A 492566-nucleotide genomic window follows, 5' to 3' on the forward strand; every position below is an offset into this window, starting at 1 on the left:
AAATAAATATTGTAAAGGAATTTGCCTACAATGAAAAATCCTCCAACTGCATGTGTATGTGAACAATGTGTGATCACGTCCAGATGTACCAATGTATTTCTCGACAGTTTCATCACACCACTGTCTCTTTCGTAAGCGTTTCAAACGTTGCAGCGGATATCGGGAGCGACGCCAATAATATGAATTTATCAAATGTGTTCACACTTCGTAGCAGATCACACCTTTAATTTCTTAAGCTGTTTTTATTGTTTTTCGATGAAATCGAAATCGTTTTATTTTCGAGAAACGAACACAAAAACATTAATAGCGGATAAACAAAAAACATCAAATAAGACAAATACGCACAGACACATCCTCACAGCCACCAATCACAATCACACAAACACACAGCTACAGTCGTAAAGTACGTCGCCCGCGTACCCGACAGTTCGCTGAGCACTTTTTAAGGAAAACATTTAAAGCGAAAAGCATTAAAAATCCAAGAAATAAAAATAAACACACAGAAAGCCAAATAAAAATACGAGCATAAGCACAGCGCGAAGAGGTCCACACACTTCCAGGCCGACGACGAACAGAAGCCAATCGGATTTAAAATCTGATAGATAAATACATTAAATCAACAACTACAAATAAGACAGACCCGAACGCATCGAGCATCCAAGAAGAACTTCGAACTGTTGGGCGACAACTATTCGATTGGATTCGGTGAAGTATAAACAGCGGTAACGCATGTGTATTCCAAGTATACACACACATAAAAACGCACGAAGCATAAAAAAGTTTTCGGTGACGACGCACCGACTGTCAAGCAATCGCATCAAATTTCGTTAACTTCCCATAAGTGTGGCCGCTCAGAGAAAACAAATTAAACGCCAAACTGATATGATCGCTAATCACTAGCCGATCGGGCTGAGCCCCATTAGAGCTGCTTCCAACACCGCCAAAACAATCCACACACATAAGCTGAGTTGAAATTAACTTGGGACGAAGTTGGCATAGAATTGGTGACGGTAGCAGACGCAGAAGCTGAAGCAGAAGAATAGAAGTCGAAACAAGTTTGCCACCGAATTTCGTCAACTGCTGACCGGTCCACCGATTGCTTGATTGGCGACCACCAATCTACGAAACAATAAAACAACGCGAAGGGAGAGTGGCTACTGCGGCAATTAACTTAAAGAGTTTTTAATCGAAAATAAATCAAGCGCGTCACTAGCCGTCACATCGCTCTTTGGCCCCCTTCACTCGGCCGATGACGTCAACGTACTGTTAGCGTGTGAAATTTTGACATTTCAAAGATAAAAACCATAAATTAATTATCTAATACATTTTCACTTTGTAGATGAGCATAAGGGTGCTTCCAAATATAGAGCTTTTTAGATGGGTCTCATATTAAATGTTCGGATTCATACGATGACTTAATTCTAGGCTAATTTTTACAAAGGCCATTAGAACTATAGTAAGATAAAAACACCCATCAAACCAGTTTAGGCAGCAAAGAGTTGAAAGAATGCTTTTAAAGCAGTGCTTCCTCGTGGAATATTCGTACAAGAAGTTTGTCAATTTTAAATTTTGTTTGTTCCAAAAGCAAAGTGCCGAATGTCGTAGAAGGATCATAATTTAATGTTCTAGATTTCTATGTTAAGAGTGAACACCAGAACCCAGAAATGAGTAAATTCCGCATTGGCCTTATTACTGGAGAAATATAACTTAATTATGTTTAAACAAACATTAAGATAATGGCAGTTAGATAAATAGTGAAACAAAAATCGTTTTTTTTTCTAAAATTAAGAACGAATGCAAGTTTGTGTTTTCTGGGGTACCCACCTTGTAGATATAGACTTTATAACTGCATTTTTCCATATAACCCACGCCCGTCAGAAACATACCAGGCCAATACTAGTTCAAACTGAACAGGAAGTCTCAAGTCCATTGTGGAGCATAGCCCTGGGGTGAAAAATAATTAATAATTTTGGTCTTCTTTGCACCTCATTCTTTCATTATATGATTGGATGAAAAAATGTTTCTCCGACTAGTTTTATGCCATTCGGGAAGCTCTGGATGTAAGCTCTGGATGCAGGGCGTAGCATTCGAAGCCACCAATCGCACCAATACACGCAAGGACATGTGAGGGCGTCAAAAGCACAATGAATGCAGCGCTAAGCCACACATGCCGACATACAAGCGCCCGTGTGCTTGCCACTTATGTAAATATGTACCTGCCGCGTTATGTAAATATTTGCTTAATGCATGTGCGTGAGATATTCACATGTGTGTGTGTGCGTGAATGCGAAAAGCCCGTTGTCATCAACATGATCAGCAACAAGCAAAACAATCACACACATGCACGCACTGGTAAGCGTAGCGCCACTTACGGCCCGTGTATGCAAATGCACAAAGCATTGTAACCCCGCCCGAAACTGGACTGGCAGACCGTCAGCCGCAGCCACCAACTACGAGTAGTGCGTGCACAGTTATGTTCATGTGGCCAAACAGTGGCAACAACAAGCGCTGCATATAATCGCTCGAACACCAGCAGATGCAACAACAACTCATACTCAACATCATCGTCATCGTCATCATCGCTGTCGTCATAGGCCGACACATACGCTGGCTGTGTTTGTGTTTGTGTGCGAGTGTTTGCCACGTTTGTTATCAACATCATACCCAGAGCGTGCGTCATGTGCCGCAGACAATTTACATATTTATTTCACCATTAATTAAATTACATTGTGCAAATTGCAGTTCGCAAAGGATGCCAGAGGATGCGTGATATGGGCAGATGCACACTCACACACGCGCACTCGGTGGCATATACATACATACATTCATATGCATGTTGGTACGTACATGCATGCATGGCGTCGGTCTGAGTTGCATGCAATCCATTCGCTTATGAAGGATTATTAAAGGATTAAAGTGAGTGCAACGGAATGCTTAGTGCAGGGTTGCAGGGTTGCAGGTGCCCAAAGCACTCATACACCCATACACCCATGGACACACACACATACTATAAAGATTCAAGTTACTGTAGGTGCACCGAAGGATTTCATTTTGTAACGGTATTTGCGACATTTGCATACATGAATTCTCGTTATACGCAACAACAGATACAAGCATTCAGATAATTACGACAACAATAATAATAATGCCTTAGCGGCATTGTTGGATCGCAAGCTCGATTCTTCAATAGCATTTTCGGCATTTCAGGTGACGTTTCTTAGAGCCATTTTCCCGACTGTCGAGTCTAAGTAAACGGAACGGACCAGGATTTTTATCCAGCTAAGGACTGTCAGCTTGGCACCATTTCTCTAAATTCTTCTTTATTGGTTAACAATGGCGCGCCAATCGTTTCTTCTTTTGCCAAGGTGGTGCCAATTGGAGATTCAAGGTCCTTCTCCACCTGGTCTTTCCAACGGAGTGGAGGTTTTCCTCTTCCTCTGGTTCCTCCGGCGGGTACTGCGTCGAATACTTTCAGAGCTGGAGTGTTTTCGTCCATTCGGACAACATAACCTACGCTGGCTACGCCGCTGTCTTTTAATTCGCTGAACTATGTCAATGTCGTCGTATATATTATACAGCTCATCGTTCCATCGGAGAGGTCCTTCCCGATCTTGACGGAGCTTTTAGTATAGCTCAACGTCAGTTTGTACAGCAGTATTAGTTTTGCGGGGTTACCAAATTCAGACATCGCGGCATCTCCTTTTCGTGCTCTCAAAATCGGGTTTGAAATCGACATGCTGGTGGTGTCGATTCTCTTTTCACGGGTCTTTTCCAAGATAGGGCGCATGGTGAATTCTAGTCGGTTGTTGATTTTCCAGGTCTAAACCCACACAGATAAGATCCAATCAATTTGTTGACGGTGGGCTTTAATCTTTCACACAATATGCTCGATAGAACCTTATATGCGACTTGAGGAGACTTATCCAGTTAACGCAGATTTTGGGGTCTCCCACGACTCACGACTTCCGGTCCTAGACCAAGTATCCTCTATGTAGCCAAAGAACAACCGTTTGAAGGCGAGCTAAAGTTAAAAGGCGAAACATCCCCTCCACATGGTTGTACGCAGGGTTTGGGACCCGCCACGTGAAAAACAGCGCAATGAAAATTACCAACAGCCTCTAAACTACTTCATTTAATTTTTCTGCCTCTGCAACAATCACGCTAGAAAATATGGTAAAGAAATGCATTTGCTGCTGCCTTACCAGTCAGCAGGGATTTTGGAAGCCTTCTCACTAACAGTTCGTGAGAGCTTGGAATTGTACTATTTCTAGTGAAATTTTTTCTATTCCGATTATTCCAGAATTTTCCCCAAGATTGCGGTGAAGATCTTAGAACCCTGTTTTGTAACCGCTGAAAGCAAGCCATACTATTTTAACAAGAGCAGCCGTACTATGGAGCCCCACAGGCTCAATCGGCTTTAGTACTATAGCGGATTTCCTGATGATTAAGTTTAAAAAAATTTGTCCTAAGTGAAATTCAATTTTTTTTTAAATTCCATTGGCAGCTTGAACATTCCACCTTAAACCGAAAGGGTCTGAAAGCTCCGACATTAGCTTTGATTATCATAAAAGCAAAATTTGCATAACGGTTTTTCCACAATGGTGGATCAGTTCAAATCGTTGACCGAAAGCGGAGTCAATCGTTTAACGAAATCAAGTATCCTGCAACTAAGCGCAAATAGCCAAAGGATAATTGGCGCAATTCATTTTATTTGCTTTTATACACATTTTTATTTTGTACTTTCAACAAGAGGTTGCAACGATTAGGCTGATTAGTTTTTTTCGTTTTTGTGTGCAGAGGCCAAAGGGGGACTCGCGTTGTTTTTCGTTAATAAATGAAAATGTTCTTATTTTATTGAAACGGTAATTTAATGCGAAGAGTATAAAAAATCAGAAGCTACTTTTGCGCGCAACGCACTGCACACTCTGCGGACAGACAGAAGTGTGTGTGTGAGTGTAAACGCATAGGTGCGTTTCACATATTTTTCGTTAGAAGAATTCTGTGATTTTTTCCGTGTTTTATGGATTTGCAAATGTGTTGCATGTTGTCATGATTTCCCTTTTTCGATACTTTTCTGCTCGGGCGCTTTGATGTAGCCGTGTACTGAGTGGGGCATCGCTCGCCCATGAAAACGGCAGGAGGCTAACATTTAATAGATTTTTCGTTTTAGGCAAATTGGAAATTTTCTCATTAAAGTTACGGTTGCGGTTACCGTCTGCTTATTTACTTTGGTTAATTGCATTTATTTGCAATTTATTGTGCAAATTTACTCAAGCGGAATACGAGTTACTTACTGCCTACATATGGACTCGCCATGCACAGTTAGCGGCCTCTAAAGCGGACCACTGCGTTCGCGCCGGAGGTGGGGAAATGTTGACGAAAGGGTTAAATTTGATGGTGACAGATGCCGGTGGCGCTGATATCATAAAAGCGCTTTTCCTGGTGTGGCTGGTAAGCCGGGTGAGGGTGGTCGGGGTGGCGGGTGTGGTGCTTTGAGGCAGTAGATAATTTCACGTAGCAAAGGTTGACATTAGCTAATGAGCTTAACGTTTAGCATTTATATAAGCAGAAGACGGGCGAGGTGAGTCGGCCGCTGCCCAATTCTATAAATATACATCAGTATATACACAGTATCTAAATAAATGCGGTCGAGGAATAGCCTCAGGTGCGTTTTAGTGAAGTCGAGCGAGAGTAAGCGGAAGATGTGTGCGCTGGAATCATGTGGCGGGCAAAGTGGGAGCTGTATAAACATTAAAGGGTTTTCAAATTCGCTCAGGCACTAAATCAAGCTCATATGATTGAAATTGATTTTCCCACAAGTGCTTGTGCTTGTGCCTGTGCTGCTGACTTCTCTCGGTCAAAGCGAAAGCTACCCCTTTTTCTATGCTTTTTGATGTTTTCGATGCTTCAAAGCGAGTAAGCAACGAAGCCAACAACTTCCATCAAAGGGCCTTTTGCAGCGCCGAGTGCCTATATCTTGCATATCCCCCTTTCGGCACTTTTGCTTTGTGCGCCCGCAGACTTTGTCGAAGCCACTTCGGCTCCCGTATGCCGTCACTTCGACACCATCGCTCAGTTCTTGCAGCTGTGAATCATGTCCGCTGCGTTAAGTCGGGCGCAGTGGGCTGCAGCTCGCTGGCTCCTATGGCCTTACAGATGCACTTGCTTTGTTCTTAAACGACCTCTATGCCTTTAAATGCGCGCATCAACGAATGCACTCGCACCACTCCGTCGGTGTGTGTGTGTGTGTGTACTGCTATATATTTGCATGTACGCGGTGGAGTGTAGAGGCTCGCGCTTGCTGAGAGTGAGAAGACTGTTGGGGCCCATGCACATCTTGGCCAAGTAGGGTACCGCCGTTGTGGCGTGTTTTTGTTGTTTTCTGTTGCCGCGTTATGAATAAGGTGCTTGCAACACAGGCATTTGATTTATAAAGTGTTGTTATTTCGCCTACCTCCTACTTATTGGAAGGCTTCTCGTGCTCTCGTCTGTGCATATAAACGTGTTTACAATGTGCCCCATGTTGCATGCCACAATCAATGATTGACTGTTGGAGCGCTGATGTCGGATGAATGGAGGAAAATTAAAGCCGCTGTCGGTTACTGTTCCTGCTCTTTGCGGCAAGGGCGTGCTGCAACGTGTGTACGCCTGCACATGGGTCGGCGAGGCAAGGCCTTAAACAAGCGAACAATTACCTAATAAATAAGTTTGTAAGCTGTTGATAATTTAATATTTATTAACACTTTGAACGTAAACCCAACAGCCCAACAGCCAGCTGAGAAGATTTCATGTGGGCATTGTTTTTGTTGTTGTTCCTCCACAATTGCACCAAATTGACAGAATTGATATTTGAATGCCAAGTTGTTGGTATTGAAACTGAGGCCGATTCCTGTTCCTTGAGATGAATATTTGGCGAGGGTGTGTTGCCAAAAGCCTTCGCAGCTGTTCGAGAAAATGTCGCTAGTGGACGGACATGTTTAAGCGGTAATTTCGCAGTTACTAATCTCGAACGGATCATGCTTGGTTGATGGTGTACCATCCATACATACTTACTAAGCATGAGCACATAATTTGTGTGTGTTTGCGCTTCACCAATGAGCGCTTGTTGTTGTTGGCAAAGGGCCGGAAAGTCTAATTCACGCCTCTTTAACTCGTTAACTTAGCCAACAAATATTCTATGTGATTGCTAATAAAAACAACAAATGACAAGAACACCCAACAAAAACTAATTAACAGCGTCTGCGAACAATGGGCAACGACAAAGCCAACGACAACGACAACAATGAGCACAGCGACAGCAATAACAAAAACAACAACAGTAGCATTAGCTCTGACTAGGGGCGTACAAGAGCCACAACGACACGTGAATGGATGCGTGGAATGACACTTGGTATTGGCAAGTCCGCTGGCGGGGCGACTTTGACTTGACTTGACGCGACTCCATCTGGACTTGACTGGCCCCAGTCAGCTCAACGGCAGAGGGCTCATCAGGCAGCAGCATGCGCGGATGTGTGCAGTGCAGCATGCAGTCAGGCACAACGACACGATGAAGTAAAGTCCAAGTCACACTGCTGTGGGGCGAGGAAGAAACTCTATGAAAAAGTTGGTGTTAAAATTAAAATAAGCGTAAGATAAATTACACAAGTAAATGACCAAAACACTTATGCGAGGATTCGCGCATGCGCGACTGCTTAAATGAGCGACCAACGCATAACTTCATATTTCCTCTGCGGACAGCGGGCGGACAAGTGTACACTTTTTCAGACGTAACGGCCGGTGAAGAGAAAAGCTTGTACACATTTGCCAAGTATGGAGACAAGGGAGATGCGAGGAGCAGCGCTGTGAAAAGCCCAGAGGCGCTAAACAATAGTAAAACTACCATGGTCATGGAGCCAACGAGCAGCGTCACTGTCCGCTCTAACACTGCAAGCATGCGAGAGGCGTGAGTGTGTCCGTGTGTGCCATACAGTGAATGTCGAAAACGTAAGGTTACTAGGACCAGAGTGAACGGGTGGGGGGTGCATGAAACTTAAGTCAGTGATTAGCGCCTTTTTAGAGACAATGGCTGAGTGCTTTTTAACCACGTTCTGCTGGGCTGGATTGGGATGGACCCGTACACATCAGTCGAGGCGTTGCGGTTGCGGTCAATGGGCAATGCAGACGCTATCCGAATAAAAATAAAAGTAGCTCAGAATGCAGAAAATGTCGGGATTCCTTCAGTTGTTCGTTTCTTTCGATTTGCTCGTTCATTTTCGTACAATTACCAAACTGTATTCGACGGAATGGTGGGACTTAGTTATTAACCGAGAATTCAAATAATCCGCATAAAGTGTTTCTAGCATCAACAGTTGACGACGTAGGCACCCACGCTACACGAAGCCGGCAAGAGTCGTCGTCGTCGTCGCACGATTACATTTGCATACAACTTTTCAGCCTGAACGATCGCTGATTTCTGGAGCAGAGCAAAGTGGTTGTATAATTTATTGATGCACCGCCGCTTCAACAGCTCACAAATCGGCCGCTGTTCGGTGCGGCAATGCGTCTGTTGTTGTGCAGATTCAATTCCGCGAGTGTTTCGCCACCTTGCCGCTTGCCGCTTTATCAATTCAGGCGTGCGGAAATCGGGTTTGATTTGCCGATTTCGTTGTGATTTTATTTCCCTACTCTCGGCCTTGCTGCGGCGGCGTCTGCAGCGCCGCTAGAGGCGCGTTGCCAGAGCAAGTGCCGGCACATAGTGCGCCCACACCAAAACGCAATAACAACAGCAGCAACAACAGCAGCAGTCATTATAACAGCGAAATGGTACAGAGTTTTTGTATTGGCCATTGCTGATTTTGATTTTGAGCTTTTTTCTCGTTTTTGCCGTTGTTTGTTTGACTGCTCGGCTGGCCGGTTGCTCGGCTTTGACTGTTTGGATGATTGTCGAGTTGTTGTTTGTTTGCTTTGTTTGGTTTGTTGTGCGGCTGCCTTTATAGTTTATGGCTTTGGTAGCCTTTTTTGCGGTTCGAATACAATCTCGTTATTGGCGGATAATTCGTTATTGCTTGCATGCGGCCCAGTGCAGTTCGGTCGACGGTCGACGGTCGATGGTTGATGGTCGGGGTAGCGGTTTGGGGGTCTCTGTGCTGACGATGTTCTGAGCATTTTGTGCTCAATTTGTATTAATGTGCTAAAAACTTAATGAGCTAAACGAAATCGTTAAGTGCCACTGTCGTAAGGCTGGGCGCTCGGGGAGCGGGTTATGCACGAGTCGTGTATTGGAATAGTTCTAAAAAAGCATGCAACTTTTCAAGCCTTATTGATCTACAATGCGATTAGAGATTTACACAAATACAGATTAAAGCAGAATTTATCGAATAGAACAACACAAATGCTTAAAGTTTACGCAATTATCACACACACACATATATAAATAGGTGTGTGAGTGCGAGGCATACTTGAACGCAACGCTATTGTATTTTACACGCATTATTAGTTGATGTGAACAATAGATCCAGGCATAATTAGAAGACCCCACCTCAAATTCCAGGCTTTCTCACGCCTGTACACATGTTCATATGTAAATGTATGTGATTTGGACTTGTAGCTAAATAAAGTGATCCTATTTTCCATTAAAATGACCAGAACACAGCAATGACTCTAAAACGAAAGCGGATTTTGATCTAATGCTAAACGGCTAACTAAAAGGGCTAATACACACATATACACACACATTTGGTTGGTGGAGGCTGTCGAACAACAACAAAACCACCATTGTACTCTCTTCCCACAGCACAGAAGAGGCAGCACTTCGGGTTGCTCCGATTTGTTTAGTCTTTTGTAATGAAATGTGGAGCTGGCAAGTGTTGGCAGGCGCGCCGGTAATCAATTACGCTTTGGATGCTCGATTTTCTTACTATAAGAATTTTGAAACGCAACACATAAATTCGTTGAGACGGACTTTTATTGCATAAACAGATGCCACTCGGCAGACCACATTCAACCTGCTCTCGAAGCTCGCCGGATAGGAAGCTATCGTCTGTGTTGTCACATCCGGCGGGACGCTGGTGGAAGATACAATTTTAGGAGCATTTTAAACTATTTGTTGCATCAAAGGCTTTCCAACGGCAAAGCGAAGAAATTTTTACGAAATTAAATACAGACAACAAACGAAGCTGCTTAAGAAATGGGTGAATATGTGTGTATATGATGTTGTTTTTGCAAAAAATTGATGGTGGTATAAGGCAATTGTGAAGCGGTTGAAAGCTGATATATTAGAAATTCACTTGGCTTGATAGCTTCCAGCTTCCAGCTTGAAGTGCTCGATGTTGGATAATAACCATGTCCACCTCCCAAATAATGGGATTGGTCTTATACTTTTTATGGCAAAAACCAGAGTATCCATGCAACAACAGCTGAGGCCACCCCAAGCCTCTCCCTACTCCATTTTTATACCAAATTATATTTTTGCACTATTGTGAATAGAAAATTCCGTTCGCGATTCGAGAATGCGCTGAATTCTTGTTGAGATAACTGAATTAGTTTGAAAACCAAAAACAATAACAACTTATTTCATTCATTAGTTGTTGTTTCTTGAAGGAACCGCTTGGTTCGACGAGAAATTTGTGTCGTAATTTCGAGGGCTAATTGTCAGTTTGCGATAGAACACGTTTTGGGCATCGTCGAAACTGACAACAAACAACATGCATTAAGTATGTTGGCGTGTCTGTCGGTTTGGGGAAAATGTGTTAATTACTCTTGCCAATGTTTTTCCTTGAAATCGATCCTTTCTAGAGTCACACATTCGCCGCAGTTGCACATTCATATATGTATATATTCCTGTACTACAGACATATGTATGTATGTATGTATGTATGTAGTGCTTGCAGCGTGGCATGCAACAATGCGGCATTTTCCTTTGATTGACGATCAGCAAGAGTCGTAAAACCGAAAATACGGTAGCATGTTTGCACAACATGTCGCCGAATGTGGCCATCGAGAACGACATGAACTCCTAGCTGCGCTATCTGCCGCCAGAAGCCTGCTGATGCAAACGGGTTAAATTTCCATTTGCAGCAACTGCTCAGCGTTCACAAATAATAACAAAACAAAAGAGGAAAAATCGTAAGAAAACGTTAGCGACAGCTTGTCCGCTGTACCATATACGAGACATAGTTGCAACGTGCTGGTGAGGGGAGGGTGCGGGGGTAAATGCATGTAAGTAGCAGCGCATTTGATGTTTTTGTTATCGGCTGTTTAAAGGGTTTTAAGAGGTTTTACTCATCCTCTTTCGTTTTATGACACTTCTAATGATTGAAAGCAGCAAGATTGTTGCCGTAATGGACTTAATGCCGCTAACACATGCATACATATGACCCTCTGATTATTGCCGTACGGATTCTCGATAATTGTTGTTGTTGTGTATTGCAGCGGCAAGCGGGGCATGTTTTTATTCGATCGTCGGTTTGATGTGTCGTAAATGTGTCGTTATGCATGTTAGTTGCGTGATCCTCAAATTTACTGGTAAAAAGTGGTCGACTGCCGGCCGGGCGTCGTGCATCTCTTTCGCCCCGCTTGTAAACCCAGATCGATTCCTTTGTGACGTTGCCGCCTTAATCAAAGGCATTGGATAATGTTGTTCAGTTTGTTTGACAACGGCTCAATTTGTACGGTCCTGGTATTTTTTGGTGACTACACATACATACATACGCACAGATCTTTATGGCCGCATTCAGAGAATTATACAATCAAGCACTCGGGCGGCAAAATATGTGAATGTGTGTGTGCACTTACGGCGCGTGGAAGAATCGGCTAATTCATGAATTTATAACAAAATATAGTGTATAATTGCTGCTTCTACATCTCATAGGTGTCTAGCCGAGCTACCATTTTTGATGTGCTTTCTCATCCTGGTAGACAGGTAACAGATTTCTACGTTTTCAGACCGGCTTCGAACAATGAAGGATTCCTTTCATTTCAATCATAGATTTGAACCTGCCGACCGTTATCGGTATTACATAAAACCTTTACTATAAATACAGAATTCGTTGTGGAAAGAATCTCGACCTATAGACCATTTCGAAGTTTTTCACACGTCCTTTTCTCGCCAAGAAGCGGTCCGTTTGTCGGAAGCGCCAATATCGGACCACTATATGTAGCTTCCATACAAACTATATGATTGGAATCAAGACGTTGAATAGAAAACATTTTTGTTTTTGAAGAGTAGTACAGCACAATGTTTTACAAGAGTGGACAGCTGCTGTCATACGCCGGTGATATCGACATCAATGGCCTCAATATCCGCGCCGTTAGTCTGTCTTTCTCCGGACTGGATAAGGAAGCGAAGCAGATGGGTCTGGTAGTGAACGAGCGCAAGACGAAATATATCCAGTCATCAAATAAACGTCACTGTTGACAATCATAACTTCGAAGTCTTAGATAATTTCGTCTATCTTGAAACCAGCATCAACACCAAAAACAACGTAGAATATTTCTTACCAACAGGTGCTACTTCGGACTGAGTAGGCAAACGAGAAGCAAAGTCAAAACTCTATAAGTCACTCATTATTCCCGTCCTGCTATATGGTGCAGAGGCATGGAGGCAACATCTGATGAGTCGACATTACGAGTTTTCGAAAGAAAGGTTCTGCGAAAGATTTATGGTCCTTTGCGTATTGGCCACGGCAAATATTGCTTTCGGTGGAACGATGAGCTGTATGAGATATACGACGACATTGACATAGTTCAGCATGTTGTCCGAATGGACGAAAACACTCCATCTCTGAAAGTATGTCTGACGTAGTACCCGCCGGTGAACCAGAGGAAGACCTTCACTCCATTGGAAAGACCAGGTGGAAAGAACCTGACTTCGTTTGGGAAAAGAAGAAACGACTAGAGCGTTGTTGTTAACCCGCTATAACCGCATAAGCGTTGTCTGCTCCAGGAAAGAAGAAAAAGTATAACTTCGGTGTAGTCGAAATTAACGATTTTGATTTTTATATTATGCTACTAAATCCTGGATTTTAGTAAGGTTCGTCTTTTGCCCGTAAAAATTACTACTGCGGCTGAAAAGGGTTCCCAAACTCGCAGGCTTTATATCAAAAACGCTTTATCGCATGCTGACATCAGGTAAGAGCACTGAAAAGGTGTTTATTCCCGCCATGAAAAACCAACGTGTGAATCCCAAACCTATTGACTTAGTCCAATGCGCAAAGGTTCTGGAATCGCAACTGCTTTAGCCTTCTTTAAGGCTTCATGACACTCTTCTCTTACAGCTGCTTTAGTTTTTGCAGCAGAGTTGCCGCTGTGGCGATCTGCTACTATTCCATCGAGTTAGGCGGCAATGCCATCGCACGATCAGTTACAACAACGGCAGTCGGCTAAGCGAAAAGGTTTTGCATTTTGGTGTTGGCTGCGATAAGCTGTTGCATTGCAATTCAGTGCCAAGCTGCAGCGTAAGCCTTTTATTGTTGTTGCTGCTGCTGCAATTGCAACTGATTGTACTTGATCGCTAGTTGGTGGATACAAAGCGATAATGCGAAAATCATGTAATCCATTAGCGTCACAGCGCAACAAGCCACTCGAACCTCGTACTTTACATTCGAGCATGCAAATGTGTGTGTGTGTGTGTATGGGTGAGTTCATCGTTGATAATCACCTTCCCGACTGGCTGCGCATGCCCGATGCGAATTTGTGACAATGACAATATTAAGATAACAGTCACGCCAGCATAACAACAGCCAAACCAGCAAACGAAGCAAGATTTTCGCCGTCGGCACGCTGAACACTGCTCATTTCGCCCTATCGACCAGAACACTTTCCTTTGCCAGAGCTACTGTGGAGCCGTAGAAGGCAGCGCTCGCGGCTACGCTGTTCGGCTGCCTCGACGCTGAATTAATTTGTTGTCACCCGTGAGAGCATAACTCTTGTTGTGGCAAGCGCGAGCACACAGACATGCGTACAGGCCTGCTAACGGGTGTAATGCGTTTTCATGTCACTGCTCCGAGGCGCTTGTTCCCGGCGGTGTGGTCCGCACATCCACCAGCAGCAACTGGTACATCGCGCACGGTTGCATCTGCATTTAATTGAAATTCGTGCGGCTGCGAAAGCGCAGTCTTGCTGGTCGCGGGGTGCACTTGGTTGTCTTCGTTGTCGTCCTGCAGTTGTTGGTTCACGCTGTTCCGTTTTGATTGTCGCTGCTGTTGCACTGCCACAGAGCGCTTACAACGCTTTGATCTTAAGAGAAGTGACGTTTAGTGGCAATTTTGCGCTGATAACGATCTCGCGCTGATGGGACAATGTTGTCATTGATTGCGGCTTCGCAGCAACAAATGGACTAGTAGTGTCGCTCCCTCCGCAAGCCAGCCGTGACGTGCCACAAACGTCTGTATGGCGCTGCCGAGGCGCAGTTGCATGCCGCTCTTGTACGCACAGTCGCTAATGGTGTGGCAGGCATGCGTGGCAATGTCGTTAAATGGATAACATGATTTTGATTATAATACAGCAAGCGAAAAATCTTGTGAGCAGTGATTGTAGCTGTAGTAAACACAAACAAATCCTTTGTGTGACATCGAAAGAGACAAAGTCGCAGTACAAGTATGCAGCCAGTGGACCTAAAAGGAGAAATATCTCTTCAATTTCCATGAAATATTTGCAAAATTTGATTGAGTTTGATTAAAATTTGCTTTTATTTCCTTCATTTATAGATATGTACACAGTGGAGTTTCTGTAGTAACATTCTACGCCGTTCAAAAGGAAACTAAAATCCATATGAGACCAAATTAACGGCGAAGTATAGACATAGGTAAAAAGTTTAGGCTGAGTAATCAGTGCGAAATAATGATAACCCCACTCCACTGCCAAGCTTTGTAGGCCTCTACATGATGGCTAGGCTGAGTGGCTTCCAAGTATTCGCCCATGTAGCATAAATTTAATAACAAGCCTCGGTCGGAAGCGCAACGCCTAATCGGCCAAGGTGCAACCGTTGCACGATACTTCAAATAACTGCACAAACATACACACACATGCTGTGCGTGTGTGTCCAATGACGCGCAGAAGCGTTTACATCACTATACTCGTATCATAAAACATCACTCTTGCTGCTGAATCGCCGCCCCGTCCCCACTGCAGCGTCGCATTTCTACATGTTACTCACCACAACTATTATTGTTCTACGACGGGTATAAATTCCGCCAATAAAATAGCATCGATCACACCCCAAAACGTGACTCGAGATCACGAGCCAGAGAATCAGGTTCCAGCGCGAACGCCGCCACCTCCGCCTCAGCAAGGGCAACGAACAAGTATCGCTTGCGGGTGCTCCAATGCGGATGAGATGACGAGGCCAGCCACGGACGAGCAAAGCGTAAGGCGGACTGCGGGTGGCGGATGGCCGGCAACGAGGTGATCATCTGCAACTGCCAAAATGCTCGGCAGCCCAGCATTGCCGTATGCAGTTTGAAGCGTTGCATTCGATGCGAGTGATATGTGGCAGCAGCACACACAACACTTCTGCGCACACAGCGCTGGGAAGGACACATGGTATAACAAGCCAACTGCCGCCAATGAACAGCCGCCTAGAGACCAGCAACCGGTAAGTTGCCAAACATAATCGCACGTCTGTACACACACTGACGAGCGCCAGCAACTCCATTTACCGATCCTACACACAGGTATGTACGAGGGTATATGAGCGCAGTGGTTCGCCGCTTATTCAATTATGACGACCGTTGTTGTTGCTGCGTTGTTGCAAATGCGTACGATGTGTGCGAGTGGTTTTCGTTGATCGCGATGATTATGACATTGGCATTGAACTGCTCATTTCCATCACTGGACTTGTGATGGCCACCACGCTGCTAACGTCATGATTGCCATGATCGACGCTGCCGCGCTGGCAGTGCGTGAGATTTTTGTGTCACTCCAAATGCCGTCTGGCAAATCATTTTGCTAAATCTCTTCTTCACAAAGCGTTAGTTTGTCTTATTCAGTCTAAAAATACGCGGCTTAAGCGGATAATTGCGGTGATGACCTTTTCCGATGTTATTGCCGACAGTTGTCATTTACTAGTTTAGAAATATCAATGTTTCGAAGTTGCAAAACCAGTTTCATCAGCAGGAAAAGACAACTAGCTGAGCCCCGAACTCTAATATTTATGAGCCACAATATACTAATCGGATTTCCAGCTTCACTCACTTCGATGGCGAGCTTTTTACACAACTCACAACAACGTCACAGTTTTGTCGCAGTATTTTGTATTTTATTCTCAACTATTAAATATGCATTAATAGAAGCAAAGGTGGAAGCAATATAATGCTTGCGAGATAGTCAGAATATTAGTTTTTCATTTGGATCAAGCCAAAACTAACTAAACTTCGATAGCCGACATGGCCGAAACAAATGATCACGTGCTAATCCTCTTCAGACTGAGCCCACATAATGTTTAATTGGACCGCCCACGAAGTACCACTGCAAATGTCTCCGAGATTTACGACTGTTCCATCTTAATTATTGTAGTTCATAAACAAAATGTTGGATGAGTGCGATTATGGTGGATAACCGAAAACAAAAACAAATAAAGCATCAGCGCAACAAAGCGGTGAAAATTCCTACTTTCCACTCACGTCCGCACATCTGGTAGCACTCCGTGTATCGCGTATTGCCAATAAACAATTTGAGAAATTTACGACTCCAATGGAAATGAATAAACATACAATTTTTCGCCGTTTAAACTTGGTAGTTGCATCTAGAGTGACATCGAGGACAAGCTCGCGTGACGTCGGTTGCCAGCGTCTGCCTAAATCGCATAATGGATGGCGTCTTCTTCTGACAATTTCAGCTCCCGATGTGTGTAGTTGTACCTGCATGGAGCGGATCGTCTGCATCATGAGCGGCTAATGTCTATGCTTTGCTCTTCTCCTACATGCCACACATGTTGCATGTTGTTCGACGTGAATGTAAACAAATTACTTGACAATTCCGCAGCGTCGTTTGTCAAGCATCCCCAATTATTCAATTTGCATCAATGGGCATATACCCGCAGAGGTGTGGGGTATGTTGGCTGGCTTGTTGTTTTTATTATTTGTCACCTCGTTACTTTCGAGAAAGCAAAAGCAACGGCTCATAGCGTAAACAAATTAAATTACCGAACGCATTTCTGTTTAGTCGCCGTCAGCGAGGAGTTCCTAATGCCGATGGCACAACAGCGTCCCTGCCTTGCCTAAACCGCAGAAAGACGAATGCAGTGTAAATCTAAAAATAAGTACGTTTACGTTTTCCCATGCCCCATTCATGCTGCACTTGCAACGCACCAGCGTCCGCTTTGCCGCGCGACTGCCATAAAAATTGAAAATTGTTGTCCCCACATTGGCCGTTGCGTGGGCCTTAGTTGCCACATCCAGCGTCGCATTTTGTGTTTGGCTTGCGAGCGTCACTATTACCAAAAATAATACACTGAGTGTTGATGTTTGCAATTAAGGCGAACGAGCCACATCCACTGCCGCGACACAGATGCCACACGCTATCGATCCGAAAATCGACGCTGCAATTAGTTTACTTCCAACGGCGTCACTGCGCAGAAGGGTGAAATGCTGCGGGAGCATGTCAAGAAGGGAGTTGGGTGGCTTGATATTCGAGGCGCCGAGAGCTTATGAAAAGAAGTAGATGTATTTAGTGCGTGCGGCAAGACTTTCGCTGTCTGTTTGGAAGAACAGTGGTGCAAACTGAGGCTATGGTTGCAAAATTTAATTCTTCAAATGAAAATATATGTATGTATATATTCTGTGGCTAGATTTCTGAGAAAGGTTTGCTTTTTGTACCAGCATTTCAGAGTTCTGGTAATCTTTTCATCTGGAAGGGTCCATTCAGATCTGTTTTCAAACCCTCTCTCATTCGCAAGCAGCATTCGATTTTACACCAAGAAACTTTATAAGACGCCATCGTCGGCGTTTAAATCTACATCTCTTTCTTTAAAATATAGTGTTTTATAAATACCAAAAAATAGTGAAGGAACACATTTGTTTAGCTATAGCTTTATATACATATATCACTGTGATCAAATTGAAAGGTGAATATTGTCCATTTCATCTCCTTCAAAGAAATACCCTTCCGCTGCAATATACTTTTTCCAACGAATTTTCCAGTCTTCATAGCACTTGGAAAAATCTTCCGTCGTGATGGCCATCAGAGCCTTCTTCGATTCAGCTTTTATATCCTCAATTGAGTCAAAACGGTGTCCTCGGAGTAGTCATGTGAATTTGCTGAATGGCCAGAAGTTACACGAAGATAAATCAGGTGAATGTTTGAATAGTTTATTATATGAATAATAGTATAAAATGTATACCACAGAAACGCTCGACCGGTTCCTCTAGTACATACTTATGTACATATGTCATACTATTACAGTATCACAAATTGTGATTTTTCAAAAGTTACCGGACGATTGTAAGACGACCGTGGAATATCTTAAAGGCTTTGAAGAAGCCTAAAATTGTATATTTATACATTTGTGCTACTTATGAATCCCACTGTGCCGACTTAGGGCGCTAGAGAAGTTGAATAAGCAGTCCTATGTATGTATGAACATTTGAAGGTATGTATGTGTGGCCGATCCGTAAATATTAATAACTGTGTAGTCAGCATGTCGTCAGCAAGCAAAACATTTACGTCTCTGTCAATAAAATCAATTTAATATGTATTTTTCCATTAGTCAACTGCGGATTCTGGGGACGTCTTTCACATTTTTGTAGCAGCCAACTTTTCGTCAATTTCATCGCCTCAGGCTGTCAGAACGGGGGCCGAGAGAGATACGCGGCGTCATCAGTGATCGTAGAATACGAGTGATCATGCGTAGACATTTCGTAGCGGTGGCACGTTAATTGAATTTCGGGACGCCACACCATTAGCTGAGTTGACAATGACGATTTTAATGGTGCAACTGCAGCACGTGACCGACCGACTCCTGCACAGGAGACAATTCGTGTAGCAGGTGCTAGCGCGCACATACATATGTACATACGAGTACAAACATCACAACATGTCCAACTTTTAAGAAATGGGCTGAAGGCTCCCTTCCGCCCAACCCAAATACTCCGACACTAATTATGCTTTGACGCCCATTGTTTACCTTAAGAAATTGCCACCAGCCCGAGCTGGGCACACATCAATACGCACATAGATGGGCAAATCGTCGCAATGTTTACTTACACAGGGTTGCAGCAAAGGCTGGTGCTGGTGTCACTGCAGCGGAAGGTTGTGCTGGTGAGTTGCTGCTACGAGCGCTGAGCTACAACCGCTACTCCACGGCTGCATGTTGCTGCGTTGTTTATGTTGCAGTAGCCGAACGTTGGTGCGCTGCCGTGTGTTTTATACTTTTCAGCACGTGTGGCACAACAAATGGCTCTGTGGAATGCACTTGCTGCCACCGATATGTTTACAAGTAGATTTGTGATTTGTTTAGAGAAACATTCATTACAATGTTGACAATTATCGGAGGGATGTGTTGCTTCGGTGGAGTGGCGGGTGCGGTGGCGGAATGCGGAAGTTCAATGCACCATGCATTAGGAGCCGCCAATATTATTAAAGTGATTGCGTTGCGCAATCGAACTGCACATTGACGGATGTTGACACTTTTAGAGTGCGTGTGTTGGTGGTGCAAGGGGTTGGCTGAGACATATTTTTGACATTAAGTGGTATTTTCCGGAAATCTACGTGTGCATAGTCAGCAATTGAAGTGCCACTTGAGTTGCATCACTTTCACCGCCCATCCACAACTTGCGTATCAGTCATTCACTTTACCCCTGCCTTGGAACACGTGTTCTCCCCATTTTCCATCGTGACATTAGCAGTGTCTAGCTAGCTCTTCATATTCATTTTTGGAAACTCCAATGTGTGCTTATGAAAAATGTGGATTAAAAGTTGCTCTATCTAGATATTTGGGTGATTCACGTCGGCGGTGTTGTTGTGCTGTTTTTGAGTATCATCAAGCGCCCAGATATGAAAAAACTTTCCAGCCTGTTGTCTGGTGTTTTAGTCTTTTTTGGCATTGCCAAAAAGTATTTCAAGTGGACGACATTCAAATTTGTTTCGCAGAGCAACTGGATGGAGAAAATTACTCAACTGGTTGGAGCAAATGGACAAAATGTATCCACAAGGATTTAAATGGCGTTGAATATCATATTAAAGTTTCGATTCCTGAAATGATATTTTTTAAGGGGAAACTTAAGAGTTCCATAGCGTATTTACTACAACAAGGGCTACTGCTCTCAAATGTAAGGATGAGACGCGCTTCGGAAACTGATACAAATATCCGACTGCATATATTTTTTGTCTGTTCTATATATAATTCTATTTATGTTGTTTTTGTTGTTGTTACGGCAGAAGTCTGCCGAGTTGACACTCCTTGGCCGGATAAAAATCCAGGTCCGCTGCGGTTACGTAGAACCGAATGTCTTGGAAACGACGTATTCTATTCATCATTAACTGCGGTAGAGAAGAATCTCAAAAAAATATAATTTTTGTTTTTAAATTCCACTATGCATTCGTAAAACAAGTATCAAAGCACCCTGAAAATTTCAAAAAGTCGATATTTTTTTTACTATCGCCCTAGGTGTCCCCTTATTGACGCAAAGTCTTCTTATTGTTTTATTTTCTTTGAGAAGGTTTCTGTTAAACGCTCTCCTATTCTCCCTCACTACGCCTCCCACTATTTCAATACGTTATTGCACTTTATTGCATTTCCAAATAAAGAAAAATCCCTTCAACAATCTTAGACTTCCCGTAATTAAAAACACTTCTCTGTAATTATTACTGTTACATTTTCACTTGTGGCAAGCACACATCCGCATTATCTTGAGCCATATGCTCTCCCTTCGAAGTGGTCACCCATTCAGTGCATTCGCCAGAAATGATGCAATGTTCAGAGGAATTTATTTGCAGAAACGTGCCCAGGTCACACTTGTGCACCATAACGGCGACGGGTTGCCACAAAAGTCGTGGCATTGTGTTCGCATATTTTCACTTTCAGCACGCACAATCCGCTATTTTTGAACGGTGTCATCTTGCGATCCGCAGTCGTCTGGCAGGAGGGGGCGAAATGGACAGCGGAACAGTTCTTCAACTTCTTTCTCTCCACATGTGAGAGATGTAGTAGTAAAAGACCATTTGCTTCGGAAAAACCGTTGATTTAAGCTCTTATTTTTTTTAAGGTCTTAATATAAAGGTTTTTTTTAGGCAAATCTTCTAATTAGACACCCGGCTGTTTGAAAATAGATAAATGGCAAAAAGAGTTTGATATTACGGAAAACTTCCCAGACATTTTTGAAAAGTTTCAATCTCTTTGACCTTCGGATAACCAAGGAACACAATAGGTAACATGCCAGACTGATCTTTTCTTTCTCTGCCCTTAATAAAGTTTTATTCCACGTGTCTGCCCACGAACAATAAACACGACTTGAGGACAATTCGCCGTTGTTTATAAATATGTTTTAGCAATTCATAATTGTTGGTAGGTGTTTGGTGTAGCGTGCTCTTCACATCCTTTCGAGTCGACTGAAATGCCGAATATAATTAAAATTTGTTTACAGCATTAAGTTATTGCTCCTTGGAGACATTGCGGCGTCCTTGTACCGGCACGAAGACGGTGGCGACAAAAGCCAGCAACGACAAGCGGAAAGACAACAAGCAAGACCGTTGTTGGCTTGTTTGCACAAAAGGTGAAAGTGCTCCGCAGGGAAAACAAATAAAATATTTTAATTGTCAACATAAAATAAAATCGACTGCAAACTACGGCAGTGGCGCGAATGAAGGGTTGTCAGACCTCCTTTCTCGCAGACTCGCTGTAATTGTTTTGTGTATTTGCTTTTGGAAGCTCATATTTGCGCTTCGCTCATACTCAAGGAAAGCAATCAACGGCCAAGTCTTATCGCCAGCATATTGGGTGACACAAATTTCACCGCTGACAGATAGCAGATAGTCGCCTTTTGATTTATAACTGCGTCACAGCTGTCAACGTAATGAGGCGAATGAGACGGCGAAAGCGCTTGATGGACTTGGTAAGTGCGGCTTATCTGCTGCAGAATGAGGGCACACATGACAGATGGGTGACATCGATGTGGCATTGCAATTTCCAGCGCTGATAACGGGGAGGTTGAATAACCAGCGGAAGTTACGTAATTAGTTATGTTTTTTTTTGCAGAAGACGATGTTGAAGTTTACGTTCTTAACGGTGACAACAGTAAAATGGGGTAGCCATTGGTTGTTGTGAACTGTGTTTGTTGTTATTGCAAAAGTTACAAAAACTATTGTCACGAAATTATCAACGGTAGCTGTAACAAAAGGCCCGACAAGGTGGCCATCGTGTGGCATCTAGGACAACCAACAATGAGCTCGTTGTGGAGAAGCTGCGGCGATGGAGGCACCGCTGATGGTGTCTCCTCCGTTGAGCGTCGCCGGCGCTGTTCGCAAACACGAGTCCGAATTGTGGCTCGCTGAGGTTCACCCATTTAAATAAGTGGAATTTTAAATGATTTGAAGATAATTTTTACTGCTACTGGGCACTCTTGTCGACTAACTGACTACAACATTTTTCATTGAAGACAATTCATCTCTGCGAAATCGCTCTGAAGTGCACCAAATCATGTGCAACAGGATCCCTTCGAGTGTGGCAAATGTTGTACGGCGGGACGAAATTGCTGTCGATGTGACTGTGTCTGTTGTTGTTGCTTTTGAAGCTCATTGTTCGCTAGTTACAGTTGAGTTGCAAATTAAATTTCGCGCTTCGTTGCAACGACAATTGCCCGCCACACATACACGAGCACACAGCACATACATACATATGTATGCACATAAAAGCATTTATCGCCATCACTGGGTACTGCACAGACGCATCTGCGAAAGGAAAACACTCGACACGAACACTATTTGCCGCTGTTTAGCCAGTTGCTGACTTTAGTTCTGATCCTGACGCTTCGCTCACTGGTCGACAAAGAAGTTAAGCCACAATCGCATAAAATTCCCATACAAATACAATTGCACCGTTCACCTCGTCTTTGTCAGACTACCATATAACAATAATCTCGTCTTAATCTGTAAAATCGCTGCTCCGGCCAGCTGAAAGGATCCCATTGTGAGCATTTCTCTGATCGCTTAGCTTGCTCTTGCCGGGAATACGCGAAGGCACTAAGCTCTGCTCAGTGTTCGTGAATGCAGCCGGTCGCCGGCTATTTGCCGCCCGGTTGATGTCGTTTGTTGCGCATCGGGTTTCAGTTTCGTTTTCGTTCCGTCTAATTTCTTTCTTTTTTCGTGTATAAATTTATATTTTTGATCGTGGCCGCTTCATTTTTCCACAGTAGCGATTTGAAAAGCGTTGAAACAAATTACCAACGATACGATCGCCTGAACGGTGTGAGGCCGACGCTAAGGCGATCACTATGACTACTATGACTGTGACTTTGCCTGTGAGACTGTGAGATTGCCACAGTTGTGAGGGAATAGCGGGTTGGCGAGTGGCAGCGAGGCAGCGAAGCCGCCGTCCGGTTGGTGGTCCTCATTAACATTTCCATGTCGGTTATTATTACCATTGTTATTGTTTGCAGCTACTGTTTTCAATTTCTACATTTAGCATCTTCTTCTGACGCTTACGTTCTGCATATTCTCGTGGCATGTAATATGATGCCAACGATACCAATAGCGCCCATACGACCATACAAATGGCAGGTTTCTTAATGTGCTTTGACGAGTTCAATGGGAGCGTTCACTGGACAGAAGCATATTCGCTGAGTGATGAGTACAACTACCAATCATGGCTTTAAATTACAATTAGGTGCCGATTAATTGATTTAATGGCAAGTAGAAGCTTGAACATGGACATTAACGTAAATTAAATTCGGAATGATATTATGACTGCGTTCACTTTTCATTGATTTCAATATCTTTGTGGTGTGGTTGCAAGTACGGAGTCTGTTTCCGTCTTACATTTTGGAATAATACTGCTGTGGGAGCATATAGCCGAAATCCAGCTCATATTCTGTAGTAACCGTCTATATATTCCTATTCTTCATCAAAACGAAGAAAATATTATAAATATTATTAGAAAAAATACATATTTGTTTTTGTAGATGAGCGAAATTACAAAAACAAAGCAGTCAGCTTCCGATTGCTATTTGACAAATGGCTGTTGCTTTCCGGAATAACTCCGAGCGTCTCGCATACTGTGTTACACATTCACACATACACTCGCGAATGTAACAGTACTTACATGGAGAATTGTGTAACTGCGTTGTACGGTTGGTACTTTATGACACGCAATTTGCATGTTTAACAAAATAATAAAGAAGTGCGATAATCCCAGCGACATTAACTGCACAACACCCACGAAAACAACAAAGTCAGCGATAAGGCCGGTGTTGACAACCGAGGCACACAATTGACGAGTCACATAAGCGGCAGGAGCGACAGCAGCGGACCAGTTGCAGTGAACCATGCCGCCGTGAAAGTCCCATGTGGGCAGTGAAGTTTTTTAATCAAGGCTCGTGTCAAGTGTTTGCAAACAAATGCCGTTATATTCATCAATCAAGGCACGCGAGCCACTCTGCTTACCGGGTCGTCGCTGACGAGCGGCGGACGGAAAATCACGTTGAAAGGAAAATCAGGAGAACAGCATGACCCGGCTGCCAGCGACGGATTTGCATGCAAGCGCGGGCGGCCGCATGCCGCATAGCTCCGCATAAAGCGCTTCCCGGAATGCCAGCGAGCAACACGCACACACGCAGTCCTGCTCGTGCGAGCAATTGTCAACAATTGTTGCGATGTCTTATCGCTGCGCTTAAAACAGCAAAACTAAAGCCATGCTGAGCGACTCCCACCCACCGGAGGGGCGCGGCAAATTGTTTAATTTGTGAAGGGTGTGAAAACTGACGAGCAGAAACGCTAAGGAATGAAAATCCATCACAGCAATTTCCCGCAGCACTCATTCAGCTGGGAGATGTGTCAGGGTTGGGTAAATGGTTGGAGGCGAGAGGTTTCTAAACGCTTTCTAATGAAGTTCCGACGGATGACATGTCATCGCTCTGTACGAAGGTAAGTGGGGAGGCAAGTTCAGATCAGTCACGCGCCACGAACTACACGAGCTCGACATGCACTGTTCGGTTATGAACTGTTGAGGACACTGAACATTTGAAAATGCTTGCTATGTGTTGGCGAAGCGGCGAATGAGCTTGAGTGTGAAACGTCATGTCTGTCATACGTCATTGTCAACAGTAGTTTTAAATTTAATATGTTTGCTTGCTGACACCAATGAAAAATTACCGAAACCCCTACTGCTAACTGGTGGCTGTTGGTGTGAGGCATTGTTGCTGTTTTTCTGGTATGTTTCCACAAGCTGGCGATTGGGCTGAAAGGCTTTATTAAAGCATCATACGTTGGCGTCAAACGAAATGGAAGATTAATAGCGCAGGTGGAAGAAGCTCGAGCGCATTTACATATGAGCTACGTGTGGCACATATGGCGCTGGTGGATTCGCAAATTAAGACATTTTCGGTACATAGCGAGGAAATTTCGCTGGCTTAAAACGCAAATGAAAATTTTATTTTTATCCTTAAAAATATCCATAAGATACTTGAAGTCAGACGAAATTGTTGTCGATCCAAAATTATAAGGTTCGTTTTAGTGTGACAACAAGAGAAAGAACGAATCACTGAAAGGGTCTCACCAAAATACTTTTGCATTTTTGGCATATTTTTATAGATAAAAGGTAAATGCATTAAGGTGACAGTTTTTTTAAGATTAGTAATACGGCTGCGTCCGGCCTTTGTTGTTGGATTTCATTATATTTGTGATGCTGACTTTTTTATTTTACACATTCGGGGTTGTTAGTTGAAAGAACAATAAGAAAATATGGCTTCCCCCACAAAGTGTTGGGAAATTTACAAAGCACGAATATTCACTAAATAGTGACATATACTTACATACATATTGTTCCGCCTTCTAGTCTCCGCTGTTTGCGTATGTAGCATTGTGTCCAAGGGCTCTTTCTTTTCCAATTACGATAAGTGCATAATGGCACATTTATCATTATCGCCTGAATACTCGCCTGCCGCACTCACTTCACCATGCAGATACTCTTCTACCCGTTAGCTCTTTTCTGATTTTGTGCAAGGAAATCCTTTCCAGCCTCCCTCTGGAGTTGTAATATTTTATTGCTCATTTCGGACCCGCAAAAATGACATAAAATAACAATTTTTATTTTTATGTTTTCTATGGCAAAAGAGATTCATTTCCATACATTTGCCCTTAAGAAGAGCAAGGATCAATATTGAAAACACCAGCAACCCAAATTGGGCGATGCCACAAAGTGGACAAAGCAAGGAGCTTCTGCCGCACATACAAATGTGCCTGTGCTTGTACTCACGTAGTTTCACGTCCGAAGGCAACACCGGTAGCCGTCTAAGTTTAAAAAGCTGAAAGGGTTAAATGGCATGGAAAAGAACTATGACAAATTCGTTAAGTACCCAGATAGACGGCATTGGATTTCAGCTGTTCAGAAAGGATTTGCAACGCTTTGCCACCCATCTTATACAACCTAGACACTTTCTGGGTATTCCTCCTCCTATGAAGTACGTATGTGTATGTAAATATGTGTGTATCCATATGAAAGCACTGGGACATGACTGTAATCGTCCCTTACCGCTGGGTGGACCACGAGGAAGAGCGGAAGCGAAAACTGAAATGATTTGTCGCTTTTTCCGCGAACGATTACCACGTTATAAGAATATGGATAAGGATACTTAGTGGATATATTGGCAAACACTTTAGGGCAATGCATGCTTAATACACTCCGATGCCAACACCCGTGTATGGCATTATCTTTGTGGAAAGGAGAGGTGGCGGGGGCTGCTTGGCCGACACTGTGTTCCGTTGCGGGACTTAATTTTCATGCGTGCCAGCAATGCATGGAGCGGGTGGTTGATGTTGTGACATATTTTTCTTTTCCCTGTTGCCACATAAATAATCCAGCCAGGCGAAGAATTGGTTTCTGTCGAGGGAGAACACGAAATGGAAATTCAATATCAATTTGTTGTGGGTGGGAGAAAATGTGTTGCGCCTAATTTCATATGCAACATCACATGTATCCTTGTCAAACTGAGAAATGGGGCTAATGAAAAAAGTGCAAATGAGAAATAAAGGGATAAGATGTCTTCCGTTTGTCTTGTACATATGTATTTGAATAGTGTAGATGCATATAGTTACTGAGCGGTGCGCTGAGTACCTGGCGGTTGCACATGGCTTTAAACCTTATTTTGAGACTGCTTTCAGACACATTTTTATAGGCGTTGCCTTTGTAAAGTAATGGCATATCAATTAGCACATTCTGCATCTTATAACTAAGTGAACCCTTCGTAACTACCGAATAACAGCAAGGCGTTCCTCGCAAGTATCTGGCGGAGATGTAACACTTTCGACTGTCATTATTTGCCATAATTGCCATAGAGTACTATACTAAATATATAAAGATTATAGCAATATCCTCATTATACGGCTTCGGTCCACTGCATTTGACTTTTAATTTTGTGGATTTTTATAAAGTTTTCTTTCGGGCGACCGCTGATTATATCGCCTTCGGTGCTCATTTCTCTGGTACCAAGCGTATGGAAGATTAGCTCTAAGTACACCAATATTTTTAGATTCCATTCCCTCTGGGACGTCTGATAAAGCCGATATGGACTTTTCAGCCTTTCTGGTGTATGGAGTGTTTTAAGAAGCTTCGTAGAAATTATTGTGTATTATTATGAAAAATAAATAACTTTAAATTGCTTGGTCATGCATTGGAAAATTCGGCTCTGATGAGTGGACAAAATGAAAACTGTCAAAATTTTGTAGAATCCATCAGCGTTCACGTAAAAGTTAAAATACATAAAGCTTTGACTATGTCATACGTGTGTACATATGTACATATGTGGCCGCAGACCTTCGGACGAGTGTACAAAAATTTACCTAGTCCTCACACAAGTATGCATTTGTATACATTTTGAGTCCTTGCGCCCGACAGCAACAACCATGTAGAGAGATGTGTTTACACATATTTGCATACGCTTTTTCGCATATTAATGGCTATTTTAGAAGTTCATCTTGGTGTAATATTTTTGTACGTAAGTAATTGCTCGCATGTAGATACATCTGTCTATCAATTGCTCTGTTATGCTTTTGCTATGTGCAGAGCTAAGCACTTGTGATAATCCCCCTCTCGATATCCCTAAGCTATTAAAGGTCAACATCAGCATCAGACTACCGACAGTTCAACCTTCTTCAAATATTTGACTTGAAACCAAATGCTTTGTTTTGTTTTTGCTGTGTGCTGGAACCATTATTCTGGTTAATAATTAAATTAATTAATTTATAATAATGTCGAAATTTGGAAATTAAACTGCAGCTCACATGTGCCAGATTGACTCATTCTCGTTGGAAACTGCCATATTATACAAGTGTTCTGGGCGGTGCATGAATGAAAACCATTAAGCAATTTTTTGTAATAAGATTAATAATACGATTTTTAGAGTTGTTCGAGAATTCACAGCAATCTGTTTTGGATATGAATTATAGTAGAAGCTGGATCGTTCCACACTTCCAGGTATTTTGAAGAATTATTTTATCTAACAAAGCCACCGTCCACAGCTATAAAATCTAAAATCGACTCGTTCCTTTTATCTTCTCTCTCTAGGATACGTTAATAACTGGCCAATTGCAGACAGAACACGCTTTGGGGAACTTGTTACTCTCAACACAGTTTGTTGAACTCGCCTTTGAGGAGATCACGAGTTGGCCTTCGAATGTCTGATTTAGCCGCATTATTTTGCTAAACAACAAGTGCCACGAAACGTAAGTTTGGTAAGGAATCCTTCCACCTATTTGGCTTTTTGGCACTCACATTCTGGTGCTCTTCATGCCAAAAATTTAGATTCCTGCGAGTGCATTCAATATATGAGAATTTAAAGACGTGAGCTGTTGGAATCCAATATGCCATTATAGCAATATGAAAGGGTATTAAGTAATTTAAATAGATAAGGAAGTTGTTTGAGGCATTGTCTATAATATACGATTTTAAGAGCTAGCACAAATAAGAGTCACCACAAAAGCTTAAAGCCAATAAGTGCCCAGAAGTGTTTCACGTTAAGATGACCACTTTTACTCTAAGTATATATGATGAATTTATACTTGCTGCTAAAAGGAAACTTTGCTGAGAGCCAACCGCAAGCGGGAGTGATGAAAAATTCAATTACATGACGACAACAGCAACAACCATGACAGACGCAAACATCACGTAAGCAACTTAACTCAATTGCTCACGGCTAGAGGCGACAACAGGCAGACAAAATAAAATGAAATAAAATATTTGTCAAATTCATGCTCAATCGAAAGGGACCACAAATCAACAACTCGGCAAATGGCCGACCGGCCGGCCATGCCAAACCACAGCTGAACGCAAAAAATGTACCAAATGACTTGAAATCATGCCGCAAATTAGTGCAGTTCCTCGGAACTTTTATTTGATGACCAAACAGAATTGGCTGGGCACACAAGTGCTCCACAAGTGGACAGGAGTTATGGCTGCAGGATGTCAAGTGACAGGACACCACTTATGAAAAACAAAAGAAGCAAACGAGCGAACCTTCAAAGCCATACAAACTGGCTGAAATAATGACAGGCACGTAAGGAATTTGTACACGTCTTACCGAGAAAAAACAACAAACAACAAGCAACAAATTGGAAGAGTTTGGCTGTAGCAGGTCAAGATGAACACCAGTTGTTGCGGCCAAACGAACAAGTGCTTCAATAACAAGGTTAATGACAAGTGAAAATGCGCTTTTTGTTTCGTCATTTGTAATGTTTTATGTTTAACAACACGTCAGAGAGGCAGACAGCGGGACGAGGCAAACTAGTTGGAGCACACTGACGGGGCTAGTGAGACAGACGTGATTGCCGTGTCGCATGTGTGGTGGTTGACAATAACAAATGCCACTTATTTTCGGCAAGACATTCGCACAAATAGCCGGAGGATATAATTTATCGCACAGCAACTAACGGTAGCTAATGTCGAATTATTAAACGATTTCATGAGCTCAGTGCTCAAGATTGATTCAAAAGTCCTATAATAACAAAGTCTTGTACGAATGAGTATTCCAATAAGGATTTTTGAACTTTGAGGGGCATATCGGAATTCATAAGAAATTAAGATTGAATTTGTGGACTCGGAATGCAGTAGTCGTTATTATTGGACCACCCCATTCTTTCTTGTTAGTTTTTTGAGAATTTAGAAAAAACAGAGCCGGAACCGTTTACATATTTTTAAAATAACATTAAATGTCGCGTAAAACTGGACGATTCCCAGTTCCTTAACCGCAATTCGCATGTAAGCAAAAACGCATCTTCTGCTCTTATTCTTTTGACAGTTATATACATTTTTAGGGGGAAGAAACCACATCACAAGTTGCGGAAACTCAAAGATATGTATATCTATTTTTTTAATTTTTTTTTTAATTTCCGAAATTTTGCAATATTATAGAAATTTTATTATTCACCTTGAGATTGGAATTGTTCAAAACCCTACGGCGCAAGTTAATTCTAAAAAGAATTGTATTTAAGTATATGTATGTATGTATGTATGTAAACGTTTTATGTGCATATGTAACATATATACATACGTATATACCTCGGCCGACCGTCGAAAAAGGCGGCCAACAACCACTTCATGGATTATTCACAAGATTATGCTACTTAAGAAAATATTTCTGCGTAACGTGCGCCCTCGCATACGCGGACACACACCTATGCATCACACATGAGGCACATACACACAGGCATGTGTGAGCCGGTACGCAAGTGCCACTTGGGCAAGCTTACTTGTGGTTTCGCTCGTATGTGCAGCATCTACCCCAGGGCCCGCAGAGGCACACGCTTCCCCCGTTCCGTTTGAATTTACTTCCGATTTTGGATTTTGCAGCTGATCATAAACAATAAATGTCTAAGAATTTCCGTTTGTTACACTTGAACACATGTGTGTATGCGGACCAAAGACCACTTCAAGACAAAATCCAACTAACAACGACAACAACAACAACAACAACCAGTTTAAACAAACAAACATAGCACTAAGGCAACAAAAATATTTGACCAGCGGTCATCTGGAAGTGTTTCCCATGTAGTTTAATCGCGATATTCCTGAAGGCATGATTGCTTAGCGCTCCCAGGGGTGTCGTAATGCAGAGTCCGCTGCATCTTCTTTGGCGCATAGCCTTACCTCAAACTCAGCTTTCGTGGCAATTTGACATGCAGTTGACCGCATTTGCTCGTAAAAGGCAGACATTACACATATAATATTATATTTTTACTAAAATAGCTCGGCGCGTGGCTTCGATTTGACAGCTGCAGAATATCGTTCCTTGGAATGTCCTTGTTCTGCTGCTGTTGCGGTTTCTATGCTTCACATCCTATAAATTGTGGTCCGATGTGCATGGTTGGTAGCCGCCAGTTGGAACAGTGGATGTAAAATTGCCAATGCCCAGAATGAGCGCCATCGCTGTCGCTGCCAATCCAATTGCAAGATGACTGAATCGAGTCAGTTTTTCACTCGGTGCTGAAAACAAGATCAGGTGGAGCAGGGTATACAGCTTTTATTTTTGAGAATTTTTGACAGTTAATTAACATGATAAGATGCTAAGAAAAAACTTTTCTCTTAAAATACACAAAAACAAGAAACAATAAATAAAGTCGATTTTCAAGCATAACTGAACATTTGCAACCACTGTACCTAGATTTGAACTATTTGTGAATTTGTCAGCTTTGTAGTCGTGTATATTTTATTCATTCTTAAAATTAAGTCTCGCAATCAGTGTCTGTTTTGTAATTAAAGCAAAACCGCAAGATCCCATTACCACTCAGATGGTCGTAGACAAAACAACCTGCTCGTTATAATGTTTTCCGATATGCATACACCTACATAAACGTATGTATGTAGATTTGTGGCTCAGTATATACACAATCAAATCAAAATATGTGGTCAATGTGTTCGTGATGAAGTATTTTCGGGTATTTGTATGTATGTACAATATGCCTGACTTTTTAATTCGACGGCAAGTTTGGAGAAAACGGACTGAGAATGGCACTCGAAACGACACTTTAAGTGTCAAAGGGATTAAAAAGTCATTTTGACAGCAGTTAAATAACACAAAGCCGCATTGAGAGCTCACCGAACAAACATCGGTATCAAACGAATTTCTGACAGTGTTGACAAGTGACAACTTTAACCTTGAATATTCGAATATTCGATGGTAATCGCCGAAACTGTCATACTCGTATATGTTTGCATACGAACGTAAGCCAAGTTTCTATGGTGGTGTGACAGATCTCCGAAATACCTTTCTGTGCGATAACTTAAATAGCATTGCGACGCTTACAAATTGCTTTCTGACACATTCGACATACGCACGTGTTAGCGCGCTGGTGGGAACCGCGGCGGTTGTCACATAGCCGAAAAGATTTGTTATTGGATTGAGCAAAGCGACAAGTTCAAAGCCTTCCAGAGCACCTGGTGCAACGAACGGTTAAGAATGCCCAAAACGTCAAATGTGTGAACACGCTGGCATGAATGACTGAACGATCAACTGAGTGGACGTCTGAATGTCAACGAATGTGGGTAACTTAGAGTAGCGACCGATAACACTCCAGCACTCACTGCTGCGGTACGCGGATCAGACAATCGTGACACTTGAACACTTGTCTTTAACGCGGGCGTTTGACACTATTGAAATGTCAAAGTCGATTGAAGTTGCGCTGCGAAGTTGGTGAACAACGAACGCACCCGGCGATTTTGAACGAACGCAAAAAAGTGATTTCCATCGGGTAAGGTGTGTTGGTGTTCTGCGGCCGTTGTGCTCGCGGCATTGAACGCTACAACTTGGATTCTATTCCATTGCGTCATTAACATTGCTTCCGCACACGCATTTTGGCGATTTTCGGTTTACATGTGAGGTTCTTAGCGCCAGAGTTTCAGTGCATGCAACGCCCTTCATTGATTGTAAATATTTAGATGTGCTGCCATTAGACCGTCGTCGTCATAAATTGGCATCTAACGACACGCCGGAGCATAAATGACTTGGGGAATTTGTCCAGACGCGCTTCCCCGACCACACGACAATAAATAACACAATCCATCCTGAGAAAAAAGAAACGAAACGGAAACTACATCGAGCAACAGCTAACGTGCCATAAAATAAGCAATTAACACGACCGCAGCGTTAGACCGCCCACAAATCACGCACCAAATGCGACAAAATAAAATAAACAAACTGTCAAAAATTACTCAAACTTCGCTCGCCTTAAAACCGTGCCGACCAGCGCCAGTGGCATCGTCGGCGCAGAACCACCACCGCAAATCAAACAGCAACGAATGAGTGCGTGCATTTGTTTCGAGGGGGCCCGAGCCGATATGGCTTGTACAACACATTACTTCTCGGCGAGAGACGACGCTCGATCAATATGACAGCTTATATGCCGCACGCCATGGGCACTGACATCCGGGTTGACAATTCATGTTTACATTAAAGTCAGGAGCAACATTATAATGAGAAACAATGATCAAGGAAATAATGTATGTACATACATACTTATGTACCAGGTTGTTCAATAAATTTTGTCGTTTGATAGGAAAAACACAATTTTATGATTCCAAAACACTGATGCCATAACCTTGTTGGTCGATTTCCGGACACGTACTCGTTTTGAGCCGAATAACCAGGTTCACATATTCTTTAGCCTCTTGTTTTGATTCAGGATCATGGTGATAGACCCATGTCTCATCCATAGTTATGAATCGGCGCACAAAATTCGCTTGATCCTTTTTCGAACCCTCCAAATGTTGCTGAGAAAGTCGCATTCGAATGTGGTTTTGTTCCATTGTTAGCGAATGCAGCACCCATTGTTGACACACGGCCACACTAATATATATATTATACCTACCAAACTTTGAGACACATAATTGAAATTCAGAGATGATATTTTCCTGATTTTTTTATACACAGGCACTAAGGTCCACATATACGTAATCTTCGATCTTGAAAAATTATAATCCGACAGTTCTTGGACGTGTCATTGTATACTGTAAAGATGATGCGTCAACGAATTTTATTTCCGTATCCCAAGAGTGTCAGGTGGATCGAAATTGGTCGAGCAACTCCTGAGGATTATGTATGTATAACTAAGAGTGGTCGATGGCACACCCATATCTACGTTATACTCTCCCCTCTCCCTCTACTCCCCGGGCGTGTTTTTCATTGACTGCAGCCATTTTCGCAATGTATCAGAAATCCGTAGAAGGTCTTATTCTCAACAAGTTTGGTTTATATGGCTGTAGTGGATTCACAGATATGATTCACAATACAAATCTCTGGCAATTAGAGATCTTTTTACAAAAATTTTAATGCTCGATCCAATATTGCCAATATCAAAGCTTAAACATATAAGATTGCGGTTTAAGATATAAACGATGATTGTTCTTTTATCACCGGATATTCAAATTATATTATTTGTTTTACTTAAAAACGAAGAAATGAATTTTCATTTCAAACTGCAAAAAATTGTTTAAACGGAGAATGTGTTCACATTTGCGTCAGTCCCTAGTGCCACAACAAATTTACAGAAATAAATTAATAAAAGGATGAATGCTGTAGAAAGCATAGCTTCACTGGTCATAGCCGTTTTTTAGATCCTAAAAAACACATTTTTCTGATAAAACTGAAAACACTTTTAATTTTTGGGCTGATCATCATATGTTAGTCCAAAAAATTGGCCTATGAACAAACACAATTTGTTGGACATGTGGGATGAGCTATCCATATATTTGCATACTCCAATTGGAAGGCAAGTAGAAAAACTTTTGGAAATTTAAAACGATTTGCAAACACAATTTCCTAAATTATATAAATCAGCTTTCAAATACTTAACAATTGTTGCTACATCAGTTCCTTTCAAACGTTTATCTTCGAAGCCTAGGAAAAGAGTATTGGGATTTGTAAAAACTAACTAAAATTTATATTTAAACTACTGAACGTTGTTAAACTTAAATTTGTAAAAAAAAACAATATACATATGTATTTATAGCAAAGTTTTCTTTCAAAGCTACCCTAAGCATATTTCGAACATTTGCAGATAAACAAATGTAACTTAATTTGCAGTTTTAATTTTTTTAAAGCAGTTTTTATTACTTTCGATAAGAGTGATATTTTCGAAGCATCGCATAACATCGATGTAAAGTTTCGATGCATCATATCGAATAAAACATCGATTTTTTTCATGGACATTGCTACCTGGTATATATTTATTTCGTGTGATTTGTGTTTTAACTTACCAAGCAAAATAATTAGTGGAATAGCCACAGTGATAAGTCATGACTCCTAACTCACTCTCTAAAATACAGTACACAGTTTTCTAGCTGTGACACTTGTTGGACGAGATCAAGAGCCAGTCGCAGCGAAGTGATCGAGACGCTTGAAGCGTCCAAGTCACATTTTTTGTCATGCGAATAATCGAAATGATTGAAATCATGTTGTTGTTCTGGCTATATTTATCGCACAATCGCCAACAATTTATTTACAAACAAGCAATCACACACACACACACACAAATAATGAACACATCTATGGGCGAGTATTATTTGTTCGTGATAAGCTTCGGGTTTATATTTATTTATTATTATTATTTTTTTTTTGTTTTTGCTTATTTACAATGTGTGTGTAAGTTGTTGACTGTGCTCCCTCGTTGTGTAACACTAGTAAAGTCGACTTTGACATGACAGATTTATGTCAATTCAAGTGATATGTACTGATTTTAGATTTTCTGATTTGAATATTTTACAAATACCTTCGTAGGAATAAAATGTTCAACTGTTTACTTCTACGAAAACGCTTTTTACTGCAGCCAAACTATTCATATGTGTACGTATGTATGTAGGTTGTGATATAATTCCGTTCACGGGATATAGATAGATATGCACAACCTCGAATTTTTAACGGAATGGGACTTCCATCCTCTAAATTGCACCCACTCTTCCTTTTGCTACCTTTCTCTATATGTAAGTATGAAGGTATGTTTGTATACATATGTACATACATGTGCACGCATAGCCATGTATGTGTAGATATGTATGTCGATAGGGAGTAATATGAAATTGCAGCTAATAACCGCGGCCGTGGAGGCTTCCACTACCTCATTTACACACCGTTTCGCTGCATCTTCGTTCCGGTCGCACTTAAGTTACGTCAATACGTTGCAATATTTCAACCCCTCGGGCTAATCTGAACATCTGAGCAGCAATTTGCCAAACTTAATGTCAAAAAAAGAAAAAATTACAACAAAAACAAGGAGAATGCACAAGAAACTCAGCAACACAAATGAAAAACAGCGTTAAATTAGCAAATGAACGGCTGAGCGGCCGGCCGAGCGGATGAGCGGATGAGCGAATGGTGGAGGAAAGGATGGACTCGGGCAGATGTTTTGCAGCTTGCTGTGTGTTGTCTCGTTATTTCCTGCTTTTCCATGACCAAACGATCGCAGAAGTAATAGCTTCAACGGCGGCCAGTTGGCCAATTGGCCAATTGGTGACTCGTCAGCGATCGATGTTGGTTGGTGTCGTTGAATTTTGTCCTATGCAGCAATGGCACTGGTCGCAATCGAAAGTACAGGAATCGCCTCGATTCGCGTGCAAAAACTCATTCTTGTATGTGTAGCTTACATGCAGTAAACTGATACACACGCTTACATGTGTGCGGAATATTGCATATTGACCAATCACTTGTGCTATCGGGCATTCATATTTTATTGATTCCCGGACTGGCGGTGCTGACCGGCTGCGGATGCGCTCAGTCGAGGCTCCGAACTGCCAACCGTCAATCGCCAGCCGCCAGCTCCAGACGGCCAACCATACGATCAGCCAACGAAGCGAACGAACATTCAAGCTTTTCCCTACCCTCTCATTTATGTATTTACTTCCTTTCTTTTCTTTTGAGCTAAGTGCCTTTTCTCTCTAAAGTTTTTTCTTCACATTTCCAAAGCAAACTTCATTTTATTTGCTGATATTAAAAATTTGATAAATATTTTATGTACTTGACTCGCTTTTAATCCGGCAATGATCTTGCCACTCGCACATTGCACATTGCACATTTCGCGTCCAATCTTGCCGTCGTCGAACTTCTTTAACTTTTACTTCCAATAGTTTATGACTGTGTATGTGCGTTTTGATCAATATGTCCGGTGAACTTTGCGGTCAAATAAAGGATGTTTCTCAAGTGCTCGTTGCTGTTTATCAGCTGTGTGTGGGGAGGACGTGTGGAAGAGCCAATGTGTGAGTCTGAGACTCGAATTACCTGATAAATGTTCTATTTGCTTAGTATAAAGTCCGCAGTGCTGATACTTAAGGCAACGCATTATTTGCGATCACAACTTTGGATGGGAGCATACTCAGTGTGAGATATATTTGTGAAGGCTTAATAGAATCGGCTGAAAATTAATAACAATGCGCGAATAAAACTATTTTTTTAGCATAAGATTAAGACGTGGGTATGTTAGCTATGTTCTTTAGACCAATATAACATTATGTGACAAACAGAAACATAGCAAGAATTGAGTTTTTAAGATGACATATTTAATGTTCTGGCATGAGTGATCTGTGCAACTCTGTGAGGCATTGTTCACTTAATTGTTGTTTCTAAAAATTGTTTTGTCTATCTGTTCGGACGATAAATTGCCATAAAATTGTAATATGTTGATAAAACTCGGTAAACAATTAAAACTTTTGCTTTACACGGTTACTCTTGTAAATGGACGGTATTATGTACCAAAACACTTGCAAAATAATGACGCTTTGAACTTAATTTAGCACAGCGGTCGCTTAGAGATAGTGGTTTCAAATTTTTACGAAAAAGATACATATCTACTATATATGGTATATAAAGTTATATATATCAGATTAGTCAGTATAATGAAATGTATTGACGTCTGAATATTTTTATATAATTTTGAAAATAACGTATATTAGAACTTTCTAAATCAACAAGGGTGGATAATCTCACGAAAGCTCCCATAGGTTCTGTCAAAGAATTGGATAATGAATATTATTTCAATTGTTATAAAACCTTCGACCTGTGCATAACATTTGCATTACGTAACATAACACTTCACATATCTTAGAAAAAAGAACTCAAGCATTAGGGAGAGATAGGGTACCTAAGTAAATGGTCCAAGATTTATACTATAGCAGTCACCATAAGATATCAGGAGTATTATGCGAATTGGTGACAAAATGTGATAAAATTATGATAACCATCATCACCTCACAAGCGAACTTTCCACACCTTTTTTTCTTACAGGAGTTCATAACATTCGACTTTGTAGGAATTTGAAATATATCATACAATATTATACTCTCGCATATAGGTACTTACATACTTACATATGTATATAATAGTTTTGTTCACCTAACGGTTGTGCGTATCAAGTAAAACTAATCGAGATAGATATTTAGTTATATAGTATGCACAAATGGTCAGGACGAAGAGACGAATTGAAATCTGGAAGACTGTCTGTCTGTCCGTATAAGCTGCAATTTAAGTAAAAATTGAGATGATTTTTGATGAAACTTGGCATGCGTGTTCCTTAGTAAAAATTACGAATTCGTAGATGGACGTAATCGGACCACTGCAACGCCCACAAAACGTCATTAAACGAAATCCTATGAAGTGCCATAACTAAGTACTAAATTAAGATATAAAACTCAAACTCATATTACGGTACTCTTAAACACTTCAAAAAACACAATAAATCATTAAATAAATACAACAGTGGCATTCAATTTTACAACCAAGATGGTATGAGGGGGCGCGGCACCGCCATTTCAACCAAATTTAGTATGTGGCATACATTCCCAAGTCACAGTGCGAAAATAGGTGAAATCGGACTACAACCACGCCTACTTCTCATATACAAATATTTTATATTCCATTTCTAGTACACAAATCAGAAAGCAATCTATATAACGGAATAAAACTTTGCACTAATAATTCTTTTAAGGTACGCCACCTTGTGACCAAAACTTTCGCAAATCCAACCAAAACTGTAAAAGCTCTAGGTACCTGGTAATGTGGACCCCAGTACCAATAGTTGACTTTTGTTCGAAAATATTGATCAATGTCTGAGATTTATTATTGGAACTCAGGGATAGTACTTCTTTGACGATGGTTTGTCTGTATATCAAAAATGGGTTGAATCGCGTCAATACTTCACTGAGTCCCCATATACCTATTATAAAGATTTTCGTACTTCCAGGTGACTTTAACTCCCTTATACTACACATTTATAATGATTTTTGTTTTTCTAACCAACTTTATAATGGATATGTCGGTGAGTGTATGATTTATATGAAGTATGTGTATATATACAATGGTTGACGTTTTACATCTTAAAGTATTTCCCCGGCTTTTATACTTGAAATTTGCAAGAGTACAAAAAGTTCCGTTCTACTCAAACTTATCCCTTCCTTACTTATTTTTGGTTAGTTTTAGCAAATTTTGAGGGTATTTAATATTTGTGGGCGCCCGTGCTTAATGCTTATTTGCTTTGCTTTGCTTTCGAAGCTCTTCAATATAGTTTGTTACTTATAGCCCTATGTAGATATGTACATACATATGTATGTATGTAGATACGTTGTTTAAAAATAGCATACCAACATTTGCTGCCGTGTTTTTCTTGGCAGATCTGTCCAACTACGGTATTGTCAAATTTAAACAGCCAAACCCACGCTGCGGAGACGGAAGCTGCCAATTATTTCTAATCGCTGACTTTGTTATTTGACATCTGGCAAGAGGTTTATTGATCTCTCTTTGTGCCACACATACACACACATGCAAACGCATAACTATATGCATAAGTATATAAGCACGTCAATGTGAGCATATGAATCGGCTGATCACAAATTCATTCTTGTTCATCACTTTTATATTAATTATTGCCAATGTGTTTGCCTTTTGGTATTTGTTTGTTGTTGTTGCCCGTAGCACATCTTGTCGCCTAGACTCATAGCCAGCGTAGCACCGTCTTAATCAACGTAATAATCATTTTAATTACACGCGCGCAGCTCATTCATCACTGTGACATCTGGGCTTGACAAGTCGCCATCAGTGTCCACAGCCAACAAAACACAAATACAATCACAAAAGTTTTACATAAATACCATAAACAGGTATGAGAAAAAATATACACTTTTGTATGCATTGTATATAGGTATGTATTCATGTATGAGGACTGTCAATGATTAATGTTGCATGACTTTAACGCTGTTCGATTAGCGGAGGAAGACAACGCTAATCTCACAACAATTACAAATCTACATACTTATGTATGCATTTCTTAAAATCACAGACGAAATGAAGACTTTTGGTGGGGTCGAATTACTTCAAGTGTACCTAAAATATTCCGCTGACAAACATCGAGTTTCTCATAAGTATCCCTTAAATATTGTATGTACATATGTAATATTGTACATAATCGTTAAAACGTCTAATGAGGAAATTTACTGTATATTGGAAACAAATTTTGGACTAATCCGCTTCGAACACAGAAACTGATATCAATTATCTCAAAGAGATAATATTATGGTAAGCTCAGCTCGAGGCTTCGGAAATAACAATCTGTTGTCTGCTCTTCTCTCACAGTCTAGGCTTAATAGCCTGACCGAGTTTTCAAAATAAACAAATTCGAATTTTTATTGAACGCTTCACACATTTTTGTCATCATGATTATTAATTTACATATGTTGGAATACTAACTGTAGTTGGGAAACAAAATCGAGACTTTTTTGAATTCCAGTGAAGAATATGGTAGTATAAATAAAGCTTTGTATTTCCGGATATTATTCAGAGCCTTAATGTAGTTCTTTACGGAGATTCGGCACGAATGGATGGTATTCTTCGATCGTGGCTGGAACAGGTGAATCGCTTCAAGAGCGCATTATTGCAAAGATGAGAGTCCGGTTTTGAATCATCAGCTCACTGATGGAATGAGTTCTAGAGATGAGAGAGGTAGGCGTAATCGAATTAATCAGTTCCAAATTAGAGGCCCTGCCAATGTTCCCTTGGTCGGTGACACTTGCGCCAAGTGTTGAAAGGCAAAACATCACATCCAGATACAAAGCCACATATGATTTTATCACATACATACATACAGTATGTGCGAATGTATCTATATTTATAGTATATCTGAAGGCATATTGAAGAGTATGTGAGGGCAATGTAAGACTCAAAGCTTAAGCGATAGCAATGACAAAGCCCAGCATACGCAACAAAGGGAAACCAAACAATGCTCGTGGCAAGACAATCGGTAATTACAGTAGCGAAAAGCGCGTGCGACCGCCACCGCCAGACCTCGTATGACAAAGGGTGGACAATAGAAAGAAAAGAGACAGTCGGCTCACGACGTCACAGCTTCTGTCGCATTGAAATCACGGCCGCGCGGTCGCCGAGTAGGGTGCGGTGGGTAATGGGCCTGCAATTAGGTGCGCATGCGCAATCGGTCGACAACTGTTGACAGATGTCTGTGGTTTGGCACTTGGTCGCCGACTACTCAGGCGCTACGCGGCGGAGAGTGCGGCAAGGCGCAGCATTGCGCAAAGCGTAATGACAATTGACAAATTAACAACATTCCTCTGTGCCACAGTGTGTCTGTGTGTGCATGTATGCCTGCGTTTACACTTGTAACACTTCGGTAGCAGCAAAAGCTACTGTTGCTGCGGTTATTCACCGACAAACAAAAGAAGTATTTACAATTGGCCCGCGACGTGGATGTCTTGCTATTTGTTGTTGCGTAAGGTAAAAAGGCCGCCTTGTGGCCAACAGTGCCAGTGTTGCTGAGCGTGCCACTGATCATCTCTCTACATATTTATCTATGTGATATTGTGTGAAGCTATCGAAGTTGTTTTTGCTGTGGAGGGGAAAGTGTGATGTGCGCGTTCAACCGTCACTTTATGGTGCCATGCAATCATTGGAAAACCAACACGATTGTCAAAAGCTCCAAACCGGTGGAGTGCAACACCTTTAAAGTAAGTACGTGTGTATGTGAGTATGTGAAAAACGCGGCCACCGTGGTACGTATTTATTCATGTAAGAATGTAAATTAATTTGCTGGTGGAGGTTTTGGTGTAATTCTTGAGGTGCATGCAATTAATTGATCGATTGTGCCACTGCGCAATCGAGTGTGAGGACACAACTACATATGTACATATGTGTGTGTGTGTAATGTGGTGCAATACTCTGAAGTCGTTGTGAACATTTTTATTGCTATGGTACCGCTGTAAGTGCCTCTGTGGTTAAAGACGGTTGCCGTGAGCGCTCTGGAGCGTAACCTACACGAGGCTGACCAGTTGAGCCTCTGCCGATGGCATCGTGCGACGACGTCGTTGGCAAATGATGTTCTACATTTTCGTGTTTTCACTTTGGCCAAATAATGGCGATTCATGTACTGCACATCCGCCTGGTGTTGACATCATGCCGCCTGCCAACGGCCAACGGACAGTGGCCAGCGCTTCAGCACAAGTGGAGCAACAACATAACCTCAGTTTCACAAATTTCGACGTCTTCTACGACCATCTAGCCTGCGCCACCGCCAGCGCCATCGTCATCGCCATCGCCGACAAGTGCATTGCGCTTCTTGGCAGTGGTGACGCTACCAGCGAATCAGCCAAGCGTAACAAATAAATTGGAGCGATAGTTGGCGTTTGGCGTTGCGCAGTCGCATTGGCCACTTCGAACGTATAATGAATAACGAATAAAAATATGCGAAGTTCTTCAATGGACGATTGCGGCAGAAGTCGCATGCATGAAGGCTTTTTGTGAACCCACTGAACAGCGCCCGAACACAAGTAAACGTGCCCGTGTGCGCCCAGATGTCTTAACGTGAGGCACGTGTGTGTATGTGAGTGAGTGCGTGTGGATAAGTAAAACGAACAGGTGAAGCAATAGACTTCGATGTCTCAATTGTTCGAGCGCAGACCAAGTGAAGAGGAGAGAGGAAGGCGCCGAAAGGCGAATGAAGCTTATGCAAAAGCGAGCGAAAGCAATAGAAATGATACACACAAACAAACTATAACATCATTCGCGCCCTACGGCAAGAGATTTGTTGTTGTTTGAGCCGAATTGGTCAAAATTGTCTTTAATGGCTCACTTTTCAAAATGCACATCATGAAGGCAATTATTTTAAGAAATTGGAGTAAGCACACAGTCAACTCTTTTTTGTAGTAAATAACATGCGGCCCGGGATCGCTAGACGTAAATACTAGTCGAAGATATTCTCCATATGGTAGAAAATAGCTGATACTGCTAATGAAAGAGTGAGCTATAACCGAGTTTAAGTAATGTTTGTCATTATTGTGGCAAATGTCAAGCAGCTGTCCTCTATGATTGTGCACTATTTCACAAGTAGACACGAAGACACGTGTAGCACTTCATCACAAGGTTTCTACAACTCTTTACATGAAGAATATTAGAAATCAGTTCAAAATCGTAGCTAATATTTTAGAGCTGGGACTTCAACAAACGTGTGCTCACACCACGTGATCGCTCGACGTTTATATTAGTTCTTAAGTATGGCGATCATTGTTCTGCGAAGCCTACTTGGGGTAGAATCACTTTTCTCGAAATTCAAATTACAAAAAATGCTTTCATATGTAACGTTTGTTACTGTTGTTTTTGTGTTTATTTGTGGCGTACCATCGCCACAAAAGACATGATAGCAGCCTGCGATGAACTTAATTTCATGGTGAAGCTGCGGAGCAAAACGAAGTAGGACTAAATGCTATGGCATTAGCAACACTTTAGCTTGGTGCATGAGGCGCGAGGGCGGCGGAACTGAAGGTGTTGGCGATAGCTATGCCGATGATGATGGCGGTGGCGCAAATTAATTCACTAAATTTTAATATTGCAACAACACCAATGCTGCAACTATATACCTAGCAACAACTTAATAGAGTTCGGAGTTGATGTTGTTGATCGGGCAGGCCGACGCGAAACTACCGGATAGTAAAGTTTAATTTCATCAAAATCGTGACTTGTCGTCACGTTTCGGCAGTCAATAGCAGCGGCTGGCAGCTCCAGCAGAAGCAGCCCTCAGAACAAGGAGCGCGCGCCATCAGCACCATTTTGGCTGGGATCCGCCGACACAGCGGTGCTCACAGTGCTCGACAGCGGCATTGTGGCCAATCGGATTCAAAGCAATCGAATTGAAATTGGTTTTGGGATGTTTTAACGGCGGAAGCTACTGAAGGAAATTGATGCGCATTCGCGCGATTTCTAACGCCTTTTATGATCGATAAGCTTACATAATATGCTAAAATGCAGATGAACAGAGCGAAATAAAAGATACTTAGTTAAAGAAAGCAAAAACACTGTGGCGAACTGGTACTCTGCTGTACCAAATAGAAGGAAAAGAAGGCGCGCGTGGGCCAGCAGGGAAGCCGTTTATTTTAATTTATGTATTTCAGCGCGTCTGTTAAACAAAGAGCGCGATTCCGATCACTAGAAACTTGAGCCGTTGGTACGGTCAAATACTACTAGAAACGCCTCATCGAAGCAAAGTTTCCTTCACTCCCCGTCTAATCAGGCTTTTGAGTGTCATTCTTCAGTTTATGGCAAAGGGTAACTAGAGTATTAACTGTTTAAGTTGTGACCTTGGTTCGGAAGAATTCTTCTATACAAACCATGATCACCTTTGTATAGTTTCTTCAACACAACAAGTTCGCTTGAAAACCTTTCTCTTTGTTGAAAGCAAAACCCACCGATGATCTAAATATGTGTTTGTGAGGTTTACTTAGAGCCTTTTGGCCGCTAAACTTTGAGTACCGGTGCCATTAGCCGCCACAGCTGTCATGTCAAACGCTTCATATATCAAGATACGCGTCGCCGATATGGCGTCTGCCTTGGCATTGTGCATTCGTTACGGCATTTAAAATACAAAATATATGAAATTATGCATTTTTCATTGATTTTCACGCATTTTGCGGTAAACAACAAAGTTTCGCGGCATAGCGAAGCGTCTTCCGCTTTGCGGCAATACCGTCATCACCATCGTCAAATTGACCAACAGCAGAGCCAGGGCCGTCTTCGCGCCGCTTGAAGCCCGCAGTTCCGAGGCGCACTGCATCATCCGTTAAATATGCCGAAAGCTTGAATAAATTTCTTCATTTTGTAATTATGGGTCCCCTCCTCTACCCAATGTCCATTCATTAGGCAACCTTCGCGTCAAAGCAACAACACGAGCGTCTGTGGTTGAGGTTGTGGTCGCTATCACCATCGTCATCGTCGTCGTCGTCGTCGTAGCGGCCCTTCACATGGCAGTCACCGCAAAAGAGTGGCGAGCCGGCGTTTGTTGTCCCTTTCGTTTAACGCATCCATTTACTTTGCCATACATTGTCCATTCAACAGAAAATAATTTACCTTTAATGAGTATTATGATTGACAACCTGAGGCTGTGCAAACTCACCCGATAGCCGCGCGGTTGCGGGCAATTGGCTGCTTGAGTGCATGAGCGCTTGGACGCGTCTTGTCCCAAATTGCCGATTCCAGTTATTATCGCAGTTTACATAAGCGTTGACTAAACTGTTTGCATTGCATTGCGGCTTCAGCGCTGAATTTGCCAAATTTACATGCGCTAAGTGTTAAATTACGACGCTGGGCGCCTAATTAAGTCACTCCGAGCGCCGATCAAATGTTAATGTTATTGATTAAACGACAAGTTAACAAGTTGATTTAAACGCTTGTAAATAAATTACTCATACGTAAATTTTAAAAGTGCATAAATTTGCGCCCTGAAATTGGCTTGCAACCCAAGCACTGTATTGAATACTTTGGTGCTTCAGTCTTTTTTGCTTATACCGCGTGGAATGTCATGAGGAGGTTTAAGGTTGCGGACGGAAATGATGTGTCGATTGATCTTTTCATTCGTAATGGGATATGACATACATATACAATATGATCTCAAAGAGATCTCTCTATTGAGCTAGCGAGTACAGAAACAACTTTTTTAGTAAAAAAGGCGTTGTTGTGAGATCCTAGCCTATTCAAAGGGATAGACAACCTCTACGAAGGAATAATTTGAAGCACGCTCTACCTGCCGCATAAACTAAGTTTATGGTATGAGTTTATAATTAGTGTAAAATACTTCAAATTACTGTTCAGCTGTCTGGAGCTGTGCAAAATTTGTGGGAGCATTCAAATTAAACAAATGTTTATTTTTCAGCCTCAATTATTTACCTATAACTTTGTTAAATTATTAAATTAACATCTGTGTTCCAGTTGTAACCTTGAGAGTTTAACGGAAACTTGGTATAACCGGAATCTAACCCACCTGATTGTCGCACTGAAACAAGTTCAGCTTCATCAAATTTGACAAAACCTAAATCTTGATCGTCGAGTTCTGAGAGCTCATAACCCTCTTGATTATACCATACTTTCTTTATAAGTGTGAAATTCCGCTCTAGAAGGAAAAGAACGTCATACAAAATGAAAAAATACAAGAGATGTGTCATATATTACAAACATTTGTAATAAAGGGAACCATGTTATTACGTGATTTGCATTTGTGTTTTCGTTTGCTGAGTTTATCAGACGAGTTTACGCTTCTTTAAAATGCGATCTCTTTGGAAATGCTCAGAAAAATTGGACATAATTTTATGCACCCAATGAACTAGTATTCGTACTTCCGTTTTCGCTCTGTCTGTGTCGTATTTGAAGAAAACCTTTCTTGAAAAAGAGAAAGAAGCAAAAAGCGCGACTGTCTTCAAGGCAGTCAACAGCCAAGTGTTCAAAGCTTCGCATGACGGTTGTGCGACACAACACGACATCAAAAAGACGGTCAAGTAGCTCATGAATATTTAAACGTCACATTTGGTCGCACTTTGGCTATCAGCTTCCCACCCCCGTAGAGGGCTCCCATCATGCTCTGAGACAGCCCTATACTAGTAGATAGAAATTATAAATGAATGTATTTGACTCAAGCCGCAAGCCGAATAGCCGAATAGCCGACGACACACATGGCAAGTGTCGCCGTCATTTTAATATCTCTTATATCGAATCCCTGAGGAAGTACAAGTGTTTGCATACATACTTGTACATATGTACATATGTATGTATATATAGGTTTTCTTTATGAAGTAGAGTGACCCGACCGACTATAACTTGACCGGGTGTGTGTCAGTGTGTTGGAACTCTTTAGTTGCACTTAGAGAAGATCCAAAACATTTGTTACGAGTATTATGTTGCGTTTAATTTCATGCAACAGCAACTGTTGAATTAATTTCGAGATGTTAATGTCTACCCTGCAGGAAATTAGTTTTGACACGAACAAAAGAACTTTAAAATTCTGAAAAATGATATACTCTCACCGGTTTCCAATTTCGATTTTCAAGTTAGTTCCATTGGTTATAACTCCGGCCATTGTCATGAAGCTGTGTCGCAATATATATACATATATATACACTTATATATATCACAACGAAATCACTTGAACATTCTGGAAGGACATGTGGTATATACTCGTCTTGACAATGGCAAAAAATGAACCCAAGTTTGAATACCTTTCACTAGTCCACTTTCTTATGACATAACCAAAGGTACTTTTCCCTGAAGCGAAAATATGATACACTTAATAAACTTGCAACTTGCTTATAAATATCGCTGAGACCGTTTGCAGTTAACTGTAAAAGGACTCATACCAATCAAATCCTTTAAATACACTCAGAGAGTAACGTCACTAGAAGCGAGAGACGGAAACCAAGGTAAAAGTGTAATATCAATTTTATATTTCTTCAAACTAACTCGAGTTAACATTAGAGATTCTGAGTCCTACAAGGTACTTCACCAGAAAGTCGCTAATACTTATATGTGAATGTAAATATAGTATATAAGGAAATGTACCTAAAGTATATTCTCTGCAAACATCATTAGCAACCGTAGTTCCAGTTCGAATTCCAGTTCGTTTCAGTTACGTTGAGTGTGTTTTTGGTTTTCACCCCTAAACAAACATCCAAGTGGACAATTCGAAATTTGACTGTGATGAAGGAGGTTTCTCGTGTTTAGTTGTAATAATATTTAATTGACGGTTTTTAGTGCTTTTTCCACCTTATCTCTAAGTGATCTTTCAGGGTAGGGTTCTTGCAGGTCACGCTTATTATACGAGTATCCAATCGTCACAATCGCAAAGCAGTCGCAGGTGTAGAGCATAAAAGCAGAGTTTGCTAATAGAATATGTTATTAGACGAGTCATTTGAAGCACACTCTCTTCGCAGAGAAGTTCAGCAGTAAACAAAAGTAATTTCAAATGAATGTATAATCACACAAATCAAAAAAAAAATTCTCTGGGTCTCCAAAATATACAGATATTGTACAGATGATTTAGTGCATGTATCCTCCTCTAAACTAACCTCAATATCCACTGTTTAGACCTAGCTCTTACCGAGAGATCGAAATTGTTAATAAGGTCTTTCATCTCTGACCTGCTTGGCCCCAAGTTTATGCACACCAGTTGATCCCAAGGAATGTATTTGTGCTTATGTCTTTTCAAACATTTGCCAAGGAACTCGACGGGCATATAATGAGTACGCAACTATTAATTAAAAGGCACCAGTAAGCATGAGAGCACGGTAACTAGCAAATCGCCTTGAGTGGCAAATATCTGTGTAGCTCCAGAAAGCCAGCAGACCGACTTATCAACCACAACCGCAAAAAGTTGTTGGTGCAAATGAATAACACAGTTTAGAAAATCAAATGCTTGATGTGAGATTGCACGCATCACTCTGCGCGGCAACAGTGACAGCGTCGACGTCGCTAGCGGGGGTGTCAGTGAACGCATCACATCGGATCACTTTCCACCAATGGACACCTGCAACTATGTGTGTATTGCTGTGAGCGTTATGAAGCGCATGCATGGAAAGTCGGTTGCACAGCACTCCGTCGCAGCTGGCTTCACGTTGGGGCCGTCCACTGGGCTTGTCCCACATCTCCACGCATTGATTTTCCACATTGTCAAGCAATCATGAAAGCGAGACAAGCTACTTCAAAACGGCAAACACACATGCGTGAGGGAACTGCGGCGGTGAGTCCGGTGACGACGTAGCGGTCCCTGGGTGATGAGGGTGATGGGGGCGGCCATTCCATCTTTGCAACACAACACGAAAACTTGAACGCAATTCGCTCCGGTGCACACGACAGCTGAAGTTTAAAGACTTCTTCTTCGTGGCCATACGGCACCACACGCGAATACCCCAAAACTATTACGAATGTGAGGTGACGTACAGCAAACTCATGGACATTTACTGGCGCTTGCTTAAGAGAATACTCAGAAGGCAGAAGGCATACATTTGTATAGTGTGGACTTGTTGCACCTGCCTTGATGCGAAGTTGCAGAGAAAGCCTCCGACTTCAGTGCTGCTTGAACGTACCCGGCTGCCAGTGGTCGTTGGCCGTTTGATTTGACGCTTTCGCGCCGAACTGACGGCCGGGCATTTGGTCAGCAATCGCCCAAAGTGTTTCATTTTGCGCCATCGGCTACTGCCACGCTTCGTTGAGCACTTGCGCCGATTGAAAAAGAAAATCTGGCAGATTGTCTCTTTCAAAGAGAAGAATGGCGGCATTTATTTGAACAAATGACGCTACGATATTGTTGCAAGTTGAGAAATATTTGCAACATAGTATGTCAATAACTTTTGAATAGATAAATTGTCTAATGCTTTGTAATTCAGGTCACTATTACTTTCCTGTTTCTTTAAGTTCTAAAGTATGCGCTTATCCCACCCCAGATGATTGTCAGTGAGCACCGAAATTCGGGAACTGCCATTGATACTTCTTGGTTTTGGTGCGCAGCTACGAATTCAGCTTCTAGAGTCCACTAACTGAAAGTAACGAGCGGAAAAATTCACAGTTTTTGTCATTACATAGAACCTCTTTGTGCCTGTCTACAGATGTATACTCTTTCATAAGGCACATACGGAGTAGTGGAAGCGGAACGGTACCGAGGTGAGTGTGAAGATTGTCATAAATTGTCCTCTCCTGTAAAAGAAGCGGCTCATTAATAAGACACACAACAATGGTAACGAAGATAGGACGTTCCCTTCCGACTGGCAGCGCAAAAACGCCACAATTTCACGTTAACAGTCTTCCAGCCGTCACTGACTGCCCGTTTCGCTTGAGTTACAATGGACTAGGCGTTGTTGCCGCTTCTTGCCTTTGGGACATTTTTCCCGACTGTTCGTTTTCTTTTTATCGTTTTATTCCGGCCTGAAATCGTTTTTGTGTGGTGTTGCACTTGTTGTTGTATAATTAGCATATGAAATATAGCGACAATTTCATTAACCCGCGCCAAGTGTGCGGTCGCGGTGGGCGTGTCGCGTTCCGCTGCTATTTTACTAAGCCAAGTAGGAAGGGGGTGATTGTGTGGCAGAGTAGGGCCAGCGATGTCGATACCAACAGGTGCACATGCGAATGAGTGTCTTAATTACATGCGCTCGTATTTCAGGCTTTAAGATAATAAAAATACACTCGCTAACTTAGACAAGTTTTTACTAAACAAATGTCTTCGAAGCCAGACGTTTAAGTGATGAGCCTGCGTTGATCTCGGCAAACGAAGAGAAAATATAAACTGTGAAATACGAAACTTTTTAGAATGTTTCCTTCTGAATAGAGCAGAGGCCAACTGGTCAGCTGAGCGACAATTTTGTTGTGCAACATTTCTAATTATGAGTTCAGACTAATTTACCCCTTGGTGGATAAGCACATTGCATATGTTGAACTCATTTATGGAGCTTAGCTGAGCAGCGGCTGGGAAGTGTGAAACGAAGAAAATTGTCCGAAATACCAATGCGTTCGGGGAGCCATAATTGCAACGCTCGGGTCGCACCGCATGTCGTCTGCTGGCCATCAATAATAATAAGACAATAAGCAGAACATAGCTCCCATGCCGCCACCGTCCAACGCTCTTGCACTACACAACGCTGCGGTCACAAGTCTTGACGCGTCATCTTCGTCACGATAATCAACGACGGCAACAGCCACAAACAATGAACGCACAGCTTTATTGTGATTTTCTACAATTTGTTATTATTGTTGTTGTTGCGTCCATCCACAACAAATCCATCAGCGAAATATCATAACTACAAGAGCCATCAAGCACCAGCCATAACCATGCAGCCATGTTGCCATAACGACAACAAGCCGCTCCACAGCGAGACGAAAGAAGACAAGGCAAGATCAGCCGTCCCATTGTGTACGACGTTTTTCAATCTCAATCCAATTTCCCCTGCACTCAATTCCATCGGACGAAGCAGAGTTCCCGCCGCGCGTCCTTACACCCAACGACAAAGTTTACCTGCGCGCCGCTTCATATTTTTAGGCGTCTGCCGCCAGGTACTCTCTGCCGCAGCAGAGACGATTGCTACACAGCACCAGCAACGAGGCGATCAGCGATCAAAGTGGTCGACAAAAAAGCTGAAATCTACCGGAGAGCGATAGCGCGGTCAACCTTCTGTCCATCACTTGTCCGCGCTGAGTGCGTGTTGCTGTCGTCGTCGTCGTCGTCGTCGCCGGAGTCACCATATATGTACATATGTATGTATATTTATACATATGCTTGCTTGCGCTTTCAACCGCGTGTGTGTGTGTGAGCAGTTGCTCTGACATTTCCGTCGCTGTTGTTGATCGTTATTGGATTTTTGCTGGATCATTATTATAGCTAACAATCAAAAACACAATAAAACCAAAAACAACAACGGCTAATAGCAATAGCTGACTATGTCGCTGCTAATGTAATAGCAACAACAGCGAAAACGTGGCAAATACAGAAGACACCCAACGGATTTAAACAACTTTAACGCAAATCCAAAAAACGGTGACGCGGTCGACGAATGGAAACAAAACTGGAAATATTGTTTACACGTAAATACGTACTTGTCATTTATTAGGGATGTCCCTTTAATTACATATTAATATTTTAATGGACGCTGTTTTTTTATCATTGCTACTTAAAATAATATTGTATTCCCTGAAAACGGTATACAGCATTGGTCCGGAACGTAATTTGACTGAGTCGATTAAAAAAAATGTGTTTAACCAATCGTTACAATTCTTTCCAAACAGGCTCCTTCTGCGTCGATGCAGCGCTGCCAGCGCGATTTCCAAGCATTGAAGGCGTCACGGAAGGCATTCTCCGGAATAGTCTTGAGAGTCAAAAAAGACAATGAGCATCATTCTTCCCTTTTTTGCGCGAGGAAGACAGCGACATCTTCTCATCCCTCCATAAAGGCCTGGTGTCACCGAAACAACCTATTTCTTGCTAAAGCAACATCCGGGTAAGACTGCTTGATCATCTCCAACGTCTCTGTCGCAGATTTACCGAGTTTCACATGGAAGTTAATCACGTACCTCTGCTCTATCGAACACTGCATTTTCGGCTTGCACCACCCCCAGAAACACGTCGCGCGAAAATGTTTGTCCAGACTCTCCATGTGCTCGGAGACAACTGACCAGTCGCTCGTTCATTAGCCAGGCCCTCTACCGAATCCAGTCGGTGCGCACACGCTCCGAAGTCGCAGCGGAAAAAAATTAGTCCTATTACTTTTCGGACAAACTCTGTATTATCAGGAAGTTTGATATAATAATCAGGATCAGGGATCAGGTATAAATAAAATGATATGGAAGAAATCTGCCTATATATACGCGAACTGGTCCCACAATTTTTGAGACACCGATTTGAAATTTTGCACACGTTAGTTTCTCCCCAAGGAGGTGCTCATTTGTCAGAACCAACGATATCGAACCACTTTACACCATTAAATTGATTGTGCCGTCTTAAATTAAGATATTCGATGGTTTTTAAACTTTCATATATGATTTAGAGCACCCCTAGTACGCGTAAACGAGCAATGTTTGTGTGTAAGGTATATTCAGGGGAACATTCAGCGGCGTAGAAGAGCGGTGGAGTACTTTGAGTTACAAAATTATTAAAAGCGCCGCCATATAGCGCGTAGCCTTCATTCACACACAGCTGCCGCCAAGCGGTCAAGCCTCTTGGCCAACAGCGCAGCTACAGTCACCTTTACCTTCAACGCCGCCAACACCAATTCCATTAGTCGAAAGTGGCAAGCTGCATTTTGTTAAATCCGCGCCCCGTCCACTTACTCTGCTGACCAACTGACCGATCGACTACAATTTTATGTGCACGAACGTTATCAAGGCATCCGTCCTCCCGCATTTCAGTCAATCTGCTTCCTTCTGCCGCGTTTAGCCCTCGCCCCACAACATCCGCTCGAGCAGAGCGGTGAGAATCGCCGCTTTATCTGATGCATCTTCGAAGTAGAATTCAATATCTTGCCCACATTTTGACACATTTGACAAATTGTTTTTGCGTACGCAAATGGCCTGTCTCCGCAGAGCACCTTCGGCAATGTGAGGAGGGGTGGCGAATCAGCTTGCAATGGCCTAGCAATCGCGCATAAACTATGTGTTGCACAGACACGTAATATATCTCATCTTTAAATGGCATAATTTTCACATTTTGATGCCATTTCCATTAATTTTGCACGATCCATATGCTAAGGAAGAACGCGCGACATGAGTGCAACGTCTCAAGATAGTTGTTTTCGTTGCCTTGTATTAATAGGTTTGAGAATACCACGTAATCCTTTATTATATAGAATTACCGAAAAAAGGGTTGAGGTGAAATTCTAAGATATCAATAAGTAAAATCTATTTTAACCACGAAAAAAAAAAACGTTATTTAAAGACAATTCGCATACATGCTCATATCTATTCGAAAATTCCCAGAGTTTCTCTTGGAACATTGGCTCCATCGTCCGGTGAAGGGAAGTACCTATCGAACCACTCTCATACTTTCAAAATAAATTATAGTTTTTCCTAATCTTTTCTGGCACTGCGTGAGGCATTTTCATAGCAAAATATTAATCTTCGTATTGCATCGCACAAACTTTCAACTTTGCCGCATATGGCAACCTCATCTGTTGCGACACAATCAAATTAATTGACACCCCATCAAATAACGGCCAACAATCTACTAAAAAGAAGCGTAATTTCATCGGTGCTCAGCTGCTGTCGATATGCATGACTTGAAGAAACGTGGCTGAACATCTGGGAAAGAGGAGGGAAGAGAAACAAAGACGACACAAAAGCATTAACGTTTTACATGGCGCCAATATTCTGTGCTCATTGTCATGGCCGAAACCACGAAGGAATTGCTGCCGGATTTTACCACAAAAATATATGAGTACGCATGAGCCGGAAGAACAAGACAAAGCCAACTCAGTGAAATGAAATCGGCAAGAGTAGAAACATATTTGAGAAAATCTGTGAATGTCTCATCGCCAATAACACGAAACTCACCAGAACAGAGCCCATACATATTTGCATTCAACTGTGATTGTCTTGCCACTTCATTCAAATGTGAATATTGGACTCACTGAGACTTACTTTCAACATATGTACGTATTATAAAACAGAAATGTTAGTATCACTGTTGCATTGTCATTGATACGTCCACTCATTTAGAGATCTTCACCTAACAACATTATTATTTCACCCGATCTGCGTAGCAACCACTCATACCCACCAATCAGAACAAATGCAAGAAATAAAAACTCAGAGCCAAAGATCAGGGAATTTGAGCCGCTTCTGCAGCGTTCACTTGCTGCTGCTGTTGCATTTGTATTGGCTCCGCAGCAGCCACCGAAGTAGACACGGCGATGCCAACGACGAACACGAAAGCAAGCGCTCGAAAGCAGCGTTTATGATGCGAAATTGCAAACTTTGCCAGGCGGTCCGCTAAATAATTGCCCGAAAACGGTGGAAGACACCACTAGCACCACCAGGTAATCCACAACTGCCGCCGCAGCCGCAACAGTAAGCAAACAAATTGATGACAAGGGTCATGTGGAGGTCGCCGCCGCCAATAGCCAGCCACAAACAATACATACCATACCGAACAGCTCGGTTCTGGTGCATTGCGTTGGCGTGGACACCGGCGATGTATGTACTTTTCGACTGGCATGTGTGCAACTGCGCAGTTTTCATCGTTTTCATCGTTTTCATCGCTTTCCTAATTCGAAATTCTCCAACAGATGCGGAAACATTTTTCACTGCCGCTTAGATCCTGCGGTTAGTAATGCCGCGCGGTTGACTGCTTGCTTGCAATTGTTAAGTAGCTGCCGACACGATTGCAGCGCGATTATCGATTTATGCCCACACGCAATTGCGGCCACGTCGCGCTCCCGGACGCTCGCTCTGTGCGCTGGAGTGCTGTCATTAGGCCTAATGCGATGTTTAGTCAATTTTTGTGTGTAAAACACGATAATTAAGGTAATTAAATATTTGAAAATTGGTAACGCCTGTCACACGGCGAAGCGTTTTCACGGAATTATCTGCTGCATGTGCGTACCGTAGCGAGTGAAAGTCAGGGGATGAATATGCCCATGTGGTCAGGGTCGGTCAATATTGCGATGCTCGCGATGACCGATAGACTAGCCATCGAGTGAACAACATATGGTGGGGTTAAGTGCAGTTTTTGTTTTGTGGCGGATTATTGAATTAGGATTTCGGATCATTGAGCAGATGTGGTCTCATCGAAGCTTCCATTACCTGGACATCCATTCTTGCTTTAATTTCTCTTCATATTTATTATAGGTTTATAATTACCGAAATGAATTCATTTGTTCTTTATACTGTATGTGTGCAGATGGAGTTGTGGAGACCTGATAAACGGGGGTCTATAAAAAGTGAAATGGATTTACTTCCAACGAAGACTAATAAAAAACTACAAAATTTAAAACTACAAAAATTAAAAAAGCAAGAAATAAAACAGAAAAACCCTTTAAGTTCGACTGCACTGAACATACAATACCCTTCACATGTGCAATTCTTGTGGCAACGTTCTTTCTAGGCAAGGTGTTTTGTTGTTTTATTTAAGGGGTTACATGAGTTTCTTCGGATAAAAAAACAGCTTTTTTTCAACAATTTTTTTCTCATATTATATAAAATATAAAACATTTTATTGCTATTTTTATTATTATAAATATACATTATTAAAAAAGAAATTCTGAAATTTTGGAAAAAAAACTATTTAAAAAACTCTTTACAATATCATCTAAAATGAAAAAATACATTTTTTTAAAGGACGAAGAAAACAAAACTAAAAATTGGATTTTTGGTAGATATTTTTACAAAAAATTAAAATTTTAGTGAAAATATTGCGACACTGTTTTTCAAATAGTTGTAATCGATAAAATAACATACTTCGTCCAAGTCTTTAAAAAATGACTCCCAAAGGCCTGTGTAAAATTTCATGAAGATATGTTCTCGAGAAATCTTGTTAACCGATTTCAAAAACACAGTTTCGAGAAAAACGCGGTTAAAGACGGCGAACTTAACTTAGCTAGCCTCAAGCGCACAAGGTCTCAAGGCTTTATCTCAGAAACTATTACTTGGATCAACTCGAAAATTTAAGACAATATTCTGGAGGTTTTGAAAAATTTAATGAGACAGTAAAAAAATCGATTTTTTTGAAAGCTGCAAACCCATGTAACCCCTTAATAAGATAAGTAGATCTTTCATGAAGACCGATCGGATTGAATGAAAGCTCTGAATAATTTGTTCGGAGATTGTAACATTGCCTTGGCTAATAACCTATACCTAATTTCAGCTTATCTTGATAAATATAAAAGTATGCATATTTTAGAGTCTTCGCCGCTTCCTTCTGGGTATTGAAAACTTCGCGGCAAACTTACTTTACCCAGTGTGAGTTATTCAATCATGCTTGAGCTCGACATGTTAAAAGACTACTGGACTACTTTCAACGCAATCTCAAGTTCAAAGATGCTTCTTACCTTTTTTTACTCTTTGATCAAGAATTTAATTTATTTATAGCACAAAGTAAATATAAATACCAGTTCCCTTCAGTGCCTTCTATTCATATCCTCTGTTATTTGCCTTCAATTACCGATCTTACTGTTTTATTTTTTTCGAACTTCCTCTTTCTTTTACCCTGCACACTTTCCATAGCTCTAACCTAAGAAATTCTCATACGTTGAACGGAGACGCCCAGCAGCTGTGCATAAACCAAGTAATCCAAAGCCAAGCTGCTTCTTCGGCCAATACCATTTCCCATTACAGTTTAAATGTCCACATTGCGTTAATTGGCGGTTGGCCGTCCAAACGAATTTGGTAGGCGGTCGCGGCTAAAAGTCAAAGTGAAATTTATGTGATGACATGCTTTCAGGGTGTGATGTCCCTGGTGCGGTCGTCGCAATCAAATGCATCTGCAAGTCTGCTTAGACGTTTGTAAATGTTTACGGGCATGTGGGAATGGTTGGGCTATCAACTCGAAGGGGTGTGACCAATTTTAAGTAATTTTTATGAAATATCGCATTTGATTTCGAAGATTGTGGACTCTACGACCTTGGAGTAATTGTAGAGCTTTTGAACCAACATTGCCGATAACTTTAATTCTAAACACGCTTTGCATAAGGACTTTCTGCGTAAATAAACGCCCTTTAGTCTGCAAGTGATAGTTTCGCTTTGATTTGTAACTCAATCGAGTACTCGTATAAATGTGCCCGAAACCCCATAGCTGTAATAAAATGCGCCGTTGATACCACTGATACTGATAAGAGGGGATCTTTACTATTTTTGCTTTGCTGTGCCTCGCACTTATCTATTATATGTACATACACGCAAATGCGCTATTTTTCGGCAAGTTATGCTTATTAAAGGCGATATTTTTTAAAGATTGTAAGCTTTTGAGCCAACGAAAAGTCTAAAGATAATGACAACTAACCGCGTGTGACAACACAAGCTTCGTTCTGTACCGCAACCAGGAGCACCTTAAAAACACAATTCCGCTTTATATATAGTACATAGGCACGTTCAAACACGCTCTTGTTTAGCTAACATTACGAGTACGAGCGAGTTTATCCGACACTTGTGCAAAATTCCGCCTTAACCATCCCAGAGGCAGCGGAAAACGGCCACGCGCAGGCTTTTGCAACGCTGACTAGAAGTAGCAGCATCGAATTTCGCGAAAACGTGCGTTACATCGTGTTGGACGAGAAGCCACATGCCACAAAGTGTAGCCCATAATAAAACCACAGTGCACCTTCATTGCACTCTTCTCTTTGTTTATTTTCGCTCTTCTCTTCCTTCTTTTGTGGAAGTACGAAGCTGAACGCTGAAGGCGACACGTTCATCCGCCGCTGACAGACGGGACGTTGAATAGGCACTTATGGACGTCTATGAAGCAGTCATGCAATCGCAGTGATCGCCAGCGCAACAGCCAAACGCATGAATGGAGTGCCCCACCGACACACGACTCGGACGAACCAGAACGAAAACTCCAATCAGCTACAATGTACCATCCGATATATGTACACTATGTACTATAACTACATGTACGCCCATGTATTTATGTAAAACTATGTTCATTACTCTTTGCTATCTTCACGGTAGCCTAAAATAATTTTTGGTATCAATTCTCAGTTTTTTTTTAAGAAAAAGTACGCAGAAGATCGGTTAAATAGTTTATTAATTGAAGACCTCCTTGTTGTATTCAGAGATTTGAGGACACTATTATTAATGATTCTGCCACGAGAAGTAAACTGATAAACTGATCTAAGCAATAAATTGCCTGATATTGCGAACTTCCGTTTATGCATGAGTGTGTCACTGCCTCAGAAGCAAAAATAATATTCTTAAGGTTCTTTCTTCCCCACCCTCTTAGAACTTTTGAACGAGATTAATAATGTGCAGCGCATATCCGTTTCAACATAAGATTTGCTCTATCTTCTGCGCTATTTAAAATATTCCTAAACGCTCAGCAAATACATAAAAGTATGTGCCTTTGAGTATGACGACACACAGAGCGTTTATACTCGTATATGGAAAACAATCTGTAAATAGGAGATGGCGCGGACTCCATTGGCCATCTGCTTGTTTCTAATCGTGTGGGCCTGCTTCGCTTCTGTCAATCACATGTAAATTATCGAAAGATTAATCGTATGTATCGGAAACTTGTTTGATGTTTTATCGCCTCAGTCACACTGTACTGGAATGTAGGTGTTCAAGCTGAAAAAATAACAGCACCAAATACATACGCACCCGCGACCAGATCGTCCAAACGCCTGCCCTCTCTATTGAGAATTTTCTGTCGCCCATTTTATTGTAGCAAAGTGCGAGCGGCGCCGCTCGCTTTCGCTGTCATCCGTTTGCCCTAAAAGTGGAGCATAAAGACACACACATATGTATACATATGTACATGCCTGGTTCGTTGTTTTGTGGATGACTCCATTGAACACATACACCACTTAACATTTTGAGATCGAGAAAGCCCGCATCCATGCAGCTCAATGGGCACATTTTCAACAAATGCTTTCTACGCTTGGTCTTGCCATGGTATTGGCTCAACCATGCAGCTTTAGGTGCGGTTGTGGCTTCTGTTTGTCTCTCGTCTTTGTGTGTGCACCAGCACTTTGCTCGATTGATGATTCGACATTCTCGAAGACATTTTCGGTCAGAACTCTCAGGTAATAATTTTCTAAACGAATCCCACCACATCTACAGGCCTGTACGCCGCGGCGGTGTTGTTGCGGGATGTTGTTACGGGAATTGATGCGCGAGATAAGAAAGGAGAATAGGCGTACAACGAAGATGTTGGAAGCGCAAAGTGCAACTGTTTGAAGATGAGTGGCGCGTTGGTCGGATTTTATCTTGAAGCGTGTCGGAGGCGCCTGCTAAAGTATTTTGTCAATAATTTGTCACCGTTGTGTCATCGCAGCAATGTTGTGTGTCATGTCGCCATTAAGATTCCACCTTGTCGATAAGCGGAGTGACAAAACAATTAAAAGTCATCATCCCTTGTGCTCGACACAATCACGAGCAGCTCATCGACGCAGAACAAATGCAGCAGCCAACACTCAGCAATTATTGTTGTTTTTTTCATGAACAAACTTTAAAATATAATAACTGCAGCAATTATTAGAGAAGACCAACGGAGAATGGTCAAACTTTTCAGTTTTGATTTTATTTATTTCTTATCTCATTTCACATGATTCTTTGCCGCAAATTGATTAATTATGGCTTTCGAGTTTTTATATTAGTAAGTGGAAATTTATGTGCAATAATTAGGCATAAACCACTGCAGGCAAATTATTGCATCAATCACATAGAAGCGCGAAAGACGCATTTGTCAATGGCCCTAGAAGGTTCCCAGGGAATCTGAGTTAAGGGCCGTTTATCGCGTTTTTTATAACTTTTTGTTTTTGTGTTATAAGCGCATATAAGTGTTAATATATGCATATAGTATATGTGTAGTGGTATTGACGAACGTCTAGCTAAGCACAGAAAGGGCCTTTAGGGCACTCACATATGGAGCGCAGAGCAAAGAAATTTGAAAGTCGAAAGGCGGCCAACTCATTCACCAGTTTACTTCACATGATTAAAAATTTCATACCTAAACGATTAAAGGGCATTTGGAAAAGTTTTGGGCAGATCAGCCCATAAAGCGAAAAACTGATTTGTAATAATCATCAGTCATTATGTGCGCTATTCAAGCCGGCATCAGCACAACAGGGACTTTACAGCAGCAACTGCGCCCGGCCCTGCGCCGCGCATAACCAAATTTCGATCAACGAACTTGACGAGTTACAGTTGTGCGTACGAACATACATATTTACACGCTCTTAGTTTTTTCCTCGCTTTGTGCCTAGTAAGTAGTCTCCTTTCATTTGCTGTGCGTTGCCACATTCGGTTAACGCCTATTTCACTCTACCTTAATTAACTTGGCTGGAATCGAATCGAACTATGCTGTGTGCTGTGCCAACTACAAGCTGGAGGGGGGCGTGGATAAAATGGCTGTGGCTGCGTGGCTGCGTGGCGGCGCGCTGTGACGCTCACTTTGACTCTACATATTGTCATTACATTTAATGCTTCGCTTCAACAATTACAAATAACTCAAAATTCGAGCCACGCCGGCAGCTTCGCTTGTTCATGGCTAGATACATACGCGCAGATAAGGGGCAATTGCGCGACACGACTGGCCATCGCCAGATTCAAATCCACAAGCGAGTAAATGGGCAAAGAAGCAGCGAGCCTACCGACCAATAAACAACAACAAATCACCAGCGACGCCCCACTCCTAATGGCATTTCAACATTAATTTCACTTGAGTACCGTCCGAAAAGTTCCCATAACTCAAAATCATTGGAAACTATTTATTGTGATTACTTCTTGTCATTCCTCTGCTGATGCGATCAATCAAGTCACTTTCAAGATTGCTCTTTGAGTTCATCCGCGCTAACTCCGCAAGATCAAAGCGACTTATTTGGGCCTCGCTGCTACACGCATACATACATACGCGTGTATGTGTGTACATACGGGGAATAGATACCCATCACGCTGCCACGGCCCAACACTTCCACTACGTACTTGTTCCTTGCCACTTAGTTACTTAGTTGCTGCTGCAGCTATGTTGTTGCTGTTGTGTTACCGTTGCTATTGTCATTATAGCTGCAATTACTCGTTCTTCGTCACTTCGTGCTTGCGTAAAGTTCTATTTAACTTGCAACTGGTTACTGTTTGCTGGTGCAACCGATCTGCGTTCACCAGGTTTTTTAAATAAATTATTGATTTTACGGGGTGTTTGAGCTCGGACGTGGAGCGGTAATTAAATGCGATCAAAGACGCTGCCAATTTATTTAGTTGCTTAGTGCCGCTTTGTGCTTGGGAAATTTTTAATGACGAAGTTAAAGCAGCCTTCTCCCATCGCTTGCGGAAGCAAGAGAAACAACTGCAATGCTGAACTTTCCACACTTTTTCCCAAAATGGCCAAATCTTTGGTGTATACGACATAGCGCAACGGTAAATATCTGACAATCAGTAAACAAGTGGAAGCTTTCCGCGCATTGAAGCTTACTAATGTCGTCAATGAAATTTTGGATTAGATTTGACCAACAAATCCTTGAGCTCCTCTGTTGTAACAAATAATGAAACACACAAAGCTCATCCTGATCACTCGTGTTATCCCGTCCATCACAACATCTGAATTGCAGGGATGTGGTCATGTTCATGAGCACCAAGCATTCAGACAAGTGCAGCTGCCGCATTGTGTGATCCAACTCCTTCTTCTTCCTTTCTGGTGCAAATTTACCTTATAATCCCAAGGTTCCAAGGCACTTTGTAACGATGTACTTGCTTTGGAGTTACTGGTATGTTTGTCATAATACAAATTTTTAGCTTTTGTTTATCCCGAAATTAATTATATGTACAGGGTCTACCAACAAGAAGATCGTGATGTTAAATGAAACAAAACACTCAAATTTGGTGGGAATTAGTTCATTTTTTCTTTTTTTCCATTTTACTGGGTTATTTCTCGAAATTATAGTCCAAAATTTTAATGCACTGTGTCCATGTTTAAACGTGAAACTTGAGGCACCGCAACGTCTTGTGGAAAATAGAGATCGTCCGCGTTGATTTCCTCAAATTCCAGGAAAATAGTCGGTTTGCCTGACAAACAGTGACTTTTTGGAGATACAATTGCGTTTTCTAAACCAAACTGCGGTTTGACTTACCACAATATTTTGCTTGTTGACGCAGCCGCTAAGCCATAATTGGGTCTTATCTATGAATTTGATTATTCGATTAACGCCTTTTTTCGAGAACGTGAGTTTGAGTAATGATCTCGGACAGTTTTCAAGCATTGTACCAAAGTGAAACGTGACATTACATAACACACTGACAAAATTTGCACAAATTCGTACAAAAACGCCACGAGCTGTCGGAATCATATTATACCTATTGGTAGACGCTGTACATATACATACATATACACAGCTGGTGTCTTCGTATGACTTCTACGCCCTTATTGTACAGCGCCACGTCGACTGCAGCGAGTGTCTTTCAAAATCTGTACGGCCTCCGCCCGATCCTTGCTCATTACTTCGCATCTCTTATCGGCAGCAGAAAGCGTCGCCGATGGCATCGCAAGTAACAGCCGGCGACTGTGAATGCTATTAATTTACGCAATTGACATTTTTTGTTGTTGGCTACAACAAACATGAAGACATCTTTCACAGTGTGATACAAATGCACTTAACGGGGGTGTGAACAAATGCCGCAAAATGCATGCCACTTTTCGGCGCTGAAAAGCTCAGTGTACTCCCAGGCATTCGATTATTTACAGCCATAGGCGATATTTATAGATCAGGCCTTAGTATCGCGCAGCCATAACGCACCATAGCACAATATTCTCCGCCGGAATATGTCCCGTGCATAAAACGTGTGAAAATCACACCATGGCCGGGTCGCAATAGCTCCTTTCTGATCTTGAGCTCGCATGTGGACACTATGACTGCGACGGCAACTCCCGCCGAGTTGTTGACTGCTCGGTGCTGTGATTTGCAAACGTTGCAAGTGCTCCTTCGATCAGCGCCGAATTCACAGCTTGACAATAAAAATAATTTAGTGCAATGTAAAAATTTTATAACATTATAAAGTGGCATATTACACAACGCAATGGTCAGCAGGATTACATAGTCATTTATGCGACCACTGCACTGCCCTTTGGCGTAATCGAAACACAATGAACTTCACCGGTAACCGGTAAGTTGGGAAGAAGTCGCGATTGACTTTAGTCAACAGCAATCGTGCTCCCAAAGTCCCATCCGTTCTTGGCTCCAAGCCATTCATTCAAAAAAAAAAACAGAAGGAGACATTGATTTCCCGCGAAAAAATTGGATCGCACATTTCAGGCGGCGAACGATCGCGGTATGTATTAATTTTTCTATCAAAGTGTCAAAATGAAAGACGTTTTCAGAAACAAATCTAATTCCGTGCGAATAAAATGACGAACACCAACAAAAGTATATACAATACCAGCACAGGCCGCACGATCAAAGCACTCGCTTGCTGATAATAGTTGTTGTGCGCGCACTGAAGGGGCAGGAAGCTCTCTTATGGAGTGTCAGTGTGAGCGGTGTTTCTTTTTTGAAATGACGCCAATGTTTTGCCGCGCCGATCACTTGCGATGCTCTTGATTGTGCGCGATTGTTGTTATTGCGCACACTGGAGACAACCTGCTGCGCTGTATGCTTCACAGGCACTTTTTTAGAAACAAAAGCCCGTATGCCTGCACACGGCCACACACACACACTTGCACACCGCCGATGGCAAGGCGTGAAAGGAATGAAGGGAGTGCGAGGCCGCAGTGACGTTTAACCAAAAGCTTTTGGGCAAGACCGATCGCCTCATGGGCCATGTGTTCCACATCATTCGCACACGCTGATGGCATTGTATGCGGCATTAATGATAATCACATACTTTGTGTACACACTAGGTCTCGGAAAGTGCGATGAGACGGAATTGGTCTATTCGTTTGTTATTTTGTCCGTTGGGTCGTTTATATCTCCTTGGCGCTACTTTAATTTGCAACGTTCTCGTGGTAGCGGTAATAAATTCGGAGGCAAATTTCTGAGGAGCATTGGATAGGTGGTGGAGCGCAACTATATTTCCTGCATTACAATTCACCTAACGGTTATTTGTAGCACCTTTTGGTGGTGGTGAACTGAAATGAATCTAAAATGTGCACATTTTCATGCCAAAATTGTTTAGCAAAACAGGCCTTGAGCATTGGTATCAGTCACCAGTCACCACGACACCACTTCAAACGATCTCTTGCCGCAATGGAATAGAGTTCAGACATAATGATCATTCGCCTAATAGGTCTTAGGTATACTCGCGCCGCGCCCAACGCCATAATTTAACAATTTTATACCAAACAAACCCATTTCAGAATATTTTTATTGAAACTTTTTGACTTCGTTTCTGTTTTCACAAGTGAGTGAATTGACGAAATAATTTATAATAAACAATCATCACTTCCACTGCCGCGTGATCAGGTAATTGTGTATGTCTATTAAAATAGCGACTTAGCAGCGTACCGACATTTGCGTCCAGGCCGAGGGCAGCGGGGCTTCTGCAGACACCGTTCCTTTTCATCACACGCACTATTGCGTCAGCCAAATACATTCGACGTTCGGTCGAACTCCCAGCACCAGTCCCTGCGCCATTAGCACCACTTTCGGGCCACAAGTAAATGAAGTAGTGTTGGCAAATCGACTGATTCTTGCAGCATAACAACAACACACCGTCGATTCCACATTAAGCAAATAATGATTATTGGTTGGAACAAATAGCAGAGAGCGCAGTAATTTCATCTGTTAATTGCAGAAGAGTACTTACAGATATGAGCTGTCAGTGATGATCAATGATAAAATCATTTGAGATATGCGCGACCGCGCAGCTTGGCATCAACTCTGCTCCAGCAATGTACGCAATAGCTCGGCAACATACGAGTATCTTCGCTGCCAAAGAATGGGAAACCTGCTCATTCCCTTAGCACTCACCTGTGTATGGGTGGATACCAGCGGCGCGGCCGGGAAAACTACCTGATATTTTTCTAAACAAATCGTAAAGCAAACAAACTGCCAAATCGTAAAACTAATCTCACCAACATTAACACCAAAAAAAACAGAAAAACAACAACCAGAAATAGAAAAATAAATAAAAGGAGGCAATAGCAAAAGAACAACATTCATATTCACAGTTTCACCAGAATTTATTGTTTTGTCTAATATAAAATGGAAGATTTGCTGCTGACAGTCACTAAGAGCGCGCCGCTAAACAAGATATAAACTTTTTACTTTTATCTCAGGATGGCCAAAACAAGTCCAAGTCCCAAAGGTTTTGCCTCCACCCACCGTTTGTATAAGTTATTGCGTTAGTATTGGTCTTCGGACATTTACGCAATCACAATTTGATGTTGTTGGCACTTTTCTTTGAGATTCTTCCACACTTCAGAAGTTGCCAAACTTTTCCGACTGATTCGCACACACACATGCACTTGTAGACATTAAAAGCGACGCAAATTTTTGGAACTTGCCGTGCGGACTCACTTGGCCTATAACTAAACAAAAAGTCACACACAGGACTGATGCTGAGGTAAATAGCCCCTAGGGGCGCTCTTTAGCCGATAATGCGGATATTTTTAGACAATTATGGCGATTTCCACTGCAACGGGCTCCCGTTTTTGATGGTTTTATTAGAGGAATTTCTTAGTTTCCTTTTTTAATTTCGAAATTAACGCAGTCGTTACAAAAACGGTTTTCTACACAACCCTCATAGGTGTACATATGTATTGCATAGTTGGCAGTCGCGCACCGACGAGGTCGACAACAGACAGTCAACAGCCGACAATAGATAGCGTCAGTTTTGAGCTTAACACCTTCGTAATTTTTATTTCTTCTTTGAGTAAACATTTCATTTAGAAAAAACAGTCGAAAAAAGACAGGCCAACACCTAAACGGATAGAATGCTGTAAACAAATTATTTTCGGAACAATTCTGTGGTACTTGGAAGTTGAGTTCCTATATTGGTTCGTACTAATATCAGCGCAAGCTTTTCTGTTTATTACCAAAGGCATTCGCGGTGATGAGGTGATAATGGCACGACGCTATTTTAATGACTACATCTAAAAAGCTCGAAAAGTCTACAAAATATTCGTGCACGTATACATATGTATGTGTGTATGTATGTATCTTGTCCAGCCGTAAGTTTTGTTACAAGTTCAGGCCCTTTTAAAAGTGAAACTAAATGGTAATACAGTTTTTTATTTAATAATTCATATATTAAACGAGATATGTACATATTTCATCCGAAATGGACATCCTTTGCCTTAACACAAGCCATGAAAACATTCAGCCATATTCTCCGATTCTGAGCACAACCCGTAGTCCGATGGCTGTACTTCCAGACGGCCCATCATCTGCTGCTATGAAGCCAAGAATGTTGGCTTTCAGACACTACTGGGTCCCCAATAGTACTAGGACATAGTTCATTAGAGCCCCAAAAGATTGCAAACATCATTTTTTAAAGGTGGTTGGACTAGAAACATCTATTTAGCACTTTGCTCAGGATTCAGATGAAAGTATGTTAGGCAATATTTCTCAGGATGTCAATTTAATAGTAACCTGCAAATCCTATGTATATGCGCTTGTGATTAAGTTGCGACTTAATGCTGTTTGCCTTACTTCACAAATGCATAGTTGTTTTTGTTAAATCTCTCATCATGTTTTATAGCTCACACTCGGCGACTGATTGGACGATTTTTTAGTTCAAAAACTAATTTTCAACAGAACAACAAAATAAATTAGTAAATGGAATCACGGAATCACTTCAGACCTCCAGCCTCGGTAAGACCAATCAGTTAGCCAGCAATCAGCCAACTCCTGTGTCCACACATACAAACGGCCGCGCGCTTTGAAGTGCTGACTTTGGGATATGCTTTTATTTTGGTTAAAAATCCATTAAAATCAGTGGCGATTCCTCTTATTTGCCCTTTCAGTCGTCTACGCATAGCGAAAACGCACACATACTTACGAGTATGTACATATGTGAAAAAACGAGGCAATTAGAATGAAGAAGCAAACGACAAATGGCCGAGATTGAAGTCGTTTTATGGCTCTCGCTATTGCACTGACCCGGCGAAGAGTGCGACACAGAGCGGCGTAACTCGAGTGACTTAATGAATTTCGATTTGGTGTGCGTGGAACCGGACGTCAACAACAAAACCAACAACAGTACAAGAAACGGCAATTGCATTGCCAGCAACATGGACAATGGAAACGAAAAGCGAAAACGCAGGGACAATGGCAGCAAAATCAGTAAGGGTCTGCAGTGGGTGTTACCCTTGCGGCTATAAAAGCAGTCGTCGAGTGGTCAAAATACGACAACGACATTCCAGACTAAAAGGGGTGGACACCGAAAGCACATACGCGCTTATACATACAATAACACACACGCACACTTCTCAGAGGACTTTGAAGCCAAGTTCCCCAATGTCTGTGCATGTGCGTGTGTGCAAGTAAATCTTGAAGACATCAGAGAAAAAATCTGAGAGTCGGTTCCAAACAACACACAACGTCAAATTCGCACATCTTTCTTTAATGAATTGCAATTTTAAGCTGCCAATGACCAAAGCCGGAGATTTAGATGTGCACTACAGTAGCAGCTTCTAAATTAGAACTCGCAGAATTTTTAATCTTTTTTAAAGTGTTGAATGCAGCTACATATTTGATGGCCAGATCTAGTTGTATCCAAGATCAAAGTGCTGTAAAAGGAGCAATTCATCTATGCATTCACACGACACGAGTAGGAACTCTTAAAATCAATTCTTCACGTACGAAATCACAAATGGCTTAAGGCAAAAATTTACTTTGCGTCTATTTCTAGTTAAAGAAATGTCTAGAAATTAGTTAAATCTGAGCTAAAATGGTTGCAATTTGTTAGCCTTCACTGTGCTCTGATTCGTATATCAGCTTTTGCTTTGTCCCAACAAGAGCTTTGTTTCACCAAGATTCCTTCATGATAATCAAGCACAGGTTCATTTCGAAGGCGGCTACACATTTGAGGATCCATGGACATCACATTCTGCCTTACTCACAGATGACGACACTCAAATTACACTTAACCCGCAAAGGGCGTAAGCGATATCGACTTGCCATTTTCGGCAGACCACAAGGTGGCCAGATTGCGAGCCATCCAACTATAATTTGCTGCCTCTGCACTGAGTGGTGCCGTGTTGCAGATTGTTGTTAGCAGCACAATTGGTCTGCAGGTCTGCTGGTCAGCTTAGCGGGCATAATGCACCATAGCCAGTAATAATTCAGTCATATTGATTCGTTGTGCAGCATTCAACTCAACTTTGCGACGCCTCGTCCTTTATGACAAAAATCAGCGAAAACGGTGACTCGCGTTTTGGCGTAGCCACTGCTAGAAGCTGAATATTCACAATGAGCAATGGCTTTATGAGCAGTTCTTATTCTTGTTACTTGCGCCTCTGCCATTCAAGGCACTTCACAACGACAGCCGCAGTGAGGCTACCACGGGCCATATATGTATGTATGTATGTAACCCCGCAAATATACTAGCTGTGGCGCTGAACAATGATGGCGATTATTATGGAGGCGGGAGGGGAAGTTGGTGTCGTGATTTTGATGAGACATCAGCTTGTGTTTGTCGCCGTTGCGCGTCAACAGGCAGCAACAACGACAACGGCCAAGGCTGCGGCATCAGCAGCAAACGCCCGAATGGCAGTTGCACACACACGCACACACGCACGTAATTTGTAGCAATTTAAACATTCAAACGCAGCTTAGGTCATCGCAGTAGGAACTACGAAATTCTGTGAAAATTGCAGAAATCGGAACCACATATCACCGGCGTGCAACAGCGCACATCCCAACGGATCGCAAACATCACAACGGAATAGACACAGTGCCGAGTCTCAACCGCTGACATCGTTACTGAGCCCACGAACCAGCTCGTGCAACGCATAACTCCTGCCCCACGGTGTATAATTAAGATAGTCAGTCGCCGTGAAACCAATTTTCTGTCCTTTTAAAAAGGCTCCAGGCACGGCAAGCTTTTTTCTCACATCGACAGCACCGGCATACAGCCGCGATGTGTGTATTGGAAATTATATAATAACACGTATCTAGGTGCATACCCGTAATCATGTGATTGCAAGCGTCGCAAAGGCTAAACACTTAACGTTCTTGCACACACACCGCTTTTTATGTGGCAATACATCCATTGGCTAGAAATAGCTTATGAAATTTGCCTTTGGTGTCCATCTGAAAATAATCTTGCCTTATTAAAGATGACATCAATGCAGAAAGTTGTTATGAAAACATAAAATTCAAATTGACAATAAATTTATCGCAACGAAGGATCCTACGATGGACCTTTCAAAATTGCGATAAATTTGAATTTTCTAGCTAGAAACAATAATATACCTCTACGTTTAAATATACTCGTACATACATAGGTATATTTAAAAGCGGGCCACTTGTAGGATTGCAACATTAGTGTGTACCTGTCCCTAAGAAATAACTTATGGAACCACTCGGAGTTCTAACTTCAAGGTTTCGAGCTGTAGTTGATGTAGTTTTACACATTTCTTCTAAACTTAAACCAAATAAAGACCAATGTTAAAATATCTCCATATTAAGGCAACAGAGGCAACATAGATTGGTTCAGGCTTGTGTCTTTTCTGGATATTCTTGGAACCAATGAGATTTTTGACAAAAAGATGTCACGTTTTGTAGTTATATATGTATGTATATACACATGAATGCATATAATTTCTATATGCACTTACATTTGGTGCCTGCCGATCTTCTCTTACAACTAGGAGAAGCTTTTTCATGGCAGAAATAAGGGCTTTCTAAGAAAAAGTTTCCTATGTTGATCACAAGCTCAGTACAAACCAAGTTATATTACCTATAAATTCACAAATTCAAATCTTAGTGACTGCCGCAGACGTCATCCACTCTTGAACAATTCCGTCATTGGGAGTAAATGCTCATGGAATACGTGTAGTCGTTAAAGTCAGATCCCCGCAGAACTAATACGGCTGGCGGTGAATAACACCAAAAGCTCCGTCAGGAACGGGAAGGACCTCTCCGAGCCGTTCGATACAACACGAGGTTTTAGACAAGGCGACACCCTTTCGTGTACCTTCCTCAACCTACTTTTGGAGAAAATAATGCGAGCTGCAGATCTAAACAGGGAAGGTACCTTCTTCTATAAGAGTGGACAGCTGCTGGCATACGCCGATGATATTGATATCGTTGGCCTCAACACCCGCGCCGCTAGTTCCGCTTTCTCCACAATGGATAAGTGAGCGGACACAGTACCCGTCGGGAGAAGCGCTGTTGTTAACTCGGCTATAATCGAGTAAGCAGTTTTTACGGCAGTAAAGAAGAAAGTCAGATTCTAAAATTCTTAGCTCCGTGTACTTCGTACTGGCTATCGGGGGGTGAATATTAATACCATTTATTGAAACTCCCCAGTATCTTGTCTTGTCAGTTTGATTCCCCCTACACACGCTCGAGTATATCTCCATTCTTACCACTGTTACGTAAGCTTCATATACTACTTCTTCTCATTCATCAGTCGAAATTCATTCATGGTTTCCACTAAACAAATCTCGAGTTACAGCGACTGTAGCGGTAGTGGAATTAACTAACGGCAAGGACATCAGTAAGGGGATAGTACCTACCTACTTCGCGCCAGCTTATCACTCGACAATGAGAACTGGACCGTCGTTTAGACGGCAAACAATACCCAAAAAACAAATTTTCGATTTTACGCCATAAATTATGGGGCCGCTTGAAGCCATCCGATCCGTTCTGGTTGTTTCTTAAAATCCACCGTGAGATGTATTAAAGCTCTTCAATATTTTGGTTAGCGAGCACATTTGCTTTTGTGTTGTTGCTGTTGTCATCATTCTTTATTTCGCCTCATTCTGGTCATTGGTTTTTGTGTGTGGTGAATTGTGATTTTTGGGCGCTTCTTTCCGTTTTTCATAAATTTAAATTATTAATTTTTTTGTGTGCCCCTCAGCCCAGTATATATGTATATTAGAAGCGCAGCAGCCAAGAGCACAGACTATGGCGGCAGTGGCGACGATGATTGTGTCGTTTTGGTGTCCAGCCTGGCTGCCCCCCGCCGTTCCTTCGACGTCCACAAGTCTGCTGGGCGGTTTGTCTTTCTTCTGGCCCATAAAAAATGTATCTGCGCACAATATATGTATATGTATATGTATATGTGTATGTATATGTATAATAAGTAAGTATGTTAATACACACATTCGTGTTAGTCATTGTTCCTCCTAACTCCGGCTCGTCTTGTCTTTTAGGCAGCATAATTTGGGATTTATTATTAGTATTTGTGGTTGGTGTTGGTGTTGGTGTTGTTTTGATCTGCTGTAGTTCGATAGAGCGGCTGGATGTGAAAACAAAAACACGATGAATACGCATTTGAAACGGAAATTGGAAATTTAAAATCGATTTTTTCTCCACTTTTTCGTAATTTGTCTTTTTAGGGCTGGTTTATTAGATTTGGCCGTTTGGTAGCCCCAGTTGCAGACTTGAAGTTGATGAAAATTATGTAGTAATTTTAGAGGACAAAGGCGGACACATCCAACAAAAAAGTAAATTGGTATTTTAGACGGTGAATTTGCATTTCAAGTGGATTCTAATTGTGTCTTAATTTTTGGTTAGCCTCAGGTTTCCGTATATATTATAAATTACATACACATGAGCTCTTATATATTCACGCATCTCTAATTATCCCCTGTCTCTTTAGTTGGCATCATTTCCTCTGCCGTTATAATCCCTCCACGATTTCGTGTTCATAATTATGGTCTCCAAACTAAAGGTATTTCCAAAATAGTCCAGTTCATTGTTATTTTAAGGTTGTCAGAACTGCGGACTACTGTCATTTTTAATGAATGCAGCAAACTGTTCTCGGCGTTTTAATTCGTGTTTTATATGTTAACATATTCTTATTTATTTTTGTTTTTGAATGATCGTCTTCGAGAAATTGTTAAAGCTTTCATTCTATGCCGCTGTATCTCTTTGTTTTCGTCGGACTTCAAAAGGAGGTGGATAGATGGAGAGATAAAGATTGTTGAGGTTTTGCACTGCGGCCTATGGTATATTATGCCTGCACCTTTGTCACATATGGTCACAAAGGCCGAACAAGAGCTAGTTGTGCGAGTGTTTCCTTAGTGTTGTGTTGTTGTCGACTGATAGCCGCATTTGGCGGGTAATTACTAGACCCCTCAGAATAGCGAGAATCTCACCGAAATGACACGCCTGGCTCATCTAATGACACTAAAACTTCACAACTTCATTAGTGCAACTCAGTCGTGAGGCAGCGGATGTATTAAAGCTGCAATTTGCTGCAAGTGCAAATACAACTTGCCACGCATCAATGCAACATGTAGCAGTATAACCGAGAGGCTGGCAGCCAATTATTCCAGCACATAAAAAGCACGCACTTGTTGGTTGCATAAACCACGACGATTCTGGAAGCGCAGATATTAGTGGTGCGTTGCCGCAGCCATTGACGGTGACGGTGACAAACATCGATTCTATCTAGCTTGCAACGCGTTGCTGCAGCACAACCAGACCAACAATAGCAATAACTGTAATGAGTAATAAATCAACTAAAAAGTGTGAGCAACACACACAAGCTTGCAACAGCATAAATAAGTGTAAAAAACGCTGCATATGGCATATGGCATGTGGCAAGTCGCAAGTGTTTTGTTTAGGGTGTTTAGGAAGCGATGCAGTTTAGGAGTAATCTGCGAGCGGGCGGGCAGCAACTAGCAGCCAAACTTGCAACCGGCGGCACTTAACACCCAAATCGCGAATCAGGGAGTAGGAGTAACGGCAGCCACAGCAATAATAACAGTCGTGTTAGCGCGACAGCCGAATGAGCTCGTAAAATAATTGAAGCGTTTACAACAACAGCAATGCGGAGTTCTTGAACATTATGCGCTCTGCAACACGCTACATGCAACATGCGATGCAATATTGGTGCCTCTGAGCAAAAACTCACTTCTCGGAAGACTGGGGGGCCGCACGAAGGCGAGTGGGTGAATGGGCGAGCGCCCCAACCGAGTGGCCAATGACTTTTGCTGTTAAGTTTGTTATGTTGCACCGCGCGGTGCATGTTTTCGTTGATGCAACATAATAAAATAATTAAAACAACATCTTAAACAACAGCCATTTCCAAAACAGCATCAACGGTATACGATGCTGCATGCCCCTCCGCCTCACAGCATTGACGGACATAAAAATGTTGCTGTTGCTGCTGTTGCTCCTGCCGCCGCAGTTATTATTGCCTGTGTAGCGGTGTCGCGGTTGATGAGATTTGTAAAACGTGTACAATCGACGAAGAGGAACCACCAACAGCTGAGCAGAAAGTGAAGCAACCGTCAAAACCGAAGCAACGAATCAACATTTCACCATAGCAGCATCACAGCAACGAATTCTTGACTAATCATAAAATTTTCCATTTTATGTATTCTTATGCATTGAGAAAATAAACATTTTGCAGGAAGTAAGTGTGGATGCATGAGAGCAGCGCTGTTTGCCTAGCATTAATGCGTTGGCACCCTGTGTTGCCCGCTTTTGTAGCGCCCTCAGGTGGCATATAGGCGTCCTAATCCCAACAGACCAATGCAAGTGCAACACTTGGCGAAAACAACCACACAAACGCATACATGAATCACTGCTCTATGTATGTGTGTGTCTCCGTATGTACGAGTGTCACTTGTATACTTCCCTCCCGCCGACACGGGACCAGCCACAACGCGTCACTTGCTCCTCTGAAATGACGAAATAAAAAAAAGCAGAAGACGACACATTGAAATACCAACGAAATTGGTTTATCGAAATGAACGCGCGCACAAATTAATTCATTTAAAGTGCTTTAATCTGATAAATGTTCAATTGACGCATGCCAATCCGTCCATGCCCCACAACGTGATCCTCCATTACACACACATGCCTGGTAAATACAATGCACGGCAGTTCCGAAATACTCATTTTTTATCTCGACCGGCACTGCGGCTCTTAACTCGAGACGCGCCGCTCGCAACAGTAATTTAAATGTCTTTTCATAAATATTCATTCCCCAAACGTTTCGACTGCTTCTGTGTACAGTAAATGCGTTCAAGTGTCTCCTTTGTGCGAGCTATTAGTGGAACAATTGAATTTTTTAATGCGAGACAAATGCTGAATTCAATTCAATTCAACTGATAAACCGTTATTGAGTGAATTTACTTAATCATTCTATAAAGTAAATCATCAAACCGCCCGCTACTGCGGAATTGACGAGCGGCAGCCTTGCTAGCATGTTGGTATACTCTGTAGCATTCAGACTAGAATTCCACCGATTCCAAGTTTTCAATCGATTTACGAGCTACGAGTATCATGACATGCCCCGATTAGCCCGATTTCGACGGCACGCCTGAGTTCCGTCCTTCTTTATAAACGTCGGCGACTGAGCGACCAATTTTCTATCGAAGGTAAGTTAGAAGTAGATCCTAACACATTTAGGACCTGGGAATGGGTAGGGTCTACAACCTTCTAAGAGTACGCAATAATTACAAAAACTGTAAGCTTTGTAAGGTAAAGAATTGAGAACATACGAGTACTGGCTCTTTATGCTTTTTAGTTGGTTTATCGATTTTGGGTTTCCTTTTTTATGTTTTTAAGCTTTCGTTGTCACTTCCCTACAGTAGCGAATATATGCACATATTTAACATTAGTTTAACACAAAATCATATTATAAAATAAAAAATGAGACTTGAGACATTTCATTTCTTTTTCGTATTCCTTTTTTATAGATTTTTTTATGCCATGCTTTCTTTGAGTACTTAAGTATTTGCTCTTATCTAATGCTTCTTGGAGTGCTTAATTAAGGAAAATTTTATGCGCGTATTCACTGAGGACGATCGCTGCCAGCTGCGCAATTACCGTCTCCAACACCGTCATCGTCGCCGCGATCAGAAACCATACACAACAGTGGCAGTGGCGACCAAGCGACCAATGTAAAGCGGTCGGTCAACAACTGTAACTGCAGTTGACCGCACTCGTTCACTTACAGCGTTGAGGGTATTTTCTCTTATTTTCTGACAATTAATTGCATATTCCGGTGCGCAATGACTGCCTCCGAAAAGATCCGCTAGATCTGCACATTACCGCGCATAGCACACCGCCCATGTACATACATCCCGCACAGACATGCATACATATGAAAACCAAGTCAGTCACTTGCAAGTACGGTATGATTTAATTCGCGCTCCTCATTCCTCAACCGCAGCCCTGCTTTGCGCTGGTTGCGCTCAAGCGCATAGCACAACGTCTCATAAGCCCATACTGATAAGTAAATCTAAGCGCACACGAACGAGCGCTTGCGCACGTGTATGTTTTTGCGCAGCTATTTGTATGTAAATATATGCGCCGCTCAGAAACACCACATACAGGGCAGCACTCACGGCACATAGTTATTAACAACGAAAAACCGTAATGAACGCTTGCGAGCGTGCGCACATTCATTCATCGACCATCGCCCCTCCCGATCCCGATCCCCACACCATCGCACCGACGTAAAAGCCAGCTGGTTATTGGGCAGCCAATGGTCATTGCACCGGTCGAGCTGCGCCGAACCAGCAACACACCGTCACTCCATTTGCCACTGGCAGCGCACATGTCGCTTCATGTGCTATATGTTGCCACAGACACAAAAAGCAACATTCTCCACAATTACCACAAAGTTAATAAGCGAAGAAGAAGCAAAATAATATAAATATATATGTATAACAATGAGGGAACAGTGGCTGGCACTTTCTTAGAAATAATATTAGAATTTAAGTTGAGCTCATTTGCGCACATATCGCGCGGCCTATTACTTAGAGGAGTGTGCACGTAAGTACGCAACCGTAACTTGCAGTTGTTGCATGTGGCGCTCGACGTAGAAGAAGAGAAAAGCGGATAATTAGAAATGCGTACACGACACGAGCGAACTTGCCAACTGGTCAAGCGGCACACCGCTTGGCAGCAGCTGACAATGCATGTTCTCTTGCTGCTACAATGACCAGTTACTCCGTCGCGGCGCAGACTGCAGTATATGGCAGAAAGTCGAAACGCTCCACACGCAGCTTTAACTTAATAGAGTCGCCCCAATAGAACTGATTTCGAATCAACCGTCAGCGGTAAGTGCAACAGCACGCATATGCGCTGGCGAGCGGGTGAGAGAGCGTACGGTGTGTGGACGGCAGTTATGCAGCTGCAACGCGCGATAATGAGGCGTCGCTTTTTGCGCCATTTAACTCGGAATTATTTTCACTGCAATCGCCTCTACAACTGCGCTTATTTATGGCCATTTCGCATTAACATGCCACAAGCCATCGCACGCCGCGTCCGTCGCGTCATAACGGTGCACCGATCTGCTTCATGTCATCTTGGCTATTCAAAAGACAGAAAAAAAGTACCGCATAATTTTCTAAAATATCTACCTATCTATTAATCTGTGTCTATAATGTTTTATATTCTCTTTCTAACTGTTGTTCCGATTAATCGTCACCGAACATAAGCAGTTGCCTTCCTCAACTAATATTCCTTAATGTTAGCTGTAATCCGTTTTAAGAAAAGAAAATATGATATTTTTAAATTATCTTATTCTGCAAAAATTATTATCTTGATAGTTTCATTAGACAAAAGTATGTAGTATATACATATGTGTTCGAAATAATAGCAGTGACTTGAAGAGCAAATGCATTGTCAGTCGAAAAATGGCGCAACATATTGTGGTCCGATAAAACAAAAATTGTTTTATTTGGTTCCCGAGGACGCCGACAGTATGTACGAAGGCCAGTAAACGCCAAAAAATATGTATGTTTCACGAACAGTAGAAGATGAAGGTGTCAAAATCAATGTATGGGAGTGCTTGTCTTGCTATGGTACAGGTCCGTTATTTTGGATTAAAGAAAACATGGATACCAAATTGTACATTGAAATAATGGAGTCGTTTATGCTACCACACGCTGAATGGAAATTGCCGTTGAAATGAGTCTATCAACAAAATCACGACCCCAAACATACCAGCAGGTTCGCAAAAAATTAGCTGGCTCAGTCACCGGGCCTCAATCCAATTGAAAATCTTTGGGCAGAGGTCAAATAAGCTGTAGGGAAAGAGAATTCGTCAAATACGAAGCAATTAATGACAATAATAATAACCCATAATAAAAATCAATTACACGGTTTTTTTGGCTTCATTTGAACTCTTGGGTATGCCACTGCTATTATTTCGAACACAGTTGTATGTCATACATTCCGCTTCACCACCTCTTTTAGTTTACTTTTATTTTTGGTTACAATTCGGAACTTTTTCCTTAAAAGATCCTTTGAACTGAATTTTAATTGTTTATATTTACTGTTAAAGTATTTTAATAACCGAAACCCAAATTATTTGTGTTTACACACACTTACAAGTTGTTTGCCGGCGCTCGGTCATTAGCCGTTATAAAGCATTGCCATTGGCTGTCATAACGCCGCCAATGGGAAGGCGGAGCGCGGCAAATGTCAACTTCGTCAAGTGAAGACTGTGTCACCATATTGTGGATAGAAAATGTCAACTAACCAATGACATTGCGACAAGATATGGAACAAGCCATCGAACACTTATAACTCAACGAGTGTCACTCACGATGAATGCAGGGCTAACACACACAACACAACACATACAACTGCTACCACTCCACCATCTGCCATGACAGCAGAAATTGTGATATGGGACAATGAACAGGAAGAATAATCGAATAGAATAGAAAAGAAAAGGAAGACTTAAACTCGAACAAATAGATATTTTTGTGTACACACTCAACTTATTGTCCCAGCGAAGTGAAGAATACTTGCTTAAGCACCGTCATATACATACATATATGTATACAATATACTTATTTATATGTATGTATAGGGAATGATCACATAATATGGTGTGTCACTAACAGCCCGAGGATTTCGACAAGGACGCAAGGACGGGAATCAAAAATGAAAACACTCCCATGGTATCCCTTACAGTTCGGCAGTTCACAGCTCGCATAAATGCGCAACTTGTGTGTTTTTTGCCCATGCCAGTTCCAATTCGTCTGATTTTCGCTACCTGAGTGCAATGCGAAAGTGCCTATGGAATTATTGGTGCTGTCAGTGGTTGCTGCGAAGCATCGCGAGGATAATAATGTGATATTTAAGTCAACACAATAGACGTGCGACCCATTTTCATTTGTACATACATATGTATATAGTACGTTATTGCAACTGAATGTGTGGCACAAATAGAATTTCACTTCATTTCAATGCAATATTTTTGTTAGGGCAGTTGCGATGTCGCTTAATGTGGGGGTTGATGATAATATTTGTGCGACTGATATTTGAAATGATATGTGCCTATGCCTGTGTTGATCCGGAGTGCATATACATACATGTAGGTATACAATGTGCTTATGTACATAATTACTTACATAATAAGAGCAGACAATAGAAAATGTACTTAACGCTTCCGCGGCCATCGGTGCTCACAATGTTGTCTTGCCTCGAACGAGGGTGAAGAACTTTAGACGCACACCAATAGGCCAACTGACATATCAGCCGCGGCGCGCCGTATGACACTGGAAGCGAGTGTTGTAGCGGTTTAGATGCAAAAGGAAGTGTAAAAAGGTGGCGGTTGGTGAATTATGAACGCGCTCGGCTTGTTAGCGGCTGCTAACAACAACAACAACACAACAATGCAGAACTGCATAGACACACATTCGCAGACGCTTCTAGACACTTGGGCAGATGTTTGAGATGCGAAGGCAAAGTACCGCTCACAGCATAGGATTATAATTGCGTTTATTGCTCTATTATTGAAGTTTATGTAATTATGAAATGCAGTTTTTAATCTTGTTCGGGGGTAGAGATTGCACAAATTCTTGAATGTTTGTGAACAAACTCGCAGACAATGCAGCCCCAGGCTAGCAACTCTCAGTTTAATGCATACAAACAAACGTACATACATACAAACGTACATAATGGCAATCTTCGTCAACCAATGGAAGAATTGTATAGTCTAAGCGGCTGCTCAATGACAGCGCAGCCATCAGCACTATCCCCGTCCCAAGTATATAGCCGTTACATTGCATCGAAGCATTTTGCTCCACACTCGGATCGATTTGCCAATTGTTGTTGTCACTTAACTGATTCAATGTCTGATGACCAGGTCAGACTAGAGCTCACCATTGCTGTAATAACAGCTGCGCACCATGATCCATGTATTTATTTATTTTAAAAGCCACTTCTCCGTAATACGTCGGTATTAATGTGTAATTGCTTCCATTTGCAGCGTTCAATTAGCGCCGAAAAGATTTGTCTCCAGCCACGCCCGAACGGCTTACAAACCCATCCATATGCAAATACAGTGTACAATGTTCATGCAATTTCACTTAGAAATTATTGGGTTGTTCACTACGTAACTTCCTTTTTTATTGTAATTTGTACATCATTGTTTATTGTGTAAAACATATATATTATAAAGACAATCACGTACATATATTATCTATTTTGATACAATACTTTTTGCCATCCTTTGGGCAGAAGATTGATTCCACGCTTATACCTGTTTTGAGAAGAATGTTCTTCTATTCCAAACATTTTCCAGATATTGGAAATCCGAAGGTGCCAAGTGCAAAGCCTATATATTCAAGCTTCAAAAGCTTTTGGATTTCCCGATGCTGCTTACTGATTCTTCAGACCCCATTCAAAACCTTGCCCTAGTAGTTCATGCCACTCACGAACAAACTAGAAAATAAAGAGCTGCAAAGAAATGTGTCCCATCCCAGATAGCATTGAGTTGATTGTATGGTGATTTACGTATCATTATTGATTGTTCTTGGTGATTGTTTTTTGATAAATTTGCCGTTTACAATAACAAAATGTACAAGTATCAAAAAACGCTCAACGAGTTGATTAAATATCAATTGTGTTGTTTCGTGATCCCGTTATGAGTATACAGTTAACCACATCAAAATATTTCTTTTTGTGACAAAATAATGCATGCATTCTCACTTCCATATAGTTCATCTCCAAAGCAACAGCTCTCTAGTGCGTGAAATAAATAAAATAAAACATAATTTTTAATCTTCTAGAAGTGGATTTTATTTCACACCACTAATTAACTGATTGACATCATGAGCTCTATAAATAATTATGGATATGAACCTAACAGCAGCCAAATAATATGTAAGTCCAAATAAAACACTTTAAATTTTCTTCATTTTTATTTAACTTTATGTTTTTCAGATCAAAATCTAGACAGCACAGACCAACAGTCTCTTAAAAATTTAATAGCGGAGTTGACGATGGAAGTGCGGGCTTTAAAGACAGAAGTGAAGGAGCTAAAGGAAGAAAACAAAATAAATTTGTTGAAGCTGACAGAGGAAGTTATTGCGGTCAAATTGGAAAACAGGGGAAAACCCTCAGAAAGTCAAAGCCCACAATTCGACCAACTACCATTTTACCATAAGAAGGATCTTGACGATTTCGAAGCACAGCTTTTACAAAAGCCAGAGTTGTTGGAGAAATTTGTATGTATAATGCTTGTTATGTCGCTTTTACCAGTTACAAATGTATAACAAAGAGTTATTTATAGAAACTATATATTAAGAAGACGGGGGGTGAAGCGTCAACCCCTTTTCTAAGAGCAGCAATCAGGCGTATTTTTTCAGACGAGTTGGCAATGTCTTTTTCGTGGAGGGGCACGGCAGATAAGCCAAGCGCGGAAAAATGTTTAGTTACAACAATAATAAAAAGTAATATTATTTTATATTGTATTAATTATTTTAACAATAACTACATTTCTTTCCTCTTTCTTTAGATATTTGTCATGAAATGTTTCAAGTGGACGAAAAAGCCGTTAGATCAACGCTACAAAAACATTTCGTTTATGCAAACGAAAGAGTAAAAAAACGCCGTCTACCTTTGTCTGAAATAAATGAATGTTTTGAGCTGTAAGGAAAAACATGTTAATGAATTAATTTAAAATATAAATAAATTTGAATTTAAAAATAAACCAAAAAATGAATATTGATTAATAAGATGACTGAAAACTGATTGGAAAAAACAATCGAAATTTATAATAAAATGACTGTAAATTGACTAAATATTGACTGAAAATTGACTAGAAATTCATTGAGAAATGACTGGAAAAAACAATCGAAATTTATAATAAAATGACTGGAAATTGACCCTGAAAATGACTCAATCAAAATCATTCAATTTTGTTCGACCATTTTCTCCCGAGGGAACAGTCAATTTACAATGAATATTGATATAGAAATTGACTGTTTTCTATCAAATTTTCTATTGAAAATGAGTGATTTTCCATTAAAAATTGATAGTAAATGCTGGCTGGGTCAGAGCTACCCTATCTTTAGTGGAGTATCGCAAGGCTCGATTTTAAGCCCGCTATTATGGAACCTGATTAACGACGGGATGTTAAGAATACCACAACCAAAAAATATGAAAACAATCGCATATGCAGATGACCTCATAGTGGTAACTGTAGGTAAACATCTGACTGCATAAATGGACTCACGACTCAAATTCAAGGAACGCTTGGAAAATACGAAATGTAAAGCAAATAAAATCTATGATGCTTTATCTAAATGCGTTCCAGCCAACGATGTTTAATAGCTAAGGTAATGAGTTCAGTTATACTGTATGTGGCAGCAACGGTGGCAAACTTCATGCAAAGGGCGGTGGACACACAGCAAACTAATAACGAAAACACATTTGTGGATAGGTCCACCAACATGGGGACTTAGATTTCCACCTTACCCAAATACTCAGTGAGCATGGTTGCTTCAGGAGCTTCCAATATCGTCATGACTTTAGTCCTCTAATTATGACAATATTGAGACATTTTCTCAAGAAGTAATACTTTGTCTAGTGGTCCCGTGGGAGAGACATGAGATGGGAGTAGGTTAGGTTTAGCGGTTTAAAGTCCCACACTCCGGCTTTCGACGTCTCCTCCTACTAAAAAAAGAAAAATATATATATGTATGTATATTTATATATATGGGATGATATATGTATGGTTGCGATGCCACTTTGGTGACACTGCGCAATCAAAGAAACGTGTTTTTCAACTTTTTGCTCATATGCGCCTGTAATTTCTACAGTAATTATATACTCGAACAAATATACATATGTATCTACGTAAATACGTATGTATGTATATGTAAGTAGTTCTTGATTGATTGCATAGTAATCAAAGCAGCGCACAGTTCTTGTGATCATGAGTTTTGCGTGTGAGAAAGTGAGTGTCGCAATATATACATATATGTATATGTGTATGTCTAGAATAAAAACTCATACATACATATGTATAAACACCTAAGTGTGTGCAATTAATGTAAATATTTGTATATGTGAGCTTACAGCGTTTTGAGCAGGCAATCGCTATTTCGAATCTTGTCACATATCCAAACATAGCAATAACAACTTGGAACCGGTTCATGAATTGTAAATAAAAGCTACCATCAATTAAATACAATTACTGTAAATGTCACTGTCTTTAGGACTCACATTATACACTAGCACAAAATAGCTTCGTACAGGTGAGCGCGATGCTCAAACAACTTAAATCAAATCGTCAAGGAACCACAATGACAGACCTGAATTTCAACCTCTAATTAGAGCGATTCTAATACATACATACATATGTTATTTGTGCATGTTGTGTGCATTTGTGTAAAGATGAAGCAAAAACTATTTTCAGAAGTGAATTCATACCGAATCAGTTACCGAAACGGCTAAGCTCCAGAGCTTTGCATACATTGACACATTGAAAAGAGTATTGAAACAATTATCACCCACATAAAAACTCGGGTTTTAGTTTAATGAACGAAGCCATTGATTATGTAACAAAAACTCATAAAAATTAATATTAGTAACAACAAAAACTAGTAGAACTGATCTGAAGACGAATATCATCAACTTGACTGCTGCTAATGCTGAGGAGAAAGGGTTCCATTGATAGCCAGAGACACTGTCAACGCAGTCGACACTGAAAAGCTGGAGAACGAGGCGTAGGGAAGGAAACGCGCACACAATTGATACACACACATACTCACACTCTATGTACGTACCTCTACACACAATTGCAAGGCATTTGCAACCATAACAGTGGATTGTGTAGCCAACTATTAGCAAAAGCGGCCGAACTTATATTCGCAACAATATCTGCGCCTGCAGTTGTAACCAACTACCAGCCACTGCAATCGCTGCGATGGGAAAACAGCAAATCAGTTGAAAAAACGGGCAAAGGCGCTGCACTTACACAAACAGTGAAGAGCCACATTCGCGCGAACACGTTTTTGCCAGCGCAGGCAACTGCAATTATGACTGAACACCGTTTGCACATGCGCAATCCGCAATTTGAGCAGCGCTGGCCAAGGCGGCGCAGCGATTTGCATTAAAATGATGCAACTTTTAATTGATTGCAGCTACCAGAGTTGTACCATTGTAATGCGGCCACAATTACCGCAAAACTTAGCGAAACATCAACGCCCTTTTTCGCGTCTCGCATGTCAACCAACGTCAACGCATGCCTGCGGATGGGCATGCTCGGGCATGCTTGGGCATTGCGTTGCGGAATACCGCCCAGAAACGCAGACGACATGTAGCACCGAGGCACGCATGTGAACCGCGGTGCAACGGCCACAGGTAATTATTGTCAAACAATGCGTTGCAAGTGCACAAATCTACGCATGTCGGGCGATGCAACACCAGGATAGCACCCGCGTACGTACGTTCGGCTCCCCGCCAACTATCTCGGAAATGCGCCAACGGCCGGTCGCAGTGAGCGCTTGATCGCGCAACGCGTCACCTTGCATGCAACAATTTGCAGCACTTGCCACTTGTCGCGCAACAGCGGCTCTGCTACATCACCGCCGGTCGGGTCATGGGGAGTTGAGCTGGTTAAGTGCTGATTATTGGCAAACTACACGCTCTGACATTCGAATAAAATTATCGCATTAAAAAGCGGCGCGATCGCCGCGTTGCGGGGGGCGTTGCAGTGGGCTTGCGTGCTGGCGAGTGTCATTTGCATAACAATGCTGGGGACCTTCGTGGCACTGAACATCGCGCTGGCGCAGCAACCTGCCTGTCCTCCGCCAGCTGCCAGTCTGCTATTAATTGTCAGCTAAACTCATCACGGCGTTAGCTTTGACGACGCACCCTGCTGATTGGCAAAGCCACCACGCTCCTTCGGTGAGTGTCACTAAACGCGGTGTGGACCAGCGGGTACGTTGCTGCGGAGCGGGTGACTGCAGTTGTAAGGTCGCTGCCAATGCGGTTATAAATAATTTATGTTTATTCGCTTTTGCCGCGTCACAGCTCTACACTTGCTGGGCTGAGAAATCTCCAACATTGACTCTAATTAACTCAGTGAAATATTCAAAATATTCACTATTGTTTAAGAAGTTTCAAGTTCAGCTGACGTAAGGCATTTTACGCTTCGTGCTCATCGTCAGCTGTCAGCTATAGAGATAACTCTGTAGAAGCGAAGTAGCATTCATGATTGTCAAAGTCGACGAAGTTTCGGCACTGGCCTCCATTGTCGCCGCAATCTAAAACAAACGCGTTTGCTTCTGACTACTTTTTTTCCATTGAAATGGTATGAAACATTGGTTTAACGCGAAACATAAACCTTCATTAAAAGATTTCTAAAAACCGTTTGATTGTCCGCTGTGAGATGCTAGCTAGTCTTGGAATATTGATTCCAGCGATATCCACTGGATTATTCGCAGTACAGAGCCTGGAATAGTATCTTGGCAGCTGTGTATTTCGACTTCAGCGACAGTCCGTTCTCCAAGCAATGGCACAATTATTGATCATTGTCTCCCGAATGGGTTGGACTTGCTGGCTACATGGCTTGAAGGCCGCATGGAGAAAACATTGGCTGTTGAACGATTTGCGCCATTCTCGCCATGTGCGCCGCTTGCACCAAGTCCGCCAATGTGTGGCGTGTCACTTGTGGTCGTGAGAATTAGATTTAATTGATTTCCACACGCTCCAGCAGGCATTGCGCAGCGAAATGAGATCGTAGAGTGCGTATGCGCGTACGTAATTTAGGAACACGCGGCCACGGAGCATTATGGATGAGCTTACACGAGCACACGAACACATTACGTACTTATGTACGGGGCTTTGGGCGAGTACACATATTGGATCGCGATCAGCCAGCGATCGAACAGACGATTATTTGACTCGAACGCTGTTGTCGGCCAGCCAATGGCCAATCGGCTATTGTTACGCATTCATTGAATGGATCATGCGTCTGCGTCTGGTCGTAAATGAAATTTCCAATTTCAAATGGCAATACATGTGACTCCGACATCAGCTGCAACCACAACGCCGCGCTCTCTATAACTGGCCTTTTCTTCACATACTTGCACACATACATACGTACGTACGTACGTACATGTGTGCTGGAGTGCAGCATTGGGATTGATCGACTTGTAAACAGGAAATTAGTATTGGCAACACGATCGGTGCAAAAGTGCAATAATATGGCGAGACATTGAGCAGTTATTGGCGACGCAGCACGATCGTGGCAAAAGAAGACGTCAATCTCATTCTAATGCGAAATGCGAAATTATCGTGTTGTGCTTTTTAAAGCGGAGCAATTGAACGCACAATTATTCGCGGTGATAATATGGAAATATATTATATTTGCTCACATAAGAGTATATGGGAATCACATATGTATTGCACATACATACGTACGTCTATACAAAGATACTTAATTGAATATAGAAAAGTCGGTCAACGCAAACGAACTTCTTTTTCGGATCGACCTCGTTGGTGAACATAAAGACCTCTTACGCTTTCGTATATAACACCGAAAGGCTTCAAAATTCTTAGTTCTCGCCATTTCCGCAATAAACTGGAACCTTGATTCCGATATATAATATTTTCAAAATAATTTAATTTACTTTTGAGTGTCGCTTTCTGCTTATTTCCGTCCCGTCGCCATAAGGGCCAGTACTCAAGCGTGCGTAAATATGTATGTGTAGTTATCACGCCAGGTGGAGGTACAAATGTCCAATGCTGTCCGTGTTTGCACTTGCGGCAATTGAAGCTATCAAACCGCTGCTAAACTGTGATATGAGGCTGCGGGAATTTCGGCCACATGTGCACCACTCCGCATTACTCGGCGAACGCGCAGTCGCTATCGCAGTCGCAACCGCCACACCGCCTCATTGCATGTTGTCTGGTCCAGATGTTCAAAGATCTATTTTTCATTTTGCGTTCTGCTCTTCAACGGCCTCGCATGTAGCGCATTATCCTGATACATGCAACATTCGCCACATTGTCTAAGCAACCGCTGCCTGGCTGCCTGATGCCGGAGTCAATGCGCCAAACGACTGGCGAGTAGCCGCACATGCGCAGTTTGCGCATTTGGACTCTTGTTATCTTAATCTCACGTGAAACATGTTTACGTTGAGAAATTCACTCAGTCGCTCTTTGTGCGGCTCCGATTGTGGTATCAAATTTTTATTTGGTCTACCATCGTTTACTCGTAAGTGCAGCCCAGCGGCTAAAAGCGTGAACGCGGCCGTCCGATTGTGTTGGGCGCACCACAGTAAAAGAGCTAACTGCATGTCTCCTGCCTGCACTAGTCTTCTCCCGGCCCATGGAGCGCAAAATTCTGTCAGCCGGCCGCGTGCCACAATGACTCAACGAATTCCTTGCGCCACTAAGGAAATTTCGCAAATAATAAAAATCAACATTTACACAACAGAGCTGATCAAAATAATAAAAATAAGGTTTACTGAATTTTGCTTGCGGCATTCATTGTGTGAACTTCCTTGCGGCCGCATTCCGCGTCGCCTCATCTTCCTCCATCGGGTCCCACTGTGGGCTGGTATTTGCAACTCAGCCCAATAGGTGGTGGTGGTGGTGATCAATCGATCGATTAAAACGAAAAAGGAAAACAAACAGACAGAGTCCTCTAGCGTACGCCCATTGGGAAAAGGGCCGCTTGCCGCATTTGCAGAGACTTGATGTCTAATGTGTGTTTAGATATGAGGGCATGCTATTTCTCTCATAAACAAACGAAAATTCAATGTTGGAGTCCGCACAGACCAACAAGGGACGGTCGCATGATGCTGCGAACAAATGACCAGGCTGCGACTGGCAATCTGTTCGCCCCACGGGGTTAGACGAACAGTAAGGGAAGGGCAGTATAGGAAGGGGCGATTAATTGTGCTGATCAGAGGCTGCAAAAAGTGATTATAGAAAGTCCAAGTGCCAATGACAATTTGGGTGTAAAGAAGCATTGATGCCAGCAGCGGCAGCCGACAGCTTAAAACTGAAAAATCGGAATTCGTGGTCCTCTGATTCACAGATAATGGTCTGCTTAGCCGAAGCACTTGCTCCTCATAGGAACGTTAGAAGTGCTTGATGGTCTCATGATTTTCATGTAAGTGTGCAATACTTATGCCCAGTTGCAGAATATGGCTTTTGTGTGCACACCTGTGGCGTTCACTCATCCGCGGTGCGGAATGCATTGCGCTTTAAGATACCTTCTGTCAACTCGGTACCGCAGTTGTTATCGCGCTTGTTAATTAACGAATAGCCAGCGTTTCTTCTCCAGCTGGCAAAGATTCCCTTCCTGTTCTTGGCCCCTCTAGTTGCCGTCGTCACAAATAAACGCGCGCTGCGCTACTCTTGATCAGGCCAAAGGTATATTGGGTAGCAGCCGTGTATCCACAGTCCGTCGGCATATGCGATGTTGCAACTGGTTATGACACGCAACAACACACGCGTTTTGTGCAAGTGCATTAGAACTCGCAAATCGGTTGCATGTTGGTCCAACTGCGGTAACTGTCGCATGGAATTAGTGGCGATTATTATTGACTGTTAACGTTAAGAATTTCAACGAAGCCGTTAAGAATTAAAAACCATAAATTTAGCTGATTTTCGCTCCTTTAAATTAATACCCCAGAGTTCATTTGTGGACTGATAAAAGGGACAGAAAAGACCGACTTCCCAAAGTGAGGTCATCCTTGTTAGTTGTCCAGATTTCCATTTTGAATTTGACTGACTAAGCCATTTGAAGCTGAATAAAATATAGTTAAATATCTGTAAACGATTCTCGCCTCACAACCTTAGACGAAGTTCATCTTCAATTTCGACAGAGATCCCAAAACCCATAACACTAATTATATTTGAGCCCTTAAAAACGTCCTTATGGCTACACCTTATGTCGATTTCCCCACACGCTCGATCAACAGATTTTAAAAGCCCTGTGCTTTTGTTTATAAAAATCAATTTCCAAAAATGGTCTCATATGGGCCACACTATATACATATGTATATACACTACTATACGTCTACATATCAATATCTAAAACAATTGAAATGTGCAGAAAAGATAAAAAAAGATAAGATTGGAAACTGTGGCAGGTGCGGCCACTCCACACAACCGCAGGCAAATATTTCGCAAAACCCACAAACATAACGTTTTCAAGTCACTCAAATCGAACCGTTTTGATACTCGATATTCGATATTTGTGCGAAACAATGTGCTGGCCTTTTATGCCACACCACCACACAAGTACACTGGTGTTATTCAACATAATTTCAACAGCAGTTTCGGTTCAGATGGAGTCCCACGAAATATGTTAAAAAACTTTGAAAGGCAAAAAAGCACTTGCGATTTTTTTTAATTAAATGTGTAAATTTCGCCGCAAGTGCCATAGCTTAAGTGGCAAACAGTTGACCGACGCCGGATCATATCCGCGCTGTCCACTGTGCCCGCACAATTATGACTGTCAAAGTTTCGGGTATATGTAGGTATTATTTTGATAATTATTTTTGGGGTATTCCTTCGCAAATTAACTTTTATAAAAAACAATTACGATCCAGCATATTATATATATTATAAGCTTTTCGTATGAATATAATTAAAATTTGTTTTTATTTAATTTTAAGCCTAATTCTATTCGCTTTAATTTTTAATTTTTTTTTTTTTGCTGAAATAACAAATCGAAGAATAATAAATGCTATAAACTACACTTGACCATAAGGTTTTGTAATTCGTTATCATATGTAAGGGTAATACGCGAAATACAAGTAGATAATAAAAGACCCCGTTTCTGCAGATAAAATCGATTAGGAATATTTATTTACCTCCAGTTCCAATGAAATGTGCAGCGACTTTAATCGAAAACTCCATGCCTCAGTGAACTATTTTCTTATATTTTTACACGGGACCGCATTCATACTAGTCGAGAAGTAGTTTGCAACCAGTTGAGTGCCCATATGAGCACACAATCTCGACTTTCATTATTCAATTAAAGCCATGCAAATGCGCATTCAACCAAATGCAAATGCCAAGCTGTAAACTCTTTTGTGAATTGCTCAGAAGTGTCTGCATAATGTATCCTGAAAACAACAGACATGTATGACCAAGTGGGTGTGGAAACAAAGGACTGAATTGGATAATCCCCACTCAAGTATTTTAAAGGCAAAGAAACAAAAGTGCATTCAATGGATCAGAGCTGCTCAGATGAATTCTCAAGTGCGGAACCTCCCGTGAAAGTGGTCCTGCATGCATATGTATCCATGCTTTCGTGTAAATGTTAAGAAATATTCCTTTATGTACATACATCCTCGGAGCCTGTGGTAATCTTGTTGGAATTTGCCGACTGATCCCTTTGTCCAGCTTTGATCGCAGAATATTTTCCTAATGTTCATATTTGTAATTTTGTCCTTTTTGTGTATGGTCACCTAATTTGCAAATTTTACTCCTGCAGAAAGGCAAACAAAGGCGGATGAACGGTAAATGAAAATCCGGTTATTGTTTCTTTGTTTTGCAGTGACATCCAAGCAAAACAAATCTGCTATGAACATCCTTTGTAACTTGTTGTCAAAATATGCTGGTATTATGTTAGAGATATTGTTGTAAGGCGACTATGCATGCATACTAGTACATGTACATATGTATCAAAATAGAAAGTAAAGGTAAATTGCAAAGTATAGCTCTCTGGATGTGCAAATGAAAGTTATCAGTATAAAAGAAAAAATTAATTATTACACATATTTTTAGTCAAAGGCAAAACTCTATAAAAAATAACACCAAAAACGCCAATAGGTCATACAAAAATTTATATATGTATATGTATATGTATATGGCTTATTTCGGGTACCATTGGTCGGGATATACATACATATATACATATACATATGTATTACCAGACCTTTTCAAACATTCATAGCTATTCACATTCCTCTATCCTCGGTTAAAGGACGTTAAAAATATATTATTTTATCATAACCATCCCACAATTCTTCGGTGCTCAAATCGTGGCAATAAGTCGCCTTTTCCGTCATTTTTCAACATAGTACACAATCACGAAATAATAATTAAATTAAATTATAGAGCACCGAGACGTGATAGGAGAAGGTTAATGAATCAACAGTCGATGCAGTTATCGATTGAACCATTTTCACATCAGGGCAGTATTCATTCGCGCACCCACGTGTGGTCTATGCTCTGTCTTCACTCGAATGTAAGAAATATCGTTAGCAAAATATTAATTGTCGTTTTTCATTCCATTTATTTCATTTCTTGTGCGACACTTGTAAGTCTGTTGCTCCGCTGTTGGAAGATAAGAATATTTCAGCACCTCGTGTTTCGGTGTTTTCTTTGTTCGCATCCGATTTTAGGTGCGTGTGGTTTCAAACCTGTCCGCCTGTGTTTCTGTTGCAAAGGTTGCCGTCAGTGCGGCATGATCAAAGGATCCGAGTAACAATTATTGTGACACAGCACTAATTATCCTCTCGGTTATTGTGTGTAGATGTTGTTGTTAGATAAAACTGTCAACGGCAACTCTCAGCGCAAGGTCTTCGTTTGGGAGTGGCGCTTCATCCTATAATTGCTCTTTCTATATTGTGTTCCTTACGACTTAAAAAAGATTTTTTGGCGCTTTCTTTTGTGGTAAAATAATTATTTGGTAGAAAAATCTCTTTTCCCACCATATTGGCAGTATTTACATGAGAATTTTTTTTATCCTCATTGCTAAATTGTTTACTTAAAAATAAAATTTCACTAATATATGTAGGTACACATATAATTTTGATGAACCTTACACTCGAATTTTTTTTCAAACATACAAAAATAATGTTGCGAGAAAAAGTGCTTCTCAAATGTTTTACACAAATTCAAATTTATGCCAAGCATTCGATGTTCCCTGTTGATTGTTCAATAATGCAGGTTATGTTCAATTATTCTGCTTTTTAATATAATGTTCCATACAATTTGTTTAAGATTAACCAACGATGTCACAAACCACAAATATTTGCGAGAAAACAATCCAAAGCCGACGGCAATTTTAGTTAGCCGCACGCGTGGAAATCCATAGTCCCCACACATCTCCAAAAAGTAGATATGTAGATATGTATGTATGTAAAATAATATATACATATGTATCGCTGCTCCTAAATTGGTTATTTAAAGGTTCCAGAAAATGGCAATCGTTTAGTTCTAAACGCGATCGTAAGTATTATAATTGCTAATTTAATTGTGTTAATATTTTGATGCCAGAAGCAATGGCGCACACAAGCCAGGAGTATATGTATGGGTAAGCGTGTGTATGCAGTTATGTGTCTGCACATGTGTGTATCCAGCAAAACGCTCCGGGCGTAATAGAGCAGCAACTGTCTGAGCTGAACATACAGCAAATTGTGTCTACGAACTCTCTTCAAAATTCTCAGTAATCTATTTATATTCCGCACTGCCGTACCGACTGATGCTAATGTGTAAACAACGCGCTCGTGCAATGAGCACTCTATGAGGGCAAGAGCATTTTCTCTTCGACATTAGCCTTTCGCTCTCTCGGCGCTGCAGCTAACCGACAACTTACCAAATAAACAAATTTTCAGTTAGTTTGGTCGCAACCAACATTGACAATCCACAATATCACTGCTAAGTGGCTAAAGGAAGGAGGCAATTGCGTGGAGCGGATCTCGTACGCTCGTCGGAAATCGGTGGGCGGTCTGGCACACCGATTACATTGTTATCATTTTGTGTTTTTGTTGTTTGTTAGTATGTGGTTGCACATTAGGCGACATGAAATTTATAGTGTCACACATATGAAAAAAGAGACCGAATTATATTGGCTGTGGACCTTGCACAGCGAATACAACTTATTGATTCAACGACCACTGGTATCGCTGCAAGCGAGAAAGGGAAAACTGCTGCACAGCACCTCCGACTCGGGCCAAATGGCGATGTGTGGCTGCGGTTGCGACGATGGAGACGACGTTGGCTATGTGACGACGACACAAACATCAAAGACAGCTGCATAGACAGCGACGGTGGGTAAAGTCGAAACACTGGTCCCTACACGCAGACCATTCATTAGCCATGAGGCTTCTCGTGCTGCCGATATATAATCAATACTTGCTTATATGAATGTCTATGGATTTATACATAGGTATATAGATTCAAGTACATATGCACATATGTAGTTAGGTACAGGCGAATAATAGGTGAGTACTAAGCAGTAAATGAATACGCACAAGACCGTGCCATCTCATTGATGTCAACCGAACCTAATCGCAATTTTTCTTTAATGTTCTTCTCGACTATTTACCTTATATGTATCGCATCTGCAAACACACTTATGTATAGAAAATAACTAATTAAGGAAGAGTTGTCGGAATAATACAATTGATGACAAGGCCATTCATATTTGATATTCATTTGATTTAGAAAGCAAGAGATTAAATAGTAATATATTTATCCGAATATGGTCTTCACCTTCCACACAATATTTGATTTTAATGTGCATTCGAAAAAGAAGTTTTAAATAAGATCTTCAGATTGAATTAGATACAAAAACCTGAGCTTCTTCATGACAATCATCACAAATATAAAATGGGGATGCAAACCCAACTATGTTTACAGATTTGTCAATAAACTATCCTTATATAAAACGGATGTTTCGCTTTTAGATCGAAAAAAGGTATACTTATATTTGATTAATGTATTCATATAGATCCAAAAACTCAGGACTCCATTGTCAAGTGCATTTTAGTTTTTATTAAAGCCTGAAGATATGCACTCTCTTAATATATATGAACAAAGTTATATACAAAATTGAAGCAATGTGTGTGTGCAGCAAAATACTCTTTTCTCATTTGCTGTTTACGCAGCGCTCTCTTCGTTGCCGCCTTGGTGTCAGGCCTAAACTCATGTTGAAACTCTCAGCCTCAGTCAACGTTGGCGCTCGCTACTGCTCGTCGCTGTGGCTACGTCTGTGGTCAGAATTGTTGTGATAAATAAATGTGGATGTGGCTAGGGCTGCGGCTTTTCTGCCGCTCCAATCGACCCCTCACCAGTCACCCAACAACTCAGAGTGTATGGATTGAGGCACAGTTGGAGATGATATGGGTTAGCTTTCGCTGTTGGCTCATTCGAATGGCTGTTTCGATGGTCGCACTGCACAGCAGTCTGGTCGTCCATTACTGTATTGCCAGTAGTCACTCCAGTGGCTTGCGACTCGCCGACTCGCCAGTTCGACACCGAATGTACGCGCTCCGCTGTCTGCGTTACTCAACCACCAAAAGGCGACCACAAAGACTGTCAGACATCAGAACGACGTAGCAGTCGAACTCCAGCAAAAAGTAAAAAACACCCGTTCGCTGTGAGTCTTCACGGCACGATACGTCACCGCGCTGTTCACACAGATACAGATAGCTAGCCAGGCAGATACAATACGGTACGGAAGATACGGTAACGAAGCGCTGTTCGCATTGTGGCGTGATGACGAGGTTCGAAACGATTTACCGTCGCTAAAACACAATCGCTCTTTGGTGTTACGAAAAAATATATTTCATAAAACATCAATCCAATTTTGTTGTGAAAAAGTGTAAATATAAGCAATTCATTAAACTACAAGAAAAATAGCGTTTTAATGATGCATACAAGTTTATTTGTTTGTGATAGAAACATCAGTTTTTACTGAATACAAATTTTTTACAAGAAAATGTGCTCCAAAAATAAAATTCCAAAAAAATTGTGTAAACGAATATTTGCAAAAAAACTCAACATCATTACCATTACTAGAATTCATACTATTCTAGCTCACCATATGAACAACAAAGTGCAAAATATATTGAAGCAGCACAGAAAAAACGTCCCCTAAAAAGACACCAATAAAGCCCGAGAACGCAACCAAACAGCACTTACATAAGCAAGCGGCCGAATGGAGCTCATCACTCCTTGCCAGCGACATTTTAAAAACGACCAACGACAACTCCTGCGACGGTGGCAGCAAAGTCACACTCCCTACCACCCACCTCCTCAGCGTCAACAACATACGCCAATGACGACGCTTTCCAGTCCTCACCAACTTCCCACCGCCAACGTCGGTCGTCTTTGTCAATTCTTAGTTTTTTCCTCCCGTGTTGGTTGGCGACTCTTTTGCATTTCTCAGCCTTGTTGTTGTTACTCTTGATTAGGTGGTGGTGGTGTGATGTGGGTTTTTTATTCCTTTACTCGCTGCTCAGCCGCTGCGCTGCCGCCGCCACTGTCACTGCTGCTGTCGCAGTTGTCGCACTGGCATTTTTATGGAGTTTTTTCGTCGTCTCTCTTCGTAATTTTGTCGTCGAGTGTCATTGGCTGAGTCGTATTCGCTGGTGTTTGTGTTGTTTTATTGTTGTGTTTTAGTAGGTGGATATATGGCAAAGCCCTTGTCGGGCGCTGAACATTGGGAGCTGGGAACTGGGAGCTGGTAGCCGTGCTATGGGTGTTATGTATTTCAGTTTCGTGAATAGCCAGGGTGTGTATATGTGTATGAGTGAGGTCTTAGAGTGCGAATGCGGGCAATTTGCATCCATGTGTGTGCGCGCGTGTGTGCGTTTGCAGGCGTGCTGAACAAATATATGGAGAAATATGCAAGTGCCTGTGTATGGTGGTGAAGCATTAGCGAGTGCCTTACTGAGTGTATGTGTGTGCATGTGTGGGTCTCGGCGACTCTGGTCGGGTATTGTACAAAAGTCGCAAATTCAATGGCGACACAGCAGCGAAGATGACAACGACAACGACAATTGGCGATGAGAATAAGAACGACGAAACGATAATGTTGCCGATGACCGCCGTAATTGTTGCTGCACTTGTTGTTAATAATGCCTGCTGGCAAGTTTTCGAGTTTCGCTTCCAACTACGGCAGTGGCCTGCAGAATTCCGCGAAGCATTTAATAAACTGAAAAATGGAATAAAACCGATATTAAACAAATACTAACTAATAAGAACTAGAAGTTTGCTAATTTTCTCTTTTCGCTAATCGCAGCCACATGTTCATGTGAGAACTAAATATATAAAAAATATTGATAATGAGCATAGAATAAAGTGAAAATCGATCTAAAAGTACATTAAAATGAAAGTACACACAAAGTCATGTAAATATGTATGCATAGATATATTTATGTTCGCTTGGCTTACGAATATAGATCTACTGCTAATGCTTCATTTGAAAATCTCAGTGCTGTGATTTGAATAGTTTTTTATTGAAGAAAATAATCATAATTAGAAAAAGAGTAACGTTATCTCGCTAAACTGGCAACTAATGCTTAATGATAAAAAATACTTGCAGAGAATCGGTCACTACAGTACTGAAGCTCAGCGATTATAGTGTTGAAAAGTGAAAACAACTGAAACAGCTCAGCAGCGGAATTTCGTTTTCTAACATTGCTCAACTTTGGAGATATAAACACGGGTTCCTTGAACAGGTGAGCTGACGTTCTTAATAACCACAAGTAATTACCTAGAGCTAGTTTAACTAAGTGAATGTGGAATAACGGCAGTTTGACAGCGTGACAAAGAATTTGAAAACACCTCCTCCATTACCGAGTTCAAAGGTTAGACATTATTATGCAAAAAATAACGTTTGCAACAACAGTTCTATTAGAACACACACACACACATATGTATGTACATTTTCCCTTTGCACTAATAAAAAGAGTGTTGCATTATTTGCACATTATTTGATTGCTAGTGCAGTAATTAATTTAGTGTTGCGTGAAATTTACAAAATTTAATTGTGCAATTATATGCGTTTCCACCGAACAATGCTCAATAAATTTTTACGGCCGACATTCGGAGTAGGGAATCAAATCGGCTATACATACCTGAAAATTTTATTTATAAATTAAAAAAGCAAATCGTTTAATATTGAAATAGCACACAAAAACAATAAACGAAAGCAATGGAATTTCGAATGAACCGCATATACACACATATACATACATATGTACATAAGTACATACATAAATGTTATAAATAAACGATTTATTGAAATAATACAAGTGAAAATTGCTTTCCGCGATGCACTATTTTTTACACAACTCAGATCGATTAGATTTTCGAATAATTTGTGGGTCATAAAAAGGCAAATGCTCGTTAATAAAGTGATTGTCCCTATTTCAACCTCCGCACCACCCCGTATTTTTCGGTATAGGAAATCGATAGCGCTCGACGTTACAAAAAGCTGAGAACTACACATACATACAGATACATAAGCACATACATATGTACAAATGTTCCAATGCATACATGCATAACTTCTAATTAGTTTTGTAAAATTCGCATGCGATTTACATTTGCATACATTCATACAAACATGTGTATATACATATGTGTCTATGTGTATACAAGTGGAATAGTTCTATGCCGGTGCAAATACTTTATTTGTTTTAATGTGTTTGTTTGGCGAGCAAACACACCGACCATATACATACATACATATACATACATACATATGTATGTATGTATTTACAATAATTTCACACCGTTACGCCTCGCAATTCATATTTGCTATTTTTTAAGTTCACGCTAATTAAATGTCAAAGCTAATTATTGGTGCTGAAACGCAGTCGTTTTTTGCATAACCAGCCAATAGGTGACCTATTCGAAATTTCACATGTGTACAAATGTATATATGATTGTAAATACACATGTAGTGTTTCAAATCAATGAACTCGCTGTGGTTGTTTATGTTGCCTGAAAAAACCAGAAGCACAACTGCAATGGAGCACTCTTCGGTAATCAAACCCATTTAGGTTAATATGTATATGGATTTATCCCAATTTGTATGTGCAAAGCTTTCTTATAAGGGAAATCTGGATGGCTGGTTCCAGTTTTATAACGCAGTTTAACTGACTACTAATTTTCCCTTTCATAAAAATTTTTAATGTAGAAATATGCTTGAGGCCACATTTAAGACGTGCATACCAAATTAAAATATTTCTCTGTCTAAGATCATAATATGACCGTTTAACAAAAAGCAAAACAATAAAAGTAATTAGCAGTTAACATAAACATTAAAGTATGCCACCTGAAGCGCTCTATAAAGACACATTTGAAGAAATGCAAGCGCAATCGTCTGCGTGTAACTACATACATACATATATGTAGCTTGGCCTCGTGGAAAATGTCCAAAGATGTGAATTTGTTGGATTTTTTAGATGCAGACTAAAGTTTATGAATTTATAGTAACGAAATGAACCCCTTCAGAGTTCCCACACGTATGTAAGAAGGGCCAAAAAGTTAGAGTTATTTTACGGTGGGAACGCACAATCATTAAAATGAACGCGCGCGTCGCAAATTAGCCTTGTTTTAAATGGCCGTCATATCACAAAATAAGAGAAAAGCACCGCAGACAACAATTAGAAGTGTTTTTGTAAAACTAACGGCATCATGAAGTAACGAAAATAAGAGTAAATTATGTATCCATCTTAATAAGATTTCTACATGCAACATATCTAAATAATATGCAACTTGATTAGGCAACAGCGGTATTGATTTATATTTGGAAAGACAAATGCAGGATTCTCAAAATTTGCAATATCCTTTATTACCATTCATATGAATTGAGTGTTATACATGTACTATATAGCCATGAACACGATTTTGGCCCGTTTTTACCATCAGTTGAGGCAAGTATGAGGAAAAGTGCCTCAGCTGAAAGAAATATACTTTTATCTAAAAGTTAACAATGAAAAAAAAAACAAAAAAAAATTGAGATAACAATACAAAACACTCAGTGATGATCTTGTGATACTCAAGTATATTCTCATACACATACATATATATAAATAGGTGTATTACATTACTTCGTTAATATGACTGCTACCTGCTTTAAGAGCTCTAACTAAACATTATAGATAAAGGGAATTAGATGAATTGATATACGTCTGTCCACTTATTCTTCCCACGTTAGATCATCTCGGAAGCTACTGAAGCTATAGCAACCAATTGCACTTCGTACTGAATTGTGAAAATCATATTTAGCCTCATCACACATCCCTAATAACGGTTATGTTAAAGGCTGCTAAAACTGCTATAACTCTGAATAAATATCACCAGACATTTTAAATTCATTTTAAGTGTATAGCTTCTTGTTTTTGGTCCCTACCGTAAAAATAACAACACCTATATTCTTGTGCAACATTAATCCCCATATATTTGGAAAGCTGTTCACCATATTTTATTTATTAGGCTGCAAATGGTATCGAAACACCTGCTTGCAAATTGTTATCGAGTTGCTGAGGTGTGCTGCCAACAACACTACACATGCAACATGCCACCTACAATTTTCACGGCCATTGCTAAGCGTGGTGACCCGAAGTTAAGCTGGTGTCTTGGCAGAACAAAGTCGTTTCATCGCAATTATCCGCACATCGAGTGACGTTTTCAGTGGCGCAGCTTATCCAACCCAGCTTGCAGTTTGCCTTGTTTATCAGCTATTAAGTAGTAAAACGTTGCCTTCCTCCCCGTTACAACGATCTCATAAAATATACCTACAACATATGTACATGCATACACACATACACATATGCATATATGTAAATTGATAATAATTCAGCTGTTGTTGATGCCATTCGACTTTGTGCATCGCAATTCGTATGCATCTTGATAGCACCGTCAAATTAGTTATCGCAAATGGGTTGAACCGGGCTGCGACTTTTTCCCGCTCCAAGCAACCCACCGCCCTCTCCGCTTGCAAACTTGAGTATGCGCTCGACAACTTTTTTAATTCGCGCTTTTAGCTGAGATTAGCCGGCATAATGATGATGTGTCACAACCTTTACGTGTCTACACGCTTGCTCTTACGTACTTAGAAAAGTATGAACGTAGCTGTTCGAGTATTTAAGTGCTTGTAACAGCAGTCAAATACAACTGTACGTGTTTCTATTCGCCTTGCAATGCAACATTGCATGGTTGTGAATGTGTGTCTTGGATGCCTTGTATGCCGTTGCGTGTATTTCTTTTGTGGATAATCGCACGAAACTCAAGCAATTTCACAAACTAATTAAAGCCTCTCCACCGCCTTGTTTTAACATTTCAACATTTAAATACCCAACTACTCCATTTATTAACTCTGAACACCCTGTATTGTACATATTTTTTATGCGCGAAATCAAGCTAAATTTTTAGAAATGTTTAAACATGTTTATACCCCGCATTAAGTTTGCCATGAGGTTTGTAACACCCGGAGGGAGACTTCGGAAACCCTTTAATGTTTAAACGTATAAAAACGATCCGCGGGACGAGCTGAGTCGCTTTAGATTCATGGCCGTCTGTATATACGCGAACTAGTCCCTCAGTTTTTGAAATATCGATCTGAAATTTTGCACACATTTTTGTCTACCAAAGACTCTGCCCAACTACGTATGTATAGCTGTCATACAAAGTGACCACTCAAATTCAACTCCTTATATGGAAAACTTTTTATTTGACAACATATCTTCATAAAATTTAGCAGAGATTATTATTCAAGACTCCACTACAATCTCCAAACCAATTGTTCAGATCGGACCACTATAGTATATAGTTGCCATACAAACTGGTCAATTGCACTAAAGATATAAATCTATATACTTTATAAAATTTAAATAATATATATACATATACAATGTATGATATCGCCGTTATGTACAATATAATCCCCCAATTAAAAACACACTCTTTCTTTACATACATACATACATATAATGTTGGTCCCATCAGAAATTCCCGCTCCGCTCCTTATTTGTTAATTACAAATAGATAGCTTGAAAAGACATACACATATGTATGTATGTATGTACATACATATATGTATATGAATAAACATAAATTAATGGGCTTAAAGATACTTAAGAAAATTGATATTACACATATTTATTCGAAAGAGTTGCCACAAGTCAAAGGTACATATTATAAGTATTAATTTCTGTTCGAAATCTTCATGAACTTCTTCTCAGAGTACAGCATGGGTAGCTCCTATATACCCAAAACTGATAAATATGAGTTAAGTACTAATTGGAGTAAATGTAACAGCAAATCAAACCAAGAGCTAAGCTAACAGCCCAACGCTTAGAGCTATCAGATTTGTATGTATATATTTTATCACGACTGGCAGTATTTATTTCATTTCTTGACTTCTGCTTGCCAAAACGAAAAGTTCTGCTTCCGATCACACCACCAAAGGAACGGGAGTTTAAGTTATATGGCAGAAGGCACTTTTAGAGTTGCTTAGTATTGACTAAGAGAGGGCAACAGCGGAGCTCTACTTCTGTCCCTTCTTTGGGAGTGGTTTTCATGAAGTATAATTTCTTAGTCACATATTCTGATTTAGTAAGCATTTGGTTTTTCAAAGCCGAAATGAACTTAATATAGATTTATGCAAACACTGCATTCCTCCAATTATTCTTTTAAAATCGCTCGTCGTTAGGATTGCGAAGAAGCTCAAATGGAAACACGCTAACTTAATATTAAAAAAAAATAAACAAATCTGCATATGTAATATAATTTCCAAAGGTAACAGTAAAACTTTATAAGAAATTAAGGACAATGCAGCGGTGTAGCGGATGGCCATCTGAGTGTTCGTAAAATGAGGGTCTGTTGGTAATAACAGCACGTACGACGCCGTCACGTTTGTCGCACAATTGCATTTATTCACGCGAACGACATGTAATTGCACGTAATTTCCTGCTTGTCAAGCAACTGTGAAGGCACCAGCAAACGCATGCGAAGCGTACCGACGCGAACACATACGAATGTGTACGCTGCGGCGAACCATTGGACTGCAGAGCGCCAACCTGGAGCAACAGCAAAAGCAATTTGCGAAAATATCACCAGCAGAGTCGCTTCGCTTACCGGCAACCGATATTTGTGTACAACGAACAAGCCTGCGTACCGAAATAAAGGGTGCTCGTGAGCAGAACCTTTCTTGGAACACAAACCGAGCGTTTTCCATTAGATTTCAATTGGTGCTCCAAGTTCGCAGTCTTCTTAAATGATCTTGCGCTGGCGCCATGAGTGACCAACGTCATTTCACAATAACAACAACTGTGCAAGTGCGAAATATTACTCTTCCCTATTCACCTTAATAGCAACAATTGCGCTACTTAGATAGAAAGGTGTTTGCATGTGAGATGAGTGGAGTAATGCCAAAGAGTAAATAGTTTATTTGTTTACATTATAAGATATTACATACATACTACACACATGCATATGTATATGAATGGCATTGTCAGAGAAATGCCTTCGCGTATTTCTTGTGATTACCGAACAGAGTCTGGCGCTTGGACCACTCACCACACACACACATGCATGTATTAATGCAGAGTAAATAATTATGACAAATGAGAAATATTAGAATTCAGAAATTAGTACCATACAATTGGAGGTAGAAACTGGTTTGCCATTTAAAAAATTTTGGATTTAATGAAAAATTTGTATAACAGTTTGTATAACAGCAGTTAATTTGGAGCGACACGTTTTTTTTAATATGTGCGACATTAATGACGTCAGTCTTAGAGAACCTCCTCCTGCTTTGGCTTAAAATCCAAAAGAAATGGACCGAATGTGATGTGCTTTAAAGTGATGCGATTGAGGCACGCCATGTGATATCTTTACAGTTATTTTAACTCTAGACTGTAATATAATCAATATATTTAACTCCTGGACGCTAGTCTATGATCTCACTCATTCTGTAATATCTCAAAAGCTTTTCTTAAAATATTCACGCATTTTACTTTGATCCATATTGCCGCAATACCGCTGAGCTCAATTGCAAGAAACTATTTTCGGATAATACCGCCCGCCTTCCACATTTTTCCGCAGTTTTATGGCAAGGTCAAAATAGGGCAACCGCGCACGAAGCGGCGAAATCCGTTCAAACTCCACTGTGCAATGATTCTCCTGGCTAACTCCGGCGTAGTCGAGGCAGCAGTGAAAATTGCTCATAAGTCACAAAGCAATTACATTGAATTACCTGAGCAAGACACATACGCCGCCGCGTGCAATTCACCTTGCTGCCGATGGGATTAGCTGTGGTGGAGCGAAATGTGTTGCTGTCGTTGCCATGTCGTTGCTACTCAGGCGCCTGGGCTGCGCACTGCAGGCGGAAAGCGAGCACAGCAACGGTATCCTTGAGCTGCTGTCCGTCCCCCGTTCAAGGCAACGTTGTGATGATCGACGAAAACGTGTTTCTCTGCCATCAAATGTCTTCTCTTTCTTTTTCGACTAATCATTTGCTTCTTATGCGGCAGATTTCGTAACTGCAAATCGACGAAATTGAAACCGATTACCGCATACTTGAGCCGCTTTCAACACAATCAGAAATAATGGCTCCGGGTCACACTTTACTCACTCACACTTGATTGCAGTGCAGGTCTTGCCAGCGCTACATGGCAGGAAGCCACGACGATCGGCGTGTTGTGATCGACATTCTACAGTGAAAGAAAAGAGAGTGCAATAGGCGGGAAATAACATTTTATTCACAAATTCCATTTTGCTGTTTTCCTCTTTGCATTGGCCAGATTGAGTTTTAGGATTCAGCATTAAACACCGCCATGCATTTGTCTTCGCCATAACAATCACACATGTACATACATATGTATTTGTACATACATAGACATGTGGGCATATGAGGAAGTCAGCAAATTCGTCTCGAAACCTCAAGCTAAGCCGCTTAAATGACACTTACGCGACGCACATTTCTTTCGAGTTTCGTCCACTTTGCAGCACTTACTTGCGATTTGACTTCTCACCCCATGGCCGGCCCTCATTCATCTCAAATCACAATATCCGAATGTGGTGGCGGCGACGACAGTGGCAATGGCAAGGCGCAATAAGCTCAGATATCGTTGGCTCTGACTATTGCCGCTTTTGCTACGGCCGTTATGATCGTTGTGGCATTGCGTTGGTGTGTGTTTATAGGCACCAGCCCTGCGTCATTCGCGCTCTTTGCATTTTGTTTTGCCCGCTACGCCACCAATTACCATCGCTCCGGGCAAATTTTCAATTGTATTACACACATAAATGCATCCACTCCAACGTCCAGCAAATAGATATATATTTATATATACATACATATGTAGACATGTATGTATAGTGTGAATATGTAACTATTATATGCACATACAATCGTCTCAAGTTTTTGCACATTTTCTCCACATATTTTGCCGACATTCGATACCATTGCTGCGCGGCACGTTTGGGCTGGCGGTACTCACATACACACTTACATGTATTAACCGCCAGTGCCTGCGTGCCACATGACCACATGGCCACGTTATGGTCATGTACTCATACGGTTCCCATGTCAAGCCGACCTGAAACACACACACTCCCACCTACGAGCACACACACACAAGTGTCACATGATATACGCGTATATCGGTGGGCACACACACACTCGCATGTACGTGCATGTGCACACACTACGGCAAGTACGTTTTGCAATTTGTTGACAAAATGACAACCAATCGTGCGGTTCCCATGGATTGAATTGGTTTCACAACTCGTTTGATGGCTGTCGCTTCGTGTCGAGCGCTCGGCGAGGTACAGCGGCCCGGTTAGCCATTCGTAAATCACCGCCCGCAACCCGCAGCTATAAAAACCCAATTTTGCCGTTTGCGTCGCATTGCGCCTTTTTGACCGCTAGTGCTGCTTAAGGTGCCTCGCACACACACATATGTACATGTGCTATTTCATACATGCAAGTCATGAAGCGAGTGGTTTACTGCAAATGAACTTCCTTACCCGCTTGCTTGCCGAAGAAGAAACGAAATAAAATTAAATGCTGTGAAATGAATTGAAATTGTTTTGATTGACAAATTTGCCACGTTCAATAAACTTAGCATACTTAGCACTGGCGACTGTTGCCGCTGAAACACCAACTTCTGTGGACTGAGAGAATGCCTTCTTAAAAATTATATTTGTACAAAATGGCAAACATATTTACATTATTTATTACATATACGAACATATAATATATAAGTTACGCTATCACTTTCGTGAGAGCGAAAAAAAATACAATTTTAGTTTTAGGCGGACAGCGATTCCGCGTTTATTGAGTTTTAATCCAATCGGCTGCGATGTCTTGTAGGACCCGATTGACCCTTCGTTTTAGCCTCTTGAGAATTTTCATTAACGGTTTGTCCTGGAGAAACAAATTCATGGTGGACGATGCCTTTGATGTCAAAAAAGACAATAAGCATCGTTTTCCCTTTGGATAGTACAGTCGTGACGGAAGTAAATCAGTCACATTACTTTCCAGATAAACCCTGTGAGAACGGCCAATTCTATTCAAAGGCACAGTCGATAGTGCAGGCTTTAAAATTGCTTTGAAAAGTTCTATCAATAGAAATATATTTTTGTGCGTGTTTCGGTCATAACTGTATAATTTCTTGCTGAGTTCTAGGAACCTTGAGTAATTGGAACATATGACTGGAATGTCAGGACAATTTTAGTTAATAATTTGTAATTGCTTAACAACGGGAAGGGTTGAACATTATGGACGGCATTGAAGTGAGCAACTAGAAATGTTTGAGAAAGCGAAACGCAACATCAATTTTAGTGTGCAGTATTGTGGCGGTGGGCTGTGGCTGGCAGAGGGGTTGAACGGCTTATATGGCGTAAGAATTCAAACAGTCAACGCCTTTGTCATCAACGGAGAAATTAAACAGCAACAATAGCAAAACCAACAGAATAACTAAACCTGCCGATACAACAAAGAGCCAACAACACAGCGACACGACATCATTTTATACGTCACTCAAGAAAATGTCAGCGCTGTCAAGGCAGTTCTCTTAAATGAATTGGAGCAGAGTGACGAAACGAAAGGCACGCGGGAAAGGGGCGGGCGGCAGGTGGACACGATACGAAAAAGAAACCGAACACTCTACACTGAAGCACGCTGCAGCGCAAACTGTCTAACTGACAATATGGCAAATTGATGTTGCATGCAAGCAATTTGGTTGTTTGAGGTCCAATGTGTGACACGACGGGCGACAGGCGACAGCCGAATGCCAACAGCCAACAGTCGTTGCAGTCGTTGCAGTCGCTTACAGGCTATGGTCTCTTCTTATTGAACTTAAGAATTATTTCAACATTCTAGTTATTATAACTTTTTGTGAAGTTTCTATTATTTGTTGCACGCTATTGAGACGTAAAGGAACACCACAAATTTGGAGTTACTTGAAGGATTTTCAAAAGTTGTACACCATGCGGCGCAGAGACAACACTGCGCTTGACTTCATCACCACCTAAAGTTACCGCTAACGTGCTTGTCAAAGTACTCAGTGGGGTCTGTACATAAATTGATTTTTCCATACATTTCTTCCAGAAAAATTTAATTGGCCATTCATGTAGCTACTTGATTGTTGGTCACCGCTGAGAATGACTGCTAATGTGCTGTAGAGGTGCTTGTCGGACTGAAAACTTTTCGAAAATTGTGTGAAAAGCAGTCGCTGTAGGCGTGAAAATCTCTTTTCCTTACACAAAAAACTCAGTATGTACAAAAATACGAATGTTATGGTTATAGTAAAATAGGTTTATGAAAATAATGTGGCATAAAAAGTTCATGTGTTCGAACAAACTGAAAGACATTTCATTTCAACCTCATCCCCATAATGAGAACCTTATTTTTGGCAAGGGCTCCGCAAGGCCCAAGGCGGCCCAGTGCTTAATCAATGACTTGATAGATTAATTAAAAGCAAACGACCGAACTCACTCGATTGTGAATTTATGATAGAAACGAGCAAACGACGAAAAGGAAAACGCTAACCAAAGTGAGGAAGTAGTAAAGAATCTCAATAACATTCGTAAAAAATGTGAAATGTGAAGAAAATTAATGATGAACAAGTGAACCGCGACTGACGCGAAGACAGCGGCGAGTGCCGTTCGCAATACACAAGACACAACACACAAAACACGAAGGAAGCTCTGATCGCTGGTGCGACAAGGCAGTTTTCCGAAGATGAACTGACGCGATTGCACACCAAGGCGTTGAGCGTGCGAAAATATCAGCGCTGACGCAAAAAGCAGCAACAAAGTAAACACTAAGTGGGGCGAAGTCGGGAGGACGAGGAGCATGGTTAGAAAGGCAAATAACATAAATACGAACACGAGCTGAAAAAACTGGAAGCGCGGATATTAAAATAATTTAAAGTGTGAAACCAAGTGCAAAATTATTTACAAACTCTTCAAGCAAGAGATGAATGGACGGATGGAGTTGACAAAAAACGAAGAGCATGAAAGGCGGAAAAGACAACGTTCTTAAACCTTAAAAGAAATAATACACTAAAGTTAAAGCAAGGAGCTTAATTGAAATTGATCAGAAGGATTACATGAAAGCTTGAGATGTGGCGCATGCGCAGTGGACTATCGCCGTTATGTGTTTAGTGTGCAGTGAGCTGTTCAATGAACACATGAGTGTCTCCAGAGAGATTAATTTGTGTTCAAATGTCGCGTTCATTGAAAGCGAATTCTCGAGATATTCCACAGGTACAGACAAGATCAGGTGCAATCACGCGCACAGTGTCAAGAGATCGCCTCGCATTTAGTGTGATACAAGAAGCCGCTACTCAAATGCCTGACTACGGCTTTCTTTTGACCAATGAAATAAAGCTGGTGTCTTATTTTGCCTGCTTTTTGATTTCATCGTTTCAAGGCGGAAGATGACGGGGACTTCTAGGCACACTTTGAAGAAATAATGAATATGTATGTGTATGTCATTTGGAAATTAGCATTTTGCCAATTTTCGCAGCCCTTGTTGTTGAATTTCCATGTCGATATTGCAGTTGAGACCGTTCATTAAGCCCACACATGTGAAGAAAGGGAACGAAATTCATTAATATAAATATTTGCTCACCCAATAAACGTTTGGCAGAAAAATAAGCCAAGAGTCAACATCGAATTAACGTAATATTCCGTTGGCAAGTGTCCAACAAACACTTCCCCCTTTACCGCCATCCACGGCCATATATGTACATATATACATACATACATGGATTATTCAAGAGCAGTAGTAAGTGCATAAACCGCGCCGCTAATGAGACTCCCAAATATTTGCTCAGATCGATTTGTGATCGCCAGCTTGACTTGGCGATTGAACGACGATTTCTTTGAGCAGTGTCGCGTTCGTTGTGTTTGTATTTGCGCGTTAACTGAAATGACAAAAATGCTTTCAACCTCGCAAAGGGTCGCTAACAAGCTGCTTAACAGCGTTAACTAATATTTTATTATCTTCCCCATTCTTATCCGACTATAATGGATGCAAAGTGAATGCGATCACGGGCTGTTTATAATATCAAACTTCGTCACTCTGTCCATAACTAATACCACATAATTCGATATACATATGTAAATACTATATACACATATGTTTGTATGTTCGCAAAAGCGTAAGGCACACGGTGTTTTATTTAACTTTTTGACACATTTTCAAAGCTTCAGAGTGCTGACGGTCTACTAAGTACACTACTGAATATTTATTGATTTTTAAGAAAATGGTGAAAAGATAGTCTGGCTGCCCCGCAACTTAAACAAGCACGGCAACACCTTTTTACGTAAACATTCGCCTTCCGAAAGCCCCGAAAGAGCTGGAATTGGTTTAAGATTTGAAAAATGCGTCTTTATTTCTAAAGACCTTCTCCTTTCATCTAAAGCGTTTTGCTGTTGATTGCGAAATTATGATTTAGGCGCTTCGATACCCAAGTTCAGTTTTTTATTCCACAATCAGATAACTTCATTGAACTTATTAGGTGTCTTGACATTGAACTTGTTTCATGCGACGTGTGGTGCTCATTAAACAGAACAGTTATCAAGTGTTTAAGTGGAGAAGTAAAGGAAAAAATTGCGTGCCTATTTGAAGAAGACGAGATAAGTTCCGCCTACGACCTTTACGCCATTTTCATGTTTTTTCGTTTCATTCAAAATCGGAATCAAAAAGCGGCTTCTAAGCATGATGAATCGAAACGAAAACAAAACGCGGAAGTATCATAATATAAGTACAAATAAATATGAGCATTCGTATACATACAAATATGTAAGGAAAGACAAACCTCGGGCGCGATAGTATGATACAAAAGTTATTAATATTGGGTAGTCGAAAAAGTGTTTTGAAAATAATGAAGAAATTCGCTTTTTTTGAAATTTTTGTATTAAAAAGTGAAGTAGTAGAAAGTTCGAAATTTCGATTTGCATTGATGGAATAATGTCTCTAGCAGGAAAATGAAAAAAGTGTTAGACCATGGTATGGAATGGTACATATTTGCTTAATTATTTATTAGTATAAATAAAAAAAAAAAATAAGTTGAAGTTTGATTAGAAATACGAAAAGACTTTTTCGACTGCCCAGTATATGTAAATTCGACAAACATGATAAGGCCCACTTTAAAGACCGCTTAATAAAGGCAACCGAAGGGCCGTTTTCAGACTTTTATGGAAGGAAGTTGTCAGATATCAGAATTATTTTGACCATTGTATAAGTAATATTTGACTGAGGTAGGAAAATTTTAATAAAAATTTACATTTTTACATATTCGAAATGTTCAGATGGCACAGACAAATGACGGAAATCATCGGAATTAACTTGTCTTTCCCTTTTATCTGTTTGGATTATCCTAAAATGTTAGGTGAATTAATTTGTCATACTCTTATGCAACATGTTCCGCGAGTACAAAAACCTGCAATTATTAAAAACACAATAACGGAAAAAATAATGAAAGCCGCAAAATCTATTGTTAATATCATTAACGTTAGCCCATTGTTCCAGCATACACACACACACACATATGTAGATATTGCCAGAGTGCAGATGAAGCCAATCAAAACACATACAACAGTGAGACAGCGGGATAAGCACAGTCCAAAAGAACAACGAAGCAGAAACTACCAAAAATAAATATTTTATGAAACCACAATTGATTTGCGTTCACACACATGGCGTGCACTTGCGATCACATACACAGACGTATAATTAATATGGAACCACTTTTGAAATTTCGTCTAAAGATTGACAAATGACTAATCAGCGCTTGTGGTCGTTATTAGCGAGACCTTGGCGGTGTCAGCGTGTGTTGGCCACACACATGTGCACACATCCACATTTATTGCATTTACATACACATACAACATACCACGTTACCCGCAATTAAATATCACACAACTAGGCGTTCCTGCCCGAAATCGAACTAGTCGCAAAAATACTGAACTTCTGCTCAAATTTTCTAACTAGTAACATTTTTATACACAGGCGTTTATCAACAAATTTGCTTTGATTTTGGATTTGGTCCACAACAGAAGAAGTTCTTTTCATGACTATTTTGAACCACTAGTCTGTCCGTACTAGTTGTAGAGTAGTTTATAAATAGTTTGCTTCACCGCCTTTCCCGCACACGAACATTCACATTAATTTATTGAATTTACGAGAGATCGTCATGAGTTAGTTTGAAATAATAAGTCGAAACTATGTTTTTGACGCGTTGAAACAATCGCTATGTTGTGGTTGTACTACAAGTTCGATCACCTTCAGCAGCCTAATCGGACGCAATTAAGTCGGTATTAGATGACGATTCTTAACAGAGCCATAAGTGTTACTGTCATTTCCCTGCCGCTATAATTGCACAATAACAACAAATATATGAATACACACGTACACACACAAGCGATTGGGCAGTTAGGTCGGTTTTCACTCACACGCGAGCGACGCAGCTACAAACCTGCTGCCGCCAACTAAAAAACCGCTGGCAACAACGGGGACTGAGCCAAAGCACATGGTCCATGGATAAACACGCATCAAATTATTCACAAATGTGCATACAATTTGTACATAAATGTATGTTAGTAATCCCAATGACAATAAATATCTATGTATTATACAGTAAATACGGTAAAACACTGCTTCTTCATTAAATCATTGCTTCTTTGCTTGTCTTCCATCGCCAGGAGCGTGAGCGCAAACTATCACCCTTTCTCAGATGTCGTTAAATATTAATGACATTTTTTGGGTCGGTTTTAATTACGATTTAATGATTCGTTTTGTTTCATTCATCGTTTGCCCACCAATTGCACATTTGGTTGTGTATTCACTTCGTAAAAGTGTCGAACTATTAATAGTCATTCATTCATTAGACGATCTTATGCCACTCGAAGCTGAGAGAATACAGTTGACATTCATAACGGATGCAGTTGATGATTATTATTGGATTGTAATAACCGTGTATAACCGATTTGATTTCGCTTTGTGTTTGCGCCTTATGAGAATTTCATGCTTTTTTACCTGGCGAACAAAAACGGCTAGAGAACATAAAATAAAATATTTTTATTGTTTAAAATTATGCACACATTAAAAATAAATATTTCGTAATTACAAGCAAAATATTTAATGTTAATCCTTTGTCAATAGAGACTACACTCTTTCTTGACCAACCGAACTTTCTCGAAGCTTCCAGAAATTCCAAGCATTCAAAGTCAACTCTGACTACACTAAACATTAAAATGCGACTTCGAGTTAATCCTACATACTTTTATGTATTACATTATATACTAAAATATTGACTTTTATACATATGTATGTACACATATTGAGCGGTGCCTAAGGTAAACGGATTATACAAATTATTTTCATCGCATCATCGAAGGCATGCAAAAGCAGACCAAAATCCGTCAAGCAGCATACAACCTTGAGGTAAACTCACATGACGCCCTGATGTCCCCCATGGCCACACCGCACTGACTCTAATCGTCTAATCGTCTGGCATCGAGTCAAATTCGTATTTACCTTTTTCAAATCATTAATTATGATTTTCATTCATCAATTTGCTTAAAGTCAATCCTTAACTGTTCTTCATATTTCTTTTCTCTAATATCTCTTGTCTGTCCGGCGGTGATTTCATTTGCCGAAAACCATTGACTGAAATGGTGACTAACAATAGCTCATCTATTTATCCATGGACATGGAAATAGGTACCCCATAGTACTTGACATATTAATCCCGGGTTGTTGACTAACGGTTTTCATGGCAAGCAGCATCGAAGATAATTTAATACTATCTGCAGAAATAAAAAAAAATCTATTTTAAAAATTCGACACTACAGAAAGAATTGTGAGAATAATAATCTGGTGATATAAGATAATTCTGGTTCAAATGTGCCCCAATTCGGAAATAAAGGGTGTAACTAGAGGCAGCAGTGAACATACGCAGGGCAAAACTCAAAAATGTCTGCGGACATTTAAACACAGGTTTAAATATTCAAGAGCCCTGAAGATATTGTGACTGGTACAAAAGCGGAAACGATTTGTTTAAATTAACATTGATTCATTATATATACACGCATACATACATATGTACATATGTAAACGGGTATGTGTGTAGCTCTGGGCTACAGCGGTGGAATGCTTAATTGTAGAAATCTTAGCAAAGTTGTTATTTCATTTAAATTTACATACATGCACATATATATGTATGTGTGTTTGTATGTGTGAATGGAACGTCAAACTTTTTAAGTTGTACCAATAGTTGAAGAAAAATGCAAAATTTAGTGATTTCTTCTGTCAATACTTGTGGATGAGTTTCACTTTCACAACCGTTAAGTGAAGAGAGCGCTTAGAAGTATTTGCACATTATTTTCAATCGGTATTGAGATGGGAATCGATTCTGAGCCTAACTATGGTTGGGCTTTTGATAAGCAGCTGGCACAGCAGCGCTATCGCCGCCTCGAATCGCTCAAAGTGAATTCTCCAAAAAACATTAAACTTATGGCGCGCAGCGTGGATATAATAAAATTAGATGCTTAAACGACAAAGAAAACTAGTTTTGCTTTAAATCGAAACGCCAGATTAGTATAGGTCTAAAACAACTGTGCGGTCTCCTCCCGTGTGCCGCATAGACCATATGTGTGCATACACGTACTTACACGTGTGACTAAGATAAATTAATGAGCAACCAAGGCATTTAATCAAACAAATTGGATCATAGGTATCCAGCTCCCCGAAAGAGTAAGGCAATAAAGCCAATGACTTTGTTGTAGCAGCTGTGACCTTTACGCGCCAGCCACCGCCGCACAGATAATCAGCCATAGAGGCCGACAAATGCCGCACGGTGACAGAGGCACACACTCCATACACACATTCATATGTATGTATGTATGTATATACATGTATAAGTTACACCTTTCATGAAGCCGCAGCAGCGCCTACAACGATTTGCATATGAAGTACCGCTACTGAGAGCGTTGTGGCGGCACGGCAATAAAGGAGTATCAAGCGAATAGCTAAGTTGACACCTTTTATAATTTTTTAATTACTTTACGCTTTTCGATTTGTTTTTATGTCTTTCTTTTCTTTCGGATTTCGGTCCATAACAAAAGTAAGCAATCAAATAAGACCTTTTCGATGAATTTAATAGCTGGCTCGATTGTGACCAAGCCTAAGCCGCTGTGATAAATTTCGACCACCAAAGAGCATAACTTGTTATTGTCCCACGTTAATCATATTCGGACAAGGTAGCCGCACAAAAAACCATTAATGCAAATTAATTTGGTAACTTTGTGTCACAATTTGTTGTCAACTTACTCCCGAAGTGCTGCCAACTTGCATATAACATCTGTTTGGATAGTATTTATTACATATTCGACTTTTTTGTGTTTCCGCGAACTCATTTGAAGACGCATGTTCCCAATAGAGTGACGTTCTGTGGCTTTACTAGGAAATTAGAAATACCTAATTTGTCAACCGCCAAACCAAAAATTTTGTTTTCGAAATTTCTTAAAGTTTAGCTGGGATTTCTCTTGCCTAAATACATAGATGCATGAAACTAGGAAAAAAATTTTATGAATAACCAAGAATTTAGAGTAATTTTCTATGGAATAACGTACATAACTCGTGGAGACTCTGTTAGTTAGAAAAAATAGTGGCAATTCAGAAACAGAGGAATAAACTCACTAAATCACATTTTGCTCATTGGCTCTTACAATTTTTTAATAAGCCAAGCAAGTTTATGCCTTTGAACTTATTTTCTCAATAGCGACTAATCGCTCTGCTGATAAAAACACACACTCATAATTGTTTTATTGTTACTGTTCGAATGAAAAAAGTGAAAATGCTGTTATTACTGAATTCAACTGGACCTTGTGGCTAAAATCGCAAAAAAAAAAAACATTATTGTATAAATGGCGGCTTGAAAGTGTCATGACTTGACAACTACGTCACTTCGCTTCAGGCATACACCGTGAGATAAGCGCAACGTGTACCTGTGTACCTGTGTACGAACATACCTGTACTCACATGAATTCGAAATCGACGAATACGTTTAAGCAGCTATCAAACGAGACAAAAGCTACAACGGCGAACAACAACTGGAGCTCCGGGGAGCTTCAGAATGATCGAACGAGTGCGGAAAGAGCGACAATTTAAGTGGTTTGTCGGTGATGATGACGAAGAGGGTGCAACTGTCACTTCACGAAATGACAACCAACAACAATGGCAATATGGCGACATGGCAGCTCTTTCTTCCAAAGCATTTCTTTACAATCGTTCCTTTAACTCTCTTATGTGAATATGTACGAGTATATTTGTATATCAATTGATTTGCAGAGATAAGTACATACCTCACGTGACGATGCGCTATAAATAATTAAGAGAAGTTGGAGTTGAGTTCTGACTTTAATAAAAACAAATTGATAGCCTAAGTGAGATATAGTATGTATATTAAAATACAAAATTCATATGAGGCAACCCTGATCCAACAAAGTTGCAAGCGATACATATGTATGTATGTGAAGATGTCCATCCTTCCGGTTGAAATTCATAAAACATATTATCTAAGTTCGTAGTCTGTCCCAACTGGTTTATAATAATGTTTTACGGACATCTCGCCATATATATTTTCTAAGTATTCTCATTGAAAATAATTGTTAAATTGCCGCCACCTCAATCGCATCGTCAGCCTTCTGGCGACATTCTCTAATAGTAACTTGAATTTCATGCAACTGTACATGCAGTCTTATTACCTACATATGTATGTCTGACACACACATCGATATTGGGTCGTTCACTGGGTAATAATTTAATAAAATAATAATAATTTTTGCAATTTAAACACGATTTCTTATTAAATATAATTTATGAAATTAAATATTCTCTATTTTCATTAAATACCTTTTCCCATCCTTCGAACAAGAGAGTGACTCCACGTTCAAAAATTATTTGATCTTAACAGGCAGAAATTGGCCCAAGTGGTAGCACATCCCATACAAGCTGCAAAAGCTTTTAGCTAGCCATCAAACTTGTATGAAGTCTCATATTAACCTGGTTTAACACCACATCTTTTCAATTCCTCAATTCTGGGATCTTCTGTTAGAGTGCTGCACTCAATTTGTCACAGTAAACTTCAGAATTTACGATTGTATTGTAGGGCTCAAAACAAGCGATAACTTCGAAATCGCACCAAACAGACAATATATGTATAAACAATCCACCTTTCGTCGACGGTTACATATAATGCGTTTCAGAAATGGATCACTTCTTTGACGTTTGATAAGCAAATCACAATCGTTAATGCGGCGAAGCAAATTTTATTCTGTAAGAACTTGAAAACCCCATGTGTCAAGCTTTGAAATTAATCCTAGACCTAGATGCTGTGCATGTGAACGGTCACGTTAGACAAATTAAATCTTTCAGCAATCTCTTGATTTCTTAATCGATGATTTGCACAGACAACAACTTTATTTTATCCACCTCCTCACATTTTGCAGACTAATTTTGACAGTAAAATATGCCGAAAATGCTTTTTTCAATCTTCCATCCTTGATAGTGCACCAAAAAAAAACTATTCCAAAAATTTCTAAAAACAAGCCTGACTAGATCAGATGTAAGTGTGAAGTTGTCTGCGAAAAAAATTCAATAATATCAGCTATATTGTCATCAAATGACACTTACTTACTTAGCGAACGACCCAATACATGTGCATATGTATGTGTATGTGTCGCAGCACAATTATGGCAATTTGGCACAGTGACTGTAGCCGCGGCCATCGCGAATTACATACTTGTAATGTCATTTCAAATGCCGCACACATAATTTGCAAACATATTTACACACATAAATACAGAAAAGTGTTCATACGAGTGGCCATTGATATTGCCATATCGCAGCAATACTATTTTCAAAGTGCTGAATTGAATCGCTTTTGCTTTCAGGTGTTCAAAACTTGAGTAAATTCAAACGACATACAAAACTTCTTTTGCAAAGCAAGGGTCAGCAAAAGCACAAAGACAAGTAAGGAAGGGATAATTTCGGGTGTAATCGAGCATTTTATACTCTTGCTACTTGGAGGCATCAAAGTCAGGAAAACACTTAAGATGTAAAATGTCAACTAGAGAAACGGAATCCAAGCAATTTTATATACATTCAGCATAAGGTTTGTTAGAAAAACGAAAAACGAAATATGTAGTAGGGATAGTATCGACCTGATACTAAAAAATCTTTATGGGTTTAATGTAAAATGGGTTTCTTTAAGGTACCTCACATACAATCATCAATCACATGGAGGAAAATCAGCCGAATTTTCCAAATACCGATATTAGTTACATGGGGCTAGGTCCAGTTTTCGGCCGATTTCATTCATTTTAGGCACAAAGACACACTCTTATGAGTAATACACGCTCTGTAATTCTTCCAATAGCTCAAATATTGACCGATATATGCACTATAAAGTCACGCGGAAGTTCGAAAATCTTTGCAATAGGTGCATACATATATGGGGGCTCAGGGAAGTACTGACCCTTTTCAACCCATTTTACACACACACATAGATATACTGTTATTACGAAAGGATTCTATCCAAATTTCAATTACAAGTATATATCACTCCACTGATCGATATTTTCGGTCAAAAGTCACTATAGATACTGGGTCAGGTATTTGGGGGCTGGAACAATTTTTGGTCGTAAGTTGCATGTTTCAAAAATTTATTTATTTTCATTATAATAAATTGTTACCCGTTATATTATTTACTTTCGATTTGTACACTGGAAAGTGAAAGAATGAAATGGAATTTAAAACTGTGTAATATGGGAAGTACGAGTAGTTGTAGTCCAATTTCGCCTACTTTGAATATGAGATCAAGGTCACGTACCAAATATAGTCGAAATCAGTCGGTCGGGTCTCGAGTTATGTGATTTCACCAAAAAGTGGGCGGTGCAACGCTCATCGCCCATCGTTTTTACCAGCAGAGAGCTTTTTCATATATATACAAACATATATGTATGTCATTCGTTGCAGCAGTGTATATTGTCGTTTTCATTTCTCAATTATCCATTGTTTTCAATTCAGATTCGTAAGACACTCTAACTTTTAAAGGCTGACCGCTTTTGAGAAAATTCGATTTTGGAGAAACTAAAAAGTACAATTGGAGTTTTGTTGTTTTCTGACTTTTGCCACTAACTCCATCGATGCGATATCCACTCCGATATCAAACCACTGTGGTCGTCCGCATCCACGGTTTCAGACGCAGTGGAATTACTAACTGTGTGAATACGTTGTAGTCATAAAATCGTTTAGCAGACCTCACAGTATTGTCAATAGAAGTATTTCAATGAATTTCATTGAAAAAGTCATAAACCAAGACCTCCCAAAGCGGCCTAAACTCGTACTCCACAATGCTGTACTTGAAAAAGCACTTGACAAAATAATAACAATAATGATGTGACAATTTTGTATGGTCACTTCAGCTCTCAGTGATATGCGACACTTAAGACAATAACAATAACAAAAACCACAATAGCCAAACTACAGCCTACGAAGTCGACCAACTGCCGCAGGAACAGTCACGTCGAAGACCTGGCCATAACCAAAGTGCGACTGATGGGGCACTTGAGGACGTACGGCAACAAAACCAAAACATGTCTGAAAGTACTCCAAAACGAACCGATCACACAATCCGCATACACAGCACACATACATAGACCGAACTAAAGCCAGTTGTGTGAGTACACGGCCAAGCTTAGGTATGCGTTTGGGTTCTAAACGCTTCTACCTCAATGCCGAAGCCCTCATAGAGCCAGCAAAGTCGATGCAGTCGCGTTGATATAGTGTAGTGTCCTCGCATAAACATCAAGTAGCCCGTGCTGTGTGCTTAATACTCACACATGCAAACATGTATGCACAAATATGTGTGGCAGCGCTTTCGTTTATTGAGCGCTCGAGCGGGAACGAAACATTTTCACAATTCCACTGTCATTGCGCGTTAACTGCAACACATACGAGTGCTGTGACGCGCCGAGTCGCGCGGCTCTTAAGCGGAGCACAATGGTGCTAAACGTAAATGTCGCGCTGCCATTGAGCAAATAAAGCTGAACGCGCACAAGCAGACAGTGTGTTTGAATATATGTATGTATGTATGTCGATGATAAGGTGTAGGTGAGGGTATGCGGGAGCCTTGCCGCATTCACATTGCGATTCTGAGGCGTTTGAGGTTATTTTATGGACATGTTTACTTAATGACAAGGGTCTGCAGCAAGAGCACTTGACAGTCCTGCTGCGAGTTAAGGCGATGTACGACTATTTATTTGAGAGCTAGTGGGTTTTAGTTGAGAAGCGTTGTTGAGAATGTTTGCTGCATTTGATTTATTCGTTAATATGAGTGTCATTTAATTTTTTACATTTGTTTTTCTGTTTTTTCATTTCTTTCAGATTTCATCAGCAGTGCAACTGAACCTTGAGTTTTCTTAGCTGCGAGAGGCGACCGATTCGCCATGCCGAATCCGTGCGCTTTGGTGTATTCGACTTGCATATTCAGCGACTGCTTCTGTAAAAGCAACGACCTAGGTTACATCGGCGGGCAAGATCTTCTAGTCTTTACTACAACTGCTAATACGCTAATCTGCGCAAAACGGCGACTTAATGAATATTAATCAGGAAAATTGCAACAACGGATTCCAGCAGCGACCTCCAGAACACCAATATCCGCCAGCACAACACTACTCGCTTTCACTACAGCCGACGTTACATCAGTCAGTATCTGCTGCTGCCGCTGCCGCTATCGATACCGGACCGCACTCGCTCTCGACCAACTCACAGCTGCAAGACCTCGAGCTTGAATATTTGAAGAAGGCGCACGCTCACGCTCAAGCCCATGCTCAAGCACAGGCCGCCGCTCTTGTTTACAACTACGAGAGACAGCAACAACATCAACTGCAACAACAACAGCAAGCGCTAGGGCGACGTTCAAGTGGGGATCACGAGTTTCCCATTAAACGAAACACCCATCATAAGCATAATTTAGCAATAACGACGTCAGCTTCTATGGTTATGTCACCGAGTCGACGTCCGTCGCCGCCGCGTGCAGTTGCGCATCCACTGAATATGCATATGAGTTCTTTGGCACATGCGCAGATGCAGCTTCAGTCCCAGTTGCATCAAAAGTTTTCGGCAGCAGTTGCCGGTGGCAACAACCTGACGCCGACAAATCATTTGACCACTTACTTTCGAAACCAGACTTCCCCAGCTTGTGGCATACCGCCCTTGCCTCCACTCCCACCAACTTCCAGCGGGAGCACAGCAAACACGCAGCAGCAACACTCACCAGCGAATTCGGTCAACGCGAGTGGGAGTAGCCCTGGTGGCAACCTTCAGCAATCAGCTAATTCGAAGTCTTCGCACAATCAGCACAACCCGCTAAGTCACTTGCAGAGCATGCAACCATTCGACTTTCGCAAGATCAGTTCGGCAGCTTTTGGAGCTATGCCATCGCTGCCGCCAGCACGCATGAGCCCCAACGAAATTGCACATCATCAACATTTACAGCAGCAAGCAGCTCAGCAAGCCGCAATGTTAGCGCAAGCGCGTCGTCGCATAAATGAAGCTTCCACTCCATCAGAGAAGAATGCCGCGGTCGCCGCAGCTGCCGCTGCTGCAGCCCAAAGTAATCAATTCTTCAATGCGATGGCTATATCGGGACACCCCTTGCCTTTTCCTTTACCTCCACCGCCCCCACTGCCTACGCACGGGCCGCCGGGCACATCCCCATCGAGTGTGCCGTCAGCATCTAGCTTACCTCCGGGTTTAACTAGTAACCAAGTGGCAGCTATAGCGGCAGCGGCTGCAGCTTCTGGCAACCCGATGCCTCACAGTCTTCTGGCATCACATTTTCCCACTATGAATCCTGTCCTAAACATGGGAAAGCCACCATCCGTACGATCTAAGTCTCCAGAAACTGAAGAATCGAAGCATACGTTACACCGGTCAGACAGCGGAAATATGGGCCATCTACGCGAAGGTGGTAGTGCGGCACATGCACAACACCCAAACTCTAATCGTCATCATCATCATCCCGTAACGCCACCCATTTCCATAGGCTCCACGGCCATCTCTAGTTCATACCAAAGTCAACATCATGAAGCCCGTCAATCGCGTTCAAGCCAAATGGAACACTCATCCTCTCACTCCTCACAGCGACTTACACGATTTTCTGCCAGTTCTAGCCTACGACCCGGACGAAAATCTCATTCACCGGGCAAACGTCAATGGGGCACATTGCCTGCTAACTTGGGAACACAATTTATCAACCCAGTTACCGGCAAGAAACGTGTACAATGCAATGTCTGTTTAAAGACTTTCTGCGACAAGGGCGCGCTGAAGATACACTTTTCAGCAGTACATTTGCGAGAAATGCACAAATGCACGGTTGATGGGTGTAGTATGATGTTTAGTTCTCGTCGGTCTAGAAACCGTCATAGCGCTAATCCGAATCCGAAACTGCATTCTCCTCACCTTAGACGCAAAATATCACCCCACGATGGACGTACGGCCCAACCGCACCCACTACTATTACAACCGCCCAATGGACTTATGGCTGGTCTCAATCCATTCGGCACTTTTCCGTTACTGACGCCACCGCCCGATATGAGACACCATCATATGGCCAGCATGCATGATATGAAGCATGGCTCAGCTGAATTAATGCATCGCTCTTATATGGACAATGCAATGTTGGGACAGTACAATACACGATCTCGCCACCGCCAAGACAGCGAAAGTCATTTAGAGGATGACGAGGACGACAGCATTTTGGATGGGGGCATTCACATAGGAGATGATGATGACGATGATGATGATGACGACGACGGCGAGGGTATAGTAGTGGTGGGAGATGAAGCCGACAGTATTTTAGAGAAAACGAACTCAGAGGACTACAACACTGATGGCGATGGCGATGGCGAAGGCGACGAAGCTACCGACATAGGTGAAAATAGTCACGATATGGATCTCACCACATCTACACCTACAACGACTGACTATAAGCAAAAAACCAAAGATGCATCTTCCAATAAAGAACAAGGCGGTGACTGTGGCATGGTCGTTGAGTCAGGTGCAACAGATCAACACAGTAGTGAGAGTAACGATGACTCTTTGAGTGTTGCGGATTCCTTCAGTATGCGCGGTGATTACGAAAGTTATACATTTCCGGGCATAGGCAGTGGAGGCAGTAACAGTACCGCAAATACACCAAGCTCAACGTCAAACAAAAGAAAACGTAAAAGTCAGAACCCAGTTCGATGTACAGTGCAATCTGATGAAAATTCCTGTGATAACTCTACTGAATTCGATGTAGCCGCCGATTTATCACTGAAAAAAGCTTCACCAAAAACACCTTTTGCAAATAAGGAAAACAAGGCTGATGGTTCAAAAGAAAATACATCTTTAGATTTATCAAAACGAACTCGAAAATCTCAAAGTCCTGAACCACCCGTAGCTAACTCAAATCCTAGTGAGAGTACGAAAGTACTTCCATCACCACCGCTAACACCATCGACATCGCTTAGTGAACCTACATCATCGGCACGCCCACATCTATTGCCCAGCACACAGCTGAAATCGGAGCCAATCGACGAAGACTACGAACAACAACTAGAAACTCAGAATGGCTCCAACACAACAGCAGCTCAAGAACAAGAGCATTCATTAGACTTATCAGCTAGCAATAAGCGAAGTTCGGAGCATATGGTGGATCCACCAGTTTCGATAACCAAAAGTTCAGATGATAATGAGAAACTAATTACCTCGATTAAGCAGGAACAAATAGAAGAAGAGCATACAATAACAGCCCCAAATGCAAATTCGAATCGAAATGAACATTGTTCAGTGAAAATAAAAAGTGAGCTGGTCGAAGAGGAGAGCAAATTGGACATATCAACCACGGAAGCAGCATGTCAAATCAAAAACAATAACAACAATGTCTTACAATCAAATGCGGGCATCAAGTGTAGGGAGAAATACGACATCCCAACTGCGCCAACCGATTCCCTGCACCAGCAATCCATCCAAGAAACCAATGGAGAAATGTTACCAGAAGAGACCGAAGTACCGATTGACAAAGATAACCCACTCAAATGCACGGCGTGCGGTGAAGTATTCCAGAATCACTTCCATTTAAAAACACATTACCAAAATGTGCACCTGAAGTTGCACCATAAATGCAACATTGACGGCTGCAACGCTGCCTTCCCTTCGAAACGGAGCCGAGACCGCCACAGTTCCAATTTGAATTTACATCGAAAATTGCTGTCAACGGGCGACAACCACCACCACGACTCTCTGCCCGAACATATGACAACGAATAGTAATAAGAGCTTCGACGGCGCTAACAACCCGAACTGCGGCGTAGCCAATTCAATTCAAGCTGAGTTTTTAGCTCGTCTTTATGCTGGCTCACACGGTTTACCGCCATTGAACTTTGATGCTCTGAAACAACATTTACCGGCACCGGTTACACATGCACAAAACTTTCCAGAGGCAACTTTTATGACAGATCCACGACTTTTACTCAGTCATCCAAGTAATCCATTGCTCTTCCCTGGCCTAACCGGGCTTCCAGGATTCCCCCACTTAGCACCTCACTTATTAGCTGCGCCATTCAATGGCCTTAATCCATTTTGTCGTCGGCCTTCATCCGAGTCGCACTCGCCACACTCCACGCCACCACCTGCAAGTACGTTGCGTTCACCACACTGCTCCCCGCACAGCAGCGGACACCAACCATCTAAAACCTTGTCCGAACGATCCTACCAAAATTCACCGACGGATTGCGACGCCAGCACAGGATCACCGAGCGTCCCCGAAAAAAGCCTTGCGAAAGCGTCGACGGCAAGTGCAACACATCTGCTTCCACCCCCACCACAAGGTCAAACGTCTGATCGAATATCATGACCATATGCCACACGCTTTGCAGAAATGATTTCTTATCGACAGTGATCACTCGACTGCCGATATACATGGGGCAGGCACACAGTCCGCTGAGCTGCAGTGCAGCATGCTGGACCTCAAATTTACCAACACCAGCAAAGTGGACAGACATCAACAATAAACTAGCTTACAGCGAGGATAAATAGCTCAATAATTTATTTTACAAGCGTAAGAACACACACACACACAATCACATAAAGGCACACGAATAAATAATAATTTAGCCAATAGTGAGTATTGAACGTAGTTTCTAGGGTCCGGGGAAGATGCACTCTCGCGTATTTTGCCACAAGAGATGGTGAATTATAGAATCACGTATTAATCTAGCAATAAGAATTGATCAAAACAAGTACACAACTACATCCACACAAATATATATGTATATATACTGGTCCTTGAGTGGGTTTCATTCAATCTGATGAATAAAAAGAAGCCTGATTCAAACACACATACATATGTACGTACATACATACATGTATCGGTGCTAAAGCTTTCCTAACTTATTCCTAACTACTTCCACATATTCGGAAGAGCTTTAGAAAATCCACTTTTATTGAAAAGATTCGAAATGCCTGCATTTCAATTTTATAACTGCAAAAACTAGAAGAAATTTCAATACCAGAAACCGTTTGGTAACTGGGAAAAGTAAGATATGGATCCACCAAATTGTAGAAAATGGAACTGTTCCATTAGTTACCTACAAACCGACACAGTTACATGTATGTAAGCGTATACATATAATTTAAAAAAAAAATTCAGTGTAAATCTGAAATTGTGGCGGACCATAGGGTTGTGCTTGTACAATCGACTTGTAAACAGCTTTGTTAATTAATATATCTACAAATAACTAAATATATACAATTATATAATAAAACACATACATACGTACATCAAATCGTTCGTATATATTATTATTTGATTCGAAACAAAATGGTTTTTATATAAAATTTTGTTGTCACACGATAACGCTAAGCTCTAGTTAAAAATTATGTTGTATAATCTATAGTTTAAGTGTAATATATTGATAATTAGAAAATATTGAATTTTATGCAATAAAATCTTTAACAAAATAATTGAAATTCTGCACTTGCGTCTCTTTTACTACAGAGGAAAAAATAATTTAAGAAAATTTCGGCAAAGTAGGGGTCCGCTAACCTATTACTTAACAGAGGAAGTCTCGTTATTTCCAAACAGACATTATTGTAATATTGTTTACGGAACTGGCATCGGTTGAGATAAGGAAATCTAAACCCTTTTTTTTGTTTTCGACATACTTGGATGTAAATGAAGTTCATACCAACCATTTTTGCGGAGTAAATACCTTCATAGGTGAATGAGCAGAAGACCTCATAATTTGATGGGAACAATGCTCCGGCATTAGCAGTTTCGTTAACTAAAGAACTTTAATTACCAACGCCGCTCCGTCGATTCAACTAAATCTTCAGCTTCAATGTTTTCTGTTTGAAACATTGTTTTGAAGTAAAGTTTAATCGAGTATTCATTGTTCGTAGAGACACCTGTAACATAACCTCCAGATCCAGAAACAAAACTTTGAAATGTTTTGAAATAAAAAGCTGAAACTGAATATTATCAATTATTATCAATTGAATGCAAAACTGAGGGCTGAATATTGTATCATTGCATTATACAATTTTTAAAGTTTCGTTTTCAGTTCGTTCCAAAGCACGTTAAAGCGGTCGCGGTTCAATGGTTATGTGATGACACTCCTGAAGAGTGGGATATATCCAATATCCGACCAAAATCTTCTGAGAAAAAATCGGATGCGAAAAAGAACTTCGAAAAAGGGTACTTGCTCTACAGAAATAATTTTCGAAATAATTATCAGCAGGTTTAGTTAGGCTTTCTTTTTTAAAATTTGAAACAACTTTACTGAATTAAGACCGCTATTAAAGAGAGTGGATTGCAGGATCAAGTTATACTGACACATACAGTTGAAAATGTGTGCGAATAAATCTGATTTTTAATGAATTTATTTGTATAAACCATTGTAAATAAACAGACTGAACATGCAATAATTATGTAACTATGCGACCTTCACCATCTCCGCTTAATTTATTTTGGGCTTCCTAACATTTTATCGCAGGGACAACGCTTTATTTAGTTTTCATGGAATCAGTTTATAGGCGTTATGTTCCTAAACAGCATCATATGATCACAGAATTTCAAAACGGTATGCAATGTCCCTTTTGGAAAGATTAGTAAGCTCAATTCAATAGACCATCTAATAAGTATAAGCCCTGCAATTAAATTAGACAAAATTGTATTTTAAACATGAGCGGCAACGCGTTCAGGTAAAATTAAAAATTTGAAGATGGTATGCTTCTCATCTTCCTTCCGAAAGGCTCTTTCCCTCAACGGAAATGGAGATAGTGCTCTAATGGCGTGTGTTCTGGAAAACTTATATATCGACCTTCGATGCAAGGCCAATCATTAGCTAACAATGTATGATATATGTATATAGTTTTTTTAAAACGGGAAATTATGACGATTTCACAGTGGAATATACAGATTTTAATTTCCAAAATTGTATCTAAATAGGCGCTTAATAGACTTTATATCATTGCTAGTGTGAATACAACTGTTTCTGAGGACAACCGTTGCAAATATAATTGTTCGTGTTAAAATTTTGTTGAAAATAGTTTGCATTCGCTCCACTAACAAGTTTCAAGGCGATTAAGTGTATGTGATATAGACGAAATTCCATGTACAACACATTTCCCTTGAGCGAACTATGCATCCGGCGCTCCGCGGATCGAAGAGGGCCGTTTATTTTCCGAAACATTGCCAACTTCCGTTAACAAAGCGATTGGATTCGTAATTCGGCTTACATGTATGGAAGACAACAAGCTGTTTCAGGGGAGGACCTCATGTGAAAGGGCGCCAGTTGCCACATATCACTTGCTTTCCGTCGGTAGCTGCTCCGATAGGCAGACGAGTTGAATGCATTCTCAGCAATAATACGTGGAGTTCACAAACAGGCGACCCAATTAGGATAGGTTAGTGCACATTTTAAGGGTGAGGAGGGGGACAGCTTTGCAAGTGGCATGAAACTGATGGCCTCAAATGACTTTTGCACTTTAACGCCTTTTTAATTGTGTAAAGTTTGCAGCTCCGTTGCATACAAGCAGGCGCAATCTTTTAGCCAGCCAGCTGTATACAAGTTAGTGTATTAAATTACAAATGCATATGGCGGCTTTATGTCTTTCTGCACGAAAACAAATCGTCTCATTCGACCCACCGTACATCCCATGGCGACGGCTACCCCCACCCGCTCCAACACAGTCACACATATACTGCAAATGGCGGATCAGGCCACCCACACAATATAACGCAATGCCATGCCTACCCCTGAACTGAGGCATGTCCATGCCGCTATCATGACCTCGCGCAATTCAGTAATTGTTGCTGAGGGTTGTGGCAATTACTCTTCCTAAATTTGACGCTGCTTTACAACCGCCGGCGACTGACAGTGCCAGATAACAACGCCAACAAATTATGTTTTTTATACGGTTAAAGTTAAAGTTTTCGAAAGGAGGGCCATTAACGAGGTGTGTGGTTCTGTGCGTGGCAATTTTGCCGGCTTTGCCGTCCGCCCTAGTGTTTGTAGCAAAGTAAAATTAACACCATTGCGTCATCGATCTGCTATTACCCAACATGAAGCGAAAAACGAATGAATGTTGGCTCATTATGCCTCTAGCTAAGACCCGAAAATTTATTCGACTGGACACCGAAAACAACAGAATATAGCAGTAAAACCTTTCAATTCTTGTGACAACAACGTTTTCTTAACTTAAAACCAATATTTCGGCTAACCGTTTTTTGTTTTAAGGAACTGTGGCGAAGGGAGAGAAGCGGATTTTGCACACATTCCTCAATGTCAAAACAACGCAAGTTCAGACATTATCTTGCGATATGTAACGGCACACAAAGCCACGTAGGGTTTTCGCTTAAAGTGATGTTTATCTTCGATACAAACATTCATTTCAGCAGTTACACGCCACACCACCTGAAATTGTCTAAAATTGTACATCCATACATGTTTATGCATGCTTTTGGGAGCACTATATGTATGTGTGTGTGGTTATTGAAAATTGGCACTGGCGCGAAGCCGCAACTTACACCAATCGTAATATCTCGAATATAACATTTTAGTGTTTCCTTCCGTTGCCTTACGCTGTCTTCCTTCCTTTCGGACAGCTAGCGCTCTATTGGGGCAAGCATGAACAACGGAATAGAAAGGAGGAAACAAACAAAAACTGAATTGCGTTGGGACCAACACAACAAAGGCATGCACCATCCAAGTACTGTTCCGTCTAGTTTTTTAGATTAGAGACAGAGCAATTCTCATTGGTTTAAGTCGATACTACACAGTAAGGAATTGTTTGAAAATCTTACATATATGGGTTTCCAAAAGGTTTACCATACTAAGAGTTTGATAATACCTAACTGACTAATCTAAAAAACTTAAAGAGAGGAGAAGAAAAAGTTCCTGAAGACATATCGAATTTCTTGATTTCTAATTCAGTATTAAACTACCGAACGATCCCTATCTCGCAATGCCTCAACTTTTTTTTTTTAAATACCGGTTCACAATAGTCTATTCCGATTTCAAATATAGTTGTACAACTTATATGGATGTGTATATACTGGCCAAACCAGCCCAGTCAACGTCCATATATTGTGTCCTCACTTATAGCTTTCGAAAACTCAAAAAACATGTTTTAAACAAAGTCAGTCTAATTAGATTTGAACGAGTTTCTATTGTTAAAATTCGATATATAATAATTCGGTATATATTATGGAGCGTGGTGCAAGTCGTGATTGAAAGTTTGGTCGCTGTCGCTGACTTCTTATTGTATAATATTATTTCGTTCCTACTTGGTTCTTGCATTTGTCTGTGTTGTTTTAGTGGCAACGGCGGACCAGTAACAGTTACATTTTATAGTGATTAAGTGCATACTTATGCACTTGAGTGTTGTGTACATATGTGTACCTGTCCTGATTTAAACACACATAACGCTGCCATATAATTTGCTATCGGATGTGTCTGCCGAGGTTAAAAGAAGTTTTCAACCTCCAAGAACCGTTGGTTCGAGCGCAGTTCTGAAGTCTATAGCAGAGCGCTGCGTGAACATTGTGGCTACATCCTGCTGCACGGCAAACGCTCGACACACAGCGACAAAAACACCCAATGAGAGATCTGAATGCTTCGAGTGAACCGGAACCCATTGTCTTGCATCGTAAATAACCGTGTTGTGGCGTTGCGTCCGGGACACATTGAGGCATATGTACGAGGTGCCACATATAAATGTGCACACGTAGCTTCACATGTGACAAGACATGTATTGCCAAAATAGTCATAGCTACAGAGGTATGTATTTGCCAGGTGCATGCATGTAGCAGCTAGTTGCCCTGCAGGAAAGCACTCTTGGAGTTGCTGTTACGGCGGATTGAAATTCATGAGTCTCTTATGTGCATATGTTGCCAGAGGGGGTGTAACTGCAGTTTAGTCCACTGGTTTCGGATTTCTCTCTACAGGGATTGTTAGCCTATGTATCGTTATACATACATCCTCATTCGCAATTATATAATATTTATGTAATAGTACATAGACATAATATATTACAATTCTAGCTGACTTGACTTACCATCGACAACAAGTTCTATATATGCTAGCTATACCTGTACACATGGTTAGGCACATATTATATGTATGTATGTATGTACATGCATATCGATACATATTACAAAACGTTTGTTTCATTTGGCCTTTGCTGCAACACTTTGGTAGTTACACCAACCACAACAACAATGCCGCTTGCTTCAGCCACATTAGCAGCCGAGCTCTATAAATACTTTAGCTACAATTCTAACAGCGGCGACGTCAAACCGCAATTGTGGCCAAATCTGACGGTAAGCAAATGAATTACTTTATTTTACCGTTGCATTTGCTATCATACTCTTTGTTGTTGCTGTTTTTGCCAACAGGGTAATTGCCGAAGGCCAATCGCCCTTCTTCCCAAAGATACCAAGCCTCACCCATTACACCAACAGTTTGCTCTCGCCGAGAATATATATACACCTACTACCGGGCGGATTGTGAGTTCGGGATTCTGAGGCGGCACAATCTCTAAAACCTTTAGAAATAGTTTCAAAGTTAGAGAAGCCTGCATTAAAAATAAGGCATCACTTAAAATGAACACTTATTTGCACTGTACATTTAAAAATACCCATTACTTTCCGTTAGATTTAACCATCTAAATACATCCTTGGGTATAAGTACAGCTGAAATGTGTATGAAATTTGACTTCTATTGCAAATTCAAGAGATCGAGTTATGGAAGGTCAACTGTACATAAAATCTAAATAAAAATACTTGTACCCTAAAACCAAGAGGTGCATATTAACAAGTTTTTATGGTTAAGGACATCTCCCATCCGAATTACTAACGATCTAAGAGTGTAGCCAGTAGTTTTGAACTATCGGTGATCAGCCTTTATGGTCGTTTTGCAACAGCAATGACTTGCAATGTCGATGCCTCGAAGCAGAGATGGCTGTTGTTGTCGCTCGCACGTGCACCGCTTAGGAAATGTCTTTGTGAAAAGAATTCGCAGACCGGTCGGATGTTAAACTCATGTCCACATACCCGGTTGTAGCTATGATGTCACATATTAACCGTTTCTCTTGAAGGTCCAAGATGTTGCTTATTTACCCATATATCGGCTATTATGGAAATCAATAATATTGTTGTGGGAGGCTCGGGTCGCTATTAAACCATTTCTTCATTCATAAACAAAATATACTCCAAAATTTTCTAAAATTGTTGATATACTTACCAAGGGTAAGTGATGTAGTAACATACATACTTTGCTTCCATCCAATGGAGTTGAGCATATATTTTACGAAAAGACCACGTCCAGCACGCAGTGAAGAAAATATAGCAGCTATAACTGAGATTGTACACGAAGAGCGTGGAGAGTCGATTCGGCGCTGTTAGCAGCAACTCGGACTGACGTATGAAGCGACTTGGCGCATTTTGCGTCGAGATCTTAAATTGAAGGCGTACAAAATACAGCTTGTGCTAGAACTGAGCCGCTCGACCTTCCCCAGCGGCATCACTTGTCTCTATAGGCTCTTGAAAAGTTCCAAGAAGATGCGGTTAATTTCTGGCTCAATGGATATGCAAACAAGCAAAATTGCCGCATTTCGGACGAATAGCAACCTGAAGAGATTCAAGAGTTGCCATTTCATCCAGAAAAACAACTGTTTGGTGTGGTTTGTCATTAGTTATCAAAAATTTGTCTAAGCGGATGGACCATCTGAGACGTAGCCGCGGCTAACATTTGAAAAAGACAATCTTCAAAACTTAAATGCCAAAGAATGTTCTTCCGAATGATAATAAACATTCCCCATTAAATGTGAAGTGTCTGTGTTTTTTTTTCTAAAAAAAAGTAGGAAACCTCGAAATGAATCACCCTTTACATTGCGATAAGTATCTTCACTTATTTCAAATGTCACTGCGACCGTTAGTTGAGGTATTTCAGTGTACTGACTCAGGTATCAAGAAGGGCACTCACCGTATTTAGAATTATCCGACCTTTCTTTTAGTTTTGTTGAAAGTGCCTTATTATACATATTATTTTTATAAACCAAATTCACCCAAAAGAAGAGCGTCAACGGTACATTTTCATCAATTAAAATGTTGTTGTGCGAGTGGCCAGAGACTGTTAAATGCATTTGTATGTTTGCTCTTATTTCCTGTTTGGACTCGCAATATTTTCTTTTTGGAAAGTGTGCGTTTCATCACAATTTCAATAAGTGATTAAAACTCTGTTTACTCCCGTCAATATTTGCGGATTTAAGGATTAATATTGAAAACAGCGAATAATGGCAGCAAAAAATATTTGCGGAAAAAATACGCATTTTGTGGGTGGTGTAATCCCTGCTTATGTACATACGAATGTACGCGTGGGTGTGTGTACACGAAGCTCGTGGATGAAACGTGCTCCATAAAATATTCAAAATTATTTATTTAATTTCCGTAAAGAGAACATTACAAATATACATTAAAATTGACAACCACCGAGGATTGTAGCGCAAATAAATTATCGACTTATGTGTGGATACATTGAGTACATGTCTATGGATACATACATATGTACATATATGTACATAGATAGCCTGCGATGGAACAATAAACTGTGCCGATTTGCCCGAAATCAGTTTGAACTAGTGGAAAATCGTCAGACTTATAACAGAAAAGGGTAGGAGGGCCTGAACAGAAGTCAGTTAAAATTGCTCCTGAGACCACAAGTATTACATAATGGTTTTGAACTAGTACGACAGGGTACCAGGTTGTTTAATAAGTTTTGGCGTTCGATAAGAGGGGCGTTGCTATTAGCCCAACTTTTTTTTTCCATTTCAAACCGTCAATTCATTATTCGTTTACAAGCCATTTAGTGTCGCCGTGTCACAATATTTTTTTACAATGGAAAAAATTGCATATCGTGCAGTGATAAAATTCTTATTTTTGAAAAGTGTAGCACCAAAAGAAATTCACGAACGAATGTTAAAATTGTATACTCAATGTTCACCTCCAATTAGAACAGTAGAAAGATGGGTTGCTGAATTTAAACGTGGTCGTACAAACCTTGAAGACGATCCACGTGAAAAACGTCCTCAAATGAAATGAAATGAGTAGTATTTTGCAGACCTTCCGGATTCTCACTTCAGGGATGGGATCCACAGATTGGAGGATCATTGGAGCAAGTGTATTAATGTTCAGGGAGATTATACTGAATAATAAAGTGATTTTTTCTTATCAAACGACAAAACTTATTGAATAACCTGATATATTTGTCAGAAAAGATTAAACATAAGAGTAAAAAGTCATAACTAGTTGATATTACTGCAGGATATGAATAAGTATACACAATTTCCAGCATGTACTGTAAGAAACATAGCCTGGCCTACAATAATTTGCTCCCTCAGATTTTAGACCTGATTTTGGGTATATTTTGTAAACTAATTCGAAAATATCAGAAACATTTTTCACGTCGCTCTCGTTTATTGCCAATTTCATTGCCAAAGTAAGTAGAATACAAGAGAATTGCCGTATTATTGATCGTTTAATTGTAAGCAAACCAGAGCTCTCTGCTGGCATCTAGTAGCAGCAATAGAGATTGTACTCCCCAGCGTACCGACTGAAGATATGGAGCTGAATCATACCAATTTTTTATACGCCAGTGTAGTGAATATTTAGCATATTTTGTATAGACACATAAAAATAATGACACAAAGACTCATATTTAGCTGTTTGCTCATATGAAAAGTCGAACAATAATCGAATTTTGCTTTAATATATTTTACATTTTTCGATCATATTTTGTGATATGCGAAATTAAGACAGCAAGAGCTCTATAATATAAGATAAAAACCAACAACTACTCAGAAATCCGCATCGAAAATAAAATCCAACTCGATCGATCCTCCAAAATGTTTCAATAATTGACCACTAACACATTTGCGTGCAGAAATTTACATATGTTTGTATACAATATACACTTGTCTGGGAATTATATAACCAAATATGCACCCAGATGATGTGCATGCGCTCGAGCCCAAGCGGGATATGGCACATTGGCAAGGGGCTGGGCCACCTGGACAGGTGGTCGTCAGTCGCACACACGGAAATCTAGCTCTATTCGCCGCCACACAAGCGACAGGTTGTGCCAGCAAGTGTTCCGCCTCCATGAGTACCACCACCGCCACCGCTAATGCCCCACTTTCCATTTGCACAAACGTGAAAAGCGCATAGCCACCCAATCACACCAGCAAACTGACAACACAACAAACTGACAAACTGACAAACAGGCAACGGCACAAACGGATAACAAACAAGCAAGTGCTCTTGCAACCGCTGTTCATCGCTCAATCTGTTCACATGAATTGTGGTTTACATTTTATTATTGATGCCAATTGTCGATATGGCAGCGATATTGGCAGCCACCAGCCAACAGCAAGCGACCGCGAGCCACTACAACAAAGCCAAAACCAAAACCCAAATAAAGCAGAAAACAAAAAAAAACCGAAAAACAGAAAAATCGGCGGTTAAAGTCATTAACAAAAACAACAAAAACCGGCAATGATTACAACATAGTATGCAATTTTTGGGCATTCGTAGTAATGGCGGCCCACATTTGTGATTGTTTGGTGGCTGCTGGTTGTTACAGGTTGTAGTCGGTGGACGGTAGCAAATTGATTTTGTGCAGAATGAATGCCCCACCGCAGCTCTGCGCTAACCATTGCATTGACCGCCGTGCCACAGTTGCTGCAGCGCCCTTAGCGGCCACAAATACGGTTAGAGATGTTATGAATAGCTCTAATGATTTCGGGTGGATGCACCTCTGACCATCTCTACGTTTCACTACTTCTATGGGTTGGCATTAGTCAAAAATTAATTGAACGTCACTGATGCGAAACTGTTGCCCTTTAAAGTATGGAATAAAATAGTACGAACGCTTTTATTATATTTTGGTGTTTATAGTTAATTAATTTGTAGCCACCCGAGCTTTTCGCGTGAAATATTAAACTAATTACAAATAATTAAATTTCAGTTTTCCTAACGGATCCAAAGTCAGCAGACCAAAATCGCAGTCAACTACGTATGAGTATACATAAATACCGCAATTATTTGGTATGAAACTCAATCATAACCCCCTGCTCGTCCACATACAAGCGGAGCATGATCGGACTGCAGCTCTGTGTCTGCTGGCGATCGTAAGTGCTGATCCACAGCTCAGCCACTCAGCCACTGAGTCTAAGCCAAATGAACGCTCACAGCATATGTCCACCATTCCGGGAGAACCCCTACCCCACCACGCTTCGTTCAAGAATTCCACTCTAAAACCTACCACGACACATCTGCAGCGTCACTGTAATTTTGTGAACTGCAATTGATCCTCCACTAGTGATTTTGCTGTCATGCCATTCAGTGCCTTACCATCATGTCCCATGTCGCACAACAAAGACGCATATTGCCATCTACTTCTGCTGCCCCCGTCCCCTTCTCGTCCGCCCCACACACAGATACACGCTCACAAAGTGTTTCCAGGCGATGTGGAGACTAGCTGCGCGGGCACATGCACCGGTGAGTCGTGTTCTGACCGCCCCTTTTGATTCAAACGATATCAGATTTAATTTTTCTTTATTGCGTTGATTGCCATGTGCTATTGACCGCTGGCTCCGCTGCCTCACTGCCTCACTGCCTCACTCATTTGGGGGAGCACAACGCGCAAGGATGTCGTACTCGCTGCGAGTATTTGGCGACGTTCTATTATAATATACGCAATATTGTTCGAAGTATAGTATAACAAAATCCATATACTGGTTTGTGCATTTTCTGCAACATTTCGTAGGTACAGTCTTTCACCAACTTGGTAGTTGACTCCTCGGTAGCGAAGCCATGCACAAGGTGTAAGAACGTATTTTCAGCATTCTGTAAGATACAAGTGGGTTGAATGAATAAAGAACAAATTTCTAAGGCGGGTCCTTTTTGTATAATAGTCATTCAATAAAGCCATGCAAAGTTTCGGCAATGCAACAAAAATGTATCGAGGTTTTCAATTCCAGGAAGTAACATTCTGACTTACTCAGATAGTCAAGGTCCCAATATAAGCTAATGGCTGGAAAACCCCGCAATTATAACTCTTTGAAATGCGGTTGTCCAAATATGAATATGACGAAAGACCTAAAACTACCTAAAAAACAATTGTGATGAACCTTTATTGTTCCATTGTTTTCGGAAAGGGATTACGGCTACTTAACGGCATAAGCAGGTAGAAAACTTTCGCCAGATCATGCAATTTCGGACAAAAAGTTCAAGGTTGTTTAGGTAGTTAGCTTTAGCACAACAAAAACTCCCAAGGTAACACAAATAAAATATATCAGAGGTGTGATGAATATTATTTCCCTATCTAAAGCTTATCACAAATCGAACAATAGATTTTAGACAGTTTGAAGAATAAAATCCTGGCCAACGTAATCCTCCTATTCTTACTGATAAATAGGGATATGACAGTTATTGCATTAATGTCATTATGCTTAGCGAAGCAAAAAAACCCAGTATTTTTCAGATACCTCACAAAAAGCAAAAAATATGTATTCAAGCTCTCTATGTCGGTGAAATATACTGATATTTAATGTTGGATAAATCTGTACTAACTACAGTGGCAAATTCAGAGAGACATGGTGGACATTTCCTCCCCAAGTAAATACTGTATTATATATATTTGGCCGTCTTCGTTTATTTAGAATAATATAATAAATTAAATATGTCCTTCTTTGGAATAAATACTAACAATAAAATTAAGCTACTTTTAAGAAAATAATTAATAACACTTAATAAATAATAATTGAAAAACACTCCACCTAAATCAATCCCAAATATCTTAATATTGCTACCCGTAAGTATAAAAATTATTTGGATATGGCACAAACTGATATGGCGAGTACCAGTATTGTCCTATAGCCGGAGCGTAAGTGGGTGGGTATACTGGACAGCAGTGCCTGGGTGGATATGGGTAAAGGGCTGTCTTCCTGCTTGCTGGCGCCTGGTTCTTCATTCGGTTTTGAACTTTGGATTCTTGGGCTGCATCAACTGCCCAAAACTTTCCGCGGCCTGGTTTATTAGCGGGCCGTGCAACGCGTACAAACAACTTGTTGTGACTCAGATTGTGCCTGACCGTGTCCTTCCAGTTATCGTTATTGTTGAGGAAGTATGGACAGTTTTCCTCAATCCATTTATATATGTCTTTCAAAGGCAACATCTTCTCACTGCTAGCACGAATCGCCGTCGCAATTGCATGACTATACGTCATTCTAATGTTGGTGGCAAGTTGAGGCCTGTACTCGTATGATTCTGGGTGGTAGGGTTCACGGACTGGCGGATTGTTTGCCGGTTGATCTGCCACTCTAATTTCTTCTCTATCAGGGAGCATCATCTCCATATCATTGAAGATATTGGTATCGGCTAAAAGTGATCTTATAAAGAATTTAGAGCTTTGCATCTTGAGATTTTAAGATCAGAGCGTTGGTTCTGTCAATTCGAAAGTCGGTGATAAAATGATGAAGTTCCCAGATTTTGTCTACTTTTTATACTGTTTGCTCGAATGAAAATAAACACATACATTAACTCAAGGCCGAATTTTATGCATTGTCTTTCAGATAATCCCTTTTGATTTTCTTAATACAACCCGTCCAGGAGAGAAACAAAGGAGAGAACTTGTTTCACTTTCTTACCTTATATCTAGACTTAGCAGGTAAAAAAATGTGTTCAATTTTGTGGACTTTTTTTCATTCACTCGTATACATATTTGCATAGTTTCCCAAATTTACCTGATCTGAGTAATATCTTAAATTATCAATTCAGTCTTATCTTAAAGCCATGTGCAGTATTGTTTCACCTAATCTTTGTTTAGAGACTGACTTTGGAAACTCAAATAGTTTCACGGGTTAACTTTTTTATTCGATCTTGTTCCTCTAATAACTTATTTCAATAACAGCACCATGAGCAAATCCTGAAAATTATGCTTTGTTCTCAGCTCTTTTTTAGACTTTTTGAACTTCTGGAAACCGATACCATAATTATTTCTTAATATTTCATTATCTTAAAAGAGTGAAAGTACTCTTTACATGAGTTAGTTCTTATTAAAGATATCAATCATATATGGTTCCTCATAAACGTTCGATCAGGCGTTAATTAAAGCAAAGCACACTTACTGTGATAGGATTTACATCTCCAAATCAAAAAAAGTTTAACATAGACTTGACTTTAATGATGAAAGCCAGTTGTAGATCGAACAAACTCAATTCAGGCTTAGTGAAACATATTTTAAAGACTTAAAAATATAAATATACATATGTATATGTAAGTAACTAGTTGTTCTCGGAAAAAAGTTGGGCCTAAACAAAAAGCCGAACATTATTTATCAGTATCATATTTATTATCTGGAAATTGTTATTTGACTAAGGATGTTTCGCAAAGTTTAACATTTAATGAATTTAATTCGAGTATGAAATTATTCCACTCGGGTATCACCACCACTTCCCTCAGGCATGCAGACGTCCATGACTATTTAAGAAGAGCCTGTCACAATCACCGATCTCCACATTTAATCCCAGCCAGATCGCGATACTTCTCTTCATACGCTGCCAACGACATGTACGACTCAGACGACTCGTTTGACAAGTGGGCGTGTCGCGCTTATTATTAATGCGTCGAGTTCTTAATTTATATATGTACGATACTACTATACATACTTTCCAAAAGGAACGACGACAGACCGAAATCCAAATGCAAGGAATCAAACATGTAGCAAAAATGGGGAAAACGAAAACCAACCGTCAGAACGGAAGACTAGAGAGACAAACTGATGCGCACTTCCCCACATCTCAAGCTGTCACTCCGATGCCCGCTTGTCAGCCTACCTTGGGCTCGTCCCAAAGTCTCCGGTGCGAATGCGCACAGAAAAGAAGTCATTTACGCGTGCACATATACATACACATGATACTCTGTATGGTTGGGCTGTCGCGCGGCTTCCAATATGAAACACAACACCAACAACGTATTGATTGCGTAGTTTCGCACAGGTCTACTTCTCGAAATACGAACAAAAAGGAAATAAATTACTTTAAATGGTTTGGGATAGCAAATTGCAATTTACCACTCGGAAGATAGCCCCGGCACACATATCAATGGACGAATCACCAAGTATTAGCCAATATTAGCGATCGCGGCGACCCAACTACGCACACATATGTATGTTATGGGTACATGCTCTCACGAATGCGTGTGCATGTGTAATAATTTGCAGCGACAGTTGACGGAGATTGAAATTGAGGTGAGTTGGTGGCGCATCGGCGATTAAAATGAAGAGAGAACAAGAAAAAAACAACTAAATTTTAAATCAACTTTTAGGAGACGCATTTGCACCCCCATTGTAAAGCTTTACGGCGAATTCCAAGTCTACGCCTGTGACGTCGACGTTGTGCTAGTGGCAGTTTCGGCCCACTGCCAGGTGAAGACCACGACGATTGTAATTGGTAGATGTCTACTATGTTGAGATTGCGTTGAGGACGAAGTGGTGACGTTGAGGATAACGAAATTCGCCACGTCGCCTCAAAAGTCTTCGGAATCAGCGCTTGGATAAGCCACTAGCATGGCATTTATAGTACGAGTATAATGATTTAACAACCGCCTTCACTGGTCGACCATGGCTGAAGGCAGAATGGGCCGCATGGACAAAATGGACAAGCTAACCTGTGTTTATTATTGCACTTGACATCAACTACAAACTAAATCTAATATACTTACATGCATACACATGAAACAATATATTGCGAATTTATAAGCTCGTGAAGAATACAATGAACATAAACACAAAATATATTCATAAAAAATAAACACTCGAATAGTAGACAATAGAAGACGGTTTCCAAAGGAACCTAGTTATAGGAAGTAGGAATCATGTTGTTCGTAGTTTTAGATGGAATCGGATGATCGTTCTATATGGCACTGTCTATTAAAACATTTCGCACCTTTCAAGAAGGTCATACAGGTTACCTTATAAATTTAAGACCCCGTAAGCGCTGAACACTTGGAAATAGCGTTTCACTTCAGAAACACACTTACATATGTGTTTGACATTGGCGGTTAAAATCGTTTATATAATATTAGAGTTGGCCCCTAATAAGGTTTATTACATCATATATATGTTAATACCCGAGCAGCTAAGCATTTAAGCCACTCGGCTGCGTAATACCAATTTTTCATTTGGTTAATTTTTTTTTTCGGCTGTTGCAACATTGGGTTCCTTTGTCTTCGCCGGAGTGAACGATTTGTACATTTGGCAAGAGATTTTATCAATTGTGGCAGTGCGATATGAAGACAGCGCCTTGAGCAGTGCATTGATGGCAAATATGGGCGTGTCCTGATCGAAACATAAAGAAACAATGCACAAACACTTGCATACGTATTTGTTTTCATATAAAGCTCTGCAATAGGGTGTGCTAAAGAGCTTTCATATTCAAAACATATTGAAAATTTTATAAACTGTATTTAGAAATAAAAGCACATGAAATACAATAAATAATAATAATAGAAAATTACCTTACTCAGAAATACAAGAGAGATCAGCTGTGAAGTGGTCAGTGTAAGTTTTCATTCAAATATTTAAAATAACTTTTTACAATTAGTCAGTTAAAAAAACACTCTAATGTAACGATGCATGTCGAACACAATTCGTTGCAGTTCTTAGCTAGTTTTTTTTTTTCTTTTCGCCGGTTACGGCAATTCACCATTCTACAAAAATACGATTCTCATTACGTGATATTCTTTTGGATCGGCCATTGGTAGAGTAACATCGGAAGTAAATTTTTCATTATTTCGAATACGTGAAACCGTAATTTGATGAGCTTCGGTTATAACACTTGATTATACCTGTCAATGATACTCGTAATAGTGTCTCCCCTTTGCTGAAGAATGGCAACTCTGTTACTCCGTTCAGTAGATTAAATGTTAAGCAATGGACTCTGCCAAGGGAAATTCCGATTTTTAGAGTAAACTGCATAAGGAACTTATGGTGACCTTGAACATTGTACAGACACTTTTGCGGAAGGAATACGCCAATCTCTGTTAATAGTTTTAAAAGTGACCCGTTTTATGTCCTTTTGTTGCCGTAAAAAAAAAACAATGAAACAACTGTTTGTGGTATGCATTGTTCTCTTGCCACTTTTTGCGGCAGATTATAAACCGTTGTGTGACAAAGTTATATAACAATAGTTTCCAGAGTCACTTTAGAACAGAAGGTGTTGCCACTTTTTGCGGCAGATTATCAACCGTTGTGTGACAAAGTTACATAACAATAGTTTCCAGAGTCACTTTAGAACAGAAGGTGTTGAACTACCTGTAAGTAAAGGTTGAAAAACATCCGTAATTAAAACAAGCATTCGGTTTAACCCAAAAAACCTTGACTCTCAAACATGAAGACTTTAGACAAAGCATTAATGCTCTACATTTCACACTGCGGCTCCCCAAGTACCCACGCATAATTCTTTGTTTGCCGTGAAGGACAAAGGAGCTTTGCAGTTCCTCTATGCTAATTTAAATGTCGCTTATTTTGAATTGTTCGGAACCCTTGCAAGGTTTTGACAATTTATGTTAATGCAGAAAGCTTTTCTCAGAACTTCAAAAGACTCTAACACGCATCATTTCTGTACCTGTTTACTAACCAACGCTAGAACGACTTTTTAAATAGAGAGCACTTTGCGGCTACTTGAGAGAATTTCTCTCTTCAATCCTTAATTTTGCTTAGCGTCGGCCTTGCACCTGCTTTTTGATACCCTTGAAATAATATGACGTTTTATTAGCTTAATCCACTGTTATCCTTGGATTTTAACCTTGGGTCGCATTATTTTACTCATTTAATAATAATTACTGAAATAATTAATTTCACTTTTTTTTCTCAAGGGCACTGTATCAAACGCGAATACTTTTGACACTTTTTAGTTAGAATATGGATAACAAATATGTAAAGCGCTATATTGCATACCAGGGAACATTTATTAGACTAGATGACTAAATCGGCCTCAATTTTTGAATAGCTATACTTTCAGAAAATTATTTGTAAATTAAAACAAAATGTTGGCGATGTTTGTAGGTGCGTAATGGTGAATGTCCAAAGAATTAATCTCGCAGTCATGCTGAAGCATTTTCAAGCGAACGCTGTTGCCAAAGGCGCTGTGACTGGAGAAGACAATAGGCAATCGTCGCTGTTGTGGCATGCAGCAGGAACATTCGTCAATCTGCTTGGAATAATCGAATGATGAGTACACAAAAAGACTTCATTTATGTAATTGATGGATGTGCGGCAAGCGCTAAACAAAACGTACACACGCATGCGCAGATCAAAATTCAAAAAGTTACACATTTTGAATACTTATCACAAGGCAAATCAGTGCTGCTGGCTAGAAGTGTTTGTGTGCGCCTAATATGTGCTGAGATGCATACACGGGTATATGGATGTGACCAGCCATCGAATGCATCCACCACGCTCGGCATTCAACCGAGCAACAGTCACCTGCTGCTTGATGGAATCAATGTTTATTGCTGTTTTACACACACTACTCGATGAAATCAGAGGAGCAGTCTGTTGTTGTTGTTGTTGGCATAGGTTGCTGTGCGCTTTCTTAGCAACAAGTTCGTCATCGTTTCGTGTCTCTCATAAAGTCTGGGACTTAACATGGCAATTAATAAACCGCGTACAAACTGTCAAAAGCATTGACATTTCTCAACATTACAGAACTCAACTCCTCTGGATGCGCCACTCACCCTTCGCTGGAGGCTGCACTCGCCCGCCATACGCCGGCCGGTGTAGGGCAGTGTCGTAAATTCCACAGCAACGCAGCGCGTAAATTTATATTATGTGTGGTCCACAAATATTTCGACCGCTTGAAGAATTGTGAAGTTTCTAAAAAATGATCCTTCGCCTCCAAGAACCGCAGCCCCCTCGCGTTTGTGGTTCCACTTTGCAACTCGTTGGCAAAAGGGTATATGGTTTGCCCAAACGTACTATAAAGTATATACAAATATATTTTCTTAAATCTACCGAACACACCCAGCAGTCAAAGCATCTGTGCTCCTCACTGTGTGACTGATAGTTAGTGCGTCAACACTTGCAACGCTGTTAGAGAAAATATAACTCTGAAGGCAACTATCATATAAATCTGTTTCATGTCTATACTTACAATGAATTCAATGAAAGAGTGATTTGAAAATTATAAAATTTCTGGTGTTTTGTGTGGATTCAGCGTGAACTGGTGTCGAACGAAGGTGTCTTCGTACCGATCTCACCAAGAAATTACCACTTTCAATGCATATAGGATGCCAGAGGACGGCGTGTATTTGGTGATTCCCCATATGATTGACGACTGGTCGGTTGATCGCCGAATGAGTGACTGTTGTAAGATGACAACTGAAATATGAACGATTTTCGTCAGCTCATTCATGCGCCGATCATGGCAACAGCAACTCCGATCGAAACTTAAGGTCCATGTAAAGGCACATGCGGCGTGTGGAACTAAATTTCCACTTCTTTTCCGCATTTCACAATTACTCAAATGGGCATTTTGACATTTTTTATGAATAATTTCTTTACGAATTTATTTCGCCTTCAGTCATTTGGGCTCTTCACATGGAGCGTGTGTAGTATGACTGAAATATTAGCGTTTGCACAATTTGTTAGGCTTCTTATGTTAACCGCTTCCCTGCTCAGCTTCGATTCCGGGTGGCGAGTGTTAAGGATAAGCTAGTTAGACGGAGCAAACTAAACATATTTGCTAAATAACTGTAGTTATACAGGTGTCTAAATCTGTTGTTGGATATATGCAGAGGTCAAAGCAGCATTGTACTGTTATAAAAAAGTATACGTATGTAAGCACAAGTACATATACATATACAAACAAATTTTTTTTTTAAATTTCATCACCCAAAAATCGTGACATTCAACTACATATTTAATATGTACTTAAAAATTGCAGAAGACGAAGTTCTCTATATAGAATCAATGCCACCGTGTATCCGGTGGGGAATCTTAACTCCATATTTAATTTTTAGCAGACTTCATATGTACTGGAAAAAATTCTTAATCCATATTTACCATTTTATATAAAATCCCTTAAGAATTTATCATTTTGTTCTGATTAAGGTACTTGCATAGTTAAACATCTTTGGGTTAGTAAGTAAGGAGCTTCATTTATCGTCGCCTGCTACCAAAATCTGGCGCCAATCGCGTGTCATCACTTCACGTTCGACTTCAATGGTACACATTGTAATATTTGTTTTCAACACCGTAACGTCAACGTGAAAACGATTACGCCTACACTCGAAATACTCGGCTTCCTCGATCTATCGCACAGACAGACTTGGGCTCTCACTGGCAACGGCATATACGAGTAAACGAACGAAACGAATAAGCGACAGCGGCAACAAGCTCATATGCACACATCCCGCATGTTGGATAGAGCAGAAGCTGTTGCACGAAGCGGTTTCCACATCGGAAGCTATAATGGGTGTAGTCATCATACGATTTCTTCATCGTCAAGACGATGTGACGATGCCAGACGAGCATTCAGGTGGAAATTGCACACAACGCTGTGTTGGTGGTTGGTGGCAGCAGGCGGCACACTGGAAGCTGACGACTAGCAACTGGCAATTCGAAACTGAAACGAGCAATTGGCAGCTGGCAGCAAGTACATAATATCCATTAACCTTGCGCGAATTAAAGTCGGAGTTATAAATGTTTGCATTACTGTAATGCGCATGCTCGTGTGCAACATAATGCAATTTCGCCTCTTCGCAATTTTGGCGCTGGCACCGCTCATTCGAAGACTTTTAACTTTTCATGTGCAGCCCGAGTATGTGTGCGTGTGGTGCGCTCAGTGCTGAATGTTGGTGTCTCACTGCGAAATGTTCAATAATATGACCATTAAATGTAACAACCGACCTAACCCCAGTCATTGTTAACTGGAAACATACATTTTGGATACGTACATATTTCAGATCCGTGAAGGTCTACCTATACAGAGAAACATACATACATATATGCACATTACATGTTCATTCATAATATATATTGTCGCTCGAACGACAATTTATGGCGATAGTTCAGAAGTAAGACTCCCTTGTAGCTAAAATCGCACACATGTTTGGCAGAATGGTCGGATTGGGGAAGTGAAAGTACTACTTGTCGTCGACGTATTAAACGACGAGTTTTAATATTTCGGAAGTTGAGCACATTTGGAAAGGAGGATAGGAAGAAGAAGAGTGCTGGAATTAAAATACCGGTGCACACCTTGTACTACTACTTAGTACACATACACAGCGTCACCTAAAAGACAGCATCTCACGGCTACATGAGCTGCTGGATTCCCTTCGGCCGTCAGCGGGAGCAGCCGAGTCGAGGATTGCAATTGCAGCCGCGCACGTGATCATCGGCTAATCCCTTTGATTCAAAAGTACATCCGAGTACTCATTAAGCCAGACCAAAACGAAAAAGAACAAGCCGCGGCCACTTTATGAAATTATTAATTTCTTGTTTCCGTTGGGCAATTGGCCAGAGGCTCTGGCTTGTGGTCGAAGTGCAATCGTCCTTTGTTGCCGCCTTGTCGTTGTCATTGCAGCAGCGGGACAACGTCAACAAGCTACACCACAGTGAGCTTAAAGCCTCGCATTTACGAATGCATTCGAGTATATCTTCTGCATATATTTATATACAATTATGTGTATATGAATATATGAGTGGATGTAGATGGAATCGGGAATGCCTGATATGGTAATGGTCTCGAAGTGCAAATGTAAATACAGGCGTGCATGCGTGAATCGCAGTGTAGGTAGGTTTGTGTTTCATGCATCATGTTTCCGTATACATGAATGCAAATGCGACATGCGCCCAACTGATGTTGCTACCATTGACACAGCTGCCGCCGTCCAATCAAACAAATCGTCGGACTCCGCGAATTCTGGTGATTGGTGTTAATGTTTGCCTTTCGCATTATTGTTGTTGCTGCTTGGGTTAGTGCATTTGTATTATTGCCGATGTCGCCGCAATGCAATACACCGCCACCATTAGCTTGTTGCACGTTGCATGTTGCATGTCCCAACATTTGCGCATTCGACTGCTCGACATGTTCTCATGTAAATTATGGTCCACACACATATGCCCATAATATACTATAAACACATATTTATAAAATCGTGCCTCCTAATATCTGGGTTTTGTTATTATTCCCTTGCCTCCTGAATTCGGTGGTATCCATTTGAAAGGCTTTGTTCCAAATACTCTCCCGTAAGCATTTGGCTTTTATTAATTATGTTAGATATTTTAGTATGGCTAGGTAGCTCTGCAGAGTCGAATTGGTTTATCGAAGCACGAAACAGATTTCTTAAGTGATCTCTCCTTCTCCGTTTTATCTATACTTTAAGCATACATACATATGTATATTCCATATAAGGGTGTGATGTAATACTAAAACTTTTTAATTTAAATTTGGCGCGAAAACCCATTCATCGAAATATTTTTTTCTATGCGACTGTCATGACTTTCTGTGCTAAATGTCATATCAAAGTAATCATCAGGGTTTAGTACCCGCTTGTCTCTTTAAATTACATAAAGTGCATTCGCCGATGCTTTCTATCCGGAAACGGACGATCAATCGGCTGAATATCGTGGCAAAGATGAGCCGAAGCCGAAAAACCACGTCAAAGCCGGTCAAAAATCAAGGTTATGTTGACATTTTCTTCGATTATCGAGATATAGTGCACTTCGAACTCCTTCCGACGGGTCAAACGGCAAACAAGGAATACAATTTCAGAGAAACCGGAATTATGGACCTACCACTCTGTGCGAAAAGTCTTACTATTTTTTGCTCATAGTAGCACATACCTTTATCCCATAGGTAATTGTATTATAATTCGATTTAATCGTAAATATGTACGTGTGTATCTTAATATCAATTGCGACGCTATTATACAAGTATAAGCCGTAACTGTAAAGGCCTATAATAAGATAAAAAATACATAACATAGTAAAAATAAACAACTGGACATTAGTTAGTAGATGAAAAAAATTAAAATAAATTCAGAAAATATTAATTAGTAGCTGGATTGTCCAAACTGATAATAATCCGGCCTCTAAGCGATCGACTTGCCGGTTAAGCTTTCGATTCAAGCTGTTTGTGAGGTACTTTTTGACCAGGTGATTTTACTGCAGAATATTTTTGTCGCCGTACGTAGTACATACTAATGTGCATATGTTTGTACGTATTCTACACAGTAAATCGGTAATCAGCTTAAATGCTCCCGTTGCTGCCGCCACCAACTACGAGTACCACAGCCGCAGCGGCATCCGACGCAGGCGAAGAATAATCGTCACCAAATAATGCTCTCTAAATTCGAAATTGATTTATGTGAGTGCTGACATACTCACATGTCTACACGCGTGCGTATGTATGTATTTGCGTGGTAATCAATCAAAATTATTTGTCATTTATCCCTAAAGTAGTAGACGAGTAGTTGTGTTGTGACAAAAGTCAAAGCCTTCAGCCATGACAACAATAAACGCTGCAGCAACAAAGGCAACTCCGGCAATGATAAAATCATCAGTGATCATCTCGGCCACGGCGACGATTGTCCACATGGAATGACACACGCATTTAATGATTCAGATTTGGTACGCACGCTTTGGACAATCTAGGAAAACAACAATAGCAACTAAAGCTGTAATCGCCCTGAACTATTCTGTACTTCACAATAACCAGGCATAACGAAAATGCTCGACGAATAAAATTAACAGGATTTTCGAAAAGATCAAAAACTGTTGAAGTGTCAGTGGACTATTGTCCAACAGACTTCGAAGTGTTGTACGTGTGCATGTGTATTTATGTGCGCAGTTGCATTGTGTGAAACGGGTAACTGAATCGACATTGTCTGTGGTGGAGGTCGAGCTTTTCATTGGACAGTGGTCGAAGTCATCAAGCGACTCATAGCGTCAGTTACACACTTCGAATGCAATGCATAGAAATAGAACAGATAGGAGGCCACCTAAATCGAAAATCATGAGGTGGTCTCATTCAAAGAATGTTTGTCACACATCCATACATACATATGTACATACATATCGTATACTGTAATTAACTCGCTGTTATTAATGATTCTTGATCGCATTATCAATTTATTCGGTTTCGTTGTCAAATTGTTCCAATGACGTTATGCTTTTTTGACAATTCTTTGTTGCGCGAATTTCCTTCCCCTGGCTTTCGTGAAAAGCATATCCCATTTATTTTGTTACTTTAGAGCTGGACGAGGTTTGTAAGAATCGTCAAGTGTATTACAAGTTATTTTAAGCCGAGACTCAAACTTTGTGACAAGATGCGAAAGTTTTTAGTTCATGGAATTATTTGCAAATGTTTTTTATGAAGGTATAACAAGGTGTACAGAGTAATCGTCGAGGTCACTCGGTTACTTTTCTTTGAAATTTTAATAAACGAAATTGTTTTGACAAATAAAATAATGCCACTGCTATTAAATAGATACATTTGAATATTTTTACTCCAATTCAGTATTATTTCTGTATTTGCTTATAAAAGCGCATATAAAGGAAATATTTTTGTAGACCTAAGTAATAGGTTTTGGTTATGTGAGTACACATAAACACGTGTGATTACATTCATAATTTGTCTCAGATTAGTTTCGGCAATATAAAATATTTTCATCCATCATATTTGTTTATTTGAATCGTCCAAGATCTTGTGAAATGAAGGCAGTCCTCTTGGTATCTTGGGTATTGGCGATGGCGCTTTCATATGTCTAAAAGCTATAAATACCACAAGCGCAGATGAATATATTGTTTCTAGTATTAGTTAACTATTCAAAATATACAATATGGAAGCGATATTTACTGCGTGAAGCAACAATTCATGAGTAAATGGGGTGGGAAGATGAGCTTTCCCCTTTCACCTACTTCTGATCTGACTTTTCATATTTTTGTATGTTTGAATGTACACATATTAGTCCACATAGCCGTTTGGAAGCTCAGATTAGAATGTTTTAGTATTTCGCAAATAACACACCTTACATACATACATACACATATTCAGATTTAGCATAACGTCCATGTTACCAATACAACTGCTGTGTAATTATGGGTTTATCTGTGGTGGCGGTTGGCTCATCGGCCGTTGGATGCTGCCGCCGCGCGTCTACCGTGATTAGATGTTAGACATTGAACATTCGACAGGCCATCATTAATTCGATATTTTCGAAACTAAACCAGTTCATTTGTTGGCAGTGGAAGTGGCTCGCGCTCACGATTATGTTTTGCTTTTAATTTCTGACTTCTTGCAATTTGTTCATGCTGGTTCCGCAAACTGCATGACTTCTCTTTACCCACGTACTTATGTATCTCTATATGTATAATATGTATAAGTGTAAGAGCTTTGACGGCCCAAAGGTCATCAAGAAATACGCCAAATGGGAAACGAAACAATATCAAAATCGAAGGTTATGTGGTAAAATAAATATTGTGCCAATAACGAAAATATTAATTACAAAGATTTGTGTCTGAAGACGGATTCATGTGCTGATATGTGCGTTACGAATTAAATGTGAATGGATTCCTATATTTCTATATGGTATTTTAGTTTATTGGTTACATATGATATATGCTCAGTGTTCCGTTATTTTTAAGTTTAAAATAAAATATATTTTTGATATTTACAAATAAATAAATTCTGGACTACATTTCTACGCTTTAAAATTATTTGTAAACACTTAAAAGTAGGGTGCTACTAGTGTATAGGTGGCCGTAACGCCCACAAGATTGTATAAGGCTAAAATTTTGTTTGCCAACTAACTTTGCAACAGCTAGCAAGCATTGATGCCATCTAACATATTTAGTCGAACAAGACTATTTGAGCTCAATTTATATCTCACTCTTTCCAAAATTAGTAAAATACAATTCACAAAAGTAACGGTGAGGTATTACCTTTTTAGCTTGCGTAACGCTCTTGTAAATGCGTTGCGTGTTCGGTAATGTTAGATTCATTGTGGGGCATTCGAGCCAATCTATCTCTGCTGTCCACATGGCATAGATAAAGGATGGCAAGAAAACAAAGCCACAATCAACGAAACAAAAACTCAAAAACCCTTTGAGACCCAAATCAGTAAACCAAGCGGAAAACGCAACAATAATTCAAATCGCACTTTATTCCTGCCCCGCCCCGACCACCGCCCTACCACGGACTCTAACTTGTCAATGCATCTAATCGACAAGCGACCTGTCGGTGCATACAAAAGCTGAAGCTCAGCTGTGTCAAAACTTTCAGTTGCGCAAAGTGAAGAAGAAGAAACGCCATCAAGGAATTCAATAGAAATGTGGAGAAAATATTCGGACCTGTGGGAGGGAGGAAGGAATGAAGCATTGAAATTTATAGTTGATAGCGTGTGAAGTGTAAACCACCAATGCACCCCCCGCCAAGCTAGAAATATCCACCCAAGTCTGTCCGCCGCCGTTAGGAGGCAAAGAAAGGATTTCTTTTGCAAATCTTCTTATCAGTAAACTTTGAAGTTTGGCCAATCCTTTGCCGGTTGTCAAACAAGTAGAAAGGCTTTTTGCTGGATGCCCGCGCCACATCTCATCTCGTTTGCTGAGTGGTTGAGTTTTTGAATACGGCACATATGTTTGTATGTATATGAGCTGGCATGCACAGGAAAACGTATGTGCATATATGTACATACGAGTATATAGTATTGCATAATGTGCGCGGCCAATACATGTTCCAGTCGAGATTACCGTGTCAACTGCTTGAATGAACGATAATATTGAAAAGCAACGAAAAAGCTCAAGAAGTACAGATTCATTGATGTCTACTAAATAGAATGTATAGAAAAAGAATGCATCAGTAGACAGAAAAATTTAATTATGCAATATGCAACAGCGACTCCCGCAACACCGTCTGTAAAATGTTATCAGTGTGAATATTAAAAACTGTTTAATTCAAAATTTTAAAATTTTGAAATGATTTTATGAAAGCCTAAGGATAATCCCACAGAAGCTCGTTCTCTTTCGATTCGATCTGAATTGAATTTTGTACCTGTTATCGCTTGATATTATTACGCACGTTGGCATTTCAGCAAATACGCTTTTCTCCCGCTCGCAGAAACATAATCCGGCAGCATTGAGCACAATGAACAAAGCGATCACCTGCGGTGCAGTAGACATTGGCGCCTGCAGCAACAAACCGATCACCGACCAACAACTACCGGCCACCGAACCAGGGCCGCCGATCTGCCACGGTCCACTCTCGCACATGTCGTTTGGCACAGACCGCGACCCAGCAGGATTATGTGCCCCATGTACGTGCGTATTTTGGGATTGGCCCCGCTCTGCTTGTTGCCATATTCATAACATAACTGACGGCCAGTTTGTTGTTGTTGTCCTCCAATTGGGACGCCGACAGTTACGTTCTTACAGTTTAAATGAACCTGACGACAGGACGCAAATGATCAATGCACCGCTGCAAACGCCATTAAATACGCATGCGCGAAGAACGCATCGAACAATATAGATTTGCATGGTTGCGGGGCCAGCGGAACGAGAGGCACTTCCCCATGCGCTTATTGCGAGTCAATTATAAATTAAGTTCACAACAAGGGACACAAATGTTTTTATGTACATAAGTATGTATCGAGCGCACCTGCGACTATTCATTTTATTACCTCAAGCGCACCGGTACCTCGCACATGTTTTGATACGTAAACATGGGGACAAAGTTTAGACTCGAAGACACAGTTGCGCATAGTCGGGTGATCATTAGAGTACATGGGCGCATCGTGGCCCCCTCAACCCATTTCTGTATGTATGAACATATCGGCTAGTTGACCAAAAGCTTCCACTGACGTTGTTTCAATTTTAAGATTTTTTCTTTTAAGGTTTGTGGCTAACTAATTTTTTGATATGGCATAAGTTTACTTGTGAATTTTCTTGAAAATGGGAGAACCAGAAACATAAAGGTTGAACCATTTAGTGGAAATCCACTCGATTGTTCTATCGACTGAGACGCCGATCAGATTTTCTGCACAAGGCTTGCTCAAGCGTTTGTGTTGCATACGGGCGCATAAAGTTGACGGAAATGCTATTAGCAGTAATAAATTTACAGTAATAATTTACGTCGTCGGTCTTCGCATGTCATGAACCTTTGGAGGACAGGACACGCCAACCTTTCATACACAGGCATATCTACTATTGACGTTATGGAAATGCCACAGAGGAACAACATTCATAAGGCACATAAAATTTGCTGGAAATTACATGCATGACAGCTCTAAAGTGGGTGTCCTTTACATTCCCACCAAGCTCATATAAATGCTCAGGTTTATCATATATTGGCGTGCATTAGTATTGGTGATTTGCATGACGGGGTGCAGTTGCGTGACATGACCACCGTCGCAGTCATTTCGCGTCATTAATGCCGTCTCCAAGTTTCCAGATACAACCTGGCAGTCTCGAAATTCGAGTTGGACCGCTCAAGTTTGTATTGGCATGTTGACAATTTCGAAGTGGAACTGCCGTTGCTACGTTAGAGTTTATGACATGGTTCGCGAGTTGCGGCATTTTTCTGATGCTTTGTATATGTTATTTGATACAGTATGTTTATTGATGCTCACTCCTTTTCTTGTGTCTCTCGACGTTATCTTATGTGTTCATTTCCGATGATATCAACATACAATTGGGTAGTCGAAAAAGTATTTTCGTATTTTGTCAATAGACGCGGTTGCGGTCATATATCTCATATAGTGTTGGAAAGGTGAGATTATAACATTCTTAACATTCATCATCAAATGGTTTTGAACCAATTAAAAAAGGCTGGCTACAAAAATAAGCTCGTTGTTTGGGTACCACATGAATTGTTTGCGAAAATTTGAATGGACCGAATTAACATCTGCTATTCTTTGCTGAAACGAAATGAAATCGAACCATTTCTGAACCGAATATTAACAGGAGACGAAAATTGGATCAAAGAAGACAGTAATGGCGAAAAATATCATGGTCTAAGCGTGGTGAAGCTCAACAAATGGTCGCAAAGCCAGGATTGACGGCTGGAAAGGTTATGCTAAGTGTTTTCTGTGCTTAGAAAGGAATCATCCACTACGAACTGCTTCAGCCGGGTCGAACGATTGATTTTACATTTTACTGTCAACAACTGATGAGATTGAAGCACGCAATCGAAAAAAACGGCCAGAACTGATCAACAGAAAGAGCGTCGCCTTCCTTCAGGACAACGCTAGACCACACACATCTTTGATGACTCGGCAAAAACTGAGAGAGCTTGGCTGTTAAGTTTTGATGTATGCATCTTATAGCCCTAACCGTGCATCATCGGACTATCATTTGTTTCGGTCAAATGAACAAAAAACTCGCTTAATAGAGTAAAGTTGCCTTCAAGAGTAGCCTGTGAAAATTACTCTCTAGTGGAAAATTGGCTAAAAGTGGTAGAAAAAAATGGTACTTCGTATGGTATTTGCTTCATTGAAGACTTTTTCGACTACCCAATATAAACAGAGTGCTAATATGAACTCACTTATATGGATATAGAAAACCAAAGTTTGGTTATGGATAGGTACACGTAACCTTCGTTCTCACCTACATCCGCCACAAGCCGTGTTCGGGGATGAATATTGCAATACATCCATATATGGATACTTGTGTGCTTGAAAAAACTAAATTATAAGATTTCCAGAAGATATGGAATTCGAAATCCACCACATATGGCAGAATCATTTAATTAAATGCAAATGGGAGCCTCGATTGAAGACACAATTTGAAACCAAATTTTCCCACCAGAGCTTCCAGCAGCATCAGATTCACGTGCATGAGGAAAGCAATACATCATTCATATCCACACATACGTGCATACATACATATATACGATCGAGTATGCATGTTTACATTGCGGTACATGAAAATTGTTCCTTTCAATTTCGTTTATTCGCTCCATTCGTAATAAGCCTGCAAACACTAAGCCAGAACGAACACGCCCCAGCCAGCGAGCTGGTCCCGCCGCACATTACAGTAGCCACATCCACAACTGTAATTGACCACAAGCCCGACCAAACAGCCAATCAATCCATAAAACAACACAAAAAGCTCAAATGTGCACATGCACATAAAAACAAGTCTTTATCATTAACGGTCAAGTAGAACCTCAAAGCCCGAATTTGAACCCACTCCCACCGCATCCCCACACTCATATCAGAACAAATAGGTGCGTATGTAAATCAAGACGTCTCACTGCGGTGTGATAAACCCTATTCGGTTATTTGATTCCACATGAATTCCCGGAATTTACATTCCGGCCAAGGCACAACGTACGATCGGCGTTGTACGAGTAGTTGCTGTGAATCAGCAACGATCGAACATTTAGCCGGGCATCGCAAATTAGGTAGCGGCATCACATCTCAATTGACTGCCAAAACACGAATGGATACAGGTGGACTCCTGCTTGCACACCGACACACCCCGCAGCTGCCATGAGTACAGACATGTATGGTTACGTAAATATAAGGTGTTTTTAGAAGAATATAGGTTTTCAGAGGCTGTCAAAGAAAGCACTTGATTTAGTTCCGTTAGACTACTATTTGTATTATGTCAACTCAATGATATCTGCAGATAAACTAGCCGGTACTGACTAGTTGAAAGCAAATATTCGGAGGGATATTTTCTAGACGAGGTCAGCATTGCTGAAAAAGAGGTGCAAAATTGGTCCGACACAACGCTTTTCTAGGGCGCAGACGCGATGCTCAATGCCCGAAATTCTATCAAAGTAGTAAATGCCATAAAATTTGACTTTTAATATGTAGAAAATGTTAGTCACTTCATTATTAACAATAAGTATTATATACCATAAAAAAGCACCCTATATGAGCCAAACGTTTAAGCGAGCTACACATGCCTCACGGAGGCTTCCACACAGAGTTCTCAAATCAGTGCCCAAATCCACCCGATCATCGAGAATTGCATAACACATACACTGACACAACTGTCGAGTTGATCGCCAAATAGCACAGCTTGCTTTTTCATTGATTGTAATTATAAGCAGAACAGCTTCTGGTCTTTACACATTTGCGTACGAGTTGCGAGTTGCAGGTTCCTTTAGCAAGATGTCCATACATACATACATACATACATATGTATATGTTGTCTCAAGCATCAATGATCTTTGAAGGCTGCTTTATGGCTGAGATCTTCTACAGCACAGCCCATAATGGCTCAAGCTCATTACGATCCAAAGGAACCGGGGTTGCAAAGGAGAATGCCTGAACACAACTTTCTCAGGCTTTGCTCATGGCTTTCTGTATGTACGATATGCAATTTTTGATTATTGCACACATATATGTACATACATATGTATGTACCATACCAATGTTCACAGCTTCATGTGCGTGTGCATTTATTGCAAGATGCTCGGTTGTCTTCATTGATTTGCTGGTTCTTGCCACGGTGGCGTGTAATAACTGCGGTTGCGTTGATTATGATGGTGTTGTTATGATTGTCGAAGTGTTATTAGACGACTTAAGATTGACTTTCGCAGAAAGGTATTCTTCGCATTGCACTGTGTACGCCAACAACCGGACTTCACTTGCAGAGGCTGGAGGTAGGCGCAAAGCTTTGCGTAAAAATCAAAATATATTGGTGAGTGTGTAGAAAGAAAGCATTATTGTTGCAGTCAAATAGAAATAGTGTAACTTGATTTCTCGGTAGTAAGTGCAATTTTAATCTTTAGTCGGAACATACTTATACTCCCATCAGCAGACGACCTTTCATGCGGAATATGTCCTCCCCATCGTCTCATCGACCAAAAAAGATCTGAGCTGGAGAATTTTATTATATTTGTCCATACTTTAAATACTCTATAAAGTGATGGAGTGCAGGGTTAGCAACTTTATGCTTTTTGCGCTAAAACCTCGCTTTAACTGAAAATAGCTCTAGACTCAAGCAATACAGGGACATGTGGAACATATACCTTTTTTGACATGGATAGTTTTATTCAGCCATTATTTAAGCAATCGGATGGAAGAAAGCGTAGACAGGCGTGACGAGCTCTGCTATGAAGGGTTAGTAAGCTTCAGCTAGCTAATTGAAGCAGGTAAACGATTCGCTTTGCTAGGTATGTGTCGCTTTTTATAGAGATTCGCATTGATCTATAGGTAAATACTTATAAAGGAACGCATAATTAAATCCAGAAAATTAAGCCAACCACAAACAAGAAAAAATTAATGTTATGATAATCAGAACTCCTGCACAAAAACACCGATCGTGTTCGATTTGCCGCAAATTTCTCAAATATTTACATATATGTGGGCAAATATACAATATATGAATGTGTATGTAAAGTGTGTATGTATGTTGTGCATAGAATCACGGCACGCAAATGTATCCGGACGCAGAAGAAGCAGGTCAGATGTTGCACACATACTACACATGCACCCAAAAAGCGCTGGTCTGATGTATGCATGCATGTGTGTGATTGTGGCGATGCATATGTAAATCTTCCGTGTCTAGACGCAAAAGAAACTAATTAGGGTTTAATGAGCAAAAATTAATACATACACGAATTTAATATTGATTCAGGGATAAAAACTGATCCCGCTACAAATCGTTTGAAAAAACAATGGACCATCGCGATTATGGAAATATAATATGTACAGATGTTCAGGTTACAACGATGCGTATCTGGCATCGAAGCTGATGTTTGCGATGCCGAAGAGTACTCGGATTTGGATCATTCGTATGCTACAATGTTATATCGTCGAATAGGAACGTGATGCAGACCTCGTTTTTCCTGAAAAATGTATAAGTCATTTCGGTCCACCCTGTATTTAATATAATCCAATAAAGGTATATATTAAATTTTAACACGTGGATCTCCAAGATCTTCCCATATATAATTTCCTGTTCCAGGAAGAACTGGTTCCTATACAATTTCAAGAAATGGCGAAGAGAGATATTGTAGGATTTCATTTTAATTCTATTATGAAAATGAAAAATTTCGTGGCCAAAAGGACCCTCATTATATGATGGCCCTCAACGTGTTAACGTTTTTCGCATACGCACGATATATCGTACGTTCAATTGTGAAAAGGGTGGGTGACCGAAAAGTTTGCAACTCGGCTATATTGCCTCAGCGACACCTGCAGTTGAATTTGCACACAAATTTGAACAACGAAACACAGATGTCGCCATCCGCAGTCTTTAAACTTTGTCATATACTCTTAGGCTTATTCTCACTTTCGCCCGAAGCATTCTCAAATATCGTAAGCATATTTTAGAGAACGTATACGTTCTCTGCATACTCGATACTCTTGCATATCAGTGCGACAAACCTTTCAAAGAGCAAGAATCGCAACAAACTTTAAAAATAAATATAGAATCTGCAACAGATGCAATAATTATTATGTTAAGAAGGTTCTTTCATATTACAGCTACGCATTACAAACAAAACAAAATCATATCTACATAAATCGTAACGTTGATAACTTGAAGAGTTAGTGGCCACTTATTTGCGAACATACCTACATCCGCCGAAAACTTTGAAAAAATACTATTAGCTTCATGATGTATGTATGTAGATGACAATACTTAGAGACTCACGTATTTGAAACATTGAATTGCATGCTTTTACTCACGCTTGCTTATAAAGAAACCGAAAGAAGCGCTTTTGCTTTGCACAGCAAAACATCCATACATACACACATGCCTACATGCAGCCAGATATGTTCTTACGAACCGGTAGGTAATCCAGAGAGTACTCAAAATACAACTGAAACTTTAGATTCAACTCCAATGCGGATTCGATCTCTGTCCTCAGGTGAGATACAGTTAGCAACTTCGCGCATTCCACTCCAGTTGCTCGGCGTGGCACGTCGGCTCCTCGCGGGATCTTAGCCATTTCAGCGTTCAACTCTTCATTTCCGTTGTTTGTCTTGTGCTTAGAGTGTGTAAGCGAAGTGCCATGACTTGAACCCAGTTCAAGTATTGTTCCCAGTGCGAGCACACATGCCTTCATATCTACATATGTATATACCCTATACATACATAGACATACATACATACATAAGTGCGCGCGTACACGCAAGGTAACGCGATGCCTGTGATTTTAATCGCAAATTACTTAAAGTGGATATTAAAACAAATGCGAAGCGTATCGTGTCTTAAGAGCGTGTGTGGGTTTCTTAATTGTGGTTTCGTTTCGGTAAATAATGTATCTACTTAGCGTTGAAAAGTGAATTACGGAAGCACATCAGGCATCTACGTGTATGTGTGCCCGCGATAGTGTTGAAGTATTTATATATTTATGTATGGGTATGTGTATGTGTCTTTAATGTCAAGAAAAGTAAACGATGAGAAGAATAAAGAAAACGCGAGCACGGCGAGATGGATCAAACCGGTTCCCTATGGATTTCGGCTTAAGTCCCGAGTGTGTGAGTTTGACCACAAGAAAAGCTTAACAACTACACAATGAACCACCTATAGCCTATGAAAAAAGAACAGAATCAAATAAGAACGCAATGCAAAACAAAGACCAAATGAACTGAATATTCGGTCAGGACAAAATGCAAATATATAAAGAGTTACATATACAAGTAATATTTGCTTGAACATGGAATCAGAATCATACTTGAAGTATATGGTGCCTAAGTAGTGCTGACAAAGTGCTGACTCTTACCAAACTTAGCAGTTTGTGTGTGATCGTCCAAATTGTCGCCTTGTCGTTGCAAGTCATTTTGCCGCCAACACGTTAATTCGAGTTCCGCTTTCATCATACTTACCGTTCAATTAGCAGTCTTATGCACGTTATGTACATATATACAGTGGGAAAATGAGTACGCCAGCTCTTGGCGATTGTGTTTGCTTTAGTGAATGGAGGTAATTAAATGATGTCCATGACATTCATTCCCTGAAACGCGACATTTGTGTCCAATGGAAGATAATATAAAAAGAGATGCAAAAAGAAAGTTTACGTCGAAAGGTAAGCTAAGTTTATTTTGCCCTAAAACATACTACAACTACACTAAATCGCAACCTCACCGTCTTTTATGTGAAAGTGCCTATCTCATAGAGCGCTTGACGTCGTCTCATTACATTTTCTTGATGTCCATCGGTTTGAAAGATTCGTTCATTCATTCATATACATACATCAAATACCGTTTTACAAGATTTAGAATTCTCCTCCAAACCAAGCGGAGAAAATATTGGAGCCATCCTAATGTGAAAGAAGAAAAGGTTCAATATACTTCTGCGATACAGGCACTTTAGGAATCACATTCCCTTCACGACATTAAGCATATCTACATCCAAACACACAAATTTCTTGAGAATATAGAATGTATATAGCTTCGTTAGTATATGAACATATTTATGAACATATTTTAAATGAAGCTAATCTCGTACCCTCTATCCAATTGTCTAGCAATGTGAAAAATTTCGTAAATGGTTAGAAAGTTGGTTTTGATTGAATTGAGAAGTTTGAGAGCAAAATGTGTGTTAAGAACATAGTTGACCGCATCTTAAACTAAATGGTTTGTTGGGTTGTACGAGCATAAGTATGTTTGTTTACTTGAATGCGTACAGCATATGTTGCTTAGCAGTCAGTGCGCTAGCCAAACACTTCGTTTGCGCAAACGCTCCACTCTTGCCCTTATCGATTACATACATACATACCCACTCTAGCCTTACCAAATTTATTGGTAGTTCGCTTGTTAGATTATAGTGACTCACTCCACAGTCAGCTTTTGTTAACACCGGGGCACGCTCAGAGCGCACATATTGCGAGCGATAGTACCTTGCCAACAATTCACTGACTTCCCATTGGGAACAGCCGCCCCGCTTGGCAGTTAGTCGCTCCGAGCATTGGTGGTGAGTTCATTTCCAGAATGAACACCATTCAACAATCCAGCAGTGAGCACACATGCCCGACTCGAACGGCTCATTGGGCACTTCACTGCTTCAGCTGCTCACTTATTCAGTTGTTAATGAGACAGAACGCGAAACGGTCGTTATCCACGTACAACGGGCACATGCGAGCAGTTCCAAGCTCAGTACATCGTCAAAAGTGATAGCGAATAGAGTACGCAGTGGAGGGCCTTTGGCTTCGAAATTCAATAAAGCGGGTTGATTACGAACGGTAACGGCGCAATTACATATGCAACACAAACACTAACCAATATTTGTGCAATACAAATGACACATAGTGAATAAGACGTATGTTTGTGTGTGTGTGTGTGTTAGATTACTGAGTATTCGGTTCGTTTGTCGTACATGGCCGTGTATGAAACCGGCAGATGTGCGTATGAATGAAAGGTAGTAAAAGCACCAATAATAACAATAACAAAAACAAAAACAAACGAGAACGAAAAGCGGCAGTCAAGCGACGGCTTACCCAGGAACGTGATGAGTAACAGCAGCTACAGCTCGTGAGTTCGTGAATTGCCGGTGAATGCAATTTTATTAAAAACAGAGGAAAAAATTCACAAGCACACAGCAAACAAAAATAATATTAATCAAATCGACGGCGATCGCAGCGTCGGTTGTCATTGTTCAGTGCAGCTGCTTTGAGGCATTGAAGCAACCGGTCGGAATGGAGCGAATTTTAGCAAGCGTTTGAGCTTTTGCGCGCGCCACTGCCGCCCCACCGCTTCCCGATAAGGGAGCAAAGAAAAAAAAAGCAAACACTCCGGTGAATTATTGTTTCCATATGCATATAAAAGTATATTCACATACATATGTATGTAAGTATGTACGAATGGTGCAAAATATGTACAAAAAAAAAGAAAATCGAGCTGTGTACTTACATATGTGACTTTTATATAACTTTTAAATATATTAAAAAGAAATCGCACTGTGTTTGCGCACACGCCATCGGCCGATGTAAATGCTTAATTTCCAAACAGATGTATGTACATATGTACGTGTGAACTCATACAAACATACATACATGTGTACGTTTATAAATTCATACATACTCGAGTACATATTACTCGAATGCATACAGTGGAGACTTGATAAAACGAACACGTCATTGCTAATCATGTGCTTTATTAGATTGAATTACATATCTACAGTTATTAAAATTTGTTTATGCACATCTGCAAGCTGTAAGTTTTGAAAACATATTTTATCTTACTTATGTCTGTCTGTATGAGAAAGAATAATTTCTCATCGGGGTGCAATCGGTTTATCGAGTCTGTACTGTTGTGTATGTGTGTGTGGGTGACCGTGATCACGCGAAAAGTGTCAGTTTAAATATAATCGGTTGCATATGCAGTATCTTGTTGTGATCATTTAAGTGCAAACAAATTTACATAAATACATACATGTACATACATATGTACATACATATGTACATACATAGATGCATTCCTATGAAGTACTTGCCTGCTTGTGCTTAAATAATTTGCTTTATAGTGTTTAGTCCACGCTACCGGTTTCACTTTGCGGTTAAAAACGATTTGTGAAATCTATAGGACAACACACTTGCACACATACACATGTATGTATGTACGTATAACATTACATGCATATATACTTAATGAGTGATAAAGAGCAAACCAAGAACAGCATTTCAATTGAACTAAGTGAAAAACATTGTATGCATTTTATCTAGTGCAGACACTTCTGTACCCACAATCATATACATATTTATCAACAATATTTGTATTGTCGTCCTTGAAGTGAAGTGTTTGCCATTGTGAGTACAGATCACCTGAAGCAGCGAATTGTCCGTGGAACAGTTTGTGCTTACTCTAGCAAAAACAAAAAAAAGCGATCTTCCATTTATTTACATACTTATGTATGTACATACTAAGAATGTACGCCTTCTGTCGCTTATCATACTAGGAGCGAACGCCCGTCCCGCCACACGCTGCACTTCAACACAACTTTACAAACATTCTGGTATCATCAACAGCGTTATCGTCAAGGTAAATAGATATGAGTGTTCACGTACTATAAATAACCTTCACTCTCATAATATTTGTACATATCTACATAGGTTCCATATGTACACATAAATTCATGCAAACACATACAGTATATATGAACATCTTCATGCTTTCCCGCGTTCAAAGAAAAGTGTTGGTCAAAACATATTGAACTGTAGGGAGCCTTACCTTGATTATATATGTATGTACATATTAACACAGTTTGAAAAGAGGACAAATCAGACCACAACTGCGGATAGAAGGAGATTTTCAATCCTATCAGATTCTTAAGCGGCTTAATCCACTCCTAGTCCTAAACGATTACCATATGCACCTTCCCTCAACACTAAGGTGTGGATATGATTTCCGACGTTTAGTAAATGTTTCCGAAAATGTGTTGCCGTCTTACCATGTAATAAATCATCAAGATAGAATGACTATTTTGGTGATATTTTCTGTATTATTTACACTTTAAGTCAGTGAGCATTTCGAAAGTGCTAAGCTAAGCTTACCAAATGTGTCCAAATTAAGCCTATTAAAAGGCCCTTAACAAAATTGGTATCGGGAAATCGGTTCTGAGAAGCGTTCCAGATGCCGATTTGCAGAGTTACCAGATTCCGTTAAGGTTGGTGTTTTTGGTGAAAATTTTAACTAAACATTAACATTAACTAACCAAATAATAATATGCACTCACTCATATTTGACTCTGTACGCTTGGTTGGCTTCTACGTTTTACCTTTCTTCTCCTCGAAGCCAAAATCACCATGTGGAAGCTGAAAACCTCAACAACCACTTTATTTAATTTTGTTGTTTGGCAGGCGCATTATAGCCAACTTTAATTGCTTAAAAAAGATTAACATTCACCTGCACATACACCATACATATGTACATATAAACATACACACTATTTTCATACAATTTGATGTACTATACATACTTACGGATACGCTTACAATTACGGTAAGCATACATATGTACATATACATTCATACCCTTAAGCACTTGGTGTATGTGTGTTTCTGACTGTTCGCCAAATTGACTTGGTACGTCGGAATATTCCGCACGCACATACACTATTGTATTATATACATACATACATACATAAACATATGTATACAATTAAACAAATGTTATTTTTTGAAGTTCCAACAACGAAATATACTTTAGCTTTTTTAATTGCCACAACAATATACATACATATGTATGTATATACATACGTATATTTATGTGTTAAGTGCGTTACTACCAACTGAGGGGTCATGGGTTCCTATCACAGCCGAAGCGAACTCTGAAATTATTTTCTTCAAAGTACATACAATTCTTTTTTACAGTTCTGGTCTGATACTCGTATCTTGAGATTTCCCAAATAAAAGTCCAACATACATAAGTAGAAGCAAAAATATGCCCTTAGTTGAGAATCACATTCGCAAAGCATAACCATAGGACGCAGATACATACATACATAAATACATACTTATATTCGTAAAAGGCCTGCGATGTCCAACCTCAGCCCACAGCACAACGGATGAGCTTATTGAGAACGTTGGCAAACAATGTCACCGTGCGGTTATCAAAGGAACCCATCGGCAAGTTAGGCACTGGCATATACATATGTATGTACATCCACATGCACATACACATATGATTGTGCAATATATTCGTTCTTTTCAGAATTGACTGCATTTGAAATCTACAAGCAGATTTGTTATAGATACATACATACGTATACATACTATATATTTTGTAAATTTATTGTCAATAACAATTTAGTAAAACCGGAATTTAGGAATCTTCTTCGCTTTCAGCAGTATCTAAAATCTTATTTTGAATTATTAAGAGCGTCCGATTACATACATTTGTACATACCTTCATATACACATAGTATGTACTTGTATAATTTGATTTCCAAATGACTGCTTGAAAGCAATTCATGAGGACACTATAGGAATACATATGTAAGTATATCCACATTGCATCAACGAGTTACCGCTTGACCAGCTGATTCCTTCAAGCCCTTTCTCATTTCAAATAATATGTTAGTTGGCACATACTCGTATACACCACTGCATCCCCAAAATAATTTCTTAATCTCCAAAGAGAGTAGTCCCAAACGAGTATTTTTGGAGTAGAAATAACCTCAATTCATGATATCATTAATGTACATACATACATATGTACATCTATCCGATATTATGATCTTAGTATCGGAGATACTAGAAATAAATAGAAAGAATTCGAAATATATTTATTATGCCTACGTGAATTTCAATTAATAGCTTTTACGTCCGTACCTCATTTTGATACGATCTAATTCTGCTCTCAACGTATAACGATTTTGTTCTCATCGTAAATCTTAACGAGACAGATATATGTATGTACATACATGTGTATGTTAACCCTCGCCGACTTCAAATATAATGGGTAGTTAACCTCAAACTGTACCTATTTCCTAGCACTACTTCGTTTGTCAAATTACTCTCAAAATTATGTTGGCCTTACAACTTCAAAACTGTTACAGAACTACTTATCTAACTCTGTTTGTGGGGGAATATAAATTTGAATTTTGCTTAGGACCTCCATGGTTTTATCGCCAAAATATTGGCGGAACTTTGGGCTCCTTCTGAACCGTATTTTCCAAAGCTCTACCAAAATCTCATCCTTCTTTGACTAGTTCCACTTTAGGCCGGGGATTGGAATTTTCATGAAATTTTGTTTTGTTCCACTGCTTGATACACACCCATATGTATGTATGAATGTACATGCCTAAGTATATGTTTATGCGCTGGAAGATGTTGCATAACTGCATTAAACCGCTGCCACCGCTGCAGCGGCGATGGGCTTTTACTGCTCAACAGCTAACGTTTGGCGCCGCCTTTGTGCTGAATATCTGCGCAGAAATTGATTTTCTGGCAACAACAGTGAATTATCAACTCACAGCGGACAGAAATGGGCAGTTTGCCCGCTCAAAGTACATAAGTATGTATGTATACGTGTATATGTACTAGTATATCTGCACGTGTGCACACATGTGAATGCATGTCGAGCCACTGTGATTTCCAGCCGTCTGTATTTGGCAAAGTTCAGTTCGGCTCTGGGGTCAGCGGCATATTGGCAGCGCTGTTGGCGCTTATCTGAGAGCGATTGCGAGTGTTTTTGGCGCAGTGACACAAATTTGCGACAATTCATTGTAAGCATAAATTCTGCACATTAGACAAATTAAGCGAGGCGCCGCTTTGGTTGAAGCTACTCAATAAAGTCGCTTATGCAGACGTAAACATGTTTATGTACATTTGTATATTTATTAATTTTTACAAGTGGACTTTCGTATGAAGATTTCTAATTATCGGTTCAAATTAACGGGACCACGCTATTTGTGACGATGTAGTCGCGCTCTCAGTTTACTCTTCGATAATTCATGTTGCAACTATGATAAGTTCTGAACGACCATATAGAACGCCACAATGCTTGAGGCAATGCGAACTGGGCCGAGTTCGTTCAGCACCTAGATAGATTTAGTTTTATTTGCACGAGGTCTTCATATGAATATGTCAGATATACATACTTGTATGTATTTGCAAGTGTATTGCGTGAGCGTCCACACTTTTGTCTGGGTTTTAACGAAAACAATGATGTCATAATTGCTGAAAATTTAATTTGCGCGCCCCTGCCATGTTGACGAGGTGAACGCAGTGAGGGCTGATATATACACACATACATACATTCATCTACACATTTCCACTCGGCATTACACATATAACATCTTTCTATGTTTGTATGTACATATGTACATCTGTGAAAACAAATAATTCGAGCATGCAAGTAAATAGGTTGATTGACAATTACTTCATTTTCTGCAAAGAATGCAAATTAAACGAACAAAAGCAACCCGTGGAAAAGTGCATAAGCAGAATTTCTACAAAAGACTCTAAACATTTGGCGCTTCGCGTCGGCCAGCTCAGTTGCACTCTAATACATATGTATACAGAACGAGTTGGGTGCATGCATTGTCTTACATACATACGAACATGCATGCACAGCGATTTTGCAATCGGGCACGTTTCAGAACAACAACGATAAGTGGAATACGAACTGATCGACAGAAGTCACCCGTTTAGCATGCAACCCCGTTTTCATTGATACGTACATACATACATATGTACATACATACATACATATGTTGTTTACGGTGAGCTTACCTTACTATAATTGCAATACACTTTAAACAAGCAGAAAATTAACAAACATCGAAAGTGAGTGCAACAAATGTGCCCATTTAAGTAAATAAATATGAGGAGTATGAATGTGCGCTCACTCCGTCATTCCCACGAATCGGAATTGTCATCAATATGATGACTTGGAGGTAACTTAGGAGGAAGTACTCAACATTTTTGGTGGAAGAGAATGCTGAGAACGCAGCAAACACGTCGTCGAGATGCTTGTCCAAGGAATAGAGCATCCTACAAGTTTTAGGCTTTCGCGAGCGCTTTCAGAAAACACTTTTTGAGATTGGGGTGACCCGGCGATCGAACCAAGGTCCTCTTCGGTCAACAAGCGCTTTTCCAACCATTAATCCACCGCGCGAAGCCACACATGTCCCCTGCTTTTAGAAAAGTTATTCCTAGCGGACTCTAGTAATTTGCATAAGTTATGTGTATTATATATACATACACACTTACATACATATGTATGTATGTAAATATTGGCAAGCCCCTTTGAATTTATGTACGATTATGGTGTACAGTTTTGCATTAGCAACTCACTTAAGACGGCATATAAGGTAAAAACCAATTTCATCAATACGTGTTAGTGTGTGTGTGTACAGATACAGCCGATGTGCCACTATTATGTTTTGTGAGATTGTTGTTTGTATTGAACTAAAAAATCACTGTGCATAAAAGTTTCATTTGAGCATATGAAGATTCAAAAACCAGTTGAAATCACAACTGATCGTTGCGGTCAGACAGACAAACCTCCAGATATTGAACAAGCTCTTCGTTTGCTTTATAATAGACCAAACTTCACACATTGCTCACATTTGAATGCATAGGCACATTCCAAATAATCAAAGTATCGCATCAATGCAAAGTCTTTAAAATGTTCCTTTCCATTTATATGTAAATATGTAGGTAATATCTCTAGTACCTTGATCATCAATTTAAGGCATACATGCTTATGGGCCCACAACAACAGCAACCAGCAACACTGTCCAAACTACAAGCATTTCATGAAACATCTCACCAGACTGGTTGCTCACTTTTAGCGGAGCCTACTGTATGCTTAAGGGCAGCACAACTTAAGAGTGTTACCAAAAGCTGTTGAACGAATTGCGCATTTGTACGGTCTCCCAAAATGCTACATGAAACTGCGGCGATTTCAAAAGTTTTACTTTACGGCGCGTACATCAAGTACATGTGACTTTTCAGCGGGAACCATAACGCTACTCTTAGATTCTTGCAACACCTAACCGCATCAGTTACCACAAAGCTTTCACTGCTATTGGCCCCGTAAATTCTAAAAGATTTCGTTGCAAAGATTTTATGTCTTGAAAAGTTGTTGGTCCAATCATTTGAATTAATAAATTAAATACTCTTAGGATTTATAAATTAGTATATTTATGGAAAACTATGGAAAACTGACAGATATTTACTGATTGCTTGCAGATGGCTTACAGGTCTTCGTTAGATTTCAGATATTGTAATGGAATATAGCACCTTTATGTACATAGATAAGTAAGATTATTTAGAGTATTTTTCGTAATGTTTTGCCATATACGCTGTTTGGCAAAGCAGTGCTTAGCTAATGTGATTTGTGGACGTGAAAATTGTCCCATTCCGCCCAACAGCATTACTGGTCTTCTCTGAATACCAAATGACACTTGTACGAAGTTTCATGTCATGGTCGGCAAGATGAAATAACACCTGTCATCAAACAAACAGTCGTCGCATTCGCGACTTGCCTCCCAGCTCTGAGAGTATTCGACGCAATACCCGCCGGGGGAAGAAGAGGAAGAGGAAGACTTTCACTCCGTTAGAAAGACCAGGAAAAGAAGCACCTGACTTCATTTGGAATCTCCAATTGGCGCCAAATAGTGAAAAGGAAGAAGGACTGGCGCACTGCTGTAAACTCGGCTATAACCGCGTAATTAGCGTCTACGCCAATAAAGATGAAGATATACAATTTCAGGGTGACCTTTCACAACTACTTCAAAATGGGAAAAAAACTTAGTCGTACAAACCAACGACTCAAGAGCAGCAGTTTCGGTCGTCCGATAAGTCTACAGATGTTGAAATGAATGATGATGATTCGAAGGGGCGCAAAATGGCGCAGAAATAGCTAACGAAAAACGGTGGGATATTGGAAACAATAACAACACATTCAAGCCAACAGGGCATACGCCAAGCCGGATTACATATTAAACAAATAAATACAGACATATGTACATATGCATGTATGTATATAGTATATTATATGGCATATAAGAAACATTTCTCAAGTACTTAACACTGGAGCTAAGTGAGATGAAATTTTGAACATTTTTTACTAACTCAACGAGCACAGTGCCTTCGTATGCTTGTTCATATGACTGCAAATATATCTTGAAGGTTTAGAGAGCACTTAGCACTTCGTTTTATACCTTTAAAAAAGTAATTGTTTCTATTTATTATTTTTTATTCTTCTTTTCCGTTTTCTGCGTTTCTTATCTGACCTTAGAAAGCTTGCTTGAATACGCTTTTAATAAGCAGTGAGCACGAGTGTGGTATGTACATACATACATATTATGTACATATGCATGTACATTTGTATTATACCAAAAACAAAAATAAAAACAAAGCAAAACAATACCTCACTCAATGAGATACCTAGCTGAAGTTACGTGTTGGTTTCCAGAGCATCAATTATTTATCTGAATACGTTTATGTGCTTGCGTAGATATGTATATACATACATATGAACAACTTGTTCATCTTTTGGTACAAATGTAAAAAGCTTTAGATCTTATAATTGATCTCACATTGCTCAATTTATTTGAAGGGGTCAATAACAACAACAATTCATAAATACTGTATTTTATATTCGTGAATTCCATGAGAGCGATTCTGGGCTGTGTGCATGCATACATATGTTCTTTGTATACATGCATGGGGGCCGTATGTTTCCTGAACAGTTAATAGTGTGGAATGTGAAACATTTTAATTTGCTCGTATGCCTTTGTAAGTGCGCAAAAGACACATTCCTCGCTCCAGACCTCGAAACCTAATTGCAATACAATTTACACACATGTGGGTGTTCATTTGTATTCAAGGTAATGCAAACACCCTCCAGGAATGGGCAGGCATTAAGTCTCGCAAATTCTTTTGCATGGTTTTACAATTTTGCCAAATAAATCGAAAATTGTAAATAAAACGCAAAATATTTAATTGTTCATCAATATTTCTTTTGTCGCCTTCAAAGTAATTCCCACCAGATGTAATACACGTATGCCAACAAATTTTCCGATTCTCGAAATACTTTTCATAAGCACTTTTGGAATGTCCTTCAGCTCCTTCATCGAACTTTGTTTTATCTCTTCGATCGACTGAAAACGAACTCCATTCCGATAATTGTTGACGGTTTTGCATTTAAACTCAGAAGCCCATGTCTCATCTTCAGTTATAATGCTCTCCATGAAAGAGGGATCGGTATTTTGCACTATCAAGCATGTCCGAAGAGACCTGTCTACGGTACTCTTTTTGAAAAAAAACTTCAGCTTTATAGGGACGAGGCGGGCAAGAATGCTTTGCATACCCAAAATATTCACCAAAATCACTTGGACTAACTTCGAACATTCTAGCCATATCTCTAATACTTGCCCGATGATTTTCAAGCAACATTCCTTACTTTTTTAATATTCTCATCAGTTGAAGAGGTGGAAGGTCGTCCAGAACGAGGCATATCGTCAACGATCTCTCGACCGTCTTTGAAGGCTTTGTATCACTCGTAGGCTGTAGGTGTACCGACTTAAGCAGCTTTTGTTAACAATCTGGTTGACAACTTAGCAAAATACACGTTTTTGAAAAATCATTTACCCGGGGAGTTTAATTACAATTTTCGGGTCCCTTTTTGTCACAATTATATTTGTAGGTTTTCTTTTCGAAACATTTAGTTTGTACTATCAAATTTCAATTTCCAACTATTAAAAACTATAAACAGAGGAGTTTCTTGCTAGGTCCAATTGGACTATCCTTACCTGCGTACGCATTTGCACCGCACCAATACGTCAACGTTAATTCACTTATTTTGGCTGCAATGTATGTATGGTATGGTATAGTGGTATATGTACATAAGTATATGCCTGCAATGTATAGAGTAGTGGTATTACAACTAGAGACGACATCATCACTTTTATATGAATATACATAAGTACATATGTATGTACATATGTACGTATAAAAAATTAATTTATCGCATTAAAACAGATACTAGGATATAATAGTTAAACAAATTATTATTGCAGTAAAATACACAAAATATGTACATACATATGTACAAAATGGATATGTATATACATATGTAACGGGTGATTTTTTTGAGGTTAGGATTTTCATGCATTAGTATTTGACAGATCACGTGGGATTTCAGACATGGTGTCAAAGAGAAAGATGCTCAGTATGCTTTGACATTTCATCATGAATAGACTTACTAACGAGCAACGCTTGCAAATCATTGAATTTTATTACCAAAATCAGTGTTCGGTTCGAAATGTGAAAATCCGCTTTTTTATCGACAAATTTTGTTCAGCGATGAGGCTCATTTCTGGTTGAATGGCTACGTAAATAAGCAAAATTGCCGCATTGTTTGGTGTGGTTTGTACGCTGGTGGAATCATTGGACCGTATTTTTTCAAAGATGCTGTTGGACGCAACGTTACGGTGAATGGCGATCGCTATCGTTCGATGCTAACAAACTTTTTGTTGCCAAAAATGGAAGAACTGAACTTGGTTGACATGTGGTTTCAACAAGATGGCGCTACATGCCACACAGCTCGCGATTCTATGGCCATTTTGAGGGAAAACTTCGGACAACAATTCATCTCAAGAAATGGACCCGTACGTTGGCCACCAAGATCATGCGATTTAACGCCTTTAGACTATTTTTTGTGGGGCTACGTCAAGTCTAAAGTCTACAGAAATAAGCCAGCAACTATTCCAGCTTTGGAAGACAACTCCGAAGAAATTCCGGCCGAAATGCTCGAAAAAGTTGCCCAAAATTGGACTTTTTTATCGCATTAAAACAGATACTAGGATATAATAGTTAAACAAATTATTATTGCAGTAAAATACACAAAATATGTACATACATACATATGTACAAAATGGATATGTATATACATATGTATAATACATTATATGCGCCCACGCAATCGTTCTTCGAACATGTGGTAACATTTTAGGCTTTTTATTTACGTACGCATGTACACATACATACACACATATCAAAACTTAACTCCTACCTTCATACTTGCTTGCATGTGTATACATATGTATGCATATTCGAGCACTGTTTCTGTCATTCATCACCACAAAATTTTACGTTTTCTAAATTGCCCAAACGGTCAGAACAAAAATGCAACATTGCAACAGAGCCGTTAAGCAACAGCGGTGGACCAATGGCGTTGAAACTAAAGGTGTTTATTTTCGTTAACGTAAACAACAACGATTGAAAAAAGCAGAAACAAAATAAACAAATCGACCAATTTCGAGGAAATGAAGTGAAGACAAGTCAGAAGAGAAGCAGCTTTGCTCGCTAAACACTTACCTATAGACTAGATGCAACGTGTGTAAGTGCATATGTACATATGTATGGGAAACAGCGTAGAAGCACCAGATAACAGTTATACTAAAAGTTAGTAAAGCGAGTTATTGACAATATCAGCTGAAGTGCTGACGTCATATGCACATAGTAGAACTATTGGATAAAGTATTCAGGCACCGCATATTTCCGTTAATAAGAAAGGTTTCTTTACACAAATAGTTGATAAAACCCGAGACTATTGTTTACAAAGTCAGTACACAAGGCAAAAATTACCTTGGTGCAAAATGTTAATTTAATTGTAAATATTCCTTCTTTCAACTACGGTCCACCGTTGGCCTAGCCCCCCTTCTTTTAATGAACAAACACTTTGTTTCAGTGTTTGTCTTACTTTATAAAATACTCAAAGTCCAGACAGATTTCACAAAGTAGATTTTATAAAATATTCGTGTAAAATAAGCAATCTTTTGTTGGCTATTTTAGCCGACTTTAACATTCTGTTCATTCATATTTCAATGTTTTGGGTGAAGCTACTTTATCACTTCGGCATTCAGTTTCAAAAATCAAATCATATTTCCACAGAAATTAAAATAGTTCGCATCGATACATACATACAAACATATAAACACTCATGCACACATTTTAATACAGTTTACATATGTACATACATACGTTAAAGTAAGCACCGTATAAACTGAACGAACTCAAACTCAGGAAGGTTTGAATATTTTTAACATTATTGATGCATCATCACACACAAAGTGGAGAAGATGTCTTCAAAAAATTTGGTCCAAAAAATGTATTAAAAAACAAATACATTCATTTTTTCTGCAGTAAATGTAATTAGAATATTTTCGAAAGATGATTTATAATACATAACCGAGTATTAACTGTATACAAATGTACATACATACATATGTATGTATGTAAACTAATGGACATATGTTATTATCTCTACGCGGAGAGGTCAAGCTTGAAATAATAGCTGAAACAATTTGAGATGTAATCGTATATGTAAATATCTATGCACATGTATACATTTGTTAGTGTGAGTATGCATCGGCTGCCACATAAAGTCTCTTGGCTCCCTTGCCGAATCAGGTGTCTGCGCTATAATGTATTGGTATACTCATGTACATATGTACATACATACATACATACGTAGTATACCACAGTATAGTAGTTCACTGTCAAACGAACTTTCGAAACATGCACATACATACATATGTACATATACCTACATACATTAGTGTGGGTCAAAAATTTAAATATTTTTTGCCGCTTGGTACTCCGACACCTACTTGGTACTCCGACACCTACATATACCAGAGTATGAGCCCTTAAATGCAACGGGAAGATCCTCCGCCTTACAGTTTTCTATTTTTTCTTTATAGAAAAATTTAAATACTTGCGAAAATATCTACATATAATATAATGCCAACGAAAAGAATTATTCGATTTTTTACTCACCCTAACCTACGTACATATGTATGTATGTATAACAAAACTAATTTTAATATCGCTCCGAAATTTGATTTAATAGGTCAAAACAATAGTAATTTTTCATTAATTTAAGTTAGCTTACATTTTAGATTGTAATATACATACATATGTATATGTGTGTATATACAAAATATACATCTGTTCAGATGTATGCACGATTGTAAAAACATGATTTGTAAATATTTTACCGAAATATTGCGATCGTTAAATAAATTGCTTGTAATGATGTCAGTATGTACTCGTACGTGCCTACCCTGCTGTGAAATCGACTAGTTCAGTTCGACTAGTTCTATTCGACTAGCTACCAGAGATTCTACTAAAATTCTACTAAGGATTCTTCTTAACACCACTTGACAAAAAGTACAAAACTGTTATACGTACTTATATATAATATGTGGATCTAGCTAATGGGCTGAAAGCTATGTACATACATACTTATATATATGTTAGTTTCCTTGCTAGTTGATTTAACGGATTTGAGTTTCGGGTAGTCGTGACTAGGAGAGTAGAGCCATAAAAACAAACTTATTACTTGCACGGACAGACAAACGAACCGATGACATGGAAAGCACCATCTGCATATAACGGTTTTAAAGGTTACAAAAAAGGTGAACAAAACTATTAATCCTCTTGAAAATGTTGTGGGAGTAAGAAAATGAAGCTTTTCCTTGGAACACTCTTACTAGTGTACATTTTTACATAATCCATTGTTCGTATGTTAAAGATCGAAAGTCACTTTAGGATATTTTATATATTTGATAATCAAAGACCACTTGCAATAACTCAGAAGCACTTTTTTCACAAATTTGAATCTATGAGCTTAGTATTTTTCAGTTCCATATTTTTAGGCTACACTGTGTTATTTTGGTGGAAAAATTACAAAAAAAAAAAAAACGATAGGAACAAAAGCGTCAAATCTACCCCTAAAATATTGTCGGAAAATGGTCGTAGATCGGATTTGCACATCAACATACCTTTCATACATACATACATATATACTATCTCCCTCATTCTACTATAAGGCGTTTAATCCAAAACTTGCAATAGTACGTATGTACATATGTAGGTGAAGGCACAGATGTGCACACATTGCAACACTACACCCTGTGTTTAGTCAAACGGTTACAACGTCACCGCTTAGTTACAACAAGTGCTTTCTACTGTTTAGATTTGGAACAGATATCTCCCCTGCACTAGTTACACACTCTTTTTTATATGTACATACTTATGATTCCCTTTTAAAATTTTGTTCTTTCTATTCGATTTACTGAAATTAGTTAAAAGGTTCACTCACGTCACATCTCATTTCCCAATGGCACTGCGTTTTCCTTGTGAAAGAATAGCATTTTGAACAAAGAACACCCAACTGGTACGTTTTACAGCGATAAAAGAGTTAATAAGGCACCGGTTCCTTTATGAAGTTCCTAAAATATCTTCCGGCATTTACTCAACAATTTTTAGAACGCAATTTCGTTTCATACAGCGCTTACATTAAGCGATAATGGCCGCTTACGCACCATGATAATATACATGGGCTTATGTACGGTGTACATACATACGTCTTAATACGAATTGTCTCTTGTGCATACTCTTTATTGCCGACAGGCACCCTCTCAACAATGAACACATTTCGGTTTAGACACGCGTCGTCCGAAAGAACTGAATATATACATACATACAACATATGTATGTGTGCATATTCGTTGTAATTTATTAGACTAACCACACTTCTGCAAAGAAATCAAAAAAACTTGGTTGTTGTCTACACAAAACTACAAAGATCAGACTGAACAAAACTTATTGTGGGGGAGGAAGTAAGAAAAGTGAGCCAATACCCCACAAACCGAAATTTAAATTTTAAGCGCTGCTCATAATGCTTAGTATATGTATGTATGTACATACATATGTATATTAAAAGCGTGCTTTCTTAGTTTCTTCTTTTCTGATCCAGTAATGCTACAGCACTCATATTTCAAAAATCAAAGTTTAAGGCGGTTAAAATAGTGTTTTCTTATTAAAAAATGAAACCATACTTTCGCTTCCTCCACCATTTCTAAATTTAACTAGTACATTACGCCACCCACCGAAGGTGCAGTAATTTCGAACATACATATGTATGTATGTAGTAGTTTTTCCGAAAGATAAATTCATCGTAATTCAAAATTTTGCCGAACTTTGAACTGTCCTGACAGTATTTTAGTCTTTTTTAGTTTCATTGCAAAGCCAAATCTTGAAAAATAGTTAATTGTGTTACAATCACCCGAAAAAAACAATTCAAGACCTTTGCCGTAATAGAGAAAAAACTCAAAAGCTGTTAGCTGAAAGACAGCAATTTTGAGAATAAAAATGCTCCTGACGAAGAAGAAAACTGTAAAAGTCTTAGCATTCGTTTAGAATTAGACAGACAGACACATGAAGTTTCGAGCAGCCTGTACAGTGATAGTATATGATTTTTGCTTCTTCCCGGACTAACCCTCCCTTATTTCATGCGTATTTCTATAGGTTCACACAAGGTCTCCCCTTTGAAAAACACTCACCAAGGCAATTTAGTTGCCACCACTGGCAAATTACCAAAATATAGCGTCCACCCAATCTGGCATTTACCCTTAAATGCTTTCATTTCAATGGGGGCTCCAACCCAATAGCAATTTCCTTTGATTGTTTTTGCATTCACCGCTTACATCGAATATGTAACTGTAATTTATGTCAGGACGCTGTGTCAATATAAATTCTATGGTACATTTTATGTACTTTTTGGTTGTATTTATACGCAACATTTTAGGTAGAGATAGTCTACAAGAATATCTGAAACAAAAGAAACACACAGCTCCATACAATGTTACGACGTTTCGAGTCAGAAGGTGAAATATTTCGGTTCAATTTGAAACACCTATTTCGCGCAGAAATATACTTACATACATATTATATGTACATACATACATACATATATACATACGTACTCCCATTAACACTTCCATGTGAAAAACAATGCAGGAAGAAGGTGCTACTACTTAATATAATATAAGACAGCAGTTTGGTTTTGGATAGCCTAAACATACCATAATTCTATTTGTCGGATGACGTTAATGCACACACCGTAGAGTAAGTTCGACCAAACATCTAGAATAGACGTAGCCAGAAAGAACAACAGTAAAAATAGTAAGGAAACCGCTTAAGCCTTAAGGTGAATTGTTTCCGGACAGAAGCAATTAAGACGGCAACTCATTGATTATGAGGGATCGCAAATGAAGTTTTCCTGGTTTCGTGTAATTTCGGTTAATTTCTTGTATTTTTTTAAAAGATATCGAAATTTAATAGAAGACGAGTGAGAAAGCAATAATATTACACGATTCTTTGCCAATTAGTTCGGAGCTTTGTCGAAGCTCTCAACAACGAGATATGTACATACATATGTATATCCATGGAAAGACATTAGTCCAACAACTAACATCATGTCTAGTGATCTGAAATACATTTAATGCCCGCGAACATATTCCTATTTACTGTAAAATAATTCAAAGATAGAATCATGAGTTACACTAATATTGAAACTGTCTCGTCTTTAACACATGTTTAGATAGGACCAAATATACATATAGTACAAAGCTATGTACATATGTATGTATAATAATATGTGTTATGCTTTCGTTTGGCTTACATACATGCATACATCTTGAACTACAACAAAATTAAAAACCTGGAGTCATCCAAGCATTTAAGCATACATACATACATACATACATACATAGTATGTACATATATAACTAAAAACATAAGACCTTTCACTCATGGATCTGTTGCCATTCCATCGATGTCGAACTTCTTTGGGTTTTGTTACGGCTTTCCCACTTTCGGCGATCGTAAATACAAAATGAGTGTTTTTAATTCGGCCACCTTTACATAGTTAGCATGTATACATGCGTATGTTTGACTGAAGAAAAGCAGACCACAAAAACCTCAAATTCATCCGAGCACACTAATGTACATACATACATATGTATATTTCTTTTATGGCTTGGGCATCCACAAGGCATTTACCCTCGATGCACACTTTATGAAACCGCAACTAAGGAGGTTTATCGTTTAAGGAGGGTAATAGATCGTGTATTCGCTGAATGCTACAGTACACCCCCCATTAAAGGAACCGGCCAATAGCTATATCCATATACATATTCAGAAATAAATTTACAATTCCATAGTTTTCAAATTTTTTCTACATTTTTTACATATATGGTAGTCAAAAAAGTCTTTTCGTACTTCTATATCTATAACTTAATAGCTTTGCCTGCCACCGCCAGAGCCTCTCAACACTCGAAACTACTTAATTTCACAACTCCTATTCGTTGATTCTTATTAATCCGATATTTTCTTCTACCAGTATTAAGTTTACCTATAAATGAATAATTTGTTTTGAATGTGAAAGAGAAATTATAAATCACTAATAGTGAATATTTGATCATTGTTTAAATTTGGGGGTGTTAATACATATACATATGTACATATATCAGGCGGTGAGTAGTGGTAGTACCCGCCTCTACAATAGTACCGTCTTAAGTAATACCACAATGTTAAACCAAACTCACATACGTTTTTTTTCTAGTCCATATTAACGATCAGTTCAGAATTGTAGTGTCGTGGTAGCGACGGAAACGGAATTTCGACAGCGGCAACAGAATCGGAGCCCATTAAAAAGGTAAATTCTTTCTTCCCCTTTGAACTTCGCCTTGACATACATATGTATGTTAATAAAAAATAATTTTAGTGTGTTTTTTATCTACAGATTTATTGTTACAAAACTGGCTTCAAATATTGACTTAGTTAAGGAAATCCAATGCCGCGTAATAACTCAAAAGACGAAAACCGTATTCCAATATCCTCTAAATTAAGTTCCTTAAACTTCGGAAATCTAATTGATTTTGGAGACTCCCTCTGGAAAAATGTCAGAAATTGCTAGAAATGATGCCAGTACCGAGTCACTTTGCACCGTAATAGAAAATTTTAAAGAAAATAGCAACACTAGTTCCAATCACAACTTGAGTAGTAATGACAAGAAAAGTTCAAATTGTGAAAACAACATAGCTGACGATGTTATTCACAGACATAATATCGACAATTCCGAACCAAAAAAGCCTTACAAAAACGACAATGACGAATGCAAGGCCTTATATGATAACTGTGATATCTCACAAGATGAGTCGAATTCATCGATATCAGCTTCTGTTAAGTCGAGCACTAAGCTAAAAAAATCGGTTTCTTTTGATCCCCAAGACGAGAAGGTCCGCAAATTTATAGAAGGCGAACCAATTGTAGATCAAAAAAATCCTTTTAAACAACATTATTCCACTTGGGGAAACTCGGCTAGGAAGAAGAAAATACCGCCCCCCGTTCCAGCTAAACGATCGACGTTGAGTGTTCGAAAAACTGTCACGCAACAGCTACGAGAAAGAGAGCGTGAAAAAGAAAAGGAAAAAGAACGAATTAAAAACGAAACAAATAACCGAAAGTCAAATTCTGGTAATATTGTGTCCTTACCATCACCTGACGATTTCGTTACTACTGAAGAAGTTCTAAAACAATCCAAATATGTTAAAACATATGTGAAAAATCCGGATCCATATTTTGTTTACGACCCTTCCATACTAGCACGACTTAAATGTGAAGAAACACGTGATGTTGGTGACAAAAACTCTTCAAAAAAACTTCGTTTAACAAATCAAACTAAAGATCGTATCAAGGATTTAAAAAGTAAACCTTCAATAGAAGCATCGCTTTCACACTCAAAGATTCCCTTTAAGAAATGTTCAAAACCAAATTATCCTGATCTCTCTGACATCAAGATCAAAGTTGGTACCGATTTGGTTGGAAATTTTTTTAATCCAGCCGAAGTGTCAAAGAATGCCAAAAAGTTCGACGATAGGGTAAAAACACTTCAAATAAGTTCAGAAGATGATTTAGATGAAATAGATGGTCCCTTAACAAAAAGTGAATCGAGTGATGAGGTGACCCCGAACTTAGTTAATATAAAGAAAATAAACTCAGAATCCGAACAATCCAAAAACGTTAACTTTGAAAATATGGATGTCAAAGAAATATTGGAAGAGGCGCCTGAAGGCACATTTACCAATACAATAAAATCCAAAGAGTTTCATGATTATCTTGAAAAAAAGGGTCTTACTTTGATACCCAAAAAAATTCCAAATGGCGCACAATCTGTGTATACAAACGGCAGACAGATAACTAAACCTGATACTCGTATCTCTTTTAAAAGCCCCGAGAGCGTACAGATCTCATTAGATACAACGGACTCTGTGCGTAACTCTAAAAAGCCCTCAGTATTTCAACGTCTCCTTTCAAATAGTATTTTTGCTACTAGACGTAAAACAACTCCCAAAGATATCGTTCCTACTGCGAAATCACTAAACAATTATAAAACGCATTTGAAAGAAAATTTAGATATCCCGCAAACTTCGCTTAAGCGAGTGGTTTTAGAAAGACAAAGTTTTCACGGTCGTCCTCATGCAAATAATAATTTATTAAGTCCTGCCGAAACGGAGTTCTTAAAACACCAACAGCAACAGTCCCGCAAGAGCTTTGCAAGTGGGGAAAACGTATCTAATTCATTATCTAGTGTCTTACCAAGTGACGAGCTGCTCCACAACTCAACAGCAGAAGAAGATGCGCACACTCCATTCATAAAACCCTCAAGACGGCCGCATTCCAAAGAGAGATTGGTAAGCTCTCAACAAAATAGACCCCCTCCAAATAATACAATACTAAAACCAAGAGCACATCGACTTTACGCTGTAAATAACACAACGAATGTAACGACGGAAGGACTTGAAAATTCGTCTAATGGTACACTAAAGCGAAGCGTTGAGCGCCAAAGCCTCATACCCAAACGATCTAATCAAACTTTAAACCGCAAACAAATTTTTAATCGTTCTAGTTCAATGGATCGTAATGAAATATTGAAAAAGAGACTTATACGAGAGCTGCAAAACAAATCAAAAAGTGACAATGAGGCTTCTAAGGTTTCTACACCTTTCACCTCTAAAGAAAACATAGGAGAACAATTTTCTACCATGAATGGACCCAAAACAACTTCAACTCCAATCCGAAATGCAAATAATGATGCGGAAAGCCACACTTTAACACATAGGGTAAGCCTGACAAATAAAGTTTACGTCGACCAACAAGAGTGGGAACGATTAAAAGCAATTAAAGATCGTATGGACAATGAGCTATACCTGAAAATGTTACAAGAACAAAAAAGACAACAGGATGCAGAAAATATATATGAACGTCTTCAGCCACAAAAAATATCGATAACGCAACCTGATAGTGTATCCAAACAGCCCATAACATTAGAACCCAACTTTATTCGGGGATCTCCACAAAGGAATACATTCGCAGGCTTGACTAAAAATAGACAAGCTAAGATTATTGATGGAAGAGCATTACTTCCATCATCTTTTCCTGTAAATATGCGGTATATTAGTAATGCTAAGGAAAGTATTTTCGAATCTACTCCTCGTAGTCAAAGCGTCTTGGGCAATATGACTTATACTTCCGGGAACGGTAATATTAACAGGAAAGGCTACGAAGTTGACATGGGTACACCAGTTGTTCTACGACGAAAAGATAACAAAATATCCGAACCGGTGTGTAATCCAGAACAGCGTCGCATCGGTGGTTTACTAACTAGAGATGAGATTTTGCAAAAAGTGAAAGATTTTTGCAGAAAATCTCTAAATAAAACACCAATTATTCAACAATCACAAACTAGAGTAGTTCATAATAAGCAAACTGGTCTATCTGATTTGTCTCCAGTATCATATGCGTCTGTCGAAACGAACCAGAGGCCTGCTTCAAGAATGTATGCGGCTCCTCAAGTTCCTCAACGTATGCAGAGCTTGCCTCAACAATTCATACCAATAAATACGGCGCATATGATAAGCGAAATAAATCCAAATACAGTATCACCAATTTATGCACATGTGGTAAAAAGAAGTAGCTTACTATCAAACAATTCGGAAATTTACGATAGTCCTCAAAAAATTAACTTGATGCGACAGGATCTGGAAACTCCTGCAATATATGTAGAGCATGGAAATTTGCCTGCTCCGCAATACGTACTTGTTGAGGGTGATAAAATCGTACCTGCGAAACAAGTATTCAGCTATTATCCCGGACAGACTGAAATTTACGCCCAACCACAATACGTCCGCCCATACAATTTGCAACCTGTTCCGGGTGCTTATGGTTACATAAGTGTTCGGGAACCTCTTTCAAATCAGCAATTACACCATAGGTTGTATAATGGACGAAGTACTCCATTGATACTTGATCAGTCAAGTCAACAGGCGAGTCAAATATATTGGACGCCGCGTAATCAGCGGTTACAACAGCATTCTGGACTACAGCCAGTGAACATTAGTAGTCCCTGTTATATGCTCAAGCAACTACATTCACCGTCCTCAACTAGAATTGAGCTCCCGAATAGAACTAATAAAAAAACAATGCCGAACACTGCTGAAATTCAAATTCAACATGCAGCAACAATTGAAAGTAGAACGCCCAACAATCGGCAGATCCAAGCCAAACCATCATCTAGACAATTAGAAGATTTAAACAACCAACATTCCTACGATTGGGAAAGTGGCTCCGAAGCTGGCGAAGTTCGACGTATTTTTGAGAATACGGGAAACAACGGTGAGTTCAGAGGAAGTCATTTAATAAAAAATCTCAAAAATAAGTTATCTCGACTATTTTCATAAAATAATATCTACAAGTATAATAAACAAACAAAAATAATACATATACTCGTAAAAACTTCATTTATTCATCAATACATACTTTTACATTTAGTGATAGCTAATTAACGAAAACTCTTAGGAGTAGTAAATCGAACAAATAACCTGCCTAACTCAAATAAAGATAGAACTAATTGCAAACAATTAACGTATCATCAAAAAATTCGAAATTGAGTAGGGGGATTCTCTTGCTCTTGCAAAATTGCTGATAGCAAAAATCCTATACCAAAATATACAAGGGCACGGGAGCACCCATTGCAGAATCTAGTGATATATGAACGGCTGATGTGCTGAACACAATGACCGCGACAGACGCCAGCAGCACGACAGTGAACTGAAAATGGCGTTGTGAATCCTACCACATGAACATTTGTAAGAAGGCAGCGACATAACAATGGTCGACATGTACACAAAAGAACGCAGTTGTCCATTTTGTATGTACCCAATTTCGTTGTGGCCATACTAATACCTTGCACTTCAATGGCATTTTAATATTTTGTTCAAAGTGAAATTTTTTATGCAAAAAAATAAGTAAATAGGTAAATATTTTTGTTTTAAATTATCAATTGTTATTACAAATGATATAATAGAGTAATTTTATGCTTTTATTTGTAAAATAACGTCAAGTTTGTTAGAGCTGTGAATAATTTATATTTTATAATACATATGTATTAGTGGCATCACTACTCTACCTCATCTCTCTACCTTCAACTCTACTGTCAACTCTACTGTCGTTGGCAAATATAAGAATATATTGAAGTTAGCGAGAGCGAAAACTGTCGGCCTGCAATCGTGCAGTCGTGCAGCTGTCAAAATAACTGTGTCCATAAGAACGTGTGTATTTTAATACTTGACAGATGTCGTTTGCAGTCTGTCGCGGTCATTGTGTTCAGCACATGATTCGATCAATTTATTGTAAATGACTATTGTGCATGGCTATTGTGAATTGGCGAACCTTCTGCATTCATTCTTAACAAAAAAACTGTAACAAAACTTTAAAATTTAAATAGAAATTATAAAATCTATTTTAAATTTACCATCCTCAACAATATTAAGTCATAATTTGTATTTTAGTAAAATGACAGCTGGCATCGGGTAGCAATTATTTTTTTACGTGTCATTGCACGAAAATAAACATGAGTTTTGGTCTGACACATTTTACAGCCATTGCAAATAAATTTCTGCGTGTGTTTGTTTGTTGTTGTGCACCAAGAGGAAATATCTGCAATTCGTGCACCGTGCAAGGGTTTTGCAAGAGAAAGAGAATACTCCTAGTGTCTTATTGATTTCGCTTCGAATTACATACATAATATTACATAATTCTGCGCTCAGATATAAACCAGTTTTAACCAAAAAAAAATTTTTTAATCATGTTGCATTTTATTTCGAGTTTCATTCATGCCACTGTAAATTTCCGAAAATGTTGTTACGTGATTTTACATTTCAAGTGACAATATGTAAAAACACATTCCTCTTTATCATAAGTATTGTATATACATATCTTGCAGGCTTTTCTAGGAAATATTGTATTAGACAACAAAACTTAAGACTAACAAAACTTTAAAATTTAAATAGAAATTATAAAATCTATTTTAAATTTACCATCCTCAACAATATTAAGTCATAATTTGTATTTTAGTAAAATGACAGCTGGCATCGGGTAGCAATTATTTTTTTACGTGTCATTGCACGAAAATAAACATGAGTTTTGAACGTTTATCACTGTAAATTATTATTATATTAATATCAATGTTTGTGTCAACATCAGTATTTATATATATAAAATCGATGTGATAATTCTAAATATAATTTCATAAAAAGTATACCTAACAAGAGCTGTAAAGATAACGATTTCGGTAAAACTTTATATTCTAAAAAATTACAATAATTTGCGACATACGAAACGTTTTAAATATATACTGCATACATAGGTTGCCCGCTATTTGCATTGTTTACAGTAACTTGAAATATTCATCTTGGCCAAAAAATGGAATTATGTAAGACGTGAACATTTTACAACTTTCATCGCGAATTAACTTAGCGACAGTTCATCGATGTACGCAATTCAATTATTAGCGATGAAACTCCATCAAGGACCTGTGTTCATCGATGGTAAGGAAAATTCAATCGAGGTTATAGATCACTCCAGGACGGATTTCTTGAAGACCGTCCAAAATCAGTTGTTTATCCGGAAACTATGTGGCAAACTAACATTGACAGATCGTCTTGTGACCTATCAGTGGCGGATCCAGAAAAAATTTGTTGGGGGGTTTTACAAAAAGTTTTATTACCCAACGTATTTTTAATATAGCAGTTCCCTCCCGAAAATTCAGTTATAATAGGACACGTTTTGTCTTGTGCACAAAAATGGGTTAAGGATAGTTGAATTGCGAAAAATCATATTATACTGTTGAAAAGAATGAGTTAATTATGCAACTTGACAAATAATTATGCACTTGATAATGAGGAGCTTGTAAAGTTGACCATGTACTACGTAAAATGGTGTGCAGGGGCAGGTTATTGTGCGCATAATAATGCGCATGATATACATATTACTAAAAAAGAACATGTTGATGAATATTTTCGCATTCAAGCTTCTTTCGTAATATTATTTTTCTCTGAGTTTAGGGGGTGTTTTAACACCAAAAACCCCCCCGTGGATCCGCCACTGTGACCTATCATGAAATAGAGACGACTATAAGCATTAGGGAAACCAACATATGTACATATGTCTGTACATTCAATATTGCATGGACATTTGACATATTTGTCCACTTTGAAGCCCACACAAATTTCCTCGTGTCGATTGGAAATGAGAAATGTAAAAAAAAAACAAAACCATAGCGGTACTTCCAAACACGTCTATGAAATCGTAACAGATGATGAAACGTACGTAATTACGCGTATGCTTCCTAAAGTAAAGAGCAATCGACTGTATGGGGTTTCAAGATGAGCCGAATTCAACAAAAGTTGCTCGCAAAACTTTCCAAGCGGCAGCCATTTGCTTTTGGAACAACTGGACAACGCAGAACAGAAAATTCTGAGTGGAACAGAATCATTAGTTTGCCAGTGTACATCAGTTTGATGAGTCATCCAGTTTCAGTCATCTAGTCTTGACATGGCACCGAACGTAAAAGATCAACGTTTCTACGTTCTTCGACACATGAAGAGGAGGTTGATGCATTTAAAAGGTTTTTGAGATACCTCATTTAGAATGGCAAAAGTACTTCGACAATTGGTGAATATTTGGTACAACAGTAAAGCGATTCTCGATTATTGCAATTTGCTTTTGTTCTTTAATTGCGAAATGTAAAACACAACCATCGTAAGTGCTTAACATTTTTTAATCTTAACTTTAAAATAAATCCAATACAAACCCATTAGCTTATGAGTTGAAAACTAAATTAGTAATTCTCAAGAATTGTTATTTCGGCGATCTAATGTATCGGTGAGTTCTGGATACATTTTTAGTGATTATTATTAATATATGTTCAAATTAATTGGTATATTTATTGCAACTATAGCACACTTTCTATCTTTTCCATTCTCCTCATAACTCTTGTTCAAAAGTTTGTACATGCATTCTAGAATCATTTTCCCAAACGATTTTATTGGGATAACACAAGCTCACACAGATTGCCAATGGCAAGAGCAATAAATATGACGGTGGGTTGGCAATATTTATTTCCTCTCGAGATACCCCGTAACGTAATCTCTTTCTGCGACTTTCTATCAATTTTTTATTATTATGTGGCAACTTGAAGCGAAGCCAAGCAGCTGTTCACAAAATTGTTACAAATTATATTTGTTTAAGTGGCTGGATTCAAAGATTTTGCCGCAATTGACAACAATATCAAAGTAGTATCAAGTAAATTCACGTAAAACACTGTGGCAACTTCTTAGTTAAATATTTTGACACATTTATCTTTATTACTATTTGTTTGCTTATTGTAAAAGTTTTATCCCTGGTAAAAGTAGTGCGCAAATTATGGTTATTATGCGGAAGAATTACTTCTTACCTTCGAAATCAGTATCCTAAGATTGCAATCTAAATGATTACATCGTTAATAAGGACAGTTTTTTAATTCTGAAAAGTGTTTAAAGTCAATATTTTGAGAATATTTCGAGGTAAAGTTATTAATGCCAATATTTAGTTCCGTCTAATAAACAAACCGTGCATACTTTAGAAAGTTCATACAATAATAATGGAAAAAACTCTGTCTTTCTGGAAGTACAGAAAAATGTGTTGATACAGTTTTATTCTAATCTTCTTTCTAATAACAACAAACTTAAAAAATCCATTAATTAATATAAAACTACAAATTTATGGAATAAAAACTCAAATATTGTGTTGACAAAAGTCTACATACAGTACAAAAATATCTTAGTTCAGTGCGAAAAACTGTAAAAAATGCTAGTTATTAAGACGTTTTAGTATTTAGTTGGGTCCCCATTGGTATCTATAACTGCTTGAAGACGCCGTGGCATTGATTCTGCTAAATTTGTCAACGCTACAGATGTAATGCTGTTCCAAGGTCCCAATATGCGCTCTTAGAGTAGAGCAGAGCTAGAAATTTGATTCTTTCTAATTCTACGCTCCAAAATCTCCCAGACATGTTCAATAATATTCATATTTGGACTTTGAGGTGGTGTATTTAATTGACTTAGAGTATAATAAAGCAACCAATCCTTGACAATTTGCGTCGCATGCATCGGATCGTTATCTTGTTGAAATATCCAACCGGAACCGAGCCCTAAATTATCCCCCAAAGGCTTCAAATTATGTTCCAACAGAGACTTATACTTATAACCGTCCATTTCACCTTCAATTGTGAAGCTCGGTGGCGGCAGCGTAATGGTTTGGGGAGTTGTTGCGGCCTCTGGAGTTAGAAATGTACGTCCTTTATTCCACTTATAAGCAGATTCACTGAGTACAAAAGTGATCGATTAAACATAGTGTCAAATTTGTATTATTATTTATTATTAAATTGTGGTTAATCGCTTTTTTCATGTTTAAAACTCTTGGCCGCAACCAGAAACTACGACAAACAACATTTCTTTATTTCTAGTTATACTTATACTAGCGTTATATACATATATACAGTCCTTAAATGAATCTTACTAAATTATTAATCATACGATGTTTTATAATGTTGGTAAAAATTAAGAAACCAAACAAACCCTTTTAACCTATTATGAAAAGGAACTGAATTATATTTGTATTACTCTGAGCCAAATAAAACATACATATGTACATCGGAATCTGCAAGTATTAAAGTATTGATTGGATTAAATTATGCCATATCTTTGCATAATTTTTTTAAAAATTTAAATTCCGTTGCCAACAGTTTCGTACTTTTATATACTTAATTTCAATGGTTTTATTTAAACAGTATAAAATATTATGTACAGTAGTCGTTAAAGAAAGTAATTAAAATCATATCGGTATGTATTCAGCACTTCACTTTTCTATAATACCTTAATAATTTTTGGTAATGAGTATATTTCTTTTATCATAATAAGTCGCGTTCAAGTAATTCATAAATAAAATAAATGCCCAGTATCTAGGCCCTTGAAAATTGCTTCAAAGAATATGGAGGTATGTAGATATGTACACGTTCCCTGCAAAAATGAATTCGAAAATAGCAAGTCCCACTTGTACACATTGTTATTTACTGCAATTTACTATTTGTATGGGTTTCATTTGTCTGCATACGCAACTGTGTTGAACATTTCTGACAATTTTTTCCGCACAAAGAGACAAAGAAGAATTTTGTCGCATTTTATTTCGTATTGTAGTAAATTTTCTATAAATAGTTTTATGTTTAGTTATTATAGGGATAAGATATTGGTGGAAATCAGTATATCTCTTTTAAGCTGTCAAATAAATTTATATCCGTATATGTCAAATAATATAATCAACATTTCCGTTTATAAATAACATTTATATTTATATTCTTCTAGATTAAACACATAAAAACTTAAAAAGATACACCATGGACCATTCAAAAAAGGCCTCGTTGAATTCTTCCACTGATGATGAATCAATAACAACTAGTACTGAGTCCGATTCAGTAGAGACTTGGACATTAGTGAATGACAAAAACAAAAAAAAAGAAAGAAATTCTTCGTCTGAAATTCTTGCAGATACAAATAATAAAATTGATATACTAACAAACTTTAATGATTCACCAACGCCTGAAAACAAGGAAATCCAAGGAAATAATGAGTTCGTATTTATAAATTTGTGAAAATTTTTGTATTTTTTCTTAATATCATTTAATTACAGCTATCGATCTGATGACGACTCAAATGTTGATGACATTTCCGAAGGTATCTCAATCATCAGTGAAAGCGAGAGCGCTGGGAGAGCTTCACCACTTGCAATTGAAGCTAACTTAAGCAGCGTAAATTTAAATGACTATCAGGAAAATATTTCCCCTAACTCAAGGCTTCGGTTGCCTATACATATCCCACAATCGTCTTATTTACTATCCTCCACTGGGAACAACGAAGATAAAAATTCGCTAAGACAGCGACATAAACGTCATTCAAGTTCAAGTGAAATTCAAGAACGAAAGGAATTGAATCCAAATTTCATCAGTAGCCTTGTAGAAAGAACGGTTCATCCACTTGTGCGGCATGGTTTGAAGGGGGCATTCTTCATTTGTGTTTGCCTTGCATTATTGGCTTTTATAGGAAAATTATACAATCCTGATTGGCAACCATGGATTGTTAGTAAAAATTTGTCTGTATTGGAAGAAAGATTGACAAACTTGGAATTAAAAAATAATTTAATGCGAGCGGAAATTGACATTTTATCTAAGCAAGTTAATTATTTGAGTTCTTTGTGGGAAAAAGGCAAAAATATAAGAAACGATTTCGAAAATGTACAGAAATCTCAGCACCGACACTACAAACAAGCTGACGAATTGTCATTGAAACAAAAAAGTAAAGCTTTTAACGCTTGGCCGGGAAATGGAGATAATCTCGATCCTGTACAGATAACGAAAAACGATCTAAAAAAAACATATAAATGTACTGATGGAAATTTTAGAGAAATTGCTGGAATGTGTATAGAAAGAACGGAGTCGAATATCAAAAATATGGACGATATTTTCAAAAAGGTCGACGATGTTGTTGTAGAGCAAATTCTTGAGGGCATAGAATTATTAAAAGAAGACTCAGGAACAGATGAAACCGTTAAACTCGATGAACCAAGTTCTAAGGATAACCCAAATGAAAATTATATGTATAAACAGGGTCGCAACTCAAATAAAAAAGGGCAGTACTCTACTGAAAATAAATACGATGCAAAAAGACATTGGAAGCAACGCCGACGTTTATATAGTGAAGAAGATGAAGATATCGATGCTTACGGGGAAGGGTCCGGACGGAAGAAACTTAATTCGAAAGAAAAATTTGGAAAGTACTATAAAGAACATTCTGAAGAACATATTATGTCCAAAGGTCGTCTTTATAAAGATCGCAATTTTGATAAGAATTCGGCTGAGCGAACGCCTACAAGCGGCGAATGGCATGGTAAATTAATGAAACAGCGAGAAGCCGCAAGGAATGAAAATGAAATTCGTCAACGCAGAAAGAACTGGTACATCGAACGCGGTAACGAGCGAGAGAAAATGCGCCACAGTTAATGGGTTAAGCCATTTAGAATAATAACCATTTCATTAATTTACAATTTTCTATTGATTCACATCTTTTGTCTATTTCCTATTTAGAGCATTGAAGGAATCTCTAAGGCTCTTACAATAATTTTGTGATAAATTGTATTACGTTAATTTTACCTTGTAGTAATGTACCGCTACACCAATATACGATATATTGTTTTTACCCTAAGCACGATTAAAAAATATATATACTTATACAGAATAAAGGGAACATTTAAGCGTTTCGTTCGTGTGTTTCGCATAAAAATGTTTATACATATATGTACATAGTATATCCAATAATGTCTTGTAACCCTAATGTAATTATTTAAAAAATCCTTGTATAAAAATAAAATATTTATTCGTAAAAACGTAGTTGAATTTATTTTCTCTTTTATGAAACTTAGAATGTTCTATGAAGGTTGGATCTGTTGGAGCAATATTGAAATTTTTAAATTTCGAAAGAGATGCCAATTAGAATTGTGATGAATATCAGTACACTGACCATTCATTTACATATTTGTATACTATAATGAAAAAAAAATTACATAGATATTATATTTCTCATTGGTTTTAGTTTATTCTAATAACTATTTAGTATAGTTCGACGACATTTGATTTACACACTTTATGATCAACAATCAGCTCAGGCTCAGAGTCATGTGTATGTCGGTGTGACATCAATGATGATCGTCGCTTGAAACGTTTATTGCAGATCTCACATTGAAAAGGTCTTTCTCCACTGTGTATTAGGGAATGCCTCTTCATCTGCTCGGCCGTTGGGAAACCTCGTTTGCAATGGGGGCATTCATACGGTCTCTCCCCAGAGTGGCAACGTTTATGAGCAATCAAGTTGCTCGAATACCGAAATTCACGACCACAGACATCACACGTATGCGGTTTTTCACCTGTATGTACAAGCATGTGCTTCTTATATCCAGACTTTTGTGTCATGGACTTCCCACAAATATCACACTGGAAAGGTCTCTCGCCGGTATGCGATAACATGTGGGTTCTTAAAGAGGATGATTGACGATATGCTTTACCACATAGCTCACATGTATTCGGGTTATTTGGATCATGGATAATTATATGTCCTTCATAAGCATTACGAGTTTTAAAACCTTCGCCACAAAGACTGCATAAATAAGGTGTAGCATCGGAATGCAGTTGCATATGGTACTTAAAAGAATTTTGATTACTCAGTTGTTTTCCACACACCTAAAATGTATATGAAATAAACTATTGGATAGCGACTGCGTAGAAGTATGTAACATTATTTCCTTCTTACCTTGCATTGCAAATCAGGGTTCGGCGGTTTAGGTTGGTTGCTTTTTTTGCGGATTTTTGTTGGCGGTTTAATTTTCTGTTCTAAGCTAATATCCCATTCTCCGTCCGGATCGGCAGATTTAATTTCTCTTTTAAAATGTTTATGTATTTGGTGACCTTCCGCAATTTCCAATAAAGAACAGTCACTTTGAGACATTTCATCTAATTTCACTTCGTATATCTCTTCATATTCCTTGTGCCTACCGTCTTCTTCAGCATCCGTCTGGTATACTTCCTCTGACTCTGCTACTTCATGAACAACCACTTCATCTTCCTCACAATTTTGCTCATTATGCTCTATATCACATTGCATTTGTTCCATGGATATTGCTGCATCACATCCATCTACAACGCTATCTAATACCGTTAGAGACACATACTCCATACTTTCTACAGATCTTTTGAATTGAGCTGCTGTCGCCAAATCATGCAGTTGATCAGATTCATCCAAATCGGTTCCCTCTTCTACTTCGAGATGGTGCTCTTCTACAACTGACTCCGCCGATTCTGTGTCAAGATCTTCAATAACACTGTCACCAGCTCCTGCATCTGTCATTCCTATCCCACAGTCCAGTTCTTCTAACTGTCTTCGCAATACTTCATCTGTTTCCATTACCATTTTCTTAAAAGCATATGTCTTAGCAACATTTTGGACACAACGTAAACAGATATTTGAAGGAAAACTTTCATCATTTGAAAAATCCAAATTTGTAATAAAACTCAGCATGGACGCCAAAGTTTGCACCTCACCCATACAAATACCCTGCTTGTGCAACGACTTGTATTCTACGCACTCGCTTATGCAGGCTCGACAAACCACCACTTCCTCATCATTGCTTTCAGAAACCATTCTTTATCTAACGTATTTGTAAACTGATTTATTTCTAATAAAGAGATTATAAATTAATGTAAACAAATCAAGACTAATTCCCTCAAATAGTATAAAATCGCTCCATCCACGCTTTGACATCTAAGGTGTGTTCAATCCTCTTATCTACATATGTCTCAATTCTCTTGGGTATGTTTAATTTTGTAAACATATAACGTCAATGCTTATCAATTATTTTCGGCTATATGGTAGTCTGGCAACATTGTCCGAATTGACTTATGACAGATGTCGGAAAATTCCTTTTAGCTGCATGAGATTGAAGGTTAATACAGCCGGTGGAATGAATTAGAAGTACACTTAAAGTGGGATTTATTAATAAAGCATTTAAGTGTAGGGGCAAAATATGGTAATGGCACGAAAAGGAGTCCTTAGCGTGATACAAAAATTAGGATCCGCCACCAAATTAGGGTGGCATCGATTTGGAGAACAAAAATGTCGCGCATTAAGTAACCATCACCGAGGATTACATGTTTCCACAGCTATCCAAATTTTTGGACGAAAGTCGGACTGCCAACAATTTGGAAGATTGTATACAACAGAAAGTACAAGTTTGTTTACCTATTTTGTATTTTATTAATTTAATTGATTTATATGTACGGTTTAGAAAAGACATCGAGTCCAGAAATTTTGTCAAAGTTGTTCCCCCAAACTGCAGCTAATGTTGATGAAGAGACTGAACGCGAAAGAAAACGCAAAGAAGAGGAAGAGGCAAAGGAAAATGAAAAGGCTTGGAAACGTATGAAAATTGGGTATGTGCTATTTTGCCTTGCATAATATAACGCATGACATTTACAAGTAGTAGTGACTGTAAAAATATCTGTTTTACAAAACCATTCATTTTATAGGTTTGCAGTATTTGGAGGTAGTGGCATTGCACTAGCCATATGGGCTGTATATGAGTTCGGAAAACCTGAGGTAGATGCCGAAGGACAAGTAATCGAAGATGAATTTAGTAAAAGCCCAGTAATTCAACAGTATATACAGCGTATGTGGAAATCTATGAATTACTACCAAAAAATGATTCAGGAGCCATCACGCGATAAGCTTTTACCAGATCCTTTAAAACACCCATACATACAGCCGCCTTACACATTAGTACTAGAAATGAAAGATGTTCTTGTACATCCTGATTGGACATACCAAACTGGGTGGCGGTTTAAAAAACGACCCGGTGTTGATCATTTCTTACAAGAATGTGCAAAAAATTTCGAAATTGTCGTATTTACTGCTGAACAAGGAATGACGGTATTTCCGATTTTAGATGCTCTGGACCCAAATGGCTATATCATGTATCGCTTGGTACGCGATGCAACTCATTTTGTGGATGGACACCACGTTAAAAATTTAGACAATTTAAACCGAGATCTAAGGAAGGTAACTTAAAAGATGTACATAAAATTACAAATAATCTTTATATAAATATCGATAGAATCATTCTGATAAGTATAAGTATTTTTTAGGTCATAGTCGTGGATTGGGATCAAAACGCAACTAAATTGCACCCTGATAATACTTTTAACATTGCCAGATGGCTAGGTAATGATGACGACTCGCAACTACTTGATTTGATATCATTTTTAAAAAGTATGTAAAATTTATTATATCACAACTTTATTATTTCTAACACCGGCATGTGATTTTTAGCTCTGGCATCTGCTGAAGTTGAGGACGTTCGCGATGTGTTACATTACTATCGGCAGTTCGATGATCCCATAGCTCAATTCAGAGAAAACCAGCGCCTTTTACTAGAGCAAATGCAAGAGAGAGAACGAGAGGAGCTAACCAAATCGAAACCAATTGTGAAAAAATGGACTCCAAGCTTTCTAGGGCGGTCATCTTAAGCGGAAACGCCTGATAAATTCTTATAGTTATCACTGTTTTGCATAGCTTTTATTCATTAAAATGAAAAGTTTCCTTCATTTAAAGATGGCCCTTTTACTTTAGACTGCCATAAGGCATATACATACCGATACGGTAGAAAATTTATACTTCTAAGTTTTTTCTTTCCCTTTATTTAGTTCAAAAAAATCTATTATCTTTCAATATATGAAAATAATCGATACGACAGAAAATGTATACTTCTCTGATTTTTTTTCTTTTCTCTATTGGGTTCAAAAAAATATATTATCTTTCGTTAATTTTCATATTTTGAATATATCGAAGGATAATAGATTTTATTGCACTACCTAAATAAAAAAAAAATAAAAAATCGGAGAAGTATATATTTTCTACCATATCAGTATGTATAATCATAATAATCATTGTTATAATTAAGTAGATAAGACAATTATGTCTACACTCTTTTTTTTTAATTATTAGTCGACACCACTTTTGTATACTTAAATTTGTCAATAAATAAATTATATTAATTAATTATTTTCATATATTTTTTGTACAAAACAGCTTCCAGAACTGCTACCATTTTATTATACAATATTATTTTTGAAGGAACGGCACGCAATCCGTAAAAATGTACATCACGAATGTAGAAGCTCGATAAACAAGTTGCTATAGCTTAATCAATACTCTATTCAAAACTTTAAAATAAATTTCACGGTTAAATCGACCGAAGTAAGAAATTTGTTTTCACTTTCCGTTCTATTTGACAATGAGACTGGAGATGAATGTCCTTTATCGCAATATGAAGTTCTTCGACGATTTATTACATATTGATGAGCAAATATACATGAAAATAGGACTTTACCATAATCCCTACAGCAATTGAACTAAACACAAGTTTTATAATATACGTACATATTTAATAAATCTTGGAATTTACTAATATTTATCAGTGACACATTTTTAACTTCAACTTTTAGCGTACTTTATGTACATATTTCAGACATGAAAGCAAAATTTAAGAAATCAGTAACCAAAGATAATAACTACATACATACATACGTTTTGATGGGTGAGTTAAGTGAATATTTTAGTATAAATTTTATATTTTTCTAATTGTACGTTTTGTTTACTGACATTCAAATATGATTATAGGATATTATATCAATATAAATTTTTTTATTGTTTTATATTTATTAGGCTCTCTGAAGATATTTGGAGGACGGTGTACCGTTGGCGACCTCATTCACTTTTATCAATTGTCTCCATCCCATTAGTAGTTTTATAGTTTCCCCATTTCGTTGTACTTTGCAACATCACCAAATTGATTACTTTAAGTCTCTTATTCAGACCGGTGATAAATATACAAATTTCTAAAGCAAACGCTTTGCCAGATGTTCCAGAGCTCTATATTTATGTGAGTTTTAAAGAATCTACTGACGTACTATTGAGAATTGATCAATATTATTGTTACTTCAGTTTTCCAATACTTTTCAGTAGTTGTTTAAAGATGTGTTTGCAGATCGTAGAGTAATTATTATTCGATACATTCTTATTTATAGACCATTCACTATGCAAAAGCCCCGAAAAAACTATGTAAATGATTCGGTTTTAAGGATTTTTAAATTTATTGTTTAAAATTATTTATACATCTAGGCCAATTCTATTTATTTCCTTATGATCTTGACATATTTTACTAATATTTAATTTAAACGTTAATTATTTATTATGATTCTGCAAAACTAAAATGTATATTTACTTTTTATCGGGGTGTATTAAAGATTTCACTTCTCTAAGATGAAACGAAATGAAATAACAAAATTTTAATCAAGTAAATACGAGCTATGTTCTTAAGAAAGTTTCGGCATCATTTTCTATTTCGATTCTCTTTTTAATTATGTCAGCTACATCTTTATTTTTTCTACAAAATGCCTTAGCCATTTCGAGAACCTAAGAACCGAATACGAAGATTTCGGTTGAGAATTTATTTCCTATGAGCTTCGAGCAGAATACTTCTTAGTCTGAATCTTCGCCACGATCATCGAACCCCGTTAAATCTACAGATTTCAGCATGCCCCTTGAAACTGCGTATTCAATCAGGGCCAGATGGCAAAATACATATTGATCGGGCATTTGTATGGAGTAGGCACGCTGTGAACGAATTTTTTCCACAGTCCCACGAATGTCAGCCGTTCCCACATCTTCTAAACGCGATATGCATATATCCAATGTTATAAAAGTGCCTGTGAAATTTAGTAGTAATAAAATTATTTAATAAAGCATTTTAATGTAATTAATTATTGTGATTTGTTTTCACCTGTTCGACCAATGCCCGCACTACAGTGTACAACGATAGGCGGTCCCCGCGGATGTCCAGCCCAGGTATCGCCCAATGCTTTTACCATAGATGCTTGTTTTTCTCGCACTTTCTGAAGAAAATTTAACATGGCCATCGCAGAGCTCGGCACACCATAATCGGGCCAACTTGTGAATTGCCAATGTGAAACGTTTCTAATTTCGTCAGTCTAAAATAGAAGATACCTCTTAAGTCAAACCAATAATGCAATGCATTTTGACCTGATTTTTTGTCGAAAAAATCAGTAAACGGAAGGTTTGAAAATGTTTTTAAGAAAAAATATTGTAATTAGCAACATGTAGAAAGAGTTTACCTTAAGATTTTTCAATTCTAATGATGCTACTGTATAATCTTCATTTATTTCTATACTAAGTGTTCGCACGTGGAAGTTTCCGAATTCTAAGGAACTATTCTCAGTCGGTTCCCAGTATTGGCCACATTTGACTCGACCACGCTCCATGACCCGTGTTGTCATTACAACAACCAAACAATGTTGTTCCCATATCATACGCCAAAAATCTTGTGATGTTTTCGGTAATGGACCTAAAATCAGATGTAAGAAAATGCCTATTATTATTATTGTATTATCATATTCAAATTTACATTGACCTTAGCACATGTCATATATGAAGAAGTAAGGAAGGGCTAAGTTCGGATGTGACCAAACATTTTATGCTCTTGCAACATGCTAGAATCAAAGTTCTAGAAATTTCGTCAGGAAAATATGGTAGTTGGGGGTAGTATTCACTATTTTTGGAAGTAACACATGCTATTAACTCGTCACATACTAATAGATGTTCCTGGGTTTCACTAAGGTACCTCACACATAATCACCAATCATATGGTGTAAAGTCAGACATAAGTTCGAAAATTCTGATTTTAGTTATATAGGGGTTAGGTTAAGTTTTCGGCCAATTTTATTTTATTTAAGCCTAAATAAACAGTTATGAGTTAAACACGCTCTCTCATTTTCATTGAGATAACTCACATATTGGCCGATATATGCGGTGTAAAATCACCTTCTTCTTCGAACTTTTGTTCGAAAATTTGTATATTAGATGTATGGGGCTCTGGGAAATATTGACCCGATTCAATCTATTTTTAATACACAAAGATATTATTATCAGGAGAAAATTCTCTGAATTTTAATTGACCGATATTTTTGGTGTGATTTTACATAAAAGAGGGCGGTGCCACGCCCAACGTCCAATTTTTATCCCGGCTCTCATAAAGCCTTCTCATATCATCTTGGATGTAAAATTTTATATCTCTGTCGTATTCAGTTATTGATTTATCGCCTTTTTAGTAGTTTTTAACAGTACCGTTATATGTGGAGTGGACGGAGTTATCCTACGATTACAACCATTTTTACAGTGTTTTTAGGGGGTGCTGAAGAGATTTATTCTGAGTAAATTTGGGTATTTTAGTTTTAGTGATCTGGCACTTTATATGTTTTCCTTTAATTGCCTTTTGTAGTCGTGGCAGTTGTCGGATTATGCCCATCAACGAATTTCACCTTACTTTTTGGCCAAGGAACATTTCATAATGATATCTTCACTTCACTCAAGTTACTGCTTGCATAGACGGACGGACGGATTTTAACTCGTCTCTTCAATCTGATCATTTATACATATAGGACATACTTATATATAACCCTATATTTATATCGCTTAGTTTTAGGTGACACATGCAACCGTTAGATGAACAAAACTATTATACTCTCTAGCAACTTGTTGCAAGAGTATAAACATGATTTTATGTCTCGTAAGAACACGGCTTTTAGTAATTTTATCTATTCAATCAATCGACATTAAAATATTGTATTTATTATTGACAACGGAGTATCTTGCCCTGTCGTTTACCTTGTGTGGAAATATAGGCATTCTTTTGTTTGTAGCCGTCCACGAAATTGGCGTTTATATAGTCCTCACCATCCTCCCTAGACAACACCACCCTACTATGATCGTAGCAAAGAACATCCGTGTAGCGATTTTTTGTCAAGTTATTCCGCATTCTGCAAAATAAAATATTGTGCATTTTTATGATTAATTCATTTTACAATAGTAGCACAGATCTACAAACCTTGCATAGACAAATGTGCCCTCAGGCGCCCGATTACGTATTTCGGCATATTCCTTCACCAGACCTTTGCGTCCCTGCTCTTTTACCATTTGAACAATTTGTTCAATTGTTTTTGGATCTCCCTCTTGCCCAGCCAGGCTGTCGTCATCACTAAACCCCGACGACGCACTACTTGGCGGATTTTCCGACCACAATTCACTTAAGGCGGATGAACCGTTAGAACTGGCGTTGCTGGTAACTGCCGATGGAACAGCTACACCATTCGCCAAAACCACGGAGCCTTGAACTCCACTGGCCTCTAATCCGTTCAGCACTGGTGCACCTACTGATGTTTCCACTGAAGCCGTCGTCGTCGCCGCAACCACCCCCGACTCGGTGTCAATTTGGTTACACACAGATAATAATGCCGTACTATTACTGTTACCTTGATTTAAAGCGGTTGCCGATGTAGCTATGACAGCGCGCAGACTGCTTATTGTGATATTTTCGTTGGGCTCCTCGCCGCCCAGTAAACGTCGACTGTAGTCTTCGTTCGTTAATGCGGCTGTCGTCGTATTTATGTTGCTGTTAACGTTGCTGTCTATATCCCCAACGATGGTAACTGAACTGTTCACAACGTTGCTATTAGTTGTAGCGTTGATTGTGTTGCTTCGATTTAAAGCCACTTGCTCAATATTGGCGAGCAGTTCGTCTTCACGATTCGTCATCGATTTGCGGCACTGTAGCAACCATGTGGCGTGATCGATTTCCAATCCTCCGCCAAGATGCAGGGGCAATGCTTTCAGAGGCACGTGAAGGCCCAACGTTGGCACAGATACAGTAAAGACGCGTTCACGCAATTTCTCCCGTACAAATAATCGCAGAATTTTGAACGGTGCTTTAAACCACAGCGGTGCCGTCACAATTAAGACTTTTTTTAAACGAGCTGGATAGCCACCCTGCAAAAACAAAATAAATGAAATAAATACTATATGTCGAAATGGATATAATCAGAGACGATTTACAATGAATTAATCAATAAGCCCTGTTGTGATTACAGACATATTGAGTGTATTATATATGGTAAATTTATAGTCCAGATTCAGTCTGTGCCAACTTTATAATGAATGGCAAAAATTCAAATCGAATTATATAAGAATTACATATGTACATGTATATATATACTAATTTACATACATATGTACATATCGACGTATTTTAAGAAAATACCTGCACCTGATTGTTTTCGAAACAAGTGCGACAAAAATGTTCACCATCAGATTGAGTAGTAAAATGGTGTACGTAACTGCATTTCGTACGTGTTTAAGTGCAAAAAATTAATAGTAAACGTGAATGTATGTATGTTTGTGCGACCTTGTGGCAATACAATTAGAGATTTTCCAATTAACAAAAATTTTAATGTGGTCAAGTTAGTATTTACATATGAGAAACGCTGAGTTTGCTTCTCATGAAAAAGGTTCGTGACATATCGGCAGATCTGTCGCAACAAGGTTTCCACATTGCAAATGCAATGTTGATTAGTAATTCTGCGAAAGTAAACATTATCAATGTGACATTCTGTTATTAACTTTCTTCTATCTTCTTAGAATTAAGGCCAGGCACATTGTATACTATAGTCTCCACGTCGTACGCTAAACGCAACAAGCTACATACATTTTGTTTGTTCTCTTCACGAATACATATCCATACATACATACATTCGTAGCTGCGGCGCAATAAAAACCACTTGTTCCGAAAACAACAATTGATTTAGTTTTCCTTCATCGCCCACATAAGTACAAGTATGTTTGTATGTTCATACATACGCAGCCATTTTTCAACAATATCTGAAATAATCAAAAGCGAATTATTTGACATGAAGAGCAATAAAAAAAACGATTCGAAATAAGAATAACTAAAGTATGACTTGAAAAGGTAAAGAGTTAAGACGGTCAAGCACATGTGCCTATAAATTATATATAATATACAGTAATGTAGACATACATACATATGTATGTACATATACTGCGGCACATTGAAGGCTTTGTGATTCAAACTTTCTTGTACTCTACAAATACTAACTAATTAGAATCTGGGTATTCGAACTCACGATAAACTTCGTCAATCAGTGACATAATTGCATATTTATAAAAAATTTTACTAAATTATTAAAAAAAGCAAAGGTAATAAATATTTAATATCTTAAAAAATTGATTTCGCTAGAATATACCAATTACGAAAATATTGATCTGTATTTATATATGTACATATGTATGTACATATTCATACATACAGTGGCAGACAATAGTCTACATACACCCACAGTTTTCGAGGTTCTAAATGTACAAAAACACTTTAGAAAAATGTGTTGATACAGTTTATTCTAATCATAATACGCTAAAAATTCATAATTTAGCATAAAACAACAAACGACCGTAACGAAAAACTCAAAAATTGCGTTGAAAGTGTTTTTTCTTTCTTTTTATCGTGTTTATTATTTGGTTATTATTGCAAGTGTTATTGTAGTTGTAGTTTGGACACACAAATAGTTACTCTGAAGGTAAATATCCGTTGGCATAAAAAACTTGGTTATAAAATATAGAAAGTTATACGGCGAAACTTCAAAATTTTTAGAGAAGAGTCAAGCAACGGTATAAACCATTGTAACAAACTTAAAAAATAGTGGTTCTAAGGGCAGTTCCTCAGTGAAATGCTCAGTGGTCATTCGCGAAAGCTATCTTATAGAAACGCCAACTCCAAGAAATAGGTCACAAAAAAAACCGTAGCAATACAAATAATTTTAAACGTTAACACGGTGGAATAATACACAAGAAGCCTCTTATTTCAGAATAAAACGAAAGTTTCATAAAAAAGGTGCATTTTCAGATGAGTCGAAGCTCAACATTTTTCGTAGCGACCGAAGAATTAAGTACCGACCCCAAAGCGAGACGACAGCAGCGTAGTGCTTGGGATTTTAGTCTTTATTGAGGGTAATATACAATTTGAAATAAATTGAAATCCTTAGTAGGTAAAAGCATATGATGCAAATTATTAAGGATTGGCCCTTTGTTATGGTCCCCGATAATTGAACATACCACCTCAAAGCACAGTTTTGAAAATTTTGAATATGCCCAGGAAATTTTGAAGGAAAGCATTCGAAAAAAAACAGTTTTTTACCGCTGTTATAGTCACAAAACGCTTTTAGAGAGCTTGGAAGAGCATTACATGTGCAGATTTGTCAAATTTAGTAGAATCAAGGACAAAAATGCGGCTTTAAGTGGTTATAGATGCCACTGGAGGCGCAATTAAATACCAAAATGTAATAATACCTACAACTAGGTAAAGTTTTCTCGCTAAAATATGGTATTTTTGTAGAGTATATAGACTTTTTTAACGCATTTTTTTTAGTTTTTAGTCCATAACTTTGTTTGTTGTTTCATTTCAATTAATGAATTTTTTAACTTATTGTGATTAGAAAGAAAATTAATATAAAAGTGTATCAGCACATTTTTCTAAAAACTTGTTATACTTTCTGAACTACGAAAACAGGGATATGTAGACTTTTGTGCGCCACTGTACATATGTCGAGCATAACCTTTTTGTTTGTTTTGTTAACTCTATTCCCGCTTAGTGCACCTCAGAAGCCCTTTCAATGGCCGAGTTAATACGTATGTAACTTTCCCACCACAACTGTTTATATCGACTTTGACAAACTACCAAAGATTACTGGACGCGTTACATTTTATCATTATTGAAATGTACATATGTATTTCCACTCAGTTCTGTTTAAAATTTAATTGTCTTGTTTTTTATCTACGAGTTATATTTAAGAATTTTTCATGCGAATACACTTTTCTCGATGGCAAATACAGAGGAGTTAAATTTACATCAGGCTATCGCCAAAACTATTCCACTTTGCACAATTTAATTTTCACGATTGTATAAACACAAATACATATGTAGGTATGTATATACATATGAATTCTTCACAAGAATTGTTTTGTTAATTTGTTATAAACATTTAATTCGTAGAAATTCGCACCTAATTGCAATGGCTAAATAGAAAAAACTTGAGGAGAAACAGTTGCCCAAGAAAAAGTATGCTCGTCTGTTTCGAAATTTCGCTATATTCGCCTTTACTTTAGTTCAGTCTGATTTTTTCAGCCCATCCTCTTGTATTGGGCAACGGCAACCCCAAAAATTGCCATATTCCTCTCAATATCGACAACACAATGCGCCAGCGCCTAAAAGAGACTCGTACATTCGTACAATTCGCTTACGATATTTGAGGGTTAGAGCGTTGTTGCAGTTCGGGGGTTGATAGGTCATTTAGCTTTCCTCTTTTCGCATTCTCGAACTCGTCTCGCTACAGATACAGTTGCCCCCGTTGCAACGATTGAAATATTTGCCTTGTCGCAAAGCCATACGACAAATTGGTCTACTCAGTTTTCGCTTTTTCATGAGAAATGAAAGTGAGCAAAAATATGCATTCGGTCAGTTGATTACCAGGATAACTCACCTCAACATTTACTTATGTCCGCTTTTGATATAGCGAAAACGAAATAATTGTGGGAACAGAGCGAAAGTATGTATATTATTATGAAAAAAGCTGTTTACCTTTCAATGTAACTACATGTACTATTATATTCGTTAGATTTATATAAACTGATATACATATGTATGTGTACGCATTGTCATTGTATTTTAATAGAGAATCTTAAGCAAATATGGAGTTCCTTACTTCCGGTTTCTTATTTAAGCTTTTAATTTGCTTATGAAAATACCTTTTTTCCGTGCTTGGCTAACTGTTGTTACCATTCTTGTTGGTATGCACATATGTATGTGTCTGGAACTGACTGCTGTATGACCACATTTGTTTATATGTACCGTCAACAAAAAAGCGTCATATCCGCCTATTTACTACTTTGTTTATTACCGAATGCTGAAATTCTTATTAGAAGACTTACCAACCAATGCAGAGAATTGAATCCTATACAATTGGGCTGATTCCTAATGGCACATTGAAAATAAAAATTACGTATGTAGCTAATTTTTTCACGTAACCCAATAACTTTTTAGCTCCTCAATAATTATTTTTGCTAACTTGGGTGATTCAGAATTGTTTATATATTTCAATGCGTTTACTGCAGAACTGGCTTTAGTTTTCGCCAAAAACATAACGTGTATACCACAAAAATTTCATTTATGAACTCTAATGTAACTACACCAAGGAACCGCACAGACAATTTTAAAACCGATAACGTAGGATTTAAGATGAAAGTTAAAAATCCAATTGCACAAACGACATTTTCTACGCCTTAACAAATGACAACACGAAAGAAATTTTCTACACGTAAATACATACAGGTATGTAGAAACATGTGTATATTATTTCTTATTTCTTCAATATATTAAATATTTTTTTTTTACTTTTTCATTGACAGCTGCTTTCTCAGTGCAACTCGACTGAGTTTTGTGAAATTATGTAAAATATATTTTTAAACCAAGTGTGTACTTTCACCAAAACACACCAGAAAATTTAGTTATTTATTTATTTCTATGTGAAGAGTTGCTTTGCACTCGTGTAATATGTTATTATTAAGCCAAGCTAAGCGAACGACTAGAACAAGTACACTAAATAGCGAATTACTTAATAAAATAAGAGATAGCCCGAAAGTATCAAGTATGCGTGTACGTACATATGTATGTACGTATAATGTAACTATAACTTTGGCGGTAGAAGCAACAAATGAAAAGTGAGTTTAATATGACGCACGCGCACACGTAATCTCGCATTGACGTTGTTGTTATTATCATTGAAATCTCCCTCCACACACGAATGTTTTTATTTGTATTAGGTATTTAAATATATGTATATACATACGTGGATATTTACGTATGCATATATAATATATAAATTTATACACGCGAGGGCAGTCCCAGAAGTAATAGAATCGACTACTTAATTTATTTACATTAACCTAACTTGGTATACCTTACCTGGCTTAACTAAACAAAAGCGATGAGCGGCGTGTTTTTCACCGCTCAGCGTTAACTCCCACGCGACATCCCTAAATAAAGCGGCAACTTTACATCAAATCTTCACTTAAATTCTAAAGTTGGTAAAAATTAAATGCAAAACGATTTATTTTATTAACCTTTAACTGGGGACGTGACAAATTTATAACACTATAAGGAACATGTAGTCTCACAGGCTACTACTTTCAAAGTAATTTTTTGTTGTAAAAATCAATTTTAATATTTTAAAACTCTGTTTATTTTTAACCATTATTATTATTTATTATGAAATATTAAAAAAATACAATGAACACTTAATGGTACTTTTGAGTCGTAATTGACTTTGCAAAACGCGCGACGTCTGTGAGGCTACATGTCACCAGTTAAAGGTTAAAAATATGTACTTATATCCATTTTACAATTACAATTTCAGTTTTCCAGTCAACATTATTTCTTAACGGTGCTGCCAAAATCGCTCAGCGTTGCCGTCGCCCTTATTTAAACATGCGCCATAGAAAACCTATAGCCATGATGAATTTTTGACCGTAATTTGCAGCTGTCGCTTTTATTTAGGGACGGCACAAGCAAGTTGATGTCTAATTAAATTTTTATAATAGTAAATTTTTCACAACTTCGTTTACGCTGACAAAATACGTACATATGTATATGAGAAAAATGAAAACAAAAAATACTGCTTATCTTCTTCATATACTTATTATACGTCTTTTGTTATATTTTGTAGTTAATATTATTATTTATTTTCTCCGTAAGGTCGGATACTTTTGATACTGCCCTATTATACTTATAAATATGTATGTATGTAATTACTCTCCCACCACTTAGAACTTTACCATTTAAACAGTCAACCAGAAATGAATTTAGAAAATATATACATACATATACAAACAACATATAGTATATGTATATGTATTTTGCATATCATTATAATTGTGATGTTAATGGTTACCTGATCATAAATATCTACATACATACATACTTATGTTAATATTTGCGATCGCCAAAAAAAGCTTGTGAGAGTTTACTTTTACACGTTCATGGCGACTATATCTATATCTGTACCTATGTATAATAAGAGTGTAACCGGCTGTTTGGTGAGGACATCTTTGCTCACGACTCGCCAATAGCTTCCGATCTCTTGACAATCGTCAGAAATGGCCCCTTCGGTATGTTATAACAAAGTGTGCGAACAACTTAGAGGTGTGAATAATGAGAGGTAATGTCCCTTCTTAAAAACGGAAAAAAAAAATTCGCGCGTACAAACGCGGCGAAGTAAGTAGGAAATAAAGCAACTACGATAAAGAAACGCACCGAGTTGTTTCTGCTTAAAGAACAGGCATTTAGTTTTTATACGATTTCGCTGCTATAAAATTTGGCATTTCTTTTAAATATGAATCTCGGTTTGAGGGTTAAGTTAAAAAAAAATACCTTAATACGAAATATGTTGCAGAGAATGAAACAGTTTTGTTTACTTAACGGTTCTTTGTACAGTATTTAATTGTCAGAAGAATGAAACTTGGAAAGTATTCGCTCGCACTCTCAAGAATCTAGGTACAGTGGAAATAGATAAATGAAATTAATTGCATAAAAAGAAATTAAGTATCACGAAAAGAAATATTGAAATATATTTAAATATCTGAAAGTTGCCGTAATCAACAACAAAACTTTTCTGTCTTGAATGTAAGCAATAATGGTTTTTGTTTCTGTCCCAGCTATTAGGATGACTATGAGTGAAAAAAGAGAACTGCTCTCACAAAGAGGCAGTAACGAGCAGTATAAAAAGTATGAAACCTAGCAAAAAAAAAAATTAAAAAAAAAAATCAAACAAAAAAAAAACAAGGTAGAGGTGTTTTCGGAAAGCAATCCAAATTATCAATGGAATATGAAAAAAAAGTTCAACTAATGTATACAAACACATTAACATATGAATTAATTTTACATTCAATTGATCAAAAAAATTTCGGAAAAAAACTTCCTTTAATAATAATAAGCACGAATATGCACCAAAACTCGCGATATGAATAAAGTCAGAGAAGAGACCAGATGCTCGTTATAAAGACTTCCGCGATGTTGTTAATAATACCTTCACACCCTTTAATTGCGTTATACAGTAAATTTAGTTTATTATCATTACTTAAAAAAAATATATAATAATTTATTTACAAATACTTACTAGAAAGAAAGAAAATAACAAAATGATGGCCCTTCATTTCAATTCTTTACATATACTTTCAGGGAAAATCTTTCCACACAATAATTGTTTCTAATGCTGATAGAAATCCATTCTTTTCTTCAAAGCTTAAAACTTCTTACTCATTACGAAATTTCACAAATTGTTCGCCAAAACTAAGGAGACTGTAGTACAAATAAGAACAAACTGATATTACCAGATCATGCCTGCCTTCTACATAGTAAACAATGTAAGTAATGTTGAATATAGAGTGTATATCGCCGAATCCGTCATCACAAGTATTTCCAACGAATTCCAAGAACTTGCAGGGCGCTATTGAAGTTATGTGATCCTTATCGACATAAATGGATCCAAGGGTCTCGAGCCCGCATCTACAAATTTCTGTGGAATCTAGAATAAGATATTCTGGAGTTTCCGATTCTATGTCGCAAAACCAGCAATTTGCACAAGAAGCCATATTGGATAGGAGTTTCTTGAGCCTGCAGTGGTTTATCATATCTTTAAACCTGCCAGGTTGTAAACTCCCAAAAGCAGATTGAGATGATGCATACCTATTGCTTGCTGCCAGTATCTTTCTCCACCCGTTCTCTCTCTTTGGAAGAAAGGCCAGTGGTGTTTCCTCCCCTTAGGCCTCCAGTTTTTGAGACGAAATTATCCGCCCTTTACCATACCCCTATATTGTCATGAGCATCATGGTACGCTTAGCAATCTACCTGATCACTAGATGGAGCGGTGTGGGCTTCAGCATGGCCCCAGAGGCGCAGACACAGGTAAGTTTTGTTGCTTCGATAGTTGAAAATCTACCGAAGTCTGCGATGCCTTCAATGCCCAAACCACCGCTCCCTATTTGCCAATCTTACACATCGATACAAATTTTTAACAATGGCTATGTGGTAAGAAAACAACGTCGCATTTACCAAAACGTTGTATTAGTAAATACAAACATACATATATATAATATCTTGAAAAAGAAAATTCATATTTACAGGACAAACAAGAGAGTTTTAAAAAACTTACCTTAAGCAATGTTAAAATTTTTTGTGACAAATCATAGTCAAAGTTTGAATACTTCGAGCCACTCATATCATATATGAAGATTAGACCCGCCCTCTGAGTTTCTGTATCTTGCAGTGCGCAATCGAGTTGATATACGATTCCCTGCAATGTTATTGTATGCGTAACACTAAGAGGACTGTGTTTGTTTGCTGTGAAAAGAGCAATCGCTGCTCCGTTGGCATCACGCGAAGGCTGAAGGAAGAAAATTTGCGTTTTTGTGAAATTAATTTATTAAAAAAATTTATGAGTAATCACTAACCAATATCGTGAATTTTCCAGTTTTTAACTCTGAATACAGCGGTTCTAAATCTGGATTTATGTTGTACAAGCCTTCTCGTAGCCGAATTTGTTCATGTTGTTCGTAAAGTGATACAGCTCTGTGTACATCAAATTTTCGTGCGTAGAGAAATTTTATCGCCGTTGTACATGATATACTTCGTCTAACACTTGATGAGGATCCATTACAATGTTCAATAAATTGTTTGACAGCCTAAAAAAATTAATTATAAATTGTTTTAAAGTCAAATCAAAGAACCGGCCATACATGTCAAAAAATTATAAATACCATTTAAAAATTTGAGAGAAATTAAAAAGTAATCAATGCTTACTATTCATTTAAGATCATGAATATATTATTAAATTATATTATGAATATAATTTTAGATTTCTATATTAAATCATTTCAACGAACAAATTCTCCATTACTAAATTAAAAAAAAAAACTCTGGGGACTGACCCAGTCACTCTAAAATGCCATACATCTTAAGAGGATGCTCTCTTCAAAACGGCCGCCAACTAGGCAGCAGAGACTCAATGCTAAGTTCTAATACGCTATTGTACTTAGTAGTTAATATATTTTAGTTTTTAATTTTAGTTTTTTCTTAACTCTAATCTCTGTAATTCTTTAAGAGTGCATGTTATATACTGTTACAACAAGAAAGGAGGATAATGTAATACGATTTGGTAGCACAAAAAAATTACCGCGGTACAAACCACTTATAGTATGTATGTATGTATGTATGTATATGCATTTAAATAAAAGTCGTATTTAAGGAGTTTACAAAACGCACGCCAACTTTTGACTAAGTTTTTATTATATATTATAGCCATATTGGTCAGCTCTCGGTGGGTAGCAGGAGAAGCAAAATCGGCGTGCCTACACACAGTGAATTTTGTCAAGATAAATAGCAATCAATTCCAACTGATATGATATAAGCTAAGTATTTGTTGCTGACCAGACCTCGGTGACGTATCGAAGTAAAAATACCGTCATTACTTTATTGCCGGCGTTAAGGCGTTGATCAGAATAGTTTCCTCTTGAGTCATTCTGTTGGCGTATGTATATATGTATGTATGCATATGTATATACATATATCACTTTTATTGATGGTAACGTTACATTTATATGTAAATACATATGAACATATGAATGTAAATTTGAGAAGCGTGGATCGAGCAATTCCAATAATTTACTCTACATGGAAATAGTTGTTCTTAGTTGTAGTTCAATTAATACAAATGAAGCTATGGCACTCGAATTTGGTACGTAGATTTACGAAAGGAAAACCGAAAGGTGTCCAATGGTACATTGAGAAAATGTGTTACTATCCGTCTCTAGACAAGTTGCAAAAGATGTTATTCGCACTTCTTTTTCTTTTTAAGTAAATAAATGTTTTACTAACTTTCCTCTTATAAAATTAATAATCTTGGTTTCGAAAAGCTTTCTTGTTTTTACTTTTTACAACACATATCATAAGCTAAATTTACAATGAAGGAATTAATTGCACCTTTGTTTTTTCTTGATGAATTGAAATTAATATCAGCTGTTATCCTATTAGAAATCAGAAAAGGGATGGCGAAACTTAATGAAAACAAAAAAGAAGATAGAAAAGAAAAGCAAAATTCAGCAACCGTACATTTGTGTATACAAATACGCGTAAGACCACTTGTAAACATACAACATACACACGTGCAAGTGCAATTAGTTTATCCTTATTCTAATCACACTAATTCCAAAACAATTTGTAACAATATGTACACGAAGTACATCAATTTCTACATTTAAATCCACATAGTTACATTAAATATTAAAATGCCAATATTCATTATAATATTAAATTCTTCCATATTTCCATTCAATTTTGACGATAAGTGGTGGAATTTCAAACTGGTAATAAGAGAACTTAAATCTACTGATACAGCATTTTTAAATTTCCACCTATAGAATTTTGTTGGAGATATAACGATTTGTCACATTTTTTATTTAAATTGCACTTTCACTAGCAAGATATTTGTTATTATATTTTAGTTCATATATTTTGAAACTTAAAAATGTAATTGGAACAGGAATTTTACTTACAAAATTTACATCTTCCGACGCCATTTTGAGTGAGTGTAATTCTGACATGACTCCGGTTCTTCTAATCTCGCTTTGTACCCCAAACAGGGTTGCTCCCACAAATGTTTAATAATTTTATTATAAGTATTTTACTAACAAATTCGTAAATTATGTGTTCATTTATCATATTTCCTATCAGTTTTACATATATTTCTTGGTAGATGGTGTACTTTATCGTTATCTTATTTATTTTTAATACAAAACCGATTGACTGTTGACAAATGAGTAACTTTCTCTGAAAACACACAATAAGAACCTCAATTGAAAGCAAACATCAACAAAAACAATCAATGTCGAAATCTATTACATTTTGCTAGTCTTCAAGCCATTTCTAGTGCAACATTATCTTTAATGAATCACCATTGTGGCTAATGTTGCCACTTAATCCAATTTCTTGTGAATTGTGAGAAAAAATTGAATAGGGAATAAGACAGTTTTGCTCTTTACCTTTTTCTTCAAAGACCTTTTATCACACACAATTACTATTAATACCGGAATTTAGTTATCGCGAAAGTTGCGGTAATGTCGTTTTTTGTTATGCCTTCGATTTTCTTCAGCTCTTGTATACACTATAAAAAATCCTTTCTGTTACGAAAATCCGGCAGGGCGTCTTTATGGTGTCAGGTGGCAATCACTATTTCTGTTTCCTCGTACTTTATTTTTTATTATAGTGTCGTTCGTATCTAAGTGAAAATTAAAACACTTTTCAGTAATTAAAACTTATGAAAAGTATATATACATTTGAATTTTAGGAATAAAGTAGTTCATATAGTGAAAAATTGGGGAAATCTATTATTTGTTTTTGTTATCATAAGAAGCAGACAGCCAATTGGGCTGTGGTCTAAGAAGTAGGAACTTATGCTAATATTTTATATTCAAGCCCTAGAAATCCTCTATCAAGATATCGAACGTTTTCTTTTATTAAAGCTACAAGAATAGCGCAGGTTTAAGTATTTAATATGAGCGGCGGTGGAGTTGGAAGTGACTCTGCTGCGCCAAATGGTCCGCGAGTGGTACATATTTACAAGACGGAAACTGGTAATTACGGCAAAAAAATTAAATTATTTTGACTTTATTTTATTCTGAATCAAAGTTAGCAGTTGCCTTACGATTTTAAGTGCAATACTATACTATACACACACACACACCTAAATGTAAAAGAAACCTAATGTATTGATTTTTTAATATTAGGTTTTGGTTTCAATGTACGTGGACAAGTTTCTGAAGGTGGGCAACTTCGTTCGATAAATGGGGAATTGTATGCTCCCTTGCAACATGTAAGTGCTGTTCTGGAAAATGGGGCGGCAGAGAAGGCTGGAATAAAGAAAGGAGATCGTATTCTCGAGGTGTAAGTATTCATGACGATTAATAGAAGCTTAATAACAATTTACATGAACCTATGCATAAATTAATTTTTATTCTTCTCTATGTACATATATACGATTTTCATTAACTGTAACAAATAAATTTTTTGGGCTAGTAATAGCGTAATTGGGGGTAAATAATTAACAATACTATGATTTGCTTTGTTACACCCACTTGATGTATTCGCAAGTGATAAACTATTCAACTACTTAAACTTTAATAGACTAAACAAATGCAATAATTTATAATTCTATCTAGTTTCGATTAGTAATTTTTTTACATAGTGAAATAAATTAATGGACAGTGAGATAACCATAACACTCAATGTAATTGGATAACTTCTCATACATAGCGAACAATGAATTTTTACCGTTCTGTTTAACCTCTAGCACAAAACAATTTAAATTGTATTGATTTTAATTTGAAATACGATCAAGTCAACACCCACTAAAAATGTGCATACATATATGCATAAATATATGTGTATATTGTGATAGTAAGACAATATTGCCTCTTACCACGAAATTGTTCATAATTTGGGATGAATATAGGGAGAAGCTTATCAGTTATTTATAAACAAAAACATAATATGTTTATAATAGTCGCTACAGATAAGACGTGCAAATGTATTAAATGTTGTAATGTATTTATTTTTAATTGCAAGTACTTATTCTTAGGCATGCATCCCAATTATTTAAGTATTTGTGAGATAATACGAAAACGGAACAATATAAATTTTCAACCCAAAAGTAGTGTATATTAAATCAGACATTGAATAATGGAAATTTAACTTACTATCAAAAAAATTTTTAAAAAGCGTGTCGCAACTGAAATGATATCAATGTAACATAAAATAGCCCATAGAAATAACATATACTTAAGTACAGTATTTACATAAATCACCACCAACCGTTTGTAGCCGATTAAATCCATCATTATATCCTTAAAAAGTCCTTGAGCCCTTACTGTGTTAGCATTTTTCAGGAAAACACCTGAAAGGCGAATAAAAGCAAATATGTACGAAGGAATTCGTACATACATATGCTGAAAAGTTATTTACAATACAGAGCTTATATGAATATAGAAGGAAGGTTCGATGTGTGAAATAAGAGATTTGATGAAATTTGTAAATATAGAGGATGCCTAGTACTATATTGAAGAAATCATGATTATTTTTCAGGAATGGTGTTAGCGTAGAAGGAGCCACTCACAAACAAGTCGTTGATTTGATTAAGTCGGGAGGAGATTGTTTAACTTTAACGGTAATTTCGGTGACACAGCAAGTGAGTGAACGCAAAATTATACATATCATTCAGTTTTGATTTAATATATAATTTATCTTAAAGGAAGCGGAGAGACTTGAACCTCAAGAAGATCAAAGTGGTTACTCTTATATTGACTATTCTGATAAACGTTCGTTACCCATTAGGTAATTTAAGAGTATATATTAATAATTCAACCTTTTAGAGTTATTCCCGTTTTTAGTATACCAGACTATAGTATTGTGAATCGCAATGGAGAGCGCTACATTGTATTCAATATTCACATGGCCGGGCGTCAACTGTGCTCCCGTCGTTATCGGGAGTTTGCGAATCTTCACTCAATACTACGGAAAGAATTCGCCGGTTTTAATTTTCCTAAGCTTCCAGGAAAATGGCCATTCCAATTAAGTGAGCAGCAATTGGATACACGTCGGAGGGGTCTTGAGCAGTATTTGGAAAAGGTGTGCGCAGTGCGTGTTATCGCTGAAAGTGATGCTGTTCAAGATTTTCTCACTGACTCTGAAGATGATATATCCGCTTCTCCAGTGGATATCAAAGTAATGCTGCCTGATCATGAAGTGTCGACTGTCTCTGTCCGAAAATCTGCTAACGCGCAGGCTGTATGGGAGCTTCTGGTCCAACGTGCCAATCTTACATCATATACACAGCAATATTTTTACCTTTTTGAGATTGTTGAATATAATTTTGAAAGAAAACTGCAACCACATGAAATTCCACATCAGCTGTACGTGCAAAATTACAGCACTGCATCAAGCACTTGTCTTTGCGTACGCCGGTGGTTGTTTTCAGTGAATCGAGAACTTGGCCTACCGGATGGTGAACAAGCAGCAAAATTTATTTTCTACCAGGTAAACAAGCTTTAAAATATTCCAAATTAGTGGTAGTCATTTGTTATATCGTAGGCAATCGATGAAGTTAATCGTGGGTATATACGTGCCGAAGGACGCCTTTACGAGTTAAAAGCCTTGCAAGATGCTAAGAAAGCATCCGAGTATTTGGCATTGGCGCGGACACTACCTGGCTATGGTGATGTTGTATTTCCGCATTGTGCCTGTGATAGCCGCAAGGAAGGGCATGTTATACCAGCTGTTGGTAAGTAAATATAGCTTTTACTTCGCAAATAAATTAATATATTTTATATATCTCAATGAGTATGAATGGATGCTTTCATTTCACAAATCTAAAGTAAAATATTAGGCACATACAGTGGGGAACACAAATGAGTACAAGTTTGTGTTTCGTGTATTTATATCTGCATAACAATAAATGTAGTAAAGAAAAGTTTTTATTTAATAATCTTCTTCTTCTTAATTGGCGTAGACACCGCTTACGCGATTATAGCCGAGTTAACAACAAATTCTAGAAAACAAGTAAGGAAAGGTTAAGTTTGTCTTTAACCGAACATTTCATACTCTTGTAACTTGCAAGGATTAAAGCCGGTGTAATGTTACAGCTATATAAGGCTTGTTAGTTATACCTGATTTTATTCATTCTAAACACCAATATGCACCGCTCCCTCAATTTTATTAAGATAAGTCACCTGAAAATTCGAAATCTCTATATTAGGTATATGGGGGCTCAGAAAAGTATTGTCTCGATTCAACCCATTTTTGATACACAGAGATATTATCAGGAAAATATTCTCTCAAAATTTCAAATGTATATCCCATACATCGACCGATATTTTCCATCAAAATTCAACTATAGATACTGAGGTCAACATATTCGGTACCCAGGGGCTTGAACATTTCTTGTTGGATTGATTCTTCTTGGCTTGTACATGGGAATAATCAAGTGGAATTTAAAATTATGTTGTATGGAAAGTAGGTGTGATTTCACTCATACCCACCCTGTTAGATAGCAATGTCAGTAAAATGTCATATATCGAATTTAGTTAAAATCAGTTGAGCGGATCTCGAGATATGCGTTTCACCAAAAAGTGGGCGGTGCACGACTATCGTCCAATTTTGACCCTGGCTCCAATAAAGCCCTGTCATACCATTATGGTGGTTTAGTTCTTGATTTACCACGCGTTTAGTAGTTTTTAACAGTACCGTTATATGGGCAGCGAGCCTGATTATCATCCGGTTTTATTAATTTTCACACTGTCGGTAGGAATTCTTATAATATTGGCGCTAGATAAATTTGGTTTTTGTAGCATAAGTTATCCGGATTTCAACTGGTCTCTTCATCCTGGTAATTTATATAGTATGTAGGCTAAAGTGAAACACACAACCGTTAGGTGAACCAAACCATTATACTCAGTAGCAACATATTGGAAGACTATAAAAACAAATAAAACTAAAACAACTCCTATGTACTTAATTTTGTACCTTTCAGAAACTTTCAGAAAAAACTAATTTCTAGTATTAATCCCTAGACCATTAATCCCCAAAATACTTTTCATCAGATTTGGCATATTTTCCACCAAATTTTGTATAAATTAATTAGGAAAGCTATGTCATTCCCGCTGTACCCGTTGCCAAAACTCGTCCAGATTCTATGCTCGGTATTATCCCAACCTCTTCTTTTGACTCTTGACTATAAATCCTCAATCGGATTGTATCAAAGCTTTGGACTGGTCACTATATCAGTAAGAAATTTTGGTCGTTATCCTGTTGAAATAGGACTTCATCTTTAAGACAATGGCTCCTCTCCACATAATCGGGTTTATGGTTCTGCAAAATCTGCAGATTGCCTTCTTTTGTTGTTCCATAGATTTTTTGTAGAGATACAGGATGCCAGCACGTAAAGCAAGCTCATATCATGGAGGCCACTGATTGGCTTGTTAATAGTTTCTACATTATTTTTAGAGGCAATGAAATTAATGTAATACTCGTAACATTCATAAGAAATTTTTATTTATTAAAAAGTTTTAGCCAGTTGCAATAAAGTACAATATCAATTAAAACAATCCAAACTTACCGCAAATTTTGACACTTTTTATTAAAAACGTAACGGGTGCATAATTGAGTTCATGTGACTTGTTTTAGTTGTATTTGTTTTGTTTTTGGAATTCGATATTTTATTTGTTTGTATTATTAACCATTTTGTTTTGAACTGATGGAGAACTAGAGGGATGCTTATACAGATATAAATACTCAAAGCACAAATTTGTACTTATTTGCGATTATTTCGACATGAAAAACACCTATATTTTTTCAACTCCCGAAACATCCTGAATATATAAACAAATCTTTATTTTAAAGTATTAACTATATTGGCAAAAATTCTAAAATATATGCTCGATCGTTATGATTACAAATATAGAGGTAATAAAAAAATAAAAATCCTTAGCACGTCGAATAATGTTAATATGTAATATAATTTAGAAAAGTTTTTCAAGTAGTTTTTTCGTAAATTTATTTTCTAATTTATGACTTTGTCAATCTTTTTTTTTATCAGGTATAAAAAGTTTCCGTTTGCATGCTTGTCGGGAGGATGGTTCAATGGAGGCGCAAATGGTCGAGCTAACTTGGGAAAGTATAACACGGTGGGAGAGCGACGAAGAGTCCATGTCTTTCTGCTTTCAATACAATCGTCCGGATAAACCGGCGCGTTGGGTAAAAGTATATACGCCATATGTAAGTACTCTTTGTTGTTTTAATCAAAGAATCAAATACTTTATTGTTTTTCCAAAACTGCAGCATTCATTTTTAGCTGATTGTTTCGATCGAATAGTGGAGGAACGAAAGTGGGAAGACACTGGTGATTAACAGAAACGAGTTCACAACGCTTGAGCGTGGGCTTCAATTTATTCTAGTTTTACAACTATTTAAGCATTTCGCAGAATCAATTCATTATCTCTTAGCATTTCGCTATTTACCCAGATGATAATCAACATCTCAAAGCTACGACATTTTCTACTTTTGTCATTTCGACACACACTACTCGTCTACTCCGCCAAGTGAATTATTTCGTGTACTTAGTAGCAAGTGGGTCTGATAAATTGTTATAATTAAATTTATTTGTATTAAATCAATGGCCATAATATCCCGAATATAGAGAAATGCTAATGTAATTGAAGTATTAATTATACTGATCAAATCAACCAAAATTATTAAATATATAACAACAATAAGTTAACGAGCTTTGAATGCATTATATCATACAAACTTAACTTCACATGACTCAGAAATGACAGTTTTTAAAATTAAGTCAACTGTAAATACATATGCATACATGTATTTAAATGCACCATAACACTTTCAAATGTGAACAAATTGGTATTTTCGCACTAAGATCAAATTGCTTTTAACGTAAATACATTTAAATTAATCTAAGATGTTTAAAAAATTAACATTAAAATTGTTGTCAATTTCTAAGGATGAAGGCTTACGTACTCCATAGTGGAACAGAAATATATAAAAAATTTAATGGACAAGTAAATAACGAAAGTCTAAATAACTAATTAATTATGAGTGAAAATCAAATAAAAACAAATTGTTTATGAATTAAAACTCTCAAAAGCGTTGAATATAGCTATAAAGTAAAAGTCATGTGCATTGGCCCAAAGTAAATGATAGTTACAATATGAAATATAGGTATTTGGGGGAACTAGGAACATTCTTCCGCAATATCTGATGTAAATTTAACAAAGACGGTAAAACGAAAAAACGTAAATACGAAAAGTTGTATTTTTTGCAAGTATATGAAAATAGAAAAATCTATTTGTGTGTATATAATAGTTCTATATTATCAGTACAAACAAAGCGTATTCAGCAACATCAGAGAACGTCTTAAATGAGAATAATTTGTTAATATATATATTTTTTTTAACAACACCGATGTCCTCGGTATATTCTTTTTAACTCTTTATTGTTCCTCGAAAAGGTTTCAATAATTGAATGCGAGCAATGGATAAAAAATATTGAATATATTCGTCTGACCACTTTCCATATGTTCAGGAGAAGCTTTGTGAAGCAACATATTTTTTTATGTATTTCTAACTTAAAACATATTGTGAGCCTAAGAGATCGGGAATATAGAAAAATGATTACTTGTAAAACATATAATTATATTCACACTATCTCATTTTAAATAAACCTAATTCTACGCTTTAAACATTTTCAAATATGAACTCGCATTGTGCACTTTTTAAGCACATACATACATATATACAAATTATAGGTTCATATAACCATATGTTTCAGTAATTCGCATATTATTTTAAAATACACTTACAAATTATTTATATTTCAAAATATAGTGATATTCTTTATTTTCATGATATTTACAAATCGTTCTTTAAAAAGCATAAATGTGGCCATTACATTACAATAATTACGATATAATAGCAAACTAGTTCTGGCTCTGACATTCCTTATGTAGGTAAAATGAGTATGCGAGCATCAGACGAGTGTATATGAGTCTAGCGGTAACGGTCAGGTGTCTGAATGCATTTACTAAATAGAAGTAGAAATGTACAGAAACAGTTAATCCTGTCAATAAGATATGCCTAAATCCAGCATATTCCTATCTTCTCTAAGCTCTGCTGATGGATCAAGACTCTAAAGATAAATACGAGCAAATATAATTATTTAACTTAAGTATAAAATAGATTGTTACAATTCTCATTTTAATATGAATATAATTATATTGTTTTTATTATAAACATTTATAGCTTGTCGATATATCATTCTTAAATCTGACAACATTTCATTAATATATTCATGCATAGCAACTAGTAAGAAACTATAAACCATAGAGCGATAGAATGTTTTTGTTTCAATATTTGGACCTTTCAAAATTATGTATCTATTAATTGAATGTATCTAAATATCCACAGCTTATTATAATCAACTTGAAAAAGAGTTGGCTATGAAAATATGTTAGACAACTTCAAAAGCTTAAATTCGAAATTAAAATGTTTAGATCTCTTGCATGAATGAATATGCAGATATTTTATTTTACTGATAGTTGATGCCTTAAATTTAAAATTTCACTGTAACATTTTTTTAGATTTACGTTATGAACATATATTGTGATTATTTAAATTATTATTATATTTTATTATTATTGCCAATAAAATAAACTGCGTCTAAATGAATTACGTTTGAAATGCATATGGTTCTGGGTTGGATATATTCAATAAAACTCAAAAGCCATCATACGAATCCTTGGTCTAGTGTCTATACTAGCATTACCTTAAATGGGCTACTTATATGTGGCACTGGATTGAACCGATAATACAGAACACATATGTACATACCTCAAACATCTACATATACATATTTAAACAAAATTTTTAGGATCTTTTAAACTTTAGACGGGTTGCTGGGAGAACTGAACGACGTGCAAACATCGGGTGGCAATCGTTTGCGTATATGCTTGTGAATTCAAGCACTGTGTACGTGGTACATAATATATATTTTTGTGTTTGTAATATACAACAAAATGAGCGTTTTTCAATTTTTTAATTAACGCTATCAGTTTATAGCTAAACCTATACAAATATTGGCTAGAGATATGGATAATTAAAGTGTTAAGAGGCTATGAGACGCTTAGCTAATTGTTAACGAAGTAAATACAAAATGTTTTTGTCAATTAAGCTGCTCTTAATGCGGTTAATTAGTAGAATCAATAATAACTCAAAGTGACTGCCGCTTTGTAGCATTGCTACAACCATTTGTACATACTTTATATACATACGTAAACATGTACATGGATATAAAGAGCAAAGCTGATAGTTAATAAAGTTATAACAGTATAGAAAATGCTACATGCTCACACATTTAGATGGGATTAAATAATTGAGTTATCTACTTTGGGACCCAATTTGGACGGGGCTTACCGATCGTATTAGTAATATTACCAAATTCCCAAACTTCATCAGGTTTCGTAGCGTATATGGCATAGACCTACCATACACAAGCTCTTGGTGTCATAAATCGTTCTTAAAATATCGCTTAGTACATATGAATGTATGTATTGAGTACGAATCGTAAATCACGACTATGAATGTAGCCATAATTATAAAACGTTATCGAGCGGCTTCATCCCACAGATAAGAGGGGCACGTAAAGGGACAACAAATATTATCTCAACCGAATCTTTACAGTGCCAATTATCAGCGACTCGTGAAAAGTGTGTGCGTGTTAGTTAACATCTACACACTTATGCTTATAATTAGCGAAATGCGAAGCTATTGCCAAACTTTTGGGACATACACATGTACATAAGGTACATACATATGTATGTATACGCAGGTAAGCTGTGAATCCGAGAGGCGGATAACTTCTTCACTTACCAATGTTTACCCACTTATAATTGGAATGTCCGTCACAGTAGATTGAATACTTTTGCTGTGCAGCTACAAATGCGCGGGTGTTGGGCGATTTTATCACCCGTATCAATTGCTGCGAATGTGTTGGTGAGCCGGTGCCATTGAGAATGCGCTCAGAATCGCTACGCTTGTCGGCTTTGTAATCTTTGTATAGATGCAAAACAACGTTAACGGCTCACAGTGGTTTCGAATTCTACACCGTGCGCACACGCAAATAGAATTGCTCGGAAACGATCACAAAGCTCGTGGGAACAGTTTCGGTTCTAAAAAGTTTGCTTTACAGCGGTTAGAAGAGTCGTTAAATACATATATTTATGTACTATGTGAAACATTTGTAATTCTCTATAATTTTTTTATTAATAATTGAGATAAAGAAAGCAACTTGAATTATGTCAAGAATAAAAGGATTGATTTCGTATTGAGTACATGAGTGCAATTAAATAGTGCTGTTTCTATAAGAATAACGTATAATTTGATTCATACCGATTAATCGTCGTATCATATCTGGTAGTTACAACTATTGACCCATAGAGTCAAAATGATTTGCTACCCTTTTTTTACTTATTTTGTTTAAAAGTTCAATTAAATTCGATTACATATGGATTTAGCAAGTTTTGTCGCATGTTAAGAATGATTTGTAGCAAAACAAGTCCAAATTCATACGATTTCGAAGTTACGCAGAAATCTAGAAAAATAGTTTATGAATCTGATACTTTTAAATATCAATGACAATTTTTTATGTAGTCAAATTTTTTCGTTTGTAGATTTCAAACTTAGGCACTAAAGACCGATAAAATTAAAGCAGGGTTTATGTTGAACTATCTAGATTTTATAAAATTTAAAAAAGTGAACTACACGGTAACGATTTGACAAGTCTTTTACTTCTCTCTTTTTTGAAGCTCTGAAAATATTGTAATGCTTAAGAATGCAAGATGGCCAAAAGCCATTTAATGGTTGTTTCATTGTGACATACAAACAAACATGTCTATATTGTATGGATGTAAACACATTTTGCTATATAATCGTAAAATTATTCCGCAGATTGGTACTTGGTAGTCCTATTTATCTGCATTAATTTGGAATATCAATTATTCATGACGCAAAAAGAGGCTTACATACTACTCAAACAAGTATTTACAAATCTTTATACAACCACATATGTGTACACAATCATATATACAAATGTATGTAGATCCATAAATATATGAACAAGGTAAATTTTCAATAACATGCCTTAAAAGCCTTAAATCGGCGTTTATAGGACAATAAACACTTTGGCAATATTGAGATGAAAGGGATTCTTGGAATTAAAACAAACGAATAGTGTCATCGATGATGTTATACCAATTGACATCATTGCTTCTCAGCTGACTCAGCTGTCCTAACGTTTTTTACGTTATTTCTTGGTGATTTTCAGTAAATATTTTAATAAAACACTAGATATGTATATAACTTTGGTCCGATGTCTGAAAGTACCAAACGGATAGGAAATAGACCTGCTTTACTGCGTACTTATTTCCTGTGGCAATGATCGGTTTTAAAACTGCACTTTAGGGGTCAGTAGGATAATCTGGCCTGTTTTTTTGACATTTTTTTCATAGAAACTTTTATTCTACAATAGAACTTTTTCACATATCATGAGGTATGTATAAACAATAACAATTTTTTTCGGAATTTTTTGATGACATCTGTCGGAGAAATGGCTGGGTGAAAGAGGTGCGTTTTTTCACTGGCAGACACGATTTCTCATGTTTGGATCATCTGAAACACAAAAACCCATTTTATTCTTAAAAAGTAAGTGAATGGTTATCATCCCTATTAGAATCATGAAAAAATGTTGATAAATAAAAAAGTAATTAACGTTTTTTTTTTTTAATTTTTCCTCATGTTTTTTACATAAATTTTCTCATAACATTGTCAATAAATTATTAAAAATATAGGGACGATAGCCAGGCGTTTTATAAATATTAAAAAAAAAATTAAGCAAGACTTTTCGCGAACCATAAACACATCACTCACAATGTCAATGAAATATTAACCGGCCTATTGTGAGATAATTATATCTGTTTCGTTTGAATTCGATTCACGGTACGTGTTTACAATTGGCATTTAATGCTTTCCATAATTTACCAGTCTTATCAAGTGATGATATAAGCCATTGATCTTGTTCGGGATCGGGATGATTAGACGAATAAATGGCCAAAGGGACAAACAGAAACTTGAGTAAAAATTATGCCGTTTTCAATAAATTTGGTGAATATTTTACATTTTGGAGAAATTCATTATTCTTAATGAAATTAGGTGATAAAATTCCAGCATAGCTTAGTTCATTTCTAAAAGTAGATGAAGTCGGTCCAGATCCTACTCAACTCCCATGTGCCTATTATAACGATTTTTGTCACTTTGTTTAATTATGAATGTTGATTCAGAATTTTGATTTTTGAAAATTATTTGAGCATATCAGATTGCCTTAATCCTACCAAAATATTCATACATACCTGAGGAGCAACATAATGGACCTTAGCCCTAGTTGCAATTTAAAATTATTCTTAAAAGTGGTTATAACATATGACATAAATTTGAGTTTCCATTTCGAGACATAAAATTTAGAAACTACAAATTATATACATACGAATTCCTTTTAAATTTGCTTTTACTAAATTATTATGTTGATTGACACTCAATAATATGTACGAGTATATAGTATATCATACTGTGTATATACTAACATGCGTCTGATAAGATGTGCATGAATGTATGTATGTAGGTAACCGTAACCGTACAAAAATAACAAATTATGAAATATCATTAACTACTCTTTAAGTGTTTAGCAAATAAAGCCATAAATAATCAAGATACTATGTACATGTACACTGTGAAAGGTGTTTAGCGTGTTAGGAACAAAAACGTGTTTTAAAAGGAGTGTCTAAAAAACTCCTTTTACTTCGAAATATTCCATATCTGAGAGCACATGCATATAGTACATTTGGAAATGTGCATGCATACTAGACGTGTTTATTTGTATAAATTAGTTTAGTTAGAAATGACATCCAGATTATGCTAATCCGATTATAGAATTTCGACATTCTTAAAGCGGTTTTAAAAGTATGCTGCTTAGTTTTAGGGAATTAAGACTTGTAACAATTCTGTAGCAGTGTGCTAAGTTGCTTAAGTTAACTGTAATTAATGGAAACAATTATATACTTGGGTTTTATTTTGGACTATAATTTTGGACCGAAGACATCAAATAAAGTTTGTGTTGGCATAGTAGATATACTGAGCTTCTTTCAAGAAATCAAACTAGCCCTCAACCCTTGTTTCAGCTACGCTTTTAAACTTAAAAGCAAATGAATTTTTTTGCATTTTGATTAAACGGGTTTGAATTAAGTTGTCAATATATCTATCATCGATATACACGCAACCATACTACCAAATACGAATAAAGTTGAATATACATATATATGTATAAGTGTGCGAATTTGTGTAAAACATGTATTCGAAATAATTAGCATAGCAATTTACTAAGCACAACGTAAAGCTCTCAAAATGAGCGATAGAGAATACAATAAAGAACAATATGAAAACAGAGAACAACGCAAACCCCTGCTGCCAAATGGACAAAATGCACGGCCACCGAGCACGGAAAGTGAAAGCAGTATTCCCTATATGGATAGACTCAACGATTCCAGCACAAGCGACATTTGCAGTGCAACTTCCAGCAATAGCGGTAATGTTGATGAAAGTCGGTCAAGCGAAGGTAACATGAAGCGTGGAATCGCTGCAAGGCGAAATGTCAATATGCCGATCGTCATACAGGTGGATGAAAACGACAGTACATTAAGAGCCGAAGGCGATGAACTTACACCACTCTCAACCAACCAAATTCCCAATGTCGAACCGGTAGGTAGGAATTTACGTCGAAATTCCATATCCTTACCAATGGGGATTGATGCCATTGATCTCGAAGGCCTGCGGCTGAAGTATCAAATGCAGGAACAGGATGCCCTCAGCGAAGAGGAAAAGAGCGATAGTGTAAGTATTCATTTATATGTAAATACAAATGTACTTAAATATGTATATGTATATACTCGTATAACATCAAAATTTTAGATCTATAGATATATACGAAACAATAAGGTGCGCAAATTATGCTTATGCATAAATATATGGGAAATCCTGGATTTCTTCAAGAGGCATAATTTTTTAGTTTAGATCGGACAACCCAGTGGCGAGAATGAGATGTAGTACGTTTTTCTCACCGTCACGAAAATTTGTAAAAGTAGGTTTGATTGACTTTTACTCTGCACCTTTTATTGCATTTTCTTTCACTCTTATTTGGAGCTTTTTTAGTCTTTTGCTAAAAGTATAAAGTATGTACATATATCTATTGATATTGGATCGCCTAATATTGCAAATCAATAAAATTTATGAGGATAAATATGATATTCAGGGACAAGTGACTCTTTTTCTTGGTAATCGTTAGGTATATTGAGGTAAAGGCGACGCATAAAATATAATGTATTTTCGTATGTCATTGCTATAGAGAAAGGAGCTAGCCATTACTATTTTCATCTCCAATCGTCAATTTTTCCATTGGGTCTGCAGCACCATCTAAATATATATGTATGTACGCATGCATATTTATAGATGATATTTAAGTATGTGCATTAACGAACGACAGGTTGTGATGTTTCTCATTATTTCCGTCCATAAATATTGCCATTATTGTCTGAAATGGGTTGAAGTACTCATGGGTGATAAAAAGGTGAAGTAAATAAGAATTAATTTATACAAACTGCGCCCGTTAAGGTTAATGGAAATATGTTTATATATGATATCCATTAAGAAATACACTTAATAACAAAGAAAATTAAAATTTTGATCACAATGTCAATCAAATTGTTTAAATTGAAGATAAACAATTAAGCAGACGAATTTAGAATGGCCAAATATAAACTAAATTGGAGATACAACTTGCCGTCTTATAGAACAATACCCACTGGAGAAACTCGGTTCAATCTTCCCCTGAATGTCTAGAATTTCTACAGCGCATGGGTGCTGTACAGATATAAAGCATGACCATAAATCATCATCATTAAGACAGTGTTGTTCTTAGCCTAATTCATTGTGTTTAGTGGTATTAACTGGAAAGTAAAATGGGTTTGACATCAGCATTTTTTATAATCACATAACTTTAACATTTCGAAGTGCATTGGAATTTTAAATACTAATTATTTGTTTGGTATCCTACTCACTAACATGTGTTCACGACCCCAGCGACAGGTAATTCATCGTTTGTTTGCGCATTCATATGAGAATTCTAGCGTTATAATCATTTGATTACAGAGCTTGCATACAAATAATTATTATTTTGCATTGAGTGTGCATACGGTTTCTCACAAAGCATACCAAGATCGCCGATTCGCTATTTAGAAACCATGTCGAGCTGTCCAAAACCAATACAAGGCATAAGTAGTTAAATAGCATTGGGAACAAACATACATATGTATGTATGTATGTATGTATGGTACATGTGTGAATTACAAATGTACTTATTTACACAACACTGCTGAATTGTCTGAGTTACTGTCAATAACCGTTAATTTCTTCAATTTTTACTCTCTCCCCGGCCACCTTTGAGCTACGTTCTTAATTTTATTTAGTTTGCGATGTTGCAGGTTTTCTGCAATGAGCATGTGTTCGCTTTCTAAAACCCGCTATTTATAACTATATGTTAGCTTTATTGAAAAATACAAAAAGTAGAATTTCAAAAAACGCATACAACTGATGTTAACTGCTTAAAAGGCCTAATTTATTACTTCTTTGTGATCTTACTGCGCAGACTTTTTGAGTCATGCCTAAAACTATGCCATAACTATTAAGCAATACCAAATTCCAATGGAATGTAAGGAATGTAAGAAAAACCCCAGCTCCGCCACTCTTCGTTAAAACGACGACGCGCGATTTTAAATTCGTTTGAAAATAGGTTTTTCTTATTCTTTTTGTTCTGATTTTAAAAATACAGTTGAACTCCATAACTGGAGCCCGCATTGGCAATAGATGTCAAATATCAAGTCTCTTTAAGTCGAAGTTTTTTGTGAATTATAGTGATCCGAGTTAGGGAAGTTCAACTGGATATATGAAATTCGTGACTTCTTGATTAAAATTTATACAAAAGACATTAAAAAAGTCCATTTTTCCTTCTGAAATTTGCTTTATCGGATAGTATTCATTGTAATAAACATTCTCTCAAATTCGAAATTCGTTTCTAGTAGAAAAGGAACAGAGTGCTGAACATAGCGATTCCAATCTTTAAATGCGTTTTTCTCCGAATGGGTTTTTTTCAAAACGGTTTTCACTCTCAAAAGAAGAATTTTGAAGATATCTAGTTCCAATTTGGAGAAAACATTTTTAAAGTCATTCGCTATCGCGGTGTGGAAGCTTATATTTTTTTTGAAATCTTCTACGAAAAACTGTCGAAAAAGAGCCATATTCGATACTTTTTGTTCAAACCGCCAGGATTTTGTCAAATTAAAAAAAAAAAGATTCTATATCGCGGTAGCGACTTTTCTACAAATTAATAATCCTTTTGAAATTTTTGTTTTAGACCTGAATTGCGGCCCCAATGGGTCATTTCAACAATTTATTTAACTAACACCCAATAAATAAACATAAAAGAAAAAACCGGACGATTAGTTAATTTCACCATCAGTGCTTTTTCGGACGGTCACACTTAGACGGTCCCTTAATTGCTTCTTGATTTCGTTACTGGAAACTGAACAAATCAAATGGAATTTAAAATTCTGCTATGTGGGAAGTAGGGGTGGTTATGGTCCGATTTCGGTCATTTTCATAACTTAAAATTTTTTTGTACTAAGGAACCCACATGCCAAGTTTCATCAAGACATCTCAATTTTTACTCAAGTTACAGCTTGCACGGACGGACGGACGGACAAACGCACAGACAGTCAATCGGATTTCAACTGATCTTTTATATACCAGGTCGTTCCAAAGAAAGCAGGACTTAAAAAAACAGAACAAATGGTTTTTTCGGCAATATCAATTTATTTTATTCAAAATAGTCTCCTTCTGCTTCAATACAGCTTTTTGCACGGTCCAAAAGCATTGCGAAGGAGTGTTTTAGCTCATTGGCCGGTATAGCCGCCAGTATGCCGGTGCAAGCGTTTTGAATGGCCTCTACGTCTGCATAAAACTTACCTTTCATGGGCAAATGCATTTTTCCGAAAAGGAAGAAGTCGCACGGTGCCATATCAGTGAATAGGGGAGTGGTTAATGATTAAAATGTGATTTTTGGTCAAATAATCGGTCACAAGCGTCGATCGGTGAGACGGCGCATTATCGGGCAACAAACGCCAACTTTCATCTTCCCGACATTCGGGCCGAACACGTCGAATACGGCACACCAAACGCTTCAAAACTCCAAGGGAAAATACCGCATTAAAGTTTATATGAATTTCAATGATGATTTCGGCCGATTTTTGATGAATTCACGCACAATTTCGATGGAATTTCCGGTGATCACGGATTTTGATTGGCGCACATGTTGATCGTCATTTATGCTCTCACGACCACTTTAAAAACGTTGAAACCACTGGTGCATTCTGCTAAGGGATAGGCAATCATCGCCATAAACTTCTTTCATCAATTGAAAAGTTTCAGTAAAAGTTTTTAAAAAAAATTTATTCTTGGCTCTTTGTTCGAAGCTCATTTTTGCACCGATAACACAAACATACTGACACTTAAAACGCAATAACTTCACTTCCAATCAATGAAATGCCATGAAATTCTCACTGGACAATCGATAAAGATAGCAGATTCTAAAGCACTAGTCGATATACCACCAGGGGGCGCTAAGTTCAAAAAGTCTTTTTTACTTTGGAACGCACCTTGTATATGTATATAACCCTCCATATATCTCGATTAGTTTTAGGTGATACGTACAACCGTTAGGTGAACAAAACTATAATACTCTGTAGGAACTGGTTGCAAGAGTATAAAAATAAGGATGACATTCCAGGCTTAAGAAATAATCGAAAACTTTTTAAAGATTTTAAAAATGAATGTAATTGTTATCGAAATTAAATTGCATAATTTTTGAACAACAAATTAGTTGTACTCATTCGTATAGCAATAATCCGATCTGATGCATACTTCTCTTCGCCTACAGGTGGTTATAGTAGGTAAATATGTAGATTTGTACGAGTAATAATCATGTTAATCTAAATTCTGTAGCTCATCAATAGCTTATCTTCAATACGCGGTTACTGTTAGTAGATTTATGTATCACTTTATGTAGCACTCATTTGTAAATTTTCATATTAATTAATTTTGCTCTCACACTCTGCGCTCACATTCGCGCTCCAATTGATTTGGACTATTTACTTGGCCTAATGAACAACGGTGGCCTGCGGTGTATTGAAATTCATTTTGAATTTCGACATTAGTTTATTAACAGTAATTGATAGAGAATATTGTGTTTTTAACTAGATCTTTATTTAATTAACTTATATTCTTTATTTTTTCAAATTGATGAGTTCAAAACCAAACTCTATATACCTACATATGTATGTACATACCAACAAACATGTGAATATTGGAATATTACAACTTTTACATAGAGTCTCTTATTGACAACGGTTAATTCATTCTAATGAATTTCAAAAATGGCGAATTATTCTGCAAACACCAATATTAATACAGCCGATTACGACTCCTATTATCCGAGTCAACCTGTGACTAATTTAACAACATTGTACATTAATTTTGATAAGGCAGGTGTACGAATACGCGAAACCTTACAATGATTTCTAAGTGAACCTAATTAAAGATTTTAATTTTCTATGCATTAATCAAATCTCTTTGATAGATAAACGATGACAGCTGCGGTTCGGTCACCCCGAATGTACCGGAAACGAGTATATCATCAATAAACCAGAATGACGAAGAGAGTGACGATGAGGAGTATGGTGGCGGACGTCGAAAGTATCGGTTCGTATTACAAATATTATATTACATATATACACAGAGATATATGTATGTATTTAATTATTTACTAGTCATGCATGTTTAGGAATTAATATACTTAAAATTGCAAAAAAAGAACCAGTGTATAGACTAAGGGAGAGAACTGAAATAGGAAACATCAAAACATGTGATTATAGTCAAGTTACTAAGTTGTTTACATGGTTACTTACTTATTCACACATCTCCAGCTTACGATCTCAGCTTCACCCCGAGATTACCGACTGTTTCTATGGAAAATGTTTGTAAACATGGGAACGGTTAAACCCATTATAATCCGATTGTTAAAATCATTAATCTAAAACGCTACAGACTCAGTGATCCTAGTAAAGAAACTCTCTGAAAGAGCAATTAGTGGAAAATGATAGAAGGATGGTACAATAAAATACTAGATGGTTGTAACCCACGATGTTAAAATGGGTTTCTTCGGGTAAAAAACAGCCTTTTTTCAACACTTTTTTCCCAAAATTAAATATTGAATTAAATTTTTTTATTGATACAAATATACTCGTACACTATTAACAAAGAAATAACAAAATTTTTGGAAAAAAATATTTCAAACTCGGCCATGCGACGCCATTTCCGGTGACCCCTCGGAACAAAAATATTCGCCCGCGTTGGTACGATAACTCCTTACAAGATCATCATAATTGAAAAAATACGGGTTTTAGTTAAAACCCTAACTTTGAACTGGGACGAAGGAAAAAAACTGAAAATTGGATTTTTAGCAGATATTTTTACAAAAAAATGAAAGTTTCACAGAAAATTACGTGACATTTTTTTTAATAGTTGTATTCGGAAAAAATCCTTCATCCAAGTCATTCATTTCATGAAGATCAGTTGAGTAGTTCTCGAAATCTTGTCAACTGACTTCAAAAACACAGTTTCGAGAAAAACGCGTTTAAGACGGAGCACTCGGCCTAGCTAGCCTCGAGCGCACAAGTTCTCAAAGCTTTATCTCTGAAACTATTACTTGGATCCACTTGAGGAGAGGTTTTGTAGTATTTAATAAGACAATAAACAAATAATTTTTTTGAAACCGGTAAATCCATGTAACACCTTAAACTCAACATCTTCACAGTGCCTGTTTTCTTGTACAAACGAATGTTGGCGACATGTCAACATGTTGCTATGCTCATTTATGCATACACAGAATAACGACACTTAGGGTCGTCTTCTCAATCATCTGTCAGTTAAGTTCTGGTTAAAGCAAAAAACAAGCTCTTTCTCGAAAGAAGGAATCTTGTTTAAATCAACCAGAACTTTACTGGCAGATTCCAGCTAATCAGGCATAGAGAAAACGGTCCTTAAACTATTATCTAAACATAAAGGTATAATCGGATTAATGTTAGAGGATCTGTACGCTATTTTGAATCTTTTACTAATGAATCAAGATCAAAATTGATTCGTATTTATTTGCACTTGGCTGAATTTACTTAGTATGACTTGAGAAGGAAAATCTTCTAAGTTAAAAAACCAAATATTTGTTGGTTTGAAGAATGAGAGAATTGAATAGAGCAAATAATGAAAAACAAAATTTTAATTCAATTATTATAACAGTAAACATTTCGAACTGGAACTCCCAATGTACTTGTTCACGGAATTATTATTTTTTTTTCAATCAAATTTGCCAGATAAAGTTTGTATAGTATCTTGAGTTATTGGCTTTCTATTGTCACTCAACGTTATGCCTTCGTACATGTACATTTATACTTGTAAATCTTGCGAATTTCAGGCTAATTTTGACTTTGGGAGTGTTTTCTTCCACAAGTGGATAATGAAAATACCTGCATATGAACATATACATACATATGTATGTGTGTAGGTATGTGTATGTCCAGAGTGTATGCTTTAAGAAATGATTTGTCTCGGCACAAACGTTGCGTTTATCTTAGTTAGAAGAGATATAACAACTCAGTACTCGATTGAATTTACTAGCGATAAGAACGCAAATCTTCGCCAGATTGTCTGATAAAAGTCTAGACCAACGTAAAGCATATGTAAGTTCTTCCTAACCTTTCTAGTTAGAAATTGATTTGTCGTGTAAACATACTTAAAATAGACCAAGTCTATAGATTAGACAATACAGATTGCAGCATTATATATGTATGTATGTATGTATAATTAGAAATTTGAATACATACATACATACTGTAGCAAGTAAATATTTGCAACGCACTACTTAATCTGGAAATAGTGTGGGAGAGATGAAAAAATAAAATAATAAACGTGATATATGTACATATGTATGCATGTACATAGTATGTATGTATGCGGAATTTCAATTAAGAATACATTTTCACTTACAAGCATACATATGCACGTACAAGTGTATGCAAGTATATGTACATATATGGATACAGAGATTATAAAATTAATTTAATTAACATTCGAAATTGATTACTTAATAACCGGTTTGTTGGAGTACTCATGCATACATACAAAGGTACATATGTACATACATACATATATGTATATACATATATGCACTTTTGTGTAATATTTCTTATTAATAAATTAAACCCAAAGTGGACTCTAGCTCACAAAGCCACGACCATTACATACATACATACATACATACATTTGTTACATACTATGTATATGCGACACGTATGAAATGAGCATATTTTCAATGCAGTGATCCATTTCGGAGTCGCCGCCGAGCATCGATAGCCCCTCTACCCGCCTTGCGCTTGAATAGTAAGGAGATGCTTGCGAGTGACTTCGACACCCACAGTGTGGCTAGCAACCAAGCGTCCATCACTAGCGTTAACTCATTGGCCAGTTTACTCCGGGAAAAAATGAATGTAAGTTGTAATACATACATACATACACATATACATCCGTACTTATTTATTTACGTATGTATATCATTTAAGGCATTCCCCCAAATGATTCGCAAAAAGAAACGTGAAACCAAGGATTATAAAATTAAGATTTTCGTCACAATATTATTCTTCATCATTGTCTTCTTGGTAAGAGTTTATGTTTCACTGTATGGAAGGATTTGTTTTTCCTTTTAGAGAAATGTAGTTTTAATTAATGAATTCGTAAATTAATTTGTACTACAATGTTTATTTCTTATCGAACCAGATTGGATACTCTTATATAACCTACCATAAAGAGATTTTAACTCGTTCCTATTTTGAAAAGATCAAATTCAGCTCGGTGGATCGTACTTTCAGTATTTTAAGTCACGAAGACAAGGAAGTGATAACAGGAAAGTTAGGTCTCTCTATAAGTTCCGATAGTATCCCGTTTTATTGTCTGGAAGACCAACGTAAAAATGATGGCAGCGTTTGTCTGGAATGGAATGGTATAGCTCGACTGTATATGAGTTTCCAAAATATGAATGTATTCCGTTGCTATAACATACAGTGGCAAGCACTGAGTTCGGGAATTTATCCAACCGATTGTTATGAGTTAAAAAGGGATAACGGACTATGGTTTGGTGGTAGCTTTACAAAGGGTATGGAATGGTCCTTAAGTTCGGCAAATTTTGACTATGCACCTTTTGGTAGTGGTGACGGTAAGGTTCATCAGTTCGGTAACGGAATAAAGCGCTATTTCATAAATTCGATTGGTGTGGCAATGCAGGTGGACGATCGCACACCTCTGCACATATCTGTCAATCAAACAGAAAATAGATTATGCTTTCGTGCGCGAAATGATAATTTCACCTTCGTCAATCATCTAACGGAATATCCAGAGCTTACATATAAAATTTGCACTACCGAAGACATGCGTAGTCTACATATGCTGATGACACAACAGAGTTTGTGGGATGGTCTAAAGGAATCTGATATCTATTCTCTGCATTCACTGATTGAAGAACCCGTATGGAAGATACCGTTTCAAAGTGAAGTGACATCGATTAATGAAACAACTATATACAATTATTCGGAGGATGTTATCGCGATGGGCTTTATGCGGTTGGGTCATATTTTAGTAAATGAATTCTGGCAAAGAAACATTGGAGATTTCGTTGTAGATCAAGAACGTTTTCCCACACTCAAGGACACTATTGAGGTACTCCATCGACGAGGTTTTAAAGTTGTTTTTACAATTCAACCCTTTATCAGTACAGATAGTCCAAATTTCAAAGACGCCGTTAAAAACAAATTGCTTATCTATGAACGGCACTCGGATAGAAGTATTCCCGCGCTTACACGGTACAAGAGTTCATCCAGTGCCGGAGTATTGGATATTACGAATAATGCTTCAATACCATGGTTACGGAATAAATTGGAAAAGCTAAAGGAAGACTACCAAGTGGACAGTTTTTACTTGGATCTCGGTACGAGCTATAATCTACCGCATTATTATCAGTGTCGAACGACTCTGGACAACCCCGATATGTATGCCAAAATCTTTACAAGTAGTATGGAAAGTGTTGGCTTTATTGGTGTATCCAGTGCAAGTGCTGTCCCAAAGCCACCAACCTTCCTCAGCACGCCACCCATAAATTCTTCGTGGGAGGGTTTGCGTGAATTGTTAACCGTTGTTTTAAACAATGGTATAAACGGCTATCCCTTTGTTTTACCAGGAGCTATTGGTGGCGACTATTATGTTAATCGCACTTTAAAAAAAATGGCGTCGTTTTACTCTCTGGGTCAACCAGAACTCGTCGAACAAGATCTTTTCATTCGTTGGATGCAATTAATGACTTTTATGCCGTCGATGCAATTTAGCCATTTACCATCTGAATATAAAAGTGATTACATTACTGATCAAGCCAAAGAATTGATGTCCATACGACAGAAAATTGTTATACCGTTATTGAAGAAATATCTAAGCGAGTCAATGAACGAAGGACTACCATTAGTGCGACCACTTTGGATGCTAGATCCCCATGACCCGGCTTGCTTACTTGTAAATGACGAATTTTCAGTAGGGGAGGAATTGATCGTGGCTCCAATTTTGGAAAAGAATTCGGATGAACGAGAAGGTAAAATTCCTGTCATTTACGCTCTCTCTTAGACATACATATGTATATGTTCATATTTGTTGATTTCTTTACTTCTGTTTATAGTTTACCTGCCACAAGGAGTTTGGAAGGATGGAATTGATGGCTCATTACGGAAAGGCAGTCGCTGGATGCATAATTACAAAGTGCCTAAAGATAAAATAGCCCATTTCGTTAAAATGCCAGACAACACTAGATTTTAATGCAGAAATGCATCAATACGAATACATTCCTAAGTCTTAGCTGAAATAGCTGTAAACTCTTTCGTATTTCAAACGTGCCTTAAAAAACCCGTCGACCATGTACGAGTAGATACTTTCGCTCAAGCACATTGCACTCTTAGAATGTTCTTTAAAATAAGGAAATACCTACAGGTATATACCATCCTCCAACGTCACAACAATTAATAACAAAGCCAAATAGATTCCTTGTTAATTCCATTAGAAACTTGAGCTTCCGTACATAATTCCATATTTGGTTCATCAACAAATTGGATGTAAACTTACAGTATTTAATTTAAATTTTAAGTATAAATGATAGAGTTAAATAAAATACTAGACAATTTTATTGTTGTGAAAAATATTATGTAAGTACATTAAACTTATCACGAATTGTTAAAACGATTTTTTAAAGCCTACATACACACCATTGTTAGAAATAAACATTAATAATTCTATAAACAATATAAATCTATTTACCATATTTATATAATTAATTGCATGTATTTAACTTGTTCGGCGGAAGTTCTGAATACTAATTTACTAATACTTTATATGTTTTGCATTTGCAAAACAACATTTTCCATATTATTGCTTACTTTACACTTGGGTAAATTATGGCTGCAGGGTTCTGTGCTCGGCGGTTTTAATGCAATATTGCAGCGGTCATCCTCGACAACAACTTCATTTTGATCCAAACACATGACAGTGCGATGTCGTACAGGCGACAAGTCCTCCGACCATTTGCAGGTAACTGGACAGTATTGCCACGGACCCGTCCACCAATGGGCCGGGCACTGATGCCTATTGCAAACACGTATACGCCGAGTTGGTCTCTTGTTTTCTGCAAAAGTCCAACAATATTCGGAACTAGGGATCCCTAAATAAAATAAGGCGCTACAATGAGTTCAAATACGTATTTATAAAACAACACTTTCCTTACATTCTCCATCCGCATAGCATTGTGCTATTCTATATTGCACACCGCCTCCACAGCTGCTGGTACAATCGGTCCAATCACCCAACTTCCATGAATACCGTACTCCTTGCGAGTTATTTAGTGCGGGTAAGGCAAATTCATAACGAATACTGGTATTTAATCCGTCCCCACGAATTATAGCCTGACAATTTATAATCTTATAATTAGTAATTGTTTAGAAAAACAAAGAGCATTAGAAGTTTCGATTCGAATAATTCGATAATTAGAAGCTTGGTACTACATCATAATTTATTAAGCTAAGCATCCTCACCCTTTAAAAAACCAAGCAAAATTAATTAATTGGAAAAATTGCGTAGCACTGTCTACTTAGGGAAAATTCTATATCTCCTAAATAATTAGACAAATTTTGTACAAAACATTAGCCTGATGCCTGCTTAGGAACATCCCAAATTTGAGATATCCTCATTTCAAATATAACGCCGCTTTAAACTTTATCATTTCATTTGAATATACTTTAGATAATTGGATAAGCAAAAAAGTTAGCGCCGATTTGTTGTAAAATAGTTATTCTAAAGGAGATTCTATTTAATTTTCAGTTTTAATTTAATTGCTGATTGAGTTATGTATAGCGCCAAAGCACTGTATTTTTGAATAACAAATAATAATAATTTTTTGAAGTTTTAAACCTAACATATATCCACTTGGTAGTGATTCGCATTAATTTAGAATGTTTAAAGTATTTCTGGAAACTTACATGTACTGTTATAGCATTTTCAATCGGTTGAGGTATTTTTATGATCTCTTGCTCATCCACGCGATCATATAAACTCTCCGTTCCTGCTATTCTGAATTCTCCAGGCATAGATATAAGCCCGTCACCATTTAGGTAAAAATTACTACTATTCGCCATTGAAAGTCCGAGAAATATTTTTGAATTACTTATTTCTCTTATTATAATATGTCGGGCTTTCGAGGGAATGGTTACAATCTCTACGTATCCATCAGTTACATTGACGTTCTCTTCAAATACCTCCTGAAATATTTTAATTTTTACAAAAGCATTTTTTTTAGATTTTATATTTTCCATTTCATTACTTACTCACTTTTATCAATTTACATCGATCGCTCTTTCCACCACACACTCCACATTGATCCTCTCGCATGTTGGAATCCAAAACCCAATCACATCCGACTTTCTAAATCAATCCATATGTTTGTGTTCTTTGACCTTTGAAAATATATGTTCCATTATGTTGCCTCACCTTACATATTCCATCGATGCACATATCGTTGGTACCAACACCACAAGGCGTGCCATCCTTCACTGTGTCTCCCCAATTTGCAATGATGGTATCGTCAACATCAGTGCACAGCAGCTTACAAGGATTTTCTGCAAACACCAAAATACTTGTAGGCGTTTCAACAAACAGAAAAAGGAACTTTTCTAAATTCCGACTACTTACTATTATCGAAGAATGGTAACCATTTGTAAATTGAACCTTGATAATACACATTGTCATAGTTGGAACATTGGTGTGCCCGAAAACTGACTTCACCCACCGGACATGGCTGATGATTACATATCTTATATCTGAAAATATTGTATATGTAGAACACCCAATGTGTATATAAAAGTTCAAGGAGCAACAAACCTTTTTCTTTCACCAATGCAAAAGAGACCGCCATTCGCCGGCACCGGATTGTTGCATTCTCGTTTTTGAGTCGACACACCTCCGCCACACGTTCTCGAACAATCGCTCCATTTGGACCAAGCCCCCCAACTCCCATTAATTGGGTGAGCTTGTTCATTTGGTATACACTTTCCATTATGACATCCCTATCAAATCAAAATATCACAGACTCAAAAAATAGCAATGCTTACAAAAAACTGAATTCATAAAATATTGATTAACCTTTCCATCACCACAACTTGTTCCCGGCGCTGTAGGACGCAAGTTTGTTATGCATTCGCCATTGACTCTACACCACAATGTAGAGCAAATCTCATCCATAGATGTGCATGACGATGCGTTGACGTCGGCTTCCGTTAGATTGAACTGCAGACGACATTGTGTTTCGACATCGAATAGTACTCCTGGGGGTAAAGCTGGATAAACATATTTTCTTTTGGGAGTGGGCGCATCATCTAGACAGTCGCCGAAACCTTGACTGTAAGTTCAAATATAGTGTTATTAAAAAGTATAAATGAACTGTGGAAATATTCGTGAGCCACACACGTACTCTAGAAATTGTGTAATATACTTCCGGCTACAATTCGACCAGGAAACTTGTAAAGTATCTGCTCCAAAAGTCGGTGTCATTATGTGAACTATTGAACCTACTCGAGGATGGCATCCAGTTTTCGCTGTATCATGAAACATGCCGAAACTACGATGGATGGTAAACAGTTAAGCATAAAGACATATGTACAAATATTTTTTTTATATTATTACAACATGTTGGTACCTCACGGTTGTTTGTATCACCTAAAACTAGAAAATATGTGATATTGGACTAAAAATTACCCAAACCCCCACATACTCGTACTACTTATAATGATTTTCTTTATTCTAACAAACCCTATGCTGAATATGCCAGTCAGTGTATGAGTTATATCTTTATAAAATCTTGCCCAAAGCTAGTGAAGGTCTTTACTACCCCTAATATATCCTATACATATAATGATTTCCTGCTTCCCACCTGTCTTTACTCCGCTTAGGTATGCATAAAATGCATTGCATGTAAGTGAAATTACACCATACTGGTGTTCCTGTCGGAATAATATTAAGATATGCGTTTTAATCGTTGTATAGAGATTCCGTTCCGATGTCACCTATTTTTACACTATATGAGGCGATGTTAAAAGAATTCCACCATAGACAGCTTGTTACATATTGCTCGTTCGTATTGGAAGTCGAACTTTTTGAAAAGTTTCAGCCCACAGAATAATACGATTCTTTGTACTATATTGTTGTGTCCTAAGAGGAGCTTATGAGCGTAGAAATGATCCGTCTGCAACAATTTTTACACAACTTATCGCTTACACGGACCGGCGGACAGACAATCGCCCGAAAACCAATTCGTCTCATTATCCTGATAATTTATGTACGTACCATCTCGATTAGTTTCAGGTGAAACAAATACACGTTAATTGAATAAAATTATAATTGTCTATAGCAACATGTTGCGAAAGTACATATAAACTAAATATTAATAGTTGAATCGAAATTAATTTTAACGTACTTGTGTCCCAATTCATGTGCAATCGTATGCGAAAGCATGATACCATTGTCTTCGTTAACGCTACACGATTGCTTCGGCTTACACATGCCACCCACATTGGCTAAACCGAGGGTCCTAGAAATTTAGAAAAATATAAACGAAATCTACTAAAACATACACATACATACATACATATGTATGCAGCAAGTCAAAAGCGAAATTTACTCAATCAACTTGAATATTTTACTCACATGCAGTTGTTGCCGCAAATATTGGTCCGCGTTATAAGTATCGCAACATCATGATGATAGGGATCATTTTCGTTGGCCGTATTCAGTTTGTGCTGCCATCTGGTGTGGTGTCACAAAATTACCAAAGAGGAGTATAAATGCACAGTTTTTATTGCTTAAAGTAAATTATTATAAAACTACTACAAATACCACCAACAATACATTAAGTACAGCTGAAAATATACATATGTGTTTCCGTACATGTATGTACTTAAAATTGGAATATACGAATCTAATCTTGATTCTCAAATTACTCAACTCAAAAGAAATCAAGCAAATATGATAGATTGTTCGAAAGAAGATGTGTGCCTACCTGCATACATATGTATGTATATATGGACTCCTTTAAAAAAACATCAGGTAAAGAAACTTCTTGTTAGTAAACAACAATTAAAAACCAATTGCAATTTGAACTACATGAATATAATGGCATTAACGATTTTAAAGTAGTTTGCGACTCAAACATTCGTTTTCCAATAACTCACCTACAAAATTTATCCAAATTCTTTTGCGCATTTTGCGTAAGATTTAAATCGGGGTGAGCTTCATGCTCCTCAAACAAAATAATTTTGACGACAACAATTTCAATTGAATTGCCTATGCTGGGATCTTTATAAAGCGCCGATACCATATTCATTATGGTGAGTATATATGTCTCCAGTTTGCTATGAAATGCAACCATGGTTGCATCTGCCACTATCAGCGCTTCTACATGGCGTGGACTGCTAATTGAACGTTTTGTGCGCTTCATTTCCTTCGTATTTATAATGTTTTTGTCAATATTGATTTTCTCATAGTCTGTAGTTTGACTTTGGATTGTGGAATCCGAATGATTGATTGTATTAAAGTGATCTGAAGCTGTCTCATATTTGAATTTAATTTGCGGCGTCTGATTGAATTTCCCAGGATATCTTCCTTGTATACATTGCATTGAATGTTGATGGCGACGGTATGAGCGGAATGAATATTTGTGCCTTAACTTTCTACCGCCTTGAATTTTGACCTAGGAAAATATACACAGATTCGTTCATAAAATGCTTCACATTTATGGTTTTTGTTAGGTAGAATGTGCATAATTCCAATTGAATTTTTCATACTTTCCCATGCGCTTGCCATTCTAGACGTGTCCCACTATATCTTTTCGGTTCCTTAGTACCACAGTTACTAATCAAATCTTCTCGCTGTTTGTATTTTGCATAATGCTTCTGCAAAGTGCAATTAATTACTCAACATTGTTTTTTGCATTAAACAGATTTTTTAGAAGATGCGGTTTACTTCATAATGAGGTAGTGCTTATAAGTGTAATTATATTTTATACACTCATTTTTTTTCGGTTTACCTTTGGTTTCAAAGACGATCTCTGAAATAAAACATGAGGATGCCCGCTTGAATTGTCAGCTGGGTCGTTCTTTGAAGGCTCAATATAGTATTCATGACGTTTCGTCTTTATATGACCAACCTAGAATTTTAAATAATATATATTTAAATAGTTTAAATTATTTTATTTAAAGTAAAAGACCATATATAAAATTTAATTTTTGCGATTAAGAGGTTGTTCAAAAGTTACCAATACTCCAACTAACGAAATATTGCTTATTATTCTTCTGAGAAACTAAAATTCCGTCAGAATCCGTGCAGTAATCAGAAAATTTTAATAATAACTTGAAATTAAAAGTCACTTTGTTGTCCAAATTTAAATTTACGGATTCAAAATTCCTATAATAATGTATGAGAAGAAACTTCAGCAAGCTCTGGGAAGATTATTGGAATAAAAACTTTGACCAAATTAAGGTTTTAATTTCAATATTTTAAAAGAGTCACTTTTTCATATAGTCTCAAATAAAACTAAAAACAAGTTCTTTAACCAAAAGCAGCTAATTTTAAAGGCAACATTAAGCATGAACTTTACCTCTGTATGAGTTAAAGGATATCTTCATGAGAAGCATTTACTATTTATGAGGTACGAGTATGTTTACCCCGAACGAAAAGAAAATCAATCATATATTTGAAATTATGTGCAAATACTTGTATGATATGAAATGTTGTCTACTGTCGAGTTAAACTCACCAAACCTTCACACGTTGATATCGCCACATTAGAGTCGTGGTGTCCACGCACTTTTCCATGAAAATGACAGTCTGTGCTTGGAACAGCCGCCTTACGCGTACGAATATCGCGCCGATGCCTCTCGATTATCAAGCTCGGTGCGAGGAAATAAGTATGAGGTCTGCATTTATGATGATAATCACCAATATGCAATGATATGTAGGTATATTATATCGGTAAATGCATTATATGTATGTCAGTTAAATAATAAATTAATTATTTGAATTCTCACTCTAAATCAAGATGCATGGTTCCATTATCCATATCCAGCTGGTAATGAATTTTACTGAGAGTCTTAGCAATATTTCGGCGGCGTCGGCTATGTTCATGACGATAGTTCTGATCATGTCGATACGCCAAATCGAAAGTTAGAAAATCGCCGTTTGCATTCACTCGTTTTGGAATAACAGTTGCGCCCGATTTTAATTTGTCCGAATGCAGTCCTAATCGCAATAAAAAATACGTAAATGTTTAGAAGATATTAGGGACATTCCGTAATAAGAAACTAAGAAGGGCATTAAATTAATATAATTAGAATGTAAACAAAAACAAACATGTGTGAAAGTATGAAGATACATTCAGATGTATGATACCTACCGTATAAAAGATCGGTTCCTGCGGCGCCGTAAATACACAACAATTGTAGAATTGAAGGTACAATATAGATGAACAACTCCATTCTAATTGTGGAAAAGTTTTATCATCGGTTCATCGATTTCATAGCGACAATTGGACAAAATTGTTTTTACGTTAGGGTCCTTATTATTAACACAAATGGATATTTATTTTAACCACTTTAACCGTTATCAATAAAATCTTGAACTTTGCTAATTAACTTAAACATGGCAATGTGTGCATCACTTAAAACTTCGTCAACTGCAACATGTTCTAAGAATTCTGAATTCTGATACAACTGAAATAAATCAAAATAAAATCAATATGTTTTCGCTTAATAGGACTTGGTGGGCCTGACAAAGGACCGATTCCGTTCGTTTGCAATACCAACCCTCCTTGGATGCCAAGGAACATGTTTACGAAGTTTCATTAAGATATCTTAGTTTTTACTAAAGTTTTCGCTTGCACAGACTGACAGACAGACTGTTATACTTTCTGTCGCAACATGTTGCGAGAGTGTAATTAATACATTAATGTAAAAAATTTCTAAAAAAATCGTTCCATTATCGTTTAAGTGTATCAGCATGATTGAGAATTATTTCAATAATCGTATGTATGTACATATGTATTCCTGGAACAAAAAAAATAATGCTTCAGTTTTATTCTCCTAGTCTAAACGATACATACGAACCTAACTGGCAAAACATTTCTAAAGGTTTTAACTATTGCACAGTGTGTTTAAATTTATTATCCCTATTATACCTATTGTTATTGTGTTTAAACTAGCAACTCGTTATATGACAGATGACAGATAAGTAAAGATACTAATATCAGATTCCATACAATTTATATAGTTAGCTATATATCAAGCGCGTCATGAGCTTATTGTTGCCCACAGCACACTTAGCAAACGAGACGAGATTGCATTTGAATCAATGTCTTTAGCAGACGTCAAGTTTGAGAATAATATCAATGTTTGTTGGCAATATCATAAATCATACAGTAAAATAATAAAGAAGGAATTGGCAACAAACGTCAGTAAAAGTTGGCAATACATTAAATAAGCACATCACCTTTAACTAATAATCCTCATATTATGACATGCAATGCTTCACAGCAAATACTCGCACATTTGCATTTGGCAGCAGTCGCTTACATACTATACATACTTATACTTAGTCTGACGCCAACGCTAAGTTCTTTTGGTCCCGCAAATTCGAAAAAACGTTGCAATCATCTTTGTCCCTTTTTGATTTCTAAAGTCGAAGCCAGCCAGAAATTCGATTGGAAGCGACGTTTTTTCCGACTAATGTCGAAGGTTTTTCCAAGCATAAATTTTTGTCTGTTTAGTTCTATTTTTGTAAGTAGTATCGAAGGAGAAATTTAGAAATAATAATTTTTTTTTTGCATATTTTCAAAGTAGACACCTATAAAAATAACACACCAAATTTTGGAGTTATCGTCTTCTACCATAAAATGGTATATTGAAAACAATCACTTTATTATACTCTCGCAACAAAGTTGCTAAAGAGAGTATTATAGTTTTGTTCACATAACGGTTGTTTGTAAGTCCTAAAACTAAAAGAGTCAGATATAGGGTTATATATACCAAAGTGATCAGGGTGACGAGTAGAGTTGAAATCCGGATGTCTGTCTGTCCGTCCGTCCGTGCAAGCTGTAACTTGAGTAAAAATTGAGATATCATGATGAAACTTGGTACACGTATTTCTTGGCTCCATAAGAAGGTTAAGTTCGAAGATGGGCAAAATCGGCCCACTGCCACGCCCACAAAATGGCGGAAACCGAAATCCTATAAAGTGTCATAACTAAGCCATAAATAAAGATATTAAAGTGAAATTTGGCACAAAGGATCGCATTAGGGAGGGGCATATTTGGACGTAATTTTTTTGGAAAAGTGGGCGTGGCCCCGCCCCCTACTAAGTTTTTTGTACATATCTCGGAAACTACTATAGCTATGTCAACCAAACTCTATAGAGTCATTTCCTTCAGACATTTCCATATACAGTTCAAAAATTGAAGAAATCGGATAATAACCACGCCCACCTCCCATACAAAGGTTATGTTAAAAATCACTAAAAGTGCGTTAACCGACTAACAAAAAACGTCAGAAACACTAAATTTTACGGAAGAAATGGCAGAAGGAAGCTGCACTCAGGCTTTTAATAAAAATTGAAAATGGGCGTGGCGTCGCCCACTTATGGACCAAAAACCATATCTCAGGAACTACTCTACCGATTTCAATGAAATTCGGTATATAATATTTTCTTAGCACCCCGATGACATATACGAAATATGGGTGCAATCGGTTCACAACCACGCCTTCTTCCAATATAACGCTATTTTGAATTCCATCTGATGTCTTCTCTGTATAATATATATATTAGGAACCAATGATGATAGCGGAATAAAACTTTACACAAATACGGTATTTGAGCTGAGGTATCACGTTTAAAAAAATATGTAAATTACGGATAATGAAATCTCAATTATCACTTTATCATGCGAGAGTATAAAATGTTCGGTGACACCTGAACTTAGCCCTTCCTTACTTGTTTTTATCATAGCTACTTTTTCAAATTGCCAGTTGTAACTTGGAAACAAATCATCCGACCGTTGAGTTTTTCTGCTTATTTTGTGTACGTGCACTGATCCTTCAATCTTTTGCTGGCATAAAAATGTAATTTTTGACCAAAATTCGACATTTTGTCAAAGTCTGCTTTTTGTTTAACATCATATATTGTTTATCATTTGTAAATGCAATTTTTTTGATTATGACCATGGTGAACACTGCAATCTCTGCAGCAGACACCATTTCATTATTTAAAAAAATACCCTAAAATCATCTTTTTAGGTGATCGCAGTAGAATTATCTTCAATAGCCTTTTAAGACTTCGTTCGAAAATGGTTAGTTGACGCTAAATTAATGAATTGTTTTGAATTCATAGAAATTTATTTTTTTTATTATTTTTAAATTCATTGACAAACTTTGCTACTCATCCTCTTTAAAGTGGGTCGCCTTGTCGTGGCGAAGGGGCTTAAGTAATAGTAAAGTGTGCATCCCAAAGGAAACGCACTCCAATCTTACGAACTAAGAGGGACGCCTCACATCAATAGTACAGGAATATGAAAGCTACCTGAAAAGGAAGCAATCAAAACCAGGGTCATCAAGTGCACGGACCAGGCCTCGCTAGATTTCATGACGGGTAGTGTTGCTAAAATCAGCAACGCCTTTGTAGGCCTCCAATTGAGGCTTATATCCGCCAGGGACATTCCGAAGAGACCTCATGCTCGCATTTGGCTACCCCCTCTAGAGGAGCCAGGCGAAAAACTCCTGAAGTGCATTAAGCTGCAGAACAAATCTATACCTGGTATAGATGAGTGACAGCTGATCAAGGAGGAAAAACCGAATAAAGCAAGTAGACCAATACTGGTGGCCATTTGGGATGAGTCAATTGAGGCTCTTAAGAAGACTGACTACAAAATCAGCTTCGAAATTCGCAAGGCCAGACTAAAAATCTTCCAAGGCGACAAAGCGGCTGGCGAAGACGACACGGAAGAAGTCGACGACGCCAGCCAGTTGCTAAGGAATGTGGCCATCAAAGAAACCCGAGATGTCCAATAACTCGAAGAGTGCTACAGCGAATCTGACAACCCTCGTGAACGGGGGGGGGAGGGGGTCATCGAATCAGCCTGCGTCAATGAAGATACCATGAAAGGGCTAAACAGCAGAAACTATAACCTCTTTTACACACGGAACAAAGGTAAGCCTAGGGCTTGCATTCTTATTAATAGAAGTATAAATGCATTTCTTTGTCCTAATTACAGCACAGCAAATATCACAGTGGTAAAGGTGGAACAGAAGGAAAAGCCCTTTTTCTTGGTCTCGGCCTACTTGGCCCATGACGAAGACATACCACCGGGCCCGCCCACCAGATTAGTAGAGGAGAACCGGAAGGAAGATGTCCTAATAGGGTGTCATGCAAACGCAAGACACATCGTATGGGGTAGCTCCAGTATAAACACCAGAGGTGAGTCACTCTTGCAGTATATTCTGAATAATAATCTAAGTATATGCAACAAGGGCGATAAGCCAACCTTTATTTTCCCAAGCTCTGATAGGTTTCCGGGGTGGGAGGAAGTGCTGGACCTCACGCTATCAACAGACACAGACAGTCTCGTTGTGGATAACTGGAGGGTATCCGATGAGCCTTCCATGTCGGATCACTCCTGGATACTCTTCAGCATCCTCGAGAAATTCAGTGCTCCTCTCACATATCGGAACCCTAGAAGAACAGCATGGAAAAAAATTTACCAGTATAGCCAGAAAAGGGAGGCAATAAGAGTATTAGAAATCCTCAGGAACTAGATTCAGAAGTAGAGAAGTAGGTTAAAATCTTAACCACAACTTTCAAGAAATCCACTCCGCTAACAGTTTTGAAAAAGAGAAAGTCTCTTTCTTGATGGAACAGTGAACTCAAGAATTTGAGAACACAACTAAGGAAAGCTTTCAATAAGAGTTTTAGAACCAAAATTTGGCAGCCATATAAAGATATTATAAAAAGATCATGGCGATTTTTCTGCACATCGATAGAAAGTTGCAGAGAAACCGCTCGGCTGAGCAAAATGCTATCCAAAGATCATATTAATACTGCCTACATTAGGGCGGAGGGAAGTGATTGGACTTCCTCGGCAAAAGAGTCTCTGGAGGTACTAATTACAACGTACTTCTCCGGGAGTCAGCAAACACCTTCAACGAGTGTTCGACCAGAACCACATTTGAAGGCAGCTGATTATCTAAGCCAAATAGTAGACAAAAGCAAAATCAAATATGCCATAAATAGTTTTGCAACATTTAAAGCGGCAGGTCCTGACGGGATTATGCCCATAATGCTGCAAAAACTGGTAGAACCAATGGTTCAAAGGCTTGAAAATATATACAAAGCTAGCATTCAACTATCTTACATCCCAAGAAGTTGGAAAAGAAGTAAAGTTGTGTTCCTTCCAAAACCCGGCAGAAGAACACACGAGAATGCCAAGGATTTTACACCTATAAGCCTTACCTCCTTTATGCTGAAAGTACTAGAAAGGCTAATAGATTTACACGTAAGAACAATAATGGCGGAGAAGTTATCGAAATCCCAACATGCGTACATAAAGGGCCGATCAACCGAAACTGCCCTTCACGAGGTGATAAGTGTAATTGGAAAATCACTACACCACAAACAATACACCATGGCTGCTTTTCTAGACATAGAGGGCGCCTTCAATAACATAGAAGTAAATGCTATAATTAATTCTCTGGCACATGGTGGCATAGATGACACTGTGTGCAAATGGATACTCTCGAAGCTGAGAATAGGAAGATTATAGCTTCAAACGGCGTTGCAACACAAACAAACGCTTCGAGAGGGGGTCCTCTCTCCACTTCTATGGGTTGTAGCGCTGAAAGAAAAACTACTCCAACTGAACGGTGGAGGAGTGAAAGCAGTAGCGTAAGGAGACGATATAGTGTAGTTGGTATCAGTCATGTTTTCTTCAACAGTCAGCGAGATTATGGAAAGAGCACTTCGAAGATTAAACCTATGGGCTAAAAACAATGGACTAGGAGTTCACCCGAACAAAACAGAACTGATGCTATTCACAAGCAGAACTAAAATACCTCAGTTTCAACTTCCGGTACTAAACGGTACAACACTCACTCTATCCCCCACAGCTAAATACTTGGGGGTGGAGATTGACACCAAACTGTCCTGGAAAATAAATATAGATAAAAGAATAAACAAAGCATGCATGGCCTACTATACTTGTAAGAGAAACCAAGTATAATCATGGCTGCCATAAGACCTATACTTACATATGGAGCTCTGGTATGGTGGCCAGCGCTAAACAAACAATACAACATTACAAAATTAAATGGAATACAAAGAGCAGTATGTGCGGGTGTTACTGGTGCAATCAGGTCATGTCCGACTGATGCGCTCAATGTGATCCTGCATCAACTACCAATGGACATTTTTCTTCACAAAACAGCAGCTATTGCGGCGATAAGAATAAAAGAATTGGGAGGTTGGAATGAGCAGAACTACGGACATAGTGTAATCCTAAATAAGCTCACCATTAATAAATCAGACTACATTCACCCAAAGCTGGATTTCAATAAACATTTCCAGGTGAGGATACCATATATACGAGAATGGAGAAGAGGTTCAATAGGAGAGGAGGACACCATCTCAGTCTATACCAACGGGTCCAAAATGGACTGCGGAGTAGGCACGGGGGTATTCTCCGCTGGCCTAGGCATATCTCTCTATACGTCTACCGAACTCGGCTAGCATCTTCCAAGCAGAAGTACTCTTCTTCTTCTTCTCTACTGGCGTAGACACCGCTTACGCCATTATAGCTGAGTCAACAACAGCGCGCCAGTCGTTTCTTCTCTTCGCTACGTGGCGCCAATCGGATATTCCAAGCGAAGCCAGGTCCTTCTCCACTTGGTCGTTCCAACGGAGTGGAGGTCTCCCTCTTCCTCTGCTTCTCGCGGCGGGTACTGCGTCGAATACTTTCAGAGCTGTAGTGTTTTCATCCATCCGTACAACATGACCTAGCCAGCGTAGCCGCTGTCTTTTAATTCGCTGAACTATGTTAATGTCGTCGTATATCTCGTACAGCTCATCGTTCCATCGAATGCGATATTCGCCGTGGCCAATGCGCAAAGGACCATAAATCTTTCGCAGAACCTTTCTCTCGAAAACTCGTAACGTCGACTCATCGGTTGTTGTCATCGTCCAAGCCTCTGCACCATATAGCAGGACGGGAATTATGAGCGACTTATAAAGTTTGGCTTTTGTTCGACGAGAGAGGACTTTACTTTTCAATTGCCTACTCAGTCCGAAGTAGCACCTGTTGGCAAGAGTAATCCTGCGTTGGATTTCCAGGCTGACATTGTTGGTGGTGTTTACGCTGGTTCAAAGATAGACGAAATTATCTACAACTTTAAAGTTATGACTGTCAACAGTGACGTGAGAGCTAAGTCGCGAGTGCGACGTCTGTTTGTTTGATGACAGGAGATATTTCGTCTTGCGCTCGTTCACTGCCAGACCCATTTGCGTTGCTTCCTTGTTCAGTCTGGAGAGAGCAGAACTAACGGCGCGGGTGTTGAGGCCGATGATATCAATATCATCGGCATACGCCAGCAGCTGTACACTCTTATAAAAGATTGTACCTGCTCGATTAAGTTCTGCGGCTCGAATAATTTTCTCTAGCAGCAGATTGAAGAAGTCGCACGATAGGGAGTCGCCTTGTCTGAAACCTCGTTTGGTATCGAACGGCTCGGAGAGGTCCTTCCCGATCCTGACGGAGCTTTTGGTACTGCTCAACGTCAGTTTACACAGCCGTATTAGTTTTGCGGGGATACCAAATTCAGACATCGCGACATAGAGTCAGCTCCTTTTCGTGCTGTCGAAAGCAGCTTTGAAATCGACGAATAGGTGGTGCGTGTCCATTCTCCTTTCACGGGTCTTCCCCAAAATTTGGCGCATGGCGAATATCTGGTCGGTTGTTGATTTTCCAGGTCTAAAGCCACACTGATAAAGTCCAATCAGTTTGTTGACGGTGGGCTTTAATCTTTCACACAATACGCTCGATAGAACCTTGTACGCGATGTTGAGGAGGCTTATCCCGCGGTAGTTAGCGCAGATTGTGGGGTCTCCAAGCAGAATTACCAGGCATAGAAAAAGGCTGTGAAGTTCTATTAGAAAACCACGGGAATATATGTACATAAAGCAACTATATTTACGGATAGGCAGGCGGCGCTCCTGGCCTTCTCTCTTCTTCTCGCCTCTACACGCATGACAAATTCCGTCATATTTCACAACTGCAAAAGAGCACTAAGCTCAATAAAAGACAAGCTCCAACTGCCGAGGCTGCAGAGTAGCAGGGAACAAGGAAACAATCTTCCACTTTCTCCGCGAATGTCCAGCTCTAGCAAAGATCCGACACAAAACACTTGGAATCCATAAAGCACCAAACCTTGAATGGATTTCCACTAAAAGCATATCAGACATATGTACGTAGTTTCATCGAATCCTCAAAATAGTTTTAGAGAGAAGATGAAACATAATAGCAGATACAGGAGGTTCTACGAATAGTGTATCAAAATGGCACATCAAATGCTAATTGAGCCCGATAGGGCTGCACTCCTACCTACCTTGCTACTCATATCATTGTTTATATACATGTGTACGTACATATGTGTGAACGCAGGTAATGCCACACATTATTGTTTAACTGCGGACGAAAAACAACTTTTTAATTTTTATTCACTCTTTCGTTACGTTTTCGTTATTCTTCAGGCAGCTATTGTGCATACTATCTACATACGTACATACATATGTATTTGTATAAGTAAATACTATTATACTGATATGTTCATTCATACGCTCAATAGATTTTGTGAATGAAGCACACAAAATGTGCTATAGTAATGTAGCAATATGGACCGACCGTATGCGTCTGTTCGTTTCAGACATACCCATGTGGAAATGCACCAGTACAAATTGATTTAATCTTACTACTAATTTGTCTGTGTATATGCTCTTTCTCTTACAATCAACTGGCGAATTTACCTTTATAATATCCCTGCAATGAAAGTTTGCATATATTTTCTAAATCAGAACTACTACGAAGCAGGCAAAGATTTACTTATGGAACTGAAATCATTATAAATACCATAAGCTCGACTGTTTTCTGCTTCGTCATTCTGTAGTTGTAGTTGAGAAACTGAGTTCTGACAAATAAAACATGTCGAAGTAGAAATCATCTTCATTTTCCGAGTATTCTTCATATCACAGCTATCCCTTTCTGAACTTATCTAACAAGCAGTGCTATTTTGAGTTGTGACACTAATAATGAAACAAATTTCGGTGTAACAGGCCTAATGCAAAATATCTTTCATTTCCTCAGTGAAAGGAAAAGTTAATAAAACCCCTTCAGACGTAGTTCTACCCCTGTAACTTGTCCCACTTTTGTATTAAATGTGGGGTAATTGGAAAAAGTTTTTTACGAAAATTGGTTCATCTCATTTTTCTTGCTTTCTAGAATTTGTGTGAATACTAATATGTATGTAGATACATAGTATGTATATTATGATTATTTGTAATTTGCCAAGAAATATTTGTGTAAACATATAGTATTATTTAATTAGAAGGGATTGACCCCAGTCATACACTGACACAAAAAATACGTTCAGAAAGTATTCGTACGCACATGCATACTTACATGCACACATACTTAATAATATATAAAATGTGTTCATATACATATGTATTTATGTAGTTGGCTTTCTCAACATTTTTTAAATGACGCGTTTATACTGATTCATTTTGGATTTTCGCTAGCAACGCTCTTGCCTTCTACTTCCCGGAATAGTTTACATTTAACATTGCCTCAGGAAATTTCAGTTTCGATTTAATGCACATATGATAGGAAAAATAAATAATTTGGTGTAAAGTTTGTAATTTATGATTGACTTCTGTATTGCTTTAACAATCGACGGTCACTGTCACTGTCACTGTCACTCCCATTAATATCGTCGCGACAACGCGTGCGTCCAAACTCGATAATTTCCATCGGGATCCAATATCGTACTGAGTTAAAGTAGGCAGAAGTGCCTAATTTAAAGCGTTCAAAAAGTTATGTACGTATGTATGTATGGTTACTCAAAACAAACATCAAGACGCATACAAAGGGGAGAACAAGCGATCGAGTCAGAGCGTACGATCGGGTTCCGCTCCCAACAATCGAGTAAATACAATTTGCCGGTTTCTTTACTATTTTATCCACAGTGTTCCAAAGAGCGCAAGTAATACATATATGTACAAGTGTTCATGGCGCCTCCGACGCTGGCCAACCTTTACAAATGTGCTTACTTGTATATAGTATGTATGAATAAACAATATTGAATATATTTTATAAATACTTCCACACATTCAACACTATACTCGTACCTACAATGCAAACATACATGTTTATTATTCCCATCAAAACATGGCTTTAATTCTTATAGGGGGGTCGTAAATTCGGATATAACTGAAGTAGACTAATAGATATAATTTATTTTCATCGGTAAACCACAATATGGTTAGGAAATGGGATGTTCACTTAAATTTATTAAACAGCTACGGTCACTTTCCAAAAATATTTAAAACCGCGGATGACTATCCCTACTATCATCCTCTATATAAAATTTCACTATTCTAGCTTAATTTGTGGCTTAGTTGTTACAAATTATAGCTTTATACATATGTAACAACATTTTTCGGTGTTGTCACTGGTTCGATTTTGCTCTTGCGGACGGACTGACAGAAATTCGAGTTCGACTCGTCTCAAAATCCTGATCCTACATACATCGAACTTAATTCAGGATTCACGGATGTGTTTAAAACATATTTCATTTTACTTAATATATGTATATACATATATTTACATAATATATTGGGTAGTCAAAAAAGTCTTTTCGTATTTTATTAATAGACGACGTTGGAGTCGTATATCTTCGGTGCCACCAATTACATTGTGCCATACCATATAGTATTGGAAAGGTGAGAACTTCATTTAACAAAAAAAATTAATTCGGGGAAGTTGAAAAATGTTACAGCTGTTCAAAAATGAGTAAAAATAATGAAGAAATCGCTATATTTTGAAATTTTTGTATAAAAAAGGAAAGAATGCTCGCAAGCCACCAACTAAATTTGTGAAGTTTACGGAGACGATGCTGTATCAGTTGGTGTAGCACCACAATGGTACGCTCGCTTCCTATTCTGATGAAATAATGTCTCTAAGGGTAAAACGGCAAAAAATGATCGACCAAAGTTGTATATATTTATAAATATAAAAACTACCCAATATATACAGTGAAATTCGCCAATACGGACTGTCCTGATAACCTGACAGCTCCTGCAAACACCAGACAAATTTCATAAACACTACGTTTTCATCAATATTTTCATACAAAACCAATTGCTATAACCGGATGCTCCAAAATCGGACAAGGACACTATTTTACTAATATTTCGTTCAATTATCTCTGATAAATGGACAAGAGTTCATAAAATGTGGAAAGAAAATTAAGTACAAACTGTAGTTTCCATTTTTATACCCTGAACAGGGTATATTAAGTTTGTCACGAAGTTTGTACCCAGAAGGAAGCGTCGGAGACCCTATAAAGTATATATATAAATGATCAGTATGTCGAGCTGAGTCGATTTAGCCATGTCCGTCTGTCTGTATATATACGAACTAGTCCCTCAGTTTTTAAGATATCGTTTTCTCTTCAAGAAGCTGCGCATTTGTCGGAATGGCCGATATCGGACCACTATAACATATAGCTGCCATACAAACTGAACGATCGGAATCAAATGCTTGTATGGAAAACTTTCACATTTGACAACATATATTCACGAAGTTTGATAGAGATTATTTTCTAAGCCAAAAATATAATGTCGAAAAAAATTGTTCAGAACGGATTACTATAGCATATAGCTTCCAAACTGAACACATAGTTACTAACAGAAATGCACCTGTGAAGGGTATTTAGCTTCGGTGCAACCGAAGTTAACGTTTTTTCTTGTTTTTAATTCTTATTAATTTGTGACGTTTTGCAGATTTTTAAGAACAATACGCAAAATTGACTCGCGCTGAGGTCGTCTGTCTCTCGGTGGTCCAAGAAATTTAAATATAAATAATATAATTGTCATTTATTTACTGCTGGCTGGTATTGACTCGCAGTTATTAGATCAGTTGAAATATAGATCAGAGTTGCAGCTTCGGACCCAAAATTTTAAGCACACGTTTTTACCACTCTCCCATATGTGGACAAAAACACTGCAACCGTGGGTGTCCGGTTATGAGAATTTTCACTGTACATATGTATATTTTCCAATGCACATTGATTCACTGTACCTCAAATAATTAAATGCGTTAAATTAAACTAAACGTGTTGCGAAGATCGAACCACATAAGCCAAAACCACAAGTGATTGAAAGTGGAATCATGACTTCATATTTCTTTAAAGCGTTTTTTTTTTACACAACGGTTTATGACTGTGGTTATAAAAAGCTGCTAACAAAGGGAATTCATACATCGCCCTGTATCGATCTGCCATGACTGCTAGTTTCCGGTGAAATAGCTTTATTTGGCAGCAAACCACAATAATTAATACAGCCAAGAAAAGAAAAAACCCCACCTAGATATTTATAAGCGACATGTATTTTGTCAGAATTATTGTTGGTGAATTTTTATAATCGCTAAGTTTAGTCGTTTGTAATTAAATTATCTGCCTTGAATGCCTCAGCTTCCCAAATTGAATAATATTGACACTTTTAAAGTATTTGGAAGCTATTTACAAAGTTTACTAGTTTAAGTATATCCATTGACGCAGACTTTGTGAATTCTTAAAAAATATTTCACGACAAAGCATTATGCTCCGTCCCATTAGTAAATAACATAATAATCAAGTACAGATTGCCAATATTCGGCCAAAATCGTATATTTTTTACTCTCTCAATCGTCAAATATTAAAGCCGGGAAATATTTTCAGTCGTTGGAAATATTTTCTATTAAAAATATTGAAAATCAATTCAATTTTAACGAAGAATCGGTATCATATTAACATCTAAAATAGATTAGATTTGATTATTAAAATCAATTTATTTAATTTTATTCATCCTATTAGTGGTGCAGTAAGGTATAATCACCATAATGTTTTACTATAGAATGACATAATACGAAATATCCTTGCTTAATTCCTTAGGTGTAGAGAAGGCGTGTGATGTTCTACTGAAGAACTGCAGGAGGCAACATGGATAGGCAGCATTGCCGCCGCAATTACAGAATGGTTTTAAGCTTACTGACAGTTCAACTCTACTTGCCCATAATTTGGGTTTCCAGTCATAAGCGCATTTCTGGCAACGAAAAAGTAGACAAGTTCGCTACTAGGAGCTTCTTCAGATGAATTCGTTGCCTGCTGGGGACAAACAATAGAGAGCTTTATACTCACTTTAAAGTCACCTAATTTCTCATGCGTCACACTGGTATAACCCCTTAAACAAATAACTCAGATCAGATGGAAATCAATAACCAATTTCAAGATAACAAAACAGATATGCCCCAAGTACGATAAGACTAAAATTAAGAATTTATTACATAGGTCCAGGAATAGTATTTTCAGACTTAGGGTTACTATAACGCGGTACTGGTCTTTTAGAGAACCTATAACACAATTTGCCGCAGCCGCAAGCTAGAAGGGCTTGAGGTAACCTTTTTCCACTTTCTCTGTGCGTGCCCTGCTCTAACCTTGAATGACTGTCCACAAATAGCATAACGGATATAAGTAGTAACACATCCAGCGATAAATGTCAGCACTCCTACAAATATATTAATAAATTTTGATCTTATTCTTCTTTACTTGTTTTAAATATTTTAATAATATTGGAACAAATTGGAATAATAAAAAAGTGGATAATATGGAAAGTGGGTCCAATAATATATAAAAACGAGATTTCACAAGATTCAATGGGATCTCAAACCTGCTTTTGATGAACGGCACCATCGACGAAACATGAATTCACTGACTCAGCTTGATAGGTGGTCGACTATCTGGAGAAGAGCAAACGACTATCCCAACTATAGGACTATCTAACCTCGGCGGGGGATTGAGTTATGTGTAGAAGTTCACGCAAGTAAAGTCTCTGATTGTCATCCGATAAAGGGTTTGTGGTAGGAGGAGACTAAGTCCTGGCATTCACCTCGGTGAAGAAGGAAGCAAAGGACGGCGTGAATAAAATGTGAAAATAGTGCTTGACGACTTTAACGCCAGGGTGGACAAACAAGGTAATTTTGGCACAACGGTCGGTAAATTCAACCCCCATGATGAAAATCCCCAAACGACTTGGGGCTGATCGATTTCGCCGGGCTCAAAATATGGTTATTTGAAGTACTAGATTCCAGCTTGGAAAATTCATCAAACTATCTAGCTGTGTCCGGATCGGAAAGCTACCAACAAGATCAAGAGATCCGAGATTCTGCTCGACTTGCACTCCAGCTCTCTGAGAGCACTCATCAGCAATTCGATATAATGGAACTGTGGGACCGCATTTCAAGATCCTTACGTACAACTGAGAAAACAGACTGCCTAACTCGTAATCGACTACAACGAGTGTGGGATGGAATAGATACCGAGAGTTGAAAAAGGAAGCTAGAGGCTCTTGCGTACAAAAAAATAGAGAGACGAAATACGTGAGTATGAAGAGCTTGACAAGCTGGCCAACAGGGGTAATGGTCGAAAATTCTACGAAAAGATGCGGCGGCTAACAGATGGTTGTAAGACCGGAGTATAATCTAGTGACTGATGCTCTGCATACTAAAATTATTGATGGAAAACTTCTCCCGCCTGATAAACGGTAGTGAAAGCATAGTATCAGGAGATGGTGAACCCGATTCCTCAATAAATGACGATGAAACCGACATTCCATTACCCGACCATGAAGAAATTTGAATAGCAATTACCCGCCTGAAGAGAAACAAAGCGGCGGGGGCCGTTGAACTATTCAAATACAGCGGCGAAGAACTGATAAGAGCATGCATCAGTTTCTTTGTAGAACATAGTCGGACGAAAGCATGCCCGACGATTGGAATTTAAGTGTGCTCTGTTCAATCCACAAAAAGGGAGACTCCACAATCTGCACCAACTACCATGGGATAATCCTTCTCAAAATTACATATAAGATTCTATCGAGCGTATTGAGTGAAATATTAAACCATCCGTCAACAAACTGATTGGACCTTATCAATGTGACATTCGGCCTGCAAAATCAAAGAGTGACCGTGCTCCATTCACCATGCGCAAAATCTTGAAAAATACTCGTGAAAGAGAATCACGCACTACCTCTTTGTCGATTTCAAACGTGCTTTTTGACAGTACGAAATGAGCTGTCTTTATGCCGCAATGCTTGAATTTGGTATTCCCACAAATTTAATACGGCTGTGAGGGCAAAGCGAAAGACCAACACTCCGATGGAAAGACTAGGTGGAGAAGGATTTGGCTTTGCTTGGAGTCCCCATTGGCGCCACATTGCAAAAAGAAGAAACGACTGTTGTTAACTCGGTCAGTAAAGAAGAATAGTGGCTGCATAGATACATACATACTTTGTAAAGAAAGTGGAAATAATTTCGATAGAAATGATACGAATATAATTCAAATCCATTGAGTAAAACTACTTGTCAAAGATGGATGGAATAAGTTTTTAAATAATCATTATTTTTTCATATTTTTATTAATTATACATTTGCATGTCTCCAAAGAAATTTATATCTTCATCTAGCTAATGATATTATTAAATATAATTGTTATTGTTATGTAAATGTTACCCTTTTATTCAATTCGATACTTTAGTTTCTTGCCAAACACAAATTGAAAAATATAATGAAATGGAAATAAAGTTTCCTTCCGGATATTCAAATACGTTTTGTTCTTTCACATTATCATGATCTAATAGCTATTAATTTATATCACATAAATGAATATTGAATACGTTATTTTTAAGCTTTTAATTATATTTTCAATGTCAATTTTCATTTAATTTTAATTATGTTATTTTTCATAACATTTGTGTATGTGTAATAAATACATACACTGAACACACCATAACAAAGACGGTATTGCTAATGTCATGTTTCCATTGCGAGAGATGAATGTCAGCAACAATATGCAAAATCCATGAGTACGTAAAGTGTAACGTAATTTTAGGATGTTTTGCGGCCGTTTTATGTAATCTATAATAGTTTTTGAATTTTCGGACTTGTTGTAAGCTTTAATAATATCGATAAAAAGAACATTTCAACAATATTTAAATATCATTTTCCAAATGGGATCTAAGCTAACTCTGTCAAATTTCACTCAAACAATTTACACACGTTATGAGATATCGTCATTAAGCCTTTTTACATTTTCTATTTATTATATTATTTTAGCTACGTTATTTAAACATAAGCAAGCTGCGAGTTATAACTGAAATATCTATAGCTTATTAATAATGTAATAGCAAAGATCTTTTGCCTTTATTAACTGTATGTAACGCATTTTAGAAACGCGTGGGTTATTCTTCTTTGCTTCGCAAATTCTTCGAGATATTTTATATATTTTAAATTAGACTTGAACATTGTTCATAATATACGTATTTTGTTACATTTTTATACCGACCAAACAATTAATTATATTTGCCCTACCAATTCTTGTATACTTCTTAATAACTCTTCCATATTTCACAATAAATCTCGATGGAATACCCATGTATGTTTTGTATGCGCAAATTTATGTGACAGCCATTGCGATTCCAATAAATTGAAGCGGTCCTGACTTAGATAAAGGGGCTTTCCACGCCTATATCAATTAAATTTATTAGTAACGTCCGTAATATTCAATATATTTATAATCCGTATAAACAAAATTACTCACTTGAGATCTCGATCTTCTTCATCGAAATCGTCCAAATACAACGAACCCCAAAGGCAAGCACGTCTACCACGAATCACGATTATGTATGTCGACGTAACGACAAGAAATATTCCGATTCCTCCCCCGCAAGTAATTGTGTGCTAAAATTTTAACCACAATAAATAATATAGGCATTAGAGTGTTTTTTTTATTGAACTATTAATTTTTTTGAGGCCCTATGTTCCACCTAGGAACTACGGGAAAATATATATATATATATTAATTTTTTTCAGTCCGGTCACGAGATTTCCTTGGAAATACCCTAAAAAAATTCCCTGAAAATTTTAGCTCTTAATATTATTCCATAGAAAATACACTACAATCGTGAGTCTTTATCTTTAAATTCCTACAAATTTGTCATGCAGATTTTTTCTATAGCTCCTGTCATTTACGAGATATATACAAAAAAAAATGCGAAATCTTGGAAAACTTGGGCACTTTTGTAGAGTGAACAATTCTGAGAAATATTCGCCTAAAGTCAAGGCGATGCCATAAAATACCTCTGATCGGCAGGAATTTAAAGATAAATCTCACGATTGCAGTGTATTTTCTATGGAAAATTTTTACAGGCTTTGGTCCAGTTCTTAGTGTTAATATTAAAGGCTAAAATTTTCAGGGAATTTTTTTTTTAGAGTATTTCCAAGAAAATTTCGTGACGGGACTGAAAAAAATTAATAGTTAAAAAAACACCCTAAGAGGCACACATACAATTTTTTATACAATATTAAAGTAATCTCTTTTACTTACACGAACCGCTTCACAACAGTCATTTTCAGCACAGCATGTTTGTTTAAGACACACAATTGTGCCACATAATAAACAGATCGAGCTCTCTTTCGGCACTTTATAACAGTTCAGACATGGACGTTCATGGTAATACTAAACGCAAAATAAGCAAATATTTATATATGAGTGTCATGTAAGTGTATTAATTTCAAATCATACCGTGAATAATCGCTCATACTCGCGAGGTAATTCGAGAAGTTTTGGTTGTTGCCAAGATCCATGCTGATTTAAGATAACCAGCTCACGCACTGTATCTGTTGGTGGCCGAATATCCATTAATTGGTCACACCAAAATTTAGGCAACGTTTGCTCAGTGCCAGATATGAAGCATAAACCTTTCGAAGCATTAAAGCAGTCCCAGTCCATTGAATCTGTAACTAGTTCCAAGTAATAAACCAGACGCACGAACTCCAATCCTGGTGCGGTTATTTCGGGCATATCATGTCTATATAAATGTTGCCGTAACAATGCTGCTATGCGTAAAAATGGTAAGCATAATGTTTGTAATTGAGCTTCCATGGACTTAAGATTTACTTCGACATCAGATTTCGAAATGTTCGCATCATCGTTTCCACCTCTATTATTCGATGAATATCCAAGACCAGAAAATGCATAGAATCCCGCGCAATTCGCCTTTGCCGCGGCAGCAGCAGCCGTTGACGTACTTGGTATGCTTTCTCGACGCAAATGTGACATACGATTTGTGTTATTCAATACCAACGCCATAGCACGTCCCAAATATGGAATATTCGATGAGGTAGTACCACTTGTACGGGAAGAATTTCGTCGGCCGATAGTATCGCTATCATCCATGGAAGGAGATTTGTTAAATTTCGATATTATATATTCGCATTCTAAATCTGTGAGTGTAACGCATAGTTGAACTACTATTTGGTAGTACAATAAATTGTACATAACCTTAACCATGCAAGTGAAGAAATCTGTAAATTATCAAACAAATTTTTTAAACTTTCATTAATAATTATCCTTACAATTATTAAATGTTATCTTTGCGATTTATTATATATTTTACCTTGGTCTAAATGTAGAGGAGCTAACAAAATAAATTTCAACAGCAACGCTATGGGGTCGGCCAAAAGGCTAGGTATCAGTTCGAGGCAATGCGAAGGTACTGGAGCCGAATCGCTTACCGGTAAACCAGCAAGTGATGCCCACGATCGCCAAAGTGGCCATTCCACCAACACACGAACATGTACAGATAACACATGCAGTAAAGGAACTATGCAGTCGCGCTTCGGTTTGTAGCGTGTAGAATTTGTTGTGCATAGAGAACCCCCGCGCTGTATAATTTCCGACTCTAAATTCGTACGAGCAATTGATGTCACGAAAACGAATAGACTGCGTAATGTTGGCGGTACACGCTTCATTTTACGATGAGTAATATTTGTCATATCCTCCATTGCGCGACCCATGGCCTCCGATAGTTTTGTTGACGTCTGCTAAAGCGTGACACGACAAAAGAAGAATATATAAACATATAAGAATAAAGAACATTATACTCTTCAAATTTATTTACCGTTGGTCGCACATTTTCTTTGATCAGATTGGTCAATTCAGCTACAAGCTGCTCAAAAGGTTGGGTACCTGATCGTACCATCGGCGTAGGTCTATCCAGTTGGGGACTCAGTGGTAGGACCGAATTAGACAGCTGCCTGCAGACTGGACAATAAAATTCCCCTCGTTCATGCTGATGTTGCCGTTGTGTGGCATACAATGTTTTCAGATAAGCATCAAGGCAACTAAGGTGAACATGATGGCCACACGATTGCACATGTACACCATTTTCGTAGGCCATATTGTTGGAGAGATACCAGGACTCTTCCCCAAATTTTAAACTCAATAGATCAGTCCGTCGGTTGAACTCAATTGCTAACCTGGTGGTTTGTTTTAATCGCTCTTCGTCTTCGAGACAAAGTGGCAACGGCAACCGTTCAGCGGTTCGACGTCGATGTCCAACAATGCCGCTAGATTCAACCAATACAACAAGTCCAATGGGATTGGATTCAGTACTGGGTGTTGTGCAATTGCAAATAATACAATCATACTCCTTTTCACGCGGCTGCTCTTCGAAAATGTCATCATCTTCGTCGTCCATATTGCCCTCCATTGTGTGAGCAGCCGTTTGCATGAATTCTTTTTGCTTATTTGCGAAGTCTTGCATCATTTTCATTTGCCGCTCCCGCGCGCGCTTACGACGCTCTTCTTTCTCCCTCGTCTCTCGAGCTTTTTGCTCGGCTTGTTTTTCACGTTGATTCGGCCAAAGTGTTGAACGTATCTCGTCAATGCTTTGGGCGCACAACTCATCACGTTGTGCTATTTTACGTATAAGATTACCAATAAAATAGGGGCCATCACCAATCCGAGAATCGGATACTCGAATTTTCCTATAATTACGAATACGCTTTCTACTCGTGCTATTGTGATTGTGTTTCCGTTGACTAGAATCTAGGTTAAGATTAGAAGCGGCAGCAGAAGTGCTGGCTTCCACGCAGTCTATATCCATGGCTGAAGGTGAATCTGGTGCGCTATGCGATGGATTACTTGATTCGTCTATCTTTGACAGTCTTTCCTTTTCTAAATGATTGACAGATGTTGCTTTTGCTGTTATGTCATTTTCAATATCCACATGTTTAAGTCGGTCTTTTACTATACTTGAGCTTGAAAACTGCATCCTTTCGCCAGTATCTTCTTCTGCTTCTTCATCTTCACCATCGCTTAATGAGAAACTATCCAATGTACCACTAAGCTGTGAATGTAGCTTTAAGAGTAACGAAAGTATGCTTTCCTCGATGGGAACTTCGTCTTTGTTTTGCCCTCCAATCGCATTGTCTACCAACTGGGTAGTTCGTTTGCGTGAAGCCGAATCATAAGTTCGACGTCCACTCAACGTAGGAACTCCCACCACACCACGTATTGTTGCTGTGGGAACTATGCTTCGACTACCGATCGGTACAGCAACCGGTTGTACTCGTTGAAATGGCAATAACATGCTATTAGCATTGTTTGTACTGGGTGAAAACATTTCATTTTGTTGTTGTGGATTATGTTGGACTTCCGCAGTCCTTCTTAATCCGCTCGCGGATGTTCCACCAGCACTAACAGCACTACTTCCACCCCCTCCACCAGCAGTTACACTGCCACCAGCTAGTAATTGCAATTCCCTTCTTATAGCCACTTCCATTCCACTTTCGGGTAATGTAATAGGTTGTAATGAGAATCGAAAACCTACAGATGGTGAGGCACCTTCAATAGCATCATCGGCATCTCGCAACGTATCATCATCCTGGCTATCTTGTCTGATTACTAAGCCTTGTTCTGGTACTAATGAAAGATCTGGTGGCAAGGCCACTTCCATATTTTGCATTCGCACCATTGCAGTCGACGTGCCGCTAGCCACACTTACACTCATTGAATCATCATCTAAGTCATCATCACTGCCACCAATCATGGGCAAAGCAGTCGCAGTATCACTTTCTACATCATAATCTAAATCTCCGTAAAATTGATTAGAACGGTAACTTGCTGGCGATACCTGTGGCTCGTGAGACTTTAAAGATAACTTTGAAACGACATAACGTAAATTACATCGTAGGTTATCAGTCGGATAGCAGTGGAAAAGTTTTGGTGGATCACGTCTCAAAGAAAATGGGTAGCCATGTTTGTTTTTTGGTTCACATTCCACAACGGCAGCCTTGTCATTGTCAGTACCATTAGTGTCGTTACTCTTCTCAACAGCAATTTCTAACAGAAATATTGCTAACGCTAACAAGTGCTCAGATACGTCCCGCGAATGCACTGCTCGAAATAAAATTGATAGTATAGTGGAGTGAAACACACGAGAATTAAGAATACAACATGGATCACTAAATGCCACGCCCACTTTCCTTGGTAGTCGAAACGGTGGCCACAAATTACCACTAGATGGCATTTTATTCTTACTTTTAACATAGTTTGTAAAACGATCGAGAGACGATTGAAAGTCGCGCCGATGTACTGCTCGCAAAAGTACATGCAAGGGGTCATAGTGCTGTTCCCACACATCATCAATCGGAGTAAAAAGACCCTGTTCCAAATTTTCCGAACCAGAAGAAGGAGCCTTGTAAACAGATAGCTTTTTCAGAAAGTTTTCAAAGTTTTTCGTATGTACATTGCCAGATCGTTCCGGCATCAATTCTAACAATTGCGAATGTGTCTTATTCTCAGTTGCGAGTAAAGCACTTATCTCAATGATACATTGTGTAGCCTCGTCATTACCGAGATTCGTACGACTAGTTACAAGCGTTGCTAAAAAAGTTAAGAATCCCTCTAGCATTGAGCACTGCTCTAACTTTTGAGGCTGTTTTAATGGTGCAAACTCTAACCACTGACCTACACCGAAAAGTTCAATTGTGTTCTGCAAAAAGAAGTATTGTGGCAAATTCGTTGCACATATTTGCAGAAAGAATAGGTCCATGTCAGCCATAGAGTTGCAAAAATTCGCCTGTATATAGGTCATGGCTTGACCTTTGATTTGTAGTCCATTACGCACCCATTTCCCAGCCAGTATCTCATAGAAGAAACTCTGTAAGAATATGTCGAACAAGCTTTTTACTACATTTAATTGAAACATACATATATACATTTGTTTAAAACTATAACATGTTTTCTTATAATAGTGCCTTCAGTGGAAAAAACATAGTATAGGCAAATGAAATATCATTAAATAAACTTTTGCTTCGCTTTGACAAGTAAATTCGATGCATACTTTGTAAAAGTTCGTTCACATCAAGGCGAAGCAAAGCAAAGCGAAGCAAAATGTTTGGCTACTCTCATCATTTCACACTTTGCCAATTAACAGTCGCTATTTTTATTAGAGAAAAGCACGAATGCCTTCCTGAATTTGTTTTTTCTTTTTTTTGACAATATTTTACGATCGCACGGCAACAGTATATTTTTATATCAGAAAAAAAGGTATAACATATTCAGTTTGCCATGAAGATTGTAACACCCAAAGGAAAACTATAAAATATATACATACATATTTTCATGATCAGCGTAACGAGCTGAGTCGAACGTGAACTAGTCCTTCAGTTTTTGAGATATCATTCAGAAACATCCTTTTCTTTCCAATCATTCTTATAATTTGCTTGAAATACTTAACTGTTATGTTATTAAAACGTTTGAAGCAATTAAAAATTATGAGTTTTTTTAATATCAATAAAATGGTTTTTTCCCTGATTCATTTCAAAGTTAACAGTGCGGAGTAGGAGTGATGTTAACAGCGAGAGTGTACCATGAAAGAGCTAGCAACACTCACATTTACTCTTACCCGTGTACGAGTTTTCCACGCTCTGGTTTAGTCAACGAATTTATTTATTCGTGTAATGGCCTCTGACAAGTGCTGAAGTGTTGACGCGGCGACTGGTGTGTGTGAAGTATCTCTTTGAATAAAACGCGTTTAAGTAGAGTACCTATGTTGTTAGTTTAGTATTGTGACACTTTTATTAAACGCGGTTACCTCCACTATTTTAATAAGATGTTTTGAAGATTTGAATTTATTGCAATAAAAACTAAATAACAAAAAATAAATTACATTCAAATAACTACAATTACCGCAACTATAAAAAAAATTCAATGTGGCTGTTCGGCAGAAATTTGTCTGGGCTTGTGGTAATTTTTTTCATCTTCTTCGCCACACCGCCACCAGCTGCAGCCGTTATAGAGGATGTCCTTGACGTTATTCACGTGGTGAAGGAAGTTACTGTAGGTATCTTAAAGGCTTGGGACATTGTACAACAGTCCCCAATCGCTCAAAACATCGAGTTTCCTTTAATGCGTGAGAAACAACGTAAAGTTTTGCAGCGTTTAAAAGATATGAGTCGTCAAATAGATCAAACAGAACAAAAGGTTTGTACATACATACACACACATGTAAATGCATACATATGTAGATGCAGATAAATATCTCTTAGTAGACAACTATAAACATTATTTTCTGTAGTATGCTCAAAACGTTGCACTGGCAGTTGAATCCTTGACAGAATTCATCAATCAAAATTTGCCACTTATGTCTAAAATGAACGACATTCAGGATACGATAAATCGAATTTCTTCTCGTTTCCAACAAATGCAAAAGTATGAAGCCCATCAAGATAAACTGGAAGCAAGCACTTTAGTAGCTTTCGCTGAATGGACTGTTTCGCCTAATGCACACTCGGTGCATCATTTAATGGATCGTTTACATTTAATACTATTCGGTCCGGAGGAAAAGGAGAACACAACCACGAATTTTTTGTCCTTACTAGCAAAAACTTATGAGGTAAGAATTTAAGATTGCAGCCGGTATGTACTAATAAAAACATATTCCTATCAGTAGTATTTTCTTTTACCCTAATTTAATTACAAAATGTCCCAAATAACTTTCAGTTAATTGCATGTTACTTTTTTATTTTGAAGCTATACAGATACTCGTATGCTATAAATCCAGCAAAATGTTTCTTATAAATCGGTAATGACAAAGTCAACTGGCAACTACTAATACAAGCGTTTTGATAAGCACGCATATGTGAATATGCATGTATCAAAAACGAAATCGCTAATGGGCACTGCAAAAGAAGTGTCAGTGAAATCTGAGAAGCTCGCCAACAAAGCATAAATAAATAACAAGTAGTTCTATGACTCACTCAGCAATTTATTCACTGTTAAATAATAAAAAGAATGATAAATGGATAGACTGTGAGGAAACCGAGCATTCAAAACCAAGAGAACAAATTTAAATTAATTCAAAAGCAAACAAGCGATTAAATAATGTACATTTTTTCCTCCATTAGTAATATGATTTAAGTCAAAGTACTGATTTAATACATTTTTTAATGCCTATTCGCGTAATCGAAATTTTGTTAATCCAAAAACATGAAATTTTCAAAAAACAAAAGTCCGTAGGAAGGGTTCCGTTTATATACACAAATTAAAAGTAAAACCTATGTTTAAATCTCTAAAGCTGGGTTTGGCATCACTAAGCAAGTAAAAGGTAAAAATACTTAAACACAAAGGTACATATTATATACGTATGTAAATGTGGTATACCTACTACATGTACATTAAATCCTAATACTGATGTGCTTGCAGTCACAAAAAAATCCTCTCCCCACTCAAAACTAAAACAATGAAATAAACACACACATTACTGTTGAGAGTAAATAAACAAGACGCATAGGTAGATACTCTCTTCTTTATAGTCGTATTGTTTATTGATGCGAAGGTTCCGCTGCCATTTGCCGACTTTTATAAAAATCTGAGTACGACCAGAGAGAGAGACTCTCAGTTAGTTTTTTTACCTCTCGTCACAATGAATTTTACACTGCAGTCATTCTATTTTACTTTAGCTTTGTAAATTGTATAAAACAGACTGGATCTTGGTACGGCGCAATAACACACAAATTTTAAATCTTCAATTTAAAACAAAATAAGCAAAATATTTCTTTTACAATACAAATAACAAAATATTACTAAGTGTTATTCGAATCTCGATTCGACATGTCAATTGGATACGGTTCGCTATTGTCGTGAAATAAGTAAAATATAAGATTTTAACCTTCTTTTAACGAAGAACAAAAGCTCTGAACAATGTTTAACGTTGTTAACGTTTATAATATGTGATGATGTGAAAAAAATGTGATAAACCAGCGATAAACGTCTAAATATCGGAGTGAATTCACATACAGACAAAGAATAAACAGACGTCAAACGAGACTATTCGTCGTCATAAAGAAAGAACAACAAGTACATAGTTGTGAAAAATCAGGATGGAAACAAAACCAAGAGGCAAATAAGCAAACGTTAATATTTAATAAAAGCAGAAAAATCAATATTTAACAACACAAATACTATTTAATTTCAAGTCTGCAAAAGTGTTTACTATATTTATATAGGAACAATTTAAGAGTTTTAAAAAACATTGTCAATATTACACACAAACATAGGCTCCCAATATTAAACTGATAATGTTTTATAATTTTTCTGGGTTCAACAAAGATAACAAACCAAAAACGAGAGTACTATAATAATAATAAACTTGAGCAAACATTGAATAATAAATATAAAAAAGGAAACGAAACGCAATGTCGACCCTTTGCAACTATTATCTCACCCTTACGGTGATTGGATTAATCTTAACAAAGGTCGTATTTTCGGAGGCAAGAGTAGAGGTACCGGAGTTGCAAGTCGACGCAATACGCTACGAATACATCGCCCTTCAGAAATCACTTTGGCTTTATTTGGATAAAGAGGGTACCAGCAAAAGTTCTGAATTTCGAAAAGTTTATGATTCGCATCGAAAATTTGTTAACGATAATTTCCAAAGCAATTTCGAAGTGGGAAGATATGATATTCTAAATCATTATGAATGGAGTCTATTGGAACGCGACCTTCTCCAAATCGACAGAATGTTTGATTACTATCAGGTGCGAAACACATACATTCAAATGGAATAGATCAATTTGGAAAAAAATATGGTCACAATTTTAAACTCGATCATAAATCATTTGTTTCGTGCATTTGCAGAACTTCATGAACGAGCACAACAATACTGCCGAAGTGAACGAGCGTGCCATTTTGGACATTTGCGAGACGGTGCTTCGCAATGATAATGTTTTCTCTATGTCGCGTATTTTTCAGGAGTTGGAGTTAGTGATGGTCAAGCAAACTCTTTATTATAGAGCAATGTTGGTTAGTTTATTAAATACATGTTTTTGTTACGCCAACCAGGAATCCATTTAGAAATCATATAGATACATGTAGTATACATATATGTATATGTGCACACCTAAATTATTTATGTACATATACGTACATATGTAGGTATATAATCAACAGTCACGAACAACCAAATTTGTATATTAACACCAAATAGATTTCATTTATATAATAATGTTAGAGGAGATCGTTAAAATCATGATAAATAATACCCTGATTCATTAGTGTTTTATGAAATAATTTTTGCTTTAAAGTCATTTTAAACCTGGTAATAATTAAAAATAATATGATACTGAACCGTGTAGAGAAATAAGTGGTAATTTTTAGTATCATGCGCAAAAAATTTATATATATTTATTATTAGAAGATAACGATCAGATTCACTGTTTGTTAATTGTAGGAATCAACGGATCAAATATGCCATACACAACAATCGGCGCAGCAATTCATTTATTCACTATATTCCGATATAGCTCTTACAGAGTTAAAAGGCTACACTATGATGCAGTTTTCGTGGATGATGTTACGGATTTACGGCAAAGGTAGAATTGTGGAATATGTAGCATTTAATATTTTAATAACGATGGTATTTGTAGGAAATTTTTCTCAAGAAGTTGAACTAATGCGTATGGACTACGTAAAACGAACAGAACGTGCCTTAAAATTGTTGAGGGAGGTTATGCGTCGCGCCGATCGAATTTTGTGGAGATGTGACCCTGGAAAATTTGAGCAAGGCAAAAATTATGACGAGGTGACTCGTCTTCTACAGGGTTACATTGAGAATGAGGTTGACTTAAACAAAGAAGAAACATGTCGTGAGGATTGTGCATTTTATCAATCCACCAGATCCGAAGGCTGTTTCAAAGATCTGTATTGTGCGCGCCAACCCAGATGTTCAGGAAAATTGTATCACTGTACATATGTTGACGCGGACATGTGGATTTGTCCCGCTGTAGGTTAAGCTGGTACATTTAGCTAAATAACTGGTTATTGTATAAAAACTATTTCTTTCAGAGCCGAAACAGTACCCGTCGCTATGAATATCTAGAATATGAAAATGGTCGAGTACTTGGACAAAGAACTCCTTGTGTGCGGGGTACGACAAAGGTAAGCCTTTCAAATGATTCCAACTACATGCGGAAGTATATATACATACATATTATACGAATATTGACAGGTGGAATCCTGGTGGCGCTATCTTTTTTGGCACTGTAGCTATTGCTTTTGCCTGTGCGATGAAATTAGCATAAAATCAGACCGCTACTTCAATTTGCGTGAAACGGTTGCGGATGTGGATAACAATAGGTAAATATCACTAGATTCTACCGTTCCCACGACAGTCGGGTCTATGTAACCGGAACGGACCCGGATTTTTATCCGGCCAGGGACTGTCAACTCGGCAGAATTCTGCATCTACAACAACAACAACAACAACATCACTAGATTCTATATGTATTTACATAAAATCACATTTTTTTTTATCGCTTTTAGAGTAGTCACCGGCTTACGCATTACGAAACAAAATCGAATATTTCACTTACAAATTCAAGAAGGAGAACTTTTACCGAGGGGCAATATAAATCGATCGAGTCTTACTTGGAAACCAGTTGAAAACTATCAAATATTCGACAGGGACGTGCGTAATGGTCGGGATTATCATACACTCAGTTACGAAAGTAGATCAATGGATTTAGACGACATCTACACAGACGACAACTCATTTATAGTAGTTGGTGTCCGTTGGCGAGTCGTTGGTGCGCATTTAAATCTTGAAGCCAAGTTAGCAGAATTCGATTTCAAAATGGGTAAACTAATATCCCCAGAAACGAATAGTTTTTGGAAATCCAATGATAATACCGATGTGAGCGGGGAACGAAGGTAAATTAGTATATTTATTATTCTCTCAAAAATATTCTAAATTAATCCTCCCCTTCTTAGACAAAAAATTAAACTCAACAACCCCGACAAATCAACACGAACAATAGTCAAATCAATACCCGACTCACGTCATAACCAATATATAGATTTTATAAACACAAGCATGGATAAAGATGCCGCGCAGAGTACGGTACCGTTTATCGATACACAGGAAGTGACATCTAACCCGCCAGTACCTCTATCCGGTGTCGGCATATATCACAAGGGACGGCAAGGTTACGGTGGTTTTCTTGCACCGAAGATTATGACCTATGATTTTACACCCCACGTTCGAGTGCCACAAGATATTAACTAATTACAAACTTAGAAAGTAAATATTATTATTCTAAGTGCTCTAGTGTATGGATGTATGAAAAAGGAAGTATATTTATATAATTATAATATTGATATACTATAGCAGACACACCTACATATAAATATTTTAGTAAATATTGGAGTGTACGAATTTACAATGCAAATGGATTGCAATATTTTTTATGCCAATGAATACAATCACTACTTAGAAGAAAGAAATTGATTGTATTTACTCTGCAACTGTTTTATCAAAATCGAAATTTCTAGGAAATTTATTTACATGAATATAAATTCAAAGAAAATCAAGTTGAAAAATACTCTTGCTCGAATTAGTACATAATAGACACAATAATTGAATGTTAGAATGTTATATGTTTAAAACAAACAGTGTGCAGCAAATTTACATAAACTTGAATTAGAAGCTGAATATAATTTTATTTATAAATTGAAACCAAAATAATGAACAATGTGTTTATACCATTTGTTTCTTGGTAGTTATAGACCTATTTAATTATATATTTACATGCACATATTGGAGATTAGATTAGTGTCAATATCAAAAACCGTTTTGTTAAGGAGACCATACCCATATTTAACACATTGAATTAGGAGCCATTTTCTCAAACTGCTTTTACAAAATAAAAACTAGTAGATATTTTACTATGTACAAATGTGTAATAGAAACTGGATGGAATCTTGTTCGAATACAATAAAATCAAATTGATAACTTCTAAAATTATCCGTTTTCATTGTGAAAATACTAATATGAAGAGAAAACAAGCAGTAAAGGGATGAGTACGATACCAAATATTTAATACTGTCACAATTTGAAACGATTGAAGCCGAGAGAATTCAACATTCATTATTCGGCGAAACCGTGAATGGATTACAATCATATTTGATATCTTATTAACTTCCATTACAGGTTATGAACTCAATTAGATTCATTACTACATTTCGCTTCGTGTCCGATATATGCTTGTTAAAATCAACCTAATTAACTTAAATCAGATATAAGTAATATAAAGTCATCTCAATAAGTTAATTTAATATATTGGGTATATGGTTATATGCGTACACTGTGCAACATGTTGAGACAGTGAAGAAATTGTGTAATTGGGGCAATATCAGGTACCTGGTACAAAAACACAAGCTGAAAAGTTTTTAAACGGAGTTTGAACCCAAATTCCCTTTACGTTAACTTCGTTGAAGTTATGTTTTATACATAAATTTATAACATAGTAAGTAAATTGCCGATATCGAGCAACAAAAGTTTTCACGTCTGAACTCAGACTTAAACTCAACATAATCCGTCCGGAGACGAATCGCGAAACTAATGTGTCGACTAATGTGCCAAAAATGGCATAATTAAATAATATTAAAAATAAAAAAGTAGCAAATGCGATTTAAGTTAATCTACAAATATAAATGAATAATATTCGAAAGCAACTCACCTGAACTCGCAGAGGATGTATCATTAAAAGAGGCAATATATATGACCTGGTAGGCAGCACTTCTGAAAGCGACATCCCCATTTTGGTTACAGCCTGGCATAGAAACGCTGCCAAATATCGATGTAATGGAAAGTGAAAGGACGCTTGCATCATTTCATCCTGTTAAAAAAAAGACATACGTTAATAAGGATAATATACGTTAAATTATATAATAACTTCGTGAAGACAAATTTGATGCTTATAATAATAATAATCTGTAAATTTTAATGAAAATAAGAAATGAATAGATGTCCTTGCTCTTGCTGAATTTCATTTGAATGACTTTGACGCAACAATATTACTTACAACAAATACAGACATTTAAAGAACAATACACAAACAAACAAGATAATCGCCATTCATTTACTGATTTAGCTGAAACAAAATTTTCTGGTTTGTTCAGTAAAAAATACAGCTTCGGGCCGGAATATTTTTTGTCATTCTGAGAACTATGTTGTTGTGATTTTTATTGATATTGTTGACGTGTAGCTGCGTTGTTAACTTTCCTTCTGTAGTACTAGCGCGAATATTCACTTTGTTTTATTGGTATAAAAGCAGAAATATCAAAATCTAGAAAGTGCAGGCATTATATTTTTGTGAAATACTGAAAAAATGTGTTCCCATTCCAAAAACAACTGATGTTATTTTAAAGCTCTAGTATAACTCAGCAATTCTAAAAGAACGAGTTTTATTTAAAGATAATTTTTAAAGACAGCTCTTCCACCACGAAAAAAGAAAATAAACAAATTTCTCTTTTTACCTAATAATTAATTATGTTTTCATTATTATTAATAAGTGCGAATATTGGAAATGGCATCGAATTGGTGTAATGAGAAAGCATTTTTGAGGTTAATAGACCATGTATCCAAAATAGCTGTTTTCAGTTCAGAAATCGTATTTATTTGACGATAATCCTTGTATCCTTTCTTACCAGCCATCCCCATATGTTCTCAATAGGACTTACATCAGTCAATGGCAATACCAAAAGGTCAATATTTTTACGTTTTCGTTAACTTTTTCGTATGGATTCTTGAATTTAGAATTTGAAAATGCTCCTCCGCCGAAAATGCGCTTTGAAAAATATCGTGCCTCTTTTCGTAAAAATGAACTTTTTCTCATCGAAAATATCACCTATGTCCAATATTAAAGTTTTTTTGTAAGAATTGTCTACTTTACCGCAACCGTTCAAACTTTTATTTTTCTTAATCTTATCTGATATCAGCCTATATTCATTTGATTTCGTGCAAAATTGAGACGAGAGACTTTACGGTGTGGTTTCAAGAGAGGCGCTTTCTGCATTTGCCTGCGTACAATGTTAGGTTTTCGTTTCACCATACGCAAAATTGTTGAAGATGCAGAAATTTGGTTCTCTCTTTTCACTTTCCGTAGTGACGTCGTTGTATTTGACAACTGTCGACAAATTTCCATTTCCGGTCGCGTGTTAATATTTTGTTTTCAACCAGAGTAAGTTGTCTGGCTATAATTTTCTTTGTTATTCAGGTAATTACACACGACTGTTATCGACCTTCCCAAATTCCGAGCAATGGCGCTATTGGTCAAACCGTCAACCTTCAAAGCGTCTATAGCTTTTATTGTAAAGTATGCTTTTTCGAGGCATTTTCCGATTAGCTAACACAATTTAATAAAATTAGTATATAACTGATCAGTATGAGTGTTCCGTTCTGTTCCCACGACAATCGGGTCTACGTAACCGGAACGAGCCCCGATTTTTTTCCGGTCAAGGACTATCAGCCGGTCGGCAACCGTATAGTCTAATACATATACTATATATCGACTACCCAGCTATCAACTGAACACTATGAACACTTTCATATACATAATGTGATTAAACTAATCTTTTTAATTGGAATAATTTTGCCAAATGTTGTATTATTATAAGTTAATAGTTTGTAAATAATTTTTTAAGATGCTCAAAATGTATATATGGCTAGTGGATTATATTTGCTTGAATTGGATACTAATTTGCAGAAGGCTACAGAAACCAGTCTTCTTCTTCTTTTTGGAAAGCTCTGACCAAAGTATTTGGCAGTCTAAAATTTGCAAAATGCTCCTGCACCTTCTTGATTTTGACATTTCTTCTTTTTATAACTGCTGATGGTATTCGATAATTTGAACATTGTATATTCGATAATATACAGAAAATGGCCTGTGACAGGTAGCCGATATTCACCTAGTTAAGTAAATTTTATATTCAGTTGACGAATATGGAGTCATATTTGCGTTTTGTAAATGTGCAATGCACAAAAATGTGTCAAATTATGACAAACGTAAAAATTTAGTTAAATCTTCTAACATAGATCGATTTTAAATTTTAAAGAAATTGCGTTTAATGGTCAACAATTTCTTATAACCTTGTCAAACAAAATGTTAGGCCTAATAAACATATTGTGGCATATTATATATTTAAGTACGTACCGGAGACAATTTAGGTTCCAAAAAGTAAATGGCATCCAGCCATTCATGTAGAGTATTAACACAGTATGTTATTATCTTTTTGGCTAAATGAGCATGTGTGCCATCCTGCAAATGGGAAATTATAGACCACATGGGGTAAGCACTTGCTTCCAACTCGCACGAAAACGCTGCGTAATAGGAATTCGGTTCAAACTCCACATGTGATGTCGTTTCTCGAACATTAACATTCATGCCCTGCAGCATTGACAGAAACTGGAACCACATGTCGATTAGATTATCATCACGTAAGAAGACCAAAGCCACTGATTCATGAGAGAGCACATTGTTGAAGTCAGAAACGAGAGGCCAGTAGCAATGATCCTTCATCACTTGGCGAGTACAATCGATTACAAAGTGAAAATTTTTATTTGGATCTAGTTAGAAAAATAAAAATATTAAATATAACTATATATTTTTATACACATTATACCCACCATGTAAAGTATTTTGTATTAATATTTTTGACATCATTAGTTTGAGACTGATTATCATTACATGCAGCAAAGATAACTCTTTAACCATTTTCAAAGCTAAACTCTCATTGGAAAAAAGTTGAACGCTCATGTGTACTACTCGATTACTAAGTGTATCTGGATCACGAGACATTTCCAAAACAGATGGTATTCGACTGTAGTGCATAACAAAAGTTCGAGTGAGATGTTCCTATAATTAGGGGGAAAGAAATTGTAAATCTCAGTTTTCCAGAGAAGGTAGATAGAACACCGTCGTAGCGGGGTATGTTAAGTTCATGGTGGCCACGGTATTATTACCTTGTAGTCTTGATCAGGCAGCATATTCAGTAAAAAGCACACCAAATTTTGGGGAAATTCAAACTTAAATGTCCAAAAAATGAATTCTTCTAAAAGAGTTGTGTGAACTAACTTTTCCCCTAATGCTGGGAGATGCTTATAATCGTCAGGAGGTTCTGGACGAGGAAAGCGATTAACGGCATCTTCGTATTTTTCACGATTTGACTTCAAAAATCTGCCATGTCTGGTATCCAAGCAAGGAGATTCGGTAAAAAATTTATACACCTATAAAGTAATTTTTAAGAAATGATTTTAATTACTTTTAATTTATAATAAATTACTTACATCAGGATTAATAAGCGCTCTAGTCATTACTTTACGCATTATTTCACCCATATTGTTTAAATCGATCAACATATTGGTAAATTCTTCACACGAGTAAGCCGCCAGATTGTAAGTTTGAGAAGTTGCATCACTATTCTCTCTAAAGTGCTGTAGTAATCGGAAAAGTAATTTAGGCATTATTGCTCCTGCTACGGCGAGTAAGTTAGGTGGCACAGGCTCTTTATTGGTTCGATTGTTGATTCCATGATCGCTGCAAAACCCCTCAGCTTTCATTACAGAAGTATCACCACAATCGCATGCGCCGCCTGCTTGTGATAAGAACATGTTGAAGTCATGATTTGTGTGATCTCCTTTCTTGAAGCAGTCTCGACAAATTGACATACAAGGTGAAATTCCGCATGTTCGACATCGGTACGCCACTACATGTGGTACCCACACAAGACCGCATTTTGCGTGATTATCATAGCTTCGTACTGTTACGAAAATATAGAGATACAATTAAATATTATTTCACAATTATATTATTATGTATAATATGCCCTCTGCATAATCTCTTTTTTTCTGGACCAATAAAGTGATTCACAAACCAAAAACTTAATTTATGAGCAGTTCTTTTTAGTGAATTTTTGTATTTAGAACTGAGTTTCTAAGGCAAAAAATATATTATATGCCCTCCTAAATATCTACGCAACCGGAATAATCCACATCTTGTAAAGAACTGTAATCCAAGCAAAACAACAAGTGAACAAAAGTCATGTGAAAGACTTCATAAATTCACAAATGCTGATTAACTTAAGACGTTTATTAAAACTTTACTTCAACTTACCAATTCTTACGAATTCTTGAGGTGTGCGACCTCCTGCAATTAACCAACGAATCCACTCAATATTATCAGCATTGTCTATAGGAGTTCCCGGATTAAAAAGCTTGTCCACAATTGCGTCCAATTCCGGTGTTTTCTCACTTCGACAACACTCGGCATTAATCAGTGCCGCTACCTCTTTGCGACTTCTTAAGCTAAATGATGTTGATGTCCCAAAGAAAAAACTTGGTTTAGCTCCACCTGTACTGCCGGGCACTATTCCTGCGGCCATCCCCGAGCTCGAAGCAAAAGATGAAGTATCTGTTAGCAGGTCTTCATCCGTTTCGGTCGTGCCTACCGATTCCCAATCCGGAAAATCGAGCCCAGCTCGCACCGAAATAGGAGCAGTGGCAACGGCTACATAAGAAGACTGTGACCTAGGTTCTGAGTTTCCTGATGTGCTAACGGAGACACCTGACGGTAAATTAACTACCATCGAAATATCAACATCATCAAATTCGTCATCTTCTGTTATTTCATTATCAACGTTTGAAATATCATTGCTTCCTGCATTACTACCACCAACTCGACTAATTGAAATTTCATTGTTTATGTCGCCACCACTAGATAGGTTTTCGTCTTCGTCCATAATGAACAAATTATATTTAAGTATAATTCACTATAACTTTTCGGAGTCAATTGATTAATTTTATAGTTATTTGGCTAATATATATTCTTCAAGATAGATTTATTCTCATGAATCAATAAGCGACAGAATATCTTTTTTGTTTTCTTATTTTAAGTTGTCAATCCTTAAATCGACAAATTAAGAAACGGCCGTGATTTTGGGGCCGTGCCCCTTTGTGGATTTTTGCACTTTTTCTAGGCACGCGATGCTGTGACCAAAACTGCAGTATTTGCCCAAAGTTCCTCTTTTTTCGAACGAAAACTTAAAAAACACACGCGCAACTTTCCCTGACTACAAAAATCGGAATTATTACTATTTTTTCTTCAATACACCAATTTCCTTTTCTGTGTAAAACTTTTTCTTCTCCTTTATGTTCTATGTTTTCACACTGACTCTCCGCCTTTTTTAACCTTATTTTATTCTCTTTGAAATTCGCTTTTCGCTTCCTATTCGCACATTTTATACAATTTCGTGTATTTTTCACCCATTTATCTTTTTTATTTATTGATCCTCTGACAACTTCTTTACACAATTTTGACTTATTTATATTCGTGATTTTTTAGCAGTTTTAATTTAAAAACAATTTGTCCATTTCTACAAAAATCTCCAACGATGACTTTACGCGAGTACGACAGTAAAGACATATTACTCAGGGTTGTTAACTCTTCAATCTTACATTAAAAAGTACGAAATCCACTTGTCACATTTGTATATAGGAATGTTACTCACTATTAATTAGCTTATAAAGCGTCTCCACTATCAAGTCATTAAAGTCTGTTTCTGGTTTAATATGTTGTCATCAATCAGCTAATGTTTATACTTCTGTTTTTATTTGACAAATTTACATTTATTTCAGAAATTCTAATGTTTGACTCATTCTATAAATTAGAAAAATAATAGGGCTTTTTATGCAGAAAAAAACAAAATTATAGGGAAAGTTTCGCACGTAAATATTAAATTGTATTTAGAAAAAATTTATTTTTAGATCGTTTTATTGAACAATTTTAAAAAATAATCAACATTCAATTAGTCATCATATACACATTTTTTTTATTCACACCAAAAAGCGAAATTGCAAATTAGACTTAGACAAAGACAAAGACAAGAACAACGTTTTGTAATAATTTTTTATTTGAAAGTAAATAACCTGCTATACAATTTTATTAACATTCACTTTTAATATTATCAATACTGTATATGTATGTAAATATATTCAACATTTATTAAATCCAGTTCTTTCAAAAACATGCACTGAATAAATTTTAAATTAATATCTTATATCGTTAGGCACGTCTGGAAAGTGACTACATTTTATATTAACTTGAAAAGTCCGAGACCAAAATGCAATCTGGAAAAAATTTAATGATAATTTGCTGACGGTAAAGAGACAAGGTTATTTACAAACCTCTTCACTGCTGATATTATCACAGAAGCTTAAATCGAGGAGTTGTAGTTTTCTACATTTCACTAAAATTCTGAAAATTCAAACAAATTATATAAAATAATCACATAAATTTGTAAACTTACTCATAATAACGGTCTTTTGTTATCCCTGAAACCCCCATCAGATCCAATTGTTCTAAATTGCTACAAAAGTTTGCTATATTCTCCACATCTCGATCCGTAATTCCACGGACAGTAGCCAAAAAGAGTTTTTTTAGTTTAGTACAATTTAATAGTAATTTTTTCAAACTGTCGCCAAGAGATACTTCTCGTAAACTGCATCGATTTAAAATACACAGTTACATCATAATCAGAGTAGAAACTTAAAATTAATTACATTAGCCAATGTATACACATATGTTGATACTTACCACCAACCAAAATCAACTTCCTCTAACTCAGTGCATTTCGATAAGGCCTCCAAACCAGCAGCCGATAGAAAACGTGATTTCCACAAATCCAAAGAGATCAAACCTTGATTGTATTGTCCTATATGATGAGCTACAGTATCCATGTTAACAGCTATACCGCAATATGCTAGTAAATTCATAAATAATCATAATTATGTATCAAATTTAATGAGAAATATTTGATGGTACCAACCTAAATTTAGATGTTTCAATTTTCGATTGTTTTCCAACATGGTTAACATCAGTTCTGGTTCAATTACAGTTTGAAAGAGGTCTAATCTTTCAAGATTCTTCAGATTCGCCAAGCATGAAAAATTAAGCAACGGTGGATCTGTAGAGCAATTTCGCAGTGAAAGCTCTAATGAGAAGAAATATTTGAAATATATTTTCAAAATAACCAACGAAATAATCCTTGACGCTCAATAAAGTACCTTTTAAGTTATCGCACACAATTCCCAATGTTTCAATACAGCTTGCGTTTAAAATTTTACAAGAATCTAATCGTAAGCACATGAGATTGTCTCCCCGCTGTTGTATAAATCTAAATTACGAATGCCACATATGTATGTTTTATTAAAACATATACTCATATTCTTATCTGCAGTACGTACTTTTTAAACTCTGTAGGAGAAATTGTATTGAATAACCCGCACCATGACAAATCCAATTTCTTTAACACTGTTGCTCTCTTTGCCAAAGTACATAACATATCGCTTGATGCAAGATACCAATAAGGTTTTAAATTTATTTCACTATACAGCAAAGGATGTGTAGATACATCATAAAATGACTTGGAAACTTGTCCTACTAGAAATAACGATTTCAAATCCAAATAGCTGAATATTTTCAAAATAATTTCAAACTGAAAAAAAAACGTGTTATATATTATTCGAGTTTAAAAATAAAAATAATTCATTATATAATTGTCTATGGTATTTTACCGGCATATCCTTGAAACCAATATTTTTACAACTATATTCAGCAGTTACATTGCTTTTCATGACTTCCGTATTTCGGTTTAAAACGTTAATGAATTCATTTAAATCGTTTGTAAAAAACTCCCTCAAATGATTATGATAGTTTCCTTTGACATTTGGACGAAAATGAATTTGCTGTAACTTTCGTATTATGGAACCTATAAATAGCAATTATAGTATGTTAGCAATGGGATTGGTTCTTGTATGCTTTTAATATAATGTATGTATTATTGCAATCAAAATCTAGAAGATATTTACATTTTTGATGACTTTTGTAACAATCCAAAATTCGTTGAATGCTCTCAATATTCACCTTCCTACCCCTAAGTAAAACTGCATCAATTTCCGTAAAATAGTGTAGTAGTGAATGATTAAATTCAAGGCGAATAGTTCTAAAATGAAAAATATTCAGATCACCCACAATAATTACTAAAATTATTACCTCGTAGGTAAGTTCCCTTTTTTTAACTGTGGGGAAAAGCGGCGGGCTTTGTTGATGGCCTGAAGAGGTGGCATGCATAATTTCTCAGTTTCCCATAAACAAATCCAGCTTTTTGTTATGGTATATGCCCAGATTCGAATCAAAGCTCCAGGATTGAAAGTTTCAAATATAGCAATCTCTTCCGGAATGACGTATTCCTCAAAATAAATAACTTGAAAATAATATTTCAATTATTACTTAACGTATACCTTTTGTAATAATTTTTACCTATGTAATCTTGAGCAGGTATTTTTGAAATATTTTGTGGCTGAATCTCGTGAACAGAACTTGGAGCTTTCTCCCACCATTCTCCATATGTTCGCTGCAAATTAAAATGTTAAGATAATAACTTTCCTATTAGTTTTACGAACCATAGCATATGTTTCCGGGAAGTCACCGTATTCTGGATACTTTCGTGGTTTTCCCGTAATATTAGTAGCAGTATAGGAAATACTATAATCACTGCCATACTGAGAGCTAAAGTCAGCTACATCCACAGCATATTGATCCAAACGGTAATCTGCACAATGAAATCCATCTGAAGTATTCATTAGAACGGACGCATCATAGGAATGGTCATTATCTTCAGCACCTAGTTTAATGAAGTCGACAATCGAACCAGCTCCTCTTTTGTCAAAGTCGTCATCTGATACCGACGACATTTAATATACTTTTACATGTGTAATCTAAACAGTTTCTTAACTTGTTCCGCCTCGGCACACTTTTATTAACAATTAAATAGTTTACGTTAGAACAACAAATGCATTATAAAACTTCTCCCTTTGGTACAGGATTTAATTTTATATTTGTCAACAGAAATCAATAATTAACTTTGGGAATTGTTGTAGCACGATATGTTTTGTTAGAGATTATGACTTTTTCATAACAGCTGACCAAATATTGGTTGTGATCCATGCTAAAAATCAATAATTATTCTACACAATGGCATTTTTTTTTCAGGCTAAAAAGTATTAAACCCTTTCTTATAACCAATTACACATTTTTTATTATATTATCATAAAATTAGTTTAATGAAATAAGGAAAATTATTTAGCCAAATTTATTATATAATGTTTTTTCTTAATGTAGTCAAAAACAGACAACTGTAGAAAACTATATAATGATGCATCTACACAGGGAATAACTATTGCCTGTTGATAGCAGGTTCATATCTTATTGCAGTAAAATTATTACTATTATTGGACATCTGTTATATGGATAAAATCGTTGTGGATTACATCACATTATGCTAACTTGTAATGCACACAGCAGACCAAAAATCCTCAGAAACACTTTGAATATGTTGTCGATTTTTATATTTTTTGTAGAAATTAAAAAGAAATGTCAAACTACCACCTTTAAAGTTACAATTTATTTCTGACAATATTATCTGGTTAATTATTCTAATTATTGTTAGCCATATCGAATAAGATTTTTGACATAGTATCTATTGTAAAGGATAAGATTATAGAGATAGTTCCTATTGCTAGTGGAGCCATTCCATTCCGAATAGAAATGATCGATTGAAAGATATTTATCACAATAGAAAACTATCGCCTACTAATTTCTTGTACATCGAATAACTACAGTTTTTCAAACAATGGAAGGAATTAAATGTCGGGCATGTTTATTAGAAAAAGATCTGGCAGATCTTTGTGATTGGTATTTAACAATGGAAATAGGTGATGCTTTGACATATCTGGAATGTTTTGAAATGTGTACTCAATTGGATATAAAAAGTACAAATGCTAATTCACCTTATGTTAAGGATATGCATTACTTGTGCCAGGACTGTATTCAAGAGTTGATTATTTCTTACCAATTTATAAGAAAGGCACTAAAATCTGCTCATGAATTATGTTTTCTATCAAAAAATAAAGATAATTTATCGAATATGAGAAGAAATGCATTTGAATATGTATATATACAGGAGGCCCTTCTAAGCGACGAATACATAAGTATATCTCAAAAAAATCAAGTACGTTAATTATTATTATAATTTTTTTAATTCGAAATATATATTTGTAATTGTATATGTATAATGTAAGCAAAACAAAATCGGCAACTTTCCCGGGGAAAATCATTTACTAAAAGTTGATGTGGGATGTTTTCTTAAACCATTCTTGATATTACTTTTATGACATATTTGGTACCCATTTAAAGGCTTCCGATCTACCCAATGAAACTTGTACACAAACATATAAGAAACAGGATGCTAAAATACATCTAGCAAAAGGCAAAAAAGTATCCCGAAAGGAAAAGAAAGGCAAACTTGAAGCAGAAAACAAGCAATTTCCATGCGATCATTGTAAAAAATTATTTCCGGCAAATAAATTACAACAACACAAGTCCCGGTATCATAGGCCAAAGATCTTTCTTTGTGATATTTGCCGTAAGTAGTAGTAAATATATAACGCTGAATTATATGATTTTCTTGGCAGCAAGTTCTTTTAGCATTGCAAATAACTTACGCCGACATCAACGCACACATGACTCGAATCGTCAACGAAACTTTTCTTGTAGTGACTGTGGTCGTACATTTTTTACAGAGGATGTTTATAGGACTCACCTAAAAATACATCAGACATCACGTCGAGCGAAATTCGCGTGCAATCAATGTGACAAAACATTCATGCATAAGGGCAGTCTTACCTTACATATTCAAAAACACATAGGCCCAAAAAATGAGTGTAATATTTGTCAAAAACGTTATGTTCGAAAAATCGACTTAGATGTTCATATGCGTAATCATTCCGGCGATGTGCCATATAAATGCTGCAAATGCGATAAGGCATTTATGACAACCAGCGCATTGAGAAAACACGAAATACTTCATTCTGGTGTACGTTATAAGTGTGATATCTGCAATAAGGAGTATTCTCATCCCTCAAAACTAACTCGTCACATCTTGTATCATACAGGCCTTCCTTTAAAATGTGCAATATGTAACAAAGGATTCGCTGAGCCAAATAAGTAACAAACCTGATCTCACGATTTTGCTCGAATATTGATGCATCATTTTATGTATTTTATAGGATTCGAAGGCATATCCGCACTGTGCACAAATTAGAAGACATTTCTCGCGTAAATGAACTTACCATTAAAGTTTCGAAAAATGATGAGCATCCAAAATAAAAGGAACTCTTTTTTGAATTAAATTTCTGGTTGTATTTATATTCGATATTTATATTACAAAAAAATGGGTGAGAGTAATCACTTATAGTGATTATATGGATTCAAAACTTTACTTTTCGTCCCCTATGCTTCTTCGTTATAAACTATTCTACTTCATTCTTATACACTTATGTATGTATACCTCTATTTTTTCTTAAGTTAGTGACTGAAAACACAGTTTATATTAAATTAAAGAAAAATATTAAATATTGGGATGGAATTCTGGTAGCATATATTTACATATGCGACAAGAACCGGCCACGCATTGCTGAGGCTAAGGTATACATTAAATATTATAATAAACTATTTAATACAGTTACATCATTTGTTTGAAATTAAGCAGCAAAACTTACTTTTACTTTACAACTTCCTTTGGTAGATATTAAGAACTTAGAACGCCATAATATGGTAAGTAATTTCGTTAATCCTAAAAGACATTAGCAATAAAGAGTGCTGCACATTTGTACACATATATATGGGGCATACATATAAAATATATTTATTATCTCAAATTTTATAATTTTTGAAAATCTCGAAATGAGCTGCTTTGTGTAATTGGCTTAGATCTGTACAAATAAATGATTATTTTGATCTACTTTTATAACAAATATTACATTTATTATAGCTCCTTTGTAAAGAATTTGGTAAATTGCTGAAGAAATGATTTCTCACAATGAGAACCAGGGATACAGTTAAAATACCGAAGCTTAAAATTCCGACACATCAAAATACCAACAAAATTTAAATAAGCAGCTAAATCAAAATACCGAAAACCAGAGGCCACAGGGCCTCGAACGAATAACGCCACCTTTTCTTGATTTGTCGGTATTTTGACTGCCGGAACCGAACTATTACATATCGGTTTTCTGTTCTTTCCATTGCGTTTTTAAGTGAATTTTATATGAATACGGTGTCGAGATTGTTTCATTTATCGTACGTAGGTAAATCTTTCTCGATTTTCTTTGAGGATAAATTCATGATTTTTTGGGAAACTTTTGACTTCGGTATTTTCAACCCCGTGTAATTATATAAAAAGGAAACCAAAACTTTCTCTCAATTTTCGTTGATCTCATATGTAAATAGTTTTTGTCCCAATAATGAAGAATGAAAAACGTCTGTTGTTCACTTTACTGTTTGGATAACTTTAAATTAAGTTGGATTCTCCTCCTCCGGATTCCTTAAAACTTCCACAATTCGGCCTCTATGTTCTTTAGTTATATTTATTCTCACTACAAGATTTTCTAAGTCATCGTGTTTCTCAACTTTGTGCACTCCTTTAATATGGCGTTTAATTCTAAAGGAAATATCTATGTTAGTCTAGTTTCAAGTTGTAAAGGAAAGAACAAACTCAAAGGTCTTACTTATATGCGTCAGGGAATTGTTTCCCACACGCACCACATTTATAAGGTAAGCCAGTGTGCCGCATGCGATGTGAGTAGTATTTGTCGTACTTTGAGAATTTTTCGCCACAGGTCAAGCAAGTGTAACTAAAGTATAATTCATGATACTGCAAGTGTCGGTTTAGAATACGTTTATGAATAAATGATTTTCCACATATATGACACACAAATGGAGATTCTCCAGAATGGGTTCGCAAGTGAGTATCCAGATCTATTTGTCGGACGTATCGTTTTTGACATATATTACATTCGATTGAGGCCCCCTTGTGATGGAGTTCGTGGATTGTTAGACCGTTTTTATGTAGGAAGGATTTTTCGCATTGTGTGCATTTATAAATTGGTTTTCTATTGTTTTCATGCGTTTGTATGTGTTTTTTGTAGGAATATGGTGATAAAAATGTTTGATTACACTTGTCGCATGGATACCGTTCCCGATTTTCTTGATGAATAAGTTCGTGGTTTTTTAAACCATTGGATTCGCGAAACGTTTTTGCTAAATATATTTAATTAAATATTTAAATTTTAGAGTAAAAATGTGTCTGAAAACTACTTACGGCAGGCTTGACAAAGGAAAACTTTAGGTTTGTGGAGTGGTTTATGTTTTATCAATGCCTTCTTTGTCATAGTTTTTTTACATTCTTCGCAATTAACCAATTCATCCATTTTTTTCAATTTTTTTTTAGTTTTTGCGAGAGCTTTTATTTTTCTAATTTTACTTTTAAATGTATTATTAGGGAAGCTGTCGAATTCATTTTGGTTTAATAATTCCGTTTCATCTTCATCATAGCACTGACGTCCAAATGCATTTTCTGCCTTCAAATCCTCGTCTCTTTGTTCATTTTCATGGCATACATTATTGATCTGTATATCGTCAATCCAACACTTGGAACAGAAAAAATTTTGCATTTTTTTTCATATATGTGTATATATATAAATTAAAATACCTTGCTTTCAGTAGTATTTTCTGCAGATTTCTCACCGTCAATTTGTTTTGCTTTTACTGACACCCATTCAAATCTGTTTGGCACATCTTCAATTGGCATAAGCCGAGTCTTCATGCAATGTAATTCATTATCTGCTTGCTTCGCCTTTTCAATAAAATTATAAGCTTCTATAAGCTTTTTTGCACAACAGTAGCACAAAAATTGGGATTGTCTTTCATTGTTTTCGCTCATTGATATTTGAGTACATTTGCAGAAGCACTCTTTGTAAGATAAAACATATTCCAACGAGTCAACAGGCTGATACCAATCTAATAGACGAGCTCGTCCTTCGGGCAATAGACACGCACGGCACATGTTTAACGAATCCATTTCAATTGCGCATGCAATAAGTTCAGTTTGAAATATTTAAAAACCTATATATTTTTCTTAAAATATTAGTGAAATTAACTGTATGCATCAAAATCAAAATATCATGTTGTTTACCAAAAATTCAGTGTTGTAAACGATATGTTGCAAATGTTCTATAATTCTTCTACATTATTGGTTTTTGCCTTCATTCTTAATAATTTTGTGCTCTATACATCACAAGTAGAAGCAAAAAATTTTAGTTTAATAAAACTTTCTAAGCACAAAATTGTTGGAGCCGATCTAGTAAAATTTTTACACACTTTTATAATACTAACATACCCGAAAAACTATGTGCCGAAATTTTTTATTTTGCCATCGCTAGCAGTGATGCCAACTCATTGGTTTTACCACTAAAACTAGTGGTTTTACTTTCCCTCTAGTGGGCAAAAAACTTTTTTAGTGGCTGGTGTTTTTTTTTAGTGGTAAATACCCTCTGACGGTACATACAAAAAATTAATAATATATATTATATTGTTACAAAAGTAGTATTAAGTTATATTTGTATTGCTGTATGTATCCCTTATTATGAACAATAGCTGTAGGTATATGGAATAGCATGTGTCTTGTTGTAGACATCTGGCGCCGCGGCTGTCTGCTTGTCGAAACAATAGAGATCTGGCGCCGCACTGTCTGCTTGTCTACTTAAACAATTGCTAAGTCTGGCGCCGCGGCTGTCTGTTTGCGTCTGGCGCCATATAGCATTAATTTCTGGTAATTTCCAGACGCAATATTCTAGAAGGACACGTCGGCATCAGCGAGAAGTGCGTGGCTATATAAGCCGTGGCAGCGCTAACGTAATCAATCAGTGCTAAGAGTAAACTGTTATAGTGTAGACGAGTTGTAAAATAAAGAGTTGTTGAATTGAATTAAACAGTAAACGGTTTTATTTGTCAATCCAGAGATACGAACCTAGTAAAGTGAAACTAGCAAGGAGTAAATTCTCAACAATATATATTCTTCACAATTGTTTCCCCCATTAAATATTTTAGTTCTATTTCAAGCTTTTAAAGAGCTACGAATAAGACAAATAAAGATAGCTTGTTATATTTCAAGGAGGGAGCCTTTTTAACAACTACATTCCAGTATACTCAATTGTTTGATATACTCATGCGTTCTCTTTTATCTTGTTCGCTCTTTCTTTCTTCGTAACAGAATAATTTTTTTAATCTTTTAAAGTGAAAATTTACTTGTAATGTACTCCATCACTAATATACTCATATAACAATGTTTAGTAAACGACAGTATTCTCAAAAATTTAGAGATTTCTGGCTCAAAGACCCTATTTTAAAAGATTGGTTACGAGTTGTAGAAGATAATGACGGCAGTAAAGTAGTTAAGTGTAGGTTATGAGGTGTAAGGTTGCGGAATCATTATGCGGATTTAAAAAGTCATATAACGACCAAAAAACATTAAGAAAATGCTAAGGTAAATCAAAATAAGATTATTTTTTATTATTCACTTTTTCTTAAAAAAATTTAAAATCTAGTGGTCTTTTAGTGGTTTTGGAGTCGACACTAGTGGTCCTCGGAAAAATATTCTAGCAACACTGATCGCTAGTTAGTTTACTTGCAAGAATGATATCATTCTTGGTTTACTTGGGTATATGTATATTTCAACAGCTGTTAAACCTGGACAGAATATTGTTTACCATATACACATGTATTTTAATAATTATAATTATAATGCATTATATGCATGTTTTTAATAGTATAATAATTTTAAATTAAAATGGAATTCATTCCTAACATGTGCCGAGTTTGTTTAAGGGTGGAAGGTTCAGTACCACTCATTAATTGGAATCAATCTGTCCATGTCGAGGATTTGAACGAAAGTTTATCGTATTCTGAATGTTTTCAGCAGTGCACTCAATTGAATTTAAATTATGAAAATAGTGGAAATGAACATTCAATGAGTATATACGAACATTTTTGCAGTAGCTGTGCTGATAAACTCAAAGACGCGTACTTATTTATTACAAAAGCTCGAGAAGCAGACAAAACTTTGCGTATGAATTACTGGAAATCAGATTCCGATAATAATAAGTTTTTTGAATGGGTTGGGGTTGGTAAAGAATATACAAAAGTTGATCTCAAGGTATTTACAGTCTTCGAATTAAATCAAAATATTTTACTTATACATATATACATATAGAAAAGGGAGGAGGAGGACCAAATCAGCTTGGGAAGCAATACCTTTTTTGATGAAAACACAAATTCGCAAGGCTGTGTTCAAAATGTACATGAGGAAAACTTTCACGAATCTGAAGTATTAAATTCATCAAAGTCAATTTTATCCAGCATATCTAAACATATCCATTCCAAGGAAAATCGTAGGAAAAAAAACATGACAAAATCAGGAATCGAGCAAATGAATGATGTGGTTTGTGGAATCAGCAAAAAGTCAATGATTCAAACACAGCTTTTACGCCATTCCTGCAGCAGACGTGTAGAATCCTTTCTCTGCAAATCATGTCGTTAGTAACATTGTTGTATTATCATATTATTTCATAAAACACAAATGCATGTACATATGTAAATATTATTTAGCTCGCACCTTTAGACATCGCAGTACCTTAACACAACATGAACTTATACATGAAAACAACAGGGAGCGAAAGTTTGATTGTGCAGTGTGCGGCAGAAAATTTTATACACAAATGGCACGGAGAAATCATTTAAAAACACATGATCCCAGTCGGAAACCAAGATTCCACTGTAGTGATTGTGGTCAGTCTTTTTTGTTCAAGGGCAATCTTTTAGTGCATCAACAAAAACATGCTGGTCAAACTATTCAGTGTACATATTGCCAGAAACGCTATGTACGTGCAGTAGATCTGGAAGTCCACCTACGAAGTCACACAGGCGATACACCGTTCAAGTGTGATAAGTGCGAAAAGGCTTTTACGAAAAGGTCCACATTACAAAAGCATTTACAATTACACGAGGGCATCCAATGGAAATGTGAAGATTGTGGAAAACAATACTTATATGAATGGACGCTTCAAAGGCATCGTTTAGAACACACTGGTTTGCCGTTAAAATGTTCTATTTGTGGAAAGGAATTTCCTGAAATGTACAAGTGAGTTTATTTGTGCGTTTTAAAATATTGTAATTGATGTCTTTTTCTCTAGAATTCGGCGCCATATCAAGTGTGTTCACAAAATAAACTTGTCTGAATTGGAAAATTTCGTCGTGAGATTAAAGGATAAAAAGAAACATGAGAATTTGTCACTTAATTCTTTGGACGTAAAAAGAGAGGCTAAAGTTATTTAGTAATTAATTTTTTAATATTTGCAATTATATGTTGAAAAAAGCATAACATAGTTTTATTATTATTTTAAAAATTAACACTTCCTATGATTAATTAAGTTTCTTAAGCAAGCAGAAAACGTGTATGCCGATATTCGGTGAATACTCTAGATCAATTTCCTTCTGTGACCATTTCAAACGTAGATGTCGTGATGTTAATGAGTGCCACCGTTCCGTCTGATCTTACAAAGGTTTTATGTACTCATATTTATGAAATCTTTCGATTGCTATGTATTCAAGAAACAGGTGTTACTTGATGTGATTTCTTCGTGTTATTTGTTTATTTATTTATTAGTATAAAAAAATAAAAATAAATTGAAGTTTGATAAGAAACACGAAAAGACTTTTTCGGCTACCCAATAGTATGGATATGTGAGTTTACTTCAAATATATTTTTTGAAATTTGTTATAAATAAACTATTTAGTTTACAAAACATGAGAATATATGCGTCAGCAAAGCTCTACCAATATATCCTCCCCCTCGTTTGTGGTTTCACCATCCTTTACTTCAACCTCTTTCATAACGCTATCTGCTTGAACTAATGTTAGTTTTTTTCGCTGTAAAGGCTTTGGAGTTTGAGATTTTGTAACTTTTTGAAGCTCCGCTTCCGTAAACTCTATAAGATGCGTAGTTTTCAGATGCACTTTAAACCTACATATGTATATTCATATTTAATTAGAAGCAAAACATACATATAACAAACACATTTTATCTTACTTTTGTTTTGATGGATATCCTCGACCACAATAGCTACAAGGAAATGGCATTTCACTATGAACAAATGAATGTTCCTGCAAAGCCTTGGTTGAAGTGAATAACTTTCCACATTCTTCGCATTGCAATTTTAATCCTTGGTGCCTCCACATATGCGTACGCAAATGACCCTTTATTGCAAATTTTTTGTCACATATTTCACATTTAAATGGATAGTCACGGGTATGGAATCGCATATGCACATTTAACTCGTACTGGCGTACAAACTGCTTTCCTATAACATCAGGAAATCTGGTTTTAATATTGAATTATTTTCTTACAGTGAGTTTACGAACCACATTCATCGCACTTTATTGTTTCGCCTTTATGAAGGCGAATGTGATTATCAAGAGCAATTTTACTAACATACATTTTATCGCAATAATTACATTGATGAAGTTGACGTACGTTTCGATGCACCTCCATATGCAAGCGCAAATAATGTTTAGTGGAAAATCGTTTGCTACATATTTCACACGCATCTGATTTAATGTTTGCTTCTTTCCGTTGGTGATACTTAAGATGTGAATTCAAGATGCTTAAGGAAGTAAATATTTTACCTAGTAAAGACGTAAAACTTAAAGTATTGGTACATTAAATTTATAAAAATTAATCAACTAACCGCAAATATTACAAACAAAATTCTTTGGTCCGGAATGGGTATGATGCAGATGGTCTGACATTTTAAGCTCTGGACATTTAAAATCACAATACATGCACTTAATAATATTTGAATGTGTAATTTTAATATGTTCTGGCATATCCTCCTTAAATACATTGTTCCCACATAGTTTGCAAATGCTGGTTTCATCGTCAACAACCGTGTGCGTTTGTGAATGTAGGGAAAGTTGACTATATTTTTCAAATGATTGAAGGCAAATGGAACAGTAGATGGCAGAACTGCTTGAATCTTTGACAAAAAAAAAATAAATAAATTTACTTTATCTTGAATCCATTTGAATAATAAATAAAAGTGGTTATTTGTAGTTTTGGAAAGTTAAGTTATAAATTTTACCTTCTTTTAAGCTTTTCTCGACATCATTGTCACATTCTGTGGAATTTACAATTATTTTGCCTTCATCATTCTCGGATATATCCAATAACTCAAGAAAATAATATTGTTCAGATTCCATTGAATTTGTGGAAGGACTTTTTTTAATGGTTGTGTTATTTCTTTCTTCTTCTTTTGCCATGTTTTCCAGCAAATCTGAGATTTAATTAATATTTAAAATAATACCGTCAACAAAATTTACGTAATTACAAGGTTCAGAACGAAGCTGACCAATTTGAAGGTTCAAATCGGTACTGCATTTCGAACTGATATCTATATAAAATGGGAATATTATTTTCAATTGCTTGGTATTACTTATTACCTGTGTTTGGAAACTGCTGAATTGCTACATAATCCTTCAAATCGTCCTCAGTTTGGGAAATGTTTTCTTTATTATTCTATTAAAAGAAAATAAATATATATACATATATGTAGAAATGATCAAACTAAAAATATATTGAATATCCGTCTGACCTCTGTTTTAGTGAGCCCCTCTAATCGAACACTTCTATCATCTACTGTTGCAATTTCAATATATTTGTTATCATAACCATTTGAATCATCAATTCTTTGCATCCCTTTACAATTTGCTATTGCATTGCTCAAAACTTTGTCCGATTGTATAGCTTTCTGAATAAAATTCCATGCAATTCCTAATTCAAAACTACAGTTCTCGCAAAGATTTTGGGGCATTTTTCCTTCGTTATCGGTAGCCGTTAATTGTGTACAACTTCGAAAGCAATCCATGTATGTTATAAGCACATTAGAATGTTCTTCTAATGGTGTCTCGAGTTCTATTTGCTCGAAAGGAGTCTCTAGATCCACATAAGATAATGAAGTTTTTAAGCATGCTCTACAAGTGGGAATGGTGTCCATCTACGAATAACCAATATAAGTATTCTTTTTCCGTTCTTGAAAAAATAATACAATTTTATTGAAATCTAAAAATTACACAAACATTTGAAGCAAACACAAAAACTATATTTGACATGACATTATAATTATGATGTTCGATATCGATATATTTGAATGATATTTAATGACATTCGATTACTTGACGAAAACGATGAATATATTCACAATTGAAGTAAAAAAATATTGAACCATAAAAGTACAGCCATTAACTATATATGTATGTATGTAAATATACTAGATAATGTAAATTATACCATAATATAATATACATATTCTGGCATAGGTATTTTGGCCAAACTGTTTTGCCACCATTATACCTTTTGCTTTGGTCTAGGGATGTCGGAAATGGAATAAAGTATCGATATATATTGTATCGGTCATTTTTGAATATATCAATATCGACATTGATATTTTTATTTCAAAATATCGATATATCGATATATCGGTATGATATGAAAAAAAATATTTGGCCTAATCTACTTTAATCATCTTACCTTACTAGATAAATACTAACCAATTCACATAATTTTTAATAAATAAGAACAACAATTAAAACATTAGTTATTTATTAATCAAACCAATATTTATCTGATACAGGCATAAGAAAAACTCTTTGATTTACGTGCTCGGCTGTAAGCCGGTTTCTGTTATTGGGTACTGCGAGATTCACAGCAGATGCCACTCTCTCCGAGGAAACCGAGGACGCAGGCGATATCAAATACTTCAGAGCTATGTCGGAAAGGACTGGGGTAATATGACGACAATCAAACCAGAATTTTGTTGGATTCTCTTTTCTGGGTATTATAGGCTGATCTAGATATAGCTTTAGTTCGCTACTGCTGGTTGAAGTTGAAAGTAAAGAGTTTGCTGAAGCTGCAGCAATATCTATCATAATTTTTTCATGTCCGGACCACAACGACGGCGAAGATTTTTCGAAATTTGGTATTATGGTAGTGCGAGTGGGTCTGAGTTCAGGCGAAAGTTGTCCTCTACGCCTATGTTCTAAACGTATTTCTTTTGACAGTTCGGTTATTGCAGTGGAAACAGCTAGCGCTGAACTAAAATGAATACGCTTAAAGCGTGGGTCTAAAATTGTTGCTTTGGCCAGATGTAAATGTCGCTCTAGTGGTTCTAGTTTTGCAATAACTAAATTTAGCAAACTCTTCTGAACAGCAATACCAAATTCGGTGAAAAGCTTCACTTGTTCAAGGCCTCTCTGAAGTAAGTTTGCAATGGGAATCACCAAACTTGAAGTCACGTACTGATCGCCGCTAATTTCTTCAGTAGCTTGCTTAAATGGGGTAAGCAATATTATCAGATCTTGTATGACACCTAACTCTGAAGAACAGTGTGCCCACAATCCTTTTGTAAAAAACGCGGGAAAAGATCTTTACTTTTTCTCCTCTTTCGCCTGTTGAGTGATGTTGGGACGGTTGATATTTCTCTGCATTACGCTTCTATTACTTTACGTAATTTGTGGGAGTAATGCAGAGGAGTATTTGTTTGGATTAAATAGTTGGTATAAAAAAGGATTTAGAAATTGTTGATCATAAAAATATCGTTTTTATACCTTTTCAATACTTATAACATTATATCGATACCTCGATATATCGAAATAATAAATATCGCTCAAAAATATTGTTACATTGAAAAAATTATATCGATGTATCGATATTTTTTCGACAACCCTACTTTGGTCGGTATAGCTAAATAACGGCACGAAAATTATGTGTAAACCAAAGATCTAGTTATAGCTCTATACATCCAATTTTATATACATACATATGTATCTTAAAATTTACCTTTTATTTCTGCTGATAAATCTGTATGCAAACAATGAAGTCCGACAACTTTTATACTTCAATCTAGTTAATATTATGTTAATATTGGATACAGAAATACTAATTTTATAAAATAAAGTCTTAATACGGGAAATGTTTAATATCGCGCCGGTTTAGTATCGTTTATGGAGAAAAACAGGGGAGGGCTACCCCCCTCACGCCCCCTTATTGGAAAGAGGAAGGATCGAACTTTTAAATAAACCCTCCCTCGACCCCCTAGAGCCCCTATAGACCTCTAGGGAGCCCTTTGAAAATGACCAAAAATCAGTGTTTTTGCTAATTTTTCCATACAAAGTGAAACCAATACAACCCAGCCAACATTTTTGTATAGACAAGAAATCAAAATAAAGAAAACAAAAATGTTTCAGTGCAATGTATATACATATTTAATTGCATCTATTAATGATACAAAGGGATCCGGGGTGACCGAAGTACTTTCGTGTAGTACTCCTTTCTGCGTTGGCGGCCTTCGGCCGCGCTCTAAAAAAATAACCCTGGTCGAGCGAATACCCGGGGTGACCGATGTACTTTCGTGCAGTACTCCTTTCTGCGTTGGCGGCCTTCGGCCGCGCTCTAAAAAAATAACCCTGGTCGAGCGAATACCCGGAGTGACTGATGTACTTTCGTGTAGTACTCCTTTCTGCGTTGGCGGCTTCGGCCGCGCTTCAAAAAAAATAACCCTGCTCGGTCCAACACCGGGGTGTATCAATTTTTTTCGCATAGAACTCCTTTTTGCGTGGGCGGCCTTCGGCCGCGCTTTAAAAAAATAACCCTGGCCGGTCCAACACCGGCTACGCCATCCACAATATTTTAGCACTGAAGACCTTTTCGCGTTCACTTCACACATTTGTTGCTAACTGGGTTTAATTTATTCCCTTTTGTTCGTGCTTTCTCGGCAATTTGACAGTTCAAATTAGGCAGTCATTTTGGTTTTTCGCATTATTGGACTTAAAGCAGAAAAAGGTGTATTTTATTTAAAGATTTACAAAGAAATTAACAATCAAAAGCAATTAAAAACATTACTAGTGGTTTTTATAATTCATAAGTAATATCTGTGCGTGAAAATGTATCCATAATTGGTTTGGTACAATGCACAACAGATGAAAATACACTAGCATATATTGAGAAATTTGCAAAAAATAGCATTTTTTAAAGTGAAGTTTTGGAAAAATTTGTGAACCGATTTTTATAAAATATGTTTTAAAATAAAGTTCAATAATTTAAGTATACATGTGTGTTTAAAACTTTCAATTTGGTTCTCCCGTTTAGGTACAGTGAGCCAAAATTAACCGGCGCGATACTAAACCCAACCCTCCGGCTGTTCTACATCCTTCTTATTTGTGCTGGCATTGAGTCCAGTCTGGACCCGGAAAAAAGGTTATTGTAATTGTGAACTAAGGTATCGAACTTCAGAAACTGGTAGCGGAGGTAAAAATTGTAAAGTCAACAATCGGAAATCTTTAAATCCGCCACTGCTTCCGGTTGAATTTATACTGTATATACCATTCAATATCTAATATCTCTAATAACATTGTTTCCTTGTGCCTAAAATAGTTTAAATCAGACTAACAGACAAATCACATTAAATGTAACTAATTTGAGTTAATTATTTAAACATATGTCTAGTATGTAAATATCGCAAACACGAAGCAAATTACCTAAAACTAATCGAGATAGATCTGGAGTCGGAATTGGACGATGGCCGTGGCACCGCCCTCTTTTAGGTGAAATCACATCGAAATACAAAAAGTGTTTGTTGTTAGGTGAAATTACATATCTCAGGACCAACTTAATCAACTTCAACTAAACTCGGTGCATAAGATTATTCTAACTTCTGGTGGAAAGCGGACTACAACCAAAGCTACCTCCCATATAACATAAATTTAATTTCCATCTAACCTTCACTAATTAATGTAGCAGGTTAAAACTTTGCCCCCACTATTCGGGGTAAAAGTAGGCCACCTTATGACTAAAAAGGGTCCAAATCGAACCAAAACTATTCAAGTTCCCTGATAAAGAATATGGGGATCAAAGTTGCAATTGCGAACTTTTTATCGAAATATCGGTAAATTGGGTCGAATCAGATCAATAATTACTTTAGCCCCCAAATACCTAATAGAAAGATTTTCGGACTTCCCGTGATGCGATATCGGCAAATGTGATAGTTATTTTAATAAAATTAGGGTTGTTTTTTAAATAACGGTGCATCTTTGTCACTGAAATAGGTAAAATCGGGTGAAAAACTATAACTTGCAAACCTTATGCACCTGAAGGTATTTCCCTGGCTTTGATTGTGGCAAGTTGCAAAACTAAGTGAAATGTTCGGTTACACTCGAACTTAGTCGGAACACTTAGTAGTAGTGATTTTAAATCGATTTAATATTAACAAATTATATTGTATATACATACATATATATTCAAATAAGTATAAGTGTTTATTTATTTTCCAGTGTCTACACATGTCTGCTAATAAAATGAAAAGTGGAAAGTCCGAAAATTGACTAGGTTTTCAATTAATGGCATTTTGTCGGCTTGGCAGTGCTCCATTTATGTCCATCTACGAACTCGTTATTCCGATTCGACCAAGGAACACATGTTGAAAGCTTTATGACGATATCTCATTTTTACTCAAGTTATCGCTTATACAGATAGACGGACGGACAGACAGACAGACAGACATCCGGATATCAACTCGTCTTGAACATTTGTATATATTACTGCATGTGCATATACATATGTATTTCGATTAATTTTAGGTAATACAAACAATCGTCTGGTGAACAAATACATATATTATATTATACTTTGTAACTATATTACACGAGTTTAAAAATGAATAGGCAACATTCATGCAAAGTTTGCAATGCAAGATTTAAAAGACAACGATACATTTTTGGTGGTTTTAGTGGAAAAACGTCTGCTCATTTAAAATATTACAGGAAATAGTTTAGTGGAGGAATGGTCCTGTTGCAGTACACAGTTTACCATTGGTTTAACTTTCACGGTGTGTATAAAACTAGCAATTATCAGTTTATATTTAAAATTCGTTCTTTGTTCGGTGAGATCTTCGTTTGGTGGAACATGCAAAGAGGTTAGTGCTATGTGAGGGATTTTTGCATGTAGGCCATAAGTTTAAGCAGAACGAATGTGCGTTAGAGTCACTCTAACGCGACAGTCCTACTCGCGGTCTGCGATGGGTGGTGTTTCGACTCCATGGACGCAATTCATTGGTAGGGAATTATTTAAAATATTAATAACTTTACTGTAAATATCGTTCAGTACACCTTTAAAATTTGTCGCATCCGAAATTACGTGGCTAAATTGCTGTAGTTCATCGACGTATTGTAGGAATGTTTTATTGATGCTCCTGGGAGGCGATCCATAGCTGTATGCACTACTGGGAAAAGCACTGATATACCAGTTATCGAATCTCCAAATTACAATCACTTAATACTGAGGTATTAGCGGTGAATTTGTGTGAAGTTATCACCACATAGCAGTGCACCTTTTTTCGGGTGATATGGAGGATGTACGTATGTATATGTCCCTTGGCCGGGAAATACGAGTCAATTCAGTGTCTGTATGGTTTATGAGCGTAGTACGAAAAAATACCAGTTTCGCAATTCTTCGCATGAAATCTTTATTTAAAACAATATTTTCTGATGCGCATGTTAATCTATAGTAAATAGTACATAGTAATGCCTATATGCACGTGAGTGTAAATAGTAACAAAGAGTTTACAGTTGCAATTTCTAATCTTAAAACAAATGCAAAACATTTAACATCTATATATATGTATATATATATATATATATATATATAACATTGAGTTTCATTAGAAAACTTCTTAAAAGTTATACTCATTCATATACATACATTGTACTTACATATGTATAAATTAAAGTATATAAACATACCATCATCCGCTTGCGAACTTATCTAGTCATCTGTATGAGTAAAATGAACAATGACAAATTCACTAATTCGGTATACATATGTATGTACATATAACTAGGTGTATAAATTTGAAATTAAATATACAAAGGCATATTTATTCGATACATACATAAATAATCATTCATGCATTCCATTTATCCTCATGCACTCAATCAGTTCATACGATAAATTTTATATTATATAATATTAATTAACTAAGTTATTTGTATTTGAACAGTCTTTTCCACGTTTTCCTAAATATTTATACTATAAATACCTACAACATTTTTCGTTGTCATTATTAATGAATTTTGTTTGATTAAATAATTGGTACTTAGTGTTAAGAGTTTTACATTTAAAAGCGAATGAGTGCACTTTTATGTGATAAGTATATGTACAATTATAAAATCTAGTAGGTACGATTATAAAATCTAGAGCTATTTTGTGTTCCTATACATTTTGTTTAACCACTCAAATTCCTGTACATTATCTTTAAAATTCATATTGTGCACAATATTTAAACTAATATTTCAGCTTATTCATATATATTGTGTTGTACACTATACACTAAATATAACCTATGCTCAAGCCTATATATACATATGTATATATAGTACATTGTTGATAAACACCTTTGACTTATCTAAATACATTTGCTCAATACACATACTTAACATATTTATATGTATATATGTACATAAGTACTTAACAAACTTCCTTGCATAAGTGGCTCTATGTTCTTATTATAAATGCATTCAAATAAATACATACCATGTAGCTATATATATATATATGTATACAAATACATTATTGCTAATAGCAAAAAAAAATCACTCTTTTGCCGTTATCAGACACGAAAGAAGCGTAGTTCATATGACACATACATACATTTAATATGAACATACATTTGCTATTTAACATTAACACATGATATATGTATATACATAAATGTATATTTGTATATATATATATGGTATATGGTACATACATAAATTATTTTAGAGTTGTAAGTATTGTATAACAAATAAATGAGGTAGTTGGCAATCTGATGCCGACCTTCATTCAAGCCTAAATAAAATAATTATACTTTCGTTAAATTGAGAGTTCCATTCATTCAGTTTGTCTTGCTTGAAATGAAAGTCTATTCTGAGCACTTTGATCTGTCAGTATCACTTGCACGAAACCTTAAGTGATTGATAAGATACATACATAGGTATAAGCGAACGTAAACATGTATGTATGTATATGTTTTCGGCCAACATAACTAACTAATTCGTTGCCACTTTGCTTCCTGTAGTTTCGGACTTAATCGAGATTATTCATCATTATCATCATCACTTAGCAGTTGTCGCTGCTGTTGAATGCAGATCGATTCTAGTGGAGTAATTGTTGTTGTGTGTTTCGTTGCGCTGGCATCGATGCATTTATTCTGTTTTTGGACTTCGTACTCGCTTTTGATATTGACATAAATTTTACTCTGCAATTGGTGCTCCTCCTTGAATGAAAGACATATCATTGATAATAAGTAATCTAAAATGTGTAAAAGTAAATTATCAATGAAGCATACCATTAATTCGTCAATCCTATGATTAGAATTAGGCATCTCGTATTTATTACTCTTGTCACGTAACTCAATTGCTGCGTTAAGCTGTTCATCTAGCGTTCTACCTAATTGGTCCAGTGAATTCGAAAGCACATGCTCGATTTCTGGGAAATCGATTAAATTTTCAAATCAGGATTATTGATATTATAATATTTATTATTATATAATTTTACAATAGGTACCTGTGCTCTTCAAACGTCTTTTAGGCAACTTTAATTCTTGTGTGTGGATAGGTTCGGCACTGCGCTTATTACCTGGCATATCTGTCGCAGTACTCCCTCCTATGGGCGTGAGCGAGGAGTTTGCTATCTGATTTTCCATTGATTGGCAATAATTGCAGTACTTTGTGTTCATACCTTGGCATAAACATCTTCCTTCTCTTGCTTCACAGTGATTTGCATCTACCGCTTTTTCTTGTTTATTGCTTGGTAAGTGTTTGGCTGCAGTGACATTAACTACATTTACACTTTTTGATATTGATGTTTTGACCGAAGCAGTTTCGGGTGGGACTAATGCAAGTGGAGGTGTTTTAGCTGATCTGCCGAAGCGATAGGCTGCAGATCGAATGGAGGAGTATGGAGTAGAGAGAGAAGCAGCCGTAAATCGATGCATTGCTGCCGCAGATGTTGTTGGACCGAAGTCTGGAGCTCTATATTCATTGCTAAAACTTTCTGCCGACGACGCACCATCATCATCTTCTTCTTCAATTGGCGATTGTTGCAAATTTTGTATTAGACAAAGTACTGCTTTTTCAAGTTGTCGAGGGTTTTTAGAAGCGGGCTCATCCACCGAAGTTTGTGGAATTTTAGCATTTACAATTGGGGAATACATCAATTTCATTTCCTCAACTTGCCGTTTTCCTTCTTCTTCATCCAGAAGAGTGTTCACGCAAAAAAATGAACGTACTTCTTTTGTTTCCTCCTGCACCTCTAGATAACCTTTTGATCGCAAGTAAATAAATTGTCCATTGCGGGTCATAAGTCTATAGGTGGACTCTCCAGTAGAATTACGGTAATCATACACTGTTGTATATTAAATGTTTAAAGAAAAAAAATATATTTTTATAAACAATTGTGAGCTTACTTTGACGTAGAGCTACAATAACCCATCTCATGTCATCTTGATGCATAAATGTAAAAGGACTTAAATTTTTTACTTCATCAGTCATATAACCAGCTACAAGTCCAATCCTTTGATCACAATCAAGAATACTACCATCAATCAAATGCCGCGTTTTATATTCCATTGCATTAGCTACTGTCACACTATTAATAACTTTTGGGAGTCGAATTATTCGGGCTGTAGCAATTAACACCTACATGTAAAAAAATATTCATCGTTACATATGTATGTATGTATGGTAAATTCATATTCCTCATATTACTATAAAATTCAATGAATATACGTGATCTCGTCTAATAGATCGAATGAATTGGAAAAAGTTATGTGACCTTAAAATGAGTCTGTGGCTATTTATTTCGAGATTCTTCCTATTCTTCTTCTTATTTCTTTACAGTGACACGGCGTTTTAGGACTTGGTGTCTCATGTAATTTTCGGTAGTTCTCTGCTTTTATACATTTGTATGTATATGCATACTTACAATGTCATTTCCACTTATTGCGTGTAACGGAATCGTATCATCCCGACCGCGCGACCGTCTTATCATATGTATGTTAGAGGGAAATGTGTTTATTCTTGTGCCCCGCGGTGCTGCATTGCTACGTTTAAAATTCCCTTCGATTTTGATTATTTCATATGTAGTAGGCTCTGAGCGTGGACCAGCCCGGGCTAACCTGTAAAAGCGTTCATTATAACATCCGAGTTAGCATGACTCTTTTGAATTAATAATTGTTTTTAAATAAACGAAATATGTACACAAATAAATGCATATTTCTATTGAACATTTACCGAACGGTGAACTTTCGTTTATCCGAGCGCAAACGTCTATCTATGTACTCTTCTTGTTCTAAACTTCGAGATTTGGGTTCATTTGAATCATCATCGACCTGCCAATCAAAAAGCTCATCCAAATCGGAAGGTATCAATTGTTGCTTCATCATATTGTGATCTTCGGGATGTGTAATATTTAAGATATTTTGTCCGTATAAATCAGTCTGAGAATAAAAGTGGGTATCCACAAATAATTTTAAATAAACACTTGATGTTCAAAGGCGTATTTGATAGATTGTAGTTATTATTAACACATTGTTATTTTCATCTTTTTTCTCTTTACCTGACAATGGCCCAAATGTTGTTCAACACTTGACGATATTAAGACAATTTGCCCGTGGCATGTAAGAGCTATAAAAAACCTGTCTAGAAGCTTCATTAATGAATCGGTATATTGAGGGCGGGGGTTATTAAGGCTTTCTCCAAATACTGCAATAACAAAAATAAATATTAACTTTTTTATATTCAAATTCTACGTTTAATTTCAATTTTTTTTTATTTTATAAGAGTAGCCAGTTTCTCTTAAACGAAGTACAACGAACTTCACTTCCGATAAATTCAGCGTTAAATTGGAATATGCCACGCAATATTTATGTATTTCTTGTCAAGATAATATAAATCTTACTGTATTGTAGCCGTAATCCATGTGCAGCAAAACGTAAGACTGCAGTTTTATCAACACGTCTGGGGGATTCTGCAACATGTGGAACCATCGTGGAAAGCTCTTGAATCGATCCGTTTAGTTTGTCTCGTCTATTTTTCTCCGCCCGATTCCTTGCTTCGCGACCACTATACAATTAAAGAAGTTTTATTTAAAAATCGATCTAGTCAGAAATTAATATTCTAAGATACACTAGATCTAGGCTGGATTAGTGAGTTATTTAGTTTGACTTAAACGGCATCAAAGAATTAAGTAATAAAGCAGTTTTGATTTGCTTATTGTTTATTTTCTATTGCTTTTAATATAAAATTCCAATTTAACTTTCGATTCTTAACATTTACATTTCTTCAGCTTAGTCCGCAAATTTTAATCAATTTAAAATCGGTACAATTCTGACCACAATCTCACAATTATTTATAAAATTTTCTTTACTCAAACTTTTATTGTTTTTTGTTTTATTTTTGTTTAAAATATCGTTAAGTAAGTTATTTTGCTAAAAGAGTTGAATAAGCGGAATAAGAAGTCGCGCAATGCATTGATATTAATTATAAATATACTCGCCTATATTTATGCATGAATATAATACACGCCTAGGTGTAAATTAAAAATCTTGCAAGTTGCATTTCTGTGCTATTAACTCCTAGATTTATTTTTTTAACACAAAAATCAAAATTTTACTTTGGAAAAGAGGCAAACATTATTTAATAATTCTCTTTTACGAGTGCAATTTAATGAGACTTGCAACAACTTGCTCATTACTGCTGTGTTGCTCAGTTTTTGCATAATAATGACTTATGTATATTAAGTGAATTTTTCTGTAAACAAACGCATCCTTACTGATAAGATTAACCTGAATAGATTCTATAAAAAGAAATGTTCGCAATTATTATTTTCAATGGTAAGTAAATGATTATGTACTATCAGGGCTCTCTTAGTCGCCATATGGGGTCTTAGTCGCCATGTCTTTGCATTGAAAATTATGACGCGGTTCATCAGCATCGTGCTGAGTTAAGATGTTAGATGTGTGGGATGACTGCCTTCGGATTCGTGCAAGTGCGGTTACGGAGTTCTTCCGCTCCACAGACTTACCTACAATAACAACGTCTAGTCCCAGCACGTGATGCAAATACGAGCAATAGAATAAGCGCTCACAGTTTAGTATATTATCATTGTGCTTACCATTGGTGTTTGTTTACATATTCAAACACCAACTATGATCAAAGTTTTCTTCTATTTTTACATGTTGCCATAGGTATGCACAAACATGTGTATGTACATATCGTCACCTAAAATGCAAAATAACGTAACAACATTTTCGAAAATTTACAGTGGCGTGAATGAAACACGAAATAAAATGGAACAAGAGTAAACAAATTTTAATATTGATTAAAATTGGTTCATATATGAGCGCAGAACCTGAAAATGTTGGACATATGTAATATTATGTATGTATGTAATTTGAAGTAGTGAATCGTAATCAATAAAATACTCAATTTCGAATTTTTTGATGATACGTTATTTTGCATTTTAGGTGACTGTATATAAGTTTCACAGCCTGGCATACTCATATAATTTTTTTGTGGATGCCAATTTACTTTTACTTTGTGCAAAAACTTAGTATTTGTTGATATTAGTTTACTAAAACTCAACATGTAAAGTCAAAAAAGATCCCACTTGGACTACCAAGAACGTCGCTGCATTGTTACGTCAATAGCTCCGATTTATGGATTTAAAATACCATCTCATATCAAAAAAACCGTTTTGTGTTAAAATCACTCCTTCCTTCATAAAACAATTTTTGTAGGTAAAACATCTATCGGGCCATCCTTTACACTCGCAATAAGAGGCTTTTTTTAGAAACCGATCTTTTGATTCTTTATATAGCAAACATCTTCTGAATAATAATAAAAGTGAACTTATTGCATACTTACCTATTAGAAAGTTGCAACATATCCAGCATGGGGTCGTGAGGATAACTACCGTAATTAGAATATCGATTACCACTGCAAGACCTGTAGTAGCTGTTTGATGACCCGTATGGTGCATTCGGATACCACATATTGGGATGATAGCCAGGTGGTGTTGAATATTGTCCATAGGACTGCTGACTGTGCGTTTGTTGTGGCTGCATGAGCGGACGTACGAATGTATGAGGGTCCAACTCGTGATGCGTTGACGGTAACGGATGACCATAAGATGACGGCGAATGCAATTGACCAACATGTGAGGATGAAGGAAGCGATAAATTGTAATTGTACTGTTCAGTGGACGGTGTCTGCAGGATTATTTCTCTGGGCGAAAATTTAATGTCTTCTTCAACATTGTCATTATAGATATTGGAATTTTCGATTCCGCTGGTGAATTGCGGTGTACTACTGGCTATTTTAGATGTATCAATCGTATTAGTTACTTGAAACATATTTGAATTATTCAAATCTGATTGAAATGAGCTTGATAATGGATCAATTCTATCCACACATATTTTTTTATCTTCCACTTCAAGGAGATTGCCCAAGTCCGATGTTTTTAAAGTTGATTCAGTCAATGTGGTAACGTCATGTTCAGTAGCATTTAAGGTGGATAAATTATCATCCATAAAATCATCAACATTCTCCCATATTCGGCAACTGAAGTTAGAGCTGGGGTCATTTTCGGAATCCATTTTTTCGAAATCGGTATGGCTAAGCAGTTCCTTATCGCTTTGTTGAGCTGTTGATGTACTTGGTACATCTTCAAAGCTGTGCGGAATGACCGATTTAAAATCTTCTTCATCGGAAGTAACAGTTTCACTGCGTGCTTCAGGTGTGCTCATGGCGGACAACACAGTCTAATAAACGTTTTCAATCCGCATTAAAACTGTGTAACATAATGTTTTTCTCAAACCAGCAAGCTGTAAAAGAATACACATCTATTTACTATATGTAAACATATGTACATATATGCAGTAAAAAAGAGTTTAGATCGGGCGCACCCAAACACTTTCTACCTTTTTCCGTTTTATGACTAAAATTCATAAATGTTATTTAATATATGTACCTATATACCTAGTATGTACATAATGGGGTTGCATAGTTAAGGTCCCCAAAGAAGGGGGCCGCGAAAATAATAATTTTTATACTCTAGCAACCTGTTGCTACAGAGTATAATACTTTTGTTCCCCTAACGGTTGTACACATATATATGTATAAATGATCCGGATGAGGATAAAATTTGAAATCCCGGTGCAAATCCGTCCGTGCAAGCTGTAACTGTAAAATTTGAGATATCTTGAAGAAACTTGGTATGCAGGTTCCTTAGTACAAAAAAAATTGCGAGTTCGTAGATGGGCGTAGTCGGACCACTGCCACGCCCACAAAATGCCATTAATCGAAAACATATAAACTGCCACAACTAAGCATTAAATTAAGATATAAAACTGTAATTTGACACATGGGCTCGCAGTAACAAGGGATACTTGTGGGTAAAAAATTTCTAAAAAGTGGCTGTGCCACCGACCTCTATATGTTATTTGCTAAGATCGAATACTATGAGAACTCCTACCGAAGGTGTGAAAATGGATGAAATCGAATAATAACTCCATTAACAGTACAGTTCAAAACTACTAAAAGCCCAATAAATCAATAACTAGTTAAGCCAAAACTATTAAATTTTAGCTTCGAGATGGTATGAAAGGTGGTGTGAAAGTTGGACAATGGGCATGGCACCGCCCACTTTTAGGTGTAATCACATATTTCGGGACCCGACCGACCAATTTCGACTAAATTTAGTACGTAGCATTCTTCTTATAATCCTTTGTTACAGTGTGAAAATGGGTGAAAACGAACTACAACCACGCCTACTTCCCATTTGGCTCAATTTAAAATTCCACTTGATTATTTCACTTTCTACTACACAAATCACGAAGTAATTAATATAACGGGAAAAAATTTTGCAGCAATAAACAAGAGGCTCTAGAGCAAGATAATTTGTTTGCTGCAATCATTTTGCAAACTGTTCTTAAAAAATTTTTGCAAAACTCCACAAATCAATATGAATAAAAAAAACAATTTGAAACAAGCGGTGACTACGATGAGGGTGGTAAAATTCGATTTTGATAGCGCGTTTAGATATAATTTTTGTAACTTTTCATAAAAATTTATTGATAATTACGATAATTTTCAAAGCTAAGATATCAATTAAATATTAAACAAACAGTCGTCGTACTCGGGACTAGGCTCCCATGTCACTGTTGACAGTCATAACTTCGAATATGTAGATAATTTCGTTTATCTTGGAACCAGCATTAATAGTAACAACAATGTCAGCCTCGAAATCCAACGCAGAATATCTCTTGCCAACAACTCCAGGTGCTACTTCGGACTGAGTAGGCAATTGAGAAGTAAAGTCCTCTCAAATAGGCGCCAACTTGCGAAAAGAAGCAACGACTGTCGCAATTGTTTTTGACTGGTATAAATTATTTAAAGAGGATCGAGAACGCATTGACAACGAGCCACGCTCAATATGGCAACCAAGATCAACAGAGGATTAACACATCAGTAAAATAAAGAAATTGGTGCTTGGAATATCGGAATGATCAGTAAAAACCATTTTGAAAAATAATTTGGGCCTAAAAAAATTAAAGCACAATTGATTCCAAAATCACTAAATTTTTTCGTTTTTCGGCTGTAAAATAATGATTTTCGACTACCAGGATGTCACGAAACGTATTATTACAGACGATGAGCCTTGGATTTATGTTTACGACTCGGACACAGACGATCAATCGGCCGAATATCGTGGCTAAGGTGAGCCAAAGCCGAAAAATTCACGTCAAAGCAGGTCAAAAATGAATGAATGAATGTTGGGAGTTTCCTTCGATTATCGAGGTGTGGAGCAAATCCTTCCGAAATAACAAATTTCGCTCAAGATAAATCCTATAAGAACCCCTACCGACAGTGTGAAAATTAAGAAAATAACGGTACTGTTAAAAATTACTAAATAATAAATCAATAACTAAATACGCCAGAGACCTAATTTATGAGAGTGCTCAACGGGAGTCAGGGTAAAAACTGGATGATGAGGGTGCACCGCCCACTTTTAGCCAAAATCAAAATTTGGTACGTGACATTATTCTCACATTCCTATGTAATAGTGAGAAATGGGCGAAATCGGACTGCAACCACACCTACTTCTCATATAATCAAATTTTAAATTTAATCTAATTCTTTCCTTTCCAGTGTACAATTCACGAAGCAATTAATATAACGAGATAAACCTTTGCAGGAATAATATCTTTAGAATATGCCACCCTATAATCAAAAATTTAAGGAGAAGCCTTTCGTGACAATGAGTTGTCTGTGTGTCAAAAATGGGTTGAATCGGGGCAATACTTCCCATATACCTAATGAAACGATTTTCGAACTTCTGGGTGACTTTATACACATATATTGGCCAACATGTGAGTTATCTCTATTGAAATGAGAGAGCGTGCTTTACTAATAACAGTGAACCTTTGTGTTTAAAATGGGCGAAAATTTGACCTATCCCCCAAACAAATAACATCCGGCTGACTTTACTCCATATGATTGGTGATGGTAGGTGAGGTACCTTAATGAATCTCAGGAAACATTTTATTAGTAGTAAGAACGGGTCGATACTATGTACCTCCAACTCTTATATACTACATATGTTTGGCATGATGACTTTTATTTTTCATCTTATGTCGAATATGTCTGTCAGTGTATGAGCTGTATATGTATACTATATATCACTACATAGTCGTTTTCTTTGTCCCTATATCCCTATGCTTAAATCTTTAAAACTACGCAACGGATTTTGATGTGGTTTTTTAATAGATAGAGTGATTGAAGAGGAAGGTTTATATGTATATTAACATTAAATTTTTTAAATATTGAAAAAAAATTGTTATTTTTGAGGTTTCTAATGTGATGTCGCAAATTATTACATTTTTGCCGCTTACATTGCAAACGCAGGCTGAACTCTACGAGATTGCACTAATGCACTAAGTATTGTATATATTGAAAAGGTATACAGAAAATTCCGCTATGATATATGTCTATCTCTTATGGATATTCCACAATAACATTTTGGTCATTTACTTTTTACGACAAATAATGGCTAATTTTCGAAGCGATTTTAACCAATACAGCATTAATCTTTATCCAATTTAATACCTTAAATACGTTGATTTAACTATAGATCTATATGGCCCATTACACCATATGATTTAAATCAATATTTTCGAAGATATTACAGATTTAAAAATCGCGGGACGTAGAGTTTGGCACGGTACCGACCGGCCGCAACGTATCTATAAATAGCACGTCGGAGGCCGCCGTTCTCCCTATAGCACTTTGAATTCATTAGCGATCGGACGCGTTTATTATGGGAGCTTTTTAGTGAGGAATATTTAAAATGAAACGATGAAGTATATGCGTACAATTTCAAGCTGATCCTTCCACAAAAATAATACAATTGCTAAAAATTGGGAATGGTAGAATTTAACTGTAATCAAATATGCAGTGCAATGATTCATAACTGGCTCTGTAATCAGTCGATGAATATTATACCATGTGCATCCCAATACACTGATGCCATAACCTTGCCAGCCGACGTTTTTGTCTTTCCACGCTTGAGAACCGGTTCATCTTGTGCAGTCCACTAGAATGTACTCCAGTGTGAAATGATTAGGCCATGCTTCTTTTGTCTCACACCGACGCAAAAATTCGATTTTATTACCATTAAAGAGCACTCGAAGACTCCTCAGAATCAGCAATTATTTGTTTTTGTTAGATTATGAACTCTCGAGCCATTCACTTTGCACAGAGCTTTCCCTCTCTAGGGCGTCATTGCCCTCGATGTTCATTTCGCCTCTGCCCAACTTAGCAAGTCTCTTTTCAACGGTGGATTTCCCTGGTGCAACAGTATTTTTCCTTATAAAGCAATGCTTTATTAACACACGAAATGCATTATGATCCATTTTTATGTAAACTAACACAAGTTGCTTCGCAGAAATGCTTTATCTCATTAACTAATAGTTATAAACTAACTATATCTAACTAATTTATGTGTCAGCCACAGTAAAGCGTGGACGGGTCTCTAGTATGTACATATATATACATATATACTCTTGCAGCTTGCATAAATCAAAGTCTGCCTCTGGTTGAAGTTGTGTACTTTAAGGTATTTCCCTCGGTTTGATTCATGCAAGTTCCAAGAGTATAAAATATTGGCTGCACCCGAACTTTGCCCCTCATTCCTTGTTTAGGTTTTTTGAAATCTGAAAAAATAATATCGAGAGCCAGTGGATTAATTGCGTAGTAAGTTAGTAGAGAACAATTCACTATGATTGCAAACTTGTTTTAAATTTTTAACTCTTTTAAACAAAAAAAAAACTAATAAAGAAAAGGTACATTTCCTGAAATTCACAACAAATTTAATTCTGACAGTTATCAGAATAGTATCAGGTTTGGTCTTAAAATTATTTACACACCAAAATGTATCACGATTCCTCAATTCATACTTTTATACTGCCATATATAGAAGTTCACGCATGTGTTAGATCAATTATCCTCTGGATAGCAAAAAAACATCTGTTTAAAGGCGAGCTAAAGTGAAGAGGCGAATCATCTCTTCCCAGAGGTTTGAGACCCGCCACGAAAAAAACACCCCGATGAAAAATATACAACAGCCTCGGATGAGAGACCTAACCCTTTCGATGACGACCACTGCAAACGTATTAAGAGCTACGATTTTAGGGCAAGGACTGAGACGAATAGGTCCTTGTGGCATTTACTACAGTGATCATGAAACGAGCACAAATTTGGTGTGGGATTCGTGACGGGAGACTGCGTCGCCGAGTCCTGACATTCATCTCTGTGGATGAACGTTTAGCCACAATCCGCATAAAAGTGAAATTCTTCAACCCAACGCTGATTCTTAGCCCCCGACGCGTTTGCTCCGAGGCCCTACCATTGACTCGGACTCCTATCTTGTTGCAGCGAAGATACGCAACCGTACGCCTGCTTTCTGAGAGCACTCATCAGCAACTCGGTATAATGGAACTGTGGGACGGCATTTCAAACTCTTTACAGCTGCAAACGAAATCGTTGGTTTCCGGAAAAGGCTAAAGAACGGATGGTACGATTAGGAGTGCCGTGTCGCAGAGGATAGAAAACAGACTGCCTAACTCGTAATGGACCACAACGCGTGAGGGATGGGTTAGATACCGAGAGTTTATGAGGGAAGTGAGACACTTTTGCGGACAAAAAAATAGAGAGCCCGTAATGCATGAGTACAAAGATATTGACATGCTAGCGGACAGGGGTAATGCTCGAAAATTTTACAAAAAGATGCGGCGACTAACAGAATGTTTCAAGACCGGATCGTACTCTTGCAGAACCCCCAGAGTTGACGTAGTGACTGATGCCCAGAGCATCCTGAAATTATGGATGGAACACTTCTCCAGCCTGCTGAATGCCAGTGAAAACATAACTGGCTAGGTCATGTCGGCCGAATGCCCAGCTCTGAAAGTATTCTCCGCAGTACCCGCCGGATCTGGCCTTGCTTGGAATCTAAAATTGGCACCACCTTGTGAAAAGAAGAAACGACTGGCGCGTTGTTGTAAACTCGGCTTAGATATATCCACATAGCAGTTCTTTGTAACATCTAAAACGAATCGAAACAGATTTAGGGTTTTATGTAAAGACGAATTGCAGAATTGCTATATTTTCAATATTATGACATAACAATCCAACAGTTATGAAGATCTTAATCATGTTGAAGTCTAATCTAATCGACTATAATGTTATTAATGTTTACAACTCTGAGTTATGAAAAATTACGGAGGAATTGTCTACAATCGGAGGACATATCATAATCGATGTTTAATTTAATTGTTGAATAAAAAGCAGGGATTTTGTCTTTAGTTCTACCCTATAAGATTTAAGAAGGCTGCGGAGAATTTCTAGCTTGGCATTTATAATAAATGTTGGAGCGCAAAACACCTTATTAAAAAATGTGTTTGCACATGCCATTTCTTCAATATAATTCTTTGTTCGAATTTACTATAATTCCCATTTCATTCAGTTAAAAAAACCGAGTTACATATTCGTATTTAAAATGTAACTTCAGCTCACACATATTTACAATAAATTCGTTTTAATATAAATAAACATTTATATCGGATAATCGCGTTGTAAAAGAATAATTTTTTGTTTGAAAGCTGTTTTTATGGTTGAAGCTTTTTATACTCATATAAACATGTGTATGTGTGTACATATGTTTGTATGTACGTGTTATTTCTTACCAGTTTTAAAAACAACAAACCGGTTAATAGCATACGTACTTACATTTTCATACTTAATTAAATACATACGTACCAAAGTATATAAATATACACATATATACATATGTATGAATGAACTAGTATATATATTCAATCCATACTTATATTGTTATATAGTTTTGTAAATATTTACGCCCTTTATTGTGTTTTTCGCTGACTTCAGTTTGATCATTTTATTTTATTTCAATCAATATTTTATTCTACTTTTCTTATTTCTATTATCGAAATGTCTTCTACAATTAAGTATTACTATACAAGGCTTAAATAGGAGCAGCTCATGAAGCAGCATGTCCATGGCGTATGCGCAATAATTTAGTCTTACCTTATAATGTAAGTAACTTTTGTCGTAGCTTTTTCATAGGGTCCAACAAATTAAAAATAAACCACTGCGACTGATTTATTTTCAAATATTTTTGTTATTGACTATACAGTTTTTCGAGAATTTAATTTTTTTCTTTCAAATATAAAATCGTAATATACTGTTGTATCTACATACATATGTGTGGTACAAATGGTTGTCTTTCGTTTTTGTTTTTAAATAGGCACTTTTTAAAAATCTATCCCACTTCTTTGTGGTTTTTGTTGAAATAGTTTCAATTAAGCGGTAATCGTCTATTCATAAATTAAAGCTAACCATTTATATTTATAAAAGCTACATATACATACATAAGTATATATGTATGCACAAATACATATGTCCATATGTAGTTATTTGTATGCCATACAAATGAGTGTTATATTTTTATTTGTGATGTGTTTTTGTTAAAATTCTCTTTGAAGTGCGAGATACATACATACATATTCGTAGCTACAAATATCTGTTCGTTCATATATTTTATACATATGTACATGAATTATTAAATGACATCTAAATTTGATAATTATAGTTATCAATTAACTTATGCCCTTTTTTATTTTTATTGTACTTTATTATTACCTGGCTCAAACTAAAATAAGTTTCCTCTGCCTCAGCCAATGTTTTGTGAAAATGTACATATGTAAGTTTACAGTTTCTTTATATTCGTATGTTGGATATACATATGTACATGTACACATGGATATCAGCGATTTTATATAAACACTGTATATATGTACGTACATACATATATTGTATGTATGTACATATGTATATACTGTAAACAGACAAACTGGCGGTAGTTATAATCAAAACACAAACCCAATACTCTTTTTGGCCGAACCATAAGTTGTGAGAGAGAACTTAACGAGAATGAGAAATAAAGAGGAAGGTGGAAACACAAAAATTTGTAGAAAGTGTAGATATAAAGAGCAGCGTATGGAGCTTTCAAAAGCCCTCACATGGATGCTTGTTCACTTCCATACATTTACTAATGACTTTGTATTTTGCCCAATAAATATCCATATATACAATTTGTATATTTATGTATTCTTGAGTATACAGATTTAATCATGTTTTGACATCAATACATAATAATATGAATGTGCACACATATATTTATGTATGTATGTATGTATATGTATGCATCGTTTTACAGGAAAGCATGGCGTATAAGCAACAAAGGGCTTTCATCTCTATGTAGTGTATAGTCAATACAGCTCAAACTTAAATTAGAAACGGCACTCCTACATACATCTATATATATATATAAATATATATAAGTATGTATGTTCATTGGTAACATTTTCCTCTGTCGTCTTATTCTTATTTTACAGACCATTTGTACACGTTCATGTACATATGTATGTATCTATATACTTGTCAATACGCTCATACACAGTAAATAAACGAACACATTTGAACTGAGTCAAATAAACATACTAATACATTCACATTATCAGTGTAGATTTATATTCGGTTCCGCTTTATCACACTGTTGGCTCTTTTCGATTTTATTTTTAATATTTTACCTTTCTCGTATTTGTTCTGTCGTTTTCATTGGACTTTGGGGAGGTGGTTAATAGCGAAATGATTAATGGAGGACGAGCGTAAAGGCCTTGAAGTTTTCTGTATCTCAGATATCGCACTACGATCAAGAATACGAAAAAAGAGAAAAGGGTAGTTAGACCTGTAGAAATGAACTGCAATTGTAGCGACTTTTCCGTCAAGGCGAAAATTCCCTGAACTTCTCAGCAGTCGAGTAAACACTGTAAAACACTCGACTCGATTCGTATTATATTAATTATCAAACCGAACAAAAACAAATTACATGCACAAAGATAATATAGATTTTTTTTTTTCATTTCACATCGACATCGTAACTCGGCTTTAATGCTTTCGTCACCAATAGCACTCTAGGGCTAAAGCTTATAGGCAGTAAAATATATTGACAAGCACTATAACGCGAAACCAACCTTCCGAAACTCTATTGGTTTATTTTTATTTCTTGGATTTTAAAGATGATGCTTTTTATTTATTCTTATAAATTTGTTTCTTGTTTTTATTTTCTAGTTTTTAAATTGCGTGCTACATATTAAGTCGTAAACAGCACAACCACGAATTTATTTCAACCGAACACAATACACGACAAAATTAAACTGAGGCATAAGCAGCTCATAGAGCAAGACAAGTTATCAGTCAGTCGGCCAAGTGGCCGCTTAACATCATAAAAATGAGACAACAAATTGTACTAGTCTCCACTTACTTAACGAATAAATTAACGAAACAAAATTTAATGTTGATTGGAAAATGTTTTGTCGAATGTAAAGTTTTGCGCTCTCAGCATTGATGTGAGAGAATGCCATTTATTATCTCTGACATTTAGTTATGAATTCTAAATAAATAGGAAATGTTTGAGGCATCGGAATTTTCTTTTACTCAATATACCAATGAAGTTAGTGCAATATACTTTTCAAATTCAGATAACATTTGGCGTGGGGCAGCATATTAAGATATCCGACAGCCAACCATTTTTGCAAATCATAATCTTGTTAACAAATGTTTGATATTATTATTTAACATTTTATGATCTGTTTTCTTCTTCTATATCACATAAAAGATTTAGTTAATGCTGCAAACGAACTAAAAAAACATGACCCATACTTAATATAAACCTCACGGACAAAGAAATAGCACACTTTGAGCATGTAATAAAACGACGTGTATTATATAAACAGAAAATAAATTGAATTTTTTCATTAGCATAGTATAAGTTGTGGAATAAGTAATTTATGTAGAAAATATTATACTGGTTTTTTAATCGTTATATTTTTTAATATTATTAAGGTTTTATTTGCTTTTTTTGGTCTGGACATAGAGTAGCCCGCTTCTACTGAAAATTATTTGTAATTTCTTAAGAATTATTGCTTTTAAGCACTTACAACGTTAATACTTTGAAGAGTGTCCACATTTTGACAAAATTGCTTGACATCGTCGGGCAAACTCTCTACTAACTTCTGGCACCTACTTTGTCGAATTGCGTATTAAGCCTTCCCGATTCCATTCTACCATCTATCCTTACCAATGGTCCAACGCCGTACCACTAAAACGCCACCCAGACCATCGCGCTACCATCACCGCGCTTAACGGTTTTTGTAGTGTATCTAGAGTTATATGCCCGATTTCTGGAGGAATGAACAAATGGCTTGTCATCGAATCATTTGTTACATCGCTCCAAAGTACTACTTTCCAAAATTTGACGTTGTTTTCTAAATGTTCTTCAGAAAAGTTCAGCCTTTTGGACAGTGATGGTTTTTTTCAACTCTATCGTCCAAACAACTGAGCATAATTGGAGCACCTTTGTTCAAGTCTACTGGATACGCTAAACCAAAATTTTTCCTTTATACCATCCACTTTTTCTCGGGAAAATTTAAAAGGATCGGCCTTGCTTTTTCTAATGCTCCTAACAGCATGCTCGTTGTTTTACATGCAGGAGCTTTGTGGATTTTTTTAAATTTATTTTGAAAGTGTGATTTTTTTTTGTCCACGACTGTATATACTTATGTATGTACTTTGCTTCTTGTGTTTAGTTTAAACGTCCCAAGATTAATTCAATAATGATTTCAGGGTTAGTCCAGGCCGGTTCATGACCTCGTCAATAGATTTTCTTGATAACGAATGTACATACTTGTACTATTACTGTTGCAGTTAAAATCTAGTGCAAATAAGAAAATACATATGTACATACTCGTACATATCAGAGTGACTAAACTCAAAACGTTACGTTACTGTTTATAAGAGTCTCCATACCAGCATACTTTAAGTGGTATATGTATATGTACATATGCATGTACATGTATGTATCAATTTCTACTCATGTAGAATGCACCATGATTCTGCTGTGTCCTCCACTCAACTACCAAATTACCTAATACCATCCCATTAACTATTTGGAGTAATGGAGGAGATCTGCTCCATTTGCTTAGATATCATTCCGAGGGGATTAATTTGTTGTTGTTGTTTTAACGGTTTCTCAATCCCCGTTAGGATGGTAAGGGTTATCTGTGTTGTCGTCGACATCATTTAACGGGAGGCCCAGGAAACGTGCTGTTTCGACGGGGTCGGACCAAAAGGAAAAGGGTGTTAAATGAGTAGGCTTGGTAGGGCATGCAAAGAGGTGGTCAGTGTCATGTGGAGACTCGTTGCATGCAGAACATACATTGGGTATGTCAGAGTTCTGGAAAAGTAGGAGTTTAACCTGCTACAATATCCAGAACTGCAACTCGAGCTCTTCGTCTGTGATGGGTGGTGGTTTGACTCCAAGAACGCCATTCACGGGAAGGGAGTCGGTGAAGGTGTTGATGAGTCCACTGTGAATGGCGGTCAGTACCTGTATGAAGTCAGTTGCGTCCGAAGTCCAGTCGGCGTACTGTACGACGTCGTCGACGTAGTCAAGGAAAGACCTTTTGATGCTCCTAAGAAGTGTGGTCCGGAGTACAGTATTCTGACAGGTCTGGAGCTTCCCCATATGCGTACCACTGCATCCAGGCGACGATATTGGTGCTGCGTAATTGAGAACGGGCCAGTCGATTGCATTGTATGTTGCCAACAACGTTTCTTTGTCTTTTCCACATGTGCTGCCGGCTAACGACTTGAAGATTTTGTTGCGGCTCTGTATCTTGGAGGAGACACAATTCCCACGGATTTCATCCGACCAAGACCTGTTTTTTCGGCGATTTAACCCCGTTTGGATCGGTAAGTGTTAACCTGTTTTAGGGGATTAATTTCTTCTCTATTGCCATCGCAACACATTAAAAGTTAATATTCTCTTCCGCGAGAGACCAGTCGACCTTCCAGAACTCTTCATTGATAGTGTTAGATCGGTTTGGTTTTTAGTTAGCAATTCAGCTTCTGATATTGACTTGTATTGGCTGATTTTGATTTCATCCAGCTATTTCATTACCTACGCAAGCACTGGGAATATTGAAGATTATAGCTTGTTTATAACATAAATGTTTATTAATTTATTTTTCATTAATAATATTTTTCACAACCCAAAGGCAAATGATATTGTTATCAGTTTGTAAGAATGATAAGTGGGAGTTTCGAGTATGATTTACTATATATGAGACTAAAATACGCCATTTCTATTATTTCTATGAAGCATCATTAATTCATATATTTCGGAAAATTTATTTAATAAAGGTGACTGTTCTGAACATGTATTAAATTACTTGGAATAGGCATAGGAATAATATAAAATGTAAAACGATGGAAGCTATACATCTATTTTATTAATTTTCAACCTGTAACCAAACTATTTACGTCTGCAGAGTTGCGTGTCAATAGTAAGAGATCAAAACTAAATGAAATGGTTCTTTCGGATATTTAATTAAATTTAAATGCATTTGTGTTCATTGATCGCGTAAAATTTCAAGCTCCTCAGGAAGCGCGTAAATCCGTAATTGCTTTTCTATAATTAAGTCTTGCAGATGTGATAACTCTTGCGGCACATATGTTGCTCCATCCAAATATAGAGCCTTATTCCACGGGCATTCATCCAAAGCAGTTAAAAGACATTTTTTGCTTGTTTCAAAGTCAGTAGACTGGTCTGATAAGAAACGAAGATATAATCTCCAAAATAATGCATTCTTTAACAATGCATTCCTCTTTGACATTGGGCTGAGTTGATCATTAGATAAAGTTTTGAATATATGAAGAATACGGTTACGGATGATTAAGTCATTATATTGTTTATCACTCTCGTTATCATAATACATTTGAAAATATCTATTACGGGCTAAGATAATTAAAAACAAAACTGACATAATGGTTGGTTTGATACGAAATAGGTCTGTACGTATTCTAAACCAAGGAACTGAGTTTAATATACCACAGTGTTGAAGAAGGAATAAGTTCCGAGGATATTCAGTCAGGCCATTAATAATTCTGTCTCGAACTAAGGAACTTGGCACTTTACAATTTGGGCATTTCATTTGTAGTAAACTCAAATATATTTCCGTGATACATTCTCGAAGAAAGCGGTGTCGGTCATTGCTATTTCGAAATATATTCATCAGTTTATCAAGATAAGAAATTGCATCGATTTTTTGCCCAATAAGACACTGGATTAGCACTCGTACTTTAAGCATTGACACAGTATAATCGGGTAATAAATATTGCTCAAGTACCATAATTTCTACACTCTTTTCAATAGAAATCAGATGGTCCAACTTCTCAGTGACATGCTGTAACGCAGCAAGGATTCTACCAGTACCAGGATTTGCGTTATTTTGAATTTGATTGTTAAAAGCAAACGATAATAGAACATGTAAAGCTTTCTCTTTCTTTCCACACCCAATAAGAATTTCTGCAAATGTTACGTAAGTATAGCACAAATCAGATGTTTGAGTTTCGTCAGAGGAATGAGAAGCAATAAGGTTTTCAAATATATTTTCCACTGATTGAACATCTTTTAGATCGTTTAACGATTCAAATTCATATATTGCGAATTCAGTATAATAAATAAGCACATTTCGGTTGGGTGTTTGTTTAAGTAAATTTTTAAACCGTTTTCGACCTGCTTTAACATATTCTTTGTATGATTTTGAACTGTACCGTTCAAAAATCAGCATCAAGCGCTCAAAACGACACCACAACACTATGAATAGCTCGTGTTTTCTTTTATCAATGTTTGTATATGAAGCAGCACAGTCAAGTAAGAGGCCAGTTACACAACGAATGTATACCTCATGACCAATGGTATTACTTAAGAAAGAGGGACTTACTGTCATTTCCTTTGTTAAACTACATATGGCCCTTTGAAATTCCCTCTGCATTTCTTGAGAAATTGCAAAATTGCGTTGTAAGCACACTGCTAAAATGTCCTCAATTGCATCCGAATCACCCATAAACTCCAAATGAGCGCTAAACTTATCTGCCAATCCTTCACATTGAATAAATGGCACTTTAAGCAATTTTAAAATCAGTAATATTAAGTAAAATGAATTTTCTCGTGATTCCATTGGATATATGTAGTGGCATATATCTTCATTAAAAACAATACGCTGTGGATCATTGCATTTAATTTTTTCTGGACATGGTAAAAAATTAAATCCTTGTCGAAGCTTTTCTATACGGAGCCATATTTCATTCATTGGAAGTCCTGATTGTAGAACCAGTTCTTCGAATTCAATTAGTGTATTTTGATCAGATTCAAGAGGAGTAAATCCCTTAAAAATTTCAGTTGTTATATTTAATTCAAGCGCAAGTTTTATTAATGCAATGAACTGCTCATTAAGTCCCGATTGCCGAAGAAAAAGGGCGCAATTGTTAAATAATCGTAACATTACATCATCTGTATTAGATATTGCTGACCCGACAGTTGTGCTTATTTGTTGAGCACGATGCATTTTTCGCATGCAACGTTCATAAATACGTAACACATCTGGTACAATACATCGGGCCATTGAACCCTGGGTTGTCATTATTTGCGCTGTCCATAATGTATAACTATAAGGATCTTTCAATAGTAAACGATCCAAAATTTTTGTGACTTCAAAGGAGGGATATGTGGCGTTTATAATATCGATATAAATTCTATACAACTGTTCATTTCGTGGAAAACTGATTAATGCGCGGTTGATAATATCAAGCTTCTTCTCAGCTAATAAAAGGCGGGACCATTTGTAGGGGTTTCGTTCTTGTAAAGATAATAATTCCAACCATACTTGTATATCAGAACTTGGTTGCAATATTCTTCGATTAAGTTGTCCAAGTCTTGCTGTATACTCATTTTCATCCAGAGCGATTTGCGTATTGTTACATGCTGTATCATTTTGTATATAACATTTGTTACGAAAATAGCGTTTTCCACATTTTAGAATTGTCTCTTTAACATTTGATTTGCATGAGAAACCTTTTCCCAAAACATAGCCTGAACGGTAGCGATAACGGGGGCAGGCAGGTTTATGTAAAGTGCGTACGGTAAGATAGTTCTGGATCTTAGATTTGTCTATATAATACCCCTCAGCTCCGTTGAACTCCAGTATGGGTGTAATCTGTGTATTACAATCAGATTCATATTTTTTTCTCTTACTCTTCCTTCTATGTGCTTTTCTTTTATTATTCTTTGTTTTTTGTGTATATTCAGCATTACTCTCGTCCAATGAACAACTTGATCCCATAAATTCAACGTTTTCCAAACTTTTAATTTGATCATTTTCCAAAGCAAAGCTGCTATTACTTAACCAACTGGACGAAGGAATTTGATTATGCTCTGCATCAGAACCATTGTTTATTCTCTCCTCTCCGTCCGTATATGCAGGAAAAACAGACATTGGATGTGATGTTATATACTAGAGTAATATTCTTTTTTATTTTAAATGAAATCACAAAAGTTCATTACATATGATTAACGCAGTTCACTAAACGCAATTAATTACGAGTTTACTTTTAACTGCAATTAAGAAAGAGTAGCTACTACAATAAATGTTGAAAAACTTTAAATGTTATTTGTGGACTTTATGTCTTCGACAAAACAGCTGATTTAGTTTACTTTTACCTTCAAATGTGAACATACTCACAAGGGTTGCATTTATTTAAATTTGTTTATTTTCTTTACATACGTGCTTGCCTTAATAAAAAGAAATATATACTACATAAATCCAAATTAAAAATTAATAGCCCAATTCATCTGAATTTTGAACAGACAGTAGGAAAAAGGTTAAATAAATATAACGTATCGTGAGTGATCAGTGATCGAATATGATATCCAAAGTTCCGAACGCCGTGTAAATGCAACCGTGTTATCGAATTGCTTTAAGCCCGCTTCGACATTATTTTGTGAACAGACGAGAGTATTGCGATACGTTTATGAGAAGGTGTGATAAATTCTTCAAATTCAATTACAAAAGATTTTCTTAAGTGAATTTCATTTGATGTCTGACTATTAGATTCTTAAAAAGAAAGCAGATTGAGTTTGGTCAGAAAATAAAAGAAAGAGAGACTAGAATTAGAGTAATATTCAAATTTATTTGGTGTGGGTTGCGCTTCGATACAGCAAGTGTGAAATTCATACGTCACGCATTTCCAAGATGTCGGAAGTTGAGAATAACCAAGAAACCAATGGAACTAATAATGGAGATGTGCCTGAAATTGAATTGATTATCAAGGTGAGTATTGTAAACAGTACTAACTTGTTAAAGTTATTTTGATAATATGAACACCCATCTTGGAGAAAATTGCATCTGTTTCTAAACCAGTTGGGAGTATGTGTGAGATGTGTTTAAATTCTGCCTATTTAAAAGCTAAAAGATTGTGTGATCGTAGCACTTAAGTGTGCAAACTATTTGCAATGGTTAAAGTAGATTTTATTTAAAATTAAGATATTTTTTGTCTATAGATTAAGTTGATTTGTTTGTGAATACATACGTACATACATGGTTACGCCATTGTAGCATTTTATTTTTGGAAATAGCAGAACATATTTATTTTATTCCTTCTCAAAGGAAGTTGTATTTTACTTGTAGAAGTTTTATATATACATCCTACATGCCACTAGCAAACAAATTTCTGTCTATGATGCTTGAAAAACAGGTTTGAGTCTAAAATTTCATGTCACTCTTTCTATGTTGTAAACCAACTGGTTGATCTTGTGATTGAATGATTCGCTCTCTAAAATTAATGTTTAGTTTCAAATTTGTAAGTTGAACGTTTGTAAATTTCGTTGGTAATCATTATTTGTGCGTATAAATTTATAAATTGACATTTATTCATCAGAAATGACTCATTAAGCACTAATTATAGTATAATCTTATGTAACGCTCTTTAGTATTTTATAACTTATGAAACAATCTAATTCCAATAGCTGCTAATAAAACATAAATATTATAATAGATTGATAAAAAATTTCGAATGTTACAACATATTATTATTTAATCCATTAATTAGTTAAAAACAATTTTTTTTGTATATAAGTTTATAAATACCTACTTTTAATCTTTACAATAGCGTGGTAGATCAACATATTTATTCTAACTTTGTTCAAACTAACAAAGCTATTTATCAACTTAGTGATATATACGAAATATTTATTACATTTATACTAATAGTGTATCTTGAATATGCATATGTGTCATCCACATTTAAAAATATATGTGTAATCGTGTATAAATAAATTTGGTACAAATTGCAAGTGAAGTCATCGGTTCCAAATCACATCGTTAGTGGTGTAAGGCTGTTTCAATTTATTTCTTATTTTTCTTCCTATGTGACACGTTTATCTTATCGGTGGTATGTAGCATAGCAAATAATTAATAATTATCAACAGTCACCTTCTTGAAAATTGTTACTTTTTTAATTTGGAAAATAGAATAGGAGTCAGTGTTTAAATAATCCGATAAAATATTTGAAACGAGTATTTCAATTTAATAATCCATCATCAATACTAATCTCTTCATATGCATAATAATATTAATACTTATTTATAGACTAGAATGTTTTATGAATTAATTTATAAAATAGATACATATATGTATATGTGTACATTTATAATTAAACAAAAAAAAAAAAAGAAACGTGAAGAAACTACTGCAGACAATTTAGGCAATCGGCGTGATGTAGTGAGTAGAGGTAGCTGACTAAAAATAAATAAATGTTTAGAATATTAATGTAGTAAAACGATATATGTATGTAGTTAATATAAGCATTGATATAACCGAAAAAACGACTTTTTTAAATACATATGTATGTATGTATGTATTGAAGCGACTTAGTAAAAGTAACTGTCTGTATAATTTTAAGTTAAGATTGCATCGCGTGGTAAAAAAAGAAGAAAACATAGTTTAAACGTGAATATGAAATATGTTTACTTCGCTATATATAGTGTATTTCGAAATAAGAGGGCAGTTAAACTTTGTTAGAATTTAAATTTATAAAATAAGTTTGAAAGACGTAACAAAGTTAAATTAGTTCAGTCTATTCCAAAACGCATATAAATGAACTTAACTTTGTATATATATCAAATTTACGTACATAAATCCAGTTAGAAAATGTCTGTTTACACACAATAAAAAAGGACGAACTTTAAACAATATAATTTCTCATTAAACTCAAAAATGGAGGTAGGTGAAGGTTTTTTCTATATTTCCTTGGGATTTAGGATGCTCCCATGCAGTGTACTTCTATAACTCGAGCTTCTATAGCACAAGGTTCTCCATAACTTAACTCTTGAATTGGCAATAGCGTTTAGAAAAGTCAAATTTCATACAAATTTCCTTCCATAACTCAAACTTCCTTAACATGATGTTCTCGATAAGTCGAAATCTTGAATTGGCAATGGATATCAAGTTCCATAGAAATTTCCTTCCCTAAATTGAACTTTTCAATTAGCACGTGATTCTCTTAGTCATAGAAGTCGCCGCGCCTATTTATTGCTTCAAATGTTAAAATTACAGATTATAATGAAGTGGACAATGAGATATGCTCAACCGTTTTATGAACATAAACCAAAAACTGCATACGAAGTAAATAAACTGTACATCGACTTATATTTTATAATTTAAAAAAAAAAATTGTATGTTTTAACCCTATAACTAGAAGTCTCTAACCCAAAGTTTTTTTTTGTGGATTAATGTGGTTCGGGTTAGGGAAGTTCAACTGTATATACATATGCATATATGTATGTATATACACATATGTATGTATATCTCTAATCACATATACATACATATTTACACATCTATGATACATAAATATACGCAATCGCCAAGTACTCTTATATGTATGTTTTAGAGAAATAACTTCAAAGGCGAATATTAATAATAACTATAATTATTTCAAAGATTTTACTTGCAGGGCATTTGTTTACCAATGAGCATATTTTGCTCATACATATGAGTGTATATGTGTGTAAATATCTGCAGCTACGTTATAAAATTTCTTTAGATTTATAGAACTGTATTTTTGGCTTGTACAAATCAGAGAAGCACTTTTGCATGACATCATCATACTCAACCGATACTATGTACTCAATAAGAAATTGATGAGTTTTGCAAATAAGAAATACCTAACAAAAATGAATTGTTGCAGCTCCTGAAATTAAAAAATTGTAAGACTGATCAATGGTTTTATAATGAATATATATTATATTATACATATTTATGTATGTATATATACTATATATGATAGTTTACAATTATCAAAATATTAGGCTTTAAATTTACGTACAATAACTCGCAAATTGAATGTCAACATCATATCCAGAACAATTTTTGAGCCAAATTTTAACAGTGTGTAATAAAAATTATGTATGTAAATTGTTATGGGCACATACACAAACATTTTACGAATGTGATGAAAGTGGGTGTGATTTTTATATGTATTGGATTATCTAAGCAAATGTTTTGAATGCCTCTAAAATTATTTTGGAATTAGCAATAACAATTTCTAATCGCAATCGCATACAATTAAACAAATGCGCTAATAAGGTCGCTATTAAAATGCTATGCCCAATAAAAGTTATAACAAAACAGCAAAAAGCATAAAATTAAAAGAAATTATGTAAAATAATCTGTGCAAATTTAAGTAAAAGTTAAAAAATGATGTGATTCAATATATTAGAGATAAAATGTATTTTATACTTCCTTTACATATGCGTGCATTTATACAAAGCATGATACAGCCAAATCGCTTGTAACAGGGGCTCAGTGTAGAAAATATAGTCGTATACTCACAGATATCATATTCATAAGATGTGATCCCCTAATAGTATGCTTTCATTATCCTCTGCCCATTTTTAGGAAGAATTTATGCTTGAAAATGAAATTGTGGGGAATGCGAACGAACTCAACATCAACAGAATAGCAGTTGGCGATGGTTTAAATGATGTGGACGAGAAAGAAAATATAGTAAAATCGAATTTACAATTAAAACAACTACAACACCAACAACATATAAAGGAGTGTAGAACAACAACTACAGAAAAATCATTCGCTCTACGAAAAGATGCTTTTGCGAAGTGGGGCAACGAGTTTTCAGACGGAGGACATGTTCTTATGCTTACTCATCACGACAACCAACATTTTCACTTCGAATATGTGACCCCCAAACAAGATGAGAACATGCTAGATAAAATTTCCGTTGTGGAACAGCACACAAAATGTTTTCAAACAGATGAAAAACTGAACAGTGAAAAATTAGCCATAAATCATACGAATCGAGTTCCATTCGCGCAAAAGCATATGAAAGATGGAGAGGTGGTTAAAGGGGAATTTTCAGTTGACAGCAACCCAGTAAGCAATTTAGATTTCGCCGCAATGGTAGCCGAGGCTTGCGAAGGAATTTTTGATGAAATCGAAAACGACTTGAGAGCATACAATAACAATAGCAATAATAATAGCTGTCATGATAATGAAATATTTTCTGATTCTGTATGTGATGGTGAGGAGCGTATTGTGAAGAGAAAAAAACGAGCGCATAACTCGGAAGCGGTACAACTTGCAGCAAATGCCGTATTGGACGGTCGTATGAGTTTAGGGGAGGCTGCTAAGTGTTATAATGTTGTGCGTTCAACCGTATCTTCTCGTGTCGCCAAACATCCAAAACGTAAAAGACGAAAATCGAATAAGGAATTAGAGGAACTAATTTACAGTAAACTGAAGGCCGGTGTGCAAATTTCGGAAATTTCGCGCTCTTTACATGTTCCTAAGTCAACTGTTCATTTATATAAAACAAGACTGAAGAATAACGGATTGTTGCCCGCTGTTTGGATTAGGAATGGCAGTAAAGATATGGTTGATCATGGTGTTCAAGAGAGGTTAACGCAAGCATATCGTGGTCATATTGTAAACGGAATGTCGGTACGTTTCGCTGCTGAGTTTTTCTCGTTACCGCTCACAACCTTATGGCGATACATAAAACGCAGGAAAGGTCCCACAGTGAATGACATTGACGATGACATTAACAAATTTGAAAATGAAGAATCCACTGAGAAAAAAAGTTGTGTTAACAACGCTTCAAATGACTTTGAAGAGAATCTGCATATTAATGAAATGAAATCACCTCGATCATATCCTACAGGACTGGGAACAGTTTTTGAAAAAGAAGAACAAACGATAGAACAATCTTTATTAAATCAACTGTTAGAGTGACATAATGTTATAAATTGTATGGGATCTCAATAGTTGAAATTGTATTGTTAAAAAGTAAATTGAATAAATAAAAAAAAATCGAGAATATTTTGTGTTGATTTTTAATAAACCGATATTTTATTGCATTTATGCGCGTTTCGTCATTCCCTATGAATTTGGTATCGCCTAAATATAGGTAAATTTATTCTGTAATTGGCGTGATTCCATTTCTTTTTCGTAAATTGTTATCATAATTAACTATTTACCATCAGTTATCCTATTGAAATTGTGAACCGAAATCTGATTGAAATTAAACAAATGCTTATTAAAATGTGAGTATAAAAATTGTATGTAATGTGTTTTATATTTATTTTTCATATTTAGTTCAGGAACAACAGTTCAAGGTGACATGTTTTTATTTTTTATGTTGTCTTCTTCAATAGTTATATACTTAATGAATCTAATATTATCAGTTTTTTATTGTAAACCACTCTCTTTTCATTGTCAATATTAGTCCTGTCTTTTGTTATAGGTTGATTAGACAGGTTGAGATTTGTAATACATATTACCTTTTTTTAATTAATATTCAAATATTATTGAAATTCAAACATTTAAAAAATTTGAATACTTTTAGTATAATCAGGAGTTTTTATATATAGATCTTCTGGTGAGATAATATCATCTGTAAACTGATTAATTTATCTTACAGGCCTCTACAATCGATGGCAGGAGAAAGGGCGCTTGCCTGTTTTGCCAGGAATACTTTATGGATCTGTATCTTTTGGCAGAGCTTAAAACTATCAGTTTGAAGGTAATTGATTTAACAACATTATATCAATTCAATATAAACGCACTAGATGAAAATAATTAGGTTACGACGGTGGATATGCAAAAGCCACCACCCGATTTTCGGACCAATTTCGAAGCCACACATCCACCTATTTTAATTGATAATGGTTTAGCTATCCTAGAAAACGATAAAATTGAACGGCATATCATGAAGAATATTCCTGGCGGTTACAACTTGTTTGTACAGGTATAATACATATAATTTATTTCTGAATTATTTTTACATATTTTTTCGTTTCGTTTGTCCACAGGATAAAGAAGTGGCAACGCTGATCGAAAATTTGTACGTCAAGCTTAAACTTATGTTGGTGAAGAAAGATGAGGCCAAAAACAATGCTTTATTGAGTCACTTAAGGAAGATCAATGACCATTTGGCAAATCGAAACACACGTTTCCTGACCGGCGATACTATGTGTTGTTTTGATTGTGAACTTATGCCTCGGCTGCAACATATTCGTGTAGCAGGAAAATATTTTGTGGATTTCGAAATCCCGGTAGAATTACATCAATATCGATATAAAAACAAAAAACGTTTTTAATTTACAACATTTTAAATATGTTATTGTAGACACTTTTCACCGCTCTGTGGCGTTACATGTATCACATGTACCAGTTGGATGCCTTCACACAATCGTGTCCTGCAGATCAAGATATCATCAATCATTATAAGTTACAACAGGTCTGTCAAATGTTTTATTACGCGATCTTAATCAATAAATTCAATAAATTCAAAATTTTCTGAAATTTCAGATGCTAAAAATGAAGAAGCACGAGGAACTTGAAACCCCAACATTTACTACTTCCATTCCAATCGATATTACAGAGTAAAGTCGCTGTAATGGTGAAAATAGAAGAGATCAAGATAAGGATTAAGCTTACGGTCATCTTTATCCACATAGCATTATTGGGTTCCAAGCCTTGCTTTCAGTTATATTCCAATTTATTATGCATACCTACATATAACACTTTACAAAGGAGTATTTTTTGTTGTTAAAAATATAATTGAAGCGAAAATAGAATTATATGCATGTTTATATACATGAGTATGCTTACATATATATTCTGCTTCGCATTTATATTTTTGAATTAAGTATGTTTTGCTCAAAAAATTTATTATCACGAATGTTTTTATGTTAGTTTGAAACTGACACTTACAATAAGTATTGATCCTATTTTAATTAGAGAAAAATAAATAAAAAGAGCCCCGCTATTTGTAAAAGCTAATTTAAAATAATCTAGTTCTGTCATAAAGAGTACACAAACAGTTAAATACACTGAAATGAATTGCACCATGAAATTCTAAAAATGTATTTAATCAAATTTAAATCACCAGGAAATATTTGCATACACATGTACATTCATTGTCAATATTTTTTTTTCATTCGCAATTTCTTAATAAATTGAATAGGCAAATAGATTATATTTTTGTATATACATTATAAGTATGTATGCGTCATACAAAATAAATAAAATTTCGTGCATATACTATTTGATATGAAATTAACAATGAGTTAATTATGTTTAATTTGACCTACTGACTAATTTTGTGAGAAGTTTCAATTATAAATACATATTAAATATTTTATCAATTTTTAATGTGGATTCACATATTTTTATTCATCGTTTATACACATTGAAACATTTGAAACTTTCACAATATAACAGAAATATATTTTTGATTATAAAACTGTATGTATATATATACAAGAAATTAAAATTAATGGTGGTGTTTAAAAGGACGAACATATTTAGCATGATGTTTAAGTCTCTTTAACTCAAAGGGAATAAGGCATCTTAAAAACATATTAGTTAAGAAACCTGTAATGCCCCAAACTTTATTATGTCCAACAACGAAATTAGGAGTACTCCACCCTCCCTTAAATTGTGTATGCTTTAACGTTTTGGGATGCACCAGCTCTCTGACGGATATTAGAAATGCCTCTTCAACTTCATCCGCATTGAGTTTTAACTCTTTTAGATTAAAGTCATGAATCGCAGCCACAACAGGCATGATTGCAGCGGTATGTGAAGGGGTTATAAGAGTGCCTGATCCCCAGATATTTAATCGATTTCGAGTCAAACCAACTTCCTCCTCCGCTTCACGCAAGGCACAGTCTATAAAATCACTGTCTTCAGAATCCTTAAGTCCCCCTATATTTATATACAAAAAAGGAATATATAAGATGTTAAACTAATGGTTATAGTTGAAAAACAAACCGGGAAAGGAGATTTGTCGAACATGCCGAGATAGTCGACTAGAGCGCCGAGTGTAGAGTATAGAGATTTCACCCTAGGAAAATAGGAAACCACAACCACTTTACAATGGTAAATCAAAATTTATAAAAACTAACTTATTAAAAAAATGGTACTTACGTAATAACGCCACCGCAGCATATATATATGTATATATATAATCGTTATCAAAAAGGAGTTCTACGCGAAACTACTAAGAACATCCAGGACTTGGAGCGACCGATTACTCCTGCGGAAGCGTTAATCAGCCCTATCACACAATCCATCGTATACTTTTTTTTTCGGGAAAGAAATTAGTATCATACAATACCAAACGTAAGTTCGAAATTCGTAAAGTGGCAGTTAGCGCACCCAAATTTTGCTTGTAAATTCACTTTGAATATAAGTAAACGATTTCAGTTTTATTTATGAAAATTTTATTTTTTCTTCTACCCAGCTTTGCTAAGATGGATTGTGAGATAGGGCGGAATTCGTTAGTACTAAATAAATTTTAATTATATTAATAATTTTTACATTCAACCAGGATCGAATTTAATAAAAATATAGTTAATTTAAATATAAATGTAGTTAGAATGGAACAAAAAAAAAACATGTACAGAGAGATGCTTTGACTTTGAAGGGACTTTCCTCTTATACTATTACAGTTTTTAAACTGAAACCAAGACTTAAGGGAATAATAAGGAATATTTTCATTATTCGATTATCGAGTTATCAAGTATGTATGTATGTACCGTTATATTTGTCTGGCTTTGTTTAAGTATGGTCAAAATGAAAAACGAATTTATTTTGTGTTGCACAGGTAGACAGATAGTAGGTAGAGAACCAGGTACATTATTGCTAAATTCAGAAGGATTGGTGTAGTTGCATCATTGAAGAAATGGACTACTTCGTCAGAAGTCAAACTCAAACGCTACTAGTTTTGTCGTTAAGGAATGATTGTTGCGCATCGTACTCATACCTTATTCCTATTGAGTATATGTGGGCTTATAAGGTTGCTCTTCAGGAAATATGGGCAAATATATCTCCTGAACTTACACAAAATTTGGTGCATTTTATGAAAAAATACTGGAAACCATGATATAAGGCAAAGGTGTACATTCAAAGTATTTTAGTTTTCCTTCAAAAGTATTAAAATGTCAAATTATGCAAACTGTACAAGTTTTATTTGTTTTCGAAAACCGAGTTATTTTGAATTTTGAAATATACATATCGCTCATTTGCTGCAAGACCGGCATAAATCAAAAAACGTGATGTTTGAGTTAAGTTGAGAGTGAAAAATTCATATGAATACCTTTTATATGCTCCGCTTGAGAAGAGGTGTAAGGTTGGAGTCACCGTGTAAGGTTGTAGTCAGTTGAAAACTTTTAACACGTTTTCTGGAAAATCGATTTTTTTGACTTATGCCGGTCTTGCAGCAAATGAGCGATATGTATGTATGTGTTTCGATTATATTATAAAAATAAATAAAGCGGCTTTGTTCTCAATTCTGGATGCTACTCAAAAGTTTTCATAGTGTAGTCACTTCAAAGTCAAACCATCTCCCTATCAAGTTTTGTTTTGGTTCACTGTGCGCCATTATGGAATTTGAAATTTAACAAAAATGTTGATTTAATTTACTTATCTCTAGCTAATGTCCTTTCCTTACCCTTTCATCTTTGCAGAGACATATGAGGACAGCGGCGAATGACCTATCTTTTGTAGTTTGTCCCATCTTCAATCCATTTTGTTGCGTTTTCTTCATACATTGCATTGCGCGTTGTTTATTTTCTTCTGAAAGTAAGATTTCTGACCGTAAGAATTTGTCAACACAGATATTATCGTTATGATTTGGTATCCTTGTTCGTTCCGTTGCAAATATGACAAATGGACGTCGTATGATTCGAAACATAAAACATCTTGAAAAATTTCTAACTAGCATTATAAATAAATAAATATTTTAATCAATGTTCATATATTCAAGTGGTGTCGTCAAATCAGCTGATTGCTTATTTGTTCGTATTTACAGAGAACGTATTCCATAGACAGAAAACGTTTATTCACATACGTTCTCTGATTATACTTTCACGCCTAAACTACATACGATCATCATGCAATTTTCTACACCTACATATGTATGTATGTATGTATGGCAAATGGTATTAGGAAGGACAATATATTTTAAATATCCTAAAAACCATATATTGTATAATTTTTACGAATTGTGAAAAAAATTAATTTGGCAGGTCATATGCACAGTACACAGAAAAGCCGTGCGCAGTATGTTTATTTGACAATGTACACATGAACGGGTTTGTATATACATACACCCAACTCTTTTTTTACACGGTTTCTTTCTTTTTACACGAATTTGAAGTTACACGGTTGAAAAAAAAAATAAAATTTGTAAAAAAATTTTAATCTAGTTTTCAAATTCACTTGGCACCATTGCTGAAATGAACATACTTATGTACATAGTAGCAACTGGGAAATCCCCTTATTCGATAACTCTTACCTACACATTTTGTTGGCATGATATTTATATAAAATATTGCTTAATTAAAGTTTATTAGCTCGCAATATTTTATCAATTGTTCGTGCTATCAATTAGATTCTACCTTAATAAGTGAAATTCTGACCTTAATAAGTGAAAAGTTGTATTTTATATATAAATTTTTAGTAAAGCTTTAAAAATAAAATGTTTGCCCTTGCTACAGTTAACAAAATGTCCAAAACTTCAAAGATTCGTAAAAGACAAGCCATTTCTTTGAACTGTCTGGCAAGAGGTGAAAGTTCAACATCTGCGGGCAAGGATTTTCTCTTAAACGAAGCTACTATCTGGACCATTAAGAGCAATGCGAATAAAATACGGAAATCTGTCGAAAGTCACCATTGGTTAATTTGATGGATATCTCTAGTGATGATACCGACTTTAGACCAATTTGCCGCAAACAATTGCGCTTATTATCAAGTAGCGACAATTATTCCTAGCTATACCAATATTTTTTCTTTATTGCTACATTATAATTGAAATATAATTTTTCTGTTCTTAATTCTGGATTAACAGATTTCTTTTGTTTTGTGCTTGCTCTACCAATTTTTCACCATATATAAATTATGTATTTGAAGTTTTAATGTTCAAAAAAATGCAATTTGTATGCATATCTGAAATTTTATAGTTTTCAACATTTTTTACACGGTTTTTCGAAGTAAATATAGTTTCTTTCATTTTACACGGTTTTTAGATGACATGGAACGTATCCCCAATTTTACTATAGGAAACGCCTCTTTTTTTACACGGATTTCTGAGGAACGCATCTACCGTGTCAAAAAAGGGTTGGGTGTACATGTATGTAAGTAGTTTTTTCTATTAACCCATTCTATTAACCCATAAATCACAGAAACTTTTTTATGTGCTTATAATGTAAACATGACTATTAGAAAGATTTGAAAGTTTAAAATAAAACTCACCAATTTATGTTTTGATCTTATATAACAAGAACTATTAAAACAGAAAAAAGTCGCTGGAAAAGCTAGTAATATATAAACTTGACTGTTATTATTTGAACCGAAGTTAATTTTATTTAATTTCAACATAAAATATCTGATTGAAGGAGTGCTTAAGTAGTTATAGTTATGCTATAATTGCAATATATATCGGCATTTTCTTTCAAAAAAATACTTACATATATCATCCACTAGACACACGTAGGTGATTGTAAATAAGCTACTATACATAAAGTCTATTATTAAACTGTTACATACACGATTACTCTTTATAATTCAAATACAGAAGTTATATAGTACACTGAATATTATTGAAAACAACTTTTTCGATTTCTGCTGTTCTCTAACTACCGATCCGGCTTGAATTCTATCTTTTATCAGAGCAATAAATCTTCAAGTTTGATTTCGCAATTCATGCCATGATTCAATTATATAATGTTATTTATAATTCAATTATATATATGTATATGGTTGTGTCCACAGCCCAAAAATAACAATTTGTCAAGAGTAATTGGACCCATAGTATTAAAATCAGCGGTTTTGTTTTTATGTTGCAAAAAAAAAAAAAAATATTTCAAAGATTTCAACCTACGAAAACGCGTTTTTGAGTGATGACTTAACATGAATAGATTGTAAATAACACAAAATCATCAAAATGTTAACAAACAATTCATGTGAAAAAAACAACAGATTTTGACAATACGAATTCAAAAACTTCTTTCGTAAGAGGAAGCAAGCTTCGCATCTACACAAACTTCTATAATTGAATTATGGTTATGTTATTTCGGAGCGTGTTTCCTCTAACGAAAGAAAACTTTTTACCCATTATGACAAAAAACTTGTTGCTATTTCATGACTTTTTTGTTTAGATTTTGATTATATTGTGCGTTTTACAATCTATTCGCATTTAGTTATCACACAAAGAGCACATTTTCATTGAATGAAATCTTTGAGAATTTTATTTTCAAATCACAAAACCGAAACGGTTGATTTTGATATTGCGAATTAAAACACTATTTGATTAATTTCCTCATTCCATTCATTCTTATAGATTTTTTGGATGCTTTTCTCCTTTCCTCCTTCTTCCTTCCTTCTCCTCCACCAAACAATCTCAGCAGTTTTTACTGAGGTCTGAACTATTCCTGACCACGTGGCAGACTCAATTCCTTAAACAAATTTTTGTTTAGTAACCTGTAAGTGTTTGCAATAAATTATGGAAAAATCTATTTCAATATTTTTATGCTCTAGGTTGAATCATTCCGATAATAAACGAACAGCGGATTCAAAATTCCACTGTATTTTTGACATTCACAGATCCCCAAACCATTAAATAGGGCAAATGCTTCACGATAAGCAAAATACAAGTTCCTAAAAAACGCTCTTCTTTCCTACGACGCACAGTGGCATTTCCATCGGATCCAAACAAATTTGGATTTTTTGGAAAAAATGATATTTCGCCAGTCGAATATAGTCCAAAATGTGTGATTTTGTTTACTCCATTCGCTGCTTCTTTATTCGGTTAACGGGTTTTTGGCTGGACGTCGCGCCCATAATCCAAGATTATTTAGGATATTTTGCATTGAACGTGGATTTATTTTTACGTCAGCAGTTTAGTAAATTGTTGAGTGGTTTGTTGAAGCATGTTGAAAGCGATCGGTAATACACGTACTTTTACAATTCCCACGACAGCCGGTTCTACGCACCGGAATTGTCTCAGATTTTATACGACCAAGGGCTGTTTTTTCGGCGCTAACCCCGTTTGGATCGGTGAGTACTAATTTGTGTTTGTCGTCATTGGAGCAACGCCTTGCAGCAGGGTTGCTCCGTATCCTCCTGACTCGTGCTGGTATTGAGTCCAACCCGGGCCCGGAGGAATTTTTCTGCTGCGTATGCGCAAAGAGGCTCCATCCAAACTCCACCTCGGTCAGGTGTAATACATGCAATGGATGGAGCCATCTTAAGACCTGCTCAGGCCTTAAGACTCACAGGGAGTGGACCACGCGTTACGTGGCCCCATGTTGCCTGCACAATACTGCGACACAAGCCTCTACGGCTCTGCAATCTGCACATAGTTCGCGCGCCGCCACTCAACCAGAGTGGCCAAAAGAGGACCTCTACGGTCAGGAGCTCAAACAGGCAACATAGCTCCCACTTTGACTTGACCACCAGAGTTATGGGCACCTGTAATAGCTCGCCTGATATTACCATTGCTAGTGGTGGTCTGATAAATAGCATAACCTCGCGACCTATGCTAACTCTGCATCAGACCATCTGCCCATAATTATCTCGGCCGAGAAGCCTCCTGATTTCGTGTCTGTGGACAACCGTACCTTCATTAACTTTAAAAAAGCTAATTGGGTCGGCTTCACGGAATTTACTGAGAGCACCTTCAACGCCCTACCCATTCCTATGGACGTATGCGTTGGCGAACGTCAATTCCGCAAGGTGATCGCAGCAGCTACCGCTTCCCGGCTGGAAGAATAGCGGAAATCCGCCGCAATTTCCCAGCCAAAGCAGCTGTCTTAGCTAACGAGCGCGACACCTTACGCCATGTTGAAGTTCAATTCAATGGTCATGCCTCTTCGGACCCGAAGAAGTGCGCGAGCTATTTTAGCCGGCAGTTTACACTGCACCCTTCGGTAGACAAAGCTAAGAGATGTGTTAACCGACGGCTGCGCAAAATGCCAAACAACTGCGTGCCGCTTACTTTCACCGATGAGGAGGTTCAGAGTGTCATCAAAAAAACAAAATCATTCAAATCCATTGTCCCTGATGGAATCAACATGCTAATGCTAAGGCATCTAGGCTTGACGGGAGTAAGTTATCTCACCAAGGTCCTCAACTTGTCACTAACCTCTCTTCAAATACCCGATGTGTGGAAAATCGGAAGAGTGGTGCCACTACTAAATCCTGGGAAACCCGCCAACAAAGGCGAATCTTATCGCCCGATAACTCTCCTCTCCCCAGTAGTGAAGACACTTGAGGCCTTGCTACTCCCACCTGAGTCTAGCCAGTCACCAGCATAGATTCCGGAAAATGCACAGCACCACAGCACTTAGCGTCATAAACGCCCAGATAGGCCGTGGCCTCAATCAGAAGCCACCCTGTGAGAGAACGATCCTCGTAGCGTTGGACTTGTCAAAAGCCTTTGACACAGTCAACCACACAACGCTACTGCAGGACAGAGAAAAAACAACGCTTCCTCCAGCGTTAAAGAGGTGGACCATGAGCTATCTGAGCGGTCGTCAGTCATCCGTACTATTTCGAGGTGAAACATCCAAACTGAGAAGAATTAAACAGGGGGTTCCGCAAGGTGGTGTCCTCTCCCCGCTACTGTTTAACTTCTATATCTCGAAACCCCCGCAACCACCAGAGGGGGTTTCCATAACCTCGTACGCAGATGACTGCACGATGTTGACGTCGGGCAATGGAATCGATGGCATGTGTTCGAAAGTAAACAACTATCTCTCCGACCTTTCTCGTTTCCTCACTGCACGAAATCTCCAACTTTCCCCCACCAAATCCACAGCGACCATATTTACAAACTGGACATAGACTTTAACTTAATATTGCAGTCGATGGCGTCAAAATTCCGACTGTAAATAACCCTAAGATTTTAGGAGTAACCCTCGATAGTCTATGCTCCTTCTCTCCCCATACGACCGCGATTATCGTCAAGGTACAGAGCCGCAACAAAATCCTCAAGTCGCTAGCCGGCAGCACATGGGGAAAAGACAAAGAAACGCTGTTGGCAACTTACAAGGCAATCGGCCGGCCGGTCCTCAACTACGCTGCACCAATATGGTCGCCTGGCACGCAGATGAGGAAACTTCAGACCTGCCAGAATACAGCACTCCGGACCACGACGGGATGCCTCTTGATGTCTCCCATTGAACACCTCCACAGTGAGACGCGCATGCTACCTGTAAAGGAGCATAATGAACTCCTCTCCAGGCAGTTCCTGCTGGGATGTTTCCGTAGGAATCACCCTTACAGCCATCTGCTTGGAGCGGGACCGCCTCCTAGGAGCATCAAGAGGTCATTCCTCGACTACGTCGACGACATCGAACTGTACGCCGACCGGACTTCGGACGCAACAGACTTTCGACAGGCACTGACCGCCATTCACAGTGGAGCCATCTTTCACCTTCACCGACTCCCTTCCCGTGAATGGCGTTCTTGTAGTCAAACCACCACCTATTGCAGACGAAGAGCTCCAGTTGCCGCGAGAAACGCGAGTGACCCTAGCGCAACTTCGTTCTGGAAACTGTAGCAAGTTAAACTCCTACTTATCCAGAATCGACCCCGACATACCTAATGTATGTCCTGCATGCAACGAGTCTCCGCACGAGGTTCTTCTTTTTTCGGCCGCCCACTGCCTTCTTTCGAGTTAATGAATTAAAATTGCTCATTCTCCTATTACTTATTTTTATCTAAGTTACGATTTAAGCTTTCTTTTCTATTGACAACATCACGTTGAACTTTACTTCTTTTCACAAGTTATTCAACAGAAAACACCGCAAGTATTGAAGAGCTCGTGCAGAGACTAACAGTTTCAGAAATAACGGTAAACCAATCTAGTCACAAAATAAAAAGACCAAAGACAAATAGTGTATTTTGTGTGAATAGTGACAGTTTAAAAATGGATTATTAGGAAATTTTTGACTGCATGGGTTTTTTTCAGGCAATGTTTTAGATATTTTCAATAATATGTATTTATGTAAACTCGGGACTTTAATATTACATCTTTATCTAAATTTGTGAGTCTAAACAGTAGTTTCTGCCAAAAGTGCAAATATGTAATCAAACTTTTGGATGGGATGCTATTTACTATTTCGTTCAATGACTACATACATATATGTACATACACATACCATATGTGCGAATGTATGGCAGATGGTTCATTTAATAGTTCTTCATTCCGAAATCTTCTGACCAAGTAAAATTCAAATTTTGCGTCAAATGGAATTACGATAAAATTAAAATATTTATAATATAAATTTGGGTCTGATGTTTGGGCCTATAACTTATACTTCTAGTATAAATGTGCATACAACAATTTTAAATTTCTAATATATGACGTAGGAGTTGTTATCATCCTTAGAAAGGGGTTTGTCACATATTAGTATGCAAGTTAAACGTGTTATTATTTACCGAATTCCGGTTTTTTTATTAATGGGTTGTCAAAAAAGTCTTGCGGTATTTTTATTGAATTTTTTTTTTTATTGAAATTGAAATGAATTTTTGATGACTCATGCCCAGCTCTTGACCGATGCTACGGCTGCTACTATGCCGGTCTCTTTCGACCAATTCAGCGATTTTATCGCAATTTTCGACGACAGGCCTTCCGGAGCGTGGCGCATCTTCGACCACCTCTACACCAGAACGAAAACGTTGAAACCATCGTTGTGCGGTGGAAATGAGTCCATAAACTGCACAAATTTTATTGGCGGCTTGAGATGCATTTTTGCCTTTATCGTAGTAGTACTGTAAAATATGCCGCATTTTCTCTTCATTTTGCTCCATGTTTGCGATGCTATAACTCACGAACGACTTAAAAGAAACGACAATCAATCAAACACGTGTTAGCGCGTGAAATGATCTTTCCAAAAAGGTATAGCATGACCCGATGCGACGAATAAAACTAGAACTACAAGCTTTCAGCGCCAACTAGAGAAAATACCGCAAGACTTTTTTGACAAACTATTATAATTTGGAGCTTAGCTATAACACTTTCTAGGATCTCTATTGACGGGGTATTGTGGGGGTGATAATGAGACGTCCAAAATCCATTTTCTCATTTTAGTGATTTGAAAAAAGTTTTTTTACGCCGACCGCTTTTCGGCAGGTTCAGCTTAAGTTCTTTTATTCCCAATTAAATGTATCTGATTAAAAAATTAAAGTTACAACTTTTTTGTTTCAAAATTATATTACCACTAAAATTTTAGCTTTTTCTATGTGATTCCGCTTAGACGAACAAGAAAACATTAACCAAACCCATTTATAAATTTTCGTGTACTTTGCGTACCATACCAGTTACTAAGCTCCAAGTAAATCACTTCCAGTTCTCCTCAGCTGCTTCACATACATACCTGCAGTATATTTAGTTGCGACTAAATATATAAACAATGCAACACAATGAAGATTCAAAGACTAAAACATATTTTTTATCAATATCAAAATGTCTTTAACCCACTTCTTGAGGATATTTTATTCATCAATAGAAGGTTCTAACTTCAAATACTACAACACATCGAATTTTACAATAAAACAATTTATATTAATTGTGATCACAGTTGTATAGATGGTTTATATTGCACTTCGTTCTTTACAATGCACAAATGTTGATGATTCTTGAATTCACCGAGATTGGACAAATTCTTCGCTGCAAATGGAAAATAGGCAATTTCCTTTGGAAGTCTTTTGTACAAGATGATGGCATCTAAACGATATAACACGTGCAAGTGAACCCAATAAATACTCTACATACATATGTAAACTTAATACTAGTATACCAATAGCTTTGGTACTTGTTACAGACTTCAGACACTACTTTCTTCACTATATTTTATTGGAAGCATTATATTAGGACTTTCACTAGGGGGATTCGAAGAGTATTGAGAATTCAGATAGTTGGTTTTCCTTTGCAACTGTGAATTTGATGAAGATTTGGTTACAGTGGATGTTTCTGTTGTCATATTTATAGTATGAATATTAGAACATGTTGGTGGCTTCGTTCTCGAAAGACTGCAATTCGAACCCACAGGGTAGACTGCTGCTTTACGTTTGTTCGATTTCTCTCCCAATTGCGAAACCAGCGGAAAATCCTCAGTGCGTGTAAATATAAAATCCTCAGAAGACATTCGTTTTCGAATGCGACCACCAATCGTTTCATGCTTTTTTTGTTTTGTAGGAACATTAATACTTGTGGAACACCTAGGAATATCAGAGTCATCAATAGTTTCGGCAGAGTTGAGGTCAGCCAGGTATGAAACAGATTCGAGTACTGGAAAATGTGACTCTAGAACACCCGGCTTTATGATGATTATTTCTTCAGGGACACTTTGGCACTCTGAGATACCATTACCGCTAGAATTACTACAATACATCAATTTACCAGGTGTTGAAAATTGTTCGATAGAAGAACTGGCACTATAAAAAGTCGTATCAGCCGATCCACAGTTTGTATGCTTATCTATATCACCCATTAAGGATCGTTTGTGTTCAAAGAGCAGGGAGTGATTATCTTTAACTTCAGTCACCTCAGCTTCATTCAAAATTTCACTATCGCTAAATGTTAACTTTTTTGTATTTCGCTCAGTTGGTTTTTGTTCTATTGCAACACTATCTAATGGATCTAGTGATTTAGAGCTCTGTTTTGGTTGGAGCACATTACATCCAATTGAGTTATGCTCTGTGCTGGAGTCATGTTTGGAAGGAAATCGGCTGAGGCTTTGCACTGATTCATAACTATCATCGCTTGAGTCAAAACTTGACTTTTGATTGTTATTGTTGCTATGAACGCCATCAAATATTGGCGGTAATGTTACAAACACTCGGCCCATACGTTTGTATTGATCGACATTGCGACTGTCCTCGGCACAATTAGAAAGATTCTCACTGAATTTCGGAGCTCGTCTCATTATCTTTGGTGTATGCAATTGCGATTCAAATATGCCCTCAAGCACGGCTCGTCCATTCGTATTGTCAGCGGCCAGATTCAAATTATGAAAATAAAGCTCTATACTATTAGCTAAGCTAATAGGAGCGCTCGTGCGGGATGATATACTGGAAATTTCAGATAACGTTTCAGGACTAGCTAAAGGTGCCAAGCCTAGCGAATCATCGTGCAATGAATCTATTGGTCGTGACACATCCGAAGCTCTTCGTAATGCTGTTAAGGGTAAATTTCGCTTCCGTTTCTCGGCACGAACCGAGTATTGACGATATAAAGCATCTTTGGAGACGTGTGATATTGGCATGTATTTTCCTATGGCCACAGAATCCGCATCAATATCGAAAGCTACAGTCTTTAAGCGTTGAATCGGTAATGGATCACAATCATTTATAATCACCGTAGCAGTTTCGCTCGGTACGGAGGGACTTCGGCGCGTTACTGTTGTTATGCTCTCATCAACTGATATATCATATAAAGCCGAGCTTAACTGACTTCGTTCTAAAATGCTACCAGCAATCGATGAAGTTTTACTTGAATTTAATCCACTAAACGTGGTGATGTCAAATGGAACTTGCAAATTGGCAAAAGATGTTTCGTGGCAGATTTTACGGTGTGTTGCTGGTGTTACATTAATAGAACTTATATTAGGATATGAGCTATGTGAAAGGCGGTTTAGTCTACCCTCAGGTTTTAAAACGCTAATTGGATCGATGGAGCTAAGAGGTGTTATGCGTTCAACATCAAAGTCATAATGGTTATAGTCGTTGGATAATGTGGAGAATGCATTAGATGTCTGACGTTGCGGCTTCCTTGGTCCACTTGCAGACACAACCTACAACAATAAACGCATGATTTCTTGAGGAATTTTTTTTGATTAAAACCAAAATGAACAGTAGGAAAACTTAATCACTGAAATCGTGAAAAATTATAAAACAAAAAAATAAGAAACAAAACGCGTCGTACCGGCATATGAAATAGCAAATAATATGCCCTTGTAACCTATAAAGAATAAAATACACTTTCGCCACAAAACAACTACAGGACAATACACTAGAAGTTATAAATATAATACTCGTATATATTAAATAGTTATTTTATTTGAGCAGTGCGTATTTTCGATTTTTCTCAACGAAGTCTCATAATTGATGTCACAAAGCCAACAGTTAAGAGGTCACTCTACAGTTATTACCTATTGGGGAGAGGTCGAAAGTAGGCACTGTTTTTGTAAAGAAAACGTTCGAGTAATTGTGTTTTTTAATCTCGTAAAACGGACGATGAGCACTAACTGTAAACACACCTAAAGTAACTATGGTATCTATAAGTATGTACATAGGCATGGTTCTATAAGTTGTATGGCCAAACAGTTTAATGCGAAAGAAAAAGGCAATACAGGCACAAATAAACAATACACATTTGTGTGCAACTTTATTATCAAACTAAAGAGGCGAAAATTCATTTAATAAATAATTCAATTAAAATTATCGCACATACATTAGTCTTTAATTTCAATTAAAGCGTCAAAATGAAGAAGTAAAATAATACATATCTATATGGACAAAACACATATTTTTATAAATATACTATTCTGCTCTTAATTTAATTCAATGAAAGACTTAAATAAATAACAAGAGGTCAAAGAAACAGTCTGGCTACATGAACCATAAACAAATATAGGCAAGCTTTGAGTTGCTTTAGAATAAAAACTTAAAAATAATTGTGATGTCTAAGACTCTGTACTAATTAATGATGAATTGCTACCATCGGCAGTGACGGCAATTACCTTTTTTAGCGCCGAAAGTACTTTATCGGGCATGTGATCCTGCAACATAACGGGTGAAATGAGCACTTCGTCGAAATCGTATGTATCGGCCCAAATCGCCTGATAGACCGGTTCATGACTCTTTAGAACACTTCTGCAACCATAAAAGACAATAAACTCAAATGAAAATATGATGTGTTGATCTCATTTATATCACTTATTTTTATATTATACGCATGCAAAAACAGATATGTGGAACCGAATTATACCTAACGATTTAATCTCACAACTGGATCCCTAACGTACTGAAAACGCATGCAAATTGTAAAGTACCAAGTAAAAAACAAATTGGGCGAAATTAATTTCATAAAAATTAAACATTAATTAGAAACAAATCGAAACTTATGTAATTTTGATAAAGGATTTATCACATTTGTTTATACTGTGCATATTTTGGCTGTATGTACATACATATGTGAAGATCATGCCAAAAATTTTTTCCATGCACTTATACTGTAAAAGTTTAATGTTTGTATATAGAGCTAGATTTCGATATAGAAATGCCTACCTCCAACCGCTGTCGTATTTTTGCCTGAAATATTAATAAATTTTATTGAAACCCCGTTATTGAAAATAGTGTTATAAAAATATGCAAACAGTAACACAACTCTTATCTTATACATTATAATAATGAAACGCTCTTTCTTTATGTACTAGCAGAACTTCCGATTCACAGCACGGAAAGAAGTGAAAAATTGCACAATTATTTGGTTATTCATGCAGAAGGTCCTAACGGAGATCTTTTTTGCAAAATCATCGTCGATTTTGCAATTATTACAATTACCAATTATTGTAAAATAAATTTCAAAATTGAAAAAAAATTTCAAATCTAAAACGAAAATGCATCAAAAATGTTAATCAGACAAAATTTGCGTTAACACCATCACCACGATGATGATCATAGCGGCACAATATCCGTTTATATACTGTGTTTAGTTATTTGGTGTTGTTAATAGTCTTTTATATTTGTTCAAGGATTACAATGCGAGCGAAGCCGCGGGATAAGCAAGTTCTTAATATTTGACTATATTCGAAATATTTTGCCAGCATTCTGACATACATTAAGTCTAATAAGACAAATCCATTGTTTTTGCATTAAATTTTTATGATTAGTGATTTTTAATGTATGAAATAACTGTGCTATTCAAATACAAATTTTATAGAATGGTAAATTTAATTGTAATTCAAATATTTTTGAACTCTAAATATACTTTTTATCGCAGTGTGTGGTAAATAAACACATAGTAGAAACTTACTCTTCTGGTTTAGGATGATGACGTACTATGTGAATTATTCGCCCAGGAGGGTATAGTGGCTACAAATGATAGAAATTTATACAAATAATTAGTTATTAGTTATTATTTCATGTGAGTGTATATTATTACTCAGTCGAGTTTAGTTGAAAAATATTTTATATTTTTATATATTATTTATTTTACCTTAGGGGATACTAATTCAATATGAACCCCTACCGGAGGTTACATTTTGTTAATAATATAAATAAACATATGTTTACCTGATGTAATGTCAAGGCAATGGAACTATCGGTAGGATGTGCACTTGTGGAACGTGCTGAGTCTCTTTGCTGGAAGGTCGTAAAATGCAATATGTCAAAATATTTATATATTTTTCAATGTTTTTTATAAAAAACGTATATAGTAAGTTAAACATACTTCTTGATATTGATTAATATGAGTGTCTTTGCCAGACATCTCAACAACTGATGTTGGCTCAGGTCCACATCCACAGCAAATGACTGAACATGATATTGTTTTCCACTGGTATACAAATTATTTACAAATGAAAATTGGTTAAAAAATTGACCTTGTTTAACTCACTTTAGGATCAACACTTCTCTGGATTGCATTAATTAAGTCCGCACGCAAAGCTTCCATTTGGTGTAATCCAATGCGAGGTACGACATCTTTCCCCAATACAATGGATGTGATGAACGATTTGGTATATTCTACCGCTGGCATACTATAGAATATGTAATAATAATTTTAAGAATAAATTTGATTTTCGAAATTGGAATAACAAATGATACTAATTAAAGTCTTATGTATGATTTGACTTAGTCCATTACCTTAGTAGACCGCCTGGTGGGGAGTAGCTGAAACACTGTAATGACGGATAGTCAGCCTTCATTAGTATGGCTAAAATAGCGGCAGTTCCGGCACCCAAAGAATGGCCTACTAAGACTAATCCAAATGAACTTGTTTCCCTATCACGATTATGACTTAGCGCACGCTCGATCAATCCTTCTTCCTCTAATTTATTTTTAATGTAGATAGCTGCCTGCACCATGCCTTTGTGACCAAGCCAATCATCGCGCGGTGGGGAGAGCGGCAATACCTCCCCATCAGCGTTTAAATCGGTGAGTATATCTTTCATACTTAAAGTGCCACGTATGCTGACAACAATTTTCTTCTGAGTGTAATCTACAGCCACAAAGAACGGGGTCTCACCAACATCAACGTGATATGTGGCGTAAATAATTTCTACATCACCAACTTGAAGAGTTTTCTTTAGGGCGGCATAATTACAAAAACAACAGTTATCTTCTATAACAGAAGGTGTTTCAGTTTGGGGACGGCAACAACATGTAAAACATCTAAATTCAAAATGAGCAATATTAAAATATAAGTACGATGATGGAATATATAGAATATACATTTGTGTGTGAGTATTTAAGGAACTTTATTTCACTCACTTTAATTCAGGCAATAAATTGTACATTTTCGAACGGTTTATTATAAAATACATTGGCCAGCCGTAAGCACCCTGAGCAAAATACATATAGTGTATAACTGTTTGAAAAAAATCATAGTTTTTTGCATCATTCAAAGCTAGAAATTGAGTGCGGTCAGTGATAGGAACGCCACTCAAGAATTCGTATGTGCCATTTTTTCTCTGTGTAAATAAAATTACAAAAGATGCACAAGCATATTAATTAATATATTAAAATATATGGACGTATTTACATACATATGTTTATATTTATTAGAGCGGTTTCATTTTGAACAACTTTGACTGAAAGAATATTGGTCTAAAACCTGTTTCGAGCGATTCTTAAAGCGAAGTTTATAATTTAGAGATTTATGGGAGGTATATGTTATATTATAGTTGTCCGATTTTATTTATTTTTACAGTCATTGTTAAGTATATAATAGAGAACAGTCCTAATATTTTTAAATACATGGACGATTCTTACAAATGATCAATAGAAAGTCATTAAATTTCATTCGGATATCTCATTTTTATAATCCCTAAAAAATAATCTTCGCCTTAAAATTCGCTGGCTTGAAACTGGTTTTAGACCCATAGTCTCTTAAGCAACGTTGTTCAGAATGATCCGTAGAACATTTCCTGCCTATGCGATTTTATAGTGATTGATAGTAATTATTTAAAATCTTAATATGCATTAACCTGCCGCACAACAGCTTCTCGTTCTATCTTTTGAAATTTTCGTAATAGCACCAAACCTGCAACAACATCTGATGGCACCACATCAAGTTCCCGAAAAAAATCACTCAGTAATCGCGCTATATCCGTAAAGGAGTTTCGATTACGATCAGTTCCACCCATACAGCAGAATAACAATCGGCATCGATGGTCCCAACTGTCTTGATAAGCGCGCATCACTTTTCTGTAAAATATGTACATACATAAGTATATGTATGTTTAACCAAGTACTGACGATTATGATATAGGTTGATATTTTCAAAAACTGCATTCATGTAAATTGTATATACATATGTATATATGCAAATAAACTAACCTTTGACGCCAATTGCGATTCATACTACCACTACGCTTGTAATTGAAGCGAGATTCAGTCTCTCTCATTGACCTTTGATACTTTTTCATTTTGACCCAAGAACGTCCTGCAGCATCGAATGTACACCAAATAGTAATGAGAGTTATGAACACCAAAGCCCAGTTGCATATTACTATGGCTGAAAGTGTAATAATATGCGATATTAGAAATAGTGAAAATTTAAATAACTAAAATGTATTAATTACCCATGAAAAATTGCTTGGCCTCATCGATGGGTGTGTCAAAGTAACAGTTTGTTAACCACATTGTACTTAACACTAACCATGTAATATCAAAAAATATCACCACTGGCGAAAGAAAAAAGGGAAATGGTTTCAGGGATATGTACCAGCTATTAAATGTATTATACACATGCCTAAGTATGAGCGTAACCTTGACTTATTATTAAAGAATAATATGTAAGTGGTACATATTATAATTAAATCTGATGTCCGACTCACGAGATTCTCATCCATTAGGCAAGGTTAATGGACATGGAAAGTGTGCACTTACTGCTTTTTAAATATATCCAAAAATTTATCGTTGTTCGTGCGGCAGAGTCCAATATACTACCTCGCATAGATATAATGCAGATGCCTGCCTCAACGCAAACTGAACCTGAAAATATAATAAAATCAATTATTAGAAGAGTATCCCCTGCTGTCGATTTTAAAAGTTTATATTCAAAATTTACCAAGTAATATTGCCAAATAGCATATCTGAAGATAGAATAGTAGCTTCACGTTTAAAATTGAAAGGTCATACTCCAGTATCAATAGTGATATTAGCACAATTACAAAGCTGAAAAATACATTTGATTAATGCATAGACGTATTGACTTGATTAACTTACCATATAAGATGTGTAGTTAACAAAAAAGCTCCAGGTACTACGAGATCGTCTGAGCCCACCGACCAACGGCGTCGGAAAACAACAAGTCCAGGCATCTAGACAGGGTTACGGAAAACAATAAAATAAAAAAGAGAATCACAAAATTTGTAAATTTCAAACGTTGAATTCTTTCAGCTATTAACGAAAGATACTTCTCCTAGTATCCACTATATTATATAATGATTTCTTCTTAATCACAACATTTCCATGCACCGATATGCCAATTGGACCCACATACAATAACTACATGCGAAGGTATCCCAATGAATATTTAGCCTCCTCGTCCGATAGTACCATCATCGCAAGAGAAATATATTATTGTGCAGTTCTCTTTTCACCGAGGGTGGGAACGTGTCCGTAAGATTTGGAAAGGACATGTTGTTGTAACGGGTACCAAATCCCCGTTAGGATTAGATAAATTGTCATCGAACACGCTGTTTCGACGGATTTGGACCATAAAGGTTATCAAATGTGTAGTGTTAGCAGGGCATGCAAAGAGGTGGTTAGTGTTATGCGGGGACTCATTACACACTGGACATTTGTTTGATATGTCAAGGTCGATTCTGGAGAAGTAACCTACTACAGCATCCAGAATAAAGCTGCTTAAGAGTCACTCTCGACCATGTGCTGCCGGCTAGCGACTTGAGGATTTATTGCCGCTCTGTACTTTGGCAATAATAGCGTTCGTGGTGAGTGAAGCAGTACTGGCAGTCGGAATTTTAACGCCATAGACTGCAATATGAAGTTCAAGTCTATACTCATTCGTCCAGTTAGTGAATATGGTCACTGTGGATTTAGTGGGTGAGAGTGTTACGTTCCATGCAGCGAGGAAGCGAGAAAGGTCGGAGATAGACGTTTACGTTTGAGCACAAGCCATTGCTTGCATTGTCCGACGTCATCGAAGCCCTCGAAACGGTACGGATGATTTTCGACCGCTCAGGTAGTTCATAGTCCACCTCTTCAGTGGTATTTGGTTAAGTCCATGAACTATCTTAGCCTTTATGACGCTAAGTACTGTGGTGGTGCTGTGCACTTTTCGGAAGCCTTCTCTACTGTGAAGAGAACACTTAGCGGACGGACCGACGATTTTCCACGCATCGGATATTTGAAAAGTGGCCAGCAACAGGTTGAGAACTTTGGTGAGGATGCTTACTCCCTTCGAGCATCAGCATGTTAATTTCATCAGGGCCAATGAATTTGGACCAGTTTGCCTTGTTGATGACTCTCTGAACCTCTTCATCGGTGAAAGTAAGTGATGGTATTTTACGCAGTCGTCGGGTAACACATCGTTTGCCTTTGCTTTGTCAACCGATGGCTGCAGTGCAAATTGCCGGGTACAATAGCTCGCGCACTTCTTCAATTCAATTCGGTCTCTTCGGATTAGACAAAACCTTGACAGGGCTAAACTGATATATTTTATTGAGTCGATATATTGGGCCTGTTCGACGCCGAATTGCATTTGGCTCGGTGCGGCTTCTTTTTGTTTCCACAGTCGAAAGAGTGACTCCACGTAGGCCTACTTTATAGACCGGTAGAAAACGAATACTTGAGACGAGTGAAAGAAGTTAGAGCATCGCTGTATCGAGTGTATCTAGCTATAAACAGACTATGTTGAGATATATAACTTCGTTTATCTTTTGAAGGCTACATATTTTTTGAGCCGCCCTCGTATGTACAGTACATATGTATGTATTAGTAGTGAGGAGACTAAAGAAAGGATATAATGGAATCTTTGTAAAACACTTATTCAAACAGTCATTTAAAATCTAACGACTATATGTAAAATAAAAAAAATTATTGTGGGAATTAATGTCGAAAGTATAACGAGTAAGAGGAATTTTATCTTACAAGATTTTGTAATTAACTGTATCTGAGTGTTTCATAGATAGATTTAATAAAAGCTCTTATTTTACTACGTTTATATATATACTATATACATACATATATATAATATTAAAATTAGAACATAACATATACATAGGTACATATACACATATACAAATTTAAAAATATCCCATAACATTAAATATATCATTAAATTAGAAATTACCTTTGAATGTTTTTAATAGTAATCAACTGTTATTGGCGGTAATGCAAGAAGTCAGTGTGATGCAGATAAATTGAACAGAAAACCTGAGAACGCTGCCATTTGTCCTCCATGCGCATTAGCCTCGGAACGACAATCACTTTCTTTATTGTATTTCCCTCTTTGGCATTATTTTAACTCACTGAGAATTCTTTAATTATCTACGAACTGTTCATCGAGACCATGCGTTTTGACCGAATAAACAACATTTTCCATTGAAAAGATCATTGGGCGCTTCGTATTTTATATTATATATTCCAATGTAGATAGTATGTATAGAGCTGCATATGTACCAGGGTATTATTTGAAATATCGGATGCACCGGCGACATTTGGAACAATCACTGGCTATATACATATGTACATAGCTTTACTCCTTTACGTCCGATGCCAAACAAAAGCGATACTAGGTCAATGATAGATTTCGATCGATAAATGCACGGATTTGACTTTGAAGAGCACGTTTTGGAGTATTCTGAAGATGCTAAAATTCACAATTCACATTTTGTATATAACTTTCTTAACAATCACTTATTTTAACCCATGAAATAGTATCGATTTGGTTAAGTTAACTATACCCATAATATATACATACATATGTACATATGCATGTATTTTTTGTTTTACTTTTTTATTGTTATATATTTGTACTAAAACGATGTATTCGTACACATATGAGTATGCATAATAAAATATATAAACATACACACAGGCGTGTTCATAGCTTTTATCATTTCCAAATTTTGCTACATCCACTTTTGCAACGCTCCCGCTGCAACAAACGTACACATTTGTATATTACTCAACGACGTCGACGGCGGTGCCATCTTCAACGTCAACGTTAACGCCAAGTGCTGTAGCATTGGCGAAAGCGACCAAACATTAATGTGTCGATGGCCAGTGTGCATTAAATTGTCACATACATACTACTTCTTTAAAAGTTTATACTTAATTCCCATACCAATAATCCTCAGACCTTTTGGTGATGAAAACTTCAAACGTGTGTGTTTTGTATTTTATTGGCAAAATAAATGATTCATTATTTCATTATTAAGGAAAATTTGTTAACAGTAGATCCCGCACGAATATTAAAAGTAAACTCAAAGCACAAGCCATAGAAATACAACAATCCACAATTTGCACATCCACTCTCTTCGTTAACACAATCGAAAATGATATGGAATTTAAAGTGAAATTATACTCTACTCACGGCATCCGTGTACAAATGTACTCCATTCTCTCTTGCTGCTCAGTATAATAATTTACCAGAGAATAAGAATCATTTTACTTGCGCATTCTCATTTCATTAATGTTCTCTTGGAGAAATGTTACAACTAAAATATTATCGAGGCAATATTGTCTAAATAAATTTGAGCATTATACATTTTATATTGCTTAAGACTGATTTAACGTTTATGATATTCAATCAGATTAACTTTGTCTGAATACGTTAACTTTAACTGTAATGTAATATTTTAACAATTCTTTAGTTTTGTAATAATATATAGGAGCGATTGGTATTATATAAATAAAAGCATTTCGGGATCCGGTATTGAATTCTCTACAGCGTTTATAAGTTTTAATAGCCAAAAATTAAGTTGCCATATTTTTGCTACTTTTCAAAATTTCTACGGAATCAAAAGGCATCAATGTGTATGTGTAGGTGGAGAAGATGTATTTATTAATTACTTTGGACTTAGGGCTTTCAGATAAAACAATAAATAATGATTCGATTTGGCGTGCATCATTTTGTGTAATCTAACAATTGAGGCGTTTTTTTGTCATATCAGGATGAATTTCGTAGCAAGTCACGGCTAGCAAAACTCAAATTGAATGCAGTACAAACTAAGACATAAAACCGTGCAACCCATAAGTCTTTATTTTCGGGAGAGGTTTGGACGGTACTCATATGAAATCATTAATGTTCTAATTATTAATTGTACATACATACTACATATAGTTGATAACTTATAATTACGCAAAACTAGTATTTACATGTGGAGACCTAGAGGGCCATCCATAAATTACGTCACACGAATTTAAGGACTTTTTAACCCCTCCCCCCGTCCTTGTCACAAGTTGTCACATTTTGAACACGCACGTCAAGAAACACAAGAAATGTTCGACACTGAGAAGTTGCAATCACAACAGACAACCGAACGAATTTCTACTCGATTTGCACTCCAGCTCTCTGAGAGCACTCATCAGCAACTCCTTATAATGGAAATGTGGGAAGAAATTTCAAGCTCCTTAAGTACAGCTGCAAAGGAAACTATTAGTTTTCGGAAAAGACAAAAAAACAGCTGATATAAAGAGGAGAGAAAACATATTGCCTAACTCGAAACGTAGCAATCGTGGATCGAGGACTGCCTTTATGCCGCTATGTCTGAATTTGGTATCCCCACAAAACTAATATGACTGTGTAGACTGACGTTGAGCAATACGTTGACCTCCGTCAAGATGGGGAAATGTAAGATAAGGCGACTCCCTATCGTGCGACCTTTTCAATCTACTCCTGGGAAAAATAATTTGAGCGGAAGATCCGAATAGAGAAGGTATGCCGATGATATTGATATCATTGTCCTCAACAACCGCGCCGTTAGTTATGCTTTCTCCAGACATGATAAGGAAGCGAAGAAAATGGGTCTGGTAGTGAATAAGGACACGACGAAATATCCCCTGCCATCAAACAAACAGGCGTCGCACTGTTGATGGTTATAACTCCGAAGTCGTAGAAAATTTCGTCTATCTTGGAACACGCATTAACACCAACACAACGTTAGCTTCGAAATCTGATGCAGAATAACTCAAGCCAACATGTTCTACTTCGGCCCGAGTAGGTAATTGAGAACTAAAATTCTTTCGCGACGAACAAAGACCAAATTCCACAAGTAATGGTGCAGAGCATGGATGAGTCGGCATTGCGAATTTTCGAGAGAAAGGTCCTTCGGAAGATTTATGGTCCTTTGCTCATTGGCAATGGTGAACACCGTACGTGATGAAACGATAGAGATGTACAAGATTTACGACGACATTGGCATAGTACAGCGAATTGAGATACAGCGCCTACGCTGATTAGGTCATGTCGTCCGAATGGATGAAAAAACTTCAGCTCTGAGAGGTTTCGACACAGTACCTACGGGGGGAAGCGGAGGAAGGGGAAGACCTTCACTCCGTTGGAAATACCAGGTTGGAGAAGAACCTGGCGATACATAGAAGCTCCAATTGGTGCCAAACAGCTAAAAGAAAAACGACTGGCTCGATGTGTAAACTCGGCTATAACCGCGTAAGCGATGTCTTCGGCAATAAAGAAGAAAAAGAATGTATCTCATTAAAGAAGCAATTTCCTCGATTTTTTAGTTGATAAAATTTCGATAACTTCAGCATCGACATCAATACAGCCTAATACACTTCGGATAGAGATTATATTCTCTTTATAGTAGAAAATTATCTCTCCACCCAGCTGTTGTTACAGGAAGTGTGGCTTACTATTTAATTAATAGCGCGAAAATACGTTCCGTCACAGTACTACAACAGTTTCAAAACTTCAGTTGAATAGTTGACAAACGATATTTTTGCACCCCACAGTCTGTATTCTGCTTTCACCGCCGACTTCTTCCTCGCCATACAAAAACACAAAAAGAGGAAGTAAACCAAAATGAACTGAGGGTATCAGAGGGCAGTCTTTGTATTCGGAAAGATAGCCAAAGATCGAGCTGCTGGTGCCGCAGTTAACGTAGGGGATATAAAGCAACAAAAACTGATAGTGAAGGAATATAAAAGTGTCCTGAAAAGAAAGCAATCGGAATATCCCGCTGAGACTTCCAAAGAGACCTCGTGCTCGCATTTGGTTGCTCTCTATAGAGGAGCCAGGCGAAAAACACCTGCGGTGTATTAAGCTGGATAATAAGGCCGTACCAGGTATAAACGACTGGCAGCTTATTAAGAAGGGGAAAAATAAATAATTCGAGCAGACTCATACTGGTGGCATTTTGCCAATAATTAAGCTGGCGGGATTATTATTGAGACTCCTACAGTGAGGGAAACCATTCTAATTGCTTTGGCTGATATCAACTTTCAGAATGTAAATATTATTTTAAATGGTTGCTATCGGTTTTGTCTTGTTAAGTACGGATTAGTTATCTTTCCAATTAAAAATACATTTTTTACATCAAATTGGATGGTTCCAAATATGAAAGCATTTTTATTTCTTGTCTATTTACGTAGTATGTGTTGCATTTAAATTGGGTAGATTACAATAGAGATCTTATAAATAACATTTTTATGTTTAGTCTTTAAAGCGGAAACTACATTGTATAAGTGTAGATAGTACATTGCCTTAAAGAAAAATATGACGGAAGTTAAATGTACAGATATGTAAAAGTATAATAAATAATTGAAATATTTAAGTGAGTAAGAAAAATGCAAATGTTATTTTTTTCACTTCGTACTCTCAAAAATTGGTTGATAGATATCTCTACGAAAGGATCACCAAGTGTGAGCTCTTAACTGTAACGGGATGGTCCTAGAGTAACGGTTTTTTATTTTTATTTTTCTTATCAGATAGAAAAACTCATATCTTCCAACTCCTTGAAAACATATTTCGTTTTGCTTGAAATACATATATTAACGGCTGACTATTTTAAAGTAAATTAGTTTTTTTCTTTTGAATTTTATAACTCAATGAAAAAACATCATTTTAAATTGCAAAGCTCATACTCTAGTAGAAAATTTTATATAATAATGCAAAATTTAGAAACCGTTAGGCGGAGGACATTCCCTTTATAATTAAGAGGTCATACATTGATATCCTTTCGTAGAGGTGTCTACTAACCAATTTTACAGAGTACGAAGCGAAAAAAGAACTTTCGGTTTTATTGTCCCACCCTAATGTATGTATATATTGTCCAAATTTACAAATTTGTTCGCATTTCTCTACTAATTTCCATAATCCATGTCTACAATATTCCTAACGATGTTATTACCAATTATTTTACTATTGGTATTTTTCTAAAATAAAAATGTATGCATGTTTAGCCTCCTATACGAATGAAAATTATATCTTAACATAATTTCAAAATCTATTTTGGGATTGACGCGAACTGGGACATCTAGAATACCCGCATATTTTTGGAATAAATAAGGACTATTGAGTATTCGGCAATGAGCTAACTAGCGGGTATATTACTCTGGCCTACAAAAATAAATTTTTTTGTTTGGTGTAGCTCTGTCCGTATCTGGAGTCGGTAAAGTAAGTAGTATTAACTGTATTGCTGCTACTAGACTCAGACTCAGCTGACAGCTCTGGTTTTCCTACATGTCTTATTTTAATTTTTTCCGGTTTTATTCAAAGTCTGTCAATCGGATTATCAGTTTTATGAGATTAATAGTACAAATTTATTATGGAAAGTAAGTCGAGTAGTTGCAGTAATGATCCTGACAAGTTTTGTTATATATGCGGCGAGTATATAATGAAAAATCAACGGAAACCGATTAATGACATTGTAATTCGCTTATATTCTGCTTACTTTGGTATTGAAATCAAGGCAATCAAGATAAAGCGTGAACGAGAACTGATATGAAAAATGTGACTGATATTTTCGTATTAGCTCACAAAATATACCTCACGCATTTGTGTATGTGTGCCTACTAAAATCACCATTTTCTTTATTTCAAAATGCAATCCTACACGTTTTTGGAAAAAATCAAAAAAAAAAAAGATTAATAATAAAAACTTACTACGAAAAACTAAGCTAAATATCCATAAATTTACACATTTGACTGAAAATCATGAATCTCATGATATTATTTACATACATATGTAATGACTCAGTTATGACAGAAGCTCACGAGAGGTTGTGAAAGAAGTGAATTTATTAAAGTCGTATTTATGCATGTGCATCCCGCGGCTTCGCTCGCATTGAATTAAAAACTGTCACTGGAAAAGCGCATTACAGCAGTCTCCACTTCTCTCCTGCGATGGTTCTTTTGCTTCTATCGTGGACAGAAAATAAGCGTCGGATATATACTACTGTGATCAAATTAAAAAGTGAATTTTGTTCATTTCATATCCCCCTCCCGCTGCAATACACTTATGCCAACAAATTTTCCAGTCAGCATGGCCATCCGTCGTGATGGCCATCAGAGACGTCTTCGGTTCAGCTATTATTTCTCAATTGAGTCATAACGATGTCCTCGGAGTGGTCATGTGAATTTGCTGAATAGCTAGAAGTTACACGAAGTTGAAAATGTGGCGAAATGATCATGAATAAATTCAGTAATAGCAAAAATCGAAGAATTTACTTTTAGAGCCTCACAAAACGACGCGTACCTCAAATACAAATGAATGAATGGTGTGAGTATTATTCGTCAAAGCAAAAGAAAAAGCTTACTATTCAACTCCTATAGCGTAAAAGTTCTTAACACTTATCGCATCCCTATATATTATTCTGTGAGCAATAAATAAAAGTTGTGAAATAACTCGTATTTTGTAAGGGAAAAATAAAAATCAAAGTACAAATAACGATTATTTTGTGAGGAAAAAAATACAAATTTAAAAATAATTACTAAACGTTTTTTCTTTTCATTTTTGACAATCTCTATTTATCAAATTTGTTTACAAACAATTATCGATGGTGATTTTGCAGAAAAGACCTCCGTTAGGACCTTCTACAGGAGTAAATGAGTAACTGTACAATTTTTCATGTCTTTGCGTGCTGTGATTCGGGCGTTCTGGGAGTATAGTGTTTCATGTTTATACTCTTGCACCATGTTGCTACAGAGTATAACAATTTTATTCATCTAACAGTTGTTTGTATCACCTAAAACTTATCGATATAAAGTTAGGATTTTATATATATGTTATACAATGATCAAGATGACGAGACAAGTTGAAATTCGCATGTCTATCGGAATGAAAATCGGTACACGTGTTCCTTGGCAGAAATCGGAGGACTAGTAGATGTTCGCTATCGGTCTACTGCCATTAATACCCGTCCGACCGATTTCAACTAACTTTAGAAAGTGACCTTCTCCTTACATTTTATATCATATTGCGAAAATGGGGGAATCAGACTACAATCCCGCTTACTTTCCATATAGCACAATTTTAAATTTCATTTTGATTCTTTCACTTTTCAGTGTACAAATCAAAAACCAATTAATATTGTATAACGGAAGAAAACTTTGGACGAATAATGCCTTTAAAGTAAGCCAGCTTAAGACTGTCAAACTCCTATGTACCGAATATATTTCACTCCAAAATATTATTGAAATTCAGGGATAATCCTTTCCTGACTGTGTCTGTGAGTCATAACAGTGTATTGGTTGAAATTGGGTGAAAACATTAGCTAGATTCCATATAACTAATATCAGGATTTTCGAACATCCGGGTTACTTTACTCGATATGAATGATGATGGTATGTGAGGTATCTTTTAATATTTTCACTCCACGTTTGGTTACACCCGAACTTAGCCCTTCCTTACTTGTTATATATAAGATGCTTTTATGTTGAATTATGAGGCTACGGTATGGTACGGAAATATCAATAAGCTATCCGATCGAATCATTTATCCACATACATATGTATGTATGTAATAACAACAGCATTTTGGAATACCACTTACTGCCACGCACGTGAAGAGCAATACAGTGTGAAATAATTTTAGAAGATCACAAAAACTAGAATTATTGTTAATAGCTTTACTAAAAAGTATTAAATGGTATTTGGTGTGCATGTATGGTATGAATAATACTTGTATAATTTTTGCTTAAAACTATTACAAACATTATCATCTATCATGGACTGGATAATAACCACGTAACAACGCGCAGAAATCAATTGTGCGTTATTAGCATATTATTATAATTTCAAGTTTTCAAACTACATAAATAATAAAAAGTAGCGTAATGTACCATAAAAGATTTATCACATACATACATATGTATTGTATATGCACAGATCATACATTCTTTAGCATAATTAATTGATTTTATTGAAGATTATCAAATGGTCTTACAAACAGCCAAAGATATTTGACACTGAAATTTGTCGAAAATATAAAAATTAGCTTGGACCATGGCTGGAATGATATACCCTAATAACATAGTTTCTCTTATAGTACCGAATAAAAAAATGTAGCGATATAAATGAGAGTGCATTCAAACAGCAATTATGGTATAAAAACAAAAAGTCTTAACGTTGTTATTTTTTGTGTTATAAATTTGTGTATGTTAGTATGTACATATGTATGTATGTATGCGTTAATATATTTAAAGGTGTCTATGATTAATTTTTCACGCTTGACTTTTTACATAAGCAATTTTATTTATTGAATAGTAATATATGTATGCATTCAGTAGATTTCAAATATATAATTAAATAGTATATGTATATATTTGTTCGTATATGTACATCCCAAAAATTTGCAAATACGTTTACGTAAATTTATATTTTAACTTTTATACTTAGCACTAAGCGGGTTGATAGTTATCATACATACATATACATACACATGATAAATGCTCATCCGTACATATTTTACTATAGACTTAAACATATGGATCTCACCAAAACTATTTTATATTCATTTGATTTAATTTTTAAATATTCTGTGTTACAGAGTTGGAGGGAAATTCTGTTATGAAGTTAGACCCCAAACATCTACTCATTTACTGGTGTTTCCAATTATTTAATAAATAGTTCAAATGTATAAAAAAGAATAAAAAATTATAATTTGTGTCCAACCGTCTTGTGCCTTGTTATTCTTTGCAAGTATGTATGTAACTACATATTATGTTAATGCCTCTCTGTTAACTAGAACCGCGAGACAAAATTGGATTCTCGATTGAATATATAGAATATTATAAAATCACAATATCCCGATTGGGTCCATTTCAATATAGTATAATTACAATCTACGATTACTGACAAATAATAAGTTCATTATCGCAAAATGTCTGTGTCTCAAGGAAAAGTTAAAAATTTAAAACGTTGGAATTTTCAAAATCCGAGTGTTGAGATCTTTTTTGACCGCCTCAGGTTTTCCTGTGTTGTGGGAAAAGAGTGCATCTTTATCACATAGCACATTGCACCATTTCAAATCCAATATTGCGGTGTAAGTGTGTACTGTATTTGTGGTTGAGTTATTACTTTGAAATGTGTTGCCGTTTACCGCCATCACAATGAAAGTGGTTTTCTTCAGATAGGTTGGTATAACTATTTAGATTCGTATTTAAGCGTCCGGTACTGAATTACATTTATATAAATTAAGGAATGAGACTTGGTGGATTTTAAATGAGAAAACTTTAATTCATACCCATAGTAAATTGGCAAAACGCATGAAAGGTGCTATGTATGTATGGATGTACGAGTATGTATATGGAGTATGTAGTATAATTTGTACGTATGTACTTAGTTTTGTAGCGCATAAAAGCAAATATTCCATTATAAAAATAAAGCATTTATTTGTAGTATATTGTAGGTAATGTATATAGGTATGTTTATAGTAAATACCGTCACCCATGACTGTTTGGCATTCGATCGTGGGTTTTAAATATGTGAGATTTCGATATGATAATGAAGTTTGTAATAATTTGGCTTCGACTAACGTCCATGATTAGCGACCGATCAGCCAACCAGAAGAAATTGAAAAAGTAACGTAAAATCACGCGTAAATTATTATACGTCAGTGGCTTATTACATTTCAATAATTTAATTATCACAAATTACACATTAGTTATTATCTTACGAGATAACATTATGAGCTGCCAAACAGAAAGGGCGATATACAAGTATGCATATATTGTATACTCATAAGTGATGTATATATGTATGAATATATATGTGTATATGGACAGCATCTATGCCATTTAGTCGCCTTAAATGACTCCGATATTTATACGAGTATATCAATTCCATAGCCAGTTCTATGGCTGACATAAATGAATTTCGATGGCGATCTCTCTTCTGCTTACAAATCAAAATAAAACTCAACGAGCATAGCCTAAAATTGATTAACCTTCAATTCATTGCCCTGCAACTGAACCAGTCTAAAGGCTTCTCGTATTGTGGGCGTCATTAAAAGTTTAAGATTCTCCTCAGCTTCGCCGGGCAATGATCGCAGTAACTCCATGGAAGCTACGACCAGTTGAGCTAAAGCAGCTTTCTTGTAATTAGAGTCCTTGAGGATACTCGAAGCACGTTGTTGCTCGATTTCCGGTGATATTGCCTCTGATTCGCACTTCTGCGGCCGGTTTGTGTCGAAAGGATTATTACGGCTTTTCGGTTGGAATTCACTGATCAGTGTTGTCATTGTCACATTTTCTTCTTCGAGTTGAGTACACTTATTGGGTGAAGAAGCCATTGTTTCTGAGTGGCTTGATGTACTTGCACTTTCTCCATTTGTGCTAACTGATATACGCATTGGTTTCGGGGTCATAACTTTGTGTTGTAAAACACGCTTATCACTTCCGTCCCCGGACCGGAGTTTTCCATTTTCAATATCATGAATCGCTGAATTATTTAAATATAGCTCACATACAAGGTTCCATGCGTCCTGTAAACAGAATAAATATCGCACAAAGTTTTCCTTTTTTTTTACCGTGGTTGTGTTTAGGCGGGAACAAGATTCGAGTATGAATTTCAAGTCCTCCGGGCCCAGATTATATACAACAATGTCATTTAAATAAGAATCGACTAAGGCGATATAGTAGATCATCCAAGATGACGTCATCTGTTTGTATAAGTTGGCTGCGTACTCAGTATTGGAGACCTTTTGCATAAGAAATTTAAGTCCGGGTCGTGAATCGAATTCTAAGGAACTCGTCAAATACTGTTTAACACAACGCAATAATATCTCTTTGGAACGAAAGTCCAAGTCGTAATCATGACCAGTCGTTGATGTGCCATAATTGTCAAATATGCATGTAGAAACTGCTTGAGGTACACACTTTAACCGTGAAAGTAAAAGCTTCGCAACTAATTGCAATAGCATTTGATTTGCTAGTAATCCAACCACTAAGTTCTTGAAAGGTATACGAATAACGAAATTGTCTAGATTCGAATTGAAACCATTGTTTAAAGGATATAGAAGAAATGAATAGCTTCGCTCATCGGTTAAGTGTTTTTCTAAGTGATTGGACACCTTCACAGTCGGTTCTCTTTGATTATCAGAGAGGAAAACTTGTTGCGCCAATGAGTATACCCGAGTCAATTCCTCCACGGTGCTATCGCGACGAGCTGCCACTTTTACATTAGCACAATCTCCATAGAAACTATTTGACTTCTCATGGAAAGCAAACGACAATTGCCTTAAAGGCGCTATTGTTACGGTACAAGCGCGATGTAATGCAGAGCTAGCAATCATCCATTGTGACTCATTGAAAAGCATGCCTGTGGATAAGATTATATGCTTTAAGCACGACACTCCAACGCGAGCTACAGACTCCTGCGCCTGTGCAGAACACTCAATTAACACCAACAGTAGTTGTTTAAGGGCCAGCGTAGCAGAGCCGGATATTTTAGTTGGTGAATCAATGACGTTAGCTCCGCTTTCTTCACTTGAAGACGAGCTATCATACTGATTGCTTTGGTTAATGTTATCATTGTCATCAATTCGTTCCGTGATGAATTTTAACTTAGAATATAAAGAATTATCGATGTTATTAATACTCGAGTTATTAGTTGAATTTATATTCGAAGGCGTGTGTACGATCTGAGTAATGCGTGTCTTCGTTATACCCTGCCTACGACTACTCTCAGTAACAGACTTCTCGATGAATTCCACGACTAAGTCGGTTGTCATGCAACAACAGTGTTTAAAGTTTTTTTCAATCATTGACCAAGGAGCACCGGTTTTATTTATGTAACGTAGCCAGTCCTGAATCATTGGTATTAATAGATGATTAATGCAGTAAAATCCGAAATCGATACCAGGGCAGCATAGTAAGTTTTTAAATAGTTTAAATATTGTTTGAAGTATTGGTGCTTGATGTGAATAAGGGCAGACAATTAGTGAATTGGTAAGACCATCTAGTAGAAGAAACCAAACTTTCAATACACCTGATGGCTTATCCATTTCGTCGATTTTTGTAATAGCATCTTTGTCGATGTGTAACGACCGATACGATATCATGTGTTGTTCATTTTTCGTTTGTAAGTAATCATTGCCGAAATATGTAAAATTCTCCATTGAATTAGGGATATTTGCGTCGATGATGTGGGTATAAGAAATGCCTTTAATTTTATATGTTGAATGGAAGTTGGGACACTTCGGCATGTTGAACATAAAACCTAAAATGGATGAACAACGCTCGAGGAAACGAAGAGTTTCATGTAGGAACTCAGTAGGCCGAAAGCTATTTTCATCCTCACCGCAAGTATTATTATTTGATAATAATATAATAATATAAGATAATAAGCATAGAATACAATCCAATCCAGCATTGGCGAATACTAAAGTGTTATCGGAGTCAAGAAAGACCCTGAATATATCGATGATGTTGCTCATATTTAGCATGCGGCTACGAGCATTGCGCAACGTTCCGAATAGTGGACGCCACCCCGACCGGATTTCTGTTCTGTGCGCTTCGACAATTTCATACAAACATGCGACAATTTGATCCTGAAAATAATGAAAGTAGATTAATAATAATAAATGATACTAATATATTAAATTTAGCTTCTTTGGATTGAGTATATATCACTTATTTCTCATTTCAATAAATTAGTGTGACTGTTGCACTGTGGAACGTTTTTGGGATCATTGTCTGGGGGGTGAGAAATTTCAAGTCAGGGTGATGGTACTAGGTCAGTATAGTAAAACCCTCAAAGGGTTAGGCGTTCGTATGTGTCAGTTTTTTTATGACCTTTTAAATTTTTTCCTTATCTTGATGTTTTTTTGCTAGTTGTAACATTTTGGCAAAAACGTTTTTGTTTTTTTTTTTTAATTTTTTTTTCTAAATTTTAAATTTTAATTTTTCTAAATTTGTTTCATCAAAATCAAGTGGTTCGCGAGTTATGTTAAACTACGTTTTTGCCAAAATGTTACAACTAAGCGAAAAAACATCAAGATAAGGAAAAAATTTAAAAGGTCATAAAAAAAACTGACACATACGAATGCCAAACTCTTTGAGGGTTTTACTATACTGACCTAGTACCATCACCCTGACTTGGAATTTCTCACCCCCCAGATTAGCTGTTCTACTGTGTTATCTGAAATATATGTACGAGGTGTATTCAGAAAATAAAATTTTTAAAATTAAAAATTTCGCTGGTGTACTCTCTACAATTGTCAAATTTTGATACTATTGCAACATGTGGCTACAGAGTTTAATATTTTTGTTCACCTAACTGTTGTTTGTATTACCTTAAAATAGTCGAGTAAGATAAAGAGTTAGTTATATATATATATGCATATATTAATAATCAGGATGATGAGTTGAAACCCGAGTGACTATATGTCAGTCTGTCCGTGCCGAGGTCCGTCTGTGCAAGCGATAACTTGAGCAAAAATTAGTTCGTGCGTCCATAAACGGTATTAAATGAGAATCGATAAAGTGTCACAACTAAGCTCAAAATGAAGATATTGAACTCTAATTTGGCACAGGCAATCGCAGGCATCTTCTGGACATGTCCACGCCGTCTAATTGATTTATTGTACATATGTATCTACTAAACTATTTAATCTAGAATAACCAAATTTGCTCAGCTCGATAGAGCGACACTGGAAAGATGGATGAAATGGAAAGATAACGCCGTCTTCTCTACATATTACGGTACTGTTAAAAACTACTAAGAGTGCGATATATCAATAACTAAATATGACAGAGACAGTTTTACACTAGAGATAGTATATGTAAGATTTCGATTAAATTTCGTACGTGGCTTTTTTCTCATATTCCTATGTCACAGTGTGAAAATGGGCGAAATCTGACTACAACCACGCCTACTTCCCACATAACACAATTTTGATTATTTCACTTTTCAGTTCACAAATCAAGGAGTAATTAACATAAAGGAATACAATTTTGCATTAATAATTCCTTTAAAGTATGCCACCTTGTGACCAAAAATTGTTCAAACCTATCCAAAACTGTTTAAGACCCTAGGTACCGAATATGTGGACCCATGTATCTATAGTTGGCTTTCGACCGAAAATATCGGTCAATTTATGGGATATACAATTAAAATTCAGACAGAATCCTTCCCAGACAATAGTATTTCTGTGTATCAAAAATGAGTTGAATCGGGTCAATACTTTTCCGAGCCCCCATAAACCTAATATAAAGATTTTCGAACTTCCAGGTGACTTTTTGCTGGTTATATCGGCCAATATTCGACCCCAACGAAAATAACAGAGCGTGTTTTACTCTTAACAGTATTCTTTGTGCCGAAAGTAGATACAATAACTATTACTAAGGTTTTCGAACATCCGGCTGGTTATACTCCCTATGATTGGTGATTTTGTGTGATAATAGTTAATGGATAAAAGGGGCACATACTAGCTAAACTCCCATATACAACGCATAATGATTTTCGTTTTTCGAACAAATCTTATGCCGAATTTGTCGGTCCAAGAGTATAAAATGTTTGGTTCGACCCAAACTTAGCCCTTCGTTACTTGTTGTAGAACGAGTCGTGCACCATTCTGTATTATTAAATTTAACCTCTTTCGTCGAGTTCTTATAATCAATTATATTTCTACAGTGTAAATTATATTTTTAACAGTAATATTCCTTAGTTACTAACTATTTCCTGTCTGAAGTTGAATAGATGAACATACCTGCACATCAACATCGCATGTGTCCATGCTTAAAAGATTTTCGAACGGTTTCAGCAGTGCTTCATTGAAGTGAAAATGAGGTAACTCAGATTGTTCCACAAGAAGTGCTGTAATGATATCATGGATGTATTCAATGGCTCTTTTTGATATCACACGATCTCGATGACAAGAAGCCTTAAATATAATAGACAAAAATTGTTACAGATGAAATTACATGTATTTATTGAGATACCCACATCCATTAGATGAGGCCCAGTGATGGCCCATACTTTTAATATATGTAAAAGCGGCCTAGAGCTTTTAAAGACCCTCAGTGTAACATCTCCGATTCGATGTAATAATAACGAAATTGGTAGGGTTTCCATTTTCTTCCAACCTTTGCTCGGCCACCAAATTCTGCTGCCTTTGCGAGTAGTAGTATTCTTATAGAGCTGTTCCCTTGATGCTTTACATAGGTGTTTTAAAAACTGACATAGTGAAGGAAGGCTTAAGCGCTCAGCAGCGTCTGAGAATAAATTTTCAGCCTGGTGTGACAGAGCGCAAAGAACTTTTGAGGTGTCGCTCTGACTCAATAGCACCGTTTCATTTGTGCCTGAATATACTTTTAATATAGATGTAATATTTGTATTGGGACTTTGTAGAGGGGCCTGAAGAAAGCTGTAAACATCCACGCTATAAGAAAAACAAATTGGGTTTTAAATTTGTCCGACCATGTTCTTAGGCTGAATATTCTAACAAATCTATGTATAATCAAAATATTTTTATATAATTTTACTTATGTAAAAAATATTAAGTATTTTATATTACTTCGGCAATGAGTTAAAAAATTCATCAATTCATACACATTTCTGACTAAATTAGTAATTTTTAGATTTTAGCAAGTAGATTTTAGCTGAAAATGGTTGAAAAGTATCTAGCAACTTTGACAACAAGAGTTTATATCTTCAATTCAATCGATACCTAACGCTAACCGTGGTATTTTGGTTTAGAACGTATTAAAATGAATCAGGCGTTTTGGTTAGATAATGTTTCCTGATGGGGATAAAAACATTACTATAAGGCAACGGATAAGTATTGCGGCAGATCTGCCCAGTATATACCAACCGTTGAATATGTTAAGTACTGTTTTGATGTAAATGATACGCCTAGTTTCAGTAGTATAGAAAGTAAAGTCATAAAATATGCATCTCAAAGGAATGTATATTAGAAGAGCGAGTCAATTTATAAGGAGCCAAAAAATGGAAAAATGGCGGGAAATTTTTCTACAGATCATTCTAAACAACTTTGCCTAAGAGACATTGAGCATAATAAAACTTAGCCTTTTGAGCTCATATGGCCGGCACTTAACATAAATACAGATATGAGTACACTAATTACCACGTTTCATCATCATCTATGGGTAGTGAAGATAAATTAAGTTTGTCATTTTGAGCTGTATTATTAAGCTTTTCACCGGTTTCCAAGTCACGTCGCCCTGTGCCTGGTGAAGTGCCAATCGATGAATTTTGCAAACTGAAAATTTCGTGTTCCAACTGGCTGACATGACGACACACAGCGAATACGGATTGCCAACAATCAGGGCTATAGGAGCCTAAATTCAAGCCTCCATTTAAAACCACATCCATAGACATTGCTTGGCTAGCAGAAATTCTTGGCCCATTTGTCTGGCAAACATTTGACGCCAGAAGACTTAAAATTTTTCCAGCCAAATGTTGCAAATTCAAACTGTTGCTTAAAGTTGCGGCCTGAAATTCAAAGAAAATTAAATTAGTTATTTTATGGATGAAATTATTTCCAAAACTGTTGGATATCTTACCGAATGTAAACCATCCAAGCACATAGCGTATAAAGCTTCACCATTTGTTTTATTTGTTTTTGCTTTGACTCGAAGTGTGCGTTTTGACAAGGCCACTAATTTATTCGAATTAGTGCAAGATAAATCGCCTAAACCCGAGCTTAGCACTATAACCATTGAATCCCAACAACATGTCAATAAGCGTCTGCAAAGCTTCTTTGCGGCCTCTCGACGCTTGCTATCCAGCTCTTCTGTATGTTTCACATTCGCTATTTGCAATCGCTGCCATTCGGAGAGCATCTGAGTTGGGCCCAATCCTCCAGCATCCCCCAACATATCCACAAGGGCGCTTCGTGAATAGGTGCCTTCTAATTCCTCGCTGCTCATCGCTTCCAATGCATTTGAAACTAATACGGTTTGATACAATTCGCAAAGCCAAGGAGATGAGAGGTACACCAGAACTCCAGTATTCTGGACTGATGTGACGAATTGTTGTTCGGACATGGGGATTAGTATCTCCTTCTGTGGATCATCATAGTATCCAGCCTTTGTTAATTGCAAGCTGAGTAGTAATGACGAATAAATAGCTAGGTAAATGCCATCAGCATTTATGGCTGTAAGGTGACAATCAAAATCAGAAAAGTTCATAGTATTCTCTTGGCAGACAACTGAAGCGAATTCCTGCATGGCTTCGTCCACCTCAATGCAAGAACGTAGACGTAATAATTTCGGCACTAAATCTGTACGCAAAGCTTTTGCAAATTCTTTGGCGTGTTGCCGATCATTGTCAATATCGGCCCGCACAGGTATTACCGGGGCTTCCAGATGAGTGTAGGGCCATCGGTTTTCCACACGTAAAGTTTCATCACTTGAAGTCGATTGTTCCTCCTCTTCTGGTCCTTCTGTATCGCCAGAACCATTTGAAGCAGCATCTTGTTCTGGATGATCGCCATCACTATCAGAGCCAGAGGATGTTTCAAACACATTTTGCCGAAATTCTACAATGGCATCACGATAAGGAGCTGGTAGACGCGCCATTGATTGATAAGTCAAAGGACCAGTGTAATCGGCATCCTTCAATGTTTCATGACGACTATTGACTGCACTCACGATCTACCGATTTGCACAAAGTTATGTATATGCGTATCATATCAGATGGTTAAACGCGTTATCATATCTCACCTGATCACTAATCATTGATTCAGTTACTTCACCGCTGCAAAGTATTTGCAAACTATCTAGCAGTGCGACCATACATTCCACGCTTGCATGAAGTCCGGTCTCCATTCCCGAATTTGTACTTACACCAAAGGCGCATTCTTCCATAGCATCGACCATACTACGAAAATCAGAAATTGTGAACGAGGTACTACTAAAATATTTTGCATAAATAGATAAAGGGTACTCACAGGCGAAATAAGGCCATTTCATCACTGCATCCTTGACCTGTACTTTTATCGACATACAGTATAACCGCTAGATCTATCAGTCGCTCCGGAGTTTTCAATATTTCGCGAACACACTTCAGTGGCTCAGTGCGATTTTGAGGCGCTGGCAATAGAAGCATACGATGAAAGAGGGCCTCCAGCATAGGTCGAAGCGACCCATATGCTCCGGCAATACGCAATAACTGTATCGCCGTCAAGTACACGCACCGAGCCTGTGGACCGTCTAAACCAGGACCAGTAAAAAAGCCACGGGCTTCATTCTCGATCATATTCAATGCATCCCTGATGAGTTTACATATAATTTAAATTATCAAAGTGATTAAAGGAAATATATATGTATGGATATATATACACACATGATATATAGTTCATAAATTGAAATACCAAAAGTTAAAATAGTCAAGAAATTTGTTAAAGGAAAACATCAAATTTACTTATATGAATAATAAAACTTTTTTAGCAAGTTACTTTATTTAGACCAGTGGTTTTCACTTTAGTCCTTTCGATTTTTACTTATTTTGAACGAAATCTCAAAATAGTTATTTCGTAGAATACACAACAAATCTAAAAGGAAAATCTGCGACTGAGGTGCTAAGAGGTCTATGGAGAATTTGAAGTGTCCTGATTACGAATTTGATTTCAAATTTTTTTTATATAAGTACATGGTGGTGGTTTGATCCCTTGACTGCAACTCAAAAAATTCTACGTGTTGCCGTTTTAGCAACCCAAAATCAACAAGAAGAAACTGATTCTAACATCATAGTCGCAAAATGACTTTAAACTAGTGATATCAAAATGTGAAAGAGACTAACTAGATGGGCTTACAGTTCTTGCTAGTTGGAAAGTAGTTTATAAACAGTTGATTTGACTACGTGGTATTTTCAAATTTAACTATGTATCATCTCGTATATATGTATATACAAGTATATATAGGTGTGTAAATATTTAACTTACTTATACGTAAACTTTTTATCCAAATTAATGCGACCTGGCGAACCCAACGCTGCCGCCAATGTTGGACAAAATTTCTGCCATAAGAATGATGTAAAGTGTGGATTCGCGTGAACGTTTCGCGGCAATGCTGATGTCAATGTAAGAATGCATTCTGTTAAATATAACGAGCAGTTGTTGTCTGCCTTTTTGTTCGGTGAGCCATTCGCAGTTGGCTCTACCAAGCGACTGCATAACCACTGCATTACAGGTATCACTTCATTATACACAGCAGATGCCTGCGTCTGAGTCATCAGACCAGGTGGAGCAGTCTTCTTCACCTCTTCGGCCTCTTCCATGAGAAAGGCGCAAAAAGTTCGCAAGCATTGTGATGCTGCTGCCAGAGAGGCGGCTTTTGTGGCACGAGAGCCTAACTCCCAACATTCGCCGCAACGTGAAAGTGTTTCAATTAAAAGACGACCATTTAATGTGCACGCTGGAGAGCAAGCCATAGCCAAAAATAGTCGTAAAACATTGATCACGGTATCTTCATTACTGGTCGTAGGCAAAATACCACTTGTGGCGCGTAGCAACTGAGCGGGCAACCACACCGAGTCATCTTCTGGTTCTAAGCCAATGTAAAAGCGTTCGTCTTTAATAATGCGCTAAAAGTAAGACATTAAAGAGCTTCATAAACAAAAACATTTCAATCAACTTCAGCAGTAATTTTTTATATCTGATTTTTACAACAAAGAACACACACCCTCGTAGTTTTAGTTAAGTTTATCAAAACTCATTATCAAAGACATAAATATATAGTACACGTCTATTCATACATACATATGTACGTACATACATACATACAGCTATGGACAGAGATTTAGCGCACCTTCTTAATGTGAAATATGACACTTAATAATTTTATATTTAAAGAAAATATAATCGTTATAATGTAAAAAAACTATCTATTATTTTCTATAATAAAAATACAACGTTTTGTTCAGTTTACATTATTAAGTCAAAATTGGCTTGGACAAGTATTTAGCGCACTTTAAAAGATCAGTAAGAAAAAATAAATATTATTAACACGTGGCGTGAAATTTTTCTGATATTATATCTAACTTGGTTAATACTTACTGGAATAACCGTTATTCGTTATCACCGCTTCACATCTGCGTGGCAAGCTCTCTATTAACCTTTGGCATTTGTCCAAAGGAATAGAGTTCCACGCTTCCTGTATTCCTGCCCAAAGCTGGCGCAATATTTAAATTTGCCCAACTTGTTCTTTGACGTCATTCCACAAGTTTTGCGCTGGCCAATCGAGAAGTGCAATTTTTTCTTGCGCAAGCCAGTTTTTAACCACATTTGCTGTATGCTTGGGATCGTTGTCGTGCGTAAAGATCCAGTTTACAGGCATAATATCATAGGAATATGGCTCCATGTATTCCTCAGTATATTAAGGTATGCAAATTTAACCATATCTTCTATCTTTACTAGGGGTCCAACTCCACGCCATGAAAACGACCCCCATACAAATTATTTTCATTTAAACGTCTTCGTACTAGTCTACTTGACACGTTTAAGTCCAATTCTGCATTGACTTCGTCCATAATCGGGCGTGAGGATTTGAAAGGATCAGCTTTACACTTTCTAAGAATTGTTTTTATCCTCGCGGGTTGTAAATAATTTTTCTTTTTTCAATCGAACAGTATTTACTATAGCTATTTTATTAAAATTTGTAATATTACTAAAACTATTGAACACAAGTTCACAACTGAGATTAATTCTTTGTTAGACGAGACACAACTATTGACCGAAAACTATGGGTGCGCAAAATCATTGTCCAACGAATTTATGACGAAATTTAACAAAAACAAATTAACGGTATCAGAGGGAAAATGATAACGGTTATTTTCCACGCATTTAAAGATGCGACAGAAGCAGTATTGATCTACTAATAACCAATTCATGAAAATATCGCTCTCTTAAAAGTAACGGTAATATTAGTACGTACTTAGTAGAGATCTAAATGAGTTACAGATTTTATTTTTTCGGCAGACATTTTGGCGGTGCTCTTTGACTAATGTGTAAATTTTCAGTTTTAAGTTCGTTGGTTGTAAAATTATTTATTTTATATACATATATACATATGTACATACATATGTATGTTTTTTATGTTTATATGAATGTATTTATGTTAAAATGCATGTTTAGGTATGATTACTTACATGCAATCCATTGAGTCCCATTGTAACAAACTTTGGACGCTTTGTATCGAGGGCCATTTGTAGTGCAGTGAAGCATACAGACCGGAGTTCATGAGCTGGATCCCGATGGATTCCGTGCTGGCGATATAATTTATCTAATAGAAAAAATTTAAATTTTATTTGCAATAGAGCAAATGGAATTTTTTTATGCAGGCGCCTTGGTACCCACCGTATGCAATTTGCGCAGTTTGCCGCAACGCATTATGCTTTGTCCCTGTGGACTCCTTTATTATAAGCAAAAATAAATCCTCCATTTGTAAATCGCTTCTTCTGCTTTAATAATGCTCTTGAAACGAAATAAACTTCCTGTTGCTTAAATTGTTCACTTGTTACTGCCCGTTGCTCTCCTTATGGCTGTAGTAACTATGTATGTATATTCCCATATGCTTATTCGTTCTACGTTAGTGTTTACGACTTTGCTGAGAGAAACGTTGCTTTTGAGGACGATGTGAGTACTATTCGTATTGTCTGTAGTATCGTATTAGGACTATTAGTTTTGCTTTGTTGTTTGCCATTCAACATAAGCTTGCTCTTATATATCCTGTACATATGGATATATAAATACATATACCCATAAATAATTATGTATGAAAAAATTCATATACATATGTATCGTCATTATTATAACCGAAGATTTGGATGGACTTTCACGGATAACTTACAGCACAATCATAGCAGATTTTTTTTTTGCTATTATCGCTTTATGTTCACCAATTTATCTGGCATTGCGTCCTGTTATTAGCGAAATTTACATATGTATGTATGTTACATATGTATGTATGTACTGTATTGTACATTCAAATATGCATTTACTTAAAAGCGTGTAAATGCGATTTAATAAACAATAATGCAAAATGCAATTCGTTAATTTATATACACATATGTACATATATGCTCTTATGCATATGTGTACGTATGTATGTATGTATGTACATATTACACATAAAAATATTGATTGTTTTGAAATTAATTTACCACTTATTTTTCTGTTTTAATATATATTTTCATATAACATATACATATGTACATATATGTATATGGAATGTACGTATGTTCATATTTATATTCAATACCAACCACGTCACTCACTTGTTTATTATCCTTTCATTTTATAAAGATTGTAAAGTATTCACTTTATTTTACTTTTACTTAAATTTTTGTTTTATTTTGTCAAATATTCGATGTTTATTTGTGCATGAAAATAAACGATATTCCAACAGTCGTCGGAAGTTTTCAAGAATTTACCCTCATTTTTTAATACCCTGACCTTTACTGTGTATTAAACTAACTAATCAACTTTAAACGTTGTCTCTAATGGCAATCTCAAGCAAAACTGACGGTCACTACAAGCCAATGATGTTAGTCACTCAATATTTTACTTAAGAGCTATTTAAAAACAAAATATTGGCCTATGCGCAAGTCCGTGCACCAGCTCCATTTTTGATATTTACTTTCTAGTTCATTTACTTTCCCGTATTTGGCCGGTAAAAATCGATAATGTCTGTTGCAGCTACACCAAAAATGTCATTTGCACATAAAATCCCCATTGCCAATTATTTATAAGTTCAAAGGTTCATATGTATGTAAATATCTATGATATACTATTTATATGTACATATATAAAGGCGGACTGGTGTATAAAGTATTAAAATAATTACGTTTACTTTTTACATGTTTTTAAATAATCCAAAATGTTCTTTCAAATTTACTGGAAAAAAGCACAGTCGGCGCCAGCGTATCCTAAAGGTAAAGGTACATACATATGTACATATATGTATACATAGACAAATACAACCATATCGTTTAAAAGGCTCTTCACAATCATAACAGGTGGTTTCATTTACTATTTGTATGCCTTCTGTTTCATTTTTTTGATTTGTTTTGATTTATTTTTCATCAGATATTTTATGTCTCAGACCTCTCCAAATAGATATTAAAGTAAACAATTTATTATTTTTTTAATTCATATGGTTTGGCAAGCTAGACCTTGACCAATTAATCTAACGTGTTTATAGAGAGATATCTCATTTATTTTAGAGTTATCAGTTTCAAAGCAAATAAAGTCCAAAATGTTGAAATATTTCGCAAACTTAAACCTTAATAAAAAACCTTTAAGCTTACCTCACATGATATGTTTGTCCAAAAATTATTGGTACATAAATTTACCAACCCCTACTTTCTAAAATCCGTTAATTTGGTTGACTTCGTTCTATATACAATGAATATCCTAATTCAAGTCTTTTCGAAAGCGAAAGTACATATAAAGCTGAAAGCTCTATAATGCCTAGAAAGGGAACTTTTAGGCAAATCTGATAAGCAGAAACCATTTTCTACAAATTGCCGACATATACTTATGTTGGCAGCTAAAAATAGCAATATATAATTTATTTTTTCGAGTATCCAACTTTGATTTGCTGTAAAATCTCTCATGTTCATATGTATAAACTTAACCGTATAATGTTATATACACTTTGGAAAAATTTTACTTTTTTAGAATTTACACAACATAAATAGTGGGTTTGAAATAACCTAAATTTCGAACTTCAAAAGCAAATAATCCGATTAAGAGGCTGACTTCGAGAAACGTATACATTATTTTACCAATGAACCGAACATTTTCACAATATATGACAGGAGTATCCAAGTAATATTATGTTCCTTATTTGATTGGAATCGGTTGAGTAGATCCTATGATATAGGATTAGAATCATATATCAAAAAGATTTATACTGATAAAATTTAGTTAGAGGGGCCCCTCTAAATTTCAAAACCCAAATTTTCTTCTCTTTTTCTCTTCTGTCATTTTCGGTACCAAATTAATGTTTGTTGTTGTAGCGACAGAAAGTATTCCAGAACTAATTTCGAGGCATGGTGCCGTGTTGATTGTCCTTGGTCGGATAAGAATCCGGTTACTTAAACCCCGAATGCCGTGGAAACGTTTTTTTTGTTGTTGTTGTTGTTTTAACGGTTAGCCAATCCCCGTTAGGATGGTAAGGGTTGTTTGTGTTGTCGTCGAGGTCATCTAACGGTAGGCCCAAGAAACGTGCTGTTTCGACGGGGTCGGACCAAAGGGAAGAGGGTGTTAGATGGGTAGGGTTTGTGGGGCATGCAAAGAGGTGGCCAGTGTCATGCGGAGACTCGTTGCATGCAGGACATACATTGGGTATGTCGGGGTCGATTCTGGATAAGTAGGAGTTTAACCTGCTACAGTATCCAGAACGAAGTTGCGATCTAACGTTTTTTTGTCTTAATTTGCTGTTAAGTAATCTCATTTAATAAACTTTATATTAAAGGAATGTGTGTTGCGATAACAAATTCATGTGAATACATCCAATAAAATAAAACAATTTATTTAATTAAGAAATCAACATTTTAATATTGCTAGCCATAGTTAGTCATTTCAGTCTGGAATTTTTACTTAACAACTTTCATCTTCCACAGGCCGTCATTAAGGTAATGGCAGTTTTCTACTCCCACGCCTTTGTTGACTTTCGAACTAAAACAATATAATATTAAATTTTAAAAGTACTCAATATTAATATGCGTCTTACATTTCTTCAGTAGATAATGTGGTAACACCAATAGCTAATGCATGTTCCTTGCCCTCAGCCATTATGGCAACTACAGTTCCTTTATCAACAGGCGTCATTAGTGCTCCAGGTGATGTAAGACCGGGACACATTACATTTGCTCCACTTAGAACGAAACGTATGGCGCCTTTGTCTACTTGCTGCATGGTTACAAAATATGGGAATTTATGAAGTAATCTCAAAGTAGGCATCCATTGACTCTCGCGGTGCCGGAAGAAAGCTATTTCACCGCTCCCCGTAACTAAAAGTTCAATGTGATCGTGACTATAATTAGATTTATTTTAAACCTTATTAATTTCTGACAAAAAATTTATATAACCATTTCGCGATGCGATATGAATCCTTTTTTGGCAATATCAAATCAATATGCGTTTCCAGTAAAGGATATGTCTCTAACAACTTTGCCCGGATTCCTTTCTGCACTGAAGACTTCAGTTGCTGCAGCGACGAAACACTTTCCTTTTCTTCAAACCTATAATATCAGTCATTAAAAAACATTCGAAAATATTTAGGAGAATAAGACTCACTTTTTAAACATTTTATTTTAAATTATGGTGGTATATCAGATATATCAGAACAACTTTGATTTTAGGACGTTTACGTTTCACTTAAAAGACATGCCAGATGTGCTACCAACAACAAACTAAGAAGAAAGTCAAGTGAAAAGTGCTGCCAAAATGTCATTATTAATCGTCTATAAATCGATTGATATATGTTGCTCCAGTGGATCTACGTCCTGATAATTTTTTATATTTAGTATTAACCTTTCAAACTCAATTCATTTAAATTTCAGTGAACATGGGCAAGAACTAAAATTGAACCTTAACTATACAAAGTTCTGATAGAAAATGTCATCTTATGGTATAATGATCCAAGGCGTCTACAAACAAATGGAAACCATCCCTAACATAATCTGTATTGCTAGCAAATTTGCCAGTGACGGCTGCATATTACTAATATTTAGCAATTTATTTCTATTTATTTGGTGGTTGTCTCAGATCTCTTTTTAGGTCCACACGAAGTTTGAAGGGGCAACATGTACACACCTACTTTCGATCTCATAATGCCAGTGAAGATGAAATGCCAATGCCTCGAATTTTAAGTTTTATTGCGCAAATTCAAAGATAGCAAAGTATTATCCAAAAATTAAATTCTAACAATATACCTACATCTATTTCTATGCATCACGCAGCAATTATTTTAGCTTTGAAATTGATATTTTTTTGTCCGAAAAAAATACATTTGTAAAAAAGTAGATTTTTACAATGTATCGAAACATCTTATCGGATAAATCGAAACTTCCGATCGACCGTCTCTAAGTATTTTGTTCGTTATCAACAATAATATAAGAGAATGACGCTTTTATTATTGTATTGAATATAAAAGTGCAATTAAATATTAGTATGTCTTCAATATTTCACCATCTTCATTTTGCAATTTTGTAAAAAATATGAAAAAGATTCGCGGAGAAAATGGACTACTTGTTTGTTGATTTATTAACACGGGAGGAGTTGTTGACCATTTTAGTAGAGGTGCGGTCTGAAAATGTTTAGCATTATAAATTCATTATATTTTTTTATTCTTCCGTAGCGCCAACTCAACGTACCAAATATTCAGCAAATGTCCCACGATGAACTAATGCGTTTATACAAAATGTTTGCGCTACCTCTAGCCCGCAGGGAAAGACATCGTGTTAGGGGTAAATTGGAATATAATACTTCAAACAGGCAGCATTTGAAAAATAATAGTATCACTTCAATGGAAACTGATGAATCGGAAAATACTCAACTATCTCCGACATCTATCGTTTCGACTTCCGAAAAGCCCAGGCTATGTGGCTACAAACATCTTAACCCTTTCACTGATGAATATTTAAGTATAGCAACCAAGCGCATTAAAATAGCGTGGTCTTGAAAATTTTTTAATTACTAAATGACAAAAACAATTTTTTCATTTTATGCTACTAATTTTCAAAATGTAGCATCAAGAAAGATAGAAATTAAACATTAAGGTCGTATATACATAAGAATACATATGTATATATGAAAAATTATTATGTTCAAAAATTGTCTAAACATATGGATAAATACGAATTTGTATGAGTATATAGTGAAAATCCCTATTACGGATTGTTCTTATAACAGACACGGTTAAAGAATCGGCACCATGTCTCGAAATTAGTTCAGAAATGTTTTCTGCCACAACAACAACACAATATGTACAATGATATAACAAGGCAACAATTTTGGTAGTATTTCGTTCAGATTATCGCTGTAAACGTACAAGATTTCATAAAATGTATATGAAAAGTTGCGTACAATTTGTAAGTTTTATTAATTTCAGGTGTTTTTTTTTTCACAGCAAGAAAATTGAATTGGCCTGTCGCCTCTTGTTCGCTGGGACTCAATGGAAACAAACTAAATTGATTATTGTCATTCATTAATCCTGTCCTGGCTGACATTGGCTCGTATTCATTAGTTCGGTATAAATATATAGAAAGTTGCAGTATTGTTTCCATTCTCAGAACTATGTTGGTCTAATTTTTCTTGATGTTGTGTGGCTACAGGTCGGAAATTTTTGTCACCTCTATTGAAGAGAGTTGAGTTATTTTTCATTGTGGTAAATCGTTTCGTGGATATTTATTTAAGTATACGAGGTATATGATATATGTATGTATACATATAAGTTTATATATATATTTGTCCTTCCTAAATACAAAAAAATTTGTAAAATATACAACATTTAATAAATTACAATTTCTCCTTTTGTGACTAGGAATACATTATAAACACAAAACTTAAAAAAAAAACATGAAGCAACGCCCCATGTGAGTATCTTTGTTTTAGATAATATCATATAAAATAATTTGTTTTGTATGCATATACATAACTATGAACATTCGTGTAAATATATTATTTTGGGCTTGTATCAAAACAATTTATGCGAACGTAACATTTTTCACCTCTACATCTTTTGCCTATAGAGTTCATCGATAAAAGGCCATTCCTATATAGATTTTTCTTCGATAATATTAACAAAATCCAAATTATATCATAATTTGTATTACTATATACACTAGTATTACACTGAACCATATGCTAAAGTAATTATATTTTTCTGTATAATCTTTTTTGTTATAAATACACAATATGTACATACTATGTAGATGGGAAAATTATACATATTACATATGCAGGTATATAATCAGTGGTCTCAATAAGTAAAGGTAAAAAGCCCCCATAACTTAATGTACCCAAAGTTTGCCACGAAGTTTGCTACACTCATAAGGAAAACCTTAGGCGTATTATTAATCTGATCAACATGACAAGTTCAGTCTATTTAGCAAAGTTTGGCTGTCTGTACGTGAGCTAGTCCTTCAACTTTTGAGATGTCGATATAATATATTTAACTGTGAAAATGAAAATTGGTTTTAAGATATCGTCACGAAATATACATATAAATTATTGTGTAAGACAAGGTTACTTTTTCGGAACAAATTCTTTATTTTGGACCATTATAGCATATAGCTGTTACTCAAACTGAGCAAAATCGAGATAAATATTTTTATACCCTTTTATGTTACAAAAAATGCGCCTGCTACGGTGCTACGGTGGACGAACTTACCGTTTTTTCTTGTTTTGAAGAACATTTTTGTATAAACAGATCTACAAAATTTGAACTCAAAGATTCATACATTTATTAATTCATTTTCGGGTTGAGCAGCACAAGATATTATAAAAAATATGTATGTATATATGCAATTAATTAATTAAGTTTAAAAAAGGGCATACATGTAATTTATTTATGCATATTTAAAAAAAGTATATTTGTCGTTTTTTATTTTATTTTTAAAATAAATAAATGCTCACAATTCTAATATTTTGTAATACTTTTTTACGTTATAACTTCATCTTTGCATGCATATATTATAAGATTCCTGTGAATTTATTTTGATGTCTAAACGTGAAAGACGCTAAAAAATATTTTCCGGACTTTTTGGGTTGTCCTTCGAAGTATTAAAAATAAGATGGTGTTTACATTTTATTCCAAAGTTTGCCAAGGCTTTGTTCTCAATTTGAAAGTTTTTAAACCACCTAAAGGTTTCTTATGAGTTATTTCTATTGTCATAAACATAAATATATATGTATACATATATACATTGCGAAAGTAAAACTAATATGCCTATTACACTTTATCTATTATTAAATAAATAATCGATGAAACCTATGTTTGCTACTATATATAATAGATATCTACACAGATATGTATGCAAAACCAAATTGTAGAGGGGGAGTTATAAAAAAAATATTGGTTTTCAAAGTTACCCTATAAAAACGAAATAAAGATTCAATATTTCAAAACAGGCTTATAATGCTTTTGGAAACTAAATTCGATAAACACAAAAAGGGCTTTTGTACTTAATCAATCTCTCGAAAAACATTGGTTTCGTCCAATGCTCAGAAAAAACTCGTTTTTATCGTATAATGTAATCAATAGTTAATAAACAGAGTAAATTAAATTGAGTAAAAAAAAATAATTCCAACTGCCCCGATATGGTTTAAAGTTATGCTAAAGAATATTAAACTTTGAAGTTACAGAAGAATGTTGGTATGATTTCTTAGTATACATCTTGCATACATACATACGTATACATATGTATATACACACATATATATATATATATATTTAAAATTTCGTTACTTTGTCTATAATCGAATTTATGTATTTAAATCTTTGTCGTTACTGTACAAACAATACAAGAATTATATAATTTTCTTATTTGCTAGTAATACTTAGAAAAATTCCATTCGCACTTTGTCTCCATCGCCACCCTTGATTTACATCAATTCACAATATATATATAATTAATCTGCCGTTATATACATATCTCTTTAAGCCAGGGCTGGGATATATTTTGCTCGTATCAACGCTGTTGCATCTATGGGATACATATATGTATTTATATATATGTAACACTCACACAGCCGTCTCATGGTCAGTCTCATCAATTCTACCTAATCGCCAGGAGTTAGGATCACCCGCTGCAAAAGAGTTTTTAGTGTAATTAGTGAAAAAAAAAACAAATTATGGCAAGATTAAAGATAATGGTAATGTAAATGTGTAAGAGATGTTTTCGGAAATTTGCATTGGACGTATATTTTAGACTCTTAAATTACTCATGTTCCACTATCATATATGAAAAATGTTACAATGATAGTCAATATATTTTCAAACAAAAAGATGCATATCGAAAAAAAAATTTTCTTTAATATAACTTCAAAAATATGTATATACATACATACATATGTATATATGAAGTGCAACAGAGTGAATTAATAACAAAATAATGTGCACTAAGAAGATATGACTTCGTAGTTTGTTCAATGACTAATACTTCAGCATATGCATATCCTTAAAGATAGATCTTATATCTTTTGTATATGATCCAATCATTTTCTATATATTCCGAATTTGTAATCTGTGGTTTATAATAGCCAACATAATTTTTAATATGTGTATTAATACACACTAATACAACAAAAATCTATATTGTTCCTCCTTAATCTATAGTAATTAAGATTTAACAAGCTTCTACGAGGTGCATTCTAAAAATCAGTCAAGAAAAGGAAACACATATGTATTTGTTCATGTATAAAGTTTGAAAATATGCCTATGTACATATGCACATGTACTCATACAAACACACACATGCACAAGCATGCATTAATCAACTTACCGCAATCATAGTACTTCGATATCCTCGGTATGGCTGGTGGTATATTAACGCAACATTTTTGTGAGAAAAGAAACGGTAACAAGAGAAATTTTAAATTAAACAAAAGAATAAATATAATTTGTAATATTCAAATAATAAATACAAAATATGTCTGCATATTTTTTGTATTTAAATATTTCTAAACCGCAATAAAGACTACCATAAACGCTTCCATCGAAAGTAGCTACATACATATAAAGTAGTGAAGCTGATTGTATGTGTTTATTAAATCATAAGCACTGTCCGCGATGTAACAATACAAAAATATCTATGGGGAAACAAACATGCCTATATTCACCCAAAAGTCTTTATCCATGACAAAACAATCATTATTTAATTTATTTAATAAATTTTTGTTCGATTGAAGTTGTACTAAGATCCAGTAAGAACTGAAATGTGATTCAGATACACACAAGCATGTACAGGTAACTTTATCTGTAAAGCCCCTTTCCGATTTTCAACCCAACCGTATTTTGCTTGAAGTGTCGAAATTCGGTATTATGGTTTTCAACGCAGCCTGTTAAATAGTTTTTCTGATGAAGTGTTATTAATCGTCAAATTTTTTTGTTTTGTTTGACTGTTTTATTTTGACTCAGTTTTGACCCCAAAATTTTGTGCATCGTAATATAAATTAGAACTAATTTCGGCTTTCATATTTTCACTTTTTCGAGAATGGAAATAACTTTGATTTTTTATTTACAGCTGCTTAACTACAAGGTCAAAATTTTCACTTTCTCGATTGGCAATATAGCAAATAGTGAAATTCGTAATACCAAAAAAGACCTTAGTTGATCTGAAGTTAAATTGCTTTAACATCAATTCATATGAGGGGTATAATAAAAAATGTACATATGTTTTCTAAACTAATGGATGTGGGTCAGACAAGCTGTTAAAAATTAAAATAAACGTATTTTCGGTTATTAGAAAAGTATTTAATGCTCGTTATTAGTTTTAATAAAAAAGGATAACACTCCTTTAATATTATCACTAATAAAATGATAAGGCCTGAATTATAATGTAATAATGAATTATTAAGTTGAAAGTCCTTTTCATTTAATGCAAACTTGAACTTAAAAGTGACATACGTACAAAGAAACGTAAATAGTTGAGCAGCATCGCAAACTGAGTAAAGTTATGTATTTCCTAACGGAGAGTGGAGCATATTCAAGAAACGTATTAACCTTCTCATTCCATTAATTTGTCATTAAGTAGTTAAATTTATTTCTACGTAGTTACATATACTATATATTAAACACAAACTCGCAAAATTGAGCTTCTAGACGCTTTAATTAGTTTTGTATACAACTTTACTATTTACATACATACATACATATACATATGTACCTATATACATACATATCTTTATACTAAAAAGAAGCATATATCGTCACCTAAAATGCAAAATAACGTAACAACATTTTCAGAAATTTATGGGGGAAGAAACATGTTATGTAACAAATTTTAAATATTGGTTAAAACTAGATTATATTTGGTGGCAGAACTTTCAAATGTTGGGCATATGTACTTATATCTGTACGTATGTATTTTGAAGTAGTGAATCGTAATCACTAAAATACTCAATTTCGAATTTTTTGATCATACGTTATTTTGCATTTTAGGTGACGATATGTAGTTTACACAAGAGTTATAATATATGTATTTGTGTTTCAACTTTTTGGTATATTTCAAATTATTTACTCGATTCATTAGTTGTCGCTTCTGGGATAAATCTAATAATAACAGTTATTATGAGCTTTAGAGCGGATTTTCCATCGCTGCACAAGCAAACTACATTTTTTTATATTAAAAAATAATCAAACTAAAAAACATAACATGGCGACATAAAAGTTTACAATATTTGTGTTTTTTGAAAAACTAATTTTTTAATAACTCATATCCAGTACATATGAGGTGCATACTCGTATGACGTGTTGTGCACGAACTTAAGAAAACTGTAGTGTGATCAGATGAATATTAGCAATGAATGGTGGGTATATGAATGATGGCCGTTGATAGTTGGGGCGATGGTGGAAGCAATGGTGTTGGCGGCAATATAGCGTCTACGCAGCAAATGCATTTCGTCTTTAAATTTACGCTTGCGTGTGAGTTTGCGTTTCTGCTGTGCTCGATCGCATCGCTTTTAGCCTGAGTGATCAATTGTCCATTAGCATGGAGACGTTAACTCTTTGCGTACGACACTTTTATGCCGAGTAGATGATAAAGCAGATTTTTGATTTGGCGCTTGCACTGGCTGATTTGACACCATATGCAGTGTATTAGATTTATAGGTACGGCCAAGTAAAGGTACATGCTCTTCTAAAATAGAACAATAACAAAGTATAAATAAATAAATGTAAGACATGAGGAAATCAAATGGTATAAATAAAAATATATTCGGATGTGCTTTCATATGAATATGCTTTGAAATTAATATAAACATACATACATAAATATATACTACTGTGATCAAATTGAAAGGTGAATTTTGTTCATTTCATCTCCTTCAAAGTAATCTCCTCCCGCTGCAATACACTTATGCCAACGAAATTTTCAGTCATCATAGCACTTGGAAAAATCCTCCGTCGTGATGGCCATCAGAGACGTCTTCGATTCACCTATTATATTCTAAATTGAGTCAAAACGGTGTCCTCGGAGGATCATGCGAATTTGCTGAATAGCCAGAAGTTACACGAAGGTAAATACGAATACGATGGTTGCGGCACGATATTAGGTGAAAATGTGGCGAAATGATCACGAATAACCAATGTAGTATTATCGCACTTCTTTGTTCAATAAATTTAGAAAGAGTACACATAGAAGAATTCACTTTTAGAGCCTCACAAAACGACGCGTATCTCAAATACTAATAAATATTTTGACGGGAAATATATCACCAATATACTGCCAACTTAAAGAAAAAAAAATTTACCGATTCGAAAAACACGCGAAGCATAAATTAAAAATTCACTTTTCAATTTGATCACAGTAGTATGTATGTATCATTTCATCTCAATTTATAATATATACATAAACAAAAACGATAATTATAAAACCCCATTATTGTAAATTGTACAGACATATTCCTAAATTTCTGGAGTCAAAGGTATCCAAAGTCAATTAATTTTAGGTTTGTTTTTAACGCGATGGCGTAAGAAACTCCATTTATTTTGTTGTTTCAGTTACCACTTTTACAATCTGCATAACACAAAAAACATACATACAAAGCTTCAAAGGAGAACTAAAAAAACAAAATACATAAAACCGAAAACATTTGAATGTGATTATTTTATCTAAATTCTTATGTTAAAATGGGTGTAGTTACAGTTTTTACAGCATTTGATTTTTACACATGCATCGACAATTCTGCACCATAATCTCTATGGCAACAAATTTATCTATATTAAGTATATATGTATGTATGTACATATATACTCATGATTTACCTCACCTGAGGTTTTCTTATCAAATCTGGAAGTTAGGATAGTATCGATCCGATTTTACTATTATAATGCCACATACTTTACATAAAAATGTTCCATAGGTTTCATTAAAGGTACCTCACATACAATCTTATTGAGTAAAGTCAGCCAGATGTTCGAAACTCCTGATATTAATTATATGGGAGGGTAGGTCAAGTTTTTGTTCAATTTTATTTATTTTAGGCTTAAAGATACACTGCTATGAGTAAAACATGCTTTGTAATTTTAATTGAGATCTTAATTTACTGCTTAATTATGGCACTTTATAGGCTTACAGTTAATGACGCTTTGTGGGCGTGGCAGTGATCCGATTACGCCCTTCTATGAATTCGTAATTTTATTTGGTACTAAGATACCCGCATACCAGTTTCATCAAGATATTTTTACTCAAGTTACAGCTTGCACGGATGGACAGACAGACAGTCACCCAGATTTCAATTTTTATCGTTATCCTGATCATTTATATATATACATACATAGTATATAACCCTATGTCTATCTCGATTAATTTAAAGTGAACAAAACTCTGTAGCCACAGGTTGCAAGAGTATAAAAATAGTTGCGAAAGAATTCAACATTCATTATTCGGCGAAGCATAGTTTTTAATAAGGAGAGCCGGCGTCATTTTCACAACGTCGAAGGAGATTCGTCCTGACAAAATTGATTATAATAGCTGTAGAGTACTTTGAAATACATACTTGTATTAAACTTAGTAAGGGCCAAAAGAGGGGTCCACTTTTTAAAAACTTCGCTGTACCCAATTACACTTTGTACCATCATATGCATTTTAGGCATGGCATTTTTTAGATTTTCGGTTAACGGCATTTTATGCCCATACAAAACCATATTAACTATGGTGCCAAAGAACATGTGTACAAAGTTTCATCAAGATACCCTTTTGTTCTAGTTATACCTTCCACGGATGAACAGACAAATTGACCGAATTTCAAATTGTCCCGTCGTCTTAATCATTAATATATGTATGTATATATAAATATATATCTACCTCGATTAGTTTTAGGTGTTATAAACAACTGTTATATTCTGTAGCAACATGTTACATATGTATGTACATACATACACATACATATATGGTACATATTGTATTACTCAAATCACATTAAAAGATCTTTCAAATTGGTCGGTTTGTTTCTGAATAAACTTAGATATTTTTCTGTTCTGTTATCTTATAACTACGCTTAGCGGAAATCTGATTGTTGGAAAGTGTGCGTGGTCCCGTTGAGTAGACCGATTTCAACCTTACCATCATCCTTTTTCTGTTTAGAAGTGGTTGAAATTTTTATCGAATTGTTAATAAATGTTTACTATTCATCTACGTACAATGTACAGAATGAAAACACATAAAATAGTTAAAGTATTTAACAACAAAAAAATTAATCATAACAAAATTTAACTAGATAATTTATTCAAAAGTAACATATTTACATACATACGTACATATATTACAAATATAAATCGAATGTGTCAAGCGATGCAAATAATTATCTACAAATACATACATATGTATATGCATACTATTACTACTACTCAGTATGCCTTACGAAGATAACTAATGAAGATTAGAATAAGAATACCCAATTTGTACATTTCATTAATGCGTACATATGTATGAAGATACCTATAATATAATAAAATTATGTGTATGTATATCTAATGTCAGTAAGTATTTGCTAACAAGTGTCCGTTATACAAACTTATAATCTGCATTCAATCTTTACTTACGAAAATGTTTTTCAATCAAATTTTACTAAGCTCGTGTGCGAGTACAATCACGAAAAGCACAAATTCTAATAATCTCATGAACTTACCCTGAAGCTGGCGATTTATTAATGCCGTTAAGCCATGTCCTTCCACACTCTTCTTCATGATCAGCATGGGCTTGTCTTCGGCATCATCATAACTGCCCGATGGTAAAAATCCATTACTAGCTATGGATTCGCTTACCTAAGAATGTTCGGAAAGTAGATAAAAAAAGTTATAAGAATGGTAAACACCAACCTGTGTGACTTGCATCAACTTCTTGACAACGTCGCGGCCCAAAATGTGATCAAAAACTGATTGTAAAAATGGTTCAGCCATTATCGATAATTTTAATTTGTCACGATGCCAAATAAGAACGCGTGACTCCTCCATAGCCATAATAGATACCTGATGTATGTACACGTATATTGTGTTAACATTTTGGAGATTAAAAAAGCTGTGTATATACTTTCAAAAATGCAAGTACGTATGAATATGCACACAAAGCAACTCACTTAGATAGGAAGCATTTAGCAAACGTTATAAACGATCCTGCCTTAATTGGATTGGCAAATTTACACTTAATGTAAATAAGTATTTTTTTTCATATTCTATAATATTTTTATCTGGGGACCAGGTGTATCCCGACCTATGTGAATGACTTCGATTGTAATATTCTCGTAGGTGCACAGAGTTTTTCGCGCGACATTAAAATATACCTGAAAGTAATCATCGGTTGATACTCCAAACCATTCTGGTGAATCTAGGAACTGATGAGGAAACACTATATGTAAAGCCCTCTGATTCTGTGATACAACCAACCTATGTAAGGAGTATAAGAAAATAAGATTGTTCAGTTTTAATGGAAATGCTTTTAATTTTCCATTCCTTTTGCCAAATATTATTGGCATTCTATATTTCATAATAATTACATAAGAAGATAACTCAAAGAAAAATTTTGGGGTTATTATTTCAACTTACTTTCCAGACAGAACGAGCGATAGACTATCAACTTTGGTTATTTTCTCTTGCGCATACACTTCCTGGTATTTCAACGATCGGATTAGTTTCATACAACTCAAAATTTTTTTGAACTGATGTCTCGTCACGCGAAGGGGTTTAAATAAACTGGCATATACCTGAAAGCATTCGAAACCGTCTATGAAATCATCCAATTCTTTTTGTTTTGAAGTATCATTAATTGAAAAAATAAAACAATATTTACAAAACTATTTTCATACATACATATACCATATACCATATACCAAATATATGTATCGTAATATTTAAAAAAATTATATATTTATAAAAATATTTTGATAGATACATATGTGATATATAAGAATATCAAAATTGTTGTATGTATATAGTCAAAATACATTCACGTGGCTATAGGTTTTTACGTTCAACGGTATTTATATAGCTGTGAGATAATTATAAACAATACGTACATACATATTTAGTAGCCAAGATCACATTTGCATTACGAAAAATTATAATATTGTACAATAATAGACAAAGTCAATAATTTCTTAGAAACTAATTTAAAGGTATGCAGCTTCGACAAATAATCGAAACTGTACATACATACATATGTACATATGTGTCGTACTATCATATGATTTTATTTTTGCTTTAGTGGTTTTATTTTCAAAAAGTCAATCATTAAGAAAGATATCGCAATATAAACTTAAATTGACTACCTGGGTTCATGTATATACTATATTCATTGGATAGTTAATATTTATCGGTTATGCGTTATGACATGATCATTTTCATTGCACTTCATTGTTATTCAAGAAAAATGAAACGTTAAAATTGTTCGTCAGTGCTTGCATATAAGAATGTCAATGACAGTGCGTAATATTAGTTGCGCAGCACCTTCAAATTCAAATAGCAAATACGTTACGACATATCTGCCTCTTACGCCTCTCTCAGATGTGCATCTTGACGTTATCTAACAAATGGATTGTATTTACCAGAGGTTAAAGGATGCCAACTTATTCCAGTTTCAGAGCGCATCAAAACTAGTGTTTTTTATAAGATTTTGCATTGTAGCCAAATAATAATTTTTGGGCATTTAAATTGAAACTCCGCAACATTAAAAATTATTATATATATAAATCTTGTGACCGTGTGTTTGCATTTGAACTGCTCCTAAATGGATGGGCCGATTTTGATGAAATTTTGTGTGTATGTTCGAGGAGATTCGAGAATAGTTTAGATTTACAATTTGGTCCACTGGAGAACGTTTTTTCGCTACCATCGCAGTATCCAATATTCAAACCTTAAATTGGCGTAAACGAGTATTAAACAAAACGATGCCAAAGTAAAAGGCGACATAATAGAACTGCAATCAAATGCACAATGCAATGATTTTAAACTGGCTCATTTATCATTCGATGAATAATATACCACGGGCATCCCAAAAGACTGATGCCATAACCTTGCCAGCCGATTTTTTTGTCTTTCCACGCTTGAGAACCGTTTCTTAATATGCAGTCCACCAGGCTGACAATCGATTGGACTCGATTGATAGTATTTTTACCCCAAAAACCAATTCTTTCTTAACGCACGAAATGCTTTTTGATTCATTTTTGTTGCTTCATCAAAAATGCGATTATTCCTTAACTAATACTTATAATCTAACTAATAGAAATCATATAGATGGTATTAGTAGTACTACCTATGTATCAGCCACAGTAAAACGTAGGCGGGTCCTCTAGTTATTATATATATGTATATCCGTTTAACATATGGAGAAACTATTTAAAACTTTTTTTGTGATTTTATGATATACTAAAACAATTGAATTTTTTTTACCATTTTAAATTCTAAATTGGTTACAAACATCACAAAAGATTTCATCGCATACATTTCAATTTCGCGCCTTCTTTAATTTTCATTGCTTTTTGTAAGTGATCTTGAACAGTGACAATAAATATCTCCCTTCACATATTGAATTTCACATTGTGGAATTTCAAACTGACCGTCTTTTTCCAATTGCAAAACGTGAAAACCTCCTCAACTCCATTGTCAAAGTTTAACAGCTGATTTAGACTCTCACTTCCAATCTCTGATAATCACTCTCACTGGTCTCTGATAATGAATATAAGCTTTCTCATATTAGAACTGCAATCGGATATTTTTGCCTCTCTAATAGATGAAATGAAATGATAACCACACCCATCTTCATACAACGGTCATTCATGTCTCTAAGTGTCCACCTATAAGTGGTTATTCTGCCATTTCCCTCCACTATTGCAGTACTTGATGAAAATCTGCGGATTAAGAATCTGTAAGAATTGAATCGAATACTTTATACTCTTGCAACTTACAGCAATCAAAGCTGGCGAAATTTCTGCAGGTGTTGACAAAACTTTATAAGTATTTAACAAGGAATAACTAAGTTCTGGTGTAATCGAGCATTTCATACTCTTCCAATTTTCCAGGAAAATACTTTCATTTGCATAAAGTTAGTAGAAAAGCCCTCCCTCAATTTTATTAAAATCACAATAATAATATTTGCCGATACACATATGTACATATGTTGCATTAAGTCAACTTGAATTTCGAAAATCTCTCTATTAGGTATATGGGGGCCAAAAAAATATGGATCCGATTCAAACCATTTTTTACATATAGGCTTTTCATAATATATCTCAGAAAGGATTATCTCCGAAATTCTATAACATATCTCACAGATTGACTGATATATTCGACAAAAAGTTCGCAAATGGAACTTTGATTCACATATTCAGTATTTGAAAGAATTGGATGGAATTTAAAATTGGGTTATATGGGAGGTAGGCATGATTGCAGTCCGATTGGCTTGTTTTGGTCGAAATCGGTGAAATAGGTTCTGAGATGTGGCTTTTCACCAAAATATGGGCACTCCCACGCTCATCGTCCATTTTTGACCCCTACTCCTAAAAAATCCTCTTGTATCATTTGATTGATTTATCGCGCTTATATTAGTTTTTAAAGGGACCATTATATGATTAGTGGGCGAGGTTATCACCCGTTTTCAACGAATTTTATGGCACTTAATAGATTTTCATTTTGCCAAAGAACACATGTACCAAGTTAGATTAAGATATTTTATTTTCGATGAAACTTGGTAACGCAATTAATCGAAGGCTTATACAGGACCATAACTAAGCTCAACAATTAGATGCAAAACTATTATTTGATATATTGAATCGTATTAGGAAGGGCATCTGTGGATTAAAAATATTTGAAAAATTTAAAGTTTAATAAGCACATTTCCCAAACCACTAAAGTTAAATCAAATAAAATTCTAAAAATTCTCAGGGCTAATCTTTTCCGTATCCCCTCCGAATCGAATGAAAATTACTGAATGCGTTATAGACATTATATCCGAGATGGTATTAACGATAATGGGTCTGGTTTAACTCCGGATCTGTTAAAACAATCTCAACCAAATTTGGTACCTAGTATTATTCTGACCTTTCTATAGTACGGTGGTTTTGGAATCCATTTGATACTTTCACTTTACAGTATGCAAATGAAGGATTAATTATAATTTCGGAATAAAACTATGCACAAACAGTGACTTTAAAGTATGCCATCTCGAGTTTAAAAATTGCCAAAATCCAATCATAACTGCCCAAGCTTCTACATACCGAAGATGTGGATATATACTGGGGATAACATATGGCTGACTTTTTACCAAAAAAATCGGTCAATGTGGGAGATATATTATTGAAATTCGGAGAGAATATATTTCTGATTTGGATATTGGGTTAAAACTTCCCCTTCTGTACTAGCTCTAACTTCAGTAAAAATTGAGAATGTAATATGGTACACCTGTTCCTTGGCCAAAAAGCGAAGAACGAATTCGAATATGGTTCGCCGTTCAGCGAAAACCTGTAAAAATGGATGAAATCGGGAGGTAATCCCCCCCACTACCCATATAACGGTACTGTTAAAAACTGCTGAAAGTTCGATATTTCAATAACTAAATAGAGACCAAAAATTTTACTGGTAGTTGGTAAGAGAAGGCTTTATAGGAGTCGGAGAAAAAATTTGACGATGGGCGTCGGACCGCTCACTTTAAAATGGCCTGTCCCTTTCACATTCCAGTATACAAATCAAGAAGCAATTATTATAACAAAAGGTCAATACTTCCCTTAACCCCCATATACCGAGTATAAAGATTTCGACCTCCCATACCATGTTAGACCGCGAATATCTGCCAATATGTGGGCTATTTAAATATAGTTGATAGAACGTGATTTTCATATAACGGTGAATCCTTGTGCTTAAACGAATATGTACATAAAGATATCCGAACTTAGCGACTCCCGAACTTAGCCTTTCCTTACATGTTTTATTTAGAAAACTAAAAGACTTTCATATTTCTCATTTGACTAGGAATATTAGAAACAATGAATACGTTAAACGAATTATGTAGGCAAGCAAAGATCGTATTATGTATACTAATATTATAGTTTGAATACACAATCACAAGATAACACAATAAAATTCGAGACACCCAAATACATACATACATATGTACATACATATGTATATTGAATGCTCCAAACAATCGTCTTGGAAATTTATCTAACAATATCCTGCTAACCAAAGAAAGTGAATATCGCATTTAATGTGCACACATTCCTACCATAGGTATTAATGATTACTAACTGTGGTTGCGCTCATTTATAGCCATCCAAATGGCACAGTAATGATTTTGCCTCTTAAGTGCCAAAGTCAAACAATGAACAAACAATGAACTGACAATAAAAAACCCGACTGTAGAAAACATAATGTCATTAAAAGTAAAACTACCTAAAAATGAAATAAAATACCGGCCGACCAGTAATATCACAAAAGCAAACGATTCCGAGGCGAAAAAGCATTACAGAATTGCTCTTCAAGATCCGCAACTGTGCTTATATCGCCAGCGCAGACATCACTGATAACACCAGAGTCACGTACGCCACTCACAACCGGCCAATGATCCAACGATTCCACTGTCCGACAACTGTAATTACCAACACCAAGCAATTTAAGGTATATCCAGCATTTCTCACCCTGAGTAATCTCATAAGCCTGAGCGCGACGAGGTAGTACTCGTATGCTGACAATATTCAGATTTGCCACAATTTCAGCCGATCGAGATGGAGCGCAAAACAATTTGCGGAGAATGTCATACAATAATCTGCAACAATAAAAACGCGCTCAAACCCTCCTGCACCGACAAACGCGTTACATCCTTTATCTCCGACCAAACCACCCACTTGCATATCTGAGCATAGCTTTTACATTGAATAGTTTACGATACTTTGAATGGTGGGAATGAGAACGCTTATATGTATGTACATACATCAACATAAATACATATGTAGGCGTGTTTTAATACCCCTCAACAGAAATCAGAAAAGGAGTAAAATGCATTTGAAAACGAATTTTCTAAACTAAAGAATCTCAATAAATACATTCAGCATGAATGAAGCGTTTACTAATTAACCACTAATCCCTAAGTTTCGGCCGATTGATCGTCTGTTTCCACGTCGTAAACATAGATTTAAGACTCATCGCCTATATGAATAATTTGTATCAATAAGAAACACTTTCTCGCGACAAACAATTATCACCAAAAAGCCTCTTCCAACATTATAATGTGGTATTTGGCCAGTTATACCAACATAGAAAAAAGATTTCGACAAATAAGTTTTTTGAATAAAAGAATTACTATCCCCTTACCTTGCCCTATATACATATATTTTGAAAACCAAAAATTTATGTACGTATGTATATATGAGAAATTTTTAGTTTGATACTCAATTGCGTAATATGAATTTATAACACTTTGGGCGGTTGCCAAAATGATGCAACTTTGAGCAATGCATTGATATTTTTAATAATCGCAAAATATGTAACAGTATTGTCATATATTGATATATTGTATCTGGCCAACAATTGATAGAACACTCATTTGTTTTACCAATAGACACGTGTGCGGTTAGAGGATTGCGAAAAAAAATCGAATCTCTACTTTGCTGCTCGTGAACAAACTTTCAACAACGATTAGAGAAACTCAGTAAATGTGTGGATACCACATTAAAGTGGTAAAATCTCGTTCCATTTTCTACATAAATTTATTTATTGTTGGATTCACGACTATCCAAATTATCGAAAAGAAGACTGCTTATGTATATGTTATACAAGATATTTGTTACAAAATTTCAAAACTTTAAACTATTGTATACTTTTGTTCATGTTTGAAGCCATAAAAGTTAGATTTTAACACATTTTTGAAGTAAAAGATGTGAAAACAAATTTACTAGTTTAATCTAAAAACTAATAATCGCTAATATTGACTAATACTTTTTCTATCTGTTATGCGAACCGTGACTGCAGTAATTATCATTTCTTAAAGAGTTAAAAATATATTGGAAATAAGTAGATATATTAATATTAGTAAAAAAATTGATAATATTAAATTTAAATAAAATTTTTAATAGTTATCTTATCAGAATTTTGATAAAAAAGTTATATATATGTATGAATGTATGTGTATGTACAAATGTATGCATATAGGAGTTGCACATACATACATACATAGGTACATTTATGAGGTCAGTGCTCTACATATCATCATTGAATTGTGGGGAAAAATGCAAAACACTACAACACATATATACAAACGTGCATAATGTTGACATTTTCATTTTGTATTTATGTATGTATGTACATATGTACGTTATTGAATGATAAAGGCTGTGAAATTTGATGCCTGGGTCACAGAGCGTTAGAATAACTCCACATACGTACATATAACTCCAGAACTGATTCAATACCCATAAATCACAAATCATATTATTCGCGACAATAATTGGACCTTGGTTTTATGACAATGATAACATCACACTTATTCCTACAAAGTAATATAACACAACAACAACGAGAAAAACAGTTGAAAAAATTTAATACATATTTACTTTCCACCACTAATTCCCTCCAGGGTATTGTACAAAAAAATTACGAATTGAAATCGCGCAAGGTCTCACGTGAGCCATAGAAGCAACATATGTACATATGTACATATGTTTTTGCCAATAACTTATCGTCAAACTACGCGATTAACGACTGTGTGATTGTTTATCTAGAGCACTACTAACACAGCGAAATTATTTCAATAATTTCACAAAAATTTCGTAAAGATTTTAAACTACGTATGACTGCGCTCGCTTGCTTTCGTCACAGACCTATTCATTCATTCTTATACATATGTACATACGTAATGCTCATATGATCGTTCATGATGCGTCCCGTGGCCGTATTGGCCCCCTAAAATCGAATAAATATAAAATATATTTATGTATGTAGGTATATGTCCGCTGATAATTATGTACACAATGTTTTACCGATCTTATCCGTTGCTATGGGGATTTTTTCATACTTATAGATGACGCTGCTATTGACACCAAATACAGTTATGATGAGCAACTGTATTTACCTTTGCACGTCATTTTGACTACACTCATACTTTTAAACATCAGAAGTATATTTAGTCTACAAACCAGGTAATTAATAATTATTCACATACATTTCACATATTACATACATATACACTCATGCATGTATATACATACATACATATGTACCTATAAAAATGTTTATTTTTTTTAACTAAAAAGTGTCTGGTAATATTAAAATTTACTAAGTAATGTTATTACATACATGCAACAAAATGTATTGTTTTGATTTTTTTTAAATTGCTACTAAAAAAATAATTATGGTATGAACAAAATGTGAATATTACACTGACAATGATCACTATCCGATTTTGGTGAAATTTTGTCTTGTATTTATGGATTAAGGGAATGATTGTATGTATTGTGGGAAACTTCGCAACCGCAGAGTGTATCACATTTTTGAGCAACCAAAACATCGGGGATCCCATTAAAATGTATGAATGTCCATATATGAAATGAAATGAAACTAACTCATGATTCATAAAGTACAAGTTTATACTATATAGATTAAATTATTTAAACCAAAATGTCAAGAACTTCTATGAATCGAATATCTAAATCATAGAATTACAAGATCGACCCAAGCCGAGTAATCCTTAAAATTTGTTCATAAGTGCATACATTTACGGTTAACGTTGCGTAAGTTGCCAAATACATTACCAGAGGGTGCATTTTGGGTACCTACATATAGTACGTTTGTATGTTTATATAAACTCTTCTATAAAATTAAATAATATTCATTATTGGGTATACATCCCTGGTTTTATAATTTTTTTCTGTAAAATAATCTTCTTCATTCAATCCTCTATGATTCCAATTTTGTCAAATTAAATGATGTACTTAAGAAAATTTAGAAAGGAAACCGTTGAGTTCAGTTATGAATTTCAATTGTTTTATTATTTTGAAACCTGAACTTGAATATACTTACATAGGAACATACATATGTATAGTGATATAATAATCTGAACAATAAATAAATTTGCGCACCATTCGAAAAGCTTCACTTGCGCGCTTGCCACTAAAAAATTTGGAAGTAAAATGACATTAATACGCCGTCCAATGAAGGAATGATGACAATCACAACGTCGGTAATAGTGGTAATAAAGACAAGTACCATCACTTCCATATTGGAAAGCTGTAAATCTCACGTAATTTCATGGCGGTATTCTAACATCGTATATTTAACGTGTAAGTTAAAGTACACATATTAATACCTACAAAGCTTAACTTTCACGTATCTATGTATGTGTATAGAACTCATAGACAAGTGATCAAATCGGGTATATTTTATAAAACTGGCAATATTAAAAGGTGGCATTCTCCCTGGGACAAAGCGATGAGTTCAAAATCATGGTCTGAAGGGTATACAGATGTGAATATATTTACTATATCTGACTTCACAACAGCAAACTACCAAGAGAAGCTTTTATTTACATTTTATACTTGAAACTCTTATATTTCGACAATTCAGCGGTCGATCTGAGTGAACTGAGCGAATGAGTAGTAGTGCCAACCGAAGAGCAGTTCGTTCACGTTTCATGTTCTCTGGTTGAAGTTCTCGGAGCGTCATGCGCACAACACCGAACAATGACTGGCCGCAGTTGTTGTTGTTTGATGTTCTCTGGACAGGCAATGTGATCTTCGACAATATTGGTGTCGACGGTGCGAACGAAGAATGTATTGCACGAATATAAAACCTCACTGCAGTGATAATTGAATCAAAAGCGTTCAATACTTCGACTAGTCCAAGTATCGTGCGGAAGCTACGGTGCGGTCAGTTCGAGACAGTTGAAGTGGAAACTCACTAAAGGAATAACAAGTGTGAAAAGGCTTTTATCGAAATTAATAGTGAATCGATCGAAACCTACTAATAACCACTTTAATTTTAAATTAAAAATCCAACCACTTTGCCTACAAATTTCGAAAGTTAACAATTATAAGAAACAAAAAAAGTAAAGTGAAATTAAAATAAATAAACAAAAAATACACTTATGTATATGCTGACGCTCATACCATATTCCCCTGAAATATCCATTTAAAAAAAAAAAAAAAAAAATATGTGCCAAACTTCCGGTCCCGGTATACAAAGTGATCAAATTCGGAAATTCATAGAACATGGAATGCCGGAGAAAATTGTAAAGACTGTGCAGTATACAATTCGGAAACGGGAGGCTGCACAAAATTCCCCTAACACCAACATGGATACACATAATATAAGCGATGTGAGTGCCTTAAATCCAATTCCTATGGAACAGATGAAACCTTTAAGTATTCCCCGTCTGTGCGGGCGTTTTCGCAACCAAGCAACAGAGTCCGGTGCTTCATTGAAGGATAAAATCACTAACATCGGTGCTGCAGGTAGTGAAGATATTCAAGGCAGTAAACCTCAAGGCGATATGGACGCACTCGCCATAACAACTGAAATGACGAAACACTTCGTGCAACGCATGTGTGGCATTGTGGAAAAAATGCAAAACAGCAAATTATATACGTAAGTCTTCAAATCGCACAGTATATCAATTTGTACATTGCTTGTAATTAAGTTGGCAACAGCGCATTGCTGGTGCAATGGCTTCAGATTTTTGATATTATTTTATTCTGCTTGTGTTCGTACAGACTTTGTGCATGTTAAATACATATAAGTATGTACATACAAGAATAATTCTTTCGTGGTCTCATGACGCTTGAACGATTAAAAATTGCATTTACTTATTAAAAGTAAGGACGTATGAATACTGTATTTCTTTCCGCCCGACATATGAACATATTTACATGCACATGCAATATTCTTTTCAACGTGAATGTTATGTGTACAGTGTCCTAATGGCAATGTCATTACGAACTTGTGAACGATAACAACGTCACGACAGCCACCGATTGACATTCAGAATTAGATCAGTTTTGCAGCAGGTGCTCTTTCAGGTACTTACACACATACATATGTATGTACATCTGCACGTATGAAAATAGGTATAGGTGTGCGTATACAAAAGCTTTGTAAATTTTATCTACAGACGTTCACGCGCCCGCAATTGGAAAGTTTCCGCCTGAAAAAACAATGCAATTGATAGTCGATGTGAAATCATACACACAAACAAATGTTCATCGCTTGCATGTAGGTGTTATTTCTATGTCAACACGTGGCTTCTCTGTGACGATATGTTTTAAGTAATATGGAATAGTAAATAGCTTGAGGTGTGACATCGTAATCGTCGTCTACCGATCATAAAAAGTTTGCGAAGCTTCAAAACCATCCGTACTTTTTATATCGCATTCATGCGCGCATACTCGTTTTTCAACGTGTAGGTTTACAGTTTAGCGCCTTCTTAAGTTTCGACTGAAAGCAAATGCCAGATTGGCTTGTATTTAAGCCCAGCTACAGTTATATTCGTTGTAAAGAAAACTTCTAAAGCGATTGAATGAAGAAACTTATTTTGTTGCCACTCAAGACAATAAACCACGCACTGTATGTACATATATGTATAGTATATGTAAGTGGACTTGTAAGGCCTAACATCGCCCCACAGCTAATGAATAGTGGCAAATCTTTTCAATATGTCATTGATGCTTTAAATGTACTTTCACACTTTAGAACACATATAAACTACCGTATGCACTAACTGACATATTATATAAAGCCCGACCTACATGTGCATACATAAACACTCTATTAATTTCTACAAAGGTAGTTTCATCCCAATAGTGTCATGTGACCTATACACACACAGTTTCAATTATATTTATATATGTGTGTACTTTATACTATAAATGATTAGACAACGCCACAATAAAGATTGCAAGTTCATAGTTCACGCTGAAATGTGCCATAACACCGCACAATTAAGTTTATAGCTTTTTATTAAGATTTTACAAAAATTAATTTAGCATCCTTTCGAGCTAATTACGAAAATACATTTGCACCTTGAACCACCTGTCGTTGCGTCTTTTATACTCTATTTTACACCTATACTTATTATTTGTCCAGCTAGTCAATTAAGTGTTGATATACCAACAAATCAGGGTTTCAATTTGCTGCAATTTTATAAAGGCAAATATTTAGATTTGTACATTCATGGGAATGCAGTGTCAATGAATGCCTCTGCCGCTTGAGGGTTCATAATAAAGCGTTAAATTTGGAAAGTATATCTGTATATTGAGAAGGTGACAGCAATTTCGCGCGAGCACAACCGTTCTGGTCCCAAGTAAGTACTCATATGAAAATTTAACCTCATTTAAATTGCATGCGTTTTCGCACGTACGCCACACCGCTGCGACTTCTAAGCGCATAAATATGCAAGGCAGAGAAAAAATTCAAGCTTTTTTCATAAGATTGGTATTTTTGCAAGCTATACACATCGTGTTTTCAGAAATAAAATTACCTGAAAAAATCAAGCAAGTCTCCGGCTCATATCATGATGGTGTCAATTCCTTCAACAAATAAATACGTTGCGTGTATAACAGTTTTATAATTTTGTTCGCGAAATAGGAAAGAATAACTATAAGCCGTCCCTGAACTCCTTTGATAATTTTGAACCATATAAATGTGTTTAAAGTTACGAACTATCGATATTTTATCAATTTACAGATTGTTGACGAGAACAACGCAACCAGCACACATTGTTGCCGTCTGCGTACTGACTTTTGTTACTTTCACAGTATGGCCAGATATAGTCGACACCCGTAACGTCTCCAATAACAGAGCCTCGGACCAAGTTTCACCCATGGGCGATCGCCGAAACGAACGACATAATACTTTGGCCACAATCGCATACTTGGGCGCATTCGCAACCCATTTTGGTGCCCAGATATGGATGACATTCATCTCAGGTAAAGTACAAATAGTTTTCAGTGAAATTACTACACGTACGCTCAGAAAATTTATAGAAGGCAATTGTATTTCTAAACTAAACGAAAGTTATATTTTATTTGTCCATATATTTTACAATTTAAGGCCAAACTGATACCGATCCTAAAATCACCGGTTATCAGAAGTGCGCAGACGAACCAATTTTCTGCAGAAAATTTAATAAATTATTTGAGCAAATACATATGTACAATATATACATATATTCGTAATATATATTTATATATGTACATATACATATAGTATGTTAATAGGCGCACAAGAAATATAAAATTTGAACCAGCACAATATAATGATAATGATCAGCTTATGTGCGTAAATTAAATAATTCAGTAACGATATTCATACATCCATAAGCAAGTACTATGTTTCTTTTTTTTTTTTTTTTTGCAAATAGTATACGTATTTATTTCTCGTATCTATTGAAGGAAAGCAATTACAACGGCATCAATATTAATTATAGATATGATCAGGTATCTAAGGTATGTTTCCTAAAGGTGGTTAACTTGATATTTTCACGGTGTCCTATGTATGGTTGTATGTATACAAATGTGTTAATGGTTTAGCACGCTGAGTTCGTGCTGGCAGGACTCATCGCTCAAGAGACAGTGGATTATCGATGTCTTCCATGTTTGCTACCATATTACTCCCTATTTTAGACTACAAAGGAACAGACAAACAGCAAAATCATTTTGTTATTTGTATACGTACACGTATACCTACCAGTTTTAGTTTTATTGTTTTATCAAAGTACTTAATGCGCAATTAGCAAAGCATTCTGAAAGGATTAAATTATCTTGATTATACAGTTCTTAAGTTTTGAAATATTTGATTAATTATTATTATTAATAATAATTTGCTTCTATTTCAGGTTTATCATTATATTTCTCGTTGCCACGACATATTTTTGGGCAATGTCAACAGATTCTATTCCCACGTTATTTTGCTATGAGCTCAATATTGAGCATAAGTATGCTGATACTCTTTGTGAAGTACTTCCTCACCTCATGGAATGCAACCGCAATAACACAGCTGATAGCACTGAGTGCCACTGTTTTAATTGAGATTATTATACGACTCTACCTCGCTCCGCCAATGCTGCGACTGATGCATGAGAAATATCGGATTGAAGGTGCTATCGGTAGTGGACGGGAAGTGGGCTCACTTGAGCAAGGCATTCTCATTCAGTGTCCGCACTATCAAAGAATTCACAAAACTTTTCGTCGCATCCATATGACGATCGCCATGGGCAATATGTCCGTATTGTTAGCTACATGCCTTCACTTGTATTTTCTCGCATCGAAAATACAAATTAGTTAAGGTACTAAAATGGATAGATTTGATATTATCCAAACCGAAAGTAGCAACCCAACAAAAATCATTTATAATCACATTTTGATTGAGTTGAAACAGCTTGTGGCAGCTACCAGACCACCGATGTACTGGGTTATGTATGCGGATGTGACAATATCCAACTATATACCAAAAAATTTATTGCATTTGTATAATATAAGAATTTATTAAAATAAAATAAGACGTATTTTTGTTGGTATTGTATCGTACATTCTTATTAGTAAAACTCATATTACCATTATTATAAAATGTATTCTATAAGTTGCATTAAATTTAAGTATGCGAATAGCAAGAATAATTCATAATTATAAACTGTGATACCCCATAACCCTACTCATATAAATCAGTATATGCCCGATAGACAATACCCATCCAAGCATACATACACGCATATACAGATCAGGTCCAGTCCATTTAACCATGAAACCAAATTAGGAATATTATTGTTATGTTAACGATTGAATGAATAGCTACTAATATGTATTATCTAGGATGAGTACGTATAGTAATGTAAGGCATACACATTCATACACATGTTAGTTATTCATATTAGCACAATTGATGTACGTAAATACTTGCAGGCACGTTCGATGAGTTTAGTAAATTTTGAATAGTCTATCAAATTGAAATAACGACCAATATGAATTCTAAAGGTATAACAAGTACAATTATACTATTATAAGAAATCTGCATGTTTTTACATTTTATTATAATCTCATGAAAATGTGTATAATGATTTTAAACCGATTAACATTCGAGATAAACATCTCATGGAATTAAAATAAAGACGAGATTAAATAATATGCAATTAAAAATATATGATTTTTAGCCGTACTTCCTTAGGTAAGTGAAAATTTAATTGTATACTCGTACTATTTATCAAGTATAAATATTAAAGAAAAACATACAACTTTTTTAATTTTTTTGTAGATTCTTAAAGTATTTGCATTTCAATTTATATTCTTGCATTCATCTGAAATATTGTTGGTCAAAGTATATAAAGTATTGTTACGACCGCATTTCATACTTCTTTACTGGTTATGATTACAATATTATTATAAAATTTTTGTGTGTCATAAAATTAAAAAATAACCTAGAAAGTTAGCGAAATGTTCATAATTGAAACCATATCGTAATGGATACATATCCCACTAATAAATGCAAATGGTTAGCGCACCAACTTACTTACCCCTTCAATTTCTTTATCGAATCGAACAGGTCGCAATCGACACAAGACAATAATTAGGTAAATGAAATTGACGATGAAAAATAGTCCAGACCAGATCACTATATCTGGTTTACACTCTACCAAGTAGCCATACATCGCCATCAGCGTGCATCCGATGAGGATCAGTGCTCTCAGCCACAATGCACCAAAAGGTCCATGCGGTGCCAAGAATGCTAGTAGAAAGAAGGCATTCCCGAGTTGATAATAAAGATGATGAGGCCTTTCCCAAATAACACACTGTTCGATCGACCAATCGCCTGGATTAAGTGATCGAAGAGTACCATTGTTATCCCAAGTAATGGTACCACTGCCCGCACTACTGCCAACTGATGTCGTTGTATGCGCTATTGAAGTCCCACTAACAGCATCTGTTGTCAAAGCTTTAACATGAGTGTCTTCTGTGGATATTATCGGCATTGTGCCACTTATCACAGCGTCCACGTTATCTTCTGCAACAGCTGTATTTATCGCCGACGTTGTGGCTGCAGCCACCGCTGTTGTCGCAAGATTAAATATGCCCAAGTGAATGCCTGCATTGAAATTTGTTGAGTCCACAAAACCCAGGGCGAGCGCACTTATAAGTAACATATTTTCTTTCGCTCTTACAGTAAGTAAATGATTGGGAGTAATAGCACAGAGTCATTAGGGCTGAAAGCTGGAATAACTTTTCTTTCTACATATGTATGTAATACAGGATAATTATATCGTACGCTTACTACTACTTAATACATTGTGGTAGATAAGGTTTACTTTGCATCTCATATCACACGTGGTGTATATCCAACATTTATTATCGAGTTTTCTGCAAGACAAATAATTTTTAAACACAATATTATATACAGAGTATGTAAGGATGAATATATTTGTGGTTTCTACAGTTAGTTGCTGCCTTTTGTGACAATTAGTCTTTAAAAACTTCCATCACCTTTAAGTCCAGATCTCTCCATAAATATGTATCTCTATTTCTATATAATATGTCGCAAACTAAGGGAGAGGAATACGAACCTATCTCCTAAAGCACTTAAGCTACAATAACCAAATTTAATCATCTATCTACACTATAAAAATAGATGAAATCGGAAGATACCCACGCCCACTCCCCATATTACGGTACTGTTAAAAACTGCTAAAAGTACGAAAAAATCAATTGCTAAATATACCAGAGATATAATTTTACACCCCATATGATATGAGAGGATTTTATGGGAGTCGCGGTAAAAACGAACGAACGATGGGGCGGACAGCTGTTATAAGGAGAGTAGACGGATTTATCTTCCGATTTCATCCAATTTTACAGTGTTGCGAATTTGGTTATTGTAGCTTATGTGGTTTAGGAGATAGTTACATTAAACCAATTAGAGGCTGGGGTGCCTCTTAGTATTACGAACTCCTGTGCTAAATTACAATTCCATATCTTATTTTGTGGGCGTGGCAGGGTCCGATTATATAAGTATGGATCATATATACAATCCTATATCTATATCAATTAGTTTTAGGTGAAGCATACAGCCGTGATCCAAACTATTAAACTCTGTAGCAACATGTTGCAAGAGTATAAAAATATTTCGAAAATACAACATTAATCGCGAATGGATTCCATTCAAATTTGGCATACAAGTATTATTAATTTCTACTATAGGTTATCTGTTCACATAGTTTAATAACTATATTTTACTTCCCGTCAGCGAAAATTTTATTAAATTCATCCGCAAAAGAAATATATGATTTATTGTAAATATATACCCCACGGAAGACATTAAATTTAATCAATATATTGCATTTGTTTGGATATGCATAATACAGGGTTTGTCCGGAAAGTGATTAGTGAAAGACGAAAATGCAGCGATTAAATTCTGTGTGAAACTCGGTAAATCTGCGACAGAGACGTTTGATATGATCAAGCAGGCTTACACAGATGTTGCTTTAGCAAGAAATTGTGGGTGTCGGTAGCACTAGGCCTTTTTGGATAGTCGGGAAGAGGTCGCTAAAGAAGACCGTGTTGCTAGATCTGCGAATTCGACAAACACCGACAATGTGACTCGTGTGCGCAAAGTTTTGAACTCAGACCGTCGACTAAGTATTCGTTTAATTGCTCAGAAGAAAATTTGAACATATGTATGTAAAAGTGACTCTCAACTTTTGAATAACGTAACGAGTCGTGGATCTTTGAGTATGATTCCGAGACAAAGCTGCAATCCAAAGTGAAAACTTTCATTGTATTTTTTGACATCAAAAGCATCGTCCACCATGAATATGTTCCTCCTGGATAAACCATCAACTCCAATTCCATTCATACTCAGCGCTAAGCCACCTAATTTTTAAGAAAACTTGTTCACTTAATTTCATTAAAATATCACACATGACCAACCTCAACGGTTTAATTGTAAATGGTTTATGTCACATATTGACCGACATTTTCTATAAAAATTTCGCACTTGAAATTGGGGTATTCGGTATTTGAGGGCATATGGAATTTAAAATAGGAACCACGCCCACGGCTTTGTCGGATTTCGCCTATTTTCGCACGATATCATGAAAATGTCAAAATTATGTTAATTTTTGGTCAATGGGATCCAGCGACATCCAATTTTGACACCGGCTTCTAAAAAGCTTTCTTCTAAAAAGCTTTCTTATACCATTCCGGCTGTGAAATTTATTGTTATTATTGTCTCTGACGCATTTAGTTTTTCGATTTATCGGACATTTAGCAGTTTTTAACAAAACCGTTATATGGGGAGTAGGCGAGGTTATAATTCCATTTCACGCATTTACACACTTTCGGTAGGGGTGTCGAAATGATTTACCTTTAGCAAATTTGGTTTTAATAGTTTTAGTGGTTTAGGAGATATGTACATTAAGCACAGATGCCCCTCTCTAGTGCAATTCGTTGTGCTAAATGACGGTTTTGTATCTTATTGTGGAGCATAGTTATGGTACTTTATAGGTTTTCGATTGATGAGGTTCTGAGTGCCAAGGAACATGTAAAACAAGTTGCATTAGGGTTTAGCATACATATGTATGTATGTTTGTGCGTTATTCGACAGAATTGTGAATGAATTGCAATCATATTTGGCATCTTATTAACATTATATGTAGACCATAGACTAATTTACATTTCATTACGAAATTTTCTGTGGTGTCCGAGATATTTACGAGTATATTAAAACCAAATTAATTGACTCAAATTAAATGTAAGTGATGTAAGCTCAAGCAAGGAGGAAAACTTAACATCTGGTATTTGTATAAGAAACACATGCAAATATATAAACATATTTCATATCACTTATGTATGTATACTGGGGCTAGAGGAAGGCCTGGACTGATTGACTTCCTGCCGGCATCAGCGACAAATTACTATTAAAAATTCCTTATGCCTATAGATTTTATATGGCGCATACCTAAATAAACGTGGCGGTAGACTGTTGACAGCACGATAAGAAGTAATTTCCGTATTTTTCTTAAAAATTTCTTGACGAGTGATGTTTAATGCTTGTGCAAATTTATTAAAGTATTATTAATAAATTAATTCGTTTTGCATTTACGTACATACATATATCGTTTGTATTATTTTTGGGACTTAATTTCATTTGAGAATTTTCAGTATTTTTTTTTTGCTATTAAATCATGTTATTTTACAAAAGTAGTAATATGGCATTATTATAGACTGTGTTGACTTGAAGTCACGAAAATTGCAAAAAAAATTAATTTGTTTGTCTTGACCCAGTTCCAAAAAAAGGTACTTGCGGTGACAACCATAAGTCCTTGGAGAGTCATCTAAAATCAATCGGAAAAAAAATTAGTTTTATAAATAGATAATGCTGGGCCTGATCGAAGGATTTTATTTCCTTTTTTTTCAAAAATTACCAAAATGGCGGCCTCAGAAGATTTTTTTCTATTTTTTGGGAAAAAATTAACAGTTAATTGGTCTTAAAAAATTTAAATTTTTGAAAAAAAAATCCTTCGATCAGGCCCGAGTTTATTATGTATTCTAAAAGCTGTATAAATTTCATTAAAATCTACTAAGCGGTTTTCGAGTTACAGTTGTCATCATTTCAAAAAAATAGTTTTGAGAAAAACGCGTTTAAAGTTTGCCTTTTTGCTTTGAAGTGCCCGAGCTCTCTTTGTCATTTGTCGAATAACTCAAAAACTAATTATCGGATCAACGTGAAATTTTCAGAGAATATTTTTAAGATATTACACTTAACGAAAATTCTAACTACTCCTAACCCCATAAGTGAATATTTAACGTAAAGTTGCCGCTTTATTTGCGGATGACACGTCGACGTTAACGCGTTAAGCACAGCTCAGCGCTTTAGTGAGGTATGCCAATTACACAATTTTGTGCATTTAACTCACACTGATTCACATATGCGAAAAATGGTCAGATTCTGTAAATCTGCAATACCCACATTCTCATGACGACAGATAACATGTGTCTCATCACGATGTCTCAATTTTTACTCTAGTGAACTCTTGCACAAACAACCATTAGATGTAAGCTATTATGCTTTGTAACAACATGTTGCAAAGGCTATAAAAGAGTGATCACCAGGTTACGTTACTCAATCCTTTTTACTTTCTTCTAATATTCACATTATTTCCATTACTTGTACACCACTTTGAAATAAGGGTACAGATACCGCAGTGATTGAATCAAAATAATATTAGTGGAAAACGAGTACATTTCAAGGTATGAACACTAATTTTTCAAAAGAAAAAATTAATCTTTGGAAGTGTCTTTACACCTAAAGTGTGTCATCTTCTGCAATTACTCCTCGAAGTTACTCAATTGGGCAGTCTACTTGTCATATCTAACTGGGAACAGGGGCATTATTATGAATATCCACCGTGAGTTTCGAACTACGGCAAATGGAGTAGGTGGACATAAACCAAGTGACTTCATTTAGGGCGACGTTAACAAATACTGTAGTGATGACAAAGTAAACACTTTTGAGCATTTTGCGGAGGTGGTTACCATGAGATGGAAGTGGGTGTTACAGATACTACATCTATGATGTTTTTTATTTAGATATTAGTTTTTTGTGATTGTAGATATATACATACACATTCACAAACGAATTAATGATGTCATCGGGTTGATTTTAAGACAATACAAACTTTCAAAATTAAATCACATTTGCATCGTTTTGAACAGGTTATAAACAACTCAATTTCAACAATGCGGAGTAATTCAAAAGATTTTAATGCCAATAAGAACCGAACTGTTTCCCTACAACAGCGCATTGTAAATAAAAATATTGTATATGAATACAGGAAAACGCACATTCACACACAATGAACGAATCGCTTCTACTTCAGTCAGCTGATTTCATATTACCGTATAGTATACGACAATTCCTTCATATTGCACCGACCGTGAACGCACTTTAACCGCTGTGATTGGACTTTCTGACTGTCGGTCTCAATGTTACCTAATTCGATTTTTCGCAAATTCACTTCGAACAAATAATTCTAGTTCCGCTGCAATGGGACCAAATGTTTATGCGTTGTTTAAAGGAACATTGGCGTATATATTTCACTGCATACCGTATATGTCCTATTATATGACTCTTAACTGTTCTACATGGGAATAAGCCAATAAATTTTCTATTTGCTTTTGAATCAATATTTGATCAACGACGCTCGTTTTCTTCATAAGAATCAAAAAAGCTCACTCGTTAGTACATTGTATAAACGGGACACACACATACATACATACTTGTCGCTTTTGTAGGCGAAGTGAAGCAATTAAGAGGTTAATACTCACGTTTTAATCAGGCGACTGTTTTGATTGTTGGGCTCATTTAAACAATTTTCTAACTATTACAAGGTGTTAAAATTTAGTTATATATTTCAATGTTTTTACTATTATTAACTTCACTATATATTTTGTCTTTAATTTATATACATATGTATGTACTTCTGAACTTTACTCTCGAACGATGCGGGGGGTGGATGTTGGTTTATGAGAAATTTCCTCTTCTGTGTATTAATGTTAATATGTTGCTTTTATTTAATCACAATATTTTCTTGCTAATTTTGTTATCATTAATACATTGACAGGCATTGCCAAAAATATGTGCCTTCACTTTTCCCTTCGACGTAAACTAATGTACCACAATTTTAATAAACTTTTATAGATGCATGAATGCGTATACACACATACATAAATACATCGAGTAAAAAGAACTACAAATAATCAAAGCAATTGTTTCCAAACTTCTATTACCACATATTCACACGTTAAACTCTAAAATCCATACTGATTCTTAGGTATGCATTTGACACTATTTATAATATTATATATACTTATTATTTCGAATAGATTTCCCCAATTTAATAAACTTTACACTATCAATAAAGAAGAGAGAACGAATTAGACGAAAACTTTTTATTATCTTCCGTACAAAAAATACCGACATCGACTACTCACAGTTAGTGAGAAGAAATTTAACTAGTCGCTTGTTTATCGAGAGTCTGTCTGTCTGCCTATCTACCACGCAGCTGACTACCTAGCACACAAAGTACTCACATATTATTGCATGTATATGAACTGTGGTGAAAACCGCTCTAATACATACATACATATATGCAAACGTAAGGCAATGCGAATACCGCTTCTATTTTCTCATAAAAATTGTTTCACTTTTGTTGCTCCTCTTTGAAGAATAAGGAGGCAGCTTTGGTAATCCTTCAATAAGTGTGCGATATTTAAAATAAATAATTTCTCAATTCCATACTTTTAAAAGGGTTGGTAAAGTCACTAATCAAGAATATATTAAATTGTATGATTTCAGTATCGAAGCAACTTTACAGCTGTTTCTGCCACTAATCGGTTTACCCTAATATTTTTCAAAACTCAACATTGTGTTGCAAACAAACTGACAGTAAAGAGACCACACTCATTTCACCAAGTAGTCAAACAACCAGCTGAGAAGTTGGCAAAGTCATTTTTATAAAATAAGAATGTGTAATAAATGTATATTAATTATATGACAATATATAGTTGTATATACGTACAGAAGTAACATTTTACTTCATTTGATTTCCGTTCTTTATTATTACAACTGAACGACTTCGTAACTCAAAATTATCAATTGCTATATTTCTTTCTCTGCATCTTTACATTTGGTACAAAAATACATATGTATGTATGTACGTTTAGACGCATTCAGTCATCATAAACTCGATGGTATTACCATCAATGACGTCATATAACTTTTAATTTACATACACAAACATACTACCATATTAATGTTCGGTTTTTTTGTCTACTCAACTGTTTTTGATAATGCATATGTATGTACATACATATACATACATATGTATATAATATTTCACGACTTTCAAAGTGTTTGAGCAAGATTTAGTATTTGCAATTGTTACGTCATTGTAGAAATCCTACAGATGACGAAATTTGGCATACATATGTACAAAATAATATACAAAATAATAACGCTTCAGCAAAAGTCAAACTTAGTCCCTAGTTTAATGTGCCAGACCAAATAAAATATGTAATATAGGCTGTAACATTTTTAACCACCCAAGAATATGGTTTACATGACATAAATATTTTCTTTTGTTTTCAATTGCATACCTATTGGCGCACGTTACGGTACACATCCAATTGTTTAAATTCGTTTCTTCCGTTAACATGATCATAATTATGAATATGTGTACAAACACAGTATACATACATACATGGGTGCATGCTTCAGTTGTAAAATAGTATCGAACTGGTCAGAAAAATATCAGACTTGTACTTGCTTATAAAACGGTTTATAAATAGTTATTATCCACTAACGGTATATAAAGTTTGTCACGAAATTTGTAAAACCCATAAGGAAACGTCGGGACCCTATAAAGTATTTACATATATATATATATACATATACATAAATGATCAGCGTGATCAGTCTATGTTGCCGTGAGCGACAACCTGTCCGTCTGTCTGTATATATGCGAGCTAGTCCTTTTGGGACATCGATCTGAAATTTTCCATACGCCCTTTTCTTCGCAAGGAACAACTCACTTGTCGGAACCATGTAGCTGCCTTAGAAACTGATCGAACAAAATCAAGTCCTTGTGTGGAATACTTTTTTATTTGCCAAGATACATACATATCTTAACGAAATTTGGCATTGGTTAGTGACCGAGGCAACGCTGTAAGCTCTGAATTGTTCAGATCAGACCACTTTAGCATTAGGTCTTTGCATCTCCTGTTATTTGTGTAAAATTATATCAATTTGTTTACTTCAAACATAAGACTAAGATTGGAAAATTTTTGGCTTAATTAATAGAGGTATTAATTATTTCTTAAGTTAAATTAAAGGAAACTAACTGAGCATCAGCTATTCCTACATATGTACATACATACTCACACAATGTTGCGACAGATAAAATAATGTATGGTAATATTAATAATAAATATAACGAATTTGAAATCTCGCAAGGCATTGCCAATGGCTTGTTTAGAAAAGAACGGCGGACAAATATTCAAAATGTGCTAGAGGTTGTAAAGTAAATTATGAGTTGACATGGTAGCAGGTCTTATAGGCATAGCATCAACATCAGTGCGCCTATGTATGTATGTATACAAATTATACACAAGTATGTATGTATATTTGCTGTCACCAGGAAACGAGCATACATTGTTGCTATGGTCAACAACTAGCACATAGCGACCAAACGTAAACAAATTTATGCACAAAAACTAAATCGTTAAGTTCCAAACAAACCTATGTACATATACCATTGTATGTACGAAAAGCATACGCATACATATGTGCATATGTAAATAAATATTCAAAAATTAAAGTTGCGACAATGCACTACGTATCCTCGCGGAAGCTTTCAATTGAACAATACTATTTTAGTGATAACTTTTTTCATTTGTGACTTCACCGTGCAGCTCCTAACAAAGTTGACTGTGGAAAATATCGAATATAGCTCGTTGAAATATCTCAAATATGTATATTTTGAAAACTTTTTGTACACTTTTATCAAAAATAAAAATAAATAAAAGGAATAGAATAGCATTTATCCACATATTCTCAAATCCAGTGCGCAAAATTCGGCCAACTCCGAAAACTAAACGCCAATGTCCACAGCTAATATCAGTTAGAAGTGTCTAAATAATTTGTGCAAAGATTCAAGTGAAGTCTATGTAGTTTTTACTACATAGATACATGCATACATTCTATATTTTTTAAACTGATTAAGTGCAATTAGCCTTAAAAAGAAAAATTTAACAACGATTATAGGGCAGTGTGCTCAGCCACGTAAATGCTTTTAATTTGGCGTATCAGGAGAAACATACGATCAAAAATGTGGTAACACTTGGTCCAAGCTCATAATTATCCACCTGTGCTGCTTCTAAACATCTCTGAACTCCATATCTAACAATTGCAGCTGCTGCAATATAATATTGTACTGAAATCGCAGAGAATAGTGAGTGATAATATTTTTTAGCTTGACATCAATAGTAACTTTTACCAAAAAAAAATGGAAACGGTTTGCATTTAGGATGTTTGATTCCGAGGATTTTATACCTATATACATATCTATTTATTTAATGTATACGTACATATGTTTTGTGGATGTATGTATGTATTTCAGTTGATTTAGTTTGCTTGGCCTGATAGAGCCGAATATAACTGCAATTGTATGCACGAAATTGCACTCAACGTTGTATCACTTCATTGATAACCTTTCATAGGATTGACGTTATTGTTTCCTTTTTCAATAATAGTGCAACGGTTGTATTTTATCATCGATCTAACAAATCCGTTTGGATTCAACATTTATTGTATCTCATATATTACGTACATATGTATATGTATCTAGGTATATAGTTTCGGGTTACTTGAGTAACAACACCACAAAAAACAAAAAAGGCTCTCCAACGCCAACATAAATAACAAGCCGTTAATATCGCGGTGGCACTGTTTAAAAATGTAATCTGTTATGATAACCTTTATTTCGATAAAATAGTAATGTCTTCTGTCTAGTTGCGTATTGTAAGATATCGACAGTTCCAATTTTCCCAATCAAGCGTGTGGTAGAGCTTCACAATGACAACCAAATCAAAGACTCAACAAGAGAAGCACAAAATGTCCGAGATCGACGAAAATATTTCGAAAATGTTTGATATAAAAAAGGTAAACCACTTTTAATCGAAATGCTAAGGCTTAAACTAAACAATAACAATAACGTATAAAATATGGCTCATGTACTTGTATGTATGCACATTAAACTATCGCATTACACTATTACACTTTCTTCACAAGACGTAGAATGAGTTAAAAATATATTAGTTTAACATACTTTTATCACAAATATAACCAACCGAAAACCCTATCTTTAACATGCTTATTTTGTCCATATTGCAACATTTCAATTATTTTATCGATATCATCAAATTTAAACATTAAGCAAGATGTTATCCCTCTTTAAGTCTGTTTAATTCATTTATTAATATACATAATTCGGTTATCTTACCAATTTCAAACAGTTTGAACCAATGACCCGGCAATAGAATTACTACATACAAACTTATGATTTTTATTTTATTTTTACCGCATTATCACGCGTAGATTAATATATCATAAGGTCATATATAGTTATTTAAATATAATAATAAGTCTCTAAAAAATTCTAGCGCTTGGGTAAAGGAGCATATGGCATTGTGTGGAAAGCATTGGATAAGCGTACAAACGAAACGGTAGCAGTAAAGAAAATTTTCGACGCATTTCGTGACGAAACTGATGCGCAACGAACTTTTCGTGAAATTGTTTTTCTGAAGGCATTTCGTAATCATCCCAATGTCATACGATTATTAACCGTATATCGGTTAGTATGCAAGTCCACTACACATTTTCCTAGGGCTTTATATTCAAAAAAATAATATTTTTGCCGTCCTTAAATAAATATGCTTAACAAAGCTTTTGATTTACATAAGTTAATTGGATCTTTCAGAGCATCGAATAATTTAGACATATACCTCATTTTTGAATATATGGAAAGTGATTTGCATAACATCATTAAGAAGGGCACTATTTTGAAGGATATTCATAAAAGATATGTGATGTACCAATTAATTAATGCCATTAAGTATATACATTCCGGAAATGTGATACATAGGGACCTGAAGCCAAGTAACGTACTCATAGATAGTAAATGCAGGTGACTGAGACAATTTCCCAACTTTAACTGAACCTTTATTCATGCTTGTCGTTATAGATGTAAATTGGCCGATTTCGGACTAGCACGGTCTGTTTCAAATCGGCCAATGCGAGAGAGTAACGATATGACTACTGACCACGTCAACGAGCCCATACTTACAGATTACGTCGCTACGCGTTGGTACAGAGCTCCAGAAATTCTTGTTGCTAGTAAAAGGTATTTTCAGTTATTTATTTGAAAACTATTGTTTTGTAATTGCAATTGCGGTATATTATTATTGTAAAAGATATACTAAAGGGATCGATATGTGGAGCTTGGGTTGCATACTTGGTGAAATGATACGTGGAAAACCTTTGTTTCAAGGCAGTAGTACTGTTAATCAAGTAAATAGCGGAGATTTGCATAATAATATAATTTATATATATATATACATTTAATAGATAGAAAGGATAGTAACAGCTCTACCAGAAATAACAGATCATGACGTTAAAGCAGTGGGAGCTGGTTTCGGATCCGTACTTCTTAGCAAACAGATTTCACGTGAAAGGTGCATTTAAGATATAGTAAAAATTTGTATGTACATTTTTTTTCATTTCACTGTGTGCATTACAGGAAAACATCTTTAAATGAAATGATGTCTGATGCTCCAGAAGATGCTTTAAATATGGTCAAATCATTATTAGTCTTAGATCCTTTGGCTCGACTTACAGCGAAACAAGCCCTTGGCCATCCATACGTAGAAAAGTAAGGTGGTCTAAAAGACCAATTTAGCCTTTAAACCGATTTTTTATAAAACAGGTATATCTTTTAAAAACACCAAAGATTTCGCAACTCTATACCAGAAATTGAATTGAGTGTGGACATTTTGCCACCATTCCGCGATGATGTGCGTCTGACGGTACCTGAATATCGGTCAAAGTTATATGAAATTGTCCAACATAACAACGAAAAATCAGACAAACGCCATTCGACTGCAACTGCTAAGGGTTCCAACATAAATCAAAAGTAAGTAGCGCCAAAATTACTTTAATGCATAAGTTTACTTTACTAGGTATCGCCTTATGAGTACAGAGATTACAAGCTTTCAACATCCTACGACAAGACTGATCCATTAAAGAAACCCCACAGGACTAAGCAAGGCAAAATCTCAGAGGACAAATATATTTCAAAAGATAAGTATTTAACTCGACCGGAGAAACACGAAAGCGAAACACAACCATCTATCAGCGTGCCCAGTATAAACGGTAAACCCACTAAAAAGTTAACTACGATATCTCCTAATGCAAAACGCAAGTCCGGCAAAACACTTTCTAAATACTTTGCCCAGCAAACAGTAGAAGTTTTAAAAGATAAGAAGCACTTAAAAGTACATGAAAGCTGTGATGATCATTTTCCCGTAAATGTGATTGACAAGCGTCATTCCATAGATGCAGGCTACGCTAGTCTCCCAGATGGTAGAATAGGTTTAGGAGGACAATTGGGAGAACTAGTAGGTGGACAGACTACATCACCGAGCGGCGCACTAAAAAAGATTGATAGCACACGGCGACAACACCGTAGCTCGTCGTCGATAAGTAAAGGTGAACAAAAACACAAAACAGAGCAAGCAACCACTCATCTTCTTCAGCATCAACAAAATAAATGTTCTACACATCAAAAATTAGAATGCCGGCAGCAAGAAAGCAGTTTTGCTTATCCAGATATCGACATAGAAGTTCAAGATCCATACAACAATGACAGCGCGCCATTTTTAAAGAAGCCTTCATATGTTCGGAACTCAAAATCAGACGTAACGAATACCATTGGTAGTGGTCTGACAAAGTCTACTGAAACCATAGTCAGAGGAAATGATCGATTATGTTATGAAAAACGATTGAAAAAATTAGAGGAAGAAATAGAAAAATACAAAAAAGAAGTAAAGTCATTTTGTAAAGAAACATTTAGTTATACGCATCAAAAATCGCCACAAAAGCATAGTAAGGGCAATGGTCAGATTCAAAGTCAAATCCAAAATAACTTCCGAAACGCAACTAATAACCAAACTCGTCCCCATACTCAGCAACAGGCATACCTGGAACGAACGAAATCCGATGTTAGAAACAATAGACATCAACAACAAATACAACAAAATTTGTCCAATACAAAACAAAATCCCTATTATGATTTGCTTGCTAAGGTAACTCGTGATTTTGGAAGTAAAAATGGCATTAATTCAGCGATTTTTAATGGTACTCTCAACGTTGGAGCTGTACCTATAGTTACAGCTGAAAACGAAGGAGGGGAATATATTGTAGACCGATCGACGAAAATGTCGAATAAGGACGTATTGATAGAAGAAAAACATCAGTCCTTTCACGCGCACTCCAACATATCAAAAATACATCAGCCACATCAACAGTCTACACACAACATTCATCGCAACGGCAGACCCATGTCGAAATTCATAGCGCGACCAGCCCAACATAGTAGCCACTTAACGAAGCATACATTAACAAATTGTCAATGATATTGATTTTACTATTCTATGCTAGAATAACTGCCATTTTATCTAAGTTATTAAATGCGCGTTTTTATGTACGTGTAATGGTAATTCTATATACATATGTATGTATATGTATGTACTTACCTGTATATATCCAATTGAAATATATTTGTATGAGTGTCTATATTCACTATTCACCGAATATTTTAAAGAACTACATATTGTATATTGATAATTTTTATCTTATCCAATTAAAGGGCTAATAATCAGATGATACAGGCCATGAGTAAAATAAACATAACACTTACATAAGTATAGAGTTTTAAAAAATCAAAGGCAGGCGAAAAATTACATACTTTCACAAAGAAAGATAAACTCAAACTGAATTCAATGATTTTTCGTACGGAAATACAGTATGTCCAAGATAATAATTTTCTTAAGAAGGCGTTTATTTTGACAAATAAATATCTTACAAAATAACGAAAATAATTTATTAGATATGGAGATGCTAGACCGATTTTATGTATTTTTAACTCGAGGTCACATTGATGTCATCCAAATGTGACTCTTAACTCCAGTAAATTTCCTCAGATATTTACCGATATTATCGGAATAATAGGCCTTATGTACGGAAATTTTCATATTTGGTATATTATTAATTGACTTTCTGCAGCATCCTATTGCCAACTAAATTTGAATAAAATGGATATTTTTCCTTTTCACTTTAATTCATAAAATTAACCAACAAAGGTAATTTTCACACCAATTTTAGGGTAGTTTTTTAAATTAGTACATTAAGCTACACATGGCGCTACGGTGAGCATCTATACTAATTTTGACTACCGTTAATTTAACTTAATTATTATATTCTGTGCAACATGTTGCGAGAGCACAAAAACGATTTCAAATTAAATTAATTATTATATTGGTTCGGAATTGTGAATTAATTACGTCCAATCTAAAGAATAGATCTACCTACTTCAATTACAAGTTCATGATAATAAGAGGACAATGCACACATTTAAAATATTCCCACTCTTTGCTTTCAAATTGGACTTTTAGAAAAAACGATTGATCTTCGAGGAGTGGCGTTATAAGCGACGGAGTGGAGGTCTTCCTCTACTTTCCCCGGCGGGTACAGCGTCGAATACTTATATTTCATAGAGCTCATTGTTCCATTGAATGCGATATTCGCCGTGGCCAACGCGCAAAGGACCATAAATCTTTCGCAGAACCTTTCTCTTGAAAACTCGTAACGTGTAATAACCAGATGTTGTCATCGTCCATGCCTCTGCACTATATAGCAGGACGGGAATAATTAGTGACTTATAGAGTTCTGTTTTTATTCGTCGAGAGAGGACTTTACCATTGCCTTGGACAATAATTCATTTTGTAAAGAAATCTCGTCAAATAAAAAAGATTTCCGTAAAGGACATGTATTTGTCGTCCAGTTTTATGACAGCTATATGATATAGAGGCCGATATCGGCGGTTCCGGCAAATAAGCAGTTTTTGGCGGGAAAAACGTGATGTCAGATCGACATCTTAAAAATTGAGATACTAGTTCGCGTATATCCATACAGACGCAAGTCGTTAAATCGACTCGGCTAATCATGCTGAGCATTTGTCTAAGAGTATTCTATGGTCTCTTCGTGGTGTTACAAACTTTGTGGCAAACAGTACCTTATTCAGGGTATAAAAAATTGCAAATGAGTTCAAATTCATTATTCGATGAAACGACGAATGGTTTAACCCTTTTAGTGCCGGAATCCGATATATCGGCTCCAGCTGTACTTGCGAAAAGTACCAGAGCCGATACATCGGATCGCGCCTTACAGCGGTTTACTCGCATTGCGGGAGAACTCTATCTTAAAATAAATTTGTAATGCGTTATAAATAATCTAATTTCATTACAAGATAATTAAAAAATAATATTTTTTTGTTTGAACGCTCTGTGGACGATGTTTTTCCTAATCTAAATTCGGCCGGTTTTTTTTTCACATAGGCACCTCTGTTTCGCCCGGCACTAAAAGGGTTAAGTATGTTGGTTTTAGTAATGTAGGCACATATGTATGTATATTGCCTCTCATAATATTACTGAGTTGTGTTATTGACCCGTACTGGTCTATTTAAACTTTTATTGGAGATCCGTTACAGACTAGGGTTGTAAAAAAAAAAGAGGATGGCTATTGTATTGGCTAAGAAGCCTATACTAATTTGATATGTATACACACTTGAAAATAAGCTTTTTCAGTCAGTTCGAGTCATTTTTAATCAGAAGGTGTATATTATTTTAGAGACTGAGAAATCTTGATACTCTAACAATACCAATTCTTTCTATTAATTTTATGAATTCAAATTCTTATTCTTAGTATTTTATTGAAGCACACATAAGTATAAATTTTTCGATATAATATGTAATACATACAAAATCTTTGGTTATATAATTAACATTAACGACTTTTTTATAATACGGCTATAAGAGTAAACAACTCAAAAATAAATGTAATTTATTATTTACGTTTACATTTTAAAATTCAACTTTCAATATTTATCATTTATTTGAAATTGGCTTTGTATCATTTCTAGTTTACTAAAATCTCTTAGGTTTTGCGTTTCTGATCCGCTTGTTGTTGAGGTAATTCCTCTTGCAATTGTAAAATATGATCTACTGGTTGTGGTTTGCCGTCCTCACCAATTCGACAAGGTTGTACCACTCCCGTTTTGTGTAATTTGTCCATTAGATTTACAAGCTGCATGGCCTCATATTGCTTCTGCTCCTCAGACATACCTTCGAAAGGACTCTTTTTCGGAGCCTCATAACATCCAATAACTGGGTTGATATTATGTTGCACTTGTTTATATTCCTCTGTATCGCTGTCCTCGCTATCTGAAGAATAATCAGAGCTTTCTACGTGCCGGCCTCCTAGGAGACCGCGCTTTGCAAATAAACCAGCAGCGTTACCATAGCCTGTATGTTTTACCATGCGTGATACATTTTCTTTACAGCACACAAAAAGTAGCTCTGTAGCTAAATCACGCAACATCATTTCTGGTAAAGTCAAAAACCGACATAAGTGATTTCGTAGTTCATTTCCCACCTCGGGTCGTGTATAAACATTTCGTAATGGGGGCAACACTACACTTCTAATATAGTGACGCAAAATCCTATCACTTCGTGCACATTTCACCAGCAATGTTAGAACTGGAGAAATTAGCTCATTAGATGTTGCAGCTTTTTCCTGTTCATCTAATATCACTTTTAAATACCTGGTAATTATTTCTAATGCACGTACATTATATCCTTCATAAATTAATAAAGACGATGAGGCTGGACCTCCTGATTCGCTTTTCATTATCAACTCTGTCAAACAACTACTAGAAATGTTTGTCAAAAGGTTAATGGCGTGCATAATTATGCTACGTTCTCGTTCATTCCTTAGTTCTCCGAAATTTAATAGCAACTTTCGTAGCACACCAGTCAAGTGTCGACTCTGAATTTCATTTTCATTTGGACTTCTGTCAGTATTTGTAGTAATATTAAACATTACCTTTAGCATCTCACATAATAAATCCATATGCTCATCACTAGCATCTTTTTCAACAAGTTTTTCATCAAGCCATTCAGTCATATAAGCCACCCCATTTAAATCAATTTGTACACGTGTACGGGTTGCTGGCTCCATTGCTGTTATCAAAAATAACAATTTCATATCAAAAAATTCAACTGAAGGAGGATGTTGTACAGATGAAGCGATCCGCTTTAGAATAGCATCTGTAATGTTAGATTTTACGCATTGGCGACGGCGATCTGCACATTGGTATACTAAATTACACAGACACTTAAGAGACTCAACTACAACTCTGGTTGTGTTACCACTCCAGTGTACATTAACATTTTGAACTGATAATCCGTCTGAATCAATGTCAATCACATTCGACTCACAACCAGTTGGCTCAGTAGCATCAGAAACTTCTACAGCTTCAGGATGCTCCAAATGAGCTAGTTTAAGAAGACAAGATACATCTTCTTCTAAATCCTCTGTTTGTAAACTACATTTGTCTCTGGTGAGGATACGGACACTATTTAAAGTTAGATCATGCAAGTCCTGTAAGCTATCGTCTTTAAGTATATCAAAGAGTGCACGCCACAAAGCATGCCAGCGCCCATCCACATGGAAAGCCGAAAAATTGAAAAGGTCATCATTCTAAACAGTTGAGAATAATAAAAAAATATTACGTTGGTGTTTTGTTGTTTGGTATGTACCATATAAGTATATGTACTTCAGTTTAGATTTTATTTATTTTATGTACATACATACATACATATAAATACGTGATGATATATGCATATTCATATCTACCATTATTCGTATTTTATACTTACTTTTGTGTTAAATTCGGTCAATATAGATTTAATCCGACTGATATTTTTGCTACGCAATTCCTCTAATTTATGTTCTTCCATTAAAATTTCTTGTTTAAAAAGATAGAGAAAAAACTTTAAAACTTTTTCTCTCTAAAGCCAAACAAATGCATTCACTATGGTGTATTATACATATATTGCAATACAATAATTCTGTGTCTACACCTCCCATTTATTACAAGCATAACTATCTACATACCTTCATAAAGAGATCGATACAAATTTCTTTTGATTGCAATAGAAAAAAAATTATTTCATTCGCCGATTACTATTGACTTATTATGCATTGGGATACATTTAATACGAGGATTTTTACATATGCTTATTCATACTCAAATATGCTAATCAATGCTAGAGTTCTATGCAGATTTGCTTTCAGAATATTTCTAATATAATTGAAGTGAAGACATTCTGTTATATTTTATAGACTGTTTTCAACTTTTTGATCTGATATTAAATGTCAAATTATTTTTGTATGTAAATAATAAGTTTGACATTTCTTTTACGAATATTTTCAGCCACATGTTTTTGTAACATTTTATTTGTGGAAGTTTTTAAAGCAATCAAAAAAATTAATATTTTCTGGTAAAAGATACGTTTAAAAAGAAAACTAATAATGGATGCGGAAAATATAAATAGTGATGATTTTTTACCGCCTACCGTGACTAAAAAGGCTCCAAAGCGATCTGCAGATTATAACACAGCGATGCAAGTTGACGAGGAGTCTCCATTGCAGGAAACAAAGCAAAGACTCCAAGCACCGCGTGCAAAACGACAAAAAAGTGATACTAGGAAAATTTCTGTTCCACCACACAGGTATTATCACAGTACAGTATATTTAATTCGAAACTGACATTAAAATTTGTTAGATACTCATCTCTTAAAGAGCATTGGATGAAAATATTTACTCCAGTAGTCGAACATATGAAGTTACAAATAAGATTTAATATGAAAGCGAAACAAGTAAGTATTTTGTTCATACAACGGTTGAAACTTGATTTAAGAATTTACATGGGTTTCCTCGGGTAAAAAGTATCAAACATTTGTTTTTTTTTTATAAAAAATTAAATATTTTATTCGAATTTTTTATTGTTATTAAAAAGAAATTTTGAAATTTTTGTAAAACAAATTTAAATCGGTCATTGCGATGTCATCTCCGGTGACCCCACAAGATGCGCCCGCGTTAGCAGGATCATCTAAAGTGAAAAATACGTGTTTTAGTTAAAACTTTAACTTAGAACTTGGACGAGGAAAAAAAATTAAAATTGGATTTTTCGAAAAAGGTGGAATCGGAAAAAATCCCTCGTCCAAGTTTTTAAGAATTGTATATCAAAGACCTTTGTAACTTTTAAAGAAGATGGTAGTTCTGAAGGTAGATGAAAGTTGAGTAGTTCTAGAGAAATCTTGCCATAAACCCATTTAACCCCTTAATAAATCACATACCATTGTGAAAGAATAATTTATTCTGGCAAATTAAATGTAATGATTTTTATACTTCTAGGTAGAGCTAAGAATTAGCGATGAAACACCTGACATATCTAATCTACAAAAAGGTGCTGATTTTGTTAAAGCATTCCTTTGTGGATTCGAAGTAGATGACGCTTTGGCGCTGCTTCGTTTAGAAGATTTATTTGTTGAAACATTTGAAGTAAAGGATGTAAAAACTCTACGTGGTGATCACTTGAGTCGCGCAATAGGACGTTTGGCAGGCAAAGGAGGCCGCACAAAATTCACTATAGAAAATGTTACAAAAACTCGAATTGTTTTGGCTGACAGTAAAATTCACATCTTAGGGAGCTATCAAAATATTCAACTAGCACGGAGGGCCATTTGTAATCTTATTCTGGGTTCACCCCCAAGTAAAGTATACGGAAATCTCCGATCAGTGGCTAGTCGGTTGTCTGAACGTATGTGAAAAAATAGATAATCAATTAGAATTATTATTATGTTGGTGAGATTTATATGAAATATAACTTGCTGAGATATTGAATTAATAACAAATATTTATTTTTCACATTTATAACTTTGTAAAAATAAGGAGGAGAAGCATGAATAAAGTTACAGATGCCAACACCATAATAATACACATTTTCCGGTTTTTTCTTTGATACATTTCAGCACGTTGTAATTGCCGAAGTCCTTCAGATACCCTTGTCTGAGTTTGCTCGACATTGTAATCAATACGGTCCAATATAGTACCTTGTTCTTGTACCATTTGACTAAGATCTTTAAATATATCATTGAGATCATAAATGGATTTTACGATTTTGGTGACTTCTTCGTCACGATTAATTGCGAAGCGAGTGTTTTCTTCTTCAAAAAGCAGAAGCTGCTGTTTAGTCATGCGGTTCGATATAGGACGTTGAAAATCTTCATCTATTTGTTCAGAAGATTCATCATCATATAAATACCCACGCTTCTTAGTAGACTTATTATTATTTAATACAGAGGAAACGGGTTGTAGAAAGTTATCAAATGTATCTACAAAATTATCATGATCATCTGTAGTACCCGAAACCAAGTCAATGTTTGTGAAATCATCATTTCCAAAATATTTTTGTGAACGTTCTTCTCTGGAGTTCAGTTGTCGTACGTAGTTACTTTGGCTGTTACGAAATTTAGAGGTCAATTCTTGCAATTGAAGTAGCAAGCAAGTAACCACATTTTCTGTTAACCGCTGTTCTTTCTTAGTTCCTATACCAAGACTCGATCGTATACATTGTATATGTCGGTGAGTGGATGTGATAAGTTTTGAAATCTCCTGGCTTAGGCATTCTATTTCTTTCTCTTCCTCAAAATTTTCATCAAAAGCAGGTTGCAACAGGTGTCTTGCATGTAATGAACCTAATTCATCAAGTTTTGGCTTTATTCTAAAAATTGTTGGAAATTAAATTTACTACACCGATAAGAAAATCTACATATGCGAATACTTAGATAAAGTGTATTGTGCTTCCTCCAGCTTATCTATCCACACAGGAGGAGTACCGTAGTCATCCCGCATTTCTAAACCTTCCTCTGCATCGCGGATTGAATTATTAATTAAACTTTCTGCATCATCTGTCATCTATCCAAAATGGAAACAATTTATTAATATATTATATTTAATATTAAATAACATACTCTGCTTTCAGAATACAAATTCCGATGTTTGGACGCATTATTGCGCATTATCACAAAAACCTCAGTTAGGTTACGCGAAGTCATATTGTTTATATCAGAATTAACACATTAGTTATTTTGAAAAGGTTATTGCAAATATCCAACGTCAATAATTTCACCTCAGTATATAAACATCACTTTTCACTGGATTAATTTTTCATCCATATGTTAATGTATACTGTTTATTTGTTGTTTCCATAAGCAATAAACGTTAACGCATTAATATTGTATTAGAGGCAATAATTTCAATCGAGATGTCAATATAAAGTAGGCAATACAACCCGATATAATTATTCAGATAAATTTTGTTTTCATTGATTTGAAATTTTGCCAGTTTTATACGTACGACTTGATCATTATCATTGAAATTTAGTACGTATATATATACATATATGTACTATGTGAATGGCAGAATTTTATAATTATAGTAATTGTTGCCCATGAACAGGCAGCGTAGTCATGCTAAAAAGTATGGTGTTGATCGCTTTTAGAAAATTATATCGCAGGTGAGGCCTGGGTATAATTTAACTCAAAGCTTTCAAAACTGCCCTTTTGTAAGAAAAGATACTCCTCTATACAACCGTCCAACGTTAGGTTTCATATTTTATTGTCAAATTTGGTTAATTTGTTGTGCGATTTCGATAAGCTCGCATTATACTATTCTTTGTTACTTGGAAACCTTTTGCAGTTAGGTAATTATTTTTATTGATTACTCTTAAATTTCTATTTTCCTTAGATATTAACATTATTTTGTTTTAGCAAAAATGAGAGTTATTTTCGTTGGTTTTCTTTTATTGGCTGTTGCGATCGTAGTATCTGGAGAAAAAGATGCAATTGATGCGCATTTTTTATCAAATGAATTCATTGAACTGGTGCGCAATAATGCGAAAACATGGACAGTAAGAAACTTTATTTAGGAACTTATTGGTTTAACTAAACATAAATTTTTTTAGCCGGGAAGGAATTTTCCTGAATCAATTGGTGAGAAATACATTCGTGGTTTAATGGGAGTCCACCCAGATTCGCATAAATTTGCACTGCCACAATTAATAAAAGAATCTGGTGATAGTGAAATTGAATTGCCAGAAGAGTTTGATTCGAGGAAGCAATGGTCTCAGTGTCCTACTATTTCGGAAATACGAGATCAAGGTTCTTGCGGATCGTGTTGGGCGTTTGGAGCAGTGGAAGCAATGTCAGATAGGGTAAGTGAATGCTATACAAATTGAGTACAGTTGATCGAAATACATATATTTTCCTTTGTTTGTAACTTTTTTGCGTATCGTTAACTATCTCGTACACTTATACATAAAAATGTGTGTATTAAATGGAAAATAAATACAAAAAAATATATATACACATACATGCTTCGTTATTAATATTAAACCTTATCGCATATTAGTCATTTGTTCTTAATACATACATTCAACAGAATTTGTCATCAATACTGTGTAGTTTATTTAGTACACATGCATAAATTTAACTCTAAAATCTACACTTTTATTAAAAATTCAATATTCTGTGGATAGTTTTGCATTCATTCCAACGGAACCAAAAATTTTCACTTTTCTGCTGACGACTTGGTATCATGTTGCCATACATGTGGATTTGGATGCAACGGAGGATTTCCAGGAGCTGCCTGGAGCTATTGGACTCGAAAGGGTATAGTTAGTGGTGGTGCTTTTGGTTCTAATCAGGTAAAGTCTATGATTATACATATAATCATTTCATAAACAAATTGTATAATTTGTCTTACATCAGGGTTGTCGTCCATATGAGATTGCACCATGTGAACATCACGTAAATGGTACGCGCCCAGCTTGCGATGGAGAACATGGAAAGACTCCCCGATGCCAACATAAATGTCAAGCTAGTTATAAAGGTGATTACGCAAAGGATAAACACTATGGTGCTAAAGCGTATTCAATCGGCCGCAATCAGCGAGACATCCAAGAAGAAATATATAAAAATGGTCCTGTTGAGGGAGCATTTACAGTTTATGAAGATTTAATACTGTACAAAGACGGTGTTTATCAACATGTAGTGGGAAAGGCCCTTGGAGGTCACGCTATTCGTATCTTAGGATGGGGAGTGGAAAATAATACACCATACTGGTTAATAGCCAATTCATGGAATACAGATTGGGGAAATAATGGATACTTTAAAATTTTGCGTGGCGAAGATCACTGCGGAATCGAAAGCTCGATATCTGCAGGTATTCCCAGGATTGAAAATAACTAAATATTCGATATACTTGTACTATAGGTGAGAAAATTCGTAATTAAGACCTTAAAATGTTTATTGGAAATTATTAATATGTAATATATTAATGCAGACATATATATATATATATATTTTAATATTTGAATTGTTAATTGAGATCTATTGCGTTTTATTTGTATATCTTACGAAATTTTTATATTAATCAAAATACGAAACAAAATGCTTTTAAAGAATACAATACGTTCTTTCAAGTTGATGAAAAAAATCAAACCAGCTTTTTATTAATGTTGATATTGTGTAATTGTTAAATAATACATTTCTTAATTAGACTGAAAGGTATCAATAACTAGCAATTATGATCAAATTTAAAATTTTATTGTATTATAATATCACAATATTTCGGAAATATGTACTTTCCATCTTATATGTAAGGGTTCCAATTGCTCCCATCCTCTGGAAGCAAGTTGTTTGTGATAAGTAGGATAACATCAATAACCCACCATACTCCAACGCCACCAAGTGTCAATAGCTTTCCTACAGCTGTGCCTGTTTGGCCTAAACAAAATCTATCCATACCTAAGAACCCTAATAAAATACTATATATAAGTGTGGTCACAAAATAATGATCTGTGTAGCGTACACAGGGCACACCATCCCGTAAAAATGTTCGTGGTCCATAACAATCAATATCTGAAAATACTGTGCACAGAACTTCGGTATGCTCCACTTCTTCATACGTAGATCCTCCAAAACGCAGGCATCCGTAACCTTTTACTGCCTTGGCTGTATTATTGTTATCATGGTCAATTGGATCTTTGCACTCCAAAAAGTCACGAGGCAAAAACGAACACATAACCATTGGTCCAAGTGGGTTGAAATCTGACGATACTGCTGCTGAACCAGTTAAAGACGATGGAGACGTAATAGGCACAACCGATTGAACAGCTGTGGTTTGCATTTCTTTTTCACTGCGTGCATGGATGGCACTCACTACTCTCATATGTGAAATTAAATCCAAAGCAATTAATACAGTTAAGGGATTAAATAGAATGTGTTTACTGTGCATTATCATAATTTCTTTTATGCCACAAATAACAATACTAATGTTTTACAACTTATTGACAATACTCGTTATGCAGCAACTAGTGATTTCCGCTCCGCCCTTCCGTAGTGACAACTTAGGTTTTGTTGTTCTCTCTTGATCGCATTTGAGCATTAATGCCAATGCTCAACTTGTATACATTGTTTTACACACATCTAATTGTTCATATTGTAAAACATTCAAACTAGAATCCAATTATTAAAATGGTCTATCTAATTATAAATAATTGTATTTAATGTTATTTTGAGCTAGTTTAAGAATACTTTAAATATATTCAAGTTAATTTTTAAATGCTACAAAAAATCGAAACTGGCAACCCTGCTTATAAGAGAGCAAACTCGTTCCAGTGGTAAGTTTTGATTAACATTGAAACAGCAAAAATGCTCAAATTAGCACAACTACGTTGTCACTACGGAACGGAATTACTAAATGCAGCTTTACACTATCAGTTATACAAGCTTGTCATTGTCATCTGGAAAATGTTATTGCCAAGATGAAAATATTTCCAAAGATTTTTATCCGACAATAAAAAATACAAGTACGGGTTTCGTACAAAGATAAGCCTTCGCATTCGCTGCATTGCAGAATGCAGCTTATCCTAGACACTTTCGGGATGTGAATCCATCAATATCGGCGAGAAAATAGAGTGGATATTCTCGACCATAGTTTTACTTATTTTCATATAATATAATACTGAAAGTTAAGGTTTCCATAGTAAATAATCATTACTTTGAATTCATATAATTACACAAAGCTTTTTATTTATTTCCAAAACTATAAATAAATTCACTTAAGCGTCTTACATTTAATACTAAATTATTATATTGGTTATATAACTAAATAAAGAGCATATGTAAGCAACACTAACCAATGATTAATAAAATTTACTGTCGACCATACATTTAAATTGTCGGCAAAATCATTACCTTCGTCAGCTACAGATTCCATCATTGCACCTATATATGCTAAATGGAAAATTGTCGCCAATGAAAATAAAATATTCGTCAGTTTTACTAATAGCGCGCCGTCGCTTCGCCAACCTTTACTGGGGCAGTATTTAAAACGACAAGGCTTTTGGCAAGCTTCTGCAGTAACACACGCATTAAAAGCGATAGAAATCTTTTTCCGCAGTTTGCTTTCTACAAAACCAAATATTGCCAGTGAAAATAACGCTAAATATATTTTCAAATACTGGCCATGCAAAAGTGATGAAACTAAATATGTTACAAAAATTGCAACAAAATGACTTTTAAAACGTTTATAAATTCCCCGAAATATAAATTCTTTTAGAAATTTATGCATGGGTATATTCCATGCTCGTACCACTGAACTCAGCGACCTAGGGAATTCGATGTGTATAGGCTGTGTGATCATGTAACCCAACCACTTATTCGGTTTATCGTCCTTATCAAGACACAGACCACCAGCGGCAATTGAAGCTTGCGACAAAAAACTGACGAAGTAATGGCTACAACGAACCGCAAATGCATCACGAAATATTCGTACCCAAATTAGCCGAGGATCTGAAATCAAATATGGTACAATGCAATTCGACAAATTGATAAAACCAAGCGAAAGCAAACAACAAAAACCGCACCACATCACTCTTCGCATACGAAATTGATGCATTGGATTCAAACGAATGCTATACAAATAAGAACTGTATGGAACCCATGGGCCAACGATTAAATTTGCAGGAGTAAAAATATAACCAAAAAAGGAAAATACATTAGGAACAATTATACCGCGCTGACTTTTCAATACTGTTTGCTCCATTTCGAAAGCTATAGATATAATCTTCATATTCACAACCATGATGGATCCCTTAATCATTTGCCAAGCTATTTGATGTTTCCATATTTGCTCGGAGCAAAGCTGTGTCAAAATTGTACATATTACCATAATGACACCAATATTTTTTCTAAAAGGTGAAAACAAATTTACTAAATGAAAAGTCGAATACGAAATAATCGCAAAAAAGATAATAAAAAACGAATTAGTGCCCACAGCTACAATTAACATACCGCATCCCGCTGATATAGAAATTAGATGTAAAAGCCACTCCTTTTTGTTTGGGAGGTAATAGCAAAATACAAATGCTATGCGGCATAAGAGACTAAAACCAAGTAAAACTGCCATGTACCATATAATTTGCATAGTGGATGGTATAATGCAGCTTTCACAAATGTTTGCCCACGAATTAATTGACTGATTTTCCTCCAATATGGTATCATACTCCTCTTCGGCATAATCAAGTGGCTCATCATAGTTGTAATATGACAGGTACATATATTCAGATTTATTTTTACGAGCTTTAACGGAAATTACTTCGTCTATCTTTAAATCTGTGGAAATTGAGTTTTATTATATATATTACATTTATAAATCTAAATAGCTATTACTATTTACCTTTCAATGATTTGATCCTTTACGCACTTTTACCTCCTTTGCTACATATATTGAATATTTACTAGATGTTTATAATACATAAATACACACCAATACATAAATATCCCAATGCCGGTCTTCATTTACGCATTCTTCATGGTTGCATTTTAATGAAACAAGAAAGAAATCGTTATAGCTAAATTATATACAACTTTTCTCGTTATGCTGGACAGATAAAACGTTGCTATCGCACCGAGCCCATCATAAAGAAAGTCAAAATGAACGCTTTCAGCTTCTGTGCTTCTTTTTGTTATTTAATATTTTATTTTGTGTTTGTTATGTAATTATATTTATAAAAGCGAATGTATGAACTTACATTCTACTATTATTACACAGCTATAATTTAAAATTCTGTTATATCAGTCATTTAAACCTTACCACCTTATGATTTAAAAATTGAAACAAAAATTTTAATAAAAATATACTTATCCCAGTGAAAATGATCGTTTTAAATGTTATTTAGCACAAAAAAGACTAGTTTAAATATTTTTAGTACAATAAACATCATGAATATTTTACGTGGCATCTCTTTCCAACTGTCAATGGCCGCTGTTGAAATACAAGAAAAATACAGAGAAACATAAAATTGTAATTTTATGAACACAATTTACTTTTTTACTACACTTGCAGGAGTTTGGTGATAAACAAGCGAGCATTGGATTGATGCTACTCCTCGCTTATAAAAACGGTGATTAAAGAAATTTTAATAGTGAAAAGATTAGTGGCGCTCATTTGTGGTACAAAGATCCAAGAATTTGGACAGTTTTATACGGTCAAATCAAACTAAACACAAGCAAGAATATACCACCTTTTAACAGTGGTGTTAATTGTCTACTATTTTGATTGAGGAATAATGGTACGTTAAAAGTCTTGTTAATTCATAAAAACATATCAAGCGCCAGCTAAAACGTTTTAAGCTAAAGGTTATGTTAATTGCCCAAAACTTTTTTCAACAGGAAATACAACAATTAGAAATACTTTGTAAGCAGCTGTATGAGGCCACCGATTCAGTGATACGATCAGATGCTGAAAAGGCTTTAGTAGCTTTCGTGAGTAGTCAAGATGCACTTCCCAAATGTCAAATGTTATTAGAGCGCGCCGATTCTAGCTATGCACAGTTATTAGCTGCTACGACACTAACAAAATTAATACAAGGACTGAATTTGGAACAACGCATTGATATAAGGTTAAAACAATTTTAATGCCCTTAAAAGATCATATTAATGAATATTGTATTTTTCTCTGCAGAAGCTATGTATTGAATTATTTGGCTAATCGTCCCAATTTACAACATTTTGTGGTACAAGCACTTGTTACACTTCTTGCAAAAATTACTAAATATGGTTGGTTCGACATGTATAAAAGCGAATTGATTTTTCAAAATCTTTTCGAAGATGTTAAGAAATTTTTACAGGTAAATACTTTTATCGGTATAAAAAATGAAGAAATATGAACTTCAAATATTATTAATAATAATTTACGATTTTTAGGGCTCTGTAGAGCATTGCACAATCGGCGTTCAGATTTTATCGCAGCTTGTTCTAGAAATGAATTCAATAATTGAGGTTGACGTTAATTTGACTTTTTCGAAAAATAGAAAAATCGCCACTTCGTTCCGCGATCAACAACTTTATGACATTTTTTTACTATCCTGTTCTTTATTGGTCACTGCTCGTGACAACAGTAAAAATTTAAATTTTATGGATGAATCCCAACAAGCGTTCGTATAAAATTTTGTAATAATGCAATTTTAACAATGACAATAATTCATAAATATATTTCTCATATCTGCAGACTAATATCACATGTTTTGCGATTAACGAAAAACTGCTTAAGCTTTGATTTTATTGGAAGTTCAACGGATGAATCGTCGGATGATATGAACAGTGTTCAAATACCAACATCTTGGCGACCAGCATTTTTGGATTCTAATACATTAAAGTTGTTTTTCGATCTTTATCAGATACTTCCTAATGGTTTAGCAAGCTATTCACTATCTTGCCTCGTACAAGTATGTTAAAAAAAATGAAAATAGCTAATTTCACCTTCAACTTATTTCTTTGAATAGATGACCTCAGTACGTCGGTCCCTTTTTAATAATTCAGAAAGGACAAAATTTCTTACACATTTAGTAGAAGGAGTAAAAAATATTCTTATGAATCTACATGTAAGTTTTGTATGTAATGTATGCATTGATTTGCACTTTTTAATAATTCAAACACATTGCAGGGGCTTAGTGATCCCGATAACTATCATGAGTTTTGTCGGCTATTAGCTCGACTTAAATCAAACTATCAATTAGGTGAACTTATAGCGGTTCCCTGTTATCCGGAAGCAATACAGTTGATTGCTAAATTTACAGTTCAATCGCTACAGGTTCGTAATATTTCATTTTATATTAATATTTGTTATTATAATTATAGTTAGAAGCTATAAAATAACTATTTGTTTTTTTAGATGTGGCAGTTTGCACCCAACAGTGTACATTATCTGCTCACGTTGTGGCAAAGAATGGTGGCATCTGTACCGTACGTTAAATCTCCTGAACCACATTTATTAGGAACATACACTCCTGAGGTGACAAAGGCTTACATTGAGTCACGTCTAGATGCTGTTCCAGTTATTGTTCGTGATAATATGGAGGATCCTTTGGATGATTTGTGTATGGTTCAACAACAATTAGAGCAATTGTCTGTGATTGAACGTTGTGAATATGACAAAACTTGCACTCTACTTGTTCAGCATTTTGACCAAAAGGCTAGAGAGTATGAGAATTTGCTACAGACGCCTAACGCCAATCCCATGGATATCACAGTTCATGAACTGCAATTGACATGGCTAGTTTATATAATTGGTTCAGCAATTGTTGGTCGGCTCACAGTTAATTCTAATGATGACCATGATACAATGGATGCGGAATTAGTGATAAGAGTATGTACGCGTTGCATTTTATACAGAAAGGTTTTATGAGAAACTAATTTCAGGTTTTACAATTAATGAGTTTAACGGACGCGCGTTTACCACAAGCAGGCTGTGAGAAACTCGAACTTGCCGTTTTAAGTTTTTTGGAACAAGTACGCAAAATGCACATCACTGAACAAACACAAAAAGCAAATGTTTACAAACGACTGAGTGAAGTCTTTGGTTTAAATGATGAACAAATGCTCTTAAGTTTTATTAATCGCAAAATGTGAGTAAAATATACTAACATGTATAAATCTATTAAATCCGATAGGGCAACATCACTAAATTGATCTAGGTCTTTAATATAGAACGTCGTAAAGTGCAGTGATCTTTGATTAAATTTTCAAAAAGATCTATCTTTTATACATTTAAGCCATCTACTCAAAACAAAAAGTTACTAATTACATTAATATTATCGTTACTAAATATTTAAAAAAGAGAAACTAAGTCAGTTTAGTGTGGTTAAAAACTCGTTTTAATGAAATATCCTAATTGTTTATGTAATGAATTTGTAGATTATTTCCGTGACACTTTGTTTTACCTGTTTCACAAACCTTAAACTATTGGCAAATAAGAAAAACAGTTATAATGCTTTTCACAAATACAAAAGTTTCCATACAAAAACTAGATTTTCATCGATCAGTTTGTAGGGCACTATAGTAGTCCGATTTGAACAACTTCTTCGGAGATTATACCTTAGCGCTAAACAGCCCTTTTCAGGATATATAATAAGGGGGAAATTTGAATATTTATCGATTTATAATTAAAACGAGACAATTTCCAACTTGCATTGCAGTATAACTAATCTTAAGTTCTGGGGTCACTCTGAACAAATCATAACTAAGACACTAATGTTGCTTTCGGACCTGTCAGTGCATTTTAATTCTGTTAGAAAACTAGCAAAACTGGAGGAGGTGCAATTCATGTTAACCCACCACACGGTCAGTAGATGAGTCATTTATATTATGCAAGATTTTCTTATAACATTCATTTAAACATTTGCTAGAGTGAGCATTTTCCATTTTTGGGCACCAATTCATCTTTATCGGAAATGCGTTGTCGCACAATGTTCTACACGTCGCTTGGGCGTTTGCTTATGTTCGACTTAGGAGAAGACGAGGAACGTTTCTACAACTTTTTAACGCCTTTAACAAGTAATTGTAAAATAATATATTTATTAACTGAATCATTGCAAGTGAATCTACTTGAAAACTTTATCGCATTTAATACATATTTCGCATAAATAAATTCTAATTACCGTGTATTTGTGTTATAAAAAATTTACAGATCAGTTTGAGTCCCTGGGCACAGTGTTAATGGATTCTAATAGTTTTCCCAACGAGGAAGCTAAGAAGGCAATTATTGGTTTGGCTCGAGATTTGCGCGGCCTAGCTCAACCTTTAAATGCTCGTATACCATACACAATGCTCTTTGAATGGCTGTAAGTATCTTATTTAAAGTACTCAAGTGTTCCAGTATCACCCTATTCAAATTGTAATGAGAAAATGTAAATAATATTTGTTTCCCCTTTCTTTAAAGTTATTACGCGGACTATTTGCCTATCTTAATACGCGCGGTAGAGTTGTGGGCCCATGACCCAGCCGTTACAACACCAGTACTGAAGTTGTTCGCCGAGCTTGTGCATTGCCGCACTCAACGTCTGCAAGGCAATGTATCCAGTCCAATGGGAATTTTGTTGTTTCGAGAAGCGTCGAAATTAATTTGCATTTACGGCAATCGAATATTGCATCTAGATGTCCCCCGAGATCAACAGTATCCGATGCGTTTGAAAGGCATTTCAATTTGTTTTTTAATTCTTAAAAATGCCTTGGGTGGTAATTATGTAAATTTTGGCGTATTTAAACTATACGGTGATGACACACTTGATAATGTCCTGAATATTGCTGCGAAACTTATTATGTCTATACAGCAAAACGATTTATTGGTTTGTATTATTAGTATTTATACATTAAACATTTTATTCAACGGTATTAATTACGTTTAGGAATACCCAAAATTGTCTTCGGCATATTATGGTCTGCTTAACTGTTTGTCACAGGACCATATAACCTTTTTGGCAGGCTTGGAACCGCGAGCATTTGTTTATATATTAGAAAGCCTTTCAAAAGGTCTTTCTGCTTTAGGTAAGAAAAACTATAAACATAATTATTTAAAATTATTTGTAATAATTATTTTGTACAAATCAGATTCAACAATTTATATTAGCTGTTGTTCCATATTAGACAGTATCGTATCATATATATTTAAACAATTGCAATTAAAAGGTACGTATGAGTTTTGGTTTCAAATAAGAATTTCTAAAATGTATTTGTTTTCGAAAATATATATCGTATATTTTTAGTTTCAACATTCCCAAACAAGAAGTTACGAAATATAACTCCCGAAAATGTACAGTTCCTTGAGGTACTTGCTAATCTCGGTTACCAAATTATTTTAGATTCTTATAAAATGTAAACTGTCTTCAGGTAGTGGAGATGAACTCAGATTTATTGCAAAACATGATGTCCACATTGTTGAATAACGTCATGGCAGAAGATTGTAGGAATCAGTGGTCGATGTCACGCCCTCTTTTAGTACTCATTCTCCTATATGAAGACTATTTTAGGTACGTGCCATTCATCTAGTACGCATATTAATCGCTATGGATTAAGTAAATTTTATTACAGATCCTTAAAAGATAACATAATCCGTTCGCAACCATTGGATAAACAACAAACAATGGCACAGTGGTTTGATGATCTTATGGTCGGGATAGAACGCAACGTTTCTAGCAAAAATAAAGAGAAGTGTGTGATTTGTATATTAATTATAATATATATTGATATTAATTTCTTCGAATTTTAGATTTACGCAAAATCTCTCTTCTTTCCGTCGTGACGTTGTTAATTTACCAAAATCATCAAGTTATAATACAGGTTCGTATTAAAAATTTTTAACTAACCTAATCCGTGCAATTAGCAAAACTTGCCACAAAGTTCTTGATAGCTGTAGAGGGGCAGATATTATTTATCTATTTAACTACATTTTTGTTTGGATTTAGTGACCCTTACGCAGTGTAGTCTTCCTTTTTGAAATTCTTAAGTTTAATAATATTAAAGTAATATTTTCTCAACTATAGCTTAAATTTTAAGGAAAATGGAAAGTAGTTATAAAATATTGATCGAGGCTAAAGGAGTATAAATTTCGACCAGTATTGTTTCAATACTATCTAAGTCTATACTAAGTAAATTTAAAGAAATACCCGGTCAACGACTTGCAGCCAACGGTAAATATTTTTCTAGTTCTTTCGATATAAGCTTTTAAGTTGAATTAGGGTTACTTAATATGTAATATGCATTATTGATGGATTTTGAGCAATCTATACCAAAATGTCTTGGACAATAATCTATACCAAAGATATCATGTCGAATGATCAAGTTTTCCGTACAAGAAATTATATTTATTTTATAATTGGGGGTTTCCTCATAGTCTCATAAAATTATAAGTTATAACGATCCGAAAACAGCGTTCAGAGTTGTATTTGCGTAAACTTATTTTAGTATGCAACCCAACAACAAATTTTTTAAACTAGTATAAAAATGTATGATTTTACGATTCTTTATGACACGTTGTGAGTGCCCCAAATAATCCGATAACAGGAGGTTCGACAAATGAACAGAGGTAAAAAACACCTGCACAATGTGAGAGCGATATCTCAAAATCTAAGAGATTTGATTGTGGCAAGCTTTCACTTGAACTTATATGAGAAGAGTAGTTGTGGTGCAACTGTATTATAAGGATGCCTACAAATGGCAGTGCCTTGTTTAAAGCTAAATTTGAAAATAAACTAGTTCAAACTTGTAATCGCTAACTTCTCGCAATATCTTCTCGAATATAAATAATACAAGACTAAACAACTTTTTTGATTATATATGATCTCAAAAATCTTCAAAGTCACATCAACTTCGTGGTAGATTGTTCAAATTGTCTCTTTCAATGTTTAACCATTTATGAAAATTACAAAAAGTGCAATAATTTTGCATACTTTGAGGATGGACAAAAGTTAATGGCACAAGAAATTCTCAAACCTTCATATACCTTGCAGACTTTATATCAGTCCAGTTTAGTTAGCTAATGAAACCTTTTTATATGTTTGCGATCTTGCTTTTGATATTTTGTTTATAGCTGATATGCTTATGTAAGAATAACATATGTTAGATTGATATAACAGGCAGTTTCTGCAGTTCGAAAGTCGTTTGTTGTGTCATAACTGTCTTAAAAATAAATATATTTTAAGGCATTCGCATTTTAATTTTATTTATATTAATTAGCAATAATTGACATTTGTCAATTAACTTGCCTTTCCCCAAAAGAGGGGGTCACTCTTAAAAAATTCTTTATATATATACATATATGTACATACATACGAGAACGCATCAATTCACGTATATATTTATTTATTATTTATTTCAGTTAATGTTATCAGTTCAGTTAGCGATATCAATGATTTTTTGCTCAACGAGCTCGAGAAAGAGTACATGAGAGATGATGACTAAATATTTTCCAGGACCTTTGGGAGGGTAAATTTAAATCACATGCTTATTAACGGTTGTAAGAACTAACAATGCCTTTTTATTGTCCAATAACTATTAAGTTCAAGTTTTTCACATAGTATTATTAAAAAATAAGGCTTATTGTTGTTTGAAAATGTTATATTTTTACCAATAATATTTCTGTGCAAACAAAACAACCGGTAATGTCATGTTCGGTTAGAATTTAGTTACAAATTGGTTAAGTTCTTTTTATTAGAATAAATAACGGCAATTGAATTGAAACAAATAGATCTTCAAAACCTGGGAAAAAAAACAAAATATTACAAGTAAAAATCAATAAACAAAAAGTTTTTCGAAAACGATATTTGAATCTGTTTATAAATCTTAAGGGTGTGGAAACATTCAAAGTGGAGAATTGTAATGCTGCATTAATATCAATATTCATCATCAAGATGAAAAGAAGAAGTGCTTTCATGATAAAAAAGGAAAAGAGGATAGGTTATGAAGAATAAATTAGGAATAAAAGTCAATTATTTGGAATCACGAATGGAAATCAAAGTATACAAAGAATACATATAAGAGTATTGCTAAGCCTTTTTTATGAACTTAGGTGATCATAAATCTGAGATAAGTGTTAAGACTTATATTAGTTTTGATTACAAGTGAAAGAATACGAATACACTGTAAAAATATATTTACACTAATACCGAATTTCTGCCAGGAGCAAATATTATATACATACTACTATATTAAATGTATAAAAAAAACTAATTGATTTCGTTTCCATTTATTTATTTTTAGATAATGCGTACCAAGTATATTCTGAGACCAATTATTCAGTTTCAGTATAATAATTGTTGGAAGGAAAACATCTTGTTGACACATTTATTGTCCTGCATTTTTTGAGTTAATTTCGATTGGATAAAAACTTATTTATACATATTTAAAATAGAATATAATAAGGAGAAATCATAAGGAATATATTATTATTAATACATTATTTTGCTGCAACCGCGTGTGCAGTATAGTAGATGTATTGTAACTGATGAAAGGGCTTTAATAGTGGCACTGTTAAATAGCTGACTGTTTGCGATGACTCGATTTTATTTTGCTAACAAAAAAGTTTGTAATATGTTACACGTAACTTGATTATTTTGTACGTGTATAAAGTTAAATTTTAATAAACACAATCTATGTAAATAATGATTTTATTGTTGTGTGGTGCTTTTTTAGGAAGAGAATTCATAAATGTTTTTGGAAAATGTATAGTTTTGGTCACCCAACGAAAGAGGAAATTATTATTTTTGTTTTTGTAATCGACTTATTTTAACGCGAAGATGACAAATAAGCATTAAAAATTATAAAGGTCGGTTCAGACCATCCAGACAGTCGGACAGTTCTTTGATAGGGAGACCTCCGACCGCGCTTAAAAAAATAACCTTAGTCGATCCTACACCGGGTGTCCATAATTCTTTTGAATCGCACTCCTTTTTGCATTCATAAGAACTATGGACACCCCGGTGTTGGACCGATCAGGGTTTATTTATATATGTATAACTCTGGGGGCCATAACATATGCAACTAATTCATTATTTTAGAAAGGAACTAAATATGAGCTACATAAAAACACAATACCCCATTTGAAAAGAAAAATACAATTTTACTTTTTTTCCACGTCTCGCATTTTATTAGTTGTACTAGTATGTTTTTGACCGTAGAAATTCTTCCTAAAGTTTTAAAAAAATTTATAATTTATTTAAATGAGTGAAACGAGTATTGTTTTTGTTAATTTGTTTCAATAGTTTCCCTTTTACTATCGATATCAATTCAAAGTTTGGGTTGAAGTGTTCCTTCATCTCATTTAGTAATAAACAAAACGATTCCTTATTTATACGAAAATAACTAATGAATTTGCAACAAGCATTATTTAAAAGTAATTTAATTGTCAATATAACTTTTATTTACTGGGAGTTAGAAAGTTCCAATGGAAAAGAGTGGTCACGAAGACTTTTTCGTATGTGCACGTTAATTTTGGCCTCAACATTTTTGTCATTATAATATAAATCATAAGTAATGTCCATTCAATAATTCAACTTTCCGTGAGCAATAACTGAATTGTTTTGATTTTTGGTTTAAAAATTTTGTTGTTTAATTATGTGTCAAATTTTAAGCAGAGAACGTAAATTATAGTCAGAGAACGTATATAGTTTACAGAGAACGTTTATAATATGATAAACGTTCTCTGTCACAATTTTCTATGACGTCTAGAGTGCTGCCAGCTCTGTGGTTTAACCATTAAAATGAGTGGACAAAAAGTAGCTGTTGTCTTTTTTAGTCAAATTAACTCTCCATTGATAAATAAAGGAAATTGAATATACATATGTGTACACGTCTCTTTCCCTAAGATATTTTATTTCTGTTTAAGTTTTTAAAAAGTCACAAACAAGAAAAATAGTGTAAATTTTATGTCAAATGGTTGCCCTTTTAACAGCTATATTACAATATACCCAGCTGCTTACTCTTTCTCTTCTTCCTTTTAATTATTTGAACAAGTTAGCTCAGATTAAAGAGAGCTCTGGTTTTTAGAGTACATCAGTGGTCGGTCTCTGGAAAAATTTTCTGGCAACACTAAATGATTACTTCGTGATAGGTGTTGGCCGAATTGTCATACTTGCTGCTGAAGTAGCAGCGGCGGTGACAGAGGTAAAGGCAGAGGCAGAAGCAGAGGATTTTGATTAGTGCCGCTCTCTTCCAGCAAGTAGCAAAATTAAATCAGTAGTAGAAGTTGGGTCCGAGTTAGTTGAATGTGAAAATTCATTGTAGTAGGAATTTTTGAAAACTGAATATAGTGTTATATACTAGATGGCAAAAAGACAAATCTGAAGTCAACAGAAATTTAAAGTACTGTGAATTTCGTTCGTATGGTTTATAGTGCAGTGAAGAGCTAAGGGAAAATGTAAGGAAAAAATTTCCGTGAAAAATTAGTAATAATGGCTAGTGTTAATGAAAGAAGAAGCACCTCATAGTGTAGAGTAAATGCTCCGCATTAAAAGGAGCAGCGCAATGAATGTGCTGATTCGAGAAAATATTTAAAATTGATTTTCTTTTCTCAATATTTTCCTCTCTTTTGCACATATCGTACGTTGATCCGGACTTCTGAATATAACTGGTATGACTGCGACAACCGTTTACACTGGGATTCGTTAAATTTTCGTTCAACTTATTTGGTGTTTCTGCGACGGCATTATATTGTCTCTGCTGAACTGCTTCTCGCATTGTCGTGCTGTCGTCCGTCCTCTGTGCCAAATACATATGTATATTGCTGCTTTGTATCGCTGCTGCTGTCGCTGCCTTCGTTCTCCATAAAGCTCCTCTATTGGTGGTGCGAATTAAAAGCGATTTTGGTGTACCAAAAAAGTAGAGCTAAGCAGAAGAGAACGAAGCGAATAATAAAAATTGTCCAATTTGTCAGTAGAAAAATCGGTTAAAAATTGTAAAAGTGAACTGTAAATAAAACAGAGGGACGTTCTGGTAAAAGTCGTTTAATTGAAGGCATACAAATTGTTCTGCGCTCTGATTAATCCGTTTAACTTGTGAAAAAATTATTCACCGCCATACCATAACCCGAATGAAAATTATAGAAGGTTCAAATATATATATACATACAGCAGCAAAAATAATCGAGCGTAGGGAAGGCAAAGTATTTGGATAAGAGCGACATAAAAAACCAAAGACCGCAACACGAAATCTTTGATTGAAGCACAAGTATTGGAACGCACAAATTTTCATTTAAATCAACATATGATATTGTACCAATAACTATACTACATCAAAGGAAACTGGGATCGCTTTAATTTACACTCGATTAGAAGAGGAGACAAAACCGCACCCTTAATTCATCCTTCTTGTATCGTCAGTGGATAAATCACTTAGGTACATTTTATGACACAGACTTATAAGCAGAGATGAAAAAAAGTATTAACGTTGTTATTTAAAAAAAAAAAAGTTTTATTGTACATATATGCATATATATTTAATTATTAACATAACTTTATATAAATCTTAATTCTACTATACATATACATATACATATAGGAGCTTCAAAATATTAAAAGGTAACACAATTTTATTGTATCAATTGCAATAGCAACATCGCCGAAATGAATGAATTAGATAGCTTAAGACAAGAAGCCGAATCTCTTAAAAATGCCATACGAGATGCACGTAAGGCTGCATGTGACACAAGTTTAGTGCAAGCCGCTGCCACATTGGAACCAATAGGTCGTATTCAGATGCGCACTCGGCGTACTTTGCGAGGTCATTTGGCAAAGATCTACGCTATGCATTGGGGTAGTGATTCGCGCAATTTGGTTTCGGCATCACAGGATGGCAAATTAATCGTCTGGGATTCACACACCACCAATAAGGTGCACGCTATACCTTTGCGGTCCTCTTGGGTGATGACGTGCGCATATGCACCTTCGGGAAGTTATGTCGCCTGTGGAGGCCTTGACAATATGTGTTCAATCTACAACTTGAAGACGCGTGAGGGAAATGTGCGCGTCTCTCGTGAGTTACCTGGCCATGGTGGATACTTGTCATGCTGTCGTTTTCTGGATGACAATCAGATTGTTACCAGCTCTGGCGATATGACTTGTGGCCTCTGGGACATCGAGACAGGCCAACAAGTAACCTCATTCTTAGGACATACTGGCGATGTAATGGCGTTATCTCTGGCGCCAGGATGCAAAACTTTTGTGTCTGGTGCTTGTGATGCTTCAGCAAAATTATGGGATATCCGTGAAGGTGTATGTAAACAAACATTTCCCGGACACGAATCTGACATCAACGCAGTAACATTTTTCCCTAATGGACAAGCATTTGCAACAGGTTCTGATGATGCCACGTGCCGCCTTTTCGATATTCGCGCAGACCAGGAGTTGGCAATGTATTCGCACGACAACATTATCTGCGGTATCACATCAGTGGCGTTCTCGAAGAGCGGTCGCTTACTGTTAGCGGGTTACGATGATTTCAATTGCAACGTATGGGATACAATGAAAGCAGAGCGATCCGGAATTTTAGCAGGTCATGATAATCGTGTCTCATGTCTCGGTGTGACCGAAAATGGCATGGCTGTTGCAACGGGATCATGGGATTCGTTTTTGCGTGTGTGGAATTAAAGCGTTTGCGATTGTACGTTACCCCGCCATAAGTGGAAGATATGTGGATGCAAATGCGGACGGAGTGGATTAGGAATATGAAGAGAGAAATATAGCGATAGTGAGTTACACCTTAAATTGCATTCGCTTTCCACAACTCACCTAGTGATCGAATAACGTGCACCATCGTAATACGGCCACTTCCCACGCTGTAACTCCCCATTATCCTCCATTTTCGGCAGTATATTTAAAAATTTACATACAGTACACAAAACATTCACTAGTATACACGCAAAAAAAAATATATAAACACTCGAACTATCGAAAACCCGGGAAAGGGACACGGGACAGGGGACACTGGACATAAGACGGAAGCATATGCTGACACACGCATACGATTTATATACAAGCTTACATTAAACAAATTATTTATATAAATTATATACATAAAATCATATAAGTTAAAAGTAATGTAAAACTGATATAAAGTAACGAGACCGATAAAATAATGAGAAAAATTAACCAAACGCAACAGAAACAAAGCCATTAAGTAAAATTTGCAGAGACAAAACAAAAAAATAAAAATATGATTATGATGTCACAGTAAAAGAATACTGAATATATGTATGTAACAGAATATCAGAGAAACAAAGCACAGAAGCCCTGATAAAAGCGAAGGCTTTAACTGAGTTAAATCACAGCGAAATCTGTTGAAAACGCATTTACAAAACCACAGCAAGAAAATTAAGTCGAAATATTATAAGGGGTAAAAAATTGTAGAAGTATAGTAAATAATACTTGGAATGAAACCCAATAAGATATAAAAATTTCTCTTATTAAGTTTAAGCCCTAATTTATATACAACTCAAAATTACAAATGATCAAGAAATTAATAAAAAAGTAAACGAATAAATTTTATATATGGCCATATAAGCTATGTAGCAGCAGCTAAAATCATACTTACATACACAAAACGTAAAAATAATGAGAAAGTTAGGAGAAAACTAAATTTAAATAAAAGAGCGTAAAATAATTTGTATATTAAAATATAAACAGTACCGGTATCAGCCGTAGAAATATTACGCCGTTCATACCGCTAGAATAACATACATATATGTGTGTCACACAATTGTGCGAGAACAAAATTAATTTAAAGTATTAGAAGAAAAAATTATGGAAAATAATAAACCGATAAAGAGAGCATTATTAGCATCGGTAATAAAAAATAATAATAACAAATTAGCAACATAAAAGCATTGATATAATACAAATCAGTTTAATAAACGTGCATACCCCACATGTACTGAATTCATATATGTATATGGCCTCTCTTACATTACCATTTCAACGCGGTACGAGGGGATATTTAATAAAATAAGAAGGAATAGATGTTAAATTGACTTTGTTACTCGTACGAAGGAAGCAAACATCTTTTATTATTATAATATGATTGCAAAAAAAGATGAAAGGAAGGCATTATCTAAAAATATGATTTTTTTGTTTGAGCTTGCTGTGATTTGTAAATGTATGGGATGCAGAAACAACAAATATAAAATTAAAAAGTGAAGATGAAACATTAAATGTGAGAAACCTTTGTCAAAACAACAACATGGTCACATGTCAATAATGTAATGTTATCACATCTTTATAAGAAGTTAGGATTTCACTTAACATGAAAAATATTTATATCTACCATATGGAAATGCGTCTTTAAAAATTTTTCAAAATTTTTAGTCCCCGTACTTGTGCTAACATACTTTGATGTGTTCATAAAACGTTGCTACACTGAACCACATACAAAAATACAAAACATACATATACGTACAAAGTAGTTGCACTTGGCGCAAGTACCGTATTGCATTTTATTACTTCAAAACTTTAAATATAGGCAAAAGGGTACAGTAGTAGTACATACGATTTAGATTTTGTTATGGATCTATTCTATTTACGTATTTCGTTGCCCAATTCAGTTACTTGACTCGTTTACAATCATTCATATATACATAAAACAAACTTTGGTATGAGCTACAAATCGACTTTTAAGCACAAAAAATTACCTATTTTAAGATATAACAACAAATTGTACAAACTCTGTGGCATAATTGCTAAGAAATTTAATAAATTATTCAACCGATTTTACCAAAAATTTAATACTTACTCAACTTTTACAAACGCACACATAACACTGAAAACAATCGCAAAAAATATATTTAAAGAATTATCAAATAAAACGCACACATTTATTTTTATTCTATCTAATGTTATTTATTTAAAGAAACATACCTATGAGTTGAAACTGATTATAATTGCAATTAACATTTTATTGCGAACACTAGCTTGTGTAGAATATATTTCTTTGTATGATAAAATGAAAATAAATTTACTTTATTTGTTAATTTCTATATAATAGAATTACGTACATTTATGAACAAAGAATACTTATATATTGAGTGTATCCTATTTGAAGCTCATACAGAATTATTGACGACGACGAAATAATCCACAAATATATTTAGAAGCATCAGTGACTCCTAAACTTATATAATATATAGTTATGTTTAACGTGATCCTATTTTGTCATTTATATAAAATAATTGGAATATTCATATGTTTTCAATTATTGTTTCATACACATATGTATGTAATTGTTTTTTATTTTTATTTTGTTTTATTTTTTATTTAAAGTTATACTGTATTAAATTGAGCTTTAAACATTTTTAAACGTATTTTTGTGTGTTTTGAAATATTGAGTATTGTGTGGTGCTTACTTACCCATATTCGATAGTACCGCATACAAAATTTACGCTGTATTTGTTAATTTTCCTTTGGATTCTACAGTGTAGCATATGTACCTAAGTAATGCCGCAAACCTGCCGTGGATATATTTTGTAATTCTTTTCCTCTTATTATTTTCGGTATTATTTAAAATCTTGGAAACGATTTAATAAAATTATTGATAGAAATAAAAATAGATAACACGTACATTTCTTAGTTCTTCCATTATTGCTATAATCTCATTTTGGTTTAACTATCAGTTGCATTATAACAATCACTCTGATGTCCTCAATAACGCAGTGTAAATTTTTTTGATCACAACACATTGAAATCATATTTCCACATTTTCAAACATTGAAAGTAAAAATAAAATTCAAATACAATTTTAGTTATAATACGGGGATCCTGGATTCAGGAGAGGTGCATGTGTAATGTATTTTATTTTTACATCTGAATAAAAATACGCAATTGTGTTTAGAAGCCAAAATTAAATGTAAAAACAGCTGAATACCTAAATATAATTAATAGTATAAATCAGAAAATGGGAACGGTGGATGTAACGTAAATGAAATAAAAATTTAAAACATCTCAACTCATATTTAAATCTGTAATTATAATTAAAATAAACTGAAATTTAAATAAAAAATACATTTGCTTAGTTAGTGTAAATGAAAAGTGATTGTGTTTGGGATGTGGTCATCGGACAATGCAATGATAAATGTCCATTCGCGTAATGCGGGATAGATAATGAAACTTAATTATTACAACTAATTATTTAGTTGCTTTACCATTTGGAAGACTTATCCCCACTGACTGAATATCTTAACTATATTTAAATTTTGTGATTTTAAGCGTTTATTGCCTTTAGTTTTATTTTAATATATCATCTTTGTTAATTTCTACATAGGTTGTTATTGTAGCAACTGAAAAATAAATGGTTTTAGATAAAAGACAAGCCCACGCCGATTACATGGGTCCGGCTAATGTGGGAACGGCTATATGTTATAGTTACATGGTACATGGTACTTTGATAGTTCATGGCCAGTTGTCCAACTTTGGGAAGTCGTAATATGTTTTGAATGAAAAAATATATATTACTTTATATTATATATTATTCGTGAGCAAAAAAGGGAGGAATTTCATTCATGTCAATACTAAATTCACATTGAAGCTTCATCTCTTAAATGTTAATTTATGTGGATGAAATGAGATCATGAGTATTAATGGATAATAGTCGACAAAATACGCAACAATCACAAAATGTATTAGGCCAGTGTTAATGGAACTATGAATGCCGAAAGGTTAATAGAGTTTGATCGAATTTTTAAGAAAGATAACTTCGTAATAAACGGAACTACAAAGAGCAAACCATTTAAATTTATTCTATTTTTGCGTCTTCTAACATTTGTGTGGGAAAAATAAGATACTTAATTTGTAACGGCAGACAACATTCCGTCAATAATTTTTTGGAATGCTGGCGAGTTGACAGTCTTTGCCGGATGTTTATTCAAGACCGTTCCGGATACGTGTATAATTGTCATGGGAACGGAATGGAACAAACTCACATCTCTGTACAGTGACTGCTGCTCACATATTTGCACAAAATTGTGAATTTTGACAAATTTTTGAAGTGTTTGAAAAGCCTTTCTACTGTAACTCCAACAATAGCTCCATCAGCATTTCGTTGCATATGATTCGTTTTTTTATTCATTCTTTTATTTTTAACCCCTCAATTTTTTACCAGTATCTTCACTGGGTTAATAAAATAAACATTATATTTTAAAGAACGTAATGGAAATAATGAATATTACTAATACTCATAATTTTTTTATTTGAAGTAGTACGACTGTAATAATGCGATAATTATCGATTGCTTATTACAGCTGTACTCGTATATCGGTTATTGTTGTTATTTTATGTCGACCTGAATTAAGTAAATTTTTAGACACATTTCTTGTTATATATACATACATATATATGTACCACACGTTTTGTATAATTTAGTTAAATATTTTGGTTTATTTCATACATTATTGTGCATATTAGCATTGATTTCTCATATGTGCCAAATTGAGTTAATGGTCAATGCTGTCAACAATTTCCAACTTGAGAATCGGTTTGATTTATCCCATAACTGGGTTAAGAAAAATTGTCACCCGCTTATTACATCTGAACATAAACCGTAGTTGGAATTTAATTTGGTATTCAACTTACCGCACTGCATATTCTCATCGAATTAAATACGAAATGGATAAGGTATATTTGCGTCATGATGGGTCCAATCAAGATCTTCATATCAACTTTAGGTTTACCAATGAGGACATACGAGTGAATAGAGAGTTTAACTTTTGTCGGAAAATGACTGAAAATATTGAAGATGCTCTTGTACGTATACGGAATAATATAGAAAAGGAATTGAGTAAAAAGTCGAAAAAGGACAAAAAGAAAAGCTTGTCCCAAACGCAAGAACCAATACCAAACACTTACGATAAGGTATATTATTATACATAATTGTTACTAATATAATTTAATATGAATTTCATTCAGGTTCTTGTGGAAATTGTTCGTTCTGAATTATGTGAAAAGGTTGAAAATATGACTTTTGAGAAACTATTGGAAACCAAAAGTACTGACTTAAAATTACTTGTGATGGATAAAAGTTATGAAATAGTATATAACTTGCCTTGGGTTTTAAATTTAACTTTACCGACAAATATACTAGCAGGCTTTACAGTATACCCGAGCAAAGTAGAATTACAGTTTGCGGATCGTAAGTACAGTATTGGGAAATGGTATAAAGCAATAAAGGTAATTTGTATGTCTTAAATCTGTAAGCATGTGCATATCCAAATTTTAGCAATTAAATTTAACTAATTTTTTAATTGAAATAGCCATCTAGCGGTGATTTACTTCGGGGAGCTGAATGGGTAGAGTGCGGTAATGGTTTCCACTACGATACGAGTATTCAGGATATAGGATACTTTCTAAAGTTCCAGTTAACACCCAGCAACGAAGCCGGTCAATATGGCCCACAAGTTGAGCAAATAACTAAAAATGAAGTACAGGCAGGGCCTGGATTTTGCCCATTTCAGACAAGGCACTTGTGTACCAAAAATAGATTGAGAGGTGATTATATTCGAGTGGTTTCGTATAATATTTTAGCTGATCTATATGCCGACAGTGATTATACGCGAACACATCTTTTTCCTTACTGCCCACCATATGCGTTAAAAATCGACTATCGCAAGCAATTGTACTTGAAGGAAATAATTGGTTACAATGCTGATATCATTTGTTTGCAAGAAGTAGATTTAAAAATATTTGATTTAGAGCTGAAAAATATCTTTGAGTCTGAAGAATTGGGTTACCATGGTGTTATTGCTCAGAAAGGGACGTGTGGAGAGGGTGTAGCTTTATTTTACATGACATCTCGATTTAATTTAGTTTATAAATATGAACTAAATATTGGGGAAAATATTCGCACTTTCCCGCCGTTTGCGGAATTATGGAACCAAATAAAAAATAACAAGAAGCTCGTGGAGCGAATTTGTGATAGATCTACAACACTTCAGGTATATATGTATATCTGTAATTAAATATTTTATTAAATAATGTTTGCTTATAGGTATTGGTGCTAAAGTGTAAGGAAAGCGGACGTTATTTGTTAGTTGCGAATACACACCTCTATTTCCATCCCGATGCGGATCATATAAGACTATTACAAATGGGTTTTGCAATGTTGTACATCGAACACATATATAAAGACACTATAACTAAACTAAATTTGTCTGATCGGCGAGAGTTGTCATTACTATTCTGTGGTGATTTCAACAGCATTCCGGAATGTGGTATTTATAAATTAATGGTAGAAGGAAATGTGGGGAAAGAATGCATTGATTGGATAAGCAGTAAGAATATTCACTTATAAGCATAAAAATGTTGACAGTAATGCCCGATTCCGTTTGATTTCAGATACCGAAGAGGCAGTACAAAATGTATCCCTTTCTCAACCTTTTCAAATAAAATCTGCTTGTGGTACACCTCCTTACACGAACTTTACGCATACATTTGCTGCGTGCTTGGATTATATATTTTATCAAAGCGATTGCCTAGATATTCATCAGGTATTATAGTTTTCCTTTGATAATTCCCAAATTAAAAATATTATTTGAGTTACAGGTGGTACCGCTACCTTCGGAAGAAGAACTGAAAAGTCATACAGCTATACCATCTGTAGTTTTCCCCTCCGACCATGTGGCTTTAGTTGCAGATCTGAAGTTTAAATCTATGTAAACAATTCTAATTTTTAGCTTTTAATCATGAAAGTGAATAAAATTTTATTTTCCCTCTAAGTTTTTGAAATTGAAGAAGTCCTGTTATGCTAATTAGATAGCATCAGTTAATTTAACAAAATATATACTATAATATATAGAGACAGGTTTGTTAACCCAATAATGTAAATATTCTTAAGTTGAAACTCGGTTTTATTTTTGATATCACACACAAGATTAATTAATATAGTATATATTACATAGAATTGTACTCATACCACTGTATACATCTTGTGATTTTTCTTAAATATTAAGGTCTAGAATGAATATGTTTCACAGACCTACTTTCTGTACCACATTTGTAATGTTTTCATTCGTTTTACTTTTTTCTGTAACTGAAGAACGCCGTACATAAGTGCCTCAGCAGTAGGTGGACATCCCGGAACATAAATATCTACTGGTATAATACGGTCGCAACCTCGCACAACTGAATACGAATAATGATAATATCCACCACCGTTGGCGCAACTACCCATTGAAATAACCCAACGAGGTTCAGGCATTTGATCATAAACTTTACGAAGAGCAGGTGCCATTTTGTTTGTAAGGGTCCCTGCAACAATTATTACGTCTGCCTGGCGCGGAGAAGCACGGAATACAACACCATACCGATCCATGTCATAACGAGGAGCTGCAATATGCATCATTTCCACAGCACAACAAGCCAATCCGAATGTCAGTGGCCATATGGAACCTTTGCGGCCCCAATTTAAAAGATCGTCCAAACGAGCAATCGACCATTCCACCATATTAGGCTGATTTCTACCAAATGGTGACGCACTTTTTTTCGGAAGTGGGTTGTTTGAATCTACCACTGGCATTGTTTGCTGTTGCCGCAGTGCAATCGTGTTAATTGCAGGTCCGAAAGCTCCATTAACAAATAAAGTACTGGAGTATCCAGAGTTGCATACCAGCACTTTGGATGTTTTGTTTACCAGCGCAGCAACAGAGCGAAGCATTTTTAATTCTTACGAGTTCTGCAAGAGATATGAAAAATGTGACTGAATCCATTTCCCCGATAAATTATGTAAAATATTTAAACAACTAAAAAGTTCAAAAGTTTAATAAATATTGCTTAATTAAATAAAAATTGCAAAAACCTTTTTTATATAACTCGATTCTTTCACCTTAGGTTGACAGCGAACATACGGTTGACAAATGTCAAAAGTGACATGAATATTTTATCGATTTTTTTCACAATTGTTCCCTGTCGACTATTTTGACAGGAAATTGCAGAGCGAGATACGTTTAAAATTATGGAATTTGTTCAGATAACAAAAAAAAGCACTTTTGAAATTAGTAATCAAAAACGATTAAACTTCGTAGTAATAAAATTTCATCAATAATCAATAATTTTTTTATTATTTTTGTTAATTAATTTTTAAACATAATATAAATACATTTTCTGTCCCTACATTGTTATTAGATTTTCTTAATTTTAGAATTGCCCTTTGCAATGATATGTTTCGTATTTAAACACGATACATATTTTATCGGAATTCTAGTAATGTATAAATATGTATCATATATCCTCTTCCGTTGGCTTGTCCCAATAAAGTACGGTTAGGTTATTTAAAAAAAAAAACTAAAGAAAAACAAAAAGTTGCTTTGCTTGCTTCTCATTTTTGACTAAAATGCAAAATAACGTTGAATTCCTTTCGTCAGACATGGAATGTACACAGGAATTGTCATCTTTCGTCACAAGACAAGATATATTAAATTTTCCTTTTCCATACAAATTGTGGTTAATTGTTCATTTAGATTATTGTGACTTTTTACGTTGGAATCGAGACGGAACCGTGATATTGCTTGATTTAATAGCCCTAGAAGATTATTTAAATTCTACTCAGTCTATTTTTAAAATTAAAAATCGTTCTGTCTTTTTGGAACACCTCGAGCAGTTTAAATTCGACAGACTTAATGCCATGCCGGAAGCGGATGAAGATTTACTCCTTCAGTACAGGAACGAAAACTTCCAACGTCATCGCCTAGACCTTCTAGCAAAAATACGACGACATACTTATCAATTATTGGGAGAAATGGATCAAAAGAATAAAACCGATGTGGAGACCACTAACCAATTGCAGCGTATGGCTGAAGAAAATAAATACCGCCAGGTTGCCGATCGTATGTTGGGCGACTTGTGTTTTATGTCACATGGAGGTTTATCAAATATTCAAAAGAGTAGATTACGCTTTCAAACAGTTTTGAGTTTTCAAAATGAAACACGTATTTTGGAAGACAAATTGCGCGCGTCTGATGAATGTGCAGCTATTCAAGCTCAACAACGACGCATAAAATCTGATGTGACTAGTCGTTCGGGTAACGGGCTTGTAGAGGAAGAACAAGTTATAGAGCTACCCGTTGATTTATTTGAGAATCCGCACGATTCGGTGTTACATTTAGGCGAAGACTTTCGCCCAGAATATGCAGGCTATTACGGCAATTGCAGTAAAGAACAAGTCCTTCATTTTTTTGGAGATTATTTGCCAATGTATGAAGATGGTTCAATGGAAATTAAAAAAATTGTAGCTGAAATATGGTTTGGTTATGTAAATATTATTCTTGTTCATTTAATGAATATATATGTATATTTCAGCACCGCCAATCAACAAGCTATTTTATCCACTGAAGAATCATTTGGCGACCAGATCCATGTTGGTGACCAAGATGGTACTTTAACGTCGTCTACAACCCCCTCATGTATTGGGCATCAAATTTTACCCACGTTAAATTTATCTTCAACTTTAGAACCAATTTTTAAGAACGACGAAGATGACGATGTAAATCATAGTTTATCTAAATCGGAAGATAATTTGAACATTTGTGCTATGGGAGATTCCGAAGCAGAAATTTCCATGGATGAGTTTATTAAATTCAAGGAGAATATCAAAGAAGATATGAAAGTTAGTTACGGGGAAAACCTAAAGGATTTCCCACAAATGCCTACAGCTATAAAAATGGAAATTACAGATGAATCTGATTCTGAAAATGAAGCAAATTTTAGAAATTTTTTCAGTCAGTACCGTGCATCTCTAAATTTACTTTATGAACGTCATTAATGATCTGGATTATTAGGTGTACTATTAAAACTTGTCAATTCAATAATATATATCTTCTCAGTTTTTCACCTAGTTATAATTTTAATTAAACGTTAACAACCTTATAATGTTTATTCTCACTTTGTTGGTATTTAGATTTTTAGTTTATATGCGTCTTACTAAATAATACAGCTTGAAGATATTCAACAATACATATTAGTTTTTGGTCTAAGGTGTATCGATTAGAAAGTTGCATATTTTCGTATATATTTAACAAGCGGCTTGTCTTTGAGACTCTTCCTTCGCTTCTTCTCCAGATACTTCTCGAACGCATCTAGCCATTGTTGGTGACGCTCGGGAAATCGGGTCCGTCATAAAGTATTCGCGCAATTTCTTTTGTTTCACATCTATTTTTGTATTTTCAATTGACTTGGACTAGAAAAGAAAGTTGTTTTCTTCAGAAAATCAAAAAGCTGTAATAAAAACTTACTGTGGCCAATTGCTCAGTTAAATTGCCGAATGTAGAAGACTCCAACTTTCCAAAACGTACCAAGTGCGGAGCTATATCTTCAATGCGATTTCTCAAATCATCCAAATTATCATATGGTAAAGGTGTGCCTGGAACATTCAAAATCAAATAATTTCACATTTTTAATACATAATAAACATAAAGTTTACCTAAAATTTCAGACAGAGCACGTAGGATCTTCCAGTCCTCACGAGCCATTCCTGGGGGTGATACAGCGGCTAATGTTTGTTGAGCACGACCTTCTGTATTTACATATATTGCCTGCTTTTCTGTATACGCAGCTCCAGGAAGAACTGCATCTGCAATCGAAGCACCATTATCACCATGGTGCCCTATATAAATAACATAACAATCTTTCGGCAACTTTTCACGGTCAACTTTTCCACCATCAGCTCCAAGAAGTATTAGTACTTTTGGCTGAGCTTTAAGTGCAGCCTGTGTTCCCGGCTGATATCCAACATCCAGAGCACCGGTTTGCCCTGCATTATTTTGCAGTACATTAAATGCATTCCAGCCCTGGAATAAAAAGCAACAAACACACAAAAGAACGTAAACAATATTTTATAATAAATTGAATTTTGCTTAAAGTAAGATATGTCGAATATGATGCGGAGGTATGGACACCATCTGATGAGTCGGCCCTAGGAGTGTTCGAGGAAAAGATTTTGCGGAAGATTTATGCGCAATGGCAACGGCGAATACCACAGTAGATGGAACAAAGAGCTGTACGAGATATACGGCGACAAGGGACAGCGGCTGCGTTGGCCAGGTCATGTTATCCCAATGGCCCAGCACTTTTTAACAATATTTGGTGAGAATGTTACTGTTGTTGTAAAATTAATCCAAACCCTGTTTTGGTGGTAAGACTATAGTTAATTGCCATCAAATTCATTTAACTGGAGCTTCAGAAAACGTGTAGTTTAGATGGAATTGGACCATAGGGTTAAAGGGTGTTAGATGAGTTGGTTTCATAACCCATGCAAAAGAGCGGAGATTCATTGTGGAGTCAATTTGGAGAGGAATTCGTTATGTTCCTTAACCGAAAGCATATGGATCTACACAGTGAGGTCCGAAGGCAGACCTCAATGGCATCTTGTTTTCAAACGAAGTGTACTGCCTAGTCTGAAGCTATATCTAGGCGACAAAACCAATCTGTGTAATTTATGACCAACCGGCCTATTGCCTTATAAATTGCCAACAACGTTTCTTTGTCTTTTCCCCAGGTCCTGTTCGCTAGTGACTTGAGATTTTGTTGCGACTTATAATGCCGTAAGTTTAACAAAACGAGCATTGATTGCTAATGTTATTCAATGTACCCACCTGTTTGTTAAGTTTCTTACAATACGAAGCTACTGTTGTATGTATTCCAGCTGCATCAGGTCTTTCCAATACATTTGCTCCCAACACAATTGCGGGTTTCTTAGCATTTTCAAGTACTTTTGAAAATGGATGTCCACCATTACAAACTTGACTAATTAAACCAGCATCTTCTCCCAAATTTTGGTGATTGTATGAGAGATCTATTTTGGGTCCAATGGAAGCAATATCCATTTCATTATTGATATATGATTTACGTAAACGAGTGTTGATTAAGGGAGCTTCATAACGTGGATTGGTACCGATAAGTAAAACAGCATCTGCTTGCTCCAGATCTATAAGGAATATCAATCGATTTTTGAATTAATTATATTTATAGAAATAAAAAAAATGCCTCACCTGCTATAGTGGTATTGCAAACATAGTTAGATCGTAAATCAGATCCAGAACCCTTAACATTAAAGTTTTGCTCGGTACAAAGAGTTTCTCCTCCATTACGATTTAGTAAATCTTTAAGAGCCACAAGCGATTCTACATCTACCAGTTGGCCAGCTATAGCAGCAACGGCACCTTTTGCGTCTTTTATAGCTTTAGCAACCGATATTAATGCTCCTTCCCATTCTACTGCTTGTAATTCACCATTCGGCATGCGAACCATGGGTGCAACCAAACGTTGACGTTTTAAACCATCGCACGCGAAACGGGATTTGTCAGCAAGCCATTCTTCATTAATATCCTCATTTTCTCGAGGTACAATTCGTAGAACTTCGTTTGTTCGAGTGCTTACAACAATGTTGCTACCAACGGCGTCCAAAACATCAATACTACTAACTTTCCGAATTTCCCATGGTCGTGCTACAAAACTATTAGATCATTTTGTTCTATTTATTTGAACAATATGAAAAATTGAAAACTAAAGAATTTACCTGTAAGGTTTGCTAGTCAATGCACCAACGGGACACAAATCTATAACATTTCCGGAAAGTTCAGACAGGAACAGTTTTTCAACGTAAGTACCGATTTGCATGTCGTTACCACGTCCCGTGGTGCCAAGATCTTCCACACCGGCCACTTCACAGGCAAATCGAACACAACGAGTACAGTGAATGCAACGAGTCATTATTCCTTTGACTAATGGTCCAAAATTTTTGTCCTCAACGGCTCTAAAAAAATGATAATTGAATTAATTTATAACTAAAAGCATAAAAAATAAAACGTACCTCTTTCCAGTATGATTTATATCAGTAAATCTGGATCGATCTGAACCAAACGCCATAGCCTGATCTTGAAGATCACATTCACCGCCCTGATCACAAATAGGACAATCCAATGGATGATTCATCAACAAGAACTCCATTACGCCTTCACGTGCTTTTCTGGTCATCTCGGAGTTAGTTTTTATACGCCACCCTTTCATTACAGGCATTGCACATGCTGCTACCGGTTTTGGACTTTTTTCTACTTCTACAAGGCACATACGACAATTGCCTGCAACTGACAAACGTTCGTGATAACAAAATCGGGGTATTTCTACCCCAGCCACAGCGCATGCCTGTCAAAACCAAAATATTATTATATTATATAGCAATATTTTCAAAAATTCGGATTTTATTATATTACCTGTAAAACAGTAGTTCCAGGCAAAACTTTAACGGAGACATCGTCAACAAAAACCTCTATTTTTTCTGGTGCCTTAGCTGGTGTCTGCGATAACGCAGCGCTAGAACGAATGGCTTTGCTGGTAATCCCATGTGTTGGTGAACCGAATCTTCCTTGTATAACCTTTGTAAGCGGTGCACGAAACATTTTCTTTCTAAAAATCAATACAATCAATTTTTAGAAATATTTTATAAGAAAATTAAGCTCAAAACGTATAGTATCTCCTAATTACATAAGTCAATGCCTGTATAAAGAACTAATTGGAAAAGACATAATAATAATTTTAAATACTATTAAAATGGGTTTATTATTTAGGTATTAATGTAATGTTAACGGAAATATATTTGATACTTACTTTAAAATATTAAAATGTTTTCAGCGACAGCAAAATATCGTGCACTGCAAATGTATTTTTTTTTATGTGCAGAGAGTATCCAATATGACAGTTGACAATTGATCAATGACATTTGGTATGTATGTATGTATATATACATATGTATATCAAAACATCAAGTTTGCATTCAATGGAAACTATAGAATAAACACTATTTTTCACATTGAATTTGTAAATTGTATCGCAAGTAAATTTGTAATTCACATACTTCTAAAAGAATTATAGGCTGGGATTTAGAATAGCATCCCCGGATTTCGGGGTTAAAATGAGTATGTATGGATAGAGGAGATACTCGAGATTAAGAATATGTATACATATAGTTACCGCTGACATATGGTTTTTGAGATACTTTCATTTAAAGTTCAAAAAATCACCTTTTTTCGAGCGCAATAACAACGAATTATAAATTCTTCTATTATGTATTTCTCATTTTTATCAATTCTCGTTCAGTCTCGAATATCGAGAGTATCGATATTTCGAAACCGATTGCCCAATTGAATTTCGAACAATGGGGCCATCTTAAAATAAAATAAAATCATATTTTTTATTGTTTTTATTACAAAAAAACGTAAAAATAGGTAATGCGCCATATATATTCGTAAAGTAGATTTAAAAATAAAAACTTTAAGACATTTCCCGTGAAAATTGGTGCATATTTTCAGAAAAGCCGCTCTCCTGAACATTTAACGGAAGTTCGAATGCATTTGAGTGATCACGAAGGCTTTTTCGTTACACAACACATCAGTTTTGGTCCCAACATTTGCATTGTAATAGAAATAAATACTAATTTTTATTTTAATAATTACATATTCAGCTTCTTGTGAGTAATAACTTTTAAAACAATGAAATTGTTGTGATTTTTCGTGTAAAGCTTTGAGCTGTTTAATTATCTGTCGCATCTTTATTTTTAAGTTGGCAACACCAATCGATTCAACTTCAATTCAACCGAGTAGAGATGTAAACCGTAAATCTCCGACAGATTTCTATATTATGGTAATCAAAGTATAATTTAACCGATAATTTACTTGTTGGGGGGTCTTATCGGGAAAAGAAAATTGCTTAAACTTGGTCATCAATTCGAATGTTACAATGTCTAAAATAAGGATTAAAACTTTGTTTTTCTCTAAATTAAAAATTTACGTTCTCTATATAACTTCGACTAGTTGCTTTAACTATATCGTCCTTGTGTGCCCGAATTATATAAACTTTTCGATCCAGATGATAAGAAAGGTCATTTGTTCGTTCCCGTAACAAGAACAATATTATAGGGACGGATATAGACCTGACTGCCTTGACAACAGATAATAATCTAGAAGCTAGTACAATAATAAGTAAAATCATGTCAAAACAAGACGAAAATAAAAATTTTATTAATTTTTTTAATAAATATATGTATTTACTTGAACAATACACATAACATATATGTATATAGTTCGTCGGAATAAAAGTTTACATCTAAAGACGCATATATTGTGTTATATGTAAAATTAAGTAAATGACATATTTCGGGCTGTATTTCTTCATTTTTGCCAATACCTTCCCTAAACATCTTAATTTTTAGATTTTTTCATTTTAAAGATAGTTAATTTAGCCAAGTAATTTATCTGATTTCTGAGCTAAAGACTATATCAACCACAATCCTGCATATGCTTTGTGTATATGTATGTATATGAACATTGATAAAAGAAATAAGACACAATTTGCGTAATTTCATCTAGGCTGTGCATAAAATCAAATGAGAATTGCAATTGCTTAAATATTTGCGATTTTTTTATCTTTCATTGATCCACTGAAAAGCATCGTAAAAATGTTCAGCAGAGGGTTTTTAAAGTTTTAATTAAATATTTTTTAGTAAACTAAAATTTTTGTAAATCTATCAATTGTGATCCCAAAACAAATATTTGAAAGATAACTACTATTTATTTAACTTCCTCATCGGTTGAGTTAGCGACACGCTTACGAACACCGTCATCGTTGTTGCTTGCATTTGTGGTGGGAACAGAGGAAGTCGCGTTGACTTCTGTGACAACTTCATTGGAGTCTTCTTCCTCGTCGTCATAATTAGTAGGTTGCTCACCTTTACGTAGTAATTTGCCCACCAGATCGTATTTTTCTAAAAAATATATTTAAATGCGAACTCATTTGATTTACAAAACAAATTGATACCTTTGAATTGCATCTCCCATTCTCGCACAGAATCCATTTCCATAGCATTTAAGTCACTTAGATCATCATATTCTTCTTTATTATTTGGTTCGACGTTAAAGGTTGCCAAATTGCGTGATGCGTCCCTGCCAGCAAATGACGCATATGGCCCGCCTATAGATAATGATAAAAATAATGTTATTTAAATTAATTGCAAATATAACGTGTATAATTTGCTTTTTGAGTTCTATGCAAATCGATGCTAATTTCTTGATATTTAAGAATTCTGTTACCTTGAAAAAATAAATGTCATGTTCATATGTATGTACTCACGATGAGTTGTTATTTTAGGAGTGATTGGCAGATTTTAAGATAAGATAATTCTCGGCTATTTACACTCGCAGGAACACATACACAAGATTAGAGGTATGTCTTGATACAAAATCTTAATTTAATATGTTGTCATTTTCTATTCTTTTTTTTTGTTTTTTTTTTTTTTTTACTTGGAAGTTAAAATACAAAAATATGCGCATTATAAAATCTATTTGTAATAAAATATAGTTTTAACTAAAAAAGTATAGGTGATGTCTTTTATAAATTATAAAATCGTTCAACTAGTGCTTACACTTTGTGCGTTACAATATAAATTTTCATCATGGTATATCCATAAATATGTATATGTATATGTTTTAATATGAATACGTGCGTATGTATGTATATCACCTGATAACATTTACGCTACCGGCCAGTCGCTAGTTTTTTTATATTATTACAATTATATAAAAAGTACTTAAAGTTCTACCTATTCATATAAATTTGTACTGGATGTATAAATAAATAAAAATATACTATATATATACATATGTAATATCTTATTTACCTGGACCGTAAAAACGTTTTGCTTTTGTGGCGTCATAAACAGTTCCATTTACTGCTATAAGTATTCTACCATCCGGTCCATTTCCATCATATGCACGCAACTCTTGTATGGTGAAATCTCGTCGCAATTTAGGAAGCTCAGGTATTTGCGAAGCACCTTCACCGGATCTGTCCCTGGGTACTTCATAACGATCCTTTACAATTTTGTAAAAAAGAAATACTATGACTGCTACAAGTGCTAAATTTAAAGGGCTATAGATAATTTCTTCTACGATGCCCAACAAAATGGATGAGGATTCGTTGCCGGCTACATTGCTGTTCGAGTCAGCTGCCCCAGCGGATACTGTCATATTGTAAGAATTTATACGCGAGTTTTTACTTCTCACTACGCCTAATTCGAACTTTGATCTTGAGCCCTTGCACCGCTGAACCAATAGTTAGATGCACCTTATTTAACTGTTTGAAAAATACTTTTTGCTGTTTCACTTTCGGTGGATTTCGTAGTAAATCGTAAAAGTCGTGTGAAAAATTTGTTCAAAGGAAATGATAGAAATTTCAATGCACTCTCCCAAAAATAAAAATAATGCGCACTGCTGAAAAATTTATGTTGACGTTTAGAACTTACGACGGCCAATAAGTGAACTTCACATTAATACCGCTAGGTGACGCAACACATTTATATCCAGAGCTACCAAGTTTTAACAATAAATTATAATTATGTGCTGTATGGAAATAAATAAGTTCGAAGTTATTTTGAGTTGGGTGAAAAAAATGGTAGGGCTGATTCACATAGAACATTTGCTTCGCTTTGCTTTATATATCAAAATAAAGAAAACCTCAAATATATATACATATATTTGTGGATTTACACTTTCTCAAGCAACAATAGCAATTTTATTTACGAGTGGCACAAAAACCATCACTGGTATATTCTTCGCTTTGTTGTTGAAATACGAATTGTCAAGCAAAGCGAATAAAGTTGTATGAGATTCAGAGAATAGGTGTCGGTATACTTGCATTTATTTCTAATTTGTTTGGAAGCCGAGAATTATTACTGAAAATATAAATAGCATTATTTGCAGTTTCCAATCAAAATTCAATAGTATTATAGGATTCCGTTTAATACGTTTATAAAAACATTCAGGGCTACTTTCAAATATGTTTCTTCAAGTATTCCAAATTTCAAAATATTACCTAGACTTTGAACGGAGTGTGCTTTCGAACAAATTGGATATCACATATATGCATGTATGTATGTGTATGTGTATATGTCAAAAAGTGGTTAGTAGTTCTGGCCAAATTTCATATACATAACGGTATAACATAACATTATTCAAAACCCAATAAACTTTCTAAACAATGATTTTATTAAGGGGGTATTCTGGTCTAGGATTTTGAAAAAATCGATTTTTTGTGCATATTTTGAAAGTTTAGACTTTCAAAAATTGAACCTTGGAAGGGATTTTCAAAATTCGACTTATTTTCGGAGATACAGCCGATTTTGTGACGTGGCGTCCGTGTTCACTAGAATTGTCTCCTAAACTTTAAACGTGTTTTTCTCGAAACTACTTTTTTTGAACCGATTCCTTTGAAATTTGGTATATATGTTCTTTATACAATGCTCTATCGTGTCTGCCTTGGATTTCCAAAAATTTTGATTTTAAGTATTTTTAAAAAATTCGAAAACGTCGAAAAAATCGGGTCAAAACAAATTTTGTTTTCAAGTCGACGCCAGTTGGTTATTTTCTTTTTTTTTTGAAAATGACCCGTATCTCGACGAATTTTGGTTTTTTTCTTGCATTTTTTTTTAATGTCAATAAAAAACATATAAAAAATGGATGGTAAAAATGTTTTTAATTTTTTTTATCTTAGTTTAAAAAATGCCTAAAATTCATGCGCGTATTCCAGAATACCCCCTTAAATTATTATATATGTACATATATAATTATTAAATATAATATATGTATGTATATAGGAAACACACTGTTTGCTTCCTAAAAAATCTACTTCTAAACATCCGTGCAATAATATATATGCTAAGGAAAAACTTGTAGCTTAATTTTAAGAATCTAATATGAACATATTTAGAAACCTCCCAGTTTTACAGATAAAGATACTAGAGTGGACGAAATCATTATATTTATTATGTTGGAACTAGGAAGATGTAGACCTCACAGCTCTTGAGTATCCATTTATAAAATATAGTTTATATAACAATATATTCACGTTAAACCTAATCCCACTAAGAGCGATGTCTTCCGACAAAATAAACTCATTTATTTCTCCCTGTGCAGAATAATTTAAAATTACATAAGCATACATGAAGTATGTATGAATGTATATGTTTATCCATCACTAAATCAATGAAACCGATGATAAATACTTAGTTGAACGTAGGCGCACCGAGCAAGCAGGTGTTCGGAGAGTGAGTGAGCAAAATCCCGTATCTCCATACATACATACATAGATTTGAATACACAATTATGCGTTAGTATGCTCGATCAGGTATAACATAGACGTCATGTCCATGGATGGTTTGAGAGCGTATGCGTAATCGCATGTAAGAGTGTGAACCCGGTATGGAATGGAATGATTACACGTTGGTGGAGTAGAGGTGGTGATTTTGACATAAGTTGATTATTAATTTTGTCTACAGACCACATAATAGTCAGTACTTCAACGGTTGACGTACACTTGAGAAGAGTGCGCATGATGAGGTAGCGATCAGTATAAAAAAGTTTCATTGATTGGTTTTACGAGATTGGAAAAACTCAATTGAACTAGACTAGAAAAGTTGGAGAAGGAAACGAACAGGCGCATTCGACAGTATATAATAATTATTTGACAAACCGTTTTTTATCTATATGACGTCCAAGATCAGCTTATGCCGGACATGGAGGTTGGAAGAGGGATTGAACAGCTTGTATGTATTAATGTTTCCAATGAAGAGAGATTCTGTAACTGTCTCGAACTTTTTATAGAGATTTCAGAAATTGTATGGTTGAATATTTCGGAAACGTGAAAACCCCAAGTGGCTAGAAATGAATACCCCAAAGATTTGAAATTTACGAACCAAATTAACTCTGGGAACACTTCAAACTGTCGATTAAAAACTTAAATAAAGAGACCCAATAGATTCGGCGAACCCACAGGTACATACATATGTATTCTAAGAATTATGCATTTAAATATGTAACGCAATAAAATCTAGTTTGGTTTGACTTTTACCATATATCGTTATAGTGCTCAATGCGGAAATGTAAAATAGTGCATATATATATAAATACGTATGTACATGCATACATATGTAGGCTACATGTTGCAAATCAGCAGAAGTATCCGGACGTTGAAAATTTTAAATGGCTTCTTACGAGGAACTTCTGTTCGATTGGGTTGGATTATTCCGACAGACAGATTATGAACAATGGACACAAGCGGGTAAGTAATAACTGAAGCTTAAGCATTTTTAATTAAATAATATGTGCTCGCTAATTTCTTGATAGCGAATTGTTCTGTCCAGCAAAACTATAATATTTTAAAGAGACTCAGTCAATAAAACATTTTTTTTTTTAATATATAAGAAATTATGTAATCATTAGAACTGAATTGAGTAATAAAGTTTTGACCACAACTATTTGCACGAGCTCCATAGTTGTATGTAATCTATGTTCTAATTAGTTTTGTCTATAGGTTAGTAATTCAATGTTGGTATATTAGTCTGACACATCATCTTCTTAGAAAAATGGATTTTGTCTACTTGCTAGCTCAAATAAAAAGAGTCCCTTCATCAGAAAGATATATAAGAATAGCTACACAAGGAGAATAATTGTCTTTTATGAACTGTTAGTCTTTTTCTTACTGTGATCAATATGGCCTTTTCATGTATCGTGAATATGTCTCGATTATTTGGATTCTAGCCGCCACTAGGACAGATTTGTCGAGCAAGAAGGATAATACATTTAAAATTAACAATATAGAATGCAGAGATAATCGAAATTGAACCACAAACACAACATCTTTCTTCATATCGAAATTTATAGGCAGTAAAAGAAGACTTCTTCGATTTTTATTTAGTAATTGCTCTCCACTTCCTATACGTTGTGCGATCGGGAAAATTATAGCAATCTTCCGATTTCCATCACCGAATTTTTCGTTAGATTTTAAATTTATACATGTTATATTTCGAAGGTAAAAACATATACTTATATGCATATGAAACTGCTAATAGAGGATCGGATAAATAATAAGTATAAATACATACAAATGTACTAAACAATCGATAAGAGAATATTTGCTACACAACCTAATCTATTAACAATGTAACACTTAAACGAACTCCACAACTGGCGATATCAAAGCTGCATAAAATAATATTAAATAAACATTAATAAAAATTGTTTCCAGAGTAAATTTAGTGTTTGAAGCGATATCAGCCTCAAAGCAACCCTGTGATATAAGACATTGAAAATAGAAAGAATGATGGGACATAAATTAAACAAATAAACACACACGTACATACATATGTGTGCATAGTGGGGAATACCTACAAATATATAAATACTGATATACCAATATATATGTATGTATATACATATATATGTTCTACTATATTCTAGGATTCCAATCTCCAGTCTTGAACTTCGTTTCGGTTTCGTTGCACAACTGTAAATCAACTATGCTCCGCTAGTTTGAAATATGTATGTTAATTCTTTTTAAAATTACTAACTTACGATTTCTCAGTTGCTTCCGATCGGTTCGTGTGTTCGTCGCGTTGTGTCCCTTTTGTGTTAGTGTCAATTTTTTGTGTTAAATACTTTAAATATATATTTAAAATTGAGTGTAGACACTTGTTGAATACAAGTGGAAATAACTTTTGTATAAACAGTGGAACAATCCAATTCTCATTTAAGCATTAAAATATGGATTCGATTATTTTACGTTTCGACACGTTCCGTGTCTTAGATGAAAACTTACAGTTCATGAGGAAGTTTCTCATGGATCTGAGCGAAAAAGGTAAGGTGAACTTTTACATGCCATGTTTACTTTCCAGAATTAATCATTTATTGGAATATAAATAAATTGAAAAAAAAAATGCTACACCAACGTTAAAAATATATGTACATAGGTATGTATGTATATGGCCTACATGGAACATGCATTTGCGTCTATTTTTACTTTCTGAGACGAGATTTTCAAGCCAGAATTCCAACTTAGATTAAATTATGGAAAGGAAATTAAGTACATACATATGCACTTACAGTGGCGGACAAAAGTCTACATACACCCCTTTTTTTCGATGTGAGAGTACAAAAACTTTTTAGAAAAATGTGTTGATACAGTTTTATTCTTAGCTTCTTTCTAATAACAACAAACTTAAAAAATCCATTAATTAATATAAAACTACAAATTTATGGAATAAAAACTCAAATATTGTGTTGACAAAAGTCTACATACAGTACCAAAATATCTTAGTTCAGTGGGAAAAACTTTACAAAATGCTAGTTATTAAGACGTTTTAGTATTTAGTTTGGTCCCCATTGGTATCTATAACTGCTTGAAGACACCGTGGCGCTGATTCTGCTAAATTTGTCAACGCTGCAGATGTAATGCTGTTCCAAGGTTCCAATATGCGCTCTTAGAGTATAGCAGAGCTAGAAAATTGGTGCTTTCTAATTCTACGCTCCAAAATCGCCCAGACATGTTCAATAATCTTCATATTTGGACTTTGAGGGACCGCAACAGCTCCCCAAACCATTACGCTGCCGCCACCGAGCTTCGCAATTGATACTACGTTCTTCGGTTCAGGCGTGGCGTTAGTTTTCCTTCAAATTTTAGCCCTTTCATCACTACCAAAAAGGGTGAATTTAGAATCATCTGTAAATGAAACTTTTTTCTAAAAATCCATTTCCTTTTCTTTGTGTTTTTTGGCGAACTTTAAACGAAGTTTCCGGTTTTTTCAGAAATAAAAGGTTTCTTCCGTGGTGGTACGAGATTGTTTTTTTGGGCGTCCACTGCGCGATTTATTTTCGTTGGAACCATTATTTTTAAAGTTTTTTAGAATTGTCTGTACTGTTGCTCGACTCAAGTTTAAAATTTTGGAAATTTCACCATATGATTTTTTTTCTTTTCTTTCTTTTATCACCAAATTTCTTAAATCAATTGATATTTCATTTCACGGAGCCATTATAGCTATTGAAGGGCTTAAACCACAACTAAATTCAATAAATATCAAACAATAAACATATTGAAATAAAAGAAAAAGGCTAACGTTAACTTACTGTTAATATAACAACGTACAAAGTATGGGATTTGAACTGTATGTAGACTTTTGTCAATTGTCAAGCAATTTTTGAGTTTTTCTTCCATAAATTTGTTGTTTTATGTTAAATAATGAAGTTTTTTAGTTAATTGTTATTATAATAAATATTAGAATAAAATAGTATAAATACATTTTTCTAAAAACTTTTTGTACTCTCATATCAATGGAAATAGGGGGTGTATGTAGACTTTTGTCCGCCACTGTATATGAAAGTAATTTATGTAATCTTTTGTTGAAAGTAATTGGGCAGACACTAGACAATTGGTGTGCTATGATATGATAAATTTATAATAACTGTTGCATGGATGTATCTGCAATGATGGAACACCTTATTTCCCAAGCGAGATGGCCTGTATTTCTTTGTTGGCGCTCCGCTGCAACAAGTGTTCAGCATTCAGCGAGCTAGAAACAAAATTATATTTATTGGTGTATATACATTAGGGTGCTTCAACAAATTTTTTTGAATTTGTTTTTCAACTCTTACCCTCTCAAATGTTAGTAATTGACAAACAAAAAATCCTCACTCAAGCCAGGCGCTGTAGCTTAACTCTAAGGGGTCGCTATTTTTTTTTTTTTTAGGTTCTCATACATTTAACATAGGAATTTTCGTTTTTTCAGTCTAACAAAATTTTCACCAACTAATTTTCGTTTTTCAAAAATAACCATCACATATTCAGAAACTGCAGTTTTCAAACTTAAAAAATTCCCGCGAGAAAATTGTTATCCTCAGAAATATTTTTTTTTAAATATTTTATTTTTATTGAAAAAATTCCAAATTTCAAATCAATATGTTTAATGGCCTAATTGAGATAATCAAACTTTGTCGCAGATTTTTAAAGTTTGAAAAGTGCGCTTTCTGAATATGTATGTGTTGGTTATTTTTGAGAAACGAAAATTAGTTGGTGAGATTTTAGTTTGTATGAAGAAACGAAAATTCTTATGTTAAATGTATGGGAACCTAAAAAAAAATAGCGACCCCTTAGAGTTAAGCTACAGCGCCTGGCTTGAGTGAGGATTTTTGTTTGTCAATCACTAACATTTGAGGGGGTAAGAGTTGAAAAAAGAATTCAAACATTTTTTTTAAGCATCCTAATATACATACATATATGTATGTGGACGTGTATATAACCGCTTAGTGAACAGAGGACATTGCTTCTTTATGTTGTGCAATTCAAGTCCGTTCATTTCGGTTGTCGTGCCGGCGTAATGAAATATTGATTTGTTGAGTGTTGTCTGCTTTGCAGTTATCCAATTCGTTCAAATCTACAAGAAGAAAGCATTTAAGATTCAAATGAAATTGAAACAACATCAAAGGCTATAGAGTGTACAGGACGCTCCCTAATTCACTTTCTCCATATTACCGACCACAGAAGCACGAGCTCATTGCTGGTTGCTTGTTTATCCAGTCGGTTGGCTTCGAGTGCATTGATTGGGAAGCTTGCACTTTAGCGAAGGCGATATTAACATTTTCCCGGAATTCGTGAATCAACAAGCTCTCGGCACCGGACGCTACGAAATTAGACTCGCCACTCAAACGGAGGTTCATATACTCGCATTTTGCAGGTCTTCGCGGTGGTGAAGCATATTTCACGTTGCACTGGGTTAATTATTTTGCTGTTATGTTTTTTATGATTTTATACTCTTGCAACATACTGATACAGAGTATAATAGTTTTGTTCATAAAACGTTTGTAAATATCACTTAAAATTAATCGAGATGGGTATAGGGCTCTATATCTTTATTTATCAGAATGACGAGAAAAGTTGAAATCCGGTTGACTGTCAGTCCGCTCGTGCAAGCTGTAACTTGAGTACAAATAAAAATATCTTGATGAAATTTGGTAGACACGTTCGTTGTAACCATAAGAAGTTTGGTATTGTAGATGGGCGTAACCGGACCACTGCCACGCCAACAAAACACCATTAATCGAAAACGTGTAAAGTGCCTTAACTAAACCGTAAATTAAGATAAAGAACTCAAATTCGGCATAACGAATCATATTAAGGAGAAGCACCTGTGGTATTGTTAAAAGTGGGCGTGGCCCCGCCCGCCATATAAGTTTAATGTATATATCTTCCGAACTAATGAATATACATATAAAATATGTATATCACCCAAATTTACATAAAACAAAGTGATTTGAGCTTCTTTAAGATGGTGTGAAAATAGGCGGACGATAAGCATGCGCACTCCACATATAAACGTTTTTTTAAAAACTGCTAAAAATGTGACAAATCAGTAACTAAATGCATAAGAAAAGGTTAATACGAGTACCAACCAAAGTTGGTGCATGACATTCTTCTGGTATTCCTATGTCACATTGCAAAAATGGTGGAAATGGGACTACAACCACTTACCTTACCTTGTAACACAATCAAACAAAATCTAAACTATTCAAGCACCTAAGTCACGAATGTATGGATCCCAGTGTCTAAAGTTGACTTTTAACCGAAGTGAGATATATATATAATTGAAATATGGAGAGAATTCTTCCTTGATAATACATAGTATGTCTGAGTGTCAAAAATTGGTTCAATCGGGTCAATCGGCCATATACCTAATATAAGGAGTTTTGAACTTTATACCGCGTATATGGGTCAATATAGTATGTGAGCAATCTTAATGAAATTTACTGAGCGTGTTTTACTGAAAGCAGTGTGTTTTTGTTCCTAAAATGTAAAAAAACGGGTGAAAACTCGACCTAGCCCTTATAATAGAAATTTTGACCATTCGACCATACTCCATATGTACTGGTGGTAGTATATGAGGTAACTTAATAAAACCCAGTGATCATTTAATTAGTATGTGGCATGTTTGTAGTATATGGAATTGGCTAAACTGGATAAAATCGATTAGAGATGACTCATGACTTCGTCCAATAATGGCGTTAAACCCTTTCGTTACATTTTCTACTAATTAATGCCAACAACTGAAGGTATTTAAGCCGGCTGTAATCCTCACAAATTGCAAGAGTATAAAATGTTTGGTTACACCTGAACTTAGCCCTTCCTTACTTGTTATGGTTTTCATTTTTTATTTTTATCCTTCTGTTTGCTGATGTTGTACAGCAAACTGGTTTTATTTGGACCATTGATGAGTTTCAGTGCATCGAACTACTTTTCCAGTTGCATAAAAAATGTAACCTTTTGTTTTTCGGTTTAGTGCAAACTTCCAAACTTCTACTTAAAGCGGTTTGAAAGACATACATATGTATTTATCGAAATGAAAGTTCAAATTTGAGGATTTCTAGTTTTGATCCTCAACTTTGGAAGAGTTTTTTAGTAGGGAAGGCTCCTTTAAAAATTCGGAGGATTTTGATAACTTTCATCGAAGATAGGTATACATTTCCACTAAATGCCTAGAAGAGATGTTGATGTCAATATTCCATATACCATACATGTACATATATATATATATATATAATTAGATATGTATGGTATATGTATGTGTGTATGTTGCGAGTAAGGCGCACCTAATGTTACTTATTGCGCTTAATTTTTGTAATCAGATTTCGGAATCTTAAAGTCTATGGCCCATTTCGGATAGCAATTGGAATGTTTGCCTGGTGCGGTGTCAATGGCGTTGGTGGCGAATTCACGTTCCCACATAATGCATATCCAGCTGAAATTCAAGCTGATCTTTGTTTGAATTAGTTTAGTTTTTGGCGCAGTCGTTGCTCCCGATAGCCCCAATGTACAGTGTGTCGGCAGCGATGAATATGAACATATAAAATTACAATACTAATTACAATATGTAAAACTTTTGGTCCTGTACAATGAAAAGACATGTTTCATCCAAGAATGTTAATATTTGAAAACCACTAGAAATTCAAACTTTCAAATGTCAAATGACATACGCCCACATCGGGGAAGTGTTACTCTGGATAATGTCCAGTTAAAATTTGTTGGCAAAAAATGTATGGACACTTTTTCAAGTCGTACATTTCACCACCGTTTAATCACTGTGTACAGCCAACAGGTTTACCTTGATTGTGCACTCTTGTTATTCGTTGCATGTTGCGAACATACTATATGTCATGGATTGATACGTGCAAGTATTTTAGTGACTTTCGGAGTCGTGTCTGCCATTTAATTGTGCAGAAAGTGTAAACATGAGATGAAGGTGCGCAAGACACACAAAATCTGCTTAAAATATTTAAACGGGCAAATACTTGTAAATAGATTATACCACTTACTCATTTTTGGCATCATATTGTTTTATAAATGTTTTTATGTATCTCCCAAAACAGGTTTGATTCAATATTTGCTTGGTTACTTTGAATGTAGCCGATAGGTTTTCGCGAAGATTACTTAGCCCATTTTTAAATTTGGTGCGCCTGTTTCTAAAACGGCCCTTGATTCAAAAATTTTTGACTTTTCAATTAAAAATCAAAAATAAATTAATTACATATTAAGATAAAGAAATCTGAATAAATCATGAATAAAAGCAGAGGAGAAGCAGACTTTGGAAATCGATGTTCTATACGTCATATTTAAATCTCTCAGAGATGCATAAAAAATACAAATAACCATTTAATCAGAAATTGAATAATTAGCGAGCGCATTTGGGGAAATACTTAAATGAAAAATATCAGCTTTAGTTGGCTTATTTATCAATAAATAATACTTATACATAAGTAAATTAGTCCAAAGCTTTTGATATTCGTGCGATCGATGGCATAAAGCTGGGTTCCGTGTGGCAAATCCTTCAAAAGGAACGCTTAAAACATAAGTCTTTATTGTAAAACTTTTTACTTTTGAAAATTTTCACAGCCGCTTTAACTCTTCACTATTTAAACAATGACAGTTCGGGCACCCTATTTCAATATTTACATAAAAATGTGTTCTTTCATTATTATTTCCCATTTACTGAAAATTAAAAGTACACGCCTTATCGTCTATTTATGACTAAGGAGCCTGCAATATACTTTAATGAAATACGACAAGTATGAAACTGAAATTCTAAAGAATACTTTAAAAGTCATTTAAGAATATATGTTTGTATATAAATCTGCCAAAACAAAGGACTAAACTGCTTTTCATGTTCATTGGTTGGGCATTTAATATTAGGTTACTTTTTCCCCCCAAAATCAATTAAGCATTTCGTTGAGGTGCTATATTTTCGGTTGACCTGTACTGTTCACTGCAGACAGGTCAGCTACGGGTGTGTATTCAGGAATCATTGAGTGGCGACTAAACTACTGTTGCTTTCTTCGCCGTCACTTACTACTGCCATTGGCTGCGGCGTCACCACTTGTTGGAGGAAACTTTCCTTTTCAGACAAAACGGCATGCCTTAGTCTTTGTATTTGTATTTGTAAACAGCGAAATTCCATTCTTCAAACTGCACAGTGATCGATGCGATCGACTTAATTCCATTCACAAGTCTGGCTGCGTCGACTGGCCGTGAAGCTCTTAACTGCCAGTTCGGCAACGCGTTTCAAATTGATGTTATGGCAGCTAGGTAACGGTGGAAGTGCTCATACGGCATTTGATTCAGTTCACAATTGTATGCATATAAATATGTACATACGAGTACTACTCGTATTTGGCTGTGAAGACAAAAGACTGCAATGGCAGATAATCGCTGCGATACATTTGCATTTGTTTGGGGATATCGAATGCATCTTTGATGGAAAGTATATACGTGAAACTATAACCAGGGCGATTAATTAATTTGAAACGCAATGTCCCATCTACTGTAGAGGGCATTGACCAGTAATTTTCACAAAGATAAAGAGAAAGTACTTAGAATCCACATAGTTATATATCTTGATAAGACAATCTTCGTATATAGACAACAATGCTGTTATGGTTTAAGCTGGGACATTAATGCCAATAAAAATGTGCTATGAGTTCAATTAAGTGGTTCTAGAAAATAGCATTCGCACTACCAAATCGGAGATACTTACATAAAATGTAACTTATAGTAAACAATTGTGTTCTGTTAAATACATATGTATTCGAATATACACAATATTACACATAGATTGCATTTAAATTTGTCATTTACGGTTATAGCCAAACTCAACAGATTTCTATAATCTTCTTATTCCATCACTTATATCACTGTTCTCTGCGACTTGGCATTGATTGCATAGCGAATATAATACAAACTCTTAAGCTTTAGCTTCAATAGCTTAAATGGCCCCTGAACTACCGTTGATCATGCCAAGAGCTTCCAACGCCTGGCTTAATAGTATTTGTAGCCTTTGCAGTGTTGCCGATATGGCAGTTGTTTAGTTTAATTAAAACGTTTCCACCACAGCAGTTGTCATGCGCACTTCCCACATCTAGCGGGTATTGCCTTAACGATGCATGCTGAGGAAAGTGGCAGAAACTTTGTACAAACAGGAGGCTTTTCACAAATCCATAAATTCATTCAAATGTGTGATGTCAATGAATTGATTTATGATCATGTCCATCTAAACGTAGATGTATGTACTCCTCTTCCTACCTACGTACGTACATATGTATGTGCATGAGACTCACTGGCGATTTTCAGCGAATGAATTGCTGTTGTTGCCAATTATGGGGTAATGGGTTGTGCATGGGTGGAAAGGGTGTCGCACTTTCTGAAGTTTTCTTTGCCCTGTTAACGTTTGTGTAATGCCAGTTGGTGTATAAATTTTAGCATAGAAGACGCATTTACTGAAATTCGTGCTATTTTATTGCAAATACTTTGAGAATTTTCACTGACAATTTACTATTCAGATGCTCTTGAATACTATATAGATCTACCGTTGTTTTCCTGATTATTTCGTAAGGTTATTGTCAGGCCTGAAAACCATTTATTTCATTGCTGTCTTTATGAAGTCGCCCAACTCAATTAGGAGAAGTTTAACATGAAACTGGCGGATTCGATTGACAATTCGTACATGCAATACATTGACAGATCAACAACGTGCCCATCCATATACACATTTCGATGACATTGGCAGCACTGTTTAGCTTCGGCGTTTGTTTACAAAAATGAACCGGCTTGCTTGGTTGCTGGATACATAGTGCTGGATAGACGTGCATAATATTTGCAGCGAGATGACTGATTCACTTCGCACTAAAAATGCTTTCAATGGTCGGGTGGGTTCCTTCCAGCTCGTCTCATAGATCATTAAAACTACAGCCATCGATTTTCGATGGGGCTTAAGACAACTGGAGGCTGATCTGGAGCGCATGAAGCAAGTTTAATGGAGCTTGAATGCAGAGTTAGATAATAGATATGCTAAGTCAGGTGTTAAGTAGGAAGTGATATGCGATAAGCTGCTAATGAAGTGAGCACGAAATCGTTATGCGTGCGTATGTATATGTATTTCGCTTTTGTCACAAGACTGTAGCAGGATAGAAATTGCTATAACATCGACAGCAACAAAATAAATTGTATTTGTACAATTTGAGTCTTCGGCATCAAGCGCATGAAAGCTAAGCGTGCACCGGTTTTCTTCACATTTGTGTAATGTTTAGCTCCGTTTCGCTTACTTCATTACTTAACATATGCAAATATAATACATACATATTTATGTATGTAAATATATGTACTATATATACAAACAGATGTAATTTTTGTTGTCAGCTGTTTTCAATGCGATGCATGTTGCACGTTTTGAGCAGGCTTTACGTGGCAGGAAGCGGTGCGCTGTTGCGAGCCAAATGCAGCTTATGTCCTTTTAGGATACCATGAGTAATCAATGAAAGTCTATAGCGTCAGTGGGGTATAGGTAAACTTTAAGGAACTTGCGCTCGCAGCTGGTAGCCACTAATACATACTCCATGGCATTGCAGTATGTAAGTTTTGTTCCGACTCATTGGAGCAGTTGCCGGGCACGCGCTCAGCAAGTGCAACTCTTTTGGTGCGCATGCGTTGGTCAGTGATATAATGAGGGTTCGCGTATCCGTCGGCACTACCAGACAGGCTTTTTGAGGGTGGTTGAAGAGAGAGTTTATATATGCATTTGTTTCCTGATAGGCATAAACAAGATTCTCTCGGATGAATTGCGAATACCACTGTGGGCAACTGTTTATACTTTTGAAAATTATTATTTTGAAGAGGAAATACCTAGAATGATGTTAATAATATATAAACTGTCTATAAAACACTACTTTGTTTCCCGAAAAATTTTCAATTATTAAATTTCATAGTTAAAAAAATAAAAGTTATATTTGTTTATATGTATATGTATGTATATTCTCTGAGGTGGATTTTCTTCATCTAATTACTTCAGCTATTTTGAAGAACTTCGAATTTTCTGACTTCGAATTATTACACGAATTTGTTCTTAATGAAATACCAAAATTGGTATTTAAGTTTGCCTGGTGTCTTTGTTATATATTTATAATTTAAAAAACAATGAGTCTAAGAAAAATTATATAAATATATAAAATAATACTTCGGCTCTTAATTAGTAGTAATGATTTTGTTATCGTAATAAATTGAACCCATTACCACTGTCCAATGTAACAAAAACACCCTTAAGAAATATTATTATTGTAAGCGCTTTTGCAGCGGGGTTGCAAGTATGCTATTGTCGCAAAGACTTTTTGGGGTGGGCGTTCATTGCTCGTGCGGTACGATGGCAAGGAACGATAGTTTCAGTTGTCACTGCTTTCGTTCGTTTTCATTGTTGGTTGATCATTCCGCGACGTTGTAAATACGCCAATCTTTTAAACAATAAAAGTAATATATTTGAAGTTAATTAAAGCACAAAACATTTTAAAGTTAATAAGCATATAAATAATGATACAAAACGCATTCAACGAAGAAGTTTCTTGTCGAAGTGTAGTGAATTATCGGCAAAATCTATTGAAAATATTTGGTGCTGCAAAAACAGAACGAATCCAGCTTCCTATCAAAAGCTCGAAAAATCAATAGACAGATTCTAGTCTCATAAATGCATATTCGAATATATATACATATATGAGTGCAGGTGCATCTATAGATTAATGTTGAACACAACTATGAGCTTAAGAAAAAATATCATCCGCTTGGGAGTAATAGAATTAACCCGTCAGCGAAGTTTGAAAAATCAATATTTCTGGCAAAGACATATGCAAATGTCTGCATCGCCTCTTAAACTTCACAAATTTTGTAGGCGTCGAATTACCACCGACGACGACGGCTAAATTTGCTCGTCTCATTTACCGTCTTATACTTAAGAGTCAAAAAAATTTAGAATCAAATGTATGCCAGAAATATTATAAACATAATTATATACGAATTAACTATTTTACAACTGGTTTTGTTATATGCCCAAAGAGTGTGTTATTGGTGATGTCCTATGCTATGAATGGTCATAGATTGGTCTGAAGTAAACCATTTTCATACCAGTCCAGAAAATATGAAATAAAGTGTACTCTGATTGTGGAAGAAAATCCCTTAAATAAAAACTCACTAAAAAGCGTTCTGTATTTCAGAATTCAGTCTTTTGTTTTTTGTGTAGTAGTTGTATTTCAGAGAGAAATTTCAAGTATAAAGTGCAATCCAATAATTTGTTTATGTTTATTTTAAACGTTGATTTTGTTTTTGTTTGTACATACTTACTATTATTTATAGATAGGTGCTGAGCAATTAAATATTTCATAGATATAGGAAAAGCCAAATTTTTCGCGAAATTTATTTATTTTAATTTAGTATGATTTTTTCCTACTTTGCATCTACTTGTGCATATTGAGTATAATACTTGATATGCTCTTTTTTCTTATGTTTTGACATCTCTGTAAAGCAGTGCGGCGTGTCGTCCCCCTCGGCCACCGCCTCTCTCCTCTGTATTCCTACCCTCCCAAGTTGTAATGCAATATGCGAGACGGGTGCTGCATAATGCGCGAGAATGCTGAAAGCAAACACAAATTACCAACTTGCTAACAGCCAAGAACAACAATAAAATGGAATTATAAACACACGCGCATATGAGCAGTTGAGCAGTAGATCCAATAAAATTGAATGCGACGACTTTTTGAGTTACATGATATTTCACTTTTACCAATGTAAATATGTATATGGCGCTGTGTGCGGATGCGTTACGTTTATTTTGTTGTACTGTGAAGTAAATTCTTGCGTTCGGTAGTAGTACGCCTTCACGGACGGCGACAGTTCACAACATTGGCGACCAGTGGCCGCACGGAGTTAAGTGGAGTTGTTGGCGTGTTCTTTTGTGTAGTCAATGAAGTGCATAAGTGCGTCCGTCTCATTATCAACATTGTGTCATTTGGAACGGCGAACGTTCTCTTCCCAAAACATTTGTGTTTGTTTAAATTTTGAGTGCTGTTAGACGCCGTTTGCTCTCACCTCCCCTTTCCCTCGATACCACTCTAGCAGATTATCATCATCGGACGACAATATGATGTTTAGTTCATTCGCGGCAGGCCAAACTTCGACAACCTACTGGCAGACATACATACATACATTTATACATGCGTTGTGCTCTGCATTATTGTGCTAATTTGTATGTACATATGTACATATGTATGTATGTATTTATGTTATCACTTGTGTTTAATTTTGTTGTTTGCCTCTGTTTAGGCGGTTTGGTCACAATTGTTGTTGTTACGCAGACCTTTCGTCGCCGTACTCTGTTCACTCGACGCTAAACTTATTGACGTTCAGTTTCAGCTGCGACTGCCGTGTTGTGTCGTCCGCATTTTTAGCTATCGCGCCATAACAACTGCAGTGAGTTTAATTTCAAACTGAAAAATTGTTGTTGTTGTGATGTATTTCGTTTTTGTTGTGTATTATCAATATCAGCTGTTAGTGCATACATACAAACAAACAAATGTGTCAGTGGTTTTCGTGCCCCTGGTCGAGTTAAACGTTACATAACGAATTGTTTGATTACATAATGAGTAATCCACTGACAATATGTTTCATCAATTGCCACTTTCGTTAACGATTTCCAACGCTTATCAAAGGAAAGAATCAAATGAAACATATAATTGAATCGGTACACGAATCGTAGATTCGGCGAAAAATGTGCAAAGTTCATAAAGTGAACACAAGCAATACGAGTACATAACTCGACGATAATTGCAGTGTTCTGCTCTCACTCATTTGCTAGCGACTGAATTCGCCGAGAGTTCGCTCAAAGTTTAGCTTTGTAATTTTGTAATGTAAAAGCGTGTGTTTTTTTGTAATAATTACAGGTATTATCCCTGAACTTGTGATCACAAGCACATTTATATATATTTCGTGTCCATACATGAGATGCATTTGTGTGCTTAAATGTTCTTACTACAAACCGCGTAGGTATACATATCTATGTATGTATGAATGTAACTCCGCACATACGTACTTCGGTTATTAAGCGGCTTGCGTGTAATTATAAGTATTAAAAGCTATGGAAATGAACCTGTATTTTTCAGTTATCGTAATTATTCTGATACCCTCGTCGCAAAACAGCTATTTGTCGATTAAAACTCGTACATTTCAACTGACCAGTTCAAGGCCGACAATATCATTATTATTGTATGTTTTCAATGCTCACTGAGTTGACAGATACTTAAATACAAATAAAGTTGTTCCGCTATTTTATACAGCCAATAGCCAAAAGTTATTTTGAATATACATATGAAACGAATGAAGTACTTAGCTATCATCAATATCATGAAATAATTGGCTATAATTTCAGTTTGAAAAGTTATGCTGTGACAATTATCAGTACAATAAAAATTTATAAATTTTAAAATCTTTTGAATTTAACACGATCTTCCGAATCAGCAGTGTTAATTTATTCACTCCCGCTAAGTCGGGCAATAACAAACTCATAGCACAATCGATGACTTATTATTAATTAGAAACCCAATATTATAGACATATGTATGTAGTCCACTGTTTTACTATTTTAAAAATAACTCGAGTTTGTTGTCATTTTTGGCGTTTAGTAGTAAACGAGTTGGAGTTTTTATTAAAACTGTTTGTTATGTTCGGACTGCTGACTGTTTTGACGGTTCAGCGTTGTGTCATTAAAATGTCAAATTATACTCAGAATTTTTTCCGCGATCTAATGAAAATCTTTCATAAACTTAAAAGCTTAAGCTCATCTTAAGGTTCATTTAAATGTACATTTAGGTGCAGATTACCGAAATTCTGCTTAGAAAGAAAAATTCTGTTCCATAGCTGTTGAATGAAGTGCAAGGTTTCATTTTCGCAATCGGCCACAACGTTTGTGCGAAAAACATCAGAAATAAAGCATGCAAATAAATAAATTATTCAAGAGTTTCCACCTCCTATTGTGCCATATTTTTGCTCCATGGCAAACGGATGAATTTGGGGGATATTGGATATGTCTCGTTTTGAGTTCAGACTATTTCAGAATAACACACAAGAAAGACCAACTCTTTGTGTTGTCAGACAATAACAAGAAACCGTCAACGGCAAATATTTGCATTACAAATATGAGCAACGACATTAACATATTCACGATTGATTCGCATTTCAAATTATTTTGAGAAATTGTTTGTTGAACATGTCATATTCCAGTGTGGACAATGTGAGTGTGCTTATGCGTGCTGTGTTTGTATTCAGCGCACAAAGCTGTTGTTTAGCAAAGTGGACATTCAGGCGGCTGAGTAACTATCTGTTGGTTTTGCCGTTGCCGTTGTTGACTCATAAACATCTAACTTATGGCCAAATGCAGATATAAAGGTAAGCAAGCACATATGTACTTACCGTGTGTGCTATGTACATTGTATATCTGATGTTGTTGTAATGTATGCAAAAGCAAATTGCGAGCGAACGACAGCAGCAAGCAGTCAAGTTACTACGGTAAACAGCACTTTAACCACCGTCTGGCGATTTTAGACGAGGAGGGGTCATGGTGGCGTAGGTGGCGGGTTCGCATGTTTCGAATTTCTTATGTACATGTGTGCCTCACAACATGCATATCAGCACTCGTACATATGTATTGGTGTATGAGTTTAATTGGCAGGTTTGCTGATTTACTAAAGTATGTGTTTGTGTGTGGGTGAAATTCGGCGTCGTTGTGTGGCAATTGTCAACTTGGCAAAACGTCAGGTGAGTTTGATGGCGTTTGGTGTGTATTTGTTTTGGTATTTAACCGTTTATATTTGTGGAGAAGCCTTTAACCGTCCAGCGGTTGGGGAAGAGGTACAACCTGCAGGCCAATATTTTGTATTGGATATGCAAAGTTCCCTTCACATTTATTCAACATATTTTCACGAAGTAATCGGAAATGTGAGTGTGTCAAAGCAGTGTTCTGCCATTTATACGTGCGTCGGCAGTGCATTTCAATTCTATCGATGCGTGTACATAAATTTAAGTTCTTAGCTTTTGGAAAATAATCACATCTGACTCAAGCAACAGAACGCGGCAGACGCTCCGATACCTCACCCTACACCGCCGACCAACGGCTTTTAACGCAGACTGGGGTGGCTAAGCAGTGATTGCTGCTTGGCATTTCCTTTCGAAAGTTTGACAAATTGTCCATGCTAATACCATAAATACATACAGACATAAGAACAAATATCTGTGTATATATGTATGTAGGTATATGGTATGCGCGCATATGCTGCGATTATAAGTTGTTTTAATCGACACATTAGCATGCGCTATGAAGTCATTGGGCGGGTCTGACACGTTCGCGATTCGACAAGTTTGTTCTCCATATCACCAATTGAGGTGCGCAATGCGGGTTCGGCTCCTAAGTCTTTTGTTTGGCCGTCTAATTCGCATTCAAGTTTCTGGCTTTCTCAAACGCTTATCACAAACACATACATATACGCATTCACATACAAACACACACGAGGTTTCAAGTATTTGTAAATAGTTGTCACGGAATGTTGCCGTTAGATTCGAAACGCGTTTGCTGTTCTGTGCTCAATTTTCAACCTCGATACACGCATACATATGTATATCAATATATTCTACGAGGCGAGAACATGGTGGTCAATTTGACTTAATATTATTGAATGAGACAGCGGCAGCAAGCCGCTATTTATATAGAAATATATAATATATATATAAATATATATAGAAAACACAAAAGTAAGCAAACAAACGCCGCCATTATATCTTATATCTGCGAGTCAGCAAAATTTGGGCGTTTTGCAGATTCCGTATATCATTTGAATGTGTTGAATTCCGCGTATTCATTGCATTTCAAGGTGACGCACAAATTAACACAAAACGAAATGTGAAAAAAGCATTGAAATCAAATAAAGTGAGTGAGTCAAGATAAAGTGATCATCGCAAAGCAAACAAGCTACAACCAGTGAGCGTAGTAATCAAAAAAAAAAAACAAAACAAAACATAACCCAAACAAATGCAAAAAATGCATAATTTTTATCTCAAACCTTTTAAAATTTTAATCGAATCGTGAAATCATCCTGAGAAATGTAAATAATTTTAGCTGACGTTAAACGAAAAACTAAAAACAACAATAATTATACACAAATGGAAGCTAAATTTGATCAATGCCAAGCAGCGTGGTTGCGCGTGTCTGTTTTTCACGATTCTCAAAGCAATTAACACTGGGTGTTGCAGAAAATTTGGGAAAAGCGCGTACGTATGTTAACCACTAATTACACATACATTTAAACATACATTATTAAGAGTAAGAATAAAGTGTTAAAGATTAAAATCACAAAAAAGTGGAGTAAGTGACGGCCGCAATGGAGGTGTATACCGAGGGACCGCAAAAGAGCGAAGAGGACGCTTCGAAGTACATGCTGGACGGTAAGAAAAACTTTTAATCTTAATTTAAATTCTAAAAATATTCTGCAGGATGCTTCGAGTGTGTACTTATTTTTAAACGACAAATATTTATTTCTCATTGTACAAAAATTTCCTTGTGAGCCTTAGCCGAAAGCAATACGAGCGACTAATAAGGTGTTAATTTCGTTCTTGAAGAGAAGATTTTGGTTCTCATTACTGTATGCCGTTCAAAAAATGATTTAAGTTCCTTCTTTCTCAGTGTTGACGCTGGTTCGCTATTAGCCGAGCATGCCTAAAACTTCGAAGTGAGTAATGCCACCCGTGTGTGGGAGTCAAAGTGCGAAGAAGCTGACTTTATATTTTTATTTGATGCATCGTATATATGGGACCAGCATCTAACATTAGAACATTAAATTGCGGTTATGAGCAGGAACGAAATACGAACAGTGAATCTATTTGTTGAGATTTTATTACGTATTGTGGACGAATTTTTATTAACAAATCCTGCACAAAGCTTCCGCTCTCTTACATGACCGCACGTCTCTTTACACCTTGTGTCATTCGTAAGACTTGACACTGACTGAGTAAAAAAGTGATGTATATTTGTTCCTGGATTTATTAATGGAAAATCCATCAAATTAGATATGTTAAATATCCATGACCTCTGACATCGTTTAATTTTGTTGTTACACGTGGCTTTTTTACTGCATCGAATTCCAAGACCCCAATTTACGGAGCAACGCAGATGCCATCGACCGCGGAAGGGCTCTGGGTAGCTGACACCACAGCCGCCGTTATTGATGCCAGAGTAAGTTATTGATGTAATGCGCTTCGTGAGATTTGTGTGACGTGTACCTGTACATAATCGTATGTAAGTTTGGCGTAGGGAAAAATTTCCGCAAGTTGGACAATTTGAACAATTTTCACGTCATTGCAAAAGCCACTTTTTGGCTTCATGGTACCCCCTTACTGGTGTAATTCAGTATGTTTGCAATTAATTATGTGTGCATATTTCAAAAATGCATAGCTATATTTTGATGTTACGAGAAAATGCAAAACTTATTGTAAATGCCAAAGTGGAGCGCTAAATGACCGCATGCAACGGCCGGTGAATGCCACTCAACCTGCGAACGTAAGCAAATATGTAAGCGAACATGTAAAGCGTGTTTTCAGAAGGTTTTTGCTTTGCTTTGTGGCTGTGTGTTGTTGGGGCTGTGCCAGATACAGTTACAAATTATTTGGTGATCGTGTTGATCATAAAAATGTGCGATACCGCCGCCGTTGCTTGGCTTTGCAGTGGCAGCAGTTGCCGCAGTTTCGGTTGTGATCGTTCTCACGCCTCCGCAATCGCTTGCGCCCACGCATTCCATTCTCCGTTCATGTAGTTGTCGCAGCCACGACGGCCATCCAGCTTGACTCTTTGCCGGCTCAGTGTTTTCAGCAATGAAATGTCACAGGTTGGCAACCGAAAACGCCATTAGAGTAACAACACGCGGATTTGCAGCAGTTAATGTTGTTGGTGCTGTTGTTGGGCAGTGATTGCTTTGCCCGATAGCTAAAATACTTGTTCGCGCTCAAATTAAAGAGTAAGGGACTTGGGGTGGGGATGCGAGTAACTGACTGGGCAGGCGAACAGGTCGTTAAATGAATAGCTGGATGTCTGGCAGACTGTCCGACCAGCAATTTGTTTTGGCGCAGAAAACTCTGATAGTGATGCCCGCGTCGGAGTCGAGGCTAATGAATGCACCAGTACCTGTGTGCATGTATGTGTGTATGTATGTATCAGGTGCACACATTTGAGCTTTGCTCGAGATCTTCTGATGCTTGGCTTCACAAGCATTCAGAGACACTTAGATAAATGCATACTTGTACACATGTACAGTATTGCTTACAGATGGAGTTCGTAGTGTTGGCGACACCACTGTGGTCCATAACGTTGTTGCCATATAGTTGCTTGCGAAATAGTGAAAGGTGTTGGGTGCTATTTGAATGACGTCCAGCGTTTCCATATCGCTGCGCTGACCAACCCAAAACCGAAAACGATATGGTGTGCGACGGACGCGATCACATTTACCCATTCCGGTGTGGCACTTCATGTTGCTCGATTTGCCGCCAGCGCAAACAACGTCAAGTGTTTCGGGGAAATTTCAATTGCCGACAAGTGTTACGCCAAACAGCTATGCATTAACGCTACCTGAGCGTGAGTGTGCAAAGTGGTGAGTGCTGGGTGGTGAGTGGTGCAGGGCAAGCAATCCGATCCATTCTTCAATTCGCTTGGCTAAATCAGCGTGCAAAAGAGGAGAGGGTTTTGGATTTCAGCGAGGAGCATTTGATACACCACTACACAAACGTAAACAAATACGTAAATGCCGATGGTGAATGTTGGTGGAGATATTGCTGTGCTCTGCCGCAACAACAGAATGATGCAGCAATGTCGATGACGGTGGAGAAAGCCGCGTTGTGTAAAAGTAAGCTGAGTCGCCAAACTAGCGCTCATAGAAGAGAGCCCTTACTTTTCAACAAAGTTCCAGGTGGCTGTGCAAAGGTAATTAATACGCTGACGCGAATTGTTGTCCATTAATTTGTGAATTAGAAAACGCAAGGGACAAACGTATGAAACCGGGTGGTGATAGTGATGAAGTGATGGCGAAAATCCACTTGGCCTCTAATAGAAAAGAGCATTTCCGACTATATTTTATATACACCGATATTTAGGATATGTATATGTATGTAATCTTTCTAAGTTGTAGTAATGAAAATTGTCCTACCATTTTTTTTTTGCTAAACTGGCGGTTGCCAGTATCCACTATAGTCAACAGAACTTGGATTCCAGCCCAGTTGTTATAAAACATTACCGCATTACCATTAATTTATGACACCAAATATTTTTATTTAAAGCTTCTATAGGACTTCCAGTAATTTTTTAGTTTTTTCACTGAAACTAACATCTACTTTTTTTCTTTAAAATTACATACCTTATCTCAAACTAATTAAAGCTGTATCAACAAAGCTATTTTGAGTCGAGAAGTCGGGTTTTCTCTGTAAGCGTATAAAACAACCTAGCAGGCAGTAATGCTTCATTATTTCATTTGAATTTAATTGCTTTGCGTCCAAAAACTCCGCCTGCAACACCACAGCCTCCGCCAACGATAGTCGTCAACGCATTCACCGCAATCGCTGACAGCGCTACACTGCCGTCGTCAACATGCCGATCTTCAACAATCAGCGTCGCATTCGCCGCTCTCAATGCCGTGTGTTTATATGGTACTCGTTCCGTTCGTTTTGTTTTTCTATTTGATTGTTTTTGCAGCATAAATTTGCGCATTTTTAGAAAGGTAGTTTGCGATTTTTTACGCGCTTTTACGAGATTGTCTGCATGGCTGTCTCAAAGAGGTGTCCAATTTTTTCTTCTTTTCTTCAATTTTTTTCATAGCTCTTTTGGTGCGCCAAGCGGCATTAGTTGGAACAATACGCCGGCTGCAAGCGTTGTTGCCTCTTGTCTTGCGTTTAACAGCGCATTCGCTTGGACGGCAATATTCAAGGTGTTCACTTGTTTTGGCATTATTCGGCACTTTTTGAACGGGCTTTTTTCTTGGTTTGCTTTTCTGTTGATTGCATTGCAATTTTGTGTTTTGACGGTTTTTAATTTTGTTTTTATGCAAATTCACACAAAATATGATAATTTGCACTTCAGTTCCCTTCGTTACATTTTTGCAATGGGCCACGATCGGACTTGTGTAGTGTGCAGGTCAGTTGACGTTTAGGCAAGATTTGCGCTGATGTTAGTATGATGACTGTGGGTGGTTAAGCTGCAATGAACCCGGTCGACTTTGAGCAGTCAGCCAGCGGTCAAGCGACAATCTTTTGTTGCTGCAAAAACTTAATGAAATGAAGGGTTGTTATTGTGGCTGTTGACAGTGGTTCGAACGATTGGCGTTCACTAACATTTGACAGGTGGGTGTAGGAGACAGTGGCCATCAGCATAGTTTTTTTAGGATTTTGGCCGCCACTGAAGACGTGTAGCCGGTTAGTACATTTACCCAGTACGTTTATTTTTGTGTTGCGTACTGTCTTTGCAGCCTTTCGCTTTCACCAAATCGTGGCCTGTTGACTATTGTCACTAACGCATCTATCACTGGCATCTGCAGTAAATCAAGCAAACAGCGATAGAGGGCTAAAAATTGTTATTATAGTTGTTTGTATGTCAAGTTTATCTAACTGTGAACAATGTATATGAAAAAAAAATTTGGAAAATCGCAGAAACCTAATCGAACAAGGGTCGACAGTTGGGTCACTTGTTTGCCGCAGTCAGTCTCACTTTGTTGCGCTTTTATTCGCCAATTACTGATGTCACGATATTCACCTAGCACGCAGCGCCAATGCCACAACCGCCATTAACAAAATTTATAAAAATGTATGAAAAGGTAATAAATGAACGAAACTCAGAAACGCAATGTTTGAAGTTGGTTAATAAATTGGTAATTGCAACCACAGATCCACTTGCACACAAATAATTATAAGAATTTGTGCGCGCATAATTAACCAACTGACCAATTTCCGATCGGACGCTGAGTGCTGACCGCCAATTACTGCAGTCAAGATCACCATCAGTCAAACGCTGCACGCCCCAAATATGCGTCAACATGTAACATTCAAATGGTAGCAACCGGCAGTGGGTTGTGCAGCTCATTTGCCACAAAATGCAATTACTTCATTCGATATTAACTAAATTGCATGGTAATTGGGCATATAATAAGAAGCATTGCAAACGCTTGGTTTTAACTTTGTCATTGGAAGTGTATATGTGTGTGTAAGTAGGCTAAAGGAACCAACTAGTATGGTTTCAGCTAATTTCTCGGAACCTTGTATACTATGACACATAAGATCCTGCTTCTATAACAGAACTCATTGCCTTCTGAGCCATGGATGCCGTTGAGTTTTTATAGGGAGGATCTGGAATGTTTAGCCGGTGTTAGGTAATCCTTTGATGAATTGTGAATGAGTTATAAGGTCAATGGTGTTCGGAGAAGAAATACTCCTCTGAACAGAATAATAGAGGCAGGTTTAAGGATTCTTGAGAAACATTAAGGCATTTAAACTATTTGAATATGATTCGTACTACCTAAAGTACCTACTCGGTGTGGATGCCCTAACGTAAATCAATTACCCAGCGACACAAGGCTACGATACAACAAATCTTGATGTTGACATTGTTTGTAGTGGAGAGAACCATCGAAACATAAATTATTCTATAAAACCGTGACATCTAATTGGTTCTTTTGTTCAGACTCTTATATACATACAGATACAAAACAAATTTCAAATTGGCAGAAGCGTTACATAGAGGTGCCTAATATTATATACAAGTATGATCTTGAGCTTGCTAACCTATATAATATGATATTTATTTTTTATTGCATTATTGGTAAACTTAAGCGAAATGTGAAGAATTGATTTAGCGGCCATCTAAAATTTCTCTGATAACTTTAACGAAAGCAAATACATAGGGGAGTAAGTACTCAGTTCTATGACGGAAGTTCATTATTCTGTGAGCTACTGTACAGTTCCTTGCGCATCAAATTTCAGCGTATCAAATTTCAATAAAAAAATACACAGTAAAACAAATAAAAACTACTTTTATATTTGAATAAAAAAAAACGGAGAAACATTATCTCCAATACCAAAAGTAATATTTTCTTATGAGTTGTATACTCCCTTATGGATTTCCGTTATTCAAATGAGTGCACACACACATTTTCGAACAGTCATTTAAGGTTCCATGCAAGCCACTTATTTGGTGAATAATCCTTGGAGAAAAGCGTAAACAAGAGCTGTCTTCGCCAGACTTGTAGTCGGTGTTTGCAGCGGAGGCCACTGACTGAGGTGCAAACAAAGTTGATACCTCGGTATACATTTTTGGAAGTGTGGAACTTGAGTGGATTGTAAAACTAAAGTTTCGCAGGTGTGCAGAGAGCCAAAACATCAGAGCAAGCTTGCAGTCGGCGTCCAGCGTCGCGATGCAGTGCGCTTCGAAAGTGCAAGCGGTGTTTATGAGATTAATGCAGCATATGCTCTGTCGCCGGCAGCGTTGCTTGCAATCGTCGATTAATCTACAGTGCAAAGTTCACTGTCACAGCTCCGCAAAGTTAGAGACGTTAATAAAATAGAAACAAGAAAAGTAATATTCTGACACTCTAGAACAGAACCAGTGAGCGAGTCATTGGCGAACGCTTTGTGGGAGATGGTGGAGTTGGGTCACCACTGTCAGCGCAAACGAAAGCAGCAATTAACAATGTGGCAGCAACACGTTTTAGCTTTTAGTGCTGCTTCATTACTCTGTGGCTCAGCGGCTCTGATGTTGTCGGCTGCAGGCGAATGCTTTCGCGTGCCTCGGTATACTCGAACCGAACGCTGCGTCAGTCCATTCAGTCGTTGACTGGACGTGCTGCCGACTACAACGTGAATTGACTGTGTATCGCCATTTCGTGGTTCCGCTCATTTGAGTTTTTAGTTTTACCTTTTTAGAGTTCTTTATTTGTTATCTATAGTGTCTTTGCGTGCGCGTTGATTGCGGTTGCATACCTCTAAAATTGTTGTGCTCTTGTGAATGTTAGCAGCGCATTCGGTAAACCAGTTCGCCTCTGCTTCTGGCGGACGGACATGAATTGGTAGATGAGGAATCAGTGCAGCTGTGAGTGAATGTTGGAAACGCGAAGCGCGTCGAAACGAAAGAATTTATGAGATGTTTGGGAAATATTCTTATTGTTGTTGTTATTGTTTGGTGTTATTGGTAGTGATGATGTTTGTTGCTTGAACGAAATGTGGTTGCCGTTGCGCATCTGCTACACGTACCTGTGTAATCAATGCAAAAACAAAAATACGTCATTGTGGAAGTTATTCGAAAGAGAAATAACAATTAGAACAAGTGTGAGATAAAGAATACATTTATAATATGCAGATAAAGTATACTCGAATTCAAGTTGGATTCTTGTTTCCACATAAAATTCATCTGTGCGCAGATCGCGAAGTACATTTGTAGTTGTCGTTGTTGTTGTTTGTGTATGGTACGTCGGTCTTCTGTACCTTTGGTCGCTGCGTCGAAGTGGATTATCTGCACTGCTGTGTGTAGTATAAACCTGATGTAATAAGAAATACTCGTAAAACAGATTCCGAAACAGAAACCAATAAACAGAAAACAAAAGCAATTGACGGCATTATAAAAAGTGAACTTCGGTTGAATAAATCCAGCTGGAACCTGCATTGTTCTCGTTCTTGACTTGTTCGCTTTCCCCTCAACGACTGCTGATTGCTCGCGGTACCTTGAGCTGCAGCCAGTGATCAGGTTGGACAGCACTGTCGGTTATCTATAGGTTCTTGCCGAACGTTCGACTAATCTGTTAGTTTTCAAGGCAAACGGGCAGTGCGTTGACTTGGAACTCATATGCTACATCTCGGATCTATATTGGATTATTGTCTCGCTGCAGTCGTTTGGTTGCTGCGCTGTAATTCTGTACCTGACTGCCATTTTCGCACTTGCCACGCTGCACGTACACAGCTCACACGGCATGTCTTCCTTCACTTTACCATAGTACTAAGGATAGTGATGCGTTAAAGCGGTTTAACCAGGTGCACCGGAAGAGTAACAAAAATAACTTGCTACATGAGCCCTGAACATAATTGCCACTTGCCAATAGCATCTTCGATAACAACAACAAAAGTTTTGTTCACCATGTAATAAATTCATAAAATTATAAGTGTTTTCCGCCAGTGTACTTTGTGATATAGATACTAATATATTTAAAATTAACGGCACAATCAGTTGAGTTATTTTCGCAAAGATTTCGGGCGTTGTTAACGCGCCCAAAATGTGAAATTTTTTTTGCACATTTGCTCCTGTATGAATTAGGCAAAGAAAAATATTTTAAATGAGTGATTATAAATGTGTACAGCGCGCAGCGAGCACATCCGCTGCCCGCGCTACCTCCACCAGCAAGCCAAGCAAACCGTTTTGCTCGTTGGCCTATCTGGCTAAATCCACAGCCGCCATAAATAGCAGCAGCGATGTAAGAATTCTGAAAGGCCCTGGCCAAAACAGCTTTACCGATCCATCGAGCCCACCGAATGTAGCAGCCACAGCGAAAGTGAATGAACGTGGTTCGCCTGGGCTTCCTACTGGTACGGCAACAGCAATCAGGGAGCATGGAGATAATAGCCAACACCCTAACGAGGCTTCGTCAACTTCGCGTATTGCTAATGGTCGGTCCAGTAACAATTTGTCAAGTGAGCAGTCGGACGGCATCAACCATTCACGCAGTATCGCAGAGGTTTTCGGTGTAATCAACGAGGAAGACGCCACACCCACTACCGATCAGGTGGATGGTACTGATGTGCGTCGTCCATGGGAGCTTGGTGCGCACAATGGCTTCGTACGACGCATTCCTCCTTCATTAATGACACCCGCGAATGCACAGAATGGATTCCCGCATTGCTCTAATGGCTTGGCTTCACTGTCTAAGTTGAATAGTATGGACTGCTGGGACTACACCATCGAATTGGAATGTCTTAACGGTCCGCAAGGTTAGTAGTAAAGTGGAAATATTCCGTTAATATGTATATGTATTTGAAAAGTGTAAAATAACTGGAACAAATGACTAAAAATCCCAATGAAACATTACCAATCTCTTTCTCTAAAAAAGGGAAAATCACCTCTAAAACTTCCAAGAGACATTCTCAAATATATTGTTTATATTTTTGCTTTCAAAAGTTTGTCCACTAATTAGATTCCCGTCTTTATTTACTACCATTTGGACATTAATAAGTAGCAAGTGATTCACAAATAAAAGAAATAAATCAGTTTAATTAATTATTGCATATAAAATTGTTTTGTTGTTGCAAGACCGGACGAATAATGCTAAGCGGTGGCCCAGTTTCCGTGGCCTTTTGTGAGGTGCGCAGATTGACAGCTGGGAGCATGTTGCAAACACCCAATCGTTGCCGCGGTATACCGACATGAAATGTTAGCATATATTTGTATGCTTACTTTCTGCTGGGAGCGTCTGAGCGCTTTGTTTTATTTTATGCACATTCCAACAAAATTAACTTATTTTGTTATAATTAAAAAACTGTGGGAATATTTCCAACATGAATTATCGCCTCATAACACTTTTTTGTGTTGAGCATTTCTATGAATTCATGAATAGTCAATGCGGCGTGAAATGCAAGCATTCCTCGAAACGTAATCACTGGCGGCCTGGGCGACACCTTCGCTCCGAGAGTTTCAATATACCTGCGTGGGATCGCGGTGAAGCAAAGCGCACGCGTGCAAAGTCGGCACCCAGTCTTCCCTCATAATGTTAATGAGTACCCATGATGTTGCAACAATTATATAATTTTTGTATATTTTCGAGTTGGTGTTGAAAGTGCATTTGTTATATATATTATTTGAATATTACTACTGGACTATTTTCTACAATTACTTAAGATGTTTAAATTTTCTCATTGAATTAATTGAGGTAATTACCAATATACATATATATGTATGTATGTGGTGTGTGATTTCATTAGCCAGCGCCAGTCGCAAGTCGACTTGGAGAAATGTCACTTTGAAGTCTTTATCTGACAATACGTTGACCCCCAACTTACTCGAACTTTTTTATTAAGCCCATTTTATCAGTACGAGTTGCTGCACTGAACTGACAATAGAGAACATATTTTAGAGAATATGTTAAGAAATACTGACAAGAAGGTAACCTGACCTACTAACTTTCAGTTCACGATTTGCCAAATTAACAGTTATGGTGCTAGAATAAAGTGTAAACCAGAGAAAAGTATATTCTGCTGATTTAACGAATGCGTCAAATAAATAAAATTTGCGGGTTTATTTGTAATTGTTAAACTACTCATCTTTAAAAATTATTTAATATTTCTTATTTTATGCCGGTTTTGTTGAGAAGTATAAAGATTTATAATTGAAGCTTGGTGCCTGAGTCATTTGCTTGATCGAGCCTTTCTATATATATGTTTTGATTAACGGTGTGATGAATCATCTAATTTAAATTTTCTTCCTTTGAATTCCCATTGCACATATTCATGTTACCCACTTATTGTATATCTATATTTTTAAACTTTCTTGGCTCATGCTAGAGAATTGAACCACCTTTTCATTTGTGATTGGTAGTTTAAAGGTTGTTGACATTGAAAGCAGAATTTGTAAAGAGCATTTAATATGAAGAGCTTTTGTGCTTAAATATGAGTGGATGGGGCGAGGAGTTTAATGAGCAGCAATTATTGGCGAAGTAACCCACAGGCCACACATGACTGCAAATGGAGACGGCCATGCGATTATCCGCTTTTGTTGATGAATTTCAATTAGTGGCTGGAACAACAACATACATACATTAAAAGCACCTAAAATATGCCGACGATTTCCTGTTAATGCTGACGAGAAAGAAACAAAATTCAGAACGAAAATTGAAAAACAAGTCACACTAGCGGGAATTCATTGAGTAATTATGGAGCTTGGACTCGGTTTTAGAAATTTATTTATATATAACCATAATATATAAACATATATGTATACATGTATGCACAAATTTCATATACATATGTACATATGTATGTACCGGGCATTTTTCTAATCAGCGAATTTACGTAAACAAATTTCGATAACAGTAAATTAAAAGTGGCATTGCCACTTAAGCATTAAACTCCAAAATAATCAATGCTTTTAATTAGCGGCAATAAAATGTGTTTTATTTCAAAACTTATGATTTGCAAATCGTGTGAAGTATTGTGCTTTGAGAAAACTGGAATCACAAGCAAGACTTCGAAACTCTCCTTAAGCATTAGAATTCTATTTGACTACAGCAACTGAGATAGCTTATAAATCGATTACTTGCTTATGTCAATATTTATTTGACGCACTGTACTTTGGACGATGAAAATATGTTGTTGCTAATCGGCTGTGGCTCCACTGTGTGTGTATGTGTACATTCATTTACTTTTCTGTCTTCACATTTGAAATCATTAATACTGCATGCAAACAACCTAAATTATTAACGATAATAATTTCATTTCAAAACACATTATATTTTGTGTTCTTTATATGGAGAATCGCTCTCTTTTAATTTTTCTCAGTTTTAAGATCAACTGCAAATCTAACGGAAAACGACAAAGCGACAAAATTTGGAATGCTAATAATATATTTTTAGTTGCGTTGAATGAATTGTAATTGAAATTGTAGTTTTAATTGAAATGTGACCGCTTTCGACCTTAATTCTACTTTATTATGCTTTAAGCGTTCGTGTTTATTTGTTTTCTCTCATTGATATGCTAAATACAGGGTTGTATTCGAATGTACATTGCTATGTACTCACAAAAATGAAACTTTGTTGGCTATTTGATTCTTTAATTTTCACTTCTATCATTTTTTGTAATTCGTAAGTTGTTGTTGAGAGAGACAATCATATGTTATCGCATATCTGATCTTTTTTGATTGTTTATTTCACCATACACCCAAAAACGCGGTGAGAGTGCTTTGATGTAATATTTATCAATGTATATAATATACCATATATGTACATACTTGGCATCCGTATAGTAAATAGATAACATAACTGGCATGTCATTACGCGTCGTCAGTTGTAAAATCAATCAAGGATAGAGCGATAAAAAAACAAGTGAAAGCGCCAAGTCATCGGGTAGAGTTGGCCGAAATGTCGTGTGCCGCCGTCATCACTGAACTAGTAAATTTATTTGAATTTCACAAAGGAATAATATTAGCGTCGATAGCAGAAGTGATAAGATAAGAAGCAATACAAATCGATGCAGACATTTATACTAAGCAAACATGTCGAACAAGTCGAAGCGAGGCCTTGCGGGGTCTTTACAATACCCAGTTTATACATATGAACATGAGTATGCACGAATTTAAAGTGGAGCGATCGAAAAATGCTAAAACAAACAAAAATATAGTGAAGATGACCACGAATGAGGTCAAACAATTACATATGTAACTATGTGTGTACACTGGATTTTTCTGACTTGAAGTGATGAAGGTTTTTGTTGTCAAAATGAACAGACGCAGCCATTAAATATTGCCCACTCTTGCTTTCATATCTATTCGTAGCTTGTTTTCCAAAGCAATTGGGTTGAGGAACCGCTTCAAAAACATTCCAGAATGTGACACCGTTGTAATCGCAATTCACTCATCATTTAAACGAAAAACAGTAAAATGTTCGTAGCAGATTACAATCAGCAGTTAGTTATCATGTTTTTGCTATTCTTTTGTATAAGTTTTTGTGGCTCTGAGCCAATTTCGCAACCTTAAAACCTGCTCGCACGCTCATAATTCCACTGTGAAATGATTTTCGATTTTGCAATCTCCCTCTTTGGTTGTTGTTTACATGATATATCGTCTTGATGCAAGAGGAAATGCCTAGAGAGCATGTATTGTGTTTGCCAGTTCAGTGAATGCCAATTTATTCCCTGATAACGTAACTGTCGTTCATTTATTAGGATAGCAAAGTCTATAAGTAAGACTAAGTAATATTCTGTCCATAGTGTTTTTTATATCAAATATTGATGTGTAAAATATGTAATTTTCTCTAATTTATAATTATATTATCTCCAGATCTTTCATATAAAGTCGGCTGCAAATTTCCAGCGATCTCGCCAGTTCAGCTTTCTTCCAGACTAATGTTTTGCATATAACTTTTGGTGGATGTGCAATTCCTTCCAAGCAATGTCTCATAAATAACAAGATTGATTTGCCTGAGAACAGAGCTTTATTTGAATTTCCTCACACTTGTGTAGTAAACATTTGACCGTCTATTTAGACTCCTCGATATATTTAGTGTTTGCATTGCGTGCTATCTCGAACAAACTCAACTGTCCAATGAAGTTTGGAATTTGCGCCGCCGTCCGGTTTTATTCTCCACTGACACGCAGTTGCTGTTGTTGTCTCTCTTAATCAGCCGAGAAGTCGTTGGAGTCATACAACGAACCGTTTAAATAGTTAATAATTACTTAAATAGTGTTGTTAGTCGTTGCTGTTTAATTGACTTGCCTCTATTTGCGTCTACGTAAGTCAACGTTCGTTGCTGACGATGTGCTTTTCACATTGTCAGCGCATAAGGCGCTCCGATTGCAATGTGAGTGACACTGGCCATTCAATGCACGGTTAACTACGTACACCTGTCTATGTGTGCGCGTGTGCGTTCGTTTCGGGTTCAGTGAGACCGCATGCTAGAGCCCCACCGATATGTCGTTTTATAAGGGAAGCATTAGCCTAAGCGGTGACCTTGAAATTTAATTTTTTTTGGATTTCTGTTGCTGCCAGACGACTCTTAGGTATTTGAGTTTTCTTGCAATTAGTGACAACTAACGGTCCTAAAGGAATTAAGTGCACAACATACATATATTACATTGGCTGCCGACTATGCAGTAGAATGTTTATAGAACAAGGAATGTGCAAGGGTTTTCAGAAGGCAAAGACCTACTGGTACCAATAACTGCATGTGTGTTTCTCATTTGCTCTGCTTTGTTTGACAGTTGTCTTGGCAGTTCAGTAACAAGTTTATCAGGTAATCAAACATTTTTCAAAATATACATATCTATCCCATGGCGGGTGCATTGTAAGGGTTTCAGACGTGTTTTGAATGGTTTTCCGTTACTGTATTTTAGGTCCTCAGTTTGTTCTTAAAAGTTGAAAAATAATGAAGAGAATACCAAGATTACAGAAAAAATGCTTTTTATATTTGCTCGTGAATGAACGCACGACGTGCTTTTAAGAGTTTGCGTGTTGGTCAAAAGTCATTTGTTAAGCAGTGACCCAGCGCGCATGTCTGGTACATACTCGTGCATTCATATGTTTATCCGCATGCGTACTAATCACAAGGCTGCGCACACACAAGCATTACATTTATACGGGTTGTTCACAAAGATAAATGTGTGGCGCCGATTGCACATTTAAGAAAATTTGAAAATTTTCCCAAGAGTGTGTGTACGTAAATTCATTTGCCCATATTTAACTAATTTTAATTCAAAACGTACAAACTAAGCCTATACCCATCGATAGGTGGCTCAGAGGTGAAGCTATCATTTGTTGCGCAGCGTTGCCATAAATATTATATCTAACAATTATATTTCTTGAACTTAAACTCTCCACTTATGTAATCGCGTTTGAGATGAAGGCATTGCCTTGCAGATTTTCCAAATTGCTTCCAATGCAACCATTGGCATCCGAATTTCCAAATCGGTTAATTTACGGTGTTGAATTAATTTTCAATTTCTGAATCTACTCAACCGCATCTAATAAGTATTTATAACTGTCTGAAGCTAGTGTTGTTGCCGCCGCTGTCGAAGAAGATGCTGGGCGTGTTCAGCTCGTCTGTGAGAGTGCAGCTGCATCGCGGTTTTATTGCGTGAGGAAACCACTGCATTTACCTACAATTAGTGCTTATACAATGCGCCACACGAAAGTCGATGAGGCGATTACTATTAAAAACAAGTAAAAATTCAAAATTAATTAAATTAACTTTATCGAAATAAAATAATTAAAACAACTATTGCTTTGACTCTTCGGTATTTCCTTGAAGAGCCGAAGGGGTAAGGTTTTGTGGGTCAATGCACGTCTCTGTCGACTTCGTGATGAGTCAAAGCGAAAACTAACAAAACTGACATAAATATATACTTTGTGATGACACATGACGTATTGTCAAAGCAAAGCTGTATCCAATAACAAAAATCGAATTAGCCTCTGCACAACAAGAGTTAGCCATGCAACTGCTTTATTACTCTTTTGCGGCACAAATTTGCATTTTCGACAAAACTCACCGAATTCAAATTTCACCGTCACGTTGTTGCGCTGCATTGTGACAGTCGAGTCTTTTGAATGTACTATATAGTATCTATTGTATAACGGGTCCATCAATATGTCTTATGACTGCTTTTTCAGTTTTGGATGTTTCCACTGGTTATAGTTTCTTTGGTTCTCCGTAACCGATCGGAGAAAATGTCACTAGAAGCAGCTAGTTTGCGAGATCGAGACCTAACCCAGATAAACCTCAATAGTCTCCTAATGGTAATTATTTTAGTTAAGGGCAATATGAGCTCGACTCAACTGTTCCTATTAATGCTGATTGTAAACTGTCTTGTGGATATCATAATGAAGCTTTTAACCAATTAGCTCGGTCGAGGAAAATCCTCTTTTTATCTCATCGAATATTCAAATTGTGGAATCTTATAAATGTTACGTTTCCGCGTTTGGCGTTTGCGATCGATGCTCTGCCAAACGGTTGACCCTGTGCCACACGTGAGTTGGGATCTCTGGTTTATTAAGCGTCGTGCATTGAACCAATGTGTGATGCGAGTAGCGTCTCAGATTCAACTTTCGTAAGGAAATCCAGTTGCAAAGAGACTGCAAATAATGCGTTCACATTGAATGTCATTTGTGTGTTTTGTCTGATTTTGATATATGAGCACAGGTTATTAGGGTTGTCGCAATGCATGCAACGAAATGCGGAATGAAATATGACAGCGATTTACATGATTGCCTCTTTTTTCCGGCTATAAGGCTCGCGCTACCATATGGTGAGTTGAATTGCCTCTCCTCAACCGCCACCTCATCCATTTGTCTAATTCGAGGCTGGCATATTAATTCAATTGAAACGTTTTTATTGTCGCATCCGAATACCATAAAAGTGAAAACGAGGCGTGGAGTCGCGGGAACAATACTTAGCCAGCAGCAGTCGGCATGTCGCGCGTTAGGCTTAAGTTTTCCACTCCAAAATTCATGTGTCGCTTCGTGGAATGCCACAATGCCACATGAGATATGCTTTAAACGGCACTTAAAATTGTTGGCAACTTTTCATTGTGTTCATTTCTCATTACAATTTGTTATGCTTGCGTTAAAAAGACAGACGGAGCATGTGTGTGCTTTTTCACCTGTGTCTTATAGCTTTTCACGCTGCGCTCATTAATGTTATCTTTATCACCTTCATTGTTGTTGGGTCGAGTGGAGCTCACTTTTGATGGCGTGAGAATACTTGCTGATGGAAGCCTTTGCGATCGCTTTGGGGAAGGGGGAAGTGTACACTCTCATATGTGCGTGCTCGTGTGTGTATGCATGTCTTAAGTTTTTTTTAGCAAATGTATTTTTAAT

General features: G+C 36.4%; 40 protein-coding genes and 2 long non-coding RNA genes across 123 annotated transcripts; 21 read left to right on the forward strand and 21 right to left on the reverse strand.

Moving 5' to 3' along the window:
• Positions 1-80392: 80392 nt before the first annotated feature.
• On the forward strand, positions 80393-81536 carry LOC125779925 (uncharacterized). The gene is made up of 4 exons (XM_049461090.1): positions 80393-80656; positions 80701-80794; positions 80855-81138; positions 81429-81536. Exons 2-4 carry the CDS (start codon positions 80743-80745, stop codon positions 81513-81515), a joined length of 423 nt encoding a protein of 140 aa, XP_049317047.1. The 5' UTR covers positions 80393-80656; positions 80701-80742; the 3' UTR covers positions 81516-81536.
• Positions 81537-93630: 12094 nt separating this feature from the next.
• On the forward strand, positions 93631-124227 carry LOC105228273 (uncharacterized). Of its 10 annotated transcripts, none has more exons than XM_029551088.2 (3): positions 93631-94499; positions 95922-96360; positions 118598-124227. In XM_029551088.2, the coding sequence occupies exon 3, from the start codon at positions 118808-118810 to the stop codon at positions 123110-123112; it is 4305 nt and encodes a 1434-aa protein (XP_029406948.2). In that variant the 5' UTR covers positions 93631-94499; positions 95922-96360; positions 118598-118807; the 3' UTR covers positions 123113-124227. The 10 variants fall into 10 exon arrangements, with proteins under 10 accessions (XP_029406948.2, XP_029406949.2, XP_029406951.2 ...); XM_029551089.2 differs by having other exon boundaries at positions 96082-96360; XM_029551091.2 differs by having other exon boundaries at positions 96225-96360.
• A 32447-nt stretch (positions 124228-156674) lies between these two features.
• LOC105228263 (uncharacterized) lies at positions 156675-187025 on the forward strand. Of its 24 annotated transcripts, none has more exons than XM_049461103.1 (5): positions 158777-158964; positions 160245-160759; positions 176651-176743; positions 176831-180762; positions 182822-182972. In XM_049461103.1, exons 4-5 carry the CDS (start codon positions 176988-176990, stop codon positions 182827-182829), a joined length of 3783 nt encoding a protein of 1260 aa, XP_049317060.1. In that variant the 5' UTR covers positions 158777-158964; positions 160245-160759; positions 176651-176743; positions 176831-176987; the 3' UTR covers positions 182830-182972. The 24 variants fall into 24 exon arrangements, 20 of the variants coding, with proteins under 20 accessions (XP_049317063.1, XP_049317062.1, XP_029406989.2 ...); XM_049461104.1 differs by lacking the exon at positions 182822-182972 and adding an exon at positions 186828-187025 and having other exon boundaries at positions 158788-158964; XM_029551131.2 differs by lacking the exon at positions 182822-182972 and adding an exon at positions 186828-187025 and having other exon boundaries at positions 158788-158964; positions 160512-160759; positions 176813-180762.
• Positions 187026-188887: 1862 nt separating this feature from the next.
• Positions 188888-190850, reverse strand: LOC105228264 (zinc finger protein 45). The gene is made up of 2 exons (XM_011208029.4): positions 189822-190850; positions 188888-189751 (listed from the first exon to the last, which is right to left on the reverse strand). Exons 1-2 carry the CDS (start codon positions 190707-190709, stop codon positions 189125-189127), a joined length of 1515 nt encoding a protein of 504 aa, XP_011206331.2. The 5' UTR covers positions 190710-190850; the 3' UTR covers positions 188888-189124.
• A 107-nt stretch (positions 190851-190957) lies between these two features.
• On the forward strand, positions 190958-193121 carry LOC105228265 (mitochondrial import inner membrane translocase subunit TIM50-C). Of its 2 annotated transcripts, none has more exons than XM_011208030.4 (5): positions 190958-191296; positions 191353-191497; positions 191594-192122; positions 192209-192332; positions 192393-193121. In XM_011208030.4, exons 1-5 carry the CDS (start codon positions 191092-191094, stop codon positions 192587-192589), a joined length of 1200 nt encoding a protein of 399 aa, XP_011206332.2. In that variant the 5' UTR covers positions 190958-191091; the 3' UTR covers positions 192590-193121. The 2 variants fall into 2 exon arrangements, with proteins under 2 accessions (XP_011206332.2, XP_011206333.2); XM_011208031.4 differs by having other exon boundaries at positions 190958-191290.
• Positions 193122-194191: 1070 nt separating this feature from the next.
• Positions 194192-208872, reverse strand: LOC105228267 (tyrosine-protein phosphatase non-receptor type 9). Of its 3 annotated transcripts, XM_019991009.3 has the most exons (8): positions 208647-208872; positions 206547-206777; positions 206249-206479; positions 197026-197963; positions 196806-196957; positions 195257-195486; positions 194905-195112; positions 194192-194830 (listed from the first exon to the last, which is right to left on the reverse strand). In XM_019991009.3, the coding sequence occupies exons 1-8, from the start codon at positions 208692-208694 to the stop codon at positions 194604-194606; spliced, it is 2265 nt and encodes a 754-aa protein (XP_019846568.2). In that variant the 5' UTR covers positions 208695-208872; the 3' UTR covers positions 194192-194603. The 3 variants fall into 3 exon arrangements, with proteins under 3 accessions (XP_019846568.2, XP_049317078.1, XP_049317079.1); XM_049461121.1 differs by lacking the exons at positions 206249-206479; positions 206547-206777; positions 208647-208872 and adding exons at positions 198719-198851; positions 202435-202641; XM_049461122.1 differs by lacking the exons at positions 206249-206479; positions 206547-206777; positions 208647-208872 and adding exons at positions 198719-198851; positions 201972-202387.
• Positions 204150-207288, forward strand: LOC105228268 (uncharacterized). Its single transcript, XR_007423462.1, has 4 exons — positions 204150-204720; positions 205276-205460; positions 206951-207123; positions 207197-207288. It is a non-coding gene; the product is annotated as an uncharacterized LOC105228268 (long non-coding RNA).
• Positions 208873-209327: 455 nt separating the features above from the next.
• LOC105228271 (sorting nexin-27) lies at positions 209328-217382 on the forward strand. The gene is made up of 9 exons (XM_011208044.4): positions 209328-209533; positions 209613-209723; positions 209877-210033; positions 211231-211333; positions 211397-211479; positions 211536-212181; positions 212236-212425; positions 214739-214917; positions 214981-217382. The coding sequence occupies exons 2-9, from the start codon at positions 209645-209647 to the stop codon at positions 215047-215049; spliced, it is 1506 nt and encodes a 501-aa protein (XP_011206346.1). The 5' UTR covers positions 209328-209533; positions 209613-209644; the 3' UTR covers positions 215050-217382.
• A 1366-nt stretch (positions 217383-218748) lies between these two features.
• Positions 218749-233315, forward strand: K1161 (putative family 31 glucosidase KIAA1161). Of its 8 annotated transcripts, none has more exons than XM_029551133.2 (7): positions 218749-218903; positions 222128-222650; positions 227506-227627; positions 230299-230467; positions 230540-230635; positions 230754-232608; positions 232693-233315. In XM_029551133.2, exons 2-7 carry the CDS (start codon positions 222165-222167, stop codon positions 232827-232829), a joined length of 2865 nt encoding a protein of 954 aa, XP_029406993.2. In that variant the 5' UTR covers positions 218749-218903; positions 222128-222164; the 3' UTR covers positions 232830-233315. The 8 variants fall into 8 exon arrangements, with proteins under 8 accessions (XP_029406993.2, XP_049317071.1, XP_049317073.1 ...); XM_049461114.1 differs by having other exon boundaries at positions 218790-219125; positions 222007-222650; XM_049461116.1 differs by having other exon boundaries at positions 218790-219125.
• LOC105228262 (A disintegrin and metalloproteinase with thrombospondin motifs 7) lies at positions 233169-249684 on the reverse strand. 9 transcript variants are annotated; one of them, XM_049461109.1, is made up of 18 exons: positions 249353-249684; positions 240000-240315; positions 239635-239845; positions 239364-239523; positions 238636-238755; positions 238394-238501; positions 237782-238299; positions 237258-237356; positions 237028-237141; positions 236026-236172; positions 235698-235953; positions 235437-235621; positions 235248-235375; positions 235047-235174; positions 234888-234980; positions 234539-234817; positions 233788-233980; positions 233169-233724 (listed from the first exon to the last, which is right to left on the reverse strand). In XM_049461109.1, the coding sequence occupies exons 2-18, from the start codon at positions 240079-240081 to the stop codon at positions 233396-233398; spliced, it is 3150 nt and encodes a 1049-aa protein (XP_049317066.1). In that variant the 5' UTR covers positions 240082-240315; positions 249353-249684; the 3' UTR covers positions 233169-233395. The 9 variants fall into 9 exon arrangements, with proteins under 9 accessions (XP_049317066.1, XP_019846565.2, XP_049317065.1 ...); XM_019991006.3 differs by having other exon boundaries at positions 233788-233965; positions 249324-249684; XM_049461108.1 differs by having other exon boundaries at positions 249324-249684.
• A 5643-nt stretch (positions 249685-255327) lies between these two features.
• LOC105228259 (E3 ubiquitin-protein ligase Ubr3) lies at positions 255328-275590 on the reverse strand. 2 transcript variants are annotated; one of them, XM_029551122.2, is made up of 12 exons: positions 274245-275590; positions 273419-273891; positions 273095-273358; positions 272759-272987; positions 272286-272698; positions 269811-269969; positions 258908-261952; positions 258404-258827; positions 257530-258311; positions 257332-257463; positions 256546-256685; positions 255328-256470 (listed from the first exon to the last, which is right to left on the reverse strand). In XM_029551122.2, exons 1-12 carry the CDS (start codon positions 274867-274869, stop codon positions 256353-256355), a joined length of 6804 nt encoding a protein of 2267 aa, XP_029406982.2. In that variant the 5' UTR covers positions 274870-275590; the 3' UTR covers positions 255328-256352. The 2 variants fall into 2 exon arrangements, with proteins under 2 accessions (XP_029406982.2, XP_011206311.2); XM_011208009.4 differs by having other exon boundaries at positions 258404-258830.
• LOC105228258 (hypothetical protein) lies at positions 262751-269092 on the forward strand. 2 transcript variants are annotated; one of them, XM_011208007.4, is made up of 8 exons: positions 262751-263277; positions 263372-263689; positions 266525-266666; positions 266721-267076; positions 267139-267231; positions 267302-267429; positions 267616-268002; positions 268063-269092. In XM_011208007.4, the coding sequence occupies exons 1-8, from the start codon at positions 263005-263007 to the stop codon at positions 268355-268357; spliced, it is 1992 nt and encodes a 663-aa protein (XP_011206309.1). In that variant the 5' UTR covers positions 262751-263004; the 3' UTR covers positions 268358-269092. The 2 variants fall into 2 exon arrangements, with proteins under 2 accessions (XP_011206309.1, XP_011206310.1); XM_011208008.4 differs by lacking the exons at positions 262751-263277; positions 263372-263689 and adding exons at positions 264756-265832; positions 265933-266097.
• Positions 275591-276017: 427 nt separating the features above from the next.
• Positions 276018-279335, reverse strand: LOC105228257 (F-box/LRR-repeat protein 4). Of its 3 annotated transcripts, XM_011208005.4 has the most exons (13): positions 278812-279308; positions 278591-278757; positions 278448-278541; positions 278181-278391; positions 277997-278130; positions 277703-277896; positions 277373-277623; positions 277193-277302; positions 276955-277119; positions 276723-276888; positions 276436-276627; positions 276314-276383; positions 276018-276256 (listed from the first exon to the last, which is right to left on the reverse strand). In XM_011208005.4, the coding sequence occupies exons 1-13, from the start codon at positions 278879-278881 to the stop codon at positions 276176-276178; spliced, it is 1905 nt and encodes a 634-aa protein (XP_011206307.2). In that variant the 5' UTR covers positions 278882-279308; the 3' UTR covers positions 276018-276175. The 3 variants fall into 3 exon arrangements, 2 of the variants coding, with proteins under 2 accessions (XP_011206307.2, XP_011206306.2); XR_003845921.2 differs by having other exon boundaries at positions 276436-276673; positions 278591-279310; XM_011208004.4 differs by having other exon boundaries at positions 278591-279335.
• Positions 279336-279684: 349 nt separating this feature from the next.
• Positions 279685-287463, forward strand: LOC105228256 (zinc finger protein 91). The gene is made up of 8 exons (XM_011208002.4): positions 279685-280197; positions 280383-280611; positions 280661-281192; positions 281255-281324; positions 285871-286239; positions 286297-286618; positions 286692-287223; positions 287276-287463. The coding sequence occupies exons 1-8, from the start codon at positions 279820-279822 to the stop codon at positions 287415-287417; spliced, it is 2574 nt and encodes an 857-aa protein (XP_011206304.2). The 5' UTR covers positions 279685-279819; the 3' UTR covers positions 287418-287463.
• On the reverse strand, positions 281868-284487 carry LOC105228255 (zinc finger protein 729). Of its 2 annotated transcripts, none has more exons than XM_011208001.4 (5): positions 284221-284487; positions 283738-284150; positions 283348-283675; positions 282755-283286; positions 281868-282687 (listed from the first exon to the last, which is right to left on the reverse strand). In XM_011208001.4, exons 2-5 carry the CDS (start codon positions 284104-284106, stop codon positions 282543-282545), a joined length of 1374 nt encoding a protein of 457 aa, XP_011206303.1. In that variant the 5' UTR covers positions 284107-284150; positions 284221-284487; the 3' UTR covers positions 281868-282542. The 2 variants fall into 2 exon arrangements, with proteins under 2 accessions (XP_011206303.1, XP_011206302.1); XM_011208000.4 differs by having other exon boundaries at positions 283738-284162.
• A 334-nt stretch (positions 287464-287797) lies between the features above and the next one.
• On the reverse strand, positions 287798-290319 carry LOC105228253 (zinc finger protein 619). 2 transcript variants are annotated; one of them, XM_019991026.3, is made up of 8 exons: positions 290211-290319; positions 289733-290134; positions 289581-289656; positions 289223-289414; positions 288830-289117; positions 288504-288767; positions 288172-288442; positions 287798-288105 (listed from the first exon to the last, which is right to left on the reverse strand). In XM_019991026.3, exons 1-8 carry the CDS (start codon positions 290247-290249, stop codon positions 287904-287906), a joined length of 1734 nt encoding a protein of 577 aa, XP_019846585.1. In that variant the 5' UTR covers positions 290250-290319; the 3' UTR covers positions 287798-287903. The 2 variants fall into 2 exon arrangements, with proteins under 2 accessions (XP_019846585.1, XP_019846586.1); XM_019991027.3 differs by having other exon boundaries at positions 290217-290284.
• A 112-nt stretch (positions 290320-290431) lies between these two features.
• On the forward strand, positions 290432-295844 carry LOC125779927 (uncharacterized). The gene is made up of 2 exons (XR_007423461.1): positions 290432-292977; positions 293284-295844. It is a non-coding gene; the product is annotated as an uncharacterized LOC125779927 (long non-coding RNA).
• On the reverse strand, positions 295630-312043 carry LOC105228252 (uncharacterized). The gene is made up of 10 exons (XM_011207996.4): positions 311843-312043; positions 302097-303055; positions 300130-300293; positions 299788-299933; positions 299463-299668; positions 299155-299347; positions 298637-298868; positions 297736-298575; positions 297518-297657; positions 295630-297445 (listed from the first exon to the last, which is right to left on the reverse strand). The coding sequence occupies exons 2-10, from the start codon at positions 302975-302977 to the stop codon at positions 297266-297268; spliced, it is 2982 nt and encodes a 993-aa protein (XP_011206298.2). The 5' UTR covers positions 302978-303055; positions 311843-312043; the 3' UTR covers positions 295630-297265.
• Positions 312044-315043: 3000 nt separating this feature from the next.
• LOC105228251 (nuclear exosome regulator NRDE2) lies at positions 315044-318394 on the reverse strand. Its single transcript, XM_011207995.4, has one exon. The coding sequence runs from the start codon at positions 318203-318205 to the stop codon at positions 315281-315283; it is 2925 nt and encodes a 974-aa protein (XP_011206297.2). The 5' UTR covers positions 318206-318394; the 3' UTR covers positions 315044-315280.
• Positions 318395-318585: 191 nt separating this feature from the next.
• LOC105228250 (chloride intracellular channel exc-4) lies at positions 318586-326354 on the forward strand. 3 transcript variants are annotated; one of them, XM_011207994.4, is made up of 6 exons: positions 318695-319039; positions 324705-324806; positions 324867-325031; positions 325096-325338; positions 325413-325523; positions 325595-326354. In XM_011207994.4, the coding sequence occupies exons 1-6, from the start codon at positions 318962-318964 to the stop codon at positions 325670-325672; spliced, it is 777 nt and encodes a 258-aa protein (XP_011206296.1). In that variant the 5' UTR covers positions 318695-318961; the 3' UTR covers positions 325673-326354. The 3 variants fall into 3 exon arrangements, with proteins under 3 accessions (XP_011206295.2, XP_011206296.1, XP_019846597.2); XM_011207993.4 differs by lacking the exons at positions 324705-324806; positions 324867-325031; positions 325096-325338; positions 325413-325523; positions 325595-326354 and adding an exon at positions 322667-324103 and having other exon boundaries at positions 318586-319039; XM_019991038.3 differs by lacking the exons at positions 318695-319039; positions 324705-324806; positions 324867-325031; ... (1 more) ...; positions 325413-325523; positions 325595-326354 and adding exons at positions 319056-320159; positions 322667-324103.
• A 68-nt stretch (positions 326355-326422) lies between these two features.
• Positions 326423-329153, reverse strand: LOC105228249 (mitochondrial coenzyme A diphosphatase NUDT8). The gene is made up of 3 exons (XM_011207991.4): positions 328743-329153; positions 327062-327134; positions 326423-326995 (listed from the first exon to the last, which is right to left on the reverse strand). The coding sequence occupies exons 1-3, from the start codon at positions 329013-329015 to the stop codon at positions 326562-326564; spliced, it is 780 nt and encodes a 259-aa protein (XP_011206293.2). The 5' UTR covers positions 329016-329153; the 3' UTR covers positions 326423-326561.
• Positions 329154-335819: 6666 nt separating this feature from the next.
• LOC105228248 (diacylglycerol lipase-alpha) lies at positions 335820-348060 on the reverse strand. 6 transcript variants are annotated; one of them, XM_011207988.4, is made up of 16 exons: positions 347835-348060; positions 344750-344844; positions 344592-344698; positions 344411-344515; positions 344104-344205; positions 343859-344036; positions 343507-343726; positions 342791-342990; positions 342164-342691; positions 341916-342057; positions 341751-341855; positions 341594-341662; positions 341334-341392; positions 340586-340609; positions 340039-340171; positions 335820-339090 (listed from the first exon to the last, which is right to left on the reverse strand). In XM_011207988.4, the coding sequence occupies exons 2-16, from the start codon at positions 344842-344844 to the stop codon at positions 337123-337125; spliced, it is 4035 nt and encodes a 1344-aa protein (XP_011206290.2). In that variant the 5' UTR covers positions 347835-348060; the 3' UTR covers positions 335820-337122. The 6 variants fall into 6 exon arrangements, with proteins under 6 accessions (XP_011206290.2, XP_029406945.2, XP_029406946.2 ...); XM_029551085.2 differs by having other exon boundaries at positions 346839-348060; XM_029551086.2 differs by lacking the exon at positions 340586-340609.
• A 7121-nt stretch (positions 348061-355181) lies between these two features.
• Positions 355182-369490, reverse strand: LOC105228247 (brefeldin A-inhibited guanine nucleotide-exchange protein 3). 3 transcript variants are annotated; one of them, XM_029551106.2, is made up of 11 exons: positions 369188-369490; positions 368268-368566; positions 368060-368193; positions 365856-366496; positions 364863-365183; positions 364636-364792; positions 363475-364566; positions 363036-363403; positions 361895-362330; positions 361659-361832; positions 355182-359498 (listed from the first exon to the last, which is right to left on the reverse strand). In XM_029551106.2, exons 2-11 carry the CDS (start codon positions 368350-368352, stop codon positions 356880-356882), a joined length of 6027 nt encoding a protein of 2008 aa, XP_029406966.2. In that variant the 5' UTR covers positions 368353-368566; positions 369188-369490; the 3' UTR covers positions 355182-356879. The 3 variants fall into 3 exon arrangements, with proteins under 3 accessions (XP_029406966.2, XP_011206286.2, XP_049317051.1); XM_011207984.4 differs by having other exon boundaries at positions 368268-368639; XM_049461094.1 differs by having other exon boundaries at positions 368268-368639; positions 369176-369490.
• A 1933-nt stretch (positions 369491-371423) lies between these two features.
• Positions 371424-372368, reverse strand: LOC105228246 (malignant T-cell-amplified sequence 1 homolog). Its single transcript, XM_011207982.4, has 4 exons — positions 372216-372368; positions 372008-372160; positions 371650-371952; positions 371424-371594 (listed from the first exon to the last, which is right to left on the reverse strand). Exons 1-4 carry the CDS (start codon positions 372224-372226, stop codon positions 371513-371515), a joined length of 549 nt encoding a protein of 182 aa, XP_011206284.1. The 5' UTR covers positions 372227-372368; the 3' UTR covers positions 371424-371512.
• A 636-nt stretch (positions 372369-373004) lies between these two features.
• On the forward strand, positions 373005-374041 carry LOC105228245 (uncharacterized). Its single transcript, XM_011207981.3, has 2 exons — positions 373005-373220; positions 373279-374041. The coding sequence occupies exons 1-2, from the start codon at positions 373161-373163 to the stop codon at positions 373600-373602; spliced, it is 384 nt and encodes a 127-aa protein (XP_011206283.1). The 5' UTR covers positions 373005-373160; the 3' UTR covers positions 373603-374041.
• Positions 374042-375972: 1931 nt separating this feature from the next.
• On the reverse strand, positions 375973-405124 carry LOC105228243 (blood vessel epicardial substance). Of its 9 annotated transcripts, none has more exons than XM_011207980.4 (8): positions 404427-405123; positions 398621-399461; positions 383686-383843; positions 383424-383526; positions 382963-383112; positions 382773-382908; positions 377426-377458; positions 375973-376730 (listed from the first exon to the last, which is right to left on the reverse strand). In XM_011207980.4, the coding sequence occupies exons 2-8, from the start codon at positions 399245-399247 to the stop codon at positions 376666-376668; spliced, it is 1272 nt and encodes a 423-aa protein (XP_011206282.2). In that variant the 5' UTR covers positions 399248-399461; positions 404427-405123; the 3' UTR covers positions 375973-376665. The 9 variants fall into 9 exon arrangements, with proteins under 9 accessions (XP_011206282.2, XP_029407001.2, XP_011206281.2 ...); XM_011207979.4 differs by lacking the exons at positions 375973-376730; positions 377426-377458 and adding an exon at positions 378658-379780 and having other exon boundaries at positions 398621-399314; positions 399376-399461; positions 404427-405121; XM_049461125.1 differs by lacking the exons at positions 375973-376730; positions 377426-377458 and adding an exon at positions 378658-379780 and having other exon boundaries at positions 404427-404641; positions 404889-405120.
• Positions 392863-398234, forward strand: LOC105228242 (uncharacterized). The gene is made up of 3 exons (XM_011207974.4): positions 392863-393705; positions 395800-396041; positions 396950-398234. Exons 1-3 carry the CDS (start codon positions 393272-393274, stop codon positions 397396-397398), a joined length of 1125 nt encoding a protein of 374 aa, XP_011206276.2. The 5' UTR covers positions 392863-393271; the 3' UTR covers positions 397399-398234.
• Positions 405125-407424: 2300 nt separating the features above from the next.
• LOC105228241 (extracellular signal-regulated kinase 7) lies at positions 407425-412992 on the forward strand. Of its 4 annotated transcripts, none has more exons than XM_011207972.3 (10): positions 407425-408109; positions 408653-408819; positions 409320-409510; positions 409637-409843; positions 409901-410059; positions 410130-410226; positions 410284-410390; positions 410456-410587; positions 410666-410848; positions 410915-412992. In XM_011207972.3, exons 2-10 carry the CDS (start codon positions 408733-408735, stop codon positions 412347-412349), a joined length of 2598 nt encoding a protein of 865 aa, XP_011206274.2. In that variant the 5' UTR covers positions 407425-408109; positions 408653-408732; the 3' UTR covers positions 412350-412992. The 4 variants fall into 4 exon arrangements, with proteins under 4 accessions (XP_011206274.2, XP_011206273.2, XP_011206275.2 ...); XM_011207971.3 differs by having other exon boundaries at positions 408670-408819; XM_011207973.4 differs by lacking the exon at positions 407425-408109 and adding an exon at positions 408125-408615 and having other exon boundaries at positions 408670-408819.
• Positions 412993-414679: 1687 nt separating this feature from the next.
• On the reverse strand, positions 414680-416895 carry LOC105228240 (synembryn). Its single transcript, XM_019991014.3, has 2 exons — positions 416712-416895; positions 414680-416532 (listed from the first exon to the last, which is right to left on the reverse strand). The coding sequence occupies exons 1-2, from the start codon at positions 416790-416792 to the stop codon at positions 414928-414930; spliced, it is 1686 nt and encodes a 561-aa protein (XP_019846573.1). The 5' UTR covers positions 416793-416895; the 3' UTR covers positions 414680-414927.
• A 342-nt stretch (positions 416896-417237) lies between these two features.
• On the forward strand, positions 417238-418836 carry LOC105228238 (RNA-binding protein pno1). The gene is made up of 3 exons (XM_011207967.4): positions 417238-417566; positions 417620-417713; positions 418252-418836. Exons 1-3 carry the CDS (start codon positions 417367-417369, stop codon positions 418663-418665), a joined length of 708 nt encoding a protein of 235 aa, XP_011206269.1. The 5' UTR covers positions 417238-417366; the 3' UTR covers positions 418666-418836.
• Positions 418736-420117, reverse strand: LOC105228239 (syntaxin-16). Its single transcript, XM_011207968.3, has 3 exons — positions 419871-420117; positions 419681-419814; positions 418736-419620 (listed from the first exon to the last, which is right to left on the reverse strand). Exons 1-3 carry the CDS (start codon positions 419952-419954, stop codon positions 418768-418770), a joined length of 1071 nt encoding a protein of 356 aa, XP_011206270.2. The 5' UTR covers positions 419955-420117; the 3' UTR covers positions 418736-418767.
• A 326-nt stretch (positions 420118-420443) lies between these two features.
• On the forward strand, positions 420444-422285 carry LOC105228237 (cathepsin B). The gene is made up of 5 exons (XM_011207966.4): positions 420444-420601; positions 420669-420808; positions 420863-421111; positions 421436-421603; positions 421668-422285. Exons 2-5 carry the CDS (start codon positions 420674-420676, stop codon positions 422145-422147), a joined length of 1032 nt encoding a protein of 343 aa, XP_011206268.1. The 5' UTR covers positions 420444-420601; positions 420669-420673; the 3' UTR covers positions 422148-422285.
• A 197-nt stretch (positions 422286-422482) lies between these two features.
• Positions 422483-423293, reverse strand: LOC105228236 (TM2 domain-containing protein CG11103). The gene has a single exon (XM_049461093.1). The coding sequence runs from the start codon at positions 423199-423201 to the stop codon at positions 422551-422553; it is 651 nt and encodes a 216-aa protein (XP_049317050.1). The 5' UTR covers positions 423202-423293; the 3' UTR covers positions 422483-422550.
• A 673-nt stretch (positions 423294-423966) lies between these two features.
• LOC105228235 (protein-serine O-palmitoleoyltransferase porcupine) lies at positions 423967-426002 on the reverse strand. Its single transcript, XM_011207964.4, has 2 exons — positions 425641-426002; positions 423967-425576 (listed from the first exon to the last, which is right to left on the reverse strand). The coding sequence occupies exon 2, from the start codon at positions 425518-425520 to the stop codon at positions 424060-424062; it is 1461 nt and encodes a 486-aa protein (XP_011206266.1). The 5' UTR covers positions 425521-425576; positions 425641-426002; the 3' UTR covers positions 423967-424059.
• A 203-nt stretch (positions 426003-426205) lies between these two features.
• On the forward strand, positions 426206-434402 carry LOC105228234 (ran-binding protein 16). Of its 3 annotated transcripts, XM_011207961.4 has the most exons (21): positions 426206-426535; positions 426636-426865; positions 426928-427093; positions 427170-427399; positions 427474-427690; positions 427748-427846; positions 427909-428055; positions 428137-428610; positions 428664-428869; positions 429440-429584; positions 429650-429797; positions 429931-430084; positions 430183-430588; positions 430649-430787; positions 430851-430928; positions 431006-431067; positions 431130-431269; positions 431331-431450; positions 431509-431579; positions 433117-433223; positions 433998-434402. In XM_011207961.4, the coding sequence occupies exons 1-20, from the start codon at positions 426533-426535 to the stop codon at positions 433197-433199; spliced, it is 3318 nt and encodes a 1105-aa protein (XP_011206263.1). In that variant the 5' UTR covers positions 426206-426532; the 3' UTR covers positions 433200-433223; positions 433998-434402. The 3 variants fall into 3 exon arrangements, with proteins under 3 accessions (XP_011206263.1, XP_049317049.1, XP_019846572.1); XM_049461092.1 differs by lacking the exon at positions 433998-434402 and having other exon boundaries at positions 433117-433558; XM_019991013.3 differs by lacking the exon at positions 433117-433223 and having other exon boundaries at positions 426207-426535.
• Positions 434403-435920: 1518 nt separating this feature from the next.
• LOC105228233 (guanine nucleotide-binding protein subunit beta-1) lies at positions 435921-441084 on the forward strand. 2 transcript variants are annotated; one of them, XM_011207959.4, is made up of 3 exons: positions 435921-436152; positions 436565-437129; positions 437292-441084. In XM_011207959.4, exon 3 carries the CDS (start codon positions 437357-437359, stop codon positions 438377-438379), a length of 1023 nt encoding a protein of 340 aa, XP_011206261.1. In that variant the 5' UTR covers positions 435921-436152; positions 436565-437129; positions 437292-437356; the 3' UTR covers positions 438380-441084. The 2 variants fall into 2 exon arrangements, with proteins under 2 accessions (XP_011206261.1, XP_011206260.1); XM_011207958.4 differs by having other exon boundaries at positions 435923-436152; positions 437344-441084.
• A 1911-nt stretch (positions 441085-442995) lies between these two features.
• On the forward strand, positions 442996-445485 carry LOC105228230 (2',5'-phosphodiesterase 12). 2 transcript variants are annotated; one of them, XM_011207955.4, is made up of 7 exons: positions 443250-443389; positions 443440-443626; positions 443681-443941; positions 444025-444705; positions 444759-445041; positions 445106-445257; positions 445313-445485. In XM_011207955.4, exons 2-7 carry the CDS (start codon positions 443492-443494, stop codon positions 445424-445426), a joined length of 1626 nt encoding a protein of 541 aa, XP_011206257.2. In that variant the 5' UTR covers positions 443250-443389; positions 443440-443491; the 3' UTR covers positions 445427-445485. The 2 variants fall into 2 exon arrangements, with proteins under 2 accessions (XP_011206256.2, XP_011206257.2); XM_011207954.4 differs by having other exon boundaries at positions 442996-443626.
• A 111-nt stretch (positions 445486-445596) lies between these two features.
• LOC105228231 (NADH-quinone oxidoreductase subunit B 2) lies at positions 445597-446716 on the reverse strand. Of its 2 annotated transcripts, none has more exons than XM_011207956.4 (2): positions 446565-446716; positions 445597-446441 (listed from the first exon to the last, which is right to left on the reverse strand). In XM_011207956.4, the coding sequence occupies exon 2, from the start codon at positions 446421-446423 to the stop codon at positions 445746-445748; it is 678 nt and encodes a 225-aa protein (XP_011206258.1). In that variant the 5' UTR covers positions 446424-446441; positions 446565-446716; the 3' UTR covers positions 445597-445745. The 2 variants fall into 2 exon arrangements, with proteins under 2 accessions (XP_011206258.1, XP_011206259.1); XM_011207957.4 differs by having other exon boundaries at positions 446592-446693.
• A 229-nt stretch (positions 446717-446945) lies between these two features.
• LOC105228228 (hypothetical protein) lies at positions 446946-448526 on the forward strand. The gene is made up of 2 exons (XM_011207952.4): positions 446946-448006; positions 448064-448526. Exons 1-2 carry the CDS (start codon positions 447099-447101, stop codon positions 448524-448526), a joined length of 1371 nt encoding a protein of 456 aa, XP_011206254.2. The 5' UTR covers positions 446946-447098.
• Positions 448527-448580: 54 nt separating this feature from the next.
• Positions 448581-452803, reverse strand: LOC105228229 (NADH-ubiquinone oxidoreductase 75 kDa subunit, mitochondrial). The gene is made up of 9 exons (XM_029551114.2): positions 452366-452803; positions 451972-452164; positions 451572-451903; positions 451278-451514; positions 450751-451214; positions 450355-450686; positions 449184-449550; positions 448996-449123; positions 448581-448940 (listed from the first exon to the last, which is right to left on the reverse strand). The coding sequence occupies exons 2-9, from the start codon at positions 452155-452157 to the stop codon at positions 448776-448778; spliced, it is 2211 nt and encodes a 736-aa protein (XP_029406974.1). The 5' UTR covers positions 452158-452164; positions 452366-452803; the 3' UTR covers positions 448581-448775.
• A 943-nt stretch (positions 452804-453746) lies between these two features.
• On the reverse strand, positions 453747-456072 carry LOC105228227 (membrane-associated progesterone receptor component 1). The gene is made up of 3 exons (XM_011207951.4): positions 455430-456072; positions 454571-454723; positions 453747-454517 (listed from the first exon to the last, which is right to left on the reverse strand). The coding sequence occupies exons 1-3, from the start codon at positions 455776-455778 to the stop codon at positions 454324-454326; spliced, it is 696 nt and encodes a 231-aa protein (XP_011206253.2). The 5' UTR covers positions 455779-456072; the 3' UTR covers positions 453747-454323.
• Positions 456073-470672: 14600 nt separating this feature from the next.
• On the forward strand, positions 470673-484981 carry LOC125779926 (uncharacterized; the record flags this gene model as incomplete). Its single annotated transcript, XM_049461091.1, is given in 3 exon segments — positions 470673-472405; positions 472876-483095; positions 484160-484981. A coding segment is annotated over 1 exon segment (652 nt), but the record flags the coding sequence as incomplete, so codon positions are not given.
• Positions 484982-492566: the final 7585 nt, after the last annotated feature.

Source organism: Bactrocera dorsalis, unplaced genomic scaffold, assembly GCF_023373825.1.
Source record: "Bactrocera dorsalis isolate Fly_Bdor unplaced genomic scaffold, ASM2337382v1 BdCtg007, whole genome shotgun sequence".
Taxonomy (NCBI): Eukaryota; Metazoa; Arthropoda; class Insecta; order Diptera; family Tephritidae; genus Bactrocera; species Bactrocera dorsalis.

Coding starts and splice junctions, on each gene's coding strand:
- LOC105228262 (XM_049461109.1), bottom strand. CDS start 240,081: ATGGAGTTGTTCATCTATATTGTACCTTCAATTCTACAATTGTTGTGT. Junction 238,300..238,393: donor AATGGCAAGCGCATGGGAAA/GTATGAAAAATT, acceptor ATATTTTCCTAG/GTCAAAATTCAAGGCGGTAG. Junction 235,622..235,697: donor CAAGTTGTGGTGATGGAAAG/GTTAATCAATAT, acceptor TTGATTTGATAG/GGATGTCATAATGGAAAGTG.
- LOC105228253 (XM_019991026.3), bottom strand. CDS start 290,249: ATGTCAAATATAGTTTTTGTGTTTGCTTCAAATGTTTGT. Junction 290,135..290,210: donor TGTTTGCTTCAAATGTTTGT/GTAATTTTTAGA, acceptor GGTTATTCGTAG/ATGGACACCATTCCCACTTG. Junction 288,768..288,829: donor TTTTGTTTGTAATATTTGCG/GTTAGTTGATTA, acceptor CGTCTTTACTAG/GTAAAATATTTACTTCCTTA.
- LOC105228271 (XM_011208044.4), top strand. CDS start 209,645: ATGAGCGGCGGTGGAGTTGGAAGTGACTCTGCTGCGCCAAATGGTCCG. Junction 211,480..211,535: donor AAACGTTCGTTACCCATTAG/GTAATTTAAGAG, acceptor TCCCGTTTTTAG/TATACCAGACTATAGTATTG. Junction 214,918..214,980: donor TAAAAGTATATACGCCATAT/GTAAGTACTCTT, acceptor CCAAAACTGCAG/CATTCATTTTTAGCTGATTG.
- LOC105228256 (XM_011208002.4), top strand. CDS start 279,820: ATGGAAGGAATTAAATGTCGGGCATGTTTATTAGAAAAAGATCTGGCA. Junction 280,612..280,660: donor CTTTCTTTGTGATATTTGCC/GTAAGTAGTAGT, acceptor TTTTCTTGGCAG/CAAGTTCTTTTAGCATTGCA. Junction 281,193..281,254: donor GGATTCGCTGAGCCAAATAA/GTAACAAACCTG, acceptor TGTATTTTATAG/GATTCGAAGGCATATCCGCA.
- LOC105228246 (XM_011207982.4), bottom strand. Junction 371,953..372,007: donor TCATATCGCATCGCGAAATG/GTTATATAAATT, acceptor ATCTAATTATAG/TCACGATCACATTGAACTTT. Junction 371,595..371,649: donor ACATTATCTACTGAAGAAAT/GTAAGACGCATA, acceptor ATATTGTTTTAG/TTCGAAAGTCAACAAAGGCG.
- LOC105228250 (XM_011207993.4), top strand. CDS start 318,962: ATGTCGGAAGTTGAGAATAACCAAGAAACCAATGGAACTAATAATGGA. Junction 319,040..322,666: donor AAATTGAATTGATTATCAAG/GTGAGTATTGTA, acceptor GCCCATTTTTAG/GAAGAATTTATGCTTGAAAA.
- LOC105228240 (XM_019991014.3), bottom strand. CDS start 416,792: ATGGAAGAACATAAATTAGAGGAATTGCGTAGCAAAAATATCAGTCGG. Junction 416,533..416,711: donor TGACCGAATTTAACACAAAA/GTAAGTATAAAA, acceptor TCAACTGTTTAG/AATGATGACCTTTTCAATTT.
- LOC105228251 (XM_011207995.4), bottom strand. CDS start 318,205: ATGTCTGTTTTTCCTGCATATACGGACGGAGAGGAGAGAATAAACAAT.
- LOC105228231 (XM_011207956.4), bottom strand. CDS start 446,423: ATGCTTCGCTCTGTTGCTGCGCTGGTAAACAAAACATCCAAAGTGCTG.
- LOC105228273 (XM_029551090.2), top strand. CDS start 118,808: ATGAATATTAATCAGGAAAATTGCAACAACGGATTCCAGCAGCGACCT.
- LOC105228229 (XM_029551114.2), bottom strand. CDS start 452,157: ATGTTTCGTGCACCGCTTACAAAGGTTATACAAGGAAGATTCGGTTCA. Junction 451,904..451,971: donor CTGGAACTACTGTTTTACAG/GTAATATAATAA, acceptor TGGTTTTGACAG/GCATGCGCTGTGGCTGGGGT. Junction 450,687..450,750: donor TTGCAATACCACTATAGCAG/GTGAGGCATTTT, acceptor TATTCCTTATAG/ATCTGGAGCAAGCAGATGCT.
- LOC105228264 (XM_011208029.4), bottom strand. CDS start 190,709: ATGGTTTCTGAAAGCAATGATGAGGAAGTGGTGGTTTGTCGAGCCTGC. Junction 189,752..189,821: donor ACCCTGATTTGCAATGCAAG/GTAAGAAGGAAA, acceptor TATACATTTTAG/GTGTGTGGAAAACAACTGAG.
- LOC105228233 (XM_011207959.4), top strand. CDS start 437,357: ATGAATGAATTAGATAGCTTAAGACAAGAAGCCGAATCTCTTAAAAAT.
- LOC105228252 (XM_011207996.4), bottom strand. CDS start 302,977: ATGAGCACACCTGAAGCACGCAGTGAAACTGTTACTTCCGATGAAGAA. Junction 297,658..297,735: donor AAGACGTTTGAAGAGCACAG/GTACCTATTGTA, acceptor TCGATTTCCCAG/AAATCGAGCATGTGCTTTCG. Junction 297,446..297,517: donor ATAGGATTGACGAATTAATG/GTATGCTTCATT, acceptor CTTTCATTCAAG/GAGGAGCACCAATTGCAGAG.
- LOC105228239 (XM_011207968.3), bottom strand. CDS start 419,954: ATGACTTCGCGTAACCTAACTGAGGTTTTTGTGATAATGCGCAATAAT. Junction 419,815..419,870: donor ATTTGTATTCTGAAAGCAGA/GTATGTTATTTA, acceptor CATTTTGGATAG/ATGACAGATGATGCAGAAAG. Junction 419,621..419,680: donor GCACAATACACTTTATCTAA/GTATTCGCATAT, acceptor AACAATTTTTAG/AATAAAGCCAAAACTTGATG.
- LOC105228245 (XM_011207981.3), top strand. CDS start 373,161: ATGGACTACTTGTTTGTTGATTTATTAACACGGGAGGAGTTGTTGACC. Junction 373,221..373,278: donor TGTTGACCATTTTAGTAGAG/GTGCGGTCTGAA, acceptor ATTCTTCCGTAG/CGCCAACTCAACGTACCAAA.
- LOC105228267 (XM_019991009.3), bottom strand. CDS start 208,694: ATGTCAGAATTACACTCACTCAAAATGGCGTCGGAAGATGTAAATTTT. Junction 206,778..208,646: donor CGTCGGAAGATGTAAATTTT/GTAAGTAAAATT, acceptor TAATTTTTTTAG/GCTGTCAAACAATTTATTGA. Junction 206,480..206,546: donor CTGGAAAATTCACGATATTG/GTTAGTGATTAC, acceptor TTCTTCCTTCAG/CCTTCGCGTGATGCCAACGG.
- LOC105228238 (XM_011207967.4), top strand. CDS start 417,367: ATGGATGCGGAAAATATAAATAGTGATGATTTTTTACCGCCTACCGTG. Junction 417,567..417,619: donor ATTTCTGTTCCACCACACAG/GTATTATCACAG, acceptor AAAATTTGTTAG/ATACTCATCTCTTAAAGAGC. Junction 417,714..418,251: donor TTAATATGAAAGCGAAACAA/GTAAGTATTTTG, acceptor TTATACTTCTAG/GTAGAGCTAAGAATTAGCGA.
- LOC105228237 (XM_011207966.4), top strand. CDS start 420,674: ATGAGAGTTATTTTCGTTGGTTTTCTTTTATTGGCTGTTGCGATCGTA. Junction 420,809..420,862: donor ATAATGCGAAAACATGGACA/GTAAGAAACTTT, acceptor AAATTTTTTTAG/CCGGGAAGGAATTTTCCTGA. Junction 421,112..421,435: donor TGGAAGCAATGTCAGATAGG/GTAAGTGAATGC, acceptor TTCTGTGGATAG/TTTTGCATTCATTCCAACGG.
- LOC105228265 (XM_011208030.4), top strand. CDS start 191,092: ATGGTAATGGCACGAAAAGGAGTCCTTAGCGTGATACAAAAATTAGGA. Junction 191,498..191,593: donor TGGAAACGTATGAAAATTGG/GTATGTGCTATT, acceptor TTCATTTTATAG/GTTTGCAGTATTTGGAGGTA. Junction 192,333..192,392: donor TTTGATATCATTTTTAAAAA/GTATGTAAAATT, acceptor TGTGATTTTTAG/CTCTGGCATCTGCTGAAGTT.
- LOC105228234 (XM_011207961.4), top strand. Junction 427,400..427,473: donor ATGGATGAATCCCAACAAGC/GTTCGTATAAAA, acceptor TCATATCTGCAG/ACTAATATCACATGTTTTGC. Junction 429,798..429,930: donor CTTTTTAACGCCTTTAACAA/GTAATTGTAAAA, acceptor AAAAATTTACAG/ATCAGTTTGAGTCCCTGGGC.
- LOC105228247 (XM_029551106.2), bottom strand. CDS start 368,352: ATGGAGGATTTATTTTTGCTTATAATAAAGGAGTCCACAGGGACAAAG. Junction 364,793..364,862: donor GAAATGGCCTTATTTCGCCT/GTGAGTACCCTT, acceptor TGATTTTCGTAG/TATGGTCGATGCTATGGAAG. Junction 359,499..361,658: donor CATGCGATGTTGATGTGCAG/GTATGTTCATCT, acceptor CATTATTTTCAG/GATCAAATTGTCGCATGTTT.
- LOC105228257 (XM_011208004.4), bottom strand. CDS start 278,881: ATGTCGTCGGTATCAGATGACGACTTTGACAAAAGAGGAGCTGGTTCG. Junction 278,131..278,180: donor AAAGGGAACTTACCTACGAG/GTAATAATTTTA, acceptor TTTTCATTTTAG/AACTATTCGCCTTGAATTTA. Junction 276,889..276,954: donor ATTGAAACATCTAAATTTAG/GTTGGTACCATC, acceptor TGAATTTACTAG/CATATTGCGGTATAGCTGTT.
- LOC105228263 (XM_029551129.2), top strand. CDS start 176,988: ATGTCAGAAATTGCTAGAAATGATGCCAGTACCGAGTCACTTTGCACC.
- LOC105228255 (XM_011208001.4), bottom strand. CDS start 284,106: ATGGATTCGTTAAACATGTGCCGTGCGTGTCTATTGCCCGAAGGACGA. Junction 283,287..283,347: donor TTTCCTTTGTCAAGCCTGCC/GTAAGTAGTTTT, acceptor AAATATATTTAG/CAAAAACGTTTCGCGAATCC. Junction 282,688..282,754: donor CAATTCCCTGACGCATATAA/GTAAGACCTTTG, acceptor TATTTCCTTTAG/AATTAAACGCCATATTAAAG.
- LOC105228228 (XM_011207952.4), top strand. CDS start 447,099: ATGCAAAATAACGTTGAATTCCTTTCGTCAGACATGGAATGTACACAG. Junction 448,007..448,063: donor AAAATTGTAGCTGAAATATG/GTTTGGTTATGT, acceptor TGTATATTTCAG/CACCGCCAATCAACAAGCTA.
- LOC105228235 (XM_011207964.4), bottom strand. CDS start 425,520: ATGTACCTGTCATATTACAACTATGATGAGCCACTTGATTATGCCGAA.
- LOC105228243 (XM_011207979.4), bottom strand. CDS start 399,247: ATGTTACTTATAAGTGCGCTCGCCCTGGGTTTTGTGGACTCAACAAAT. Junction 382,909..382,962: donor AGTTGATGCAAGTCACACAG/GTTGGTGTTTAC, acceptor GAACATTCTTAG/GTAAGCGAATCCATAGCTAG. Junction 379,781..382,772: donor AATAAATCGCCAGCTTCAGG/GTAAGTTCATGA, acceptor GTTCTATTTTAG/AAGAGCATGTACCTTTACTT.
- LOC105228242 (XM_011207974.4), top strand. CDS start 393,272: ATGTGCCAAACTTCCGGTCCCGGTATACAAAGTGATCAAATTCGGAAA. Junction 393,706..395,799: donor CAAAACAGCAAATTATATAC/GTAAGTCTTCAA, acceptor ATCAATTTACAG/ATTGTTGACGAGAACAACGC. Junction 396,042..396,949: donor ATGGATGACATTCATCTCAG/GTAAAGTACAAA, acceptor CTTCTATTTCAG/GTTTATCATTATATTTCTCG.
- K1161 (XM_029551133.2), top strand. CDS start 222,165: ATGAGCGATAGAGAATACAATAAAGAACAATATGAAAACAGAGAACAA. Junction 222,651..227,505: donor AAGAGGAAAAGAGCGATAGT/GTAAGTATTCAT, acceptor TCTCTTTGATAG/ATAAACGATGACAGCTGCGG. Junction 227,628..230,298: donor GGCGGACGTCGAAAGTATCG/GTTCGTATTACA, acceptor TTTTCAATGCAG/TGATCCATTTCGGAGTCGCC.
- LOC105228241 (XM_011207972.3), top strand. CDS start 408,733: ATGACAACCAAATCAAAGACTCAACAAGAGAAGCACAAAATGTCCGAG. Junction 409,844..409,900: donor CTCATAGATAGTAAATGCAG/GTGACTGAGACA, acceptor TTGTCGTTATAG/ATGTAAATTGGCCGATTTCG. Junction 410,060..410,129: donor ATTCTTGTTGCTAGTAAAAG/GTATTTTCAGTT, acceptor TTATTGTAAAAG/ATATACTAAAGGGATCGATA.
- LOC105228236 (XM_049461093.1), bottom strand. CDS start 423,201: ATGATAATGCACAGTAAACACATTCTATTTAATCCCTTAACTGTATTA.
- LOC105228230 (XM_011207954.4), top strand. CDS start 443,219: ATGCTGTCAACAATTTCCAACTTGAGAATCGGTTTGATTTATCCCATA. Junction 443,942..444,024: donor AATGGTATAAAGCAATAAAG/GTAATTTGTATG, acceptor TAATTGAAATAG/CCATCTAGCGGTGATTTACT. Junction 444,706..444,758: donor ATAGATCTACAACACTTCAG/GTATATATGTAT, acceptor GTTTGCTTATAG/GTATTGGTGCTAAAGTGTAA.
- LOC105228259 (XM_011208009.4), bottom strand. CDS start 274,869: ATGGACGAAGACGAAAACCTATCTAGTGGTGGCGACATAAACAATGAA. Junction 273,892..274,244: donor TCAAGAATTCGTAAGAATTG/GTAAGTTGAAGT, acceptor TTTTCGTAACAG/TACGAAGCTATGATAATCAC. Junction 272,988..273,094: donor TGCCTGATCAAGACTACAAG/GTAATAATACCG, acceptor CCCTAATTATAG/GAACATCTCACTCGAACTTT.
- LOC105228249 (XM_011207991.4), bottom strand. CDS start 329,015: ATGCTAGTTAGAAATTTTTCAAGATGTTTTATGTTTCGAATCATACGA. Junction 327,135..328,742: donor GTCTCTGCAAAGATGAAAGG/GTAAGGAAAGGA, acceptor CTATTTTCCTAG/GGTGAAATCTCTATACTCTA. Junction 326,996..327,061: donor TCGACAAATCTCCTTTCCCG/GTTTGTTTTTCA, acceptor ATATAAATATAG/GGGGACTTAAGGATTCTGAA.
- LOC105228248 (XM_011207988.4), bottom strand. CDS start 344,844: ATGCCTGGACTTGTTGTTTTCCGACGCCGTTGGTCGGTGGGCTCAGAC. Junction 342,991..343,506: donor GAGAAGCTGTTGTGCGGCAG/GTTAATGCATAT, acceptor TTATTTACACAG/AGAAAAAATGGCACATACGA. Junction 341,856..341,915: donor AGAGAAGTGTTGATCCTAAA/GTGAGTTAAACA, acceptor TTTGTATACCAG/TGGAAAACAATATCATGTTC.
- LOC105228227 (XM_011207951.4), bottom strand. CDS start 455,778: ATGACAGTATCCGCTGGGGCAGCTGACTCGAACAGCAATGTAGCCGGC. Junction 454,724..455,429: donor AAAACGTTTTTACGGTCCAG/GTAAATAAGATA, acceptor CATTATCTATAG/GCGGGCCATATGCGTCATTT. Junction 454,518..454,570: donor ATGGGAGATGCAATTCAAAG/GTATCAATTTGT, acceptor TATATTTTTTAG/AAAAATACGATCTGGTGGGC.
- LOC105228258 (XM_011208007.4), top strand. CDS start 263,005: ATGTGGCTGTTCGGCAGAAATTTGTCTGGGCTTGTGGTAATTTTTTTC. Junction 263,278..263,371: donor TAGATCAAACAGAACAAAAG/GTTTGTACATAC, acceptor TATTTTCTGTAG/TATGCTCAAAACGTTGCACT. Junction 267,232..267,301: donor GTGTGCGGGGTACGACAAAG/GTAAGCCTTTCA, acceptor GAATATTGACAG/GTGGAATCCTGGTGGCGCTA.
- LOC125779925 (XM_049461090.1), top strand. CDS start 80,743: ATGAGCTCTATAAATAATTATGGATATGAACCTAACAGCAGCCAAATA. Junction 80,795..80,854: donor TAACAGCAGCCAAATAATAT/GTAAGTCCAAAT, acceptor TATGTTTTTCAG/ATCAAAATCTAGACAGCACA. Junction 81,139..81,428: donor CAGAGTTGTTGGAGAAATTT/GTATGTATAATG, acceptor CTCTTTCTTTAG/ATATTTGTCATGAAATGTTT.